Below are 520,265 nucleotides of genomic sequence, written 5' to 3' on the forward strand. Positions count from 1 at the left end.
ACACTAAACCTAATCCCTCATCATCTAAAAAAAAAACAATAATAAGGGTAAGTACCCCTATCAATCGGATTACCCCAAGGGTCGATGACGACACCTCCGAAGGTGCGGCAGGCGCCTTCCGAGTATTCCGAATACGTCACCGGTCGAATGGGATCCTTCGCACGTCGAGTGTCTGGAAGCATGCTAACCTAACCTAACCTAACCCCCAACATTACACACCCACGCTAAGCACCCTTTCGTCGAATACCGTGGCCGGCCTCATTACAGCTCCGATGAAGGCGACCAAAGTTCAATCTGGGGAGGCTCGGGTAAGATTTATAGGGACCGTACTCGGAACTTATGATAAGTCACCGGAGTTTGTCGGCGTTAAGGGGATGCTACCCTTGGTGAAGATGGGACCTTTGATTTCCTGGAATAACTTTGGGAGGGATAATGGGGAGGAAATCGGTGCTGATTCAATGTAGGGGTTTATTGTTTGTGGTATTTCGTGGAATATTGCGAGTGGTTGAAGAAATGCTTGGGTTTGGAGGAAAGCACTGGATTCGGTGAAGTCTGGAAAATTTTTCCTAGCAAATAATTGATTTATTGTAATTATAAAAAACAGTAGAGGAGAATAGGTTAGAAAATTCCGGTTGTAGGAAACGTTTTGTGACCTGACGTTCCGTCTGTAACTGCTGGAGCCATCTTCAAAAGTTTAACCCAAAGAAGGTTCTCTAGTAGAAAGGACACAATTTAAAATAAAAAAATGATTCACAGTATTGCCATACCACATTTGATTTCAGACAAACAGCAAGAGAAAATATAGAGAAAAAATATGGAGACCTAATGGTTCAATTGAGGAAGGACGGAAGAAAAAATGACACAGACATGCAGAAGGCTAATGAGTGGGCAAATGAAGTAATGCTGGACTCGCAAATTTAGAAACTGGAAATTGGCGCGAAGGGTTGATGAACTAGATATTAGGTAGCTGAGAGCGAAAGACAAAAAAGGGCTAAAACCGAAAGGTGGGAAGCAACAAAACCGACAAAGTATTGCCATAAGAACCGTTTCAAATTCTATCACTTCCATTAGAAAAGCCTTGTACTTTATTCTATTCTATTTACGATTTTCCCTAATTCATCAAAAAATGATTTTGATCACCTTATTTGATTTCATTTCACTGAGAACTGAACAAGTTATGCAATAAGAAACTCATTTTTTGTCCTCCTCAAATGCAATCTTATATTTCTCTAGGATTGATTGAGAAACTAGTCTTTGTAGTAAAATCCCAAGAGGCTCAAATCTGAAAGATATAGAAAACACCCCCAAATAAATCTTCTGGTCGAGGAAGATCTTCTAAACTCTAGAGAATATTCTATATGCTATAGCACCATTTTGCTTTGACTAAAAAGTTTTCGTATCATGCTTTTTACTGAATTTTTTTATTATTTTTTAACTGGGGTCGTTGTGACTCGGTAGATCTTTTGTTCTCTACACTTGCATACAATGTATTCAGCTGTTTCTGCTTATGATGCACAGAGCTTGCAAATCTCATCTGCTGACTTTCCCATACGGTACAAATGACGTTTGTACCGACAGTGCCCCGTCAGCAGTCCCACCATCACCCGAAGCTCGGCTCGTGATAGCTTCAAGAGCTTTCTGGCTTAGGTAGGTGATATCATCACGAATTTCTTGGCCTGAGTAAGTCCAGGAGTGTTTGTCCAGTGGATTATCCTGTTATTCAACTCCCATTGCTGAACCGCTACCTTACTTGTTCTTTTCCTAGCCCACAAAAAGGCTCAGGTCCAGCAGGTGTTAACCTTGATGTACTTGTTGCAAGTTCATCGGCTTTTTCGTTTCCTTCAACACCACACTGCCCTGGTATCCAAAGTAGTCACTTTATTGCCTCTGGCCAGTTGCTTAATGATGTTACGGCACACTTAGGTCAACAGAGATCGAATCCCTATATTGCCTATGAATTAGACCGCTCACCAAAATAATTATCACACTATAAAGAATTTTTTGAAAAAAGCTCTCAACGACTGTCAGATGCATAGTAACGATAACTTTTTTTTTACTTACTTCGAGAGATGAAGGTGCGCATCCTTGTTCGTCTACAAAAGAACGGTACAAAGCTCGGTACAAAGGAACTAGTTGAAGAATTGCATAGTCCAGTCAAATTGAAGACGCTGTTCTCAGTTCTCAACGGACAATTTCTAGACAATGATGATCTGATACGGGTGCTTCTTGAGGTCAGTGATAAAAATCCATTCCATTATAGTGCCTGTAATCGAAAAAATAGTTGAAATAACTTCATAAACACAATAAATTGTTGGAAGAACAAATTTGGTGTAAAACTACTCTACTCTTAAGTCACCCGAAAAACAAATAGGATTTCTCACTTAAATTTTAACTCTGCTTTAACTGGAGCTGAAGTAAGTTAAAAAAGCCTGAACTTATTCATCATGTAAATTCGTTTCTCAATAATTCAAAATATACCAATATTGTTGAGCACCTCAATCTTCCCAATACAGAACCCCCTCTCCAAATATATCGACATCCCCAAAATCGACCTAATCCCAAAACCACCAAATTCTCCCCCTAATCACCTGATCCAAGACACCTCTAACTCACCATCCCCCAACCCCTCGGACGCCCGGCGTCGCCTTGTCCCCTTTGAAACGACGCTACGCCTACCATGTTGGAATTTCCTCGTTCAGATCATCCAACTTCCCGAAATCGGGAAAACCCGACGCCACCGCCATCTGACGGCGCGCCTCGCGAAGTTCTCATCAACGCACGCGCTTTGTCGCCCGCGCGAGAGTCTCGAGAACCACCCCCTGTTTCTCGGGCCAGTTTGGCACCCTTCGCTTCGCTGGGGTCTACTCCCTTTCACATTCAACAAAATTACACACACTCATTCACACAGCTGCACACCTCGAGACCTCTGGTAATACTCTCCCAGTTATCTGGACACTACGGAACCCCGAACCTTCAAAATCCCAAGAAATCGCGTCCTCTCGACACCTGGACAACCGCCGAAGACGACGACGACGATTTTGAAAAATTGATGAAAAAAAAAAGACACGCTAAGAAAAACACACAGAGATATTGATATTTGAATACCGTATGTGCTTGAGTTTGTGCCTGTGTTTCTTTCTGTCCTTCTTCAGTTCAGTTCAGTTCATCTTTCCTAATTTTCCTTCTGGATGGTACATGTCTGTTTTTCAACTTCTCAAAGGTAAAGACCTCTTTTATTCTCTTCAAGTAGATACGCTGTTTTTTTCTTAGGCTTAGTTGCGAGGGGGGTGTGGATATTCGTCAGCTGATTTTCTGATAGAAAATCGATCATATTTTACCGTTACAACTGATTTTCAACGTAACAATTCGATACAAAAAAGATATAAGATATTGTCATATTGAACAGACAATATCTTGTCAACTAGATCACTGTCTTCAAGAAGTTATTTCACAACTAAAAGAAAACAAGGATATTCCCACAAAATTAAAATCTTAGAATGTTTTGTGTGAATACCTTGTTACTTTACAGTATGTCATATTGATAGTACCATATAGGACTCTTCAGCGTTATCAAGAATGCGGAAAATCAAATTTCTTGTCTAAGAATATATTGTTTCGGAACAGAATATAAATTGAAGGTTTTCAATGAGAAATTACTTGAACATCCATCTGACTCATTAATAAATCAAATAGTTCAAATATAGAGGGAGATTAAGCCGATTATACAAGAAAAATAAAAAATCCATTGATCCAACAAGATAAATCTTATTACTTTCCCATGCGAAGCGCTGTCCTACATTGTAGCGAGGACTTTCCATTCTAATCCGAGTAACAAAAGGTCCAAAGGATTCCAATTTGAGCAAATCCCCTCTTTCAAAATGAGTTTTTTCATCTCTCTCATCGACTATGAAGTATATATCATTCTCAAACATGTAATATTTCTAAAACGAACGATAAAACTCAATTTTATTTTTCTGTAACTTTAAAATTCTATTCTCCAACGTTCTCGTGAATTTCCACTGCCAACTAAGATTACGGAGAGGAAAATTTTTCAACGATAAATGAAAATGAGTCGGACGTGGTTTCACTACAAATCTCTGAAGTTAGAGCGGTAGTCAGCTGATTGGAAAGCAGGCCAAAACGTGCAATTTATGTTTCGTCTGTATTTTCAGATAGGAATGGAATAGTTTGAATGTCTTAAAGATTTTCGAGCCAGATGAAACCAGAACATGTTCTTGTCATAAAGCAGTGGAGTTATGTAATTGAAATTATTTGCATATATCTATTATATTTCATCTCTTATTCGTTTTGGTATTCATATATGATGAAATCTGAACAAACATCACTGCAACAACCAATAATTTTCCTAATAATAATACCCAAGGTCAAGTGAAGCGAATAGATTATTTTTGACAGAGAAATTTTTCTTTATTCAATATTCAGTGCAGGATTCTTTCAAAATGGACGAATCATTAGAAGGTGATTATAAATAGAAACTTCTTATAATGATCTTTCGCTTTATTTTTATAAAAAGTGTAGTCTATAAGCTCTATAAATACAGGGTTTTTCTACATTGGAGGTACAAAGGAAAATGAGAGATGCCTTAGATAATTAGACAAAAAAAGTCCTATAAACCTTGACCCGCAAACGCTATGCTTTCGAGATTAATGGTGTTTCTGGTAGTTTTATTTTTTGCAATGAATAATACCAGTTTATCCAATCTTTATTGATCTTCAATACAAATGGCTAAATGAGAACCAAAACTTATGCGTAATGAATTAATCACAGCTTATTAACTTGATATTTATAAGAATTTGAATTTTCCTGAAGATTTTACCCTAAATCGGTAGCAGATACGGCATAACTACAACACACCAAAAAATATAGTACTGGTCAAAAGATTTTTCTACATTTTTCTAAATTACTTAAAAAAGTTTTGGATGAAAGTTATCCTGTAGATTTGTATTGAAAATTAGCTTATTACATCATGAAAACTTCAAATTGGGATATCTATGCTGAATTCAAGTTGTACATCGTATGAAGGGAAAGTTATAAGATAGAAAACCTTTAAAAAAATCAAATATTTACACCCTGTATCTCGAAAACAAAGCATTTCCGAGCCCATTTTTGAAGGACTTTTTCTTCTTGAAATGATCTATCATTTTCGCTTGAACCTCTGATTTAGGATCACCCTGTTATTGAATATGTAATTGTACTATATCAAATAACTCGAAAATTCACTTGAATTAATGTGAATATTGGCGCATTCGCCAATTTGTCACTTTGAAATCATTTCCCCATAAAAATTGTAATACTTACATTTCACGACTCAAACGAGTTATTGTCGATTAAGATTATTTAGTATAGGAAAAAACATTAGTTGATTTGGGCATGAACATTTACATTCATATTGGCCATTTATTGATTAAAATACGATCAAGTTTGAGTTTTTTTCTTAAATAACGGGTGTTCTTTTTCGAGGTATATAACTTTAAGTTGGCATAACTGTTCAAGATGGAGACCGATTTAACAGCTGTCAAGTGATTTATTCTCAGTTTGGTTTGGCAATTCATCATGAATAGACTCACGCCTGAACAACTGTTGCAAATAGTGCAATTTTATTTCGAAAATAATGGTTCTGTGCGGAATACGTATCGCGCACTACGTCCATTTTATTTTGTTTAACGATGAAGCGCAGTTCTGGTTGAATGGCTACGTCAACGAACAAAACTGCCGCATTTGGAGTGAAGCTAATCCTCAAGTGTATGTCGAAACACAGTTACACCCAGAAAAACTGACTGTTTGGTGCGCTTTATGAGCTGGTGGAATCATTGGTCGGTACTTCTTCAAAAACGATTATGACCAGAACGTTACGTTCATATTTAAAATGTAATGCCACAAGATTATCTTGCGGATAAATAAAATTCATGCCAATCGAATAATCCATCGTTGTTTTATTGCAATTTAAAGTTCTATAGCTCTAAAAAAAACACCCTTTATAAGAGTTTTATGGAGGAAAAATTTTCAAAATAAGAAAACATCGAAACGTAAGTAAGCCTTATGTTCTTTCATTCCTTTGTTCCATAAAGAATTTCCTAGAATTGTTAGTTTAAGTGTTTCGTTTTTCCATGTGAATAAATATATGATATCGAAAATTATACCAATGTGAAGGTTTGTACAGAATTTCTGTACATTTCTCTCCCATAGAAACTGAATAAGTTGCGATAAAATTCTGAAATCATGTCTGGTAAGCAAGTAATTCACAAAAATCCACTGCGTTACCCAACTTCTTCAAACTTAATCGGGACAAAAGCCACTCCGGCCAAAAAAAAAACACTTTACATCAAAAACTACCCCCATAACTCTTCCCCCACCCCTCATCTCGCAAAATTCTCGCGGAATACAACAACCAATTTGCTTCCATTTCCTTAATAGGACCGGGTAAAAAGTAGAGTCCCAGCTTTTCGAAATAATTTATACGACTTATGAACTTCTTCTTTTCCTCCGTCTCCAAGCCCTCCAATTTTGGCAGAACCGGCCGCGCTCTACTTGCTGCGCCCCCTTTTGACCCTCCCAACCCCCGCGAGAAGGTGGCCAGCGCAGGAACTTCTCGCTAATTGAAACACACAGTGGCGGGGGGACACTCGAAACTTGGGGGCCTCGCTTTGAACTACTCGGATGCGAGCCATTCGATGATGGCCTTCAATGGCACTCGATTAAGCAGATTTTCAATCAGCGGGATTGAAAAGGGCCCGTTTAGAAGGGTGGGGGAGGCAGTGGGTGTTGCTGGGTTTGATATCGGAGCGCTGAGGCCTTTGATGAAGAAGAAGAAAGCCGTCAGCGGTTGCTCGATGGTTATTCACCGAGTTGGGTTAAGTAATGAGGATCTTCGAATTCCGGTATCGCAATCCATTCACTATAAAAGTTTCACCAACTCTATTTTCGCATAACTAAGATCCAATCATACCACTAGCCCAAAAACAGCAGCAAATAGTGATTCATTGAGGATGGAGAGGCTTTTCAACAATTTCTTAACGCGTTGTGGAAGCGTATGTCGTTTCTTTTTCAATAATTGTGTAGTTTTACTTATCAAGAGTCAGAAGATGACTGTTTACAAAGGGACAGCAAACAAGTTGTCAAATTAGTAAGTTGTCGTTAAAAAAATTGTCTTATTTTGATAAATAAGATTATTTAAGGAACGATTTTACTATTAATTGATAGACAGAAGGCACGAGATTGATGCCAGTAAGTTCGAACTTGAAGTTCAACTAATAAACACGGCTTTTTACAAAATCTGGGGAATGATACAGGATTCAAACTTACTGGTATTAACATCGTTCCTTCTATCTATCAATTAATACTGAAATCGTTCCTCAAATACTCTTATTTTGTTGGTTTTGTTGCTTCCCACCTTTCGGTTTTAGCTCTTTGGTCTTTCGCTCTTAGCTACCCACTATCTAGTTCATCAACCCTTCGCGCCAATTTCCAGTTTCTAAATTTGCGAGTCCAGTATTACTTCATTTGCCCACTCATTAGCCTTCTGTATGTCTGTGTCATTTTTTTTCTTCCATCCTTCCTCACTCTTATTTATGAAAATAAGCCAATTCCTCCAACGAAACCGTACTAATTTGAATGACAGTGACAGGAGAACCAAAAATGGCGGTGTGAACTCACACTAATAGAGCGTATTGTAGCCACTTAAGGTTCAAAGAATAAAATTGTAAAAATCAAAATAACTCGTATTTAATATAATTTAAATAGATTTCATCCGAATAACGACAAAAATCGATCAAAACCTCCTAAAACGCCAAACTCCCATCACTTGCACCATCAACAACCCCAAAAGAACTCAGAATATTACTGGTATCATAATATACCACCCCGTCAGACCCATATCTCATCACGCCAAACCCCCCCCAAGCCGCATCCATGACAAGCAACCAGAGCTGCCATCTACCTGTCAGCCTTGATCCGAGCCTTAATCACGACTTGCAGAATCCCCCCCCCCCCTCGAATCGTTTTCCGCCAAATCATCAACCATCAGCTATTCAATCCCCAACGATTTCCTCGCATTTCCCCCCCATAAATAACGAATCGTTACCCGATCCAGAAGGGGAACTTTTTCAATTCCTACGTTTTCCCAGCCGCCATTTAAAAACAACTCTTCCAGCCGTTTTCACGGCCTCGGTTGATCACTTTATTATTGTTCCCATTATTCGAGTTATCCATGGAAATGTCGTCATGAACGACCCCCCGCGATTGAACAGAAGAGCTTGGTAACCTTATCGATTGTTTTTTGGAGGTCGAAGCACCTCTTCTTATTAGTACGGGAGAGGAAGGAAATTCGTATTTTTGGATATTGCGGGTTTATCTTGACTTGTTTGCTGTCTTGGGTTGTGCTGGTTAAATAGCAATATAAACAAGCTTCATTATACAAAAAAAAATAGGATAGTAGAGTTAGGAGCCTTTGAGAGCTCGTCATTCATTGCGCTTTCAGAGACCTCAGAACAGTATAAAATGCAGAACTTACAAAGGTATACAGAGTGTTCCTTATATTAAGGTATATCTGTGGAAAGGAAGTAGAAACAGCCAAACAGAAAGTGTACAAATGCCCAGAGCTGACTGTCTTAAGAACCACTCACATGGGAAAGTAAGTTCTGGATACTCACGAAGTAATAGCTAAGGCTCCTTTAGATGTCGTCGGTTTCGTTAACAGTATCGACGACCTCCCTGGGTTTGTATGAATAAGTCAACATGGACCCACATCCACAAACGTTTTGTTTTCGAAATGCAGGTAATTCTTTTAGTCCAACTTTTTTGTGATCATTAAACCAGTTTATTGAATCTTTATTAATCTCAGCTACAGATTGGGTGAATAATTACCAAAACTTATAATTAATCTATTCATCTCACCTTACTAATTGAATCCCCATAATAATTTGGATTTTCCTGAGGAATACTACAGAGGAATTCTACTCTAAACTACCAGTGGTCTATCAAAAAAAAGTTCTGGTAGAAAAAAAACTGGTCACTCTTACGGAAAAAATATCACCCTGTAGATTTGCATTTAAAATTCACATATCACATGATTTGAATTTTAAATTGGAATATCTATGCCAAATTTGAGTTAAATATCTTGTGGACAGAAGGTGTTATGAGAGAAAAACTTGAAAAAAATCAAACTTTAAAACAAGTTTATTCAAAATGATCCGAGGAATCTTTAATTTTAGTTTATTCCTTCAATTTAGGGGATTTTTCAAGATCTAGAAAAATTAATACACAATAATAATTCAAGACAGTAATATTGTTGGAATTAATTTTTTATTATCATAATCTGGTAGATAATTTTATGGCATTTATTTTTGAATATGATTTTCGGAATGTCTCCAACGCAGCTACGATTTACCATTCGATCAGTCCAATTTTTCATTAATTTTTCCATTGAATCTGCCCATATGGCATCAATGGGACTAGAATATCTAGTTCATATGCTTCAAGAGTTGATCATTTGCTTTTAATTCTTGCACGAACTGTATTCTATAAACACGAAAGCCAATATCCGTACGTTAAATTTTCCACGTAGTCGAAGTACAAAAAGGCCAGCAATTTGAGAACGACGGCGTAGCTACATTTCTTCAATAATACTCGCTGAAGCAAATATTTTATGAAGATGAATATTTTGAACCATATTGCTTCAATTTTCGATACTTACTGATTTGATGAGTCTTCAATCATCACAGGAAGAAATCAGAACTTACATTGGCCATAGAGATCGAAGATGGGAATAACTTCCGGGAGATCCCTTAGTGACCCAACCCCAAAAGGGGTCAAACCATGCTCTAAGACCCTTCCATCAATTCCTTCCCTTCGACCTTTAGGACAACGTAGCTCTAAAGGAGACTGGATTGACCACTCAAAGTTGGGTTTACTGAAAAAAAAAAGACAATTAGGTACTGCTTATGATCGATGCTTTGATCATTTCATAGAGTAATAATAATAGGTAGAGGGAGTACACGCAATTTTTACATGTCCTCAACATGGTTAGATTACGTTGTTGGATTGTGATACATTTTCAAATACACAATTTTTCTATATCGTTATAAATGCATATTATATTGAATGAAATATATTTATTTGAGCGATTAAATATGCAAATTTAAATATTTGAAATCCGATATTTTTCCTAAATGTCGAATTTATAATAAACAGAATATTGATTATTTTCTGCATCTACCAGCTGAAATCCAAGGTTTGGCAACTTTTGCTCTCCTAGTGTCATCGGTTGTTTCACGTCTTTTGACGCGCTTGAAGTTTGTTTTCTGAATTTCTGATATATTTAGGTATTTATTTCAATATATTTAGAGTTGATATGAAACGTTGATTCACTATGGGACATAAGAAGTGCGTTCTTTGTGGAGAAACTCGCGAATTGAGTGAAATATCGTATCACTGATATTTTTTAATTTCCGCGCGCTTCATGTCAAATTTGATAGTTCATGTTTGGGACAAAATTTGCTCACCGAGAATGACATATGCTCCCTTATCTATGTTTATTAAAACCCTCTAAAAGTATACATGGGGAAAATTCGTCCGGAAGCCATATTTCAAGAACAAATGAACTATAAAACGCCGCTATAAGCATCACCCTCTATCAGTCACTCCCAACATCCCCTGGACAACATAAAACAACATCCTCAAAGCCGTTCCCAAGAGTGGTATCGTCCAATCTTCCAGCAGAACCCGAGTATTCCCAATTTCAGAGCCCGTTAGTGCCCGTTATCCCACAGGATAACCCGCTGTTCTAACGGCGGGCAGCCGACGGGATTTTCCACTCCCGAATTGGGTCAGAGCCGACCTCACCTGCCTCCCTACAGCCAGCCCGAGGCTGGATAATTCCTGGTCCATTTATATGCTAATTCCTTTAAACCGATGAAAACTGTATCGGGACGGCGACCGTCGCGATGCCATGATTTAATAATGTTGTTGGGGCAGGCGAGGACAGTGGCGGATCGCTACCGCCACCGGTTAGTAGGATTTGAGGTGTCTGGTTTTGAGGGAGGACCTCAACACAAAGCAAAACCCTGTATTTTATTAAATTTATTGTAGTTTCATATAGAAAAAAGGATAATAAGATAATGCAACGATGTTTTTATTTGTGTCACTTCTTTAAAACGCAACTTTGTTTATAATGAACAAAATATCTGTCAAGCGGACATCTAGATCAAGAATTGACCATAGGGGAACGTGGTGTCATTGAAAGTGAGTAGCGATAAACCGATTCTTCTTTGCTCTAAAAAGAGTGAAATCGTTCTATCGCTACTCACTCTCAATTACAACACGTTTGCTATAGTTAAATCTTGATATAGACTTCTGCAAATCCGATACGTTGCTTATTTACCTTCGGTTGATCTTTGTCGGATTTATTTTTCATTATCATTTAGTCAACAATGCTTGAAAGGCTCTAAATTAGATAGGATAGAATGTAGGAGTCGATTGGCTAGATTTAAGATTTGATTAAGGAGGTTCCATTTAACTGCGATCTAATGATCTATTGTGCTCCCCATCAAAGCTATTCTCTCTATAACGTGATTTACAGCTCGTTCCAAAATTCTAATGAACTCCAATATCGTGGATGGCTTCAAGGAAGCCAATTCTTCACTTCTACAAGTTTCGTGTCCAAAGCAGGTTTTGCGTTGGCTAGCGATGGCAAGGCATTTCGTCACCAGGTGATCCGGACTTTCTTGCTCCTCCCACAGAATCTGCACTTGTCATTCTCTGTTAGACCCATTCTCATGAGGTGTTTCCTAAGGCGACAATGCCCTGTGCGGAATCCAATGAGGAGGTGTAGAATATCTTTACTTAAATCCAAATACTTCATGGATCTCGTAGTTTCAAAGTTTCCAAGAAACTTTTTGGAGTGATCCAAACCAGGAAGATTCTGCCAGAGTATTTCTCATTCGGTTTCTTCCTTCTCCTGAAACTCTTTCTTTTAGGTACATTTGTCTACGCCACAGAAAGGTTTCGGGCCGATGAAAGGGGTTTATGCTCTTTTTCTGGCGAGTGTGTTGGCCTCCTCATTCCCTCCAATTCCCGAGTTGCCGAGTGGCTAAAAGCATCCTTTGCTATGTTATTTTCTGTTTAAAATACCCGAAGAGATCGTCTATTCCACTAGCAAAATTTAAAATGACCAAGAAAGTCTTAACGTTGTGGAGGTTTAGAACTGAATTGCCTGAAGTCTGCCTCTTAGGATGACGAGTTTAGGACATTTGGACAGTATGTGTTCAACTGTTTTCATGTCTGACTTGCAGAGTCTACAACATTCATCTGCTAACAGGCTCATTCTGTAGAGAAGGTACTCATGTTGACAATATCCTAACAATACTCAGCTCGTGGAAGTTTAAGATTTCAAGAAATTCTTTAGTTATTGCTGCTAGGGCATCTCACCAATAAAATCCCACAGAAGAATTCAGGTCTTGTTCCTGTTGCAAGTTTATTACTTTCAATACCATTTGTACCCATAAAAGAGTCACTTTACTACATCTAGTCAGATATTTCAAGGTGTTATGGTACTCCCAGATCAAAAACGAGCTTTGACCATGTTATTACTATTACTATTACTATTTATTTATGACATGTAGAGATACAAGCATAAAAATGCACCATCAATATTACATGGTAAGTCATATTACAAGTGCCTTAGCGATTATAAGAGTCATACAAATTTCATTCATTCTGCAAATGTTGTAATACAATTCAAAAAAGACTAGAAACAACAACGTGACCTTCATATGGATTCCAGGGCAATCCAGTTTTGAAGTATATCGAAAAGCTGATAAAATTCTGCATTGTTGATGGATCAGACTCTTTTGGATCAATGTTTCATCATCAAAACTATAGAATCGACTAAAACGAGAAGAGAAATAAGGTAATAAGTTACTTGCAGCTTCGAGGTGCAAGGTGCAATCCTTCACTGATATCATCAGAAGAGCAGTGCCCCTCCTGTAGGCGTCGCCAATGGACGCGACACGCTGTCGCTCATCGCACGTAATTTTTTAAACCCATCCAGTTGTTTTTCATCGCTAATTCCTCACTAATCCAATTGCGGAGATGATAGATACAAAGCGGTGCATGTCCAAGGGCTGCTCGATGGGATTACGTGTTTTTTTATGTAATCCGCCCGGTAGCGTCGATAGGCCTGCAGGGATGCGCCACGTCACGCTTTATCTACTCTGTGTTTATGTTTTGATGAATGGTGTTCATCCCGACTCACCTAGGCGTCTGTGGCAACTCCTAAAGGCTCAGAGCTGGTGTGGGTTGGGAGAACCGGACGTGTGTGGGGTTCTTTATTCACGTTCTAGGGAAATGTACTCTTCTAAATAGCAATTGCTTGGTGGTATATTACAAGAGGTATATATGAAATTTAGTCGATTCAGTTACAATATTTGCAACTAAAAACCAGCTGAATTCAATTTTTTTTCATTTGTCTTTGTTCCAAATAGTAGGAATGATTATCCAAAAATAGCAAGAACTCCTTTCATTGGCCCAAAACCTTTCTATGGTGAAGTTGAATGTATCTACAAGAAAGAGTTTGAGAAGGAGAAAAAAACAAAAAAAAATAACTCTAGAGGAGTTTTCCTCGATTAGATGATTCCAGAAAGTTTCCTCGAATCTTTGATACTGCAAGATTTAAGAAGTATCTGGATCTTAGCAAGAATATGCTACACCTCTTCATTGGATTCCTCACAAGACATTGCTACCTCAGGAAGCACTCCATGAGAATGAGTCTAGCGGAAAACAACGAGTGCAGATTTTCTGGGGAGGAAGAAGAAACTCCAGATCACCTGGTGACGGAATGCCTCGCCATGACTAGCCAACGCAAAATCTGCTTTGGACACGAAACTTGTAGAAGTGAAGAATTAGCCTCCTCGAAGCCATCCCAGATATTGGAGTTAATTAGAACTCTGCAACTGGAAGGCGAGCTGTAGATCACGTTATGGAAAGAATAGCTCTGATGGGGCACAATAGACCATAAGGTCGCAGTGAAACGGAACCTTTTCAATTGAATCTTAACCTCACAGGGCATTGCCACCCCAGTAAGCATCTCAGGAGAATAATGAGTCTAGCAGATAACGATGAGTGAAAATTTTGTGAAGAGGAAGAAACGCAAAAAACGCCTTGGTCAAGAGACTTGTAGAAGTAAGGAAGTAACCTCCTTCAAGCTATCCTCGAAACGTAAGGAAAATTTCTAACAGAACAATGTTTGAAGCTGTGATTACCAGTTCAACATGAAATAATGAAACTGCTCATCAACCTCACCACAAGCCTCATGGCCTTTTTCAACAGCACAAACCTTTGAGGCTTTGGCATATGAGTAGCCCCCTCATGTCAAAAGCAAGAACCACCTAATTTGCTTTCCCTTGAGTCGACAAGAACACAAGAACCCATAGTATACAGTGACTTAATAAAACACAGTGGCGACACGAGTGGTCTCGTTTTTGATTTTGGTTTTGGTTGAGCTTGAATATGAAGGCTTTTTATATTCAATCTCCATTTAGTATTCTTCAGTTGAATAAATTTGTTCTATCTACAATCAAATACTATATGGCCAATAATTTTAATTTTGACAATGTGTCAGTTCAGTTCAGTCAATCGTATTCTTAAGTTCTATGGTTGAGCCCCAGCCCATTCGTCATTTTTAGGCTCAATTTAAACGAATTGTCGCCACTATATTTAATTAAGTCACTATACCATAAGACAATTCCCAACCCCCCTCTGATGTCAAACTTCCAAAACTCCCCCAAAAACCAACACCAACACAATCAACCCAATTCTCCAACGCATCCAGTTAAAAAGCGTATTCAACCCACACAGAACACAGAAGCGAATAGGAACCACTCCACGGAAACGCGGAAGGGTTGAAAAAGAACCAAAGAACACTTTTCGCGTGTAATTAAGAGCACAATTAAGGAGGCGGTAGAGACTGGCGTAAAGCAAAACGCATCACCAGCGAAAAAAAAGAAAACACGAGAGACCCCTCCCGGACCGCTTTGACACGTGTCCCGGGGTTTTTGCGCCACTAGACTCCCCGGCCGGTTAATGAAGAGGAGTCAGAGGTGTCGAGGGTGAATTGACGCGTTTTCCGAAGCTTTTTGACTTGTGATTGAGGGTTCGTTGACGTCGAGGATCGGCTCTGTGTCTCTGCCCCCATCCAGTGTGCACTGTATCGTGAAGGGCCTTTGAAAAACGGCGTTTCTTTTTAACGAATATAATATAGATGGCGTGAGGAATACGGCCGTAGCTTTTGACGGTCGTGTGGCATCGTTGATGGGACTCGAGTGGAACTTTGTTGGTACATCGTTGCTTTGCTTCCCAGAAGAATATTGGCAAAAACGCAGGTTTTGCTGGTTTGATGATGAGGGTATGTGATTTAAGTGTTTTCATGAGGGAATCGTGAATAATAAGCAAGTATATTATGTGATTTGATGAGTAGATTATGTGATTATGATTAGAAGGTATTGTGATCTTACAATTTTTGTTAATAAATTATGAGATACCATGATTTTAAAGGGGTGATTATGATATTTGACTGAGTAGATTATGAGATTTGACTGAGTGGATTATGAGATTATAGTGAGTAGATTATGAGATAACAGTAAATAGGTGTAAGTTGGATGAATGAAAGTAATTCGATTCAGATGAGTAGATCATTAAATTTTTAAATAAAAATAAAATTAATAAAATTAAAGAGGAGTAGACTATGTGATCATTTCGAGAACGCTTTTCATTCTAATTATTTTCATAAATAAGAGATCGTTTGAATGTGATTACACTTAGATCATGAGACTTGATCAGATGATATTGAGCATGAGACGAGTAGATTATGAGATCTCAACATTTGTTTTTGTAAGTTTAATGTCTAGATCATGTGATTCGATAATTGTGATGAGTAGATCATTATAATTTTCACTATTTCTACAGTTAATATATATTGATTCCACGGAGACATGGAAACCGTTAAGTTCAAGGAACCATATAACGTTGGACTATTCGACTCAATCCATCTAACCACTCCATCTAACGGGTGTTTTTTTTCGAGGTATATAACTTTAAGTTATATAAGGCATTACTGTTCAAGATGGCGATCGATTTAACAGCTGTCAAGTGATTTATTATCAGTTTGGTTCTGTGCGGAATACGTATCGCGCACTACGTCCATTTTATTTGGTTTAGCGATGAAGCGCACTTCTGGTTGAGTGGCTATGTCAACAAACAAAACTGCCGCATTTGGAGTGAAGCTAATCCTCAAGTCGAAACACCGTTACATCCAGAAAAACTGACTGTTTGGTGCGCTTTATGGGCTGTTTGAATCATTGGTCCGTACTTCTTCAAAAACGATGATGGCCAGAACGTTACAGTCAATGGTGATCGGTATAGAGCCATGATTACTAACTTTTTCATTCCTGAATTTAAAAACCATGATGTCCAGGAGCTGTGGTTCCAACGAGACTGCGCAACATGTCACACAGCTCGTGCCACAATCGATTTATTGAAAGACACGTTTGGTGACCGCCTAATTTCACATTTTGGACTTGTGAATTGGCCTCCAAGATCTTGTGATTTAACACCGCTAGACTACTTTCTGTGAGGCTATGTAAAGTCATTGGTCTATGCGGATAAGCCACAAACCCTTAACCATTTGGAAGACAACATTAGCCGTGTTATTGCCGATATACGGCCACAAATGTTGGAAAAAGTCATCGAAAATTGGACGTTCAGATTGGACTACATCCGAGCCAGCCGTGGCGGTCATATGCCAGAAATCATATTTAAAATGTAATGCCACAAGATTATCTTGCGGATAAATAAAATTCATGTCAATCGTTGTTTTATTGCAATTTGAAGTTCTATAGCTCTAAAAAAAACCACCTTTCATTATGAGATCTCTGCGATATCATTTATTAGACTCAATCTGGTGCCAGATTATGAACTAATTTCCCTCTGAATTGTAAGATGAGACAAAATACTGCTGGTATATAAAACGGGTATTTTTTTCTACTTGGAATTTATAACTTTCCATATGAAGGAATTGTAAGGTCAAGCTCACGATTAAGTTCAACCTACTGGACTCGCATTTTAAAATAGTATATTTGTAGTAGTTAACTACTCATCAGTCAAAGACCATTAAGAGCCAACTGAATAAAGCTATTACAGCGTCAGTAATTGCCCTCCAATAACTATGCAATCAGCAAATAAAGGGTAAATATGCTATAATATTGAAGCAAACACGAACAATGGCTACAATAGAGTAGACTGATGTCTTTGTATCCGTGACCATGATGATCATGGATACAAAGACATTCTTGAAGATCCCAATCAGAAGGAAATGTTATCAAAAACGAACAAAAAGTGAATTAAGAAATATATAGATAATTGTTTCTTCAGGTAAATCAAAGAAACAATTAATTAAGCACGATAAGGGGCGTATACTATGAAATTCGACTTCCAGCATAAGCTTGAAGGACCACAGTCCCAATCCTAGAAACGGCCCTGCGATTTCAATGTTTACAGCCAGGACCTAGCATCGCGTGACCAATGCTATCACGTGAAAAATTCATTCCTAAAATAAATACCGCCAATGCTACTAATTGTGTACCTTCCATTTCGTAATGAACCAGTGGTCTGGTCTGGCGAGTGTGCGTCGCCTCGTATCTCTTCGGTATTTTTTTTCACGGAGCCGGCCACGTTCCAACGTACCGGAGGGGCGCTCTTGTGTGTTTGCGTCGTTTTTTTTTGGCGGTTAGCAGCAGTGGTCTCCGGAGCGTCGTGTTTGAAAAATTAATTCTGATCGTTTTTAGGTAATCAGATTAAAACTGCTATTGTTCGAATTGAGTTTGCTCGTATAGTTGGTGGATTGAGCTTTTTGTTACTCGAAAATGAACTTTTTGAAAAATTTGGAGAAATGGCTTCGTGACTTATGTAGTTCTAGCTCAAGATTGTTACCCCGAAGATGTTGCTGAGTTTTGAAGGGTGGAGGACTGATTTTTCAACATAGCGGGTGCACTAATGAGTGTGCAAGATTTAAAGATTGACGTAAAGATATAGCACACTTGCACAATTACAGACTTGAACTCCCCAGTCAATAGTCCAAAGATATCATTACCAAACCAGAAGATGATACTATCAGGAAAGGACTATTGTTCTGGAAATGGATCTTTCAACTGTGTTACAAAAAAAAAACTAGCTCATAAACTATGTTGTATTGTATCTTCTTTTCCAAAGATCCTAAATTCACGGCTCGATGAATAACTTGAATATTTCCAAGTAGACTGGTCAATCAAGATACTTTGAAAGGTGTGTGAAGACTGCATCGGATCTTTCGGGCTCTCCACAGACTGGATCTCCCAAATTAATGACAGTTGCCTTTATGAATGAAAAACGTATGTGCTTCCTTTGATTCATCCAGAAATTATGCACATACATCTATTTGTCTGGTTGTATTGCTTTCAACGAATCTTACTTCCTATTCTGAATTAACACCACATATGAATCACTATTTAACTGATTTGGTTTTCATTTGGTGGTGGTAACCTCAAAAGATTCGATGAGATAATTATAAGCATTTGATCAGAAGATCAGAATATCTTACCGTTAGTATTCATGAATTCAATGTGTAGATCATTGTGATTTCGATAATTTTAATTATCTACTCAGAAGATTGTTCAGTAAAACGTTCTCTTGAAGATGAATCCATCCAAAAAGAAAAATGGAATATAGTTTCTAAATGTCAGGCATACAGGAACATAAAAGACAAGAAATTTCACAAATAATATAGAACTCAGAGCAATAAATATAGATAGAGGAAGCATATTATGTCATTTTCAATAAGCATATTTTGCCCCAACTAGAACTATCAAATTTGACATGAAGCGCGTGGAAATTGAAACATATCAGTAATACGATATTTCACTCAATTGGCGAGTTTATCCACAAAGAACGCACTTCTTATGTCCCATAGTGAATCAACGTTTCATATTAACTCGAAATATATTAAAATAAATATCTTAATAAATCAGAAATTCAGAAAACAAACATCAAGCGCGCCAAACGACGTGAAACAACCGATGACACTAGGAGAGCAAAAGTTGCCAAACCTTGGATTCCAGCAGGTAGATACAGAAAGTAATCAATATTCTGCTTATTATAAATTCAAAAATTAGGCAGAATATCGTATTCCAAATATTAAAATTTGCATATTTAATCGGAAATCACTCAAATAAATATATTCATTCAATATAATATACATTCATAATGATTCAGTAAAATTGTGGATTTGAAAATATATGACAATCCGACAACGTAATCTAAACATATTGGGGACATGTAAAAATTGCGTCTACTCTCTCTATCTATGTTCATCACTCTATGATATACAGTGTTGACATTATAACCATAATAAATACCAAAAATTATCGAATATATAAAATGGAAAGTGAAGGTTTTACACAACTCGAAATAATTTGATAATTACGAAAAACCAAAATCTACTTTTAGAATTCAACAATTCCCACCCCAACAAAAAACCCCTCTTAATCTACCAAAAACCCCCACCCCCAACAAAAACCACCCCAACCGACACCGAACTAATTTCACCCCCTCTCTTCTGTTTCAGGTAACCGAAAAGTTCCTAATATCAGCGAGCAGATCCAACCTGCGACACCCGGAAAGGACTCCGGACCCAGCCCGCCCCCCAGCCGGCACGGGGGAGAATCGACCACCCCCAAGCCGCCGCCGCCAGCCCGTCGACAGATCGCGAAGACCCCCCTCGCGTCTGCAGTTCGATACCTAGGGGCTTGAAGGGGGTTGAGAGAACGGGAGATGGGCCGACAGATGTGTGCTAGATGAGATGCTGTGAGACGGTCGCGACGCCCTGTCACCGGAAATATGGAGGAGAATGACGCCGGCGAGGGACGCGCCAGGTGAGTGATGTGACGCCGACCGACGTCCTCACGAATTCGAGTGGTTTTTTTCGAGTAACTGAAAAGGCACAGTCGAGTTTTGGATGATATCGGAACGTACCCTCGGTTATACCGTTGTTTGACGGTCATAGAAAATTGAGAATTTGACGTTTGTTGTTACGTCACTTGTCAAATACTTGTACAATAAGGATTGAATTCTTACACTGAAAATTTCTTCATTTTTGATTAAAATGTTTAACGAAAGTACTGAATTTTGAAATGTCTGTGCCTCCAGTTACTGACGAAAAACCACTACTACGTTAGAGTGAGTACTGTGCGATTCTGTGTCGGTAACATTGCTTCTATGATTTTTCAAGATTAGGAATGTTGAGCTCCAGGAAATACATCGTTCCAGTAGGTAACGAAATATTCTAGTGAAAAAACTTGTTTGTAAGAGTAGAAGGAAGAAGTTATTATATTTTAAAATATTCCAAGTGAATCAATGGACTAGATTCATAAATGAAATATAAAAACAATAAAATGAGATGTAATAAGCGAATACTTAGTAATTCCAAATGGTATTTTTTCACGTGCAACCGAATTTTGAGAAGGATCTCACAAGTATAGATGTATCTTTTGAAAATTATGTGTTTTTACGTCATAACACAATCTACTAAAGTCAGAGCTATCGGTTGAACAAAGCATCAATCACTGGATAAACGTTCAACCTTTGACGAGTGTTTCTAAGACAGTATTCATGATTTTCCTTCGCTTTTTATTTGTGGCAGAACCACTGAAAAGAAGTCAGTAAGGCAGTTCAGTGATCCCTAGTGACTACTCTCATAATTTTCTGTTTCATTATGAACTAAAAGGCGCGTTTGATTCATATATTAGTTAACAGGTAAACTACCTAAAGTAATTTCCGATGTCTGAGAAACTCTAATGAGTTATAGGTTACACCATAGAGTAATAAACGTAGATAGAGGGAGTATACGCAGTTTTTACATGTCCCCCAACATGGTTAGATTACGTTGTCGGATTGTGATAAATTTTCAAATCCACAATTTTACTATATTGTTATGAATGTATATTATATTGAATGAAATATATTTATTTGAGTGATTCCCGATTAAATATGCAAATTTGAACATTTGGAATCCGATATTTTTCCTAATTGTCGAATTTGAAATAAGCAGAATATTTATTATTTTCTTTATGTACCTGCTGAAATCCAAAGTTTGGCAACTTTTGCTCTCCTAGTGTCATTGGATGTTTCATGTCGTTTGGCGCGCTTGAAGTTTGTTTTTTGAATTTCTGATATATTTAGGTATTCATTTCAATATATTTTTAGTCATTATGAAACGTTTATTCACTAATGGACATAAGAAGCGCATTCTTTGTGAAGTATTCGCGAATTGAGTGAAATATCGTATCACTGCGCGCGCTTCATGTCAAATTTGATAGATCATGTTGCGGACAAAATTTGCTTACTGGAAATGACATATGCTCACTCTATTTATGTTTTTTATTCTGAGAGTTCCATCTACTTCTTTCACAAAATAAACTGAACTAAGAAACGGTAATTAAAAATACGTCAGCTGTGCTGTCAATATATCCCCTCCACTTTCTCTCAATTGACAGAAAACTCATTACATCAGATGTACCCTCATCTATACCCATCCGACACCGTGATCGATCACAGATCTCCTCGAGGATCAGTAGCGCCCAATATAAAGGTCAGAATTGCATCACCCCCGCATAAATCTTGGCGGCTCCAAAAACCCTCCCCGCTCCGGATCGACCCACGAGAGAGGAACCGGAAACCACCCCTTCCGAAAACGTTGCCTCTCATCCGGAATTCACAGATCGGCGACTCGGCGTATATATTCTATGTTCGTCCACGGTCTAATAAAGACGCTTATATAATATGGACGCTGGCGGGCCAAATCCGAGCAGCCCGAACGCAATATTTATCATTATCCCCTTTGATCCACGGAATAACGTACGTGTGTGCCGCCGCCTTCAGCGGCGCCGCCACCCCCCCCACCCCTTTGGACCCCGTGGAAAGTTCAAGGGTGGGGCGAGACCGCGAAATGCCCAAATGACAAGTCTAATATCAAGGGGGTCATGTCGTGTGCCGAATATGTTTATATGTCAGATTATATTTGGACGGGACATTTGGAACTCGGTGCCGACGCGAAATTAGATTTTTTTTCATACCGTGTTCGTAGAAGCATAGAAGTTTAACCACCTGGCGAGCGTGCTTGGGTTATAGCGGTGAACTGTGAATTTTAGAGCGTGGAGGAGTTTTCGACTGTTCGAGGAATTGTGTTTTGTATTTATGGGTTTGCCGGCGGAGTTGATGGGGTTTTAGATTTGTATGGGATCAAGGATATGACAGTAGTTGCATAGAACGTGGTTCATTTACGGTATTACGTACATGTGGCGGGATTTTGTTGATGTAGCGTCTGAAAACGGTGATCTTGAGCTCTTGTTAGGATAAATTTGAGACTTTAAATGACCTCGTAGTGAAAATGTCTAAAAGCGTCGAATTGCTAGATTGTGGCGGCCAATTCTTGCCAGCAAATCGAAAAATGCAACGATAAGAAAAGAGACAGGAGCAATGCCGTCAAAGATCCTCTTGAAACCACTTCTTCATGAGGCACAAAAATCTCTCGATAATACAATGATTCATGTACTATCAAATTCTCAACATAGGCGTTTCACTACTGAAAACATCAAAATGTTTTGTAAATTTACCGACTAGATAAATCTACCAACTGGATAGATCAACCCACTATGTATAAGGTTTTTCAATAAGAGTTTTCATCTTGGTATTGAAAAAAACCAAAAGATTCTACGAGAAATCAATGAAATTTTGTTTCGTTGTAGGGAGAGAGGTATTTCCTACAGTTACAGCACCATATTCTTTTTATGACTATTTCTATGACCAATTCGCACATTTCTGGCTGTATATCCTCGATAATTCCATCTTTAAGGTCCTGAATCGATTGTAGACATAGACCCTTTCACGTGGTCCCAAAAAAAAGAGTCAAAAGGTGGTAAATCTCAAGATCTTGTTGATCCATAGTGATCAACTCTTCGAGAAATATTATGGTAACGTTGCACCACCAGCCCAAAAACCCTTGACACCTTGAGGATGTAGAGGCTTTCCAACAATTATTCTTGAATTTTCCGAGCACAAAGTGCAACAATTCTGATTGATCTCCGATCTGCTCCTCCTAGGTGAAAATGACTCTGATCGAGCAAACTTCTTTGAATTCCATATTTTTGGAAAGTCGAAAATAAATACTTCTTCTTGTGGCTCCCCTTTCTATTTCTTAATGAGCTGAAACAGCTTACAGAGCCTCAGGAATTTCTGGAGAAGTTTGTAGCCCCCATTCTACCTAAAGCCACCATCAAAAAACCAAATTTGGCAACGCAGCAACAAGATCAAATAACCACAAATATCACATTTTCTTGTAAACCCGTAAATTCATAACGCGCCGTCTTCGTTCCACCTTTGATATCCGGAAAAACTCCCCGTGAACGCCGGAAAAGTCTCGGTTTTTCGAGCTCTTCCGAGCGGAGAGAACTCCGCGTTCCATCCGAGAGACAAATTTCGACAGCGGAAAAGCCGAGCCTCTGGCTGTTTCCCGCCATAAATTTATCAAATTCGTCCCTCCGCACAGCACGTAGGAGTGGAGGCGTTGTTAATTCCGTATTAAAGAGGCCGGCTGGGAAAATTATGCGATATATCATCTCGGGGGGCAATTGTAGATGTGGCAACGCGGCCTTTTGGGCTACGAGCGGGGTTAATGTCGCTTTTGGAGCAATTTTCGGACCAGCATTTTGTCCCACTCATTGGTCCTTCTGGCTGGAAGCGTACTTCATTTTATTTGAAACCAGTGTTGAATCCAGGGGAGTGCCCAGGGGGTATTAGCCCCCAAAGAAACAAAATATCTCCAAATCTAAACGAATTTTTGTCTAATCCCCTAGATGTTGACTTTTCCCCCCCCCCCCCCCCGAAAAAAAATATTTCTGTTGAAACAGCTATTGGGATATATCGGTGTTTTATGTACGACTCATACAGGGTGTTTCTTAATTGAAAAGAAGGGAAATAAACAAAAATTACAGAGTTCTTGGATAATTTCGAGAGAGTCCTATATACATGAAGCCGTAAACGCTATGGTTTCGAGATACAGGGTGTTTTTTGAGGTCCTCCTTTTTTTGATGATTTTACCAGTTTATCGAATCTTTGATAATCTTCAATACAAATTGGATAAGTGAGTACCTAAACTTATAATCAATTCATTTATCACCATTTACTAATCGAATCTTTATAATAATTTGGATTTTTCTGAGGATTACTAAAGAATTCTTCGAAATTTTTTTCTCGAAATCGGTAACAGCGAGTCCATGTTTAAAGGACTTTTTTTGCTCAAAATGATTTGAGGAATCTGTCATTTTCGCTTGTACCTCCAATTTAAGAACACCCTGTATAATATGCTTTGAATATCAATGTTGTGCTTTATTCTCATATAACAATCCTTCAGGAATTCATGAATAGGGATTGAAGAGCCTTTGTTTTCTCTCTGATTCATAATACTATGAAAAAATATTCAACTAATATAAACAACTAAAGTTTGTGTAGTTGGAATTTTTGAAGGTGCATCCTTTCTCAGAGGATTGCGATGTTTCATCCCTCGAACACTGATGAAACCTTCAATATGGCACTCAGTATAACTCCTTGATTGATCTACCTGTTTGTTGAATGTAAATCATAGGACAATCATTGCAATAATAGACTCCGGATTTATTTTCTTCATTTAAGAAACCATTGTACTGTAGAAACAATTGTTGTAACCATGAAAATATTTGAAGGAATTTTTGTGTTTTATTCAATTCACCTCAACAGTAATCAGTAGTAGAATTGTTTTCGGTAATACCTTGTGTATAAATCAAATAGGCGTTCACTAAAACTGATGAAACAGAAATATTACTTTGAAATGAACGGTACTAACGACTCTCCAGTGATTAAATTGAAATTGATGCATTCAAATCGAGGAAAACTAAACGCAAATAACAAGCTCATACAAAAAAAAAGCCAAAAGCATCATTAACGTTAAGGACCATCAATCTCAAATAATTATTGGAGTCGTCGCTACGCTCCCATTGTCTTCAATCGATACTAAATGTAAACATTTCACTCTAAACCTGCGCGGGTTCCCTAAGGAGTCGATTCTTGTCCCCCAGGATATCGACCTCGTCCCGACGCCAATAAAAAATCTCCATCCAACCGTATTTTTCTCGAAAGAATGATCTAATCAACTCGAAAAACCTTCAACTCCCCCATTATAACCCATAAACCTGTTACAACCAGTCGTTGCTCTCTAAACGTCTCTCGTATAACAGACGCGATGCACCTCAGAACCGACGCTAAACGTCTAATAATGCTACGCTGTAAAACCGAACAAAATTAGCTTTAGCAGCTTCGAACGGGCCAATTAGGAACGAGACACCGGGACAATTCCGTCATCTCCGCTTCTGGCGGGGTCTCCCCGAGCCCGGGGAATCACCTGCTCGGACCATATTAGGCTAATTGAAAAGTCCCCGGTCTGATGCACAGATGGGGGGGGGGGGGGGCTAGTATGAAATCCATATGATTTTTAGTTAGTACCGACTTTCAGACGATACGTGTCAAAATTTGACTGCAGTTCGACCATTAGTTTGTGAGATATTGCGTTGTGAGTGTAGCTACTTTTGTTATTTGAAAAAGATGGAAAAAAAGAATTTCGTGTGCTAATGAAATATTGCTTTTTGAAGGGAAAAAAGACAGTTGATGCAAAATCTTGGCTTGATGAAGAGTTTCCGGGGTCTGCACCAGGATTATCAACCACCATTGATTGGTATGCTAAGTTTAAACGTGGTGAAATGAGCACCGAAGACGGCGAACGTCCAAAAGAGGCTGTCCGACGAAAAAATCGAAAAAGTTCAAAAAATAATTTTGAATGACCGTAAAGTGAAGTTGGTCGAGATAGCAGACATTGTGAAGATATCATCTGAACGTGTACATCATATCATTCACGAATATTTGTATATGAGAAAGCTGTGTGCAAAATGGGTGCCGCGCGAGCTCACAATCGATCAGAAGCAACAACGTTTTAATGATTCTGAAGCTGTTTAAGTGCAAAAAACCTGAATTTTTGCGTCGATATGTGACAATGGATGAAACATGGCTCCATCATTTCACTTAGGAGTCCAATCGACAGTCAGCTGAGTGGACTGCACACGATGAACCGAATCCAAAGCTAGGAAAAACACAACAGTCAGCTGGCAAGGTTATGGCATCAATATTCTGGGATGCGCAAGGTATAATATTCATTGATTACCTCCAAAAGGGCCAGATCTTCAACAGCGACTATTATATAGCGTTATTGGATTGTTTAAAGGATGAAATCGTTAAAAAACGGCCCCATTTGAAGAAAAAAAGGTGTTGTTTCATCAAGACAATGCGCCGTGTCACAAATCAATGAAAACAATGGCAAAATTGCATGAATTGGGCTTCGAATTGCTTCTGCATCCACCGTATTCGCCCGATATGGCCCCCAGCGACTTTTTCCTGTTCTTAGACCTCAAAAGAATGCTCTTAGGAAAGAAATTTAGCGCCAATGAAGAAGTAATCGCCGAAAGTGAGGCCTATTTTGAAGCGAAAGACAAATCGTACTACAAAAATGGTATCGAAAAGTTGTAAGATCGCTATAATCGCTGTATCGTCCTCGCGAAAGCAACTATGCTGAATAATAAAATCGAATTTTGCCAAAAAAATGTGTTTCACTATGATAGACCGGGGACTTTTCAATTGGCCTGTTGAAAGCCTGCAAGTTTATACCTCGCGGGGCGTTACCGGATACCTCTGTCTGAAAATGACAGGTGTAAATTTCAGCCTGCGAAGGAAGGCACGAAATTGGCTGTACGTTCGAGTTTCGCCAGCACGAAGATGATGATGGATGGGAGATCCCTATGGATTATAGCGTTCCGGTACCTTTCCGATATTGTTTGGACGCTGATAATTCACTTGAAAGTGTCCGGTTACTACCCACCTATATTTCATCGTTGATGCATTACTCAACAGTCCGGTACCTCGACCTTTTTTGATGGAATATATTCTGCTAGAATTGAAACGTCATTGAATATCTTGAACCTTCATAACTCATAATGATCCCAAGATATAGTAAAGCCTTTAAACCTACGGCAACAACCAACCACTTTTAAAATAAATCCCCAAAAAAGGCAATAGCCAATATCAACATATATCCCTTTCCCTTTACAATGAAATAAACACCAACACAATTTCTCTTGAGATACCCTTTTTTTCAATATCAAATTAAAATCTCATACTGGGAAACCCTTCATTATTTCTTAGATTTTGCAGTCCCAACAGTCCACTGTCTGAAATATGTCAGGAACGTTTATTTGATATTGGGTAAGGCTCCCTCAATAGAAATTTCATGATACGGAAAAGTCAATAACCCGGAATCAAATATAAACAGGAAGAAGGTTGCAACTCCTTAAGTGAAGATAAAACCTCTCCTCCATTTCCCGGAAATGAAAGGAAGTTCAGGGGAAGTTCTGGATCTCAATACCCTCAGAAGTGGAAATCAATTTAACTATAGGAAGAAAACTTCTATTGTACAGACGCAATCTTTCTTCAACTTTAAGATAAGATTATTACTTATTGAACCCAAGTTGGAAGATGACATCTGATAGGTTCGGTAACTGGAGCTTAGATTAGATTATTGTTGGAGGCAATTGGCAAGACCTCAGGCTTTCAAAACTGAGATCTTTTCAGATATTTTGTTCTGATAGATACCCATCTCAATCAAGTCTAAGCAGATTTCTAGTGTTATCATCCCTAGAAGCGTTAGCTGTCATATGGTAAGGATTGAAATCCTAAATTTCCAATAGCTATCGAAGTTCCAGGTCTTCATACTCACTGATAGCTTCAGCTATCAGGAAATTCAGTCGAAAACCATTATCTTTCTTCGAAAGAATCGCCTATAAATCGAGTTTATCGAAACCTTGCTAGAGCAGCTTCGGTAGCAATCAATGCTATTCGAGATTTGTGAATCCTTAATAGCTGTGCTAGAAGATTGTAGATTGTGGACTTAAGGAAAGTTTCCTTGCACTGCAACCTTCTGGTCTATTGTGGCCTCCATCAGAGCTGTAATATACAGCTCGTCCTCCAGCTCCAGAGTTGTAATGAACTCCAGTATCTGCGATGGCTTCAAGAAGGTTACTTCCTCATCACTACAAGTCTCTTGTCTGATGTTTCTTTGCGTTAGCTAGTGATTTCGAAGTATTTCTTCAGCAGGTGCTCAGGAATTTGTTCTCCTCCACCCCGCAGAATCTACCTTCGCCGTTTTCTGATGGACTCATTCTTATGAGGTGCATACTGAGGTGGCAATGCCCTGTAAAGAATCCAGTGAGGAGGGGCAGCATATTATTGCTAACCTCCAGTTACATCTCAGATCTCGCAGTATGAAAGTATCGAAGAAACATTTTGGAAAGATCCAACCCAAGAAGATTCCTCCAGAGTGCTTCTCTTCCGGTTATTCCTTCTCCTAAAGCTTATACCACATAAGTTTGCGCTCTTCTTACTCATAATTGAAATTATTCATAATTGAAAAAAATTAATTTTTAGCTAAATTAAGAACTGTTTACACTGCTCCTACTTTCTCGCAGACTAGCAGATCTCCTACGTTTGATCTCCCTTGCTTTTTTGTATTCCTTCTGTCTTTGAGCAAGCAGTTTTTTGTAATTGTTTACTGCTTCTTTACGATCCAAACAACGCTTCTTTTTGAGAGCAAGACGATGTCTCTTACTTTGTAAGACGGTGGGTGCTAATTCTATGGGTGCTAGAGGTTTATTCCCTAAATTATTGCACCAAGACGATAAGTAATGACGAAACTTCAAATCAATTACTCTAATACAACCTTAAGACACTAATGACCCTCTAAACAAACTCCCACCTGCACTCAGCTCCATCTCAACGAGTCTCCTGCCACCTTAAAGTTTCAACTGAACAGATACGTCCCACACAAGACCCACAACCAGCCCATTTCCTTAATCACCTGCATCATCCTCTCCGTCCCGGAGGAGAGCTCCAGCTCGAAGCGCGGTTAATCTCCCAGTCAAACAACGGGAACACCTGGTGGCGCTGCTTCCCCCTAATCCCTGGTACGATCCTGGACAGGTGAGACCCGCAGTTCGAAATCAAATTTAATCGTCCGTGTTTCGACAAAATCAATGCGGGCCGTCATGGCGACCCGTCGGGGCCGAAAACGGCGGATAAATCACAATCGGAAGGCCGCCCACACACTGTACGATCTGGAGGAGCGCGCGAATCGGACCTAAAGCGATCGGCGGGATTTGTGCGATCGGGTAGGGTCTCGTCGTGGGGACTCACCTTTAGTGTGGATCGAGAAGAAGAGATTTTTTAGAGAAGTTGATATTTTTTCGACCGATAGGTTCACATTAATTGTTTGGAGTTGCACTGTTAAGTATTCGAATGTATTTCCCAGAAATGGATTTTTCTGCGTACAGTCCAAAGCTTAATTGCATTCAAGAAAGGTGGGAATCGAAAAAAAAGTATTGGAGAGCCAGGCGGTTTCTAAAACCGCTCAAACCCTTAAAAAATAAGTATCAAACCACTAAAATAAAATATTCTAGGAAATTGAACCAAAATGAAGAATTATTGAACTTGTAATATTGTAATTAGTTATATTGGTTGTCAAATAAATTTGTTAGTGAATATCCTGAATTATAAAAAAAGGCCCTCAGGTACTACCGAATTTTCTCACCAAACAATATTCCCTCAATATTATTTTTGTTCGTTTGTACAAAAACTCTGCATTTTGGTTTAGTTTTCTAGAATATCTCATTCTGTTGTTCTGATTCCTGATTTTCAAGAACTTGAGCGATTTCTTAAAACACCTAATATCTCGTAACAATGTTCTTCTATATACGCTCTGCTATTAGTGTGACGTCACACACCGCCATTTTTGGTTCTCCTGTCAGTGTTCGGAATCCAAACAAATAAATTGTCATTCAAATTAGTACGGTGTCGTTGAAGGAATTGGCTTATTTTCATAAATAAGAGTATTTGAGGAACGATTTCAGTATTAATTGATAAACAGAAGAACGAGGTTAATACCAGTAAGTTTGAATCATGTATCATGTCCCAGATTTTGTAAAAAGCCGTGTTTATTAGTTGAACTTCAAGTTCGAACTTACTGGCATTAATCTCGTGCCTTCTGTCTATCAATTAATAGTAAAATCGTTCCTTAAATAATCTTATTTATCAAAATAAGCTAATTTCTTCAACGACAACGTACTAATTTGAATGACAATTTGTTTGTTTTGATTCTGAACACTGACAGAAGAACCAAAAATGGCGGTGTGTGACGTCATCACTAATAGAGCGTATCCTCATTTCCATCTAGATAGTAAAAAACACTCACATGAAGAAAGATCTGTCAACACACTAATTGAGGACAAACATTCACACAATTTCACCTGATTTTTCCAGCGTTAACAAAGAATGAAGTGAATTAAAATTACGAGAATAAAAAGCTAGTCAATTGAGTAGAGTGGTTTTCAAAATAACACGTAAAGAGCTGTTGGCGAACGCTCAAACAATGAATATCATCTTCCAACGAATAATGATAACCCAGGGGCTAATTCCGAGAACCCTATCTCTGAAACCAAACACGTAATTTCGAAATTTATGTAAATATTGGCGCAAGACTTGATCCCCTACTTATTCCCTAACAGAACAAATATTGTCCTGGGTTAATTCCAACCTGTAATCGTAGAGGGCGCGGTGAAAACGGGGGTGCACGCTAGCAGACTTATGTCTTCATTACCGTTTTTAGTATGTTGGGATATTGTGTGGTCTTCCAACGCTGTTTCCCAATTTTAGGTTGCAGTCTGAGACGTCGTGTATGTTTATGGTCAAGGGAGGCAAAAAAGTCAATAATTACTGTTATACTGATTATTCTCAGATTTTGACTTCAGTGTAAAATATAGAACGCTAGAGATATGCTAGATACTGATGGTAGAAGAATTATTTTGAAGAAATATAGTACAGTGTGTTTTCATCACACTAATCGCCTGAACAACACTTGCAAATAGTGCAATTTTATTTCGAAAATAATGATTCTGTGCGGAATACGTATCGCGCATTACGTCCATTTTATTTTGTTTAGCGATGAAGCGCACTCCTGGTTGAATGGCTACGTCAACAAACAAAACTGCCGCATTTGGAGTGAAGCTAATCCTCAAGTGTATGTCGAAACACCGTTACATCCAGAAAAACTGACTGTTTGGTGCGCTTTATGGACTGGTGGAATCATTGGTCCGTACTTCTTCAAAAACGATGATGGCCAGAACGTTACAATCAATGGTGATCGGTATAGAGACATGATTACTAACTTTTTCATTCCTGAATTAAACAACCATGCTCACAGCTCGTGCTACAATCGATTTATTCAAAGACACGTTTGGTGACCGCCTAATTTCACGTTTTGGACCTGTGAATTGGCCTCCAAGATCTTGTGATTTAACACCCCTAGACTGTGGGGCTATGTGAAGTCATTGGTCTATGCAGATAAGCCACAAACCCTTGACCATTTGGAAGACAACATTCGCCGTGTTATTGCCGATATACGGCCACAAATGTTGGAAAAAGTCATCGAATATTGGACGTCCAGATTGGACTACATCCGAGCCAGCCGTGGCGGTCATATGCCAGAAATCATATTTAAAATGTAATGCCACAAGATTATCTTGTGGATAAATAAAATTCATGTCAATCGAATAATCCATCGTTGTTTTATTGCAATTTAAAGTTCTATAGCTCTAAAAAAAGCACCCTTTACTTGACTTGAGATTGAAAAACTACTACTTGACTTGACCTTAACTTGAAATCGAGTCAAGCCAAGTAGCTTGAAAATCAAGCCAAGTCGTGAATCCCTACTAACATCATTACCGCCTACGCCACTGGCGGGGTCGTTTTGGCCCAAGTTCAACGGCAATTATAACCAAGGGTTTCGCACAATCATACCCCGTTAATGATCTGTCGGAACGAACACCAACTATAAGAAGATCTAGAGTTTATTCTCACGACTCCCGAATACGTTAGAACCAGCGCTCGCATGCTCGTACCTGACTGCTAATTGGGCGCTTATAATTGGAGCTTGTTTTCTGGTGGCGTTCGCTTCGTTATGTTGGTAGGGGCGCGTCCGGATTCTGTGGACGTGGCACGGCAACGCGAGAGACTATCGGTTCTGGATGTAATCTTCGCTTGTGCGATATTCTTGTTGGAGAGCTTGATAACCTTGGAGATGATCTCGATCGCAACACGAAATTTAACCTATTAGTGTCAGGTCCACGGACTTTGTATTATAAAGGGTGTTTTTTTTAGAGCTATAGACCTTTGAATTGCAATAAAACAACGATGTATTATTCGATTGACATGAATTTTATTAATCCGCAAGATAATCTTGTGGCATTACATTCTGAATATGATTTCTGGCATATGACCGCCACGGCTGGCTCGGATGTAGTCCAATCTGGACGTCCAATTTTCGATTACTTTTTTCAACATTTGTGGCTGTATATCGGCAATAACACGGCGAATGTTGTCTTCCAAATGGTCAAGGGTTTGTGGCTTATCCGCATAGACCAATGACTTTACATAGCCTCACAGAAAGTAGTCTAGCGGTGTTGGATCACAAGATCTTAGAGGCCAATTCACAGGTCCAAAACGTGAAATTAGGCGGTCACCAAACGTGTCTTTCAATAAATCGATTACGGCACCAGCTGTGTGACATATTGCGCCGTCTTGTTGGAACCACAGCTCCTGGACATCATGGTTGCTCAATTCAGGAATGAAAAAGTTAGTAATCATGGATCTATAACGATCACCATTGACTGTAACCTTCTGGCCATCATCGTTTTTGAAGAAGTACGGACCAATGATTCCACCAGCCCATAAAGCGCACCAAACAGTCAGTTTTTCTGGATTTAACGGTGTTTCGACATACACTTGAGAATTAGCTTCACTCCAAATGCGGCAGTTTTGTTTGTTGAAGTAGCCATTCAACCAGAAGGGCGCTTCATCGCTAAACAAAATGAAATGGACGTAGTGCGCGATACGTATTCCGCACAGAACCATTATTTTCGAAATAAGATTGCACTATTTGCAAGCGTTGTTCAGGCGTGAGTCTATTCATGATGAATTGACAAACCAAACTGAAAATAAATCCCCTGGCATCTGTTAAATGGGTCGCCATCTTGAACAGTAATGCCAACTTAAAGTTATATACCTCGAAAAAAAAACACCCGTTACAAAGTAGGCAATATTTCTTTCAGGTATTGTAACAAGAATACTGGCTACTGCATTTTATTTTGTTTATTTAGAAGTCACGTACAGGCTCACGCCTCTGTGACTATATGTTTATACCCTGTAGCTTACAGAATAAACCATTTTATTATTATTATTATTATTATTAAGCTACTCTCCTCTACTGATTGCTGTTGGTTTGCTTCATTGACTTCATAATCTTTGAGAATACCACTTGCATTAAGGTACATTTGCAAGAGAAAACACAATTAATTCACCACAACTAACCAAAACCAATTAATCTTGCTAAAGGCAACAAAGTGACTCAGATATAAGTCACGTGCATAATGTCATTTGAGGCAATAAATGAGTTGATTAACTTACAAAAACGGCATCAAGGAACCTCAACTGTGGGCTTGGAAAAGAGTAAGTGAAGGAGTAATAGTAGCCTTCCTTCAGCAATGGAACTTAGGAATAGAAGGTTTCTTTGAAGGAATACATTCGTACTTTGGGAAATATTAGTGGGATTTTCTGCATCTTCCACAAAGAAGCTCATGCAGCTACCCTTGTGAGCTTCGAATTATTGTGAGTACCTTCTGAGTCACATGGGCCTGTCAGCAGATGAAATTTGCACGTTCATGGAACTATCTGAAAAACGGGATTCATTATAAATTTACATACACCAAGTAGGTAAACAATATCTTTGAAAATTGTTTAGCAAAGTAGATACAGAAAAAACTCATTCTGGTTTAGCTTCAGATCCTAAACTGATCAACGGCCAAAAAACTAAGACAATGAGACCGTTTCACAGAAGGTACAAATGACGTAAACATACGAAACACTCTTCGGATTCTCCCCCCTGAAGAATAATGAAAACCCTCTTGAATTTTTCAATCGGTAGCTGCAGAGTTAGCATGACAAACACCTTACAAAATCACTCCGTTCCCTCGAGAGATAAAGAAGATCCCCTTGAACTTTTCAATCCAGGTACTAAAGACGCTACAAACGACCAGCCAGAGGTGCCTTCGGCGCTTAACGATACAGCCAACAGCTACGCCCCTCCCTGAATAAAAGAAACAGCCGGCGGAGTGCCCTGAAGTTGGCTCTAATCCACCCTTATGAAGATATAAAATGGAAAACCTTATATATCTCCTCGGAAATCTGTTCTGTCGCGAAGAATACGGTAATGATGATGGCTGCAAGACATGTCGGAACTCGCGCGCCCTCTAAGCGGCGCAATAAAGAACCCGCCGAGATGTATTCGAGGTTCGGAGGCTGTAAACGAGGGGGAAAAGCCCCAATTTTGCCGGTGTTGACACAGGACGAAACTCAATTACGGGCTCTACTGCCTGAAAATTGCGGATTGAAATTTGAAAAGCTTTCTGTCGGCCATAATTTATGCTTGACCACATCCACCGACCGTTCCCGTGGGAATATTGAGGCTCTATAGGATTTAGATCGTTTAGTTTTACTTTATTTTCGAGAATTCGTTCTTTCATGGATAAAGCGTTTCGAGATGACGAGAATTTAGGTATGGAAATAGATTTTCACAGAAACTGCTTCAAAACTATCAGAGCAATTACTTCGAGGCAAGGAGTACTGGATTCTCAATGAATATTATCATCGTCAAACTTTCAAAATATTAATTTCTAAATTTAATTTATATCGAACCGATTCTTCTACTCTATAAAAATATTCATTAATCTATCGATATCGATACTTCCCAAAAAGTACCTACGATATTAGAATTGATACTAATTTTTTCAATACGTTTCAAAATAGTTGTTGAACAACAAAAATTGTTATAAAGTGTCTATAAAAATGAACCAACATTCTTTTTACTTTTCTTTGAAATCGGCACATCAAAAAATCGGACCCTTTACGGCTTATGAGTTTATTATCGCTTTGAATATGATAACCTATTTTGCACTTCAAGCAGCTCTACGTCTGAGGTTTATTTTTCATTTTTTCTATTTATGTTTTGTTTTTTTGTATCAGTATCAATTTCAAAACTGCAGTTACAGTTTCATAGAATAATTAAAGTGTACCTGACGAAACTCGTTTTTTGATTATCCCCCACAAGAAAAAAAAAGATCTGCACCCTTGGCGTCACCACAAATTTCTACCGAGACCTTCCAAAAAGTCGCCCGCCGACCAACAACTGTCGTACGACAGTCGGTCGACAATCGCAACAACCTCGAACATCTCTATTCCACTCCCAAAACACAACCCCCATAGATTTCACCACGTAATAAAGCCTCGAACGGTGAAATATGTTACCGGGGAAAACGGTGGTTGCCCCCTCCCTGAACTGGAGCCCCAAAAGGGGGGTCGGGAGCCTCTCTAACCGTTAATGAGGCAACGCGAAATTGGATTCGCGCCGAGCAATTATCGGAATTGAGGCGGTGGAATAGCTCCGTTGATCGGGTTTAAAGTATCGACAGATGATTCCATTTCCGCTCTTCTTCTTCTTCTACCCAGAATTGATCTGAATGGAATTGGTCCTCCGAAAGCGATTCAGGCAGCATTGAAGAACGTCTCCCGTCGGCGCTCGCTCGATCTCCGTCCGTGATTTCGAGGGAATTGGATCCCGATGTGGTCCTTCGATTCTGGATTTCGATTTGGGAGTGGGTTTTTGGGGAATTCGTTAGGGCGGTGTTTGTGGCCGATGAACTTTGTCGTTTTCGATAGGAAGATAAGTTTTATCGTATAATTGAGCAAAGGTCGAAGAGAAATCGCTTCTTTTTATTTATTTACTTCTTAAAAAGGGGGTAAAATGTGCCTAAAATGAATTTTATAACAAATAAACTAGAATAAGGTCAATTTGTCGACTACAGCTTCTATACATTTGTTGACTCTTCTAGTCAAATTTAGATTACATTGGGATTTCACCTTATCTCTAGGGATTCAACAAGCCAAATAATTTGACATTTTAACCAACTACTTGACTTTAAAATCATGATCGTGAAAAACTACATACTTGAGCTTGACTTGACTTGATTTTAGATATTTATTGCATGACTTGATATCAAGCTACTTAATATACTTGAGCTTGATATGCACGCGTCGCACAGCATATATTTCTGCAATCTCGTGCGCGCTTAGACTAAATGAGGGGATTCCTCGAGCGTCGAGAGACTGAAGCATTCACTAGTGTGACTTTATTAGTAGTTTTCTCACATTTCTATGGAATCTATTGGTAGATTTTGGTAGTTTGAGAAATATCTTTCCAACCAAGGATTTTTTATCAACACCAGCATCTTCAGCTCCTGTTGAAAGATCATTTTCCAGAGCTACTCTTAGAGTTACAAAAACCCCCAATAGGTTAGGTGACAAATCTATGAGATACCTCATGTGTCATAGATCCTGGATGGAAAATTATGAAATCCTACTGAGCTAGGAGATTTCTCAATAAAAAAGACTTTTTTTATCATTCTTCATTTCGTTATGATCTATAGGGAATCAATTCATATTTCTGTTTCAAAAAAGTTGATATTTTCTATTCTTTTAAATAATAAGTTTAATAAATAAAAGTATTTCTTGCAAGATTCCTTCTCATTCCATCATTTTTTTTATGAATGTAACACTACACAATGAAACTGCTGAAAAAAGTAGCTTGATATGATTCAAGTACTTGATAAATAAATACTTGACTTGAGATTGAAAAACTATTACTTGACTTGAACTTGACTTGAAATCAAGTCAAGCTGAAGCCAAGTAGCTTGAAAATCAAGCCAAGCCGTGAATCCCTACTTATCTCTTCATGCATGGCTCCTTTGTTCGTAACATAAGTGTTGTTTTTCATTGCCTTCGGAAGAAAATAAAATTCCCGATTTTCTTACCAATATCGGCTCTACTCTACTATCGCCAAAATAAAAAAAAAACCCTAAGATCGCTTGACTGTTTCAAAAAGTGATGCCATTTGTAATTTCCCCAGATTTGACCAGAATGCTATTTATTCAACCTGAGCTGTGTGTTCACCAGATCCTCAATTTGGAAATATGGTGCTTTCTGTTGAGTTCTTTCCCATATAGATTTACAGAGGTGCCTCAAGAAGATCCTTAAAATCCTCTGTAATCAAATTCGAATCTTCTTATAAAGATATCATTTACTACAAAAAGTCTTTACCCTCAACTCCTTCAAGCCTCTAGATCTCCCACCTCCCAATCGATCCCCAAACAAATCCACCACCTCTCACACATGCAAAACGAGGTTAAACAGGAGGTTAAGTCAGGTCAGACTCGGCCCAAGTCTTCCCCCCCATTATGAAGCGAATTCCCGATGAACATCAATATCGACCGCATTCCTTACCGTTCCCAAACGTCGATATCGCATCGTTTGTATCCCTCGGAGCGCCCAAAAGACGTCCGTTTTGTTGCCAGACCGTCCCGCGCACAGGCAATAATCGGGAGAGCGTTTCGCATAGTCAGCTGCGAAATTGCCCTGTCGGGAACGTTATTCAATTATTCCATCTCGGTACATTCGTCGAAACGATCACGTCCGACCGGCAAACAAATGAATGGCGCGTTTGCCGCGCCTCGTAGGACACCTACGGGGGTGTCCTACACGCCAATAACGGAAACGTTATTGTTCTTTCGCAGTGGACGCCAAAGGGTGGGATTCTGCATTTTTGTATATACGCGAGTTATCGAGAAAATCGATGTATATATTTATTTGAATCGTTTATATGGATAATTATAAAACTACGATGGAGACTGGAATTGGAGTATCCGGGACTGTCATCAAATGCTCACGACCTTTAGACCGCTGTCCAAGTGTCTTTCAGGCGAAGATACTTGCAACAGAAATGAACCTTATAAGAAACTATCAGAAATGTGATATAGCCATGGATTCCAATGGTCAGGCTGTAATCGAACCAATGAACTCATATATCTTCGATTCTATTCTATTATTGGAGTGCCGAGAAAACTCAACGAAATAGGCAAGAACAACAAGGTCTGTTTAGTCTAAATTTCCGGTCACTTGAGAATTAAAGGAAATGAATAGGTCAACACACTTGCCAGAAAATGAGCCCAAACTCCATTCATTGGCCTAGAACTCAGATTCCTGTGGTATCTTCAAGAAAGAAGAAGGAAAACACCAAAAGAGAAACCCTCCGGAGGTATCTTTCTGGGTTGGATCATTACATAAAGTTTCTTAGAAACTTTGATACTGCGAGATTTAAAGAGTATTTGGACCTTAGCAATAATTGGCTTCACCTCCTCACTGGATTTCTTACAGGGCATTTACGCCTCAGGAAGCACCTTATGAGTATGAGTCTAGCAGAAAACGACGAGTTTACATTCTATTGGGAAGAGGAAGAAACTCCAGATCTCCTGGAGATGGAATGTCTCGCCATCGCTAGCCTACTCAAAAATGGTTTGGACAAAAGACTTGTAGAAGTGTGGAAGTAACCTCCTTGAAGATATCTTAGATACTGGAGTTCATCAGAACTCTGGAACTGAAGGGTGAGCTGTAAATTACGACGACTAGAGGCAGAACAGCTCTGATGGGAGGTACAATAGACAATAAGGTCACTGTGAAATGAAACCCCCTTAAATCTACATTTACATCATGACACTTGCCTCGTTAAGTTGTTAACAAAGTGGTGTCAGCACTCCATCAGTTGACCAGGGATAAAAAAAACCTATTTCCTATTAGAGTGCATATTGTGTATCTTTGATGTATACTACGCATTGAAGTTCATCGCTCACTTCCGAATTAAAAAAGAAGTGTGTCAACAAAATTATGAAAGCAATGAATATTGATCAAATTATCAAAGCAAACACAAGCCATAAAGTAAAACCGTTGCCCTTTTCCCCTTCCAATACCAATAAACTTGCATTTCCTGCTTCACAAAGGCGAAATTTTCGAATCTCGTGTCAACACTCCACAACAGACATATCGATCCAACAAAGAAACTCACAGAGTGATACAGTTTCATTAATTTTTGTTAGGGAGGATAAATGCCTTTACCAGAGGCAGTCGCATCGATCACTCAAACGTGCTCATGGAGATAAACGATGATTCACCACCTCCGAACTGCAGCCACGTCTGTACTCATCAACCGCCAGGTCTGGACCCGATTCTTCTCAATTTGGAACCGACCCAGAGATTTCCATCAATGGAAACTTCTTCGCAGAGCGTCCGTTTCAAGTCCGAATTCTCCGTGATCCTTGTTATTTATATCAGGACCGGATTTTATTTTCTCCAAACGCCTCTGACCTCATTTTTCCAATTTTCCTTCAGTTTTATTCTGAAAGCTGTTTTCTCCCCTTCCCTCTTGTTTGTTCCTTTCACAGAGTTTATAAGTCTTTCTAATTAATATTCATTTATGCTCCTGAATGATTATGTTTTTTTGGAGAGGGTTTGCATATTGTCAAAGTAATTTCGTATCTTATCATATCACTCTGAAGCTTGAAGTAACCACACTCTCGTTCAGATTAATTTTATTAGCGTTTATCGCCGTTAACGAAACAAAAAAGTTCAATATTTCTTGATGTGGTTTAACTTTGTCGCCTAAAATTAGAGTTACTATCATATTCCACTCATCAGAATCAATCTATTCAATCTTCTTACCAATACATCTCAAGATGTATCGTTAACAGCTAATCGTATTAACTATTAAGTCATGGAAATGATACAGAAACAAGGAAATTGGGTGTCGTACGAGTTGAAGCCGAGAGATGTTGAACAGCGTTTGTTTGCTCGTGAACAGCTGCTTGCAAGGCTGAGACGGAGGGGTTTTCTGCATCGCATTGTGACTGGGGACGAAAACTGGGTTCATTACGATAATCTCAAGCGCAGAAAATCATGAGGATGTCCCGATCATGCTTCCACGTGGACGGCCAAACCGAATATCCACGATTCCAAGGTCATGCTCAGGCGTAGGGTATTATGCGTTGTTAAAGCCGACTGAAACATTCACAGGCGATCGTTATCGAACGCAATTATTAATGCGTCTTAGCCGAGCATTGAAAGACAAACGGCTACAATACAACGAGAGACATGATCAAGTGATTTTACAGCATGACAATCCTCGACCCCATGTTGCGAAAGTGGTCAAGACAAACTTGGAAACGTTGGAATGGGAAGTCCTACCCGTATTCTCTAGACGTTGCTCCCTCGGATTATCACTTATTTCGATCAATGGCATACGGCCTGGCTGACCAGCACTTCCAGTCATATCAAGTGGTAAAAAATTGGATCGATTCTTGGAAAGCTACAAAAGATGAAGAGTTTCTTCAACTCGGGATTCGTACACTGCCCTAAAGAAGGGAGAAAGTAGTAGCCAGCAATGGACAATACTATGAATCATGAATGTATAACCTGTTTCTCACAATAAAACCTCGAATTTCGGAAAAACACAGCGAAAAGAAAGTTGTAGGCCTATGTACAATTATAATAAAGTTGATCCTCTCATCTTCAATCAAATCACACGATCTACTCACATAAGTCACATGATCTACTCATCTCAATAATCTAATTATATTTTCTTATTGATCATAATCACAAGTTTATCTCATCAGGATTCCCATCATCTTTTGTAATAGTTATTTATAATACAAGTGCAGAAAGCATTGATATTCTTCCACTAGTTCAAAATTCTAAAACAAGCCACAAAGTGTCAAGTTTTGAATGAACGAGTGTTAGAATGAGAACTTTGTACAAGTATTTTACATTATTTTCTATAATTCACTGGATTTTTATTGAAATTGGTGGGATATTCCAATAAATATAGTTTAAGAATTTATGCGATGCTTTGGTTGGCAGAACTATTTGCTATATCACGAATTTGGCAAATAAATAGAGAAATCTGTGACAGAAGTGTTCCGAGTACCAACAAATAGTAATGAAATGTAACCATAAAATATGTGTGGAACTGAGATATTCCCGCACTATTTTATTCTACGAGGTATGCCAGAACGAACAGATTTGCAACAGAATTAAAGAATAAAATTGAATCGAATCCAAAGACCCTAACATTTCTAAAACTCAATCATTTGAACGCAAAGCTCTCAATTCCACCATTATTTCAACCGCACCAACACATTTCAAACTCCTCCACCACGCTCTCCCTTAATTCCAAAACATTCCGACCGCCAGCAGCGCCAACCACAGAGATCCATCCAAACGTCAGTTTCACCCTTCAGACATCGATCCACCCGAGAGACGTACAGCTCCCTAATTCATCGAGGTCTCGCCTGTCCGCTCCGCCGATAGATGGAACGCCTGGTAGGCGCGAGGCGGAATTTTCCACACCCCCCCTCCCCCGAACCGTGCGGAGTAATTGATCGCTTTTCCGGCGAAAAGGCTCGCGCCACTATCGTAATACCTCTCGGATGTCGACGCGGCTATCGGGAGTTGTTTTTCCGGTTCGAATCGCTCCTCAAGGTTGGCGACCGTGGAAGGACATAGAGAACGATAAAGATGACGACAGATCGATAGTTCTATGGGAACGGGACGGTTCGTTTGCTTGATACGCGTGAAGAGGGCGACACGGTGCTTGGAATTTGAGGTTTGGAGATGGTTTCAGACACAATCGTTGGGAATTTGGTTGAGTTTGATGGCAGATTGACAGTTTTCATTGAAGATTACCCGTTTCTACTCTTCTATTACTCGTACTTCTAACCTCCTCGCTTTTCAGCCCTGGTCTGAATCGTCTACAACTTCATTTGGCATCAACGAAGGGTTCAGAGCATTTAAGAAGTTGCAATCTGCGAAGTAAAAAGCTCTGAAGGAGACTGCAGCATTTTTTAGAGAAACGTCAGATAAAAAACTGACCAAAGAACTTTTTTGAACAATCTGGATGTGAGAACCTTCAGCGTTGAATAAGGCATAATTCTTCAATTGAATAAACATATAGGTACTGCTAGCTTTCCATTATTTCTGAATCCTCTAAGTACCTTTCAAAAGGTCCGAACAATATCATGACGAAGAAGAGCATGAACAAAGAGGATAGAGAAGTCTAGAAATGGACAACGAAAAGTTGATGTAGTTGTGTCGTTTTGGAAGACATGATATCTTCTAAAACGAGACATTTACACTTAACTCAGACCTACATTGAGTTTTGGTAGATTGGCTAGAAAGCAGCCTTCCAGAACTACTACCAGTCTGATCTTCGGTTCAATAACCTGCTCAACAATACTCAAGGAGAGTCTATAATATTGACGTATCTGTAAACCTCCATGGAAACCGTTGTTATCACTTTGAAGGGATGTATAACTTGCTCACCCAGAAGTGTACTTTTTGGCTTGAGCTTCTGGTGTAGCTCGATGAAGATTCCACTTATATTTTTGAGGGTCAATTTCTCCAAAGAGTTTTCCTATTCCTCAACTCTCATTGTCCTATGGTTCACTTCTCCAAACCCACAAAAAGATTCAGAGGCTTCAGATATAACCCTCACTCTGTTCTAATGAAGATCTGCCATTTCATTCATCAAATAGAGGCAATGGTCACTGTGAAATTCATTGAGGGTAGTCTTCCATTTCCTAGCTGATGACCTGTAACGAAGAATTTCCTCTAGTAACGTAGAGTTTTCTTAATGGGCTGTTGAAGTGTTGTCGACTATCCTTTCAACAAGAACTCATGACAACATCGAGTTAAATAACATAGAATCAAATAAAATCTGTCCAAACCTAATTCTACTTCATTTACTCATAGAGTAGATCTGAAAACTGTGTGGGTCTTCCAGTAGCTACATCATTTGTTTTCCTAGCTTGCCCTAGAAGGAATTGTTATCTTCCTGAGCCTTTACTGGAAGACACTCAATAGTTCATGCTTACTGAGCCATAGGCTCTCCTCCTAAGCTGATCTAGCACTCTAAACGTCAACATCACTTCCAGAAAAACCACAATTCCAAATTGCATCCAACCACCTCCCACTCCAAACAATCACCTGTCAACGACAACAACACCAACCCCTTATAATCGACCCCCCACCTTCCATCTTAACAAACACTGCCATCACCTCTCCTCACCTCAATCAAACCCCCCCCCTCCAAAAATTATCCCATCTTAGAAGGTTCCGTTTTACGCGACTGCGGCGTCTTTTGTTCCGTCCGAAACAATTGAAGATCGACGCAGCCTCCTATTCTCGTTATGGAAATTTCCCGTGGCGGTATCGAAATTTCTCGCAACAAAGTTCCAACCGCAAATCCTATTTGTAATTACGGCTCCGAATGGAGGAATTAGCGTAGAGTTCCAGATAGAGGAGAGAGGAAGGGGTTAGGTTGAGGGGAGGAGAAGGGGTTTGAGGTTCATCAGCTGCCGGGTGTCTTCAGAGGGGTTGTAGGTGCGAGATAGGGGTTCAGTTGGAAAGCCTACGATTGTGGTTGTATCTGTCTCATGATGATTGTGCTAGGCTTCATTATGCAAACAAGTAAACAACTATTGTGACTAACTGAGGATTCTATAAGGGTCTAACGACCTTGGCAATTTCAGTTTGAACGGTGACTCTCAAATCTGCTCAACTCCGTATAATAGGGGGTGTGCCACGGATAGCTCCCACATTTGAAAAGACTATCAAAAAAGTTTCAGAAAACATCGAAACAAAATTCTATTTGTTGTGTTGTCTTTTGAAGAATGCTAAAGACTTCTTGGACAGATGAAGTGTCGATTGAGAGGGTGCTAGACAATGTTGGTGATGATATAGAACTATCAACATCTAACTGACTACCTTGGACACCTGTTGAGAGGTAATCAGTATCAATTGCTCCAGTCAAAATAGAGGGAAAACGAGAACCAAGAATGAGACAACACTCCTGGATGAAGAATACAAGAGCCTGGACGTCTGTACACAGATCCCAAAGGAGGAGCAAATTTGCTTTGGTTCCCTCCAAACTTTACAAGAAGAAGCACCAAGAGAACAAGTATATTTTAAGTTATCTCTTGAAAATCACATCACCTAAATGATGACCTTGGCGAGCAATTCACTTATCGAGCCTATCGTAGTGGCGTGAGTAATTGAAGCGATTTCTCCTTCAATTCCAAGATCCAGGTCCTTGGGCGAATTTTGGGAATCTATTTAGGAATATTTAGGAGTCTCAGCTCCGAGATAACCCCATATATAGAACCACAGAGGCTCTAATCTGGAGGGTGTGCAAGCTGCACGTGAAGAGAGATCACCTGATAGGCTATCATCCAATGACCGATGGGATGTGGTTCCTAATGGAACCAAAACTATCCCCAAAATTCCTTTATTATTGTCACAATATCGGTGAGGATTAACCATTTTGTTGACACCAACCTCTTTGAGAAAATTAGACTCACTGATATCTCCAAATTATCTGAATGAGCACAGTAAACGACTTAGTGACTCAGGAAAATTGTACCAACTCAGCGATAAATAAGCATTTTTAAATGATCGATTCTCAGGGTTACATAATTCATTATTATTCATGAGTAGAAGTGACCGATTCGAAACAAACATCAACTCAGAATGGACTTTCTTGTCCAACCCACCTCCTAAAACTTCTAGCCTTTCCAAGTTTCAAGGATGTTCTTCCAACTGTCTGGCAACTTTCATTAGCAGCATATACAGGGTGGCTATTCAAATGCATGAAAAGCGACAAAGTTGTATTATTCCATTCCACTTAGAAGATTAATAAGAGAAACAGAAATCGCCTTGTAACTGATGCATTTGTTTCGATGCCAACATTCGTCACTCCTGTCTGACGGGACACTATAGCAGTAGCGTTACATAATTTGATTAATTTCGAAATTATCAATTCATGCTCAAAAATTGTTTACAATGTGATTTATTCATAAAAATTCTTTCGTGTTTCAAAGGGGTCAATGTTTTTCTCATTTTAATGATTTAGCTATTGTGCAGTTATGAAGAGAGGATTCCTGATGAAACATTCACAATCAAATTAGGATTATCCACGCCTATGGCTCGCACACACAATCGGCTAGCTCGATTGTGATTGGTGACACTATACTTCCATCTCTCCTGTATACGGGATCGAGCACAAATGTTTACTTTCTGTTCCTCCTTTCTATATTCTAAGATTTATAAGGACTCTGTATGCCCATAATACAAAACCCTCAGAGTGGGTGAAGATATAACGGTTACCACATAAATTCCAGCATTGAGAGTTCAATCCATCGATTCCGACTCTTCACCTCACCTCAACACCCCCAGGTAGGTACGTGTCCCCTCCAACACCGTCGAAAACGACCCTTCCCCCAGGTCAGAAAGACACGAAAGCGTCGATTCATTCGTAGCCCATTAAACCAGACGAAATGTGCATTTTCCGTCCAACCGAAGACCCCCTCTTCATACCCCTGCTTCGTACACCCTCCCCCTTACGTCTCTCGCCTCCAACGCCCGCCTGTTCCTCACGAAAGTAGGTCGAACCATCGATCGCGTCGTTCACAGGCCGATCCGATGAGAACGCATTCGTTTGGACACCTGAATGAGCTTCGGTGAATGAGAAACGACGCATGTTTGCTCTTCCAAAACTTCGAACTTCTGGATAGACTCGGAGTTGTGAAATCCTAGCTGGTAGTAGGTACCTGCGCTTTCGCCATTTTGCATCTTCTTCTCTTTTTTTCGACCTTGTTTTCACACTTGAAATGAACTCTTATCACAATTAAATATAGCCTTTAACTTCTGCAGAAGGTTGCAACTGTCAGAAAAGAAAAAATTTTGGAAATATATACAGTAGTTCCTGAGATTTGTGAGGACATACACACAGATAAAGCGTTCTTTGGGAATGAACTTTTTTCGAGGTATATATCTTTAAATTGGCATTACTGTTCAAGATGGCGACCGATTTGACAACTGTCAAGTGATTTATTCTCAGTTTGGTTTGGAAATTCATCATGAATAGACTCAAGCCTGAACAACTCTTGCAAATAGTGGAATTTTATTTCGAAAATAATGGTTCTGTGCGTAATACGTATTGCGCACTACGTCCATTTTATTTTGTTTAGCGATGAAGCGCACTTCTGGTTGAATGGCTACGTCAACAAACAAAACTACCGCATTTGGAGTGAAACTAATCCTCAAGTGTATGTCGAAACACCGTTATATCCAGAAAAACTGACGCTTTATGGGCTGGTGGAATCATTGGTCTGTACTTCTTCAAAAACGATGATGGCCAGAACGTTACAGTCAATAGTGATCGGTATAGAGCCATGATTTTTTCATTCCTGAATTGAACAACCATGATGTCCAGGAGCAGTGGTTCCAACAAGACGGCTCAACATGTCACACAGCTCGTGCCACAATCGATTTATTGAAAGACACGTTTGGTGACCGCCTAATTTCACGTTTTGGATCTGTGAATTGGCCTCCAAGATCTTGTGATTTAACACCGCTAGACTACTTTCTGTGGGGCTATGTAAAGTCATTGGTCTATGCGGATGAGCCACAAACCCTTGACCATTTGGCAGACAACATTCGCCGTGTTATGACCGATATACGGCCACAAATGTTGGAAAAAGTCATCGAAAATTGGACGTCCAGATTTGACTACATCCGAGCCAGCCGTGGCGGTCATATGCCAGAAATCATATTTAAAACGAATGCCACAAGATTATCTTGCCGATAAAGTAAATTCATGTCAATCGAATAATCTATCGTTATTTTATTGCAATTTGAAGTTCTATAGCTCTAAAAAAACACCCTTCACTTTCACCTGTGGAGTTTCCTCAAATCTAAAGTGTATCGACAATAAACCAAATTCCCTGGCCCAGTAAAAACAAAGTAGTCACCATATGAAATGGGAATAATAGTGATAGGTTAAATGACTGTCGTGAATTCGAGACTAGACATTCAGACGACATTGTTTTCAAGAAATAAATTCCGAAACAGTAGCCAGTTTCCACAAAACTATATCGCGACCCACTTTATTTCAATTACACCACCCTAATGTTATTTCAGCGTCGTAGACGAGAAGCGTCACCGTATACCCCTATCCCAGCTAAAATGAACCATTACCTGGGGTAAAACAAACACACTACAAGCGCAATTCTCTCAGTTAGCACCGCTGTAACACCTGTAACCTCAATTATTTCCCTGGCGTAACTGTGCTCCCACGTACACACGAGAGACCATACGTCATTCTCTCTATACCATCCAGTATCTACGCTCTGCGCGCCCCCTACATGCCAAATTACGTATTCATTCGTTATGAAATTACCTCGTCGTGTGTGACGACCTCGGAGGTGCCGATGAATGCCTAATGGGGCCGAAACGTCGTCTTCGACCTTTGTACGCGTGGAGGGGGGAGATTGGATTTATGGTCTTTATCGGGTATGACAAGGGTCGATGGGATTTTCGACAGGGATGGTGTCGTTGTCCTGATTTTGGGGGTGAAAGTGAAATTATGTAGAGGTTGTCTTTTGTCTGATAGTGGCCTCCTTGCAGGTTATTACCATACTAATTAAGAATATTCAATGTTGAAACTGGAAACATAGTTTAATGTATACCAAAGCTCCTAAAACTGTTTTAGCTTCATATCATGTAGGATGATTTTCCAGATCATTATTCCTGTGAAAGTTTTGAAATGTCTTCTAGCTCCGAGAAGAATTCCATTTATTGAAATTTACAAATCAACAACTCTGTATATTCAGCAGTTGATTTATGGATTGTATTGGTAACAAATAGTTATCGCTTCTATACTTAATTCTATAAATTATGTAGATATCCTAGATTAGTAGACAGTAGAGGCTTGGTTACACGTGATTCCTTATGTGGTCTCATTATATTGCTGAAATAAATGCCAAGATCAGGGGAAGGATGTTTATACATCTCGAAAAGCAATAATATGTTAGCCAATATATTCCTAGATGGCCAGTGCATAGAACAAAACAAACTCAAGTACTTGGGATGTTGGATAACTGAAAGTCTAGACCAAGTCATCAAAATAGGATCAAGTATAGAGTAGGCTAGATCAGCATTTGAATGAATGATGAGTTTCCTAAGTAACGCTTCCTTGCACATCAAACTACTTTATCGAATTGTCAAATTCTGTTCTTTTGTAAGGGATGGAAGCCTGGACTGTCGAGTTGGCAGCTGTAAATGAGTCGAAGAATTTGAAATGTGGATCTTTCTCAGAATGCTCAGGATTTCTTGGACTGATAAAATGACGAATAATATGGTGCTAAAGCAGATAGAGAGCTACTGAACATTTGTTGAAAGGAGGGAAAAGGTCTTCTTTGAAAACATGTTGAGAAGTGATCAGTATCAATTGCTCCAATTGATCATAAAGAGAAAAATACAGGGAGTCGAGAATCAAGGAGACAACACTCCTGGATGAAGAATATAAGAGAATGGACAGGTGGCCTGCATATCCTGGACAGTCAAGTTAGCAACTTTGAAGGGAACCAAAGCAATTGAAATGTGGGTCTTTCGGACAATGCTCACGATTTCTTGGACATAGAAAGTATAGGACGAGAGGGTGCTAGAAGAAAAGCTATTAACATCTATCAAAAGACGGAAAACCAACTATATGGGATAAGTGTTGAGGATGATCAGTATCAATTGCTCCAGTTGATCATATAGGGCAAAATTGAGGGGAAGCAAGGACCAAGATGGAGACAACACTCCTAGATGCAGAATATAAGATTCTGGAAAGGAATTCATGTCCAAACGTTATTCACAACGCCCAAAAAAGGGACGAATTTCCAAGGTTATCGCCAATCTTCACTAGAAGAAGCACTGGAATAAGAAGATGAAGCAAGCACGCTCACGAAAAAATTTAAGTCATATTTTCCAGAAAATTATCATTTCTGGATTTCCCTTCATGCTGAAAATCTCTGATGACCTCAGTCAGGGCAAGGTCATGCCAACAAGGCACCTGTTGTTTCCATTTCGAGTCGGATATTAAGGGTGGGTGCAGCACCCTTTCTGAATTATTCGGGTAGTTATTACTAGATCAATTTCGGAGGTCGACGAGCTACGCGGAGGGCAATTTGTAGGCCATCAATTTTGCAGATGTGGGCACAGATTAGGCTAGCCCGGACTGCCCCAACGCTGACTCTGTGTCAGACAAAGAAAAGTTTTGGTTTGAGTTGGAACTGAGGGAATTAGTGAATAGATTTCGATGAAGGAGGACAAGTCACGAGTGGTACACCTGTGGAATCTGAACAATGGTATTCAAGTTTGTAACCGATCTTGGCAATTGGGAACAAAAACAATAACCTACAATTGTTTCGTCATGCAATTACTTCTTCAGGTACTGAATAGTGGAGTAGAATATTACATAACTTCAAATACTGAAATTATCAGATTTCATATGGCAAAGTTGATATATTATAAATGAATAAATATAAATAAACTTTATTGTTCCATTAAGACAGTACAGTATAGCACAAGTCAAAAACAAATGATTCAAAAAAAAGTAATGAAATAGCAATCTGTCTTCTTTAACGGTATGTCGTTTATTTCAAGATTTATAGAATATAAACTGAGATTTTCGAAGAAAATCTTAATAATATTCTCGAGGCTGTCTGGACTAGTTTAGTGATGTTGATAATACTATATTTGACACGATAGAATTAAAATATAGAGCAAAACTGATAAATCAGTGGAAAAATTTTGAAAATCCATCAATAAATGACTGAGAAATAGATTATTAAAATTTACGTATTTCAGCGCGGAACGTCTTTGGTCTGTGACGTCACGGCTCTTGCCTGTGATCGCTACACCATAAATTACGTTTAAATACTTAACAGCGCCAAGGCTCTAGCGCCGTTTGTAGTTGTACAGGGTAGTTTCAACTCGAGTTTTGTTTTTATGTCACCATAATGGAAGAAGGCTTCGTAAAAGGACAAAGTGACAATTTGCCTAAAATAGATATATTCGCAGTGATGGAGTTTTTTTTTCAAATCCATCTTATGTCAGTGCAGAAATAAAAGGAGTTAAACTTTTCAAGTAAGTATCTACTTTTGAGTTTGCTTCATCATGGTTCAACTTATAACGATGATTTATTTATAAAACAGTTGAGTACTGGTTGTTGAAGTCTATCAATGGCAAAACATATTTATGTGAGGAGTAAAAAGTAAAAAGAGAAAAAAGTAATTTATATGTTTGTATATAGTAAGTTATTTCAGCCATCGTGTAACTAACAAAACAGGACACGAACGGCACAAGTGATTGTACACCAATGAATTCGTAAGCACTCTGCGAATACCAGTCGTCTAGTGTGTGACGTCACGGCACTTATACGTACTATGAAATTATTCTTCCAAGCGCAACTTCAAAGTCCCATAACTTTTTCATTTCTAGAGATATTTCAATGATTCTTGTTTTTTGTTTCATTTTACTTAAATTTTCAGAATTAATCCTTAACAAAAAAATGAAAACTAGTCCATTCTCCTAGAGGCAAGATACGGACTTGAACCTCAATATGTTTTAGATCACATCTCTATCGATGAATGTTTGAGGGGGCTGTAATTAATTTTTCATAAGCAATAATGATTATTGTGTACAGATTTTTTAGAACTATTTGTTTATTGAAACAAATCTTCCCAAATTCCCCCCACCACTTCGTATAACCGATTTCCGGAGATCGCCAGTCACAATACCACCTGTAGGACATCGGAAAAGCGTCCCCGCTCACGCGAGTCACGAAAATTCGATTTCCAACAACGCGCGACCGACGCGCCCTCTGCCGACGGTCGTCGGGGCGCTCTACCTCGCGACGACGCCGGCCAGTCGCGAAAATCGGGCCCGACGCTCAACAGGCGCTCAAAATCCTCCTCCAACACCTCCTCGTGTGATCGCAGTGGTCGCTGAGTTTTCCGGCTCTCACTGAGTTTTCCGGCAACGCGCGCCCGCATGGACGTCGACGGGCGGGAAATTCGCGAGAGTTTTCCAGGTGAATTTTCCGGCGAATGTACCATCTGTTGCGCCTCCAAGAGAAAATCTGACCAAGCCGCCGTTTTTCGCGATAGTTTTCCTTTCACGGGCGATTTTCCGTTCTACCTGTTAGTTGTTTTTCCGACTGCACCGTTGTCTCGGTGGAAATCTGACGGCTTCTGTATTTTCAGCGGTTGTCATGGTGATTCGCGACATGTCTGCTAGAATGTGGGTATTGGTATCGTTATTTTTTTTTGTCGTTTTGGGAAAGCGATTTTCCGCGTCAGTAGATTTTCCTGTCTGTATCCATCGGTCCCTATTCAGCGTGGGACGTCAGGTGTCACATGTCTCCAGTTTCCGTCGATAAAAGAATTGGCAGACAATTTTCATGCTCCCATTTTACCCTGTGTCTTTTAGAGCTCTGTGATCATCTGCCAATTTGTATATCCGACCTTTTCGAAGGTTTTTAGTTTCATAAAAGATAGAAATCTTCTGTGAACTCCTTTAGAATAACCGTTGTAAAGTTACAAAGAAATAATATTACCATTAGATTCTTGAGTTGAATTTCACAAATAAATTTAGAAGGAGTGTGTTCTTCCTCCTATAATCCTGGATGTTCAATGGATTTATCGATTTCTGTAGATCTGCAATTTCTATATTGATCTACCAACCATAAAGATCTATCGATTCCAAGAAACTCCCAGTTTTCTAAATCCATTCTATAGATCTCCTGGTTTTATAAATCAATTCAATAAATCTGAACATTGGGTTCTTTTTATCACCCACCTATGCAGATCTACCGGTGCTATAGTTCCACCACCCAGCCATAAAGATCTCTTGATTCCATAGATATTTCTACAGAATTCCGTGGCGAATGATTCCATATAGACTTGCCTAGTACATCTATATTTCTACCAGTTCTATAGATCTACCACCTTCTTAGATTATATAGATCAACTAGTCATCAAGATCTTCTTAGACTATCCCTTCGATTCAGACTCACCAGCTACATCTGCAGATCTTTTGTCCTTAAAGACCCATTCTTTCCATATAGACCCACCAATCTAGCAGTTCTATAGATCTACCAGCGATAAGATCTGCCACCTTCTTAGAATAGATAGATCAACCTGCTATAAAATCTACTGATTTAGATCTTCTTAGATCCTCTCTTCTATGTAGACCCCCTAAGCTACATCTATAAATCTACAAGCCTTGAAGATCTATCAACTTAACAAATCTACTACCCTCTCAGATTCTACTCATCAATCATCTATTTAGATCTACTGAGCTATGGATCTACTAGCCAAATGATCTACTTCTAGCTATCAACGTCCATTTTCAAAAAGGACCCTACGAAAACTCATTCCAACCCGTTCTCACCTCCATGATGACAGTTCTTTTAATGAATTTCACCTGCAGTCTACTTTCATACCTCCCATAAATCATTCGAAAACAACCATGACCGTCCAAATAAAAAAATTCCTCAACTAAACCTCACCGCTGACATTTCTAGGGGTTCTCCATCCTTGGCCGACAGGCGATTATTAAAAACAGCACTCGAATTCGGAAAACGCCAGGAATTTCTGGGTTAACGGCATCTTCGTGAGAAGCAGCTTAATTGAAATATCTAGATCGGATGCCTCGCATCCCTCGGGAGCCCTCTCCTCCCCGGAGAACAAAAAAAGGAAGCTTCAACAGCGAGACGCGGCTTGGTTGGATAATCCCCGGAACGACAGATACTAACCTCCGTCACTGTTTTTTAGGTTATGTTGTGCGCGGTCGGTGAAGAAGATAATCCGATGTTTCTGAGGGTCTCCTGAGATGCGAAGTGTGGGAAACGTGTGATTTAAAGAAAGCGTGATATCGACGTAATCTAAAAAAGTGCCTAAATCGAACCATAACCATAGTTCGATGTTGATCAGACTGGTTGTTTGTAAATGATTTTTCGAGATTTGTAAGTTTTTTAAATGTGAGAGTTTCATTAGGAAAGGGATGGAAGAGATTTCCTGATGAAACTTTGAATAATACGTAAAATTGTCTCCAATGAAAGACCTCATAGCCAACCTCTTTATTTTAAAAGCATCTGCTTCTGAGCTTCATTGTCTCTATCAGGTAATTCATTAGAGAACTCCTCCTTGACCACAGTTTGAAAACTCTTCTCGGTTGTCTGATTATTCTTCCTTCCAAACTCAATCATCACACTTGAAACAGCACCAACGAAGCATCAAATTACTCATTTCTCTCTCCTCCAGACCGGATAACTTGATCCCGATAAAACAATCGATATTTCCTTGCTTTCCTTGTCTTTGTTCCTTGAAATTATTCAGCGGTTTGTGCCTGTCTACTTGTAATCGGAGAGAAAACAATGGCAAACTCAATTATTCCACCGTTGAATCGTAGAAACCGCTGAAAAACTTTACAAAGGAGAACTTCGTTATCTATCTAGCTCTAAAACGGTTCCTGAATTATAGTTTTCCATTCGTGAAGAAACGGATGTAGCAATCTGAGCGTGGGTTCCGGTAAATGGGAAGTGGAAGACAATCAGAGCCTAGAGCGCAACAGAGAAGAGTTTTCTGAGGTTCGTTCATTCGATGTAATCAATGTTAAAAGTACAGCAGACCTACCAAAGAAGTTGAAGCAGTTAGAATAACTGCATTTCTATTATCTCTATCTCATTAATTGAAGATTTTGGGCTATTTCTTTTATTCCTCCAAAAAATTCAAGAGATTCTTCTTGCTCATAAGTTTACAGAACTGTTTTCTGTCACTCAGTTGTGTAGTGTCTAAAGATGAAGTTGATGAAACCCATTGAGATGGTGAGACCTGAATTTATCCAACTGAAATCGTTAAAAACACGTCACCAAAAGATGAAACATCAGATAGTTGCATATCTGAAGTTTAGGTGAGCAAACTTGTCGAAAAGGACAGGCTTTGTTTGAAAAAAACTCGTGGATTTCCACAATGTACCAATCTTATCGAACCACCATCCTTTTCTCTTAATAACTTGAACTCTCACTTCAATTCAACTGTTTTTAGTGAATAAAAGACAACCAATAATTCATTTATTCAATGTCCAAATTGTGTTATTCCCAAAAGGCCTCACTTTGAAGCAGATACAATGAATTTCGATTATAAATTGACGATTTGGCAACATAACACCCACAAGTGATATGTCAACGTCAAACTTGTCATAACTGACATTGACATAAAGGGACATAGAACTTTATTGGTGCTATTCGATGTCATTAACTCCATAATTAATTGATAGTTGAAATGGCGAAAGACCTCGACGATTAAAACAAAGACGTATCTGCATAACAACAAGTAGATTCTAAAGCAGACCGTTAATCAAATAATTTTCACGGAATATCTTACGATATCTCGCGTGCATCGCTCTAATTTGCCGGAATGGTGTTTCGAGATTCGAAGAAACCGAGGTTCATTCCACTTTATCGGACAATCTACCGAGCAGACAGTATTTCACGTTGTCATAACTGAAACCTCCTAATCTGCCCGCTGACATAATTCAAAATGAAAAAAATTGAGAAAAGCGCCAGTTAAATAATGAACTTATTGCGCCCTTGGAGACTACCAAACTGCATAAAGATTCATACGAGAAACGGATATGAAAACAGGAATCAAAACACGCATAGATTCGAAAGTTTTGGATCACCCTACATCTCCGAAAGTTTTTTTTTACTTGAAGAGCAATCTCAAACCATTCTTCCTTCAAATCTGGAAGTAGAGCAGGCCATTCAGTTTCAAGATATCTACTCATACACAGCTCTGGTGCAATAAGGTAAAGCATTATCGTCCATAAAAACAAATGGATAAGCAACAGCTGGTCACCATAATGTCACGAGAGGATGTAGAATATACCTAGGGTATCTATCACCAGTCATGTTTCCCTGGATATGGATTAGTTTTGTGTGGCCATTGTACATAATGGTAGCCAAAACATAGCACTTCCTCTGGCGAAGTAAGACACTGGACGAGCTGAGCTGCTCTTGTTTGTTCTCTTCACACATTAATTCGATGGCTATCCTGTATCAAACAACCTCTTGTCTCAACGGAAAAAAGCAGAATTCCAAAATTCTTCAGGTCAGTCCACGTGCTCTCAGGCCCAATGTAGACGCCAAGTTCTGTGCTCAAGTTGTAGTCAAAATGGTCGACGACTACTCAACCCTGTCTAAAGTATTCGTCTCCATAATATAGAGAGACAAGTGAATTCCCAAGCCATGCCTTATATCTTTTTGGGTTGGTGTTTTGCTATGGTCAGGTTTTTTGGATTAGTTGAGTGGATGTAATAGTAATAGAATAGTGACACACCTTCTAGTGCTCCTTGGCTTGTCTTAAAGAGAATTGGTCAGGAGATAGTGATTCCATGTTCTAGATGAGTCATCTCGCTAAATACCAATCTAATAGCAAAATGTCTTTTTCCAACAAGCTTCTTCTGTATAAGTTCACCATTCAGTCGGTCATGTCTTACGCATGCCCGGCTTGGGGATACACCTCAAAGACGCATCTGCAGGACCTTAAGTCATGCAGAATACGATCCTGAAACGAGCCGTAAATGCACCATGGTTTGTCAGCAACATACAAATACATGAAGACCTGCAAATACGATTCCTAGACGACCATCTAAAAGATCTGAGCGTGAAGACCTTCATTAAAATGGAAAATCACCCAAGCCCTCTTATAAGGAAGGCTTGCGACTTTGATGAAAAAGATAGAAAACACTAACGACCGAAGATGGCACCTAGGAAGTGTGTGTTGAAGCCAAACCCATACTGGCACAGAGATTGTGTAATGATTACACAAACCTTCTGAGTGGTATATCGCCACCTGCTAGAACAGATTAAAATAGCTCACTAGAGGTGAATTATATTGAGATGGAGCAGTAAAAGGCTTATAGCCTGACTGCAAAAGTGAAAGAAGTTCAAGGTTCAAGGCTTCAAGACACCCAATCTAATACCCATAGAACTTTGAACATTGCCTTTCTCCATTAGAATCATAATTCTTTCGTAATATTCAACTGCTTTCACTAACGAAAGGTGAATACCAAAAAAAAAATGTAAGCATCTGTTTCTTGATGATTTAAAAAGAATAATATTGATAAACAATCCCAAAAAAATTGTTGACATTGAAAAATTCCTCCATATGAGAATAAGTCGAAGGAAAACTTTGGAAATTATGTATGGTATAAAGTACAGATATCGTATTAAAATGACTGTTGGGTAAACGAGCCCTCAAAAAAAAACACCTCGTCAATAATCGATGAGGAGCTCCGTTACAAACTGTCCATTCTATCAAGCAGGCAGTGACCAACAACATGGCGGAAATAAATCATATCGAGCCCAGGTGAAGGCTCATTTGGGTCGAGGGGACACGGAATCGGGGTCAAATTATGAATATAAACCCCCCCCCCCCCCTACAAAAGTTCTAGGCGGAAGCGATAGAAGTGGTGGTCGAATTCTAGCCAGAGTTCGAAAAGTTTTTACTACATTTTTCACGAGTTTGATCCACGTGCGAAGATCGACGCGTAAAAGTTTTCGGTTTGTTTTATAGAATCGCGGAAAGTTTATCGGGAACAAATCTGCGAAGTTGGATTGAAAAAAAGCGGCCGGCTGAGGATTTAGTGGATTCCCACGGATACTCCGGGAATAAAAATATATTAAATTTGAGGGAAAATTACTTTCACCGGAAAAAGTTTCGAAAGGCAACAACTTAACCTTGTTTGACTTTCTGGGTTGGGAGTAAACTAATTGTCCAATGCTTTTGGTTTACACGACTTCTACTCGATAAGTTGGCAAAACTGTCAATCGTAACCATGTGAAGATTGAAGATCATAACTTTGTTCAAAATTCTTAATGTTGTCAGTGTATTCTGTAATTTTTGCACTGGAAGAAAATATCGAGTTCAATTTTTGTATAATTCACTTACATCTTTTTTCTTGTTATAACAATCTTCAAAAGATATGTATCAAAAAAAAAAGTGTGCCGCGCTTGCTCACCGCTGATCAAAAGCTTGCATAATCCATTTCAAACATAGTTATTCGTCGTCAGTCAGTCGATTCTTATAGTTTCACCATTACGATACTGAGTTGAGATGAAGATTGGGAAATAGAGTCCACAATCCCAGTTCTTAAAAAGAATATCATCAAATGGTACACAGATGGTTCCAAAAACATGACGGGGACTGGGCGCTGGAGTATACCAAATGTTCAATATCGCTAGGCCGCTGTCTAAGTATTTTTCAGGCACAGAGACTTGCAATAGAAAGATGTGTAGAAATTAACCTAGCAAGAAACTATCAGAAATGCGATATAGCGATACATTTTGATAGTCAGGCTGCAATCGAAGCACTGAACTCACATATCATCGATTCTGCGATAGTATTGGATTGCCGAAGAAAACTCAATTAATTAAGCAAGAATAACAAGGTCTTTTTCAATCTGGGTTCCCGGCCACTCGGAAATTAGAGGGAGAAAAGAGGCCAACACACTTGCTAGAAAAGAAGCACAAACACCCTTCATCGGCCGAACCTTTCTGTGGCGTAGATAAATGCACCTACAAGAAAGAATTTCAGGAGAAGGAAGAAACCGAAAGAGAAATACTCTGGCAGGATCTTCCTGGTTTGGTTCACTCCAAAAAGTTTCTTCGAAACTTCAACTCTACGAGATCCAAGAAGCATCTGGATCTTATGATATACCTCCTCACTGGATTTCTCACAGGGCATTGTCGCCTCAGGAAACACCTCATGAGAATGGGTCTAACAGAAAATGACGAGTGTGGGAAGGAGGAAGAAACTTCGGATCACCTGGTGACGGAATGCCTCGCCATCGATAGCCAACGCAAAACCTGCTTTGGACACGAAACTTGTAGAAGTGAGGAATTAACCTCATTGAAGCCATCGCAGTTATTGGAGTTCATCAGAACTGTGGAACTGGAAGGCGAGCTGTAAATCAAGTTATGGAGAGAATAGCTAGACCATAAGGTCGCAGTGAAACAGAACCTCTTCAATTAAATCTTAATCTTAATCTTCACCATCACCAACTCAAAATTCCAAAAGTCTGTCCAGGAAGCAGGCACTCAGAAAAAAATTCATTCAAATCAGAAACGAATTTCACGTGCTACGAAATTCACCGCATCATTTAGCAATACTATAAAACCCAATGAACCTCCAAACATTCTACCCATCCAGAAAGACAATCTCAACTTCCCTCCACCCTTTCACATCCAATCACAGCACCTACTACCTTCCTATCCCTAAAAACCCTTTAAAATCCAACCCCCCAATCTCCTTTTACACGGTCTTAAAAACACACACACGCACAAACAGAACAAAACGAAACAAACCAACCAAGCGTCGCCTACTAGACCGGTCGAAGAACGTTAGGAAGCAATTTAGCGAAACTCGCTTTTTTCGCTAGGAATTATTAAAGCGCCGGAATATTATAATTCCTGAATGTTTTGTTAGCGCCCCGTTCGCGTGTCTAGGAGCGCACGAAACATTTATTTCAAGGCACGCTTTCGAATAGCCACCCCCTAGAGGTGCGGTGGTGCTCCTCGAATAGATTTTATTCGGGGATTTGCCAAGCGTGGCCTCGTTTTCTAGCCAACTACATTTTTAACAATGTCAAAAGCTGTGGGAATAGATACTGGGTTTGTTTGGTTTTTAAAAGGGTTGAATACGGTGGAATTTGTACGGTTGGTGGGTTCCACAGGGGTCTCACTTTGGGCCGGGTTCATTCAAATTATTAGGCCAATTGAAAAGTCCCTGGTCTTATGCACAAATGACGGTGCTAGTATTAAATCCATATGATTTTCAGTTAGTACCAACCTTCAAACGATACGTGTCAAAATTTGACAGCACTCCGACCATTAGTTTGTGAGATATTGCGTTGTGAGTGTAGCTACTTTTGTTGTTTGAAAAAAGATAGAAGAAAAGGAATTTCGTGTGCTAATATAATATTGCTATTTGAAGAGAAAAATACAGTTGAAGCAAAATCTTGGCTTGATGAGAAGTTTCCGGGGTCTGCACCAGAAAAATCAACCATCATTGATTGGTATGTTAAGTTTAAACGTGGTGAAATGAGCGCCGAAGCGTCGATATGTGACAATGGATGAAACATGGCTCCATCATTTCACTCCGGAGTCCAATCGACGGTCAGCTGAGTGGACTGCCCACGATAAACCGAATCCAAAGCGAGGAAAAACACAACAGTCAGCTGGCAAGGTTATAGCATCAGTATTCTGGGATGCGCGAGGTATTATATTCATTGATTACCTCCAAAAGGGCCTGACCATCCAGAGCGATTATTACATAGCGTTATTGGATCGTTTAAAGGATGAAATCGTTAAAAAACGGCCCCATTTGAAGAAAAAAAAGGTGCTGTTTCATCAAGACAATGCGCCGTGTCACAAATCAATGAAAACAATGGAGAAATTGCATGAATTAGGCTTCGAATTGCGTCTGTATCTTCCGTATTCGCCAGATCTGGCCCCCAGCGACTTTTTCCTGTTCTCAGACCTCAAAAGAATGCTCGCTGGAAAGAAATTTAGCGCCACTGAAGAAGTAATCGCAGAAACTGAGGCCTATTTTGAAGCGAAAGTCAAATCGTACTAGAAAAATGGTATCGAAAAGTTGGAAGATCCCTATAATCGCTGTATCGCCCCCGAAGGCAACTGTGTTGAATAATAAAATCGAATTTTGCCAAATTTTACTATGGTAGACCGGGGATTTTTCAATTGGCCTGTTAGTTTAATTTTCCTTCATGTCGTGAGTTTGAAGAATAGAGTTGGGAGACAAGGAGGACACAAATGTTAGCAAGCAGAAGCTCCAGTAATAATATCCATAAATGTTTATCAACAATGTGACACAATTGTACATGTTTTGCAAAGCTCAGATAATGCATTTTCCAACTGCTGTCGCCATTAAATAACCGAACAACCAAACATCGTGAAAGAGATTGAAAAAGGACGTATGATCCTATTGGAATATGCAAATAACAAGGAAATGCCACCGGGAGCAACCTACATATCTTCTCATTCAAATTCTCCAGAAATATATATGCGAAGCCGCAGAGTTGTTCAGTTGTTGTTTTTTCAATTTAACTTCGGGGAATACAGCAACAGAAGTTTTCGATGTGCTAGATTTTGTTTCCGAGGAAACGCAATATATTGGTCTCAATTCTAGCCAACAACAGAAATAAATTCTGGTTGTTTTGGAAGGGTCATTTGAAAGAATGCTGTTTGCTTGACCTTTCGGATATTTCTACTTTTGTAATGCCTTCCGAGTTACGATCTCTCCGTCTAGAGTGTCCCTCTAAACTGCAGGACCTAAATGGACTGTAAAACTGGAACTGCGATGTAAACTAAGGGAGGTTTACAACCCCCAAACGTTTTCAGATGATCTCCTCTCGTTTTCTCGCATTATGTCACAAAAAAGACAGAGTCAGGTCGTGCAGGAAACGGTGTACTTCAAACCAGACTCGAATGGAAATTGGAAACATGGGAAAAGGCCGGTTTTCCCATAGGAAATGACGTGAATTTTCCGGGTAGTTTTGTGATGACAAATGGTGACGATATATGTATACTACTGGAATGGTTACTACCTCAGGCAAACGTGATGAAAATTCCTTTATTTATTGACAAACCAATATAGACGTGTTATATTGATATCTCTGTTGTTGACAACTGACATACATAGCATGCTGCATGAAATTTAACTCGTTAGGTTCTAGGTTAGAGCATTTCTTGTTAATGGTTTCCTGAATCACGCAATAATCCTATGAATAATTTTCTCGAATGATAGAATCTCTTTAGGTGAATTTTTCCGAACCAATAGTGGCCATACAGAAAAAATTTGTCCCAATCATACACTAACAAGAAAATTAAAATTGAATCCTTGTCAACTGGTGATGAAAGGCCTTCCAGGCCTAAGTGGATTAAATGTAGAGCTAGAACGCAGCTTTTAAAAAAGTTGATTCTGTTGGACATTCTATTCTATACCCTACTCAAAAATTCCCTACTAGATCGTATACGGTTTTAGCAAGACTAAAAACACCTTTTGGTACCATGAATATATCTTCCTTGGACTCAGAACTGCCTTGCCAAAAAGTGTTCTTCTAAGGCTAGCCAGTACTGGACATTTAAACAGCAATTATTCTGCTGTTTCCATGTCCCATTTGGACAGTCTGCACAAGAGAAGTTACTGATACTGACAGCAGTTCCACAAGAACTCGAATTTGTACAAATCAAATGGATGAGTTAAGTGTTTTTTGAGATCCCACAGAAGGGTTGAGGTGCCCTGGATATCCTGGACAGTCAAGTTGACGACTTTGAAGAGAATCGAAGCATTTGAAATGCTCACGATTTGTTGGACAGAGAACGTGTTGGGTGCTAGAAAGAAAGCTATCAACATATATTGGAAGACGGAAAACCACCTATTTCGGATAAGTGTTGAGGATGATCAGTATCAATTGCACTAGTTGATCATATAGGGCAAGATTGAGGGAAAGCAAGGACCAGGAAGGAGACAACAGTCCTGGATGAAGAATATAAGAGACTGGACAGGCATGAATGTCTAAACGTTGGTTCACAACATCCAACAGAGGTACGAATTTGGTCATAGTTGTCGCCAAGCTTCACTAGAAGAGGCACTAAAAGAACAATTAATCTACTGCTCAACCTAATACCAAGCAGTTTTCTCTCTCAAAATGCCCGGTTCATTTTCCAAAGAAGAACAACAACATCGTGTAGTCTTCTTCTTCTCGCTCCTCATTTAGGACATAGACTTATTTTGGAACCACAAATCCACCTCATTCCTGGGATGCTGAAGTCCACCCTCATCTTCTCGGTTGTCTTTTATCGTTTGGTCTTAATCCTTTGACGATCATCTTCCATTCTATCTGCATGGTCTCTTCAACGACTTCGTCTAGCTTTAACCCTTTCTACCACATCTTCAACCACCAATGGACGGCCAATATAAAGCGACACATCGGTTATAACACAAAAAATTCGATTCCCAGAATCGACGTCTATTTTATCGCCCTCCGATGCCCAATTTTCGTTTTCAATCGCGCCAGATCGACGTCCCAGGGATCGTGGACACCACACGCAGCAACCGGGTCCCATTAACTTCAATTAGATACGGTTTGGCGAACGCACGTCGAATTATATGAAACGACGATCGCCAGATGTACGCCTATCGATCGCTTCGTTGTTGTTTCGAATTTGAGGGAATTCAGCTGTTTTGATACGATTTGAGGGGAAATATCTAGACGGGCGTGGCTAACAGGGAAATGTCTAAGTGTTTGTTGGGACTCTTGTGGAAACTGTGCAACTAGACTAGACTGGAGTTTTTCCAGACTTAAAAATTATTTGCTTTTTCGGAAGGAGTACTCAACTTGTCATACCTGATATTATCATCTCCTTATTTGTCGCCATGCTCTTGTATGTTCTTCAAACTTTCTATTAATATTCAAGACCTACTTTCATTCTCCAAAGATCTTTCTCTCTTGTAGAAAATAATTAGACTGAACTTTTTCGAAACTTTGAAATTATTGCTTTCCAGAAGCACTACTCAACTTATCATACCTGATAGTATCATTTGGAATTTCGTCGTCACAAGGCTGAAGCTAATACAGTTGACATAAGTTGAGCTTCAAATAAAGGTGGCACTACTGACATAGCACCTTCTGTATCAAATCTGTACACTCTGCAAATCGGAAATGGAAACAGCTAACAACATACCATGATAGCCAAAGCTTCCATAAACGTTGTCTGTTCGCCAATATGTTCGACGATCCTCTTGTATAGGGTGTTTTTCTTTTTAAGTTGGCATTACTGTTCAAGATGGCGACCGATTCAACAGCTGTCAAGTGATTTATTCTCAGTTTGGTTTGGCAATTCATCATGAATAGACTCACGCCTGAACAACGCTTGCAAATAGTGCAATCGAAAATAATGGTTCTGTGCGGAATACGTATCGCGCACTACGTCCATTTTATTTTATTTAGCGATGAAGCGCACTTCTGGTTGAATGGCTACGTCGACAAACAACTGCCGCATTTGGAGTGAAGCTAATCCTCAAGTGTATGTCGAAACACCGTTACATCCAGAAAAACTGACTGTTTGATGCGCTTTATGGGCTGGTGGAATCATTGGTCCGTACTTCTTCAAAAACGATGATGGCCAGAACGTTACAGTCAATGGTGATCGGTATAGAGCCATGATTACTAACTTTTTCATTCCTGAATTGAACAACCAATGATGTCCAGGAGATGTGATTCCAACAAGACGGCGCAACATGTCACACAGCTCGTGCCACAATCGATTTATTGAAAGACACGTTTGGTGACCGCTCAATTTCACGTTTTGGACCTGTGAATTGGCCTCCAAGATCTTGTGATTTAACACCGCTAGACTACTTTCTGTGGGGCTAGGTGAAGTCATTGGTCTATGCGGATAAGCCACAAACTCTTGACCATTTGGAAGACAACATTCGCCGTGTTATTGCCGATATACGGCCACAAATGTTGGAAAAAGTCATCGAAAATTGGACGTCCAGATTGGACTACGTCCGAGCCAGCAGTGGCGGTCATATGCCAAAAATCATATTCAAAATGTAATGCCTCAAGATTATCTTGCGGATAAATAAAATTCATGTCAATCGAATAATCCATCGTTGTTTTATTGCAATTTAAAGTTCTATAGCTCTAAAAAAACACCCTTTATATGGCTAAGCAGGATGTAAAACTGAAGATCAAACTGTTAGAAGTCCCCCTGCCTTCAATCTTATCTAAACCACCCATTGAAATCTGCAAACCAAGCCTTCGTGCCAACTCTCATTAAGGACTAACTCATCACATCAACCCTCTAGATATAAACGACACCAATATCATCCCCCATAAAGTACTTGCCGTTTTGCGATTCTCATTAGATAACGCAACTTCTTAAAGACCCCCGAATCTCCTCTCCTATCTCTAGACTACAATTCAGATAACGCAACGAACCTCCTAAAGACGAGACGCAAGCACCAAAACCATCCCCCTTCCTAAGGGTTATAACAACCCTTCATTCCATAAAGGCCCGCCGATGAATTCAGCGATAAGCAAAGTCTCGATCTAGATACGCGTAGTCGAAAAAGCCACGTCGATCCGTCAGCGATTTTTAACGCCTCATTTACGACCCTTAAATATGCATTTATGCCCGACCTGACCGTGTTGTAGCCCGTCAGAAATACGGAGTCGAGATCGTAACAACGCGGTCTGCTCGGCATGGCATGTCAATAAAGTCCGAGGTCGGCCGCAACGAGATATGCGGGATCCTAAAATCACGTTCAATGTTGGTGGACGTCTTGTAAACATATTTTTCGTGAGCGACCGGTTGACGTTGGTTTTGCTTCCTTTTTTTTTCATTTTGTCGAGGCAGGAAGAGGGGTGGGGGAGATATGGAAATCCAGGGAAAGTAGTGGCGTGGAGCGAGCAACTTTTCCGCAAGTGTTCGTTTGTAATATTTCCTGTATACAGGGTGTTAGTGAATAAATGTGATTAACTTCAGGGGATGATTGTGCATGAAAAAAATGATAGTTTGCTGTATAACTTTTCTCAGAAAATGCTTCGTATTCCGAAATACAGGGTGTTGAAGTTTATATATTGCACTTGAATTTTTTGTAAGATTCTCCACTGAGACAAAACTAAAAATCATTTATGAGTTGCTCTTTCAATTTGTAACAAAAGTTTCTTATTTTTTTCGTATGGAATGCCGTTTTTATGAATAATAAATACATAGTCCGTAGGTATAAGAAGCATTTGCGAACAAAAATTATGAAGCAAAGTATCATTAACACTCTGTATTTCGTGCAAGTTCGTAATTTAGTAGATTCTAACGACGTTTACCGTTTTCCCGTGATGATCATAGTTTGAGAAATTTTGAATTCAGAAGTTTTGAACTCTTCAAAAAACATCACAAAAAGTACAAAAAGTATCTCCGAAATTGTAAATCAAAGGTTTTTAGTAGATCAAAGCTTGATCTATACTATTTTACTATTGAATTCCAAGGAAGTATCCTGGCACACAGAAAATAACAGCCTCTCGAAAATTAAGAAAAAATCGGTAAAAATTGAACCTCTACAAAAAATAATATACCTCCCAAACTCTAGATCACAGATCCCTAAAATTACAACGTTTTCTGTAGATTAAGAGTTTCTCTATGGAATACTAAAATTTCAAGTTCACATCTTGCCTTATTGGAAGAGTCGTCAGAGTAATAAACATAGATAGAGGGAGCATATGTCATTTTCAGTAAGCAAATTTTGTCCCCAACATAAACTATCAAGTTTGACATGAAGCGCGCGGAAATGAAAACATATCAGTGATACGATATTTCACTCAATTCATAAGTTTTTCCACAAAGAACGCACTTCTTATGTCCCATAGTGAATCAACGTTTCATATTAACTCAAAATATATTGAACTGAATAAATTAAAATATCAGAAATTCAGGAAACAAACTTCAAGCGCGCCAAACGACGTGAAATAACGGATGACACTAGGAGAGCAAAAGTTGCCAAACCTTGGATTTCAGCAGGTAGATACAGAAAAAAATAAATATTCTGCTTATTATAAATTCGACACTTAGGAAAAATATCGGATTCCAAATATTCAAATTTGCATATTTAATCGGGAATCACTCAAATAAAGATATTCAATTCAATATAATATACATTCATAACGATATAGTAAAATTGTGGATTCGAAAATATTTTCAAATCAACATTTGGCCGATGTTGATGTAATTTTCGAAACAGCCTCAAACACTACATGAAGTTAGAGAACTAGCAGTGGCGCACCCTGTATATAGCTGTCGAATAACAACCAAAGAAAAGAATTGGGATCCCGACAAAAGCGTAAGGACTTCAAAGGATTCCTCCCCGTCCAATCATAGCTGTCTTGTTTGCCTTCTTGCCGAAATGACAGATTGAACAATCTGGAGCCAGAGTCATAGACGAAGTAGGCAGTAAAAATCTGAACCAACGTTGATTAAAAATCTACTGCGCCAACTGGTCAACTGGTCAACTCTCCATATTCCGATCAGGCACAAACATGTCTGCTTGTTTGTCTCCAGGATAGAACGCGCGGATTGAAAGCTTCGTTATGCCCAGATATTGATCGTCAACCGCCTAGATTTTAAGGTGATAAACACCGGAATGGAGACAAGATACGAGCACCATTAAGTGTGAATATGTTTCGCTGACACTTGCGCTATTGTTATCGATTCAACCCATCGTTTGCGACACAAGATAGCGTTTAGTTGATTTTCTATTGTATACTGGGGGAGACTGTGTCAGATTTTTCGGCCTCGAATACACAGGGTTTACCAAAATGATATTTCATTTTTAATTTTCCGCTATCTGGGTATCTGTCACTATTGAAGCTGTCAGATTTTGACGTTTGACAAGTGAAATCTACTAGAATGATGCACGCTTGATCCATTAAATCAATGATAAGTGGTTAGAGAAGAAGAAGAAGATGCACGTTTGAACAGCTCATTGAATTTGTTGAAATTCTCTACAAAATTAGTGAAAATTTTACAGTCACTGATAGAGATTCACGGCTTGGCTTGATTTTCAAGCTACGAGGGCTTGAGCTTGACTCGATTTCAAGTCGAGCTCAAGTCAAGTAGTAATTTTTCAATCTCAAGTCAAGTCGAATATTTATTTATCAAGTACTTGAATCATATCAACTACTTGATTTTTAGCAGTTTTATTGTGTAGTGCCACATCAATAAAAAATGATGAAATGAGAAGGAAGGAACCTTGCAAAAAACACTTTTATTCATTAAATTTATGGTATAAACAAAGTCTGGAGGTTACTCAATATTTCGAAACTTTATTTTTTTATTTTTCATTTTCATAACAAATTAAAAAATAATAAAGTAATAAAGTTTTTTAATATTGAGGAACCTCCAGGCTTTGTTTGATTTCATTATTTTCCATCCAGGATCTAAGACACATGAGGCATCTTATGGATTGGTCACCTAACCTATTGCGGGTTTTTGTAACTGTAAGAGCAGCTCTGGAAAATTGTCTTTCAACAGGAGCTTAAGATGCTGGTGTTGATTGAAAATCCTTGGCCAGGTTTGGAAATATATTTCTGAAACTACGAAAATCTACCAATAAATTTCATAGAAATGTGAGAAAACTGCTAATAAAGTCACACCGGCGAATGCTTCAGTCTCTCGGCGCTCGAGGAATCCCCTTATTTAGTCTAAGCGCGTACGAGATTACAGAAATATATGCCGTGCGACGCATGCAATCAAGTAGCTTGATATAAAGTCAAGCAATAAATATCTAAAATCTAGTCAAGTCAAGGTCAAGTATGTAATTTCTCACGAGCTTGATTTTCAAGTCAAGTAGTTGGTTAAAATGTCAAGCTACTTGGCTTGATGAATCTGATGAATTATATTTTTCTTTAAGTCACATTAAAAAAACAACATTCATCAATTTGAAAATGTTAAAAATGTTGAAGAAATCTAACCGTGTTAAATCGGGAGATCTTGGTGGCCACCGAATATTTCTATAATCTGAAATTCACAGATTATCATAGATAGGCACATGGTTGATTTGCTGTGCGAATCTGAATCTTTGTTTGCTCTAGAGAATTATCATGTTTACGGCCAGCCGGAATCGAATTTGAGGGAAGATGCGTCATCAGTGAATCGAGACTTATCTTTTGAGACCATTCACGTTCGTTCGGGGAACTAGCGCTCAAAAAAAGAATAACACTCCCAGAATTAAACCAGAAGCAATTACAGAATAGCTTCCAACGAAGAAGCAGTAAAAAAATCTTAAATAACACTCATTCGTGCAAAATAATCCTGTCCTGTTCCCCCAGGAAATCCACTCGAAAAAGCTCATCTCGAAATACACCCTCACCCCCCATAAAAAAACAACCACCCAGCGCCCCCTGGGGAAAAGTAATCCAAACAGCCGCTCTCTCATCGAGAGAAGCGACGTCGAGCTCTCGAGCAGGAGGATCGGCCGGCCGGTGGGTCGGAAAATTGCGTCTTTTAATTGCGCCATCAACATTAATTTCCTAATGACCATTTTAATTGCTACGCGTGACTGCCAACCGCGACCTTCGTTCCCGTGGGCTCCACGGAACCCCAGTCGGGCCTGTTGATCCTCGGCAGGAACGGTCCTGCGAAACAGCAGGACCACTTTGTTCACGAAGTTTTTGGCTGAAAAACGATCGGAGTTGATGATATCGAATCTGTTGAAGTGGAGAAAATGAAGGTTCGGAGAGTTGTTGATAGATGGCGGAGCTGGTAGTATATTACTTGGGCTTCGGGTCATGCTAACTCCTATACGTTTGGGTCGTAATTTGATTAGATCATGGAAAATTGAGTTATGTGCACTTTATTTGATGGTAGAGACGTTTTCTATTGATCAATTCTTTCGAATTTAATCGCTTGGTCTTAGGTTTTCGAGTTCCTTGATCAAAAATATACCCTAACAGTGACAAGTTGAGGATAGACAGGCTTTTCAACAATCATTCTTGTATTTTCTGAGCCTCAGATGTGAAATTCTACTTATTAACGTCGCCTCTGCGGTGAAAATGGGCCTCATCACTGAAGATGCTTTTTCGATTAAATTCCAGATCGTTTTGAGGACTTTTAAGGACTCAATCAGCGTAGATATGACAATACTGGCGATCGATCGGCTTGAGTTCTTGTTTTAACTGAACTTTATAAGTCTTAAGATCCAAGTTTTTTAGCAAAATAAGGGATTAATCAAGCCAAGTAGCTCGACATTTTAACCAACTACTTGACTTGAAAATCAAGCTCGTGAGAAATTACATACTTGAGCTTAGATTGACTTGATTTTAGATAGTTATTGCTTGATTTGATATCGAACTACTTTTTATTACTTGAGCTTCATATGCACGCGTCGCACGGCATATATTTCTGCGATCTCGTGCGCGCTTAAACTAAATAAGGGGCTTCCTTGAGCGCCGAGAGACTGAAGCATTCGACAGTGTGACTTTATTAGTAGTTTTCTCACATTTCTATGAAATCTATTGGTACATTTTGGTAGTTTCAGAAATATATTTCTAAACTTGGACAAAATGGCCAAGGATTTTTAATCTACGCCAGCATCTTAAGCTCCTGTTGAAAGACAATTTTCCAGAGCTGCTCTTACAGTTACAAAAACCCGCAATAGGTTAGGCGACAGATCTATAAGATGCCTCATGTGTCTTAGATCCTGGATGGAAAATTATGAAATCAAACAAAGCTTGGAGGTTTCTCAGTATCAATAAACTTTATTTTTTTATTATTTTTTATTTCATTAATATTTATAGTGATTTAATTTATGTTTATATTTCAAAAGAGTTGATATTTTCGGTTCTTCTATACAATAAGTTTTATAAAACACAAATGATTACACCAATGGATTCTAATGAAAAAGTACCTGTAGAATATTTTTGTTTCATCTTTTTAGCATCACTAATAAAGAAATTATGAAAACATTCCATATAACACGATTTTTTCAAATTTTCTCTCATAGCTTTAAAACAATTGAATTGATGAGGTTGCGGTTTTCACCAAACTTCTTCTCCCAAAAATCGAGCCCGAAAAAAAGCCCTTCATTTTTTTGACTAGTTCGAAAGGATTCTGAGATCCCCTCACTAGACAACGAATTCTTGCTATCAAAATTGGCACGACAACTTTCCCATTCTTAAAAAAAATTCAAATCAAATTACACCCCAACTTCACAAAAACCCCTTCCAAAGAACCTCCCCTTCGTTACGCTACCCCCACCACACCTCCCACCCCCCATTATCGCCTCGAAAACGTCCCCGCAAACGAGCATCTACATACCTGCACGTATCCGACCCGAAGGACCAACAACCGTTGGATCGGGACCTGACCCAATGCCCTTTGACATTCGCCCGTACGTCGTCTGTCGGTCCGTCAAAAGGGACAAGAGCGGACGGTACATGGATACGAATTCGTTAAAGCGCGTCCCCCAGATCCTAGCGGTAATGAGGACGACGCTACCCCAAAAAAAAAAACGACGGTCTATCGGAGAATGTCAGGGGTCGTCGGATGACGGTTGTTGTTGTTCGTTATCGAAAGGAGGAGATTGGAGGGGGGTAGAGGAAGCAAGGAGTCGTCTGAGATAAGAGGGAGCTTTTTTATTGTGGAAATAACAATTAGCATCTTCAGATTTGTTACATTTTGAATAACAGTTATTCAAAATGTAAGTAATAGAACTAACTGAATAACTGTTATTCAAAACTGTTACATTTTGAATAACAGTTCAGTTATTCAAACTGCTACATGTGAATAACAGTTATCCAAAATGTTAGGAATCTGAAGAAGCTAATTGTTATTTACATAATAATTATCATTATTATAATAAAATATAGGGTGTTTTTTTTTTCGAGGTATATAACTTTAAGTTGGCATTACTTTTCAAGATGGCGACCGATTCAACAGCTGTCAAATGATTTATTCTCAGTTTGGTTTGGCGATTCATCATGAATAGACTCACGCCTGAACAACGCTTGCAAATAGTGCAATTTTATTTCGAAAATAATGGTTCTGTGCGGAATACGTATCGCGCACTACGTTCATTTTATTTTGTTTAGCGATGAAGTGCGCTTCTGGTTGAATAGCTACGTCAACAAACAAAACTGCCGCATTTGGAGTAAAGCTAATCCTCAAGTGTATGTCGAAACACCGTTACATCCAGAAAAACTGACTGTTTGGTGCGCTTTATGGGCTGGTGGAATCATTCGTCCGTACGTCTTCAAAAACGATGATGGCCAGAACGTTACAGTCAATGGTGATCGGTATAGAGCCATGATTACTAACTTTTTCATTCCTGAATTGAACAACCAATATACGACCACAAATGTTGGAAAAAGTCATCGAAAATTGGACGTCCAGATTGGACTACATCCGAGCCAGCCGTGGCGATCATATGCCAAAAATCATATTTAAAATGTAATGCCACAAGATTATCTTGCGAATAAATAAAATTCTTGTCAATCGAATAATCCATCGTTGTTTTATTGCAATTTAAAGTTCTATAGCTCTTAAAAAAACACCCTTTACAAATAAGACACAGTACACCACTTTTCAAACAAATAAATTATTCTACTTCAGCCCCCTGTCAATATTGTTCATGAAGATAACTATTTCACATATCAAAATTTCCAATCTATCTGACCGAACATAAACCAAAGACAGCTGGTATTATCGCGAGAAAACCACGTTGTGATTAGTCGAACAACTTTGACGTTCTGAACGACCTAACCATGGTTACGGCCATAACCATGGATACGGACAGTGCTCCCACTTATTCTCTCGAATATATAGCTATTATTACAACTAGGGAAATATGAATAGTATATTTCCCGAGGTTGTCAAAGTTACATCCCGAGGGCGGAGCCCGAGGGATGTATAGACAACCGAGGGAAATGTATTCATATTTCCCGTGGTGTAATCAATAGTTTTTTTCTGATTGAAACAATCTGATAAGGAAAAATTATTATTAGATTGTATATTTTTGTAATAATTAAATTTTTAACGTTGCTATGGGCCATGTTTCTGAGAATCTTGGTTGACTGGTTTCATTTTGACGTCTTGTCAAAAATAAAATTAATGAAAAAATGTCGAACTACGTCGAAACTCAAGCGGCAAAGGCCCGTGAATCTTTGGTTCCAGCCAAATCTCAAGCTGCCTACAGTAAAGAGTACGAATGCTTTCAGGAGTGGAAAAGAAAAAAATTGGTGGACGGTGTGAGCGATAGTATTTTGTTAGCATATTTCCAAGATTTGGTATGTTGCTCTGATTCTTGTTATTCTTGATGTATGATTAATTCATTCGATCCCCAGTCCCAGAAATATTCTCCAAACACGTTATGGCCGAAACTATCGATGTTAAGATCAATGCTACATTTGAAGGAAAAAACTGATGTCAAATTATTCGATGAAGTCGAAGCATTTGTTAAGAACAAAAATAAAGGATACGTTCCTAAAAAATCATCAGTGTTGTCCCGGGAGCAGCTCAAGACATTCTTGAGTGAAGCTCCTAATGACGTTTTTTTGATGTATAAGGTAAAAGTTTCATTTTGATTTCCTCTGTTGATAAGATTTTTACATTCATAATTTTGAAGGTTGTTTTAATAATGGAAATCTTTGGCGCCTGCAGAACACGAGAGTTGGTGAATATGCTATCTTCAGATATCGAAGATCGTGGTTCGGTAATCATAATCAAAGTCTCAAAGACTAAGAATGATATAAACAGAATATTCACTATAATTGATGAAGAAGATCTGGGTGCTGCTCGTTTGGTGAGGGAGTATTCAGCGTTGCGCCCGCAAGGCGTTCTTAGGTTCTTCGTAGCTTATAGGAATAAGAAGTGTACTCTTCAGCCTGTCGGCAAAAATACCTTCGGAAAAATTCCGAGTAAGGTTGCTGAATGGTTGGGTTTAGATAATCCGAAAACCTATACAGGTCATTGTGGAAGACGAACATCCGCGACATTGGTTGCCGATGCGGGAGCCTCAATGACAACACTCAAGAGACATGGTGGTTGGAAAAGTTCGTCTGTTGCAGAAGGCTATCTGGCGGACAGTATGCTGCACAAAAATAAGGTAGCGAAGATGATAGCAGGTGTGGAGGGTGAGCCATCTGCAGCATCACAATCTTTGAAGACCGTTTTGGGAGAATCGTCCGAGACTGCTGCTGCAAGGAATGTTCTCAAGAAAACTGTAGTCTCGTCGTCGAATAATTATGAACAAGATATTTCTTCTTCCTTTGTATCTGGTGGAAATACTTTTAGTGGAAATTTCAACAATTGCAGTTTCCATTTTGTTACTAAATAAAGAAATAGTTTCATATTTCCCTAGGGAAATATGAACTGACGTTTCATATTTCCCTTGGGAAATATGAGTGTGTTATGACACATGGTAACTAAGGCGATATAGCTCAATATTGGTTCGATCAGAAAAAAAAGATTTATTTGATCTTTCACTTCGTTTGACAAATAATTCAAGGATAAAAATATAGTGGAGCGGGGAAGGTAGAGGCAAATTAAATTATTCTACTGTATTTGAAGTAAAAAAAGAACAGTAGAAACACCACGAGATCGTAGGATGATTGGTGTTTTCAAACAACTCTGACTTATGAGATAAATTCAATTACAAGTTGTAGGAATTAGTGTTAAGAATACAACTCGAGCAATATGGATTTAAAATGGTTAGACGTTGCCGGTTGGGTGAACTTCCTTGCATACAATGAATCACATAAGATTCTCGTTATAAAGGGTGTTTTTTTTTAGAGCTATAGAACTTTAAATTGCAATAAAACAAAGATGGATTATTCGATTGACATGAATTTAATTTATCCGCAAGATAATCTTGTGGCATTACATTTTAAATATGATTTCTGGTATATGACCGCCACGGCTGGCTCGGATGTAGTTCAATCTGGACGTCCAATGTTCGATGACTTCTTCCAACATTTGTGGCCGTATATCGGCAATAACACGGCGAATGTTGTCTTCCAAATGGTCGAGGGTTTGTGGCTTATCCACATAGACCAATGACTTTACATAGCCCCACACAAAGTAGTCTAGCGGTGTTAAATCACAAGATCCTGGAGGCCAATTCACAGGTCCAAAACGTGAAATTAGGCTGTCACCAAAAGTGTCTTTCAATAAATCGATTGTGGCACGAACTGTGTGACATGTTGCGCCGTCTTGTTGGAACCACAGCTCCTGGACACCATGGTTGTTCAATTCAGGAATGAAAAAGTTAGTATTCATAGCTCTATACCGATCACCATTGACTGTAACGTACTGGCCATCATCGTTTTTGAAGAAGTACGCACCAATGATTCCACCAGCCCATAAAGCGCACCAAACAGTCAGTTTTCTGGATGTAACGGTGTTTCGACATACACTTGAGGATTAGCTTCACTCCAAATGCGGCAGTTTTGTTTGTTGACGTAGCCATTCAACCAGAAGTGCGCTTCATCGCTGAACAAAATAAAATGGACGTAGTGCGCGATACGTATTCCGTACAGAACCATTATTTTCGAAATAAAATTGCACTATTTGCAAGCGTTGTTCAGGCGTGAGTCTATTCACGATGAATTGCCAAACCAAATTGAGAATAAATCACTTGACAGCTGTTAAATCGGTAGCCATCTTGAACAGTAATGCCAACTTAAAGTTATATACATCGAAAAAAACACTCGTTATATAAATTTTCACGAGCTTGAGTTTCAAGTCAAGTAGTTGCTCAAAATGTCGAGCTACTTGGCTGAATCCCCACCTATGACGTAGGTATCTTTCGCGATCAATCCCGCTAATAAATCTTTTGTTTGTTCAGAACACAACAGCTAACTCAAACCAATCACAAGATTGGAACGTCATCGTACGTAAATACAGGATGGCCCAAGTTCTAGAGTCTATTAGACGTTGCTGGAGAACTGGGCCTACTGGAAATCCTAAAATTGAGGTTAGGAGTTTATTCTATATTCTCTACTGAGCTAGTATATTTTTACGACCTAAGAACTCCTAAATTATAAAACTATCGTGCTCCCAAATACAACAATTCCTGAGTTATTCGAAAATATCTCGATTTATATTGTTCTCCATGCTCTCCAACTTGGGACACCCTGTATATCGAGCGGGTAACCCGATAACGAAGGTGGGAACACGTCGTCCACACCGTGCTTAATTAAGAAAGCTCCCTGACACTCTGTTGTTTCAGATTTGTTTGGCCTAGATCGTGTTTCACGAAAAGCCGTGCACCCATATCAATTAATCGACGTCTCATCGATTGCGTCGTTGGACGTCGCGACGTAATAGCGGGTGGTGCAGTTAGACGTTCGGCGAAACGCGCCTTAATGAGGGGGTAAGATGGGACGTGTGTGCGGGCCTTTAATCTGGGGCCATAGATCCGACGTGATAAGGGATCATAGACGAATTAGTAGGGAAGTTCTAAGACTACGTTGTAATCAGATAGACTAATCTTGCCATAGAGCCGGATAATGGAGCTTCGATAAGGGGATCATAGAGGCAGTTGCGAAAAGTTCTTACTCTTCGTTATAATCAAGTCTTATCGAATAACAAGTGTTAAAAAACATGAGTTCGAGAATCTTCGAGTTAGGCCATACGTATGGATTTAGTTACATCCTCAGAGTAATAAACATAGATAGAGGGAGCATACATCATTTTCAGTAAGCAAATTTTGTCCCCAACATTAAACTATCAAATTTGACATGAAGCGCGTGGAAATGAAAACATATCAATAATACGATATTTCACTCAATTCGGGATTTTCTCCACAAAGAACGCACTTCTTATGCCCCATGGTGAATCAACGTTTCATATCAACTCAAAATATATTGAAATAAATACCTAAATACATCAGAAATGTAGAAAACAAACTTGAACCGCGCCAAACGACGTGAAACAACCGATGACACTAGGAGAGCAAGAGTTGCCAAACCTTGGATCTTAGCAGGTAGATACAGAAAATAATGGATATTCTGCTTATTATAAATTCAACAATTAGGAAAAATAGCGAATTACAAAAATTCAAATATGTATATTCGATCGGGAATCACTCAAATAAATATATTTCATTGAAATAAAAATAATAATAATATAATATATATTCATACCGATATAGTTAAGTTGTGGATTTCGAAAAATATAACAATCCGACAACGTAATCTAACCATGTTGGGGACATGTTAAAATTGCGTATACTTCATCTATGTTTATTACTCTATGGTTACGTCATACGTTCCTCCCTCCGGCGAAAATTATCTTTCGTTTGTTGTGAACCGGAATGGCGTTTGAAGCTGAGACTGCGACAATGTATTTTACTGAAAATACAATGTTATTACAAAGGTCTTCAATTTTCTTCATTCAATACGTGCATGAGTTTAGATAACTCCTGACTTTTTTATCTAGTCGGTTTTTCATGTCACGCTTCGCCTACAACTGTAGTTCAAACGTCTTCAGAAGTTTCTAGATTGGAGAAAAAATAGTTGTAGATGAATCATTGGGTGACAAACCAACAAGACGCTGGCTAAAAAGTCCGAAACTATCTAACTCATTTTGCTATTTTGCCCTCCTTTCAAATTAAGCGTGTATGATCTAGTTTGAGTTGTTTCCTAACTTCAAATCGATGTAACTTAACTAGAAATAGCAGCAGACATATTATTGTGAGATAGAAGAATACTAACTGACAATTTTGTAATGAAAATAATTGTAAGAATAACAGAACTTCTATAATTCTGTTAGAGAAACCACAAACGAAATCCAAACTCCAAAGAGGTATTAAATACACGCATAAAAATTATTTCATCCCCGGTATTTTCGATCTTGAACTTCTTCCTTCTACTCAAATCAAACAAACTTGAACCAGGTTTGACATAACAATATTTCACGGAGCTCAGCATCGCATTCCTCAAAAATTCAATCTCAGAGACAGAGGTGAGTACGATCCACGTTCATCAGTCCACGTCAGACTTCAACTCCGAGATTTCTCACTCACGAAAAATCATAGAAGCACAGCGACCGACGAGAAACGAATGAACTGTCAGAATGCGTTTCTATGAAACGCCATCACGCCGAATTAACGTCAAATCTCCTTTTTTTCCAGAGCGAAATCAACGAGATCAAGCAGACTATTCCACTTCTCACGTCCGTAACTTATACACACCTCCACAACCTCCCACCCTCGGAACCATGAGAAGGAACCAACCGACAGACGGACAGATCGAAGCGATAAGCAATACCACCCCGTTTTCCTGGCTTTCTTCTCGCACTAACCCACGTGACAATATCTAAAGAAGTAGTATACACTACCAAAGGAGTCGTTGTGACATTGTTGATTTTCGAAATATATTTAGAAGCCGAATTTGTTGAAAAATTGTTGCCGCTGAAGCCGAGTGAGAATATTTTTAGAAAATTTGTTATTTAAGATGTTAAAGACTATGTTAAAATGTTGGAACTGACCTAAGAAGGGTTGAAACTCAGACGCACAAACGAACCTTCAAACTCGCCTAAAACAGTACAAAACATGACCTGATCCCAGAGCCACCTCCTAGTGTTCGCCCGTCAAGATTAAGACCATGTACGCCGCTGCTGGGGGGGCTTCGCTAGCGAGCCGTCAGGCCCGCCAGCGTCAGCGCCAGAACAAGCAGAAGACCCAACGGCTGCACCAGGTCAAGGCGCAGAATGTTCCAGAGTTCAAGAACATCGCAGCCAAGCACTTCCACAACTACACCGACTCTCCAGAGCCACCTAAGGTGGTGAAGGCTGAAAGGGGAGGTTCTCTAAAGCCTCCTGTTGCCAATGAGAGGAGGCACAGCCACACCAGCTCGCACTACCACCCTGGAAGGGCGAAGATCAAAGAGAGCCCTTCAATATCGATACCAGTGCAGAACCACCAGCCTGCCAACTTACCGCTGACTCCTACCACCTTGGTGCAGCAGCATCAGCCTCTGGCATCGACGCCGAGCCTGCAGAGTCAGCTGCCGCAGATCTTCATACCGCCGGAGGCGGAGGGCAAGCCTGAGAGGCGATGCAGCTTCGTCAGACAGGTGGAGGAGGTGGAGAAGCGAACGGCAGGTGATATTCTGGATAGGTGCAACCACATCTGCAACTTCGAGATTAAGGAGAAGCTATGGGACAATCAGCACACAACCTTCTACTCGGAGTATGACAGGGACGTCTTCGGCAGCCTGGAGTATCCCTTCTCAGAGGTAAATTTCCGTAGAAAGCGTCCCCGTAGGTTTGGCAAATGAAAACTGGAAGGTAGGAAGGAGTTTCTGGAACACCTCTTGCGGTTGTCAAGAGTTTGATCCTAAGGCATGAAGCGTTCATCAATAAGGAAGAGGTTGTTGTATTTCTGAGGGTCCAGAAAAGGACCTTGAGGAATTCCAGTACTAACTGAATGCATTTGTGTTGATATCTTTTGTAAAAACATTGAAGATGGCATCTCCTTAGGTAAATCTACTCCTTTGGTGTAATATACTAGCTTAAAATTCAATACTGACCTCAGTTATTATTATTATTCTCTACATCTGTAGACTTGATGGAAAAACAAGTTATTTCATACTTAAATTCGACACCAAACCCATTCTTCAAAAATGTAAAGATGTAAAACTGAATCAAGATGACAGCAGACACCCAGAAATACTCAAATAACTTCTATTCTCATTGATGAACCCTGCAAAGGTGTTCCGAAACCCTGCCTAGAGCTCATTTTCTCTAAGTTTTCCTGGCATCGATCTCCGGAAAATGTGCTCACGGTTTTCATTTACCCCATACATGAACCAATTTCGTCGTTCAAACACATATACAACTCGTATCATGCTGCAATCGAACTGCTTTAGATTGATGGCTTCATTTTCTTTTGGACGTGAACAACACCAAGAGCGTATGTCGAAAATGTGTGGCATGCCTGTTTGTGTCAGACTTTGTGTACCTTCTTACTTATCTATGTGTACACTGAACAAAAAATTGACGATGACACGGAAGCTGTTTCCGATTTCGATGTTTGTCCACGATTGAATGTTTGTTATCTTTGAATTCGTTGCATATTATATGTGGTTTTTGGTTAGGTGAAATTTAGAGTGGAATTAATTGAAGGTATGTCTATGCAAGATTGCAAGACGAAAATTTCATACATTTACATACGATTCATTATAGAGATTGACACAAATTTAACACACTTTCAAAAAAATCCTGAAATCTCCTTATAATCCAATCATATGACAACGTTGCTGTTCCTTCTGAAACTGTATCTACCAAGTTTTGTGGAGAAAAAACTCAAGCAATCGACGGATTTCCCCTGATTTCGCTAAGTCCCGTCAGATCCCAAAAACAAATTCATCGAAAACGGTCGGAAAACCCGGGTATAATTTTCACGATCTCCATCAAAATCCGAGAACTACTTAAAACCCCGATCGAACGGCGTCAACGCCATAAGCCCGTCTTACAAACAAGTCCATCTCATACATGGAGAAAATTAAATCGGAAAAAAACCAATCTGTGACGTTGGAAAAGCTCCGAGCGATGAATTTTCCGACTTCCATTTCCCGTCCGCGCTGAGAACAAGTCGAGAATCAAACCGACCGCCTCGGATCCCTGGAGGCACTAGGGGAAATAAAAAATTATCGTCCAGAATTCCATAAAAGAGCTTCAGACCAGACGTATCCAATATCGGTCGTGTTTTGAGAGTCCCCGGGATCGTCTGGATAACTGGAATGAATGTCAGTATGGCGACGTTTCCAGAAACGACAACGTTTCGACTTTTATGGATATCTTCAGAATAAACTCATTGGTCTTATGGAAGTTGTCCCTGAATTAGGGCATAGAATTTCAAACTAATAACAACGTTAGTCCTAAAATAGACCCCTGGGGAACTTCAATAAATGTTATGGTCTCTCGTCAATTTTTAAAAGTTTTGAGCTGAATGGTACAAAGCTGTGAAGTAATATAATATGTTCAATTAAGATTTGTGCAAATATCTCTTGGATAGTCACACGAAAATTTGGAGTTGGTCTGAATAAAAAAGGTTTGAAGTTTTTAAGTTAATGAATACAAGTGCAGAAGGCATTGATATTCTTCCACGAGTTCAAAATTCAAAAACGAGCCACGAAGTGGCGAGTTTTGGAATGAACGAGTGGTAGAATGAGCCTTCTGTACGAGTATTATACATTATTTTCTCTAATTCATTGCATTTTCATTGAAATTAATTAAATATTTCCATAAACATAATTTAGTGATTTTTGCATTGAAAAATGTTGGTTGGAAGAACTGATTTCTTTAAGGCAATTTGATGAATTGACAGATAAAGCCGTAGCGGAAAGTTCGGAGTGCCAACATAGAATAATAAAATATAACCATGAAAGCTGTGCGTTTCTGATATATTCTCGCACGATTTTGTTCTACAAGATGTGGAAGAATGAACGGAATAACCAATAACCACAGAATTAGAGAAAAGTATATTCTTGAGTATGTCTGCTGTACTTGAAATGTCTTCTGTATTATAATATTTGAATGAAAAAACACGCTGAAATATCATTGTAAACACAATTAATATCTTGGAGAAAAAGTATAGATCTTCTGCTCAAATGATTGCTCAAATTTGTTTAGGTTGAATTATTGACTTTTTTTCAGCTAGGTGATCATTAATCAATATAAGATCAAATAGTCTATACTCTCTCAAAGAACTCTAAACTTGTTAACAATCACTGAACTGTGGCCTATCAGATGAATAGTATTGAGTTTTCCATTAAAAATTGTTTTTTTTTTCAATTATACAATTTTTTTTCAAAACTAGTTGAAGATAGTTGACTAACATTGAAGTTAATAATCTTCACATTTATGGTAGCGCATTGCTTATAACTTAGAATAATAAATAAAGGTTTGACAAAAGTTAATTAATATAAATCAGATGGGCCAACAGCCAGTTTTCTTCAATAAAGTTATTGTACGTTCACACGTTCCTCGATTAGTGTGAACGAGCAATAACATTCTCTAATGATCTTACAGGATGAGACAGTATTAGTTCACAAAGCACCAAATGGACGATTTTTGAAAACGATATAATGTTAAAAATGAGAAACAGTTTCGACCCTGGATAGCAAGACAAATAGCAAAACAAACAAAACCAAGAAAAAAACCCGACAAAAAATCAAAATGATCGAACTATGACTAAATAGGGGGCCACCTACTGTAGACCAAATAACATATCAAAATATACACATATTCAAATATATTTATTCGCAACAAAAAAAAAATAAATAAATAGAATAAAATTTATCCTACATAAAAAAACATATATTCTTTGATTACTCAAGAATCTTTACGCTTGGCTTTTGAAAATATACATATTTATCTACGCTTACTTCACTGTCCTTCTTCATCTTGTAACGGATATTTAAGAAGAGAGAAAGAGAGAGAGGAAGGTTAACCTAACCTAACATAACCTAGTTTATAAGGAAAAAAGGACAACTAGCGCGTTTTGGTGAAAATGTGTTTCGTGCCCGATGTCGCATCATCAGAGTCGGTCGGTAAGGGCGCGTTCGCGTCGCGTGCAAGTGGCGCAAAGATTCGTACGCGCGCTGTATGAGTACAGCTGCATCTGCAGGTATGCAGGCCGCCTTGCTCATCAGAGAGAAACAGCGTCTTCGCAGGAAGAACAAGGTCAAGAGGGGGGGCAGATTGGAGCTACCCAGCCATGTGGCTACCAGGGAAATTGGCCCCTTCCCCCAGTACCCCCCTGGCTTCATGGTAAGTCGAGCCTGAACGTCGGCCGGTGATCATTTTGTTGTGATTTCCTGTTACATTTGACAGGGTGATTGGCGTCCCCCTCTTTAATTAAGCAGGGTGGGTCTGATGTGATAATTGGAGCTATTTGTAACGTGTTAATTGGTTGCGTGATCAAAATACGGAGTCTTTATGAGTTTTATCAATGATGAAGTTGGCTCTGGAATTCCTAACTGAAGATAACTTATTTACGTATGTCTTCATTTGAGTAAATTTTTCACAATTTTTAATTTATTTTTATTTTTAATTTAATTTTCATTGATTTATTCATTCATTCATTTATTTTTTTATTCATTTCTGTATTAATCCATTCATTTATTTCAACATTTCTTCAATTATTCATTTATTTATTCATTTCTTACATCAGGCAGAGCCAATTTTACAAATACAATTCATTTCAAATTTACAAAAGAATCACTGATATTTTCTCACTCGATAAAAAAAGGAGGTGTTGAAAATCAAAGTTCCTGAATATCATATTATAACTGTGGTACCTATTTAGAACAAAAGATTTATTTGCCTTGCAATATCTGATCTGAAACAAATCAACATTCCTCTGAAGAAAAACTCAATTAAGTATGTGTATGGAGTAAAACTTGAGGGATTTACTCTAAAGTTATTTCTCAAATTCATATGAAATATTTATAACACATACATTGACACATCAGATGAATAAGTGAATATAATATGCACAAAAGATGAATTTGAAGCTGAAACACTAATGTGAATTTTAAAATGATTCTGTAGCATCAACAGATAAAGTTTATATAGTTCAAAAAATACAAATTGCTCAAATTAATATCTTGAAAATGAAAAAATCACAGTTGTAGCGATAAAAGAGTCAAAAACAAAATAACATACATTTGTTCATAAATACAAAATTCAATGTCATGCGAACATATCATGTTATAGGATCTAACACATAGGATGGATATTATAATTTATAGGTACACGTCATTTTAATTTTATAAAGAAAAAGTCATTGAATTCACTTATTTTGCTTGCGTCTATACAAGACACAACGAAAATCCTTGAATTTAGAAAACCTACAGACCTTAGACCATCTGAAATCCCTTGAAATAACTGCTTAATATTTATCTATTTTCCCTTCAGCATCTACTATCGAAGTATTAACCATAAATACTAATATTTAATGACTTCATTAGTCACAAAACCTTAGTTTTCCTCCTTTTTAGGTTAGAACGCCAGTCTACTCTATAGTTAACCTAAATGAAAGCTGACACATGACATAATATACGTCAAATATTACGTATTTCGAAACAAATTCAATCTGACCTCAAAAATTCAAATTCCTTTCATTGTTTGGAAAAGTAATGATTTCCGCCCTTGGCGGAGCGTTCGACCTTGAGTCCCCGATGGAAAAACCGAACCCCACTGGCCCAATTGGGCGCCCGGGCTCGAGGAAGGAACAGGTGGTTCAATTTCGGTAAAACGCGCCAGCGTCTCGGAAAAATATCCGATACATCAATCCTCCGGCCGTCTAGGTGGCCGTGATTCACGTCCATCGACGCCTGGCAGGCGTCCGTTGAACAAAACGACGCCCGTCGTTACGTCAGACTCGACATGGCGAAAACGAATTAGAAGAGAAGGCGGAGGAGGAAGAGAGAAGGTGGCCCAGTTGATTGATGGTCGCGAATTAGGGTTTCGTCCCGAGCACGGCTGAAAAGTTTAAGGGATTTTCGCACCTTGGCGCAACAGACTTCGTCATTCATCAAATGGTGCTACCTACAGATACGTTTTCAGAGAGGGTTGTGCCACCCCAAGGGAAAATTAAGGGTGCCTAGAGTCATTCACAGCGTTCTGTATAGTGTTTTTTTTTCAAGGTATATAACTTTAACGATTTAACAGCTGTCAAGTGGTTTATTCTCAGTTTGGTTTGGCAATTCATCATGAATAGACTCACGCTTGAACAACGCTTGCAAATAGGTCAATTTCATTTCGAAAATAATGGTTCTGTGCGGAATACGTATCGCACACTACGTCCATTTTATTTTGTTTAGCGATGAAACGCACTTTTGGTTGAATGGCTACGTCAACAAACAGAACTGCCGCATTTGGAGTGAAGCTAATCCTCGAGTGTATGTCGAAACACCGTTACATCCAGAAAAACTGACTCTTTGGTGCGCTTTATGTGCTGGTGGAATCATTGGTCGGTACTTCTTCAAAAACGATGATGGCCAGAATGTTACAGTTAATGGTGATCGGTATAGATCCCTGATTACTAACTTTTTCATTCTTGAATTGAACAACCATGATGTCCAGGAGCTGTGGTTCTAACAAGACGGCGCAACATGTCACACAGCTCGTGCCACAATCGATTTATTGAAAGACACGTTTGGTGACCGCCCAATTTCACGTTTTGGACCTGTGAATTGGCCTCTAAGATCTTGTGATTTAACACCGCTAGACTACTTTCTGTGGGGCTATGTAAAGTCATTGGTCTATGCGGATAAGCCACAAACCCTTGACCATTTGGAAGATAACATTCGCCGTGTTATTGCCGATATACGGCCACAAATGTTGAAAAGAGTCATCGAAAATTGGACGTCCAGATTGGACTACATCCGAGCCAGCCGTGGCGGTCATATGCCAGAAATCATATTTAAAATGTAATGCCACAAGATTATCTTGCGGATAAATAAAATTCATGTCAATCGAATAATCCATCGTTGTTTTATTGCAATTTAAAGTTCTATAGCTCTAAAAAAACACCCTTTAGTTACGCCTACGTCTCCAAGGGCGCAATTGTCGAATGAATGAACGAACTCTCAAAAATTTCCATCTTCAAGTAACTGCTTTCTACATTTTCACGAATATTAAAGAAGAACTCAACTCGAATGACATTATCAAGTCTATTGCATACTAGTTGAGTTTTTATCGATCGTAGTCAGTTCCGAACTACAACAAACTGTCTTTTGCAGTCAGTGGGTCAGGTTTTTCCATCGGAATAATCGAGTCCGCCAAGCAGGAATCGATGGCAATCATCCGAATCCAGGACTTGAAAATTTCCTTATCGATTTTCGCGTTTTCATTGCCGCCTCTGCCACAGTTTTGTGTAAACACGGTGATTATACCTTGCCCCGGGGTTTTATAGAAAACCAGGTTTTTCCGATCTATTGTATCGGGCTGCCTGACGTGAATGTTGTTCCGTTACGTTGGCACTAATGATCCCAGTCGCTAATGATCACCGGAACAACGACTGTGCCGGTAATAGGGGGGTTCTATTGAAAAAAAAAAAAGTCTGAGTGGGTTTGTTCAAGAAAATGTTATTTTGCCTGTGGGCTGTTCCACAGGTTGGATAATTGAAACTTTGAGTGATAAATAGGATTTGCAGGAGTCGGTCTCAGATTCCTTTGGAAATATCGAATCTTCACTTCAAACTTTATTATACTAACTGACAAAGAAACTGCAACACCCAGAAGAAGCTGTTCAAATTTCAAATTTGTTTTGGTAAAACATAGATAGTATAGCAAGGAGTAAATAATTGAATTTGGAGAAAAAAAAAAGGGTTTACTATTCTTTTTCAATGAATTTATTAATAATGTGTTTGTCCACCGCGATTATCTATACACTCCCCAACACATCTCGGCATTGATGCAATAAGATGGTCTATTTCTTCTTGAGGGATACTATCCCAAGCTACCTGTACTTCATGTCTCAGAGCCACCAAATTCCTTGGGGGCTGGAGTAAATTTCCAAGCCTTTTACCCATGATGTCCGAAACATGCTCTATGGGCGAAAGATCGGGGGATCTAGGCGGCCATGGCAAAAGATTCACATGGGTCGCTTCGAAAAAGTTTGAACTAACTCTGGCAACATGAGGTCGGGCATTATCTTGCTGAAATATTGGATTCTCGAGCCGGTTATGGTAAGGAGGAATATATGGCTCCACTATTTCTTGAAGGTAACGCAGCACTGTTACCTCGAATGAAGATTAAAGGTGACCAGCTTGCTTGAGCAATAGCACCCCATACCATAACGCCTACTGTCCGGTGTACATGACGCTCAACATCAAACTGAGGTTTACGACTTTCTCCCCGACGTGGTCTAACCCTTCTCCGGCCATCATGTCACCCAAGGAGAATCGAGATTCATCAGAAAAGACCTGATGCCTTTTCACATTCCAATGTTGACGTTCTCTGCACCACTGTAATCGTTACCGGTGATGCTCAACCGTCAGAGGTAACACAGGAGGGGGTCGATAATGCTGCAGTCTAAAAGACCTTATCTGGCGGTAAACCATTTGGACAGTTACAGGATGGCCTTGTTCTCCTAACCACTCATCAGCCAAAGATCGAGTTGTTGCAAATCGGTCTCTAAAGGCCATAAGTCTTAGACGTCGATCTTGAACTTCATTTGTGCCCCTTCGACGTCCGGTGCCTACTCTTCTTCGATTTTGGGCATTATCAAACCTCGCTTGACAATATCTCATAACAGTAGTTGGATTTCTGTTCGTACGGTTAGCGATTTCTCGAAATGACAACCCCATCTCTCATCGACCAATAATTCGACCTCTTTCAAATTCACTTAGCTGGCAACGAACAACTGGTTCGTTGTAAAAAAAACTCGCGACAAACGACTACAATATTAAAATTTAAATAGCTCCTTCTGCAGGGTGTTGTTTCTTTGTCAGTTCTTATATAATTTTATTTTAATCAACAAATAATAATGGGATTTCACGAAAAACATCTAGAAGCAACGCGCACAGTTTTCTTTATTAGTTCAAATATGCTTACTGTTCTTGATAATTAATATATATACTATTTTTCTCAAATATGGTTCACAACAAAGGCTGTTCATCTTGAAAAAATTCATTATCAATCACTTCCACCCAAATTAATGAGCAAATATAAGACCCGCCCTGTACACCCAAAAACGCTGTCAGCTGAAAAGTCAAGGTACTGTCAGTTTGACGTCCATACAAGTCTCTAACCTAACCAAGCAAGTAAAAACATGCTCAAACAGCGACAACCATCGAGCACAAAAAGTCAAGGTCACACTTGTCACCCCATCCATACGACACACACTGTACTAACCTTTCAGATTGTCATTTTCAGGTGTCCATAACCTAACAAAACCCCCTCCGTCACTAAACCACACCCACCTCTCCCACACCATATCGTAGTTAGTGAAAATTTTGAACGAAGCAACGTGTTGTTAGTAGGGCAGCCTGCCTCCCGCCAGTTTCATGTGTTTTTCCTTTTTGGCCAGTGTTCTCAGGGAAGGGCTGCATGGCAGGAACGAGAGCGGGGAAGACGCTGTTCGCTCTCGGAGGAGGCGCGGCAACATCGCATCAAGCAAACGGAAGCGCACCACCGATGGATGAAGAGGAACAGAGTAAGACCGAAAAAAATCCCCTCCTCCGCTTTTTGCTGCAACGTTGCCGGCTTAGCACACCCCGCCAGAGCATGCTGGGACCCGGAGACCTGTTGCTACTGTTGAATGAACGCTAATTTGCTTGCTGTCTGATTTTTGCTTGCCTCCAGGCTATGAGCGATTCTGGATCGTGTTTTTTTAGGGTTATAATAGGTGATTTAGTGGCTTGATGCGGTACGTTTCGACCAGATTGCGATCTAGAGTAGGTTTTTTGATCTCTACTTGCTTTGAAAGCTAAGTAAACAGTTAGTTATCGATCAAGCACAACAGGCTAATGTGCCCCCAACGTTGAAAAAGCTTCAAAAGCACGTATACAGGTGAATCATACAATATTTTTCATTATAACTGCATCATAACCTCAATACTTCTGCCTCTAATTTGATTATTTTAACTGATTGGGAATCAAAGAACACAGTGAAGTTTAAAAAATATTTGAGGCTGCTGAATCAAAGTTGATGCAAGAAAAATTCAGAAATTCGTATTGCAGAGATTAAGAAAAGTTGAATATTACGAGAAGTAAAGATTCATAGAACAAAGTTATGATGTAGATGTAATGAAAAAGAAGTATGTTTTTACTGTGATTCAAGTTGACCAGAGTTAGCTATCTCCAATTTCAAGTTTCTACAAATAAAACAATCGCAATCTTCTCGAAACCAAATAAGATCTCGCAAATATCATAGAGAAAACATAGTCTCATGACTACTCGCCATGAAAAATATATTAACATTTTTATCTTTATGAATGCCTTGATTGTTTAGTTGCAGCTTCCGTTTTGCATGCCTCAGAATGATCGGCCAATAACCGGCGGGCTAACCGCATAGTACACTCGACCTACACACGATCATTCGACCTACTGAACATCGCAACTACTCGAATCACTAAAATCTCCTACGATTCTAGATACACGATTCGACCTACGGTGGCGGATCGGACGACGAGGACTTCTTCAGCGTCTATCACCAGAGCGCGGCAGCCAACGCCCTCCTCTACGTAGGCTTGGGCACCACCGCAATCGGCAGCGTCATCTTCTTCGTCGGCACCGGCGAGAAGGGCTTCAAGACGTTGGAACTACGGATGATTGGACCTACCCTGATAGCCTGCGGGTTGCTGTGCTGTCTGATACGCGTGCTGCTGTGCGCGTTCCCCTCGACGTGTTTCCGGAAGAGAGCCAAGACCCGGTTGAAGAACGCGTGTCCTCACAGCTCCAGCAGGTACCCGTTGGCGCCGAAGATGCGTCGAGACCACCCGGACTACATCCAGATCCAGCAGAACGCGTTGCCGCCCGTAAGGCACAAGAAACAGGTGTCGATAGTGCCGCCCAACCATTCCCTGCCCAGCACCAGCACCTCCGAGTTCAAGGAGTTCCCCAGGTTGCTCTCCCCCAAGTCCGAGGAGCCGACCAAGAAGAAGATGGTGCCGGAGATTCAGCTACCTCCGAACTACGCGGAGGTCACCGACGAACGCGTCAATCCCCCCCCTCCACTTCCTGCGGAATGGCAACAGCGCCATACGACGGTGCAACGTTGCGATTCGATCATAGAGCTCGAGAACTTGGAACTGACGTACGAGGTCGAGAGTGTTTCGAGCAACGACAGTGAGAGTGCAACGATTGTGGAAGCGGAAGTGAAACAGTCCACGACTAAACTGAACAGGAAACGGGAACCGATAAATTCTGTGACCGGCGAGAGCAAAGAGACCTCGCTCAGCGTGGTCATAGAGCGAAGTGACAATAGTGAGAGCGGCGAAAGTAGGAACGGGACTAGTTCCAGGATAGAGGGCGCTGTCGTGAGGCATACTCCGCATAGCGGAATCGTACTGAGTCCACTACAACTTGGACAATAAAATCATTGTTATAGGATAACAAATCAATATGCTTTTACGGATCTGGGAATTTCGCTGAAGATGACTTATTCGACAGTTCTTAGGTTGAGGTTGAAGTAACCACTGAAATAGCCTAAAGTATATACTTGACAGCTGAAATAACCACACTCTTGTCTATAGATTTTTATCAAGAAGATTTTGACCCACGCTTCGAAAATAAAGTGTGTTAAATACCAATTGAAATTTTCTATGGACAAGAGTCATGTCACTTCAGCTCTCCAGTTTAATATCGAGTTCACAGAGAACATAACCAAATTTTTTTATACGGAATCTCTATTCGTATTAAACTCCATTTCAAGAACAAAAATTGAATATTACCAACTGTTTCTAAAATCTAAGATGAGAACATCGTTAAAAACGAATAAAGATTCTGGAGCGTGGTTACTAAAACCTTAAATATAATCAGAGCTGTCAGTAAGTTATTCTGTAATGAATTACTTAGAAGTAGGTACTTAAGTATTCTCATTTTTTTTTTGACGACTGGTACCAAAAAAGTATTTTTAGATATTGAAAAATATCTTTGATACTCCACATGTTCCTAAAATGTTGCAACACTTTTAATTTATGAAGTAACTGAAAAAATATAATATCAAGCATCTAAGAAGAAAGTTTCTTGCAATAGTTGAATCGATGTAAAACTCATTAATTCCTTTCAATTATAATCTGAAAACATAGACGAACATTAATTCTTCATTTTCATTATACATTTGACATTTAAATGTCCATTAACTAGCAGTCATAGAAACTTCACAATGGCGTAAGTCGAACTGAAATGTAAAATATTCTGTTTAGCATTCACAACTCTGCATAATTCAAAGGGAAATGTATTTCATTCTTTCATTTCGTCATAAGGAAAATTGTGAAATAAATAAAATATGTATTCAGTGAGCGATGGCTGTTAGTGAAATTGATTCTGATGTTCTATAACTACTTTGGGGTCACACAAATTATTCATAGAAAGCCGATCAATTCGAGAAATATTTCTGTGATCGGTTGAATGCGAAATTCCCAGATTCCGTATCAGAAAAACTGTTAGTACCTATATGGAATTGATTATGAAATAAATGTGAAACACGTCTACAACCTCTCTCCTGAATTCATGTGAGAAAACCCCTTGATTTTCTTCAAGAGGAGTGAAGTTGCAGAATGCATCGAAAATTTAGTACTATCAAGCATTTAACATAAACGATATTACGTTGCTACGTAAAATTATAAGTAAAGTAATATTTGCTAAAATAGTTGCTGCGTCTGTTTTCACAAATTTTTCTTTATTCGAAAAACAATTCACTCGAAATAATTTTACTCACGTGACTCTATGGTCTATCATGGCTGTTCTCGATTTCCCGTTTATGATATTTCGCCAAGAATGAAGGGAAATTTGTGAAAATTGAAAAAGCGATAAACCTAGCGTGCCTATCCTCTTTTTATCCTAAATGCTTCTCGATAATTAGTTTATAGATTCGATATTTTTAAAGTATTATTACGTATGCGTCAATTTCTTAGCAATACATTTGGCCTAAGTTGAATTCAAAAGGCGTAAATTGATCATTTTCCGAAAATTCGGTGAAAAGTTTAGTCATCTACGATTTCTCCCTTTTTGGCACTGAAATCTTCAAAACTCATATTCAACAAGTATTTTAGTACCTGATGATGGTTGTATCACTCTCTAATGCAATTTTGAAACAGGAAAAACGCTAAATTCAATTTCTTCTTTTCCAGTTTATATTTGAGGACTTCAGTGTCCTGTTCATATATTAAAGACGAATTTTTGCGCTCAATATTGTTAAGTTTTATCTTATTTGTTCATGAAATTTTTTATTAGCAATTATAGAGAAAAATATAGAACATATGTAGCAAAAGAACTGTTTAATATCAGGGTAGTACCTATATGTTTCAATAAATACATCAAATATCTGTTATTTGTTAGAAAATTGATGTAATTTTTGTTGTTTTCATTCCGGATCATATTTTGTTTAAAGTATATGAACAAGAACTATGATATCTTTCAAAATGAATATATGTGATTGATGAAATTGAAAAACATTGAGGTAAATAAATATATACTTCAGTATTGTTGTAATAATGAACCTCAAATTCTTCCTTATTATCATTTCCTTCATTATCCGTTAATAAAACCCAAAATAAATTTTGAAAGGTCTCTTTCATTAAATACTTCTGTCCAGTATGATTACGTGCGTTGCATTCAAATTTATCCTATGTTTAATCGAAAATTGTTTTATACAGAACGAAAATCTCAAAAATCTACAAAATTTCAAACGATTAGCACAGATACAAAATTCATTATTTTGTGGTTTAAGTAATTGAACAGATCATTGCAATTATTCTACCTGTCTTAGATCGGCCTCTAGATGATGCACCGGTAATCCTCAACTGCGTGTCACCAAGGTTACAACACTATAGAGACATCACTGAGTTCTCGACACTTCAAGTTATCCTGATTTTGACCTGATTCGATCAATTCCATTATTTATTCAGAATTATATTTTATTTCAAATGTGGCTACTGTAATATTGTTTATATGTTAATTGTATATCGCGTACTGGCTTCAGCCTCTGCGATTTATGTTTATGACACAATAAACTATTATTATTATTATTATTATCTCTATGGTGTCATCAGTCTGTGGCATAACCACAGAATAATTAGGAAAAGCGCTGCGTTTTAAATTTAGCGCTTTCAATTCTTCCAATCCAACTCTATGCTACATTCTCCTTAGAGAATATATTCTGTGGTCGTAACAATTGATTAATCTCAAAATAATGAAATATTTATTGCTGTGAGCTTTTGATGACCTCGTTTCCATCCATATTCATTTAATATATACTATTTTTTTTTCTAATTAGATCATTATTCACTACCAGCAAATCAGATTACATGATGACATAAGTCTATGTACTCTATGATCATTCTATGGTATTTAATTGAAAATGTTTACTTCTCTCAAAGACTGAATATATCAGAGAAAACCTCTGATAAACCTGAAGAATATCTTCATTATGGGTTTATTGACTGATCCAAATTGCGATCAAGGGAAATTAACCAAAGCACTCCTGAAATACCACAATGTCATATGCATAATATTTTATATCGCCGGTGGAATCGCCTTCTCACTTTTAGCCAGTAAGGAACTCAGTAACAACACATATTTCTCTGAAAATGCTCTTCTGGCAGGCTTAGTGAAGTCAGAGTTTCGTGATGACTCTCTCGCTAGACTCTACTTCAAAGAACTGCAAGACGAAATGGTGAAATATGAACATTCCTTGCCATATCCATGGCTTCTTGCTAAATTTCAACAAATAGGATTGGATACCTACACACATAATTTCACTCTGCATCCCGTGTTAGGGAAGTCTCAAAAGTTCACTGGAAAAAACGTATATGGAATTCTGAGAGCACCTCGGGCTGCTAGTACAGAATCGCTGATCCTAAGTGTTCCATATCGTCCCCCAACTAGTCCACACCCTACAACAGCACCTTCCATTGCAATGCTATTGGCTTTTGCAAATTTTGCATCTAAAGAGAAATATTGGGCTAAGGATATCATATTCTTGATAACTGAACATGAGCAGCTTGGAATTCAAGCTTGGCTTGAAGCATATCATCAAGTGAGCTGTGGAACTGGTGTATTAGAAAGTGGAGATTTGGAAGGAAGAGCCGGATCCATCCAAGCTGCTATCAATCTAGAACTTCATTCTGTTAAAATAGCTCATATTGATATAAAAATCGATGGATTGAATGGACAACTCCCTAACCTTGATCTTTTCAATTTAGTTACCAAAATTTGTACAAAAGAAGGTGTTTTCAACACTTACAAAATGAGAGAAAACAAGGAATTTGGGCAAGCAGTTGAAGATTGGCACTATGCGCAAGAAACTCTATTTGCAACGATGTTATCTAAAGCAATTGGTGTACCAGACGGAAATCATGGATTATTCCACCGATTTGGAATAGAAGCTTTAACAATCGAAGGACATCCTTACAATGGTAAAGGAAACAATTGGAGAGTTGAATTTCTGATAGTTGGTAGAATTTTGGAAGGTGTCTTCAGAAGCTTGAATAATCTACTGGAAAAGTTTCATCAGAGTTTCTTTTTCTATTTTTTAATTTCTTCTAATAGATATGTATCAATTGGACATTATTTCCCGTCACTTGCTGCTATAGCGGGAGTGCTTTATCTGAGGGCTTGTGCCAAATGGTGTAATTTACAAAAAAAGGCGAAATCTGAGAAAAATGAGGATGAAGATGAGGAAGAAGTAAAACAGGAAGAAATTCAAGTTTTAGAAGGTCATAAAAGAGTGAAGGAGGTGTTTTGTGACAAAGACCAATTGGCAAAGATGCAAAAGTCATTCCAGCAAGAAATGAAATTAGCTTGTGCTGACCCTGAACCAGAAAAGAGCCAGCTGAGTGAAGTTCTTTTAGTGTTTCTCATTGTTCATTGTATAGGAATAACCTTGATGAATAGTCCAAAACATTTGGTTCAATTAGGAGAAGCTTTTGATATTCCAAAAGAAAAATTCCTGTTTGGTGCATACTTCTTGTTATCCATAATCCTGTTAATCATTCCAGCTTTTGTTAAGTTCAGGAAAAATGTGGAAGCCATGGCTATATTCAACGTTCTGGCTCTTTTAGAGTTGGGGACATTTTTAATCTGTATTGGAATGAATAATTTCAGTTTAGCAATATTTATGGGATTGCTTTACACTCCTTTAGTTCTATTCATCAACAATTGCCACTCCAAAATTGCAATCATAATTCAAAGGTTTTTTTGGTGTTCGTTCCATCCTATATTTCTTATTCTTATCCTTTGTTTAAACCGTATTACTCTTATGTTTCCTAATGAAGAACCAGACGAACATCTTTTACGTGTTTTAGCTGCTGCTCAACAAGCTTTAGTTTATAGCATTGTGGATTCAATGATATATGGAAATTGGTTGTTCAATATCATAACGGCAATATTTATACCTAATTGGTTATGTTTCTGGATTCTTACCTTTTCTCCTAAAAGCATTGAAGAGGATAAAGATAATGTTGATCATAAAAAACTTGACTGAGATAATTTTTTATTTGGATTAAATGTATTTACATTATTAGTCATGAGTGAGAAACTCAGGTTCGCCTACTTTTGTATTTTTTTCTACTGTTAATCAACTGTTACTATTCCATATAAGAAATAAATATAGTATCTAAAAATTTAATTCAAAGATACTTGATAGACTAGTCAAGAAAAAACATTCTGTAATGTTTCTAATAAATGTACTACTGAAAAAATTCAATAAAAGTCCTTAGAACCTACAAGGATCTTATTAATTCATCATAATTCATATTTCATCCACAAATCAGGATATTTGATATCTTTCAGTAAAACTAGGTTAAAGTGGTAAGTAAAAAATAAACGGAATCACAAAATTGTTTATTGCAATATTTTAGTAAAATTCAACAACTGTTATAAGTCTACAATATTAAATAAGCTAAAAAAAAATCAAGCAATAATTTGAATAGAAACCATAACATAAATATAAACTAAGCTTACATTTCAAATCACATTGAAATAAACCATGTAATTCAATGTTTTTACATCTAATAGGAAGTGAATAAAAATAGTAAAATACTAATACTCTAAAGCCCACTCATTATCTGTCAGAAACGCATCAACTACTTCCTTCATGGCAAAGTTCGGTATCAACTGATCCTGCGTCAATTTAACCCTTGTAACAGGATCAAAGTGTCCCACCCTCTAAAAGCCATATCGAAATAAAATATTATTTAAAGGGAAAATCATATGGAAATTTGTTTACCTGGAGATGCTCTTCTAGATCTTTTTTATCATAAGTTATTCCACTAGGTGTTATTACAGGCTCTTGTAATATTTCAAAACTAATTTTGCCACATAAATAATCTGGTACCTCCCTTTTTCTTCGTCTTTCATCTACCTTACTCAGTAAATTATTCAGTTCGTTTGTGAATTTTTCAGCTCTTTCTTCTGCTTCATTGATCAAAATTTCTTTTTCATCACTTCTGATATCATCATCACATTTTATTTTACTGATCTCTTTTTCCTTATCATCTTCTATTAATCTAGTTAGATATGTCTGCATTTCAATTTCTTGAGCAATTCGTTTTTCTTCCTGTATTGAAAACCTTTTTTTACGAGCTGATCTCAATTGTGAAGCTATGTCGTCCCCAAAATTCATTTTTTGTTCTTTTGCCAAGTCGGAAGCTAAAAAAAAAAACATAAAACATTTTTCCATAATGGTTTCAATTCTCACCTCTTTGTAAATGTTTTATTGATTCATCGTAGCTTTCTAATTCTAGTAAAGCTTGTCCTAAAAAAAAATGACCCTTAACTAGGCATGAGTCCATATCTAAAGCTCTCCTACAATCTGTACAAGCATCCATCCATCTTGACAATTTCAAATGGCAAAGAGCCCTATTGGTAAAATAATGAGGAACATCTGGTTTTTTGATCTAGAAAAACGAAGTCCACCACAGACCAAAATATTGTTTCGAATAAATTTACTTACAATAGCTTTACTGTAACAGTTTATAGCTTCCTCGTATTTTCTCATACTAAACATTCTATTACCTTGCTCTTTGAGCTCTTTATCCGAAAGATTTGCAGTAGAATACATGTGTTTACTCATTTTGGTATTTTATTTAAGAACTTCCTATAGTATTTAAAGAAACGACAATGACATCGTTATTGAAACACGAAACTGAAATGTAGATCGTTAGTTCATAAATAATAACTTAATTACAATTGGATCAATTTCAATATAAAAAAATTCCTTGAATAAAATCATTTTCCAGTCTTCCTCAACATATTTTTTTACAAGATTGTTATTTGACAACTACATTTCTTTGGATAACGTCAAAATATCATTGGCCTCTACATCTTATCAGAATTATTTTTAGATAAGTAAAAATTAAATTTATTCACTAATATCATATAAACAATATGCAATGAAAATAAATTCATAATTCATCTTTTAGTGGAAAATTAATATTTTATTAATTTCTAGAGGAACAAATTATATTATAAACCATAGATATAGTAGTATTGTTTTTGTCTCTCTGACTAAAACCCAACAATGGCCGAAACATTTGACAGAATAATGGAAATCCTACAGTGTTAAATACCTGTAGCTGTTTATTTAAAAACGTAAAGTGATATGTAAATATTTGTGTAATGAAGAATAGTTGTAAATATTAGTCCATAACCCAAGCTGTGATATTAACTGGTAATGGCCGATGAAGCAAATGATCAGGAATTAAGGAAAAACCTTCAAATAATCCAATCAATGATAGACGTATCTGCTGAAAGATTAGAAGGTTTACGTACACAATGTGCTACCAGCGCCGAATTAACGCAACAAGAAATAAGAACACTCGAGGTACTTCTAAATTAAAGGTTCTTTCGTTCATAATTTCATATAAAACAGATACTCTAGTTCAAACAAAGAAATCTATTACTGTCAAGTGGTATTGTAAACAACAATTGGTTTCATGTTCATCAGATTCTTTTGGAACAAAAATAATTTTATAAGTAAAGCAGATATCGGCTCAATTAACTTACAATTTTTATTTTAGGGAAAGTTGATCAAAATGTTTTCCGAACAACTGGTAACAAAGTTAAAGTTAAGAAACGGTTGCAGTGAACATTTACCTTCTTTAACACAATGGTTGCAAGTGGTTGGATTAGGCAGTAGTTCGATACAAGGTCTCTGTCAAAAAATTTCCTCAGTTGAAGAACTCCAAGAAAAATCAGAACATGAACTTAAAACAATTCTAAATGACAAAGGAGCTAAGCCTGACGAATTGAGTAAGCTCTTCAGAGCATTACATAACCTGAAAAGATATGTTGGTAAGTACCAAGTTAAGAGAACAAATCAATTCAAATTGATACGTTTAAATTTTTAGACGTACTAAAGAAAGGGGGAAATGATTCATCAGAAATGCATCTTTATTGGGATTCATGGGACCGAAATCATCCCCTTAAAGTTGTGGGTCTCTCTCCTCGAACTGGTCGTTCTAGAGTAGCAAGAGCTAGTGTACCATCGGAGGAGAGTCTGACAGCTGGTTTGAACAACAACAACCATCATATCGGTGGAACGGGTGCGATGATTCTTATACCTCCTTCACCTTCGGTGTCTAGCATCTGTGACTCTTTGAATGCAAGTCCTAGGTGTGGGGGGACCCTGTTGGGTTCGCCTCCAGCTGCCCCCGATGTGTGGTCTAAGGGGGCAAAAAGTTTGCATGGTGGGTGTCTCAAGGTGATACCAACATCTTCGAGGCAATGAGGTTGAACGAACTCGGTGGCAAAAATTTTTGGTTGGTTTGTTATCTTCCAAATTTTTTTTTTTTGGCAATTCGGAGATACTTGTTGATTTTCTTGGAAATTTACGGTTTACAACCTCTTTTGTTGGTATCACTGAACTCTGGAGTGGACTGGAATGCTGTCATTTTCTCATCAACGTCTGCCATTTCTTTTCTTTCTGTTGAGGGCATAATTACTGATTTTTCCAAAAAATTTCATATCGATTGGAGTTGAGATGATCTTCCTGATAACATGAGAGTTATGTTGACAGATAAATCTCTAAAAAATATCAAAATTGTGATTTAACATTACGTTAATCAATGTCAGTTTTATTTTCCTAGTATTCTTAAATCTTTTGGGAAAAAAATTCAGGATGAACCGTAAATTTTATTTGACTTTCGATTAGTGGTTAATACCTACTCTGTTTATTTATTGTAGAAAAATTCAATCTGATTTAATTGGTCTTAGAACTATTAGAATTAAATAATTTCAAGTAGATTCGCTACGGCAAAAATAAATTTAAATTTTAAAGATTTTCGGTGTTCCAGGATGTTTGAGAGTTCAGTGGTTGTTTAAAAATGCATGCAGATGTATTTCATGAAAACTTTTCGTTGTAAGATGTTTCTTAAAATTTTCTTCTTGCATATTCACCTCATTGTTTAAGGTACATGTTTGTGTTTACAATTATTATCTTATCTAATCAATTTCCCCAGTGTATTTCAGCATGCATTCTCCTGAATGTTTATTTTCGAAAATGTGTTTTAATCAATCTTTTAACAGTTCTATTATGTACATATCGTGAAATTTGGCTGCACAAAATTGGGAATTTTTTCGACTGCGATGGTCAAAATAAACATAAAATTATGAGTCTGTATAGAGAAAATATCGTAATGCTAAGTTTGAACCTTGGGATACAAAATTAACCATAACATATTCAAACTTTAAACTCCTCAATTATAAGCACTACAAAATGTAAATAATGTTAATTTTTACTCTCAAAGGTCATCTCTTATTATTACCAGGAAAAAAATTAAACCGTTGACATAAAAAACCGACTGGAGGTTTTATTAACTTTATGACAATTCTGGAAACTTTTTTGGCCTATCAACTCTTAAATTAGAAATTTTTGAGTGTTACATTAAAAGGTTCTATGAAAAAATATAGAACTGTAAAATATACAGTCTCGTCACCCTTTGTCAAGGTGTAATGCGCAGGGAATCATTTTAACCTATAACATAAGACGCAAAATTCCAAATTTCCCGGTTTTGGAACAAACCGGTCAATCCTGACCAAGAAAAATAATGTTTTGTGCCCGTCTCAGGCTCCAAGTTCCCAACGACCCCCCCGCCGAGGAGGAAGCACCTGACCGGGCTGCATAACACCGCGCTGTTGCCAGACTCGTTCCCTTTGACCAAGAGCAAATCGCACGAGTCTCAGTTGGCGGCGTCCAAGAGCGACGCGAGCGACTGCAGTCAGACGGGGTATGAAATCTGCCTTACCGACCGCGTGAAAAAAGTCTCATTTTGTCTCTGTCGCGTTTGCAGGGAGTCAGCAGCTTCGGTAGCTAGGAGGGCGAGGTTGCCGACCGAACCAGGACCGGACACCATGACGGGATACAACAGTCCTCTTTTGACCAGTCCGATCAAGTCGCCTCCGTCGAATAACACAGGAACAGACTCGGACGATAACAGTTACAAATGTGAGTCTGCATAGGCCTTTTTCGTTTCTATTTCTGATGTTGACGGACCTTGCGTTTGAAATGCGCATGACTTAGGGTCTATTTGTGACTCATAACCTAAATCTGCCCCTTGAAATGTCAAAATGTCAGGTCGACCAACATAAATTTCAGCTAGTTGACAAGACATAAGTCGAATTGGGAAGGACAGTGTCTATAACAGTTTCAAGTGATAGTTTTTATATTTTCACTGTAATTGTAATAATACAAAAAGTGTTAATGTAGTAATCTCTCAATTATTCATAGATTGAACACAACCTCAATGTTTGGGCTGTGTAATTAAGCTCTGAGGCATAGTGTAATAATTCCAGGCATCTGTGAGAAATTCAACTCAGAAATAGACATAAAATAACTTGTTGGGATTGAGGGTGCAGGGTTCAAAGATTTTCTGTGGCAAAGCGTTGAAATATTTGTTGCTTTACTAACTTCATCCCATAACTTCTTCCTCCTGATATTCTATTTTTAAATAAGACAAAGCCTAAATGCCTCGAACTATGCTTGTACAGCACTTTAAGAAATCAGACATCTTCCACTTATTTTCGAGCTCACCCTGTATTTTTCAATTTCTGCAGTTCGATCTTGGGATGTTGATGTGCCTGCTGGTCTTTTGGTTGTTGAATGCTTATGAGAGTGAGCAAAATTGGGACCCTTTCAGGAAAAATTGAACACCCTGTGTGACTGAAAACATTTTTATTACATAATGCTCAACTTGCGCCACTGCTGCAAGATCCTGTATATGGGCCCTAAAACCAATGCTTCACAATCACCGAATTTCATATCAAATAAAATATATGGTCCTTGGAAAAAAATTACATTCAATTTAACTGAATTGAATGAATTAGAGGCTTTCCAACACTTAGTTTTCTAATGAAAAAATTCTTGTCCATTACCCCGAACTTTTTCAGTTTAATTTTTCAGATAAATTATCTTCATAAAACCATCTATTATCAGAGTTCAATACAAGTTTGTAGAGTTTTATCTCAAGAAAACTAAAACATCCTGTATGACAAAATAAAGAAAGGAGCTCTTCGTAAATAGACTTCGTGGGCGTTGTTTATCTCACAATTCTTGTTTAACCACTCAGATAGTGGATTTGTCATTCTTTCTCAGAGCCTTGTTGTGACTTGATTTGTTGAACTTCTGATACATGTGTCCTGTAAGTTCTTTGATATGTTTTCATTTGTAGTTTCCCTTTTTTTTTGGCAAATTGTTTTATGTGGTCTTATCGCTCATTGGGGTTTTTTCTGATGAAAGATTAAGGTTTTTGAGGTTTCTATCTGTTCTTTCCTCAAGATCCATTTGAAGAGGTTGCAGCTAAGGGAAGCTTGTCTGTATTTTTAGAATAATCAAAATGACACAAAACTTTATTTGCATATTGAAATATTTTGCTCAAATTTCAATTTTTTTTTCCTACGACAGATAATTCCCTTTTTCTAACACTTTATTTTTCCAGCAACCAGTCTGCAGGTTCCAAAGTCACCTCGTACCCCTCCAACGGGTCTGAGGAACATGACGCACCAGATCAACCATCGATTCGCTAAAAAGTTCAAGATGATGTCCACCTGCTGGTATTGTCAGAAACCCATCTACTTCGAGGCGGGTCTGAAATGCAAGGAGTGCAAGTTCACCTGTCATAGAGAATGCGAGAACAAAGTTACGCCATCTTGCGGCTTACCACCGGAACTGCTGGACGAGTTCAAGAAGAAGATATCCAAAGAGGGTGAGTCGAATTTCCTTTTAGGGAATTAATATATAAACGAAAAGTATGTGGGTGACAGATTATCTTTGACCGGAGTAGTATTGTAGAAGTTTCTTTCATGTTTAGTGGCATAGTGAACAGTTAGACAGTTAGATTTACCCGGCTGTTTTACTAATGTTAATCTGTAGGTCATCAGTTACCGTCTTCTCCCAGTTCAGTCAGAGGAGCGAGTAAGGTGGCTAAAAACTTCAAATCGACCCTATCGAGAAGTCGAAAAAGATCACATCCTCAACCTTCAATCAACATAGCACCCTATCCTGTGAGTCGATGGATCATTATGAAATCGGTGTATTTATTACAATTTTTTTTCATTTCTAGCCTCCCGACTCTAGCTCTAACACTTCTAGTTGTAACAGTTCTACTCCCTCCAGTCCTGCTGTACAGGCACTGCTTACGCCGCATGCAATGTCGAAACAACAGTTCCACTTTCCAGGTGAGTAACAATAGCTACATAATATTTGGGAGGTTGGTAGCTCTTTTACAAATGACATAGATCTTACGACAGTTGTCCTCTTAGGTTAGAAGTTGTAGCGTTTTGAAAAAATCCTAATATCTTCCAGATATTGTCCATACACAGCATATGAACGATGTAATCTTGGATGCCTACCCCTTGAACACTTCCAGCCTTCAAAGCGACCTTACCTGTTCTCAGCTGTCTAGAGACAGCGATAGGACAATATCCATTTCCGGTAGTACCAGCACAGATTCCGACAGGACTCCTGTTCGAGTTGATTCTCAAGACAGCCAAGTGTCCGACACAGAAACCATAACAGATGGTCACAGATGGCCACGTCAAAATAGTGTAAGTAGAACTGTCAATAAATCTGGGTTACGCAAGTGCCTAACCTCTATGACTATTGTTCTTTCAGTTGTCGATGCGCGAATGGGACATCCCTCACGATGAACTCACGTTTGATAAGCTCATTGGAATCGGCAGGTTTGGTAAGGTGTATAGGGGTTATTGGCACGGAGACGTTGCCATCAAAGTACTCAAGTATTTGAAAGACGAGAAGACCTTAGAGCATTTCAAGATGGAAGTGGCCACGTTCAGAAAGACCCGTCACGAAAATCTTATCCTCTTCATGGGGGCCTGCATGAATCCGGAGCACCTGGCCATCGTGACGAGTCTCAGCAAGGGGGACACCCTGTACACTCACATCCATTTGAGGAAAGACAAGTTCAACATGAACAGAACTACAATCATAGCTCAGCAAATATCACAGGTGAAAATGGTTTTTTATTCTTTGTAGAGGAATAAGGTTAAGTTTGGTTAGGTTTCTTGCTTTGTATTTTACAATTTCGGTTTGTAACATTGTTGTATTTTCAGGGTATGGGATATTTACATGCCAAAGGTATAGTACACAAGGATCTGAAAAGCAAAAATATATTCTTGGAGAACGGAAAGGTCGTCATCACAGATTTTGGTTTATTTAGTGTAACAAAACTTTGTTACGAAAACAGGTATGACGGTATAAATCTTTTATTATCCATAAATCCTCTGACAGAATATTTCCTGGTGAAACTCATACTCAATGTTAATTTTCCAGAAAACCTGACAGTCTTGGTATACCACCTGGTTGGTTATGTTACTTGGCCCCAGAAATAGTAAGGAGTTTGCACGCCCATCAGTCTCACGATGAGGAGCTACCATTCAGCAAGGCGTCTGACGTATATGCATTCGGGTAAGAAAATTATTGACCCTTTAATAGATCCATGTGGAATCCTCCAAATTTTATTTTTTTCATGTAGAACGGTTTGGTACGAACTGCTCTGCGGGGAGTGGCCTTTCAAAGCGCAACCACCCGAAGCAATCATCTGGCAAGTGGGTAAAGGGATGAAGCAGCCCCTAGCGAATTTGCAGGCTTCTAGGGATGTCAAGGTGAAAAAAATGATTAGAAATGCTTGTAATCCCATGAATACATGGAAAATTTTCAGGATATTTTGATGCTGTGTTGGTCCTTCCGACCAGGAGACAGGCCAGACTTCAGTTGTAGGCTTTTGAACATTCTGGAGAAGCTACCGAAGAAGAGGTTGGCCAGAAGTCCGTCGCATCCGATACACTTGTCTAGATCGGCCGAATCTGTATTCTAGGACATCTTTCAGATTTCACGGTGCATTGGTGTTTTTACCACTTGTGATTAGTTTATGGAAATTTTATCACTTCAACATATCTGTCAGAGTTTGACAGACCAAATGTCATACTTCTGTCAAAATTTCATTTCACTTGTTAGAGGCTGGAAAGTTTTAGAATTTCTTATCTTAGAGCATGATGCACCTGGGAATTTCGGAGTCAACGGTTCAAGTCTAACACGATACACGATAAGTATCCCCGAAATGTACTGAAACTTAATTTTGATGCCTTCCTGTGAATCTGACTAAAAGTTAATTGTTCCTTCGTAAGTTTTTGTTAGTTTTTATGTTGTCCAACATAAAGATGCACACATCACTTGACATTCCAAAAAGATTTTAAAGTGCAATATTAACTGATTGAATTTATGCCTTACAAGACATTTTGTTTGTAGAAAGTATATATAATCTCTATTTGGAAAGCTCTATACTTTAAAAGCGCTGTGTATAAAAAAATTCATGTGATATAAATGTATAAAATTTTTATTCGCCATTTTTGCCCGTAAAATCTTGAGCCCCACATCACATTTAGAAGTTCGCAAAGGATTATCCCTCCTAATGTATTTCATAAAACACCTGTATTTTACCTGCTTTGAAGTTCTTGCAAAGGTACTATGCTTTCGAATTACCTCTAGGCTGGTAACCAATGAGGTCAGCGACATTTTTCACTGAATGGTAACTTGACGTTGACAAGTTATTATTGACAGTTGGCCTTGATAATATTCTTTTTTTCCCCTCGTGAACTGACAAACGATGTTAAAAATGAGGTATAAATTTTTCAACATTTTCCAATGTGTAAATTCTTCGATTTTATGTATAATTTATTTATTTTTCATTGTATTCTCATCAGTATCGAAACGGTCGATAAGACCTAACCTAAGGTTTAGGTTAGGTAGTAATGGAAGACGTCCAATGCTACTGGTTGCTATGAATACTGTTGTCATAGCAACAGTTACTATAGACGCTGATGCCCAAGCAATATTAACTGTGAATGGTATCGCAGAATAATTTATTGAACAAAATATATTTTTATATTGAAAAATGGATACCTCAATTCCGTGTTTTTGATGTTTGATCCCCCAAAATATGTAAATTTCTTATAAGCTGTACGAAATTCAAATATGATTATTTCCTGGTTATACAAGCAAAAACTTCTGGCATTTCAGGGTCATATTTGAATTTCCTCGCAATTACATATTTTCTCCTTTTTGTTGTATACCATGTGAAGTGGAAATTTTAAATTGTAAATATTTTAAAAATTGTACATAAACTTTTCTTGACTGAAGTTCAACTGAAATTTCAGATTACATAAGTAAATTTGAAAAAAAGCATTCCCTTTTGTCGCTCTAGTCAATTTGAAGCGTCTAAAATTCACACATTCCGTGTTTTTTCAACTATGTGAATGTCTGAATTTTGGCCAATTTTATTCTGATCTACAGTCAATGTACATCATAGGGACTAGGGTAAATAAAATATTTAATTCTGAAATTTGTTTTTTTTTGTCACTTGCCTACCACCCACTAAAATTCGAAAATTTTAGATATTAGGTCGAATGGAAGCCCTCAAATGAAAAAACTCATTACTGTTTCAATTTTATTCTGATCTACAGTCAATGTACAGGGTGGGCAAATAAGCGAGGTAAGTGGCTATATCTCAGGATCCACTCATCGTAGAGACTTGCGGTAAACATTTTTACCACTAAAGCATAGTATAAGGATTCCTTATACTATGACTAAAGTATACAAGAAAACACACTGGAAATTGTTTTGAAGTTCATACCTCTACCGCTAGGGGGCGTAATAGCTATCGTCGAGTAGAAAATAGTAATTTACGTAACAAGTCCGGAAAATAGGGTTTTTTTGGACGAATAGACAAAATTCCAGGACGAGCGTAAGCGAGTCCTGGAAGTCTGTGAGTCCAAAAAAAAACCATTTTCGGGCGTATTGCGTACAATATTTTTTCGGCAACCATGTAAAATAACACTATCGCTGCTGCTTTCCATATTTTATTACGATTGCGATCAAAAAACATGCAAATTTTTGACAACAAATTTCATATGAACTGTCAGCCGTTATCTCGGTTGTTATGGATTCTATGATTCTTTTCCGGCCTAGTCCGGGAAGTACGTACTTTCCGGACTAGGCCGGGAAATGCTACTTTCTCAGAGAAAAAGCGTCCAGGAAGTGCTCACTTCCCGGACGGTTGCCGAAAAATGAATTTTACTCGAAAATGTTTCATATGAAGTGGAAGAAAAAATATTATCACTGTAATCCTTGGAAAATTCTCTATCTTTTTGAGTTGTCACTTTCGATTTTACGACATCAAATAAGGATAGGGGAAAGGGAGAAATTTGACTGATTGAAATGCCTGTAACTTCAGTTTGGCTCAACATTTTTGAGCTAATTGGATCTCGTCTGAGAGATAATATCTTGTTGATTGAGGACAAAATATACTCATGATAAATTTGTTTTTGCTGCTTTCGATAGGAGGCGCTAAGTCAGATGTTCATTTTACTCCGAAATTTCAGGTAGCAGAGCGATGGTTTCAGGCGTTATGAAGTTATGGCCGAAAAAATATATTCTTCAACTGATGCACTGAAAAACTAAATTGTGTCTTCTTTCGGCCAGAACGCCTGAAGCTGCACTTTGCGACCTTTTGGTTTTTCATACAAATTTGATGGGATTTCTGTTTCTGTCAAAACTTGAAGACACAATTTGGTTTTTCGCAGTGCATCAGTTGAAGAATATCTTCTTTCGGCCATAACTTCAGAACGCCTGAAACCATCGCTTTGCTACCTGCAGGTTTTTTCATGCAAATTTGATGGAATTTCTGTTGAGAAAATCCTATCATTACATTTGAAATTTCGGAGTAAAATGAACAAAACAATGAACTTCTGCTTTAGCGCCTCCTATCGAAAGCAGCAAAAACAAATTTATCATTAGTATATTTTGTCCTCACTCAACAAGAAATTATCTTTGCAACGAAATCTAATTTGCTCAAAAATGTTGAGCTAAAATGAAGTTACAGGCTATCAATCAGTCAAATTTCTCCCTATTCCCTATCATTTTTTGATAACGTAAAATCGAAAGTGACAATTCAAAAAGATAGAGAATTTTCCAAGGATTACAGTGATGATATTTTTTCTTCAACTTCATATGAAACATTTTCGAGTAAAATTCATTTTTCTACTCGACGATAGCTATTACGCCGCCTAGCGGTAGAGGTATGAACTTCAAAACAATTTCCACAGTTTTTATTTCTTGTACACTTTAGTGGTAAAAATGTTTATCACAAATCTCTACGATGAGTGGATCCTGAGATATAGCCGCTTACCCCGCTTATTTGGCCACCCTGTACATCATAGGGACTAGAGTAAATAAAATATTTAATTCTAAAAATTGTTTTTTTAGTCACTTGCCCACCACCCACTAAAATTTGAGAATTTTAGACATTTGGTCGAAATTAGAACGCTCAAATAAAACAACTCATTACTATTTACCTATATTTATTTTAAAGAAATCATATTCAATAAATAATAAAAAATACATAGGAAAAAATTTTTGAAGCTATTTGTTCGCATATATTCTAAACAGAAAAATTAACTAGTCGCGTTTTAGAACACAAATCCAAAGAAAAAAAATTGTTTCAATCAATTCAAAGGATATGTTAGTGAAAATACTGTTATTTAATAAAATCTAGTACATTTTTTTAGATTGACTAGAATTTCAATATCTGAACAAATCAAGACAAGCAAAGATTTAAAATTAATTTTATTATTGCAATTTTTTTAATATAAGTAACAAAGGTTCCCTATATCCATCAAGAACATTCCATTACATTCAATGTATAAATATACAAAAGCGCGGTGAAAACTTTAACCAGGTCGATATTTTCTTCTCGATTCTAAATATTTTTTTGAGTAATAATATTAAACCAATTCTTTCAAAATAACAATTAAAGAGGAAATATTGAAGTGATTTCTTCGTCTGTAAAAAATTGAGGTAGTTTATAAAATAAAATAGAAAGTACACATCAGTCATTTCGCATATTTAGGTTTGGAAGACTCGTTAATACACAATAAAATCCCTGGTTGAAGTTTTCTAAAATGTTTAAAACCCTTCACATGCTAAGTTTAAAGAAAAGCATCAGAATCAATTGTAATAACACTTTTCCTTCTCAAGACGCCAAAGTGTTTCTTTTAAATCTACGTTTCATAAAAAATTGCTCAAATATCTATAAAAACTGTTTTTAAAACACTTAGCCTTTGTTTTCGACAATGATCGTATTCAAACCTTTGCCGGGTACGACAGTGGTTTTATATTGTTCCGGAACTGGATATTCTGAGTAGTCTCCGTTTGCTTTAGGAACCATCACATTCATCTCGGACGATTTCGAACTCACTATCTCCACATTTAATGACTCTTGACTTAGGTAGATTTGGCAGCCATCTGTTTTGTCAATGGATATGGTTGGTACTTTACCCAAGACTTGCATCTGGACCGATTGGCAATTAATGAATTCCACAGATGATACCTATGAAGCAACAAAAAAAAATAAAGGAGATATTGCAAAAAAAGCAATTTTAAAAGATAAATATCCCTTTATATTGTTTTTTTTGACAGCTGTCAAAGTTTTTCAAGGTTAGAATTTGATTTTGACACATGTCAAAATAAATATTTTACGGTTAGATTTCAATACATACCAAATTGTCAAAGACAATGGAGGATTTCTTGCAGGAATCCAAAACGATAGAATTGATCTTTCCTTTGACGGTTACAGTCGAATCTGTACATTTGAACATGTACACAACATTGTTCATTTCGACTCCTTCAACAACCAAGTCATGTTTGCCCTTCTGGTATTCAATCAGCCATTTCTTCCCATCCTTGGTGAAGTTTGGTGGTTTTTCAACAGCAGGGGCGGCGCTGTTTCCATAACTCAAGGGTTTGGAGACAGGTTTAAAAGGTGCAGGACCTTGACGTAAGCCAGGGTTCTTGTGTGTTTGCATATCTGAGGATACCTAGATAAAATAATAAATATAATCCTGGTATTTAGAAAGAAAAATTCCTTCTAACTTACCTTTTTCAGACTTTTAGTGATATCTGCACCTTGGTTAATTTCGGCGAACAGCGCAGATCTATCTAGATTAGTATCTCCCCCTGCTGTTAGGTCCACAACTGGTGGCGGAGGTGGTGGAGGTGCTGCTGGAGCTCCTCCCTTCTTGGCCCAGACCAACCCTGTGGTATGGTGCTGTTTGACAAAAGCTTGAAGTTCCGTAAGTGTTAGAATCCAAGACCTTGCCCAGTCAACATGTTTCTTATCCTTCTCCTTCCAATCTTTCAGAACCCTGTTGGTGTAAAACTGACCAGCATCGTTCATTTCCTTTACGTAAGGAGCTGGGGCAGGACTCACTAAAAAGAAATTTAATTTTACATGTACAATCCCATTACAGACTAAATCCAATATTTCAAAACCTTCAAATTATATTAAATTGGGTTATTCAATGGTTAGACTGAAATACATGACGAAAGGTAATATGAAACCAATATTTTAGGAAGATCAAAAATGAAAAAATTGTCATGTGAGGAATCCTTTAGATTACCAATCCAATAAACTTCAAATAAGATTAAGTATAGACTACTAACAATGATATCATCCTCAGATGAATCACAAGTTATCCACTTGTTTCTGATAATACAATATATTTATTGAATCACTGGAATTATATCTTCGAAGTACACACTCTTAATTTGATGTAGATTATTATGCTTCATGCTCCAAGTATTACTGCGATCATATTTCAATTTATGATGTGGATAGCGATTTTTTTTTACAATAATAATGATGTAAATGACCTACCTGTGACCCATCCTAGAGCTGGGATACTCTCACTTATAGCAGAAAGGTGGTTGAAGAATTGGGATGTTCTATTTTTCTCCCTGAATTGCTGTATGCTCTCGATTTCCACACTTGTTGGCTTCAAAAATTGGACCAGTTCGTTTTGACCTGGTTGGCTGCTCTGACTAGCGGTTTTCAAGAATTCTGTTTGAGCATCGAATGCTTTTTTTACTAATAAACTATGTTGGGCAACGTCACCCCCGATGCTTGCTGAGACGCTCAAATACTGAGCCAAAGGGCCCTGCACTATATCCAAAAAACCCTGAACGCTCATTTTGAGAAAATCGAAACTTCCACCAGAACTCACTAATTTCTTCTATTTCAAATAGTACCACCCACGCGTAGACAACTTTCTGCGCTTCCTTTTGATTATTCTCGTATGATTTGTAACAGCTGATGACTCACATCGACATCAAATAATAGAACAAAAATACAAGGAATAAGTAAAGGATGTAAAAATAGGGCGGAGGCGCGACTGCGTGTAACGTCAAACTGGAGTAGCGATCGCTGAACAAGAGCCGCGATTTTTGAACCGGTTCATCACGTAGGTCAAAAATACCGCTATTCGAACTGTTATATGACAGAATAAATACTTATGCAGTTGTTCAATCTCAACATCAAGTAATGTGAATATCATTTACTGGTTGCATCAAAATAATTATCAATAGAAAATTGACCAGATTAATCATTAGATAAATAGAGTTTACGTTATTTAATTCTTGCGAATTTGATTGAAGAGCTTCTTTGTAACTGTCAATGTTCTGTGATTTTATTCTTGATTAATCTGTGAAATCAATAAAATATTAGTGTTCTGTGATTATTTCAACTCAAAAACATCTAATTAGAACACCCGGACAGAAATTTTCAGTTTATCTGCAAATTCAGGTATATGAAAGGCAATATATTAATCAACATACAATATAAACATTAAAATTACACCTGTCTTGTAATTTCAGATAGGAATATAAAAAAATGGCAGCTGTAGAAGACCAACTAATTCAAGTGACAAAGCACATTGAAAAACAAGTAGATGCTACACTAGAAGCTTTAGATAATTTAGATGTTAATGATTTGGAACAGCTGAGGAAGTCCCGAGTAAATGAGATGAGAAAACAAGAGGAAAAAAGAAGAATTTGGCTGAGTAACGGACATGGGGAGTATGAGGAATTAGCCGAAGAAAAGATGTTCTTCGATATCATTAAGAAATCTGAAAATGTAGTTGTACATTTTTATACAAATTCGAATGAAAGATGCAGAATTGTTGACAAACATTTGAAAATTCTAGCACCAAAACACATTGAAACTAAATTTTGCAAACTGGATGCAGAGAAGTGTCCGTTTTTAGCCAACAACTTGAAAATCAAAACAATTCCAAGCATTGTGTTAGTCCATGATAGCATCATGGTAGATAAAATTGTTGGTTTCACCCAGTTGGGTAATAGAGATGATTTTACAACAGAAACTATGGAGTGGAGGATTGCACAGCATGAAATTATTAAATATGATGGTGACTTGTCAACTCCACCTGATATGAGAGAAAAGAAAGGTCCCATAAACACAGGAAGAAAGATCAGAGATAGCTCTATCAAACAAAATGATGATGATGATCTTGATTTTGAAGAATACGCTTTAACTAAAGAAGAGTATGATGAATCCAAAAAAGTTGCAAGCCAACATTTATCTACTGACTTAACTGCTGAAGAAGCTGCAGAACTAGGTTTAGATTGAATTTCGTTGGAACTCTGATCACAAATTAACATTATTTTTTCACATTAATATTATTATGTATATTAAAACAATTTCCATTAATTAAAAGACAGAATTTTTGAATATAACTTTTTTCAATAACTAATCATACATAAGGAGTATAAACATACAAATATCTGTATAGCAATTTTATAAACAGATAATTACAATACCAATAAAAAGTGAGTTTGTTCACTCAAATTAGGCTTCCAGAGCAATGGGTTCCTCCAACTTTTTCTTCTTAGTTTTGATAGAATCTGAAAAAAAAATTAGGTTCAAGAATATAGCAGATAGTTCTCCTTAAAAATATATTACCTTCAATTGGTTCAGTAGGTACTTCTGGCAAAGAAGGTTCTACAGTCACAGCAACTTCTGGTACCTCCGGCATTTGTTCACTCAAAATTGCAGCAAACTCTTCATCCACAGCCTCTTCATCTTCTTCAGTTAAGTTACCACTGATAATAGCGCTTATTTCCTAGAATAATAAAATATAATTTTAAGAATGTTATCAATAGATTATAAACTAACCTGTTGTTTTTCCATCCCTTCTCGAGTATCATCCATTATTTTTTCGATGTCGGCTATATTCAATGCATCATTAACTTTCTTAAGAGCTTCACTACCTATTTTTAAACCCTCAACCACTTGCAACTCTATCTGGGCAAACTCAATATCATGTGTCAGTTGTTCTAAGTTTTGGAGTTGTCCATCTGTTTTGATAAGTAGCTGTTCTTGAAACCTCTTCTTTTTAAGTAAAAGCTTTGCTCGACTGGAAATGTCAGAATTAAAGGTTGAAACTACATGAATTTTGATTCTTACTCTTTTTGACCCTTAGCTATAAGACTTTTAGCTAACTCCCTATCTAAATTTAAAGCTATCTCTATTCGCCTTTGATACTGTTTCAATTTATCTCTTTGTTGCTTTAGTTGCTGGAAGTATTCAAAATCATTTTAGGATCAATGTAAATATAACCTGTAACTCACAAGGACAGCTCTATCATGTTGGGTAACTCTAGATGGGGGTTTTCTTTTTCCAAATATAATACCCATAATTTCTTCACATCAAGTTCTTTTGTATTCGAATTATTTACTTGATAATAAATCAAAACATATCAGTAAAATGTCAGATGGACTTCTTGGGAATCATAGAAAACTATGAGACACAGGGAAATTCTATAATCAGGAAAATTTTCCAGTGGCGTAGACTACCATGTCCAAGTGACATTTCATTTCAAAATATTCAACTTCAACATCCGATAAAAATGAATGTATTTAAATTACCGTGAATTAGACGCTGATATCATCATCATAGGTGCTGGCATAACCGGACTTAGCGCTGCATATCATCTCCTTGAAAAAGACCCCCATACAGACTTTTTGATTCTGGATGTAGATGGTGAAAAAACAGAATTCACATCTTCATATTTTATTATTTTATCAAAAAAATTATAGGAAAGGCGGACGTTACCATAAGGAATCAATATTCATCACTATGGAATATGAAATGGAAAAGTAACTCAAGTGTTAAAAAGAAAACTAAATTCGCCGTCGATAAATATAATAAAGACTATCAGTTCATTTTTTCTAAACAACCCATCCTGATGAAATTGTTGAAAAAATTGGATATCCCTCTAGTAAAAAATGAAGTTGAATCTGGAAAAGTTTTGGTCGATTACGACAAGCTCTACGAAGTTTCAAAAAGAGAGAACATTTTGGATTTTTTCTCCTCCCAAGATCGACAAATTTTGAAAAAATTTTGTAAAGAAGTCAACACTCTTTGTGCGTCTTTTTCTTTTGATGAGCATAAAATTCTATCGGAGTTTGAAGATATCAGTATGAAAATTTTGTTGCATAGACTGATCCAGTCAAAGAAAGTGCGTGATGTTATTTCACAAACCTTCCTTTATAACTTAGGTGCGTTCTTTAAATATCATTTTAATATGTATGGTGAATTTTCTTCAATTTATAGGCTTGCAACCGAAGGATGTTTCAGCGTCTTTTTTTCTTGCATATTGCAACTCAACACAAGGTATTCAAAGTCAATTCATTTGGACTGAAGGGAGTATTCATCAATTTTTTATTGATGTGAGTATAACATTGGTAACGCCTCGTTTAGTGCTAAGCCCCGCCCACTCATTATAAACCACGCCTTCAATTACAGTATTTTTAATCTGCGGCTCAGTTGACTAAAACATTAATTGCATTTTAGGGAGGATTAGAAAATATGAGATACAAACTGATGGAATTGATTGGTGAAGAGTATATTGTGAGAGTACCAGAAATAACCGAAATATCTTGGGATGATTGCAGCGCTGGAATAAAAACAGCATTCGAATACTTTTTGTAAAATTAATCATGTGGATTGTAGAAGCATTTTCATCCTAGACTTTTTCAGTGCAAACAAGGTGCTTTTCACATTGAACGAGACTGAAACAAACAACATTAAGTTCTATCCACCTTTATCTGACGAGAAGATGATAATTGCTAACAGTTTTGTTAGAGGCACATTGAAAAAATTCATGGTTAATTACGATAAGGTTTGTGTCATCCAAGGTACAATGGCAACATTGCTCTAAGGTAGATGTTGCCAAACGTCCTGTTTTCAAAAATAACCTATTCAATCAGTAGCGACTTTCAGCCGTTCTGGATGAACAAAGGACTTTCCGGAGATGTCTACATTATGAATACGATAGAAAGAAATGGGCCAATTCATATTTGTCTAAACGTCTCTAAAATCAGTAACGACTATATTTTAACAGGTCTAGCAGAGGAAGTAATGAGCGACAATTTTGATACTGCTTGTTTTATACGAATATTTTTAGGGAAGTGATAAAACAGAGATACTCAATCAATTGGCGATTTACTTCGGAGAAGAAGCTTTAAACCCTTTGAATTACATAGAGATCCCAAGTTCGTTTCACGAACTGAGTTTACCTTATGGCTGCACAAGCATGAAATACTTCGGGAACATCCAGAAGGATTCTGAAAGGTAATTATAACAGATTTTTTTTTCCATTTTTCGAAGAGTTCTAACTGCGGATTTGTTCAAGGGTAGTTTGGGCTAGCCCTGAGACCACAACGATTTGGTATGGCACTGCCGCAGGGTCAGTGGAGGCGGGTTTTAAGGGGGCTATCAGAGCACTGCAAGAGACCAAGCCAAACACGTTAACTTCCGAAGACTTTAATGTTATCAGGTATTATTGGTTCTTTGGAAAATTTAATTTCTTTTTTCATGTTTTTACAGTCCTTATGATGTGTCCATACCGCCAAGATCAACCGGATTTTTTGGAATTAAATGGCACTTTTTCATTCCTGCCATATTGATCGTCATTTTCGCTGTGGTGAAAGTCAAAAAATACTACTCGAAAAAATTGTTGAAGTAAATGGAAGAATTCGGGTCTATTGACAGAAGGTTCAAATAAATGTGAAAAAAATTATAAAAATTTGATTTTATTCCATACTTTCTGGGTTGGGTTCTACATTATTCACATCTAATTCTTCCTTTTTCTCTTCTTTTATTTTCTTCTCGCTCTTTTGTTCTTCTTCGTCATCCATCATTTGCACATTTTCCACACCTAATTCTTCCCTTTTCTCTTCTTTTATTTTCTTCTCGCTCTTTTGTTCTTCTTCGAAATCCATCTTTTGCTCTACCGCTTCTACTGTTTCATTTATTTTTGCTTCTTCCATGTCTTTCTTCAGCTTCTCTTCTCTGCTCCGAACAACATCAAATCTTTCAAAGAGAATGACAAGTTCACAGTGTTTAGTGTGTGGGAACATATCTACGGGTACTGCTCTTATAGGAACAAATGGTTCACCCTGTAGCGTTTTAGATTCCGGTCTTCCCAGGTCGAAGAAATTTTTCCGAGCAGCTTCAGGGTTACAAGAAACGTAGATCAATCGCTTGATTTTCTTCACTTTTCTCAACTGCAAGACCGCTTTTTGATCTGAAACACAAATAAAAAGTAGGTAAGTATTGAACAACGGTGTATCTCTACTAATGTTACTTACGTAGGCCTGCTCTTGGGGGATCTAAAACCGCGATTATATCATCATTTTTAGATTTATAACATGTAGATCCTAACATTTCCTCAGCTTTTCCAACAAAAAAACTTGCATTTTGAATTTCGTTTAAAACAGCATTCTCCTTAGCGTCTGCTATGGCTTTCGCTATGATTTCTAGACCCAAGACTTGCCCGCAGTGCTGTAAAAAAAATCACTATGAAACATTGAAACAAAATGTGAAAACACTGCATGAATACGAAATTTGAACAAGGGCGGAAAACCTTCCGTCTTTTACAACTTTTTGAAACTAACCTTGGCAAAACACAATCCTATGGTACCTGTACCACAACAAACATCTAATACCGTGCTTTTTTCAGTGGGTTCCGCCAGGGATATTGCTGTTTCATACAATTTTTCTACCGCTTGAGAGTTGATTTGAAAAAAGGCCTCTGGTGAAATCTTGAATTTGAGTCCAAGAATATTCTCGTAATTGTGTGTGGCACCCCATAGATGTTCGGGTGGAAAGTAATCATTTTGGCAGGTTCTAAAATAGAGAAAAATATTATAAGGAGATCAGTAATAATAATCGGTCTATAAATATCAGTTTTGTAGATTTCAAGAATACCTACTTCTTTACTATAGTTTCGTAATATAAAGATGTTACTTCCGCTTCTTTTCCTGGTCCATTCGAGAAATATTCAACTAAATCTGTCTTGAAATTTTTCAGTTCATCCTCTGATAAATTTTGAGGATGAATTCCTACAATAATCATCAATTGCTTTTCTGCTAATCGTACTGTGAGTTGTCTGAAGTGTCCACACTGTATTTCAGCATTGAAAACTTCCAATTTTGATTGTTGGACAAATTTTTCAAAAATCTACAAAAAAAAATTCTGCAATTACCTTTATACAACAAAAAGTAGCTAATTTTACCTTACAAACTGTCTTCATTTCATTGGGAATGTGCCTAAGGTTTTCAACTGGACCCACACTAATACTACCATGTGCGTAGCTTGACAATCTGAAACCTACTACTGGTAGTTTAGTTTCGTCATCGATACCAAAAGAAAAGTCGCATTTATTTCTATATCTAAAAAATAACGGGTTATATTCATTTCACAAAAATGTTGTTCTACCATACCCATCAATTTTATCAGCATATTTAATTGGTTCAACAGGACAAATCAAACCGTTATTAGCCAGCTTCTGTTTAGTAATCCACAGTCTTAATTCTGGGCTTGAATGTAACAGCTCCTTACCTAATTTTTCAATAATTACTCTTATATTTTCTTCCTTCAGCTTCAGCTAGAAAAAATAATAAAATATAATTGCACAAAATATTAAATATTTCAACCCATACTTGTTCAGGATAAGGCATATCTGCAAGAGGAATGGTAGATTCCTTGACCCTTTCTGCAGGTGTTCTATTCTCAGTTGAATTTTCTCGTTTAACTCTTTTTGATTTACCATCTCTGTCGTCATGATCTTGACTTCTCTTGAGTACAAATGGGTCCGCAGATGGTTTAGCTTTCTGAAAAATATATTTGTAAAAATGTAACATTGAGATGTAACCAAATATTCACCGTAACTTCAAGGATTTTCCCCTTCCAACTGTAACCAGTCAAAACTTTAATAGCATTCTCCCTTTCTTCCTCATTTCGAAAACATATGAAGGCATTACGTGCATTTCTATTGCCTTGTTTAATTTTTCTTGAATTAAGTTTGAGCTTATCATTCAGTAACTTCTTGAATTCCTAAAATGAAAAAATATCAGATAATCATTTTGTTTACTACACATTGAATATTTTACACTTATTCCATAATAAGCAGGTAAATTTCTCAAGACTATTTTGAACTGTTCATTCGAAAAATGACGATTTAAGTAGGCAAAAGGATCATCGGGATTTGTTATTTCTTTAGATTCGCCTGCCTTTTCCTCGTTTTCGATAATGGCTGCTTCTGATTCCATTTTTTATAATATTGTACTTATATACAGTTCCTGTATCAGATCAGAACCTTTTCTAACATCAATATAACCTATTTTAAGAAAGTAAGGTTAAATGAATTTGAGCACAGATAACAAAGAGAAAAATTCTGAGAACATAAAATTGATTTGTTATTTTTCTAGGTTCTTTCCTATCCCGGAGTATTATACCCTATGGTGTCATCTAGGTAGAGAAGCTCGAACCAGGTTTTTGTAAGGGTAGCTCATTACAGATTTCTATACGTGTTAGGCCGCGGAAATAATTAGTTCTGTAAAACGCGGATAGATGGCCCCTACTGATTCAAATTTTTGATTTTTTTCGAAAAATGGCATAATTCGAGTGTCACCAGTTCTGCATTAGGCTTTGATCATATTTTGTGTGTTATTCGATGGGTTTTCAGATCGTAGATGCAGAATTAGGCTTCAGTTTTCAGCAGAAAAACGTTTTTACTCATTTAAAGTACAATTTTGCGGTGAAATTAGAAATATCTCTGTTTTGAACTATGATAGGAAGAAACTGAGGATCTATATTCCGAATTAGGCATCGATGCCGACCAGAAAAATGTTTCAACAACATCAATAAAAGCACAGCTAGAAAGTCTCAGTTGTGGGGCATTCATAAGTGTCAGTTGTGGGGCTTAAGAGCCTCAAATTTTAGCCACCAGAGTGCAGTTTAACCCCCTTGAAAATTCCTCTCACAAAACACGAAATATCTCGAAATTGAGACCATTTAGAAGCGAACTGATTGCAGATTTGTATTCGCAGTGGTCGAATGTTGCTTCTCACAAATTTTCAGGCCAAAAAAATTTTTTCACGAAATTTACATAAGGTTATAGTCTTGGTTTTTTCGAAAAAATCGACCGATAGAATTTGAACTTTTTATGGTGTAATTGAAGAGTTTCGAGGATGTAGATTCCGAATTAGGCATCAGTTTCTATGAGAAAAATTTTTCTACAGGTTTAAACGACTATTATTTTACAAAACTCGTAATATCTCGGCTTTGAGAGGCGTTAGGAAGAAACCGGTAGTAGGTTACTATTCAGAATTGAAAATTCTTCATGATATAAAATTTTGAAGGTCATCCGCTACCAATTTTTTTTTTTTATCTTACAAAACGCTGGATATCTCGATTCACAGTCCTCCTAGGAATTACCTGATTGCAAATCGGTATTAAGCATCGAGATTACCTCCTTATATCAAATTTTGAAGCAGATTCGGCCATAAATTCTCCTAGTAATATTTTCCAAATCAGATTTTTTTCTAGAACTCATCTAGTGTCATCTAGGAGTAGCTCGAACCCGGTTATGGCGAGGAGGTATACATCACAGGATTCTATCTATGTTAGTCCGCGGGATTAATTAGTTCAGTAAAACGCGAATAGATGGCTCCTACTGATTTAAATTTTTGATTTTTTCTGAAAAAGTGGCAAAATTCGAATTCTGTATTAGTTCTGAGGACGTACATTACTCATTTTATGATTTGTTTTCTTTAAACCAAAAGAATTTGGATTATGTTTGATCGGTGCAAATAATCTCCACAAAAAAATAAGAAAAAATCATGTATTTTTATGATTTCCGTTTATGAGGTTATGTATTTCTGAAATTTTGACGTTTTGGAGTAGGAGGCCCAAAAAATTTATATTGTAAACAAGAATCGGTAGAATCTACCTTGGGTTAAATTAGACTGCAGTTTTGTTTTATAAGTCATCCGACCCTACCGGCACTACAAGATTGACACCTATAAAATTACTGCGGTGAATGGATGATTTTATGAAAAAATCCAAATGCGACGTTTCCGACGCTGTGCATCCGAGGTTTGCAAGTAAAAAAGAACCTGAGGAAGTTAATAAATATCAAGTAGAAAATGATTACTTCTGTATTCAATGCAAGGAATTCTTTTACCCTAGTGTAGAAGGCCTAAAGATACATTTCGATGGGGCTATTGTTGAGCATAAACCGTTTGGAGACTGTTTCTATTGCAGTGGAAAAGTTTATGAATATAGATTCAGAAATAACAGGGAATTCTTTCATGACTGTCCAAACCCACACTAACAATACTTACATGTGATTGCTCATTAGTTTGTAAATTGATTGTGTACAAAATGTCAGAAAAACCAACATAACTATGTTTTGTAATTAAAAGAAATTAGGCTATACCTTGAATCTTTTTTATTCATAAAAGATATTATTCTACTATCAAAATGAAATTGCCACTGTTCAAGAATCCTGAAATGCAGTTTTCTGCTACAACTTTCTTTGCTAAGCAACATAAAGGAGAAACTTGTGGTTCTAATGGACTTCCTTTAACACCCAACTCCATTATTATATTTGGAAGAGCTCAAATATTAAAAACGATAATTCATCCTTATCTGTGTGAATACCTCGATATAATTCGTGGAAAGCATGAACGAACTATAATAGTATCGCAGTATTGTGGAAAACCCTTATCAGATATTGTTGGAAAAGAAGCCCTTTCTGTTGATTATGTAAAGAAAATAGCCTTTCAACTTTTTACTGCTGTGAATGTACTGCACAAAAAGAAGATGGTCCATAGGAATTTAAGTCCAGAAAATATTTTAATGCAGAATTCTGGTGATATAAAATTATTCAATTATGGACTTTATTACATGACAAATAATGGAGCCTTAGTGTCCTTTCCTATAATGCAATTGTGTTATTCTGCTCCTGAGGTGTATGTGATGTCTCCAACAGAGAATATTTGTTGTAGCAAAGTAGACATCTGGTCCATTGGAATAATTCTAGTTGAGCTTCTATTTAACAAACAAGTTTGGAGTTCTTTAAAATTACCCCAGAAGATAAGAAAAGTACTGAGTTTTTACCAGTGTGGAACTTCAATTTTCGAGAAGATAGCAAGAGAACACAACTGTTATGAAATGTATCAAAACTTACCTGATGATATGAAAAATATTATTGAGAAGTGTCTGCAAATAAATCCTCAAGATAGGCCAACATGCGAAGACTTCCTCGCGCTTGAAATTTTCGAAGAATTCAAGAATGTCAAAGTGGAAAACCCAAGTAAAGTCTGTGAACCATTTCAACCTTTCACCCTGAGAGAGTTATTCCATTGGTGGAAACTAGCTGGTGGAGATGTCTTTCTGGAACTCAAGAAGCAAGGTCTGATACGTTCAACACCTCCAATCTTATCTCTACCCTGTTTGGTCACTTTGGATGGCACCATCAAAGGGCAAGGTAGGAACCCAGCAACTTTATACGACCCTAGAATTGTCCACATGAGTCTTGAAACTTTATACGAACGTTTCAAACACATTCCGTTCAACGCTTGCTACCCTTTGCTACATACCAAGTCTGATATTATTTCTTCCTACGATCCCCCTCCATATGACACCAAAGCTTTACCCCTGGTCATCAAAGAAAAAGACCCCGAATACCAATTCCACAGGATAATTTTATTCAGGAGATTGCTCCATGGCTATCCATTCACCAAAGACATGATCAGAAAAGAGGCTCAGAAAGACATACCTCCACTTTTAAGGGGAGAAATTTGGGCTGCACTTCTTGACATTGAGGCAGACTACCAAAAAACTTACATTGTTATCGACAAAGAAACTGTTACAACAACGGACAGACAGATCGAGGTTGATATACCTCGTTGTCATCAATACAACGAGCTGTTGTCTTCAGCGGATGGCCATATTAAGTTGCGGAGGATATTGAAGGCTTGGGTGCAGAAGAATACCCAGTATGTCTATTGGCAAGGTTTGGACTCCCTCACGGCCCCGTTCTTGTACCTCAATTTTAATGACGAAGCCAAGGCTTATGCTTGCTTGTCGGCTTTTGTACCAAAATACGTCCATAAGTTTTTCCTGAAGGATAATTCTGCGGTTATAAGGGAATATTTAGCCAAGTTTTCGCAACTCATAGCTTTTCATGATCCAGAGCTAGCAAATCATCTGTTCAACATCAATTTTTATCCTGAACTGTTTGCGATACCCTGGTTTTTGACTGTGTTTTCTCACGTTTTTCCCCTGTATAAGATTCTGCATGTTTGGGATAACCTTCTATTGGGAGATTCTTCATTTCCTTTACACATAGGATTGTCCGTATTGACACAGTTGAGGGTTAAATTGTTAACGGCCGGGTTCAATGACTGCATTCTACTTTTTTCTGATTTACCTGAGGTAGATATCGAAAAGAGCATAAACTATTCCATTGATACGTTCAAGAAAACTCCTAAGAGTATTACAGCTAGAGAACACCAGAACGAAACTTACTACAACAAGACTGAATATGATATTTCCGGAGTTACTTTGGAGGACTTGACAAGAGAGAGATGTCCAAGAATAAGTGCTGCTGATTTAGTGCAGCTGTTACGAAACTCTCCGGATAGAATTATTGTAGTCGATATAAGGAACCCAATTCACTATTCCAGATGCTCTGTGCAAGGAAGTATCAACATTCCTTCCTCCAGTGTTACTTTCGGTGAAACAAATATCGAGAGCATTGGAAACCATGCTCAAATTCTGAAGAATAGCAGTGACCAAATAGTTGCAATCGTGGGTTCTGCCGAGACTGACCTAGAGCTCTTCCCCAAATTTTTGTTGAACTGTGGAATAAGCCAGGTTTGTGTTCTGCACGGTGGTTTTGATGTTTTAGCATCTGTAACTCCTACAGTTTTGGTGTCGCAAAAATTTGAGGCTTAAAAATGAGTGCAACTGTATCTACCTTATTTGTATTCAAAGTTATATTTGTCTGGGATAATTGTTTTTAAATAAAAAGGAATGTGAAATCTCAAATATAGAATTTATATGAAATTTGTAATGTTGAACCATTATTTCTATTAAATATATACTTGATTTATTTATATGTAAATTGGAAAAGATATAATTAAACGTTTTCAAAATTGGATTCATTTTTTTACTCTCATCTTTTAGATGAGTAAAACAAATTTTTAACCCTAAATACAAGGTGTTCTTAAATTGAAGGTACAAAAGAAAATGAGATTCTTTGGATAATGTTAAGAAAAAAAATTCTACAATCATGGACCCGAAAATGCTTTGTTTTCGAGATACAGGGTATTGAATTTTAAAGTGTAGTAGTGTCACCTTGTAGATGTGCATTAAAAATTAACATATCACATAACGAAATCATTAAATTAGAATATTTAAGATAAATATATTGTGCAGGGATGGTGCCATGAGAAAAAAATCAAACTTCAACACCCTGTATCTCGAAAGCAAAGCGTTTGCGGGCCCATGTTGATAGGACTTTTTTTTTCTTAAAATCACCCGAGGAATCTGTCATTTTCGTTTGTACCTCCAATTTAAGAACACACTGTAAGTAAAAGACAAACAATATTTCTCTTTCTTCAGAATTGTTCAAACACGAACGAGTTGTTTTGAAGTCCAGAAATAGATGTTTAATCTCAAGGGGCAATGAGATAACTTAGGATATTCAGGCGTTTGAAGTGTGAGCACTTATACAGGCTGTTTTAGGAAGTTACGTCTTTATTAGAAATGGATTAATTTATTCGTGATTGCTCATTAACTATATTTATTACTGTACTTATTGGTCAATTTTAATTGGTTTCATGGGGTTGTAAATGATGAACTTACTCTAATGTGAAATATACAGGCTCTTGTTAAGAAAGTGAAAATTGACTCTGCTTTGTGGTATGCATTTTATTAAGAATCTGATAAGAGGGCGCTGAAACCGCTTCTTTCATAATTTTCTAATAATATATCGAAAAAATAATTGTTGATTAGTTACTTAATTCTAATTTTATCGATTATAGTGTCCCTCAATATTGAAATTGAAGCTTTTAGATACTCAAGTGACTATAGAAATTTCTTCAGCATATAAGACAATTTTTTTCAAGGTGAATTCTCAAATTCTGGAGTATACGGCGGAGTTTAAATCAATAAATAAAACTCCATTTTAGTGTAACTATATGCATTCAGATAATTGAATTTAGATATAAATATTGATGTAGTAATTAAAATTAATTGTATCAGTAATTAATTCTCTATGTTCCATTGTTCTACTGACATTAATGGAAACATAGAATATTATTAAATTCAAGTAATTGGTATCCAGTGGCGGATCCATGGTACAGTTTAGGGGGTGGTAGAGGATTATAAAAATTTTCATACGACAAAAGAAAAATATGAATTCTATTTCCAATGGACATACGAAATAATGAAAACAAATAATATAGTCTATTATGTTACCACATCTGCTCAACATTGAAATAATTGAACCAAACGAAATAAGAAACATATTCTGCCACTGCTGTCATCGAACAAAGAAATATCCTTTCATTACGTCTTTAATCCCTGGATACAGCCTGTATATATCTTTCAAATCAATCCGGCGGAACTATATCAAGAAGAGGCATTAGATCAAATTTTGTCTGCACGTTAGTACGTGTATATATTCCTCTCTAGTAGGTATTTAACATTTACTAGTAGCCAAACGGTTGGCTCAAGGTAAAAATAGAAGTTGAGTCAGATCATCAACCTACCGGCTAGTTACACTGTGGCGCACTCAGTGTGTGGATAGAATTTTGCAACGCTGCTTTGTTTACGGTGATTCGCTAGTTTGGATTTGCGTTTCAAAACGAAGATCCCAAGTCGCATTTGTGGTGTCTTCAAAGAAGGGCGTCAATTCTTGTTTCAGTTGATTCAGTTTTCCGACTAAGTCAGCAATGGGTGCAAGTTGGTCAGGTACGTATTTTACGATATTTGAACTTGAAAATTAGGTAATCTTTGTTTCCGTGGTTAGACCACATTTCGCAATATTCAACCAATTAGTTATACTATTCAATTATTTCGATTTTACACATAGATAATAAATCTGTATGCTTTATTTTATGGTTATTAATAGTATACTTTTTGTACCCCCTTGTCTTTTTTATCTTCGTCAAGTAGATTAAATTTTCTATAGAAATTAAAATTGCCAATTAAAATTCAAATAGTGTGACGTATCAGAAAATTGTGGTTGTCTAGAAACCTTAGATGTTTGTGGGAGGTACAAAAGACAGCCTTGAGTTTGTTCATGTGTTGTTAATTAATTTCTTACGGTTGGTATTCCACTTTGTTTGATCCTACATTCTCGGTGGTTCGGAAAAATAAAAATGCATTGTTTGTAACGAAATATTTCCCATTTAGGTATCCGTATCTATGCTCCTTTATCCCTGTCATTGAGTGGTTTCAGTTAATGTCTTGACATATATCAGGTTCCCTTTATTTATAGCTTCAATTTCGCACTTGATAATGATACTTCGAGACGTGCATGATATCCTTGGCATGTTTCACGCTTGACCATCAGCTCAAAAATGTTGCGTTGAATAATGTAGAATTTTACGAAAATAGAGCCGGTGATTATGGTTTCTATGACTAACATAGAAAACCTGATTTACGATCTAAAAATATTCCTGACTGGTAATTCACTGCATTCATCGACTTGAATTTTGTTATTGTACACTCGAATTCTGGCAGAATGTCTTTTCGTAGGATGGCATTAAAGGCGTAATTCGTTAAAACGCAAAACAGCGTCATTCGAAAGTCCGCGATGCATAATGCGACCATAAAAAATTGTGAATCACAGAATTGAAACGTGAATTTTCTTATATCTTAAACGAACCGACGTTAACAAAACAATAAATAATGAATCAAAACAGTGTCATAACGCTTCGTTTGTTTTCTGAACAAGTATCAATCATAATTGACTTGATACGAACGGAAAACAATGATAAATTTCAACTTTTATGAGCATCTGAGTGGAAAGAATGCTGGTTTGCATTTTTTTTTCAAATATGTTGTTGGGGTTATCAATTAAAGTCGTTATTGTTCGATCTTTGCTTCCCTTGAACGATTTCATTTGCTAAAAATACGAATTGGCATAAAGATAATTCGAATTTTATACGGGGGTTGTTCAAAAACGGAACTTCCTGGTTTATTAGTGTTTCGTGTTTATTTGGCGTTTTCGTTTAGAATTTCAGGTATTCGAGGCAGGGAAAGACAGCAAATCTGAAATTCTCACTTATAATATTAGTGCTTTTAAATTTACCTCAATAATAATTTCCACAATTTTTTTTGCGTTTCAACAGAAAGGTCAAGGTACTTATATTAGGCGCCAATTGAAAAGTTACCGGTCTGATGCACAGATGGCGGTGCTAGTATTGAATCCATATGATTTTCAGTTAGTACCAACCTTAAAACACAAATCATTGAAAACAATGGCAAAATCGCATGAATTGGGCTTCGAATTTCTTCTGCATCCACCGTATTCGCCAGATCTGGCCCCCAGCGACTTTTTCCTGTTCTCAGACCTCAAAAGAATGCTCACTGGAAAGAAACTTAGCGCCAATGAAGAAGTAATCGCCGAAACTGAGGCCTATTTTGAACCTAAAGACTAATCGTACTACAAAAATGGTATCGAAAAGTTGGAAGATCGCTATAATCGCTGTATCGCCCTCGAAGGCAACTATGTTGGATAATAAAATCGAATTTTGCCAAAAGAATGTGTTTTACTATGGTAGACCGGGGACTTTTGAATTGGCCTATTAATTAACGAACACCCGGTGTATACACGTTCAAACGGTTGAATAAACGATAACCCATCATCTGTTCCATCTCGTGATCAATTAAAATTCAAATTTAATTCAGCATCTACTTTCTCCTGAAACCGTAAAATTTCAAAAATTGATGATAACCACCTTGTCTGTTTCAATCATCGTTCTTAAGACGATCATCGATGTGGAAAACACACGTTAAACTTTTTTTTCGCCAGTGCACATCTGTTCATCTGTTTCTTCAGTCGCACAGCTTCTTCTGACCAATGAGTTTGGAAAATTAACAACACGAATTGGCGACGTAGATAAAAATTTGACTTATTCAGTTCTAGGGCAGTCCACGTAAGGATTTCCGCATCGAAAAACTCCTGTTTTGTGTTATAAAATTCGTCCTTTATTTTAAAAATGTGTTTGTTAGGCGATTTTCTCAAAGAGTGCATTTGGAACACTTTGATTTTAGGTGAGTTGAAAAAAAGTCTACACGTGTCAGTTTGATGCGTTAGTTTTTCCGTCAAAACATCGATTATTTCCAGAAAAATGTCGAAAATTATATTATATTAACGTTCAAAAACTTTGAATTTTTTTATTGTATAAAAAAAATAATCGAATTCTTCTTCTATCACAATTATCATTTTATTCTGTGTTCTATCTATGAATTTTCATCTCCTATTTTCTTTCCATCCCATCCCATTATCGCAATTACCGGCGATTTCATACAAAACCTTATCTGTATATAATTTTTTTGCGACGCCATACCAGCATATCACCAGCCCACAGTCACAATTAATTTAAATTCAGATGCTAAAAATAATTCCGATGAACTCGTATTCTATGTATGCCAGACCCTCATCTCGTAGGTCAGTTATTCGTGTAAACCACAGGAAAAAAATTAGTTCCGGACCACTTAACTGTTATAATTGAACAATAACGGTTCAGATAAAACGAAAAATATTCGGTTTGTGCCAGCTGTTCAATAATTATTTATAAATTATTCATATAATAGTCGAAATCATGACTGACAAGTCATAGAAGCAACTGTAAGGATTTGAAACTTGACGTTTAATAATTTTCCATTCTGTAATTCTGAGTGATGTAAATCGATCATCTTGTCATTGAATTGAGTTGCAATTATATTCAATTGAGTAATTAAAAAACAAGGATTACTTATCTCCTACACCTTTTTTATAAGAATTATCGCGGTTTGAATCAATTAAAATTAAATTAAATACATTAAATCTTGATAATGATTAGAACCACAGAAGTTAATAAAAGTTCTTCTTATTTTCTATTTCAGCCCCAGTAAGGAGTCTATTCAACAGAGGCAAGGTCAAGGAAGAAGTTCAACAAGGTGTAGAGGTTGTGGTAAGCGCTGCCGAACAAGGTTTGCAGAGATTGGATACAGCTACATCAGGTGCAGGTTTGTCGTATCCAAAAGCAATTCCAAAACAATCTCGAACTAATTTTTTCTTCTTCTTACAGTAACAAACTTAGCTGATGAGTTGTCGAACGCAGGAGTGGACCTGAGCCAATTCAAAAATAACCTAGTTCACGCGATAGATGATGCACACAGGGTCGAGAACGAAGTAGGCACCTCAGTAACTAATGTCGCAGGTTCCGTCGAGAATGGTTTGAAAGATGAATTCCACCACGTTGAAACACAGACGGAGGTCGGTATCAGTAAGGCTGGGGCAGCGGTCAAAGGTGCAATACCAAAGGTCGAAAAAACCACAGAGGAAGCAATCCAGAAACTTGAGCAAACGAAAGAAGAAGTAGTAGCAGAAGTCTATGGTGCAGCGAAGAAAACCGAAAATGCTGTGGTGGAAAATGTATCGTCTCTAACTTCAGACATGGCTAGTTTCGGAGAATCCGCCGGAGCCAGTATCGCAAACGGTTTGCAGACTGTTGAAGCCAGCGCAGAAGCAGGTGTTGAAAAGGCCAAAGAAACAGCAGAGGTGGTCGAGAAGAAAGTGGAAGATATCGCCTCCAATGCTGAACAAACTGCGTCAGAATGGACTACATCTCTTCTAACCAAAGAAAAACAACTTGCGGATGAGGCCAAAGAGGCAGTATCACAGAAAAAAGAAGAAGTTTCTTCTGGCATCGCCGCTGGTGTCAAAGTTGCCGAAGAAACTGCTTCAGCTGGCGTTGAAAAGGTAGCGCAGGGTTTGAGCTCTCTGCAGGAAAGTTTGGACTCCAAAAAGGAAGAAGTCTCTTCGCAAGTCAAAGAAGTTGTCGCCAATGGCGCTAACACAGTAACCGAAAGCCTCGATAACCTCCAAAAGGAGACCGAGGATAAAAAGAACGAAGTTGCTTCTGGATTGAGCTCTGAGCTGCATTTCCTTCGGGACACAGTAGTAGCATCCAAAGATATTGTCGTAGAAACTTTGCAAAAAGGTCGATATTTCGAAAATGCCCCTCCTAAGTCGCCACCATCAAAGTTCCCAAGTACTACTACTTCTACTCTGTTATCTGTGAGTACTAAACTGATATCTGTAATTGTAGATTCTTATATACTCATCTTAGTTACTGCTTTGGCTATGGCGTATGTAATTGCTTTATACCAGGTTTCCTTATGTGTCCAAATCATTCCCTATTATGTATCATCCCTTTAAAGTGGTCCTCATAATGTTTGTTTCAATCAAGTCGCCTTGACAGACCCCTTGGCGTGAAGTGAGTGTCCCTGTTTTTTCCTTATTTATTTATTTGTTCAATATCGATGGATTTTAATTGATTGACATTAAGAAGAAACGAGTACGAGAGTTTTATTTCCTCATTTAAATCGATAATACGATTAAAATCGGGAAATCCTATAACTTCGAATTGAATTCAACCATAGAAAATGGAAAAATTTCGATCATAACCTCAAAAATAGCATTTCCCATGAGAAATATGCGCAGTGTTATTTGCGTTGAGTGAATTTTGAAATTTCTTTATTTGCATTTTCTCTACATCCAGAGTTCGTCGGACACCCAAGAAGAAAAATCTGCAGACGCTACTGAAGAATCCAAACTCAACGGTACAAATAACGAAGAAGTCGAAGAGATGGGGGATAAAGAAGAGAAAAAAGAAACACCTCCTATTAAAGAGGTCACCGAATTCTTAAGCAGCGAAATTTCTGATGCCAGCAATAATCTCGAGGCAAAGAAAGAAGAGGTCAAAGAAGGTGAGAATCCTGAAAATGATGCTTTTATTCATAGCTGAAAAGAGTTTTTCTTAGCCTACTTTTAATTTAAAAACCATAATAATTGTAGATTACTATTGAGTTTCTTCTTTTTTTTTTTCTCTTAGGAGTTACTACTACTAATGGAGCAACTGCTGCAGCAAATGATGCTCAAGTTGAAAGCAACTCTATTTTTGATAGTCTCACTGATATAGGTTCTTCGATCACCAATACACTTCATAACATCGAAAGTGACATTGAATACACTGGCAAAACTATTTTGACTGGTGTTGGAACAAAAGTAAAAGAGGCTGGCGAATTTATTGCTGGCACCGAAGAAGAAATTGATCAAAATATGGATGATAAAGAACTGAAAACTGAAGCCGTTACCAGCATTTTAGATAATTCTCTTCTTAAATAATTGGGTAAGAAAAACTGCAGAATATGATACTAAAGATTTCGAATATTGGAAGTAAAATATAGGTGCCGGAATTTTTCTTGCAAATAATTTTGTTTATTTTTGTTCCAGACGATGCAGTAAAATGCAGGACCCCGACACCTGTGCCTTTTATCAAATATATATTTATTTGTTGAGCTTTTTATTACACTGAAAGCATTTTTTGTCATTGTGATGTAATTTATTTCGTCAAGTTTTTATTATATATTTTGTATGGAATGATAGGGTAGTCAAAAGAAAGGATGTTTTAACTACACAAATTACATTAATAAAGATTTTATAAGTCAGTCAATTTATTCTCCTTTAAATTAAACATAAAAATTGAATAGTAATTGATAATTCTCTTATCGTTGACTTCTATCTCTAGGTACATAGACTACCCCTCTACTTTTCATTTCTCTTATTATACCTCCTGGAAGTCTACCCGATACAGAGATTGCATATACTCCTTTACAAAAACGATCTAGAATAAATGCAATACATTAGAATAAAATAGGATATACTAGAGTATATACATACTTATTCTTTGCCATTTACAAACCCAACTGTCCTCTGGACTCATTGCTGCGATCATCCTTAAAAATCCGAATAAATGATAAAATTGGATAACTACTAAAACAGTTTCTTACCCGTCAAAATTAGTGCTGGTACATTCGTAAACATTATCTCTGTTATTTTTCATTCTAAGAAATTCATCGCAATTATCACATCCCTCATATTCAAATTGGTCGAAGGACTGAAAATTCATATCCATAAATATATGTAAGAATCTTGGGCAACTTAATATAATTGGTAGCAACATCAATTTATAATTTCTTGATTATAATTTAATTTTTACCTTAATTAAAGAGCAGGAAAGGCAAGCCCTAAGGCCTCGAAGATCTTTTGGGATTGTTTCTAGAGTCATTTCGAATTCTTTCAGTTTTCGTTCTTTGTTGTAGATTATAGAATCAACAAACCTATTATTTTAATGTCATGATTATCATGTCAGCCACTCCACAGAATAATTTGACATTCGATAAATTCATTCTTATTTTCATTCCATTAATCGAATCCATTCAATATACAAAACATATTATCTACTGTATATTTGCATAATACCATTATTATGCTTCTAAGTCTGATTCACTGAGAAACTATAATCTACAATTCTATTTTTTCCATCAGCAAACAAACATGAAATTTGATCTTGCAAATAATTATCAAAATATCTTTTATCTATGGGTGAAATATGAAACCTCAAACAATGACAGAGAACGATATATATATGAATCACTTCAGTGATATGGAAACTGTCAGATAGCAATAGTAGTGTTTACAACATTCGATTTTATAAGTTCTGATCAAATAAGCATGTACTTGTGAATTTATCACTGTTCCTGAAAAAACTCAAATCTTACTCTAAATACAATGGTTACCCAAGAAAGAATTAAGTTAGAATATCCTCTTCATTGGCTAGTTTGGCTCAACGATTTTGAGAATTTATCTGATGAATTGAAAAAAAACGAAGTAAGTTAGTTTTCTTCATTTATGTCTGTCTCTGAGACGTTAATTTTTAGCATGATAAAGAAAAAAAAGATGTTAGGGGCAGAACGCCTCTTATGCTGGCTGTTACTTTGGGACATTTGGAATCTGTTAGGGCTTTGTTGAACAATGAGGCCAATGTAAATGTTGAAAATTCCGACGGATGGACAGGTAAATTTTTCATTTGTTGATCCAATTAGGAATATATTCACCTGTCATATTGACCCATTACTTTTATTACGAACAAAGCCTTAGAAATTTTGTGGTGTAGCCTAATCAACTTATAGAACGATGAAGCTAAGGGAATAAACCCTGGATTATCACATATTAGATAATATTAAAGCTTTTCAACCATCTTAATCGATTAATTGAAGATTTTTCAGATTTAATATTAGCAAAAAAAATTTTAATGTGATCTTCAGAAGAAAAAGTATTTCATTGCAATATTTCTCACTATAAGAAAAATGTTTACAGTGGTACAGGAAGCTGTAGCTACTGGGGATCCAGAATTACTACAATTAGTTCTAGAAAGGAGAAACTTACAGAGACATACTAGTCGAATGGAAGGTATTCCTATGCTATTAGAGAGATTGAAAGAAGCACCAGATTTTTATGTTGAAATGAAATGGGAGTTTACTAGTTGGGGTAAGCTGTTTTTCTTAAAGAAAACAGATTATTCGACAACTATTTCATATTCTTTTAGTACCCCTTCTGTCCAGAATGTGCCCTAGTGATACATACAAGGTATATAAAAAAGGGTCCAATGTTAGAATAGATACAACTCTTTTAGGCTTCGATACCACAAGTTGGCAAAGGGGGAATAGAAGTTATGTTTTCCAAGGTCGAAGTAAGTTAATTCTGCATATTAGATTAGAATTTCTGGAAAGTTACAAATAGTTGGTGCAAAAGGAGGTATTTTCTGAAAGTTTAAGGTTAGTTTCAGTGCAGTCTTTCTTGGCACTGGCCTCTCTGAGTTAATAAAAAAAAGATAATACCTTCTTTTCAACATTAACTACTTGTGTCCTCTTCAATTCAAAATTATTTTATGAAAATTATTAATCAGGTCTTCAAATATGTCCCGCTCTACGTGGAAATTTGAGCTATGTCTATAAGAGAAATGGTAAAATTTATCAAGATTTGCTTGCTAGATGCTTTTGATAGGTCTTTCATGCAGTGGAAGATATTAAATTGAAAATATTCATTAGGATACATTATATTTTGGGAAGAAACTTTTTACTTTGATTGCATAGCCTTATTTGAAAGTATTTGACAAAAATTGAACTTTGCTACACAGCATTATAACCACTTTGAATTGAATTATTCTTATTAGATTTACAAAATTTAGACTATCAACATTCAACAGTCTAATTATATAATTAATGGTTTTAACGTCTGTGTGTTAGTATATGAAATTATTTTCAGGGCATTCAGACAATTTTTCAATTCTGGAAAAAGTACTTCCTCGAGCGGGACTCGAACCCGCAACCTCCGAATAACTAGTCCGATGCTCTAACCACAAATCCACAAGGAAGCTGGGATTAGTGGTTCCTCATTGCGGAGAATCTTCAGCTTCCTCGATGGCTTAGTGGTTAGAGCATCGGACTAGTTATTCGGAGGTTGCGGGTTCGAGTCCCACTCGAAGAGGTATTTTTTCCAGAACTGAAATATTGTCTGAAGGTCGTGAAAAAAATTTCATGGTGTAATTATATGCTGAACTGAATGCAGATATTACATTAGGGCTAGAATTCTCCAAGCCAAAACGAATTTTAAATTTTGAAATCGTGAATTTTGCAGGTGACGGTGCTACGATGTTAGAAATAGACCACGACCTAAGACAGGTCTACTGCGAGGAGATGCAAATTCAGGAAGAGGCAGCCGAGATCCTATCGGCAAATCAGGGTGCTGTATCGCAAAGGCTTACTACTCCGATAGTCACCACTTACATCGATACAGACAAGATCAGTTTCGAAAGGTAGGTCCCTAACCATTCGAACCCCGAACCAATTAAATCCATCTCTTTGTTTTTAAAAGATCTTACGCGTTTTCAGGAATAAGGCCGGCATGTGGGGTTGGAGATCTGATAAATCGGAAGTCGTAAACGGTTTCTACTGCAAAGTGTTCGGAGCTACCAACGTAGAATTAGTTACCAAGACGAGGACGGAACATCTGACCGAGAGCGACAAGGCCAGGTGTAAAAGCAATAAGACCCCATTGCAGAATTTTCTCGGTATAGCTGAAATCGAGGAGAATCACTCTATTCCCGTCCCTACAAATGTAAGTTACTCGATAGGTTTTTGACAGAATTTATATAACGGGTGTTTTTTTCGAGGTATATAACTTTAAGTTGGCATTACTGTTCAAGATGGCGACCGGTTTAACAGTTGTCAAGTGATTTATTCTCAGTTTGTTTGGCAATCCATCATGAATAGACTCATGCCTGAACAACACTTGCAAATAGTGCAATTTTATTTCGAAAATAATGGTTCTGTGCGGAATACGTATCGCGCACTCCGTCCATTTTGTTTTGTTTAGCGATGAAGCGCACTTCTGGTTGAATGGCTACGTCAACAAACAAATCTGCCGCATTTGGAGTGAAGCTTATCCTCAAGTGTATGTCGAAACACCGTTACATCCAGAAAAACTGACTGGTGCGTTTTATGGGCTGGTGGAATCATTGGTCCGTACTTCTTCAAAAACGATGATGGCCAGAACGTTACAGTCAATGGTGATCCGTATAGAGCCATGATTACTAACTTTTTCATTCCTGAATTGAACAACCATGATGTCCACGAGCTGTGGTTCCAACAAGACGGCGCCACATGTCACACAGCTCGTGCCACAATCGATTTATTGAAAGACACGTTTGGTGACCGCCTAATTTCACGTTTTGGACCTGTGAATTGGCCTCCAAGATCTTGTGGTTTAACACCGCTAGACTACTTTCTGTGGGGCTAAGTGAAGTCATTGGTCTATGCTGATAAGCCACAAACCCTTGACCATTTGGAAGACAACATTCGCCGTGTTATTGCCGATATACGGCCACAAATGTTAGAAAAAGTCATCGAAAATTGGACGTCCAGATTGGACTACATCCGAGTCAGCCGTAGCGGTCATAAGCCAGAAATCATATTTAAAATGTAATGCCACAAGATCATCTTGCGGATAAATAAAATTCATGTCAATCGAATAATCCATCGTTGTTTTATTGCAATTTAAAGTTCTATAGCTCTAAAAAAAACACCCTTTACAAGGTGATTCACCAGGATGTCCTATTAGATCATTGCTTGAAACCCCAACAAGCAAATTTTCAGCACAAAATTATGATTAGTTTTCCATAAACATCTAATAGGACCTGCCGGTGAATCACCCTATATTAAGGCTACAAAACATTGTAGGAAATGTGTATAACGTAAATTTTTGAGTTTTCCATTAAACAATCTTAAAGTCTCTTGATTTCTTATTTTCTTTGGTAAGTTGGTAAGTAATAGACTAATGCACTCCTGTCATTTTGATGTTTTCACCAATAAGATAATAGAACTTCCTTTGGGTTAGCAATTGCTATATTCCGAGTAATATTCATTTTTCAGGAGATTCTAGTCAATTCAACCAACCCCTGTAACATCACTCCCGAAGAGTACTTCGATGCAGAAATCGAGATGGGAGGCAGAGACATAGGTCGTCCCAAAGAGTGCAACATGAAGGTGCAGAAGTTCAGAGCCACCCTCTGGCTCAGCGAGGAATACCCCCTTTCTCTGCCCGAGCAGATTTTGCCGATCGTGGATCTCATGGCCATTTCTAGCCCCCATTTCGCCAAACTGAAGGATTTCATCCAGTTGCAGTTACCTGCTGGATTTCCAGTTAAAATTGGTGAGAAATTGGAAGTTTGGAGAGGGGCCAAAAAATTTATATGATTTTTTTTCCAGAGATTCCAATTTTCCACGTTTTAAACGCCAGAATTACCTTCGGGAACATTTTCGGCTTGGACGCTGCAGTACCCAAAGTGACCCGGCTTGAGGATGGTACGGACATGTCTTGCGTGCTCGACGAAAGTCTGTTTGAATGTCCACCGGATTACATTCAGATTGGTAATGGTAATTCATGGTATTTTTTTTCTGTTTCTTATATTTTGTTCACCACTCTCCACTGTTTTTGATTATTTATCTTATTCTTTATGTTTTTTTGTAAACAGTTTACGAGGTTTTGTCTACATCTGATAATCGTTGAGGTTTTTTTAAATTCTATTTGTTTTTCAGCTGGTAATGACGCTAGACGACAATTTAGCATGGAGGAAGAAGATGATCTTTTACAATTTGCTATTCAGCAGAGCTTAATTGACGCCGGTACAGAAAAAGAAGAAGTAATTTTTCTTTAACTCTAACGGAATTTATTGATCATTCTTGATTTGTAGGTCGATATTTGGGAAGCTCTTAGGGCTCAAAAACCTTCCAGACCCACCACTCCTAGCAATTTCATGGGGGAGGAAGAGAGACAGCTTCAGAGGTGAGATAGAATTAGAAGAAAACGTAAAATATTAATATTCCCTTTTGATTTCTAATTTCTTATTCTAATGCGATTAGATATGTTGTTTTCCACCATTTTATCATTTCAAAGCACTTCAATTTTTCAGTTGCATATAAAGGGTGTTTTTTTTAGAGCTATAGAACTTTAAATTGCAATAAAACAACAATGGATTATTCGATTGACATGAATTTTATTTATCCGCAAGATAATCTTGTGGCATTACATTTTAAATATGATTTCTGGCATATGACCGCCACGGCTGGCTCGGATGTAGTCCAATCTGGACGTCCAATTTTCGATGACTTTTTCCAACATTTGTGGCCGTATATCGGCAATAACACGGCGAATGTTGTCTTCCAAATGGTCAAGGGTTTGTGGCTTATCCGCATAAACCAATGAATTTACATAGTCCCACAGAAAGTAGTCTAGCGGTGTTAAATCCCAAGATCTTGGAGGCCAATTCACAGGTCCAAAACGTGAAATTAGGCGGTCACCAAACGTGTCTTTCAATAAATCGATTGTGGCACGAGCTGTGTGACATGTTGCGCCGTCTTGTTGGAACCACAGCTCCTTGGCATCATGGTTGTTCAATTCAGGAATGAAAAAGTTAGTAATCATGGCTCTATACCGATCACCATTGACTGTAACGTTCTGGCAATCATCGTTTTTGAAGAAGTACAGACCAATGATTCCACCAGCCCATAAAGCGCACCAAACAGTCAGTTTTTCTGGATGTAACGGTGTTTCGACATACACTTGAGGATTAGCTTCACTCCAAATGCGGCAGTTTTGTTTGTTGACGTAGCCATTCAACCAGAAGTGCGCTTCATCGCTAAACAAAATAAAATGGACGTAGTGCGCGATACGTATTCCGCACAGAACCATTATTTTCGAAATAAAATTGCACTATTTGCAAGCGTTGTTCAGGCGTGAGTCTATTCATGATGAATTGCCAAACCAAACTGAGATTAAATCACTTGACAGCTGTCAAATCGGTCGCCATCTTGAACAGTAATGCCAACTTAAAGTTATATACCTCGAAAAAAACACCCGTTAAAACAAATAAAATTGGCCCAAAATTGAATGTTGGGTTAAATATCTATGTTCCACCACTTCAACCTTTTTTTTTTTATAATAGACGCTTTCTTTAACATGAATTTTTTCATCAAGTTGCTTTTTGGAGTGTAGACGCTAGATCTGTAAATGCTTCAATTTTTAGAGCTATCCAAGCTAGTTTGTTCCTCTGCCAGAGCCCTAACTCCGAATCTAACGATTCCGAAGGAAATGATTCCCCTGTGACTGACGATCTTCAAAGGGCCCTTCTGCTGAGCAAGCAAGAGCAGATGAAGATGGAGGAGGAACGGTTGAGGGAAGAAAAACTACTGGAGGAGATTTTACAGCTGTCTCTGACGGAAAAATAGTCATTTTAAATTTTTTTAAACTAGTTTTAAGTACAGAAAGTGTTGATATGTTTGACTGAACATGATATTATTTGAATATGTCGAAAATATGCTTCCTTTCGACTCGGATCTCTGAAAAATTTGCCAAAGTATGTAACAACAAATTCTTCCCTTTGGAAATTTCTATTGTGTCTTCAAAAATGGAACCTCTAAGTATTTATAATGTCACCGATGTTATTCCAAAAAAATGTTTGATCGCTATTTTATAATATTTAAAATACCTCCCCGAGAATTTTATAATATGGAAAACAAATAAACTTTCGCGAACTTAATTCCATTTTTATGATTTATTCAATTGTATTTAATTTGTAAACTTAAAACAATGTTAGATTCAACTTGAATATATATATATTTATTTGTAAAGTGTTTTAATCGTATTGTCTATTTTATTGAATGTTTATAAATAAATGCATTATTGGTTTATAATATTCAATAATTTACCCTTCTTTGGTGGATTCGTAAGCGATTTATTCTCAGAAGATAAATAAAATACTAATACAATAATTCTATATAAAATGCATTAAAATAACAATTTCTATATAAATAAAAAATCTTCCCCACCGTAGGAGACAGTCCTCGATTATATATCCATTTCTTCTCGGGTTCTAAAACAAATAACCGTTATTTAAATTCATAATTTCATACAAAAATTGACTAACCTGTTATAAATAGTTTTTAAAATCTGTGTGCTCACAGTGTAGCGACTCTCATTTTTAGCTGCTGTGTCATTCCAATTTTTCCTTACTTTAGCCCATCGTTGGAGATGATCTTTTATAAGAATATCCTGAGGAACTGGAGGTGCCTCATCCTAGAATGATACATTAATATTTTGAATTAAAGAAAACTTATTTTCAGTATACATACATAGTTCAAGTTTATATTATCCTTATTTTGTTCTTGACATGGTAGAGGCGAAGGAATTCTTTTATGAAATTCCTCACTAGGGGGAGGTAATTGGTGGATGTCTGCATAAATTCCATTCCATGCATCAGGTTCTGGTTCAGGAGATGACACTCTGCGTCTAGAATATAATGTATGAAATATGTGCATTTAAAATCATATTAATTAAAACCTACTTTACAACAGCTTGAGGGTTTCGAGGCTGATTCTTCATCCAAGCCCTACATATGGGATACAGGGGAGTATCTTCTTCAAATTGTGCTAGATCCACACTCCGATCAAATAATTTCATTACATAGGTGTGATGATATGGAGCTGGTGGGTTTTCCTTACGCCTTCTGGAAAAAACAACATTTCAAACAACGAATAGGATGAAAGTATACCATACTTTTTCCTGTGCGAATTTTCATCTGAAGAGCTATCTGATTCACTCTGTTCTGTTAACTGTTTTAGAACACTATTTAAGCGACCTTTTGCCATTAAGTAATCATTTCCACCAGTATTTTCCTCTTTTACTTCTACTTTAACAGAATTTGAATCAGCATATTTCCTTTTCTTGGTTATTTTCATTGTTTTAATATTTTCTTAAATGTTTATTACTATCACTAATACAAACTGAGTAATTTGTTTTGAATATTTTGAATTATTGATTTGACATATTACTCTATGACAACTGAAGCACAGAATAGAATAGATTGACTTAATCTCGAAATGTTCAAACGACTCTAATGGTAAATTAATAAATATATTATAGTAGATTACCAAGAAAAATCAACATAAAACTATGATTTCACAATAATTTATAGTACCTGTAAAAAAAATATATTATTTCTAAGGTGAAAAAAAAAGTTTGTCAGAAGTGGGATTCGAACCCACGCCCTCAGAGAGGACCAGAAAGCCCGAAACCTGTATAACAGGCAAGTTAACCTTGAGTCTGGCGCCTTAGACCGCTCGGCCATCCTGACAATATGTGAAAAGGAAGGTTTAGCAGTATCAATAGAAAAACCTATGCTTATTGAATAAAAGGAAATTTGATTTAATTATTTTTCAATAAAAAACGAATCATAATGGATTGCAATAAAAATCCTATTAACTATTTATAGTCAGGCAAATAAGTAAGAGGACTCGTAGGTCTAGAAAAGTATTTAGGTATACTATTAAAAATGCCTATTGTTTTTGAATACTTTTATTTAACATATAAATTAGAAATAATATATAAATTTGATTATAAATATGAAAAAAATTTGAACTATAATCTTTGGTTGAACAATATTGGAGAATTAAATACAGATCCTAGGCTAGTTATTAGACATCAATAATACTTTCATGTTTTTTCTCTTGAGCAGTAACTTTCAGTTTTTCCTGCATTTTGTTCAACATTTCCTGCATACGTCGAATCTGAAAAACAATATCAAATAAGGATTTAGGTATAACAAGTTTTTATGACTCATTTACCTCTTCATCTTTTTGTAATAACAGTTTATCAGTGTCACTTATATCTGACTCATAGGGAACTGAATCTCTTTTCAATTTACTGAAAAAAAAAATTGTGAAATTTCTGAAAATTTGGGGTAAGGAAATGGAACATACCCCCTTTCCCTTGCATGTTGGGATATTTGCGATATACATTGAGCTCTAAAATTCTCGTAGTGAACATCTTCTGTTACGTCCTTCAAATCTTGCATGTGTGTCGAGATCAACATAGTTCTCAATTTGATGAAATCACTATGTTTTGGATTTTCAACTGAAATTTGCATATATTTAATTGGAAATCGCCTACCACCTAGAAAATTTCGAATTACCATCAACGACTCCCCAAGGATATTGCCTTCCTCTAACTTTTTTTCCTCCGACTTCTAATATTGTGTTACTTCCAACTACAGCAAAAGGCACGCTGGCCTTGAGTTCTCTATCTTGCTGTTTGAAATCCTCGTCTTCATCGCTATCACAATCGGGAAATTCATACATCTGTAAAAATATAATTTAAATTTTCTTTTTCTATGGTCTTCGACAGACATAGAATTTGGTTCTAGATTGTTTGGTTCATAGAGATTATAAGGAAGCATAGAATTTTTTAAAACTTATCGAATGCAACTTACTTGTATCCCATGGTCTTTAACATCATTCAGGATGTTCTGTTTCAATTTGGAAACTTCAGATGTAGTAAGGGTGTCAGCTTTCGCTATCACCAGGACTATATTGACTTTCCGATGCAACCGCTTCATCAATTCCAAATCCATTTGCCTGACACTAAAAACATTATATTAGAGCATGGAAACTTATTGAAAAAAATTGAGGAATACCTATGTCCCCAGGGTGGAACGAAATACAGACAGCAGTGCACTCTGTTGTCCTGGATATTTCTTCTATTGAGTCCGCTTTCATCGGTGAAATATTGTCTAAACTGGTCGTCTATGTAATTCGTACATACTTTCCAACTGTCCTCGCAATTCACAGCATCCCCAAAGCCTGGAGTATCTATCACGGTGAGCCTATAAAAACAGAATAAAATCGTTATGACGCTATCGACATTTTGAGATATTTTTCTGTGGTTTCCCATTTTCACCTCAACTTTACTCCGCGCTCCTCGATTTCCATCGTCTTCTTCTCTATACAAGTCGTCCTGTGGATTCTCTCGCTTACATCTGGGATGATTCGGTTCTTGTACAAATCGTCCAGGAATAAACTGTTTATCAGCGTTGATTTACCAAGTCCAGATTCACCGACGACCATTAGTGTGAAGTCAAAGCCCCTTTTCACCGATTTTCTATGGACTTGATCCGGCAGAGTAGCGAATCCGATATAATCTCTGTCACCTGGTTTGGGGAACATAGAAATGAAAAATTAATATGGGCTGTCAAAGATATCTAGTATTCTTCGATTCAATTTTAAAATGGTGAAGAATTGTTGTTGTTGTTGTTTGTCTCGTTCTCTTTCAGTTAAAAAAGAGAATTTTGGGCTCGCAATGGTGAAGAAGTAAAGCAAAGAGTGCTGTGTTGTGGCTAAAGTAGAGTAGAATGTGAGTATCTATTGGTTATTTGCGATATGATTGACTACGCATGAGTTTATAAATAGTTTGACTAAGCAACCTGGGTTATAGCGAGTTGAATTTCCAATCGAGTTTTATCTCTTATCCCGAACGTTATCTACCCTCGAGAAAACTCAGCATTAAAAATCATGTTTATAAGTTCCAGCTTCCGATAAATGAAAATGTGCACAGTCCAGTGGCGTTCCATTCAAAATTGCAATACCTGATGGCGTCACGTGAAAATAGAATAATTAATGATGCTATGTTCTCGATATGTTTATGTGTTTGAAGATCGATGCGATTTCTAACATGAGCTACATTCCTATATAGGGTATGGACGAGAAGTCAACAAAAAGCGGAGAAGAATGCGCGATGTTCAAATTGAATTCACGGGCCGGTGAACTCATCGCAGTTATTATGAATTGTGGGAAATATTAAACATTTACAACAACCAGTTCAGTATAATTACTTCCGCCAGGTCTAGAAACTGGAAATGTAAGCGCGAACAACACGATTTTTGTTCGAATGAAATTATGACGGATCATAGAAAAACAAGGTCGATCGAGAGTATGCGATTTTTTTTCGAACTCTGTGGTTTGGTCACAGAGTTTTCGAAATTTTCTGGTAAACTTATGACCTCCGTTTCAGGTAGATTTTCACGTTTTCGAATTTCGACGAGCAGGAATTCGCTCGAACGGAACTTTTGCATATTTTAGAAGATAAATCTAGGAGACTAGGTGACCTTCGTCAAGATTATCAATATTCAAAGCGATTTTTTTCTCAAAATCGAGTACGTAGCGAGGAATTTTGATCGGACCATCGTCCTTGTAACAATTCGCCTACTTGTGTTGGAATAGGATGTCACTACGATTGACATAGCGAAAATTATTCAATTAATCCGGACAATAATTTAATAGACAATGAGGCTCAGATTGATACTATCTGAGCAGCAGATTTTATCGACAGACTACAGGCTTCGTGCTACTGTTTTCGTAAGAAAATGGCAAAATGAAACCATTTCAAAATCTCCATATCCTTCCTATTGTATGTAACATCCTATTTTCTATTTTCGTGTGAGTTTCCGGTAGATAAGTAGGTGTTGAACGATTTCAACGATACCTATTTTAAAATAACTTTTTTGATTGTAACCGATAGAAATTTTTGGTTTAGAGGATTTCCCTGAGAACTTCAACGGGAGTATGTAAAATTATCAGAAAAAGTCGATAAATAACCACTTCACAAAAATCAATTCGTTTTTTTCAGTTTATTCGTATAGATTAATCTTTGCAAGGAAAAACTTGTCCTTATCCACAATAAATTACAAAAACGGTCGGTGTAATCTCGAAAACGAAACAGAAATTTTGCCGCAAAGGCGATTTCGAAACGAAAATAAACAACTCACCAGTGGCGTACCACATTTTCCAAAGATCGCGTACTTCACGAACAATTGAGAACTCTCGATCCTACGCCTATGTAAAACGTGCTATATCTCACATTCGTGAGATACCTGAGTTCCTGCAATTTGGGATATCCTGTATACGAAATCACAAAAAAACACGGAAGTGAAAAACGTATCTGACTGATGAACTACAGAAGAAATATCGATACAAAATCATCGAGGAAGCATAGAAAACTGCATAGTATTGAAATGGTGAAGAACTAGGAGATTTTCATCGCGAATTTTCCACAGAATACATTGACACAGCCCTTAAAGCAATTTCACAACGAGTCATAGACGATTTCAAGGCCGTTCGCGTATATATACGGTGCACTAACAACAACAACAATAGGAGAGTAGAGCAGGGCTGCAAGGAGCAGCTGAAAACCAGCCTCCCCCTTCGGTACGTGAGATAAACAAAACACACTCGCTCACCTGACATGTTAACCGTCAACAACGATCCACAGCTCACTGAGACCAGAGGACCAGAAATGAACGGCCTATGCGGAACATCCACAGGTCACGTCGAAATCAATCGTAAAACATCATAATCATCATAGATGATGATGGAAACGAACACGGTTGTCCGAAACGCGGAACCAGGAAAAATCTAGTGATGCAATTCGTAAACAATCGACGGGTCGGTGGTTTGGCGATCTGCCGCATCAGGGCCCGCTGGGATGGATCAATAATCCCGTTGACAGCAGCGCGCTGGGCGCTATTTTCGAATTAGCTGGCGCCCCGTCCGGTCCGCCGTTCTGGTTGGCCGGCGAGGGCCGTTGGAGGGGAGGTTGCAGCGCGACGTTGCCGGACGACGCGGTTTTCCGGGTAGAACGGGTGAAATTTCTTTTTTGGTGTTGTGAACGTTGATCTGTCATGGTAATGACGTGCAAGGCGCGAATGTTCAGCCAATCGGATGGAATAGGCGGCGAGGAGAATATTGACTTATTTTGGTTGCTACACGCAAAAACTATAAAAAATTAAAAAAGAACAGGTGCTTTCGAGCGTACGTAATTCATGTGCCAATACGCTCTATTAGTGATGATGTCACACACCACCATTTTAGTTCTCCTGTCAGTGTTCGGAATCCAAACAAACAAATTGTCATTCAAATTGGTACGTTATCGTTGAAGAAATTGACTTATTTTGACAAATAAGATTGTTTAAGGAACGATTTTACTATTAATTGATAGACAGAAGGAACGAGATTAATGCCAGTAAGTTCGAACTTGAAGTTCAACTAATAAACACGGCTTTTTACAAAATCTGGGGAATGATACAGGATTCAAACTTACTGGTATTAACCTCGTTCCTTCTGTCTATCAATCAATACTGAAATCGTTCCTCAATTACTCTTATTTATGAAAATAAGCCAATTCCTTCAACGACACCGTACTAATTTGAATGACAATTTATTTGTTTGGATTCCGAACACTGACAGGAGAACTAAAAATGGCGGTGTGTGACGTCACACTAATAGAGCGTATTGCAGACCTTATATAGGCAGTTAAGAAGTCTCCAAGAGTGCAATTGGCGCATGCACGAATGAGCGCTCGAAAGCTCTCGACTTCAGTGAGTGCTTCCCTCATAAGTCATATTTTCAAAAATCCATATGCTGCAATGGTTCTGAATCCACTAAGTACTAAAAAGATATTCAGCTCGTACTTTAAATTCTATACAGGGTGAACCAACAAAAATTTGATCCTTTCAGAAATCAGGCACGAAGAATTTTTGAAGATTAAAAAAAAACAGATCAAGTTCAGTTTTGAGGGGGATGAATTTTCATAATGAGTTTGTTTCAAAAAAACAAAAAAAAAATGAAGGTGGCATCGACCCCCAACTTTTTTTTGAATATGGAAGAGAGTGTTGGTTAGTTTGAAAGTTAAAATTTTCAAAATCGGTTCATTATTCATGAAATACTGTAATATTGAAGTTACCTTCAAATGGTGATATTATCAAGATTATATCAAGAACCCGAGAGTTTTGAAGCATCCAAAAATATTTTTCTGGTTTTGTATTAGGAAAAAGGAAGTCCTATGACGAATTTGTTTCGAAATCACCAGCTGAGGGTGACAACAACCTTCAACATTTTAGTTGAGAAGTGTTTTCTGTTCTCTAAACATTGGAGTTAAAATGAAGAAACTTCTCAACCAAATCACATCCAACGTCTCCTCCCTATTCAAAAAATGTTGGGGGTTGTTGCCTCCCTAAGGTGTTTTTTTTGGAACAATGCCGTCAACTGTCTTTCCATCTGAGAGTTATTGTGTTTACGAGCTGTAAGGACGGACAGAATCGAATTTGAGGACGGATTCGTCCTCAGCGAGTCGAACCTTATCGTTTGAGACCACTCTCGGCTCAAAATTCGAAAATTACAGACATTATGCTAGACGAAATGCTAGAGAGTTCTGTTCGGAAAACTACCCTCTTATAATTATTTTCAGCGGAAAGATCAACTCTTACCTTATATCTTTTCTTTGTGGGGATAGTTTCAAATTTCAAAGCTCCACGGATCCATTGGTTTTCGTGCTCTATAATTTTTGAATTCAATATTCTGATTTAAGCCTTCGAAATCCATAGATCAGATTCTTAAGCTATGAAGATTAATACGGTATAACAAAAGTCTTGAACGTGTTCTCATACATCTATAAAAAAATAAGTATACAGTCGAACAATTTTTCTTCTAGGACAATTCCAATGATAAATATATAGGACTCTGTACTAAAAGATACCCAAGATCTTGGTATAAGTTGTTTACAGCTGTAACGAAAAGTTTGACAATAATAATTTAACGTCAATTCTGTAGAATATTCGAATTAGACATAATTTGTCAGAAAAAACCTATTTTATGAGACAATCTACATAATATATACAAAAGTTTTACAATACTATCAAGAAGGGAACTGAAGTTGCACAGAAATTTTTATTAGGTGAGTCATATTCCTATCAATCCCTCAAAAAAAATCCAGCTGTTCAAATTTTACTTTTCTATCGAATTCTAACATTCACATTCGATGTTTTTGTGACGCATCCACCAAAATATCTATAAGCGTTCAGTGTGTCATCATAATGATGGAAAATCTGACTGTTTCATTGAATAACTTTCTACCATCGAATTTAGGTATTTTTTAAATCATATCTGCTCTATTTTTCGTTGATTAGGCAAGTCTATAGTATTTATTATTATACTAATGGTGGATGCGCTTTGATTATTTTGTGATAATTGTCGATGTTTACATAATATTATTATTTGGATTTGAAATGTCGCGCTCTATTATATTCAAATAATTGCTATACTGAACCCTTATATTTTCAGCACAACTTCAAATTATTGGCGCACTTAAGAATATTGGTAACTTGACTCATATTTTATGGTGTGCGTATTATTATATTTTTGACTAAGTCTTTCACATATTTATCGTTCAATTTATGGAAATTTATAGAAAATGATAGAATAAATCTCAAATTTCCTAGTAAGAAGTCACTGACGGTACTTAGTTTGTACAAATAGCTCAAATTATTGTGATTATATTTTTGAAAATGAAGCTAATACGAATGACGAACTATTTTTGATGTTACCAGAATATGGGTACTATAAAAAAGTGAATATATTGCTAACCATAACTTCAGCATATCTGAAAAAATTTAGCTTTCAATTATGAGAAATTCTGGATTCTCATTTCGGATGACTCTTTGATCTTGAATTATTTTCATATAATAAACAGATATTGGGAAAATGAAAACAAACAGTGCAGTTTGATATGTTTGTACGGATTTTGGTTGGAAGAAGAACAATTTTGGACATTTTTTAGAGATTTTTGTCTATTATTCTTATAGAAGGAATCAAGTGCGTTTAGTTTCAATACAATTATTTCTATGTAGAATGTAGAATTGATTTTTTTTGGGCTATTAATCGATAAAAATTTTTCATACTGGTCCTCCGAAGTTATAGCGTGTTGATATGATATCACTTGTGGGTTGAAGAAATGTTTAGTTTTCGATTTCAAAATAAAAAAATTGCGAAATGCTTTTCAGACAATCTTGAACAACCTCAGTTTCGTGTCTGTCTGTATGTGTATCCTCAAATTTTTGTCGTTGCCTGAACTCCTACAATTCTTATTCTATTTTATTGAAATTTGGTATGGAAGTACAGTTTGGGTGATATATCAAATTCAGATTTTCTAGATGGAGGATTGCGCCCTTGGGGACCACAAAATTTTTTTTTTCGATTGAAGTATGAAGGAGTGCTCAAAATCTCTCAAGTCAGTTCTAACCTTATTTTTTTCGATAATCTGCTTGAATGTATGTTCTGACGACCTTATCAACACGAAATTTTGCACGAGGCTCAAAATTGTTATTCTGAAAATACACGCAAAATCTCATCCTAATCGAATCTGTTGTCACGGCAGTATTCACCTCATTTTTTTTATATCGTGAAATCAACGTTTAGCTTAGCATGTAGAACAAATTCGGGATATTGCATCCGATTTTATTTGGGCATTGTTTCGTATGTTACGAAAACCCAGGACCGTATTTACTGCTTCAGAGGGATGTATATGAACTGAATTTTGTAGAAATTAGTAAAAAGCATAGAAATAATCATATTGACGGAAGGATACTGCTCTTGTTATAGAAAGCTCAATTTTTCTGTGCTCATCATCAGTTGAAACCATAGAAATATTGAGACTCTTACATAAAAAAAGGTTTTTGACCATTTTCTATTATTTATATTGATACAAACCATACGATGTTATATATTTTTGATATCGGGAAGAATTAAGCTTTCAAAAAATGACACAGAAATCTAGTGTTCCCATTCGAAAAAACATTATTTTGGATCATAGCTTCCTAATCAAAAACCCTGTTTAAAAAGACGAGACGCCACAGGATTCGACGTTAAAAAGTGCTTGTATGATGTTTTAATTTCAGAGCTCTATCATCAGGATCAGCGGAGATATAAAGTTTTTTCGATATCGCTATTTTTCCAATTTTCGCTTATAACTCGAAAACGAAAGAAGTTGGCCAAAAATGAATACCACTCTTGTTAGTTCATCAGAAAAAAAGAACGAGAACGGGGTATCAGATGTTGTCTATCTCCTCTGGTTTAAAAGTTGTAGTGCTAAAACATCGAAATCCGCTCACCCTTTTCAAAATTTCCGGTTACGGCCCTGTGGCTGCGCTTTCGCGGCTTGGTACGAATCGCCCTTCGAGCCACCTGTGGAGGGAAAGCCCCTGTGCGCTTTCCCGGCCCTCCTACGCTTTTCACTTGCACGTCTCCGTGTTTTCCAGTTCCTTCAGTACGCTTTCGTCCGTGCCACGCGACCTTTCGAAAGAGACTTGAGTTTTCCCGAGTTTTCCGCGTGTTCAGAGAGACCGGGAGACGGTCCCCTAAAGGAACGTACACATGGGAGGATCCGTAAAGGTGGGTTCCGACGGACGGTTCTCGTCCTGTTTTATGCTGCTAGCTGTGAGTGTTATTTTGTGGAATAATAGGTTATATTTATAGGAATTAGGATTTTTCTCAGTTAATAAGCCACCAGACTCTTTCAGAGAGTTCAAAACAATCTTCTGAAAACTCTTAAATGATTTTTTTTTTGGATATTCCTTCCGAAATCAATCCAAATAGAATTCAATCATGCTAAAAATCAAGCTTCTAAATATTCCCTCTCGACAACAAAACATTGCTTTTTTCAGTGGGAGTTTTCCTTTAGGAAAAGTTATGGTTGATAACTTCTAATGTTTACTTGGGCAAAATGCGGGTTCAGTTTACTCGTAATCATTTAGAAAATTGATACATCTAGTGCTGTTACAGAAATAACGGTAGATATAAGTTGTATCGAATTTGGCGCATAGGCCAATATTTCATTTATTCCTAATCGATCCCTTTTGAATATTGTGTTTACATCGTTTATATATCAGCTGGAGTGTTTATACAAGTCAAAGTGCCTCTTGACGTGAAATAATCGAAACACTTAACACTGTATTGCTGTCCACTTGACGTTAAAATAACACTAGATCACCAATTATCAATTTTCTACTTGATTTTGGACGTGTTTCTATACTTTGTCTATTGTTTGCCCTCGATTTCTTCATTGAGATTTATTGATTTTTATTAGGCTTAATATAGTGACTGAAGTCCCAAAATGTGGATGAATATATACGAATTAGATCATTCATATTTCATACTAATTTTATAATAATCAAGTCGAAAAACTTGTTCTATAAGCATGGGTCCCCAGAAGCTTTGTTTTCGAGTTACAGGGTGTATAAGTTGGTTTTTTTATAGTTTCTTCCTCATAGCCCTTTTTAAGATATTTAATGAAAAAAATGGTGGCGATGGGGACTCACTTTTTTTTTAATATTACCGCAGAAAGAGCTTTTTCCAAAAAAATTTTTTCTTTTTCGATTCCGCAAATACGTAGTATTATAAGATTGTTTGCGGTTTGGACCAAAAATGTACAAGGTGTTAATAAGAGGATCATGAACTTGGACAACTCAAATTCATCAAAACTCAGGATTTTCAAATTAGAACCTATATTTTTTTATTATTTCAATCGATACTACGTCCAAAAATAGTGGGGGTTACTTAAGCAAACCCTATACCTAAAATGAATACTTTAAAAGTTATCGAGGAAGGACTTTAAATGAGCAAAAACCGCTATTTATAACAGTGTGGAGTAGTCTGCGATTTCCGAAAAACACAGAAAAAAACTAAAATTCGATGTTTTCATAACTAAATTTGACATATCAGGAATTGTAATGAATTATTCGTAATTGAAAATTGTGTTGGTTTATGGATTTCTCACCAATCCCAACGAAAAATTATTCAAAATTCATGAAATGAAAAATTTAGTTATCCAAACATCGAATTTTAGTTTCTTTCTGTGTTTTCCGGAAGTAACAGACCGTTATTAACACAGTTTTAAATAGCGGTTTTTCCTCAGTTGAAGTTCTTCCCTGATATCGTTGAAGTATTAATTTTAGGTATAGGGTTTCCTTAAGTAACCCTCACTATTTTTGTACGTAGAATTTGAAAATCTTGAGTTTTGATGAATTTGAGTTGTCCAAGTTCATGATCCTCTTATAAACACCCTGTACATTTTTGGTCCAAGCCGAAAACAGTCTTATAATACTACGTATTTGCGGAATCGAAAAAGAAAAAAAAATTTTTCGAAAACAGCTTTTTCTGCTGAAATATTAAAAAAATGTGAGTCCTCATCGCCACCTTTTTTTTCATAAGAATCCCAATAACTCATGAACCGTTGAATTTTTACCCAAGGTTGGCATATTGCCGAAATTGCCATCAAAAAAGCTATCTAATGATGCAATAATATAATGGGCGTGCCATTTGAAATAAGGAAGTAGTAGTCTGTTTCCGGTACAACCGGAAGTTGTAGAGATCTGAAAATATTTTAGGGAGAATGATCATTGTCTCAAACCCCAATATGCAAATTTTCAGCTCAAAATCATGATTAGTTTTCTATAAACGTCTAATAGGCCATCCCGGTGAATCACCCTGTATAATAAGTGCTCAGATACTGGATTAGCATATTCATTGGTTTGAATTTGCTCCTAGAAATCAAGATTTCCTGCATGAAAAAGCTTTCAATCCTCATTGAATAATAAACTACATATTTTATTATTTCAAGGCGGAGCAGTGTTTAGCGCGCTCAGTATCTGGATGAATGACAGCATGGGAATGACACGATTCGGCTCAATTTTTTTGTAACGTTCTAAATCAGCGAATTACAACCTAACAACGATTAATAGATCTCTTTGTACCCCCAAACAAAAAGTTTCGCGTGTAGTTCTACAGCCGTGGCCGCTTTTTTCACCGGATCCGAACACGACACACCGACAATCCGTCACGCCGACCCGAATAGGCCTTCCTAACCTAAAATTACCTCTAACGACCTACGGGAAACTCACGCGAAAAGCCGGAAATGGACCGTAACTCACTAGCTTTCCCCGGAAAACCATCGAAGTCGGAAAACTCAATAGGCGGAAGCTTTCCGCGGGTTCGTTGACCCGCGTCTTCCACTGACCACGCGTTGGCCGACGCCGGGCGTCGGAAGCGTCGCATGCGTCCGTGGAAAATGGCCGAGGGTTACGTAATAACCGACGAGCGTCGGTTATCGGCGTCTAGAGGGCACGTGAGGCCTAGAATTAGGTCTGGTCGCGGTAATGACGTCATAAATCATGAGAATGTTGTAGAGTGCAGGTTTAGATCATCTCCCGGTGGAGTTTAAGTGAAGATCTTGATAAAGTACATGCAACATATTGCATGCCTTTAATACGTCGAGGATAATAACGGGCTCGATGCTGAACCTTGTGGAATACCGCCAGGGCTTGGTGGTAGGTTATTTCCGTTCAATTCGTTCATTCTTGTTAATAGCTGAGCTGCAATTTTGGTATGAGGTTTATAATTTGGGGGTGGCATTGCAATTTTCTTCTAGATTGGGTCTTTACGTGAAAATCATTTCATGTTGTAGTAATAGCAAATTTTCAAACCCTTGATTTAAGTATAGGGTGTTTTTTTTTCGAGGTATATAACTTTAAGTTGGCATTACTGTACAAGATGGCGACCGATTTAACAGCTGTCAAGTGTATTATTCTCAGTTTGGTTTGGCAATTCATCATGAATAGACTCACGCGTGAACAACGCTTGCAAATAGTGCAATGTTATTTCGAAAATTATGGTTCTGTGCGGAATACGTATCGCGCACTATGTCCATTAGCGATGAAGCGCACTTCTAGTTGAATGGCTACGTCAACAAACAAAACTGCCGCATTTGGAGTGAAGCTAATTCTCAAGTGTATGTCGAAACACCGTTACATCCAGAAAAACTGACTGTTTGGTGCTCTTTATGGGCTGGTGGAATCATTGGTCCGTACTTCTTCAAAAACGATGATGGCCAGAACGTTACAGTCAATGGTGATCGGTATAGAGCCATGATTACTAACTTTTTCATTCCTGAATAGAACAACCATGCTGTCCAGGAGCTGTGGTTCCAACAAGACGGCGCAACATGTCACACAGCTCGTGCCATAATCGATTTATTGAAAGACACGTTTGGTGAACGCCTGATTTCACGTTTTGGACCTGTGAATTGGCCTCCAAGATCTTGTGATTTAACACCGCTAGACTACTTTCTGTGGGGCTATGTGAAGTTATTGGTCTATGCGGATAAGCCACAAACCCTGGACCATTTGGAAGACAACATTCGCCGTGTTATTGCCGATATACGGCCACAAATGTTGGAAAAAGTCATCGAAAATTGGTCGTCCAGATTGGGCTACATCCGAGCCAGCCGTGGCGGTCATATGCCAGAAATCATATGCTAAAAATCATATTTAAAATGTAATGCTACAAGATTATCTTGCGGATAAATAAAATTCATGTCATTGTTGTTTTATTGCAATTTAAAGGTCTATAGCTCTAAAAAAACTCCCTTTACTTGATCTTTTGAAGTAGTCTTAACGAATATCATTCTATAGAATAAATTATTCTGCAAAATATTATTGGCTGTTGCATTCTGTGTCATTCGTGGAATTACCAAAGCAACAACTTTTCGAACCAATTGAAAACTTGACAAAGATGTTACTGGATAATGTCAATTCTCAATGCGAAATCTTAATTATAAATAAACCTCCACGTTAATGATGATGTGCGTTTTAGTCGTTAACACCTCTAGATTAAATTACGGGTTGACATAAACAGAACCATGGGGAATAACGTGCGCCGCCTCTGGCCTTCAACGTTTGGGCGGCGTTCCAAAAAGGCTCGTTGAAGGTCGAAGGTCATGTTTGTACGCCACATTGTCTGCGGCTTTCGTGTTAGTAACGTCCCCATTAGCAGATATGTTCAATTTATCCCCCGGTCTGCGTAAAGCTATCCAGAGACCTTGCGATAATTAATTGAGGGTGTATCTCGTGTCGGCCGCTTGTGTTATATCATAGCGACACGCGAAACTAGACATTTATGACGTTCAAAAGCATTAAATAAAAAGAAAGATCGTTTTGCTGAGGCCGTATCGACGCAGATCGAATATGCGTGATATTAGGCCAATTGAAAAGTCCCCGGTCTGATGCACAGATGGCGGTGCTAGTATTGAATCCATATGATTTTTAGTTGGTACTAACCTTCAAACGATACGTGTCAAAATTTGACAGCAGTCCGACCATTAGTTTGTGAGATATTGCGTTGTGAGTGTCGCTACTTTTATTATTTGATGAATGGAAAATAAGAATTTCGTGTACTGATAAATATTGCTTTTTGAAGGGAAAAAATACAGTTGAAGTAAAATCATGGCTTGATGAAGAGTTTCCGGGGTCTGCACCAGGAAAATCAACCATCATTGATTGGTATGCTAAGTTCAAACGTGGTGAAATGAGCGCCGAAGACGGTGAACGCAGTGGACGCCCAGAAGAGGCTGTAACCGACGTAAAAATCGAAAAAGTTCGCAAATAATTTTGAATGACCGTAAAGTGAAGTTGATCGAGATAGCAGACATTGTGAAGATATCATCTGAACGTGTACAACATATCATTCACGAATATTTGTATACGAGAAAGCTGTGTGCAAAATGTGTACCGCGCGAGCTCACAATCGATCAAAAGCAACAACGTGTTAATGATTCTGAGCAATGTTTGAAGCTGTTTGAGTTCAATAAAAAGTTTTGCTTCGATATGTGACAATGGATGAAACATGGCTCCATCATTTCACTCCGGAGTCTAATCGACAGTCAGCTGAGTAGACTGCACACGATGAACCGAATCCAGAGCGAGGAAAAATACAACAGTCAGCTGGCAAGGTTATGGCATCAGTATTCTGGGATGCGCAAGGTATAATATTCATTGATTACCTCCAAAAGGTCCGGACTATCAACAGGGTTTATTATATGGCGTTATTGGATCGTTTAAAGGATGAAATCTTTAAAAAACGGTCCCATATGAAGAAAAAAGGTGTTGTTTCATCAAGACAAAGCGCCATGTCACAAATCAATGAAAAAAAAGACAAAATTGCATGTATAGGGCTTCGAATTGCTTCTGCATCCATCGTATTTGCCAGATCTGGCCCCCAGCGACTTTTTCCTGATCTCAGACCTCAAAAGAATGCTCGCTGAAAAAAAATTTAGCGCCAATGAAGAAGTAATCGCCGAAACTGAGGCCTATTTTGAAGCGAAAGACAAATCGTACTAGAAAAATGGTATCGAAAAGTTGAAAGATCGCTATAATCGCTGTATCGCCCTCGAAGGCGTTGAATATGTTGAATAATAAAATCGAATTTTGCCAAAAAAATTTGTTTTACTATGGTAGACCGGGGACTTTTCAATCGGCCTGTTATTCTGTGACCCTATGCACATTTCTAGTATCCGTCAAGCCATCCCAAGAAGAAATAATGCTCGACAAAATCAATATGGGGCAAAAACAGGCATAATAGGAAGTGAACTTGGGGTAAAGTCTGTCCTACCGATCAAATTGATTTTTAATTTAAGGGATTCAGTCACGGAAAGCCCCGTATACACGGTTATAAAATGATATTTCGTATCGGTTTCGGCATACCACCGACTTTAATTATAGAAATTTATAAATAACCGATATCTATGCGATAAATCATAGAAAAATAAGATTTTCACTCGCGACCCTCGTAAAAATCTATATTTTCCTGTACAAATGATGGTCGTTTTGAAATTAAATCACAACAAAACGCAAATAGGCTATTACTGTCGTCATTTCTACTAAAATAACCGTTAGTAATGAACAAACGTCAATTACGCTAATGGTTAAACTTCAACTTCATTTCTATGTTCAACTCGAAGTCTGTAATCGAAGTTAATCATTTTAAACCTTTATGACCATCCGGTTAAGCTCTATGTCCACACTTATCCTATTTATTACTGATTCTTGAGTGTTTGAAGATTGTTTTCTCTAGGATTTTTACTATGCCAATATTTCTTCAGCAGATGATGTAGGAAGAACCGAAAACCTCAAACAGAAAGATGGACAAATACGAACACGTGATGCTAGTAGGGGAGGGGAGCTACGGGGTAGTTATGAAATGTCGCCATAAAGAACTGAACCAGATGGTTGCCATAAAAAAATTCTTGGAAACCGAGGAAGATGCCACCATAAGAAAAATGGCGCTGAGGGAAATCAGGATGTTGAGAGTGGGTTGACATATCAAGTTCAGAAGGTAACAATACTAAAAACGTTGTTTTACAGAGACTGAGGCACGAAAACCTGGTGGCCATCATAGAAGTTTTCAGGTATAGGAAACGGTTTTATCTAGTGTTTGAATATCTGAACGGGACCATTCTGGATGAGCTGGAGAAGATGCAGGGTGGACTAGGAGACGAACAGTGCAGGGAGAGGCTGTATCAGATCGTCAGGGCTATAAGTTACTGTCATTCGAATCAGGTGAGTACATTGGGTAGTTTGGGCCGAGTACGGTCCTGTACTGTTCACCTTCAAAGGTCTCGGGGACGTTCAGTTTGAATTTAATTGTCGATAGGTATTTGAGTTTTGGTTTTAATGGATTTTAATTGTTGGTAATGATGGTGATCTTCAATAATTAATATTCGTGAATTATGAATAGGGAGTAATAAGAAATAATTGTTCCTTAAGTGCGCTTTTATCCTCCCATACATCAACAGCCGAAATAGCTCAGTTGGGAGAGCGTTAGACTGAAGATCTAAAGGTCCCTGGTTCGATCCCGGGTTTCGGCAGAGATTTTTTTTTTGACTGTTCGTATTATTTATATAGAATTGTATCGTTTTTAATTTTTTTTTCAGATCATACACAGGGACGTCAAACCTGAAAATGTGCTGGTATCGACAAACGGGGTGGTGAAATTGTGCGATTTCGGCTTTGCAAGACTGGCGACTAACACAAATGAACCTTTGACTGACTACGTGGCCACAAGATGGTACAGGGCCCCAGAACTGCTGGTAGGAGATCAGGGATATGGTACGGGCGTGGACATTTGGGCCATAGGATGCCTGTTCGCAGAAATGATGACAGGAGAACCTCTTTTTCCGGGAGAAAGCGACATAGATCAACTTTTTCTAATAGTGAAGATGATAGGTGAGAGTATTTTTCAAAAAAAATTTCATTTTCAAGTTAGTTATGAAACGATTACTTTGAGGAAATGTACTCGTACTCGTTGCTAGGTATTCGGTTCATATAACCGGTATTTCAATTGCATACTCGGTACTCATCATTGGTATTCGATTATCGCAATTAGTATTCGATTCTCTTATCCGGTAATGGGTGGAATTGACTGAAATAATAAAAAATATAGGTTCTAATTCGAAAATATTGAGTTTTGATGAATTTGAGTTGTCCAACTTCATGATCTTCTAGTAACCTCCCTGTACACTTTTGGTCCGAATCGAAAATGAAAAAAGGGTTTTTTCGAAAGGAAATTTTTCTGCAAAAATAAAAAAAAAAATGATTCCACCATTTTTTTCATAAGAATCCCATTTACTCATGAACCGTTGAGTTTATACCCAAGGTATGGCATATTGCTGAAATTGTCATCAAAAAAGCTATCTAATGATTAGTTTTTCATGAACGTCTAATAGGCCATCGCGGTGAATCACCCTGTATAACCGGTATTGTATATGCATACTCGTTACTCGTCATTGGTATTCGATTCTCTGCGAAGACGTCACACACCGCCATTTCAGTTCTCCTGTCAGTTTTCGGAATCCAAACAAACAAATTGTCATTCAAATTAGTACGGTGTCGTTGAAGAAATTGACTTATTTTGATAAATAAGATTATTTAAGGAACGATTTTACTATTAATTGATAGACAGAAGGCACGAGATTAATGCCAGTAAGTTCGAACTTGAAGTTCAACTAATAAACACGGCTTTTTACAAAATCTGGGGAATGATACAGGATTCAAACTTACTGGTATTAACCTCGTTCCTTCTGTCTATCAATTAATACTGAAATCGTTCCTCAAATACTCTTATTTATGAAAATAAGCCAATTCCTTCAACGACACCGTACTAATTTGAATGACAATTTATTTGTTTGGATTCCGAACACTGACAGGAGAACCAAAAATGGCGGTGTGTGACGTCAGACTAATAGAGCGTATTGCAAACCTCATATATTCGATTCCTCTTCCTGGTCTGTATCCGATTTTCGTACTAGTTACTCGTCAATCTCAACAATTAGAAATACTTCTGACTGAGTTTTTACTCGAGTACTGATCTATTCGACTTCCTTAGGTAAACCGTGTCCGAAGCACCTGCAGCTGATGACGAAGAGCTCCGCTCTGAGAGAGATCAAGGCTGCCACCCCCCAATCAGGTAACACCCTGCACAGTAACTTCGAGGATTGGCCCAGGACTACCTTGGACATCCTCATCTCCTGTCTGAAGATGGACCCCAGCCAGAGGGCCAGCGCGGAAGACCTCCTCAGGCACAACTACTTCACCCACGACAACTTCCCACAGATATTCGTGCCAGCCTTGAGGTAACCTTGAAATAGATGCCTTTTTAAAGGGGTTAGACAAAATAGAACTCAGTTCTTTGGTCTAATGTAGATCTTCAGTTCACTAATTTCGATTTGCTTCAATGGGGTGCTCATATGGTACTTCCAAATTGAAAGTTTAATGCAAAGAATCATCAGAAGGATCAGATAATGGTTTTGTAATTGAACTAACGATTCAATAGAATTGAGTGAGTTACAGAAGTTCTTATAGTTCTTTATTGGAAGCAATGATCTAACAAAGTTGAAATCATTATCGTTAGTTCTTGTAGTTGAATGGAACTAATGAAATAACAAATCTCGTAGATCTTTTTGGTAGGCACCAACATTTTAACAAAACTAAGACCATGATCGTAAATTCTCTTATTGGAACTAAATATACAACAAATAAACTGATAATTTCTTATAACGGGTGTTTTTTTTCGAAGTATATAAGTTGGCATTACTGTTCAAGATGGCGACCGATTTAACAGCTGTCAAGTGATTTATTCTCAGTTTGGTTTGGCAATTCATCATGAATAGACTCACGCCTGAAGAACGCTTGCAAATAGTGCAATTTTATTTCGAAAATAATGGTTCTGTGCGGAATACGTATCGCGCACTACGTCCATTTTATCGTTTAGCGATGAAGCGCACTTCTGGTTGAATGGCTACGTCGACAAACAAAACTGCCGCATTTGGAGTGAAGCTAATCCTCAGGTGTATGTCGAAACACAGTTACATCCAGAAAAACTGACTGTTTGGTGCGCTTTATGGGCTGGTGGAATCATTGGTCCGTACTTCTTCAAAAACGATGATGGCCAGAACGTTTCAGTCAATGGTGATCGGTATAGAGCCATGATTACTAACTTTTTCATTCCCGAATTGAACAACCATGATGTCCAGGAGCTGTGGTTCCAACAAGACGGCGCAACATGTCACACAGCTCGTGCCACAATCGATTTATTGAAAGAAACGTTTGGTGACTGCCTAATTTCACGTTTTGGACCTGTGAATTGGCCTCCAAGATCTTGATATTTAACACCGCTAGACTACTTTCTGTGGGCCTATGTAAAGTCATTGGTCTATGCGGATAAGCCACAAACCCTTGACCATTTGAAAGACAACATTCGCCGTGTTATTGTCGATATACGGCCACAAATGTTGAAAAAAGTCATCGAAAATTGGACGTCCAGATTGGACTACATCCGAGCCAGCCGTGGCGGTCATATGCCGGAAATCATATTCAAAATGTAATTCCACAAGATTATCTTGCGGATAAATAAAATTCATGTCAATCGAATAATCCATCGTTGTTTTATTGCAATTTAAAGTTCTATAGCTCTAAAAAAAACACCCTTTAGTTATTCAATGGTATCTGCTTCAAGGGTCACTCAAATGAAAGAACTGAAGATTTAACGAACTAGGCACAGAATGGATGGATTATTTTGATCAACTAGAACTGGAATCTTTGTCTCCTATAGAATCTCAGACACAAACCACTCAAACCTAATTTTTTCAACTCTGTTTCTTTCCAGGGACAAAGTCCTAGTGGAATACAACGGCAATCCTCTCCTCAGGAAGGTAAAAGCAGAGATCCTGCATTCTACCGATCGACACGACGAGCAAAGAGTCAGAAAACCTTCATCCAACGAGCCTTGCAGGTGGAAGTTCCACTTCACCACCAACGAACCCTGTAGGTCTCTACCACAAACGTTGGTCAGTACATTTAACCTCACTTATTTGCAGTCGGCCCCACCAAAAGGAAACAGCAGGAGGTCTACGAGAACTCCACGGATAGAAGTCAGAGGTCCAACCACAAATCGACGCCCAAGGTGTCCGTCAACAAACTGAAAGAGAAAAACAGCGTCCCCAAACAGACGTACAGCGTGGACTTCCAGAATGGCAACAACGCGGCCGAAATGTACATGCTCGAGAAGTCTCTGGAGTCTTTGGCCAGGTTGAGCCAGAAGTACGACTACCAAAGGTGGGTTTTTGGTGCTTCCGTAGCTGAAACTCTTTGGTTCTGGAATACGCGACGTTGCCTAGTTGTGGTAAAATCTCTGATTTTTCGGGACCTTGCAGGTCGGACTCTCCGCTGAAGGAGTTGGCGAATGACAATAAGCTGAACACCTTCAGGGACTACACGACGGCTCCTTCGACTCAAAATCTTTCCTTAGGACAGACCTTGAACTACAAGGAGCAACTAATGACGAAGAAATCGCCGCTTTACCCAGCCAAGACCACGGTCAGCCAAATCTCCCTAACTGGCTACGGTGGTGGTAAAAATCAATTCGGCAAAAAGGACCAACAGTCTCTATTCGCCTCTAACACGTGGATAGACAGTGAGAGCAGGAGGACACAAAGGAGGGAATCACGTGGAGATTTTACCCTACCAAATTTACCTGGAGGTGAGAGTGGTCTTTAATTTTGCGTCTTTAACCTAACAAGCCAATTGAAAATGCCCCGGTCTACCATGGTAAAACACATTTTTTTGGCAAAATTCGATTTTATTATTCAACATAGTTACTTTCGAGGGCGATACAGCGATTATAGCGATCTTCCAACTTTTCGATACTATTTTGTGGTACAATTTGTCTTTCGCTTCAAAATAGGCCTCAGTTTCGGCGATTACTTTTTCATTGGCGCTAAATTTCTTTCCAGCGAGCATTCTTTTGAGGTCTGAGAACAGGAAAAAGTCGCTGGGGGCCAGCGATTACGGTGGAAGCAGAAGCAATTCGAAGCCCAATTCATGCAATTTTGTTATTGTTTTCATTGATTTGTGACACGGCGCATTGTCTTGATGAAACTGCACCTTTTTTTCTTCAAATGTGGCCGTTTTTTAACGAATTAATCCTACAACGATCCAACAACGCTATATAATAATCGCTAATGATGGTCAGGCACTTTTGGAGGTAACCTATGAATATTATACCTTGCGCATCCCAGAATACTGATGTCATAACCTTGCCAGCTGACTGTTGTGTCTTTCCTCGCTTTGGATTCGTTTCATCGTGTGCAGTCCACTCAGCTGACTGTCAATTGGACTCCAGAGTGAAAATGATGGAGCCATGTTTCATCCATTGTCATATTCCGACGCAAAAATTAAGGTTTATTGCACTTAAACAGCTTCAAACACTGCTCAGAATCATTAACACGTTGTTGCTTTTGATCGATTGTGAGCTCGCGTGGCACCCATTTTTCACACAGCTACATGTACAAATATTCGAGAATGATATGGTGTAAACTCTCAGATGATATCTTCACAATGTCTGCTATCCCGATCAACTTCACTTTACGGTCATTCGAAATTATTTTGTGAACTTTTTTGATTTTTTCGTCGGTGACAGCCTCTTTTGGGCGTCCACTGCGTTCGCCGTCTTTGGTGCTCATTACATCACGTTTAAACTTAGAAAACCAATCAATGATGGTTGATTTTCCTGGTGCAGATCCCGGAAACTCTTCATCAAACCAAGATTTTGCTCCTACTGTATTTTTTCCCTTCAAAAGGCATTATTTTATCAGCACACGAAATTCTTTTTTTCCATCTTTTTTCAAATAACAAAAGTAGCTACACTCACAAGGCAATATCTCACAAACTAATGGTCGGTCTGCTGTCAAATTTTGACACGTATCATTTGTGGGTTGGTACTAACTAAAAATCATATGTATTTAATACTAACACCGCCATGAGTGCACCAGACCGGGGACTTTTCAATTGGCCTAATAACCTCAGTTTATTGCTGGGTCGTCTTTCTATACATATACATTAAATTATAATTTATTTTTCAGCAACTGCGACGCCCAACAAGATGAAGAAGAAGAATTTTCCAGAGGCGGACTCCCTACAATCAGACACCGTCACCCCTGTAAGTAAATCGGATCTTTTCATCGTAATCTTGAATTCTCTAGTTTGAATTTCTGGATGTTACAGAGGCTAAATTCGTCTAAATCGCAGAAATCTCCGACAACTAAACATCCCACTTAACGCAGGCTTCCCGCGGGATACACGGGATTCGGATCGGGTCGCCTTGGTGGCCGACGCAGATGAAATTGTAGTTTTAAGTGTTTTTTTTTTTAGATCGGAACTTGTCACAGACGGGTGGGAATTTTGAGACTGGACTTTTCAAATGGGAACGATTAGTTAGTGTCCTTGTGAACATTGATGTTTCTCTGTTTTAGGCGTACAGATATTCGAAGGCTAAGAGGAGATACAATGGTTCTACGAAAGTTGACGAAGGTTTTGGTTTTGATATTGTATAGGACTAAAGCATTGCTTTTAATTTATTGTGAACCTATTGATAAAAGTATATTTTTGACTTATTGTTTTATTTTTCCATTTATCGTCGGATTCAAAGTTACTGGTTGAAAACAGAAACTTACACATACAGTATGTGAAAAAATTTGAATGCTTAAAAGGACTTATTCGGCATCTAAGATCTGAAAAAACCCTCAAATACTGCATAAAATATGTTTCTGGCTTATTACAGAACTAGTAATAATCGAATGATGTAAGTTCTTCCGAAAAAAAACTATAATTGAAATCAATGAGGAATTTGAATACTAGCCATCTATACGCATCTTACTCAACTAATTATTTCCGCGACGTAACACGTATAGAATCCTGTGATGTATACCTCCTTGCCATGAAAGGGTTTGAGCTACTCTTCCTAGATGGCACTAGGTGAGTTCTAGAAAAAAATCTGATTTGAAAAATTTTACTAGGAGAATTTATGGCCGGATCTGCTTCAAATTTTGATATAAGGAGGTTATCTCGATGCTTAATATCGGAATGCAATCAGGTAATTCCTAGGATGACTGTCAACCGAGATAACCGGCATTTTGTAAAATTTTTTGAAAAAAAAAATGGCAGCCCTGGACTTTCAAAATTTGATATCATGAATAATTTTCGATTCTGAATATTATCCCACCGTCGGTTTCCTCCTAACTCCCTTCAAAGCCGAGATATTGCGAATTTTGTGAAACAATAGTCGTTTAAACCTGTAGAAAAATTTTTTTGATAGGAACCGATGCCTAATATGAAATCTACATCCTCAAAACCCTTTGAATACACCATAAAAAGTTCAAATTCGAACGGTCGATTTTTTCGGAAAAACCAAGACTATATATAACCTTAGGTAAATTTCGTGGAAAAAATTTTTTGGCCTGAAAATTTGTGAGAAGAAGCATTCGACCACGGCGATTACAAATCCGCAATCAGTTCGCGTATAAAAGGACTCAATTTCGAGATTTTCTGGAAAAAATAAAAAATTTAAATCATTAGGAGCCATCTTTCTGCGTTTGATTGAACTACTCTTTTCCGCGGCCTAACACGGATAGAATCCTGTAATGGGTATCTATTCATCATAACTGAGTTGGAGCTATTCTTCCTAGATAGCACCACTGAGGCCAAGAAAAAAATCTGATTTGGAAAATTTTAATAGGTGAGTTTATGGCCGGATCTGCTTCAAAATTTGATATAAGGAGGTTATCTCGATGCTTATTATCGATTTGAAATCAGGTAATTCCTAGAGTGACTGTGAACCCAAATATCCGGCATTTTGTGAAATTTTTTGAGAAAAAAATTGGCAGCGGAGGACTTTCAAAATTTGATATCATGAAGAGTTTTCGATTCTGTATTCTAACCCACCATCGGTTTCCTCCTAACGCCCCTCAAAGCCGAGATATCGCGAATTTTGTAAAACAATAGTCGTTTAAACCAGTAGAAAAATTTTTCTGACAGAAACTGATGCCTAATTCGGAATCTACATCCTCGAAACTTTTCAAATACACCATAAAAAGTTCAAATTCTCTCGGTCGATTTTTTCGAAAAAACCAAGACTATAACCTTATGCAAATTTCGAGAAAAAAATTTTTTGGCCTGAAAATTTGTGAGAAGAAGCATTCGACCACTGCGAATATAAATCTGCAATCAGTTCGCTTCTAAAAGGTCACAATTTCGAGATATTCCGAGTTTTGTTAGAGGAATTTTCGAGGGTGATGCTCTCTGGTGGCCAAAATCTAAGGCTTTTAAAATGGGTAATGATGCCCCACAACTGAGAGTTATGGTTGCCCCACTACTGAGGCTTTCTAGCTATGCTCTTGTTGAAATTTTGAAACATTTTTCTGGTCGACTTTGATGCCTAATTCGAAATCTTATTCTCAGTTATCTTCTAGTGAAGGAATAAATATATCAATACAAAGTTTTCAAAAAGATATTTTCAATTTTTTCATAGCAATATGAATTCTGTAAAATTGACTTCTGTTAGGAAATTTTCGCATCATCTTACAGCGGTTGGAAGGTTCATTTGAAATTTCGTGTGAAAATTACATGATTACGATTTTGAACTTATGTTCAAAAGATCCTAAGGTTAGTGTTTGAACTAAAGTACTTAGGTATTTTTAAATTTTTTGCTCAACTATCGACCTGATTTTTATTGTTTTTATCGTTTGTAACGAATTTCAATCTCTAGGTTGCTTGTAGAAGGAAAAAAAAAACACAATTCGATTCGAAATATCTTTATTCTCACATTCGATATGAAATCGCGACGTAGAAATTATAATATCGTTTATCCTATAATAAACTGCAATGAAACTTAAGTCTAATATCGAGTAATAAAACTTAGGAAATACGAGTATGATTAACTTCGATCTTTTCAATCGTTTCTAAATGGTTAGCGATAAAATGCCAGCTAGGATCACAGTAGGCCATACGTTTGATAAGAGCACAGAACTAGAGACGGAGGTTTCTCTTGATCTTCTTCCCCCCTATTCCAGTTCCTTTATGGCAGTGTCGGAGAGTCTGGGGCAGGAGAGGTTCAGCGTTTCGCCGCCAGACAGTGACAGCGGGTGGGTTTTGTGGTAGGTCACTAGATCACCTGTAAAAAAAAATAATGGGGATTGAAATTTTGTTCATACAATATTTCATGAAAAATTCAATTTGATCCTTTTTCGTGTCTAATTTTGAGCCAGTGAGTCAATATTTTCCCGGACAGAGTTTCAATCGAAATGAATGCCACGCTTGCTCACCGCAAAAGTAACAAGGTATTTTCGATTTCGAACGCTTAAACAGAATATTTTGCGTCGCTATGTGACAGTGGATGAAACATGGACTCATCACTACACTTCTGAGCCCAAGAAAGCGCCAGCTATGTGGAAAGCAGTCGGTCCAAAACATCAGCTAACAAGGTTATGGCATCCGTTCTTTGGGACGTACATGGTATATTGTTCATTGACTTTATAAACAAAGGTAAAATAGTGTTTCAACGTGTTGGATCGATTTACTGCAGAAATTAAGAAGAAACGTCCCAAAATGGAAAAGAAAAAATCTCTCCCCGTCACGAATCTATAAAAATCATGGTCAAATTGTCAACTGACCACCTTGAATATTCTTCAGATCTTCCCCAGTGAACACTGGCTTTTTGCATATCCAAAAAAAAAAAATACTCCAGGGAAAAAAATTGGCTCTAATGAAGAAGTGACAGCCAAGGTTGAAGCCCATTTTGAAAGCAGGGACAAATCTTTTTACAGAAAAGATATTGAACAGTAAGAGAAGACTTGAAGAACACATATCACTCTTGTAGGTTTCAAGAAAAAGTGTGTTTTTACTATTTAGACTTTAGACCAAGGACTAATTGAGAAAAGTGTAAGTTTAATCGTGCCAAACATCTGTGAGAAATCAGCTCAGAAAACTACATGAAAATAGACGTTAAAATAGACACAAAATGACCATGTAGGATATGAGGTTCATAAGGGGTTGTCCAAACTATGTAAATCTGACATTCCAAAAACTTGTCATTATGTCTAACCTTTCTGTCAACTGTCAAATAATGACAGGAGGTGTCAAATTAATGACTCCTGGAGCGGAGAGTTGTACCAATTGAAAATAGTAAAAAAAAAAACAACGAGTGACTGTCCATCCTAGGAAGAAGAGTGGTACCTATGTGTGCAATCGCGATTACATCGGCACAGGAAAAGATAAATAAATTGGACGGTGTCTGGTGTAACTCTGCCAAGCGAGGCGTGCGGAAGTAAACATGGAAACTTTCGCGCGAGCAATAACCAAACCGATATATACGAAAAAAATTGGATAGTAATATAGGCCAATCACCCAACAATATATAACGATGATATAATTCTGTGGAATTGGCACGATTAACGGGGTGGAACGAACTAGATATTGCCGAGTGGATGCTGCAATTTGTGGGATTGACGCAAGACGAACATCCTATTGTGTTTGAAGAAGGGCTGTCATCGAATATTTTACGACAGAACACGAGGAAGTTGGTAGTCATACTTTTATTATTTCGCATTTTCGAGGGAGTACCTAAATCGAAATATGCTTCAAGTATTAGGCCAATTGAAAAGTCCCCGGTCTGATGCACAGATGGAGGAGCTAGTATTAAATCCATATGATTTTAAGTTAGTACCAACCTTCAAACGATACGTGTCAAATTTGACAGCAGTCCGACCATTAGTTTGTAAGATATTTCGTTGTGAGTGTGGCTACTTTTGTTATTTGAAAAAAGATGGAAAAAAAGAATTTCGTGTGCTGATAAAATATTGCTTTTTGAGGGGGAAAAATACAGTTGAAGCAAAATCTTGGCTTGATGAAGAGTTTCCGGGGTCTGCATCAGGAAAATCAACCATCATTGATTGATATGCTAAGTTTAAAGGTGTTAAAATGAGCACCAAAGACGGCGAACGCAGTGGACTCCCAAAAGAGGCTGTCACCCAGGAAAAAATCAAAAAAGTTCACAAAATAATTTTGAATGACCGTAAAGTGAAGTTGATCGAGATAGCAGACATTGAGAAGATATCATCTGACCGTGTACATCATATCATTCACGAATATTTGTACATGAGAAAGCTGTGTGCAAAATGGGTGGCCGCGCGAGCTCACAATCGATCAAAAACAACAACGTGTTAATGATTCTGAGCAGTGTTTGAAGCTGTTTAAGTGCAATAAACCTGAATTTTTGCGTCGATATGTGACAATGGATGGAACGTGGCTCCATCATTTCACTCCGGAGTCCAATCGACAGTCAGCTGAGTGGACTGCACACGATGAACCGAATCCAAAGCGAGGCAAAACACAACAGTCAGCTGGCAAGGTTATGGCATCAATATTCAGGGATGCGCAAGGTTTAATATTCATTGATTACCTCCAAAAGGGCCAGACCATCAACGGCGATTATTATATAGCGTTGTTGGATCGTTGTAGGATGAAATCGTTAAAAAACCGCCCCATTTGAAGAAAAAAAAGACGCTGTTTCATCAAGACAATGCGCCGTGTCACAAAACAATGAAAAAAATCGCAAAATTGCATGAATTGGTCTTCGAATTGCTTCTGCATCCACCGTATCCGCCAGATCTGGCCCCCAGCGACTTTTTCGTGTTCTCAGACCTCAAAAGAATGCTCGCTGGTAAGAAATTCAGCGCCAATGAAGAAGTAATCGCCGAAACTGTGGCCTATTTTGAAGCGAAAGAAAATCGTACTAAAAAAATGGTATATAGGTAGAAAAGTTGTAAGATCGTTATAATCGCTGTATCGCCCTCGAAAGCAACTATGTTGAATAATAAAATCGAATTTTGCCAAAAAAAATGTGTTTTACTACGGTAGATCGGAGACTTTTAAATTGGCCTGTGAGTCAAAACAGCGGTTTCATATTTCATTAGAGATCGAGGTCATGGAAAATGGAGCCCTCTTTCGGTAGTAACAAAAACAGTAATTCGATCCTTTATTCCAAAGAAAACGCAAAACCTAATCTAATCAATGTGTTAAAAACAGTTCTAGAATCGGAAACTCGAAGCCAAGTACTTTTTTAAGATCCCAATTCGCCAAGCTGACCAAGACGAACGGTACTACCTAATCAGATGACGTAACCAAATTTACCGTCAAATTTGGCATAGTAGGATTACTAGGTCGCGGCGGTACAGGCAAAAAAAGCGAACAAGATCCACTCATACCGTATGATATAATAACAAACAAACTTCCTCATCGAGGTATTTGGAGCAAAATTCTAATTGAGCGTGACGTTCTCAATTTGGCCCACGCTAAGGAAGGAACTAATAACTTCATCGGATTGAGGTACCAAATTACCAAATTTCGTGAGGATCGTATAAGATGAAGACGAATTTTTTTAATCGATGTTGATATGGGTACTTACTTAGCGTATTATGCTCCATCTGGTTTGTACCGGTAAAACTATACTTGGGACCTGCGTTGATAAGGTAATGTTTGCACTTCTCCTTCGCCCTGTATGAGATGGCGTAGCCCCAAATCTTCTCGGACAGCCTGACCAAAAAGGAACCGTACTTCTGGTCCAGCAGAAGCTTCTCAGCATCTCCCCTGGTTATCAGACCTACAAAAAAAATTTTTTCCTCGTAATCGGTTACATATACGACAAAACTACAAGATCAAAATCAATCCAAAAATTTATAACTAGATTAACGTTTCTTTCTACATTTTTTAAACTACCAAAAAAAAAGCACAAAGGAAAAACAGGCACTGTTCCAGAAAAATATCACTCTGCAGATTTTCAAATGAAATTGGTATAACATATGATATATTTCAAATTTCAGTTGAATATCTTGTGAATTGTAGAGAAAAATCAAACTTTAACGCCCTGTCTCTCGAAAACAAAGTGTTTTCGGGAATTCCTCATTCGTTTGTAGGTACCTCCGATTTAGGAAAATCCTGTATTGTCAAGTTTCAGAGATATGTATTTTCAAAGATTTTTAACGTTGAAGATAATTGATCCTATTCTCGAACCAGGAAAATCAAAAAAGTTCTGGACACGACAGACGGACTGACTTTTTAATCGAATTTTGGATTATATACATTCCAAAACATACACTGGAAAATTCCAGAGAGTCGAAAATTTTTTCTTCGAACAATATTACTGAAAAATTGAATTTGGTTTACCTCATAGAATAATAAACATAGATAGAGGGAGTATACGCAATTTTTACATGTCCCCAACATGTTTAGATTACGTTGCCGGATTGTGATATATTTTCAAATCCACAATTTTACTATATCGTTATGAATGTATATTATATTGAATGAAAAATATTTATATCAGTGATTCCCGATTAAATATGCAAATTTGAATATTTGTAATCCGATATTTTTTCAAATTGTCGAATTTATAAAGAGCAGAATATTTATTATTTTCTTTATCTACCTGCTGAAATCCAAGGTTTGGCAACTTTCGCTCTCCTTGTGTCAACGGTTGTTTCACGTCGTTTGGCGCGCTTGAAGTTTGTTTTCTGAATTTCTGATATATTTAGGTATTTATTTCAATGAATTTTGAGTTAATATGAAACGTTAATTCACCATGGGACATAAAAAGTGCGTTCTACGTGGAGAAACTCGCGAATTGAGTGAAATATCGTATCACTGATATGTTTTCATTCCCGCGCGCTACCTGTCAAATTTGATAGTTCATGTTGGGCACAAAATTTGCTGACATATGCTCCCTCTAACTATTTTTATTACTCTGAGGAGGTTATCGAAACCAAATTCAATTTTTTTCTCTCAAACTCACCGTGAAACCATGGAGAAAAGTTGCCGTTCTTATCACAGACTCCCGATCTACTCTTGTCTTTGGATCTGAACCATTCCAGCACCGCCTGTCTTCCTGGGGGAACCCCCTGGTTCACCGTACTGTACGTGGTATCTATTTCTAGGTTGGCTGACAGTCTGTGTTCTTCCCTTGCCCTTCTTGCTATCTCCCTCTTCTGTTGTTCGGCTTCTTTGGCTTTCCTTTCTGCAAATCGATAATTTCGTGATGTACAACGAAACCAAACAAATTTATCTGTATTGGTCATTGAGCACATCAAAAGGGGGTATTTTCGATTCGAATAAAACGTATTGAAAAAAAATAGGAGTCGAAAAAGTAATATTTAAAAAGGTTTCCAAGACGTAATTCGCACCAACATGGCATTAGTGACGTCACTTTGATATATAAACAATCTAGGGTTTTCTTTGGTGAAAATCATTTTGATGCAACTAAATTAACATTTATTATTTAATAATATTGTATTGTTAAGATCGAACCAATACATTCTTGCTATAGCAATCTCTTGAGATAACTATTCAAAGATCTTTCGAATGCCAAAAGTTCACAATGACCTTTCCTAGAGTAAACGAATCTTCTCAAACTCAAACATAACCAACATATTTTATTTTAAAAAAAAGTTCAAATTCACAGCACAACCCTAAACATGAACGGACAACATTGCAAAACACTTGTTTACTTCAAACTGACGTCATGTCAAGTGTTTTTATCACGTGGTAAATAATCAGAATTGTAAGCTTTGTTAGCTTTGTTGCCTATTTTTTTCGAATTAATGTAACTTGTATGGGTGTCAATGATAAAGACAATATTTTCAATACTGTCAACCAGCCTACTCGATTACGAGTCATTGTCTCGACAGATATGAATTCTTGCAGGGACAATGTCTGGTTGGACGAGCATAAAACCGCAAAATCATTAATTTCTTGTTGTCTTGTAGAAGGTCGAAAGACAGATTGATTTCAGACGTTGGTTACATTACACTGGTCGAGAAATATTAAGATTATTCAAGAATTCGCACAGTACAAATATCGATTGTCTCGATTCACTGGATTCTTCAGGGTTCAGTTCCGGCCCTTCTCCACTTGAAGGAGCAACTATTTCTAGCGAAAAATCAACATGTGACCTTTAAATATCAGAGCTAACAGATGAAGGATTCTTCAGGGATCAGTTCTAACCCTTCTACAATTGAATGTGTCACTATATCTATGTTTAAAGTTGGAGATTTGGTCTAGTATAGATGACTGTTAAATTACGCATCAAATGAGGATTGAATACAAAGCTGTGGAGAAGTAAACGTTTCTGTATATGCCATGCATTTTTTCACGAATGACTAATACGATAAAGAATGTCCGATACAATTTAGTCATCTAGCAAACCCAGCAAAACAATGGTCGATAATAAAATAATAGTTATTTCGATTTCCAACTCTCCGCTAGAACATTTTATTCTTCTTGAAAAACACTGCGAAATTTTCTACTATGGTTTATGATTTCCTCTTTCAACACGAAATATCGCGATTGGTGAAAAAAACATGATAAAATCAAGGAAAAAAAATATCTATGAATATCCTGAGTCATCTGTTTCAAAGGGTGTTTCATTGTATGCAAGGAAGTTCACCCAACCGGTAACGTCTAAGCATTTTAATTCCATATTGTTCAAGTTGTATTTTTAACAATAATTCTTACAACTTGTAATTGAATTTATCTCATAAGTCATAGTTGTTTGAAAACACCAATCATCCTACGATCTCGTGGTGTTTCTAGTGTTCTATTTTTATTTCAAATACAGTAGAATAATTTAATTTGCCTCTACCTTCCCCGCTCCACTATATTTTTATCTTTGAATAATTCCTCAAACGAAGTAAAAGATCTAAATGTTTATATTCGAGAGAATAAGTGGGAGGACTGTCCGTATCCATGGTTATGGCCGTAACCATGGTTAGGTCGTTCAGAACGTCAAAGTTTTTAGACCAATCATAAGCTAGTCTTATTCTCGCGAATATTTTTCTCGCGACAATACCAGCTGTCTTTGGTTTATGTTCGGTCAGATAGATTAAAAATTTTGATATGTGAAATAGTTATCTTTATGATCAGTATTGGCAGGGGGCTGAACTAGGATAATTTATTTGTTTTCAGCCTCCTTTTCGCCTATGAAAAGTGGTGTACTGTGTCTTATTTGTATAGGGTCTTTTTTTTAGAGCTATAGAACTTTAAATTGCAATAAAACAACGATGGATTATTCGATTGACATGAATTTTATTTACCCGCAAGATAATCTATGCTTATCCGCATAGACCAATGACTTTACATAGCCCCACAGAAAGTAGTCTAGCGGTGTAAAATCACAAGAACTTGGAGGCCAATTCACAGGTCCAAAACGTGAAATTAGGCGGTCACCAAACGTGTCTTTCAATAAATCGATTGTGGCACGAGCTGTGTGACATGTTGCGCCGTCTTGTTGGAACCACAGCTCTTGGACATCATGGTTGTTCAATTCAGGAATGAAAATGGCTCAATCATGGCTCTATACCGATCACCATTGACTGTAACGTTCTGGCCATCATCGTTTTTGAAGAAGTACGGACCAATGATTCCACCAGCCCATAAAGCGCACCAAACAGTCAGTTTTTCTGGATGTAACGGTGTTTCGACATACACTTGAGGATTAGCTTCACTCCAAATGCGGCAGTTTTGTTTGTTGACGTAGCCATTCAACCAGAAGTGCGCTTCATCGCTAAACAAAATAAAATGGACGTAGTGCGCGATACGTATTCCGCACAGAACCATTATTTTCGAAATAAATTGCACTATTTGCAAGCGTTGTTCAGGCGTGAGTCTCTTTATGATGAATTGCCAACCAAACTGAGAATAAATCACTTGACAGCTGTTGAATCGGTCGCCATCTTGAACAGTAATGCCAACTTAAAGTTATATACCTCGAAAAAAACACCCGTTACGTAATAAAAATGTTCAATACCTTGTTCCCTCCAAGCTTGCTCGTGCATTTTCTCATCCTCAGCAGCCTGCGCTGCAATCTCCTGTCTCTTCTTCTGCATATTCTTCAGTATTTGACAGGTCCTCTCTTCAGTCAGTCTTTTCTCCCACAGCGCAACCTTCTGCGACACCTTCTGCGTGGCATTCTTGCCCACATCTTGAAAAACGTCAGCGTTCATTATGTTATATCTGTTCTTGTCCTTGTAGTTGTTTATCGAGTAGTTTGTCAGCAGGTTGTTGCTCTTTTTACTGTTGATCTTCTCTCTGATCTCGTCCACAGAACAGTATATGTCCGCGTCGTCTTCTATGACGAATTTGGGGGTTGGGGTGATTTGGAAGTCTTCAATTTTTGGGGTTAGGTATTGGGAGAGCTCTGCTTCAACCTCTTTTTCAGCCAGTTTCCTGGCTTTCTCCAGGGATTCGTCTCTGAGTATGTCTTCGATGGATCTGTCGTTGGGGTGTTCGCCCATCACCCAAACCTGAGGGACCATTGAGAAAATGAAGAAGAAGAAGAATCGACTAGTCAAAATGATTTACTTCATGAGAAATTAACTCATTGAGCTCCTAAGGGGTCCTAGAGTATTTTTTTTAGTCTTACCCATGGTTCACCGTCTGTGCCTTTCAAAAAGTCCACCTTCTTCTTGTTTTTCGACTTCGAGCTAGGCTGATCTCCCAATTTGTCCGTCCACACCGTCCATCTTCTAACTTGTTCCTCCCGCATCTTGCAGAACAGCTTCTGCTTGTAGTCCTCGTCCAGTTCTGCCAAGATCTCGGGATCCACGTACATGTCCCGAAGGATCTGTTGCAGCATCTTCGCCTGGAACAAAAGAAATATCATTAGCGAGGACGCTTTAGCAAAACAGCAGTGCTGCCACTTCTTAGGAAGTACTACTAATAGGTGGGAAATTCAGGTGAATATCAATCTAGGTCTCAGAGTGATAAACATAGATAGAGGGAGCATATTTCATTTTCAGTAAGTAATTTTTGTCCCCAACATGAACTTTCGAATTTGACATTAAGCGCGCGGAAATGAAAACATATCAGTGATACGATATTCCACTCAATTCGCGAGTTTCTCCACAAAGAACGCACTTCTTATGTCCCATAGAATTAAGGCTATTATCATTTTCGGACTACGAAAGAAGAAGAAGAAAAGCGAATTCCCTGTCTCCGTTTTCCAACCTTCCCGTTCCAGATGGCAGCACCGTGCGAACAATCTCTTTCGAAGGGTACGTTCAGAAAAAAACAACGATAACCAAAAGTACTTACGACCGTCTTAAATCCGCTTGAAACAGTACATCGGTCTGAAATTCCTCATTGATCGGATCAAGGTGAGCAAACCTTTGTGCGGAGTTACACTGACACCGTACAAAGGTCATACGACATTCACTTTCTAAAATCCCTCCAGACACGGTGTGTAAACAATACCGATAAATACTTTATACCGTGTCGGGTGTTGCGCGTATTTGACGGTTTTCTTCGAATCGTTACTCGGGTTGCCGTTTGGAAAGGGCGATTTTGTTGCACAACCCGGAACGCCTACCGGATCTAGGTTGTGTATAATTTGCGGCGAGAAAAAAAATAGATATAAAGTCCACGAGAAGATTTATCTCGCGATAAGTCGGACGATGTGTGTGACGCTTTAGTTTTTCAATTGTACTATTGTATCGGAAATGGTATCGATGGTTGGTCAATGAAACGCAAGATATGTATTATTCATACGTTATATCACAAGACCTATTATTTAAATTAATCAGTAAAGTGATATACTGCAAGATAACTCGAATAAGTGAAAAAATTCTTTGTTGGTAGTTTATTGATAATGAAATTTGACATTTTCTGAATCCGTACAAGAGATGCTGAAGCTACAGCAATCACAGAAGGTTTATAAGCCTTTAAACGACATTTCGAACAACAATCCTTTAGAAACTAAAAGTTTCTAGAAACTTACAGAAATGTTGTTTTAGTTTCAGAAATATATGCTTGAACGAAAACTTCAGGCAACAATTCTTTAGAAACTAAAGGTTTCTGCAAACTTACAGAAATGTTGTTTTATTTTCAGAAATGTATGCTTGAATAAAAACCTCAGGCAACAATTCTTTAGAAACTAAAATTTCTGCAAACTTACAGAAATGTTGTTTTAGTTTCAGAAATGTATGCTTGATCAAAAACTTTAGGCAACAATTCTTTAGAAACTAAAAGTTTCTGGAAACTTGCAGAAATGTTGTTTTAGTTTCAGAAATGTATGCTTGATCAAATACTTTAGGCAAGAATTGTGAGAATAACTGATAAATGACACATTGAAAAGCACTATGAAGGATAAACAAATAATAAACTAAGTTCGAAGAAATTTACCCAAGTTAGATATATGAAAAAAATCGAGTGACTATACCTTCAAGACTAGATTCTTTATATAGAATCTGCGGCGTTTTTCTTCCGTACTTATCGGCCTTCGCTGTGAATGAAAATAACCAGTCTTTGTCCAACTAAAGCGTGAAGTTGAAATCCAGGTAGACGATTTAAAAATAAATACGTATCGAAGGCCAACAACCCCTGATGTTTTTATTATTCAACCGATTCTGAGTATCGAAATCTTACGTCGATATACTGATGACTCACTTTGTTGGGCGTTTCGTAATACATAAATCCGCTTTTATGAACAAGATATTCTATTATTCTTCCCGTTAGTACTTAGTTTCAAAAGATTTTGTAATATTGGAAATTCCATACAATTCTCTTTTGGATTCCTTCTTCTCTTGAAACTCATCATCATGAATAGACTCACGCCTGAACAACACTTGCAAATAGTGCAATTTTATTTCGAAAATAATGCTTCTGTGCGGAATACGTATCGCGCACTACGTCCATTTTATTTTGTTTAGCGATGAAGCGCACTTCTGGTTGAATGGCTACGTCAACAAACAAAACTGCCGCATTTGGAGTGAAGCTAATCCTCAAGTGTATGTCGAAACACCGTTACATCCAGAAAAACTGACTGTTTGGTGCGCTTTATGGGCTGATGAAATCATTGGTCCGTACTTCTTCAAAAACGATGATGGCCAGAACGTTACAGTCAATGGTGATTGGTATAGAGCCATGATTACTAACTTTTTCATTCCTGAATTGAACAACCATGATGTCCAGGAGCTGTGGTTCCAACAAGATGACGCAACATGTCACACAGCTCGTGCCACAATCGATTTATTGAAAGACACGTTTGGTGACCGCCTAATTTCACGTTTTGGACCTGTGAATTGGCCTCCAAGATCTTGTGATTTAACACCGCTAGACTACTTTCTGTGGGGCTATGTAAAGTCATTGGTCTATGCGGATAAGCCACAAACCCTTGACCATTTGGAAGACAACATTCGCCGTGTTATTGCCGATATACGGCAAGAAATCATATTTAAAATGTAATGCCACAAGATTATCTTGCTGATAAATAAAATTCATGTCAATCGAATAAAATCCATCGTTGTTTTTTGCAATTCAAAGTTCTATAGCTCTAAAAAAAACACCCTTTATTAATTTTTCAATGTTTAGCCGTGAATCTTTAGTATCATGGGCTAGTCTGCCTATCACTAGATGTGAAGCTTGGAGATCTCCAGTATTCCTAGTGAAAGACAGTTCCTGATGGCCAAATAGTCCTTCGATTATAAATATTGTGGTTCTCTCCCTGTTCCTACAAGATTTTTTCAATCACTGTTCAATCAATTCCCAGTTATCAGTGCGGTAGATCATAATTTCCGACGTACCAACCTCGCAATTAATATATCCTTTCCACTCTGCATCTAACAATTTGTTCGTAACAAATCGCGAATCGAAACATTTGCAATTACCGAGATCTTATCTGGGGTGAACATAGAGAAAGTGAATCTTTTCATATCGTTATGATCGGACACATTTGCGTGTTCATATCAGAGAACCGAATTGCATTATAATCCTTCCTCTATGTCATTCGAGAGCACTCTTTCTACACGTCCATCTATAACATATTCAATTTCGATTCTATGTATAGGAAGCGGTCCGTCCGATGGGGAAAGTGATACAATTAAAAGCTAAAAGGTACAGCGATCTTATCTGCCCGCATAAGTAGGCACAGAGCTAACATATGTACTTATCGCGTCTATGATCGGCGCAATTACAAACATAGAATGGTAATCGCATAGACAATCGGAGTTATTCTTTTTCGCGTAGTGGTAATTGATATTACTCAATGGACTTGCCTTTCTTCTTCGTTACAAGATGTGTCAGTTTTTTAATTAGACTTTTGTTAATCATCTCGGTGATTTATAACACTTTCTTGGATGACATAAACGGCTGTATATGAGGTTAGAATTTGATGTTTTGTTTCAAATTCCTTATGGAGTAGAGAGTGAGGGAAATACTTCCTCAACTTCCTGTAAATTGCATTCAGTACCGCCCTGTGTCTCAAAGGGGACATTGTGTTTGTATTCTATTAATGGACTTCTACTTTAATGGGATGAGTCATGAGGCAGAACGTTTTAAAGGATATCTAATCGAGACTCACCCTATACCAACAACGTATTATAAGATCTTTATCCGATAATGTTATCGACAGAAAACAAACAAAACTAGACGACTCGACACATCTCAGATTTATTATTATTATCATTTCATCCCATATGACACATATATCAACCATAAAAATATTCAGTATGTATCAATCTTCAGAGTTATAAACATAGATAGAAGGAGCATATGTTATTTTCAGTAAGCAAATTTTGTCCCCAACATTAACTAACGAATTCGACATGAAGCGCGCGGATATGAAAACATATCAGTGATACGATATTTCACTCAATTCGCGAGTTTCTCCACAAAGAACGCACTTCTCATGTCTCAAAGTGAATCAACGTTTCATATTAACTCAAAATATATTGAAATAAATACCTAAATATATCAGAAATTCAGAAAACAAACTTCAAGCGCGCCAAACGACGTGAAACAACCGATGACACTAGGAGAGCAAAAGTTGCCAAACCTTGGATTTCAGCAGGTAGATACAGAAAATAATAAATATTCTGCATACTATAAATTCGACAATTAGGAAAAATATTGGATTCCAATTATTCAAATTTGCATATTTGATGGGAAATCTCTCAAATGAATATATTTCATTCAATTTAATATACATTCACAAGGATATAGTAAAATTGTGAATTTGAAAATATATCACAAACCAACAACGTAATCTAATCATGTTGGGGACATGTAAAACTTGCGTATACTCCCTCTATGTTTATTACTCTATGTATGCACCCCGTTCTATGAACGTTCTTGACGTTGACAACTGTATAATTCATCGATATGGGAAACGGAATCAAATCTTAGCCTAGAACTATAAATCGAACGTTGCTTTTGAACATTCCTTCGGTGTTTTATCGCAATACTGTTATGAATTCTTGCGAGAAAGAACTGGAATTTCGAAATGTTTCCGCATTACCTCTCCATAACGAGATCCTGTCGAAATGAAGTAATAGGATCTCGGTGTCACAGAAAACCGTGTATAAACTTGAACTTGACGATATGTCTCATTTGTTGCAGCGAAAACGATTTTATCGTGGGAAATGAATTTGAATACCCACCTATAAAGATCTGTTACAATCACATTAATGTTTAGAAATCAACATACGCCTTTCAACAGACAGTATTCTATGGTCCATATCTTTCTGTGGGCCGAGTTCACAGAACTCGATGTTGACTAGGTCCGGAGCGTAAAATCTTAATTGAAATTGACTTAAAAGTGACATAATACATGGAAATGGCTTTGCGATTTTCCGTTTTCACTTTCGTGCGTCTCGCTATTGACCACGTGAGCGTGGCAAGAGTGTGTGAGCGATGTATAGAATTAAGATGAATTAAATTTCTAAACAAGTGCGTCTCGCTTGTTATTAAAATACCTGGCTGCTTGAGAAATTACAACTTATACATATCAAGTCGCTATCTACGTTTGAAAATCTCCGACATGGATTGTTCTAAAAAAATTTACATTATGTTATACACCTTCCTCACTGAATACGAAATTGTCGCTACTTAACCAGGCGAAGCAAGTTTTGAACGTATCCCTATGAGAGTAGATTAAACCATAGAAGCAGATATGATATAATTCTTGAAATATTTTCAAGCCTTCTACTACTTCTTTCCATCGTGTAATTAGTCAATTTATTCTACAGGAAGTACAAGCAGGTTTTCTTAAGTTCCTTGAAGCGTATAGGTACATCTTAACCTTCATTGTATGGGTTGATTCCCCAAAAACATGCTATAAATAAATATTACGGTGCAACCTATAATTACCGAAGAACACCACTCGTAAGAACTTATAGATTTCAATGCTGAACCTGAATCGATAAAAATTTGTTCGATAGACGATTACTTTAGCGAATGTCATTGAAACATCGATCACGACGCTTTATTTGGAATTCTATGACCGGAAAACTCTATGTTCTTGTCGAGACCAGATGACAGGATGACTCAACACGTGAATTCTTTGGAAACATTGAAAGAAGCCTGTGACTAACTAACTTCAATGCTCCAATTCCATTTCGACTTGCAAAACAATGAGGAAACGCTCATTCGGAACCTATAATTACATTTCCATTTTCATAATACGACAATTCCGTCACCTTTTGACGTCGCGACCACAGAAAAGGATCATAGAATGCGAAAAAGTTCGATGGAAACCGGAAATACATCTCTCATGGTTAACTTTATGACTGTGGGAGCATAGAAAACTGTTTAATCGTTTTCTACTTTTACCGATCTCAGAATAGCGGTACGAAACCGGTACGTACGGCGATTCGAAATATGTGCCATATGCAGAACGGAGATACTGCTAATAACGCGTATTTTCTAACTGTGTCAGCATCTCCTTTAGAGGAAGAGCGATAGGCCGTAACGTCTGTGTCTATGCCCTAATGAAGAGCGGTCACCGAATGATCGATGATATCCGGAATGTTTTTCGATGATTTCTTCATTTTCTCTGGTCGCGAATGGATAACTTGACACCATAGAAGAAACTTGATACGTTTTGTGTACTTTTGACCTTGGATTGTCCGTTTGAATGCATGGTAAAGGGATTATGTAACGATATTTATTTACATTTATGGTAAAAATTTCCATTATATAAGCCGGATAAATGTAATAATTGATAGTTACAGATAAAATAACTGTCAAAGAATATTTGCATGAATAACACTTAGATTTTTTTTCTTAACGAAAGGTTAACACAGTTATAAATTTGTGATATCTGTGATTATATCATTCTTATTGATATGTGAACGAGCCCAACTGGTTTCACCTTGATGAAAAGGGAATAAGGAGAATTATGGAGTCCTGATACAAGGAAAACATTACCATTTTTCAATTGTAAAACAATAATCTAATAAAATCATTAATGTAAATTGAATTTCATAAGCAAAATTGTACATAGGTACTCGTCTATCTCTAAAACTTTGGTTGGTTTGACCAATAGATGTCACCTATTGGAAACAACTTTTTGGTTTGACTAATAGATGTCACCTATTGAAACCGTCTGTCATAAACTTTCTGGATTATCCACCAGATGTCATTGCGATCTTCTTGACACTGAATTCTATCACCGAAATTTCGTAAAAGGAGAAAAATTTTCAAAATTGAAATTGTCTTCAGTAGGGTCTTGACTGATCCTATGAGCGAATGATGATTTGGTGATCTGATCTTCAGGATTAAATATCCAAGCAGACGTTCCAATCGCAACGGACGCATCTTGCTACTATTTGACGCTCAGAAGACATATTTTAAATCAATAAATACCATCACAATAATTAATAGAACTATGCCTGTTGTTGGAAGATCTACAGGACAGCATAAATGAGGTTTCAAGAATGCTTGCATTCTTCTTGTGGGTCTAGTTTTTCATTACAGAAAGTTGATAACCAGGTAATGAAATATGGAGCCATGTTTCATATAAATTCGAATGGAAAATGTTGATGATAGTGATCATAAATTCGTTGAAATATGTATCAAATGGATAAATAATTTCTCTGTATACATTATGACCAAGGGCTTAAAGTATTTAGGTAGTAATGTACCTACTTAATAATGACATTGATAACTAAGCTTTAATACCAAAATAACAAACTGCCATGATATAATAGAGTAATAAACATAGATAGAGGGAGTATACGCAATTTTTACATGTCCCCAACATGGTTAGATTACGTTGTCGGATTGTGATATATTTTCAAATCCACAATTTTACTATATCGTTATGAATGTATATTATATTGAATGAAATATATTTATTTGAGTGATTCCCGATTAAATATGCAAATTTGAATATTTGGAATACGATATTTTTCCTGATTGTCGAATTTATAAAATGCATAATATTTATTATTTACTGTATCTACCTGCTGAAATCCAAGGTTTGGCAACTTTTGCTCTCCTAGTGTCATCGGTTGTTTCACGTCTTTTGGCGCGCTTGAAGTTTGTTTTCTGAATTTCTGATATATTTAGGTATTTAGTTCAATATATTTTGAGTTAATATGAAACGTTGATTCTCTATGGGACAATGAGAAACTCGCGAATTGAGTGAAATATCGTATCACTGATATGTTTTCATTTCCGCGCGCTTCATGTCAAATTTGATAGTGCATGTTGGGGACAAAATTCGCTTACTGAAAATGACATATGCTCCCTCTATTTATGTTTATTACTCTGAGCCTCACACAAAATTCATTCGGAAAATGTTGTTCTCTGATTGGTCCATTCGCAATGTGAGAAATAATAATATTAAGTGTACTTGTGTACATTTTCAAGGCTCACTCATCGCCTTATGCTCACTTATCGTGCATTTTTACATTCCGAAACGGGTCTAAAAGTTCAGGTGACCGTCGCATTGGACAAAGAAGAAAATCCACCTTCCAACAAAGGAAGACCAGCTTCCATCATTTCCTTAAACAGACGTCGCCAGACGACTGCGACGACATTCCTCGATCATACGTCGTTTGTTTTTATTTATCGCGCCCGTCCGATTGACCTTTGGAGCATTGGCGGCGACGTCGACGGGGCCCGTCCCAGAACGCTCTGGCGGGACCTGGTGGCACTCTTCGGAGACGACGCCGGGGTCATTGAGCCGCGAAAGGTTGGGCCGAGCTCCAAGCTGTTAATATGCGGATTCTTCGGCCCAAACGCCCGCCGGCAGGTTTTAATTGTAAATGCAAAAGTTCAACGATTTGAGGTTACCCTGGCTTGGTAAATGTCAATGGTGACAGGTGTAAGTGTACGCCAGATGTATAAGAGATGTTTGCAATGTTGAAATTCAAAATTTACGGAAAGATTTAGAACTGGGAGTCCCACATTTTTAAAGGCTTAAAAAGTTGCTTTATCAAAGTTTCGAATCGCTTTTAAGATGGCTTCGAACTCAATAACAGGCCGATTGAAAAGTCCCCGGTCTACCATAGTAAAACACAATTTTTCTTGGCAAAATTCGATTATATAATTCAACATAGTTGCCTTCGAGGGCGATACAGCAATTATAGCTACCTTACAACTTTTCGATACCACGATTTGTCTTTCGCTTCAAAATAGGCTTCAGTTTCGGCGATTACTTTTTCACTGCCGCTAAATTTCTTTCCAGCGAGCATTCTTTTGAAGTCTGAGAACAGGAAAAAGTCGCTGGGGGCCAGATCTGGCGAATACGGTGGATATAGAAGCAATTCGAAGCCCAATTCTTGCAATTTTGCCATTGTTTTCATTGATTTGTGATTTGTCTTGATGAAACAGCACTTTTTTTTCTTCAAATGGGGCCATTTTTTAACGATTTCATTCTTCAAACGATCCAATAACGCTATATAATAATCGCTGTTGATGGTCTGGGTCTTTTGGAGGTAATCAATGAATATTATACCTTGCGCATCCCAGAATACTGATGCCATAACCTTGCCACCTGACTGTTGTGTTTTTCCTCGCTTTGGATTCGGTTCATCGTGTGCAGTCCACTCAGCTGACTGTCGATTGGACTACGGAGTGAAATGATGGAGTCATGTTTCATCCATTGTCACATATCGACGCAAAAATTCAGATTTATTGCACTTAAACAGCTTCAAACACTGCTCAGAAAAAAAAACCGGATTTTCAGCCTTTGACACGACTTTTTGTATAATATTTGAGTGTGAAAATTCATAAAAAAACCTCAAAAGAAATTTGGCTCTAATGAAAAAGTTAATGCCCAGGTTGAAGTCTATTTATAAAGCAAAGACGAAAATGAATCTTGAAGTACATGTATCACTCTTGAAGGTGCCTTTGTTGACGAATAAGTCAAATTCTCAAAAATAATTATGTTTTACTGGTTAAGCAAATTTATTCGAATAAAAATGTTTATTTTCCATGAACATATTGTGTATTTATATCATTTTTGGAGCGAATTATAATTCTTATGAATATATTTGCAGTTTGAATAATTCTGTAGTTATTTTTGCTTTTTATTTACCTTCATTCGCAATTTCTTACAAATGCTAGTCGTATATATTATCTGACCTAAAGAAAAAAAAATTATTTATTTCAATTTATTTTCGATAAGATCGTCGAATTTTCAAATTTTGAGCCCATATGTTATAATATTGGACTACGAAAACGCACATTAAAAATTTAATTGAAAGAAAGGCACTTAGCGAATGGAAAAAACTTCAAATGATGAGCTATTTTCATATTCCATTTAAAAATGGAAATAACTGTATTCACTCACCAAACAACAGCCGAATTTCATAATTGCTTATAATTTTCGCTAATTATTCTATTTTTGGCATGAACGCTCATAGTAATGTTGCAAAAATTGATGCCTTCTTATCAATATTTTATGAATTACCATCAAGATCAACTGAAAATAACCTTATTTTCATGAATAATTCACCCTTATCATAGCAGAATCACTACAATTTTTTTCTTATTTGTAGATCTCGAAAACAAAATTGATAAGTAAACGAAATACTAACCAAATACAACCTTGAATTGATCTGGACCATAACGTTCATCTATCTACTGCTATAATAGAGAACTTTTATCTTTTAAGTAACCTCGAAGATATTAAAACCTCTTTCAGATATCCGAAAGACCTTGAAAGGTATAAAGGAACATCGGCAGCTAAATTTCGATGACGAAATCAACTCTTACGAAAACAGACTATCAAATAAAATGGGCTGTAATGATATCAGGAATTCGATAAAATGAATTGAGGAAGTAATTGGTCATAGAACAATGTTCGTTTTGGAATCTAGGTTATGTTTGAGTATCTGGAACACAGAAAAAAGTGAAAATTAAAGATTTTTCTTCTTCTTCTTTTCAAATAGACTCATCTCCAAAAGTTCTTGTTTAGAGTTCTTCATTCCTTTTCAAGGCCCCTTCGAAGATATTTATTTCCATAGCAGACAGCTATTTTGTGTCATTTCTCAGCCTCCCTTGCCTCTCATAAGATCACCGTCTATTTATAGCGTGTATGTGTGAGCACTGAGCTAAATAAAGCAGAACCGAACAAGTAGCCCATCGTGAACAAACAGCATTATATCCCATATAATCGCGAGCGAATACAACAATTGTTAGACGTGCAACGATAGACGTATCCGTTATAAACTTTTTTTTTCCTCTTATTGGCCGTGCGAACCGAGAAATTGAATGAATGCAAATGGGGCCACTTATATCGCATTAGAGCGTCTTAACCTCAAACAGATGCATTGCGAAACTTGGCACATCGACTCGATAATTCAATTATTTTTTTCTATGCCGATTACACGCTTCGATGAACTCGATGAAACTGCTCTATGGACTCGGAGCGAAGATTATTTATATGCGGGAAAGTTTTTCCAACCTTTTCATCGTTAAGATCGCGGAGGGTTGTTTATACCGATATTTTTCTAGTACTGGAAACGTTTCAAATATTCTCAACTGTAAAAATCAGAATGAAACATAAATAAGTTTGAATATCTCGAACAGAAACTAAGATATTGCGAAATATTTGAAAGAGTTAATATTCAGAAACACCCTGTAACTTGGGAACCAATCGAGATATCTATGATCTGCTTTCAGATATCTTATTGTTTCGAAAAAAGAAATCGGAAATAATCAAAGATTTTGCTGTAAGTCTTATAGTTCTCGAGATGCTTTCAGTGAGCATCGAATTCGGGACACCCTGTACAGAACGCCGGACAGAATTCAATTTGACCATGAATTCTTCGTCAGTGAATAGGACGCAATCATTTAATCCTATCCTCGACTCAAACTTTGAAAATAGCTGATGATTGAATGAAAATTTTATGTAAACGTGCAAGAATCATTCTGTGGTTTCACAACACGAAACGAATCAACAAAGGAGTCTTGTTCCATTCTCGAAAATACATCTGATCCATGTTATTCATTCGCCGTACTTGAACACCACTTCCTGTCTAAGAATGGAATTATTCAAGACAGCGTCTTGTGTTTATTCGAATTCCATACGCACATCGTCATAAAAAACAACATGAAACCAAACACGCACTAACGCCAAACGTCTTTCTTTCATTTTACGTCACTGGCTCTTGTAGTTCTATCCGAGCACAGAATTTTAATTCTACTCGATGGTCTCGATGTCAAAGACACGGTATTCATTCCGAGCCACTGAAACATAGAAAACCGAAATTTGCCACTATAGAAACATAATTTTCTGATAAAAGTCAATAAATCGAAAAATCATTCCACTTTCTCTCCAAAACGAAAATTTTACGTCATCGTAGACGAAAATAGTAGCCGGTCAACATCACTCGATCGAAATTGCAAATGAACGTGAGAAAGTTATGAATAAGTTGTTAGTCAGATTGATGTGCAGAGTCGGTTGTTAGCAGTAACAACGGTATCAAAATTCGCAACGATAGGAGAAACTTCATTTCGCATTAATTTCTATGATGGACCGTCATGTCGATGACTGTTAATTAGTCCTGACCAACCATAGAACTCGCGCTCGTTTTTCTTCTCGTTGTTTGTTTGGGAAACTGGTTTTTTTCCGTCTAATGCTAAATATTGACTGTACCAGTTCAAATATTTATCAACTGACTTGTTTATCAGCTGGCGTTGAATTTGCATCCTGTAAAGTTCACACACACAGATTCATTCTGAACAAGCACACTATGTTAGATAAATTATCGTTAAAACGCGTTTCGCTTGGATATTGTCACATTTAAGACCCATTTTAGTCTCCTTCAGATTGAGGGATACTTCTTTGAACGTAGTTTATAATATTTTGAACTATTAATCTTTGAGAGCTTCAAATTTGAATTTATCTGATATTACATAGAAAATAATTACTTCTCATCGTGAGAACGCATTAAAAAAAGCAATGAACACATAAATGTACTTCAAGTAAGTTTTATTTTCATGTGCCATTTAACAAATGAAGAAATATATAATAACTCTATGCAGGGAATTGTCGAATAACAATAAAATTCTATAATCATTGGGATCTTGCAAAATGTTCTTGATTATGTTCAGTCTTTGACATTGGCGCCTGTTGGTTTTGTAAAAATTGTAGGTAAATTCATTGTTTTGTTGAATTATTTGGGAGTGGAGTCAGTAGTTCTATATTTTTTGAACAATCGACTATTTGACCGTGAAATCTTTCTTCATATAAAGGGTTTTCCAATAAGAGGTTTAATTTTGAATAACCCGATATCTGAGCAGCTATAACTTTTGAAAATGTTGTCTTTTGGGATTTGACAGGTTAAAACTACGCCATTATTGAAAATAGAACGATATACGCTTCAATAACGCGTTGAAATTCACCAATAAATGATATTTTGCAGTCACATCAGTTTGCAAAGCTAGAACATTTTTGCGTCATCGTGAAGCACCTTCAGACTTCAAACCACAAAACATTTTGAAACATCGAATTTTCTATGTTCAAAGTTTTTGTTTAAAACCTGATTTCCAAGTCCAGCCAAGTTTTCAAGTCCAAGGGATCTTTGATTCATTTTCGAGAAATATTCTGATTATAATTTGAATATTATTTGTTGGACTATCCCCGTATAATGTATCGGTTATGTCTGAACTCGCTTTCTGTCTACTTTCGCTGTCGAAATCCGTTCTAAACAAGGCTTGATAAAGCGAAGCTTCTTCACCTAATAGGTTCATTGTTACTTCCTCCCAATTATGCATCTGCATTAATTATATCAGAATAAAATGGCAATAAAAAAAATACTCCGCTCAACTTGGACGGTAGGAGAAAGTTTTTCTGCTAAAAAAAACAACACATCAGCACGGGCGTTTTCAAAAAAGGCCGCGCATACATTTGAATATGAAAAGAACGTCATCGAAGTTGTTTGTTGAACTCTGTGGTGGCGGATTGCCACATTTGTGTTCATTGTCTGATGCAAGAAGTGTTGGTGAATTGGCGAAAGAGGTTTTTGCAATATTTATTACCAGACTAGGCGTCTATCTGATTGCGCCAACTGAAAAAAAAATGCGAAAAGCATTGACGTGAAGTTAGTAGCTTTTGCGCCAAGGGCGTAGTTCTTTTTTTTTTCTTGGGTGGGATAAACGAAAAAAAATTTTTTGATGACATTGTTTACTCATATTTATAATGTAAGAAAGGTTTGATAACGAAGTTTGAACCAAATTACTAGAAACAATTTTTTTTTATTACCAATTCGATTTTTCTCATCTTATATACTGGGTGTTCTGAATTGGAGTTACGAAGGAAAATGAGAGATTCCTAGGGTAATTTAAAAAATAAACATGAGCCCGCAAACGCTTTGTTTTCGAGATACAGGGTGTTTCTTGTAGACTTACTTTTTTGTGATGATTAATCAGTTTATCGAATCTTTAATAATCTTCGCTACAGAGTTGGTAAATAAGTACCAAACTCATAATTAATTTATTTATCACAGCTACCTAATAAGATCTTTATAATAATTTGGATTTTACTAAGAATTATGTACTAAAGAGACCTGTTTGAATTTTTTCTCGAAATCGATTGCAGATATGACAAACTACAACAAACCAAAAAGTGTAGTACTGAACCAGAGTTTGTGTTTAAATATTTATAAACTGCCAGTGGTTCACAAAAAAAATAGATTATAAAACCCTTAATTTGGCTCAATTATGCATATTATTGCAAGTTATTATCGAATCGTTCTTGTTGCTGGCGTCAAACCGAAAAATAGCAATCTTTCAGCTGTCTCAATCTGTCGTCTTTCATTTGCATATTTCGAGTTCTTCGACTGTCATAGAAAGTTGACAATTTCCTATTTTTGTTGTTCACGTGAAATTGATCCAATTGCTCTAGAATTAATTAGGAAAGGATATAATAGCGATAGCTTTAATTGGATCTGAATGGATGTCACGTGAGCAACGAAGGAAATGAGAGGCAGTGGTGTACGAGGGAGGCACATTAAGAACTTAACCCAACCAATCAAAGTGATACCATGGATGATACGAGTTATCTGTAAATTCAATCTGTTAAACTTGAAGTTAAGCAGGGTCAGGCTAGAACAGTGTCTGGATGGGTGACCTCTTATCTTCACGTTTCAGGATCGAAATCAATTTTTTTTTTCAGAACGATCTATGAGCGTTTAAACTTCGGCGATGAATGGCAAAGAAACTGTAGCTGACATTTCGTTCAATTATCACGAAATACTTCGAAGAAATCGACAAGCGTAACGATAGTATTATTTGGAGACCTAGATAGCGTTGTTTTATGTCGGTCAAACCGAATCCACCCACTTCTTTTATCGTTAGATAAAAAATTGGCCCCCATTTCGCTCAGCTATTGTCGAATCGTGACTGTGTAAATTCGAGGCATTTGAAATAGAACAAAGACCGCCTGTTGCGCTGATTTTCGCTATTAGAGCTTTCGTTCTTCGCGTGTGCAAAATTTCAACTCTGTTCGATGAAATAATCCAGCCTGATTCCAAAGGGGTAGTGGATTTCCCACGCTTAAGGCGTGATATCCACGCTTTTCAACTTGACATCTTTCCAGCATTAAAAGACATAACCTACTGAACACAAATGACATAAGAAATGTCAAAAAATGATACACAGTGCTTAAGATGTCTAAAATTATGGTGAATGCACTCGTCATTTTTTGAATGGAATGACATTCGACCAAATTGAAAATATTAGTTTTATTTCGTGGCGGCGCCGCAATGTCATACCTTTCATTTCGATCCTTTTTCTTTGATTTTGACAGGATACATCAATTAAAACCCGATCCAAGTCCAGCAGAAACTTAAACCAATATTCTCAAAATTGGCAAAACAAAAGCTAATCAGTCCATACACCAGGTTTTTAGACATCTTAACAGTGCTCTATAGCTATTCAAAATTGTGTCATTCCATTTGGAAAATTCATAGAGTAATAAACATAGATAAGGGGAATATACGCAATTTTTACATGTCCCCAACATGGTTATAGATTATACGTTGTCGGATTGTGATATATTTTCAAATCCACAATTTTACTATATCGTTATGAATGTATATTATATTGAATGAATTATATTTATTTGAGTGATTCCCGATTAAATATGCAAATTTTAATGTTTTTAATCCGATATTTTTCCTAATTGTCGAATTTATAATAAGCAGAATATTTATTATTTTCTGTGTCTACCTGCTGAAATCCAAGGTTTGACAAATTTTGCTCTCCTAGTGTCATCGGTTGTTTCACGTCGTTTGGCGCGCTTGAAGTTTGTTTTCTGAATTTCAGATATATTTAGGTATTCATCTCAATATATTTTGTTTTAATATGAAACATTGATTCACTATGGGACATAAGAAGTGCGTTCTTGGTGGAGAAACTCGCGAATTGAGTGAAATATCGTATCACCGATATGTTTTCATTTCCGCGCGCTTCATGTCAAATTCGATAGTTCATGTCGGGGACAAAATTTGCTTACTGAAAATAAAATATGCTCCCTCTTTCTATGTTTATTACTCTGAGAGTATAACCATTTTAAATTTAAACATTTCTTTAGGAAAACCCCCTATTTCAATGTTTTCATCACAACTCTCCTAGAACTCTGCGCCATACTTTAGAAGCTTAGAGATTGTAAGAATTAGGAAAACAGGCTTTTTTCGATGTAGGCTTTGTTACCCCATCGCTTTTCCCAATCTGGGGCTCAAACTTTGACTCTTAAATTCGTAAGACTTACGATCTCGACTTAAAAAGATTTTCGAAGGATATTTTCTTCAATACCCACAAAACTAAGTAAAGAGATCTCAAGGAAGCCATAATCGACGCAATATATACTTTCGGTAGAAAGTCACGGTTCAAAACACCGTGTGAAAAAAATTGAACGGTCTCCTAATCGACGTTCTACTCGGAAGTTGACCGGATTTTCACACATTCTAATGGGAAAAGGCCAAGTTTGGAATTCCGGAGGAAGTTGATTTTCACATGCATAAGATGCACGATGTGTGCAAGTGCACAAAGCTATTTACGAGCTGGTAATACATAGGATCGTTTGTAACGTCCTATTATCTCCCTATCTGGACTGCACCTCGCTTATTATCATACTTTGTTGCTCTTTGTTGGATACCAGACGTGCTCTATCTTTTTGCCTTTGCGCTAATGATTCCATTGTTTTTCGAGAGCGGTTTTCCATTTGATGTGTACGATTTTAACTCGATAATGAAAGGATTGTTGTATTCGGAAGATGATGCCTATTGAAGTCTTTAATGGAATTATGATGGCCCAAAAGCAATTTTTGTAGCACTGTTCTACCTTGTCCTTCGTTCCTGAGAGTTGGTACTGGGCTGTACGCAGTGTTGCCAGGCCAAAAAAATTATTATCGCTAGAATCTTCATCAAAATGAAGACAAGGTATATCGTGATATATTTCACCATAAGAAAGGGTCGGAACTGGGAAATTACATCTGCTTTTGCAAGACAGAAAAAAATGGAAAAATATCTTTCATTTTACCATAATATTGGTAAGAACAATAATTCACTCGATAATAAGTCCCAGACTAACCAGTAAATACACCTTTTTTTCTAGAAAATACGACTCTAATCGTCAACATAATCGCCTTGAACAGTGATACTCCAATTCTTCTCTAACTTCACAATACCTTTTTTGTAAAAAGATTTGACTTTGCTTTCAAAATAGGCTTCAATCTCGACAATCACTTCTTCATTTGAGTCAAATTTCTTTCCCTGGAGTGAAGCGCGCTATTTTTATTGAGAATAGCTTATATGAGATCATCTACAGTCCAGACAGAGTATTTCACACCAAATTTAATCAAAATCGGATATTAGTTGCAGAAGTTAAAGCTGTTTTAAGGATATAAGGATACACAGACAGACAGAGACGAAACTAAAATTGTTAAGGATGGTCTGAAACCCATTTTGGAAATTTTGGTATCGGAGACCAAAACAATTGCTATCAGCAGAACGCTTGAAAATCGATTGCTTTACACCGCTGTAATAAATCTAGTTGGAAAATGTTATCAATGAATTTTGAAGGCTAAAAATACACTAAGATTTATTATTTCCTTTTTTATCTCACTTCGTATAAGAAAATCATGTGATAAGAGTGAATATCAAGCAGCGAGATCTGAACCTGGTTTGTTCCTTCTTAAATCGGAAAAAAATAATTGTAAACAGCCAAAACACAGAATGTGTTATTTCATTCCTTATGAAGCTAGGAGGATTAATGCATTAATCAAATGATTCTAAATCCTTTGAGATGATTTCACAGTTTACGTGTTTGAATGTGGAAAAACGAATTGAAAAATTGGTTTGTTCAACATCCAGAGCTTTTCACGTAAACTATACGAGCTGTAGTAATAAAATTCGGTAATAAATAATTGGTTTTTATACCCTATAGATCCTCCTAGCTGATACATGAATTTTTGAAGCTTAAAAACTTGGTATTAGGCATCTTTGCGAGTTTCTAGGTCGAAGGTTGTAAACGACAAGACCACGTCTAAAAAGTTCGGAATTTTCTCTGTTAAAAGAATGTTAATTCCTACGAAACTTTAAGACTAGCATTAACAAAATTGACAGCATGTATTAATGAGAAAATTCGAAATAAAATAGCTCACATCGCAAAGTTCTAGCCCTTGAAGTATCGGAATTGGGAATGGTGCCTTCGAATATTTAGTATATTTTTATGTGTGATAAGGTTTTTTTACGATGAGAGATGAAAAAATTAAATATACCTAGAGTTTTTGGATTAAACACATTTTAAAAGGTCAAGTATAGAATTTTCGTCGGTGTCTTAAAAAACCCCGAGAAAATTTCTTTGAACGATCCCAAAAATGTGTCATCGAAAATACTAAACCAAAACAAAGAAGAAAAACCTCAAAAATTACAAACAAACCAACTCTCACGCACTTTACCTCCACTACAAACAACACAACAAAGATGGTAAACAAACACAACACAAAAAATAAACAAGGAAGAAAAACGCCGAGACAAAACACCTGGCGACCGAAAAAAAAAACAACAACACTCACCTCTTTTTCGTATCCGCCAGGCCAGAAAAAACACCCGATCGCACTTTCGACGCTACGGAAAAACTCTCTGCGAACTAAGCGCGCGCGGAAAAGCGCATCTGAGGGCGCGAAAAACCCGTGTCGCGAAGAAACAACTGCAAATCGCCTCGCGCCTGTGCACTAGCCGTAACAGAATCGCGTTACCAGCTCTGACCACGATCGAACAGCGACTGGCAAGACGAGAAACGCGTCGAGCGGAGAAACTGGCGTTTTCTTCTGTTCTAGGAGGCCCGGGGCCAGGAAACCGCCTTGAATACGGCCCTGCCTACCGATCGCGGGATTTTCCGGCGAAAAATCCGTTGGCGGAGGTAACGTACAGGAAGAAGAAGAAAAAACTGCATAAAGTTCACTCTATGGTTCTTAATTTCGTCACAGAATATATCAAATCGATATTCTTCTTGAATTTTCTATGGTTCGATTGACGCAATCAACACGAAATTCTGCGAGAAGCTTGACTTCGTCATAATATATGAACATGCAGGATCTCAACACGATCGGATTCGTAGTCACGAAAATATCGGGTATTTTTTATCCTTTATTCTTCTTGACTCTTCTATGGTTCTGATGATGTGATCAGCTCTCAGAGTAATAAACATAGAGAGAGGGAGCATATGTCATTTTCAGTAAGCAAATTTTGTCCCCAACATGAACTATCAAATTTGACAAGAAGCGCGCGGAAATGAAAACATATCAGTGATACGATATTTCACTCAATTCGTTTCTCCACAAAGAACGCTCTTCTTATGGCCCATTGTGAATCAACGTTTCATATTAACTCAACTAAATAACTACCTAAATACATCAGAAATTCAGAAAACAAACTTCTAGCGCGCCAAAAGACGTGAAACAACCGATGACACTAGGAGAGCAAAAGTTGCCAAACCTCGGATTTCAGCAGGTAGATACAGAAAATAATAAATATTCTGCTTATTATAAATTCGACAATTAGGAAAAATATCGGATTCCAAATATTCAAATTTGAATATTTAATCGGGAATCACTCAAATAAATATATTTCATTCAATATAACATACATTCATAACGATATAGTAAAATTGTGGATTTGAAAATATATCACAATCCGACAACGTAACCTAACCATGTTGGGAACATGTAAAAATTGCGTATACTTCCTCTATCTATGATTATTACTCTATGGATCAGCTTGACATTTTGCACAGAACATAGAAGTATTATAAAATATCAATATCTGAAATCCCAACTTCGTCGATTTTGTGGTCACGCAAATATAAGATATCTTTTTTCGATATTCTTCTTGCATTTTCTATGGTTCTGCTAATGCGATTAATATGAAATTTTTCACGAGGCTTTGAATCGTCATTCTACAACCAAATATAAATTTTCATTACGATCTATTGTGCAGTTTCAAAATTAACAAAAAAACATCTGAAACGGCCTTAGTTACGGAACCCCTAGTCAGATTTTCATGTTTTTTCATGCACAACTCCTACCCTGAGTTTGAAGAAGCTAAAATAAGGGTAGGATCATCCACAACCCAAAAAGGTTACCCATGCCAAATTCCATCAAAAGTGGATAAGAACTACAAAAGTTAAGGCTGTTGGTACACACAGATCGACAGACATAAAATTCCTGTCTGAGATTCTAGCATTTTTTTTTCCTACTAAGAGTTTAGAACGCAATATATCCGATGCGTGAATTTTAAAGGCTAAAATGCTCTAATGTTATGGTAAGAAATCGCACTTAGCATATTTTTTCTACTTCTTGTAATAAACTTTCAACCATCAGTTAATTTAGTGCAAAAATAATGAACCTTTGTATAAAATTCGCGTAGTTTTCAGTCTTCAACGCTTAATTCCTAATAATTACTTTAATTGATGGTATGTGGACCAATTGAATTCGTCCAAATTAGCGGGTGCAAAGCTGACGAAGAATGAGTCAGGCTGTGGTACATATACATACTCACCCATACTCAAAACTGAGAACAATGGATCGAAGACGGCTATCGGACTGACTCACACGATAATCAATTTCTTTTTACTCCGTTTGCCATGGTACAATCCGAATAATGGGTCTGGCTGCCAGAAATATAGTGCAAGAGCTTGCTTACGGTCTGAAAAAAAATGTGGCGCTGGTTAAGGTAGGCTGTATTTTTCATTTGATTCGGAGATAATCTTCTATGATTTTTTTTCTATGTTCAATCGATAAATCAAAGATCAGATTCGTAAGTTACTCTGTGGTATATGCAGTCTGGGACATAGAAACTTTAATCATAGAAAATATATCAGGAAAGTAAAGCATAAGGAAATAATTTGAGAATTAAGCTGAATATCACTACGCTCTCAAATGATTAGCTCCTTTTAGAAGCAGCAAACCTTCGGTATCGACCCTGGCTGTAAGATTAATGTTTGACAAATGACTCACACTTATCTTTACCTATTAGTATTCGCAAATAGGAACTCCTTTGCCCTAAGCAATACTGAATTGTTATAAATGTCAAACATTTTGTAACGTAACTTTGTGTACATTCCAGTTGAGTGAAATTCATGCTCAAACTCATGCATTTAAATATAATGGAAATAGTTTCCAACTTATTGGTGGATGCGCTAATGACTTATTTTCAAATTAATATTCAATTAATTTCACCACATCCTTGTCTGTTTCTCTTCAATCCGTAGATCTTCGAAATCTATGAAAAAAATTATTGAGCTCATCGTATGAAACTTCTTACGGCGTAAAAACGAATTTTTCATTTTATTTCAATATTCTGAGAAATCTAAAACTCAAACTATGTACTTGAAACAAAAAAACGACAAAAATAATATTTCTCTGAGGAAAATTCTAAATTATATCATCTAAACAAATTAATTAAGTCAACTGAGACCTGAAAACTATTTTGGTGGATGCGATACCAAAATCCAAATTTCCCTTTTAAAAATTCTGATTGAATATTCGTGTCCTTGCCATTTTTTCACAAAAAAGTACGATCCTTGGTAGAGTATAGACAACTGATATAAAATTATTATATATTGGACGATTCCTGCTTTTGTTGAGGTGTGGATAAGCAACACACAATGCATTTAACTGTCTCTACTCCAGAGTCCATCTATCTTATCAAAGAAAAAGACAGAATATCGGAGAATTCAAAATTCCATGTTGGCATAATTACGTTTTCGTTTCTTAATCCTTAAGTAAACTCCAATTTCGAAAATATTCGTCACATTCTTGCCTATTGTCCCAAAACCAAACCAGTTTGTGGTTCTAGTTTCTTGCAATTGAATTCTTCCAAGAAGAAAGAGTGCTGCTATTCAGTATTCATTAACAATGTCAGATTCCATGTGAGTCATACAGAGTAATTTATATCGGGCCCCCTTATCATTACTTCAACCATACCCCCCACGAATATAATCATAATAAACAAAAAAATTTTATCGCAAAATGCTAAATTCAGCGTATGAATCGTGGTTATCAATCGAGGTCAAATGTTATTAGTTCAATATCACATGGTGTAACTTATTTATATTGGCACGTTTTATTGTAGAAATAGGAATTTTTCGATGATTGAAAACTCGAAAAAGCCCCTCTCACAAGCTGAAGGGTTTTTGCCAATATTATTTTATAACCTCACTTTACTTTTTCTCTGTGCTCCCGTTTGAAATGGACATTTTATTTCGATTATATCTGCTAAGGGATTACTTTTTATTAATAGTACTATTAAATTTATTAATGATTTTACCTGACATTTATCGGAGAACTAAATATTTAATAGTATGTTTTGCAGAAGCTTGATAAGAAACACATTTTCCAATAATTTTTCCACGGAGATGTTGAGGAACATGGGGTAGGTAAAATTATTTTCTTCTGGGTTCTCGACTTCTAAATCTCCGATAAATTTTCCTTTCGAATCAAACGATAACGAAAACACTGTCATTACGAAATAAAAATTAAAAATGTCGTAACCCTGTCTACCAGCTTGATGCAACAACTGGTATCTGTATTATTCCAACTGTTTTTGACGTAAAATTTTATTTTTCTTCTATTGAGAAATCGTAGACGCACTTTATCGATTAAACTATAAATATATAAAAGGCTCGAAACAATCAATACCAAAGTAATAATTTCGAAGTTCGTCTTGAGCTATTAATAATTTTATTAAGCTATTTTCTCAATAGTTTCAAACTATGAGAATAATGTATGTTTCACATTAATAATAACTAAAATCTCTATAATGAATTCATCTTAATTTCTTTCCAGAAAAGCAGCTGAAATCATAGATGGAAAGAAAATTGCAGGCGAGATTAAAAAAGAATTGAAACGTGATATCGACAAATGGATGGAGAATAACAATAACAGGGCTCCAAGTTTAGTGGCAATTTTGGTAGGAGAGGATCCTGCCAGCAAAAAATATGTGCAATTCAAGATGCAAGCTGCCAAGGAAGTTGGTAAGTAATCAATATTCTCAATGAAAATCTACAACCATTTCATAACGATTCTTTTTAAAGGCATCACAAGTTCAACTATCAAACTTGATTCTTCGGTGACTGAAAACGAACTTTTGGATCTTATAAATAAACTTAATAAAGACGACAAATGTGATGGGATACTGGTGCAACTGCCTGTGCCAGATCATGTTTCGGAAAGGAGATTATGTAACGCAGTTGATCCAAAGAAAGATGTTGACGGTTTTCATATAAATAATATCGGAAAGCTCTGCAGTAACGTTGATACGTTTGTACCTTGCACAGCTTTAGCGGTTATAGAATTGCTCAAAAGGTTTGTATATTTTTATCAGGGGATGAAAGTCAAAAATTTAGACTTACTTAATCAATGGATTTCTTTACAGGTCAAAAATTGAAACCTTCGGAAAGAATGTGGTGGTATGTGGGAGATCAAAGAATGTTGGACTTCCTATGGCTATGCTTCTTCATTCTGATTATAGAAATGAACTTCCCGGTATGGAGGCTACAGTGACCATGTGCCACAGGAATACTCCTCCCGATGAATTAATGTATTTCACTAAAAGAGCAGATATAATCGTTAGTGCGACAGGCAAGTATTAAATTATATCCAAGATGTATTCAATCTAAAGTAACTTGAAATTTTAGGTGTTGTGAATCTTATCAAAGCAGATATGGTCAAACCTGGGGCTTGTGTAATAGATGTTGGTATTACTAGAATACCAACCGAAGATGGAAAGTCAAAAATTGTAGGAGATGTTGATTTTGAAGGTAAAAGAATAAAATAAAAAAACTGATAGAAATAAAAAAAATTTAATTTCAGGTGTGGAAAAAATAGCTGGACACATAACACCTGTTCCTGGCGGTGTTGGCCCAATGACTGTAGCAATGTTAATGAAAAATACCTTCCAAGCAGCAAAGGGATTGAAAGCTGTAATTCAATAACTCATTGTTGATCTCAACAAATTTATAAATTGAATACCTTGGAAGTATTATAATTATTATATCATATTTATAAATGCACAATAACACATAAGAATTTTTATACCTAATAAACTTACTGTTTTATTTGATTTTGTTTTGTTTTAAGTCCTACTCATTGAACTAATAATACATATTAATTCTATGGTCCAATTTGATTCCAAAGAAGTTCATTATATTCAAATACGCAAAATAAGTTGCGACTATCTTTGTGTCCTCTGTCATTTGACAAACAAGGTCATTGGTCATTCCGAATTTGCTCAGATCAGACGTTTTCTTAATAAATTAAAGTTGAATTTCCGATCATAGAAGAGGTTAAATTACTCGCCGTTTTGGAGGTTACTAGATATTTTTCTCAATTTAACAAGTATGTAGAACTTTGACTTCATAGTTTTATTCGAAGAGCAACTATAATATTAACAGTATGATTTACAACAAAGCTGTACGTTTTTTAGGCAAATACCTACATAAAGACATCTTAGTTAGATCCCTAACCTCTGTTCAAAATTCATCCACGATGGGTCTACCAAGGGTATATGTTACAAGAATTATAAGCGAGCATGCCACGTTTATAATGCACAAAGAGTAAGTTTGAGTCAGGATAATAATTGTTTATTATTGAAAACATTTTTTTTTGCATTCATATTAGATGTCACGTCAGCGGATGGTCAGGGTCGGATCCAGTACCTCCAACCGAACTAGCTGAGAACATAGAAAAGGTCGATGGCCTCTTCTGTATGCTCACCGATAAAATCGACAAGGATTTACTGGATAAAGCCAAGAATCTCAAGGTAATTGCAACTATGTCAGCTGGATACGACCATTTGGATTTAGAAGAAATCAAGAAAAGAGGTATAAGAGTTGGATACACGCCAGACACCTTGACAGACACAACTGCTGAGCTCACAGTGGGCCTATTACTGGCAACTTGTCGAAGGTTTATGCTAGCCAATGCAGAAGCCAGAGATGGAAGGTGGCAGGCATGGTCACCATTTTGGATGTGTGGCGGCACTCTGAAAGATGCGACTGTCGGATTCTACGGTTTTGGAAGAATAGGCCAAGCGGTAGCTCGGAGGCTGATACCTTTCAAAACCAAGCAGATCCTATACACAACGAGAAGCGAGAAGCCTGAAGCTCGAGAATTGGGAGCTTCAAAGGTGGATTTCGATTATTTACTTGGAAATTCAGACTTTATAGTGGTTTGCTGCAGTTTGAACGAAGGTACCCGTGAAATATTCGATCTTGAAGCTTTCAAGAAAATGAAGAAGCTCGCGGTTTTCATCAACACCGCTAGAGGGGATGTTGTGAAACAAGATGATTTGGTGGTAGCACTTCAGAACAAAATTATTTGGGGAGCTGGTTTGGACGTTATGACGCCTGAACCATTACCCGTTGATCATGAACTGTTCAAACTAGACAACTGCGTTATATTACCCCACATTGGAAGTGCCACCCAGAATTGTCGCTTGGAAATGGCCGCATTAACAGCTGCAAATATTGTTACTGCTCTTAAGGGCGAACCTATGCCCTCAGAACTTGTACTTAATTGAATAATCCTGTGTAACTGTGAATTAATATAGTTTTTTAAAATGAAATTTTTATTATTACAACCCTGTCATTCAAATATATGATAAAGATAATTTCATTTTACGATACCTCTATGGTTTTCCGTATCGTAATAAAGGTTATGTTGAAATAAACAAATAGAAAAGGAGGATATAAATGATATTTAGATGATTTTCCTACGAAATTCAATAATAGTAGTAATACTATGCATTTATCGTAAGTGATCACCATTATCAAAAAATATGTTATCAACTTGTAGAAAATTAATTTTTTCTATGAATTTTCATTGCTTTTCAGATTTATATGCAGATAACATACTTTCTAACGAGGCTCTAACGCCTGAAACTCTTCCAAAGTTACCCAAAGAAATAGGAGATGCTGTTCCAGATATCAGTGAAAGGGAAATTTCACCGAATACCACTATAAACTTAAATAATGACTCAATAAATTCAAATAACGCATCTGCGAAAAATGTTACAATTAAATTTGTGAATTGTCTCCCAAATTTGGGTTCTGAGCAGGTTGAATTAGTAAATGATACCCATTTAATACAAATTTTGACGCCTGATCCTAATATTACTGCTAAAGATACGCCAGCCAAGTGCGTTATGGTTATGTTTTACTCTAATATTGGAACCTTTTCTAGTATGGCCGCACCCCATTTCAACGCCTTACCTAGGGCTTTTCCTGACATAAAAATGGCAGCAATCAATACAGTTATGTTCCATTTATTCAATACTCAAAATGGGATAGTAGGTATACCATCCCTGATTCTGTTTCATAATGGTAAAGCTGTAGCTAAATTCAGCGACCCTGAATACACTTTAGAGCTGTTTTCCAAATTTATTCGAAGACATACTGCTATCGAACCAAAGGAAAAGTCAATAGTCACATCTGCAGATTTTGCTGGGCCAGTTATAAGTTCACCATCAAAACATACAGATGTTTTCTTAGTTATGTCATGGGTATTTGTGATATTTTGTGCTATTTATTACTTTATGAAATCATCTTGGTGGATTTGGATTCTAGAGACTGTGCAAAACAATTGGAGGGAGGCAGAAGACCAAGCTGAACATTTACATGATGATTAAAATATTATTTATAAATAAAATCATTTTATATAATTATTTCTTATTTATTTCGATAATAAATATTCAACTACATAAGGTGATAGTTTCATTCTGAAAGATTTCATTTTTAGGCATTTTAATGACTCAGGCTCCATCAAATAAATTTTAATACTCTTCAACATAAAATTTAACTATTATATGAATACATTAGAGGAATGTTATATACAACGTAATATATAAACACTTTTCCTGCTTCTAAAATACAATTTAAGAAAAATCTTCAGGGTTGAACATTCCTCTGGCCCTTCTTAAAATAGAATCTTTGCTAGCATCATAAGGATGATCTTTCGAAGGAATTTCAAGAACTGCAGGGACGGGCTGATTATGTGAATCAATAACATGTCGGATCATTTCTGCAATGTTTTGGGAAATGAGAATGATATCAATATCATCCCTTTTAATGAATCTCTTGAAACACTCCTCAATTTCACTGACTGCTGTACCCTTGTCGACAACCAGAAAATTAGGGTGGCGATTTTTGTTTATCTCCCCAACTCCACCAAGTAAGAAGCCAACACATGTGTCTTCGTCTCCAATTACGGAAATTAGTTTTCCTTTGACAGCTGAATGTAGGGCCATTTTTCTTTACAAGATAATTGTTCGAAGAGAAATTTCAAGATATCGAAGTGTTTATTGAAGAACCAAAATCACATGACAGATTGGAGATTTGAACAGCTGACTGAGCTGACACAAATTTCTATTGATTACAATTTGACTACTGACATTCGTAGTTTTTTAGTTGTGTAGGCACCAAATATTATTTACGGACCATAAAGTACGAATCTACCTAAATATTGCCGCAAATAAAGAATTTAATTTATTATATGCATTCTTTTCTTGAGATTCATGTGTTTTTTCTATTAATATCCAAGTCTACGACAATTCCTCAATATATATATTAGTATTTTGTGCCTCAATATTCTAACATTGTTTGTTCTCCCACATCAGTATTTTAGTGTTCTGTGACAGCTCATTTTAAGGGTTATGTTTGGTTGCGTTTGTTTTAGTTCAGAAACACTAAATTATTAAAATTTTAACAAAACCAAGAATTATAAAACTATAATTGAAACAAAAAGACCAAACAAGCAAATGTAAAATGGTTAGGGGGTATGTATTTATAAAATGAACATGAATAAATTTAGTAACAGCCTTCAGTAAATAAATATAAGATTTGCCTCTGCTGTTGATAATTTTCTTATTCGTTACTTTGCAGACGTGATAGAAGTAGGAGTAGATCTCCTGATCGAAAACGTAGGAGATCAAGATCCAGAAGTAAAGACAGGGCCAAATCAAGTCGGTATAGAAGGAGCAGATCAAGGGATAGGGAACGAAATGACAGACGAAGTAGAAGTCGAGATAGAAGAAGTAGATCAAGAGAGAGACGGGAAAGAGAACGACGCTCTTATAGTAGAGATAGAGATCGTAGAAGGTAAAAAATTTTAACCAGCTCAATAATATAATTTAATGAATAATAACCTTTCCAGAGGAGATAGCAGAGATAGGAAAAGAAGGAGGGAGAAAACTCGCAGTCGATCCCCTGAAAAAAAACCTAAAGTAGATGAATCAGGGTTATCATTTGATCCAACAAATTTGGACAAAGAGGAAGAGCAGAAAAAATTGGAATTGGAAATGCAAAAACGTAGGGAAAGAATAGAAAGATGGAGGGCTGAAAGGAAAAAGAAAGAACAAGAAGCTACGAAAAAAGAGGCACAAAAAGGAACTTTAGTATCTAATTTGACAATACCTCAAGGTACAACTAAAAAGTGGTCTCTTGAAGATGATTCTGAGGATGAAGATAAGGTGGATAAAAACGAAAAGGAAGAAAATGAGGAAGAGAAAGAAAAAGATGAGGAGGAACCAGAAAAGGTACCTGAAGCCCCTGCAGAAGATGAAGTTGATCCTCTAGATGAGTATATGAAAGGTAAGAATCAATAATTAATTTTTACATCTTAAGTTTTCATTTAGCAACAAAGTAATTGATAGCATTAATGTTTAGATATATAAATAAATAGGTTACTGTTATAGTTATTTGAATTTTATAGAGGTCCAGGCTGAAGTACGCAGTATAAATCGTTTACATGTCAAAAAACCAGAAAAATCAGATGCTAACACTACCAAAAAAGGTAATCTGGTCATAGTTACGGGTATAGCAAAATCGAAAGTAGACACAAGGAAAGGAGAGCTGGTCGAGCAAAATCAAGATGGCCTTGAATACTCATCAGAAGAAGAACAGGAAGATTTGAAAGATACCGCAGCCAACATAGCCAATAAACAAAGAAAGGACCTGGCCAAAATTGACCACAATAATATAATCTATATTCCCTTTAGGAAGAACTTTTATGTTGAAGTACCGGAAATAAGCAAGATGACTTCACAAGAAGTTGATGCCTACAAGGAAGAATTAGAAGGAATTAGAGTAAAAGGTAAGATTTAGAATTTGGAAATCTGACACTTGACAGTTTGACAGAGTGAATGACAACTGACACTAATTACAGATTATCACATATACCAACATAAGAACTTGAAATAAAAATGGTTTTCTTAACTCTTTTAAAAGTAATATATTTTATTAAAGCTTAAAATTGTATTATTTAGGAAAAGGATGTCCAAAACCAATAAAAACATGGGCCCAGTGTGGAGTATCGACCAAAGAGCTGAACATATTAAGGAAACTCGGCTATGAGAAGCCTACACCAATTCAGGTCCAGGCAATACCAGCCATAATGTCTGGAAGGGACCTTATCGGTATAGCAAAAACAGGAAGCGGTAAAACCCTTGCCTTCCTACTTCCGATGTTCAGGCATATATTGGATCAGCCCCCTTTGGAGGAAACCGACGGCCCCATAGCTATAATTATGACACCTACCAGAGAGCTATGCATGCAGATCGGCAAAGACATAAAGAAGTTCACGAAAAGTTTGAACTTGCATGCGGTGTGCGTCTATGGGGGCACCGGTATTTCGGAACAGATTGCAGAACTTAAGAGGGGTGCGGAAATCATCGTTTGCACGCCTGGTAGGATGATCGATATGTTGGCAGCCAATAGTGGGAAAGTTACAAACCTAAGGAGGGTAACTTATATCGGTAAGTAACCTAGAACACTACTGTAGATTTCTTACATCAAATAAAACACTATGCCAATTTTAAAGGTGCACCTTGCGGTGTTTCATTCCAGGAACACTGTTGTCTTATTTTTCTATGTTTTTCTGACATGACACTTTGTAGGTTATGTAAGGTTAGATCACATTGCAGATTAATTGAATAATTTTTCTCATTCTCTACTACTGAACGATGATTTCAGTTTTGGATGAGGCTGACAGAATGTTCGACATGGGTTTCGAGCCCCAGGTGATGCGAATAATAGACAATGTTCGACCGGATAGGCAGACCGTAATGTTTAGTGCCACGTTTCCCCGTCAGATGGAGGCCCTGGCCCGTAGGATTCTGCAGAAACCAATAGAGGTGCAGGTGGGAGGTCGATCCGTGGTTTGTAAGGACGTAGAGCAGAACGTGGTCATTATAGAGGAGGATCAGAAGTTCCTCAAGCTCTTGGAACTGCTGGGATTGTATCAAGAGCATGGAAGCATAATCGTGTTTGTCGACAAACAGGAGAATGCAGATATTCTATTGAAGGAGCTTATGAAAATGGCATATAACTGTTTGAGCTTGCATGGTGGCATTGACCAGTTTGACAGGGATTCTACAATCATCGATTTCAAGTCAGGTAAATCTGTTGTATTTTAAAACATAATTCAAGAATGGCTGGACCGATTTTTATGATCTTTCCTTTGTCATTAAAACATGGAAAAATTTCGAAAAAATTGAATATTATCTGAAAAAGCAATTCCAGAAACCCGAGAATAACTGTAATATGATCTGACAGAAGACGTCAGGACAGGTAATTTTTCATAGGTTATGGGACTTTGACAATTGATGTCAAATTGCAGGAAAGGTGAGAAAGGTCGACGTCAGTTTGCAGTCTTTATGTTGGCAGGCCGATCATAGAATACAGTGGGATTAAAATTGGTCTATGAAGGTTGTTCTGGATGAAGAACAAGATGAGAATTATAATGCCTATATGAAATTCTGGGTTTTCCACGTTCAAAAATCGCTGTGTTCTGAAATTTTGATTGTTTCAGGTAAAGTGAAGCTCCTCATCGCAACATCGGTGGCTGCTAGGGGACTGGACGTTAAACAACTGATCCTCGTAATCAACTACGATTGTCCAAACCACTACGAAGACTACGTTCATCGATGTGGAAGGACAGGTAGGGCAGGTAACAAAGGATTCGCCTACACCTTCATAACCCCCGAACAGTCTAGGTATGCCGGAGACATAATAAGAGCTTTCGAGTTGGCTTCGGTTACCGTTCCTGAACAGCTTAGAACCCTTTGGGAATCGTACAAGAGCAAGCAGGAAGCAGAGGGTAAAAAGGTCCATACTGGTGGTGGTTTCAGTGGTAAAGGTTTCAAGTTCGACGAAAACGAGGCGGCAGCTGTGAATGAGAAAAAGAAGTTCCAGAAAGCAGCCCTCGGTTTGGTCGACTCTGATGACGAGGACTTGGAACACGATATAGACCAACAGATAGAGAGCATGTTTGCTACAAAACGAACAGTGAAGGAGATTAAGGCTCCATTGGGTAAGAATAACTTATACAATTTATATGAATACTATTCAAACTCTTGAAAAGTCTTGAGATTTTGACAATTGCCGAATTATCTGACAGTAGGCATCAGGATAGGTGATTTTTTTAAAGGTTATGTGACTTTGGCAATAGATGTCAAGTCTGAGAGATGTCAGTATGACAGACATTAATATAACAGGATGACAATACAATAAGTCCAGAAAGGTTGTTTTGCATTTTAGAGGGAATCAAAATAAACTGCAACAAATAATTAGTTTTTCCCCTTTTTTTTCAAGGCATAGTCAACCCAGCATTGGCTGGAGTGAGCACAGCAGTCGATAAGCTGGAGCTGGCCAAGAGATTGGCCTCGAAGATCAACTTCACCAAAACTGTTCCCATGGATGCCAAATTCGCGACTCAAGAAGCAGCAGCCTCGATACTCAAAGGAAGTAGTAACGCCTTATCGATAACGGCTAAGACTGTAGCTGAGCAGTTAGCGGCCAAGCTCAACACCAAATTGAACTATCAACCGAAGGATGACGATGAGCGCGATGCAGAAGATTCCGAGCAAACCTTCAGGAAGTACGAGGAAGAGTTGGAGATCAATGATTTCCCACAACAAGCCCGATGGAGGGTAACTTCCAAGGTAAATTTTCATATTTTGTTATGCTGAAGGCTTTCAAGGCCGGAATGTTCAATAGAGTTGGGAAATTTTGCTGTTTGACTAGAAAGACCTAAATTTTCTAACTCTCTCTGTTGAACTGCAGATCTTGACGTCATCAGTGACGTAATTCTGACATAACGAATTATTTTACAGGAGGCCCTAGCACAAATTTCCGAATATTCGGAAGCAGGCATCACAGTTCGTGGTACTTATGTTCCTAACGGAAAACAACCACCGGAAGGAGAGAGAAAGCTGTACTTAGCAATCGAAAGTACCTCAGATATGGCAGTGGCCAAAGCGAAATCTGAAATAACACGTCTCATCAAAGAAGAACTGCTCAAATTGCAAACATCTGGACACCACAGTTTCAACAAGGCTAGATACAAGGTTATTTAGTAGAAACTGGAAGTTTGAGGAGAACTTTATTACAAAGCCGCTTGAATATTTTGTAAGGAATTTTAAACCGTTGATTGGCTGTTTTATTGTAGTTTTGAGGACATGAATTTAATAGTGTATATATGATGTATTGAACTGATTATTTCTATGAAGAAAGACACAATAAACAAATATCAAGTAAACATTGAATTTTATTTCAGAATTATTAAATGTGATGAGATAGTGAAAATTGACAAACAAGATCATTTTCAAAGAATTTAATTGATTGAGAGACATGGTCTACATAGAGTAAATTACATATAGGAGTATTAATCTTTTGAGATATTCAAAATGTGTAAGATAAAATACTATTAAACAATAAACAAAAATATGTCACCAAAATGTTATAAATAAAAGAAAAAAAAAACAAATTTTACACTAAGGTTCATTATTTTCTTCTACCTCATGTCATGTCCAAATCATTACAAAAATGAATTTATAAAAAAAAATTTTAATCCCCAAGACTTGAACCTGATATTGAATGATCTCTCAGTTTTTTAGGTCAAATACTTCCAACAAATAGTCATAAACTATTGATATTCATTTATTTTTTCATTATTTAAGTATGTTGCAATTTATTGGCAATAAGTTCATATTTGATAAGATAAAGTGCATAAACGAAGTATTTTATCATCAAATATTTAAGAAGAATTGCATAGCTCTGCTGAATGAAGGTCGAGATGTATTTCTGGTGTTTGTTTGCCATTTTGAGTTTTTCCACACTTATTTGCGCAGAAAAAGGAGAAAAAACCGAAAAATATGGTGAGAAATTTTTTTTTATTTACGAAGCTCATCTCAAACATCAATTATTTCTGTTGGATTTTATAATTCATTTAGTTTTCAGTTATTAGAGTTCGAATTACATAGGAAACGTAAAAAAATTTTTGAAATGATTATTCATTGAGATTCTTTTTTCTGGAGTATTTCATATCTTCATCAGATTGTTAAACTGTGTATTCAATACTATCCAGAAGATATCATAGTAATTCGAGACAATTATTCATGTGGAAAATAACTTCAATATACATATAGTGAAGCTCCATTCAAAATTTGACTTCCATGAAATTTTAAGCTGTTGCTGACAAGGAATTCCTTAGAAAATACAAACTCGTACTTCAACTCTTCGACCACATAAACCAGCCAAGCCACCATAAAAAAATCCAAAAAACTGCAACCAAATTTGAATTGGATAAGTATCTTAAAGAACTTGAGGTAAAGGTTCAATATCAACCATATACCTATCACATCTAACCAAACCTAACCTTTTCAGAATAAAGAAGTGGCTAAAAATATCGAAGCATTGCACAAGAGGGGATATCTTCCTAGAGAAGCCATATTTTCGGAGTTCAACAAAGATCACATCTTTGAAGCTAAAGTCATCTTCTCTATCTTCTACAACGCCAAGACTTTCGATAGCCTGTATGAAGCAGCTTGTTGGGCCAGACAAAACCTAAACAGTAGACTCTTCCTCTATTCTTTCGGAGCTGCCTTAATCCATAGGAAAGACTGCAAGAGCTTCAACATCCCTCCCATATACGAAATTAGTCCCCACTTCTTCTTTAGCAGCGATACCATTCAGAAAGCTCAAGAACTCAAGAACAAACACTATGGTGGCAAATTGGAGTATCCAAAGGAGAAAGATGGCTTTGTGGGTTACACCATTAATTCTAGGTACTCCGAGAGTTATTTGAATCTTCACCCAGACCAAAAGGTCATGAGTTATTACCTGGAGGACGTCGGCATCAATGCCTTCTTCTACTATTACAACCTCTATTATCCCTACTGGTTGAGTGGAAAAGATTTGGGAGAGAATGATGTGTTTCAGAAGAGGGGGGAAGTTTTTTATTTTCATTCTCAACAATCAGCTGCAAGGTGAGACATTTAAACAGCGTAATCTTTTCATTAAACTTAAACTGACGGAGATGGCAGCCTCAAACAAGATATTTTTGAATAACTTTGTCAGGGTTATAATGGTAATAATAAGTAGATATTCTCTTTTATAGGTTCTATTTAGAGCGCCTGTCTAATAACCTAGGAGATATAAGCGAAATTGACTGGGATATGCCTTTTGAAGCAGGATTTAAATCTTCTTTACGTTATCCTAATGGTATGGAGCTCCCGATAAGACCGAATTCCGCTGACTTGAAACAGCTTTACACCAATAGGGCACAAAAACTTGGTTCTTCTATAGATTACGAGCGCAGCTTAACTTTAATTAAAGACTATTCTAGAAGATTGAGAGATGCAATAGACGCAGGAGTCATATACCAAACGGTAATACACAGTTAAATCACATGGAAAATATTATTGAATTTCAACATGCCCCGGTCCAAAAAACCCTATACATTATACACAAAGAACCACCAGGCTTTAAAGAAGTACTTTACCAGCACATAAGCGGACGTTAAAGTGATACATCACCTGCATATAAGCGGGCATTGAAGTGATACTTTACCTGCACTTTAACAGGCGTTAAAGTGAAACTTTACCTGTACATAAGCGGGCATTAAAGTGAAACTTTACTTGCACTTAAGCGAGCGTTAAAGTTAAACTTTACCTGCACTTAAGCGGGCGTTAAAGTGATACTTTACCTGCACTTAAGCGGGCGTTAAAGTGATACTTTACCTGCACTTAAGTGAGCGTTAAAGTGAAACTTTACCTGCACGTAAGAGGGCGTTGAAGTGATACTTTACCTGCACTTAAGCGGGCGTTAAAGTGATTCTTTACCTGAGGTTAAGCGGACGCTAAAGTGATTCTTCACCTGCGTTTAAGCTGAAGTTCCAATTAATTATACAGCCAACACCGGGCATGCGTTGAAGTGGTACTTTGTCAGCAATAAGTGGGCGTTAAAGTACCACTTTAGAACAAAAACAAGGCGTTAAAGTGGTAATTTACGCCCAGTAGCATATTGAGCCCAAGGTCAGCTTTAATCATTAAGTTTTGTTAATAGAAAGATGGCAAACCTGTCGAGATACTGAACGGAGATGGTTTGAACGTATTGGGCAACATGGTGGAAGGCAATGCAGACTCACCCAACTTAAGATTCTTCGGTTCGCTATTGTTTCACGCCCGACGACTGTTGGGCAACGCTTTCCCACCAACGCATCCACTTTTACTAGCTCCTTCTGCTCTGGAACATTCTGAAACCGCTCTAACAGATCCGGCCTTTTATCAACTCTACAAGTACGTCAACACTTTCTTCCTGAACTACAAGAAAGGTCTACCGCCATATACCTGGCAGGATCTGGATTTCAAGAACATCCTTTATATCCAGAAGGTCGAGTTTGATAAGCTGGTTACTTACTTCGACTACTTCTATTCGGATGTTTCAAACGCTGTGGAGGTCTCTGAAGAAGAAATGGAGAAGGGTGGTTTTAAGGTCAGGGTTAGGCAGTACCGGTTGAACCAGAAACCGTTCAAGTACCGCATCAAAGTGATATCGGAGGTGGAGCAAGTGGCATCTGTTAGGGTGTACATAGGGCCCAAATACGACAAAAATGGTGAAACCATAGGTATGTAGAACGAAAGAAAATGTTGAAGTCTTTTTGTACACCAAATATCAACAAATCCCATGAGGATTTCATATATTGTTTTGCTTCAAAACAAGGCAACTGTTAGTACCTTGATTCTGTCCATTATAAAGGGTGTTTTTTTTAGAGTTATAGAACTTTAAATTGCAATAAAACAACGATGGATTATTCGATTGACATAAATTTTATTTATCCGCAAGATAATCTTGTGGCATTACATTTTAAATATAATTTCTGGCATATGACCGCCACGGCTGGCTCGGATGTAGTCCAATCTGGACGTCCAATTTTCGATGACTTTTTCCAACATTTGTGGCCGTATATCGGCAATAACACGGCGAATGTTGTCTTCCAAATGGTCAAGGGTTTGTGGCTTATCCGCATAGACCAATGGCTTTACATATCCCTACAGAAAGTAGTCTAGCGGTGTTAAATCACAAGATCTTGGAGGCCAATTCACAGGTCCAAAACGTGAAATTAGGCGGTCACCAAACGCGTCTTTCAATAAATCGATTGTGGCACGAGCTGTGTGACATGTTGCGCCGTCTTGTTGGAACCACAGCTCCTGGACATCATGGTTGTGCAAATAAGGAATGAAAAAGTTAGTAATCAGGGCTCTATACCGATCACCATTGACTGTAACGTTCTGGCCATCATCGTTTTTGAAGAAGTACGGACCAATGATTCCACCAGCCCATAAAGCGCACCAAACAGTCAGTTTTTCTGGATGTAACGGTGTTTTGACATACACTTGAGGATTAGCTTCACTCCAAATGCGGCAGTTTTGTTTGTTGACGTAGCCATTCAACCAGAAGTGCGATTCATCGCTAAACAAAATAAAATGGACGTAGTGCGCGATATGTATTCCGCACAGATCCATTATTTTCGAAATGAAATTGCACTATTTGCAAGCGTTGTTCAGGCGTGAGTCTATTCATGATGAATTGTCAAACCAAACTGAGAATAAATCACTTGACAGCTGTTAAATCGGTCGCCATCTTGAACAGTAATGCCAACTTAAAGTTATATACCTCGAAAAAAAAAACACCCGTTATTTGCTTTGATTGTATCGAAACTCTATCTTTTTGATTCAAAAACATAGTGATGGGAGTTTATTTAGTACCTCAAACAAGTTTTATTTGCAGTCTTGACTGAGAACATGATTAACTATGTTCAGTTCGATTATTTCTCCTTTAAACTGAAGAAAGGAGAAAATGTTATGGAGCGTAGTTCGAATCAACTGTTTGAGTACTGCGATGAACGTGTTAGCTACAGAGATACCTACCAGCAAATTCTAGATGCTGAAGAAGACAAGACAGAGTTTAAGATACGTCCAGATGAAATCTGCTTCCCCAGGAGGTGAGTCAAGGTTTAAAGTTTAAATGACGGGATTAATACCAAATGGAGCAAGTACCATGAAGTGGAAGCTCTCTTTTTTGAGTGAAAAAATTTTGAAGAACTTCTTCTTTTTGCAGGGTTGCCCTACCAAAAGGATCAGTTGGAGGTACCCCCGTCCAGTTTCACATAATGATCAGTCCTTACAAGAGTGGTAATGTTAGCGGCTCCTCCGATGATACACTTCAATATCCGGTCTACAGGATGGACGATTATCCTCTGGGATATCCTCTGGACCGACCTTTTGAAGATCACGAGTGCTACTATCTGCCTAATTCACATTTCCACGATGCTCTGGTTTACCATGACAACAAGATCGATAAGAATTATCCTTTCTTGTAGATTTATGTTTTATTCTAATCTGCTTGTGATTAGAACTACACCTTTTCACTGCATGATGATGAGTCGTTGGAGCCAAAGCTCAGAAAATAAATCTTTAATGAAAAAATGTATCGATAAACTGGTGAAGACTAAGATGTGTACTTCACTGAGAAAAAAGTAATTAGTACACTATACTTTTGAAAAAATTTGAGAAAAACACTGATTTTATATTATTTAAAGCGGCAAATAAAGTTTATTTACACATTTTTGTTTGCATGTACCTTAAAATTTGAAGTCTCTGAGATACTAAAAAAATTCTCTTCTGTTTGTCGTTCTGTGTGTTCACAAACCCTTATACCTTATATTACGGGTATTTTTTTTTCGAGGTATATAACTTTAAGTTGGCATTACTGTTCGAGATGGCGACCGATTCAACAGCTGTCAAGTGATTTATTCTCAGTTTGGTTTGGCAATTCATCATAAATAGACTCACGCCTGAACAACGCTTGCAAATAGTCCAATTTCATTTCGAAAATAATGGTTCTGTGCGGAATACGTATCGCGCACTACGTCCATTTTATTTTGTTTAGCGATGAAGCGCACTGCTGGTTGAATGGCTACGTCAACAAACAAAACTGCCGCATTTGGAGTGAAGCAAATCCTCAAGTGTATGTCGAAACACCGTTACATCCAGAAAAACTGACTGTTTGGTGCGCTTTATGGTCTGGTGGAATCATTGGTCCGTACTTCTTCAAAAACGATGATGACCAGAACGTTACAGTCAATGATGATCGGCATAGAACCATGATTACTAATTATTTCATTCCTGAATTGAACAACTATGGTGTCCAGGAGCTGTGGTTCCAATAAGACGCACAGCTCGTGCCACTATCGATTTATTGAAAGACACGTTTGGTGACCGCCTAATTTTGGACCTGTGAATTGACCTCCAAGATCTTGTGATTTAACACCGCTAGACTACTTTCTGTGGGGCAATGTAAAGTCATTGGTCTATGCGGATAAGCCACAAACCCTTGACCATTTGGAAGACAACATTCGCCGTGTTATTGCCGATATACGGCCACAAATGTTGGAAAAAGTCATCGAAAATTGGACGTCCAGATTGGACTACATCCGAGCCAGCCGTGGCGGTCATATGCCAGAAATCATATTTAAAATGTAATGCCACAAGATTATCTTGCGGATAAATAAAATTCATGTCAATCGAATAATCCATCGTTGTTTTATGGCAATTTAAAGTTCTATAGCTCTAAAAAAAACACCCTTTATATAGTGTTTAGGTCGGTTCTGATGAGAATTTTGTATGAGTATTCGGGTTGGAACATAAATGGTTCTTAGGAATTCCAGCTCTTTTTAATACATACGTTGAGCACATGGAAGCATGGTGTTACACCCGTTGATAGAGTATTTTATTTATATTCAACGACGTTCCCATGACAATGTTATCGTTTTCAGAATCTAAAGGTAAATTTCTACTTATATGACACTGAAATATTTCTGATGAATAGTAGAGCGGCCACCCATCCAGATATGGATCCCGCTCAACACTGTTTAGATTCCTGAAGGCAAAGATGTTTTCTATTCAAAATTTTAAATTGAATATTTGTGGAAAAAAATAAGTATCTAATTTTCTCGAATAAGCGTACACCAATAAGCAATAACTAATTTTGGAATCGCAAGAAAATTAATAATTCAAATATTGGAGCAATGTAAACAAGAATTATTTAGTTTCATAAACGAAAAAAGAACATTATCCGAATCACAAGATGCTGCATGTGTTTTTTTTGAGTGCACACACCTGTTCTAGCTTCGAATGATTGTAACGACAAAATAATAAACCTTAATGGCATACTAAATGCCTCTAGAAATACTTAGTTATCCATTTATAAGTATCAGGCAATTATAATTCGAAATAGGAAGGTAAAGTGTCCCGATGAGCTTTACCATATGTAGATAATCAAACAGTACTTAGATCTGGAAAACTGGTGGAAGACGAAATATTCATCTGTTGAAAAAATTTTTAGCTTGTTTGTCTATCGGAAGTTGAAAAACGTGTTGGAATAAACTTATTTGCATTTGCAAATAACAGCCTTGAATTCGGCAGGAATACAGATTGATGCATATTTGTTTGGAAGTTGTTGAAGTGCTCTAAGTCTGGAAGTATCTATATTAGACAGTGAGTAAGTTAATTTCTATGTACGACACAATGCTTCTTACTTTTACATTATTCTCGAAGATATAACATTCTATTTTGTTTTATTTATCGTGAGGTAGCTGTAGTTGTTTTGAACCGGCTCAATGAATTTTTGAGGTATGCTTTCTTAAAATTTGTTATAATTAAGACGCGTAAAAAAAAATTGGAACTGTACACAAATATTGATAGTATATTAGTGATTATAGAAAAAAACTGCTAAATTTCAAAAGCCAGTCTTTGCATTCTGAGTTTTTACTGTAAATAATTTCAACTACCAGACTAAACATAACTAAGATTAATTTTCAAAATCGAAATTCAAAACATGGATCTCAACTACATAGTTAAAATTTGTCTTCTGACTTCATTTTTGCCTTTTTGGAACTACAATTTGTAAACTCAATCTTTTTACAGCATTTTGGATAGTTTGGACCAGTTGCAGTGTGATTTTAGCAAGTAAAAATGGTGAGTTGGTTGAAAACATTTATCGTGTTTATAAACTAAACCACAAAATTTTCATAATTTATGTTTTTAGTGCTTTGAATTATCAAAATTCAATTGCTTTAAGAAATGTTCAAAGAAGTTTCAAACTCTCTTAGCATATTTTGAATTGATTGTAGATGAAAATTTTCACTGATTGCGGTCAGAAGTTCATACAATTTTATTGTGGAACCTGTATAAGTTATCTAGGTACTTTGTATATCGTTTTAAATACTTAGTTCAACGATGAAGCGTCCAAATGGTTATTCCGATGTTATCATAAATTCGGTTATATTTTTATTATTTTATTTCGTAATACAATTTGGCCTTGATAATAAAATTGCTATACAGAGTGATTCACCGGGATGGTCTATTAGACGTTCATGGAAAACTAATCATAATTTTGAGCTGAAAATTTGCATATTGGGGTTTGAGGCAATGATCTTTCTCCCTAAAATATTTTCAGATACCTACAACTTCCGGTTCTACAGGAAACATACTACTACTTCCTTATTTCAAATGGCACACCCAGTATATTATTGCATCATTAGATAGCTTTTTTGATGACATTTTCGGCAGTATGCCATACCTTGGGTGAGAACTCAACAGTTCATGAGTTAATGCGATTCTTATAAAAAAAATGGTGGCGATGAGGACTCACATTTTTTCGAATATTTCGGCAGAAAAAGCTTTTTTCGAAAATTTTTTCTTTTTTCGATTCTTCAAATACGTAGTATTATAAGACTGTTTGCGGTTTGGACCAAAAATGTACAGGGTGTTTATAAGAAGATCCTGAACTTGGACAACTCAAATTCATCAAAACTCAAGATTTTCAAATTAGAACCTGTATTTTTTATTATTTCAGTCGATTGCACGTACAAAAATAGTGAGGGATACTTAAAGAGATTTTAAGATTTGAAAATCTTGAGTTTTGATGAATTTGAGTTGTCCAATGATCTTGATCATGTTCTTCTTATAAACACCCTCTACTCTTTTGGTCCAAACCGCAAACAATCTTCTAAGTACGTAATTGCAGAATCGAAAACAACAAAAAGATTTTTTCGAAAAAGCTTTTTCTGCCGAAAAATGGGAGTTCTCATCGCCACCATTTTTTAATAAGAATCCCATTAACTCATGAACCGTTGATTCTTTAACCAAAGTATGGCATATTGCCGAAATTGTCATCAAAAAAGTTATCTAATGATGCAATAATATACTGGGTGTGCCATTTGAAATAAGGAAGTAGTAGTCTGTTTCCGGTATAACCGAAAGTTGTAGAGATCTAAAAATATTTTAGGGTGAAAGATCATTGCCTTAAACCTCAATATGCAAATTTTCAGCTCAAAATTATAATTAATTTTTCATAAATGTTTAATAGGCCATCCCGCCTATAGTTGTCTTTATAGTTGTTGAGTTTTTAATGTGAGTAAATCTACAGTGTGAGCGAATTATAATAATTAAAGAGAGATGACCGAAAAATTACAAAATTATGGGCGTGATGATTCACTAAATTTAGAAATACCCTAAAAAGATTTCTCAGTTCGATGAGTACCTATCTATGACGTTTGAATTCATGCTACTCTTTCTACAAATAAATGAAATGCCTTTTTCAGAATCCAGGGTTGATACTTTTTGCCATTCTAATGGGCGTGATCACTATCCTAGTGTACCTAGTGATCAAAAGGTATAAATATTGGGAAAGGAGAAATGTACCTACAGGAGACTTGATGCCATTTTTTGGTGATTTTTACGGCCTCGTTCACAATATTGTTTCCCCCGCTGAGCTGTTCGAGTACATGTACAACAAGGTGCCATCAGACCACAGGTGAATTTCAAACCAGATATTAAACAATACGCTTTATTAGTGATGACGTCAATCACCGCCATTTTAGTTCTCCTGTCAGTGTTCGGAATCCAATCAAACAAATTGTCATTCAAATTAGTAGGTACGTTGTCGTTGAAGAAATTGGCTTATTTTGATAAATAAGATTATTTAAGGAACGATTTTACTATTAATTGATAGACAGAAGGCACGAGATTAATGCCAGTAAGTTCGAACTTGAAGTTCAACTAATAAACACGGCTTTTTACAAAATCTGGGGAATGATACAGGATTCAAACTTACTGGTATTAACATCGTTCCTTCCGTCTATCAATTAATACTGAAATCGTTCCTCAAATACTCCTATTTATGAAATTAAGCCAATTTCTTCAACGACACCGTACTAATTTGAATGACAATTTATTTGTTTGGATTCCGAACACTGGCAGGAGAACCAAAAATGGCGGTGTGTGACGTCACACTAATAGAGAGTATACAGAATATTCCTAAATTGGGGGTACAAACGAAAATGACGGATTTCTCGAACCATTTTCAGAAAAAAAGTCTTATAAACATGGGCCGCAAACGATTTGTTTTCGAGATACAGGGTGTTAAAGTTTGATTTTTCCATAGAGTAATAAACATAGACAGAGGGAGTATACGCAATTTTTACATGTCCTGAACATGGTTAGATTATGTTGTCGGATTGTGATATATTTTCAAATCCACAATTTTACTTTAAATATATTTATTTGAGTGATTCCCGATTAAATATGCAAAGTTGAATATTTGGAATCCGATACTTTTTCAAATTGTCGAATTTATAATGAGCAGAATATTTATTATTTTCTGTATCTACCTGCTGACATCCAAGGTTTGGCAACTTTTGCTCTCCTAGTGTCATCGGTTGTTTCACGTCGTTTGACGCGCTTGAAGTTTGTTTTCTGAATTTATGATATATAAAGGTTATTTATTTAAATATATTTTGAGTTAATATGAAACGTTGATTCACTATGGGACATAAGAAGTGCTCGCGAATTGAGTGGAATATCGTATCACTGATATGTTTTCATTTCTGCGCCCTTCATGTCAAATTTGACAGTTCATGTAGGGGACAAAATTTGCTTACTGAAAATGACATTTGCTCCCTCTATCTATGTTTATTACTCCAAGGTTCAAATTGCAGATATGTGGGCCTCTTTTTCTTCCACGTCCCAGTTTTGATGCCGAGGACGCCAGATCTTATCAAGCAGATTTGTGTAAGGGATAGTGATCATTTTGCAGATCATGGAAACATCATCATCAACAGTGCAGATGACTTGTGGCAAAAGGCTGTTTTTCCTCTCAAAGGTAAATGTTGATTCGTTTCTTGTTGAATGGTTTTATGAGGTTAGGTTAAATTAGTTTCTTGAAATGTCAATTTTTTTTGAGGTTAGCTGTCAGTTTAATAAGTTTCAATGTTTTTTATTATCCTGAATCTCATAGACCTCTGTGAGACCTATTCGAAGGTTAAAAAGATCATCACGAATATGAACTACACAAAAAGGTGAATATAAACTGAAATTTTCAAATAAAATACAAAAATTTTCTCGAGGCTGTCATTTCTCTAGAACACAAGATATGGACTCCAAGCCTCATAGTTTTTTAGATCACAGCTCGATCTTCAAAAAACGTGAGAGGTCTGTGACGAATATTTCAGGAGATATCACGATTCTTGCATGGAAATTCAATTTTACCCAAATTTCGAGTTCAAATTTTCTTGAACTATGAGGTCTACGAGAAATCCTAAAAAGTTTTATATCAAAAAATTTTCGTAAAATTTTCCATACCCACCAAACAGTCCTGTTCTATTCGAATATGTTTTAATATTCGGTATTGCCTCATAATCTGAAATCTGTCTGATTCAAGGTCAAGAATGGAAAGATGTACGCTCGATGCTCTCCCCCATCCTAACTGGCAACAAGGTGAAACTGATGTATCCACTGATAAACCATCAAATTGAGAACTTCCTAGGGTTCTTCAAAGAACAGGAAGAGGACATAGTGGAGGTGGACTTCAAGGATTGTATGCTCAGGGTACTCAACGATATTACTTCAGACGTAGCTTTGGGAATAGAAGTTGACTCTTTCAGAGATAGGGACAACATTGTTTACAAAACTGGGGTATCGGCTTGCAACCTATGTGAGCCGTGGAAGAAAGTGATATTGCTGCTGTATACCTTGTGTCAATTCATACCTAAGGTGAGCTGCATCTCTCTGTACTTTGTAAGCCAACATAAGGTTTTGACACGCTATGGTGCTAGATCATATCGTACCTACACTGCGCAAAAAAATTAACGCACATTATGGAAATCTAAAATTTATTCTACAACTGAAGGTGTTCTCAATTATAATTATTTTTATCAGAATTATACATGCATATGTTATCCACTTTCAACGTTTTTCTTCAATACATATGTTTTTTCCCAGCAGGAATAAAAAAAGATGAGATTATCAGATTTTGAATGTATTGGCTCCATTCTGAAATCAGTTGTTCTCGATAAATTCTAGTGATCAATAGTTTTTCTTTCGTTTGATTTTCTACACTCGATCGTTATGCAACGCGAAACACGCAATTTGACCCAAGAGGAATGTGCCCAAGCGGTAGTTTTGCGAGAAAAAGGGTGGACATACACAAGAATTGCAGAAAGGTTTGGAGTTTCCCATACAAGTGTGTCCAGAATGTTACCCCAGCCCATCGGGGTAAGAGCTGGGCCTCTTGGTGCGTCACGAGGCCTTAAATCATATTCTCTGAGGCGATTTCTTATTGTCTGAGTGCTAATTTGCACCCCATGAGTTTGCTCAAGATGATTTTGAAGGAGGCGATCGGTTGCAAACCGTTGTCTCAACGAAGAAACTCTCAAGTAACGTTCTTGAATGGCAGTTGTTACCCGTGGTCTACCCTGTTCTGGTCTTCGGACATTCCTACCTAAATTTGAGATTTCCATAATGTGCGTTAATTTTTTTGCGCAGTGTAGTTAGAACATGTTGCCTGTGGACTAATCTGATCTTTTCCACAGACCTTAGGCCTATCTTTATTCCCTCCAAGGGCACGAGAATTCTTCTTGAACATAGTTAAAGACACCATGAAAAAGCGCAAGGAGGAACACCTCAAGAGAGACGATATGATAGGACTTCTTATCGAACTCAGGAATGCACAGCTCAAGGCAAGTGAAGAGGCTGGACCGAAGGCTAAGCCACAAAAAGTGATGACAGTCCAAGAGATGGCTTCCTATATTTTCGTCATGTATTTTGGCGTTATAGATTCTGTGACCACAGTGCTGGCCTTCTTGGCCTGGGAGTTGGCTATGGCTCCTGAAATCCAGGAGAGGCTGAGGAGGGAGTGCGACAGCTTGGCATCTAGCACCAACGAGGCGACTCATCAAGATATCCAAGGCTTGAAGTATCTGGATATGGTCCTGAGTGGTAAGTTGAGAGGAAGACTTGAGACACTGAATATTTGAATACTTCTTCTTTAGAGGTGCTCAGGAAATGGCCAGGCGCCATTGCCACAGACAGATTAGTCACCAAATCCTATACCATAGAGCCTGAATTGCCTCACGAAAAACCTGTACATCTGAAGGAGGGGGATAACATCATGATACCAATCTACGCCCTCCACAGGGACGCAAAATACTTTCCAGAACCAGAAAAATTCGACCCGGAAAGGTTTTCACCCCAAAGGAAGCACGAGATGAACTCCAATGCCTATATTCCTTTTGGAATAGGCCCCAGGTAATGTTTGTTCGTTTATTTTTTGTATATCTTGACTCCTCTAGGCCTCTGACTACAACTGGGGTTTTTCTACTGCATAGAATCCCAAATTTTGACAAAAAGATAATTCTAGAGGCAGAGCCTTCTATTTGACTTGCAGAGAATTTGAGTGTTAACCTCAAAGTAATAAACAGAGACAAAGGGAGCCTATGTCATTTTCAGTAAGAAAATTTTGTCCCCAACATGAACTATCAAATTTGACATGAAGCGCGCGGAAATGAAAACATATCAGTGATGCGATATTCCACTCAATTGCGAGTTTCTCCACAAAGAACGCACTTCTTATGTCATATTAACTCAAAATATATTGCAATAAATTCCTGAATAACGGGTGTTTTTTTTCGAGGTGTATAACTTTAAGTTGGCATTACTGTTCAAGATGACGACCGATGTAACAGCTGTCGAGTGACTTATTCTCAGTTTGGTTTGGCAATTTATCATAAATAGACTCACGCCTGAACAACGCTTGCAAATAGTGCAATTTTATTTCGAAAATAATGGTTCTGTGCGGAATACGTATCGCGCACTACGTTCATTTTATTTTGTTTAGCGATGTAGCGCACTTCTGGTTGAATGGCTACGTCAACAAACAAAACTGCCGCATTTGGAGTGAAGCTAATCCTCAAGTGTATGTCGAAACACCGTTACATCCAGAAAAACTGACTGTTTGGTGCGCTTTATGGGCTGGTGGAATCATTGGTCCGTACTTCTTCAAAAACGATGATGGCCAGAACGTTACAGTCAATGATAATCGGTATAGAGCCATGATTACTAACTTTTTCATTCCTGAATTGAACAACCATGATGTCTAGGAGCTGAGGTTCCAACAAGACGGCGCAACATGTCACACAGCTTGTGCCACAATCGATTTATTGAAAGGCTCGTTTGGTGACCACCTAATTTCACGTTTTGGACCTGTGAATTGGCCTCCAAGATCTTGTGATTTACCACCGCTAGACTACTTTCTGTGGGGCTATGTAAAGTCATTGGTCTATGCGGATGAGCCACAAACCCTTGACCATTTGGAATACAACATTCGCCGTGTTATTGCCGATATACGGCCACAAATGTTGGAAAAAGTAATCGAAAATTGGACGTCCAGATTGGACTACATCCGAGCCAGCCGTGGCGGTCATATGCTAGAAATCATATTTAAAATGTAATGCCACAAGATTATCTTGCGGATAAATAAAATTCATATCAATCGAATAATCTATCGTTGTTTTATTGCAATTTAAAGTTCTATAACTCTAAAAAAACATCCTTTATATCATAATCCGACAACGTATTCTAACCATGTTGGGGGACATGTAAAAATTGCGTATACTCCCTCTATCTATGTTTATTACTGTATGGTATAAACGAATGTTAGCTTTGAAGCCTAAATTCTTCAAGGGGTTTTTTGTTGTAGGCATTGCTTTGGAACTAAATTCAGCACAATTTTGATGAAGCAGATCTTCTATAAGTTGATGCTGTCCTTTGAGATCGTGCCAGTGGAGAATACCAAAAGGAAACTGGAGATGGATAAATCTGCACTGAGTTTGTATCCTGTAGGTGGTTTTAAACTGGGACTCAAAAGAAGGAAGTAAATATGTGTATTTTTTTTATATAATAGAGAAGATGTTTCACGTTTTAGTATTTTATTATGTGAATGAATTGTACACTTCTTCATTTATGTTTGTGCAAATTATAAATGTATGTCTAACATTGAAAAACCTGATGTTTCATTTTCACCGAAATCAAACATTATTGTTTTTCATGTCAAATGAACTTATATTATTCAAATAACTGTAACAATGATTCGAATAAAATTGAGCACTCACTGTGAATTTCACACAAATATTCGTTTCAATTCAATTAAATTAAAAATATTTCAAACCGACTAGGTTGACTAAAAAAGTGTTTTTCAAACGTCTAAGAAATATCAAATTAGAGATATTTGAGCGAAAAGCATTTCAGCTGCAACAAACTCAGCCTGAAAAAGAAAATATGACGCAAGTATAATCTCAATTTAATCATAATAATTTGAGTTGAATCTAGGATGATCTTGCATCATCCAGAGCTTCAGATGAAGCATCATCCCAAAGAACTACCAGTAGATAATGTGCGGACCCAAAGACGTTTTCTAACTACTAAAAAGTCGATTCTAGTGATCAATATTTCCATGCATATGTGCGCTACAAAGTGTTATTCAAATTATGAAATTTTTGCATTCTATTATTGGAGCTACGTGACCTGAAGGTTGGTATTGTTATTTATGCATAAAAGGATAACGCGTCTGTAATTTTAATGAGTTAATAAATGATTAAAACGTTTTATCGGTAACTTGCAAAATTCCATTTTTAAACAGTTGTCAATGCATGAATATTGAAAATTCATACTTGCAGATAAGTGGACTGGAATAACTCCAAAAATAATAAATTTTTTTTTGAGGACGTTTTGTTTATTATAAAATTCAGATAAAGCCTAATTAAGATTGAATTGGTTCAATTATCTGATGTTAACCTGAAGTCAACCCAGGATAATATAGTTCATAATTTTTTGAAATATATAGGCAAAAATTCGTAAATAACGTCTTGCCAGTTCTTAAGCACAAATTCTAATTCCTCTACCTCTAAGTTTCGTCATTTTTAAAGGTTGAAAATTAAAACATCCCTGAAAACTATAAACTTTCCCATACTATTTAAAATACAATTTTAATGCCTCATTTGGGGGATATAGTTATGATGTCAATTGGATGGCACTTTCATTTCAGTTTTTATTTCTGAGTTACTCTCAATTCTCAATAAATAGAAACTGAAATAGTATACAGCTATAAAAAGGAAAACCAATGTGATAATGAATTACAAAGTAATATGGATTCAATATTTTTGATAATTCATTGTTAAAAGTCACCTCAAACCACTTTCAGATATCCAAGTTCTCAAAAACTTCACTTTTACGTTGGAAATTTGTGCAGTAAAACTGTCTGCGCGAAAATTTTAAGTACACGTCTCAGTTTAGTTTTTAGAATATTAAAACAGATTTTCAAACTTCCGATTGTTTCGAGGATTCAAACGATTCATAATTTTTTGTTAACCCGGACCTGGATTTTCAAGGCGGTTATTGCATGATATGTTTGGGCTCTCAATTAGGAACATATTTGCCAAATATGAAGAAAATATGCCGGGTGGTTCGTTTGATATGGCCTCAGAAAGAAACGGGCAAAATTCATGAAACACCCTGTATCTCGGCTACGAAGACAGTAACACCCAATAAATGGGGTATCTCCAGAACCTCCTTGCACCTGTGAAGTATTTCCGTTTCCCAATGAAACACCCTGTATCATTTGTCAATATTGGTATGTTCAATATTTCACCAAATAGTCATTGGAAATAATCAGAAATTACTAGTCCAAAAAATTTTAAATTAACCAAATCAATAGATCCCAACCCAATTTTGAATATAATTCGCGTAATGACTAAACAAACAACACCTAAAAAAAACAATTAAAGGAATCATTTCCAATAACAAATATCTCATTATCGGCAAAAGGTCAAAGATAAAAGCAAAACTCTCCGGGAGTTTCCAGCCAAAGTGTCGATTATAAAAACACGATGCACGTTCGAAGAAGCCAGATCAGTCAGCTCTTCAGACCTTCCAAGATGAAGGTGGCTATAGTACTCCTAGCTGTTCTGGCATGTGGCCTAGCACTTCCCAAGTACCAAGGTAAGTCGAAATAAATCCAAACTCTACTAAATACTTTCAAAACAACCGTTTTATCCAGGACCCCAAGTGCACCACGATGATGTCAAACAACAACACGTCTTCGATATTCTCAAATACATCAACAACCCTATGTACCACAAGGAGTTCTTGCAGATTGCTCAAAACTTCAATTTGGAATCTAACGCTCACCACTACAAGGTAAGATCGTAAGGTCATTTTAAAAGCACGACGTTAATAAATCTTTTTGTAGCAAGAAGTCTTCGAGCACTTCCTAGAATTACACAATCACGATGTTCTCTTGAAGAAAGGAGAAATTTTCTCGATTCTCAACGAAGACCACATGCAGCAGGCTAAGGCTTTGTTCAAACTGTTCTTCTACGCTGACAGTTACGAGGTCTTCCACCACACCGCTGTTTGGGCCCGTCACCATCTCAACGAAGGTCTGTTCCTCTACTCCTACAGTGTGGCAATAGTCCACAGGCCTGACACTCAAGGTTTGGTACTACCCCCCGTCTATGAATTATTCCCACACCACTTCTTCAACTCCGAGGTCATCCACAAGGCCTACAGGCTGAAGATGGCCCACCAAGATCATGGTAAACAGCAGGAACACTACACCATCCACGCTAACTACTCAGGCTCCTACTTAAACCTGGACCCAGAACAATCTCTGTCCTACTATTTGGAAGACGTAGGTCTCAACGCTTTCTACTTCTACTACCACATCTACTTCCCCTACTGGATGAATTCTGACGAATTCCATTTGAGCTACAACCGCGGTGAGCTCTTCTATCACGTTCACAAGCAACTTTATGCCAGATACCACTTGGAACGTCTATCACATGGACTTGGAGATATTGAGTACTTCAACTGGGATCTTCCTTTCAAGACTGGTTACTACCCTTCTTTGACCTACGCTAATGGATTACCTTTCCCTGAAAGGCCACACTTTGCCAACCTTAGGGAGTATCTTCACTACTACGGTCAGAGACTCTGTGATAGAAACGAACAGACTTTCGACTATACCAACGTTCAAACTTATGAACAGAGGATTAGGGAGGCCATCGACAGTGGTTTTGTTCACGACGTGAGTATAAATCTTTGATCTTTTTGATTAGAACTATATCAACCAAAATATGTTTAGATTACATCTTCTTATATAAAAATTTTCCAGCACGAAGGAAACAAACACCAGCTCTACACCGCAGAAGGCATCAACATCCTAGGAAACATAATCGAAGGCAATGCAGACTCTCCAAATTATCACTACTACGGTAGCTTCGTTAACACAGCTCGCCACCTGCTAGGTTACTCGAAACATCCTTTGAACCATCACAAATTGGCTCCCTCAGTCTTGGAACACTACTCCACCTCTCTTAGAGACCCTGCATTCTACCACATCTATAAGAAAGTGTTCCTGCTCATCGACCAATACAAACAGAACCTTCCCCATTACCACCAGAAGCACTTGTACCAAAGTGGACTCAAAATTGAAGACGTAGAGTTTGATAAATTGGTCACTTACTACGATCACTTCTGGTCCGATATCACCAATGGTTTGTTTGTTACTCCTGAGGAATTCGAAGAAGATTCCTTCAGAGTTAAGGTACATCAGTATCGTCTGAACCACAAGAACTTCAACTATAAGGTACATGTGAAGTCTGACAAGGCCCTCAAGGCTGCTGTCAGGGTATTCATTGGTCCCAAATTCGACGAGCATGGACGTCCATTGAAGTTGAGTCAGATCCACGACAAGGTTTTCCAAATCGACTACTTCACTCAAGATCTTAAAGTTGGGGACAATATGATCACCAGAAACTCAGCTGATTTTAACTGGTTCATCAAAGACTTACCTAGCTTCTTCGATGGCAAACACTCTGATGTATCTGAAATTCAGCATGGATTACCTTTGAGGTAAGTTTCAGTGTTTCATAATGTGGGCAGTGCTTCAGCAATAATTCTTTTTAGGTTCAAGCTACCTAGGGGAAGCGAAGAAGGCACCTCTTTCCAAGTTTACGTGATAGTTTACCCACACCTTGCCAACAAGAACGATCCTCACCAAGAAGCAGATGGTCTTCACCTCAAAAACTTCGTACCAGATGATAGTTTCGCACTTGGCTATCCTTTCGACCGTCCAACTGAGTATGAAGACGTTTACCATGTACCAAACGCTTATGTTAAACATGTCAAGATCTACCATCAAGTAAACCAAGACATTTTGCACGGAATCTCCCACGATAGTTCTTTGGAGCATGACGACGACGACGATGTCCATGTATACCAATTTGGCGATCACAACAACTACAAGAAGTTACACTACCAAGTAGAAAATAACGATGACCAACACACCGACAAATTACTTGAAAAGATACTTCACGAAGATGAGTTGCACAACAAGATGTACGCTAGGCCTACATCGGTTAAAAGTATGTTCCCAGTTCTGACCACGAAATATTCTTGGCCACAAGTTTATGCTCCCCAATACAAGAATTACCAACAAGTCAAAACTGGTAAGTACGAAGTTGATCAACTCCACGGTAATGTTGACAACCAAATCCAATACAAGAAGCAGAATGTCTACTATGAAGACCAAGTTAACGACAAATACCACAAGCAAGGTTTGAATGACCAAGTAGACGGCAAGTACCAAAACCACTATGGTGTTGATGACAACTTATACAGTGGAAAATACCAAAATCATGGATTTTATGTTGCCGATCAAGGTTTCAGCAAATATGGAAAATCTGGTGTATATGGCGGCAAATACAGCTATGGCAATGTATATGGTACCAAGGTCATCCCTTACCAAAATGAATACCAAGTGAAATATGGTTACGGTGATGACTACCAGACCAGCAGCGAAGAGCATCATGACCCTTTATACCATCATTATTGATAACTTGAGCGTGCACCAGATATTTCATTGTTTTTATACTATGAAAAAATTAATTAAATGAGATTTTTGCATATTTTATTGTTTTTTTCCGAATATTCCAAACCCAGTCTTGAACCCCAAACAATCGGTAAGCGATGTTAGAATAAACCATCCCAAATTTCACGAAAATTTTCAATACCTAACCTTTATGGGCTGTAAACAGAAATTTTCAAAGAAAATTCTGAAAATATTCTAGAGGCTGTCAATTTTCCTTGAGGCAAGATACGGACTTGAAACCTCAATATGTTCTAGCTCACATCCCGATGTATAAAAACGTTTATTTGAGGGGGCTATGACCAATATTTTAGGAGATATTATGGTTTTTGTGTAGAAATTCAATTTTTACGGTTTTTTTCCAAATTTCGAGTTCAAAATTCTCATAAACTGTGAGCTCTACTAAAAATCGGTGAGCGATGTGAAAATACACCATCCCAGGGGCGGATCCAGACGATGTTTAAGGGGGGGGCATAGAAAGTCACGGCTCATATAGGTTAGCAAAATAGCGGAAATTTTTGTTGGTACCTACTGGATCAAGTGTTTTTTCATAGAAAGATGGATTTTAGTAAATCATATCACATTCAGTTTCCAAAATTTTTGTAGGCAAAAACAAGTTAAAAAAAAATTTTCACATATTTCATAAATATATGTAAACCCATTTCATAAGAAAACTCAGGCGCAAGAAAGTATAAGGCGTATTAAAAAGATGACCATTATTTTTGCATGAAGAACAAGTCTTCAATTACCATAGTTAGAATGATCCAATTTCGGTCAAATATGTGCTATGTCGTTCGATAACTATATTTCCAAGTTAGCAGTTGTGCCTTAGGGGAACAGCTCTTCGTAGGTAATTCCCTGCCAATCCCACTAAACACACAGCAAAACCTTCCTGGCCGTTTCCGAAGGCTCACCGCGTTTCGACCACGACCGTTTTTGCTTGACGTTGTCAAGAATGATCCACTTTTCAAGATTCTGCAGTGATTCGCAGTGGAAATTCAGTCCATGCTGTTTTTTTGCGTTAGCTCGTGTGGTTTCCATACATCTAGCATCTTCTTGAGATCAGCCTTATGCAAATAGTGTTCCAAATAGTTTATTGTGCACTCTTAAGCTCTTGAGCAATCGAAATAGGACTCGATATGTCCATGCTTTTATCGATATTTTCAACAATTGCCCCTAAGGGCGCCGCTAGACTTTTTAGTGCCCCGGCGAAATTAAATTTCACCTCCCTGTTTTGGCTAATTTATCTGAATTTTCTTTGAAGGAGCCTCTGTTATTCCTTCTGGGCATCTTTTCAATTTTATATGAAATCGTATTTTTCAACTAAAAAAAGCATGACGCTCTCGTATAAATCTATAGCAAAAAAACGTCGTAGTTCTTAAAGGTGCAAAAAGTCTTGTTTTATTGACTGACTTTGCGCCCCTGCGATTTGGCGCCCCGGCAAAATGTCCGGTGTGCCGCTCCTGGCGGCGGCCCTGATTGGCCTTCCAGTACGTGGTGCATCTTTGATATCGAAATTACCGGAACGAAATCGACGAAACCAAAATTGCACTTGATTAGCTATTACAGTATCAGGTATTTTTGTCTTTATCTAAGAAAAACTTCAAAATATAGCGTATTTCCTTTTTGCTAGTGTCCATCTTTGTGGCGCACTCAAACTTAACTGAGTCTACCGATCACAAAACTGTCAAAATATTTTCGTATAGCGAAATCTCACCTTTTAACGCCATATAGTGAAACCTGATCGGACTTGTACAACGCGAGATACATATAACTAAAGCCAACTTTTGTAAAATAATGAATTCCTTTTTACTACACCTATTAAATAAAAACATATGATCAAATATTAAAAATTTAATAACAAATTTCAGTCTCCTATTTTTTTGACTAGCGTATCTTTGTATAATATTTTCAGCATTGGGACTGCTGCAAATGGTTCGCGAGGTCTGCGAAGGGGGGGCCATGGCCCCCCTCCTGTATCCGCCCCTGCACCATTCCCAATGAGCCGAATTCCATACTCAGCCGAAAATTTTTGTTCGAAAAATTTCACGAAAATTTTCAATACCTAACCCTTAAAAAAAACGAAAAATTAATTTTCTTTTTTTTCTCGCTCAAATTTTGTATTTTTTTCGTGAGTTTATAGGCTTTGCCTCAACTTAAACTAAAATTTCATTAAAATAAAATTAATTATTTAATTATTAACCTTTAACTCAAACTCAAATTTCAGGGATGTATCTGTATCATTTGCAAATAATCCCCTAATATGTCATCTTGAGGTTGATGAACTCCAAAAATCCTTGCCAATTCTCGACCCAACCAATCTGCTTACACCATTAGCAAGCAATACAAATATACAAACACCTTCCTTATCTACGCTTTATGCAGAATTAGACAGATTTTTTATCATTGTTATTCTCGAAAACTCTCCTAATTACTATTAGCGAAAGGAACTATAACCAGGGGGCGAAGGGTCAGCGTTGCTAGCATAAACAACCAGTCCTTATCTCTGGTTACGCAAATCTTCCAGGGTCTCCCGACAACAAGAAATATAGAGTATAAATTGAACTTCTTCCTAACACTATCGTTGCATTCTAGCCGTTCGTTTCTAGAGGCAAGTATGAGAGGTGCAACGCTCGTTTTGGGCCTTGTGGCCTGTGCTGCAGCCTTACAGTACCCCCAGAGCTTGAATTACGGACGTCAAGGTCTTGGCTACGATGACGACCTCTTAGGAGGCATATACAACCGTTTGCACGGGCCCTACAGTACCCAGTTCTACCAGAAGAGGTTTGGTCAAGGGTACTCAGGTCAGGACTACCAGAAGGCCAGCATCTATGATCAATTGGCGGACTCGGAGGAATACAGACCAATCAGCAACCCAAACGATGATCAGAACCAAAACCAGAGGCTTTACGGAGCGAACAAAGGTCTATACGATAAGTATTCCAGCAGTATCTACAACAAGTACCTGAACAAGTTCTACAACTACCTGAATAAACGGCAAGAGCAGTACAACACTGGTGTTGAAGAAGATGAACAAGAACCAGTCAAAAATGGTAAGTACTGAAACTTATTTTGAGGAGTTTCATTTTTGAACTGTTCCTAAGTGAGATATCCGTACTTCCTAAGACTATTGAGTATGTTGTGTCTTACAGAATCAGCAAGTTTTGAGAAACGCTGATTAAGTTTTTTTTCATTAATCAATCCAGTTTCGATAAGATTAATTATTCATATAATTCATAATCATCGCCCATCATTTCATAAAATATAAAAATACAAGAGGAAAAGTAATCACTACAAAATAGTTATCTGGAGTATACACTTATTGAAGCTAGAATATATGATCCCTTAACTATTAGAAATGTTTGAAAAAGAATCAAAATTAACCCCATTTCATACTTCTACAGTTAACAGTGAGCTAACGAAAAAACAACAACACGTCTACCAACTGGTTAGATTTATCAACAACCCTGTATACGACAAAGAATTTCTGAAGGTGTACAGCACGTTCAGCTTGGAGAAATATGCAGACAATTACAAGGTAAAGCACGAACTTTATCTCTTCTGAAACATAGTGTGATTATTTGTAAAATATGATCACTTAGACTTTCATATTGTCTCACAGGCAACTAACTTATTTTTTCGTGAAAGCCTAGTAACGGGTGTTTTTTTTTTCGAGGTATATAACTTTAAGTTGGCATTACTGTTCAAGATGGCGACCGATTCAACAGCTGTCAAGTGATTTATTCTCAGTTTGTTTTGGCAATTCATTATGAATAGACTCACGCCTGAACAACGCTTGCAAATAGTGCAATTTCATTTCGAAAATAATGGTTCTGTGCGGAATAAGTATCGCGCACTACGTCCATTTTATTTTGTTTAGCGATGAAGCGCACTTCTGGTTGAATGGCTACGTCAACAAACAAAACTGCCGCATTTGGAGTGAAGCTTATCCTCAAGTGTATGTCGAAATCCCGTTACATCCAGAAAAACTGACTGTTTGGTGCGTTTTATGGGCTGGTGGAATCATTGGACCAATGATGATGGAATCATTGGTCTGTACTTCTTCAAAAACGATGATGGCCAGAAAGTTACAGTCAATGGTGATCGGTATAGAGCCATGATTACTAACTTTTTCATTCCTGAATTGAACAACCATGATGTCCAGGAGCTGTGGTTCCAACAAGACGGCGCAACATGTCACACAGCTCGTGCCACAATCGATTTATTGAAAGACACGTTTGGTGACCGCCTAATTTCACGTTTTGGACCTGTGAATTAGCCTCCAAGATCTTGTGATTTAACACCGCTAGACTACATTCTGTGGGGCTATGTAAAATCATTGGTCTATGCGGATAAGCCACAAACCCATTTGGAAGACAACATTCGCCGATATACGGCCACAAATGTTGGAAAAAGTCATCGATAATTGGACGTCCAGATTGGACTACATCGGAGCCAGCCGTGGCGTTCATATGCCAGAAATCATATTTAAAATGTAATGCCACAAGATTATCTTGCGGATAAATAAAATTCATGTCAATCGAATAATCCATCGTTGTTTTATTGCAATTTAAAGTTCTATAGCTCTAAAAAAAACACACTTCATAATGCAACTAACTTCCTCAAAAATAAAATAAGATTACAAAAAAACACAAGGAATGAATATCACAAACTGGACTCGGTAGAGTAATGTATAAAATATTTTTATTGAATTAAGATTTCTCACGAAAACTAACTCCAATGTCTCCTTTCTTCAGACTGAAGCTTACGAAAGATTCATCCATCTTTGGAGGAACCAAGCCTACCTTCCCAAAGGTTCAATCTTTTCAGTGATGAACGACGAACACGTTAAGCAAGTCCAAGCACTGTTCGACCTCTTCTACACCGCTAAAGACTACGAAACCTTCTACAAGACAGCTGTATGGGCTCGCCAACACGTCAACGAAGGAATGTTCTTGTATACCTACTCTGTGGCCCTCGTACACAGGACAGACACTCAAGGACTGGCCCTTCCAGCCATCTACGAACTCAACCCTCAGTATTTCTTCAACTCTGAGGTCATACAGAAGGCTTACAAGCACAAGATGAGCCACTTTGGCGGTCTCAACACTGGCAAATCAGGAATCTACACCATCCGAACTGACTACTCCGGTAACTACCTGAACCTCAACCCTGAGCAGAGCCTTTCTTATTTTACTGAAGATGTTGGCATCAATGCTTTCTACTACTACTACAACCTGTATTTCCCCTACTGGATGGACTCTGACAAGTACCAACTGGACGAGAACCGTGGAGAGCTCTTCTACTACGTGCACCAACAGCTTTTGGCCAGGTACTACTTGGAGCGCCTCTCACATGGTATTGGAGGTTTCGACTTCTTCAACTGGGATGTTCCTTTTGAGACTGGGTACTACCCATCGCTGACCTACCCCAACGGTTTGGCTTTCAACGAGAGGCCTAACTTTGCGAACCTCCAAGAGTACTTCCATAACTATGGACACCGATGGTGCTTTGTTGGTAAATACGGATATGGATACACTTATGTCAACACCTACGAACAAAGGATTAGAGAAGCTATTGATCTTGGCTACGCTTACTCTGTGAGTACTTCATGACCATATCATTGACCATTCCTCATTAACTATGACCGTTATTCTGCAGCAAGATGGTCAAAGAGTAGATCTCTACAATCCCAAAGGGTTGAACATCTTAGCAAACATAATCGAAGGCAATGCAGACTCCCCTAACTACAGATACTACGGTAGCTACGTCAACTTTGCACGACACCTCCTTGGTTACTCCAAACAACCCTTGGACAACTTCTCCTTGGCTCCATCAGTCCTGGAACACTTCGAGACCTCTATGAGGGACCCAGCGTTCTACAAGCTCGCCAAGAAGATGTTGCTCCTATTCCAGAAGTACAAGGTCAACCTCCCTGAATACACCGAGAAAGACTTGTACTACCCTGGAGTAAAAGTTGATAGGTTGGAAGTAGAACCTTTGGTCACCTTCTACGAGCAGTTCCACACAGATATCACTAATGGTCTTACTGTAACACCTGATGAATACGAGTCTGATTCCACCTTCAGAGTGCAAGTTGAGCAGTACCGTTTGAACCACAAGAACTTCAACTACAAGGTTTATGTCGACTCTGAGTTAGAGGCCAAAGCTAATGTGAGGGTGTTCATCGGACCTAAATTTGATGAGCATGGACGTACCATCGACTTCTTGGAGAACCGCAACAACTTTGTGGAGCTTGATCAGTTCGTTTACAACCTAAAGTCAGGAGAGAATGTTATTGTAAGGAACTCTAGGGACTTCTTGTGGTTTGGAGGTGATAAGACTAGCTACTTGGACTTGTACAAACAAGCTATGACTGGAGACTTCCAGAAAGTCTATAAGGTGGATGACTTCATGAATGGTTTCCCTAGAAGGTGAATAACTTTAACTTCTTAACTAGTATTGTAGGTGTTTTTTTGCCACAATAAGGGTTTTCGACGATTTAAGAACTGCAGCATACCCTTAAAACATTCTATCTTCTATATTTCTTCCAGATACATGTTGCCTAGAGGTTCAGCAGAAGGTACCACATACCAAATTTACGTAATCGTATCCCCTTACAAGCCACAACAAAGCGAACAAACCCAAAAGTACTACCAAACCAGATACAACCAAGAGACTGTCTTCACTGCCAAACAGGTTGACAATGAGGATGCCTATGATAAGATGGAGCAATACAAGATGGTCAGGATCGATAGCTATCCTCTGGGATATCCCTTCGACCGTCCTGCCGAATTTCAACAGACCTATTTTGTGCCAAACGCTAAAATGATCGACGTGAAGGTGTACCACCAGGTTCTCAGAAGAGGCATTTTTGAGACTGAAGGTGATTTTGAAGAAAAACCCAAATATTTCATGTAATTTTTTATAAAATATGGACTGAATGATAGATCAATATAATTATGATTTTTATGAGCTTGTTTTATTCCATTACGTCTTTAACGGATTCCTATATGGATCCTTACTTCAGTAGCCACAGCTTATTTTAGTTAGTGTTAGCAATCTTGACGATATGGATAACCGAATCTTATTTTTGTCAAGGGTAAAACTAGATATCATTGTATACAGACTTTTTAGTCCTCATATAACTAGTATATAGGAAGATGGATAAAATAAATCAGACTTCTTAATAAAAAAAAAATCCAAAAAATATATTTCACCAAAAAAATTAAGTATTTATTTATATTACAATTCTTCTCCTGTTTGATATTTACGTTTTTTTCCTTCTTTCCAACCATAAGGTGCAGGACAAAAGCAAGCCTTTTTTTGAGCATCTAAATAAGACTTACATCCGAATGTTAGAGTTCCTGTGTACAACATTTTAGCTGCCCCTTTGCATGCTTGAAACAATAAATTGTTTTTAACTCGAGACCGTCAATGATGAAAGATTAACTAAACAGATTTTAACATGGACACCACAGGCTGAAGGAAGATAGGACAATCAAGGAAAAGTTGAAGAGCAGGGATTAAAAAAGAGATGGAAGATCGAGAATAGAGAAGAATGGCGGTTAGGAGTCGAAAAGCATCTTAGAATGCTACAAGCTGATGTATATAAAAGAACATCAATGTGAATTTAACAATGCTTTTGATCGATAATATTTTCCAAAAAATTTTCTTTAATTTTTCATTGCATAGCATAAACTTCCATTAACTTAATAGAAAATAAATAAGTCTTAACCATAAGTCTTACCTTTCACTGTTGAAATTCCACCAATAGTGTGTGTATAACTTTCACAATATTTGTACAGACATCTCTTAAATTCTAAATCACATAATTCCTTTTGTTTATTGCAAGTATCGTAGCAAATATCATGACTATTACAGCATTTTGTCATTTCACTAACAGGAAGATACTCTGCAGGGATGGACAATCCCAAAGATCCACATCCGTTAGCTTGAGGTACATGATTTCGATCAGGTCTAGGAGAAGCATCTGAAGATAAAAATTCTTTACAAGAATGACTTGCATAAATAAGGCCGTTTTTACCATTAGGACACTTGAAAATGCATTCTTCTTCTACAGCTGAATCGAACATATCAGTGAAAGTTTGGAATTTCTTGGCAATATTTGCAACATTTGAAAAGACGCTGTTGAAAGTATATTCAGCCGAAATAACGGCATCTCGCAAATTTCCCAAAATACTTGATCCATATCCAGAGTAAATGTATCCAATGAAGGTTAAAACGTAAATTGCAATTTTTCCAAACGGAATTTCCATATTCTCTAAAATTATTTAAAATAAATTGAGGTTAGGCTTCATTCTTACCTTTCCGGTATTACTTTCTGATAAGAATTATCTCTGTAATTAATAACTCCTAGACATATCCTAGTTTTTTTTAATGGATGTATTAAGTCATTTCCGTAAGTAAATTCTATTTAAAACCTCAACTGATGTGGGGTTCCAACATTTGAACACGTCTGTAATCATTGAAATTAATGGTCCATAGAGTATAAATTTATAAGTGAGGTATTCAATCTTGCAAGATTTTTCTAATATTATGTAAAACTGAATGAATGAGATTTCATTTTTTCTCTACTGAATTTGTGATGATTAGAGAAATGTAAGGGAAAAAAAAATTATGACAATATCATTACTTAAATGTTCTATTGATATTCATCTATAATTTACCTCCTATTAATAAACTTAATTGCAATCAAAAACACAATATTGAATCGTAGTATCTCAGTAGTTCAAGGCATTTTACACTTATTCAAAAGTATTTCTGCAGTTCTCCTTTTTCATAAAGAGCTTTAACATCAGATCCTCCACCAAGACATTCTCCGTTGACAAAAACTCGGGGGACCTAGAAAATTCAATTTCATAGTAATTGGAGAATATTGTCTGAACTTGAGAGCACTCACAGTCCTTGCGCCAGTTATCTGACCCAAAATAGTTTGGATTTCATCTCCATCATCACGGTTGTCCAATTCAACAGCAGTATAAGTTTTCTGAAGGCCATCGAACACCTGAAATATACATCGTTGAGAGGGAGTTTGTGTTATTGGGGACTAATTTACCTCCTTAGCCATTTTGCAGTATGGGCAGTAGCTTTTGGAGAAAATTACGACCTTGTCGCTGTCGATGATGTCTTTCACAGCTTTGGCTTTGTCTGCAGACATCTTGAGTGCTTTGTAGGGCTGGTATTGATATCCGTGAACGCAATAACCTTCTGGGAAATAACCGACTGGATTTGAATATTTTCTAATGAAATACGAAAATACTCCACAAATAAAGCAATAAAGAATGAAGCATTTCAAAAAGAATCCCATGTAAATGTAAATGTATATATAAGAAAATTTATTTTGTAGGGTTTTGACTTTTTTACTTACTAAAAATTGATGTAAGTGCACGGCGAATTTTGAAGGAAATTTTGAAAACTGTAAAAATTTAGAGGTTGTCACTCTGATGCGAATGACCGAAAATGACTAATATCGAAATATTGATAGAAGAATACTTGACTTTTTCAAATTAACAATGAAGTAACTGGAAAATTGAGGAAAACCCACTATTATATTGATTTGTGTTGAACTTACCCTGAATACGAGGTCAGATAGGCTTGAGAAAAGCGGAGGTTATAAAATTTTCATCGATGACCAACCCGTTATTAATGCTGACGTGTATCAGCAAACATACGGTGTAAACCACAAAACCTCATCAAATTTTCATCATAATAATTGAAATAACATGTTTGCGTCGACCGCAACTTCTACCAAAAAGCAGAAAAATATCTGACTTATCAGAGGTTTCTTTAGATTACACATTTTAAATTGATATTGGAAGGCGCGTCATTCAAAACAAAAACAGATATATCATGCGAATTTGCAATAAATGGGAAGCGAAATATGCATGACTGTTTGATGAAAACTACTCCTTTTTATTGACGGTTAAATAAGCATTTGATTTCCACAATAGACTTATTTGTTGGGCCTTATATTATAGCGCATCTAAAATAAAGTGCAATATGCGCATCCGCCAAAATATTCCCCAAAGAAATATTTAGTTTCTTTCCAGGTGGATGGCAACTATTTATTTCATAGTTTCACTTCATCTTCGAGTTTTAAAGATGTCAGTGGCGTCGAAACGAAGCCGATTTGAAAACCGATCATCGTCTCATCTTCTAAACGACCGAAAAGTCTCTATTTTTACTCCAGTCTTGCTGTATTTCCCTTTGCGCCTTCTCCACGTCCGCTATGGCGAATTTTCTGGCACCTGTTACGATTTTCCAGTCCGCTTAAAAATAGAACAGCTGGACAAAACACGGCTGACGAAAATCAGAGGTCCCAGTCTTACGATATTTTTCATGTGCACGTTGACCACACGTTGTCTCGCCGAATTTTCTCGTGGAAAATCCGGGAATATGTGCAACCAACAGTTCGTGCTAAGATGGCACTACCACCAGTCCGCGATCCTCGGAAATCTTCCTATGCTCTTGGAGTCTGACATGCTGACTGACATCACGATATCGGTGGACCAAGAGACTGTGAAGGCTCACAAGGTGGTTCTGGCTCTTTGCAGCACGTATTTCTTCCAGTTGTTCCAGGTCAGAGGGCTTTTTTCTGCTTCCGTAACTCTTTGTTCGCATACCGATGGATGTAGAGGTTATGTGTTGGTAACGATTTGGACTATTTTTAAAGTGAGATTCATGTAACCGATGAACGTGGTTATTTTTAGATTTTTATTTTATTCCAAAAGTTATGGTGGAGATGACTCGTGCGGATGATATAAGAGATGTTTGACCTGCTTATCCAACATCCTCATTTTCTGCACTGCAAAATACATCGATAAAGGATGCTTAACAGATCGATAAACACTAAAAAGTTTTTTAATTTTGTTTGCTTTTCCTTTATCAAATTCAGTAGGTATCTGATTAGTCATAACCTCAGACCTTTTCATACTGCAAAATGTGTATGTTTTTTCTTAAAAGTTTTCAAAATGTTATGCTTTTTCTTCATCCTTTGTTAAAATCACAAAATAAAATTGGGTTGTATTGACAAAATTCAAAACTTAGTACAAAATGACAGCTGTCATCTCTACGTCAGCTGTCATTTATTGTCCTATGTTAGTACAACTGTCAGAGAACAGTTGTACTAACTTAGGACAATACGCTCTATTAGTGATGACGTCACACAACGCCATTTTAATTCTCCTGTCACTGTTCGGAATCCAAACAAACAAATTGTCATTCAAATTAGTACGTTATCGTTGAAGAAATTGGCTTATTTTGATAAATAAGATTATTTAAGGAACGATTGTTTTACTGTTAATTGATAGACAGAAGGAACGAGATTAATGGTAGTAAGTTCGAACTTGAAGTTCAACTAATAAACACGGCTTTTTACAAAATCTGGGGAATGATACAGGATTCAAACTTACTGGTATTAACCTCGTTCCTTCTGTCTATCAATTTATACTGAAATCGTTCCTCAAATACTCTTTTTCATTAAAATAAGCCAATTCCTTCAACGACACCGTACTAATTTGAATGACAATTTATTTGTTTGGATTCCGAACACTGACAGGAGAACCAAAAATGGCGGTGTGTGACGTCACACTAATAGAGCGTATAGAGAATTTTATGAATGTGCTTTTCAGAGTGAAGCCAAACCGAAATATTACACACATAACAAGGCTTATTGTACATGTTTTTGAGTAGTTTTGTCTTTTTTTTAGAATATGGATAGTGTACAGAACCCAGTGATTGTGCTTCACAACGTAAGCGCGGACGATATAAAGGCAGTTCTCCAGTTTATTTACAAGGGACAATGTGTGGTAACTAGGGAGCAACTACCCAGCCTACTGTCTGTGGCTAAATTACTAAAAATCCAAGGTTTATGTGATATGAATGTGAGTGCATTATCTTGGGTGAATTTCCCCCATAACAGAAAAACTTTTCAGGTACCTGAAAATAGCGTAGATAGTAGTTCAGATAAAAACTCGACAGACGAACCTACCAACCCGGAAGAGAGTCCAACGAATGCTTTGACCATAAAAGAAGAAGAAAAGGTAGTTGCACAAGATGAGCACATGAACAAAGTGGAAATATTGCCGTCCGAACGAGATTTTCCGTCGACGAATTTGAAAAGAAATTCAATAACGACAAGCAGCTGCAGTACGCTATGGGAAACTTCGATTTTAGGTTAGGTCACACGTCCAGAGGTGGAAATACTGGTATATAAACATATAATCAACACATCATCTTGCTAGATCGCCAAAATAACAGAAGATAATTAATAGATTTATGCTTTTACACGATAATATGAAGTTTTTGTACGAATAAAATTACTTGAGTTGACTATTTCTTGGATCTGTTATTTTCTGGACGATGAATTAATTGATCTAAAGAGAAAAAACTGTATGACGACAAATGATCTTAGGACAAAATTGATTACACCTAGTATTAGCTCCTATCTTGAAGAATACAGTTTGAATATACAGTTTTTTCTGAACAATACCCACCAACATTTGTAAGGTGAAAAGTTTCCTCTACATATTGGTAATTTTTTCAGATAAGTTGTCGCCCAAAATACCGAAAAAATCAAACAAGGATCAGTCAGAGAGTTGTAAATGTTTTCTGTGTGGTAAATATTTAAGCAATCAGTACAATTTGAGAGTTCACATAGAAACGCATGAGGAGGCTTATTATGCCTGTCAGTCTTGTCCCCACGTGTCAAGGAGTAGAGACGCGTTGAGAAAACACGTTTCTTATAGACATCCTCAAGATTATCACAGTAGAAAACGTAAAAAACTGCAGCACGACACTTACTGAATCGATTCTACTAATAAATTATTATTTTCTCAAATTTTGGGATTTCATTCTTATACCCCTACACCCTGCATACGATACGCCCATGTCAGCTGTATTCTTTTGACAGAGACAAATCAATTTTTTTCTATGATTTTTACAAATCTATGACTATCAGAATGAAGTTGCATCAAATTTCTGATAACGGTAGACCACCATATTAGCCAACTTCGTACATGTTGAAATATACTGATAATATATTGTTTTGGTACTAAATTTGAATTTAACTGTGTAATTTTACACAAGATTTTGAACTAAAATGGATGAAACATCTCTGAAATGTCCTCTTTGTTGTGAAGAATCGTTTGATTCTCTAAGATCCTTAAAAATGCATATATCTGATGTATTGAACAAACTAGAGTGTCCCATTTGCAAAGGAAATTTTAACGCTTTTGAAAATTTCGCACAACATTTATTAGAATGCGAGGTATGCGAATCAGAGAATACAGAATCAATAAATGATTCAAACTCTGATGGAAATTCGAAGAATCTTGATGAAAATAATTTCAGTGAAGAAAGTATGTATGAGTACTAACTACATAACAAGAATTATAAAACTCTTGAGTTTTTCAGAAAATGAAAACGAGAATGTTAAAAATTACTGTGAAATTTGCGATGTTCGCTTTGAGGAAGTTAAGAAACATTTATCAGAGTATCATGTGGGCGAACAAGTAGCTATAGTAAGTCAAATTGTTTTTTGGAGTGATAAACTCATTTCAAAACAAAATTTGTTTACAGGAAAGTCAAAACCTTGATGAACTATTAGGCGAATCAGAAGAGATTTCTGGAGATGAATTACCCAGAGAATTCCTATCAGAACCACCTCCCTTAGTCCCTATAGAAAGAGATCGAGTTTTTGTTAGTAAAGAAATCTTAAATGAGAATGGAAAATTTAATACAAAAAATTTAACAAAAATTGACATAATTCCAGAGCCCAAAAAAGTGTTTCCACTAATGGAAAAAATTGTTTATCAGCAAATTTGCGGAAATGAAATAATTCTTCGATTCTACCCATGTAAAGATTGCAATAGAAGATTTCCCCAGTTGAATGCCTATAAAAAACATGATTGCAAATCTAAAAAATATGAAGTTTGTGATATGTGCTCAGTTCACTTTTCCAGAAAGTCGGGATTGGCACAACATAAAAGAAAATATCATAAAGAAGAAATCAAATCTAAAGACAGTGAGAAACATCATTGTGAGGTTTGTAATTCCAATTTTTTAACAGAAAAAAGTTTGATGCTTCATAAAAAAATGCACGAACCAAAAAAAATAAAGAGATTAATTCAACCGCAATTCAATAAAATGGAAGAAATCCATGAAATGTTCACCTGCGAAGTTTGTGGTAAGGAATATGACAAGAAATACGAAGAAGTTCATTTGAAATCTCACTCTGAAGAAGCAGCAAATTGCACCATTTGCAACCGAAAATTCGTAGACTTGGAAGATTTAAGTTTGCACCTTCAGGCTCACGGAAATGAAGTGGAAAAAAAAATATCTTGTGGGTTCTGTAAAAAACCGTTCACGAACAAGGAGTCTTTAGGTGATCATGTTGAAAACGACTGTAAAGAAAGGAAATACGCTTGTAGTTTTTGTGGGAAAAAGTTTTCGAAGGCATTTGAGAAGGTTAAGCATGAACGTATCCACACTGGGCATAAACCTTACATCTGCGATATTTGCGGTAAGGCTTTCCGGGTCAGCTACTGCCTTACTCTTCATATGAGGACCCATTCAGGCGTGAGACCGTATCAGTGTCATATCTGTGATAAGAGGTTTAAATCGCACAGTGTTTACAATCATCATCTTCAAATTCACTCGGATATACGGCCCTATCATTGCCCTTTCTGTCCCAAAGCTTTTAAAACGGCAGTCCAGCTGGCTGGACACAAAAACTCCCACACCAAACCTTTCTCTTGCAAAATTTGCAACAGGCCCTTTGCTAGCTTATATGCGGTAAGGTTGCATATGAAATCTCACGATGGTAAAAATGACCTCCAACATCAGTGTCACATATGTGGAGCGGAGTATGTAAGGTATATCGCGCTTCAGGATCATGTGGCTACACACTCAGAAGCCGAAAAAGAAGAAGCGAAAATACTAGAAAAGGAACGGAAGATACAAGAAGAGGAAGAAAATGAAAACATGTCTTAACACAATTAAATCTATTCTTCAAAACACTTACAATTTTATAAAACGAGATAATGTATTAATTATTCCCTGAAGTAAGTTTTATATCCAAAGAAAATACTAAAAATATTACCAAAAAATTATCCAAATGGATTTGTTTGGGAAGTTCTATAATTCTGTCTGTTGAGGAGAACCAGATGTGAAATGTGATAAATTCCAATTACAATTTTATTAAAAACAGTCGAATTAATCATGTTATATAACAATTTTACTTTAATATATTATGCTTGATTGCTTTAGTAAATCGCATTTGTTTTTATTTATTATTCTCTGCATTGTTTTGTTCCTTTTGTGTGAATATACAGGTTTTTCTTTATCATCCCAACTATAAACTATAAAAAATTCCATCCGTTATAAAAAGCCCAAAATACACTAAATGACAATTATATACTATAGAAAGTAATTTACTGTGTTGCTGTTTTAATTTCTAAAGAATCAGATAATAAATAATGTTGTATTCAAGCAAATGCTCTTGAGAAATTAAAAATTTAAGTTTAAAACCAGTTTTTCCATTTTCATGAACTTTAAATAAGTTTGAAACTGCGCGGTTACACAATGTAATCCCTAAATTATCAACACCATATTTTTGTTAGTAAAAATATAAAAACTTATTTTAATCATGATCAACAACCAATTTGTAATCGCTGAAATAGTTCAAATTTTGAAAAATTCATGTTCTTCATCTCGACTACAGATATCTACTTAAGAAATCGATAGTACAACTATTATTCAATAGATGGTCATACAAACTAAAAGAAATCTTTTTTTCACATACGATTTCAAACATTAGTACAGAGAATGAAGTACAGATGGCTCAACCTGAATCATTAGAAGAAAATTATTCTATCGAATACATATTCCTTTCAGTACAAAGTTCAAATTTGTATTAACGAAATTTCGCATGTAGATTTTTGCTTCAATATAATTTAATCCGTATTCTGAAAAGAAATATGTTGTCAAATCTGATTGAAAACAGCGAATTTGATATGTTCCATCATAGTATATCGGTAATAAATCATGGTAGAACATTGAAATTCGTCTATTTCGGATTAAATCAATTTTCTCATTGAAAACTATCTTTCTAATTGCATTCGTGTTTATACGCAAAAAAATTCACTTGTACCGCAAGTTGTATCTAATTTTTCCGATGCCTTATTTTGTAATAACAGCATCATATATATTATCTTTTTCTCATAACAAGAGGTAATCTGCAATATATATTGCTATCTGTCATGAATGGGATAAATTAATTGTCCTTTACGTAAAGTACCTGTGTACTTAAACATAGCTGTTAATGAATTTGGAGTGCTAAGTCAATAAAAAAGAACAGCTCTTGTCATAGGCACGTTATCATCTTTGAAGGGTATGTAACACATATATGGCAGATATGGGTTTACTACCAATTCAAATGGAGACTGCATCGGATGATTTCGAAGATCTACCTGATTTTAAAAATTTTTCTTTCGACCCTGAAGACCAATCTGTGAGTATGACTTTCCATTTTTTTGTGATTTTCTCATTCAAACTGATTTTTTAGGGAACACCGTTTATAAACGAAATATGGACTGTAAAACCTTTAAAAAGGATTTTATTAGATATAGCAGTTATTTTACCAGTGGTATTAATAGGATTAGCTGGAAATTTCTTGCTAATATTCACGCTGATCACCAATAAACATTTACAAACACCAACCAACTTGATGATAGGAAATATGGCATTAGCAGATATGCTCTCCCTACTTATACACCCTTGGGTTTACATCATTACTTATGATATATTTCAAAACTACGTTTTGGGCGAATTTGTTTGTAAGACAGAGGCGGCTCTAGAATGTAAGTGGTGAAAATATTTAATTTCAAAGGTATTAGGCCAATAGAAAAGTCCCCGGACTGATGCACAGATGACGGTGCTAGTATTAAATCCATATGATTTTTAGTTAGTACCAACCTTCAAACGATACGTGTCAAAATTTGACAGCAGTCCGACCATTAGTTTGTCAGATATTGCGTTGTGAGTGTAGCTACTTTTGTTATTTGAAAAAAGATTAACAAAAAAAGAATTTCGTGTGCTGTAAATATTGCCTTTTAAAGGGAAAAATACAGGTGAAGCAAAATCTTGGCTTGATGAAGAGTTTCCGAGGTCTTCACCAGGAAAATCAACCATCATTGATTGGTATGCTAAGTTTAAACGTGGTGAAATGAGCACCGAAGACGGCGACCAAAAGAGGCTGTCACCGACGAAAAAATCAAAAAAGTTCCCAAATTATTTTCGAATGACCGAAAAGTGAAGTTGATTGAGATAGTAGACATTGTAAAGATATCATCTGAACGTGTACAACATATCATTCACGAATATTTGTACATGAGAAAGCTGTGTGCAAAATGGGTGGCCGCGCGAGCTCACAATCGATCAAAAGCAACAACGTGTTAATGATTCTGAGCAGTGTTTGAAGCTGTTTAAGTGCTATAAACCTGAATTTTTGCGTCGATATGTGACAATGGATGAAACATGGCTCCATCATTTCACTCCGGACTCCAATCGACAGTCAGCTGAGTGGACTGCACACGATGAACCGAATCCAAAGCGAAGACAAACATAAGTCAGCTGGCAAGGTTATGGCAGCAGTATTCTGGGATGCGCAAGGTATAATATTCATTGATTACCTCCAAAAGGGCCAGTTCATCAACAGCGATTATTATATAGCGTTATTGGATCGTTTAAAGGATGAAATCGTTAAAAAACGGCCCCATTTGAAGAAAAAAAAGGTGCTGTTTCATTAAGACAATGCGCCGTGTCACAAATCAATGAAAACAATGGCAAATTAGCATGAATTGGGCTTCGAATTGCTTCTGCATCCACCGTATTCGCCAGATCTGGCCCCCAGCGACTTTTTCCTGTTTTCAAACCTCAAAAGAATGTGGAAAGAAATTAAAAAAAAAGTGTTTTACTATGGTAGACCGGGGACTTTTCAATTGGCCTGTTAAAAACCTGATTAAATAGGTGAAGTGACGACTTCCAACGATTTTTTTAGCTGCAATTCTGATTTCCAGCGTGATAAGCCTATCGGTAATTAGCTATGACAGGTTGACGTCGATAGCGGTGAATTCAACGGCTCTGGACATAAGACGGACCAAGATATGCATGGTGTTGACGTGGGTGACGGGCTTTATACTTTCTTCCCCGCAGGTCTTCCTCAGAAAGTATAAGGTTAGTAGAGGCAAGGCTTAAACTGTGAATTACAAGGTTTTTTATGCAGGAGAGGCAATGGAAGGACTTCTTGGAAACAATGTGCGGGGAGAATCCTATAATTATTAAAATATATTGGCCTACCATAATAACAGTTTTGGTGTGGATACCCCTGTCCATTATGATCGTTTGTTACATATCGATTTTTGCTAAAGTAAGCGTTAACAACGTTAACTCTACAGTTGATCTGAATTTTTGCTTGTTTTAGCTGAGACGTTTCGAAAAAGTTGTACTGAGGAAGGCTTTGAACCACCAGAAAAAGGCAAGCTACAAGAAGAAAGCTGCAAGAATGATGTTCATTGTTATCCTGACGTTCACAATTTGCAGATTGCCTTTCACTGCTCTAATTTTCTGGAGATATTCCAGATTTATGGGAAAATCGGCTCAAAACATAAACGATGTAAGGAGCACTAAAGTTCTATTTGAGTTATAAACTAGTTCATGCGGTTCCGACCGCAGTTAAGACTAACCGCATGCGGTCGAAAAACGCATGTTTGGATATATCCTGCAAATTTTTTTTCCAGATGCATGGAGGCAGTTTATTGTTCTGGTTCACCTCGAAATATCTAATTTTCGTAAATGCTGCAGTAAATCCAATCATCTATGGAATAACCAACGAGAAACTACGACGTGCTTTCAGAAAATCAAAACTATCGAAATGGCTGTTTTGCGACAAGAAAGTTGTTACAGATTTGCCCAAGAACGAGCAGATTACAACGGAGAGAATTTTTTTCATCTTCAAGAAGAAGCTGTGGTCGAAGGGCGATAACGCGACAGATATGAAAAAGCCAAAAAATGAAGAAAATATTCTGAAATAAAAAGTTTTCAAACGAATTGTCATTATTATTTGAAACTAATAAGCTATCATTTGTTGCAACGCACCTCAGAGTAATAAACATAGACAGAGGGAGCATATGTCATTTTCAGTGAGCAAATTTTGTCCCCAACATGTACTATCAAATTTGACATGAAGCGCGCGGAAATGAAAACATATCAGTGATACGATATTTCACTCAATTCGCGAGTTTCTCCACAAAGAACGCACTTCTTATGTCCCATGGTGAATCAATGTTTCATATTAACTCAAAATATACTGAAATAAATACCTAAATATATCAGAAATTCAGAACACAAAGTTTAAGCGCGCCAAATGACGTGAAACAACCGATGACACTAAGAGAGCAAAAGTTGCCAAATCTTGGATTTCAGCAGGTAGATACAGAAAATAATAAATATTCTGCTTATTATAAATTCGACGATTAGAAAAAATATCGGATTCCGAATATTCAAATTTGCATATTCAATCGAAAATCCCTCAAATAAATATATTTCATTCGATATAATATACATTCATAACGATAAAGTAAAATAGTGGATTTGAAAATATATCACAATCCGACAACGTAATCTAACCATATTTGAGACATGTAAAAATTGCGTATACTTCCTCTAACCATGTTACTCTATGCAACACACCAATACATTTTTCAACTTCATATATGACTTCAAGGGTGGTAAGAACTGGTAATGCCGACAACCTCTTCGACACATGATGTGAGAGGTAAGAATAAGTGAAATTTTTGAATCTATGGCTACAAAAAATAGATCAGATACAAAAAAATTAGGAGGGTGAAAAATTTGGAAACATCTGGTATGTTCACTAATATATTATTACATAACAATAATAAATTGATAGATATCTCAACAAAATATTAATATACACGTTTCCACAATCATCTAAAAATTAATTATACTTACATTTAAATAATTGGATATTTAGTGACGATTCTTCAAATAGATATTTTTGAGTGACCTAAGAATATGTACAAAAAAGATACTACACCATTTGGCCATTCTATAAGAAATAGAAGATGAATCACAACAGTTACTAGATCATATTTAAATGCATGACGGAATTCGATCAACCATCGTTCAGTGAATTTCATAAAACTAACAAAAATCCGGCGATAAAACCTAACCGATTAAAAAATAAACCAAAAGGTCCAAAATATAACAGCAGTCTTGGTAATTTCATGTTTAAACATACGTAAATATAAAAATTCCTCTGAAATAAATCTCCTTTAAACACCCTGTACCTACGGATCACAATGAATGAAAACCTGTGATTCTGTGAATAATATACATTTCCTTACAAAGTATCTGACATCACCTAAATCTACTTTTATATATCACTGATTTTGGAACCGGAGGAGCTTGCGCAGATGCCGCCCTGCGCCCTTATTCCTTGAGTCGCGTACAAAATCTCCGAGCCAGGAGGTATGGTAGCGTCGATTTGACTACTGAAATAATTGGAAGATTGGAAATACGAAGCGGCAACACCGTTATTGTTGGCCACCCTGTCGAAATCCGCGTTGTTGTTGTTGACAGTTCTTCCGACGTCGTTGTCATTCGAGGTTAGGTTGGAGGTGTCAGTCGGTATAGAGGGCGGCTGCGTCTCGTTCGTCTGATTTCCGACTTCGCCTACTTTGTTCTCGTTTTCTAACCTGAAATTCTCCACCGGGGTCACGTTGTAAGGGTTGCCCATGTACTCAGCGTAGAGAGACATTGGTTGGACCTCAGTAGGCGGGGTGGTGGCCGGTACCACAGGTTGTTGGTTGTACAACACCGGAAACGTGTGATGGGGTCCAGCTGGCACGAACAGGTTGGGCATGTAGGGCATCCCTGGTTGCAGTGTCGGCTGCAAGAGGGGGGCCGTCGAGTTGGGTATAACCGGCAGGGGTACCGTGTTCAGGGGAGGCAGATAGGTTTGACTGTTCGACGACAGAGGTGGTTTGGACATCTGTGACATGTCGGGGGGTAGAACGGGCCCAATAGGCGTTGAAACCATCTGCGAAATGAGAAAATTGTAGCGGATATTTCTGGTAGTTGTCTAGAAGGGTCTTACCTGACCGAGGTGTGCGAAGAGTGGGGAGGATATGTTGCTCTTCTTCACCGGTGGCGGTTGCAGGATGATGCTAGACCTGGTTGCGTTCTCTATGTTGTGTTGGACTGGTCGGGCTTGGGATGGTTCCTTGTTTTCGACGTCCCTGGCGACCTGAAATTGGAAACGTTAAAGTAAATGGAGAATACCTGCCAAAAATATTTTTACACGCACATCTTGTATCGAAAAAGGGCATGGAATAGTCAGTATACCAATTTTAATACCAACATTTCTTCGAATTTCATCACAATCAGACTAGCAGAACCGAAAATATTGGTTGAAAAAGCCAAATTATGTATGGGACCATTTACAGATCAAACTGATAGTCCATACCAAATTTCATGAAAATCTGATGAGAATTGTACAACTTTAGGCTGTTACAAGAATGTGCATACACGCAGACAGAAGAAATGAACGAAATCAAAGTTGTACTGGATGATCCATAGAGATTGTGCTGAAATCCAAGGTTTGGCGACTTTTGCTCTCCTAGTGTCATCGGTTGTTTCACGTCGTTTGGCACGCTTGAAGTTTGTTTTCTGAATTTCTGATATATTTAGGTATTGATTTAAATATATTTTGAGTTAATATGAAACGTTGATTCACAATGGGACATAAGCAGTGCGTTCTTTGTGGAGAAACTCGCGAATTGAGTGAAATATCACTGATATGTTTTCATTTCCGCGCGCTCCATGTCAAATTTGAAAGTACATGTTGGGGACAAACTTACTAAAAATGACATATGCTCCCTCTATCTACGTTTATTACTCTGAGGGATGATCTGAAATGCAGCCAGTAAAAAAGTGACCACTCACCGCATTTGTCTCGGTTTGAGGCTCCGGAGCAGGGCTGTCTTGCCTGAACAGGACCTCCTTCATGTCCGGCAAAAACGTGTCGATCCTACACCAGGTGGCGTGCCACAGTTGGTTCCTCCCATCGTTACCTTCGAAGACCCTGGCCGAATCCATGACCAACAGCATGTTCTTCAAGGACTCAGGAATCGCCTCGTATAGGAGATCGCTCTTATCGGCATGCATGTACTTGTCCACAAAGTCGAGGATGATCAACCACAGGTTGTTGAAGGTGGGAAGAGACAAGAGTGGCGTGAGGTGATGCAAGAAAACTTTAGAGAGCAAAGTGGCTGCCCTCATCCTGGTCTCTTCCATCGCCACAACGTCCTTGGGATTGATCGGCAGAAGGAGGTAGCTGAGCAGAGGGAACAACACCCTGTGGAAACAAGCCTCCCATTCCGGCCCGCTCAGGGTTTGAAGATCGGGAACCAGAAGCGCCCGTTGGAGGTAGGTTATGGCCACCATCCTAACCTGTTTCCTTATGTCGCAACATAACCTAGCGATCCCTTGGAGGAGCGGACACCAACCGTGTGTCCACAGCGACATGTCTTCAGGCATTTCACCGCCTTCTTCGGACCACCATTTGAAAATCTGAGCGGTCCTAGTGTGTAAGGTGTGCATCAGGTCGAGCAGCTGTAAAAATATCGCATTGATGGTGTGCTGCAAGGATCTATCTTCGGTCTGAATTTGTTCGAACAGACTCACCTGTATCGATATTTGATGGTAACCAGTTGGAACGCTCTCTTCATCACTTGATTCGTCCTCATCGGGGCTACTAGTGGGGCTTCTTCGAGAATTATACATCTCACTCTGACGTCTGTTCGCCCTTTTCTTACTCCTACCGGTCCCCCTCTTGCTCCTATTGGCTGTAAAACGAAACCACATTAAATCCCTATAAACCTAAAACACTTTCAACTTACTTCCGTGCAAACTAGCCTCTACAAACGTCCTGATGCAATGAACGCAAACATCGAAATTGTAGGGGGTTATGTGAGCGACATCTCTGACCAAAAACGCCAAACTTTCGCAGCACTTTATCAGGCTGCTGGGATCGTGAGCTCCCAGGTTCTTCTCCAACGCCAGGTTGTATTGGTTGGGTGGCATGGTCCTCCCCACGATTCCAGTGTTCGAGGCATCTTCATCGTTGCTTTTGCTCACAAAGATCCAACCTCCGGAATTGTTGCTTGCAGGCGATGTGGGCGACACCAACACGGGGCTCTGAGACCTCATAGACGTATTTTTAGGGCTCTTGGTCAGTTCAGAGTCTGATGTATAGCCTCTGTCGACGAAAGAGTAATCTTCGTCACTTGGTCTTTCGCTGTCAGACTTGGTGGCTGAAATGGTTGACATGAATGACAAGTGATTGACATATGACGATTTGGCATTTACCTTGGTCGACTTGATTATCCTCCGCTATCGGTTTTGGCGGTTGAGCTCCAGCTCCTACGCACTCCAACAGCGTGAAAATGATGGTCCAATCAGCGTTGGTGTGGATGTTTTGGGCTGAAGTCTTCAACAGTTCGTACAGCCCGAAAGATATCTGCCTGGAGATTCGGCACAAGGTGCTGCTTTTCAATAGGAGCAACATTCTCAACGACTGAAGAACTATAGGACTCATATCTTCGTTGCGCATCAACCTTATGGCAACTCGTAACAGACCAATGACAGATCTCTCGAGTAAGAACTGGTAATCGAACAGGGAAGCGTTCATTACCAGGGTGTATATGTGGTCCCTGATCATCTGCCATATTGAAATAACCCGATCCCTGGAAGGTAAAAGAGGTTAAAATATGCATCAAACCTAACCTAGGCAAGAATAACAAAATCTGTTTGGGTTGTAATCCTGCTCACTCCAAAAGAAAATGAAGAGGCCAGAATACTTGTCAGAAAAGAAGCTCAAACTATTTTTATTGGTATTCCAGATACTGGAGTTCATTAGAACTCTGGAACTGGTAGGCTGTAGAGAGAACAGCTCTGATGGGGGCATGATAAACCATAAGGTCGTGGTACAATGAAACTCCCTATAAATAAAGGGTGTTTTTTTTAGACCTATAGAACTTTAAATTGCAATAAAACAACGATGGATTATTCGATTGACATGAATTTTATTTACCCGCAAGATAATGTTGTGGCATTACATTTTTAATATGATTTCTGGCATATGACCGCCACGGCTGGCTCGGATGTAGTCCAATCTGGACGTCCAATTTTGGATGACTTTTTTCAACATTTGTGGCCGTATATCGGCAATAACACGGCGAATGTTGTTTTCCAAATGGTAAAGGGTTTGTGGCTTATCCGCATAGACCAATGACTTTACATAGTCCCACAGAAAGTAGTCTAGCGGTGTTAAATCACAAGATCTTGTAGGCCAATTCACAGGTCCAAAACGGGAAATTAGGCGGTCACCAAACGTGTCTTTCAATAAATCGATTGTGGCACGAGCTGTGTGACATGTTGCGCCGCCTTGTTGGAACCACAGCTCCTGGACATCATGGTTGTTCAATTCAGGAATGAAAAAGTTAGTAATAATGGCTCTATACCGATCACTATTGACTGTAACGTTCTGGCCATCATCGTTTTTGAAGAAGTACGGACCAATGATTCCACCAGCCCATAAAGCGCACCAAACAGTCAGTTTTTCTGGATGTAACGGTGTTTCGACATACACTTGAGGATTAGCTTCACTCCAAATGCGGCAGTTTTGTTTGTTGAAGTAGCCATTCAACCAGAAGTGCGCTTCATCGCTAAACAAAATAAAATGGACGTAGTGCGCGATACGTATTCCGCACAGAACCATTATTTTCGAAATAAAATTGCACTATTTGCAAGCGTTGTTCAGGCGTGAGTCTATTCATGATGAATTGCCAAACCAAACTGAGAATAAATCACTTGACAGTTGTTAAATCAGTCGCCATCTTGAACAGTAATGCCAACTTAAAGTTATATACCTCGAAAAAAAACACCCGTTATAAATTTAATCCAAACCTAACCTATTGCCTAAAAAAACACTTGCCTGTTTTGAATCATGATCCTGATCAACAGTTCCAAGAAGAATACCGTAACGTTCTCGTTGTAATTGTAACCAAGCGACTTCTGGACATCCGGACCCCTTGACAATTCAACCAGCGCCTGAACCATCTCCAATAGAGCGTCCTCGTGCAGGAATTTTGAATCGGTGACCAGCTGCTCCAGATTGCAATCCTTGATGCATTTTCTAGCCACATCCGTCATCTCCTGCTCTTCTGCAGACGGTATCTTGGACAGGTTCTCGGACGAAACCATGTAGGAATACAGCGAACTGAACAGGCCCGTGTCTTGTTTCTGCAGATTCTCGACCTCCTTGAACACCAGAGTGATCTTTCCCGAGGTCTCGATGAAGTCCTCCACTTCGATGTAACTCTTCGGACACAAGCCGTAGGAATAAACGGATAAGATGATGTCGAAGATGTTCTTCCAACCGTGTCGCAGGTTGTCGCCGTGCTGATGGACGAGGTTGAAGACTGTCCTCAGAGCCAGCTGGGCTTTAACGTTGGTAGCGAACTGGCTGACTCCGTTGCTTTGTCTCTGCTGGTTGTGGAAGGTGGTGAACTTGCACAGGGTTAGGATCAGCATGTCGAGGTTTGAGGTTAGACCGTGGTGGGAGCATATAAAAGCGCAATTCTCGAAACCCTTGATTGCCCTCTTATAAACGTTGGGGTCTTCGGATCTGTCATAAACGAAAGACAGGGCTGAGAGTACCGGGGCCCATATTAGAGAAAACAGCTCTTTATCGTAAATTCCTGAGTTTGTGTGGAAATAGACGCCATCTTTAGAAGCGCCTTTCCTTATAAGTACCTTCCACAAGTAGTTGTCTCTCACGAGACCGGTTTGCTCTGCGGGCATCACAATTTCATCGTTCCTGAAATTTTAAGTTGTTCATGAAGTTGGGCGTTGCATTTTCGGTTTGACTACTCACTTGATGGTGTTGTATATCTCGTCCAACATTTCTTCGTCAAAGTCTCCTCCACCGTTCACACCAGCTAGGTTTTTCTTGAAACCCGAAGCGGTCATCGGAGTTGTTTGTTTCTTCGCATTCTGGTTGTGCTGATCTACGTTCAGCATGATGATGGCGTAGGCCAATGTGAAAGCCGAATCTACATCAGCGAACGGTTCGCCGTTACTTTTCTATAAAAAAAAAACACCATTAACCATCACGATTTCCTTGTGTTGTATCAGAACTCACATGCCAATGCTCGGCAAAGTGTTCCAAAAGCAAGGATATCGTAGGTGCTTCTCCGGGTAACCTGAAAGACTCCAAATAAGTCCTCAGGGCTTCGTCTATTCTCAAGTCCCTGAAATCGAAGGTTTTAACATAGGCTTCGAGAATAATCAAATTGTTTCTGTTGCTGATGTATTCCCCTATCATTTTCTTGTCCAGACCTGGATTTTCTTTGAGGAACAGAGCTATTTCGTTGGGATCAAATTCCGATTTTAAGATGCCATGTTCTTGGAAAAACTGGATTCCTTTTTTTGGCTTGTGATTGAAATGTTCTGTTCCAGTTGGTAGCCACTGAAGTCAAAGGAAAGAGGAATTAGAAGATAGGAAATTTTCCATCAATTTCAGTAAAAATTCTACAGATAAGTATCAACATATAATAATGAAATATAACCATGAAATTTGTTAGAAAATGTTTGAAAAAAGTGTATATCTACCTTTTTGATGCTTTTCCTCTCCATCAAAACATCCTTAGGGGGTACATTCTCAGATATTTTCAGTCTGTTACGATCGTCCGCCATTTCGCCATTTATCTTAACTTCGGTACATCCATTCTCGACTTCGTCTCTACTACTTTCGCAGTTTTGTTCTATACCTTCTATCACAAGAAGTAAAGCGTCCAGAGACAGCAGATGGGTATGGTACACTCCGGAAGTGGCCGAGAAAGCGTTCTTAGCGAGCAACTTAGTTAAATCTTCGTAAAGATTAGTGCAGTACATGTCGCAATCGTAGTTCAAGTAAAGCTCCGTAACCAAACCGGGTATTCTCCAAAGTTGCAGTATGTTATCCAAGGCCATCTCCTTGTGCTCATAGGTAACCTTAAGAGATTCACTGAGAATCACTTCGATCAATTTGGTGAGATAAAATTCCAGTTGGAATTTTAAATGGGAACGGAGGGATTCGAACATAAGAAACGAGACTTGCAAATCCGCTGCAAAAACAGGCAACCGTTCAGTGTTCAGCAGCTGAAAAACTGGAGAGTATCAGAATCTGTAAAATGTTAGAATCTCCAACAAAACTTACAGAAAACAAATTCCTACATAGATCGTCCTTCAATAGTGCCATCAAGGAGGGAAATTTTCCAATACTATCAGCTCCGATTTCAAAAGCGACAGTTAACAATGTCAATCCTAAGTGGATCATCACATCGGTGTTTTGTTTATCGTGTGGATTACAGAGACTTATCAGAAATCGGAACAACTCCTTGACGCAAGCTAGACCGTAAGGTAGCAGAGAAGATTCTTCGTCCGATTGCGGGGTGAAACGTATGCCCCTCTGATTGACATATTCCTGACTCTGTTCTAATTGTTGACTCTCATCTGATTTTGAGGTAATATCTGACTTTAATGATAATGTTAGCTCAGTTGTTTCATTAGCATTGCAATCCTGAAAGTTTTTTATAATTCACAACAAAAAATTTCCAAAATATTAGTTAATAAAATAGATTAGGTTAGGTTTTACCACTCCTACATTTTTTATCTTAACCTATTAACCATAATTCAAAATGCAAGTTTATTGACAATAAACCAGATTTAATTATGCTTGAAATTAATAAAAATATAAACTAAATACTTGCCTCTTTCTCACAATTCTCTTCATTGAGCGATAAACTTGAAGGACTGTGTATATTGATTTCTATATTACAAGAATTAATTGCATCTTTGTTTTTCAAATCTGAAGAACTGAGTGTTCCATTCAATTGACTAATTTCAGGATTGGTTTGAGAAATAAATCCCTGCATGTCTACAATGTTGTCTTTAGTTGACAAAGGGGTTGTAGCCAAATCTCCTTTTGAATTAGACTGGGATTTCGACAAATCTGTGTTAGATAATACAGATTGATCTTCGTTTTCTAAAACATAACTTTATGAATGTAAAATTTGAAGAAGTAACAATCACCCACCATTTTTCATGATATTTTTTTTTGTTTTAATAGACCCTTTACTTTTTCTTTTAGTTCTAGGTTGTTCGACTGCTCCAGGTCTCATTTTGAATTGCTTACTAGTGAAAGAATGTAAGTCTTCTGAAAATTGTGGTAACCTCATAAAAACAAGCTGCACCATGTCTTTCAAATAATGTTCTGCAGTTTTCCTTAGTAATTCTATAAAATCGACAAGTTATAAAATGAATAATTGTGTTTGAATACACTTACCATTCAATCTTGTTTCGAAGCATATTCTAAAACAAGACAACATGATTTCACATAAGCTTTCATTACTCAAAAAAGAACCTTCAGGAGCAAGAGTGAGCGTCCGTAAGACTTGTAAGATTCTCATTAGAACCACACCATCAGAAGATTGATCTGTACCAACAAATCTAGCGTGGGTAACTGCATCAGCTATGTTATGAACTATCATAGGCAATGCTGGATGTTGGATTTCTTAAAATAAAGACGTTAATGTATAATTCATTAAAAATAATGGACTGTCAACTCACCAACTAGTCTAGTTATCAGTCCATATGACAAAAATTTGTTAACCGAAGATAATGCTAAGCTTGTTACTGGCCCTGTTGTTTCATCTGATTTGATAACATTTAAAAAAGGCGTTAAGAACACGTTGGGTTCAATATCCCTCAAATCAACGATTTTATTAAGATTTTCCTTGAGTTCTTGAAAGTTTTTCATGAGGTTGTCCACTTCGTCATCCTGATATGAGTGTGATGACCATCTGGCCCCCCTTCTCATAGCAGTTAGCAAAACTGACATCTCCCCTTTCACGACAAAAATTCCTCCACCCGGAAGAGACATTTTGGATACCTTTTTGGACTGAGAAATGAAAAAATTATGTTTACATCGTACACGTAAAAAACAACACGAATTCAATAGTGTCAGTTTCCTAATGTCAAAACCATATTGTTGGAGACGTCAGATTTGACAGATGTCATTTAAACATCATATCAACAAAATAATAATGACATCCTTAAATAAACCATTCAATTGATATATTTTGCCGAACAATTTATGAATTGCCGCATTAGTAAGATTATAAGATCTAATCTGATCTGATCTAATAAGATTCTATTCCATATCGCATTTATTTGTTGAAATATAAAATGTCATCTCCTAAAGAAAAAATTGAGGGTAAGTCTCATCCATGTGTGATGTAAATTCCAATTGTATTACTCAATTAATCAATATATCACATGACGATTATTAATAATAATATTAATAGGAGAAAAACATGCCGAAATTGGAGATGCAGAAGATCTCGATAAGACTGGTGAATCTGCAGCTACGGTAAATGAAATTATGATAATTGACCCAGATACAACTGAATTAGATTTAAATCATGGAAGAATTGGAAAAATGCAAAATCTGGAACCTTTGCACAATATTGAGAGGTTGTATTTACGCTGGAACTTCATAAAAAAAATTGAGAACATTGAGACACTCACTACTCTCGTTGAATTGGAGTTATATGATAATCAAATTTCAAAAATAGAAAACTTAGGTACATTAGTCAATTTAGAGTGAGTAAAAATACAGGTGAATTTGATGTGATTCAATTAAAACCATTGATTTCAGAATGTTGGACCTGTCATTCAATAAAATAAAAGAAATTGAGGGACTTGAACATAATTTGAATTTGAAAAGATTATTTTTATCTTCTAATAAGATTCACAAAATTAAGAATGTGCAGCATTTAAAAAATCTAGAGTTGTTAGAGTTAGGTGATAACAAACTGAGGGTAGGTTCCAATGATTGTATTGAACATGATAATTTTTATTTTTTTTAATTATTTTAGGAAATAGAGAATATTGAAGATATGAGCTCTTTATCTTATCTTTATCTAGGAAAAAATAAGATAACCAAAATTCAAAACCTAGATACATTAACTAACCTCAAATGTCTCAGTTTACAGAGCAATAGGTTGAAAAAGATCGAGAACTTGGACAAACTTGTCAATTTAACTGAGCTTTACCTATCTGAAAACATTCTCACTAATATTGAGAATCTTGAAAATAATACAAAGTTAGAAACTTTGGATTTGGCCCAAAATAAGATAACATCCATTGATAATTTAGGGCATTTAACTGAACTTGAAGAGTTATGGGTAAGTTCTTAAAAAAGATTGAATTTTATAAAATAGTTTTCTTAGTTGCATTCTTAGATATGTTCAAATATTTGATGAAATTCTTTTTCAGATGAATGACAATGAAATAGCAGATTGGGCATCACTTCAAAATTTAGAAGAGAACAAAAAACTAGCAACAGTGTATTTTGAGAGAAATCCATTTGCTCAAGACCCAATGTATAGGCCAAAATTAAGAAGGATTATTCCATCACTGACCCAAATTGATGCTACCCTATGCCATTAAAAAGTCCTTGGTTTATTGTTAACTTAGTCTAAGATCATGAAAATATTGTTTTCTCAATTTTGCAAATGATATTGAAGATTATTGTAAACTTCTTAAATATTTTCCCAAATAAAAAGTATTCAAGGAAAATATATAGAATATCTTATAGTTCATTCACTTTAAGACGAAATATTCATTTATTTTAATTATAATATTATTTAATTTGCTGAATAATGTAAAGTGACTCTATTTCTTGTCAAAGTATTATAAACATGTTGAAATTATGATAGATATTTACTAGATGTTATTGAAGTATAATTTGATTTTTTTTTCTAATTAAACGAATAGTCTTGGTTTTTATGCCTGAATCATTAAAAAATAGGTTGATATTAAATTTGCTGAGGTTTGGTTCTTATGAGGTAATCAAAAAATATTCGTATTTTAGATTATTCGCTCAGAGTACTCGAAAACATAATTTAAAACCAACAATAAACTCTTTATATTCCAGAAGTCAAATTGTTATTTCAGACAAACGTTTGATATTCGAATTTTTCGCGGCTGGTTATTTCTTATGGCCGAGTCCTAAAAATAACAACCGATTCGATTTAATTGTTGATTGCTGAAATAAAATAATTTATGATGAAATACTAGTAGCTTTTATTCGAATATTGATATTTCTTCCGTTCTTGGTATAAATCCGCGTAAAATATCAATTTATACTTAAATCACAAAAGTACGACCATTTACATCGAAGTTAAGTTCGAAAATCCCGCTTTTTGGCGCTGCTGACTCGGCTGTCGTTTACATTTCGCAGCGCATGTCTACTAGTCTTTTAGAAGCAGTTTCCATCTTGTCCACATGTGAGTTTTCACTTTTAACAATTTTAGTTTGTTATTCACTTGGTTTTGGTAAATATATTTTAGTTGGAGAAAAAATCTAATAAGATTTTTTATTAAAATTCTATCATATTGTCAGCTTTATTGTTCCTCTATATCGTGTAGATTTTTTGACAGCATGATTTGGCTTATCTTCGCGCCATGTTGCATTTGATCACTTCTCAATTTCTTTCATATTATCAGTAGCACTTACTAAACATAGTATATTCTTGTTGTAATTCAGTACTAACATACCATTCTATCACTTAGTAGTGCTTTAATATTGAGCGATTTCTAACTTATTGAGTTTTTAGGTATGTAGAACCACATGTTTTTCCACCTTAATGCCGCGTGCTGATAGAAGACATTGCTTTTCCTCGTTTCTTTTACTCTATTTTAATTTATCTTTTTTTTTTTGTAGCTCGCTAGGAATTAAATAAAACAAAAACATAAATATGGCAGACATGGAAGAAACTCATTTCGAAACTGGAGACAGTGGTGCTTCAGCCACCTTTCCCATGCAATGTTCTGCCCTTCGTAAAAACGGATTTGTTATGTTAAAGTCAAGACCTTGCAAGATTGTGGAGATGTCTACTTCTAAAACTGGAAAGCACGGACATGCTAAAGTTCATTTAGTAGGAATCGACATTTTTTCAGGTGGATAACACTTCCCTTACCCTTTATTTACATCACCATATACAATTTTTCAATTGTGGTTTTTTTTAAAGGCAAAAAGTACGAAGATATATGCCCATCTACTCACAACATGGATGTGCCCCATGTTAAACGTGAAGATTACCAATTAACCGACATTTCTGACGATGGGTATCTTTCCTTGATGTCGGATAATGGTGATCTTCGTGAGGATCTTAAGGTCCCCGATGGTGAAGTTGGTGCCCAACTTCGTGCTGAGCATGAAGGTGGAAAGGATATACTCTGTACTGTATTGAAATCTTGTGGTGAAGAGGTAGGTCGAACAATTCTTGAAATTGCATGATTTTTGTTCTTTTGTCTTGGACTTGGTTCTTGCTGGAAATAATTATTGTTTTGCTTGTGGCTTTGCTGATTAGATATTTTTGTTGCTTTGAGTATTTACAGTAGTTTCTTTGTTTCAACTTGTAATTATTTTCAGTTCGCAGTTTTTGTGAATGTGGTGAGCATTTTTTCTTTGTGTAAAAGCTAGAAAAGATTCTTTGAAATGACTCCCTTCAATTGATAATTCATGGGTCTTTAAAGAAGTCCTCTTTTTGATGTTGGGATTGTCATTCTTTTTTTTTTGAAAATTATACAAGCTAGAGAATAATTAATTTCTGATTTATAATCATAATGTAAAAATGTATCTTTATTGAATTATCTATATTATTGACACTTATGCAGATAAATTCTTGATTATTTTAATCATTCATCTTAATCATTTCATAATTTTTTAAAATTATCAAAATGAATTGGAACCTTTATTCATTGACATTTACTGATAACAATTAAAAATGAAAAGATGGAAAGATAGACCAGGCAATTTGAAGTAATGGTACTAATGACACGACAACAGGAATTCACGGTTGTCTATGTTTAAATAACTGATTTCATGCCTAAGGATTTTAATACATCATTATCAATAATCTATTTGACAGTATATAAATTATTTTTATTTCACTTTGACAAAAAATTGAAAAAATTATTAATTCGGCCAAAAACTTGAATATTTCAAAACCAATCATTACATGATGAGAAACTTATTGGATTTGATGTCAATTTAAAGTATGTGTGTTATTTGCATTCATGTTCTTTGCATTTGAAAATTTTTACAACATAATTAGCTAATTATTTTGGGTTTAAATATAAATTTTCCTTTTAGAAAAGTAAACGAATACTTAGTGCATTCAAAACATTGTATGCTTTTCTAATTGAGCCGAATCTGATAAAGTAGTTAATGAATTTTGATGGGAAGAATCTATAATTAAATTAAATGTAGATCTTTGAGGTGCACCCTGCATATCGAAGTGATATTTATGAGAAATAGCCTTTTGCAAAAAAAATTGTTTATTGTGCACCGTTTGACATTTTCAAGTTGTTAATTTGAGTTTGATTTGTTACAGGTTGTTATTGCTGTGAAAACAAATACAGCTCTTGATAAATAATGGCGAAAGAAGGATAGGGGGACCCCACCCACTCTCAACACTGTCCAATCCAGGGTCCCCGTTGCGCTATATTATTGGGCTGGTTATAAACAAATAATACAATTATTACAGCTTGTCAACGCCAGTATGGGCCCGCAGAACAGCAGTCTGATGTTAGCATTTTCATCCAATATGTTATGTTGACAAAATTCTCATACAAAACCACTTTCAATAAATTTAATTTAATTTTAACTGATTGTAAATTTTTTCGTCTCTCTTTTTCGTCTTTTTTTCTCGGTTTTCAAGTTAGGACCACTCATTTCAGGGCGGTTTTGGAATGTTGAATTTGTTCCATCTTTTTTCTTGTAATTGGTTCGATTGTGATTTAGTTGTAGAAGAAATAAGTGGTTCTAATAATATAATTTTTTTGGATATTGTTGACGATCATTTTTATTACCAGTAAATATAAATAATATAGCATTTTTAAGACTTGTTTAATATTGTTTAGCCTAGGTTTTTTTAAATACTTATCCAACCGATCGATGGTCTTCGCAATAATTTCATTAGAAGAATTGGTTGAAATATAAAAATATGGCCAACTCTTAGTTTTTCATTACCCAGTTTCCGAAGATTTAAAGCAGAAAATTCTGTTGGTCTTCGAAATAAAAACTTGTTGACATGTAGAGTTTAAGTTTGTTGGCATTTTCCTATATTTACTATAAATCGTTCAAGATAGTGAAAATCATTTGCATAAAATGTTTTTGCTTTATTATTTCCTTGAATTAATAGAAAGGAAATGGTAAGTCTTCAAAACAGAAAGTATTAGGGAAAAAAAGGTGCTAAATATGAAGTCTTGGTTGATATTAATTCCATTTATAACTGACTTCTAAACGGTACAAATCTATTGGTACCAAGGCCTTAAAATATAATTCAAACCTAACTCATTTTCTCGTAAGAATAGATCGAAAGATTTCAGATGGAATTGAAAATTAGAATTATACCACTGTTTAGATAAAGAAAACAAAATGACAATAAAAAGTACCTTAGCGCATTCTTGAAAAAAATTGATTTAACTAAAAGGGTTTAAGGAATCGAAACAACAAAAATCTATTCCTAGATTAATATTTTTAACATACCCTTTTGACCCTAAAATGTTCCCAAGATTCAATATTTTTCCTCGATGTGGCCTTGTACACATTAATAAGAAAAACTGATATTATTCTATGACAGAGTCTATCTGTGGAAAACCTCAAATATTTTCAAGATTAATCTAATGTCAAAAACAAAAACTGAAAAAAACAATTATTAATTTGTAGCCTAGAGAAAATTATTAAAATGCGAGGCAAATCAAACCAAGTAAGGGCCCAACTGGCTACAATGATTGCAGCTGGGAGTTCCCATAAAGATCAAGCCGAAAAGTAACTATTTCAACCGCAGGTTAGAACAATAAACGAACAATATTATTTGCAATTTTCAGATACCGACAAATCCTCGAGACTATCCTAAATGAATCGGGCGAAGAACTTACCGAATGTCTTCAAGTTTTTATCGAAGCCAGTAGGTATTTTTTTCATACAAATGATACCTTAAACTTAATTAGTTGATTCTCTTAAATACTCCAACTTTCAGTTGTTAATGAGAATGTGAGCTTGGTCATTTCTCGGCAGATTCTGACTGAGATCAGTCAGCACCTTATGGGTCTCTCAGATGATGTTTCAAAAGCGGTTTCCCATTTTATGCTTGACAAAGTCCAACCTAGAGTTATATCCTTTGAAGAGCAAGTAAGTAGAGTCAATTTGAATGAAAATCTCATTCATTATTTAATTGCTTTCAAAGGTTGCCAGCATTCGCCAACATTTGGCCAATATCTATGAAAGGAATCAATGTTGGAAAGAAGCAGCATCAGTCTTAGTTGGAATACCTTTAGAAACAGGTCAAAAGCAGTATCCTGTTGATTATAAGCTGGATACTTACCTCAAAATTGCCAGATTATATTTAGAGGATGATGATCCTGTTCAAGCTGAAAGTTACATAAACAGGGCCTCTCTTTTACAGGTGACTAAGTTCATTTTGAAAAGTTACCGGAAAGTTTATAATGTTTTTATAGGCTGAATCTCGCAACGAAGTATTACAAATTTATTACAAAGTCTGCTATGCCCGAGTTCTAGATTATAGACGAAAATTTATTGAGGCAGCTCAGAGGTACAATGAACTTTCATACAAACCTATCGTACATGAAGACGAAAGGATGACCGCCTTAAGGAGTGCTCTAGTAAGTCAAGCATTTGGAGAGATTTCATTTGTAAACGTTGATTTTCCTTGAAGGTTTGTACTGTTTTGGCTTCTGCTGGACAACAGAGATCAAGGATGTTGGCTATATTATTCAAGGACGAAAGGTGTCAACAATTACCAGCATTTGCAATCCTTGAAAAAATGTATCTTGAAAGGATTATCCATAAATCTGAATTGATAGAGTTGGGTGCTTTGCTGCAAGCTCATCAGAAGGCTACAACAATAGACGGATCCACAATTTTAGATAGGTAGAACATTGAATGATAACTAGGGTAACGGAAATTGAGAATTTCGTTTTTCAGAGCCATTATCGAGCATAATCTCTTGTCCGCTAGTAAATTATACAATAATATAAGTTTTATCGAGTTGGGAGCTCTTCTTGAAATAGATCAAGAGAAAGCCGAAAAAATAGCTAGTCAGATGATAACAGAAGGACGGCTGAATGGTTATATCGATCAATTAGATTCGACTGTACATTTTGAAAGTATGTATTATATGAAAGAAAAGGAGAAACGGAATTCGGTTATTCTAATACATTTTGACAAAATTTGATATTTTCAGCGAGAGAAACTCTTCCTCAATGGGATAAACAAATTCAATCGTTGTGTTATCAGGTCAATTCCATAATAGAGAGCATTGGGAAACAACATCCGGAATGGATGATGAAGAGCATGGAAGAACAAATGGTCTCATAATTTGATATTTCATAAAAAAAATACTGTACGAGTTTTATGTATTTTCAGATAATATTTATCAGTTTTTGTGATTTTTCGGTTTAAAATTTTATGAAATAAATGTTCAATTTTGAATCTTATTGTAGTTAATTATTTCGATCTCATGAAAATTTGTTCTGTGCTTCTCAGTTGGATATCAATAAAATGAGAAATTCAAGAATTATTTATTATTCGAATTCTCAATTCCAATTGGATCACAATTCTAAAAGGGGATTTTTCGAATAGCGTATTCGGCTGGTTGCACCAGTTCGAATTAATTCGAGCTGATTATGTCATTTAGCTCTACAAAAATTCGAATTTATTCGCACTGGTGGTGCCAGTCGAATACGAAATTGCAAGATAAATCATAGAAAAGATCTAGTATCACAGATTTTATGTTGGATCTTTATGATTTGCCGTTCTTCATTAATAGCATAGATAAATACAACCCCTTATCTATGATCAATAGACATAGATAATGATATATTGGTCTGTGCTTGAGATGAAAACAAATGATACACGAACTTTTCATGTCACTACTGTCCATATTGTTGAATACTGATTTTCCGATAATTTTGGTCAACATCTTAATTATTTAATGATCCAATTATTGTTGGTTTGAAGTGCGACCTGAAGGAAAGATGCAGCTCACAATCTAGGTGAGTTTTCTCCCATACTAACTTTGCAATGAAACGGTAAAGCAGCCGACTATTCTAGACTGTATTTTTAAGTAGGATTGCTAAATTTTAGTTTTTTAGAACTAAAAATGTTTCCTTTGAGAGGTATCTTATTGTATTTAGGGATAACTACAAAGGGCTGAAAATTTTTAATAGAATAAAACTATTTCAATTAGAAAATTTGCAATATCATCAATACATAGAATTTGTCCTACTTGTTGTATTCTATGAATCCTATTTCCTAATTATCAAGAATTAAACACTAAACGAATGTTAAATGAGAAATAGATTGATTGAATAATTAATTTTATATGTGCTCAAAGCGGTAACATCAGAATTAATTTTGGAAAACAAATTATAAAGGAAGAATTTTGAAATTTTACATTGGAATCAAGCCTTTTCTGAAGAAATGTACTTGAGTTAAGTGAATTTTATATTTCATAAAACCTAGGATATTTTTGTGAATTAAAATATGCGTCGTATTTTTTTACGAATAAGTATCAAAAATAATGTTATCATCATTATTATTTCTGTCGTAATTTCTATAATTTGCTTTTCTAAAACATCGAAATAGTATCAAGGTCAAAAGGTCACTTGTAAACAGTTTCTAGAAAGCGATTATTTTTCTGGAATCTGGATTGTCAAAAATTGAAGTGATTAAAACCAAATGGATGCTTAATCGACATTATTTTTAATAGGTATATAAATTAAAAAGTAGTACATTTTAGGTATAGTAACATATAGGTAGGGTAGATCCATAGTAAACACTTAACAGAAAACTTAAACATACTTAAAAAAAATAAGATAAAAAACTTTTAAGCAAGATTGCCGTAGGTGAAGTAACCTGCGATAGTTGGTTTTTCCATTAATTTCTTTACACCTTCCAAAGCTATTTTTCCTTCTTTCTTACTTTTGCCAGATTTAGAAGAATGCCCTGATTTCATCGAGTCTTCCTCCTTTTTTTTCTTTAACTTCCGCTGATGCCCTGGTTCGATTTTCGGTAGTAAAATCCCCAATGATTTTCTTTCACCATGATATTTCCGCTTGAATTTCAATTTTGGCAATACCAGTTTTCCTGTTTCTTTGTTAACTGTGAAAAATCATTAGTTTAACGATATTCGTGCTAAGAATGAAGGATTTTGTAGAAAATCAACTGATTCTCACCACGAATCGCAGTTTAGGTCATAGATAAACTATATTTCTATAAGATTATAGTTTGTCTATGATCTGAGTGCTCCATATATTTTATATAACTCTTTGATCTCCCTCTTCCGGGAGTCATTTCTATGATCTCCCGTATCCGCCGAATCACAGGAACATTTTTATGATTCCGAGAAAAAACAAATGCTACCTACTTTTCATAACTGAACTGTCGGTGTCCATTTTATTGGAAGTGAATTTTTCCAATCTATCAAAGTTTCTTTCGATAATTCTATCACGCATTCTCGTCCTCTTCTCATCTACCAAATTACAAGAAGGATCAGTCGTTATCTCTACACAAGAATAGGTTACTTGAGGGTAGCCCGATCTTCTTGCCCAAGGTACTGATCGACTGAAAAATTGAGCCCATTTGATGCATTTGAATTTTTTCTTTATAATAAAGAATAGTAATTTACGTAACAAGTCCGGAAAATATGGTTTTTTTGGACGAATAGACAAAATTCCAGGACGAGCGTAAGCGAGTCCAAAAAAACCATTTTCGGGCGTGTTGCGTACAATATTTTTTCGGCAACCAAGTAGAATAATACTATCACTGCTGCTTTCCATATTTTATTGCGATTGCGATAAAAAAACATGCAAATTTTTGACAACTAATTTCATATGAACTTTCAGCCGTTATCTCGGATGCTATGGATTCTATGATTCTTTTCCGGCCTAGTCCGGGAAGTACGTACTTTCTGGACTAGGCCGGGAAATGCTACTTTTTCAGAGAAGAAGCGTCCGAGAAGTGAGCACTTCCCGGACGGTTGCCGAAAAAAGATTTTTCTGTCCTCATCGCCACAATTTTTTTCATAAGAATCCCATTAACTCATGAACCGTTGAGTTTTAACCCAAGGTATGGCATATTGCCGAAATTGTCATCAAAAAAGCTATCTAATGATGCAATAATATACTGGGTGTGCTTTTTGAAATAAGGAAGTAGTAATCTGTTTCCGGTATAACCGGAAGTTGTAGAGATCTGAAAATATTTCAGGGAGAAAGATCATTGTCTCAAACCTCTGTATGCAAATTTTCAGCTCAAGATCATGACTAAATTTCCATAAACGTCTGATAGGCCATCTCGGTGAATCAACCTGTATATTACTGGTACTTTCTCGACAGAACCGCGATAATAAAACGCTAGGACACAATATTTTTCTTTTCTCAAGCCAAAATCTGTAGCCATCTCTAAATAATCACGAAAGCAGCACACGAAATTTTAAACGAATCTTGAAATTATTATTTTATATACACACATTGAGAAATTTGTGAAAAAAAATTCGATCATCTTTTCTCCTTCGAATTGAAACACTGTTTTTTAATGACTACGTCTGATTAGAAAAGTGATGATAAAATGCGCATGCTCATAAATTCAATAATTTCCGAGTTATTTGAGATTTTCTCGAATCTCCGGAAATGTCTAATCGATATTCGAACACCGTGTATTTATTCACCTTTGGGTCGCCTTAGACATCAGGGTGGAGTCAAAAGTGTCAGGCACTATTGTCTGTTCCTGCGCGAGCTGCTTTATCGCTTCCTTGGTGATGAACCAGGAGGTCATGGCCCTAGCCCTGGGGTCCCTATATTCTTCAGTTCCCGCTGTGGAGGTGGTTTCGGTGCTCTTCAGGGACGTTTCGTCGTGCTTGGTGGGAGGGGGTTGTTTCCCCCTGAGCTTGAACCTGTCGATCACGGGACCCCTGCCGAAAAAAACAAAATTCAACGATAACATCTCGGGACCAAAAAACTCCGCTCACAGCTTCATCTTCATCTCCAGATTCTGCAAAATCTCGGCCGTGCCATGACTGACCTTGGGGAACTTCATGGCGGACACTTTTTTCTGCGTCTTCGGCTCTATCTCCTCCTTGGACGGCTGCGGTAGGTTGAGTATAAGAGGAGGTAGAGGTTCTTTGGCCACGTGGACCCTACGAGCACGCGTCTCCATCTCGTAGATCTCCATGAACTCCTCCTTGACCTTCAACAGGTCCCCCAGCATCTTGTTCATGTAGAGGATCTTGCCCTCCGTGGTGCTGAGTATGTGGACTAGCGTGGTATCTTTGGTGAAGAACTCTGGGGCCATTATGGTCTTGAGGCGTATCAGTAGGAGGCTGGAAGAAGGTTAGGTAGGCCTTGGTACGTCTTGGAGGCGCTCCGTAGGAACTTACCACACCACGTGGTCCAGGGCGTCTCGTGTCACTTCCATCTCCATCCAGAGCCTCTGGGCGTTCAGCTCTATGTCGAGGATGGTCCTCTCCCAGAAGGTGACTTGGCGTTTCGACTCCTCGTACTTTTTCGATTGCTCTGTCAGTTTCTCGTTGAACTTCAACAAGGTGGTCCTCCATTTTTCGATTATCGTGGCCTGAGGGATGCAAGTTAGCAGTTTGAATGGGACTAAGTATCAATAATAGAGCATAATATTGAAAGTTTCAACAGATAGATGAATTTTTAAATGAAAGTTGTCGATTTTTGAGGTTCAAGCTGATAGTTTCGATCGATGATCGATGTTTACAGAAATGATGATAGTTATTCCTTGTTAACTGAACGGAAAGAAAGCTTTGTGATAACTTTTTTGTCTCAGATTTTCCATTTTCGCTAGCGAAATATAGGATGTTCCTGAATGACAGATTCCTCGGATCATTTTAAGAAAAAACCTTCCCTTCAAAAGATATTCAACTTAAATTTGGCATAGATATTCTAATTTTAGGTTTTCATCATGTGATAACCTAATTTTAAATGCAAATTTACAGGGTGATATTTTTCTGAAACAGTACTCGCTTCTTTCCTTCAGAACTTTTTTTTGCTGGACCACTTGTTGTCCTACTTTTTGGTTTCTTGTAGTTTTGTCGTATGCTATAGATTTAGAGAAAACAATTTCAAACAATTCTTCAGTACCTACTCCTCAGGAAAATCCAAATTATTATAAAGATCTAGTTAGTAAGATGTGATGAATAAATTAACTATTAGTTTTGGTACTTATTTACCCAATCTATAGCGAAGATTAAGAATGATTCGATAAACTGGTACCTATAATAATCACGAAAGAGTGGGACTACAAGAAACACTTTGCATCTCGAAAACTTGTGGGTCCATGTTTATGGTACTTTTATATCTTGAAATTAACCAAGGAATTTCTCAAACCTCCATATTCTCTCTATACCTCCAATTTTGGAACACCCTATATATTTAGATCCATCTTGGACAATTTTGGTATTGTAGGTCCGTCTGTATGTCCGCAAACTGTTGTACCAGACTCAACTTCGGAAGTTCTTATTGGATTTTGATTGAATTTGAATTGGGTATGGGTAGGTATCTTGTTTGTGTCGTTGATGGTTCCATACAATTTTCTCTATTTTTAGATATAGGGTTTTAATTTTAGCAGTAAAGGAAAAGTGAAATTTTTTTTTATCGGAAATTTCAACGACCTTTTCATGCATTTGTCTATTAGAACATCTCCATTTAGTCTGAAAGTCAGTCACGTAATTGAAGAAAAAAAATGAGAGGCATAACCTAAATAAATGATTTTTCAAAGAATCTTACGTAAACTTTCGAGTACTCGGTCATAGAGCCATGTCTTTTTTTAGCAACATGTTCCATTTGATCCCTCGAATCCAACAAAAGGGCGTATCTGACCAGTATATCGCTTACATTCTTGTCCTTAGTACATTCGGCGCATTGCATCATGAAATTCTGTGAAGGTAGAGTTGTTGATTGGCTATATGTTTCGGAGAATTTAGAATTACCTCGTAAATTATGTGTTTATCCATTTCTTGCTTCATTCGAGTGCGAGCGTTTTGTAAATAATCTATATTTTCTTTGATTTCCTTAATAACTATGTCTTTCGCTTCTATTTCTTGTTCCAGGGCTGTTATTTTTATTTGTTCCCTTTCTATCTTCTCTCTGTTGTGCACTGCGTACTTTATTAAAAAAAATAAATTGAGCAACTTAACAAGGATGGTTTATTACAAACGGAGTTTCATGAAGAGTTATACCTCGTGGAACTGTATGAAGGCGCATCGAAAATCCTCTTCGTCCCTCCTTAAAGAACCCCACTGATCCACTAAACTAGTACGTAAGCCATCGGCTTCTGCCCTCTTTAGAATCAACCTGTCTTGCACTTTGTGCAGTTTGTCTGTTTCGTATTCTCTGATATTTCTGATGTCTCTTACCATTTCTTTGGCTACGTATCTTGAAAAAAACGGTCGGTAATAAGATTTCTATCTACAAATCTGTGAACTCACTTCTTTCTCTGCCGAATGAGGCGTTTTAGCTCTTTCTCATCTTTCGGATGTACCTTACTGCAGATGTTCCTCTTCACCTTACTCAGCCTTTTGTCTATTTCAATATAAACCATTATAAATCGACAAAAAGGTATAAAGTTGAGGAAAAATTATACACAATCCGTCAATTCGTAAAATATGTGACAGAATAATAAATAATTTCTCTGATTGTCCACATAGCCAAACCGTCTATGGATATCATAGAATTTAAAATTGAAGATTAATTGAGCCTTACTGAGTGAGGCCGTATGTAAAGTCCTCAATAGGGAAAGTCCTCTAAAAATTAGATCACCGTAGCTTTTGCTTTGCATAGTGCTGTCTGGTTTGAGTTAACTCTTACTCAAATTAATATTATTCAATAAATAAAAGAAAATTATCAAAAAAAAAATAAAGGACCATCAGAGATCGTAATAAAAAAACCATTTAATTCAATAAATTTTATTAATCACTTAAAATATTCAATGTACAACATAAAGTATTCACAGAATTCCTAATAAAAGTATATTGCCATTAGTTCTCCATTTGGGTAACTTTTTAACCTCCTCAAATAACAATAATCACAAATATATATACATTCGTTTAAAAAAAAAACCTAGAGACATAAAAATATTAAAATTCAACTACTCAGAAGTTTGAAACATTAATGGCACCAAGGACTATATGCGATAAAAAAATAAACGAAAAAAATTGCAACTTTAAAAAAAAAATCGACGAAATATTGATCACTTATATAGGACGATACAGTAGAAAATGTTCACATTCCGATGGGAAATAAGACAGAGCGTTTCTTTCCTTCTTCTCCTGGACCACCATCGCGCAAGGCTAAATGGCACAGCCTTCTTTTAATATCAGAATTTGGACGTTATCCTTTCAAAAATCGGCGTCCCAACCGCTCACGTCATCGGGCGGAGGTGCGTCGCCATCTTGCGGATACTCATCAAAGTTCGATGTGTCGATTACCGAATTGACGTTTGGCAGGATTGGTGGCGTTAGTGTTCTTTCCGTTAGGCCTTCCCAGTTGAAACCGTCGAACCACCTGGAAAATAATAACAGAGTTTTAGAATTAATAAAATGTGCAAAAGTGGAATAGTAACAAGTGAAACAGCAGTGTATTTCACTCACTTGTGCTTTTGTATTTCGCTGATGCCTCCCTTCTGATAACCAAGTCGCTCTGCCGGGTTGTCCCTGCACAGCTTCTTTATCAAGGCCATTGCGTTCCTGGTGATGTTCCTTGGGAACTCGATGGCGTCTATACCTTTCAGGATGATATTGTACGTCTTCATCGGATCAGACCCAGTGAAGGGCGGAGTGCCGGTGAGGAGCTCGAACATCAATACACCTAGCGACCAATAGTCGGCGCTGATATCGTGACCTGCAAAAAGACCGTTTGGATTAGCGACAGAGAAGATATAGTGCTTCTAGAAGGGACCTTGTGGGACACCACTCGAGGTAAGGTACTGGTTGTAATTGTGAGAGAGTCTGGGTTGGGGTTGGCAAAGGAGAAGAATTTGAGGTTCGAGAAGGAGTCTTGTGGGATACCCTCTGGAGGTTATAGAGGTGGAGAAGAAGTCTACAGTTGCCTTGGTAACTTGGGAGTGTTATAATATCATAAGACATTGTAGAATTGAAGTATAGTAGCGGCTGGAGGACATAAGGAATTTGCATTCTGTGAATAGGACATGGAAAAAGCTGCACATACTGTGCAAGTGTTTACAGCTGGTCAGACTTCTGGGCAAGCCAGTTTGCCAAAATGATGATGAAGCAAAGTAAAAAAGAGGGTTTCACAATGGGCGAAGGCTCTCTAGCCATTTGACCTGATCTAATCTGGGTAGAGTAACCAAAGCGATACCAACCTTTGTTGAGTATAACCTCAGGAGCCACGTACTCTGGAGTGCCGCAGAAGGTCCACGTCTTCCTGCCGGTCTGCAGGCGTTTCGCGAAACCAAAGTCGACCAGCTTGATGTAGCCCTGCTCGTCTAGCAGCAGATTCTCCGGCTTAAGGTCCCGGTAGATGATGTTCCTGGAGTGGAGGTAGTCGAAAGCCTCGACCACGCAGGCGGTGTAGAACCTGGTGGTGGCATCGTCAAAATGTCCCCTGTCCCTGAGGACGGTCCACAGCTCGCCTCCGAGACAGCTTTCCATCAACATGTACAGGTACTTGCGATCCTTGAACGTTTTGAACAGTTTGACGATGAACTGGCAGTTTGCCTCTCCCATTATTTCCTTCTCGGACATGATGTGCTGCTGTTGGCGCGTCTCAACGATCTGCGCCTTTTTCATCTGTTTCAAGGCAAACGATCTGCCAGGGTCGCTGGTAATTTGCACCAGTTCGACGCGTCCGAACCCACCGACGCCCAGCGTTGTCAGGATCTTGAGGTCGGTCAGCCTGATGTTCGCGAACTCCTCGTTGATCCTGGAATTTCAGGAAAAAAAAATTAATCTGCTGCTAGAACATTGATTTGGAGTCGAATTATCCAACAAATATTACTATTATGCTTGATGTAGTCAAGAAAAATAATATAATAGGCTTCTTCAAGGTTCTGTTCTTGGTCTTTCCCTAATTACATTTCCTTGAAGAAGTTATTAAATAAGTTAAACTTTTTAAGAATTGAGTATAAAACGAGATACTTACGTCATCACTTCACGAGAGTGAGCATGCGGCGTACAAAATAGTAGTTAGTACATTTCATAAAGAGGTAAATCAAAGAAGTGTTACTTCTTACAACTTACCTAAGCCTCTCCAACCCTTCTTCATCCTTGTATTTGGTCTTGATCTCGTCCAAGTCAGAAATGAGCTGGTTGAAGGTTTCCTTATCGATGACCAAACATGAGCATCCACCTTCAGAGCATGCTATAATGTTGGCAGTCCGTAAATCATCCCTATAACATCAGAATCTCATCATTTATTTGGTCTACTTACATAGTTTAATTGAATGATTGAAGGAGAGTTTTGTTTAGCAATGGAAAGGAGAAAGAACATTGTGGAATATCCCACTAGGCAAGGGAGGTAAAAAATTGCAGTATTTGAGGCGTTTGAAAGAGAGTTTGGGTTAGCATAGTTGAAAAAGAGCCTAGTAAAATACCCTTGGAGGTGCTATGCAAGAAGTTGAAGGTTCAGTAGTGCCACCTGCGTAACTTACCCTTGCAAGGCTTTCTCCCCGAAGAAGTCTCCCTTCTCCAAGGTCCTGATGTATTTCTCCTCGACGTCGTTGCCGGTCTTCATGGTGACCTTAACCTTCCCCTTACTGATGATGAAGAAGGTGTCACCACGCGCCCCCTGCCTCACAATGTAGTCACCTTGGGCGTAGAACGTCTCTTCCAGTACATCCGAGATCTTGATCAGTGTGTCTTCCGGTAGGTTCTTGAAGATGGGCACGCTCTTCAAGAAGTCGGTGTATTCCGCCTGTCTGATGAGTCCTGTCCTCATCATAATCGTCTGGAAGCATTGTCGTTCGATTGCCCATAGCTTACAGTCGCTGGCTGCCTTGATGGTGGCGGTTCTTTGACAGTTGTACAAGATGGCTAGCTCGCCGAGGACCTTACCGCCTCTTATGGTGCTCAGGAATTTGTTGTCTCTGGATACCTCGACGGTTCCCTCTGTAAAGAGAAGAAGGGGGTTGTTAGAGAAAGGTGTTCCACATGGTTCAGTTCGTGGGTGGATAATGTTGTATGGTTTGTTATAAAAGGGCGACAGATAGCATATTGTTGTATTGCATCCGACTATGTCGAAGGTGGAAAAAGCATCGTTATCACATTTTTATGTTTCTGATCTGGGAGTTTCCTTTTCTAAAAGTTTTCGTACCGTCTACCTGTGCTTCAGCAAATTCTTGTATTAGCCTTAACTTCTACATTTCTTATTCGATTTTGATGGAATTTGGTATGAGTTTACTTTTGGTATCGTAGATAGTCCTATATGAATTTCAAAATTACCAGGTATGGTAGGCTATGTGCTGAGCGTGCGAAAACATAGAATTACTGGATCTTCATATCTTGCATTCAATTCTCTCGGCATTTTCCAATACCTTTTCGGTCTTTGCAATGCGAGTTCAAAATTTTGCTGATTCCAGATCGCGTTTTCAAACGACGTTTGGTATTTTTTCTAGCTTTCGTAGTTTTGAAAATGTCGAAAACAAATGTGAATAAAATTGGTGAAAATTGTACCTCTTCAAGAAACGTTATATCTCCGAAACTAGAGCTCATAGACCCCTCGAATATAAATGTTTTTCGTAGATTAAGAGTTGATATATCACATACTGAAATTTTAAATTTGTATCTTGACCCACTAGGATATGACATCCTGGCGAAAATGATAAAACATTTTCAGGGTATGGAAAATTCACGAAAAATTTTTCTGTCTATGGTTCGAAAATAAGAAAATTCCGAACCGTAGAATATAAGGCTGTTTGACGTTTTTCCGTATCTCTTGTGGTAGTCGAAATTTTCGAATCGAAAGTTGATGAAAAATCGGTAAAAATTGGACCTATACAAGAAAAGTTATAGCTCCGAAACAATAGGTCATAGACCCCTCAAATATAAAAGTTTTTTTATAATTTAGTAGTTAATCTATAATATAGAATAATTTCAAGTACGTATCTTGATTTACCGAGAAATAAAAATTTTTAGAAAATTATTAAAAAATTTTCGAAAATCATAGTTTGAGCGCGATAACATCTGGAATAATATATTGATCTTACAATTGACAGCATTCTCGTGAACAACGATACAAAATTGATGAGCGAAGTGGTAGAACGAGCTAGAATTTTAAATTTTTCGTGAAAAAAAAATTTTTTTTCAAGGTAAATTATCTATGAGTCAGTTTTTGATATAACGTTAGAAAAAAATACGCATTGATCCTTTTGATTCGAGAAACGGTTAAAAATCAAGGATAGAATCCCTAAAAGATCTTAAAAGATAAACGCCTTTGGGAGAATTTTTTTTTGGATCGAGTAAACCGGTTCACTTAAACTTTTCCAAACTGTCTATAGAATCCGAATCTGCCCGAAACAACAGGAAGTGACCGTCTAGGAACAAGAAACTAGAGTCCGAACAGAACGTCTTTATAATTAATACTAGAGCCCAACTTACACCGAAAAAAAATCAGAGCTATAAAGTGGCTTACTGATTGGATTCCCACGGTCTCTCCTCCTGCTGTTAGCCGGTCCGCTATCGAAGCCTGAAGACGATTAAAAAGGTCGAAAAGCGGGTTACTCGTACCGTAGATGCGTATTAATCTTCTTGTACAGAAACGCGAGCATTTCCTGCAATTATTTTGTTGTCTGATGATGGAGGAGATATTGGTATATGTATTGAACAGTTTTGTAATTATACACCCGCTGTCAGCTGCATCTATTGTGGTGAACATGGGAATCGAAATAGAGAGATTTACAGTGATATGAATGGAAAACAATGCGAATTTACACTTTGGTTTATTGTTCTTTTTTTACCACTGAATATTTCAAAATAATAATCAATATGAAGTGATACCTCAGAGTAATAAACATAGATAGAGGGAGCATATGTCTTTTTCAGTAAGCAAATTTTGTCCCCAACATGAACGATTGAATAATGATCTCTCAAAAGTTCTTAACTTCACAACATGGCTTTACTCATTTTATTTGGTAATCTACTTGGAATTTTCTATGGTTCTAACTACGTCATTAACACGAAATTTTGCAGGAATGTCTCATTCTTTATAAACGCACGTAATTTCAACTCATTCAAATCAGTCACTAAAATATTAGGTTTTATTAAGATGTCTAAAACACTGGTGTGGAGCTTACTCTTGAAAAACTTCAAGATTAAAGTGATGATTTCGTTGATTCGTCAATTCTTTGTATAGAGCCACCCTCAGAGCAACAAACATAGATAGAGGGAGCATATGTCATTTTCAGCAAGCAAGTTTTGTCCCCAACATTAGCTATTAAATTTGATATGAAGCGCGCAGACATGAAAACATATCAGTGATACGATATTTCACTCAATTCGCGAGTTTCTCCACAAAGAACGCACTTCTTATGTCCCATAGTGAATCAACGTTTCATATTAACTCAAAATATATTGAAACTAATGCTTAAATACTTCAGAAATTCAGAAAACAAACTTCAAGCGCGCCAAATGACGTGAAACAACCGATGACACTAGGAGAGCAAAAGTTGCCAAACCCTGGATTTCAGCAGGTAGATACAGGAAATAATAAATATTCTGCTTATTATAAATTCGACAATTAGGAAAAATATCGGATTCCAAATATTCAAATTTGTATATTTAATCGGGAATCACTTAAATAAATATATTTCATTCAATATAATATACATTCATAACGATATAGTAAAATTGTGGATTTGAAAATATATCACAATCCGACAACATAACCTAACCATGTTGGGGACATGTAAAAATTGCGTATACCCTCTCTATCTATGTTAATTACTCTATGGTGTAGTCGCAGTACTTGACGTATAAACTGTCAAAAGGAGGACACCGATCGTGCAAAAAAAATTAGCACTCAATTAGCGCTTAAAGCCTACTTTATACCGCTATACAGCAGAGTGTATGGATCCATTGTTCAGGTTAACATGCATCAATTATGCAAAGAACGTAGGTAAACTATTCGAGCCTGAAATAGTTTCCGTTTGATACATTTTGAAATAATCAAAGGAGAACAGAATCTGTTACAAGGTCTGTTGGCCAATATTGACTCTTCACTAGTGACTAACCGAGTACTCATTGATAAGACTAGAACGATGTCTGATGAGTTTCGGCAAGGTTTTCCTAAAAAAAAATTAGTAGGATATTACGAAAATGCAGTATAGCAACCGATTTTTGCTTGAATGAAGTTATTCTTGCAAATTGATGTTTATTGAGACCGTGAAGAGTGGATATTCGCATCTGAAAAGAAAGTAAAATATACAGAAGCAATTTCACCCAGCATTACGTTAGTGACGTCATTTGAATATGTAAACAATCGAGTGTCGTATGAGAAAGCAAATGTTTCCATTCAATCCTTTTCTTTTCGATGCAAAAAATAATTTATTATTGTCAATTAGTATTTTACTATAGCAATCTGTTTAAGATTACAATTCAATGTCCATAGTTTTCAATGATGTTTCTATAGAGAAATGTATCCATTCAAACTCTCAAAATAACTAGCATATTTTATTGAGGAAAATAACGAAACCAAACCACCAAACTCAAAGCAACGAAAATGCAAATCCAGTTTGCTCGACATCACGTGAAAATAGGACTAGTTTTTAGACTGTTTTTTTGTATATTCAACTCGATATTCAATAACATGTATTCTTCTGAAATAGCATGCATTCTTGGAAGTCTAATCTACGAGGATGTCAATGAATGCGACAACAATTTTTATACCGTTAATTAACATATTGCCTCGAAATTTTTACAGGTTTTCAGACCTATTGGAAAAATTCAACTTAATCACCAATTATTCTAGTGTTGTCTGGGATTATTCTTCGATCTCAGTTAATTTAATCAATTAATTAATCGATATTCGAGAGATTACTAGAGCATGCTTAAAAACTGAACGTACTGAATGAGTTAATTATACGGTCTTTTATAATTTGAAATTTCGAGGTTGTAAATCGTGAATGACCGTTTTTTTTTGGAAGTAATCTGAGCTCTTGTGTCACCGTCAATTAGCTGCTTAATTGAAGGAAATCTGAGGCAATCTCGAGGAATCATCTCGAATGAGACATTCGCAAATGATCACGCCGCGTAAAAGTTAGAAATTAAAGACTGTATTCTGCAATCGGACGATTGACACGAATTTTCCGATTTCACAACGTCTAATTCGAGCAAAAAATCGTTAGAAAGCTGTTGCGCTCGCGACACAAGGTCGATTTCTTGAATTTCTATATGTATAAGAAAAAGTCTTACTGTGAAGAAGCGAAAATAGGGTTAGGTTAGGTCTCAGAGTGATAAACATAGAAAGAGGGAGCATATGTCATTTTCAGTAAGCAAGTTTCGTCCCCAACATGAACTACCAAATTTGACATGAAGCGCGCGGAAATGAAAACATATCAGTGATACGATATTTCACTCAATTCGCGAGTTTCTCCACAAAGAACGCACTGCTTATGTCCCATAGTGAATCAACGTTTCATATCAACCCAAAACATATTGAAATAAATACCTAAATATATCAGAAATTCAGAAAACGAACTTAAAGCGCGCCAAACGACGTGAAACAACCGATGACACTTGGAGAGCAAAAGTTGCCAAACCTTGGATTTCAGCAGGTAGATACAGAAAATAATAAATATTCTGCTTATTATAAATTCGATAATTAGGAAAAATATCGGATTTCAAATATTCAAATTCGCATATTCAATCGGGAATCACTCAAATAAATATTTTTAATTCAATATAATATACATTCATAACGATATAGTAAAATTGTGGATTTGAAAATATATCACAATCCGACAACGTAACCTAACCATGTTGGGGACATGTAAAAATTGCGTATCTATGTTTATTACTCTATGGGTTAGGTCAACTCGAATGACATATCGACGACTTTTCTTCTGCTTGCGTGTCTGAAAGCGAAGAAACGCGTTGAAACAAGTGAAAACTCTTGTTTACACGAATCGTATAAGTTTTTCATGTCTAGAAATCGCCGAGAGAAACGATTTTCATATCCTTTGACCCCGCAACTTTCTAGGGCGATCTCAACTCGTTCAAACACTTAATTTCATCCGTTTCAACCTTACGCTTCGTGCAGACCCCGTAATGTTTCTAATCGTTTAACCAAACGTCGATTTTAATCGACGAAACGCCCATAAATTAGACGTTCCTTATAGTTCCTAGTCCATTCGAATGGTTATAATAGGATTTATCGAAATTTATGGGTAATAAAGTGCGAATTATGTTTTTCTATGATCGTACTTCCTATCCGGGTAGAATTGGCTTTAGTTTGAAGCGAAAACGGGACGCTTACGTCATCCTTAATTGGCCCGTTCTATGCTCCGTCTTACGCCTCGCGTGACAGCAATGTCACTTATAGAGTAATTTTGATTTATTGTGTTTGTACTAGAACCACCTAAACCGCTACCGAAAGTTAGGCTCAGTTCAATTGACGTTTAACCTCATAAAGAATTCGTTCAGTTTTCGTTGATCATCGAGCGTGATCAAATTCTATTGTGGACACAGAAAAAACGAAAGTCAATTACGTCTCGAGATGGATCACAGAGGCGATCCCCGGTATCTGGCGCTAATCAAGTAAACAATGCACTTCTGGGACTGTCAAATCAGCTTTCTTCCTCCTTATATCATTAAGTATGCAACTCAATGGTGACGCGGCCACAGAAAATAACGTCGGTTCTTCTCCCACGACTTTCGATTTCTAATCGAATAATACCGTGGTTTGCGGTACGCTCGAAACGCAGCCACCTTTATTGAATCGATGATTTTAATGAAGGAGATGAAAGCCCGACGCGAGATTACGTGTTAAATTGGATTTGATTCAATGTGTTCGATACAATAGGCGCGTTCGGTTAGATTAATTACGGGAATTCAATTACGCTACAGAGAGATAGAGAAAGAGAGAGAGAGATTGTCTTCGATGCATAGACGAAGATAAAAAGTTTTCCAAGGAGAGGATTCATTTTGATTATCTCGCTATCTGAACAGCTGTCATTTTTGAAGCTGCCATCTTTTGTCATTTGTCAACTAAAAACTACGACAATAGGTACTAAAAATGGAACTATACATGCTTCAACAACGAAAAAATGGTGAAAAATTTGCAGTTCTCAAAACTAAAGCACTTTTGGGTAGTCGTGAAGCACGTGACAATAGTAGAACTGGTGGAAACCTTTGAGATGTTGGGACTATTTGGTGATGTGAAGAGTCGAAAACGTGTGCGTCGCTCAAGAACAACGGAAAATATTGCTTCTGTAGGCCGTAGTGTTGACGAAAACTAAAGTGCAACTATAACGGTGGATGAATTGCGTTACCGAGTTATGATTTATGATTTTTTATGGCCTGAATTGGAAATTATTTTTGTGGATGACTTTTATTTTAAAAAATACGGCATTTTGTGCCACACAAATAATAAGTTTTGCCTGCCAACGAGCAAAGAGAATATTGATTCTTACCAGATAGGCGGAGCCCTTCGAAGTCTTATATTTTCTTAAACACGTCACCCAGAGAATCTTCTCTTGGTGAGGGTCAATCCTAAACCAAACGTAATTTGGTATTGCCAAGGCAGCCCACTTGGCAATAAGGTGAGATTTTCATCCCAAATTCTGGTTCTGCAGGGATTTTTCTTTTCGAACTGTTTTGTATTATGGTGTTACTTTCTCAGAATAAACTAGCATTATTATTTTCTTTTTAGGGCTTGGTGTTTGAAGAGAGGATAACCAAAAGGTCGAAGATAAGATCAGACTGGAAGGTCTTAGAGAATGGTTTTTAAAGCCTGGAGTTCAAAGACAGGATGATCGAAAGGTTGAAGGGAAGGAATTGATGGAAGGGTCTTAGAGCATGGTTTGACCCCTTTTGGGGTTGGGTCACTAAGGGATCTCCCGGAAGTCATTCCTAACTTTAGTCTTCGATGGACCATTAGCCTTAAATGCAAGACTTCAAAAATCATGAATGTGAGTATTTTCTTTTTTCTTTCTGAGCGATTTTGATGGAATAAGTATAACTGTAGGACACACAAGGTATAGTTTCTTCTTAATCTACAAAATAGTATTAGTTGCAAGCCATTTTGAAAATTCATTTCGATTGCATAGATGTTTTTTTCAATTATTAAGAAAATCCAATTTAATATCGATGTTATTTGGGCGAATGTAGAGAGTAATACTGCACTAATTTCGAACAAAACTGTACTTCTTACTTCCAAATTTTATTTATACAGTAGGAGCAAAGAAATAATTCTAATATACAGACCAACACGGAATCGGTTACGGAACCCTAAGGAGACGTTTCACATCCACAGATTTCTCTCAGTTCCTAATAAAGCTAGATTAAAATTGATTTATCTTTCACTTCGACCGCAGATGATTGACAGATGTCCAGTAGAAATGCGGACGGCTCGATAATAATTGATGAAATCCAACCAGATTTTTCGAGTAATTAATCGAGCAACAAGAATCACTCAATCGTTCGACGACTCGCCGCGACACTTAAAATAAGAAAAAGAAACGCCCTTCTATGAACCAGTATTTTTCGCGACGAAAGCCAGTTCGAACGCGGTCTGTGGTCCCGTCTATGAACCCCATCATCGGGCCGTAATTTTCTCGTGAGCCCGAGGCGGGATGGACGTAATTCTATGCCCACGGTGTGAGAAGACTTGTTCTCTCTGTGTTCGCGGAGATGCATAATTCATAGCCACCTGTTCGAAAAGCAAACAGGCTTAATTCTATACCGTACACTTAAAAGCTGATAACTTACAATTATCGAGCATTTTCGTGTCATTGCATGTTGTGGCGACGTCATAGGGGCATAGTGACCCGCAGACAGAACCATGAATGGCCCCTCTAGCGGTTAACAGCCTCCTATTCAGCTTCTAGAGAGATCCAACCGGTCGCGATGGTTGGTGTCTTCTTCTAACCTATCTTCGAGGATATCGAAAGTGCGAACGGACAGATGTAATGATGGAACAGCCAGTGGAGCGGAATGATTTCATTTTTTTTTTCACTTCGCCGACCATTAGATTTGCATTATCTATCATCTCGAGCAGCGCTTCGATTGATGGCGTGTTATTTCGAATAGTGATTTACGGTCCAGGACTGGAATAATGGTTTCTTCAAGTCTGTCGATCGATCTCTGGAGAAAAACACACCGTATACGTCTTCGCTGAATAACTCACTTTGAGTGGTGTGTCGGGCGAAAATCACTGTTATAAAAATAGCTATAAAAATAAAGCTGTATTGGCTACGATACGTCAGATGTTGTAGAAATGAAATCCTATTAGTTAAATGAAGAAAGTAGATAAAATTCTCTTTCCAACATCGTGTTGAGAGAAGGGAATTAAACGTTGAGTTAGCATTTTGTAAAGGGTGTTTTTTTAGAGCTATAGAACTTTAAATTGCAATAAAACAACGATGGATTATTCGATTGACATGAATTTTATTTATCCGCAAGATAATCTTGGGGCATTACATTTTAAATATGATTTCTGGCATATGACCGCCACGGCTGGCTCGGATGTAGTCCAATCTGGACGTCCAATTTTCGATGACTTTTTACAACATTTGTGGCCGTATATCGGCAATGTTGTCTTCCAAATGGTCAAGGGTTTGTGGCTTATCCGCATAGACCAATGACTTTACATAGCCCCACAGAAAGTAGTTTAGCGGTGTTAAATCACAAGATCTTGAAGGCCAATTCACAGGTCCAAAACGTGAAATTAGGCGGTCACCAAACGTGTCTTTCAATAAATCGATTCTGGCACGAGATGTGTGACATGTTGCTCCGTCTTGTTGGAACCACAGCTCCTGGACATTATGGTTGTTCAATTCAGGAATGACAAAGTTAGTAATCATGGCTCTATACCGATCACTATTGACTGTAGCGTTCTGACCATCATCGTTTTTGAAGAAGTACGGACCAATGATTCCACCAGCCCATAAAGCGCACCAAACAGTCAGTTTCTCTGGATGTAACGGTGTTTCGACATACACTTGAGGATTAGCTTCATTCCAAATGCCGCAGTTTTGTTTGCTGACGTAGCCATTCAACCAGAAGTGCGCTTCATCGCTAAACAAAATAAAATGGACGTAGTGCACGATACGTATTCCGGTAAGAACCGTTATTTTCGAAATAAAATTGCACTATTTGCAAGCGTTGTTCAGGTGTGAGTCTATTCATGATGAATTGCCAAACCAAACTGAGAATAAATCACTTGACAGCTGTTAAATCGGTCGCCATCTTGAACAGTAATGCCAACTTAAAGTTATATACCTCGAAAAAAAAAAACACCCTTCAGTTTCTAATTGAACTTTCACTATTTGTGGAAAGGAAGAGGGAATATGACCTTTAGGCGACATAACCATTAGTCGAATATTGCGCTTTTCTTAAAAAGCTTAGGTAGAGGACTAATAAGTATGCACATCACATTTTCAGAGACTCATTTCTCCGAAAACCCCGCCTCGGATGAAGTTCACATAAAGTTCACTTCCAGCGGCAGTCTCGGAAGCGAAAAAAAAATCCCAAGAGAGAAGGTCTTTTCCTACACGATGCGCAATCATAAACCCAGACTTGGTTACACTTGAAAGAGGCGCGAGTTCAAAGTTCACATAGAAATTCCGCGGTTACGACGGTTACGTCCATAGAAATCGAAAGTCGTGACGAAACGAACGCTCTATGATCGTTCGATAATTCCGCATAATCATGCATCGCCCCGCGAAAACAAAAGAAAGTGCGCGTTTTCACGCTGACCCCAGATCGGTCGATAGTAGGTACCTACGTACTTCTTCTCGTTGAAGAGATTTTACCCTCACGGCATCTAATCGCCTTAAACGTGGAGTGGCTTCTTCTCAAAAGCGTGGACTTTCATTTCCTTCTGGGTACTCTATGATTTCCAACTAATTAGCTGGAATCTCTGTGGATCGTCCGATCAAGGTCGTTGCACTTCTATGGATCCGTGATACCGTGTCTCTGAGCTTGGTGAGATTCGGCGCTCTTGTCTGTGTCACGTTGATGATAACGCTGCTATTCACAGAGTATACGCGGAACGTGTCGATTCCCTTCTGTGGCTCGTCCTTGACGCGAGTCTCATTTTCCATGAAATAATTAAAGGCGATGAAACTGAGCCACACATTGTGTTTCGTCTGTAAAAATACAGTGGCCGGTAGGTTAGTTTCCTTTATGAACTGTGCGTTGCAAGGCTACGTCGATTACATTGTCGTATATACATTACTCATCGAAAATTACAAAAAAATGTATATACGTATATATGATAATGACAATAATGGCAGGGTTGGTATTGAGGATGCTATCAGAGAAATTGCCGACACTGTGGTTGCGTCGACACAGATTTATGGTGTTCTTTCAGCGATTAATGATGAGTAGTCTTCATTGAGCACTTTATAGTTTGTTGATAAAGACGGAAATTCATTATAATTGGCTTCATGACCAACAAAAGAAGGATGATGTTATTCAAGCAATCTAGCAACAATGAGTATTGTCTGCTTTTTGTTATTTAACACCATTATTACAATCGTTATATGTTTATAACTAGTGGAACCAGTAGACGTTGTCTTGCCAAAAATTAAGCTTTTGTTTCGTTGGCACAATTGATATGATCATGTAATCATCATAAATTCCGCATTATTGATCGAATCTATATAATGGTTTATACAATATTCATTTTCTGCCAATTTTCATCAAGTTATTCGATCAGCAGCTAATATAATGTCTGTCAAATTGGAATTAACCTATATTCTGGAATTTAATCGATTGTCGACTGGAAAATTTGAAATTTTACCGTTTGCGATTCAACCATCGATTACAATTGCGGTAGTTCTTCTTCTTCGTTTGGAATAACAGCTGCTAAAATCGAGATAACCCTCCCTACTTATAAGTTCATGTCCATAAGACGCCTGGCGAGTTTCAAATTACATATGTGTAATCACGCGAATGCACAAACTTGAGATCCAATTTATCATTCTTCTACCGAAATTATTCGGCAACCTAAGCACAGAAGTGGACGTTTAGTGTTACATAACGAACGGAAATGATTATAAGAAGTATCATTTTCTAAATTACGAGTTTCAAATTGAAGAAACGATAGGAATTATACGAAGACGCTGAGGTTAGGAAAAAATGTGTATTACACAAGTGATGATACGAACAGAGCTCTAGCTGCAATCTCGTTATGTAAAAGATTCACTTCCTTCAAATAGGATATACTTATCTTAATATTCATGAGTTCGAGAGCATCGTTATTATAGGATTACTTCGAATAAATCGTTTGAGGTTGAGTGTGAACTTTCACTTTCATTCATTCGTAGTAAAAATTTAATAACAATAATTCGAAAACATTATTTGAAGACGCACGGCCGGTTTCTGAAAGGCCAATCAAAAAAAATCAACTTAACAGCTGTCATTTCTATGGTCAAGCGTCATTTGGGTTGCTGAAAGTAAGGTTAACTCCTTTTATTTGAACATTTTGCCAGTTAACACAGTGGTCAAATATTACTCGTGAATTGTACGAAAAGCGTCATTTTGGGTTTCTCAAACGCATTTTAATTGTTCTTTTCACGTTGAAAGCTTAAGATAACAAAGATTCGTTAATTTAAGACTGTACAACATTTCAGAAAACCAAATAAATTTGACAATTGTTAAGTAGAATGTAGTATTAGTTGAACAAAGATTTGATCAGTCTTTCAGAAATCGGAGGGGAATTTTCGAATTAGATTCTATGGTCTATTCGTAGTAGTCATACGTTCTATTAGTGTGACGTCACACACCGCCATTTTTGGTTCTCCTGTCAGTGTTCGGAATCCAAACAAATATATTGTCATTCAAATTAGTACGATGTCGTTGAAGGAATTGGCTTATTTTCATAAATAAGAGTATTTGAGGAACGATTTCAGTATTAATTTATAGACAGAAGGAACGAGGTTAATACAAGTAAGTTTGAATCCTGTATCATTCCCCAGATTTTGTAAAAAGCCATGTTTATTAGTTGAACTTCAAGTTCGAACTTACTGCCATTAATCTCATTCCTTCTGTCTATCAATAAATAGTAAAATCTTTCCTTAAATAATCTTATTTATCAAAATAAGCCAATTTTTTCAACGACAACGTACTAATTTGAACGACAATTTGTTTGTTTGGATTCCGAACATTGACAGGAGAACTGAAATGGCGGTGTGTGATGTCATCACTAATAGACAGTATTATCATAACATTGAACCCTCTAACTATGTGCCATTCAAATAGAGTTCTTATAATCTACATAAAAGCCGTACCTATTTTCTTGTTCGTTGACAGCAGCCCATTATGCCAATGAAAAGTGGAACGTGCACGTCGAGCTCGCTAATCATTGCCTAACCTAATTCGTGCCGAGCAGAATCACAGAAATCTCGCCCACGTCAAAAGTCATTGAACAATTTACGAATTCGGCAATCACGATCCTCGAAGTTGGCAGGCGTGTACCTCGTACTCTATGCCGCCCGTTGTTATCTGTGACCCACTGAGTAATGTTCTATGATTCAATCGGGGTCCAGGAGATCGCTTATTGATTCGATTTTGATTTTATCAGATCTAATTGGAGTGTTGCTATTTACACAGTCCGAAAATGGGTACGTCTCTGTATTTGATGGGCTAATTTGATATCTCATCGGCTCCGAAACGATCTTACTCGACAATGTATAGTTACGGTATGGAACGTGCCTCGGTCATAGAGCTGAAAATCTGTCGTTCTTTGTTGTTCAGTTCGAGGTCGCAGCGACACTCGAGATTTGTCTTCTGTCGCCCTCATATCCTCGGTGTTCTCGCTTTATGCAGGAATTTTTCAATATAAATCAGTTTATGGCTTAATTCGCGTCTAGTATTACCAGATCTCTTGACGAAATCGAAAGTAAGGCAATATAAAACCAGAGAATCGACCGCAACTGGTACAGTCGCCTTACAAGATATGTTCACCTTGTGAATATGAAATGCATTAAGTCTATTTTTACGTCGTTAAGTGGTTTTGTACCCGGCCCTCAGGTCTTTTGAAATCTTAATAAGTTCGTTTACAAATCACCGTTTCCTGATGATTAATATTCTTGGAAAATTGGACTTGCATCCTTTTCAGTTATTTGTTCTCGGCCGTCCACCACTCGACATGCAAATGAATCACAGACCTGTCTTCTTCGAAACGATCACGGTACAATGCCCATAGAATCAGATTCACAGAAATCACGTCGTTTATACGCTCTATTAGTGTGACGTCACACACCGCCATTTTTTGGTTCTCCTGTCAGTGTTCGGAATCCAAACAAATAAATTGTCATTCAAATTAGTACGGTGTCGTTGAAGGAATTGGCTTTTTTTCATAAATAAGAGTATTTGAGGAACGATTTCAGTATTAATTGATAGACAGAAGGAACGAGGTTAATACCAGTAAGTTTGAATCCTGTATCATTCCCCAGATTTTGTAAAAAGCCGTGTTTATTAGTTGAACTTCAAGTTCGAACTTACTGGCATTAATCTCGTTCCTTCTGTCTATCAATTAATAGTAAAATCGTTCCTTAAATAATATTATTTATCAAAATACGCCAATTTCTTCAACGACAACGTACTAATTTGAATGACAATTTGTTTGTTTGGATTCCGAACACTGACAGGAGAACCAAAAATGGCGGTGTGTGATGCCATCACTAATAGAGCGTATTATGAAACCGATGAAGGATTCCTCCATTTCGTTTACCGCCAAAGTAAGTGACGTAATTGAAAACGAATACCGAGGTTTGTTGAAAAAAAACGAGTAACTACATACGGAAATGGCGGAAACGAAGCTCGTGTTTGACATTGAAGAGCCCCGCTTCTCTGGTTTCAAGGTATGCGAGCAGGTATTTCACATCCTATCGTAACCATAGAAGTTTAATTGGTGTTAGATTGCGTCAGATCCTGAAACGCACGAAATGCGAAATTTGACGGTGGTGTTACAGTGTTACCAACCTGAATTTGTATGGAAATTACGTGTAAAAATGGGTAAATAATTGGTTTTAACCGATTTGCCAGAAAATATTCCTCGTAATCTTGTATCAGTCTCGTATTACGCAAATGACAGAGGTTTCAGCGTCTCAATATTCCGATCAGAGTTGCCAACTGTCAAATTCCCGATCCCTATCTCTAAATCACAGAAAACAATGTACGCCCGTACGTCGTTTCGCCTTATCAATAATGCATTCGATTTCCAAGACGTCGAAGACCCTATAGCTTTATTGAACCCGAGTAGGCCTGCTCCGGGTCCCCAGAATGAACAACCGTTGATCGCCATACGTGTGGGTGACCATAAAATCGTGGTTTCGCATCTTTATGCACCAATCCGCATGCCCATTAGCACGCAGTCTTTGTCGGACCACAGAATGGGTGGTGTCTGTGACATTAAACTGGCTGCATTCCGATTTATTGTTAACGGTCTCAACAGCTTGTTTTTTGTAATACCGTGATTTATTATGCGATATGCGATTTTGTGGTTGGATAAGTTTCAATCGAATCGGGGATTTTTTGATATCGAAATCGATTTCTTGCGTTAACAATGTTCAGATACGTGTTTATTACGTGTAGAGGTTAGGTGCCGTATACACGAGATGATTATGTGGTCTCGATATATCGGAGGAAAGTTGGCTCGTGGCCTCCTTGATTCAAAACATACAAATTTCGATTTGAATTTTAATTGGTGTTGCGTTAGTTTTGGTCGTTAATATTATTCATTGGAATTGTAGGCTCTTCCGGTACAGAATCGACAGCTCGGATTGGAATATTTGTAATAACACTTCTTACGATTATTGGAGGAGCAACTTTCCAACGATAAAGAGATGTTATTTTGTTTTAATGTTATTGATTAGTTGCCAAGTTTTTCGCCTTTTTTCGATACCATACAGCTAATTCTGACTAATCAATTGTCTAACACCCAATAAGTAACCTTTTCATCTTCTGTTGCAATAAGAATCAAGTTTTCCGGCACCGATATTCTCATCATTTTATCCTGAATCCCTTAAATACATATGGAACTGATAAATCGCGTTCATACTTTTGTATATTGACTAAAAGTCTATCAGTATCTGGTTTACAGATCCCTCAGATTAATAAACATACAAAGAAGGAGCATATGCCATTTTCAGTAAACGAATTTGGTCCTCAACATAAACTATCAAATTTGACATGAAGCGCGCGAAAATGAAAACATATCAGTGATACGATATTTCAATCAATTCGCAAGTTTCTCCACAAAGAACGCACCTCTTATGTCCCATAGCGAATCAATGTTTCTTATTAATTCAAAATATATTGTAATAGATATCTAAATATATCAGAAATTTAGAAAACAAACTTAAAGCGCGCCAAACGACGTGAAACAACCGATGACACTAGGAGAACAAAAGTTGCCAAACCTTGGATTTCAGCAGGTAGATACAGAAAATAATAAATATTTTGCTTATTATAAATTCGACAATTAGGAAAAATATCGGATTCCAAATATTCAAATTTGCATATTTAATCGGGAATCACTCAAATAAATATATTTCATTCAATATAATATACATTCATAACGATATAGTAAAATTATGGATTTGAAAATAAATCACAATCCGACAACGTAATCTAACCATGTTGGGGACATGTAAAAATTGCCTATACTCCCTCTACCTATGTTTATTACTCTATAGCAGATCTCGTTCAAATTATGAATTAGGTACCTACCTACCACACGCCATTTCAAATCAAATAGTCCACAATCTACAGTTCTCTATTATTACATATTTGTATCTGTATTTATACCTGTCAGACATTCAGAACATTCAAGTAAAGCCTGTTGGTTGAGTCCACATAAAGACTTAATTGGTACATCGAAGATCCTACGATCCCCCATATCTACAAAACCGATCTGAACGAAGGATGTTGTATTAAACGTTCAATATGATAGTACAATGCATGTCTCGCCACATACAATGGGTACTTTATAAAAAAAATTGTCGATGGGACAATTGGATATCTTCAAGGAGACCTCGCATCAGATAAGCCAGGGCGTTGCATTGTGCTCGAAACTCATCGAATAAACGATTAATCCTGTTTATATTCCCTTCAACCTGGTGAATCTTCATTATTGTCTCGAAGCCTCGATCGAGAACAAAAACGACGAAGGTTCGATGGTTTAAGTTACAATGTGTTGAATTTCCGAACGCGTCCCTACAAAGTCGTTTCTATGGCTTGATGCAAAGGTCAACTGCCCGTGAAATATCTGTGCTTAATTTGAGTCGATGAAAGCGTAACGGTTTAGAGTGCATCGAGTCGAAAGATCTGATCTAGATCGATGTCATTCGGAGGCCACGTTCGGTTCACGGATCACGGTTCAGGCATAGAAACGATAATAAAACGTCCATAGAAAATTTTAAAATTATAGGTTTTGAGAAGCGAATTCATTTGGGGAACGCATAGAGATCTACCGTTCTCTAATAAATGGTGTCAGTATAGGAAATGCTGTAGATCTACAGCAACAATAATTTAGATCCCTCCAAATGAAAATTGACCTGTTTTATGTGAGTCATCCTGTATAAACCTGATGTTATGTTCAAATTATCACCCTAGAACAATAAACAATTCGAAGAACCGCCATCATACAATCAAGTTATGAATGGCAATTCTCACCAATAAACTCGCTTAAGAAAAGTGTCGACTAATCTACCATAACGTTGAAGTAATGACGAAAATGCCACCTGGGTGAGGCTCACTAGAAATAATCTCAGTGCAATTACCGTAAAAAAGTTCAATGTTTTCACTGAGGATATAAATAATAACGATTTTTTTATAGTGAATAAAAAGTTAACATTCAACTTCGAAGGTGAAACGCGTATTTTTCTTCTAACGTAGATTTCTTACCTTTTTCCTTATCGTCAGTCTTCGAGATGCAGCCACCATCGAATTCACACTCGGAAACCGCATTTTCACTGATCAGATTTCCAGTTTTTCTTCTTCTTACACCGTAACTATGCACAGGCACTATGAGTTTAGGTCTAGGTATCAAAAAGTCGTTGGCACTCCCCTCTTTCACGCCACTGTTGGACCTCTTCGCTGGCTTCTTGACCACTTCGTCCCCTCCTTTATATATAGTGAAAATTTGGTTTTCGTCCAACCTGCCACTACTCGACGAAGATTTGGGCGAAGAAAATTGGCTGCTAGACGAAGTAGACTCGTACACTTTTGGTGGTATCCTCTGCCTAACCTTCTTGGTGTCGTAGAAGCCGCTGTCGTTCCTGTACAGGTCGGTGCCGGACTTGGCACCCTTGGTTTTTTTCACGTTTTCGTTTTTCTCCAGGTATTGGTTCTGTTCGTCTACCCAGTTGCTAACCCTTTCGTGGCAGACCTCGTCGGACTCTACGCCGCTGTCTTTCAGTTCCTTGGCGCACAGAGTAGACAGTTCTTTTTCGTACAGTTGGTCCAAAGGATTGGTGATGACCCTAACCTTTGCTGTTTCGTCGCTGTAACCGTTTGGTATTTCTGTATCGATCTCGTCGAATCTTACAGATTTTCTGTGGGATGATCGGCCCTCTTCGTTCTTCTTTGGGACTTTGGTCCGTGGTTTAGGTTTAGGACAATGCTTTTCTTCAGCTTGTTCTTTCTGGTCCGTTTGGAACTTCCTCATTTCTTCTTCTATATCCGAAACTGACTTGGCGTTGATTCTAGATAAGCATTTTTGACTGTGGTACTTCAGTCTGACGCTATCTTTGGCTAGTTTTCTGGGTAACGTGTATAAGTCCTCGTTTTTCAAGGACAACTCCTGGAGCATAGTCTGGTAAGGGCCAAGCTTGGCCGACAATGTGCCCTCCAAACTCTTGGCGCTGTATTTGTCCCACGAATTCTTACTGGAAGTGTTCGATAGGCTCTTCTGTGTATCCAGCCAGTTAGCTTCGTATTGCCTACCTCTTGTATAATTGGGGATGTCCATCTCTAACCACGACGGATCGTGGATGACAGCCTTTCCTGGATGATGCTTGATCTTCATCTTGCACTAGTTTAGTGTGGTACGCACGAAGACCATGTTAAAACTACAGCTGAAGCTGCAAATTACGTACAGTTAGGAAAGATGAGGTTCTTTCCGAGATGATTGCCAATTTTTGAGGATAAGATGCGAGAGAAGAAGAGAATATCGATTAGATGTTCTATGCTCTTGATTTATAAACATAGATAGTGGGAGTATACGCAATTTTGACATGTCTCCAACATGGTAAGATTACGTTGTCGGATTGTGATATATTTTCAAATCCACAATTTTACTATATCATTATGAATGTATATTATATACAATGAAATATATTTATTTGAGTGATTCTCGATTGAATATGCCAATTTGAATATTTGGAATCCGATATTTTTCCTAATTGTCGAATTTATAATAAGCAGAATATTTATTATTTCCTGTATCTACCTGCTGAAATCCGAGGTTTGGCAACTATTGCTCTCCTAGTGTTATCGGTTGTTTCACGTCGTTTGTTTGTTTTCTGAATTTATGATAATATATTCAGGTATTTATTTCGATAAATTTTGAGTTAATATGAACGTTGATTCACAATGGGACATAAGAAGTGCGTTCTTTGTGGAGAAACTCGGGAATTTAGTGAAATATAGTATCACTGATGTGTTTTCATTTCCACCCACTTCATGTCAAATTTGATAGTTCATGTTGGGGACAAAATTTGCTCACTGAAAATGACATATGCTCCCTCTATCTATGTTTATTACTCTGAGGCTGAACCCAACATACCTAATTCGACATACGTCACATCTGACAGGTTCTTACGTCTAACAAAACCATAGAGTCTCATGACAGATCAACTATAGAAGAACATAGAAACCATAAAAACAAAGTTTTCTTTTTTATTACTCTGAGATTTCTAGTTACTTTGATTTCGAACGTTTTGGTTGTGAAAAACGCTAAAGAGGGGTCAATTACCAACACACAATTACGAGTTTTTGTCATAAAATATTCTAATAATTCAGACCACAGATAATCCATAGTCTATGTTCATAACTATGACCGCGTTCACGACCCGATAGGTTCAACTGTTTCGCTGATTCCGGTAAATAGCGCGCTGCATTTGCGTTTTTCGAATATGATTTCCTGTCCTTTGACTTTGAGTCTTCAGGCGAGGCAATAACCTACTCTCTGAACAAAAGCCGAAATCATCGTTCGTTATCGGCCGTGTTCCGTAGGCATGAGGCGTTTCAGGACAGATTTATTCTGTCGTAAAGAGATGCATGTACGTTTTCTTTTCTCGTATAACTCGAGAATAACTTCAGGGTTCATTGTCCACGCTCAGTAAGGAACGGCGTATCCCGTTCTGTGTCGTGAATGATGACTCGGAGACGGTGGAGATTTTTGTGGTCGTCGACCCACATTTTCTATGCATGCAACGATGGGTTATCATTCATAGAAGAGCGTATCTGTGATATGTGTCACCTAACCATTTCGTAATGAAAAACGTAAACATTATTCGACATACGTCACATCTGACAGTTTCCTACGTCTTAACAAACCATAGAGGAACATGTCAGATCAGCCAGAAAAACATAGAAACCACAGAACCGAAGTTTTCTTCCTATTTCCTAGGTTTCAACCTTCGGCTGAACCCATAGAGTACTAAACATAGATAGAGGGAGTACATGCAATTTTTACATGTCCCCAACATGGTTAGGTTACGTTGTCGGATTGTGATATATTTTCAAATCCACAATTTTACTATATCAATATGAATGTATATTATATTGAATGAAATATTTTTATTCGAGAGATTCCTGATTGAATATGCAAATTTGAATATTTCGAACCCAATATTTTGGCTAATTATCGAATTTATAATAAGCAGAATATTTATTATTTTCTGTATCTACCTGCTGAAATCCAAGGTTTGGCAACTTTTGCTCTCCTAGTGTCATCGGTTGTTTCACGTCGTTTGGCGCGCTTGAAGTTTGTTTTCTGAATTTCTGATATATTTAGGTATTTATTTCAGTATATTTTGAGTTAATATGAAACGTTGATTCACTATGTGACATAGGAAGTGCGTTCTTTGTGGAGAAACTCGCGAATTGAGTGAAATATCGTATCACTGAAATGTTTTCATTTCCGCACGCTTCATGTCAAATTTGTTCAGGTTGGGGACAAATTTGCTTACTGAAAATGACGCATGCTCCCTCTATGTATGTTTATTACTCTGAGATCTATGCCAAATTTAAGTCAAATATCTTGTGAAGGAAAGGTGCCATCAGAAAAATATTTGTAAAAAAAATAATCAAACTTCAACACCCTGTATCTCGAAAACAAAGAGTTTGCGGTCCAATGTTTATAGAAATTGTTTTTCTAAAGATGATCCGAGGAATCTGTCATTGTTATATGTACCTTAAATTTAGGAGCACCCTGTATATTTCTCGATCACTCTGTTTTCCAAGTTCAATTTTAACGCGACCGTGCACTCGCTTAACAAGGAGAAAAGTGAAATTAATGGCTCATTATCCGCTATTTTAATACACATGTCCTATTTAGCATGAAAAAGGATGCTAACGGCAAGTTTTTGGTTCAAGAATTCAGGATCGTTGAATATGTATGGCTTCTAGAAAGCGCGAATAGACGTACATATTATGCTAGCGAAACATCGTTTGATCGAGGTGCTCAAAATTGGTTTCGAGTTCATTGAATGCGATTATTAGTCGATAATACCTCATAAATCTCACGTTTTCGAATATATAATTCGATCGCTCCGCGTTTCTTCATTGTATGGTACCAAATTTATGGAACGTAGCCGTTTTTTAATCACAGAATTTCAGGATAGACTACTCTGTGAACGGGGCATAGAATCGTTCACCGAACTGTCAGATTGGAAGTCCGAGAGCCGGGCCGATTGTCGAGAATTCGAGGCATGTTTATTGCCAGACTGGCGTGCAAGTTTTTCGCAATAAAATCTCTTAATATGCAAACGGTCATTCCTATTAGACGGTGGACGATTTAACAGTAAAGCCGCGCTTGTTTCATTCCTAGAAATCTTGGGATTGCACCGGAGACGTTATGCTCTCTCGGAGTATATTTATCTCACGTAATTTTCTTGGGTCTTTTAACGCTCGCATAAACGTTTCTGTGTTTATGTGAAACGAAACGGTTCTCAGACATGGCCATGGGAAGGAAAGGCGTTTTTCCGTCGATTGTCGGAGAAAATAACAGCTGCGTAACCGCCAATCACGTATAGATGCGTATTTTTGAATTGCTGATAAGGACGCGTAAACTACAAACATTCCAAATCTGTGGGAAATTTTACTCTATGACTAGGGATTCATCAAGTCAAGTAGATTGACATTTTAACCAACTACTTGACTTGGAAATCAAGCTCATGAAAAATTACAAACTTGAGAGTGACTAGACTTGATTTTAGATATTTATTGCTTGACTTGATATCAAGTTACTTGATATTATTCAGCTTGATATGCACGCGTAGCACGGCGAATATTTCTGCAATCTCGTGCGCGCTAAGACTAACTAAGGGGATTCCTCGAGCGCCGAGAGACTGAAGCATTCGCCTGTGTGACTTTATTAGTAGTTCTCTCACATTTCTATGAAATATATTGGTAGATTTTGGTAGTCTTAGAAATACCTTTCCAAACTTGGCCAAAATGACCAAGGATTTTTTATCAATGCCAGCATCTCCAGCTCCTGTTGAAAGACAATTTTCCACAGCTTACAGTTACGAAACCCGCAATAGGTTAGGTGACAAATCTTTAAGATGCCTCATGTGTCTTTGATCCTGGATGGAAAATTATGAAATCAAACGAAGCCTGGAGGTTTTTCAATATTAAGAAACTTTATTTTTTTATTATTCTTTATTTTGTTTTGATTTTAATGATTTAATTTGTTTCTATTTCAAAAGAGGTTGATATTTTAGGTTCTTTTTTACAATAAGTTTAATAAATAAAAGTGTTTTTTGCAAGGTTCCTTCTCATTTCATCATTTTTTTTTTATTGATGTGACACTATACAATAAAACTGCTAAAACTCAAGTAGCTTGATATAATTCAAGTACTTGTTAAATAAATACTGGACTTGAGATTGAAAAACTAGTACTTGACTTAAAATCAAGCCAAGTAGCTTGAAAATCAAGCCAAGCCGTGAATCCCTATCTATGACTGCTGGGAACCACGGTACTCAAAAAATCCCCATCCATAGAATATTAAATTCAATGTTGCCAATCGACAAATAGGTGACGAACGAATGTTTCCAATAGGAAAATACGCAGCGAAGACGGAAAAAAATGCTGGAATTGAGGCTGGCAAGGTGACCTATGCATAATTCCCCACACCGGATCGGTGCTATATTCAAATGGAACCGACCACAATCTCCGGGTAGGTTGCAACTAGTATTTTCAATGTTACCAACCGTGTTTGCCATTTCGATAACGCCAATTCACTTTCACTTCTTGGGTTTTGAGCGACCGCGCTCAACAATGCATGTAAATAAAACTTCGTTACGATATGGAGTTTTGCAAAACTGACGCCATGTGCCAATTTCTGTGAATAAGGGGATTGCGCAATTATCAACAATAAACATAAAAATTACGCGATGAGGTTTTTTATAGAAATGCGATCGGGATTGAGAGTGGAGAGGGTAAATGAGCAGTTTTGCAGCAGTTATGTCGTTTCTTCGCTAAATTGGGTCCTTGAAATGCATCAAAATGCATTTCATCGAAAAATCATCATCAAATATGGGGCCTATTTTCACTTCAGAGGATTCACGGCTTGGCTTGATTTTCAAGCTACTTGGCGAATGCTGGCGAATGCTTCAGTCTCTCGGCGCTCGAAGAATCCCCTTATTTAGTATAAGCGCGCATAAGATTACAGAAATATATGCCGTGCGACGCGTGCATATCAAGCTCAAGTAATATCAAGTAGCTTGATATCAAGTCTAGCAATAAATATCTAAAATGGAGTCAAGTCAAGATCAAGTATGTAATTTTTCACGAGCTTGATTTTCAAGTCAAGTAGTTGGTTGAAATGTTAAGCTACTTGGCATTGAATCCCTAATTAAAATGAAACCCCTCAATAGAAAACCATTTCGATAAATATTCATTCTGTGTTTAACTGACCAATTCCAAAAAATGGCAACAATTTCCAAAAGAAATTATGCAGAAAATCTGATTCCAGTTGAAGATCAGAATCGGCACAAGAAGAATTCATTTGCGTATGCAGCTTTAACTTAGTGCTACAGTCTGCGAATTCTCATGGTGACCGTTCAAATATTCCTCCGAAGTAACGATTTGTACAAGAACCTTGTTCAACTCGAGCGTGGACGTAAAGTCCAGTTGGTCATCGATGTTGCATCACCCGGTGTAGTCATCGATCAGTCGGACTTTTACCGAATAGACCAAGAAGTATCCGATTCTCGAGTACGGCCGGAGAATAAATTACTCTTAGCACTTCGTGGGTAGGTTCGTTATTTATGAGAAAGTCGAATTAGTAGTTGCGATTGGCATGAAGAGCTATTTCACGCCTTTGGTGTTTGTTTTAAGCGGATGCATCAGACCAGATGATTATTCACGACACGTCACATTCTTCAATTTCGAAGATTAGGGACAATCTTCCAACTCTACTAAGGATGGTGTAAAAGGTCCGAAACCAGGGTATCCAATTGCTGAGACTCCTTTCAGATAGAGTCATTCAATGCCCAAATAGATACCTTTAAATATAAACCAACCTCGAAAATCACCGTGTGAGATCTAGATCGCCAAATGAAGAAACACAATAGAAAAAGGTGATTATTGAAATCGAGAGTGATAACTCGGTCGGTTCTTAAAAAGTGCTTGTTGTTTCCACTTGAATACCTTCATTATAAAAGCTGATTTCTCGTGGGAATGGCTAGACTACGGTTCGGAGTGATACAGATGCATAAATTTAACTATTGATGAACGTTTTTGCAACTTTTCTGGCTTGAATAACAATGTGGATCAAGATGTGTTGCGAAAGGAACAAAATGGACTTCGTAGGAATGAACTATCGATTACGTACTGTCTAGAATATAAGTTTTATTGAATATATTTTTTCTATAGATACCCGAAAGTCTGGAATTGGTTAGGCCTAGCCAAGAGATGGATTTAGGAAGCCTTCTAACAAGAGGGTTAAGAAGCTGCGAAAGCAACAAAGGCTCGAGAACTTACTGCACTAAAAGAAATATTGTTGGATCTTCTTCTAATCATACAGTAGAAGAATGGAACAATTTGGAGATTCACTTGGACTTGAAAGAGCGAAAAGATTCATGTAAGAAGTCCATGCAGCTGCCACTAGCTGAGATACAAATTGGACTTTTGCTCTACATAGCTCCTTGGCAGACAAAATTTGCAGACTCTGCCAAATGAGCAGCAGCAAGCTTTTGGGTAAGCCAGTTTCAAACAATTAGTTTTATTCAAGGCTTCCAGTTGATAGATCTGCCAGTATGGTAAATGATCTTTTCAGGTATTGTTAAACAGTGTAGAGAACAAAGGATCAAACTTGGATCTGACGCACCAAACTACTTAACAACTTTTCACTTATCAAAGGAATCACGAAAAATATTCAGCATTGAAAAATACATTATTGAAGTAAAGTTGCCAAGTAGTTTGATGCAACACCTCCATAGCATTGCTTTACGCGTACAACAGCACCAATTTTCAATTTGAGAATTCGACAAAATGCAGAGTAGTTCGGAATTAAGATGCATAGAAAACCTTGTGTGTTTACTTATACCTGTAAAACTTTCAGACAAAACGGGAGTATTTTCAGATTTATATCTCCTTGATTTCGAGAGATCGCGTCTGTTTCAGATGGCGCATACATCGTTTATATTTAACATTTCTCTCGATTCTCGACTCTCGTAACCTTTGAGTATAGAACAATAATATTTTATATTCTATGCTCGTAACAATCTTCTATACTCTGTCATTATATTCCATTCATTTCATTAAAAATTCGATAGGAACTGAATTGTGATTTATTGTGAAAGCTTGTAAAGTCTAAAATCAGTTTTTCATTTTTAAAGAGCGCCAGGCAGATAGCGGGAATTCGAAAATTTTTGAAGAGCGCCACCTTACACAACTTTGGTGAAGCAGAACACCAAATCAACAGGTGGATATCTCGAAAAGTCTGAAACAAAATCGTCTCAGTACAAACACCAGAGATTCTATGCATCTTATTTGGAACAGTCATATTTCTATGATCGCCACCAGTAATTTTCCAATCAATGGCCTCGGCCGTTTTCAAATTCGCCAGCTCGACCACAACGCCCCCAAAGGAATGCAGTTTCTAATCTAGTGACCTTTGGATCAATCGCCAACGTGTGTCTGGTCTGAAACTACCTCGTCCTGTTTCTCAGTTTCCAGGATGTGCACCCGGCGGTCAACTTTATAGAGTGTGAATCCTTTAACCTAATTAGGAAAGCGACATTTCTGTGCGTTCTCTCTGGTTCTCGACAGCGCCTCCTTGATATCAGCGATCGAGATACGCGCGGTTTTTACGCCACTTCGCGTGAAATCGATGCGTGTACGCGAGCATCGAGGTTGAGATCATAGAAATAAGGTCGATTTCGTTCTTCTTACCGGGGTTTGGCCTACTCGATGATAAGATATCTTGTTTCAAAAGTTTTCGAAGTGGAGAATGGGAAGAGGAAGAAAAGTACACCTATTCTACATAATAGGCTGCGATTTGAGTAATCTCTGTAGATAAAATACTATGTTTTAACTACCGGCAACGTATAATCTCTTATGGTTCCTTATGTGGATCATCATACATTTTTTTTAAATGTTTGTTTTGCGAGTCTCTGTAACACTAACCTAGCGATTTAAACGTACGAGCCTAGAAATGCAACACTTATAATCGTGCGCTATCCAGCTACTATTACACGGTTTGTAATTTTTTGCGATTAGTGTTATTATAGGCGAATAACTATTACTTTCACGCGATAAAAAACGCCACTGATGATAGGTCGATGGATTAAATGCTTTCTCGGCCTAGATCCGAGGAGAAACATTTTTTACGACGTGAAGGGAACATACAAGGAAGCGCAGATCACTGCGTGTTTCTGATCTTCCCTTGAACTAACGATTATCACCGAGTGCATCTTCCAATCTGGTCTAGATGACGCAACACTCTATGAATTCCGTCTTACGCATTTCATTAACCGATAAAATCGCTCGGAGAACGAAACAAAACAAGTGACGTAACCCATTTGCTTCGATTCTGGGGAAAAGAAGAATCCCGAAGAAAGGTCTATGGTCGGACTTATCTTATAGGAGATTCCTGGGACTGGAAACAGCCGTGAGATAGTAAACGACTTAATAGCCAATTAACCGTTTTCCTAAGACAACAAATCAGTTTATGCTCTATGTTTGGACATAGAATCGTTAGATCGTGATGATGAGTCCACCGTCTGTGGTCTGTTAGGTGCACTTACGTAACTGTGAATTTTGGCGAGATCTTCGTAAACGGCACTTTTCTGGACATAGAGAAAGCAGGAGTGGAAGTAGACACGACATTGTATACACAGAAAGAAAACTAAGTTTTATTGAACGAACCATAAGGCATAAAGTGAGTCGAATAATGGTAGTGTAGAAGAATTGATTAGAATATTCAACGTTCATTCTTTCTTTGCAGTCAAGAAGAAGATATATACTCATTAAGGACAGACAACAAATATTTGTCATTGATTAATTATGAATGATTCACTAATTGTTGAGATGATACTACCAGCTTTTATTGCCATTGCCTGAAGCTTAATTCACACGCTTGGTAGTGTCGTTCGTAGATACGTGAAAAAACTCGATAATATCGAAAGAAAAGCAAGATTTCGACAAGTTTGCAGCTGTTATTGTGTTTGATTTGAAATTCTTCAGGGTTAAATTATTTATCACCAAACTGGTTCGGGAATACTGAACATAATTCAAGAGTTAAGATAAAAAAATGACATTCAACGGTACGAATCAAATATTCCAAGTTTCAGTAGAAACGAATAGTGAAAAAATTAAATTTACATAAAATATTCTCTATGTAGTGAATTATATTCGAAGAGTTTTTATGGTTTGTTGAAAAATCATCATCATAGAATAAAGTTTCATAAGGGGTGTCAAAGCCTAGATTCGTTAGAAAGTACGCAAGTTATCGACGTATTCATATTAGACAGAGCGACAACAAAAAAATCACAAAACAACCTCGCATCTTCCTCAAAAATTGGCAATACCTCGTCCACTTTTTTTTCTCAATCAACTCTTTTCGCGTGAACTTACAGATCAGATCTTTTCCTGAACACCTCAGGCTACCGCAGCCACATCCTTGATTTCAAGGCGAAATCCGATAGTTGTAGGACCCTTTGACATTTGAGGAAAACAAAAGAATCACTGACATAACGCGCGAAACAAGAAGAGAGGTCGTGGCGATCGACACTCGTTCACTTGACGGCGGTTCGCGTGCGACTAGAGATCTGTGGATCGGAAGGTCTGTGGTCCGAAGGAGAGACGGTTTGGAGAGGTGGCAGGATCGGGCGAGTCATAGAGGGTTTTTCTGTGGCCCGCTCGGTCACAGAGGGGTGAAGGGGTGCGTTCGGGTGGGATATTTTTTCGCTTTTTGGAATTATTAAAGCTGAAAGTATTGACAGCTAATAGAAAAAAAGTCTTTCTGGTTTTTTTTGAAGAGAGAAGGGAGAATTAAAAAAAATAGTCACTAAAATGTTCTGTACAAATGTGCTATGGGAATTTATAATGAGTTGACTGTAGTTTTCAAATGTATAGCAGTAGTTTTTGAGTTATCGTAATTTTTGTTAGTTCGACTGGCGTGAAAAAATTAACTTTATTTTTAAATTAGCAGCAGTTTTATCTGGTACTGTACTCACTGAAGAGTTTCAGGCTGTACAGGGTGGGCAAATTTCGATGTTTTAGCACTACCACTTTTGAACCAGAGGAGATAGACAAAATCTGATACACCATTCTCGTTCTCTTTCCTGAGAAACTAACAATAGTAGTATTCATTTTTCGCTACCATTTTCTATTATTTATATTGAATCATACGATGTTATATATTTTCGAAGTCAGGAAAAATTAAGCTTTCAAAAAATGGCAAAAAAATTTACTGTTCCCATTCGAAAAAACATAACTTTGTGTCATAGCTCCGTGATTGAAAACCCTCCCAAAAAGACGAGCACGCCACTGGATTCTACGTGAAAAAGTGCCTGTATAATGTTTAATTTCAAAGCTCTATGATCAATATTAGAGGAGATATAATTTTTTTTCGATAACGCCATTTTTTCAATTTTCGCTTATAACTCGAAAACAAAAGAAGGTGGCCAAAAATGAATAAAACTCCTATTAGTTTCTCCGAAAAAGAGAACGAGAATAGGTATCAGATCTCGTCTATCTCCTCTGGTTTGAAAGTAGAAGAACTAAAACATTGAAATTTGCCCACCTTGTACTTATTGAAGAATTCCAGGCTGTACAAAAATTTTAAGAATTGAAAAGAGAAATAAATTATGACGGAAAACACTTCATAATTTCTTTGTTTAACGTGGAATGGGAAACTCGACACGTGAAAAAATCTTTTTGTTTCTCTTTTTTCATGTACGTTTCCATGAAGATTTTGCTTTTTTTCTGTTTCAAGTCGGATATCGTTATTTTGATGGGAATACCCTATTGATTCATGTGTTTTCCAATTGACATTGGAATTTCCATCGTCGAAACATGCTCTTGTTTAATTACATACTTGTGCATTCACTTTCAATTTCATTCTATGCGTGTGAGATTAAATGAACTTTGGAAATTGGAAAACAAACGATTCAGAACACGATAAGCCTCAATTAGAGTTAATTGTAAACACCACTGATTAGTCTTGGATTTTTTTTAATTGCTGGTTCCCACAAACTCAATCCAGATTAATGATACTTCCTAAAATACCCAAAAAGCAACGATAACATACACTTTAAAAATCGAAACACTGCGCCAAAAGTCGACTAAAAGATACCAACAACACGAGACAAAACATTGTGACTCACTCCTTTGTTGTGTTCATAGAAAATCGCTCACACCTGCAATCCCCGATGCCAGATGCAACTCTGTGTTCTCCGAATACTCCGTAAATGGCGTGGCGAGATAGGATTTCGAGAAGCCCGCATGGGTCTCACCTCGCTTCGAATTCACGAGAGAAAAAAAAAACCCACGCATCTAAACGAGCGCTGGCATCGAGGACCAAGTCCTTATAGTTATCTCTCTACCTGATGGTTGCAACTTTTTAGGCATACGCCATTAAACTGGTTCCCGAACCAAATTGTTCCTGCAACCGGCCGGACTTCTCGTACGTGTAATTTAATATACGGTTTTTGACTTCTTTTCGTTTATTACGGTAGCACAGTCGACCCCCTGGGGGCCTGCTGAAATTGTCGGGTGCGCCTCTGTTGAATTATTAATGAAGGCTGATGTTGGGTTCAGCTGAGGTTGTCTAGGAAAGAGGAAGAAAAAGTCGGTTCTGTGGTTTCTATGTTCCTCGATGGCTGATCTGTCATGGGACTCTATGGTTTTGTTTGATGTTAGAACCTGTCAGATTCGACTGTGACGTATGTCGAATTAAGTACGTTGGGTTCAGCCTCAGAGTAATAAACATAGATAAAGGGAGTATATGTCATTTTCAGTGAGCAAATTTTGTCCCCAACATAAACTATCAAATTTGACATGAAGCACGCGGAAATGAAAACATATCGTTGATACGATATTTCACTCAATTCGCGAGTTTCTCCACAAAGAACGCACTTCTTATGTCCTATAGTGAATCAACGTTTCATATTAACTCAAAATATATTGGAATAAATACCTAAATATATCAGATGATTCAGAAAATAAACTTCAAGCGCGCCAAATGACGTGAAACATCCGATGATACTCGGAGAGCAAAAGTTGCCAAACCTTGGATTTCAGCAGGTGGATACAGAAAATAATAAATATTCTGCTTATAATAAATTCGAAATAAGGAAAAATATCGGATTTCAAATATTCAAATTTGCATATTTAATCGGGAATCACTGAAATAAATATATTTCATTCAATATAATATACATTCGTAACGATATAGTAAAATTGTGGATTTAAAAATATATCACAATCCGACAACAGTATCTAACCATGTTCGGGAGATGTAAAAATTGCGTATACTTCTTCTATGTTTATTACCCTATGGGGAAACCTATGAAATAGGAAGAAAACTTCGGTTCTGTGGTTTCTATGTTCTTCGATGGCTGATCTGTCATGAGCCTCTATGGTTTTGTTAGACGTAGGAACCTGTCAGATGTGACGTATGTCGAATTATGTTTACGTTTTTTATTACGAAATTTATTTGAGTACGAAATGGCAAAAAAGCGAGCTTCTGATCCGAAACGTAGCAAAAGGAAGAGTTCAGGGACGTCGTTGAAGAAAACCCTAGAAGCTGCGATAACATCAAATCCTTTCCTGAACTTCTTTCTGTCCAAATGCAGAGTGAAAGGTAACGCTAAACTGCACAAGTTCGCCAAGAAGGCTGGAGATCAGTGGAAAGACATGAGTTACCAGGAAAAAACGCCCTATTATCTACTGGCTGACAAAGCCAGAGCAGCACCTGTCAGAAAAAAATCCAGAAAACGCAGATACTCAGAGTCAGACATTGGCGAAGGAAGTTTTTCGATGATCACGGTAGTGAAAAAACCGCCCGACATCGTAGACGAAGACGATAACAAAGCCAACTGTAATACCGACAAGGAGGAGCAATCAGCGAAGAAGAAAGCGAAGCAGGAGGACGAGCAGGAGGCTGGCGAAGGTTCAAAGAGAGCGGAAACCCCGTCAGAGATCAAAATTGAAGACGCGACGAAAAAACAGATACATCACATCAAACCTTACAAAAAAAGGAAACCTTCGAACTCGTCAACGATCTCTACAAGTTTTCATTCCATCGAATCTGATGATTCTGTCGAGAGGGCGTCGAAACGTCGAGGGAACAATAAGTGTAAGAGTTGGACGGACAGTTTCGATTACATGAGTTGAAAATCAAAGTGATAATATCAATAAAAGGGTGATATTATTGGTTTTTTTATCTTACTTCCGCAAATTACAATTTAACAAACGTTGTTGAAACGTGTAGCTCTCCATGATTGAATGGCATAACCTATTGAACACAAATGACATTAGAAATGTCAAAAAATAATACACAGTGTTGCCATTATAACCATTTTAAATTGTATCATTCCTATTGGAAAATCCCTAACAATTCCATTCTATGGTCGGCTGTCAAACGTTAACCTGCAAATTGACATCTATGGTCAAAGAATCATAACCTCTTCTTCAATTTCCCCATTTTTAATCAAACGAAATATAAAAATCGAACCAAGCGTTCTTGAGTTATAACTGGTTTAACTATCTTTCCTATAATTTCTCTTATATAGATTAAAAATCACATAGTTCTAAAATGAGTTATTTTGGTAGATGATGAATTAATTGGCTTAATAAATTCACGGTTTGAAATTTTATTAGAGCACGTCAGTAGTTCGGGTCGAAACGTATTTCAACAAGAATATAAACACCAGAATTATGTAGAAAGGAAAAGGCCAAGGACTGATAGAAAGAGAAATGAATTGAAAATGGGATGAATTTCTTGCTATCATTATGTATGACTGCAAAACTTATGTAAGTGAATGCGTTACTAGATGTAATACTTGTTATTATGTTACGCTTTTTGCATGGTAATGCAAGTCAAAAATATTCATTGCAGAGAAATTACGTTTGTTATGCAATTGTCGTGGCTATAGATTGTGCTGGGGTGTGTTGTTCCTGACCACCTTGAGTGTTTCATAGGAAAAAATCGATAATGAGATAAGTCAATTGAAATAAATAAGGAGTTGACTAACCGACATTCTACAAGTCTGGATAACATTGATCTTTTTTATCTAATTGAACAATATCACATAGCTTTCTACTACATTAAAGGTCCTCTATGTCACAAAAAAAATGAATAACTTATGAAAAATATTGAAGAATTCATTATATTGGTAATAATGAAATAATTCAATGAAATTGTATAAGTTCTTAAAGGATTCGCGTAAATGTGGTTTGATAGAAAAAAATTGAGAAAATAATAAAAAACTATAATAAAAATTAAACAGACTATAATAAAATATAAGTATATTCTTCAATTCAATATCGTTCAATTATTCATTCATCATATAATTTTATTTCAATTCTCTATGGTATAAAGTTGATATCTGTTCGATTCATGCGGAAATAATAATAACCTTTATGAGTAATTTATTACCAAAGTTTTTGTTAACATCGTTATTCGTGACACAATTCATCTTCAAAGAACAAAAGATTTCATTGATGTGTCCAAATATTCCAGGAAGAACGTTTCATATTAGTAATCTTCCTGTAACATACCAATACCTAACGTCGATAACGAAATTTTTATGAGCTCAGGTTTCGACTTCATGAATGCGTGCTGAATCGTTTTGTTTATCTAGGGTCAGTAAACTTATTCATACATTCAATCAAAATCGAGTATTCAACAGAATCTACAAGTTCGTGTAACGTTGGTTATCTACCCAATTTTCTTCGAATAGAATCCTACGGTTGGTAAGAGCTACGTATATACAGATGGCGCTTATAACAACAAAGTAGATCGCATTATGATTTTCATAACTGGTACTGTGCGATAATGCTAGATGGCGCTTGGAAAATTCAATTTAAAAATTTGAACATGGAGTTCTGTAAGTGCGAAATCACCATGACGATGGTAACTAAGGTGCTTCAACTTACCTTCGAGAACATAAACGATGCTGCCTACATCTCCTTCGGTGATAATGATGCTACCAGCCTTGTAGGCTTCTGGATACATGCAATCTACGATTTCCTTAATTTGTGTCAACTCAAGGTTCTTCATGAAATCATTGTCGAGAATTGCTTCTCTGATGAGGTCCTTTGATCTGGAACAAAATAAGAAAAATTAAAACAAGAATAGTTATTTTCAATGACTGCAGTTTGAAAGAGATAGCTTGGAGACTTCAGTGTCGAATTCTATAGTTGAAACAATATGATATGTTTATATTATATAATTGTCTCTTAATTTTGTCATATTTCATACCAATTCCGCCGATTACTGAGTCATTTCATTATTTTTCCTTAAAATTCATATTTTTACATATAGGAAAAAAAAGAGTTCTCGGTAGGCTGAGGACGTATAATTCATCAGCATAGAGAGTTCTGGGCTTTTTTGGCTGTGGTCTAGACTGTTTTTCACCTGATATTTTGCCTACAATTGAGGTAGGCATCTTCAGGGGTTGGTGAAAGAGTATTTTTCGAAATTTTTTGGCGAGTTCAAAAAATTATGACTGTAATGTCAGATATTTAGAAGTTTGTACTGTCAATTTTCTTGCGTTTTCAACAAATCATCGAATAGTTAGGTGATTATCATAGAGTAATAAACATAGATAGAGGAATTATACGCAATTTTCACATGTACCCAACATGGTTAGATTACGTTGTCGGATTGTGATATATTTTCAAATCCACAGTTTTACTATATCGTTATGAATGTATATTATATTGTATGAAATATATTTATTTGAGTGATTCCCGATTAAATATGCAAATTTGAGTATTTGGAATGCGATATTTTTCCAAATTGTCGAATTTATAATAAGTAGAATATTTATTGTTTTCTGTATCCACCAGCTGAAATCCAAGGTTTGGCAACTTTTGCTCTCCTAGTGTCATTGGTTGTTTCACGTCGTTTGGTGCGCTTAAAATTTGTTTTCTGAATTTCTAATATATTTAGGTATTTATTTCAATATATTTTGAGTTGATATGAAATGTTGATTCACTATGGGACATAAGAAGTGCGTTCTTTGTGGAGAAACTCGCGAATTGAGTGAAATATCGTATCACTGATATATTTTCATTTCCGCGCGCTCCATGTCAAATTTGATAGTTCATGTCGGGGACAAAATTTGCTTACTGAAAATGGTTTATGCTCCCTCTATCTATGTTTATTACTCAGAGGTGAAATCAGATGCAGAGCAAATTTTAAATTTCTATGCGGAATCATTAACAAAGATGTGAGAATTTTACATTTATACGTTGGACATGTTGAAATTCACGTGACTCTTACATTGAGTATCTTATAAATTTACATCGATTTATTAACACATGGTTGCACATACAAACAAGTCCACAAATAAATTTATTCCCATTCTATGACAACCGAAGACGTCCGATCTGTCACAACGGAACAAGGCTATCTTGACATATTCCATCGTTACTCGGACTCTCTAAATTCGCTAAAAATTCTTTCCAGAGAATTCTTGGCGTATTTTCTGGATTTCTTCAATTCTACAGGGACAAAAGTTTCGTGTCCAAAAACACTGTACAATTTCTCACTGTCCGACCGCATTTTTCGGCTTTGTCTTTCTGAACCCATCCCGCCTTCTAGATTTACCAACCACAGCTTTTTAATTGGAAGAGAATAACCGCACCTGGATTCTCTCTCCTGGGATTAATGATTCGAGATCTCAGATCGCCTTCTAGATCTGGTTTCGATCGTCGGAAATGTCGAAACGGATTGGACTTGGAATAAAACAGATTTATTTGATGATCGACTAATAAAGGCTAATTCTTTGATCGTTCACTGTTGCTAGAGCGAATTAATTTGTCGGATTTCAAACGTTCTTTGACACTTCATCAGATAAGTGATGGATCATTCGAAGAATTTATCTAATGATTTATCTAATGGTTTCAATTCTTTGACTGTTTTCATTCGTCTCTATTCTTGATGATTTGTATGTCGTGATTTTGCCTCGAGAGAAACTCAATTTCTGTGGTCTGGAGAATAAACTGTTTTGAATGGTTATTTTTGACGATATTAACCTATACAGGGGGATTCAAAAGTACAGGTCATAACTTCGTAAAGTGATAGTTTTGATTAAAATAAAAAGTTCTTTCAAGTGAAATTTTATTTCTATTTCGAATTCTTTCAGAGATACAGGCTATCCCAACTCTTTCAGTATTTCATAAAATAACTGAAAAAAAATACAACAGCCTGTAACTTGGAAAGGACTCGAGATGAGAACCAAAATACTTGAAAGAACTTCTTATTCTTATTTTAACTAGAACCAGCACTTCATAAAGTTAAAACCTGGACTTCTGAATTATCGTATATGAAGGAAATTTAATACATATTATACTTTGAAAAGTATGATTGAGAAATCTTATTTCAAAATTAGAAACCCAACATCACAAACTGTATGGTTCATTTGTTACATGAAATGATCAATAATTCAATTTTGCTTTTATTATAAAATTACCTAATGCAACATTATCACAAGAGAATTGAATTAAATATTGACATGCTTTATGTAATGACTGTAGATCAGTTAAGGAGTGCACAGTTGAATACATAAGTGGATATCCTTTGTATTCAAATTTGTAGTCAATATTTTTTTCAACAAGCGACTTTAAGTATCGTATAATTTCCTAGGTCAACAATTGAAATACAGAAAATTTCCATTGATTGATTGACACGAAAAAAATTACGATTGATTGACATTAAATTGCCCCATGTTTAAATTATGGTACAAAGTTTAGAAGACCATCAGCGTAATTTTCTATCTTAGTCCTGGTACAGTTAACTTTTTCGATATAGAAGTGTTGTTCATCAGTTTGAAGTATCTGTTAACAATAGGTGCTGACATGGTGAGATAAATATTTACTCTGTTCATTAACAAAGCAAATTTGAAATTTGTTCAGCTGTATAATCGTGTATTTGTGAGGTGTCATCGTGTTATAATATCTTATATTGATGTAGGTTGTCAGACAGGTCTAGTGTCATCGAATGACATATAATCGATGCCGTCAGATATTCAATGATTACAATAATGAGTTTCAATCCATTTTTTTTTATCGAATAAATAGCCATGAACTCCAACTTCTAATTATATTAGTATCTTTTGATATTCTTGTTACAAAGTTGTTGCAAGAAAAGTATTAAAAAAAGGCATCAAAAGAGTACCAGAAAGTTAGTCTTTCAACTATCTACCTGTATTTGATAGACCTCCAAAATGATGAAGAGATTGCTGGGAATCTCTATCTACGTCCACTGAGGATTGAAAGTGCCCTTCAGCTTGAATTTAAGATGACGAAGAAGAAGATATTTTTGCCAAGGCAAGTAATTTATGTTGAAGTTAAATTCCAAATTGATCAAATCTTATAGTAACTGCAGACAGATGTTCAAGATGAGTCAAAACATAGAACATCTGGCTAGAAGTGACTAGAACTGACTTTGCAATGAATACTAGGGTCTTGTGGTATAAAGGTAACGAACAAGCCGATGAACTTATACAAAAAGCAACAAGGGTGAACTATTCTACAATTCTTATCCTCAAATGGTGCCGCAGCTGTTAGCTTTGAGATATTGAATTTCTTCTGCGAAATTTGCTCAAACTTAATCTGATCAAAGAGAGATTTTGATCACTCTACCTCCTTATCTCTCAACTCTGATACTTTTCAACCTTTCTACTTACGCATTGCTCTTGGGAACCTTCTTGATCTGCAGCTCTCCACTTTTAAGGTTAAGTGGCTCCGCGCTTATGGCCTGCCTCTTCATCCTGGGCTCACTCAACGTCTGCACCCTGGTGTTCTCCACCCCCGGCGATACAGGGTGCTCCCTCATCCAGATCTCGTCACCGAGCGAGATCTGGTTCGTGATGATCCTCTGCGTCAGCGGCCTCACCACCTGCCTGAACTTGTCGATCTCGTTCTGCAGATGGCGTATCAGGTTGTCCTTCTCCTCGAGTTTCTTCTCCAGCATGGCGATGGCGTCGTCTTTGACTCGTAGCTCCTTTTTCTTCTCCTCCAGGAGGAGTTTGAGGGCCTGGAGGGCGTCCGCCTCGCTTATAGGCATGGTGGAGGTTGTAGTTTGGTTCCCCCTTGTCTTCTTAGGGAGGATCTTGTTCAGGAAGGCGTAACAACTCATAGGTGAAAGTTCTGTGCGTCTGTTTTTGGCGCTTTAGCGGTTGTTCGAGCGATTTCGCATGTTTGGGTGGGGTGGGGGGATTGCTGTGGAGGGGGTAATGGTGAAGTTGCGGTCGTTTGGCGTTTTGAGGGTTTGTTTTGGGTTGGGTGGACTCTTCAGACGTTGAATGAGTCTTAATGAAAAGCAAGAAATAGAGCGTTGAAAAATTGCGGTGTTTTTAGCAGTAGTTCGGAGAATAGTTCAATAATAAATAAACCTTTGAAGGAAATTGTATACAAATCAAGTATCAAGAACGGTAACCTTCCAATACAATTATTGTCCTTGATTGGTACGTCTTAACGTTCGTGATGCTTGTAGCGTCTTTTGCACGCATCCCATTTTTTTTTTAGGATCATGATTTGAATATATTAATTTCTGCCTGACCACTGAAAAGTCAAAAGCGAGGTTTATATGAAAAAAATCATTGTACGAACTAGACGTTTTTACTTGAAGTTTTCAAGTAATTTTGTTTCTTAAATCAGAACTTTTGAGTCACAATATCTCTAATTTGCGGATTTTGAGCTGGGAATGGTCTCAAATGATGAGGTTCGACGCACTGAAGGTCAATATATGAAGTGAGTACCATTGTATAACAGTCTATTCAAGCAGTTTTGTCATTGTTTTCATTGATTTGTGACATTGTCTTGATCAAACAGCACCTTTTTTCTTTAAATGGGGTCTTTTTTTAACGATTTCATCCTTCAAACGATCCAATAACTCTATATGATGATCGCAGTTGAAGGTCTGGCCCTTTTGGAGGTAATCAATGAATATTATACCTTGCGCATCCCAGAATACTGATGCCATAAGCTTGCCAGCTGACTGTTGTGTTTTTCCTCGCTTTGGATTCGGTTCATCGTGTGCAGTCTACTCAGCTGACTGTCGATTGGACTCCGGAGTGAAATGATGGAGACATGTTTCATCCATTGTCACATATCGACGCAAAAATTCAGGTTTATTGCACTTAAAAAGCTTCAAACACTGCCCAGAGTCATTAACACGTTGTTGCTTTTGATCGATTGTGAGCTCGCGCGGCACCCGTTTTGTACACAACTTTCTCGTGAATGATATGATGTACACGTTCAAATGATATCTTCACAATGTCTGCTATCTCGATCAACTTCAGTTTACGAACTTCAAAATTATTTACTGAACTTTTTTGATTTTTTCGTCGGTGACGGCCTCTTTTGCGCGCCAACTGCGTTCGCCATCTTTGGTGCTCATTTCGTTTAAACTAAGCATACCAACCAATGATGGTTGATTTTCCTGGTGCAGACCCCGGAAACTCTTCATCAGTCCAAGATTTTGCTTCAAATGTATTTTTTCCTCTCAAAAAGCAATATTTTATCAGCACACGAAATTATGTTTTTCCATCTTTTTTCAAATAACAAAAGTAGCTATACTCACAACGCAATATCTGACAAACTAATGGTCGGACTGCTGTCAAATTTTGACACGTATCGTTTGAAGGTTGGTAGTAACCAAAAATCTTATGGATTTAATACTAGCACCGCCATCTGTGCAACAGACCGGGAACTTTTAAATTGGCCTAATAAGACCCATACCCAAGTAACACAAACAAACTATCGTTAATTCTATCCGAATCAACATAATCATTATTCAAAAAAAAAAAAAAATCATAACATCCGCGCCTACGATCTTTCGCATTACATACACCGATGATGTAAGCTCCAACCAACGAAGACAGCACAATAAATTAGCAGACAATCGGTCGTGTGGCAGTCGGCGATGATGAGAAACGACGATTCGCGCTAAAAACCGGGATCGATCAAGATAGCGATGATGAACGGGGAACAGCCGCAGTGTACACCAGCCTACTACCTACATAAATTGCTTGTCGCCGATGAGTTATGTTATTAATTTGCTCGACGCGCGTTATTATTATCATTATTAATTTACGTGCATTGTTCCCTGGCCGATTGAAATCCTATGAGCTCTCGCTGATTGTTTTCACCTTGGTTTTATCGTTGAACTGTGTAGTAGTCGAAAGCGGAAGGGGAAAATGTAGGGAATTTCGAACAAAGTTCGGTTTATCCTTGATAGTGTGATATTTCAGGAGTGGGACTTTGGAAAATTTGATATCTTGTTTTTCAGCCTTTGAATTGATGGATCGAATTCTCGAAAAAAGTGTTAAGGTCAATTATGTTTGATTCAAAACAGATGGAGTCGTTCAAAAAAGGTTCTATCAAGAATTCGAGACTGTGAACTCAAAGTTTGAAAGGCGTGAAATAATTTCATACGTGATTTACCGTTTAAAGAACTTATGACACAACAGAAAAAATCAAGATAAAATTTCTATATCATTACCGCATAAAATCCAAGTTCTCGCGAATGTTATCAATCAAATCTTCCGTAGAATTCGCGACATAAACAAATTTTGCGAAACTTGCGGTTCTACACGGTTCAAAGAACGATTACAACTTCTCGCAGAAATTTCTACATTTCTGCATCGGATGTGTTGTCTAAGTCAAGTAATATTCGCGACGTCTAAATTCCTTGACGACGTCCCCATAATAATACATTCAATTTCAAAAAATAAGAAGATCGCACCTTTAGAGACCACAGATCTTTGAATTTGTACACCAAAATCTAAAAAAATCGTACAATCCATTTTCGAGATGAAGCGTTAAATACTCAAAACTCACCCTGCATATAGAAATTACCTTATCTTCGGTTCATAACGTTTGTGAAAACGTTAAAGGAAGACATCGTTAAAAAACTGCCCCATTTGAAGAAAAAAAGGTGCTGTTTCATCAAGACAATGTGCCGTGTCACAAATCAATGAAAACAATGGCAAAATCGTATGAATTGGGCTTCGAATTGTTTCTGCATCCACCGTATACGCCAGATCTGGCCCCCAGCAACTTTTTCCTGTTCCCAGACCTCAAAAGAATGCTCGCTGGAAAGAAATTTAGCGCCAATGAAGAAGTAATCGCCGAAATTGAGGCCTATTTTGAAGCGAAAGACAAATCGTACTACAAAAATGGTATCGAAAAGTTGGAAGATCGCTATAATCGCTGTATCGTCCTCGAAGGCGATTATGTTGAATAATAAAATCGAATTTTGCAAAAAAAAATTATAATAGAGACGTCGGTAAAATAACCTACCGACGCCGACGTCTCACAACCGTCAAACAAGATTTATTATAATTTAAAGTGGTACCGAGTACGGTTCAGTACTTGATACTGTTGACGTTTGCCGAAAAACTTCTAATCCAGAATAGAGTTGCGAACTTTTGATTCGTCCTCGCGTAATAAACTAATATCAATGTTAAGACCTGTTTATTAATTTAATCCGCCCATCCGATTGTTAGATCGTAAAAAAGTTTAGGAACGTGAGTTTTCTATGCTTCGCCTCTTTCCACGACCTTCGAAGGATTCTAAACTAGCGTTTTCGTTTGCTGAATACATTACGACGAGATATTATCTAAATTGGTACCTTCGGCGAACTTGTATTACAATAATAATACATTATCAGTTGTTTTCTTTTCGCGTTACGTAACACACACTCATTTTTGCCATTCAATTTTTTCAGCCAGAACGAACGGAGTAATTTGCTTGAGTTTGGATCAAAAGAAACGACGTTTTTATCTGAATTGAAAAAATCGTAACTTCTAGGTTTTAATAGCGTCATGAACGATTACGTTCCGTTTCATAAACAGAATTTCGATTTATTGAGATCGTAAATAAAAAAGTGGCGTTTTATAACGATTGGTGCAAACAGTCAGATAACAGCTAAGAATATATAACCGAAGATTACGAAAAGAGGGAAGATTTTCGAGGTAAAGCGTCATTTTGCTATACCAGGGGACGTTTGCGATGAGAATCAAGTATATAAAAACTTCGAGGATTTTTGCAATATGTTACAATAGATAATGCAATCGCCTTTTCGGTTATTTCTCACCAGTTTCCGAGGCAAGTAGAGAATCTGAGCGGCAGCTAACGTGTCTTTCCTCTTCGAGACTTCTAAGAGACACAAAGAGAAAATGAGCGTTAGCTGACGCTTCTATTCTCTTCGAGACTTCTACGAAACACAAAGAGAAAATGCGCGGGAGTTGACGCGTCTATTCTCTTCGAGACTTCTAAGGGACACAAAGAAAAAATGAGCGTCAGCTGACGCTTCTATTCTCTTCGAGACTTTTACGAAACACAAAGAGAAAATGCGTGGGAACTGACGCGTCTATTCTCTTCGAGACTTCTAAGAGACACAAAAAAATGGGCGTCAGCTGACGCTTCTATTCTCTTCGAGACTTCTACGAAACACAAAGAGGAAATGCGCGGGAGCTGACGCGTCTATTCTCTTCGAGACTTCTAAGAGACACAAAGAAAAAATGGGCGTCAGCTGACGCTTCTATTCTCTTCGAGACTTCTACGAAACACAAAGAGAAAATGCGCGGGAGCTGACGCGTCTATTCTCTTCGAGACTTTTTCGGAAATAGCAGAGAAAATATGAAAGAAATATTGTATTATTGATTCGTAGAGAAGTGAGCGTCAAGTCAACTCGAAAGGATGTAGAGTATGTAAAGCACAAAGCATCGAAAAGATAAGGTTTCCCTTAACGAAACTACCCAATATTTATTATGTTATGAAGTAGCTGAATCGTTCAGATAAATTTTCAGTGATGTGATCCTACGTCCAAGACTGTTATATCAAGAAACGTGATTCGACGTTCCTTATATCGCACGAAATCGTCTAGCCGATACCCAGACTCGTAAATACAGGACCTGCACAGAAACGTGATCGGAATCGACAAAACCCCGGTCAGATCTCGTCTTGGACTCGATTCCTCACCGTTATCGCAGCGATACCCTTCAATAACTCAGTCCGATATCGCAAACGACGATCTTGCTCGCGCTGCGTCAGTCAACCGTCGGTGCGTTCGGTGCGCGATACGATCTCGAGGAAATTACGGGGACGGAACCGATTTGAACCGGTCGATAAAATAGAGCTCTAGACCGATATGAGCGCCGCGATTAACGTTTTATTTCCCACGTGCTTCGGATTCCGCGGTCACGTCTTCGGCGTGTAATCGGCGGTAGGGATCGAAATAAATGTAATTAAACGCCGATAACGGCCGGGCGGTGTGAATTTTGCTGCCTGATCGCTGTTTTACGAGGATGTCGGGTGTAACTCAGGTTGTGATCGCTGATTGGCACCTATCGGAGGCTAACGCGATTCAATGGAACAGAAGCAACGTGAAAGACGTGAAAATATACGTTGGAGATGGTGTGCCCCAAAGCTGCGTCTAAGGGCCAACAATATCCAGATATTCTCGAAATTAAGATATGAACAGAATTGTCGAGTTTGCAGATGTGATGTTAACGTCGCTGCCAAACTCAGACAATACGCCTGCGGATATAAAGGACAGTTGTGCCAACTTAACGACAGAAAAATACTTCACCAAATCTTCAAGCGGAAGGTCCTAGGCGTTTGCAGAGGTTTCTGGCTCTTTGATTGGATCTCTTGGAAACCTCTGAAGGTTTCTTTTGCAGACGAAATATCAGGTGAAACACAGATTGGACTGAGCCTAATTTCTTATCTTTTTGCACAATCTGACTGTAAAAGTCTTCAGCTTTAAAACAATAGTTGTTTGACCACTGGATCAAAACATAGAGTAATAAACATAGGTAGAGGGAGTATAAGCAATTTTACATGTCCCGAACATGGTTAGATTACGTTGTGGGATTGTGATATATTTTCAAATCCACAATTTTACTATATCGTTAAGAATGTATATTATATTGAATGAAATATATTTATTTGAGTGATTCCCGATTAAATATGCAAATTTGAATATTTTGAATCCGATATTTTTCCTAATTCTTGAATTTATAATATGCAGAATATTTATTATTTTCTGTATCTACCTGCTGAAATCCAAGGTTTGGCAACTTTTGCTCTCCTAGTGTCATCGGTTGTTTCAAGTCGTTTGGGGCGCTTGAAGTTTGTTTTCTGAATTTCTGATATATTTAGGAATTCATCTCAATATATTTTGAGTTGATATGAAACGTTTATTCACTATGGAACATAAGAAGTGCGTTCTTTGTGGAGAAACTCGCGAAATATCGTTTCATTTCCGCGCGCTTCATGTCAAATTTGTTAGTTCATGTTGGGGACAAAATTCGCTTACTGAAAATGACATATGCTCCCTCTATCTATGTTTATTACTCTGAGGAGAAAAAAAAAGCCGATGATTAATAAAAAATACCAGCTTGTCTTTGTTATAAATGAATGCCATTCGATTCCCCAGCACTCTAACCAACCTTATCTTACCTAAATGACTTTCGTGTCCTCAATTACAAATAAATCCAAGAGATTACCCAGCCAGCGAAATCAGCTCCTCTTAATGTCAATTATACGTAAAAGCTTCCATTAAGCCCCGAATGAACGATTTGCCCCATTTGTTCAAAACAGCGACATCTATCCACTACCTAGCGTACATACCGTCCGATCCTTTATGATCGTTATGCAAATGTCCAGGTTGTCCTTCTTATCGAGTGTCGCATCGACCATCGTAGACAACTTAATTAGTTAATCTGTTTTCCGCTTAGTTATTTATGGCGCGCTGAGAATCCCAGACGACACGTCCAGTTAATTGAGCGACATTCGTATCCTTCCTGATGATGACAGCGGACGGTTTGTCATCCGAAACGCGTTTATCGCGAAAGTCGCCAGGCTAGATCGGACGTTGGGTCGTATCCGAAATTTCTCCAGATAAATCTGTCGGTTTCGCTCTAAAAATAGCCCGTAATCTCGGCGCGTTGTTTTAGCGTTATCAGAAGCGATAAAAATTCTGGTTTAACTAAAGGAACCTCTTAAAATGCACTCATTCTCTTTCTCCAGGAGTCTGGCGTTCGGAACTTTTCCGCCTTGAGCTAGATCAATCTTTAAATTCAAGGCATTGATGTTTATTGTTTTTAATGTCTGATGCTTTTATTTTTTTTTTGACTGCAATATTGTAGACAAGAAATAAAGCTTACTATCTCTTAACAAACTGGGTATTTGGGAGCCCTCGAGAGCTTTACAAAGACATCTCCACAGTCAACAAGTCAAGTCTGGTGTGCAGCCTCATCTAAAGGCTCCATTGGTTCCAATAATTTTATAGCTCTAACAATTCTCTTCAAAAGTCCGACATAGCGTCTTTCCATTTAATTCAATGTAAACTTAATAGGTGCCCAAATAGTGATACGGAGAATGGCATATGAGGCCACTCTAAGACTATCCAGAGAAGGTACCGGCAATGAGGGAATTAAGAATAAGAGAATAATTACATACCATCAGCCAAACTTCCCAGTGACGGGATGATAAAGAAAATTAGCATCGACAAAACCTTCATCACGATGCTAAGCAGAAAAGAGGATTGAGAAAAGGAACACACAATCCCAATTCTCAAAAAGAATACCATCAAATGGTATACAGATGGTTCCAAAACCATGATGGGGACTGGCGCTGTAGTATTCGGGACTGGTACCAAATGCTCTATATAGCTAGGCGGTTGTCTAAGTGCCTTTCAGGCAGAGATACTTGCAATAGAAAGATGTGTAGAAATTAACCTAGCAAGGAACTAACAGAAATTTTATATAGCGATACATTCTGATAGTCAGAATGATATTGTTATGAGCATAGAATATTATTGTTCTATACTCAAAGATCACGAGAGCCGAGACTCGATATAAACGATGTATGCGCCATCTGAAACACACGCGATTCCTCGAAATCAAGTAGGTATAAATATGAAAAATCTTTGTCTTTGTTTTACAGGTATAAGTACGCACACCGGGTTTTCTATGCATCTTATCCGCACCTACATTTCCCGCTTCCCACGTCGCCACAGAAACAATCGCGCTCTATGATTAACGTCGGTCTCTACCACCTCCAACTCTCTGGTCCTGCCAACAATTACCGAGGCCGCTTTTGATGTGCTTCGAGATCTTGGCAACGTTCGAAGTTGATTATCCCATCTGGCAAATGAAATCCGATTTGCGCGCTTCCCAGAATAAGACACGGAACATCAATCAACATCAAGAGAGCCGAGGCGCGGGTTATCCAGAGATAATTCGTCATCTTCTTCTTCCAGCCTCGGCCGAACCTACGGACAAGTCTATAGTCATTTTCGAGATTGTGCGGTAACATTCGGTAATGTTTTTTTTTAATCGATGACGTATTTTGGTTACCAATGGTGAACGTATGGGATCAAGCAGATGATCGATCTTCGGTAGATATTGTGGCAAATGAGTACGGGTAACTAATGATGCAAAAGTGGCTGAGCACTCCGGATAAAGAACTAAAAATTTTGGTGATATATTATATGAGATTTAAATTATTATGACCTCATTGATGACATCAGTTCTAATGTGATGATCCTCTTGAAATTCAGAATGAACACTCGAGAGATCATGTTGAAATTTAAATTACAAGGTTAGGATCATTGAAATCAGATGTCTCCATGTCAAATTTGATAGTTGGGGACAAAATTTGCGTACTGAAAAGGACATATGCTCCCTCTATCTATGTTTATCACTCAGATCTTCTTTTTGTTTAAGGTCCGGAATTTACATTCCCTACGCCTCTAATTTAATTTCTCCTGTTTTCTACTGTTGTTTGATCGGAAGACTTTCCTCCCTACTTCAGGTAACTTTTTTCTTTTATTTAGTTCTTTGGTATTTCCTCTCATCTGTCATTCTTGTTTTGATTTGTAGTATCTTTCTTTATTCCTTATCTTTGTGCCCTTTCAACGTCTCTATTGTTTTGTGGGTTATGGTCCTCATACTGTGACTAAAGTAATTTACTGCCAAGGACAAATTAGGGAAATAAAAGAACGCGATAAAAACACTTATTCAATTTAATTCCAACCCACTAAAATGTGTGAAGAAGATGATATTTAGATTTAATCGTTTTAAAGGGTCGCTGGACACTTGGGTAGTTGCTTCTCGGTCGCAGGTACTTTTTCGCCGGTCTCGGGAACAGATGTAAAACCTCTTCTCTTCTCGTTGTCGGTACAAGTGTTGCACATATGTTGTAGATGTAGTTTCTCGTAGTCTGATCTGAACTCAATTGAATTATTGGCCCTGAAATGCTGATTTTTATGGGCATTCAGGCCGTTTTCCCTCCGACTGTTAGCAAAGCCTTTCTACAGATCCCTTAAGGGTGTGGCTTTAATAATTCCAAGTATTTACACCGGGTTCTTCTGTTTTTAGCGTTTTTTGGTTCGAAATTTAGCTTAACTCGAATATTTTCGAGGGAATCGATAGATTCCCTACAGTTTTCTTTTTGTGTTTGTTGACTATTTCCTCAATAGTTTCAATTTTCAGTTCTTCTCTGAGTTGTTGGTTCGTTAACGTTTATCACTCTGAGGGAGCATCCTATATAATAGCTTCCAGTGTCAACCACCTAAAACAATATAACTGGTAGCATCCCTTATCGGCCAAAACTCGCAGTAACGTTAAAACCTCGAAACGGAAGAACGAATACGCGCGATAAGGAAATCGTCTCGCGAGTGTACACCTCTAAAAATAATCGCGAAAGCAATTACCAGATGTTTGTCACCTTCGGATTACACGGAAAGCGTGGGTGAGGCGTGAGGCAGCGGGATCCGTGTTTTTAACGGCCGTGTCCCTGATGGGGAAACGGCGATCATCACGATTCGCGTGGGTCGCGAGAACGTATGTCGAATCGCTCGACATATCTCGTCCGATAATTGGAGGATTAGGGACGTAAGTGATAAGGCGTTCGCACCTTCGATTTTAACGACCGCGACCATTAGTTGAAGAAGAAGAAAATCGGATAATCGTATGTGACTGATGGGAATATCTATGGACACGCACGCGCTTCAGCTACTTCACTCTTTGAACTGATATAATATGCATATTGCTCACTGTTTTTTGAGATATCTTTCCCTGAATATCTAGCTCTTGCTATCATTTTGTCTCGATGACAGTTTGTATTCTGTGGTGCCTGCCCAAAGCATGATAATTTCCCAACGGATCTTGAGAGCATCAGAGATTAGTCATAGGCATAATACGGGTAGAGGTTCTGTAAATTTGGCTAGGTTTTCATGAACTTTTGAAAACTATAGATATGCAGCGTTGATAGTGTCCATAGAGTAATATACATCGATAGAGGGAGTTCACGCAATTTTTACATGTCCCCAACATGGTAAGATTGCGTTGTCGGATTGTAATATATTTTCGAATCCACAATTTTACTATATCGTTATGAATGTATATTATATTGAATTGAATATATTTATTTTAGTGATTCATGATTAAATATGCAAATTTGAATATTTGGAATCCGATATTTTTCCTAATTGTTGAATTTATAATATGCAGAACATTTATTATTTTCTGTATCTACCTGCTGAAATCCAAGGTTTGGCAACTTTTGCTCTCCTAGTGTCATCGGTTGTTTCACGTCGTTTGGCGCGCTTGAAGTTTGTTTTCTGAATTTCTGATATATTTGGGTATTTATTTCAATATATTTTGAGTTAATATGAAACGTTGATTCACTATGGGACATAAGAAGTGCGTTCTTTGTGGAGAAACTCGCGAATTGAGTGAAATATCGTATCACTGATATGTATTCATTTCCGCGCGCTTCATGTCAATTGATAGTTCATATTAGGGACAAAAGTTGCTTTTTGAAAATGACATATGCTCCCTCTATTTATGTTTATTACTTTGAGGAAAACACTAAACAATGATCTCCTAGTATTCTCTTCAGCTATATCCAGGATGTGTCTCATAATTGCCCTGTAGGGCATTTGAGCGTCAACTGTCACCTCAGCGTCTCTATCTAATTCAATGTAAGTTTTATTGGTGGAAAAAACCTCAACACCTTGAGAATCTTAACGCGTCGTCTAAGTGCGTATCAAATTTAAATGTTGAGTAAGTCCCAATACAAACAAGACGCCTGCGGTCCAAATATCTCGATGACGCGCGATATTTTTGACGTTTCATCGACGGTTTTAAAACCACAGAGTCACCCATTCCCGCGGAGCGGTTAATCGAACTACTCTACCCAAATAATCGACTCGTTTAGAACTTGCCGAGCAGACACACATGACGATTTTAACGCGATAGATCGCCAAATTACCGTGACGCCTCATCAACGACGATAACGACGCGATCTCGCTGGTCCTTCGATTCGGATTTTCGATGGTCCCGAATCGGCTAATCGAATTCTTTACAGCCTGTCATACGGAGGATAATTTTTTAGGTGCAAGGACGGTTTTCGATTAATGACGCGATGACGCGCACAGTGGTGCCGGGACATTAATCATTCTGCCCGAAAATGTAACGAGGTTTATTGACAGGTAATTTCGATGAGGGTTCCGCAAAATTGGAGGTGAATTGCAGTTTTATTTTAGGCGCGAATGAGGTGGTCTCAGTTTGTGGAGTGAGGGACGTTGGAATTAATGATTTTTCAATAATAACATGTTGGGGACTTTTTTTTTTTTTTGGGGATTATTTTTAAATAGTAACGGGTGTTTTTTTTCGAGAAATTTAACTTTAAGTTGGCATTACTGTTCGAGATGGCGACCGATTTAACAGCTGTCGAGTGATTTATTCTCAGTTTGGTTTGGCAATTCATCATGAATAGACTCATGCCTGAACAACGCTTGCAAATAGTGCAATTTTATTTCGAAAATAATGGTTCTGTGCGGAATACGTATCGCGCACTACGTCCATTTTATTTTGTTTAGCGATGAAGCGCACTTCTGGTTGAATGGCTACGTCAACAGACAAAACTGCCGCATTTGGAGTGAAGTTAATCCTCAAGTGTATGTCGAAACACCGTTACATCCAGAAAAACTGACTGTTTGGTGCGCTTTATGGGCTGGTGGAATCATTGGTCCGTACTTCTTCAAAAACGATGATGGCCAGAACGTTACACTCAATGGTGATCGGTATAGAGCCATGATTACTAACTTTTTCATTCCGGAATTGAACAACCATGATGTCCACGAGCTGTGGTTCCAACAAGACGGCGCAACATGTCACACAGCTCGTGCCACAATCGATTTATTGAAAGACACGTTTGGTGACCGCCTAATTTCACGTTTTGGACCTGTGAATTGGCGTCCAAGATCTTGTGATTTAACACCGTTAGACTATTTTCTGTGGGGCTCTGTAAAGTCATTGGTCTATGCGGATAAGCGGATATGCTGTTAAATCGGTTGTCATCTTGAACAGTAATGCCAACTTAAAGTTATATTCCTCGAAAAAAAACACCCGTTATAACTCCCATTGGAAACCCAAATTATACCAAACATTCGTCTGTTTTCAATTATTTCATCTCCAATAAATCGACTGACTACTATCTCTGATACCACTGTTGCCTACGGTTCCAAAACATTATTTATTTACTCGAAGCTAATCTTCGGTAAACATCGACTTCGAATACATTCGGGACATGGACTTTTTCCAATTCGACTTCGTCCTTGTACGGAGAGATCTCATGTTCCGATCCACAGAACCAGAAGTCCACAGATTGAATCTTCGCGATATCTATGGTATACAATCGATTTTTTCGTCACGAACAATGCTCGGAATCGCAGCGATCAAGTTCTGTGGCAGTTTCGTTATAACGAGTATCGTAACTTTCTGTCCACGAACCGAATTCTTCGGGTTGTTATCTGATATGACGTTTCTGACAGGCAATCACAGAATATCATTAACGTCACTCCGACGTGACGTAGGGTACGAACATTTCAGTTGGTATTCCTACGTAGGCATACCGACTAATTACTACCCCGTAGGCATGTAAAATATTCCGTTTAATTCGATACCACGTTTGACAATCTTGACGTAATCGTGTAACAAGAAAATTATTCTAAGGTAATTGCCGATAATTACGCATAGAATGGAATTAATTCGAGATTGCGAAACGGTTGGTATTTCGTGTTATCTTTCATGTTTGACGTTTATTGACGGATTGGTGTTCTATGCTTCGAAAGGGAGATGTTTGAACAGTTCATGTAAGATGCATAGAATCAATGGTGTGTACTGATTCCATTTTGTTTCAGACTTTTTGAGATATCCACCTGTTGCTTTGGTGTTCTTCTTCACCAGAGTTCTGTAAGGGGGCGCTCTTCATAAATTTTCGAATTCCCGCTATCTGCCTGGCTGCGTTTAAAAATGAAATACTGATTTTAGACTTTACAAACTTTCACAATAAATTACAATTCAGTTCCTATCGAATTTTCAATGAAATAAATGGAATATAATGACAGAGTGTAGAAGATTGTTACGAGCATAGAATATAAAATATTATTGTTCTATACTCAAAGGTCACGAGAGCCGAGAATCGAGAGAGATGTCAAATATAAACGATGTATGCGCCATCTGAAACAGACGCGATCCCTCGAAATCAAGTATGTATAAATCTGAAGAATCTCCCGTTTTGTCTGAAAGTTTTACAGGTATAAGTAGACAAAGCAGGTTTTCTACGCTTCTTAAGTTCATGTAATGACAATATTTCAGAGAAACAAAGAATCAGTTTCAGATATTTGTATACAGGTATAAGAGAGTTGGTGAGCAGTGTTCATTAATTTAGAACCTTATAGCTTGAAGGAATAATTTGACAGAGTTGGATAAAGCTGACGTCATTTCATTAAAATTTTCAGTTTGGTTTCATATACTGTTAATTTGAAATAAAGAAATATTTAATTATTTATAGAATGATGAAGAGCTTCTCCACCTTGAAAACTATTTATTCGATATATATATATATTTCAACATGCATATTTTCAGAAACGTCTCTCTCTCTCACTCATTGGCCAGCCATTCCAGAAACACATAATTATAGACACACCTAAACAAACAAAGTCATGACCATTCTCTTCTTCGATTCTGATAATTCCATATCTTTATGATCCGTTTTAACGACCAAAATCGAAAAACGTAACGAAATTGACTAAGCTACATAATTAACTAACACAAAACCACCATTAGTCGATTCTAGGAAAAAAAAGAGAGAAGGAAGGTCGACACTTCGGAAAAAACAAGCAAACAACATGTGTTTGTTTCACGGTTTACATTCTTCTCAATTAAGCGGGCTATTATGCTCAATTCCAACGATAAAATAATCAATGGTCTTCGACTGTCGCTGATCACGCGATCATAGAAGTCGCCGTATTGGAGTATCTGTGCATGGGGGCGATAAGATGATGATATTATTGATATTTGCACGATTAGTAGGCGTCGGTACTTTGTGATGTGATAGATTTTATCGAAGGATGCAACCGAAATAGAATAGATATGGACAGTATGAAAATTTCCTTGTGTTTTTGGGTTCTAGTAGGTTCCTGGCGGATCAAACACGAAATCGATAGAAACTGGTGGGTATAATATGTTGGAGCCAACTTCCTAAAATGTTGTTTACGTATCGACTTCGTCTACTGAATTTTATCAACTCGAGATAAAAACGCTGGAAATTTCACACAAAGGTTTATTGTTGCTGCTTTGTTTCCGCTGAATCATTGAATATATACTTTTCTCTATTTCAGTATGGTAATGAGTTCATTACAGTACTAAAAACAGTGCTGTAATGACTTCATTACAGCAATGTATTCAGTTATATTTTCTGATTTGTGGTTGTCTACACCGACTTCCGATCCTATCAAATTTCAACACACCTCAAAAGTCAATATGATAGTATTTGGATTTAGTGAAATGATTAGGAATATTATTCGCAATTTCTCTCAATTCTGGTGGTGTTAAATCGATTTCGCCAGGCATAATTCACGAATTTAATGGGTAATTATGAATTATTTCAAAATTTACGATTCAAATTCAAATTCCGTAATCTGTCAATTTTCGTAACAGTCACACCATCAACTGCCAAGATACAATAGAAAAGTCACTAGGATGTATAATCTGAGTTTTTCATTGAATTTCGACAATATTTCACAAAACTTGACTGAAATAGAGAAAATATCCTCTAATACTCGTTGCAGAAGGCAATTCCAATACGAATGCATTCGTGTTGGTGTTTAACTTTAGAATATATTATTCTTTTTACTCTGTTTTCTAGATTTTTAGCTTCAGAAACTATCGAAACAATTTTCTTATATTGAATACCTTCGTTTTCTGAAGAACCTATTGCACCAAACTGGTCAGCAACTTTTCACTCTGCTTTTTATTATATTTTCAAGATGAAATATAGTGCTATGTTTGTTGTCCAATGACACCTATTTTGATACTTATCTATTCAGAATGTTTTCGTTACAACGTAATTTATTTGAAGAGTGCTAAGTGAAAAGTGCAACAGGCCGAAAAACTTGAGAAAGCTGGACAAATCACACGTGACATTTTCAGAATGATTTCATAAGATGGTAATAACAAAAAGTTTTACTCCTACTGCTTTTGGAGTTAAGTGAGTGGCTTCAAATGTAGAATCGTTTTTGAAGGAAGTATTCCTTGTGTTCTATATCGATTTATTACATTTGATAGTGACATGAACGTTCTCACTATTGATGCATTAAGACTCAGAAAACCGTATTAAGAATCCACCTCAACGCTAAAGGAAAAAGAAGAAAACCTATTGACGCTCTCAGGTCGAACACGCTACAAAACCGTAGGTGAAGACGTGTCTAGAATCTTCCAAAAACCTGGAGGCTCCCTCAAAACGCCAAGTACCACAACCCAGCAGTATCACAAAAAAATCTCCTAGTACTACACTATGTTTTCGAATCCACTCCGATCACTCCTAGATCGCCGCGTACGGTCGAAACCACAGAGTCCGTGTCGCGTCACCACCGTCTTCTATGACTTCCAAAGCAGCGCTTCTCCGTCGAAAGCTCGCGACTCACTGACTGAGAGAGGCTATCGAATAGCGTTATTGAATATGTACACACGCTGTCGAGTCGGCTGAAAAACCGACAACGATAGACTCCTCGGAATCAGAAAACTTCTAACCCGACTTTCGGAACGGTGTACGGGTCCCAGGATTGTGACGTTTTTCGCGATCGAAAGAGTGAGTCATAGAGTTTTGTTGGCAAGGTGAAAAGGGGACGGCGGCCAGGTAGAAAACGGGTTCGGGAATTCGTCTGTGGTTTTGACGGAGACGTAGTAATTTTTTTTGTTTTGTGTGGAGGATGGTTTGTTGATGTCTGCGGGGGTTTTTGGAGATGTTGGGTGTTTGAGTGGTTATTGTTATTGATAATATCGCGTTATTTATATCCATGGAGTAATAAACGTAGATAGAGGAAGTATACGCGATTTTTACATGTTCCCAACATGGTTAGATTACGTTGTCGGATTGTGATATATTTTCAAATCCACAATTTAACTATATCGTTATGAATGTGTATTATATTGAATGAATTTTTTTTATTTGAGTGATTCCCGATTAAATATGCAAATATGAATATTTGGAATCCGATATTTTTCCTTATTGTCGAATTTATAATAAGCAGAATATTTATTATTTTCCATATCTACCTGCTGGAATCCAAGGTTTGGCAACTTTTGCTCTTCTAGTGTCATCGGTTGTTTCACGTCGTTTGGCGCGCTTGAATTTAGTTTTCTGAATTTCTGATATATTAAGGTATTTATATCAATATATTCCGAGTTGATATGAAACGCTGATTCACTATGAAACATAAGAAGTGCGTTCTTTGTGGAGAAACTCGCGAATTGAGCGAAATATCGTATCACTGACATGTTTTCATTTCCGCGCGCTTCATGTCAAATTTGATAGTTCATGTTGGGGACAAAATTTGCTTACTGAAAATGACATATGCTCCCTCTATCTATGTTTATTATTCAAAGATTATTACACGAACGGAAAAAATTGCGCACTACACATTCACACTGAAATGCTTCTGAAATTGTTTTTCTATTCTATTCTTCATTTCACAATTATAATTTTTATGTAATTTCGTGAACTAAAAGTCGCATTTGTAAAAATTCAATATAAGTTCGAGATTTCAATTGAAGATAAACATTATGTAAATTTGTTCGAAAATGCAAATGTAATCCAAACCAAATCAAAGGTAAACTTACAATGCTCTACATATTTTCGAAATCAATTGTGCCGCTGGCACGACAATGTCTGTCTTTTCCAATATAAATGAATAATAAAGGTCATATTGACTAATCAGCTGGTCATAACAAATATACCGAATAAATATAGACATGTTTCATTAATTTCTTTATTACGTCCTAGTACTTCTATAATAGCGATTTTCTCGAGTTTACCATCGTTCCGTTATGGAAATGCGAGCGCTTTTATAGAGTTACCGCCCACGACCTTAAAAAACGCGGCCTTTGACTTGTCCTAATGGAATTTCACACGTTTATCGAAATTCCGAGGACGAATGAAAAATAAAATTGCTGAAAACGTACCATAAATTCGCTTCTATAAGGCGATATAGGTTAAGTGGATGCAGCGTTTTCTGTGGTCGACGTTTCGTACAAGGAATTCGTTAAAACGCTAAAACGCCATGAAATAACAGGCCAATTGAAAAGTCCCCGGTCTACAATAGTAAAACGAATTCTCTTTTGGAAAATTCGATTTTATTATTAAACAAAGTTGCCTTCTAGGGCAATACAGCGATTATAGCGATCTTCCAACTTTTCAATACCATTTTTCTAGTATGATTTGTCTTTGCTTCAAAATAGGTCTCAGTTTCAGCGATTACCTCTTCATTGGCGCTAAATTTCTTTCCAGCGAGCATTCTTTTGAGGTCTAAGAACAGGAAAAAGCCGCTGGGAGCCAGATCTGGTTAATGCGGTGTATGCAGAAGCAATTTGAAGCCCAATTCATGCAATTTTGCCATTGTTTCAATTGATTTGTGACACGGCGCATTGTCTTGATGAAACAGCGCTTTTTTCTTCAAATGGGGCCGTTTTTAGCGATTTCATCCTTTAAACGATCCGATAACGCTATATAATAATCGCTGTTGATGGTCTGGCCATTTTGGAGGTAATCAATGAATATTATACCTTGCGCATCCCAGAATATTGATGCCATAACCTTGCCAGCTGGCTGTTGTGTTTTTTCTCGCTTTGGATTCGGTTCATCGTGTGCAGTCCAATCAGCTGACTGTCGATTGGACTCCGAAGTGAAATGATGGACCCATGTTTCATCCATTGTCACATATCGACGCAAAAATTCAGGTTTATTGCACTTATCAAGCTTCAAACAGTGTTCAGAATTGCTTTTGTTCGATTTTGAGCTCCCGCGGCACCCATTTTCCACCCATCTTTCTCATGTACAAATATTCGTGAATGATATGATGTAGATTTTGGTTCAACTGTATTTTTTGTCCTTCAATAAGCAATATTTTATCAGCACACGAAATTCTTTTTTTAACACCATTTTTCAAATAACAAAAGTAGCTACACTCACAACGCAATATCTCACAAACCAATGGTCGGACTGCTGTCAAATTTTGATAAGTATCGTTTGAAGGTTGATTCTAACTAAAAATCATATGGATTTAATACTAGCACCACCATCTGTGCATCAGACCGGGGACTTTTCAATTGGCCTAATATGACGATTTTTTTTCAGTTTACCGTTGTCTCGATAAGAAAAAACTCTATGGTCCAATTAAGAACGAATCGATTCATCCGATCTCTTTTATCTCAATCGAACGGTCAATTAGGCAGCGGAGATCCAGACAGCCGTGATAATTTCTTACAAATTTTACTGCCGCGCGTTGGAGTGAGCTACAATTTCGGCCCAAATTGGAATAAATCGATAAGTAACCCCCCACCGTTCGACTTCAAAACCGCCGACTGATTAACCGGCCAATTAATCTTGGTAATGGTCTCGTTTCAACATTTTTAAATGCCCAGTTTATTAATTGGCTCCACCTGTCCAGGAATTGGCCAGTATTCGAGAATCTGTAAATCCCGCCTAGTTAGATCAATTCGCGCGACTCATTAACAAGACCGAGCCCCATTTGAATACTTAAACGTCTATCACATCGAGATTTACGGCTTTCCGTTTGCCTATACGCGAAAAATTAGACGAAATTCTATGGTTCGCTCATAAACGTCAAACGCGCGCACGTCAAACGTCAGGAAGATTCTATGATTAGTCCACAAACGTCAAAAGTGTGTTCAGAGTAATAAACATAGAAAGTGGGAGCATATGTCATATTCAGAAGGCAAATTTTGTCTCCAACATGAACTATCAAATTTGACATGAAGCGAGCGGTAATGGAAACATATCAGTGATACGATATTTCACTCAATTCGCGAGTTTCTCCACAAAGAACGCACTTCTTATGTCCCATAGTGAATCAACGTTTCGTATTAACTCAAAATATATTGAAATAAATACCTGAATATATCAGAAATTCAGAAAACAAACTTCAAGTGTGCCAAACGACGTGAAACAACCGATGACAATAGGAGAGCAAAAGTTGCCAAACCTTGGATTTCAGCAGGTAGATACAGAAAATAATAAATATTCTGCTTATTATGAATTCGACAATTAGGAAAAATATCGGATTCCAAATATTCAAATTTGCAGATTTAATCGGGAATCACTCAAATATATATTTCATTCAATATTATAAACATTCATAATGAAATAGTAAAATAGTGGATTTGAAAATATATCAATCCGACAACGTAATCTAACCATGTTGAGGACACTTCCTCTATCTATGTTTATTACTCTATGCGCACGCCAAATGTCAGGTAGATTCTATGATTCGTTCATAGACATAGTGTGTTACGTTTCTGTGGTTCCAGGAGCACGGTGTACCGGGCGCACAGAAAATAACCGTCTTCTTCATCTTGTTCGCGAGGGTCTAATTTGTATGTATAAAACGGGCGCAAATCAATTATCTGCGGCTCGCCTCGGTGGTCTGGCGCATTATAATAATCCCTTTTCATTATGTCAATAACTTCTTAAGGTAATGATCACCTGTCTCGTAATTTTCCAATAATGACAGACACCAAAAACTCTACCCGAGGCTGGATCGACCTCAGCGCCACGGACCTTGCCGAAAACGGCCGAGAATCGCAACATTCTGACGCCTTGATTGATAAGCTACAAGTGGCAATTTGGGAGGTATTTCAAGGGAACCTTTTTCCCGTAAAAAGTGCAGACTTCGGACATAATTTGTCGCTCGACAAGGGAACCACGCCCATAAACTCAGCCTTTTTCTTCGTTTTGCAAGAAAGTCACGTGAGACGGAGAGAAGGCCATGTTTTCCTTGGTGCGTGTTGAGATTAAGTTGTAAATTTTGGCGTAGTTTTGGTTTTTCGTATACCGTGAGTTATGATGGCGGTGTGAACGTACGAAAGAAGAAGAATAATGGTTATGTTTCTTCTTCTTATGTTGTTTTCGGGCGAGTTTTAGGATGGATTTATGGTATAGCTTAATTTTGAAGTTGGGGTACTTTGGAATGCTGGATTTTTTTGGTTTATTGTGTTTGGTTTCATCGAAGAAGTGGAGTAATGAGGCTAACATTGTATGATGAGATGAAGTTGTTTCAATAATGATGAAAGGGATAAAACACGTGATATAACAAAATCTTTCCGTAAACTTTGAGATCTTCTAGATTTCTAAACGACAAAAAAGGAATAACCTCATTCAAGCAAGAGGAACTACAATGTGTTCATAAATTGGAGGTACAAACGTAAATGACAGATTCATCGAATAGTTTTAAGAGAAAAAAGTCCCATAAACATGGGCTCACGAACTCTTTGTTTTCAATATACAGGGTGTTAAAGTTTGATTTTTTTTCAGTGTTTTTCTCATAGCTCCTCCTCTTCACAAGATATTCAACTTGAATTCGACAAAATATTCCAATTTGAAGTTTTCATCATGTGATATGCTTATTTTGAATGCAAATATACAGAGTGATATTTTTTCTGGAACAGTGCCCGCTTCTTTCTTCCAAATTTTTTTTTTGGAGGCCAACTGGTGGTTTAGAAAAATCCGAAAAGGAATTTTGATCCAGTACTCCACTTTTTGGGTTTTTGTAGTTTTGTCGTATCTTCTACCGATTTCGAGAAAAAAATTTAAACAATTCTTTACTAATCCTCAGGAAAATCCAAAGCAATATAAAGATCCAGTTGGTAAGCTGTGATGAATAAATCAATTATAAGTTTTGGTATTCATTTACTCTTTATGTAGCGAAGATTAATAAAGATTCGATAAACTGGTATAGTCATCACAAAAAGTAGTACTACAAGAAACACCCTGTATCTCGTAAACAAAGCATTTGATTCCCCATGTTTATGAATTTTTTTTATTAAAATTACCCAAGAAATCTACCATTTTCCTTTGTACCCCCAATTGAAGAAGACCCTGTATATTACTTGAAATTGAAAAGTCCTGCTGATACCATGCATGAGTAGAACGCTTGGTACACATATTTCAACCCGAAGTCTTATCCAAATAGGATTGATAAAGATTCTTGCAGTCTTATAGCTTTCTTAAATGATTAGGCGTCAACAGATGGCATTTCAAGTTACCCTATCCCAAAACTGGATGACTTGCAATTTTGAAATTTGTTCAGATAGTTTTTTGTGTGGAATTTTTCCGTACCGCTTGAATTTCTCGTTGTTGAGTTATCTACCATCATGTGGTTGCTTTATATCATGCAGTACCGCGAAAGATTGCGAGACTAAAAAAAAATAGAAACCGCCGATTATTCAACGAAATATCAAATACTAGGTAGACGTCTCCAATTTTCCCTCGTTCCGAATGATTAACGACCAATAAACACTCCCGCCGTCAGATGGCGCTTTTCAACCGTCTCGGACTTATGATAATGACAAACGGCGAACGTATATAGTCGTTTTTTTTTTCGCTCTCCGTTGGGCTGGTATATAAAGCACCAATTCGGCATAAATTGAGGCCGTCGATGGACGCGCGCTGAATGGTAATACCCTCCTTATCTGCCAGCGAAATGGGTCACCTCATGGGCATTTACAAATTTAATTAAGTAATAAATAAGAGCAATTTATTCCTCTGGTTTACGTTTATTGCGTACGCCGTTCGACGTGCAAGGAGATTTTCGCCGAGAGTTGCGCCTATTATCTCGATGGCAGGCTGTTATTGGCCGGTTGGCGAGGTGAACACGTGAGGGGGGAGGGCGGCAGTAGCGGTGGAGTACTTTTGACGTTGACAGGTCGACGGCGACTCGATCCGCGCGGTGAGATTGATGCAGGTTGCGTTTTTGAAGACGTTGAGTGTAATTAGAGATCTGAATGTTTTATTCTGGTTGACATTTTCACTTTTGTGAGTTTTATGGTTGAGGAGCGCCATCTGAGCAGAGGCTTCTTGGTCAAGAAAAGAGTAAATTATCGTTCAATGTGCGGATTTAAGAGTTTTCTTAATTTCAATTGACGAAAGTGGAACATGTCAACATTTTCCAATAAAAATATACTTCGATCTCAAAAATTTAAAAACTATGCTTTTAGAACGAGGCTGAAAATATCATACAATGGTGTATTATTCACTCTATCGTGACGTGATAAAAAAAAATATAGAATTATGGAACCTAGAGTCATTACTTAAGTCCGACATCCAAATGAGGCTTTGCGGTAAAATATTCAATAACTCTTAAATTGGGGTTACAAGAAAAATGAGACATTCTTCACATAATTTTAGGGAAAAAAAGTTCTTCGAACATGGTCCCGCAAAAAGCTCTGTCCTCGAGATACAGGCTGTTTTTTATAGTCCTAATTTTTTGTGATCATTATACCAGTTTATCGAATCTTTGTTAATCTTCGCTACGAATTGGGTAAATAAGAAACAAAACTTAAAATTAATTTATTCATCACAGCTTACTTACTGGATTTTTATAATAATTTGGATTTTCTTGTGGATTATTAGACAATTGTTCGATTTTTTTTCTCGAAATCGGTAGCAGTAACGATAAAACTACAAGAAACCAAAAAGTGTAGTGCTGGGCCAAAGTTTCTTTTCACATTTTTCTAAAGCACCAGTGTTCATCCAAAAATGAAGTACTGGAGAAAAGAAGCGAACAATGAAAAATATCACCCTGTAGATTTGCATGCAAAATTAGCATATCACATCATGAGAACTTCAAATTTAAATATGTGTTGTCCTCAGAGTAATAAACATAGATTGAGGAAGCATATGTCATTTTCAGTAAGCAAATTTAGTCCCCAATATGAACTATCGAATTTGACATGAAGCGCGCGGAAATGAAAACATATCAGTGACACGACATTTCACTCAATTCGCGTGATTGTCCAGAAAGAACGCACTTCTTTTGTTCCATAGTGAATCAACGTTTCATATCAACTCCAAATATATCGAAATAAATACCTAAATATATCAGAAATTCAGAAAACAAACTTCGAGCGCGCCAAACGACGTGAAACAACCGATGACACTAGGAGAGCAAAAGTTGCCAAACCTTGGATTTCAGCAGGTAGATACAGAAAATAATAAATATTCTGCTTATTATAAATTCGAAAATTAGGAGAAATATCGGATTGGAAATATTCTAATTCGCATATTCAATCGGGAATAACTCAAATAAATATATTTCATTCAATATAATATACATTCACAACGAGATAGTAAAATAGTGGATTTGAAAATACATATATCACAATCTGACAACGTAATCTAACCATATTGGAGACATGTAAAAATTGCGTGTACTTCCTCTATCTATGTTTATTACTCCACGGTGTTGTCCGAAACGTTCGGAAACTTCCCGCACTAGTTTCAGAATCTAATTTTGAAATAGGAAAAAAATAGCTTTTTCAGAATTAACAAACCGCTTAATTCGCTGCAATTCGATCGCGTGCGAAAGACTCGCTATATAATTGTGACATTCCGAATTCCCAGAACATCCGTTGTTTTATCGAGACGAGTAAAACGTTCGGCTAAAAATACGACGTGTTGCATTACGGGCAATTATACCCCGTTTATCGTTATTAATACGATTATGGTGCCTGTTCCTTTTTTTCGCGACGGTCGCGCGAAAGGTTCGAACACGCAGAGGTGCCGTTGTGGCCGTTGTAGACGATTTTTAAGACGCCATTTCGGGACGATTTTATGTCGATTCGGTTTTTTGCGATGGTATCGTCTTGTTGTTCGCGGGTTTGGGCGTGAACTACAACACGCCGAACATGGGATATGGTTTTATCGTAATCGATAAATATTGTGTTTTCGATTTGGAGCACAGAGGCGAGGCGGATGTTTTTTGATATTGTTCTGTGGACTGAAAATACGTGATTTTCGATTAATGTTTCCCCGTTATAAGTTGATTTAATGTCGTAGGTTACGAAAAAGGTATCTGTTTTGAGATCAATCCATTCTTTAAGGCGTAATACCGTGTAAATTGAAATTTACAAAAAAAAATTGTATGTTTTTGTTACACGGTCATTTCTCAGTGAGGTACGATACATACTTCAAATTTCAGTATGTTGAAGATCAGCTGGAATTCTATAAAAAACATTTTTATTTGAGGGGTCTGTGACCTATGGTTTCGGAGATATATGATTTCTTATAAAAATTCTTATTTTCACCAATTTTTTCCAATTTTCGTGTTCGATATTTACAAAAAGTCCCTATATGCAACTGATTTGATGTCGTGGATGACGAAACTGCTCCTAGTTGTGAGATTAGTCCATTATTCCAGAAGTTATAGCGTGTAAACTGTTATTTTCCAAGAAAAATTGATTATTTTCGAAACACGATCAATTCTCAGTGGGGCATGATACACACTTCAAATTTCAGTAAGATGAAGACCAACTGATATTCTACAAAAAACATTTTTATTTGAGGGGTCTGTGACCTATAGTTTTAGAGATATATCGTTTCTTAAGAAAATCCTTATTTTTACCGATTTTTCTCCAGTTTTCGTGTCCGATATTATTTACACAAGTTTCATTAATTATAAAGTTACCAGTAAAACGAAAAAAAACAACAATTAAAGTTCATTATTATCACTTTCTGCTTCACGTAAATAAAATCTCGTGTTAAAATCTCTTTATTAATTCACTGCTCAACGTATTCTCGAATCTTCAAAATCTGCTAGTCATCTTATCTATTGTTCCAACTGGTAAAGTTAATTGAAAGGCGCGCGTAATATGAAGCGCGTCAAATTCAAAAGAAGAAAGTGCTTTTTTTACATTCATAAGTTTCATCCAATTTTTTCCAAATTTTCGAAATTTCAGAAATTAAAAGAACTTTTGTAAGAATATTTGAATCAACTCCTAGTCAAGTAATTCTCATTAAAAATCCCCAACAGCATCACCTGTGATCCTCTAATTCACTTATCTAGACGTCAATACTAATCCTGTCAATAAACCGTAATATGCGTGAACACGCTGACGATTTTCCTCAAGTCCCTCGGAAAGTTTTCCATTAGTTCCCCAGATCGGGCACATTTTATCGTTCCACGACAATTTTATCATTGTTTATCGGGTTTTTTTCCTCTCGACTTATCCGCGATTCCTTGTTTTTATTGATCGGCCTTATCCAATTAAACCTTAATGTTTTTCAATGGTCCCCACATTATCGACATCCAGTACGTTTCCGTCTGCCGCGAAGCGACAAAAATATTCGTAATAATTACAGCCAGTGGCGTAGCCAAGGGAGGGGAATAGGGGGATATATACCGCCCCCCCCCCTCAGAAGGAATATTCATTATAAGTCACAACGCTCAATAATCTAATTATGTAAAAATTGAATCAAAGAATTCATCAACCAACGGTTATCTAAAAGGGCTTGATCTGATTTGACTGTCGTCGGCATAACCATTATTTACCTACGGGTTATAATACGCTCTATTAGTGTGACGTCACACAACGCCATTTTTGGTTCTCCTGTCAGTGTTCGGAATCCAAAGAAATAAATTGTCATTCAAATTAGTACGGTGTCGTTGAAGGAATTGGCTTATTTTCATAAATAGGAGTATTTGAGGAACGATTTCAGTATTAATTGATAGACAGAAAGAACGAGGTTAATACCAGTAAGTTTGAAAAGCCGTGTTTATTAGTTGAATTTCAAGTTCGAACTTACTGGCATTAATCTCGTGCCTTCTGTCTATCAATTAATAGTAAAATCGTTCCTTAAATAATCTTATTTATCAAAATAAGCCAATTTCTTCAACGACAACGTACTAATTTGAATGATAATTTGTTTGTTTGGATTCCGAACACTGACAGGAAAACTAAAATGGCGGTGTGTGACGTCATCACTAATAGAGCGTATTGCCAAATTTATGATAAAAAATAACAATCAGGTAAAAATTAATGAGATTCTGATGTAAAAGCTCCGAACTTCTCTAATAGGAAATCAATCTCAAGAAGTGTCTGTGAATTAAATTCAAAGGACATCGGAAACGAATAATAACATAATAATACGCCACTGATCATGGCGGGATTGAAAAGGCGCATTGCGGGACGTGCGCTTTTCGATTTCGTGAGAATGTCCGATCTTATCGGCGAGATCAGGTCCGATAATTTATCGAGTACTAAAACGGATCTCGCGAGCGAGCATCTATGGTATCGTTTACGTTAATCCGATTACATTTTCGGGATTTAATGGTCGCGTTAAAGTCGAAGGATCGAAAAATACCGTAAAGCTCATCTGGATTGTGATTATTGAATTTTTGGCTTATTGCGTTTATCGACTTGGATTCGTATGGGTTGACAGTCGAGGCGTTTTGTGTCGATTCAAACTTGTAACGTTCGAATTTTGTATATATTAGGCCAATTGAAAAGTACCCGGTGTGATGCACCGATGGTGGTGCTAGTATTAAATCCATATGATTTTTAGTTAGTACCAACCTTCAAACGATACGTGTCAAAATTTGACAGCAGTCCGACCATTAGTTTGTGAGATATTGCGTTGTGAGTGTGGCTACTTTTGTTATTTGAAAAAAGAAGGAAAAAAAAAGAATTTCGTGTGTTGATAAAATATTGTTTTTTGAAAGGAAAACTACAGTTGAAGCAAAATCTTGGCTTGATGAAGAGTTTTCGGAATCTGTACCAGGAAAATCAACCATCATTGATTGGTATGCTTAGTTTAAACGTGGAGAAATGAGCACCGAAAACTGTGAACGCAGTGGACGCCCAAAGAGGCTGTCACCGATGAAAAAAATCAAAAAAGTTCACAAAATAATTTTGAATGACCGTAAAGTGAAGTTGATCGAGATAGCAGATATTGTGAAGATATCATCTGAACGTGTACATTATATCATTCACGAATATTTGTACATGAGAAAGCTGTGTGCGAAATGGGTGCTGCATGAGCTCACAATCGATCAAAACCAACAACGTGTTAATGATTCTGAGCAGTGTTTCAAGCTGTTTAAGTGCAATAAACCTGTACTTTTGCGTCGATATGTGACAAAGGATGAAACATGGATCCATCATTTCACTCCGGAATCCAATAAACTGTCAGCTGAGTGGACTGCATGTGATGAACCGAATCCAAAGTGAGGAAAAACACAATAGTCAGCTGGCAAGGTTATGGCATCAGTATTCTGGGATACGAGAGGTATAATATTCATTGATTACCTCCAAAAGGGCCAGACCATCAACAGCGATTATTATATAGCGTTATTTGAAGTTTTGAATGATGAAATCGTTGAAAAATGGCCCCATTTGAAGAAAAAAGGTGCTGTTCCAGCAAGACAATGCGCCGTGTCACAAATCAATGAAAACAAGGCAAAATTTCATGAATTGGGCTTCGAATTGCTTCTGCATCCACCGTATTCGCTAGATCTGACCCCCAGCGACTTTTTCCTGTTCTCAGACCTCAAAAGAATGCTCGCTGGAAAGAAATTTAGCTCCAAAGAAGAAGTAATCACCGAAACTGAGGCCTATTTTGAAGCGAAAGACAAATCGTTATGCAAAAATGGTATCGAAAAGTGGGAAGATCGCTTTAATCGCTGTATCGTCCTCGAAGGCAACTATGTTGTATAATAAAATCGAATTTTGCCAAAAAACAATGTGTTTTACAATGGTAGACAGGGGACTTTTCAATTGGCCTGTCAATCGGCATCAGCGAACACGCTGTATGGACCGCGGCCGCTAAAATAAGAATTCGCACGCTGCACCCTAGAAAATAGATCATGGCCGATCCGATTTCGGCCATTATCTCCGCATCTGGCCATCGAAACCCGCAATTACGTTAGTCATTCCTTCCTCCGACACCTCGATCGTCACCGCGCACTTGATTTATCGCCACGCGAGAATCTAATTCGAAGGGGCGAGGCGCGCGACCTTCTTTTGTTTTTAATTTATCGTTTTATTATTTTCGCTCCTTTCCGTCCTGGCCGCGAAAGAGATGGCCGATTTTCGTATCTAGTGAGTTGCGAAATTTTTTTATCTATTTTTTTTTTTTTTTAATTGGTGGTCTAGCTCGGTTTCGGCGAATCCACCTTGCGGTAAAGTTTCTTTAGGCGTTTTTGTCTTAGAATTGGCGATGTTGAGGTCGCTTTTGGAAGAGAGTATGTTTGAGAGAAGGCCTTGACATGGTACTGCAAGGTCGAGGTGATGGTAGCAGCGCTGATGGTGTTTATTTTCATGGATTAAACAAGAATCGGCTGTTGAAAAATTGAAGATCATTCGGATAAGATACAGAGACCATCGCAATACAAACAATTATACCAATATGTACTCTTATGACATGCCAACCGTCGCCACATTGAATTTTACTTTTGACAGTTCCCTGAATAATATACAACAGAGTAATAAACATAAGATAGAGGGAGTATACGCAATTTTAACATGTCCCCAACATGGTTAGATTACGTTATCGGATTGTGATATATTTTCAAATCCACAATTTTACTATATCGTTATGAATGTATATTATATTGAATGAAATATATTTATTTGAGTGATTCCCGACTGAATATGCAAATTTCAATATTTGGAATTCGATATTTTTCCTAATTGTCGAATTTATAATAATAATAATATTTATTATTTTCTGTATCTACCTGCTGAGATCCAAGGTTTGGCAACTATTGCTCTCCTAGTGTCATCGGTTGTTTCACGTCATTTGGCGCGCTTGAAGTTTGTTTTCTGAATTTCTGATATATTTAGGTATTTATTTTAATATATTTTGACTTGATATGAAACGTCGATTCACTATGGGACATAAGAAGTACGTTATTTGTGGAGAAACTTGCGAATTGAGTGAAATATCGTATCACTGATATGTTTTTATTTCCTCGCGCTTCATGTCAAATTTGATAGTTCATGTTGGAGACAAAATTTGCTTACTGAAAATAACATATGCCCCGTTCATCTATGTTTATTATTCTGAGATATTTTTCAAAAACTAGGGAAGGTCGGACATGTCAAACATGTGTCACCAGCAGCCTTTATTTCCTCAGCGAGAACATAGAATCAAATAGAAATCTCAATGAATGAAAATGGTCTCAGTAATTTCCATGTGAAATACTCGCCGTCCGCCTTCCTGCAATGAAAAAGCACAGTTTTTACGCGACAATCTCCATTAACGGCATTCATTAGAAGCAGCAACAAGCCGTCTAGATTCCGCTGATTACCAGACGTCGATTAAACGTCCCATTTGTTAAAATTTCTCTCGATTAAGACGTTTCTTTTTATCCGAGGAAAGTCAAACGTACATAGAGCGAACTTTATTCTATGACTGTTTGTACGCTTTGTTAAATGGCGTTGTGTTCGTGTTCTTACACGGTAATAAAATGTAGGTTTTTAGTCGTTTTGTTTTATTTCGCATTTTCGAATTCAGTCATCGAGAACAAGTAGTTTGTTCGTCGATAGTTTATGTGAGGATTAGAATAGTCAAAATGGTGTTGTATTCATGAAGGTGAGATTGAGAGTGTCTTGTAGTCAGGAGATCCTAGGATTGTCTGACTGCCAGTATGTGCCAGTTCATTAAGCGATATCCAGGGTGCACCACCAGGGTGCACGTTTGTGAAATCCTGAAGTTTGTTTTATTATTAATATTAGCTTATATATGTAAATTAGTTCTTAAGTTTACTGTGTCTGAGTTTCACTAATCAGGCATGTCTGAACCATCACTGATATAATATTCTAACCGACCTATACTTGATCATCGTCCTACCTAGCCCAAGTAACAAAGAGACCACAAAGTTTAAAAACATGCCAACTGTTACACAGTTGTTTCCACCTGGACGCCAGTTCGAATAACCTTCCCAAAAACTGGCCTGAGCAAAAAAGCAGTGCTTTTCACATGTCCATCTGCCTTCAACACAACCGGTAAGCTTGTAAACACCAAAGTTATCCACGAAATGAGGAGAGATCGACATCAACGGAATCAATGCGAGAAGTCGTCCTATAAGCGACCCTAATTTCAACAGACTTGGTCAGATACATTCGGCTAATGGCCGATGTCCCGAGATTGTTATTATCTCCTCTTATGAATATTCAGCAGAGTGGCGATGCGTTGAGACATCGCAACATCGCCTTCGGCTTGTGTGTATAGTTTTGATTGGATGTAATAGGTCCTGAGGCGGACATCGATCTTTGTTTTGACAGGGTCCTCGATTGGATTACGGTTTCGGTAGCGACTGGTTTCTTTTCTATTCATTGTTTGCCGATGGTGATGGGTTTGTTCGGGAGCTGCTGCTCCCACGTTTTCTCTCTCGTAAATAATATTGTCACTGGGAGGAAGATGTCAACTTGAGCTTTAGGAGTAACACCTGAGCTTAGATCGGCGATAAGGTGAATTGACTATGTTAATAAATCTTGACTTCATTATGAGCTAGGACCTAAGATGGGAGAAGAGGAGTTTACGTTGAAATATACTGGGTGTGGTTGATTTATAATTTAGGATGGATACTGCATTGCCAAGAAAACATGAAAAAGTTTTAAGTATGTCTCTTCATTGGACAAGCCCTCATTTATTCCTTTGAAGTTATGCAAAAAGTTGAAGATTGAATCTGAAAGATACTAAGGCTGCTGAGAAAATTGATGAAATTTCGCTTTTATCGATAACGGTTTGGGCCATTTTCTAAATGAGGGGTTCAAAATTAAGGGGTAGAACAGGGGGTATGACTTCATGTTTAAGTACATTGAATGAGAAAAGAATACAACACAAGATTCAGATGAGTGGATTCTTAGATTAAGTTCCCAAATCGAAGGAAAACAGAAAGATTGGACCTAAATTGAATCATTTCGCTTTCAATCTATATGAAACAGGATTTTTATTCTTCCATTTGCAATTGTTCACAATGGATAAGTCCAACCATGTGGTACATATTAACATTAACATATTTACTCCCTACCCTTGCTTGACTAATCAAATCTCTCTTCAAATATTATGTGTGGGACAGATGGACCAAAATGTCGAACAATGATTTGGTCGATGATATTTGAAGTTACCATCTTCAAACGCAAAGCATCTGGTCCCTCGAGAATTGAACGAAATGAAGAGGACAACACACTTGCCAGGGAGCACAAACTCTTTACATTGGCCTAGAATCTTTCTGTGGTGTAGACAAATGTACCTACAAGAATGAGTTTCAGAAGAAGGAAAAACAGAAAGAGAAACAGTCTAGCGGAATCTTCCTGGGTTGGATCATTCCAAAAAAATACTGCGAGATCTAGAGCATTGCATCCTCAGGAAACACCTCATAAGAATGAGCCAAGCAGAAAATGACGAGTGCAGACTTGTAGTAATGGCATGAACAGCTCATGAGAGACATAATAGACCATAAAACCATAAATAAAACCCCCCTTGAATCTACATCTACAAGCAAAGGATGTAGAAAAGAAAAATACATTTAATAGCGAATGGACGAAAACTAAAAATCTTATAAAACATCGACTATATTTCCCGGTTATGTCCTTGACTGGATATTTTTATGTCCAAACAACGGTCTTGAGTCGACAGAAGTATGAAAAAGTATTTGAAGAGATTTCTGCATCAAAATGTTGGTTCTTTACACCAGAGTATTACAAATGAACGTCCCCAAGCTATCCAAGCGAAAATATGTCATATTCCCATCTTGTCAATGATAACTAATAGATTTTTCGGTCGACACCTTGAACCCCTCACATCGGCACGCTCGTACAGTATCGCGAATCTAACCAGTCCTATCTAAATAGAGCTATCGCTGTAATCTCTTCGCGATAACACACACACACTAGATAGTAAGTAGTTGTAAGGTTACGCGAGCTGCAGGACATCGTTGGCATTGCTAATAAACGCATTTTACCCCATGGCAATCAGGTATGGAAGGCCGGCTGGACGACCGGACGTCCATTGGTCGAAATAACAGCGATCTGGGCGTGTCTCTCTCGCGTCCGGGCGTCCTTTCACCTGCGAAATAAACGATCAAAATGTAATTTGCGAACGAGCCATGGCCTCCTTAAGTGTGCAATTCGATGGTGTAAAGTTCTTAATGACCGCCTGCAGTGCTCTATACAGGCGAAAGGAGAATTTACAGAAGCTGCTAGGATAGGTTTCGTCCGATAGATATTCAGTTATCACGAAAATTGGGAGAATTTTTACGTTATCCGGCTCGAAGGACCAAAAAATCTTCATGGCAACAGTGAAATCAAATTGAATTCGAATTTGATACGAAAAATGGAATACAGAATGTAAAAGACTTTTTTGCTTCATCATTGGACGTGAATGCTGTGTAATTCTGGATTTATGCGTCATTTAGTATTCGAAGAAAGTCATAAAGAGATTTATGGTCGTGTATGATGAGAAGCGCTTTTAATGGAGATTTCTGGGCACAAGAAAAGAAAGATGTGAGTCATGCTGTTATGATTCACTAGATGAACTCGGTCTGAATGCATTAGTGGATCTGCAGTCTCCAGTTTTAAACAGAAATAGAACAAAAAGAAGAGACCTTGACGATGTTATTTATTGTCGTCTTCATCGTCTGAAGAATTGGATATTACCATAGAGTAATTAACATGGATAGAGGGAGTATATGCAATTTTTATGTGTCCCCAACATAGGTAACGTTGTCGGATTGTGATATACTTTCAAATACACAATTTTACTATATCGTTATGAATATATGTTATATTGAATGAAATATATTTATGTGAGTGATTCCCGATTAAATATGCTAATTTGAATATTTGGAATCCGATATTTTCCTAATTCTCGAATTTATAATAAGCAGAATATTTATTATTTTCTGTATCTACCTGCTGAAATCCAAGGTTTGGAAACTTTTGCTCTCCTAGTGTCATTAGTTGTTTCACGTCGTTTGGAGGGCTTGAAGTTTGTTTCCTGAATTTCTGATATATTAAGGTATTTATTTCAATATATTTTGAGTTAATATGAAACGTTGATTCACAATGGGACATAAGAATTGCGTTCTTTGTGGAGAAACTTGCGTATTGAGTGGAATATCGTATCACTGATATATTTTCATTTCAGCGCGCTTCATGTCAAATTTGATCGTTTATGTTGGGGACAAAATTTCCATACTAAAAATGACATATACTCCCTCTATTTATGTCTATTACTCTGAGAGTGGAGCAGATTATGTTGGCATATAACTGGACTTTTTTCATATCTCTTATTATACCTGTGAATATAATGTAACAGTTTATTGATGTGAGAATAAAGACAATTATTATTATAATATTTTCAGTTTGAAAATTTTGGTCCTTGTCGCGCTCAAATTTGTCATATTCCGCGACCTTGCCATTTAACCCGCAAGGTCGACGATTAGGCGACAGAACAACCATACTAAAAATCGATATTTCGTCGCCTTGGTCGACATACCTCAACTTCCTGATACGACCAAACCGCTTCCCTATAAAAAAAATTTCGGCACCGATAAATGCATAGTAGTTGTACCTAATTTGCTGGCCATATCAATTAGCCCCTTGGAATTATGTCAATTTTACTGCTTTTTAAGTGGAAGTGGCAAGGTGAATCCACGACGTGGGTTCTTTACTGCGACCTACAGCGAAAAGCTGCCTCGGGAATGGGTTGTAAAAATAAAGTATATACATATACGGGTCAGCCGACGGACTGCAGAAGTCGGCCTATAAATCGGTGGTCTTTGGGTCAAACATAGTGTTTTGATCGGCAAAATTTACGAGGAGACTAGGTATTCGTCGTTAAATATATGGCGATACTAACCCTCCCAAGAATAAATAATTTCATTTTATGCGAAACATCAGTAATAACTTCAAAGTACTAACCATGAATAGAGGGAGCATATGTCATTTTCAGTAAGTAAATTTTGTCCCCAACATGAACTATCAAATTTGACATGAAGCGCGCGGAAATGAAAACGTATCAGTGATACGATATTTCACTCAATTCGCGAGTTTCTCCACAAAAAACGCACTTCTTATGTCCCATAGTGAATCAACGTTTCATATTAACTCAAAATATTTTGAAATAAATACCTTAATATATCAGAACTTCAGAAAACAAACTTCAAGCGCCCCAAACAATGTGGAAGAACCGATGACACTAGGAGAGCAAAAGTTGCCAAACCTTGGATTTCAGCAGGTAGATACAGAAAATAATAAATATTCTGTTTATCATAAATTCGACAGTTAGAAAAATATCGGATTCAAAATATTCAAATTTCCATATTTAATCGGGAATCACTCAAATGAATATATTTCATCCAATATAATAACGATATAGTAAAATTGTGGATTTGAAAATATATCACAATGCAACAACATAATCTAACTACATATATTGGGGACACGTAAAAATTGCTTATACTTCTTCTATCTATGTTTATTAATCTATGGTATAACCTAGAGAACACAAATGACATAAGAAATGTCAAAAAATTATAGACAGTGTTGCCATTATAACCATTATAAATTGAATCATAAAAAATCCGTTTTATATTTGGTTGCAGTTCCGAAAGATAGTTTGATGTCGTGTAGTTGGCTCTCGCATCAAGTAAGATGATCCATTTCCTTACAATGTATCCCAACATCGCCACCCGCCGATATCGAAATATTCATAAACGGACGTTCCACGAGCTTCTCGGCCGGCGATCTGACGTTCGTTATAAATTCTCGACCACCGACTCCGCAAGTTCTGCCAATTTAATTTTATAACCCTTCTTTCCCGTCGTCCTGCCAACATAAATAAATGAAAATCGGAAAATTATGCCATTTTAACGGCAGAACGGAACCTTCAGCGTAATCAGTTCATTTGAAATTCTCATCTGGAGGAGATTTACAAACACGATAATCTACGCCAGATCGCAAGAGGATTTCGTGATTTGATGCTTCATAATCAGCGTGATCTCTGCGATATCCTGACATGAATTCATTATTTTCTTCTGCAATACTGAAAACATCGAGATATTGAAGGTATATGACGCTACATTTGCTGTTCTTTGGAAAATGGATATAAACGAATTTTGTCTATTGCTAAAACACTGTTTTTTACGTGAAAAATATTGGACAAGCCAAGCAATGATTTTATAAATGTTATTCAGACTCTGCACCATAGACGACAACGGTTAAAAGGTAATACGCTGAATTCAAACGAGGTAGAAGAACCACTGAGGATCCTGAACATCTACAAAGTCCAAGAAATGGTTTTGAGCGATCGTAAATTGAAATAGCTTAAGATAATACAGGAGTTGAAGGTATCAGAAGGCAGTTTGCACCATTTTGTATGAAAATTTGTCCGTGAGAAAGCTAGCTCAAACGCACTTCAGAAATGTTTAAGACACGTTCGATCTGTACATAACCCTTTTATGTGTCAGTGTTCTGTCACATGCTTTAGATTAGATTAGACTAAATGCAGGTTTCAAATGGCTGAACGCAGGATTCCAGAACTGATAGCGATTTGACCTTTTTCCATATTGGCAAGTCTAACAACGTCCATGGGTGCTTTGGCTATCTCCTCGTGGCGATTTAGAACTAGTTTGCTTAGAGGTAAAGAAGACATTCGCACAGCATGTGTTCAGCTCTGCAGTCTTCAAAACTCATCATCTGACAGGTCGTTGCAGTTCATAAGGCACTTAAAGCTTTCTGTTCCACAATAATTTTAATCTCAGCTTTCGGAGCTGCATGACTTTTTCAAACAGGACAGAGAAAATCCTTAGAATCTTCTCGCGAGTACAATTGTATGCATCCAGAGGAATAGTGCTCTTTCTAAGCCTGAGGCAGGGATCAGATCCAACCCTTTTCACAAATTTATCGTCTTGTGCATTGCCTTCAATGCCACTACTGCTTGGCATCCATAGTAGAGACATTTTATTTCCTCTACACAGATCATTGGTTTTTGGTATTACTTCCACCTGCATTGCTTGTGTTTTGGTAATATTCAGTTAATAAGAGATGTTACGTGCTATCAATTCTTTTCTACGGAATGGAAGCCTGGACGTTGAAGAAGATCAATACCAGAAGGATAGAAACATTTGAGGTGTTGATGTACCGTAGAATACTAAGAGTATGGTGGACAGATAGAATGTGACGATTTTGCGAAGAATGAAGTACTGACGCGAACTGCAATACCTGGGACATATTATGAGGGGAGATAGACACCAGTTGCTACAGCTTATTGTCCAGGGAAAGATAATGGGCAAAAGATCAATAGGAAGAAGAAGAAACTCATGGTTGAAGAACTTGAAAGAATGGTACAATTGCAACAAATGCTAATTGTTTAGATCTGCAGTATCGAAAATGGGCATAGCTTTGATGATAGCGAATACGGCACCTGAAGAAGAAGAAGTTAACAATTCTTCAGAAGCCATAAGGGTGTTCTTTTCCAAATCCACAGAAAGATTCAGGTTCAGAGGGCGTTATCTCTGATGCCCATTATTGTTAATTCTTCAGCTAGATGCTTTATGGTATTACCGTCATATGAAAAGACTATTTTATGCCGATGTTAGCCACTCGACAAGTGACATAGGCAGTTTCGCCCAAGGCAGAATTCCCCATCTCAACAAAATCATCCTCACTCCAATTAAAACGCAATACCTCATCTCTCTTTCCCGAAAAAAACCCACGCCACCGCAAGAAACTGGGTCCATCTGTCTGTACCGGTATACAGCAAAGAGGGCCGATATTTTCCGATAGTATTTTATTGACTGTATCGACGTTAGATACCGATATTTATTGCGCGGGTTTTTGTCGCGCTATATATATATATATATTGGCAAAGAACCTAACCCGACGAGAAATGAAATATGCAGTTTGTGCATCTGGGACTTCTTGTACGTGTCTCATGGATGTTAAGAAAATTGCGGCATCTGTAATGGACTCGCGAGAGAGGTATGAGGTATGTTCTGCGTACGGGATCGCGTCGATAAAACATGAAGGTTCGATGTTTTACATCCGTCAAGTTATTCCAGGATCGGGAGGTTCGTAAATCTAGGGATTTAGTTACGGGCTTTGGCAACGCAGGGTATTACGACCTTGTTTGGCCTTTTTGTTGGTTGATCTACGTACATTTTGATTTATCAGTTGGGGGCCTTAGAGTAATAAACATAGATAGAGGGAGTATACTTACGCAATTTTTATATATCCCCAACATGGTTAGATTTCATTGCCGGATTGTGATATATTTTCAAATCCACAATTTTACTATATCGTTATGAATGTATATTATATTGAATGAAATATATTTATTTGAGTGATTCCCGATTGAATATGTAACTTTGAATAATTGTAATCCGATATTTTTCCTAATTGTCGAATTTATAATGAGCAGAATATTTATTATTTTCTGTATCTACCTGTTGAAATCTAAGGTTTGGCAACTTTTGCTCACCTAGTGTCATCGGTTGTTTCACGTCGTTTGGCGCGCTTGAAGTTTGTTTTCTGAATTTCTGATATATTTAGGTATTCATTTCAATATATTTTGAGTTAATATGAAACGTTGATTCACTATGGGACATAAAAAGTGCGTTCTTTGTGGAGAAACTCGAGAATTGAGTGAAATATCGTATCACTGATATGTTTTCATTTCCGCGCGCTTCATGTCAAATGTGATAGTTCATGTTGGGGACAAAATTTGCTTACTGAAAATGACATATGCTCTCTCTATCTATTACTCTGAGGTTACGGGCATTGGCAAAGCAGGGTATTACGATCTTGTTTGGCCTTTTGTTGGTAGATCTACGTACTTTGATTGTTCAGTCGAAGCTAAAATTTTCATGATGCTGTCTGTATTGAACGAGAAGATTAGGAGAAAAAGGACGTTCCAACACATATCAAGCCAGCGTTTGGCTTGCACAGTATTTTTTCCAGTGAAAAGACACTTAATCGAGGTGTTACCCTTAGACATTATTCCATTGGCATTTCTTCAGAAACTGCTGATGATACTCATTAACAACAGTGGAGGAATTAAAAGACAATAACACTGTTGTCATTGAACACTCTCTCCATTCCAGACATCCCTAATTCTCCAAAAAAATTGGTTTTGAACCATCGAGCCGATATTCTAAATTAAACTCCACAATATGTGTAAAAAATCCGGCTCGAAGGACCAAAATACTCAACAACTATCCATTCAGCCTAAGTCGGCTCTGCGTCTATCCATCCAGATTTCCGAAATCCTTCACCGCGCATATCTAACCGCAACGTCGCCAATCTCATCCGCCAAACCACAGAATTCCGCGAATCGCACACATGAAAGGCTTTCCGGAGGGCACGGTTGGCCTCAGCAATATCGGAATCCGATCCGAAATCAGCGTATTCTATGTTCCGCACCCGAATTTCGGCCCGCATGGGTCGGATAAGATCTGGACATGGACCACCATGCGAATTTAGTACTTAACTTAATGCGAGCGGCAAATAAAACGATACCGTGTCCGAAGGTGTTGTAAATTACGAGCCGTACGTGAGGGGGGGGCGAATGTAAGGTCGGAGGGAACGAAACGATAATTAATGGCGTCTATGCCACTTCGTTAATTTTGTCGGATACGGTGGTTTTTTAGGCTTTTTTTGATACCGTGATGACTTATGGGTTAAGTTCGTTTTTCGGCTTTGCGTTTTCGTGTTGGTAGCTTGTTCGGGGATTTAATCGGAGTTGTGAAAGAGATAGGGATTCACGGCTTGGCTTGATTTTCAAGCTACTTGATTTTTAGAAGTTTTATTGTGGAGTATCACATCAATTAAAAAATATTTATTGAACTTATTGTATAAAAGAACCGAATATATCAACATTTTTGATATAGAAACGTAAATTGAATCACTATAAATTATAACAAAATAGAAAATAATAAAAAAAAAAAAGTTTCTTAATATCGAGAAACCTCCAGGCTTTGTTTGATTTCATAATTTTCTATCCAGGATTTAAGACCTATGAGGCATCTTATAGATTTGTCGTCTAACCTATTTCGGGTTTTTGTAACTGTAAGAGCAGCTCTGGAAAATCGTCTTTCAACAGGAGCTGAAGATGCTGGCCTTGACAAACAATCCTTGGCCATTTTGGCCATGTTTGGAAAGATATTTCTGAAACTGACAAAATCTACCAATATATTTCATAGAAATGTAAGAAAACTACCAATAAAGTCACACTGACGAATGCTTCGGTCTCTCGGCGCTCGAGGAATCCCCTTATTTATTCTAAGCGCGCACGAGATTTCAGAAATATATGCCGTGCGATGCGTGCATATCAAGCTCAAGTAATATCAAGTAGCTTGATATCAAGTCAAGCAATAAATATCTAAAATCAAGTCAAGTCATGCTCGAGTATGTAATTTTTCACGAGCTTGATTTTTAAGTCAAGTAAGTTGGTTAAAATGTCAAGCTACTTGGCTTGATGAATCCCTAGAAAGAGATGAGGCGGTCGTTGTACCTGACGATGATTTGCGAGCACGGTGTAAAAAAAAACGTCGATGGAACATAGAAAAACACAATACTAAGATTAATAGATAGAGTCATTTTTTGAATTCTTGTGGAACAATTATGATTTTATCTATATCAGTTCAATTATGGGTTTCGAGAATTATCATTCAACTTTAGATTGAATTGATTTGATTTCTTATCATCTATGATTTGTTGGATTCATCTCCGTGATGAATGATAGAAATGATCTAAACTTGCATTTTGAAGATACCAACTTCCTCTTCTGATGTCGGTAACGATACCCACTTTATGTGAGGCAACAAGATCCAGAATTAGGATGACCCTTCAATTTTACGTTTTGAACACTTAGAAATTCACTTGTTCAAGCCGAATTGTCATAATAAAGAATGAATTTTCTGCGCAATGTTTTTTCTAATTTCTACTAACATTTAGGTAAACAAATAGTTGTGTACCACTAAGAATTGACTGTATTATGTTCCTGTATTGGCACAGTAGCCACATGTTTGATCATTAAGAAGAAACCAGTAACCATTTGCTTCCAAATGCTGTCAACGTCGCTTTTGCCGTTTAGTCATCAGGGTTGCCAATTACCGAAATAACTTAGCCTAGCCCAACCTTCGCATTGGTTAACGTCACTTTGACAGACGTTATGTCAGCTGTCGACCATAGAATGAGGTTGGATTGAAATTAATATCAAATGTATTTCTGCATTCGAAAAAAGTTCCAAATTATAATTTTTCCATGAAATTCTAAGATATCGTTAATCAAAAATCGCAAACTAAAGAATTAACTGTACGTTTGGGATTATCAACTGGAAATAAACGTGATGTAAAATTGCAATAATGAGAGTGCATTGGAATTAAATTACATGCTTTTCATTCGTAGAGGAAAACAAATCAGATCAATTAATCAAGAATTAATTCAAACAAGAGACAGATAACATAAGTGCCATATGTTCTAGCAGAACAGAACAGCTGGGACCACTAGTTAAAAATATAAATTCAACAACTGATCAGCCAAAGGACAGAAATTCAGCTGGTATAATCAGAGCCTTAAAACCAGCTTGGGATTCAATATGAGTTCCTTAATTCATTCATGAGGCTCGATTGTGAAGGAGGCGTAGCGACATCTAACAAATAGAGAACGTACCAGCGAATTACTCGTGTTAGAACTTCATCAAAAAGCCTTACTCCAAAGCAGGAATCTGCTAAGTGAGAGAGTGATATTTCCTACTTCAACTAGATGTTCACGGCATCTGAAATGAATTAGAGATGTGGGAGTAGATCATAGACCTATAATATAATGTTATTAAAGGTCTATGGTGGGAGTCGATTCAATTCGAAACGTCTAATAATAATTGTACGAAATTTATTGGAAGAGGAAATAGCTTTGAATGATATTTATGTACGATTTCAAGGAAATCGACGAAATAATACGAGAAACATAGTGCCGAATTAAAATTCTTGACGGAACAGAACGTCAAATTACTAAAAATAGCCTTTCAACCAGATAATTCCATTCTCCAACATTCTCGATTTATCAATAACCCCGATTGAATTGAATCTTATCAAAACTTTCAGAATAATTTTCACTCCAATATCAAAACTGATAATTAGAAAACGTTTCAATTCTCCTCGAGGTTATTTATACTCGACGCAGTGGCGTACCCAGACAGACCCTTAGGGGGAGATGAAGAAAAAAATTCAAATTTTCCTTCTTATGAAGAAGTTTTCCAAAGAAGTTTGCTGACTCATAATAAGATTGTGATATACAGGGTGGCCATTTGAAAACGAAACAGACGAGATTACAGACGAAATAAAGTTTTTCGATAGAAATGCTCGGACAGGTCGATTTCTGTTTCGAGGGGGACAACTTAAGATGTAGGTTACGGACGCATAGCGCTTCAACCCTTGCTACTACAACCCTCACCCCCAAATTTTGAATAGGGAAGATGGGGTGAGTGATACCTCATTTGAAAGGTATTTTTATACTGATTTCAGCACAGTAATTGTTTTTTCATTTTATGCATTAGTTCTCGAAATATTCTTAACTAAGTATTTGAAAATGAAGTGGTGTTTTCATGGCACTTGTAGTGTTTTGTGAAAAATCGACATTTTGAGCTTCAAAACAACCATGACTGTGGCTTCCTTCCTAACTAACTAACGCATGAATATTTCGAGAACTAATGCATAAAATGAAAAAACAATTACTCTGCTGAAATCAGTATAAAAATACCTCTAAATTGAGGTATCACTCACCACATCTTCCCTATTCAAAAATTGGGGGTGGGGGTTGTAGCAGCAAGGGTTGAAGCGCTATGCGTCCGTAACCTACATCTTAAGTTGTCCCCCTCGAAACAGAAATCGACCTGTCCGAGCATTTCTATCGAAAAACTTTATTTCGTCTGTAATCTCGTCTGTTTCGTTTTCAAATGGCCACCCTGTAAAAGTTTGTTACATACACTGTGTCCGAAAAGTATGGAACAAATTCATTTTTAGCTAAACAGACCATTTTAAGTAATAATCCTGAAACACGTCGATTTTTTATTTTAATTTACCGTATTTTAAAATAATAATCTAATATACAGGGTGAATTACTTTCGAGTAATGACGTCACCGTCATTTTTTTCAATGGAACACTCCCATTTCGTCTCAATTTTCCGATTACTCTAGCTGAGCTGATTACAAAAATGTATCTCATGTTGATTCCAATTGGTACAGGGTGGACAAAAATACAATAGTTTTGTGTGTGCTCATAAAGTAACGCGTTACATTCTTTATTAGTTAAATTAACAATATTATCAAAAATACTTATTGTATAGTGGCAATTGGTTTGAATGTAACATCCTGTAGTTTGTTACATTTTTAGATTAATAAAAATGAGCTCCTTCCAAACATGTTTGGTACTTGTGGTCTAGCAGACAGAATATGAAAGAAATTATTTCTTATTTTTATACATTTTTATTAATATAAAAATGTAACCAACTGCAGGGTGTTACATTCAAACCAATTGCCGCTAGACAATAAGTATTTCTGAAACTATTGTTAATTTAACTAATAAAGAATGTTACGCGTTACTTTATGAGCACACACAAAACTATTGTATTTTTGTCCACCCTGTACCAATTGGAATCAACATGAGATACATTTTTGTAATCAGCTCAGCTAGAGTAATCAGAAAATTGGGGTGCCATTCAAAAAAAATGACGGTGACGTCATTACTCGTAAGTAATTCACCCTGTATATTAGATTATTATTTTAGAATACGGTACGGTTCAATGGTCTGTTCAGCTAAAAGTGTATTGTATAAGATTGTTACATATAATGGATATTCCTCCTGGATATATCCCCCTTATCCCCCCCCCCCTGTGGGGTACGCCACTGACTCGACGAGATATCTCGTCAAGTCCATCGTTGTAACATCGCATGTAAAACCAGATAGAGCAACTGAAGTCCATAACCTCCATTTAGGGAAACATCGGTCCTCAAATTTTCCAATTTGTATGCAATTATCTCCCGATATCCATTTATTAAAAAAAAAAAATTGCTCGGACCGGTGGCTTGTATACCCTGCCTGCCCCCCCCTCGTGCGCCGTTATGCGGTCAAATGAATGTATTTAAATGTGGTATGTAGATTGCAAATCGCGGAATTATAAAGTGGTAGATAAGACGGTCGGCAAATACTTTCAGAAGTATTTATTTATCTCGGGTATTTGCATAATGATATTGTCCTATTCTTTTTATTGTGTACATAGATGACCTACCGGATGATATCCAGAATGAAATACCAACCATGATAAAGAAACCTGAAGTTGGTATTAACACCTACTTGTATGCAGATGATACCAATATCCTCATAACTTCCAAAAATGTTGATTTAGTTACCTATAATCTGAAAGAAACAATGTCAAAAGTTGCAGTCTGGTGTGATATGAGCGATCTCAAATTGAATACGAAAAAAACCAACGTTATGTATTTCTGCAGCACAAGATCGAACACAACTTTTCCAAGGAATATCAACATCAGTGACACGGAAGTTGAAATAAGCTCAAATGTAAAGTTCTTAGGAATCACAATTGATAGGAATCTCAACTGGAAATCTCATTGTGGACAACTAATTTCTAGATTGAACTCTGTATGTTATACATTGAGGGCTGTAAGGAACCAAGTCAGCAATAATATTATCAAGACCATTTATTACGCCAACTTCCAGTCATTACTTACATATGGGATAATTTTTTGGGGCTCCAGTTCACAAGCTGAACAAGTTTTTATAACACAGAAGCTAGCAATCAGGACCATGTTCAATATGAAATTTCGAACATCTTGCAGAGGAACTTTTACAAGAAACAATATTCTCACTGTACCAGGACTATATATTTACAGAAGCCTACTTTTCTTTCGAAAAAATATCAACTATTTTCAAAGATTTAAAAATCAGAATAACACAAGAAGAATGAATGAGTACTTTTTCCCAGGTCATAAATTAACGCTAACTGAAAGGAGCACGACTTATATGTGCATTACATTATATAACTTTTTACCTAAGAGTATCAGGAATTTGACAGAATATAACACGTTTCGTAAAAGAATATATGCCCTTATTACTGATTCAGAACCTTATGACTTACAAGAATTCAAGGAAGCATGCCAAAGATCTCATTAACTTTCAAATCAATATTCAAATCTGTTTGACTTATTTTCATTTTGTTGTCATGTAGATAATAATTCTGAAATAAATATTTTTGTTGTTGTTGTTGTTGTTGTTATTTCGCCTAGTTGCATAGGCTTGGACGTAAACGGAATTTGATGAGCGTTCCTCGAACAGCTCAATTCCAACAGCTGGAAACCATGAAAATGACATCTAGGTCGGTTTCAAGGTCAGGTGATAAATTGTCTGACGGTGTCAGCTCAGGGGTTGTTTGTGGCCGTCGACATAAGCGTTATAGTATAAATTTTCATTCATCAATACAACATTTTTCGAAAACTTCAAAATATCGTACATCGAAGAATAATAACAAAATTAAGATACACTGATGTTTACTTGGGATAGATTAGGATAGATAATCTCTATAATATTGGTGTATACAACTTTGCTTCCGCCGTTTTGCAATAGATGGCTGTAGCGGTAAGTGGTAGTCGAAATAAATAGATCGTAGATGTCATATAATAAGCTTAGGTATTTGTGAACATAACGCCATCGAAATATTAGTCGATTTGTGACTGCATCATAAAGTTATTCTCGATTGAACATGTCAGCTTATGAGCCAAATTTTAGTCATTTGCGGGAGGTGTTAATTTTCTGCAGAATTTCTGCAACTGAGGCTCATCGAATGCTCTCAAATACCTATGGTGAGGGCGCTATTAACGAAAGGACGTGCCGAGAGTGGTTTCAACGCTTCAAGAACGGTGATTTTGACGACGAAGACCAGCATGGCGGTGAAAGAGAGAAGTTTTTCGAAGATGCAGAATTGGAGGCATACTTGATCGAGACTCTTGTCGAACGCAACAAGAATTGGCAGGATCATTGGGAGTGACGCAACAAGACATTTCAAAACGCCTAGAAGTTATGGGAATGATTCAGAAACATGGAAATTTGGTACCACACGAGTTGAAGTCGAGATATGTTGAACGGCGTTTGTTTGCTTGTGAACACCCGCTTGCAAGGTAAAGACGGAAGAAATTTTTGCATCGCATTGTGACTAAGGAGAAAATGGGTTCATAATGATAATTCCAAGCTCAAAAAATCATAAGGATATCCCGGTCATGCTTCCACGTCGACGGTCAAACCGAATATTCACGGTTCCATTTTCATGCTCAGTATTTGGTGGGACCAGCTCGGCGAAGTATATTATGAGTTGTTAAAACCGAGTGAAACAATCACAGGCGATTGTTATCGAATGCAATTAATGCGTTTGAGCCGAGCATTGAAAGAAAAACGGCCGCAATAGAACGAGAGACATGATAAAGTTATTTCACAGCATGACAATGCTCGACCCCATGTTGCGAGAGTGGCCAAGACCGAGGCCAAGACACACTTGGAAACGTTAAAATGGAAAGTCCTACCCTACCCGCCGTATTTTCCAGACGTTGCTCCCTTGGAATATCACTCGTTTCGATCAATGGCACACGGCCTGGCTAATCAGCACTTCCGGTCATATGAAGAAGTAAAAAATTGTATCGATTCGTGGATTGCTTCAAAAAATGACCAGTTTTTTCAACGCGAGATTCGTACGCTGGATGGATAATACCTTTAATCATAAATGTATAACTAGTTTTTTACAATAATGCCTCGAATTTCGGGAAAAAACGGCGGAAGCAAAGTTGCACGCCTATGTAAATGATATGGTCACTTTTTTGGCGGCGCTGAATGTTGAATAAATAACAATTTTTCTGAATTGTAAGGCACATATGACATGTTAACGGATCGTTCCTGTAAAATCCAGAATCTCAGCAGCAATGCATCTCCGCTTATTTTCGAATCCATATATCATTGCTACCTTACCCGCATCTCGCCTTCAGTATGCATTTCCCCAAATTAAAAGAACCTTCTCTGCCCCACTCATAACTCTGTCGGCAGATAAAATCGGACACCTTAATGTTCCACAAACATTCCAATCTGCCCAAATGAAGTTATAAGATATTTTTCTTCCTTGTTTTGCGTTCGCGCCAGGTCGATTACAGGTTTCGTCCTTTCGGGGTTCAACTGCGATAATAAGAGATACAGATCGACAGCTTTATGATCGCTATTAGCGATGGTTTGCACTCGGGCAAATTATCTAGAGTTGTTTAGGGGGATTATAACTCAACGCGGTGAAAGAACGGCCGCTGAGGCAGGCTGAGCTGACACCGGCAGATAATTTATCTCAGATTCGGAGAAAGTGGACGTGGCAACGATGTCAGTTGCGTTTTTGAGATTTTTGCTGTTGGAATAGAGCTCAGAGTATTAAACATAGATAGAGGGAGCATATGTCATTTTCAGTGAGCAAATTTTGTCTCCAACATAAACTTTCAAATTTGACAGGAAGCGCGCTGAAATGAAATCATATCAGTGATACGATATTTCACTCAATTCGCGAGTTTCTCCACAAAAAACGTACTTCTCATGTCCCATAGTGAATCAACGTTTCATATTAACTCAAAATATATTGAAATAAATACCTAAATATATCAGAAATTCAGGAAACAAACTTCAAGCGTGCCAAACGACGTAAAACAACCGATGACACTAGGAGAGCAAAAGTTGTCAAACCTTGGATTTCAGCAGGTAGATACAGAAAATAATAAATATTCTGCTTATTATAAATTCGACAATAAGGAAAAATATCCGATTCCAAATATTTAAATCTGCATATTTAATCGGGAATCACTCAAATAAATATATTTCATTTAATATAATATACATTCATAACGATATAGTAAAATTGTTGATTTGAAAATATATCACAATTCGACAACGTAACCTAACCATGTTGGGGACATGTCAAAATTGTGTATACTTCCTCTATCTATGTTTATTACTCTATGGGATAGATTAGCGTCATATTGTGTTACAACTCAGCTGATGAGGAAAATGAAAGTGTAATTTTTTTTAAGTGAAAGTGGCAATTATAAAAAAAAATTTAATATAATTGGGGATAAGATTCGTTCACTCAATAGAACTGCGAAGCAACGTCCAGTCTTCAAATAAATATGAATGCAAGAAAAAAATCAATTATCTTGTGAACTACTCGAAACTTATTTCCAGGAAAACATTCCAAAAATAAGATAAAAAAAATTATATCATCGAAGATAATAATCACTATACCACAAATTGCAAATCATTCAGCAATTAGATCGTTGCTGCATGTGAAAGAAAGGAGTGGCAGCGGCGCAGCAAGAAGGTCGTCTCAAAAATTCGCCTTCGGAAAATCCAACAATTTTTTTTCTCCGAATGTTGTCTGAAATACGTCTCGACCACAGAGGTCCTTGACTCGAACCATCATGACTGACGTACACTCTAGATCTATTTCTATAGTTCCCAGGAAAATCAACACAATTGATTTCCTTGGCAGACGGAAAGCGGTCGTGCGAAAATGCAGCTGTTTTTCTTGGAACGCGGTGAAAGGGTCTAAACACTTGGATTCATTCATTTCATGGCAAGCTTCGACTAATGAGTCACGATTGGCAATTTCTAATACATATCAATTATAATTGTCTCTCGAATTCACATCAGGAGTTGTCTCTGACATTTCACTTTTCTCTATTTCAGAACTTTTTTTTTTTTGGTTGTGTAGTATACTGCTCCCAAACTGTTACTTTTCCTGGAATTTTTGGAGGTCAATGGTCAACCAGTTTTAGACTATTGTACATTGGGGTGCTATCTGTTGGACGCCTATATTGATTTATGCTACAAAAACACCCTGAATAAATGTTGAAAAGTCCGAAATTTTTGTGAGTTTTCGAGTAATTTTTATTATAAGCTATATACAGGGTAAGTCTTCGACTGGTACATATATTTTAACAGTAGATAGTAGGTTGAAAGGAACACCTTTTTCCTTCACCATTTTTTCCTATTCAGCCTAGATGAAAAGATATAGCCATTTTAGATTTCCATAATGAACTAATGCAATAATAAAAAAGTCAAGCTGTACACACCCTGTATCTCGAAAACAAACCGTTGCGGGCCATGTTTATAGGACTTTTTTTCTTAAAATGATCCGAAGAATCTGCCATTTTCGTTTTTACCCCAAATTACCTCAATATTGTTTTTTCATTCAATTATAGGAGTAATCATGATTATTATGTTATCATCGATGGCTCTGTTGATTTGTTCATGTTTTGCTCAATTTCGCTTGTTTTTTTGTCTTCCATATTATAAGGATTTTTCCATAGTTTTCTATTTTTTGGATGTATCAATTTTATGTTTAAGTTATTAAATCAGGGTTTGAGTGGCAGAACAGAGGCATCATCGAATGCCATCTGAACTTTGCCCTGGTGTTGTTTCGCTTTTCTGTTCAGTTGTAACAAATTTAAATCAAGTCCTATCATTATTATTATTAAATTAAGGAATACTCTGTATAGTTGTCGAGAAATTAACATTCTCAAATTTAATCCTTCCGCTATGAGGTTTCAGTGCTAGTTTATTAATATCAATAAGATCTATCTGCAATCGTTCAAGGAAAAGAAAATTTTCAATTTTTCCTGAACTTTTCTCGAAAAATATAATAAAATTTGCACGAAATTTGGTACTTTGTATATTTACGTTTCTTTATTGATAAAATCACAGGAGTTCATCTGTAAGAACGTTGCTGTGTAGTCATAAGTTTCTTATAAGTTTTTTTTTTGTGTTTTTATTCATTGTATTTTTATTTTAGGTCTCTGGAAGTCCGGAAAAAATTATGCTTACATATTTGGACCACGTGTGTTTGTGCACTTTTTTTTGGAGACACAAAAAACCGCCTTTGAGTTTATATGGTACAACCACGAGAACGGATGCTGGACAGGCTCAACCGCCATCTGGACCGGTAGATCCCAGCAAATAAAGGTAACCATTGACGCATACTGTCGACGTAGAAAAATTCGAACAATCTTTTCGTCGGAACGTTCCGAGAGATCTGAAGTGTAGATGGCGGCGCGAACGAACAACGCCTATCATATTAAAATGAAAAAAAAAAAAAAAATTGAAAATTTTTAACCGGCGAGTTCTGTGTTCCAATAGCGACGTTCCGAAAATCTGAGTGTCCCTAAAAAAAGTTGCGGAACCCGTCGGTCCGGATAAGATACGAGAACACGTCTGGATCTTAATCTGGTACAAATTATGCCAATTAAAATAACTGGGTTTGTTTGGCGAGGGAGCGGATAGCCACCGTTTAAAGTTTGTCCTTTTTTTTAATGGCTGCGCGAAAAAGGTCATATTTCGAATTTATTTACGCTTTTGGTTCGAACGACGGCTTTTTTTCTTGTATTTTAAGTTCTCCAGACACCTGGGAGAATTCTGTGAACGGAAGCGACATCTGGTTGTGGAATTTTGAAATTCGTTCTTAGAATACTTCAATTAAATCGAAAGGTATTCGTTGAACGTCAGGGCTAGGACCTAACCAGTAGAAACATATTCCTTCGAAAGTGATACATGTACAGGGTGTCCCAAATTCGATGCTCACTGAAAGCATCTCGAGAACTAAAAGACTCGGCTGGCTCGGATGTAGTCCAATCTGGACGTCCAATTTTCGATGACTTTTTCCAACATTTGTGGCCGTATATCGGCAATAACACGGCGAATGTTGTCTTCCAAATGGTCAAGGGTTTGTGGCTTATCCGCATAGACCAATGGCTTTACATATCCCTACAGAAAGTAGTCTAGCGGTGTTAAATCACAAGATCTTGGAGACCAATTCACAGGTCCAAAACGTGAAATTAGGCGGTCACCAAACGTGTCTTTCAATAAATCGATTGTGGCACGAGCTGTGTGACATGTTGCGCCGTCTTGTTGGAACCACAGCTCCTGGATAATGGTTGTTCAATTCAGGAATAAAAAAGTTAGTAATCATGGATCTAGACCAATCACAATTGACTGTAACGTTCTGGCCATCATCGTTTTTGAAGAAGTACGGACCAATGATTCCACCAGCATATAAAGCGCACCAAACAGTCAGTTTTTCTGGATGTAACGATGTTTCGACATACACTTGAGCATTAGATTCACTCCAAATGCGGCAGTTTTGTTTGTTGACGTAGCCATTCAACCAGAAGTGCGTTTCATCGCTAAACAAAATAAAATGGACGTAGTGCGCAATACATATTCCGCACAGAACCATTATTTTCGAAATAAAATTGCACTATTTGCAGGCGTTGTTCAGGAGTGAGTCTATTCATGATGAATTGCCAAACCAAACTGAGAATTAATCACTTGACAGCTGTCAAATCTGTCGCCATCTTGAACAGTCATGCCAACTTAAAGTTATATACCTAGAAAAAAAACACCCGTTATTTCGAAAATATAGATCGGGGGTCCTTGAAGATTTTTTCTCTAAGTTTTATAGAGATGCTTTCAGTGAACATCGAATTTAGAACTCCCTGTGCATGTATCTTTTTTGAAGGTGGCTTTGTTGACGAATAAAGTCGAATTTCCAAGATGTTTTTACTGGTTAAGGCCTAGCCTTAATGAGTGGAGTGTTTTCGCAAGATAAAACCCTAACCTCGAATCTAACATGCCATGACCGAGGTATAGCGCTGGATGTTGGCAAACCTGGAAACGGACAACCGTGAGAAACTGTGAGCCTTGTTAGAGCTCGTAGAGCGATAAGTCTCGAAGAATTCTAATCGAGGAAACAGGAATCGATGTAGCCATTACATTAGAATTTCAATTATTTGATTTCATTTATGTCAACTACGATACGGTATGTCGTGGCTGGTTAGATGGATGTTTTCACAGATATAGTTTTCATGTGAAACGGTCGAGTTGAGCAGGTTGAGATGTGAAAAGAATGCGGAAAAATCTGTGGAGATTTATTAGCCAATTTCTGCAGTATATGGGAATCTATATAGGAGGTTTTTAGTAGCAGATTTAAAGTAGACGGGGTATTACAGTGTTCAGAGCTAGCTAGCCAGGTTATTTGATTAAATTGGATTCAATGTAGATATCGATTGTCTAAAAAGCAATAGTTTAGAACTGTTAGAAGTTTGAGCTGTTGTTCTTTACCCTGCTCAATAATTTCTAACTAGATTGTTTATCAAATTGGCAAATCTGGCATCATCCATAGGAGGCTCCATAAGTATTTAGAACTAGCTTGATGAGAGGTGAGCTTCCTAAGCTGCCAAGTTTTTGATGTCGTCTTTGCACAATCTGCAAAAATCATCAGACAACAGGACCATACGATACAGAAGGTACTTAAAATGAAGCTAAGCAACCCTTCACTTAATGAGTCCCAGGACTTAATTGTAAAAAACCCATCTCAAAAATTCAACTTAATTCGTCAAACAGTCTCCTTCAAGAATGATAAATGTACTCCAATAGGCTTCAAACTCAGCAATCACTTCTTTATTAGAGCCAAATTCCTTTTCTTGGAGCATCTTTTAACCATTGTTGTCGCTGGAGCAGAGCCTAAATAACACTCATCAAGCCTGTTCAACGCTCAGAAGCTCAGCCCTTGGCAGCAACATAAGCTTCTTACTACCAGACAAAAATTTTCACGAATTTTACTTCTTAGGTGTATTCCTCTAGATCTCTTATACTTGAGCACATATTGTTCAACTACTTGTCAAGCAGTAGCTTCGAACAAAAACGAACAACTTCAAACCAGTCTTGAGCTACTCGTATTCATCAGATCTCTACAACTGAATCTTGAGTGAAACAAAGAAGAGATCTCCTCTATTACACAAATATTGTGCAATCCAACAACCGAAGCCAAGCAGGAATGCTCTCTCAAGATCTCGATCGTAACCATAAAACCACCAGGAGTTCTGGGTAGTCAGAGTGCATGACGCACGTAGACGATTCTCAGAAAACGGTAGGTAACTATAGATTGTTTCTCGATTTATCATCCAGACTCGTCTTCTCTGGCTACCACAACCTCCATAATTGCCTAATCTGCTCAAGAACGCAGTTAGGGTTAGTTGACCCGGCTAACTTTCTACGTAACGCGTTTTCCATATAGATAAGATAAACATAGATAGAGGGAGCATATTTCATTTTCAATAAGCAAATTTTGTCCCCAATATAAACTATCAAATTTGACATGGAGCTCGAGGAAATGAAAACATATCAGTGATACGATATTTCACTCAATTCGCGAGTTTCTCCACAAAGAACGGACGTCTTCTTAGTGAATAAATCTTTTATATTAACTCAGAATATATTGTCTGAATACCTAAACATATCGGAAATTCAGAAACAAACTTCAAGCGCGTCAAACGACGTGAAACAACCGATGACACTAGGAGAGCAAAAGTTGCCAAACCTTGGATTTCAGCAGGTAGATACAGAAAATAATGAATATTTTGCTTATTATAAATTCGACAATTAGGAAAAATATCGGGTTTCAAGCATTCAAATTTGCATATTTAATCGGGAATCACCCAAATAAATATACCTACATATTTTGGAAATGCGATTAATTGAAGATATCTGGGATCGGAGGCGTGGCCTGGACAACAAATGGATCTCTCTGTGATTAATTAGGTTTTGTGAACCCATGATAGTTTCTATGGTCATAGAAGTATTGTAGAAAATCAAAACGTCAAACAGTTCAGTTAGAAATAGATCAATTATGCAATTGTAATTCAAGACCGATATTTTATCGTATAAATATAGACTGATTGGAATAAGATGGGAATATGGTAGATTCAAGTTTATTAAGTTCAAGTGAGAATTACGTAATATGAAAACAACGACTCCTGCAATGAACATCATGGAATTTATCAAGAACGGCTAACAAATTACCAGGACAAATAGAAATTTCATTTTCAAAGGAATAAGATGTTCCATAAAGATTTAATTCATTGGAAATGTTTAGAAATGGGGAAAATAAGCAGAATAATATTTTGGTATTCAGAACGGTGAGCATATTTCACACAATTTCTTATTGTCTGTTCATTTGTCTGTAATTAGGAGTCTCTGTCATTTCTAATACTGATAAGGTTTTTTTGGGCGATTTCAACATTTTTTTCATTGATTTGAATGAAGTGATATACCAACTAATTACTGAAAAGTCAAAAGTGATATTCACGAGGTTTCGCTATGAACAATTGTATTAACTACAGTTATAATTAATTTTTCTAAATAATTTTGGCGATGAATAAATCGAAATTTCTTGATGTTCAGGAAATTGACGCTGTTGCAGTTATTTCATATTTATTCCATATTTTTAACAAGATGAAAATGCGTTTACTCAAAGATATCGGGGATTGGAGGCGTGGCCTAGACAACAAATAGCTCTATGTGATTTATCAGTTTTGTGAACTCTTGATATTTTCTATGGCCATAGAAGTATTGTAGAAAATCGAAACGTCACACAGTTCAGTTAGAAATAGATCAATAATTATGCAATTGTAATTCAATACCGATAATTTATCGTATAAATATATAGAAACAGATTGATTGGAATAAGATGGGCATATGGCAGATTCAAGTTAATTAAGTTCAAGTGAGAATTACGAGAATTACGTAAATATGAAAAACGACGACTCCTGTGATGACCTTCATGGAATAAATCAAGAACGGCTGACAAAATACCAGGACAGATAGAAATTTCATTTTCGAAGAAATAAGATGTTCCATAAAGATTTAATTTATTGGAAATGTTTGTAAATGAGGAAAATGAGCGAGAATAATATATTCGGTATTCAAAACGGTGAGCATAGTTAATTTATTGTCTGTTCATTTGTCTGGGATTAGCAGTCTGTCATTCTTGAACTGATAGAGTTTTTTTTGGACGATTTCATTTTTTTCATTGATTGGAATGAATTAATTTTCCAACTAATTACTGCGAAATCAAAAGTTATATTTCTAGTATATCATTTTCAATGAATACCAATTTACGAGATATATAATTGTATTAACTACGTTTATAATCAATGTTTCTGAATAATTTTGGTAATTAATACCTAAATCGAAATTTCCTGATGTTTAGAAAATTGAGATTTAAGCTGCACTCTTTCAAGATTCTCCCGATGCACTGTTACCATGGCAATAATCTAAATTTTCGTATCTACAAACGCGAGATAATCTGATTGTTATCGAAGTGATCGTTTATTTTCGTACGTTCTATTTCTAGCTGGCGATTCTGTTGAACGTTGTTTCACGGTTATTTCCAAGATATTATGATTAATAGATCAAGTTGTAGGTATTCGCCTCTCGGAACCGAAGTTTAAACAATTCACGGATACGTACAATGGCAAATATCCTAGAAAACACCTCTCGGCATATCGGGCAATTTTCCAAGGTATCAATTTGGCGAGAGGAAATAACCTGCGGGTGCTTTCACATCTGTATAAAATGGGATTGTTAGAGAACAGACCTTATATACAGGGTGGCCATTTGAAAACGAAACAGACGAGATTACAGACGAAATAATGTTTTTCGATAGAAATGCTAGGACAGGTCGATTTCTGTTTCGAGGGGGACAACTTAAGATGTAGGTTACGGACGCATAGCGCTTCAACCCTTGCTACTACAACCCCCACCCCCAAATTTTGAATAGGGAAGATGGGGTGAGTGATACCTCATTTGAAAGGTATTTTTATACTGATTTCAGCACAGTAATTGTTTTTTCATTTTATGCATTAGTTCTCGAAATATTCATGCGTTATTTAGTTAGGAAGGAAGCCACAGTCATGGTTGTTTTGAAGCTCAAAATGTCGATTTTTCACAAAACACTACAAGTGCCATGAAAACACCACTTCATTTTCAAATACTTAGTTGAGAATATTTCGAGAACTAATGCATAAAATGAAAAAACAATTACTGTGCTGAAATCAGTATGAAAATACCTTTCAAATGAGGTATCACTCACCCCATCTTCCCTATTCAAAATTTGGGGGTGAGGGTTGTAGCAGCAAGGGTTGAAGCGCTATGCGTCCGTAACCTACATCTTAAGTTGTCCCCCTCGAAACAGAAATCGACCTATCCGAGCATTTCTATCGAAAAACTTTATTTCGTCTGTAATCTCGTCTGTTTCGTTTTCAAATGGCCACCCTGTATTTAATAAGAGGAACGGAAATCGCCTTGTAACTGATGCATTTGTTTTGATGCCAACATTCGTCACTCTTTGTCTGACGGGATGCTATAGCAGTAGCGTAATACAAGTTGATTAATTTCGAAATTATCAATTCATGCTCAAAAATAGTTTACAATGTGATTGATTCATTAAAATTCTTTCGTGTTTCAAAAGGGTCAATGTTTTTGTCAGTTTAATGATTTAGCTATTGTGAAGTTATGAAAAAAGGATTCCTGATAAAGCATTCAACAATCGAATCAGGATTCTCCACGCCTATGGCTCGCACACACAATCGGCTAGCTCGATTGTGATTGGCGACACTGAACTGCCATCTCTCTTGTATTCGGGATCGAGTACAAATGTTTACTTTCCGTTCTTTTTATCTATATTCTGAGGAACAAACGGACCCCGTGGTTTTATTTTTTTTTTAAGGCGCCAAGAGCGGAATTTCCATCGAATTTATGGAACGTTTAAAAGTAGATTAACGACCACGTCCAAGCGCACTCTAGTGTGCAATGAGCCTTAATTAAATTCGATATGTGATAATTGTGCGGATTGCGTAACGGATAAAAGTGGAAGACAATTAGGTAGAGTTTGTTTTGATGTCTCTATTCGAGATGCCGAAGGTGTACCAGACTGTGGATTTTTAATGCGCTATTTTGTACGTTCGAAAAAAAGGTTAATCTGAACTAGCGTTCTTTTTTCTTTGGAATCGAGTGAGAATTTATTCGAATGAAGCATGGGTTTTTCGCTAATAGAATACAAATGGTGGAATTAAAGGAATGTACTGAAAAAATTGGAGCGCTGCTGATATATTAGATTTCTTATTTGCGGTTTGTGTATATCAAGGCGAAAAACCATTCAACAGAATCATTCACAGTATCATTCAAGAACACAGTTCAAGTAATTGATCTGTGTTCTTGATGCATCGAAAAAAATTTATTCGAATAAGGTATTGTGAAAATATATTTAGTTCTGTTGAATTAGTTAGTAAATCACTCAGAGTAATAAATATAGATAGAGCGAGCATATGTCATTTTCTCGAAGTAAATTTTGTCTCCAACATGAACTATCAAATTTGAAATGAGGCGCGCGGAAATGAAAACATATTAGTGATACGATATTTCACTCAATTCGCGAGTTTCTCCACAAAGAACTCACTTCTTATTCAACGTTTCATATTAACTCAAAGGATATTTAGATAAATACCTGAATATATCAGAAATTCAGAAAACAAACTTCAAGCGCGCCAAACGACGTGAAACAATCGATGACACTAGAAGAGCAAATGTTGGCAAACCTTGGATTTCAGCGCGTAGATGCAGAAAATAATAGATATTATGCTAGTTATAAATTCGACAATTAGTGAAAATATCGGCTTCCAAATATTTGAACTTGCATATTCAATCGGAAATCACTCAAATAAATATATTTCATCCAATATATTATACATTCCTAAATGATATAGTAAATTTGTTGATTTGAAAATAAATTACAATCCGACAACCTAACCTAACCATATTAGGGACATGTAAAAATTGCGTATACTTCTGTGTTATATCTACTCAATGTTTCACAATACTGTCGTTAGAATCAAATTTGTTTTTTTACAACTGTAAACAGTTATATGTATAAAACTCATAGTTATTTTCAGAGTTTATACAATTTATTATGTATTTAATTTATTATGATGAATAAACTCATATCTACCTATCTATCAATACTACTTTTATAAATTATTATGATCTTCGTTATGTACATACTAAACGCTTTCGTTGGAAAATCCAGCTATTATCGAATTCAGTATTTCGAATCGATCAAAATTACGAGGAAACAAAAAACTATGGGACATAAAACGATGGGAAATAACGCAGAATCCAGGAAGGATTCATCAATCCCCATAAAAATACTAGAAACTATAAATTGATCAATTGTATTCCGGAGAAAGTACAATGCGACAAACACTTGTGTATACCTCCGCATATTTCCAACTTTCAGAGAATTCCTACCGCCGCGGCGAACAGTTCGTTAGATAACCTAGCGGCAATTATTACGAGGCGTATAAATTAAATACGACAAAGGAGACAAACCCGTCATCGTTGAAAATCGCTGTTAAAGACGCGGGTATAAATTTCCGATCATGTACCCACAACGATTCTACGTTGCGTCCGACTGGAATACCATATCTACAATTCCAGACGGGAAAGTTATTAATGTCGTTGTTTACCAGCCTCCGCGAATTTATGGGGACAAATTTCAATTGGATATAGCCGCGGACGTTTAGATTATTTTCGAGCGTGTGTGCGTTCGGCATGACCAAGATATGACAGACTCTCGTTTAAACCGTGTCAACGACGAAAACAATGTCGGCGGGTTTTTCCAATGGGAATGATTTAGTTTTCAAATGGGTATAATGGCAACACTGCGTATTATTTTTTGACATTTCTTATGTCAATTGTTTTCAGTAGGTTAGGCCCATGGAGTAATAAACATAGATTGTGGGAGTATACGCAATTTTTACATGTCCACAACATGGTTAGATTACGTTGTCGGATTGTGATATATTTTCAAATCCACAACTTCACCATATCGTTGTGAATGTATATTATATTGAATGAAATATATTTATTTGAGTGATTTCCGATTAAATATGCATATTTGAATATTTGAAATCCGATATTTTTCATAATTGTCTAATTTATAATTAGCAGAATATTTATTATTTTCTGTATCTACCTGCTGAAATCCAAGGTTTGGCAACTTTTGCTCTCCTAGTGTCATCGGTTGTTTCATGTCGTTTGGCGCGCTTGAAGTTTGTTTTCTGAATTTCTGATATATTTAAGTATTTGTTTCATTATATTTTGAGTTGAGATGAAACGTTGATTCACTATGGCACATAAGAAGTGCGTTCTTTGTGGTGAAACTCGTGAATTGATATTTGTGATACATGTGACATTGTTCCTGGGCAGTGGCCACTTTTTGCACCAGAACTTTTTTTTTTTGAAGGACCACTGGTAAAGAAAAGTTCTGGTAGAAAAAAACGGACACTGTTTAGAAAAAATATCACCCTGTAGATTTGTATTCGAAATTGGCATATCACATGATGAAAAATTTGATAATTTGAATATCTATGCCAATTTCAAGTTGAATATTTCCGCTCGAGTAGTTTCCAGACGGACGGACAGAATCGAATTCCATTCGTCATAAGTGATACCCCGTGTGAAACCAGCCTAAGAATTTTGATTTGCATTAGTCTCGGTCGTATTCCGTCGAGGAAAACTGTTGTCGTCCCAGTCCCGGTTACACAACGCGTACAACAATAGTAAAATGCATCGTCAAATGCTGCGATTGTACAAACATGCACCGCTTTCAATTGGAGTCACGTAAAACGGAAGTGTCCAATTAAATGGTCTGGATTGAACGTGAGTCCTCATGAATGAGCTCGTCTGCTGTGAACGGTTTCACTTTCGCGGATCGTAGTCGCCGTTGGTAGGGTTCCAAAGCCCGCTCGAAAAGGTGCACAACAGTCAACACATTAGCGATCCAGTTTGCACAACACGGCTCGATATGAATCTTGTCGTTTGCTGATCTGGCCGAATGTTACGAATGAATTTTTGAATTCGGTTTTTTTTTTGTACCTATGGCATTTTCGAGTATTGATAACTTCAAAATAATTTATTGATGTTTTCATTATCTATTTTTTCAATGAAACGTAACTTGGAGAGGAGTCTGTTTTATTAATGTGAATATTGTATTTACATGTTGATGTTCATTTTTCTTTTCGTATATACAGGGTTAGAACTACAGGGATATCGAAAACCGATAGAGATACAGGGTTGCTCAAATTACAAAAAAGTTGCGTTATTTAGGGATTAGTTAGTGTTATTAATAGATTCGAAATATCTCCAATGGTTCCCGAGATATCTTGAAAAAACTGGAAATCGAGATTTTCTTTTTTTCTGTATAACTCATTTCTTGATGTTGAGCTTGACTTGAAATTATCTCAAATCCGAGTCAAATAATAGTTAGGTACTTAGTACCTGACTTGACTTTAAAAATTACTACTTGACTTGAACTTGAGTTGATTTCAAGTCAAGCTGTGAATCTCTAGATGTAAATATGGGAAAAAAACATTTTTATTGTTTTTTTTATCCAGTTTGTTTACGAGGAGAACACCGTTATCTCTAGGAAAATACCGGCCGTGTTCCCCATACATACTTAATCCTCTCAGAATCCTTGATGCCTCGCCGACACGTCGATCATCGCGCGTAAACACGATTGTTCTAACCCGCGCGCGAACAAAAAGTCCGCCGGTCGCGATAAAGAGCGACTTTTCCGACGCATGAATAATTCAAAAACGCAATAAAAACGGCCGCGCCGGCCCGTAACTCACCCGTTAAAACGAACGCCTGTCAATTAACTCCTCTCGCTTATTCGGATAATTGGATTTTTGTCTCCGATTGAACTCGGACGACTCGGGTGTAGGTATCGTGAACGCGCCGTAATCGTCTTATCCGGCTCGAAGGACCAGTTCGGGATCGGATTCTCTGGGATCGTTTGCATGTCGGCCGGGCTTAACCGGGCTCCGTTTCGTTTTTTGGGTAAGTCGAGACGGTGCTTGACGTCGGATTTGGGATTTGGAGAGATTGAGGTCGTGTAGGAACTTTATTCGGGGTTTGAAGGATCAATGGAGGATTTGAATTGACAGCCGGAGGCTGTAAATATTGTTTTATTCGATTTAACGAGAAAAAACAGGAAGATTTGAGCACTTGTTTCAGAGACGCGGTAGTCAATTTTTTTTCTGATGGACGCCATACTGGTTCTCCTTATGAGGTGATAGAAACAAAATTACGAATTCAACAATGTATCACACTCTACAAAAATATCGAGTCTATAGGTACTCAAATTTGAAGAGTTTTTATGTGAAATCATCACTGGACTATAACGTCTCTGAAACAATGAAAAACAGAAATAATCTGAAGTAATCATTAGAATCTCTATATTGGATAATGGCTACAAACCGAATTTCGTGAAGTTATCTCCAAAACAAATGAGTTATACAGAAAAAATAAAATCTCGATTTTCAGTTTTTATTAGATATCTCGGGAACCAATGGAGATATTTTGGATCTGTTAACACCAACACACTTTTCTCTGAATAACGTATTTTTTTTGTAAATCAAGCCACCCTGTATTTCTAACGGTTTTCGATATCCCTGTAAATAGTTCTTACCCTGTATATGCGTCAATAGTAACCTTGGAAAATATAACTGTATATTTGGTATATATGTGATCTCCAAGGGTGCGATTGGCGCATAAATGTACGAACGCTTCAGTCTATACGTCTGTGCCTCTCCCTCAGTTTTTTCGATATTAAGCTTGATTTTTTGTACGAATCGAATATGCGGTTTTGAAATTAACGAAAAAACAAATTTCGAACGGTCATATTTACGGAACCCCTAGTCAGATTCTGTCCATCAATGAACCCATTCGTGGTATTCAAGATCCAATTCTATTCTGCAAAATTTCAACTTCTCGATTTTTCAGTGATATACAAAATTAGTTCAAAATATAATAATATGTTGAAATCTTTATCGAATACGGTTTCAAGCTCCTTTCATGAAACCGAACGGTCAACAAAAAATAGAATTCGGAAATATAATAATGGTTAAATAGTTCAAGGTTACATATCACGGCGAGTCACTCTGATAATACCGGTATCTTATCTATAATTGAGCGAATATTGTTTTTTAAGCTCTTTATATAGAAGTCGAGTTGGCTGTCAAATCCCAGGTGGTAAGGCGAAAACAATCAGATCAGATGTTTACATGTGAACGTAACGATTTGAGTTGAAATTGTACAAAACGTTTTGTTGTGAATTCTTCTTCTTCTTCTTCTTTCAAGGTTACCCTTATTGGAAGGGCAATTTGGGCTCGACCGGAGGTCATGTACCCAGTCACTATATTACTATTTCTCCCCTTGTTCCCAAGGATGGAAAGGATATTTGACGTACACAGGGCTAGAACATCACATACATAATGTTAGTTACACATAAACTTACATTCGATTGACTACAATTTCAACCCTGAGGCTTTTAAAAAACTAGTTAAACGCTCTATAATCTTAATCGACTGGCTAAAAACGACATCGTTCACACTAATTGGGCATTTTATTCCCAATTGTGTTAATTTATAGTATAATATATCACAGTTTACCCTGTTCAGCTGACAATTAAACAGTATATGTACTATATCTCCGTATTCTGCACACTGACAATTAGGACTATCGTATACTTTTATTTTAAATAAATGTTCCGGAGACAGGCAATGATTGGAACGCAATCGCATCATCGTTGATACACTGTATTTGTCAACCGTCATCTCTGTCTTGCCTTACCGTTTTGTAGTGTTTTAATGTTAATTTTTGAATTGGTTTAAGAAAGGTTTCAGATAGTAGAATTATATCTGGATTAAAGCTCTTTGCAATGTTAATCATATTTTCATAATTCGAATTTATAGATCTAATATTCTATTGTATAATTTTTATTTTGTTTGTCATTAGATTTTTTTTTTTTTTATTATTTTAATTATCTAAATTGATTTCCATATCGTCTTCTTCGTCATTTTTAAATTCGTCTGTTGTCTGATGAACGATTGCTGTAGCTTGTATTATTTTATAATCTTGATGTAGTTGAATTTTTCTATTGTTACTATTAGGTGAATTTTTAAAATAATGGGGGAGAAGATAATTTACTTGCGCTGATTTTTTTGGTTGTGAGTTGTTTGAGTCGTTATCGATTATATCGAAATTTTCTTTTCTAGAATTATTTTTAAGTTCTTCCCAATCGTAGGGGATATTATCATTACATTGTGAATCTATTAAACATTTTTTATGTTCTTCATGATTATATCCCGGTATTTGTGGGGGTGGTCTTTTTCTTTGAATGGGTGTGCTGACTCTACGTGTGTTGTTGACGGTTTGTGTTTGTCTTTCTTTAACTTTCTGAGCGTACGATTGATTGTTAATGGTAGCTGGTGTTCGTATAATATTTTCATCAGTTCTGTTATTTTTTGTTAGATTTGGAAATTCTTTGTCATTCGCGTATAAATTTCTACTATTGTTTTTCAAAATAATATTGGCTTCAAAGTAAGTGTATTTATGAACTGCCATCGCCTCTTTTATTCTTTTTTGTCTATCGAATTCCGGACAAATTCTATCTACTGCAGAATGGTTTTGACTACAGTAAATACAAATTGGTTTTTTTGCTTCGCATTCTGTCTCTTCGTGCTGTGAACCACAATTTCTACACCTTTTTTTACCCCTACACTGTTTTGCTGTGTGTCCATATCGCAAACAATTATAGCATTGAATTACCGGGCTTATATATTGGTCTACATATATTATGTTGTGAAATAGTTTGATGTTATTTGGTAAATTTTTTCCGCGGAATGTAATCACACATGACTTCGCGTCTACGTAAGTCGTTTTACCGTCTATTGTTTGTCGTCTTTTTAAGCGTCGTACCTTTATGATTTCAGATGTTGAATCCGCGTGTTTCATAATGTCTTCCTCGGAGATGCTTAATCCGATATCTGAGATGACCCCCATACTTGTTAACAAATATGAAGGTATGAAAACATCGTAATCTACGAAATTATTTTTTTCCACAAATAAATTTGCCTCGCGTGAGTTAGCAAAGTCTACACCAATTCGATTTCTTCCCTTCCTAGCTATGTTCTTTATATTAAAATTGAAATCATCGTTATCGAAAAACATCTTTCCCAACGATAATGGATCGAGGTTTCCAATATTTCTTGATTTGCTTTGTATGAATACTGTATAAGGTCCCTTATCGGACACCGCATATGTAAAGGATTGTTTATTCGCACTTTTTTTTGCTATTATGTTTTGACTAAGAGATTGAATTTGTGATAGCATTTCGTGATCTCCTTCTTCCGTGGCCTGTTTTTTTAAAATTTGAATTTCATTGTTCAACAATGTTAAGTCTGCAAACGAGAATTTATTCTCGTCTTTCAAGTTATTAATTGTTATGGCTGTTTTAGGGGTAACTGATCTCATTATCCGGGGAAATATCCCCGGATCTTGTATACTCATTTTTTATGATATTATGTCTCTTTTTTTCCGTCAATATAAGAACAATTCAATATATTTATTCAAATATAGTCAATCAAATATTAGTTTTCACTCACCACCAACGATAGCACTGAGGATTTAGTTGTAAAACACTTAGGGAAATTTTTTCGCCCGCTTTGTTTCGCATCTAACCTCGGAATCCTTGTTGTGAATTGCAGTAGCCTTGGACTATAGAATGAAATTATTTTCACCGTAATCTTTCAATTTTGGTTAGTTTTGAACACTGAACGGAATTGAGAGAACCAGCAATTATAAGGTGACAAAATTGGCTGATAATAATAAGTAGAAAAGATTTGACCCAAGGAAACTATACGTTTGTGGTGAAAAACTATGATTTATGGGCAGTATGTTATGTTTATATCTGGAGGCTCTAGCAATAATTAATAATAATAATAATAATATATATTCATCATCAAAGTTTACATATACATAAACATACATATGAGGGACTAATGATATGAATATTCAAAAAATTGATTGAAATAATTACTCTATTCCACGCATTTTGTATCATTATGCACTTAGAAGTAGTAATATGGCACCCTGATTTTAAAGAATATTAACAGACACTGCAAATCCTAGACCGTACTGAATTTCATGAAATAACTGCACAATATTTATTCATTTTCTTTTGCGTTCCGACTTGCATGATCATTAGCCATAACTGTGCTTCAAAGCTACAAAACTCTATAAGAAGAAACACATTTTTCGATTCAATAGCAGATTTGCACAGGATTTTCTCACAATAATCTTTTACAAACATTAAAATGCTAGAAAATTTCCGGGTGAATTCTATGTCATCTACAAAGCCACATCATCACGATACTGATGTTTAACAGATATTGTGTTGTATATTATAGTGTAACAGGTTGTTGCCCGATTGGTTTAAACTCTTTAATTCATCTTTAAGGTATTGGATATAGCATATTTATTTCACAGTTTGTTCATTATTCTGCAAAGTTTGAAGTAACTTCAACCTTACTTTTAAATTACGTTTAGACAATGAAATCAGTTGTCGAATTGGAGTTTTGTCTCCAAGAACAAGTCAAGCTGAAAAATCGAAAAAGTAAGATAGAAAAAGCAACTTACGCCTCATCCTTCTCGTAGGTCCGGAAGGTCTTCTTCGACATCTCCCAGACGGACTCCTCGTTCTGCGGCTCGGCCGAAATGCCGGCCCTCTGCTTCCTCCTCTTCTGCTTGTCATCCTTGCTCAGTATCTTCGGACTGGCCGGACCGCAAACACTAAAAACACTCTGAAACTTGTCCAGCTGACTCCTCAACTCGGCCAACTCGCGATCCTTGGCCGCCAACTCGGCGTTCAGCACCATGATGTGCTCGTCCTTGACGGCCAGCAGCTTCTTCAGCTCGGCCACCGGGTCGCCCATGTCCGAATCCATCAGTCGCGTTATGGGCTGCGGCGTAGCCAGGTTGGGCGCTTCCTCGTCGTTCAGGCTCGACGAGAAGCACAACGTGCTGAAGCAAACTCGCATATAACCGACCGAGACCGATCTGCGTGCGGAGCGCGAGTTTTTCGGGTACGTGAACGGACGATCGACGTGCTAATATCTCTCCCTGGACCTGGGCCAAGAAGAACGCCGGGATCGGGTTAACAACTCGCGGTTTCGCGCGCGCGAGGGAAGGAGTTGCCAAGGAAAATCGGGATCTCGAAGGTTTCGATTTTTTTTTTGGTTTAAAGGGAAGGACAGCGGTCGGGAACGCTGGCGGAGTGGTACTGATGATGGTGCTAGGTATCGGATACGATCGCGCGGATTATCAGCCGATAACGATAGCGGTGTCGAAGGCGATTTTTTTTTGTTCCTATTGTTTCGAACTTGTCACGTTCGGACGTTGCGTGGATGTTGCTTTGTTCGTTTTTTCGTTGTTGTTGTTGTTGTTGTGACCTGGAAATTGACTTAGATTAGTTTAGGGTTTATTGTTTGCTTGAATTGAACAAAATATCGAAGAAAAAGGTTAAATTGTGTCGATAGAGTAATGAACATAGATAGAGGGAGTGTAAGCAATTTTTACATGTCCCCAACATGGTTAGATTACGTTGTCGGATTGTGATATATTTTCGAATCCACAATTTTACTATATCATTATGAATGTATATTATATTGAATGAATTATATTTATTCGAGTGATTCCCGATTAAATATGCAAATTTGAATATTTGGAATCAGATATTTTTCCTAATTGTCGAATTCATAATGAGCAGAATATTTATTATTTTCTGCATCTACCTGCTGAAATCCAAGGTTTGGCAACTATTGCTCTTTTAGTGTTACGGTTGTTTCACGTCGTTTGGCGCGCTTGAAGTTTGTTTTCTGAATTTCTGATATATTTAAGTATTTATTTCAATATATTTTGAGTTAATATGAAACGTTGATTCACTATGGGACATCAGAAGTGCGTTCTCTATGAACTCACGAATTGAGTGAAATATCGTATCACTGATATGTTTCCATTTCCGCGCGCTTCATGTCAAAATTGATAGTTCATGTTGGGGACAAAATGTGCGCACTGAAAATGACATATGCTTCCTCTATCTATGTTCATTACTCAGAGGAGAAATTGAAACCTTATAAATTCGAAAAAGGCGAAAAATGGAAATGAAAAGCTCTTATAACTTCTTTAATATTGGTGCTATAAACATGAAACAAAAACATTCTACAGCCACTTCTTTCAATAGAATTCATTGGTGTTGTCATTTGTTATTTTTATTGTAATAAGTTTTGTGTTTATAACACAAACTTGTAAAATGTTAATAGTAAACCATTAAAATTTCTATTACAAATAAAATCGTTTTTTTTTTCCCTTTCAATAATATATTGACATGATATACATACAAATTTCTTATGAAACTATGAAAATCATCAAAAATCTATGGTAATCTTCAACTTCAGACAATTAAAATATTCGGTGGCCACCAAGCTCTCTGGAATTAACAACACCGATAGATTTTTGTTATGACCACATTAAAAAAAAAACATTTATCAATTCGAAAATGTTGAAAAGTTGAAAAAATCTAACGGTTTTAAATCCGGAGACCTTGGTGGCCACCGAATATGTTAATAATCCGAAGTCACAGTTTATCATAGATGGGAACTTGATTGATTGTTTTTATACGTTGACAAGACATTTGTATCGAATTGCGCACCTTCACTTTGCGTTCACTCCACTGAAACATTCGACCGTTACAACAGAAAACTACGTAGTAAACCCATTTCGGATTTCAAACACTTATTTTTTGCGAAAAAAGACGAATAACTGTGAACTGGCGAACGATCAAGCGAAACGACCGAATTTTTCGATATCCTAGTCTTACGGTCAGAAAAATGGTAGTTGCACGAACAAAGGTCTTTGAAACCGATAAAACAATTACTCAACCGTTTCGTACTAATTTAACTTATCGCGGTTCTGTCTGTTGATTAGATCGGGCCACTAGATGTGTTTGTGTCTATTTCGAGGATTTATTTATTATATTTGGATGTGTTTTATCTGCGTATCAGGCCAAGTACGGATTAATTCCTGTTATGGGAATATAATATAAGATTGCATTTGAACTGTGTTTTGAACTCTAGTATGAGCTTTAGCTGTCGTTTCCTTATAACGGTTGTTTTTTTTCGAGGTATATAACTTTAAGTTGGCATTACTGTTCGAGATGGCGACGGATTTAACAGCTGTCAAGTGATTTATTCTCAGTTTGGTTTGGCAATTCATCATGAATACACTCACGCCTGAAAAACGCTTGCAAATAGTGCAATTTTATTTCGAAAATAATGGCTCTGTGCGGAATACGTATCGCGCACTACGTCCATTTTATTTTGTTTAGCGATGAAGCGCACTTCTGGTTGAATGGCTACGTCAACAAACAAAACTGCCGCATTTGGAGTGAAGCTAATCCTCAAGTGTATGTCGAAACACCGTTACATCCAGAAAAACTGACTGTTTGGTGCGCTTTATGGGCTGGTGGAATCATTGGTCCGTACTTCTTCAAAAACGATGATGGCCAGATTACTAACTTTTTCTTTCCTGAATTGAACAACCATGATGTCCAGGAGCTGTGGTTCCAACAAGACGGCGCAACATGTCACACAGCTCGTGCCACAATCGATTTATTGAAAGACACGTTAGGTGACCGCCTAATTTCACGTTTGGGACTTGTGAATTGGCCTCCAAGATCTTGTGATTTAACACCGCTAGACTACTTTATGTGGGGCTATGTAAAGTCATTGGTCTATGCGGATAAGCCACAAACCCTTGACCATTTGGAAGACAACATTCGCCGTGTTATTGCCGATATACGGCCACAAATGTTGGAAAAACTCATTGAAAATTGGACGTCCAGATTGGACTATATCCGAGCCAGCCGTGGCGGTTATATGTCAGAAATCATATTTAAAATGTAATGCCACAAGATTATCTTGCGGATAAATAAAATTCATGTCAATCGAATAATCCATCGTTGTTTTATTGCAATTTAAAGTTCTATAGCTTTGAAAATAACACCCTTTATTTGGACGTGTTTTATCCACTAGATGTGTTTGTGTCTATTTCGAGGATTTATTTGTTATATTTGGACGTGTCTTATCTGCGTATCAGGCCAAGTACGGATTAATTCCTGTTAAGGGGATATAAGATTGCATTTGAACTGTGTTTTGAACTCTAGAATGAGCTTAAGCTGTCTTTTTCTTACACCATTTGCAGCCTTGAGCATTATGTACTTGATAAAACTTTTACTCAAAATTTTACTACATGAAAAATATATCTACTATTCTTCGTTTCTTGTCCAGGCCTTTTCAGGTAAACTGTGAGAGCAACATACTTTGAATCTATTACTACGCCACATGAATCTTACATATTACAACATACATAGTTCAACAAAGATCGTCTACGATATTGATGAATCTTCCATCTCTATATGGGAGTTGTTCTTTCGTCTATAAGAATGCTTCATAAGCTAACTCCTTTGGTAGAACGCTCAGAGTATTAAAAAAGATAGAGGCATATGTCATTTTCAATAAGCAAATTTTGTCCCCAACCTCAACTATCAAATTTGACATGAAGCGCGCGGAAATGAAAACATATCAGTGATACGATATTTTACTCAATTCGCGAGTTTCTCCACAAAGAACTCACTTCTTATGTCTCATAGTGAATCAACGTTTCATATTAACTCAAAATATATTGAGATGAATACCTGAATATATCAGAAATTCAGAAAACAAACTTTAAGCGCGCCAAACGATGTGAAACAACTGATGACATTAGGAGAGTAAAAGTTGCCAAACCTTGATTTTCAGCAGGTAGATACAGAAAATAATTATTCTGCTTATTTTAAATTCGACAATCAAAAAAAATATCGGATTCCAAATATAAAAATTTGCATATTTAGTCGGGAATCACTCAAATAAATATATTTCATTCAATATAATATACATTCCTAACGATATAGTAAAATTGTGGATTTGAAAATATATCCCAATCCGACAACGTAATCTAACCATGTTGGGGACATGGAAAAATTGCGTAGACTTCCTCTATATATGTTTATTACTCTATGGTTAACATGATCAACAATCAACATGATTTTCGAAAACTCTTCTAATCATCATTACCATTTTTCTACATAAACAATTCAAATACAATTCAATTGTCCCGCTAGCTAGATCGTACAAACAAAACGTCGATCAATTGGGCTATCTTAATTCCATAAATAGACAACAAACACCTCGATTACCAACGACAAAACGCGATACGCCCAAATTGTCGGCGTCGTCAATATTTGGACGTCGTAAACAAACTTTGTTTTACGATTCCTGGCTCCCCGTGTGTTTTCAATAGAGCACAACTCGCGCCGCAATATCCGAATAATTCGTTCAAATATTTGCCAGTGGCCGAGCCTATATGCCGTAAAATTTTAACGATGCAGGCGCCGAGAAAGACGGAAAAAAATCGCCTGTGACTAGATCGGGGCGGTTTTATGGCTTTTCGGAAATTTAGCTCGCTACGACGCGGCAAGATGATCGTAAAGATTTTTGGAGGATTTGTTGGTAATTCGGAGTCGCAGGAATGCGCATTAAAGGTTGTAAGTTGCACTTTAAACGAGCCGTAATATCTTTGTGGACAAGGAGTGTTTATAACCTGAAGATATAAAGAAGGATTATTAATTTATTGAAACACGGCAAATTTTACACTTTGGTTTTTTATTTTCTCTTTCCTCGCAAATTATCTCCACGTTTATGGAAAAAACATATTGTGACAGCTGACGTCCCTGGAAAGGGATAACCAGAAGTCAGGAGCTCTCCAATGGCCTCCTCTAAAATGAACCAAGGCTATATTTAAACTGATTCGAAATGTAACCTGATGAAACCACAGTGTTTTTGAAACACGTAGAGTAATAATCATATATAGAGGATGTATACGTAATTTTTACATGTCCCCATCATGGTTAGATTACATTGTCGGATTGTGATATATTTTCAAATACACAATTTTACTATATCGTTATGAATGTATATTATTTTGAATTAAATATATTTGTTTGAGTGATTCCCGATTAAATATGCGAATTTGAATATTTGGAACCCGATATTTTTCCTAATTGTCGAATTTATAATAAGCAGAATATTTATTATCATCTGTATCTACCTGCTGAAATCCAAGGTTTGGCAACTTTTGCTCTCCTAGTGTCATCGCTTGTTTCACGTCGTTTGGCGCGCTTGAAGTTTGTTTTCTGAATTACTGATATATTTAGGTATTTATTTCAATATATTTTGAGTTAATACGGAACGTTGATTCACTATGGGACATAAGAAGTGCGTTCTTTGGGGAGAAACTCGCGAATAGAGTGAAATATCGACTGATATGTTTTCATTTCCGCGCACTTTATGTCAAACTTGATAGTTCATGTTGGGGACAAAATTTGTTTACTGAAAAAGACGTTTGCTCCCTCTATCTATGTTTATGAGACCTGAACTGAAGTCAGGAGTTCAGTGGCCTCCAATGGCCCCCTCTAAAATGAAAACTTCCGAATTCATGCTAGTCCTTTCCCCCTTTTTTTTTTTTGATACTGTGTTTTTTCACTAGGTTTTTTCAATGAAATGAACTGATTTTGCAGATTCCTGTTCAGATACTTCATCATAGCACCAACAGCCTAGAATTAGACTGAAATTGATTCAACTATGACTCGAGATACCTTCAATAAGTTACTTCAAATCACAACTACAAGAAAAACAGTCAACCAAACGAGAAACAGTATGAGCGATGAGTACCTCAAGGGTAAGTCAAAATATACAAAAATTCAATTTCGCAGCCAAATTGTTCGACAGCGTTGAAAAATTCCGAGTTTTTTTAGCTTACTAACTTTTCGCCTACATTCTCAGAGGTCGTAGATTGTAACTTGACGCCGCAATACTCGAATCTCGGCAATAAATGAAGAAATTCTACTTCTACGTTTTCTGATAGCATTGATTGTTTAGAACTTCCTACTGCTATTTAAATTGAGTGTAATGTACGATATTTGAACGAGAGAACAATAGATTTATGGTTGTTTCTTATCAGGGATTATGAAAATGTTTGATTTTATCCCACCAAAAGTAGAAATAATTTCTCTAACGAGATTAATCGATTTTTAGATTTAATTATTCACGTAAATTCAATTCGGATTCAGTATTTTTCGAATCCAAAGGGGATTCCAATGAGTTTACCGTCTTTTGTAATCACTAAAACCAGTTTTGGTATTTTTTTTATATCGTCTCAAGAATGACAAAGACACCGAACAGAAATAAAGCAAGTAGGCGTTTGTTAGTAAACTATAAATTTGAGTACGATCAAATAGAGCTCGCAGTTTTCGAGTCTTCAGATCCTTCTTTTTCACAATTGTTGTTGAATATTTCCCTCCTGTCAAAAATTTGTATATGGAGAACAATTATCGAAAATTACAGCGATAATTGCATTGTAGGAAGCGAAACAGCACTGCGATAATTGTTCTGTTCATAGATGCATAGTTTCTATGCATCTTACACAGATCGAATCTATGGCAATTCCATTCTACATCAGTTTGACAAGTAATGTAACAGTTTATTCGGGAAATATTCCCCCGAATTACACTCGTGCATCAAAATGACCGGATGATTTCGCATTCCAGCGTGTTTTCTTTGAAAAACTGCATTCCGTCATTTTCATTTTTGGAGAAAGAGCCCTCCACCTTCGGTGTCGGGCTTTTTCTTCAAAAAATGAAGATGAACTCATGCAGTTTTTATGACAACACGCTGTCATGCAGAATTATCGGTAATTTTGATGCACTTGTGCAATTACTCACGAAAATTGCCATTCTTACCTTAATAGGCTCTTCTTTTCAGTCCCAGTTCAAATCATTTATTTATTTCATCGAACTCGTAAAAACCCGCCACCAAAAAAAAAAATCGCGAATTCAACCAATCACGATCCGCTTTTCAGACCACAGAATAACTCGTATACCCCGGACGCTCTCTATGCACAAAATCGACGCCCGTTTTGTTGTGGCGACTTGAAGCAAGCTTTCGACGTTCACGTGTCGATGCACAGACAAGAACTGGACCTGTCCAATCATTTATCAGTTACTTAAAAATCGCCCCTCAACTCATCTGTTTTGCTCCACGTGAAGCAATTATCCCGCCACGGCCTACTGTTCTTCTGCGTACTCGCGGATTCGCAATTAATCGGTGTGTGTACGCAGGACCGGGCCAAGGGCGTGGATCCTGCCGCGGATCGATAGATCCCGGCAGGAATCGCGGTCTTCGGACGGCGTCGAGAATGTTCGGAACCGCGGGGTTGGGTTTAGGGGTTAGTCAAGGTGACGTTTTTTGGATGTGGTTCTGTGGGGGTCTGTGGTCGACGATTTTGAGGTTATATGTCAAAGTGACGTTTGATGTTAATATGGTTCTATGGTCGATAATTTTGAGGTTATATGTCAAAGTGACGTTTGATAAAACTATGATGATATGACTATGGGTCTGTGGCGTAAAGTAATAAACATAGATAGAGGAAGTATACGCAATTTTCACATGTCCCCAACATGGTTAGATTACGTTGTTGGATTGTGATATATTTTCAAATTCACAATTTTACTATATCGTTATGAATGTATTTTCTATTGAATGAAATATATTTATTTGAGTGATTCTCGATTAAATATGCAAATTTGAATATTTTGCATCCGATAGTTTTCCTATTTGTCGAATTTATAATAAGCAAAATATAATTAATAATAAATTCATTATCTTCTGTATCTACCTGCTGAAATTCAAGGTTTGACAACTTTTGCTCTCCTAGTGTCATCGGTTGTTTCACGTCGTTTGGCGCGCTTGAAGTTTGTTTTCTGAATTTCTGATATATTTAGGTATTTATTTCAATATATTTTGAGTTGTAATGAAACGTTGATTCACTATGGGACATAAGAAGTGCGTTCTTTGTGGAGAAACTCGCGAATTGAGTAAAATATCGTATCACTGATATGTTTTCATTTCCGCGCGCTTCGTGTCAAATTTGATAGTTCATGTTGGGGACAAAATTTGCTTACTGAAAATGACATATGCTCCCTCTATCTATGTTTATTACTATGAGGTCTGTAGTCAACAATTATTGAGGTTATATGTCAAAGTGACGGCTAGTTTGATCATCGAAAATGGGGAGATATTATATTTCATTAGTTGGGAGCAGAATGAATTAAATTATGTGAGATTATTCGTGTGAAATAATCAGGTGTAAACCAGCGTTGATCCGCAAATACGATCTATTGGTTTTGAAGAAGATTCATACAAAATTTAAGTATGAAAAATATAAAAATATTCAATCATTTCATTTGGCATAGCACACTAAATTATAGAAGTTATACTAACAAATCTGGAATGGAGCAGAGGGTTTTTTTTGTATATCTTATATAAAATTGAAAAATTTTGTCAATTGATTTAGATATTCTGAAAAATGAAGGAAAACGAATGAAAATTGTTTTTTTTCTGGAAATTTGTAAAATTGCGATGAGATCTCCCGTCCATCCCTGGTTTATGTTCGATACGACGATGCGCCGAAAATTTATGACTGAAAGCTATTAAAACATCACCGAATGTTTTCTATGCAAACAGACTGGAATCGAGAGTGCCGCGTTTTAAGCAAATTAAAACTGTCGATCCTTTGAAATACGACCCATGTAATTGCGTGATTCATTACAGGCTACTTTGATTATTCGAAATCGATGTTTCATGTTTCGACGATATACATACCTTCGCAACGAACGGTTCCAAAAAAAAAAAATTGAAAAAAAAAAACACCGAGTTTTAAAGGCTTGATTAAATTGGACTGCCTATTCAATTCCCGATATTCTCAAATCTCTGTGATATGTTTAGATGAAGTTGCTTATATGGTCACCCATCCGGATGCTGATCCCGTCCAAAATTGCCTAGCTACCTTAGTAGTAATTTTTTTTGCTTTTTGTAGTGATATGATCCTAACGAAATTTCGCATTTGTATTGTTTTTTATTAATGCTTTTACCTGGCATCGACTGAATAGGTCATTGGCCAGTGTTGTTCTACTACGTCTCACTAATAACGATTGTTTAGATATTTAGCGCTGAATACGGCAAGATGACCTGAAACGAATTTGGCTATCAGAAATTTTAAATACTTATAATGTTCTTACAATTGCAAGAATTTAATTGACAGATACGATCATGTGATTCAACAGCGCGAGTTTATTTTATTAAAGATCATGTGAAAAATTGAGGTCTATCAAGTAAATCCAGGAGAATTGAAAAAATACACGCTTCAATAACATTTAGAATTTGTTGGATTGTTTTATCAAAATCAGCGTTTCTATACATCATACAGTATCAAGTACTGAGTAGATTTTCAAGCTACTTGGCTTGAGTTTGACTTGATTTCAAGACAAGTTCACGTCAAGTAGTAGTTTTTCAATCTCAGGTCTAGTCAAGTATTTATTTATCATACGGAACTACTGCATTTTTAGCAGTTTTATTGTGTAGTGTCACATCAATAAGAAAATGATGAAATGAGAAGGATCCTAGCAAAAAACACTTTTATTTATGAAACTTTCTGTATAAAAGAACCGGAAATATCAATTTTTTGAAATAGAACCATAAATTTAATCACTATAAATCATAACAAAACGATAAATAATATAAAATAAAGTTTCTCAATGTTGAGAAAATGAGAAACCTCCAGCCTTTGTTTGATTCCATAATTTTCCATCCAGAATCTGAGACACATGAGGCATCTTATAGATTTGTCGCCTAACCTATTGCGGGTTTTTGTTACTGTAAGAGCAGCTCTGGAAAATTGTCTTTAAACAGGATCTGAAGATGGTGGCCTTGATAAAATCCTTGGCCAAGTTTGGAAAGGTTTTTGTGAACTACCAAAATCTACGAATGGATTTCATAGAAATATGAGAAAACTACTAATAAAGTCACACTGGCGAATGCTTCAGTCTCTCGGCGTTCGAGGAATCCCCTTATTTAGTCTAAGCGGGCACGAGATTGCAGAAATATATGCCGTGCGACGCGTGCATATCAAGCTCAAGTAATATCAAATAGCTTGATATCAAGTCAAGCAATAAATATCTAAAATCAAGTCAAGTCAAACCCAAGTATGTAATTTTCACGAGCTTGATTTTCAAGTCAAGTAGTTGGTTAAAATGTCAAGCTATTTGGCTTAATGAATCCCAATATTCAACAATTTCTAAACGTCGTTGAAGCGTGTATATTTCCATGATTAAATGACAAAACCTACCGCAAATGACATAAAAAATTTCAAAAAATAATGAGCACTATTGCCATTCTAACCATTCCAAAATCTATCCCATTTCTTGGAAAATCCTAAAAAATAATTTACACCTAGCTCCCTTAGTTTCAGAATTGCTGAATGAATGCTGAATCGATTTCAAAATCAATGCAAATTATATCGCTTCCACAATTTCGAATCTCTGTCGAGAAACCAGAATTCCACGAACATTTTCTCGTTTATTTTGGTAGAGCTCGTGTATCTTATCATCATGACCGTCTGCATCTCACTTACACGTTCTCAACCTATGATCAGCCGTTGTGAATAATAATAATAAAAATAAAAAAAAAATACTGATATCACGACCGGTAGAGACAAGTAGACAAGTTGTTCTATAAATAGAACCAACAGTGCCCATAGAGTAAGAATTTGACCTTCGCTGGCGCTTGTCATCGTCTAAGGCTGCCACACAGCTCACGATTTGGATAGAAGTCCTTCCACACTCTGTTGATATTTAGAGGACTGGACTGTTTTCAATTCGACTCAATTTGCTTCATTATTTCTTATATGAGACTTTAATATCTCATTGAATTTGTAATTTGTAACTCTTCACTCATTAAGTAAACCCATTTTTTTTTAAATCCTGCTTTAATCGTCAACATAATCATCTTCAGTTTTCGAAATAAACAATCACTTCTTTCTTTTAGAACCAAAAAATTGAATAAAAATATTAAATGTTTCAAAATTTATGTCGGATTTTAGAGAGTTAGATATCCATTAAAAATTTTTCTTATACAGATATAAATGTGACTTCTTTTCACACATATTGGGTTAGGTTCATAGAGTAATAAACATAGAAAGAGGGAGTATACGCATGTCCCCAACATGGTTAGATTACGTTGTCGGATTGTGATATATTTACAAATCAACAATATATCCACAATATTACTATATCATTATGAATGTATACTATATTGAATGAAATATATTTATTTTAGTGATTCCCGATTAAATATGCAAATTTGAATATTTTGAATCCGATATTTTTCCTAATTGTCGAATTTATAATGAGTAGAATATTTATTATTTTCTGTATCTACCTGCTGAAATCCAAGGTTTGGCAACTTTTGCTCACGTAGTGTCATCCGTTGTTTCACTTCGTTTGACGCGCTTGTAGTTTGTTCTCTGAATTTTTGATATATTTAAGTATTTATTTCAATATATTTTGAGTTAATATGAAACTTTGATTCACTATGTGACATAAGAACTGCGTTTTTTGTGGAGAAACTCACGAATTGAGTGAAATATCGTATCACTGATATGTTTTCATTTCCGCGCGCTTCATGTCAAATTTGATAGTTCATGTTGAGGACAAAATTTGCTTACTGAAAATGACATATTCTCCCTCTATCTACGTTTATTACTCTGAGGTAAGGTTCAAAAGAGAAAATATTTTTTAAATAATGAATACTTTTTTTAACGACGAACTGATGGGCTGATTTGACCCATTTACGAAAACAAGAAACCCCTAAAAAATATGGTAATTATTGTGACGAAATGGAAGCCGCACTGTATGAACCATAGAATGTCGAAGTTATTCGGCAATAAATAACAACGCAAACAAAATCGAAGAAGCGCATGAATGGAAAGCTATTTTTATCGACGGCAAAAGCGCAGTATACGATTATGCATGTGCCATTCAGCAATAAAACCGATATCTAGATAGTTTTTCCAAGTTTCGCGTTCCCTCCGAACACAGAATATATATAGGTGTGTATAGATACCTACCGTATATTCAAGGTCGCCGAGTCAAAGCGCTATCTATCGCTCCATCTCCGTCTGGTCGAACCCGATTTTTCCCGTATTTATAGACGGACGGCGAAAATGCTAATGCTGAGCATAAATAAATAAATCAGTCCGAAGAATGGTATTGTGGCTGATCCTTTGCTCACTTCCATTTATCGGTGATGTAACCGTGCTAATAATAACGATTTGACCGCACTGGTTATCTCTTGACACGCTGTAAGGTATATTCGGCTGATAATAATTGACGGTCGAAAATAGGGATTCGTCGAGTCAAGTAGCCGTGGATCCCTGGTCCAGAGAAACCGTGTGTTTCTTTGTTTTTGCGTTTTCTGGTCCTAATTTCGGGGATGGCGAGCAAAGACAACGTTTTCTAGGAATTGTGCAGGTCGCATTCTCGAGGCTGCTTATACTCTTTGCGACAAGATACGGACTTGAAACCTCAACATGTTTTAGATCACAGTTCGATCTTCAAAAAACGTTTTTGTTGGAGGGAGCTGGGACCAATGTTTTAGGAGATATTAACGATTATTGTGTCAAAATTCAATTTTAACGGTTTTTTAAACTATAAGTTCTACCAACAATCGGTGAGCGGTGTTACAATAGTTGAGCTCCAATTAGCAAAATTCCGTACACTTGAAACCTCACTATGTTTTAGAGCGGAACATGAAGTTTGGAAACGTTTTAACGATTTTTAGAGGCAAATTCAATTTTTTCCCAAATTTCGAGTTCAAATTTCTTTAAAACTGGGAGCTCTACGGAAAATCGGTGAGCAGTGCCATAACTGACGATCACTGATTAACCGAATTTCGATCTCACCTGAAAAATTTTTCGTCCAAAAATTTTCGTAAAATTTTCTATACCTGACCCTTAGAAAATTTTCTGAAAAATAAAAGTTTCTTCATGGGAATATTGTATCATTTTATTGATTGATTCGACTATGTAGATTACGAAAATGCTTACAGTTGGGCGATCAGTACATTAATACATAAATTATAGGCAAAAATCTGTAATTTTTAAAGAAAAAATTGATAATTTTCCCGAAGCTGCCACTTCTTCTAGACATGGGCTACACACTTGAAACCTCACTATGTTTTAGAGCGGAACTTGAAGTTTGAAAACGTTTTTATTTGAATGGCCTGTGACGAATGATTCAGGAGATATAACGATTTTTAGAGGCAAATTCAATTTTTTCCCAAATTTCGAGTTCAAATTTCTTTAAAACTGGGAGCTCTACGAAGAATCGGTGAGCAGTGCCATAATTGACGATCTCTGATTAGCCGAATTTCGATCTCACCTGAAAAATTTTTCGTCCAAAAATTTTCGTAAAATTTTCTATACCTGACCCTTAGAAAATTTTCTGAAAAATAAAAGTTCCTTCATGGAAATATTGTATCATTTTATTGATTGATTCGACTATGTAGATTACGAAAATGCTTACAGTTGGGCTATCAGTACATTAATACATAAATTATAGGCAAAAATCTGTAATTTTTAAAGAAAAAATTGATAATTTTCCCGAAGCTGCCACTTCTTCTAGACATGGGCTACGCACTTGAAACTTCACTATGTTTTAGAGCGGAACTTGAAGTTTGGAAACGTTTTCATTTGAGGGATCTGTGACGAATGATTCAGGAGATATAACGATTTTTAGAGGCAAATTCAATTTTTTCCCAAATTTCGAGTTCAAATTTCTTTAAAACTGGGAGCTCTACGAAGAATCTGTGAGCAGTGCAATAATTGACGATCTCTGATTAGCCGAATTTCGATCTCACCTGAAAAATTTTTCGTCCAAAAATTTTCGTAAAATTTTCTATACCTGACCCTTAGAAAATTTTCTGAAAAATAAAAGTTTCTTCATGGGAATATTGTATCATTTTATTGATTGATTCGACTATGTAGATTACGAAAATGCTTACAGTTGGGCGATCAGTACATTAATACATAAATTATAGGCAAAAATCTGTAATTTTTAAAGAAAAAATTGATAATTTTCCCGAAGCTGCCACTTCTTCTAGACATGGGCTACGCACTTGAAACCTCACTGTGTTTTAGAGCGGAACTTGAAGTTTGGAAACGTTTTTATTTGAATGGTCTGTGACGAATGATTCAGGAAATATAACGATTTTTAGAGGCAAATTCAATTTTTTCCCAAATTTCGAGTTCAAATTTCTTTAAAACTGGGAGCTCTACGGAAAATCGGTGAGCAGTGCCATAACTGACGATCTCTGATTAGCCGAATTTCGATCTCACCTGAAAAATTTTTCGTCCAAAAATTTTCGTAAAATTTTCTATACCTGACCCTTAGAAAATTTTCTGAAAAATAAAAGTTCCTTCATGGGAATATTGTATCATTTTATTGATTGATTCGACTATGTAGATTACGAAAATGCTTACAGTTGGGCGATCAGTACATTAATACATAAATTATAGGTAAAAATCTGTAATTTTTAAAGAAAAAATTGATAATTTTCCCGAAGCTGCCACTTCTTCTAGACATGGGCTACGCACTTGAAAAATCACTATGTTTTAGAGCGGAACTTGAAGTTTGGAAACGTTTTTATTTGAATGGCCTGTGACGAATGATTCAGGAGATATAACGATTTTTAGAGGCAAATTCAATTTTTTCCAAAATTTCGAGTTCAAATTTCTTTAAAACTGGGAGCTCTACGAAGAATCTGTGAGCAGTGCCATAATTGACGATCTCTGATTAGCCGAATTTCGATCTCACCTGAAAAATTTTTCGTCCAAAAATTTTCGTAAAATTTTCTATACCTGACCCTTAGAAAATTTTCTGAAAAATAAAAGTTTCTTCATGGGAATATTGTATCATTTTATTGATTGATTCGACTATGTAGATTACGAAAATGCTTACAGTTGGGCGATCAGTACATTAATACATAAATTATAGGCAAAAATCTGTAATTTTTAAAGAAAAAATTGATAATTTTCCCGAAGCTGCCACTTCTTCTAGACATGGGCTACGCACTTGAAACCTCACTATGTTTTAGAGCGGAACATGAAGTTTGGAAACGTTTTTATTTGAATGGCCTGTGACGAATGATTCAGGAGATATAACGATTTTTAGAGGCAAATTCAATTTTTTCCCAAATTTCGAGTTCAAATTTCTTTAAAACTGGGAGCTCTACGAAGAATCTGTGAGCAGTGCCATAATTGACGATCTCTGATTAGCCGAATTTCGATCTCACCTGAAAAATTTTTCGTCCAAAAATTTTCGTAAAATTTTCTATACCTGACCCTTAAAAAATTTTCTGAAAATAAAAGTTTCTTCATGGGAATATTGTATCATTTTATTGATTGATTCGACTATGTAGATTACGAAAATGCTTACAGTTGGGCGATCAGTACATTAATACATAAATTATAGGCAAAAATCTGTAATTTTTAAAGAAAAAATTGATAATTTTCCCGAAGCTGCCACTTCTTCTAGACATGGGCTACGCACTTGAAACCTCACTATGTTTTAGAGCGGAACATGAAGTTTGGAAACGTTTTTATTTGAATGGCCTGTGACGAATGATTCAGGAGATATAACGATTTTTAGAGGCAAATTCAATTTTTTCCCAAATTTCGAGTTCAAATTTCTTTAAAACTGGGAGCTCTACGAAGAATCTGTGAGCAGTGCCATAATTGACGATCTCTGATTAGCCGAATTTCGATCTCACCTGAAAAATTTTTCGTCCAAAAATTTTTGTAAAATTTCCTATACCTGACCCTTAGAAAATTTTCTGAAAAATAAAAGTTTCTTCATGGGAATATTGTATCATTTTATTGATTGATTCGACTATGTAGATTACGAAAATGCTTGCAGTTGTGCGGTCAGTACATTATTTCATAAATTATAGGCAAAAATCTGTAATTTTTAAAGAAAAAATTGATAATTTTCCCGAAGTTGCCACTTCTTCTAGACATGGGCTACGCACTTGAAACCTCACTATGTTTTAGAGCGGAACATGAAGTTTGGAAACGTTTTTATTTGAATGGCCTGTGACGAATGATTCAGGAGATATAACGATTTTTAGAGGCAAATTCAATTTTTTCCCAAATTTCGAGTTCAAATTTCTTTAAAACTGGGAGCTCTACGAAGAATCTGTAAGCAGTGCCATAATTGACGATCTCTGATTAGCCGAATTTCGATCTCACCTGAAAAATTTTTCGTCCAAAAATTTTCGTAAAATTTTCTATACCTGACCCTTAAAAAATTTTCTGAAAAATAAAAGTTTCTTCATGGAAATATTGTATCATTTTATTGATTGATTCGACTTTGTAGATTACGAAAATGCTTACAGTTGGGCGATCAGTACATTAATACATAAATTATAGGCAAAAATCTGTAATTTTTAAAGAAAAAATTGATAATTTTCCCGAAGCTGCCACTTCTTCTAGACATGGGCTACGCACTTGAAACCTCACTATGTTTTAGAGCGGAACTTGAAGTTTGGAAACGTTTTTATTTGAATGGTCTATGACGAATGATTCAGGAGATATAACGATTTTTAGAGGCAAATTCAATTTTTTCCCAAATTTCGAGTTCAAATTTCTTTAAAACTGGGAGCTCTACGAAGAATCTGTGAGCAGTGCCATAATTGACGATCTCTGATTAGCCGAATTTCGATCTCACCTGAAAAATTTTTCGTCCAAAAATTTTCGTAAAATTTTCTATACCTGACCCTTAGAAAATTTTCTGAAAAATAAAAGTTTCTTCATGGGAATATTGTATCATTTTATTGATTGATTCGACTATGTAGATTACGAAAATGCTTACAGTTGGGCGATCAGTACATTAATACATAAATTATAGGCAAAAATCTGTAATTTTTAAAGAAAAAATTGATAATTTTCCCGAAGCTGCCACTTCTTCTAGACATGGGCTACGCACTTGAAACCTCACTATGTTTTAGAGCGGAACATGAAGTTTGGAAACGTTTTTATTTGAATGGCCTGTGACGAATGATTCAGGAGATATAACGATTTTTAGAGGCAAATTCAATTTTTTCCCAAATTTCGAGTTCAAATTTCTTTAAAACTGGGAGCTCTACGAAGAATCTGTGAGCAGTGCCATAATTGACGATCTCTGATTAGCCGAATTTCGATCTCACCTGAAAAATTTTTCGTCCAAAAATTTTCGTATAATTTTCTATACCTGACCCTTAGAAAATTTTCTGAAAAATAAAAGTTTCCTCATGGGAATATTGTATCATTTTATTGATTGATTCGACTATGTAGATTACGAAAATGTTTACAGTTGGGCGATCAGTACATTAATACATAAATTATAGGCAAAAATCTGTAATTTTTAAAGAAAAAATTGATAATTTTCCCGAAGCTGCCACTTCTTCTAGACATGGGCTACGCACTTGAAACCTCACTGTGTTTTAGAGCGGAACTTGAAGTTTGGAAACGTTTTTATTTGAATGGCCTGTGACGAATGATTCAGGAGATATAACGATTTTTAGAGGCAAATTCAATTTTTTCCCAAATTTCGAGTTCAAATTTCTTTAAAACTGGGAGCTCTACGGAAAATCAGTGAGCAGTGCCATAACTGACGATCTCTGATTAGCCGAATTTCGATCTCAACTGAAAAATTTTTCGTCCAAAAATTTTCGTAAAATTTTCTATACCTGACCCTTAGAAAATTTTCTGAAAAATAAAAGTTTCTTCATGGGAATATTGTATCATTTTATTGATTGATTCGACTATGTAGATTACGCAAATGCTTACAGTTGGGCGATCAGTACATTAATACATAAATTATAGGCAAAAATCTGTAATTTTTAAAGAAAAAATTGATAATTTTCCCGAAGCTGCCACTTCTTCTAGACATGGGCTACGCACTTGAAACCTCACTATGTTTTAGAGCGGAACATGAAGTTTGGAAACGTTTTTATTTGAATGGCCTGTGACGAATGATTCAGGAGATATAACGATTTTTAGAGGCAAATTCAATTTTTTCCCAAATTTCGAGTTCAAATTTCTTTAAAACTGGGAGCTCTACGAAGAATCTGTGAGCAGTGCCATAATTGACGATCTCTGATTAGCCGAATTTCGATCTCACCTGAAAAATTTTTCGTCCAAAAATTTTCGTAAAATTTTCTATACCTGACCCTTAGAAAATTTTCGGAAAAATAAAAGTTTCTTCATGGGAATATTGTATCATTTTATTGATTGATTCGACTATGTAGATTACGAAAATGCTTACACTTGGGCGATCAGTACATTAATACATAAATTATAGGCAAAAATCTGTAATTTTTAAAGAAAAAATTGATAATTTTCCCGAAGCTGCCACTTCTTCTAGACATGGGCTACGCACTTGAAACCTCACTATGTTTTAGAGCGGAACATGAAGTTTGGAAACGTTTTTATTTGAATGGCCTGTGACGAATGATTCAGGAGATATAACGATTTTTAGAGGCAAATTCAATTTTTTCCCAAATTTCGAGTTCAAATTTCTTTAAAACTGGGAGCTCTACGGAAAATCAGTGAGCAGTGCCATAACTGACGATCTCTGATTAGCCGAATTTCGATCTCACCTGAAAAATTTTTCGTCCAAAAATTTTCGTAAAATTTTCTATACCTGACCCTTAGAAAATTTTCTGAAAAATAAAAGTTTCTTCATGGGAATATTGTATCATTTTATTGATTGATTCGACTATGTAGATTACGAAAATGCTTACAGTTGGGCGATCAGTACATTAATACATAAATTATAGGCAAAAATCTGTAATTTTTAAAGAAAAAATTGATTATTTTCCCGAAGCTGCCATTTCTTCTAGACATGGGCTACGCACTTGAAACCTCACTATGTTTTAGAGCGGAACATGAAGTTTGGAAACGTTTTTATTTGAATGGCCTGTGACGAATGATTCAGGAGATATAACGATTTTTAGAGGCAAATTCAATTTTTTCCCAAATTTCGAGTTCAAATTTCTTTAAAACTGGGAGCTCTACGAAGAATCTGTGAGCAGTGCCATAATTGACGATCTCTGATTAGCCGAATTTCGATCTCACCTGAAAAATTTTTCGTCCAAAAATTTTCGTAAAATTTTCTATACCTGACCCTTAGAAAATTTTCTGAAAAATAAAAGTTTCTTCATGGGAATATTGTATCATTTTATTGATTGATTCGACTATGTAGATTACGAAAATGCTTACAGTTGGGCGATCAGTACATTAATACATAAATTATAGGCAAAAATCTGTAATTTTTAAAGAAAAAATTGATAATTTTCCCGAAGCTGCCACTTCTTCTAGACATGGGCTACGCACTTGAAACCTCACTATGTTTTAGAGCGGAACATGAAGTTTGGAAACGTTTTTATTTGAATGGCCTGTGACGAATGATTCAGGAGATAAAACGATTTTTAGAGGCAAATTCAATTTTTTCCCAAATTTCGAGTTCAAATTTCTTTAAAACTGGGAGCTCTACGGAAAATCGGTGAGCAGTGCCATAACTGACGATCTCTGATTAGCCGAATTTCGATCTCACCTGAAAAATTTTTCGTCCAAAAATTTTCGTAAAATTTTCTATACCTGACCCTTAGAAAATTTTCTGAAAAATAAAAGTTCCTTCATGGGAATATTGTATCATTTTATTGATTGATTCGACTATGTAGATTACGAAAATGCTTACAGTTGGGCTATCAGTACATTAATACATAAATTATAGGCAAAAATCTGTAATTTTTAAAGAAAAAATTGATAATTTTCCCGAAGCTGCCACTTCTTCTAGACATGGGCTACGCACTTGAAACCTCACTATGTTTTAGAGCGGAACTTGAAGTTTGGAAACGTTTTTATTTGAATGGCCTGTGACGAATGATTCAGGAGATATAACGATTTTTAGAGGCAAATTCAATTTTTTCCCAAATTTCGAGTTCAAATTTCTTTAAAACTGGGAGCTCTACGAAGAATCTGTGAGCAGTGCCATAATTGACGATCTCTGATTAGCCGAATTTCGATCTCACCTGAAAAATTTTTCGTCCAAAAATTTTCGTAAAATTTTCTATACCTGACCCTTAGAAAATTTTCTGAAAAATAAAAGTTTCTTCATGGGAATATTGTATCATTTTATTGATTGATTCGACTATGTAGATTACGAAAATGCTTATAGTTGGGCGATCAGTACATTAATACATAAATTATGGGCAAAAATCTGTAATTTTTAAAGAAAAAATTGATAATTTTCCCGAAGCTGCCACTTCTTCTAGACATGGGCTACGCACTTGAAACCTCACTATGTTTTAGAGCGGAACATGAAGTTTGGAAACGTTTTTATTTGAATGGCCTGTGACGAATGATTCAGGAGATATAACGATTTTTAGAGGCAAATTCAATTTTTTCCCAAATTTCGAGTTCAAATTTCTTTAAAACTGGGATATCTACGAAGAATCTGTGAGCAGTGCCATAATTGACGATCTCTGATTAGCCGAATTTCGATCTCACCTGAAAAATTTTTCGTCCAAAAATTTTCGTAAAATTTTCTATACCTGACCCTTAGAAAATTTTCTGAAAAATAAAAGTTTCTTCATGGGAATATTGTATCATTTTATTGATTGATTCGACTATGTAGATTACGAAAATGCTTACAGTTGGGCGATCAGTACATTAATAAATAAATTATAGGCAAAAATCTGTAATTTTTAAAGAAAAAATTGATAATTTTCCCGAAGCTGCCACTTCTTCTAGACATGGGCTACGCACTTGAAACCTCACTATGTTTTAGAGCGGAACATGAAGTTTGGAAACGTTTTTATTTGAATGGCCTGTGACGAATGATTCAGGAGATATAACGATTTTTAGAGGCAAATTCAATTTTTCCCAAATTTCGAGTTCAAATTTCTTTAAAACTGGGAGCTCTACGAAGAATCTGTGAGCAGTGCCATAATTGACGATCTCTGATTAGCCGAATTTCGATCTCACCTGAAAACTTTTTCGTCCAAAAATTTTCGTAAAATTTTCTATACCTGACCCTTAGAAAATTTTCTGAAAAATAAAAGTTTCTTCATGGGAATATTGTATCATTTTATTGATTGATTCGACTATGTAGATTACGAAAATGCTTACAGTTGGGCGATCAGTACATTAATACATAAATTATAGGCAAAAATCTGTAATTTTTAAAGAAAAAATTGATAATTTTCCCGAAGCTGCCACTTCTTCTAGACATGGGCTACGCACTTGAAACCTCACTATGTTTTAGAGCGGAACTTGAAGTTTGGAAACGTTTTTATTTGAATGGCCTGTGACGAATGATTCAGGAGATGTATAACGATTTTTAGAGGCAAATTCAATTTTTTCCCAAATTTCGAGTTCAAATTTCTTCAAAACTGGGAGCTCTACGAAGAATCTGTGAGCAGTGCCATAATTGATGATCTCTGATTAGCCGAATTTCGATCTCACCTGAAAAATTTTTCGTCCAAAAATTTTCGTAAAATTTTCTATACCTGACCCTTAGAAAATTTTCTGAAAAATAAAAGTTTCTTCATGGGAATATTGTATCATTTTATTGATTGATTCGACTATGTAGATTACGAAAATGCTTACAGTTGGGCGATCAGTACATTAATACATAAATTATAGGCAAAAATCTGTAATTTTTAAAGAAAAAATTGATAATTTTCCCGAAGCTGCCACTTCTTCTAGACATGGGCTACGCACTTGAAACCTCACTATGTTTTAGAGCGGAACATGAAGTTTGGAAACGTTTTTATTTGAATGGCCTGTGACGAATGATTCAGGAGATATAACGATTTTTAGAGGCAAATTCAATTTTTTCCCAAATTTCGAGTTCAAATTTCTTTAAAACTGGGAGCTCTACGAAGAATCTGTGAGCAGTGCCATAATTGACGATCTCTGATTAGCCGAATTTCGATCTCACCTGAAAAATTTTTCGTCCAAAAATTTTCGTAAAATTTTCTATACCTGACCCTTAGAAAATTTTCTGAAAAATAAAAGTTTCTTCATGGGAATATTGTATCATTTTATTGATTGATTCGACTATGTAGATTACGAAAATGCTTACAGTTGGGCGATCAGTACATTAATACATAAATTATAGGCAAAAATCTGTAATTTTTAAAGAAAAAATTGATAATTTTCCCGAAGCTGCCACTTCTTCTAGACATGGGCTACGCACTTGAAACCTCACTATGTTTTAGAGCGGAACATGAAGTTTGGAAACGTTTTTATTTGAATGGCCTGTGACGAATGATTCAGGAGATATAACGATTTTTAGAGGCAAATTCAATTTTTTCCCAAATTTCGAGTTCAAATTTCTTTAAAACTGGGAGCTCTACGAAGAATCTGTGAGCAGTGCCATAATTGACGATCTCTGATTAGCCGAATTTCGATCTCACCTGAAAAATTTTTCGTCCAAAAATTTTCGTAAAATTTTCTATACCTGACCCTTAGAAAATTTTCTGAAAAATAAAAGTTTCTTCATGGGAATATTGTATCATTTTATTGATTGATTCGACTATGTAGATTACGAAAATGCTTACAGTTGGGCGATCAGTACATTAATACATAAATTATAGGCAAAAATCTGTAATTTTTAAAGAAAAAATTGATAATTTTCCCGAAGCTGCCACTTCTTCTAGACATGGGCTACGCACTTGAAACCTCACTATGTTTTAGAGCGGAACATGAAGTTTGGAAACGTTTTTATTTGAATGGCCTGTGACGAATGATTCAGGAGATATAACGATTTTTAGAGGCAAATTCAATTTTTTCCAAAATTTCGAGTTCAAATTTCTTTAAAACTGGGAGCTCTACGAAGAATCTGTGAGCAGTGCCATAATTGACGATCTCTGATTAGCCGAATTTCGATCTCACCTGAAAAATTTTTCGTCCAAAAATTTTCGTAAAATTTTCTATACCTGACCCTTAGAAAATTTTCTGAAAAATAAAAGTTTCTTCATGGGAATATTGTATCATTTTATTGATTGATTCGACTATGTAGATTACGAAAATGCTTACAGTTGGGCGATCAGTACATTAATACATAAATTATAGGCAAAAATCTGTAATTTTTAAAGAAAAAATTGATAATTTTCCCGAAGCTGCCACTTCTTCTAGACATGGGCTACGCACTTGAAACCTCACTATGTTTTAGAGCGGAACTTGAAGTTTGGAAACGTTTTTATTTGAATGGTCTGTGACGAATGATTCAGGAGATATAACGATTTTTAGAGGCAAATTCAATTTTTTCCCAAATTTCGAGTTCAAATTTCTTTAAAACTGGGAGCTCTACGAAGAATCTGTGAGCAGTGCCATAATTGACGATCTCTGATTAGCCGAATTTCGATCTCACCTGAAAAATTTTTCGTCCAAAAATTTTCGTAAAATTTTCTATACCTGACCCTTAGAAAATTTTCTGAAAAATAAAAGTTTCTTCATGGGAATATTGTATCATTTTATTGATTGATTCGACTATGTAGATTACGAAAATGCTTACAGTTGGGCGATCAGTACATTAATACATAAATTATAGGCAAAAATCTGTAATTTTTAAAGAAAAAATTGATAATTTTCCCGAAGCTGCCACTTCTTCTAGACATGGGCTACGCACTTGAAACCTCACTATGTTTTAGAGCGGAACTTGAAGTTTGGAAACGTTTTTATTTGAATGGTCTGTGACGAATGATTCAGGAGATATAACGATTTTTAGAGGCAAATTCAATTTTTTCCCAAATTTCGAGTTCAAATTTCTTTAAAACTGGGAGCTCTACGAAGAATCTGTGAGCAGTGCCATAATTGACGATCTCTGATTAGCCGAATTTCGATCTCACCTGAAAAATTTTTCGTCCAAAAATTTTCGTAAAATTTTCTATACCTGACCCTTAGAAAATTTTCTGAAAAATAAAAGTTTCTTCATGGGAATATTGTATCATTTTATTGATTGATTCGACTATGTAGATTACGAAAATGCTTACAGTTGGGCGATCAGTACATTAATACATAAATTATAGGCAAAAATCTGTAATTTTTAAAGAAAAAATTGATAATTTTCCCGAAGCTGCCACTTCTTCTAGACATGGGCTACGCACTTGAAACCTCACTATGTTTTAGAGCGGAACTTGAAGTTTGGAAACGTTTTTATTTGAATGGTTTGTGACGAATGATTCAGGAGATATAACGATTTTTAGAGGCAAATTCAATGTTTTCCCAAATTTCGAGTTCAAATGTCCCCAAAGCCGGGAGCTCTACGAAAAATCGACGAGCGGTGCCATAATAAAAAATTGTCTCAAATTTTCCATACCTAACCCTCAAGAAAAATTTATTTCGACGAAAATTCCCACATAGGAATTTATATCGATTGATTAAATAATATTGATCACGGAAATGCTTGCAGTTCAGCGATTAGTCCATTATTTCGCAAATTATAGGTCTAAAACTGAAATATTGAAACAAACTTCTGATAATGTTCTCGAGGCTGTCAATTCTCCTTGAGGCAAGATACGGACTTGAAACTTCAACATGTATTAGATCATAGCTCGATCTTCAAAAAACGTTTGGGGGGGACTGTGACCAATATTTTAGGAGATATTAACGATTATTGTGTAAAAATTCAATTTTTACGGTTTTTTATTTCAAATTCCGAATTTCAACTCGTGTAAAATTTCGTGTGAACAGCATCATCATTTTAGTATATTCATTTTGTTGTATTACAGGTTTCGTGAATATATTTTTGAGTTATTAAAATCAATCAATGGAAATCAAATTTCATTAAGTCGAAAATACATATTCGAACAATCATTCTAGATATTCAATAAGTGATTCGATATCCTTAGAGTTAAGAAAAGCAAGGCGAAAGGTTGAATATCAAGGTCAAAAAAATTATATCTGAAAATTGATACGGCATGAAATCATGGAATTAAAATGAAATCAATAATTTTACGATGATAATGAATATTCTAAATTCTTTATTGTCGTCTTGCCCTTTATGGTAATCAATCGCACTAACGAAGATATTCCATGAAAAAGAGAATTACTATAATTAATATTTTTGCGCATAGGTATTTCAATACGAAATTGTATCTGAGGAATATCGATATAGAAATTTAGTGAACTATATTATGCATTGGCTCAAAAGTCCTGACTAGTTGAATTTGACAGTCGAACTGTCGAACCACAGATAACAGCGATTTCGTCACGGTATATAAAACAACAACAAAAAATCCAGTGACACGATGAACTAGGAAATGAGTGAAACCGAAAGTTTCAAGGAGAAAGAACATAGCGGAGAACGTTTTTTTTTCCCCGACGTGTTTGCTACAGCCACGAGCTATTTGCGGTATATCTCTGTGACCCCCCCACCATAGAGGTTCACGAACCTGTCTCATTCAGATAGATGTTAGCGGTTTGTTGATTTGTCGAATCAAATTCTGGTGTGTATTTCCTGGTTAGCACCAGGAAGCGCTGTATGCGTTGACACGGTCGACTGACCAGATTTAATTCGGTTAAAATTCAAATGAGAGATTTTTACATATAATAGAGGTGCCTATATATATACGTTCTAATCCGCATTAATATTCAACGAACGTTCTGCGAAATGAACAGGCTAATTTCTGAAAACGTTCGAAAAGTTGTACGTATTATAATATTTTATGGATCAACAAATTAATTATTTTTTTTTGGAACCGGTCGTGGCGGGTGTGGGCACCTTTAGAGGCTCGATCGTAGGGAAATTCGAAATGTTGAGTTTGGGGAATTTGATCACACAGACAACGTGGTATTGAATCGAATTTATGCATATGAGGAAGTTAATACCTAGATAAATATTACCTTCAATGATATTATCCTTGGTATGAATTCTGTTATACCGGCTTTTCATGAATTCCTTTAAACTAATCAGTGAACAGTTTCCTGTCAATGTGAGATTTCGTTATGTTTGGAATATAAGGAAAAAAATAGATAACGTATCTATCTATACATCTGTACTTTTTTCGCAACGTTACTTCCAATACGGAATGAAATGAATCATTAAAATTGTCGTATAAAATTTCAATTCTCAGTAACCGATATCGCATTTCGAAACGTGTATATTTTTTTTCGATAACTTTCGCGAATGAGGTCAAATCCTATCAGTATACGTCCGATAAAATTTCCACGGTCTAAATCCACCCCTAACTCTAAAAATAATAGCATCTATGGTCGACTCACCACCACAGAAAACGTCATTAAAATCCTGCACCCCCGTCAAGGTTAACCCATCTTCATCTCACACACACGATCACAGAACACACGAAAGGGCACTACTACTAAACGTCACAGACACACACGTAAACGTCAACTGTCAAGGCCAGCCGAGATCAGCCGTTTGTCGACACGCGCGTTTTTTCGCATCTCTTTTTTTTTGTTGTTCGTTTTCGCTTTGGGACAGTTTCTTTTCCGCGAATGTACAAATAAAAGGAGGTATCTCTCTCGACGTTAGGAACAAGTGGTTAGGTCGCGAGAGCTCTAGGCCACCTCGCCTCGAAAACAGAACATCGGTTTTGCCTTCCCCTCGCGTCTTTAGCTCCGCGCTAGCCCACGGTTTAACACGCGTTTTCCCCCCACCACGGAGGAATTCGCTCGGGCCATCAAGTAGGCATGTGTACATTCTCGGCAACAAGTTGTCGGATGGGGACCGGTGCTATTGTAGCGCGGACGTCACTCTGTGTCGCGGACTGTCGTAAATGCAGATGAATCTTGTGAATGTATCCGGACGTCAAATTGACTATTATTATCGTATTATATTTCAATTCGTTGGCCGGTATGAGATTTTCTTTCATGAATCCTTAATTTGATTATTTTTTGTGTGACATTTGAAGGTGACAACATTGTCGTCGAAACGGCGTTAAATGTAAACAATTTCGTCTAAATGAAATATTTTAAACTTCAAACGTTTTTCTCGATCTACCGGTAATAGAAATGCTGTTAATAATACTGAGAAGAAGAAGAATAATTTCATGGCTGGTCAACTTACGTCTATGGTGCAGCTGTTCTTCTTCACAACTTTTCAGGACGTCAATGTCCAAAATAAAAATTGCCATGATGATAGCCAACCTCAGTAAGGAGACGGCTTATTAAGAAGAATTATACAAAAAAATACAAAATATTGCAACTCCGGGACTATTAGTTACCTACGTTAAAGTTTGCGATAAAAATATTCCATATGATTGTGTCATTACGTTTTCCCAAATTTCGTTAATTTTTGTATATTTTCCAAGCAATGAATTTCTCAAAAAAATTCCTCAAATCTTAAGTTAGAAGGATCAATGCTAAGATGCATAGAATCCCTGGTGTGTGTACTGATTCGATTTCGTTTCAGATTTTTCGAGATATCCACCTGTTGCTTTGGTGTTCTGCTTCACCACAGTTCTGTAAGGTGGCGCTCTTCAGAAATGTTCGAATTCCCGCTATCTGCCTGGCGCCGTTTAAAAATGAAATACTGATTTTAGACTTTGCAAACTTTCACAATAAATTAAAATTTAGTTCCTATCGAATTTTTAATGAAATGAATGGAAAATAATGACAGAGTATAGAAGATTGTTACGAGCATAGAATATAAAATATTATTGTTCTATACTCAAAGATTACGAGAGCCAAGAATCGCGAGAAATGTCTAATATAAACGATGTATGCGCCATCTGTAACATACGCGATCTCTCGAAAACAAGTGGGTATAAATCAGAAAAATATCCAGTTTTGTCTAAAAGTTTTACCTTACACCAGGTTGTCTATGCATCTTAATCAATGTATAACTGACTTGTGTGCCGAAACTGTTGAGTAACTCCATTTTAATCTTTAAATTAACTTATGTTGATCTGCCAAAAATGTGGATTTCGTTGAAGAGGCACAATTCATTTCAAAAATACGAAAAAAATGTGAAATATGATAAATGATCTTCAATCATGGCGAAAACGCTTAGTTCGAACAATATTACAGAGATGATTGAAAAAAATTGCAAAATGTGAATTAAGTGGATTCGGTCCTTACTTGATGAAAATTCACTATCAAACGAAAAAAACAAAATTAATTTCCACAAATATTTTGATAATAACAATTATTTTTTCGCCAACACTATGGCTTCTTCAAGGTTGAAATTGATCAGTTGAAATGTAAAACTAACTGCAAACGTTAGTTGTTAATATTAAAATATGTATGGAAATTAATTTAATTTTAATTCATTCGCAATGTATGTAAGCTCCTATGGAGCAGCTCCACAAAATTACCTCTCTTTCAACTAAAACCCCTTCTCAAAAAGACACATCGACGATATCAATCACTGTTGACTATACCGACACTGGACATAAACTATCGATTGTCTCTGCAATTGCAATCGATAGAAAACGACCATTTGCATACAGTGCACCATTCAGCATTGAGAGATGATGCCGCAAATCTACTTGGATTCTTCTAAGGAAGCATCGGGCCATCTTTGGTAGGTGTGCTGTATGTCACGGACTTCAGGTGGGTAAAATATAAACGGCTATCTCTGAAGTGGAGAAAGAATCGCTGAAATTGTTTGTTGTCGCCATCCCGATTTGGGCGATAGAAGGCGTTTTGACATCTGCAGAAGTTGATGGGTCAATCATCGTACTTTGATTCTTGCGTATGTAGAATTGCATTCTTAATTGAATCGAAATTTTTCAGATAATATTGATAGGGAACGTAGGTTGTCTTTCAGCCTTCGAGATGATCTGATAGCGCCGTGGATTTGATTTCATCGGTACTTATTTACGATACCGTCAGCGCCATCTAGCGGTGGCGCAAGCAAGGAATTCGTTTCGAATACAGTAACCTGCATTGAAATTAAGAGCGACGCAGAATTCTGTATATAATCGAAAGAATACTTATGCTTTTCTGGGAAAGATGTCGCGATTGATATCTTTTTGAAAAATTTGGGAATAAAAGGTGTTTATCTCAATTTGGGAAGAAATATCTTCCCGTTCTTTTCATCCAGGTATTTTCCCTTTATTACCCTAAAAAAAAAACTGAAATTGAAGAAAATCACTTGTTAATTTAGATGAGAGGTTTTGATGATACGATCCTGTTAAACTTTTTTTGATGATTTGATGTATTGTTATTTTTTTATTTTTTTAGGTGTTTCCACTCAATTTCCTATTGTTCTAGTGATGCGATCACAAATATCAGGTATTTCATTCGATTCGCATGATTTTTTATAGTTCTGATGATAGAATCAACCAAAGTCTTCATCTGTTCTGACATATTGAGTTTTTTTCCGATATTCTTCGAGATTTTCTGTGGTTCTTATCAAACGATCCACATGAAATTCTGCATGATGCTTCAAATTGTCGTTCTACATCGAAAGGCAGAATTCCATCTCCATAAAATTCAAAATTTTGAATTTTCAGAAAAATATCAAATTTCTAGGTTGTTCTGTTCGAGAGTTTCCTTGTTTACTAATTGGCCGGCATCACAAAAACTATCATCGTGACGAAATAATAAAATGAACTGTTCGGGGAGCGAACGCTCAAAAGACGAGAGCAATCAACATCATGGCAGTAGAATATGGCTAATTATAGTTTGACAACTTATGAAATATCTGTCAGTTTTTTGGGAAAATATCGGATTTATGTATTTATATTATGGACAGTGATAGCGACTCCGAAGTACTTACTCCTCCAGAAATAAGGAAGGTGGCAAAAATATCGATTGTCAGAAAATTTGATTCGCATTGAGAATAACCACTTTGCTGCCTAAGCCTAAGCAGGAGAGTAGTTACTTTGCTGAACGTTCAAAATCCACTTTGCAGCCGAAACTAACACAAATTGCTGACAGCACAACATATGTGGCTCCGATAAGATTCAACATAACCCAATAAAATATTCAAATGACAACCGTAAAGACTCCATATAAAAGGCTCCTGTCAACTCCTCTAAACCATCAAAAACCATCAACACTCTCCATCAATCCATGAATTTATTCATCAGAGCACACATAGAATCGCATTATCTTCAATCACCATCATCATCCCAACGGTCCCCCACCCCGACATAACCTGCAATCATGATATCGCGATCGAGTGTCATCAATCCAAGATAAATAAATTCAATTCGTCCTAGAATGCGATCTAGTACCCCGCAAAGCTCACTCGATTTCCATGCAATTTGATGGCGTGGACCGAGGCCAAATTGAATCCGATGCTCGAATTAGTATCGTCAACATGGGGCAATTAACACAAAGGCATGTACGCCTATGCCGTCACCCCCTCGGATAAATTATTCAAGGGGCCCATTGAGTCGAGAGGGTGGCACCCATGTCGAGGATTAAAGATCCGATTTGTAATTTGCCGAATGTCGGTTCCGAATGCGGTAACTTTTGGTGCGCTTTATGCGCCAAGTCGATTCTATGGATGAAGGGCATAACTAAATTCACTCGAAGAGGGAAACCACTTTTTTCTTGAAAATTCGTTAACATAGTCATTTTCAGGATCGATATATGTTCAAAAACGCTCCTCTTACCTTACAATATCTTTTCTGTCTTTGCTTTCAAAATAGGCTTCAACCTTGACAATCATTTCTTGATTAGAGCCAAATTTCTTTCCCTAGAGTTTTTTTCTCAGGTCTGCCAAAAACCAGAATTTTACTTAATTCCATTCAAAGCAGAGTCATCGTTCTGTTTCCATTGTAACCTGTCAAATTGTATAAACCTATAGCTTTTCGACAATTTGATATCGATTGTCATATTATAGTCCAATAAAAAACAAACTTCTTCTAACGTTTATTATCATAGGTATGTAGATATTATCACAAGACCCGGGTCGGCCAAGTTGGTTATGAATTCTCTGTTTTTTGTTAGAGATTGGAGATTCTTCGATTCAAAAAGACTGCTTTACTGCTCCATAAGTTTCTTTTGTTGATATTTTTTCTTCTCAGTCTCATAAAAAACGTGTTATGGAAAAATTGACGTTGTTTTATCCGCAGTTACATTTTAAATGTCGAATGGGGATTAGGAACTCAAGAAAAATGAGGTAGTCATTGAAATTATTCTCTAATATTTCGAAATGAAAGTACTTGTTCAGTTATTTGGAAACTAGTAATGTTATTGTGAAGCTCTGTACATCCGTCCCTGTGGCGCAGAGGATAGCGCGTTGGACTTCTAATCCAAAGGTCGTGGGTTCGATCCCCGCCAGGGATGCACCTTTTTACAAGTGTGCGTTATCATTATTATGGGTAATTTCCAATAATTCAACAATTGAATGTATCAGTTTCTCAAGGGGTTTTAATAATAGTGATAGCTTTCCATTGAAAAACAACTTTCTAACAAAACTCAAAACTTTTCGAGAACTTCGTTTTTTTATTAAAATCATCAGGTTTTATGGAAATTTATTGCACTTCAATAATGTTTTCCTCTCGAAGCGATATCATAGTAATGAGTAAGTTATGACGGTTTGGTGAAAATTACAATTTTCGTACATTATCTCGACATTTAAATGAATTATCGACATACGGTTTTCTGTTTCTCTTGTTTGACTGAAAAAAGGTAGAAAATGTGCTATTCATTTTTGGGCGCTCATTCAAAATGTTTTTTTTTCAGCATTTTGTTTTCGAAATACAGGGTGTTAGAGTATGATTTATTTTCAATTTTTTTTCTCATATCACAAAAGTGTCAACTTGAATTTAGCATAGATATTTCAACTTGAAGTTTTTATCATGTGATATGCTAATTTTGAATGCAAATCTACAGGGTGATATTTTTTCTGGACAGTGACCGCTTTTTGGTCCACTGGTATGAAGAAACTTTGGTCTAGTAGTACTAGACTTTGGTCTAGTACTACGCTTTTTGTTTGCTTGTAGTTTTGTCGTATCTATACTCTCGATTTCGAGAAAAAAAATTCAAAAAATGCTGTAGTAACCCTCAGGAAAATCCAAATTGTTATGAATCTCCAGTTCGAAAACTGTGATGAATAAATATATCATAAGTTTTGGTACTTATTCACCTAATTGTAACGAATTTTAAACAATATTCAATACATTGGTAAAATGATACGAGAAACACCCTGTATCTCGAATACAAAGCGTTTGCAAGCCCAGATTTATATCACTTATCTTTATTAAAAGAATCCCTTAAATATTCCTGTATTTTCCAAATAATATACAGGGTATATTACTCCAGGCTTTGTTCGATTTCATAATTTTCCATCCAGGATCTAAGACACATGAGGCATTTTATAGATTCGTCGCCTAACCTATGGTGGGTTTCAGTGAGTGTATGAGCAGCTCTGTAAAATTGTCTTTCAACAGGAGCTGAAGATGCTAGCGTTGATGAAAAATCCTTGGCCATTTCGGCCAAGTTTGGAAAGATATTTCTGAAACTACCAAAATCTACCAATAGATTTCATAGAAACGTGAGAAAACTATTGATAAAGTCACAAGGACGAAGGCTTTAGTCTCTCGGCGTTCGAGGAATCCCCTTATTCAGTCTGAACGCGCACGAGATTGCAGAAATATATGCCGTGCGACGCGTGCTTATCAAACTCAAGTAATATCAAGTAGCTCGATATCAAGTCAAACAATAAATATCTAAAATCAAGTCAAGTCAAGCTCAAGTATGTAAGTTTTCACGAGCTTGATTTTCAAGTCAAGTAGTTGGTTAAAATGGCAAGCCACTCGGTTTGATGAATCTCTAGACGAGACCTATCCTATAATTGAAAGCTTTCAATTATCACTGTTCGACTTAGAAACACCAAAACAACTCAAAGCCTCCTCCAGTCCATCTTGGAGGCAGAATACCCCTCCAACCCCCATTCCAAAATACCCCCCCGATACGTCCGGGCCGTAACGGCAGAAACGGAGAGAAGAAACGGTTTAAAATTTAAACGAATAAGGGTTGAAAAAGCAACGTCAGTCTACTTTATACCGACGGCAGCGCGGCAGCAGCAGCAGAAGGGATATAAAACTTCGGGGGGACGTGGCGGGGCGTAGGGGGGCGAAGTGGGGGCGGCGGCCAACGCTACCGGGCGGCTTTGATCTCTTCATATCTCTTACAGATGCAAATTTCATTTCGTTCCGCCGTTCCCCATCAAAAATATGAACTAAACGATAACTTTATTCATTATTCATACCTCGGGCCACGCCGCCGCCGAACGTCCCGACGCCCCCCCTCGGGCGCCCGCGATGCACGATACTCAATCACGTGCACCACGGCTATTTACTTATTGTTTTAGGGGTCTCCGGACGTCGATTATTCTTTTCCGTCCGCCCCCCGCGGATCAATCACGGAACGCGCCCCCGGGGCCGATCGGACGGGGCCAATTAGCGTCCGGACGCGGACGCCGGAAGGAGCATAGAATCGAAAGGAACGAAAAAAAAAGGAGGTGGTGGTCTAGGCAGGGATCGCGAATCGGACGTTTATTGGTTTTTTAATCGGACTCGCTTGATTGCTTTAGGGATGACGTTCGAATCCGGTATACGTGTATTCGAATTCGATTATAAAGGTTAAAACAATAAGAAAATATCATGGATGTTGGATATAGGGATTCATTAAGCCGAGTAGTTTGACATTTTTAACAAATACTTGATTTGGAAATCAAGCTCGTGAAAAATTACATACTTGAGCTTGACTTTACTTGATTTTAGATATTCATTGCTTGATTTGATATCAAAGCTACTTGACATTACTTGAGCTTGATATGCACGCGTCGCACGGCATATATTTCTGCAATTTCGTGCGCGCTTAGACTGAATAAGGGGATTCCTCGAGCGCCGAGAGACTGGACCATTCGCCAATGTGACTTTATTAGTAGATGTCTTACATTTATATGAAATCTTTTGGTAGATTTTGCTAGAGTCATAAATATCTTTCCAAACTTCGCCAAAATGGCCAAGGATTTTTATCAACGCCAGCATCTTCAGCTCCTGTTGAAAGACAATTTTCCAGAGCTGCTCTTACAGTTACAAAAACTCGCAATAGGTTAGGCGACAAATCTATAAGATGCCTCATGTGTCTTAGATCCTGGATGGAAAATTATGAAATCAAACAAAGCATTGAAGTTTCTCAATATTGTGGAGCTTTATTTTTTCATTATTTTTTATTTTGTTATGTATTATAGTGATTTAATTTATGTTTCCATTTCAAAAAAGTTGATATTTTCGGTTCATTTGTACAATAAGTTTAATGAATTTTAGTGTTTTTTGCAAGGTTCCTTCCCATTTCATCATTTTTTGTTGATGTGACACTACAGAATAAAACTGCTAAAAATCAAGTAGCTTGATATGATTCACAGTACTTGATAAACAAATACTTGACTTGAGATTGTAAAAGTACTAGCTACTAGTAGCTTGAAAATCAAGCCAAGCCGTGAATCCCTAATTCAGACAGAGGAAAATATAATAACTAGTAATATAAAAACTTTTCAGGAATGTGGACAATGCTTTATTTTATTCTCACAAGTTTACTTTTGCCAACGTTTCGGGGGCGATTTCCTCCTTCTTCAGGGCTAAAAAACAAAAGGACATTTAACAAACAATAACAAGGACAGCTCCTGAAGCTAACCTCAAGAATATCAAGTGTTCGAGAAAACAGCAAGTAAGCAATATTTCATAAATTATTTGTTGGAAATATAAAGTATAATGTAAATAAGTTGGATATGAAATTCTGTTAGGTTTCGGTTATCGCGTCACTCTCATCTCTCTCTATTAATCCAATTCGCTTAATCGTCATTTCTGCTATTAAGTATTTAGGCTTCCCCATCAGTTGCGTCGGTTGCGGGGATGGATATTGTTGTTCGAGGGGGGGGAACCCGCGTTCGAATTTTAATGGGGGGCGGAATGCGAAATCAAAGCGGGCTAATGCGATAGCCATGGCAGACGCGATGATGGGAGCGGCAGCGGCGGCATCAGGAGGTGACGAAGGATTTGCCTGTCAATTTTCACCGAGTCGCGGAAATACGCGCGATTCGGATTTTCCATGGTGTTTATTCGTTTCCGGGAACGGCGCGTCCGCCCCCCTGTGTCACAGATGTCCCAGGGGGAGGGGGGGCGGCTATTTCGCGCGCTTTTATCCGGTTCGACGTTCGGCCGATGACCAAAAAGAATATTTGAATATAACTGCAGAATTAGTGCGGGTTGGATCCAGTTTTTCCAGGGAAATTTTCCTAGGACTGGGGAAATTCAAGGTCGTTTGAGGGACGGGGAGGAACTTTATAAAAACTACCAAAATCTAAAATGAGTCTAAAACAAGTTGCAGAGTGGGCTACCATTCCAACACTAATAGAAATTCGTGTTGAAAGATAGCGAGATATTTTGTAATATTGGCATCAGAACTCGGGTGTAATTTAACATTCAAATTCAGAATTGATTAGTTTTTTATTTACTGAATCCAAATTTCTTTACTTATAGGATTAAATTTTGGTAGTGGTGTGTTAGTATGTATATTCTAAAAAAAGTTGCAGAATGGGTTCCTATTCCAACATGAGTGTTGAAATTGTCTTCTGCAATGAGTATTAGACGATATTTTCTATATTTCAGCCAAGTTTTGTGAAATATTGTCGAAATTCAAAGAAACATTCAGATTATACGTCCTAGTGAATTTTGTTTTGTATCTTTGCAGTTGGTGTGACTGTTACGAAAATTGACAGATATTACGGAATTTAAATTAGATTCTTACGTATTGAATTTTGAAATAATTTATAATTACGCATTAAATTCGTGAATTATGTCTGACGAATTCGATTTAACACCACCAGATTTGAGAGAAATTGCAAATAATGTTGCTAATCATTTCACTATATCCAAATTATATCATATTGACAAATGACGTGTGTTGAAATCGGAAGTCAGTGTAGACAACCACAAAACGAAAAATATAACTGCAAAAAAAGCTGTAATGAGTTCGTTACAGAACTGTTTTTGGAACTGTAATAAACTCATTACGATACTGAAATAGAGAATGTTAATTTATTCAATTATTCTATCGATATTTCATATTGAAGAGAACGATTATGTAAATATAATAAAGAGTAGTTAAAAATTATTGTAACTATAGTAAGTAGGTGTTGAAATATTTGAATTTTCTTATCTCAAATTTGGAAAGAGAGAATTTGAATACGAATTGAAAACACATAATATGTAATTTATGACATTCAATGTCTAAATTTGGTCATATTGAATAATTGAATGAATTTTTCGTTGTTTTGACAGTTCTTCATCGAGAATAATAAGGTAAAATATGGGTGTGAAAGATTTGCTCTGATCCCTGAATCTTTCCTCAGTTCTGGACCTCCATCAAGTTTTCACTAAATTATCCCCGTGTATACCTACAGAGAGATCCAATCTAAATTCAATCGTTTCTCAGCCGCGGCGTCGAAGACGCCGAGGACCGAGCGACGGGTGACGCCTAACTTGGCAGCCTACTCGATTCTCGCAATCAGACGTCCTAAATCTGATTTGGTCCTCCGTGAGCGGAATCGAACTGCGAACTCCGACCATCAAACGAAGACGGCTATGGATTCTCCGATGATCTGTTCTAATCGAGATTTTTCCTTCGTTGAGACAATATTTTGTTTCCATTTGGAAGTTATTTCATAGATTTCTACCTATCTTAGAATATATTGCGAACACTCTAAACTAGGTATAGGGTATAATAAACTTAGATACAGAGAGTATACGCAATTTTTACATGTCCCCAACATGGTTAGATTACGTTGTCGGATTGTGATTATTTTCAAATCCACAATTTTACTATATCATTATCAATGTATATTATATTGAGTGGAATATATTTATTTGAGTGATTCGCGATTAAATATGCAAATTTGAATATTTGGAATCCGATATTTTTCCTAATTGTCGAATTTATAATGAGCAGAATATTTATTATTTTCTGTATCTATCTGCTGAAATCCAAAGTTTGGCAACTTTTGCTCTCCTAGTGTCATCGGTTGGTTCACGTCGTTTGGCGCGCTTGAAGTTTGTCTTCTGAATTTATGATATATTTTGCTATTTATTTCAATATATTTTGAGTTAATATGAAACGTTGATTCATTATGGGACATAAGAAGTGCGTTCTTTGTGGAGAAACTCGCGAATTGAGTGAAATATCGTATCACTGATATGTTTTCATTTCCGCGCGCTTCGTGTCAAATTCGAAAGTTCATGTTGGGGACAAAATTTGCCTACTGCAAACGACATATGCTCCTTCTATATCTATGTTTATTACTCTGAGCTCTAAATCTTATTCTTTTGATCTCCAGTTCACTCAATTATATCGACGATTTGAACTTAGCTACCAGTCCAAACACAATGTACGCGGCAATTCTAACAGGGAGCAGCCGGTAGCTAAGTTCACAGTGTCAGTTAAATCTAGTAGTAGGACTTAATACAAAGTTCCCAATATGCTTTTTGTCGAAAACTGACCTAGCTCTTGATTAGGGGATATCATTGTTGCCACATTTCAGAATTAGTCGTAAGTCCCTATTTTTTGAAGAAACAACGTTGCATTTTCCTTCGAATCGATCGCAAATCAGGATGGGCAGAACGGATCGCCGTGATCACGGCAGCAGAATTCGTAGTAGTTTTTGCCCTAACTCGATCGCTCTGGTGCTAAATTGGCGCGAACAACGGCAAATTCCATTACTGCCTTATTTATTAGCGACCGAGGCCGAAACGCCTTTCTGGCGCTTTATCGAGTTGCGGACGTCTATCCGGTTAACGTACTCGGACGGTTATTTGTTCCGACTTTGAATTGCCGTATCGATTGCCACCCCACAACATCCCCCCACCCCCTAGTTCCGAACTACGGCCGGTCACGGAATCTCCAAGACGGTGGCGGAGGTTTTGGGGGAGGGTGGACAAGGCTATGTTCGAGATTTGCACTTAGAAAATACAGGGGACCTATTCTCTGGATACGCCACTGGATTGGAAGAGGATCAGTGGGAAGAATAAGAAATATAGTTCCAAGAAGTATGAAAATATTTTGATAAAAACGTATTCATTTGCCTAGAATAGTTATTTATAATACAAGTGCAGAAGGCATTGATATTCTTCCACGAGTTCAAAATTCAAAAACGAGCCACGAAGTGGCGAGTTTTGGAATGAACAAGTGGAAGAATGAGCCTTCTGTACGAGTATTATACATTATTTTCTCTAATTCATTGCATTTTCATTGAAATTAATGAAATATGTCCATAAATATCATTTAGTGATTTTTGCATTGAAAAATGTTGGTTGGCAGAACTGATTTCTTTAAGGCAAATTGATGAATTGACAGATAAAGCCGTGGCGGAAAGTTCGGAGTACCAACATATAATAATAAAATATAACCATGAGAACTGTGCGTTTCTGATATATTCTCGCACGATTCTGTTCTACAAGATGTGGAAGAATGAACGGAATAACCACAGAATTAGAGAAATGTAATTTCAACAATTACAAACAAAAATAAATTCTTGAAACTATACCTACAATAAAGAAAATATCTGAATGAAGATTTTCGTGCAAGTTCAAAATTTGGCTAACTTGGGATCGTGGATTCTAATTCTGTTCATTGTTTGACCCTAACTTTCGTGGTTTTCGAAATATCGAATTCGAATGTTTGAAAAATTATAAAAATTGGACCTTTATAAAATGCGTTATATTTGTTGATTGGGGATTCACTGCTTGGCATGATCATTAAGCTACTTGGCTTGAGCTTGACTTGATTTCAATTTATTTATCAAGTACTTGAATTATATCAAGCTAAGTACTTGGTTTTTAGCTGTTTCATTGTGTAGTGTCACGTCAATAAAAAAATGATGAAATGAGAAGGAACCTGCAAAAAACACTTTTATTTATTTAGCTCATTGTATAAAAAAACCGAAAAATTCAACTTTTTTGAAATAGAAACATGAATCAAATAACTATAAATCATAACAAAATGAGAAATAATAAAAAATAAAGTTTCTTAATACTAAGAAACCTCCAGGCTTTGTTTGATTTCATAATTTTCCATTCAGATTCTAAGACACATGAGGCAAATTATTGATTTGTCGCCTAACCTATTGCGGGTTTTTGTAACTGTAAGAGCAGCTCTGAAAAATTGTCTTTCAACAGGAGCTGAAGATGCTGGTGTTGATAAAAAATCCTTGGCCATTTTTGCCAAGTTTGAGAAGATATTTCTGAAACTACCAAAATCTACCAACAGATTTCATTGAAGAAAACTACTAATAAAGTCACACTGGCACTCGGCGCTCGAGTAATACCCTTATTCAGTCTAAGCGCGCACGAGATTGCAGAAATATATGCCGAGCGACGCGTGCATATCAAGCTCAATAATATCAAGTAGCTTGATATCAAGTCAAGCAATAAATATCTAAAATCAAGTCAAGTCAAGCTCAAGTATGTAATTTTTCACGAGCTTGATTTTAAAGTCAAGTTATTGGTTAACATGTCCAGCTACTTGACTTGATTTAATCTCTAGTTCTCTTATACACTAATCAATAATTCATATATGTATATATGTCATAATAAAGGTTCTATACATGATTTGATTTGGGAGAATAATCGAAATCTGACAACCCTGTAGACAAATTCTCATATAAATTTTCGGTTTATATCCTTTCTTTCGCCTCATCTATCACCCGATCTACCTCATCATCGCGGTCTGAATTGGGCGAAACAGGTCCATCAGTCTCTCCTCATCCCAAAGACCTTCCAGCATCCCTCTAGCGCGTACCAATCTTGGTCCTATTTATCCCGGATATTCCGGGAACGAATCCCAGCGCGTGATTTATTTTTCGGCGGGGCGTAAAATGTATTTCGATACGGCGATCGAATAAAAGTCATTTTTCACCGGGCGCGGCAAATGCCCCCACAGAAAATTGGCGACATGTTTATATTTATAAAAGTTTTCCAGTTTTCCCCCGGAATTTTATCGAGATCCGGATATGGGATTTTTATGAGCTTTATTTGTTGCCGGATGATGTATATACGGCAGAGGGGAGGGGGGGCGGTATGGTTCGAGGTGTGGTTTAGAAATTGATCATGAATAAATGTTTAGGTATCGTGGTGTGCCTCGTCGATAGGGGGTGGTAGAGGAAAAAGTCGATTTATTTTCAGAATTTATATAGCAGATCTAACCACTAAATTTCCGCAGCTTACGTTGCAAATAGTGTAGAATAATAGGTGAATTAATGCACGGTATATTTCCTTTAAACCTATAGTTTATTAGAACAATGTTCTCAACATCTAGTATTATTAGAACTAGATGGAATCTAAAATTCTTCTCTAAGGTTATTTCAGATTGAAACAGCATATTCCCAAATCTTTATGGTTTCGTTACATAGTTAGAACCTAAACTAAGGCCTGAATGATATTCAAAAATCAGTTTTTGACAATATTTTAGATCCTTAACTGCATGGTCTATCGAAATAAACCTTCGTTAGACCATGAAAAATCTGACGTTTCCTCGAAACATTTTTTTTAGACCTTATACCTAGGTAGTTGAAATCTGAAATTTTCTCTGAACCTAGTTTTTCAAGATTATGTAGAATGTTGTCTGAATCTGGTTTTTTAGGCCATGTAGCTTAGGATCTAAATTTTTTCTAGAACTCACGCCTGTTAAACCTGTTTTATTCAAAACATGTATTTTAGGGCCGAAAATATCCTCGAAACCTGCTTTTACTAGACCATGTCTTTAACTGAGTACCTATCTAAAATATTTTATAAACTCAGACTGAGCCAAATATTACTAAAACCTGGTTTCGTTAGATCATGTAGTGCGTAGTCTAACAAAACTAGTATAAGAGAAATTTTAAGACCTTACCTATCTACCTAACTGAAACAGTTCAAGATCTAAATATGTTTATACCCTGTAGCTTACAGAATAAAACATATTATTATTATTATTATAGATAGATAGATAGATAGATTATTATAGATCCCAAACTTCATGGTCTATTAAAATTAAGCCTTCTTTAGACCATGCAGTTTAGTATCTGATGTTTTCTCGATATCATTTTTTTTAGACCATGTAGGTAGTTGGAATCAAAATTTTCTCCAACTCTAGTTTTTTAAGATTTAAAAATGTTCTCGGTAGCTAGTTTTGTTAGACCATGTAGTTTCGGACCAAAAATTTTCACAGAACCTGGTCTTGTTAAACATCTTTTTTTCGAACCATGTATTTTTGAACCAAAAATTTCCTTGGAACTGGTATTGCTAGACCATTTCTTTAAGTGAGGAACTGAAATGTTTTATAAACTTAGACCAAACCATACATTCCGAAAACCTAGTTGCGTTAGATCATGTAGTAGGTTTAGAGAAAGTTTAAGTTTTAACTACATGATCTGTCTTACTGAAACAGATCAAAATTTTGAGAATATTTTAGAATTTAAACTGCATGGTCTAAGTTTAGAGAAAATTTTAGGTCATACTAAATGGTCCAACGGAAGGAGTTTTTGAGGAAATTTCAAGTCCTAAGCTAAGTAACAAGGTTTTGAGAAAAAGAAGGCTTCTTTGAAAAAAAGTTCGCAACGCTTTGTCTGAATTTTAGTAACGAAAAAATTCAAGACGAACAATACCATAATTTGCTTAAAGATATACCTAGTCCATTCCTGTGGATATCTTCAGTGGCTACGCCAGCTTTCAAAAAGAGGGGTGGCCAGGGGAGAAAGATTTTTGTTTGGGGGGGGGGGGGGGGTCAAAGTAAATCGAAATTAGACTTCTGCTAATGTTGCAATTATTTTAGCCTTAGTATGTCAAATTTTAGGGGAGGGCAGCAGAATTTTACTCCTATCTCTCCTATCGTCGCCATTGGATATTTGGCACATTAAGGCTCCATAAAAACCGTAAGAATACACCAATAATTCGAGAGGATAAGCTAACAAAGCATCATTCCGCTCAATTTGACAATTTGCCGAGATTTAACGTCCTCTCGACGAATCTTCATTCCTCCGGATCCGACCACAAACAAATACCCCCATTATCCCGTAATAATCCCCGAGCTAAGAGCCCTAATTCCCGGTGCCACTACGCCGCGGCGTCAAACACGCGAATCCGACCTCTCACGCGATATATAAAACCCCATTTGCCACCTTAATCGCCCCCGAAATGAAAAGAAAGTCAAAATAAAACAATTTGTCACAATCCGCGCGCAAAGAAAGCCCCCCTAAACAAATCTATTAACTGTCTCCCCCTAATCCCGGATCGTAAAAAAACTGTTTAGTGTTTGTCCATAAAGTGTATTGGCATCCCGCCTACCCCCACCCCGGCCCCGTTTCTCGCGAACGATTCGTCCCGTTTCTCTCCCACCCGACGCGCTCGCCTATCTTCCGTCCTTGGCCAGGCCACGCCCTCCCCCTCAACGGACACGCGCAGGTCCCGCCGCTTCGTACCTCCCATAGCAACCGGCGATCGTCCGTCATATGGTCGCAGCCTCCTCCGATCAGAGGGAAGTTTCGAGCAGAGCTTTTCCGCGAGCCGTCCGAATTGCGCGCAGCGAAGTTTTTCCGGTTTGTTGAGATTTTGGCGAAACTGTTAGTTTTTATTTGCTTTTTCCGGGTCTTTGACGTAGACTTTATGGGGACGTTTGGAGGATTGTTCTGAAGGAGAGACATTTGACGTTTGTGATTTTATTTTTGTTTGGATTTTCCCGAAGTTTTCCGACGGGTGTTTTGGGGGTTTTCCCCAGGTAGTCATCACGATTTTCGGCGATACACATAAGGTAATTTGATTTTTGTGTGTTTTATGTGATTGTTTTATATTTTGTCAATTTGTTGAGTCTATTTTTGGATCATTAAAGAAATAAGGGAAAAATTGAATGTTGTAAATTTAAATGTATCTACAATTTTTCGTATAACTCTATCCATCTTCATGTTTGGAATATTCACTGATAGATAGTGTTATAGATGATGAGAAATAACTGAAAACAAATTTAAAAATGTAACATTAATAATTAAATGATATCAAGGAAAGTTCGATTCAAAATTGTTTGAATGCTAGAAAACCTCAATGCTGATTTATCTGATTCAAAAGGATTCAATTCATGTTTCAATTACCATTTTCTTTCTAAATTTATCAATTTGATTCGAATCTTTTTCCATGAGAAGCTAAATCAGAGAATTCCTCTCTTAGGGTAAACCTCAGAGTAATAAACATAGATAGAGGGAGCATATGTCATTTTCAGTAAGCAATTTTGGCCCCAACATGAACCATTAAATTTGACATGAAGCGCGCGGAAATGAAAACATATCAGTGATACGATATTTCAATCAATTCGCGAGTTTCTCCACAAAGAACGCTCTTCTTATGTCCCATGGTGAATCAAAGTTCCATATTAACTCAAAATATATTGAAAGAAATAACTAAATATAGCAGAAATTCAGAAAACAAACTTTTAGCGCTCCAAACGACGTGAAACAACCGATGACTCTAGGAGAGCAAAAGTTGCTAAACCTTGGATTTCAGCAGTTAGTTCGGTACAGAAAATAATAAATATTCTGCTTATTATACCTATTTTCGACAATAAGGAATCACTCTAATAAATATATTTCATTCAATATAATATACATTCATACCGATATAGTAATATTGTGTATTTGAAAATATATATCACAATCCGACAACGTAATCTAACCATGTTGGGGACTTGTAAAAATTGCGTATACTCCCTCTATCTACATTTATTACTCGATGGGTGAATATACTTTGAATCCCTTGTATTTCATAAATACTACAATTTGTTTTTTGAGTCTTAGGTGAGTTTAAGAGCATTTTTGATCGTAAGTACCATTTATAACACTAAAGAATTTCAATTTTGGTAAAAAATTGAAAAGGTTTGAAACATGTGACTTTTCTAAGAATTATTGCTAAAAAACGAGTAATTTTCTCGAACTTAAAACACTCTGCGTCTCGAAAGTGAAAAGAGTTAGACCCCCGTTTGCAGAAAATGTTTCATTCTTTTCATTAGTACTAGCTACCTTAACAGTTTTTTACTCCTAGAACACCCTGTATATACGATTTCAACAAGCTCTATACGTTCCGCCACCTTTTGGCGACCGTATATCACGATTTTCCCACCTCCGCATACACAACAAATCTACACTAGGTACCTCCGCGTAAACCGGAAAAGGACACTTATCAATTAAGACGGTGCGTGTATATAAAGAGATAAGATTTGAGAACAACGCGTCTGTCCGCCAATTGAGTGTGTCGCACGCTCTTCCATCAGATCCTCTAATTCAATCTTTTCTTCTATACCGGGTACGTCCTTAATGTCCTTATCGCTATCCCGATCAGGAACCCCGACGGGAAGGTTGTAAGCAACGAAATTCACACAGCCGGTGTCGTTATCCTTCAGGACCATCTCGAGATTCCTCCTAGGAGATCGAATGAGGAAGCTGATGAGGCTGATTAACAGGTGTTGTTTGGGGGGTTGAGGGTGCTTGAGCCTCTTTGTGCCGATAATCGTTGCAGAGATTCGATCTAGATATATGAGAAGGTATGTGAGGATGCAGATTCCTACTGAGGAGTTTTGAAAACTCGATAAAATGATGCCAGTAGAGCTCAAAGTTGACTATTCTCAATAATGACATAGCCAGAGATACTGTTGGTTCTTATTCTTTGTTTTTATGTTGTCATGGATTTATAGAATTCATCTCAGTCTCTTTGGGTCGTTTGTTGGTATTTTTCATGTGACACAACACTCGATAAGTCACTGGCCTGGTGCAGAGATGCTACCACCAGTACCATACCACTTTTTTTCGTTAGTACCTAGCTTCAGAAGATGATTGTCAAAAACGTGGTTTTGAACAATCGTAAATTGAAAGTGTGATGAGATGGCGGTGGAATTGAAGATATCAGAAGGCCTTGTTTTCACTATTACGCATGAACATTTGTCCATGAGAAGGCTTTGCTCGAAATGGTTGTCGCACTTGCTCATAGCTGATCAAAAACATCAACACATTACGAAAGCTGTTTGAGAGAAATAAACAGGATTTTTTGCTTCGGTATGTGACAGTGGATGAAAGATGAATTCATCACTACATTCCTGAGTCAAAGAAAGTGTCAGCTGAGCGGAGAGCAGTGAGTGAAAGCCGTAGCCATTATTGCATCAATCGAGAGCAGAAAATTCAAACGAAGAAATTTCTCTTTCACAAAGACAATGCTTCTTCTTCTTCTTAGTACGCCGTCTCCTAACGAAGGTTGGCGATACATCTGGTAATCAAAACTCTAGATGTAGCTGCCCTAAAAATGTCGGTGGAGGTGCAACCCCAAACCATCTTCTCAAATCCTTCAGCCAAGAATTTTGTCAATGCTCCTTGCCAAAAATCGATGAAAAACTTGGTCAAATTTGAGAGAATTGCACTTCCAACTGCTTGAACACCTAGCTCATTCTCCAAATCTAGCCTCCAGCCAAAGAAATTTGGCTCTAATGTAGAGGAGATTGCTGAAGTGGAAGCCTCTTTCGAAACCAATGACAATTCCTTCTACTGAAAAGAATATATGTAAAAGTAATATTTGATTTATTGATCGTTACCTTGAATATTTCCCTCCTGTCAAAAATTCTATGTATATGGAGAACAATTATCGAAAATTACAGCGATAATTGTTCTGTTCATAGATGCATAGTTTCTATGCATCTTACACAGTTCCAATCTATGGCAATTCCATTCTACATCAGTTTGACAAGTGATGTAACAGTTTATTCGGGAAATATTCCCCCGAATTACACTCGTGCATCAAAATGACCGGATAATTTCGCATTCCAGCGTGTTTTCTTTGAAAAACTGCATTCGGTCATTTTCATGTTTGGAGAAAGAGCCCTCCACCTTCGGTGTCGGGCTCTTTCTCCAAACATGAAAATGACCGAATGCAGTTTTTATGACAACACGCTGTCATGCAAAATTATCGGTAATTTTGATGCACTTGTGCAATTACTTATGATAATTGTTTCTATATAAATCATCTTTTGTTATCAGGGTGATGGTTTTCACCTATTTTCAGGCCTCATTCAAATTAGATTTCGAGCTTTTATGATGTTCATTTTTAAAACCAGACGTATCAATGTCGATCAATAATGATTAATATTTCAATATATTTCCATTTACTTTTTCTAAAGGTTTCAAATATATTCACATTGTGGACTATACCTGAAAGAAAAACCTCGAAAATTACGAAGAATTTCTCTCTTTGGTCTGCTAAAGTTTCTCAGGGGATATATCTAGTTGGTTGATGATAGTCTGCGGATCCTGAATCAAGTTGCATGGCAATGATTAGAAGGACCTGATAGCTAATTCGACAATGTGGGGGCCCCTCAGTAAGGGATATCCATTCTAATAGAATTACATACCCCTATGATCGACTTACTCGACTCACGATGGTACTATCAACGCCTGAACCAGGGCCGCATCTTGGACGATTTTGTCGCTAGATTCGACGTATCACAAATATAGATACCTTCAATACATTTCTGAATAATAACCATAAACAAGAATCTACGGTTATTCTTCATTATTTTCATAAACGTCTGTTGTGGTCCTCGTCTCTATGATGAGGCAGAAACTTTGTTTTTTTTGTGTGAATTCAACTCGAATTCATCTCATTATTTTGAATAGTATAATAATAAGGGATTCACAGCTTGGCATGTTTTTCAAGCTACTTGGCTTAAGCTTCACTTGATTTATCTTTTTCCCTGAGAAGCTTAATCATACCATTCCTCTCTGAGGGTAAACTTCAGGGTAATAAACATAGATAGAGGGAACATATGTCGTTTTCAGTAAGCTAATTTTTTTCCCAACATGAACTATCAAATTTGACATGAAGCGCGCAGAAATGAAAACATATCAGTGATACGATATTTCACTCAATTCGAGAGTTTCTGCACGAAGAACGCACTTCTTATGCCCCATAGTGAATCAACGTTTCATATTAACTCAAAATATATTGAGATGAATACCTAAATATATCAGAATTCAGAAAACAAACTTCAAGTGCGCCAAACGACGTGAAACAACCGATGACACTAGGAGAGCAATAGTTGCCTAACCTTGGATTTCAGCAGGCAGATACAGAAAATAATAAATGTTTTGCTCATTAAAAATTCGACAATTAGGAAAAATATCGGATTCCAAATATTCAAATTTGCATATTTAATCGGGAATCACTCAAATAACTATATTTCATTCAATATAATATACATTCATAACAATATACTTAAATTGTGGATTTGAAAATATATCACAATCCGACAACGTAATCTAACCATGTTGGGGACATGTAAAAATTGCGTATCTATCTATGTTTATTACTCTAAGCTTATAACCGAATCTCCCGATACGGCCCTGTTCCGGGGGCTAGTGGCAATTCCTTTCGGCTCCCCGCTGCAGAAATAATTGCGTTATCCTTGTTTCTATATGCTAATTGGTAATTATTACCGATACATACAGCACGCCTGATTGGATTACTACCGTTAGCGGATCCTCAAAAGAAAAAGATCGAAATTCCATTTGCGCAAGATGAAAAATTAATGACTCAGTCGTTTGAGGGCCACAAACGGTTCAGGGGATGGGAGAAGTGATGGAAATTGGGCCGACAGATACATCTTTGAATTGTTTTTTTTTGGAAATTTTCGACACAATTTTCACGTTGAAAAATTACGGAGGACGAGAAAAAATAATACATTTTATGAGGATACCGGAAAAATTCAATAAAAAAAATTATGCGATGACCGGGAATCGAACCCGGATCAACTGCTTGGAAGGCAACTATGCTGACCATTACACCATCATCGCATGTTGAAGAGAGAGTCGTACCGTAAGTACCTAAGGGTCTATTTGAATGAAAGAGTCATCCAGCGTGAAGGACCAAAAATTATTCGATTCACTGGGCAGAAAATATAATTGGATCCATTTGTTGAGGGTTATTATACTTCTTGACTTTTAAGCGATGCACGTTTCATGGCGATAAAACATGAAAGCATAACTAGGGATTCACGGCTTGGCTTGATTTTCAAGCGAATTGGTTTGAGCTTGACTTGATTTCAAGTTGAGAAACCTTCAGGCTTTGTTTGATTTCATAATTTTCCATCCAGAATGTAAGACACATGAGGCATCTTATAGATTTATCGCCTAACCTATTGCGGGTTTTTCTAACTGTAAGAGCAACTCTGGAAAATTGTCTTTCAATAGGAGCTGAAGATGCTGGCGTTGATAAAAAATCCTTGGCCATTTTGACTAAGTTTGGAAAGATATTTCTGAAACTACCAAAATCTACCAATAGATTTCATAGAAATATGAGAAAACTACTAATGAAGTCACACTGGCGAATGCTTCAGTCTCTCGTCGCTTGAGGAATCCCCTTATTTAGTCTAAGCGCGCACGAAATTGCAGAAATATATGCCGTTCTACGCGTGCATATCAAGCTCAAGTAATATTGTCAAGTAGCTTGATATCAAGTCAATAAATATCTAAAATCAAGTCAAGTCAAGCTTAAGTAGTTGGTTAAAATGTCAAGCTTTTTGGCTTGATGAATCCCTAAGCATAACATAAAACATGAAATCTGCAATTTAAAATTGGCCATAGGTGTTAATGAACAGGTAAAATTTATCTCTAGACGTAGGTAGATATTACTTATGAAAATACTAATTATTTCATTTGAAACGATAATAAAATAATTGTCAAAAACTTCAAAAATGCATATAGATCTAAGAAAGTATACCGATTGATTCGAATTTATATGCGCTATAAATAAGAGCATCATAAACCCATTGAAGCAGCGAGATGTACAGAAATAAACATAAGTCGACTTGGAAATCACATTATTCAATTGATTAGGATCAATTGGGCCGATCTCATACATCGAATAATGCGTCTAATCAGTTAGGAATATTACCACTTTATTAAATACGTGACGTGACGGGTGTTTTAAATGTGGCGCTGCACTGACGAACGACGTGGAGGGGGGAATTTTCGAATCAATTCGCTTCAATTTCTGTGTAGAGTTCGTTTATAGATTTATATCGCCTTTGTATCGGATAAAAACAACGGCTTGTCTTTATTGCTCTATTAGGTCGATCAATTACTGTTGTATCGGACTGTGTGATTGAGTTTTTACGACTCGTCTAGGATTTTAATAGAATATATACGGGGGGCATAGACGTAGGGCAAGATATAAGTTCGATCGCGAAACTTATTAATGTATGTGATTTAATTTAATATTTTGTTCAGTTCTAATTGACTTTTCGATGAAAACACATATCCACGTATTTTTCTCGCAAATATAAAGAAACATTGATTTTAATATTTATTTGTGCAATTCGCTGAAGTTTGATTTGATAAACGTCATTTTATCGTGAAGTAACAAAATTGAACAGGGAGAACAAATATTACATAGACGTACAACTTTGCTTTCGCCGTTTTTTTTTCCAAAATTCGAGGCTTTATTGAAAAAAAATTGGTTATACCTTTATGATTCAAAGTATTGTCCATCGCTGGTCACTACTTTCTCCCATTTTTTGGGCAGCGTACGAATCCCGCCTTGAAAAAACTGGTCATCTTCTGAAGCGATCTACGAATCAATCCAATTTTTTACTTCTTCATGAGAACGAAAGTGCTGGTGAGCCAGGTCTTGTGCTATTGATCGAAACAAGTGATAGTCCGAGGAAGCAAAGTCTGGAGAATGCGGCGGATGGGGTAGGACTTCCCATTTCAACATTTCCGAGTATGTCTTTTCGCAACATGGATTCGAGCATTGTCATGCTGTAAAATCACTTTATCATGTCTCTCGTTGTATTGCGGCCGTTTTTTTTCAATGCTCGGCTCAAACGGATTTATTGCGTTCAGTAACGATCGCCTGTGATTGTTTCAGTCGGTTTTAACAACTCATAATACGTTACGCCGAGCCGGTCCCACCAAATACTGATCATGGCCTTGGAACCGTGAATATTCGGTTTGGCCGTCGACGTGGAAGCATGGCCGGGATATCCCCATGATCCTCCGGTCACAATGCGATGCAGAAATCCCCTCCGTTTTTGCTTTGAAAGTACTCCCGAAAATGACGAGAAACTTTGCTCGTAAGTTGACATGTTAAATAATATGGTTTATTCTGTAAGCTACAGGGTATAAACATATAATCACAGAGGCGTGAGCCTGTACGTGACTTCTAAATAAACAAAATATAATACAGTAGCCGGTATTCAAATAATTCCACAAATCAAAATCAATTTCTAATAACATATTTGAACTAAAAGATATAAAAATCAACAAAAACTTAAGAGTACATCATCCACAGTACTGATCACTGATGAGTGCAAATCTTTTTTCACACAGAATATATCACTAACACAAGTTCATTCCTTACTGCATGTCACGTCAATATATTTACATGGAGGAAGGTTGCCTTCGGTAAGTAAGTTATACATTTATCTTCTTCAGTAAAAATCATTGAATATGTTGTGAATTATTGGGGATTTATTATCGAATTGAAAATAACTTTATGATACAGACCCAAATTGACTAATATTTCGATGACGTTATGTTAACAAATACCTAAGCTTATTTTGAAACATTTTCAATCTATTTATTTCGACTGTCATGTAACACTACAGTCATCTATTGCAAAACCGCAGAAGCAAAGTTGTACACCTAATAATATGATAATATTTGTTATTTATCGTTTTTTACAATATAAATAACTATTATTCTATTAACCGCATATACATATTATATACATATCTGTGTTGAAAACATCAAGCAGAATCCGCTCGTGTATTTTCGCTCTACTATAACTGCTCGACAGCTGGATATCGCCTAAGTGTTTTGTTTTATTACATTATTAACTTTATTAAAACAGTTATTGGGTTTGTGTGTACGTACACCAATTTAAATGCTAATGAACTACATCCTGGAACTGTGGTGTAAATTAAGTGCAATCGCAATTGAGACGCGACAAAAAGATTTGTCGAGATACCGTGTGCTATTCTAGGGCGAATATTGCATGTGGAATTTCGAAATGAATGTATAATTGACTATATGGGTTGGAGGTAAAGGAGTTCTATTTTTGTACATATAATCGACTGAAATAATAAAAAATGTAGGTTCTAACTTGAAAATCTTGAGTTTTGATGAATTTGAGTTGTCCAAGTTCATGATCTTCTTATGAACACCCTGTACATTTTTGGTCCAAACCGCAAACAGTCTTATTTTGTCTACGTATTTGCAGAATCGAAAAAGAAAAAAAATTAATAACAAATTGAATACAACCGGTAAAATAAATGATTTGAGTTTATTTTTTTCTTTCTTCGTTCTTGATCCATTCAATTTTTAAGTGATTCCATCTCGTAATCATTAGATCAAAATTGTATCAGATAAAAGCAGCATGTCACAGAGCCGCCTATATATGATAATCTCATGAATTGAACCCTGTCAGTCTAAAAGCACACATACGGGTTATGATTGAGTACGTGATATGTCTCTATAAAGAGACGAGACATAATTCGAACGGTTTTTTTTCTCCATTCTAGATCGCATAATCAAATTAGACGTATTATTTTAAGAGCCGTCCATTAGGGCTCATTCAATTCTAATTTATTCAAGTGCTGCGGGCACTTGGATCTCGGACATCAAAGGGTATATCGGGCTGTTTTGCATTTTTTACACGCAATTTTCTCACCCCTTTTTATGGGGAAGCGATAATGATATGGGTTGAGTTTTGTCCCGGTTCACGCTACGCGACAAGAGACAAATTGGTACTTGATTGAGTTGAAAGGAAAATTGAGCCTGTTATTTCTTCATTTATTGATTTGGTTCTGTAGGATTCGATGTCAACTCGGCAGAAATTTGGTTTTTGGGGATCACTGGGATCAGCCATGTTGCCGTTGGTGTCGAATTTCTAGGTTTTGAGAATTGTCGGAATTTACGGAAAACTTCGTACCTTTAAGATATAGTTATTCTTCTTAATTTTGAGGCAAATCAAGAATATAATAATCGATTCAGGCGTTTTTGAGTAGGGATTCATGGCTTGGCTTAATTTTCAGGCTACTCGGCTTGAGGTTTCAAGTTAATTTTATTTATTGAACTTATTGTATGAAAGAATCGAACATGTCAACTTTTTTGTAATAGAAACATAAATTAAATCACTATAAATCATAACAAAATGATAAAAAAATCAAATTTCTTAACATTGAGATACCTCCAGGCTTTGCTTAATTTCATAATTTTCCATCCATCAGGATCTAAGACACATGAGGCATCTTAGAGAGTTGTCGTCTAACCTATTGCGGGTTTTTGTAACTGTAAGTAGCTCTGGAATATTGTCTTTCAACAGGAGCTGAAGATGCTGGCGTTGATAAAAAATCCTTGGCCATTTTGGCCAAGTTTGGAAAGATATTTCTGAAACTACCATAATCTACCAATAGATTTCATAGAAATGTGAGAAAACTACTAATAAAGTCACACTGGCGAATGCTTTAGTCTCTCGGCGATCGAGGAACCCCCTTATTTACTCTAAGCGCGCAAGAGATTGCAGAAATATATGCCGTGCGACGCGTGTATATCAAGTAGCTTGATATCAAGTCAAGCAATAAATATCTAAAATCAAGTCAAGCCAAGCTCAAGTAAGTATGTCATTTTTCACGAACTTGATTTTCATGTCAAGTAGTTGGTTGAAATATCAAGCTATCTGGCTTGATAAATCCCTATTCTTGAGTATTTGAGAAAATAGCTACTCAGAAAAGCTTTTAATTTGAGATTTTCAAAAAAAAGATTACACTTTTCACAAAAAATTTCCAACTACTTAGAAGATGTACTTTTTCTCGATAAACTAGAACAAATAACTACAGTCGTTTGTACAAACTAGGATTTTTGAGATCAAGATATCTAGCAATTTTCTCAGGTATTTAAGAAAGGAAGATAATAAATACTACAATATTGAACTGTGTTTCCCCCAACTTCACGTATAGCTTACTTAATTTCGATTTCGGAATTGTGGAATTCTTGAATTTCACTGAGATTCATCTGTTGTAGGCGTTTCCTTTTCTATTTAGTCACTCGAATTGTTCCTTAATTGAACAATAAACTTAACGAAGATTTTATGGGATTATACGTATATGGTAATGCTACGTATTTATAGCACGAAATGTACCACATATGTACACAGAGAGAGTAGTATCTATCCAGGCGGCCTGATATCCGTTAAATTAGCGACAAATTAATTCTGATTGAGTTAAATGTACGTCGATTGGATGTGTGACATCACACTGGGGCTACTACGAATGCAGCATCTTGTTTACAGCTGCTGAATATTAAATTATAACAATTCTAATGGGTTTTCCTTTTCTGATAAAAATGATACAATTTTGAAATGATTATAATGGCAACACTGTACACTATTTTTTGACATTTCTTATGACATTGGATAGATACATGTTTCAACAACGTTTAGAAATTGTCAGATTTTTTCATCAAAATTTCTGTCAAAGGGATTTTGTCATAAGTTCATAAAAAACCATATTGAACATTGATATCCTAACAACGATTAAAAATGTTTGTTTGTTTCAGATTGCGGGTGGTGGGGGCAGAGGCATGTTCTGCTATCACTGCCCGCCTGCTTTACATCCTGGTGCGCCTCAGCCTAGGCTTCCCACGTTGGAGTATCCTTTCACGCCCAGCCATCCTTGTGAGTATTACTTTCTATTCGATAGAATAATATTTAGGAAATAAGTGAATAGAATAGTTAATAGAGCTTCAAAATATAGCAACAATTCCGACATACAGTGTGTCTGGGATAATAAATGTCAATCATTGAGTAATAAACATAGATAGAGGGCGTATACGCAATTTTTACATGTCCCCAACATGGTTAGATTACGTTGTCGGATTGTGATATATTTTCAAATCCACAATTTTACTATATCATTATGAAAGTATATTAAATTGAATGAAATATATTTATTTGAGTGATTCCCGATAAAATATGCAATTTTGAATATTTGGAATCCAGTATTTTTCCTGTTTGTCGAATTTATAATAAGCAGAATATATATTATTTTCTGTATCTACTTGCTGAAATTCAAGGTTTGGCAACTTTTGCTCTCCTAGTGTCATCGGTTGTTTCACGTCGTTTGGCGCTCTTGAAGTTTGTTTTCTTAATTTCTGATATATTTAGGTATTAACTTCGATATATTTTGAGTTGATATATGAAACGTTGATTCCCTATGGGACATAAGAAGTGCGTTCTTCGAGGAGAAACTCGCGAATTGAGTGAAATATCGTATCACTGATATGTTTTCATTTCCGCGTGCTTCATGTCAAATTTGATAGTTCATGTTGGGGACAAAATTTGCTTACTGAAAATGATTTATGAAGCATAAATCGTGCTAAATCGAAACGAGCTTAGATTGCTTGTAACAAAAACTTTTTGTTATGTTGAATTTCCGTGAATTTAGGATTTTTCGTATTAAATTCATCAGCCCAAATTCGCCATAATACAAAAAGTGTTCGGGGGTTGGTGGATCGTTGGAATATCCGCGATACCCCCCCGCTCTCCTACCCTTAATCCTAATTGGGGCGAAGAAATTTCCGGACCGCGCTCTTCCTTTTCCGGAATTTTCAATTTACATTTCCCCGCCCCCCCCAGGATAATCCGACGGCGGAAAAATTAGCGCAAATTGAAAATTAAAAATGGAAGGCATTAGGGGCGGGGGGGATTCGATTAGAGGGAACGGCGAAACGGGGGGAGAAAAAGGCGACCGGCGGTTTGTTACTTGAAAAAAAAAAAAGAAGAACGACGTCGTTCGATGTTAATATTAACCAGGTGTAATATGGCGTCGGCCGCATGGCGTCTGAATATTTCAGCCCGATGCGCGCGCGCGTCGTTTTAATTCGGCGGGCGCCGCGCGCGTATCGCGCCAGATTAAATACACAATTTCGCTGAATAAAAGATGAGGTTTTAATTAATATATCCCGGTAACGCGTAATGTGATTAGCGTCTAACTGAAATTAAAGTTTTCCGGGCGCCGGCCCGAGACGACGCCGTCGACGCCCGCTGCTCGACGTTCCAGCGCCCACAAAGACGCGGTGAGTTTGCGAGTGTTTTTTTTTGTAGAAATAACTTTTCTCCATTTCAGTAACGTAATGAGTTCGTTACAGCAATGTTTTCAGATATATTTTTCGTTTTGTGATTGTCTACACCTCAGAGTAATAAACATAGATGGAGGGAGCATAAGTCATTTTCAGTAAGCAAATTTTCTCCCCAACATGAACTATCAAATTTGACATGAAATGGAAACATATCAGTGATACGATATTTCACTCAATTCTCGAGTTTCTCAACAAAGAACGCACTTCTTATGTCCCATAGTGAATCAACGTTTCATATCAACTCAAAATATATTGGAATGAATACCTAAATATATCAGAAATTCAGAAAACAGACTTCAAGCGCGCCAAACGACGTGAAACAACCGATGACAATAGGAGAACAATAGTTGTCAAACCTTGGATTTCAGCAGATAGTTACAGAAAAAAATAAATATTCTGCTTTTTACAAATTCGACAATTAGGAAAAATATCGGATTCCAAATATTCAAAATTGCATATTTAATCGGAAATCATTCAAATAAATATTTATTTATGCAACAAGTGCAAAAAGTGAATGTTCATTGCACTGGACGTGAAATTGTCGGACGAGGCCGTCAGGCCGAGTTGGACAACACGTCGAGTGCAATAAACAATTTTTGCACGAGTTGCATACAACATTTTTTCAACGTTCATGCAAAAAGCAAAAAATGTTTTATTGAGGTGCGGCACTAGGTGTAGGAAAATGAAAAACGCAACTTGAATACTTTATTATTAATATCGATTTGCATTGAAACAGGAACTAATACGTTACGAACAATTCAGCTCAAACTTTATTTTTACCCTCAATGTTGAAAGTGAATGAACAATTGGTGACAGAACGTTGAAGTAGAATGACAGATGAGTGCAATAAAGAACTTCTTTTTCCACTAAATATAGTTCAATAAAGTTTTGCTTTTTGCATGAATGTAGAAAAATATATTTAATTTAATATAATATACATTCATAATGATATAGTAAAATTGTGGATTTGAAAATATATCACAATCCGACAACGTAATCTAACCATGTTGGGGACATGTAAAAATTGCGAATACTCCCTCTGTCTATGACTTTTACTCTATGAACGCGCTTAATTTTGGAAGTCGCTCGTTATATTCGGTTCGGTATCGTGCGTCAGTTTATCCCAAATCGTTTCATCTCGCCGCTGTCCTCTGGGCCGCGATCGAAGCGCCGAAAATCAGCGCCGCGACGTCCAAATCCGTCCGGATTTGCGTATCGCATCGGCATCGAACGTAGCGCCGCGCGGCTCGCTTTGATCTCCGATAATCGAATACAATTCGGCACGATAGGCGGATTACAAAATCGCGGAGATTCCCCGTCGACGCGTCGACCGGACGTCCGTACCAATTACGACGCGCGTAGAGACGATCGGGCCGAAGGGGGTGGCAGGGGGGGATGGTTTGCCACCCCCTTCGACGGTGACGTGGTCTTGTAAAGTGAATTAGCTGGGATTAACTACTTTTCGTATGCCATTAAGGGGGCGATAATGGCGGAATATGCCCTAATCCGTATTCCCTGTAGGGATTTTTCGGGAATATTGGCAATAATGGAGTTTTCGGTATAAATACGTGACGGGTGCGGGATTTGACGTTGACAGATGCGGAAAGGATAACGTTAGGTGGCGGTCTTGAGATTCGATGTTTGAATCATAACAGGCCGATTGGAAAGTGCCCGGTCCAGCATAGTAAAACACATTTTTTTTTGGCAAAATACGACTTTATTATTCAACATAGTTGCCTTCGAGGGCGATACAGCGATTATAGCGATCTTACAACTTTTCGATACCATTTTTGTAGTACGATTTGTCTTTCGCTTCAAAATAGGCATCAGTTTCCGCTATTACTTCTTCATTGGCGCTGAATTTCTTTCCAGCGAGCATTCTTTTGAGGTCTGAGAACGCTGGGGGCCAGATCTGGCGAATACGGTGGATGCAGAAGCAATTCGAAGCCCAATTCATGCAATTTTGCCATTGTTTTCATTGATTTGTGAGAAGGCGCATTGTCTTGATGAAACAGCACTTTTTTTTTCTTCAAATGGGGCCGTTTTTTAACGATTTCATCCTTTAAACGATCCAATACCACCACATAATAATCGCTGTTGATGGTATGGCCCTTTTGGAGGTAATCAATGAATATTATACCTTGCGCATCCCAGAATACTGATGCGATAACCTTGCCAGCTGTCTGTTGTGTTTTTCGTCGCTATCGATTCGATTCATCGTGTGCAGTCCACTCAGCTGACTGTCGATTGGACTCCGGATAGAAATGATAGAGCCATGTTTCATCCATTGTCACATATCGACGCAAAAATTCAGGTTTATTGCACTTAAACAGTTTCAAACACTGCTCGGAATCATTAACACGTTGTTGCTTTTGATCGATTGTGAGCTCGCGCGGCACCCATTTTGTACACAGCTTTCTCATGTACAAATAGTCGTGAATGATTCGATCCACACGTACCTACAGATGATATCTTCACAGTATCTACTATCTCGATCAACTTCACTTTACGGTCATTCAGAATTATTTTATGAACTTTTTTTATTTTTTCGTCGGTGGCAGCCTCTTTTGGGCGTCCACTGCGTTCGCCGTCTTCGGTGCTCATTTCACCACGTTTAAACTTAGCATACCAATCAATGATGGTTGATTTTCCTGGTGCAAACCCCAGAAACTCTTCATCAAGACAAAATTTAGCTTTAACTGTATTTTTTCCCTTCAAAAAGCAATATTTTATCAGCGCACGAAATTCTATCTTTCAATATTTTTACAAATAACAAAAGTAGCTACACTCACAACACAATATCTCACAAACTAATGGTCGGACTGCTGTCAAATTTTGACACGTATCGTTTGAAGGTTAGTACCAACTAAAAATTATATGGATTTAATACTAGCACCGCCATCTGTGCATCAGATCGGGGACTTTTCAATTGGCCTAATATAACCATTCTAAATTGTATAATTCCTACATTACTTCGATATTCAAATTATCCTCAACCGAAGACCTTTCACATCCAATAATCTCGGCTCGTTTAAACATTCCTAACATGCCGCGAACGCATCGAAATCGAAATCCCGCACGTCTCGTCACAATCGGATCGCAACTAGGAAGGGTGCGTTCCGGCAATTACGTCGGCATTCGCCCGCGCGCGAAACCAATCGGACGCGCAAACACAGAAAACAATTGGTTAAATGGCCATATCTGTGTGTGCGCGCTCTGAACAATAGACGGAATGCCTACCTAATGACAGATGCGGCAGGTGAGATTTTATAATCACATCATCACAAAGCGGGCTCTTGCGACCTATGACCCCCCCGCTCGGGGCTGCCCTGCCCGTCTCGATGAATGATGCATGACGGTCTACGGGGGGCGCACGAAAATCGTTATCGGTGTACTTTTCGAACTTTGTTCGGATTCGTTGTGTTGTTTATTTTCTTCGTTGATTGGGGTAATTGTTCCTATTTTCTTATTGATTATTGGTTAGTTATTATTAGGCCAATCGAAAAGTCCCCGGTCTGATGCACAGATGGCGGTGCTAGGATTAAATCCATCTTTAGTTAGTATCAACCTTCAAACGAAACGTGTTGAAATTTGACAGTGTGTGTAGCTACTTTTGTTATTTGAAGAGAAGAATTTCGTGTGCTGATAAAATATTGCTTTTCAAAGGAAGTAGTACAGTTAAGCAAAATCTTGGCTTGATAAAGAGTTTCTCTAATTCTGTGGTTATTCTGTTCATTCTTCCACATCTTGTAGAACAAAATCGTGCGAGAATATATCAGAAACGCACAGTTTTCATGGTTATATTTTATTATTCTATATTGGTACTCCGAACTTTCCGCCACGGCTTTATCTGTCAATTCATCAATTTGCCTTAAAGAAATTAGTTCTGCCAACCAACATTTTTCAATGCAAAAATCACTAAATTATATTTATGGAAATATTTCATTAATTTCAACGAAAATGCAATGAATTAGAGAAAATAATGTATAATACTCGTACAGACGGCTCATTCTACCACTCGTTCATTCCAAAACTCGCCACTTCGTGGCTCGTTTTTGAATTTTGAACTCGTGGAAGAATATCAATGCCTTCTGCACTTGTATTATAAATAACTATTCCGGGGTCTGCACCAGGAAAACCATCATTGATTGGTATGCTAAGAACATTCAGCTGGCAAGGTAGTGGCATCAGTGTTCTTGGATGAGCAAGGTATAATATTCATTGATTAACTCCAAAAGAGACAAACCACCAATAGCGATTATAATATAGCGTTATAGGATGGAATCGTTAATAAACGACCCCATTGGAAGAAAAAAAAGGTACCGTTTCATCAAGACATTGCGCCGTGTCACAAATCAACGAAAACAATGGCAAAATTGCATGAATTGGACTTCGCTTTGCTTCTGCATCCACGGTATTCGCCAGATCTATCCCCCAGCTACTTTTTCTTGTTCTCAGACCTCAAGAGAATGCTCACTGAAAAAAAATGTAGCGCCAATGAAGAAGTAATCGCCGAAACTAAGGCCTATTTCTAAAGCTAAAGACAAATCGTACTAGAAAAATGGTATCGAAAAGTTAGAAGATCGCTAAAATCGCTGTATGGCCTACGAAGGCAACTATGTTGAATAATAAAAATGAATTTTGGCCTGTTAATGATTCCACCACTGCCATACCACTTTCTTTTCTTGTTTTTCCGGCAATTGTTTCAGAAAGCATAAAAAACTCACGAAATAAAGAACTTCACCATCTAGCGTTGAATTCCTGCATCTTCCCAGAAAATGAACGAAAGCAGTTGACGCGCACCCTTCGGATGTTAACCGGCAAAGTTGGCGGCAAACTTCCACCCACCCCAAAACTCGTTCCATTACCCCTAAAACATGTTATACCTGGCCCGATATTTGCCATCTTGCCACTCGGCAAAAACATAACGCGATAATCTTAACGGAGTTTCCGGAACCGACGTCATGAAGTTATCTTGTTTCTCTCGCAAAAATCCACTTTGGAAGTTGCCAACTTTTTGACATGTCCTGGAGGATAGCGATAATCCGTCCAATTCGGACCTTATTTTCGACGCCGGGGCTCCAGATGTACACAGGGTGGGTCTTGCCACGATTTTTTTGCAGCCCCTTTTTTTTTCATGTGGAGAGAAGATTCTGGATACTGATTGAAAATCACGCTATAGATCCATCTAGGGATTCATCGAGCAAAGTATAGCTTGACATTTTAACCAACTACTTGCTATGAAAATCAAGCTCGTGAAAAATTACGTACTTGAGCTTGGCTTGACTTGATTTTGGATATTTATTGCTTGACTTGATATCAAGCTACTTGATATTACTTGAGCTTCTTGATATGCATGCGTCGCACGGCATATATTTCTGCAATCTCGTGCGCGCTTAGACTAAATAAGGGGATTTCTTGAGCGCCGAGAGACTGAAGCATTCGCCAGTGTGACTTCATCAGTAGTTTTCTCACATTTCTATGAAATCTATTGGTGGATTTTGGTAGTTTCAGAAATATCTTCCCTAACTTGGCTAAAATGGCTAAGGATTTTTTATCAACGCCAGCATCTTCAGCTCCTGTTGAAAGACAATTTTCCAGAGCTGCTCTCTCAGTTACAAAAACCCACAATAGGTTAGGCGACAAATTCATAAGATGCATCATGTGTCTTAGATCCTGGATGGAAAATTATGAAATCAAACAAAGTCTGGAGGTTTCTCAATATTAAGAAATTTATTTTTGACTTGAAATCAAGTCAAGCTCAATTTAAGTAGCTTGAAAATAAAGCCAAGCCGTGAATCCTTAGACCCTGTACTCAAAGGATACTGAAGCCACAATGACATCAATAAATTTGGAGAATATGCTAACTGTCGTATATCAAGTTTATTATCAATTTTTTCTTGTGTTCGAGCTTTTTCAATTGACAAGTGTTATATTTTCAGATACGAGCTATTCTTACCATCCAGCAATTCATGACGACACGTTCGTTAGGAGGAAGCAGAGGCGTAACAGGACGACTTTCACTCTCCAACAGGTAAATCCCGAACTAAATTATGTAAAGCTATAAGAATTAGCACAGATGAGACCTTGTCCCTGACAACATATGGAAAGCTATAAAGGTTCCCGTGCCGGCTCTACTGTTTTCCAGGCTGGAAAAGGTTTAGACACTAGAGAATTCCAAATTAATTATCTATCCAATTTTGGTCCTTGAGGGACTAAACTGAAAGGAATCCCATAACATTATCATCTTAAGGACATTTAAATCATTCAATGACCAGTTTCTCTTTCTCGTGGTATGATTTGATTCCCATATATGGAAAAAACGATTGTTATAACTGGTTTGGTGATTTGTGTTTTGAAACGAGTTTTACGAGTAGAAGGGTAAAGTATATCCAAAATCACTTGAACTAGTCTATAAAAACGCTTGGCCATAGATGTCACTTTGAAGTGGATACCGCGATCCGCTAAATACCAGGGTTTATGTGAAAGTATTGTTAGGCAATAAATTCACTGGCACCAAAGGAATTTCTGGAAACTTGGACAACCCTCCTATTTAATCGAAATATTCAGCTTCCTCCAAGTGACTTTGGATATACTATACCAATCTGCAGATTGTCGTAACCAACACAAACCAAGTGGAACCTTTGGTGATGACGTTGTCTGTTTTCAGCTGGAGGAGTTGGAGACTGCCTTCGCTCAGACCCACTACCCTGACGTCTTCACCAGAGAAGATCTGGCCATGAAGATCAACCTCACGGAGGCTCGCGTTCAGGTGAGCTGCAAGAGAATATTCTTTCATTGGGTTAAAACGACGCAATATCATTTTTCGAGCGCTCGAACCGAAACGCAAGCGGTTGTAAGATATGGCTCGCGTGTCGCGGGGGCAGGGGGGTGGATTTCCCACAGTTCACCCTCGCCTTCGTCCGTGGGGCGGTATCAAGTTACAATTCCCTGCGCGGTCAGGAGCAATCAGGCCGACTTGAACCCTCAGGATACGTTGATGACTCGAAGGCATTGCAACGACCCCTTTCTCCGGCAATATGGAGGGATGTTTGCTAGACGCCGAGCGCGGAATAGCGTCGGATGAATCTGGAGGAAATCAAAGAGATCGCGCGGGTTTCGATTTCGGCGCATAGATGGCGATTGCATCTACGTAGTATATATATGTATAAAATACTACATCTAGTTGGAATTTTTTGACCAAACTTAGCAGAAATGTTCAACTAGTTGAAGGTCGCAATTGATTCAAATTTCATTTAAAATCTTCAAGTTTTACTTATTACAATTGAAATTATAGTTCTTAGATCTTTCATGTGTAACCGACTTCAGCCTCTGCAAAGGGTAAATCCCTCTGCAGAGGTTTTCTCACTCCCACTAAGAAGAACGTTCACTCACCCTGGATATTGCAAAAAATATCAGCAGGATTGAGCTCGGTTTGAATTCTTCCATGTTCATCCGACTTCAGCCTAAACTGCAATGTTCATACGATTCGATACAAAAATCACGAACACTAGATTAAAAATCTACTCACCTACCGGCTAGATGAAAACTGACTGATTTCGATGAAAACAGACTTGTTTATCAGTGAACAAGGAAATCCAGTAGTCGAGTGAAGACGTACGTAGTTATGATTCAGATGTACACTTATCTCATCTCGTTGTGAATCACAAGGTGGACTGTGATGAATACGGGTTTTCCGAAGTTCGATTTAATAAAATGAATAGATAATTATCTAAGCTTCCCGGATTCGTACCCCTGGCCACTAGTTTTTGGCCAACTTCGCAAAGTATTAGACCATTCAGATAATTATATAGAATTAGGTTTTACTGCCAATATCAAGATATTTTTCCGAGAGGATATTGGAAAATTCCGGGATATCTAGCAGGTTACAACTGACGTTTCTCCTACTATTGCGGAAAGCATCTTCAGAGGTTGTATCTTGAGATATATTAAGGGAACGACGCCATCTAATGTTCAAATTCGTTATCCGATCAATCAGAGCTCTGTAACGGTTTTATTTTCGACATTTGCAACTGTTCGATTGATCTACGGCGGTCTCTCGAATTCACTTTCGATCCTTTTCGAACGACGTCGTTTTTGCTTAGCCTTCCTATTCGTTAGAAGGCGGGCGTACATGGAAATTTACGAGTACGGGGTTCGAGTTTGAGGTAGATTTATCGTCCTGGCGGACAAGACTTAACACCTTCATAAACTGAGCTGTCGCTTTGAATTTAGCCGCTTCCTTATATCGGTATCGCTCGGTTGCCTATACATTTTTTTTCGAGGGTAAGTGTGGGAGGAGAAAAAGATGGATCGCTTGGGTGAATTTGTTTACCACCTTTATAGGAAAGGGTGGAATTACAGGTCTTCGGTTTAGGCTTGATGCTTTATGTAATTGGTTTTTATGGATTTTGGGTACTTAGTTCTGGAAAATCGAATGAGATCTACTCAGAGATCTATAGAAAGGGCTATGTTGGGAATCATCTGATCGGTTAGGTATCATGCTGATACCAACACTCTACATAGCGTACAACTGGCAATGTCTTTAGAAATTGTTCTACATAATTTGAAAAACTCGAGTGATGGTTTCACATATCAGCTCTCAACTAAGTTATTTTACAATTCTGATATTTATGGAAATGCGCTGACAGAGATCTCTTGAAATGGATTGGTTATGAAAATTCATTGTTATATCAATGTGATGAATGATTTAGTTGTAGACCGGAGCCAGAATAAATTTGTTGACAGCTGGTATGTGGAACCATCACTTGAGTTTTTTAAATTATGTAGAACAATTTCTACAGACATTGCCAGTTGTGCGCTATGTAGAGTGTTGGTATCAGCATGATTACAAATTACTGAATTCACATATCAGCTCTCAACTAAGTTATTTTACAATTCTGATATTTATGGAAATGCGCTGACAGATCTCTTGAAATGGATTGGTTATGAAAATACATCATATTGTATATCAATATGATGAATGATTTATATAGTAGTAGACCGGAGCCAGAATAAATTTGTTGACAGCTGGTATGTGAAACCATCACTTGAGTTTTTTAAATTATGTAGAACAATTTCTACATACATTGCCAGTTGTGCGCTATGTAGAGTGTTGGTATCAGCATGATTACAAATTACTGAATTCACATATCAGCTCTCAACTAAGTTATTTTACAATTCTGATATTTATGGAAATGCGCTGACAGATCTCTTGAAATGGATTGGTTATGAAAATACATCATATTGTATATCAATATGATGAATGATTTAGTAGTAGACCGGAGCCAGAATAAATTTGTTGACAGCTGGTATGTGAAACCATCACTTGAGTTTTTTAAATTATGTAGAACAATTTCTACAGACATTGCCAGTTGTACGCTATGGAGAGTGTTGGTATCAGCATGATTACAAATCACTGAATAACGCAACTTTTTTGTGATGCAAGATCCCTGTATCTTTAACGGTTTTCGATATACCTGTAGTGCCCCTCTAAATAGTACTAACCCTGTAAACATAAACCAAATAGGTCATTTCATGTATGGACTCCTTTATCTATTAATATAAAGGTGTCCATACATGAAATGACTTATTTGGTTCAAGTATGAACTCCTTTATATTAATATATAAAGGGTTCCATACACGAAACGACTTATTTCGTTATATATATACAACAATATTCCTGTTCGTAAAAATCCAATTGTATACATTTCGCTCACGCCTAATTACCAATTTTCCATCTGGTCGCGCCTCTCTCTCTCCACCACCCGAGATTAATCTCGAGGGGTGTCGAATCCCGTTAACCGGATAACGTTGCAACAACAGCCCCGTTGTGTTTCTAGCACTCGTCGCTCTATTAGCGCGACAAATGAAACGCGCCCGGCAGGAACAACAAACGTATACACAATTGTAAGCGGGCCCTTACGCGGTCGGCGGTGCGGCTAATTGCGATTTATTTCGCATTGTTCGGGGGTGTTGTGTTTGGGGATGTCGCACGCCGATAAGTGGCTTAGCTCGGCTATGCTATACGACCGTTTTCGGAGACCCTCGGCAAGGTGCGAGCGGTACAAAGTCCGTGCTGCGCTGTCGGCGGGTTGTCTAGGTGTTTTTTGCGCTCGCCGAGGTCCTTATGGTGATGCTGTGGTGCCTACGTGGTCAGGAATTGTTTATTTCAATAAGGGGAAATGTTGTTTTAAAGCGTAATTATTTTTTTATTGTTCTATGACTTGTTTTTCCGATTTTAACCTCATCTTAGATCTAGATTTTCATATACCTACTATTTTTTTTTGTAGTCTACTTTTGTTGCCTCATGCGTTTTGCTATTTCAACTTGTTTTAAACATAGGTAGATGCAACGTTGGCTTAGTCCAAATTCATCGCCTGATTTCAATGCTCCTAACCTTGTAATTTAAACTTGGTGATTTAATTGCAAATATATGGTGTACAACTTTGCTTCCGCCGTTTTGCAATAGAAGGCTGTAGCAGTTAGTGTTAGTCGAAATGAATAGATCGTAGATGTCATACAATAAGCTTAGGTATTTGTAAACATAACGCCATCGAAATATTGGTCGATTTGTGTCCGCATTATAAAGTTATTCTCGATTAAACATGTCAGCTTACAAGCCAAATTCTCGCCATTTTCGGGAGATTGAATACATACTTTCAGCTGCTCTGACTGAGAAGGAAAAAACATACGGAAAGTTGATTGGTTGGCTGTATTTCATTTAATTTTAGTATCATCTTTATCGAAATGTATTGCTGCTTCTTGCTTTCTTGTTCTATATTTATTACCTTTTTCCATAATATTTTCCTTTTGAGTTATATCCATCTCAAACTAGAAAAAACTGTCTTTTTCCCATTGTCATTTTCTTTCTCCTCATCTTGAGAACATGAAAAATTCTCTCAAATACCCTTTATTTTTTGTTGGAGCGTCTGTATTCTCATTTAAATTCACATAATTATTAGGTAGAACGGTTAAAGCGATTGTTCAGAAAGGGTTTTTCACATCGCGTTGCCAGCTTGGTCCAAGTCCATCTCGACAAAAAGGCCAGTAAAACTAAAACGTCGGCCGTTCCGATTGACCAATAACAAAACGTTCCGCGGAAACGGCAGACCGTAATATGACGCCGGACGACTTCACGGCGTCTCCCACGGGAACCACCGCGATTCCTGCTGCAGCAGTCCTGCGGTAAGGAAACACGCGCCCCGAACGACTCCATTTCAGGCCTGTCTCTCGGGCTTAGCGTTTTTGTTGAAAAATCAAATTTATATTTTCAAGACGCGCCGCTGCTGCTGCGCTCGTTTTCCGCTCTCCCTCCCGTTCTACCGTTACACTTTATTTTATGGCCTGTCTGGCCTAATCGCGTCAGCCCGGCTACGTTTGACAGTTTTGACGTTTATACGGACAAGGCGCGGGAATTTGATTTGGCCAGTTCTTCGGCCGGCGCCGATTACGGGGGTGAGTGGAGGGTGAATTATAGGTGTGGGAATTAAGTTTTTATAAGTGGGGGTGGGGGAATCGACTACCTATGCTCAAAAAGTTTTGTGGTAATGAGGTTAAGATTTTGTATGAAACGAAGGAATTTTACGATATATTATTGAAGTATATGTATTAGGTACTAATCTAGGAACTTTAGATCCTACTCAGTTATGTACTCGTACAAACTTGTATTTTAACATTTAAAAGTTGTCTCAAAACCTACAAAGATAGCGTTCATATAAACTGGACCTAATTATTTCAAACTCGCCTACGTTTACATTCCTTGCTTCAAAGTGTTCTTTGGATATCTATAATATCTAGAGGTAAAGTTGCCAATACTGGATGTGGGCTCCTTTGTTTTACCTTATAAGATAACCTTGCTTTATAAATATACTTGAGCAGATGATGTGAGCTTGGGTTTCCCAAATGATTAGCTTACCCTAAATAGCAATTAAACACTTTTCGTACATAGGTGTACAACTTTGCTTCCGTCTTTTTTTTTCGAAATTCGTGGCTTTATTGTCTTTCAATGCTCAGCTCAAAATCATTATAACGTCGTTCGATAACATTGGCCTGTGATTATTTCAGTTGGTTTTAACAACTTATAATACACTACATTGAGCTGGTCACACCAAAAACTGAGCATGAAATTCGATTTGGCAGTGGACGTGGAAGCATGGCCAGGACATTCCCATGATTTTCTGCGCTTGGTATTATTGTAATGAACCCATTTTCATCTCCAGTCACAATGCGATGTAGAAATACTTTCCGTTTCTGCTTTGGAAGCAGCTATTCACAAGCAAACGAACACCGTTCAACTTCTCTCGGCTTCAAGTCGTACGGCACCCAATTTCCTTGTTTCTGAATCATTCCCATGACTTTTAGGCGTTTTGAAATAGCTTGTTGCTTCACTCCCAATGATCCTGCCAATTCTTGTTGCGTTTGACACGAGTCGTGATCACCTCCAATTCTGTATCTCAGAAAACCTCTCTTCCACCGCCATGCTGGTCTTGGACGTCAAAATCACCGTTCTTGAAGCGTTGAAACCACTCTCGGCACGTTTTTCCACTAATAGCGGCCTCACCATAGATATATGAGAGCATTCGATGAACCTCAGCCACAGATTTCTTCATATCAAAGCAAAAAATGACGAGAATTTGGCTCGTATGCTGTTTTGTCGAGAATAACTTTATGAGGCAGACACAAATCGACTAATATTTCGATGGCGTCATCTTTACAAATACCTGAGCGTATTGTATGACATCTAAGATCTATTCATTTCGCCTTCCACTTTCCGCTACAACCATCTATGGAAAAAACGGCGGAAGCAAAGTTGTATACCTAATAATTTTTCGAATACAATTCTTTCAGTTTAGCGAGGTGACGCGAAAAAATATTCACATTTTACTGATCTAAATTTCACGAATCTGTTTCTATATTTATACTCCCTTTAAAACGCAGAACATCCTCCGTATAGAACAGAACGAAAATTCGTATACACCGACAACGCATAAAATTCAATTTGCGCAAAAGCCACCGCAGTGCGGCTTTGTAATATTCCGAAATTTACTTGTTATACACAGCATATTTTCTTGTTAGGGCGGTGTTACACGCGCAAAGGACATTACCGCGGATAATTACAGCCCGCAAAATCTAATACACACTTCTGGGTAGGTAGGAGAGCGCTGTGTGCGAGCCCCGGGCGCTCCGCATCCGGTCTCCTCTTTGTCTTTTTCCTTCCCGCCCGCCGCCCGTTCCTCCCTTTTTGCGCCATCCACTCGTCCTGAGAGAGGGCTCTGAATTACAATTCGTAACGAGCCTTAATGAAGTCAGATATGAAGATATGAGATTGCGAAATTAACGCGTCAGCGTTGTGTACCTATTTTCTAGTTCTGGCCTCCGAGGGTGAGAAGGATGTTGTTCTGGGGAATTGTTTCTTGTTACTTTTGCAGGGCTTCGTTGGCGTTGTATTAATTTCGATTTGTGAAGTGTTCTTTACGAGTTCGTAATCGATGTAGGTATCGAAAGTAGGCAGTTGCCATTAGAATTTGTTGTTTTGGGGTGGCTTAAGCGTAGAAACAGCAATTATTCTTTCTTCTAATACTTATTCATACTTCTTTAACTCTTTTTCATATCTTTTATAACTTTGGAGATATGCCAATGGCAATGGCAAGTTTTTAAAAACCTACCTTGCATATGAAGATGCATTCTGTCAAACCTTGAATGGTGTTTCAAAAAAGTTATAAACCTTCTTCGATATCCTTACAAAATACATCTTCTGACACATCCTCCGACAGACTCACGAGCCTTAGAAGCACACTTCTTGCTTTCTTAACTTGGGCTCTCATGGACTTCAGATTCATCAATATGGTAAACAATTTCCTTCTATGAATAATTGAGCAGGGAATACAATATTGTAACTTTCGACGTACTTTAACTCTACAACAATGCATCGATGAAACTAATTCGACTTATGTGGATGAAGCATCAACCAAAATCATTGATGTTTATCGTTGGTATGGTGAGTTCAATCGTGGTCGAAATTTGCTCAAAGATGAATTTAGTGAAGGTCGTTCAAAAGCAGTTGTTGTTCCAGAAAACATTGATGCAACCTAATGGTGTCTTGTGCCATAACGTGATCTATAGCTTGCCTTCCAGTTCCAAAGTTCGAATGAACTCCAGTATATGAGATGGCTTCAAGGAGGCTAATTCTTCACTTCTACAAATTTCTGGTCCAATACAGGTTTTGCTGCAGATTATTGTCCAGGGAAAGATAATGGGCAAAAGATGAATAGGAAGAAGAAGAATCTCATGGTTGAAGAACTTGAGAGAATGGTACAATTGCAACAACTGCCAATTGTTTAGATCTGCAGTATCAAGAATAGGCATAGCTTTGATGATAGCCAAACTTCGGAACGAAGAAGGCACTTGAAGAAGAAGTGATGGTGAAGCATTCTGTCACCAGATGATTCAGAGTTTCTTCCTCTTCCCCACAGAATCTGCACTCGTCATTTTTGTTAGATCTATTCTCATGAGGTGTTTCTTAAGCCTTAGGAGGAAAGTAAGGAGGTGTAGCATATTTTTACTTAGATCCAGATATTTTTTTGGATCTCGCAGAGTCAAACTGATGCAAGATTGTTATGTAACATATACCTTGAGATAGAAAAACGTTTGCGTCTTAGTTTAACCAGTTTACATTCGATTTTATATGACCGTGAAAGAATTTGCTCGCGTTAGATCTTTCATAATTTGACAATTGCTTCGATGAAGAAGCTCGTATCATCAATTGGTGCAAAGAAATGCTCAAAGACTTTAATAGCAGTGTTTCTTGGAGAATCTTTAGAGAAACAGTGAAGCCGTTCAAAAGGTATGGTGTTTTCGTATCTATTTTTGACTTTTAAAAGGTTCATCTTTAGGGGTGTTCTCCAACATCGCCTGCCGTTTTGAGATCAAACCTGGACAAGAAAAGATTGTTTTACGCCCTGTTTTACGTAAACCATTCAACCCGATCAGGCCAGTCTATCTTACCCTTCTGTCCCGTCATGCAAATTTAACTACAGCCTCTCGCTTCCATTCGTCTCGAAAACACTCAATACACGTCGAGTGGCGTGCATCAGGAGGTACAGCAGGACACGCGGCATCAATTCAACCCCTTAACCTCCTACCCCTACCCCTACCCCGTTTGCAAACAAACAAACGACGCTCGCGTCTCTCTCTACCTCCCCCGGACGGCCCACTTGGCAATTTGCGTATTGTTCCGTAATTGGACGTCCTTCCTTTGTTTTATTGTTTTAGCTAAATAATAATAATATCCCGGCGTCGAGGCGTCACGGACGTCCGTAGGAGCCTGCCGGGGGCTTAATCACGTTAGGCGACTACGTGATGACGTCTCTCTCTCTCTGTCTCTCCTTTGATTTGGGGCTTTTAATTCGAGACGACAGGGTGGGAACGGGGCTTAATGATGGCGTTTGGAAGATTGAAATTCGGCTAGTTTGATTTTTAGCGTTGAATGAAGATAACAGGACAATTGAAAAGTCCCCGGTCTGCCATAGTGAAACACATTTTTTTTTGGAAAAATTCGATTTTATTATTCAACATAGTTGCCTTCGATGGCGATACAGAGATTATGGCGATCTTACAACTTTTCGATAGCATTTTTGTGGTACGGTTTGTCTTTCGCTTCAAAATAGGCCTCAGTTTCGGCGATTACTTCTTCATTGGCGCTAAATTTCTTTCCAGCGAGCATTCTTTCGAGGTCTGAGAACAGGAAAAAGTCGCTATGGGTCAGATCTGGCGAATACGGTGGATTCAAAAGCAATTCGAAGCCCAATTCATGCAGTTTTGCCATTGTTTTCATTGATTCGTGACATCGCTTTGTCTTGATGAAACAGCACCTTTTTTTCTTCAATTGGGGCCGTTTTTTAAAGATTTCATCATTTTGAACGATCAAATAACGCTACATAATATTCGCTGTTGATGGTCTGGCCCTTTTAGAGGTAATCAATGAACATTATACCTTGCGCATCCCAGAATACTGATGCCATAACCTTGCCAGCTGACTTTTATGTATTTCCTCGCTTTGGATTCGGTTCATCTGGTGCAGGCTACTCAGCTGACTGTTGATTGGACTCCGGAGTGAAATGATGGAGCCATGTTTCATCCATTGTCACATATCGACGCAAATATTCAGGTTTATTGTACTTGAACAGCTTCAAACACTGCTCAGAATCATTAACACGTTGTTGCTTTTGATCGATTGTGAGCTCGCGCAGCACCCATTTTGCATACAGCTTTCTCATGTACAAATATTCGTGAATGATCTGATGTACACGTTTAGATGATATTTTCACAATGTCTGTTATCTCGATCAACTTCACTTCACGGTCATTCAAAATTATTTTGTGAACTTTGGATTTTTTCGTCGGTGACAGCCCTTTTTGGGCGCCCACTGCGTTCGCCGTCTTCGGTGCTCATTTCACCACGTTTGAACTTAGCATGCCAATCAATGATGGTCGATTTTCCTGGTGCAGACCCCGGAAACTCTTCATCAAACCAAGATTTTGCTTCAACTGTATTTTTTCCCTTCAAAAAGCAATATTTTATCAGCACACGAAATTTTTTTTCATCTTTTTTCAAATAACAAAAGTAGCTACACCCACCACGCAATATCTCATAAACTAATGATCGGACTGTTGTCACATTTTGACACTTATCGTTTGAAGGTTGGTACTACCTAAAAATCATATGAATTCAATACTAGCACCGCCATCTGTGCATCAGACCGGGGACTTTTCAATTGGCCTAATATTGCAAAACGGTGGAAACAAAGTTGTACACCTAATATTTGGTGGTTAAGTGAATTAGCTTAAGCTAGATTTATCAATTTTCCGTTTGCAAATGAAGGTACTATCCTTCCTGCTGATAATTTTTTTTTTATTTCAGTAACCTGTTTCAATAAATCTCAATATTCCATCAAGAAAAAAATAAAATTTGCAATGTTTCCGATAATTCAGTTGACGGCTCACGAAATCATGCCATAAATAATAATCTTGTAAAATCCAGCATTGTTTCGCAAGACTACCGACCATCTCCGTTCTACCCCCTTCCCCCTCCCTCTTATTAAACCGACGGGGGTAAGTCGGCTGCGCGCATCCATTATTAAAATACCCCGGAAGATTTTAATGGAATTTCATTCAAGCTGAGTTCATTTCGGGACCTAATGAGCTTAGGCTGTTTTGAAATTGTAAGCTGCCGCGCGAGCGCCCTTTTTTTTCTTGTGCCGTGCCGGCGCTTCGCGGTTCTTCGCCGGATTCCTCTCCTCTCTTCTCCTTCCCTCTCTCGCCCGATTCCCCATAAAGCTGACATGTAATGAACAGATTATTAACTCTAATATGATAAAACATTGCAAGAGGGCGAAGCTCCGACGATGTACTTCGCGCCGCGTTCCGTACGGAATTGCCGGGGAAGTTTGGCGCGGCCAGGGCCGGAACGGGGAAAATCGACTGGAAATTTCGACGGAGGCGGTCCCTCAATGTGTGGTGGACTTTAGGGTAAAAATTGGTACGATCGAAAAAACCTATGGTGTATGGTGGACTTTAGGGTTGCAAAAATGCTATGAAAACCTATGGTGTGTGGTGGTCTTTAGGCGAGGAAATTTATGCGATGAAAATCCTATGATGTGTGGTGGACTTTAGGTTAGGAAAATTATGCGATGAAAATCCTATGGTGTGTGGTGCACTTTAGGAAACAATTCTTGAACGAACAATTATAGGAAAAATCCTTGCAGGAAAAATTAACAATTTGTAGTAGTTGGAGAGTAGCTACTACAATCAGGCTATAATTCTCATACAAAATTAAGAAAATCCTTGCATTCTTGAAGTTGAAGGTTTTTTCTCGTAATCATCTACCTCCACCGATTTTATTGTCGTTCACATATAAGGGCCTTGTACAAGAATTATGGCCTGAAATCAAATATCAAATTAAAGAAGCATAGCGTAACTTGATTTTGAAAATAAAATTCGACAGGTGCGAGAATTTAACTCAATAATTCTCCTAACCAAGTTTAAATTTGCATTTTCAAGAGATTTGAAGAGAATTCCCCATTATATTGACATAGGATCTGCCGAAAATTCTTGACAGATTGTATGTCGTAGAAGTTCGCTCTCAGCCTCAGAGTAATAAACATAGATAGAGGCAGTCATTTTCAGTGCGCAGATTTTGTCCCTAACATGAACTATCAAATTTGACATGAAGCGCGCGGAAATGAAAACATATCAGTGATACGATATTTCACTCAATTCGCGACTTTCTCCACAAAGAACGCACTTCTTATGTCCCATAGTGAATCAATGTTTCATATTAACTCAGAATATATTGAAATAAATAACTAAATATATCAGAAATTCAGGAAACAAACTTCAGGCGCGCCAAACGACGTGAAACAACCGATGACACTAGTAGAGCAAAAGTTACCAAACCTTAGATTTCATCAGGTAGATACAGAAAATAATAAATATTCTGCTTATTTTAAATTCGACAATTAGGAAAAATATCGAATTCCAAATATTAAAATTTGCATATTCAATCGAGAATCACTGAAATAAATATATTTCATTCAATATAATATACATTCATAAAGATATAGAAAAATTGTGGATTTGAAAATATATCACAATCCAACAACATAATTTAACCATGTAAAATGTGGGTATACTCCCTCTATCTATGTTTATTCTTCTATGCTCCCAGCTGACGCCGTCCCTGTCGAAATCGCGACAGAAAGTATGTGATTAAAAAGGAATTTGATCTTGCCTGGAAAGCCTCCGGGGCCTTACTCCCGGAAAAGTGAATTTTCAGTCTCAACTCCATTAAGTATATATGGAGCGACATACTTTGAGAGTTAAGTGGTCAGATTTACGGAGATACATTTTTATGATTAAAGCGAAGTCACTGCGTCGTCAGAAAACCCCTTTTTATATGTATTTGCGAGAGTCTCTTAACTCGTTCAAGGTAGGAAGGTAATTCGAGATATCCGATTTTAGAGCCGCTCTCAGAGAGAGAAATACGGCTTGCTCCTCTTCTACGTAGCTGGATTTTAAATTATTTTCCGGGTAATTGGACTACTTTCGGCAGCAGGATCGTGAATTTCCTTCGGTTCGGAATGCATGCAAGGATATTTGTAGGAATAGACAACGCTGTTGCAGTTATTTCATATTGACCGTATTTTAAAAACGATGAAAATACGCTTACTCAAAGATATCTGGGATTGGAGGCGTGGCCTGGACGACAAATGGCTCTCTCTGTGATTAATCAGGTTTTGTGAACCCGTGATAGTTTCTATGGTCATAGAAGTATTGTAGAATATCGAAACGTCAAACAGTTCAGTTAGAAATAGATCAATTATGCAATTGTAATTCAAGACCAATATTTTATCGTATGAATATAGATACAGAGTGATTGAAATTAGATGGGAATATGGTAGATTCAAGTTTATTAAGTTCAAGTGTATGAAATATAAAAAACTCCTGTGATGACCATCATGGAATTTATCAAGAGCGGCTAACAAAAAACCAGGACAAATAGAAATTTCATTTTCGAAGGAATAAGATGTTTCGAAATGAGAAAATAAGCAAAATAATATATTCGGTATTCAGAACGGTGAGTATGTTTTATACAATAGTTTATTTATTGACTGTTTATTTGTCTGATATTAGAAGTCTATGTCATTTCTGATACTGTTAGAGCATCAGCGTTTTTTTACACGATTCCATTATGTTTTTCATTGATTTGAATGAATTAATTTCCCAACTAATAACTGAAAAGTCATGAAGTCATATTTTTAGTATATCAGTTACAATGAATATCAATTCACGAGGTATCGTTATGAACAATTGTATTAACTACGTTTATAATCAATGTTTCTGAATGATTTTGGTAATGAATAAATCGAAATTGCCTGATGTTTAGGAAATTGAATGTATGCAGTGGCGGATCCAGAATTACTTCAAAGCTCGAAAGCACTCAAAATAGTGCTGATATCTTCAAATTACGATCGCTAAGATTATTTTTCTTATGTTTTCTGGAACAACTGACGAATGCAAACATCTTTGACCAGGTTTCAAGTCAGCATAATATAACATTTTAACCGTTGTTGTCGATGGAGTGTAGTCTGAAATAACATTTATAAAGTTTTTGCTTTGCTTGCAACATTATTTTGTCCGCTCAAAAAACAGTATATTATCCAATTTTAGAAGAATTTATAGATTTTTGTCTAGCTATCTAGTTGGAAATCTGTCAATGAAAAAGTTCGATTGTTATGTTCGATAGATGATTGACAGATCTGTCAAAATCAATTAACGAATTCCCTTCCAATACTCCATCAGACTCGGAAACCACGGGAAACATTTCCCCTCGAGCACACGGGGCAAAAACACCAGCCCGGCCGCAAATTAATCTTTTCTCCTAACAAGTTATTTAAAGGATTATCGCTACCCCATCCCCCTAATACAAGTCCCCTTTAATATCCGAATGAGTTACAGTAGCAGGTTGACGGGGTGAAAAAGTGCGCCTATATCGCCACAAAGGGTAACATCTGTTGTGGTTTGTACGTCGGCGAGCAAACTACCTATTTTTAATGACCGACGGCAACCCCGCGGCGATTTTTGGCCCTTCGGGGAGCATAATTTGTTATCGGGATCATAATACGAGATGAGAGTTTGTCGCTTTTTCGGATCGGCCGATATTTGGGCATATGATCTTGTTTGCGGTTTGTAGATGTTTGCGGTTAGTGATGGGAGGCTGAATTTACAATTTTTATAATTGTTGTTCTTGGGGGACTGCTTTGGTTGAAGCTAGTTGTAAGGTTATTGTGTGGGGTGTAATATTCTTTCTCTATTTCAGTATCGTAATGAGTCCATTACAGTTCTAAAAACAGTGCTGTAATGAACTCATTACAGCATCGTTTTCAGATATATTTTTCGTGTGGTTGCCTATGCTGACTTCCAATCCTATCAAATTTCGACAAACGTCAATAATTGTCAATATAATATAATTTGGGGATAAAGTGAAATAATTTACTACATTATTTGCAAATTCTCTTAATTCTGGTAGTGTTAAATCGATTTCGTCAGACATAATTTACGAATTTAATGGGTAATTGTAAATTATGTCTAAATTCGAAACATACGATTCATATTGAAATTCCGTAATCTGTCAATTTTCGTAACAGTCACACCAACTGCCAAGATACAATAGAAAAGTCACTAGGATATATAATCTGAATTTTTCATTGAATTTCGACATTTCACGAAACTTGACTGAAATAGAGAAAATATTGTCTAATACTCGTTGCAGAAGGCAATTCCAACACTCATGCGTTCCAAAACTCGCTCCTTCGTCGCTCGTTTTCGAATTTCGCATTCGTGTTGGAATAGGAGCCCATTCTGCAACTTGTTTTAGAATATACTATTCTCTCAATGAAAGTTTTACTTTTATCCAGAGATTATTATTGAAAAAAGTTTGACACTTTCTATGTTTCAAGTTCATCTCCAGACACTGATAATATTAGGCCAATTGGAAAAGTCCCCGGTCTTGGATTACCTCCAAAGAGGCCAGACCATCAACAGCGATTATTATATAGCGTTATTGGTTTAAAGGATGAAATCGTTGAAAAACGGCCCCATTTGAAGAAAAAAAGGTGCCGTTTCATCGAGATGATGCGCCATGTGACAAATCAATGAAAACAATGACAAAATTGCATGAATTGGGCTTCAAATTGCTTCTGCATCCACCGTATTTGCCAGATCTGGCCCCCAGCGACATTTTCCTGTTCTCAGAGCTCAAAAGAATGCTCGCTGGAAAGAAATTTAGCGCCAATGAAGATGTAATCGCCGAAACTGAGACCTATTTTGAAGCGAAAGACAAATCGTACTAGAAAAATGGTATCGAAAAGTTGTAAGATCGCTATAATCCCTGTATCGCCCTAGAAGGCAACTATGTTGAATAATAAAAAATGTGTTTTACTATGGTAGACTCGGGACTTTTCCAATAGGTATGTTAAGGTAATAAGATATTATGTCTATTGATTAGTGGCGAGTCCTAGAAACCGTTGAAGATGACTTCCGCAGTAGTTGTAGGCGAAAAACCGACCAGACCGAAATTTTCCAATTCTGTCGAACATCGACAAATCCCAAAAGAGAGCCGGGCGACGTCGATAGGGGACCATCAGAAGACGTGAATCACCCCGATGGACCACGTCGGGAGAGAGGCACACGCATCACGGACATGTAAAACGACACGAAACTGACAGACTTTATGCAAGGGGCCCCCCTTTTGATTCGATTTCCGTGCAACCCGATACTTGTCCCGTATACAATAATTGGGGTTGTTGCACAAACTTGATTCGGAGTCGTTGTTTCCCTTTTCTTTCGAGAGAGGACGGCCTTATCGAGTTTCGAACGATTAACCTAATTCCGCTTGACGGGTAATAAGGTAATGGAAAATTGGGTTAGGTTCAATCTGCTACGGTGATGCTCTCAGTTGCCCGATACGGGGAGGTCGACTTGTTTTTTTTTGCATTTTCGATAATAACGTTATTTTATTCCGTAGCAATTCTGGTTCTATTCAGTATGCGCAATGCGAAAATTTTCTCCTCAATGCAATCTGAAATAATTAGAGGAAGGAATCCTCGTTTGTTACACTGGCGCCCACCATGATTATAGTCTGACAATATCACTTTGATTTTATCTGCGCGACTATAACTTCCTATAAAATATCTTTCAAATTCTACAGTGTTAGGATTGAATAATCTTTTATTTTGATAAAGGCAGAAACATCTCTTTTCTCTATAACAATTCCAGAAGACTAGGTGATAATTAAACATATATTTCATCAAAAAGGTCAACAAAACAACTATTAATAAATCCCGTAGAGTAATAAACATAGATAGAGAGAGTATATGCAATTTTTACATGTCTCCAACATGGTTAGATTACGTTGTCGGATTGTGATATATTTTCAAATCCACAATTTTACTATATCCTTATGAATGTATATTATATTGGATGAAATATATTTATTTGAGTGATTCCCGATTAAATATGCAAATTTGAATATTTGGAATCCGATATTTTTCCTAATTGTCGAATTTATAATAAGCGGAATCTGTATCTACCTGCTGAAATCCAAGGTTTGGCAACTTTTGCTCTCCTAGTGTCACCGGTTGTTTCACGTCGTTTGTCGCGCTTGAAGTTCGTTTTCTGAATTTCTGATATATTCAGGTATTTATTTCAATATATTTTGAGTTGATATGGAACGTTGATTCACTATGGGACATAAGAAGTGCGTTCTTCGTGGAGAAACTCGCGAATTGAGCGAAATATCGTATCACTGATATGTTTTCATTTCCTTCATTTCCACAAGCTTCATGTCAAATTTGATATTTCGTGTTGGGGACAAAATTTGCTTAGTGTAAATGACATATACTCCATCTATCTATGTTTAGTAGTCTGAGATAAATTCTAACAAATTAGAATTTGAAAAATTTTTCATAGAAAATTATATGCACGCAGATATTATCAAAGTGATATTATTAGTTCATCTTCAGACACTGATGGTTCTACAAGAGGTACAGAGTATTTGAATGAATTCAGGTACAAAAAGTAGATAGAAAAAACTAAAAGAAAGGGCTATAAAATTCGGACGAAGAAAACATTTTTAACATTTACGTGATTGTCAAAAACGTTTTCTGTATCTGTAGCCTCTGTAGAACTTCTTAATTTGCTGACGTATTCGAAGTTGATTCTGTTCCAGCTGACTGGTCTATGAAATTGTTGTTTTCCTCATTATGTAATTTTCGTTGCAGGTTTGGTTCCAAAACAGAAGGGCCAAATGGAGGAAGGCCGAGAGGTTGAAGGAGGAACAAAGGAAAAGAGAAGGACAAGAAATGCTGAAGAGAGACGGCGATGCCAAGGAAGAAAAGGTAACAACTCTATCGAAAACAACAGCAAATGCCAGTTCTTAAATACGTTGTCTTCTTCGATTTCAGCTGGAGGAAATCAACGCTACCAGTTCTCCAGAACCACCAAACGTCGGAGAGGACGAGATACAGACCAGAGAGTGTTCAAGCAGGAGTAGCGCCGGTAGAGAGTCTCCGGACCAAGGCAAGGGGTCTACAGAAGCTGGTGACCCTTCGAATCCTTCTTCGCCTCACAGTCCGGCACCGTCGGTGTCTTCCGAGCCTCCGAGGCAGCTTCCACCACCTTTTCCGCATCTGTTTCCTTTCGGAGATGGGTGAGTAACTTTACATCTTGAGCTTGAGGTAGTCTTAGGGGGACCAACATGGTGTGATAGCTCCTTTCTGCCCAAAATGATTCAACTTAGTTTTTCAATGAATGAAGGCGTGTTCTGAAAGAAAAGATGCAATTTGAAATGGCAACACTGATTATTTTTTGACATTTGTTATGTCAATTGTGTTCAGTAGGTTATGCCATTTAATACAGGCTTCAACAACGTTTGGAAATAGTTAAATCATGTTATTTAAATGAGTGATTATTTGTAAATATTGAATGAAATTCAAAAAGACTTTATGAAAGACATTATTCAGGTGATCGATTCACTGCTCTTGGTTGGTGCTCCTGTAACGTATAAAGAGAATTGACACTTCCAAATTTGTCTGCAGCAATATGAGGAATAGTGAGTCGATAAACTGAATAACATTTTTCAAAAATAAGCACTGATTTTGATGAAATAATTTAACAATTTCAAAACACTGTTGGAGCCTGTCTTTTTCAATAGATTTCTCGATCGAACTTCTACCAAATATTCGAATATGATTAAGAATTGAATAGCATAATCTACTAAACACACAAATAAAAAATGTTGCCCTCAAAACCATTTCAAATTTAATCATACCAATTGAAAAAAATTGTATGTTGATCTCCTTGATGCTTTTTTGGCTACATTTCATTTTAGCAATGATTTGACGTTAACGATCGAAGGAAAATGACGTTGACAGGCTGTCTAAACATTCCCTTCATTCCTTACAAAACAAATTTTGAGATTCCATTCTGAACCTTTCATTGTATAGTGGAAGATTGATTATGTTTCATTCAAACTCTAATGATGTCAACGTTTTATATAAATGCTGATGAATATGTTTATAGCAGATGAAATCGGAAACAACAAAAACCAATATAAATATGCACAATCAAAACAAGTATATCGGAGAAATAGCAAAGAGTTTACTGAACAAATTGCACGGTTTTGTGTGCATTCGAAGGGAATACAGTTGGCAACTGGATTACGTCATCAGTGACGTCACAGCACTGCTGAAATGAATATACTAAATTTTCCTAAACTTATTCAAACAATATTGTGGGCGAAAGATCATATTGATCTAGTATAGGTTTTCCACCCGGTTTTTCCCCTCGGTCCGGCCCTGCCGACGCTCGACCAATGAAAAACGGCTGCCGAAAAAACCCGAACCCGGTATCAATATCATGGCTAACCGGATATATCCCACCCCCGCCCTCATGCTACATACCCTTCCGCCCGCCGACAAAATCATGCGTGGTAATGGGGGCAAATATGAAAAGCAAATATTTGAACCGATGGAAAATTATATCTCTCTCCGTACGAATTGCACTGTCCGGGACGCACAAGGGAAAACGTGTTTGCGCAGAACGGGCGATGGCCCCGCGGATATAAAAATCATTCAGATCGGTTAGGGGGTGGAGGGGTTTAGATCCTCCGTGGGTGGTTACAGCGTTCGAGCGAGGCTTTGAGGAGATTTTCTGGTTTTCTCGGATTTGCGGTTTCCGAGTAGTTGGGGAAATCGGGATAGGCGAGGCAACGTCGATCTACGAAGGTTTTTATGAAATCGAGGGTTTTCTACTCCATAAAAGATTCGAATTTTGCGTTTCGACCATTCAATAATTAGGTAAAATCGTAGAATAATAAACATGGATAGAGGAAGTATACGCAATTTCTACATGTCCCCAACATGGTTAGATTGAGTTGTCGGATTATGATATATTTTCAAATGCACAAATTTACTATATCCTTATGAATGTATATTGTATCGAATGAAATATATTTATTTGAGTGATTCTCTATTAAATATGCAAATTTGAATATTTGGAATCCGATATTTTTCCTAATTGTCGAATTTATAATGAGCAGAATATTTATTATTTTCTGTATTTACCTGCTGAAATCCAAGGTTTGGCAACTTTTGCTCTTCAAGTGTCAACTGTTGTTTCACGTCTTTTGGCGGGCTTGAAGTTTGTTTTCTGAATTTCTGATATTTTTATTATTATTATTTCAATATATTTTGGGTTAATATGAAACTTTGATTCACTATGGGACATAAGAAGTGTGTCCTTTGTGGAGAAACTCGCGAATTGAGTGAAATATCGTATCACTGATATGCTTTCATGTCCGCGCGCTTCATGCCAAATTTGATAGTTCATGTTGGGGACAAAATTTGCTTACTGAAAATGACCAATGTTCCCTCTATCTATGTTCATTACTCTAAAATCTACAAGTAGCGCAAAATACAAGTTTAGAATAACTGAAATAATATCATAAATTTGATAAATCGTTTTTATTATATCATTAATTATTGTGATGATCCTTTTATGCTTTATGCAGTAGGCTTCGATCGTAAATACGGAGAACACAATATTGAAGCAAATGAAGAAATTATTTAGCGGTGATTTCTTTCTTATTCTTTGACAGTTATTTTTTTGTTTTATTGCTACTGTCCCTCCTTTCTCCAATCGTAAAACAGTGAATACTCTTACTCGTATCAAATTTCAGACTTTTCGAAAAGCAAAATCATGATGATCAATTCTTCGTCCATGCAATCTGTCGTTCCACTGTTGCCAGATCAACCTCAAAATTCCTCCCGTTTTCCGTCGCGCTCCACCTGAGATTTTCCGGACGTTAAAATGGCCGCGAAGCAATTTCGACAGTCCTCGGCGACGAAAAAAAAAAAAAAAGAACGAAAAGAGACGACGGAAATAGCCAGGCCCTAATTCCATCCGAAACCGAATTAGGATAATGAAAATATCACTGTCGAGAGCCCAGCGCCTCTCCGCGATGCAAATGCCAACAACACCGCCCCCTGCCTCGTCCACCCTCCCCTCGCGCGCGATCGTTTTGCCTTTTGTTCTCTCGACGCGCGCGGAGGCGCACAAAAGAAGAAATGGAAAATTCGTTTTATGATATTAGAGCGATCTTTACGTCTGGCCCGATGAATATTTAAATGAACCTTTCTCCCGTCCAAAACTGTTCGCCTTTTTGGGGCCGCGCGAACGGTACGGCAGGGGGGTGCAAGGGGGCGGGAGGGAAGAAGGTTAAGAGTTCCGGGCCGTTCACATAAAGAATAAAATATAGAATATGAAATACGCGGGGATCGGGGAGACGTTGCTTAAGGGGTTGGAGTCGAGACAAGATGGAGGTCTTCTGATGCAGGACGTGTTGGGGGTGTTTTCGAGAAGGATTCGATTTTGGAGGGGGAAGGGAAAATTTAACATTTTCCGAGTATTTCATTACTTTAATTATACAACTAGTGGATACAATTGATGTTGTTTCGCCTGAAGTTGTGTTCTCGATTCAGCGCCTTTCTTGATTTCGAAAATATGAAAAATCATCATAAATATTTTCAATAGATTTCCATACTTGCATTTAACATTTCTGAGCAACTTCACGTAACGTTTATTTTCAATTGGAATCACAAAATTGTATAGAATTTTTTCAATATCAAAATTTCAATATTTTCCTTCTTTCGACTACATGAATATTGATTGTCAAAGCCATATAATATTCGAAAATAAACCTATCTTGACTATACTACTGTCAAATAATATCACGGTACCCGAGTCCGCCTCAGCCATATAGTTGATAAAAAGTTCTCTAGCTTTTGAAAATATCAGAAATTCCGAAAAATATTGTACTTCTTTTCATTTTATCTTTCTTTTTTATTCAATTCACACTTTTTTCCGTTGGTTTTCTAGATGTCTTACTATGACTTGATTTCAAGTCAAGCTCAAATCAAGTATGATAGTAATTTTTCAATCTCAAGCCAAGTCGAGTATTTATTTATCAAGTACTTAAATCAAATCAAGCTACTTGATTTTTAGCAGTTTTATTGTGTAGTGTCACATCAATAAAAAAAAAGATGAAATGAGAAGTAACCATGCAAAAAAGCAATTTATTCATTGAACTTTCTCTATAAAAGAATCGAAAATATCAACTTTTTTCAAATAGAAACATAAATTAAATCATAAAAAATTGAAAATAATAAAAAAAAGTTTCTTAATATTGAGAAACCTCCAGGCTTAGTTTGATTTCATAATTTGCCATCCAGGATCTAAGACATATGAGACATCTTATAGATTTGTCGCTCTGGAAAATTGTCTTTCAACAGGAGTTAAAGATGCTGAAGAATTCTTGGCCATTTTTAAATAGTCGGTTAAAATGTCAAGCTACTTGACTTGATGAATCCCTACAATTCATGAATAATTGGAACTCCGCCAAAAGCAATGAGATATTGACCTCTCGAAAAAAAAATCCTCTGAAATGAGTATACAATCAATGTTGACTCCAATTTTCTACATACATCAAAAAGAAAAATTCTTCCATCGATATCCAGTCCGTGATCGAACAAAAATCGAAAAACAGGAATCAATTACAAACGATGACGTCCCGAAAATAAACAATTTACCGGCGGGGTAAAAGATCGCATACAGGAAAATTTTCCGTTCGTTAAAAATTCATCAGTTTTTCATTACTTTCGCATCCGGACCGACATCAATCATCGAATTCCGCTAAATACACACACACACACACGCGCAACGGCCACACCGCGATCGGCTTCATTCGACAAATTCGAACGGACGATATATATCGGAAAAATTCCGAATATTAATATTTGAACGTTCGGCACTGGGCAAACACGATTTCGTCGATATATCCGAATATGAATTTTAATTGTCAATATACGCCCCGGTCGGTAAAGAGTTTTCCGACGTTTTTCCGCAAAAACGCTAAACCGATTCCGGGTGCTATTTTTTAAATTCCGACCACTGCGTTTACGCTCACCCATAACGGAATGCTAAAACAGGATAATGTTAACATTGAACTTTAAGACGTTTTTGGTTCAATATTGCCCATGAAATTCCGAAATAATATTATATAATCGGGTAAGTTACATCTTTTACAACTCAAAAACGACTAAACCGATTTTTATAATTTATTATCTGTTGTATTTAGGTACTCGTAAAGCCAAGTAGCTTGACATTTTAACCAACTACTTGACTTGAAAATCAAGCTCGTGAAAAATTGACTTGACTTGATTTTAGATATTTATTGCTTGACTTGATATCAAGCTACTTGATATTACTTGAGCTTGATATTCACGCGTCGCACGCAAATATCTTTGAAACTTGACCAAAATGGCCAAGGATTATTTATCAATGCCAGCATCTTCAGCTCCTGTTGAAAGACAATTTTCCAGAGCTGCTCTCACAGTTACAAAAACCCGCAATAGGTTAGGAGACAAATCTATAAGATTCCTCATGTGTCTTAGATCCTGGATGGAAAATTATGAAATCAAAGAAAGCCTGGAGTTTTCTCAATATCAAGAAACTTTATTTTTATATTATTTTTTATTATGTTATGATTTATAGTGTTTCTATTTCAAAAACTTGACTTGACTTCAGATTGAAAAACTACTAGTGTACTTGAGCTTGACTAGAAATCAAGTAGCTTGAAAATCAAGCCAAGCCGTGAGTGTTTAGGGATTCAGGTATGATTTAAAAGTTCTTTTTGACACTTGTCTCATATTCTACCGCTATTAAAGTAATATTAGGGAGGCCCTGACTCCATATTTAAAAAAAAAATGACAGTTACTTAAAAATGTAAAAAAGTCAACGAAGTGAAATATGATCAATTTAATTGATGTTTTTGAATATGCTTCATATTATTTATCCTAGTGTTAACTCGACCTCCCGCCTCTTTCAAGGGCATAACGCAATCCGACATATTTCCCCAAACAGAACCATACCCGCAACAATCATTTTATCGCCACGTCTTCACAGCTTGAAAAGCCGAAGTTACTATATATACTCCGGCTCATTAAGCCCATAATACACCCGTAACAGCGTCCAAAAAAACGCTCGAACAAACGCCTCGCCCCGCAAAAAAACCTTACGTATAAACTACGTGAAAAAAACGAACAATGACCGGAGTCACCCCACGATCTAAGGGGGGTCACCCACGGGGGGTCCCCAGCACGCTCGGGTCGCGTGTCGGGCCGCACGCGCGGATCCTGCTCGAAGTCGGAAACTGATGGAGGGGGGGTCGGTCGTGTCACGAAGATGGACCGGAAATGGAAGGATCTTTGGCGTGGAGGAGACTGGTCGACTTCCGACTGGAGCGTATTTAGTGACCTTTTGCGCTTTATTCGGGGTGAATCGACGCATTAAGAGGATTAATCGCCCGTGCGACTGGTCGCGGGGGAAGAGGGGGTGGTGGAGAAGGTCAAGGGATCCGTTACGCTTTTGTTTGGAGTCGTTAAATCTGGGGAAATCGGAGAACTCTCGAAGAATGGAGTAACGGGAGTGAGTTGTAGATGGCGACTGTATCAGTTTTTAACTGGGGACTATCCTTCGATAAAGATGTGAAGGGTTCTGTCAGTTGGCTGTCAAATACCCGGTGGATGGTGGGAAACATTGTTTACATAGTAAATCTGCGTTATTTGGGAATGGCCAAACGTTGTTGAAGCTTGTATCTTTCCATTATCAAATAGCATAATGACAGAGGAAATGTCAAAAAAATAATACACTCTCTTACCATTATCAGCATTATAAGTTGTATCATTCTTATTGGAAACATCCACACATATTTGAACCTTCGGAATATCATCTAGTTAGGTAACATTCAAAATTTGAAATTTCTGCCTTGATAATTCTAGATAGAAAAAAAAATTACTTGAAAGAACTCCTCATTTTAACCAGAATTATCACTTTAAAAAGATATGATCTGGACTTTTGAATCGCCATGTAGGTAAATTCTGCAACTTGAGATCTATTGTCAGCATCCGATAATCTTTAGAGAATTACTTATACTGTCAGATAATATCACAGAAACCGGTTTGGAATATTAGGTTATGAATTTCAAGTTTTTGGAAAATATCCTCTCTTTTATTTTGCGTATCAGTCCTTGAAGACGTAGAGTTTTAAATGGCAATAAAAAGTCGAGAAACAAGTAGTTTCTATGGTTCTGTACACGGTCTTCATAAAGGTGATTGTAGCAACGTAATGATTCTTAAAAATATTTTCGATAAACCAACTTATTTCAAAAATAAAATAGACAACAACATAAAGCCGTCAGAATTCTCACCCAACAGGGCAACTAAGTTCAATACAAAATTCACGGCCGTCTTACGTATTTACAAAGTTCAATCTTACTACAGCCCGCACCCCGATAGATCCGCACCCCGACGCCTGCCGTCACCGTGGGTAACACCGAAACGTATGGAATATTCATAGTTTCCGGAAACGTCCTAATTCCGTTCCGCGGCAACCAGCCTCCATATGACATTTGAGAAGATTCCTTCTACACAATTAGGCGGGAGCGCCAAAGCGAATGCATTTGCGTAAATGCCTAAGACAGCCTAATTTGCTACACTAACAAATTAATTGGATACCTCCTCGAGCTCACGGACCGGTTTGCGCCCGTTGGAATTAGTTATTGTGGATACGCCCGGGCGCTACCGTCCCGATGCCGTTTCTGAATTATTGACAATGACAGTCCCCCGCGCTTATATATAGGCGCCATTATGGCGGATCTTGACGTCAATTATTCAGAAGACGCCGATTACGATAAGTGCGAAGATTTACTTTGGAACTGGCGATTTGTAGCAGTTTTGCTAGATTGTGGTGTTCGTCGCTGCTAAGGCGATGTTGGTCGCAATCTAGTTGATTGAACCATAAGGACTTTACTTTTTCAGAGGAAGAATGATTAAACTGAGATGTTTCTGTTCGATTTTTGATCTATTCTAAGTATATCTTTCAATTTGAAGACTTCATTGGGTTCAAGAATTCAGTTTTCTCAGCCTTCTCTCGCTCAATGTTGTCTAGAAGGCCCTCAACCCTTAGATAATTATCAAGTCAGCCCTCTTCAGTTTCGTAGCCTATTTTTCTGGAACTGAGGCAATTCCAACGAGATTCCATTTGTGTTTCTAGAAGCTGTTGCTGCATCAACTTCTCTATGCTCTTGAGACTGAACATCTAGATCTAAATGAACTTGCTGCTCTGGGTCAACTGTTAAGGCATCTCGAAGCATTGTTTACGATTTTCATGAGCCTGATGTATACAATAACGTTGCGTAGAGAACCTATTGGTATAAATACCATAAGTAATGTTCTGAAACCTATTTCCCATTTTCTCCATTTACCTAATCCAAAGAAATATACAGGAGGCTGTTTTCGGCACTCCTCAACCTTTCTTGGCTGATTCTGGAGCTAACCTAATTCGGTAGAGAAAACAGAAAAATGAAAGTCTATGACAGTTCTAGAGGTTCTAACAGAGATGTTCTTCTAACGGAGACGAATTTTGCCTGAACATGTAAAGATTTTGATCCCACTAAATCCACAAACGACGTTTACACTTACAACCACGGGCGTAGCCAGGGGGGGGGTTTTGGGGGTTCAAACCCCCCCCGAAATGTTAAAGATGTCAAAAAAACTTTTTTTTTTTTCAAAATTTCGAAAATATTTTTTAAAGGAATTTGTAAAAAGTGAATGAAATTATCACTCTCAGTTCAATTAATTTGTAATGTGAAATTTGAATTAAATTACCTCTACGTAATCCAGTCAATTTGTGCTCACATGTGCCCCTCAAAGAAAAGTTATGGGTTAGTTTGATTTTTTCGATCGTATGTAACGGGTGTTTTTTTTCGAGATATATAACTTTAAGTTGGCATTTCTGTTCAAGATGGCGACGGATTTAACAGCTGTCAAGTGATTTATTCTCAGTTCGGTTTGGCAATTCATCATGAATAGACTCACGCCTGAACAACGCTTGAAAATAGTGCAATTTTATTTCGAAAATAATGGTTCTGTGCGGAATACGTATCGCGCTCTACGTCCATTAGCGATGAAGCGCACTTCTGGTTGAATGGCTACGTCAACAAACAAAACTGCCGCATTTGGAGTGAAGCTAATCCTCAAGTGTATGTCGAAACACCGTTACATCCAGAAAAACTGACTGTTTGGTGCGCTTTATGGGCTGGTGGGATCATTGGTCCGTACTTCTTCAAAAACGATGATGGCCAGAACGTTACAGTCAATGGTGATCGGTATAAAGCCATGATTACTAACTTTTTCATTCCTGAATTGAACAACCATGATGTCCAGGAGCTGTGGTTCCAACGAGACGGCGCAACATGTCACACAGCTTGTGTCACAATCGATTTATTGGAAGACACGTTTGGTGACCGCCTAATTTCACGTTTTGGACCAATTGGCCTCCAAGATCTTGTGATTTAACACCGCTTTCTGTGGAGCTATGTAAAGTCGTTGGTATATGCGGATAAGCCACAAACCCTTGACCATTTGGAAGACAACATTCGCCGTGTTATTGCTGATATACGGCCACAAATGTTGGAAAAGTCATCGAAAATTGGACGTCCAGATTGGACTACATCCGAGCCAGCCTTGTCGGTCATATGCCAGAAATCATATTTAAAATGTAATGCCACAAGATTATCTTGCGGATAAATCAAATTCATATCAATCGAATAATCCATCGTTGTTTTATTGCAATTTAAAGTTCTATAGCTCTAAAAAAAACACCCTTTATTTTTTTGGGTTCTGAATCCGAATCTGAGGTTTAGCACCGAAATTCTGTGACGGAATATTAAAAAAAAATACAAAAAAAATTTAATCTTCTGACGTTTTCTTCCATAAAGTTTTTTGGCCGAAAAACCTGGCTCAAACGATAGTTCAAAATTGGCGTATTATATCTTTCTCTGCTAAAACTCAGTTGATGGGATAGTTTTAATTTCTTCGATTTATTATCTCTGTTTCTGGGGTACAGAATTCGAATCTGAAGTTTGCCACCAAAATTTCATGATAAAACATTGAAAAAAATGCAAAAAAGGTGATAACTATCATTTTTTACTGGTTTTTTGCATATAAACTTTCTATTCATAAATTTGAATTTGAGTACTCTGTTGTATAAATATTACGACGGTATTTTTTTCCTGAATATATTTATAGGAATCGATGTAAAGAAATAAACTAAATTTCAAAAAGTGATTTCGAAAATGCTTTTTTTCTCAAAACATACTTGAAAAATAAAACTAGTGAAAATAGACTGAATGGGTTGGCTCTTTTAAAGTTGATATATTTAAAAAGAAAAACATAATATTTTTTTTATAATATGTAAAACCCCCCCCCGAAACTGAAACCTGGCTACGCCCGTGCTTACAACTCATAGGAATGTTAGGCATATCAGAATCTGCCATAAATATATTTAAAGGTTAAGGTTGAAAGGGGTTTTCAGACATTTATGGCAGGCTCTTCAGATAAGGATATCGAGAATAAGGTAGACTGAAATCTGATGGACTTTTGTGATTCAATAGCTGCTAACTGATAGATTAACAGCTTATGATCTAATTTGACATCAGAACCTGCTGAACTAATCTTTTGAGTTTATGCTACAAGTTTCTGATGTAACCAACATAGAAAATTTTGGAATAATCTCCGAAAGGTTCTCAACTTCATCCAAGAAAGACGCCATATTGCAGAGCTACACATTCGACCTACAGTCGACAGCTTAAGGAAACGGGCCGCGTAGTTCAAAGGAAAACCAAGAGATATACCGTTTGACTTTATCCGCAGATGACGGAAAACGATATGACGGTAGGAAGAGAGGGAGAGAAAGAGAGAGAAAGGGATGAAGATAACGCGGTTGGGGCACGATCGCTGGCCTAACTTGTATCCGAGAAACTTTATTGGGGAGAATTTGATTCGATTTTTGCGCGAGGCGCGGCACCCAGAATGAATGCCGTAATTTCCTTTGATGCCGAAATGCGATTTCGCCATGCCGGAGAGTATCTTCAAGAATGAAATTTCTGCATGGAATACGGAAGGATCGTTAGGTGCCTCTGCCGCCGACGAGACCGCGGGCTGTGCGGGGGGGTTGTCCTTCTACAACACGCAGGATTTTCCTCAACTATATATGATCGCTTGAGATCAAGCTGTTTTATTGGTGTATTGCTTCCGTCGTTTTGCAATAGATGACTGTAGTGGTAGTCGAAATAAAATGATCGAAGATGTCATACAATAAGCTTAGGTATTTTTGAAAATAATGCCATCGAAATATCAGTCACGATTTGTGTCTGCATCATAAAGTTATTCTCGTTAAACATGTCAGCTAACGAGCCAAATTATCGTCATTTGCAGGAGGTTCCAATTTTCTGCTTTAATATGAAGAAATCTGCGGATGAAGCTCATCGAATGCTTTCAAATAACTATGGTGAGGCCGCTTTTAGTGAAAAAACTTGCCGATAATGGTTTTAACGCTTCAAAATGGTGATATTGACGTCGAAGACCAGCATGGCGGTGGAAGAGAGAAGGTTTTCGAAGATGCAGAATTGGAGGCATTACTTGATCAAGACTCGTGTCAAACGCAACAAGAATTAACAGGATCATTGCGAGTGACGCAACAGGCCATTTCAAAACGCCTGAAAGTCATGGGAATGATTTAGAAACAAGAAAATTGAGTGCCGTACGAGTTGAAGCCGAGAAATGTTGAACGGCGTCTGTTTGCTTGTGAACAGCTGCTTACAAAGCAAAAACGAAAGGGATTTCTGCATCGCATTGTGAATGAAGACGAAAAATGGGTACATTACGATAATCCCTTGCGCAGTATTTGGTGGGACCAGCTCGGCGTAGTGTATTATGAGTTGTTAAAACCGACTGAAACAATCACAGGCGATCGTTATCGAACGTAATTAATGCGTTTGAGTCGAGCATTGAGAGACAAATGGCCGGAATTCAACGAGAGACATGGTAAAGAGATTTTACAGATGCCCTGTGTTGCGAAAGTGGTCAAGACATACTTAGAAACATTGAAATGGGAAGTCCTACCCCACCTGCCGAATTCTCCAGACGTTGCTACTTTGGACTATCACTTGTTTCGATCAATGACACACGGCCTGGCGGACTGGCATTTCCGGTCTCATGAAGAAGTATAAAATTGGATTGATTCGTAGATCGCTTCAAAAAATGACTAGTTTTTTCAACGCGGGATTCGTACGCTGTCCGAAAAATGGGAGAAAGTAGTGGCTAGCGATGGAATCATACAGTTTTTTACAATGAAGCTTCGAATTTCGACAAAAAACGACGGAAGCAAAGTTGTATGTTGTACGCCTATGTACATTGGACTTGAAAGGTTCGGATGGAAGTGAAAACTGTGATTTCGGCTTGTCGTTTGAGATTTAGACTGAAAATAAAAAAACCTATCCGATTTTGGGCGTCCAATGGTATTTAATTTGTGTGAATTACACGATCTCCACATGTTCGAAATCCAATTCTGCCACCTTAATGAAAGTTCTTGCAGAACAACGACTGCTCGGTACACCAATTAAAAATAAAGCGCAATATCGTCCTATTTTCTATTCGTCCTCGACCTCAACCCTATAAGACCGTCCGCGGGGGGCGGCAGCAACGTAGCCGTCACCCCCTGCACGCCACAGTACGTCGTACATAAAACGTCAGTGGCAAGTTATTCGAAGCGGCGTAAAAATGAATAAGAGACGATTTCGCATTCGTATTCCGCGCTGCGTCTGGCCCCTAAAGTGGCTATATTGGGATCCATTTGCTACCGAGATACATAAATAAATCAAAATGTCACATTTCTTATATTACATTTTCAATATGGAGAAGCAGATCGTCTTCTTCTCTCTTTGACTGCGTAATCATGTTTACTGACATGCAAAATGCACGAACATCGCCAGGGATGCGAGAGGGGGTTGTCGGTTGGCACGTACAAATACACATATCTCTCTCCCCGCCCCCGCTCCACTCACTTTGAGTAAAAATGTTTAAAGTTCAATTTGGCTCAGAGCCCCCAAAGGAGGCTGGCTTACGTCTCGCGTCTACAAATCACATAAAGTTTCGCCCTGTTTCTTCGTATGGGAAACAATGGACTTTAAAATTGAAAAAGATGTAATGCGGGACGAGGATAGGGCAGGGGCGGAGGGGTGACGGGAGCGGATCTTGCTCCGGGGGCTTAAGATGCCGGATTCTGCGGGATTTTTCGCTTCTTAGCCCGTGAGTGCGTATGCGGTTTTATCTCGACGGTTTTGTTATTGTTTGGATTTATGACGTGAGGATCGATTGGAATGGATACGACGCGGAATTGTTGGAAACGTTGGATGCAGAATGATAATTTCAAGCAGCGTACGGAATTTCATGGTGATAGATAAACCACAAAATAATAATCCAATGTTTCCGTTAACACAAAATTCCAAACTTCTGCAAAATTTCATCGATTCAATAAAATGTAGATGTACACTGTGCCTGTAAAGTATGGAACAAATTCATTCGTAGCTAAACAGACCATTTTAAAAAATAATCCTGAAACACGTCGATTTTTGATTTTAATTTACCGTATTTTAAAATAATAATCTAATATACAGGGTGAATTACTTTCGAGTAATGACGTCACCCTCATTTTTGTGTGAACTAGTTTTTTACAATAGAGTCTCGAATTTCGGAAAAAAACGACGCTAGCAAAAGAAACTCTATGTAATATGAAAAAATGTATTTCGAAATCACAGTGAATTCAGTAGTAATTAAAATTTGTAGTCATTACCAGGAATCAAATATCCATTGAAATTACTGAGCGACTCCTAAATTTTGACAAAATAGTTGTCGAAACGACGTTAAACGCAAGTGTATTTTCCGTGGATAAGAATGTACTTTTCAAAACATCTAAAAATGAGAAAATCTAAAATCCGCACGACCAGACCGCCTGATCGACGAAATTGAAGAGACGACCGTCACACAACTTGACATCTGACCCTCCGCACAATTCGTTAAGCGGAATTTGCGCATATTCTGTCATCGTGTCACGACACCGACTAAACGAATATTCGCTTAATTGTCGCTAATGCGACATGTGTGTACCAAATAGAATAAAACGATTGCTGCTGCTAGCGTACTCCGATCGATGGCGATGGTGTCTGGTCGGAACGACGGCCGTTCGCCAATTACGTCAATTTAAATTGCATTGTTTTAAATACATCGAGTAGGCTTCGCGGAATCCGCTCGAACGACGGGGTAATTAAATCACTCAATTACGGAGATGGGACAGATCGTCGGAGACTGGACCGGTTGGACGACACCGCGATTTTTCTCTTGGCAAAAAAATATAAATTTCGCCTACGAATCTACCGGAGGCAGATTACACCTTAAAAATGATTTCATATCAAAACATGCATTTTATTACATCTTGAATCCCTTTGGTTGCGTTTCTGTCTGGCTGTCGGTCTGTGTGTACGCACATTTTTCTAACCGTCTTAACTCCTACAATTATTATCCGATTTCGATGAAATTTGCTATGGGGATTCAATTTGAGCCGTATGTACAAAATTCAGCATTTCCAGATGAAGAGCATCCACAAAGCTGAATAGGTGAGATATGAGTTGTATTTCGCGATCTTCCAGCCTTATTGAATATAATATAAGTTGTGTGTTGCCTACCTATCTATGTTTATTACTCTGAGTGAGTTCCACATGCGCAAATTAGGAACTTCTAGGGAGATAATATTGTTACAAGACCGAAAATAACATAGTTTTGACTTTTGACTAGCGAAAGCATAAAGCAGAGTTAATTTTTGTCGATAGATGTTTACTTTATATCCGATAATTTCTCCTATGAAATATAAAATCAGGATCAGATGTGTTCTGAAAAAATTATTTAATCCTGCGAATAATAAAAAATTAAATTATTCGACCAAGAACGATGAAAGTTTCTCGTTCCACTTTGTGTCACAATTTCGGCTAAACGCCCCAATCTGCGAGTTTGTCCTTTAAGTTGAGCCTAATCCGACAAGTTGCCGACAAACCAATTAATAACTATCTACAGAAAACTGCATGACATCACCCGTTCATCTGATGTGGATAACGAAGATTCCTGAATTAACCGCGAGATATGATGGATGGGCCCTCTCAGCTGGTCTCTTCGATTCGGATGTGTTTGGTTGTGGGGAGGGAGGGGGTGTAGGTCGAGGGGAGGCAAGAGGAGGCGGACGGAGCGCAAATGCGTGATCTAGTCGTTTAACGAGCGCTTTAAATTAATTATTTAATAATTAGGCTACTTCGAATGTTCTGAATAATGTAGATTGAGAGTAATTACATTTATGTTGGGAATATCTATGACAGAATCGGACAGGGTAGGACTCGAGTTATTGTTCTATGATGTAATTCTTACAACGTTTCAAAATTTTTTATTTTATTACTTGATACTTTTTATTATCAATGAATACGAATATTATCAATGAATACGAGTATTATCAATGAATACGAGTAAACAAAAACTATCAGTTAGAAAAAAAAAGAATAAGATGTTGAATCGTTAAGAAATACATAACGTTAACAATTGAGACTATAAAAATAAAAAACCTTTCGAACCTTCCCTTCAAGAAGAACTTTATGTGAATACTGAATGTAAAAAAAAAGTTTCACAAAACCAATGAGAGGTTTTTACAACAATAACTGATAAGATGAATTGAAATGTTTTCATTGATTTTTCTTCGATTACAACTTCAAACTGTAAATAAATTATTGACCCTATTTTCTAAATTGATTAAAACAAAATGTAGGTATTTATCCAACATTAAATTCCCGAAATGAACACTAATTTTCGAAAATCTGGATCACAATCTCGTCGATTCCGTCCCTGCGATCACTTGATCATGTCGCTTAATAGTAGCAATTGTTGGTAAATAAAATATTATAACTAATTAGTGCAGCTTAACACCCGTGTCCTTAAGTGCACCGTTAAAATGTTAATTGCGCCTTTAATTAATGTAAAGTTAAGCTAACAAAGGCGTTAATTGACGATGTTAATGCAATAATTTTTCGGAATTATGTGGGTCCAACTCGTGAAGATTTTTTTTCCGTGATGATGAACGAGTTGAATTTATTGTTGATCGTCATCTTTCACGTCGGATCTGACGTTTGTGTGTTTTTAATGACGAATGAAATTAGGATGAATAGGGGGAATAGAAGAGGAACAGAATTAAGGGAAATGTACCTATAAAGATAAATTACAGTTCAGTTATACCATAGTATAAGGACTATATATACTATATATATATACTATACTATGCTTATACTATGGTTATACACTGTGTCCGTAGAGTATGGAACAGATTCATTTTTAGCTAAACAGACCATTTTAAGAAATAATCCTGAAACACGTCGATTTTTTATTATAATTCACCGTATTTTGAAATAATAATCTAATATACAGGGTGAATTACTTTCGAGTAAAAAATCACTCTCGTTGTATTGCGGCCGTTTGTCTTTCAATGCTCGTCTCAAACGCATTAATTGCGTTCGATAACGATCGCCTGTGATTGTTTCAGTCGGTTTTAAAACCTCATATTACTGAGCATAACCTATTTTTTTTTTAGCATAACCTAAGAACCGTGAATATTCGGATTTGGTCGTCGAAGTAGAAGCATGACCGGGATATCCCCATGATTTTCTGCGCTTGGGATTATTGTAATTTTCATCCATTCAATTTTCATCTCCAGTCATAATGCGATTCAGAAATTCCTATCCGTCTTCGCTTTGCAAGCAGCTGTTCACAAGCAGACAAACGCCGTTCAATATCTCTTGGTTTCAACTCGTACGGCAACCAATTTCCCTGTTTCTGAATCATTCTCATGACTTTCAGGCGTTTTGAAATGGCCTGTTGCGTCACTCCCAATGATCCTGCCAATTCTTGTTGCGTTTGGCACAAATCTTGATCAAGTAATGCCTCCAATTATGAATATTCAAAAACCTTCTCTTTTCCACCGCCATGCTGGTCTTTTGTGGAGGAAGGTAGGGAAACCCAGGAAATGGCTTCAAATTGCGCCTATCCTCATTGTTAGAAATCCTTCAGAATCCATTTATTTAAATCACACACAAGAGCTTGTAGGACGAATCTCACTTCCTAAGTGCAAAATGGCACCATCAGAAAAGATAAGTCAATGTTTCGCCGCCGATATGACAGTGATGCGTGATGCCATCCTGTTGAAATCTATTGTCGCCGAGAACATTACTTTTTGACAGAAGCACAAAAAATTTTTACCTCACAACGTGATTCAACATCAAAAATAGTATCAAACAAATTCGCGCATAGCGCTGGCGTCGACATAACCTCCGAATATGCGAAAGTTTACGATGACATCTCTCGGTTTCCAACATCCAGAATTGCCGTCGTATAACGGCCAATTTATACAACGTAATCGCGTAATGGAATATCACAAGTTACCGCCGGAATTTGCATCGAATAATCAGGGAGAAGAGCCGAAATTCGGCGATAATGTCATCCGGTCCCATCCGGCCAATTAGGACCAATTCCGATTGTCCAAATTGTTGTTCCTAGTTTACGCCGCTCCCGAATACATCGAATTTAACCGCGTCCTTCTCTCTCTCTCTCTCGCTCACTCGCTCTCTGTCTTTCTCTCTCCCTCTTTACCTTACGCCCGCCATTTTCGACTTTAATATTTTAATTTTCGATGCCGAAAACGCCCGTCCTATTAATCGAAACTTTTCGCTTATTCATTTGTACGCAATTTAAATGAATAATCCCCCGGAATGCGGCTCGCCCGGCAAGATTGCGTTCTGATTCGTTGGTTTCGCAACAGGGGTGGCTCGAGGGGATTTTTCCAACCCCTTTTTTCGGTCATGTTCTGAATCTGAATTAAATGTGTGAAAAATTGGCAGATCTATATACGATCTCTAGATAAAGTTAAAAAAAAACCATGACATTTGTTTGAATTTTCCATGATTGTGATGTAATCAACATGAATCGCAGCTTCATATCGTTATAGTACATCCCGTAGAGTAATAAACATAGATAGAGGAGGGAGTATACGCAATTTTTACATGTCCACCAACATGGTTAGATTACGTTGTCGGGTTGTGATATATTTTCAAATTCACAATTTTACAGAATCGTTATGAATGTATATTATATTGAATGAAATATATTTATTTCAGTAATTACCGATTGAATTAGCAAATTTGAATATTTGGAATCCGATATTTTTCATAATTGTCAAATTTATAATAAGCAGAATATTTTTCATTTTGTGTTTCTACCTGCTGAAATCCAAGGTTTGGCAACTTTTGCTCTCCTAGTGTCATCGGTTGTTTCACGTCGTTTGGCGCGCTTGAATTTTATTTTCTGAATTTATGACATATTTAGGTATTCATCTGAATATATTTTGAGTTAATATGTAACGTTGATTCACTATTTGACATAAGAAGTCCGTTCTTTGTGGAGAAACTCGCGAATTGAGTGAAATATCGTATCACTGATATGTTTTCATTTCAGCGCGCTTCATGTCAAATTTGATAGTTTGTGTTGACACAAAATATGCTTACTGAACATGATATATACTCCCTCTATCTATGTTTATTACTCTAAGGTACATCCATATGTAAAATTACAACTTGAACGGATTTACTATCACTGAATTATAAGTATTTTTTTGCCTGAATTTTCTACGCTTCTGATTACGTCATCAAAAATAAATTTAACTACAAACTTGAAATTATTATTCCTTATCTGCTCGTGAAATCGAAACTCGGTGGGTTCTGGAATCTTGCCAATATTTAGAATTTTTTCGATATTCCTTTTGAATTTTTTTCTTGGGAAGTAATCAACTTGAGATTTGAATTTTTTTTTCATTCAAATGCAAAATTTCGTCTAGATCAAAGTCGTAGTTTGAAATAATCAGAAAAACAAAATCACAATACTTTCGTCTCAAATGCCCCAAGATACAAAAAGTTGTGCGGACCTTCTAACAAAATTTCTCTTCAAACTCCATTTTCCTTCGAAGATACGGATCCGATTTCCCCGAACAAATATTTACGCGACCGCTGATGCCCAAAGGACCCTTCGCAGAGGGCGCTGCGATCTCATCGGATAGCGAAGAAAAGCCGCCCGATTTTGGTATAGGCGACTTTGATCTCGTACCGTTCGCCTAATTATCTCATTAATTAATCGCTTGCCGCGCGATCTAATTCGATAGATATTTATTTATGAGCAACCCTAATATAATTACCCCAGGTGTTTGCCGTTTCTGCTCGATCGGCATCGAACTTCGGCCCTCTGATCGAACAGAAAAAGCGGTCTTCAGATAGTTAGGAAATACTGAAATTTGCGTAAAGTTTGGGTAGCATCGGCAACGTCGTATTATTCGTATCCGAGCGATTTCGAACCGATAATTTGATCGTTTTCGTCTGAACATAAATTTCGATTTCGGCGTGCGTAACACCCTTCGATACTCGGAAAGTATCATGTTACGAGGGACGGCGTACCTAACCTCAACTGCCGCCGTTCGGGCCTATTATTTATTTAGAGGCTCGATCGCTCTCGGATCGTGGGGGAGCCTCTAAAAAGGTCGGGGGGGCCCTCGATTCGCGTTGTGTCGTATTAACGACTTAAATTTTAAGGTTTATGATCTCTCTCCTGCTGCAGCCAGCAGGAACTCTCGGATTTTAAATTATGGTCTGGCGGCTTATGGGGCGCCTTTACGGGGTTTTTGTTTGTAAGACGGTAATGGGAATTGACGTGATGCTCTATACCGGGTGGTTGATTCGAGGGGAATTTTATTTTTTTTTGCCTAATGGATTTTCCGTTTCTAAACTTTAGGTTAGATCAGAAGTCTCAAACTAGTGAATTATATGTCGTATAAATTGTTTTCTATGATACTTTGTCTAGATCTCTGTACTAGTGGTACATTCTCAGCGCCATCTATTTTCTTACCTTCGAATTATTTAAATTGGGTAATTTGAATATCATGCATATGTTTTTGAAATCGCGACAATTTCATTTGGTGAATTGAGTAATATTGATTTCGATCGAGTATTAGAGCGAAAATTTCAAATTTCATTTTATTTCAGCTCTGCAAGCTTCAGGCCTATGATGGACCATTCGAATTCAACAGCTAGATCTTCGTCTGCGTTGTTCTTCCCGCCCCATTTAGCATCACACTTTTCGCCGCCACTGTTCCCAACATTGAAAGGTAAGACTATGATATATTCAATTGTAATTTTTTTCGAATTTCTCGTTTCAACGTTTGAAATCAACATCAAAATAGAAATGACACAATTTGAAATGGTTATAAAGTCACACTTTGTCATTTTTATAACATTTCTTATGCCATTCGTGTTCAGCTGGTAATGCAATTCAATTTTAAACGTTGGTGAAGAATGTATTCTTCTTGATTAAATGACCTACTGAACAAAATGATGACGTCGCACAACGCCATTTTAGTTCTCCTGTCAGTGTTCCAATATCCAAACAAACAAATTGTCATTCGAATTAGTACGTTGTCGTTGAAGAAATTGGCTTATTTTGATAAATAAGATTATTTAAGGAACGATTTTACTATTAATTGATAGACAGAAGGCACGAGATTAATGCCAGTAAGTTCGAACTTGAAGTTCAACTAATAAACACGGCTATTTCCAATATCTGGGGAATGATACATGATTCAAACTCACTGGTATTAACCGCATTCCTTCTGTCTATCAATTAATATTGAAATCGTTCCTCAAATACTCCTATTTATGAAAATAAGCCAATTCCTTCAACGACACCGTACTAATTTGAATGACAATTTGTTTGTTTGGATTCCGAACACTGACAGGAGAACCAAAAATGGCGTTGCTTGACGTCACACTAATAGAGCGTATTGACATAAGAAATGTCAAAAAATAATACACAGTTTTGCCATTAAAACCATTTCGAATTGAGACGTAAATAATTCAGTTCAAATTCATTTTATCGATGATGCAATTGTTTCGAAGTATTTTTCAAACTTTACACCGCCAGGATGATGTAATTGAATTTCATAAAAGTCGAATTCATCGCTAGTAGGTAACATTTTCTCACCGACGTCGACGGATCGAGCTTAAGTGTCAATCCGACCATAAATATCAATCAGCCAACCCCTCGTTGTCACGTCGTAGAACGTGGCAAGAGAAAAGACAAAAGCGATCGACCGTTCGCAGATTACGACAACGATTTATCTTCGAATTTAATAACGCGATTATGCTGCCATCATCGAGTGTGCATGCAGCGTCGTTCCTCGTTCGGCGCTCGCAAACGCGTCTTCTATGGCCAATTTGTGGGATCCGGCCACCTGAGATCGTAGTAATATACCCGCCGAATTTATACAATGATACTTTAAGTTTTAAATTGGATAATACGCACGCGAAGAGCCGGTTTTCATGACGATTTTATGGTCTGAATTATTCACGGCCCCGTCGTCGCGAGCTAATTCGATAAAACGTCGTTTTCTGTGGTCTGAAAACTTCCCCGAGAAATTTATCGCCATTTTTCGTACGACAAACTGAGTCGATTAGAAATTATGCAAGAAAGACATTGTCGATGGATGTTTATTCGTGAGTAATATCATAAGAGCGTCGAAAAAACAGGTTAATAAGTAATACACTAACAAAAATCATGAGTGCTGGTGGAAACACATCAAAATTAAATGCCCGAATGGTATTTGACAAGACTATTTCATGAGATAATAATTACTTGTTTTCAAAGATATTGTAACTTTTGGTGACAAGAGCTGTCAAGTTTTGCCGAGGGTAAACTCGAAATAACTACTGTCCATAGAGTAATAAACGTAGATAGAGGAATTATAAGCAATTTTTTCATGTTCCCAACATGGTTAGATTACGTTATCGGATTGTGATATATTTTAAAATCCACAATTTTACTATATCGTTATGAAAGCAATCAACATCAAATTCTGCACGAAACTTGAAAGCTTCATTCTTAAACTAAATTCGAATCGAATCTGCACTTTTGAATATAACAGGAGTCAGGAATAAAAAATTTTCCCATATTTGGGAACCCCTAGTCGAATTTTGTTCATTAACGATATCAACCGAGCAATTCGAGATTCGAACCTAACTTGAAAATTTCAAGTTTCTAGGGCTTCCCGTTCAAAAGAAATCATTTTCTCTAATTCTGTGGTTATTCCTTTCATTCTTCCACATCTTGTAGAACAAAATATCAGAAACGCACAGTTTTCATGGTTATATTTTATTATTCTATGTTGGTACTCCGAACTTTCCGCCACGGCTTTATCTGTCAATTCATCATTTGCCTTAAAGAAATCAGTTCTGCCAACCAACATAAATGATATTTATGGAAATATTTCAATAAAAATGCAATGAATTCGAGAAAATAATGTATAATACTCGTACAGAAGGCTCATTCTACCACTCGTTCATTCAAAAACTCGCCACTTCGTGGCTCGTTTTTGAATTTTGAACTCGTGGAAGAATATCAATGCCTTGTGCGCTTGTATTATAAATTTGCCATTAGTGTGCCGATCATTATCGTTTGAAGCCATCCCCGGATTAGAATTCAAAAAGAAAAACCGCCGTTGTCCTATTATGTAATCTTCGATATTCAATGTTCTAATATTCTTCTTCTTCCTGCAGGATTCCCCGGCCTCTGCTCCTGCTGCCCCATCAAGCCGCTGTCTTCGCTCGGATCGCAGCTGCTGCCATCTAGCGAGGCGTCGCAGCTCTCTCCGCACAACGACCAGCGCTCGTCCAGCGTCGCCGATCTGCGCAGGAAGGCGCAGGAACACTCCGCCGCCATTTTGCAGAGCCTGCAGCACGTGGCCAACTTCCAGCAGGCGGCCAGTTTGGCGGGAGGACTGAACTTCCCGCTCCTGCCGCCGCTGTCGCTGCAGGCGGCGTTCCACAGCAGGAAGCAGGAATCTGCGAACGAGGCAGCGGCGTCTCAAGGCAAAGAGCAGACGGGATCATAGAACGAGGGATCGTTTTCTATGGGCGGCGATTCGTTTTGAAAATGTAAGGTTATTCGTCGGGGCAATCGGTTCAAGTGATAAAAAGAATGTTTGTTTTCTAGATAAAAATTGATTAATCGTAGCACTTAAGGTACAAAAGATATTATGGTCGTCTCGACTAGTCATAAGAGGCGATGGTTCTGTCTTGAATCTGTATATATATAAAGGTTTCTGTTGAATCAAGAGATGGAACGTAGAGTTTCAAGAAATGTTGGTCGAGAATTTTTCGAACGGGAATGAAAACAGATGGTTTTTGCTTTGATGAGAAGAAAGAAAAATATTGTTGAAGAGGTAGGTTCATATTCAAATTTAAAAACGGTGGTGGGATAAATTCAGTTGATCAAAATAACAAATTTATTTGAGCATTTGTTTTGGAAGAGGTATATTTTTGTGGTGAAATATTTTCTCTATTTCAGTATCGTAATGAATTCCTTACAGTACTAAAAACAGTGCTGTAATGAACTCATTACAGAATTTTTTCCAGTTTATATTTTATATATACTGACTTCCGATTCTATCAAATTTCGACACACGTCAATTGTCAATATAATATGATTTGGACATAGTAAAATGATTTGCAACTTGATTCGCAATTTCTCAATAACTCATTCGCAATTTCTTTTGATTCTGGTGGTGTTAAATCGATTTCGTTAGACGAATTTAATGCGTAATCATAAATTATTTCAAAATTCAACACCTACTTAAGATTCAAATTTAAATTCTCTTGTCTGTTAGTTTTTGTAACAGTCACACCAACTGCCAAGATACAATGCAAAAGTCACTAGGATGTACAATCTGAATTTTTCATTGAATTTCGTTAATATTTCACAAAAATTGACTGAAATAGAGAAAATATCGTAGAATACTCGTTGCAGAAGGCAATTCCAACACTCACGCATTCGTGTTGGAATAGGAGCCCATTCTGCAACTTGTTTTGGAATATACTATTTTTTCTTCATTCTACATTTCTCGTTTCATTTTTTGTTGTGTTATTCAATTTTGAATTATGTTTCTTTTGCGAACCCCAATTTTTTTCTCGGGTTCTTCCTCAAACTTATTAGTTCAAATGAACCGTCTGTTCGATTCTCGTCCCCGAAGCATTTTCTCGAAAGAAATATCCGAAAAGTCGAATACTCATTTAATGTTAAATTCGAATTGTGATGTCTTGTAAAGTATTATTAATTATTACCTTTTACCTACTCGTATCTATTGTATTGTTGCGGTTAAGGAATCTTGTAGATTATGCATATTATGTAAAAATGTAAATATTTAGTGTGTTGAACAAATATATATCACCTTACACCCTGTTGTTACATTTCATTCTCCCTATTTTCTTTTTTTTTTTAGATCAATAAAGTTATGATTTGAGTTTTGGAAAATGCGAAGAATTGTTGATCTGAGAAATTTTTGAAGAGGAGCTAAGAGTAGCAGTTTGGCTCAGGTTTGAAAGATGAGTAAAAATGGTATGTCTTTTTGATGGAGGGATTTTTACAAGGAAGTGAAAATTTCAAAATTTGCACTCTCTCATTTTTTTTGTACAATGTTTAGTGTTTTCTTTTTCGCTATTGAAGTTTGACTTTCTTCAACATTGAATAGTTTCATGAATTATAAATTAGTTCAACTTTGAAAAATATATCAGTTTTTAGCCTTCAAAATTAATTGATTGGATTTTGAAAAGAATTCGAAAATTCACTCGGAAAGTCTGAATTTTATGAAAATAAGAGGAATTATTAGATGTAGAGATAAAGGAGGTCCAGACGCGCGTCATTGAAAATTAAAAGTTCAAAACACCAATTCGATATAAATATCATAACTAATATCGACGCCTGTCAAAATCTCGGAGCTGTCAACCTTACATTCAGCGCCTACCCTGATTGCGTAGAGCTACCGAGAAGATTACGTCTTGTAGTTTGCGAGAAGGTGCGATGGCATCGGATCAGGAGGCGCCGCGGCGCTGATCGATGAATATAGCGCGTCGGACACTATTGGGCGTCGCGAAAAGGGGGAGGGGCTTGAGAAGACGCGAGTTCCGCGATGCAAACGTGGCCCGTTTAAGTTAATCCTTTGGAAGATTTGCTGATGGGATGGGATCTTGTTTAAGATGGGAAGCAAACTGGTTTAGTGGGGTTTTGAGGATTGTAATGGAAGGATACGATAAAAATAACATACAGAGATGAGAAATATTCGTACAAAAATGTCATTATTGACAAAATTGATTTGAGTATCTTGCTATTTGTTCGTCTAAAATTCGAGAGATTTGAGATATCTTTCTTAAATGCCACAAAGTTTCTTAACCAGTGGCAGATCCAGGGTAGTATTTTAGGGGGGAAGGTTGATTGGATATAAAATTCTCCTATGACAAAAATTTAATAAGAATATATTTCGAATAGATATAAAATGATAAAATCAAAAAATATATTTTGATATGTCTCAATAATGAGAAAAAAAATACATGTTCAATCAAAATTACCTACCTGCTTAGAACGGAAGTAATAGAAGAATTTTTGTCATAACATATTAATGACAAAGGAAATAAAATTCTGTACATTCAAAAACGATATTTCCAAAATGTAGGTTCACAAAGAGGGATTCACGCCTTAGCGTGATTTTCAAGACACTTGGCTTGAGCTTGGCATGTCAAGTAGTAGTTTTTCAATCTCAAGTCAAGTATTTATTTATCAAGTACTTGAATCATATCATGCTACTTGATTTTTAGCAGTTTTATTGTTTAGTGTCGCATCAATAAAGAAAAATATGAAATGAGATAGAAACTTGCAAAAAACTTTTATTTATAGAACTTTTTGCGGGTTTTTGAAACTTCGTAAAGCAGCTCTGGAAAATTGTCTTTCAACAGGAGCTGAAGATGATGGCGTTGATAAAAAATCCTTGGCCATTTTGGCCAAGGTTGGAAAGATATTTCTGAAAATACCAAAATCTACCAATAGATCATAGAAATGTAAGGAAACTACTAATAAAGTCACACTGGCGAATGCTTCAGTCTCTCGGCGCTGGAGGAATCCCCTTATTTAGTCTAAACGCACACGAGATTACAGAAAGATATGCCATACGACGTGTGCATATCAAGCTCAAGTAATAACCAGTAGCTTGATATCAAGTAAAGAAATAAATATTTAAAAGTTAAAATTTTTCACGAGCTTGATTTTCAAGTCAAGTAGTTGGTTGAAATGTCAAATTACTCGACTTGATGAATCCCTATCTGGAACTGGAAGGCGAGCTGTAAATTATATCTCTGATGGAGGTCACAAGAGACCATAAGGTCGCGGTGTAATGAAATTCACCTTAATTTCACAATTTACATCTACATATTTCCATATTTTTGGTAATATCTCAGGATGCCAGATTTTACTGGAGTTATATTCGTATCTACATAAGAGGAAGCGATGGAATGTTCACCTATCTAAAGATTTAACTTCTCCAAGCGAAAATCAATGCAGTTTTTTTCGATCTGAAAGCTCTGCATCGTCGTTTAGGTTCAGTATCCGGATGGGTGACCACTCCGTCCACTCGCAGAGCAATCCTAATCCATTCTCAGTGTACTAATAACCACCCAAAATCTCCCGATTCGATAATTTTCCCGCGACAACCATATACGAATGATTTTAATTCCAAAACGGATCCCCAGAGGGCGATACGATCTGCTCTCTACCCATTAGTTCGCGCCTAATCGGCGAGATGCGCAACGAGACCGACGATAATTATCGCGTATAACGATATACAAACGTATATCGGTGCAATCCCATTAGATCTCGAACGGGGTGAAACACATCGCCTAATTGGAAATTCATCCCTTCTGTGATGCTGCTCTCGCGTCTGACTCGCGGACCGATGCCACGATTGCACCTATAATTCACGTCGCATTACCGCCGCCGGTACGGCACCGGTGTCACAGAGGGACCGGTATAATTTCCCGGGTATGCGTTACGGCAATTAGAACTCCTTCTGATATAATTTATAGGTGACGTTAGCGCGGATATTCATCATCGCCAATTTGTACCAGTCGTCGTCTACGTGCACTGGCAGTCTATGATTAATCGTAGAGCGTTGTTATTAATCGGGTTGAGAACGTCCCGAGTCTAATATCGAGAGTGCGGTGACGGGAAAAATGGGGATTGGTCGAATTGGAGAGGGATGGTGCGTAATCTTTCATCCGGTGGTGGGAAGGGGTTGATGAAAGTGGTGGTAGAATTTGATTTTTTTGGATTTCGAACGTGTCGTGGCGCTGGAATCTCGGCGAGCACAATTTTTCTTTCTAATGTACAATATTAATACATTAGTTAGGCTGTTAGCCTTTCACTGCTTCATCCCAGTGTTATTTACCTCTGGTGAAGTAATGAGTCCTGATCTAGTAGGTGGCAATATGCCGATAAGAAGTATTTATACTAATTACACATCATTCTCTGTGCCAGTGAAGATTTGGCTTCACATGCACTGCCCAAGATGCTATCTTCAGCCTCTTGTGTTTCCTCAGGACCTCCAAACCTTCCTTAAGAGGAGGTTTGCATAATTTTTGGCCTTGTGGACTTAGTTCGTCAAGAAATGATATTTGGAGATCTTTATGTATCCATGGTGACGAACCATGGTGCATTCAAGGCTCGTCTTAGGGTTGTATCCTGCACGATTTGAAGTCTCTGCAGATGGGACTTTGCGGCGTATCCCCCAGCTGGGCATGCGTAAGTCATGACCGGAAAATGGTGGAGTTGTAGAGAAGATTCTTGTTAGAAAGAGACATTTTGTTGATTCTGCACAGTAGTGTATGCAACGATGCTGCTGTTGTCTTTTCCTTCGTCTCATCTGATGCGATATATTGTTTCCAAGTAAGCTTCTGGTCAAGTATCACTCCCAGGTACTGGGTTTCGATTTTCCATTCGATCCTCCTACCGAACATAACGACGTGTCTTTGAGGATCTTTCAACTTTCGGCTGAAGAGAACAGACTCACTCTTTCCAGGGTTCACTTCGATTCTCCATCAAGCGAACCATGATTGAAGTCTTGAGATGGCTTCTGTAGGTACTACGTTGTCATTTTTGGGCCCATGAACTGGCAAGAATGGTTGAATCGTCAGCATAAAGTGTCATGGAGGTTTTCTCCGTTTTCGGCATGGTTTAAACAAAAACGGTGCCAGCAGAGATCCTTGCGGGACTCCTACTGATAGTGTATTCTCTGAAGACAGTACTCTGTCAATTCTGGCTCTAAACTTGGTAGAATGCAGATGAGAGACTACAAATAATCATCTACCGTGTGATAATACTATTAAGAAATTCATTAAATTCACCGAATAACAAGTATTATCTCAGATGCTATGGATTAATCATTTTCTCATGAATTATTCGTGAAGGTATTGGCTGATCACCAAATATGGACATTTTTCCTATTGACATTGATGAAAAAAACTTGTCATTAAAAGATTCATTGGATGGCATTGTCCATTCAGGTTCCTAACTGTCAAATGTCATTTATCAATCTGTCAGGACAAATCTGTCATTATGCAAATCAAAACAATGCCCAGTGAGGTAGATAAGCATCAGTCGAATCCTATGAGGTTGGAGGAAAACTTGCATGGTAAATCAGTATTATTCTAGATTGTGATTTCACGAAAATGTATTTGCCTTGTAGCGTTTTATTTTGCAGTAGCCTTAGACAATGGAATAAAGAAAATTAGTTCTTTCGATTTGGACAAGTATCAAACTGATTTGGGTTTAAAACCAAATGAATTCACTAAAGAAAAATTTGAGAATCAATAGGTTCCAAGGAAATCTCATATGATTTGCTCTCAGTGTTAGGTAGAGGATCTTACAAAAATGAATTCATATTACTTTGTCTTTAACTGGAGAGTTAGCGTCTAGACATTTTTGCAAACCGCCACCTTTAGGTTAGAAAATTTGACTACCCTATTCAAATTGTTATTAGAGACCTTTGAAGGGAAACAAGCAAATTATTATTGTAACTCCTTCGAAAAAATGATTCCCCTCTGCGTTGGAACACTTTCAGTCGAGTCTCACCATTTCCAAACTGAAACAGTAGGTACACCTACTGTTTCATCATGAATGGGGAACATCTTTTCAACATCCAGATGATTTTCAAGAACTTAACCGGCAATAATTCACATCTCTCCTGGTTCTCTAATTGCCGGCGCAAATTTACGGCCGTAAATTTCCACTTCCTTACTTTGGTATGTTCGCCCACTTTGCCTCTAATTCTAATTGTTTCTGGCGTCATAATTCACGCACCGCGGAAATGTAGTTATCTGTTTTGAGAATTGTTTGTTGAGAACTGTTGCCGACACCTGGGTCCTCCTACCCAAATTATCCAGATAAGATGGCTGGCTGAGTTTGCACACGGGTTGGAGTTTCGGAATAAGAAGTGGAATATAATAATATATATGGAGCGCCTTGGGATTCATCGAGCCAAGTAGCTTGACATTTTAACCAACTACTTGACTTGAAAATGAAGCTCGTGAAAAATTACATACTTCAGCTTGACTTGACTTGATTTTAGATATTTATTGCTTGACTTGATATCAAGCTACTTGATATTACTTGAGCTTGATATGCACGCGTCGCACGGCATATATTTCTGCAATCTCGTGCGCGCTTAGACTGAATAAGGGGATTCTTCGAGCGCCGAGAGACTGAAGCATTCGCGAGTGTGACTTTATTAGTAGTTTTCTCACATTTCTATGAAATCTTCTGGTAGATTTTGGTAGTTTCAGAAATATCTTTCCAAACTTGGCCAAAATGGCCTAGGATTTTTTAACAACGCCAATATCTTCAGCTCCTGTTGAAGGACAATTTTCCAGAGCTGCTCTTACAGTTACAAAAACCCGCAATAGGTTAGACGACAAATCTATAAGATGCCTCATGTGTCTTAGATCCTGGATGGAAAATTATGAAATCAAACAAAACCTGGAGGTTTCTCAGTATTAAGAAATTAAATTTTTTATTATTTTTCATTTTGTTATGATTTAGAGTGATTTAATTCATGTTTCTGTTTCAAAAAAGTTGATATTTTCGGTTTTTTTTACAATAACTTTAATGAATAAGGGTGGTTTTTGCAAGGTTCCTTCTCGTTTCTTGATTGATGTGACACTACTTAAAATTGCTAAAAACCAAGTTGCTCGATATGATTCAAGTAGGTACTTGATAAATAAATACTTGACTTGAATTGAGATTGAAAATCTACTACTTGACTTGAAATCAAGTCAAGCTCAAGCCAAATAGCTCGAAAATCAAGCCAAGCCGTGAATCGCTAGCAGCGCCACTCTAGGGAAATTAACGAAACGAGTATACGTATCATCATCACCGAATTGCATATTTCGCGAGAATCGCGGGCACGTTCGCGTGGATTAGGGCGTCCGGGATTTTCGAAATAGAAAATAATCCGCGAGGCGAGGGTCCGGTCGAGCGAACCTGCCCGGATTATCCGGAAAAATTCCATCCGGCGAATTAACGAATTCATTCGAATCTCGCTAAGAGCCGGAATCGTGGATGAAATAATGGGCGAGAAATGCGGAATTACGCGGAAATATACACTCCCGATGACGGCCAGAAATTAACGAATTCCCGGTATATGATACAATGATGAAATCGGTGGGGGATCGGGAAGAGCAGGGGCGCACTCTCGAAAATGGGAAATTTTTGGATATATTCACGCAATATGTCCCGAATCTGGCGTAGAAGTTGCATCCGCTAGTGCCATATCGCTTTATTTTCTTGTTAGTGCCAGGCTTCAAAAGATACGTCTCATAGAGTTGAGTCTGGACTCTGGATCGAGACATTGAAGGTTAAGTTAAAAATGGGTAAAAAGAGTTTCGAGTATTGATAAAACACTGTAAAATACTGTGTAAGCCTCAGAGTAATCAACATAGATAGAGGGAGCATATGTCATTTTCAGTAGGCAACTTTTGTCCCTAACATGGACTATCAAATTTAACATGAAGCGCGCGGAAATGAAAACATATCAGTGATACGATATTTCACTCAATTCGCAAGTTTCTCCACAAAGAACGCACTTCTTATCTCCCATAGTGAAACAACGTTTCATATTAACCCAAAATATATTGAAATAATTACCTAAATATATCAGGAATTAAGAATACAAACTTCAAGCGCGCCAAACGACGTGAAACAACCGATGACACTAGGAGAGCAAAATTTGCCAAACCTTGGATTTCAGCAGCTAGATACTGAAAATAATAAATATTCTGCTTATTATAAATTCGACAATTAGGCATAATATGGGATTCCAAATATTCAAATTTGCATATTTAATCAGGAATCACTCAAATAAATATATTTCATTCAATATAATATACATTAATAACGATATAGTAAAATTGTGTATTTGAAAATATATCACAATCCGACAACGTAATCTAAACATGTTGGAGACATGTAAAAATTGCCTATACTCCCTCCCTACATAGTATACAGAAGCGACACTCCAAATGTTGTTCTAATTTTGGTGTTTGCTTCATTAGGAAAACTGTATACCTATCCAATGAGTGAAAATAAGGAAGATTTGGTCTTTTCTAGCGGGGATATTTGAATTGCGCGAATTTGAGCCATCAAAAAATCATTCCATGAAGTTTGATAGTTTTTCACGAATTTACCATGCGGAAAACATTGGCGGAAATGTCAGAGAGTGACGAAATGTTGATTCAACAGAATAATAAATCGCATTGGTATTGAAATTGGAATTACGAAAGAAAATATTTGAAATCGTTATCAGGAAAATTTTTATTCGGATTTTTCAAAAAGCTTATATCAAAAATCGTTTAAAGAAAAACTAAATGAGATAAGCAGAGATTACAGGAGTATATTGAGTAGCTACATATCGCCCTTAGTCAGTTGTAAATGATACGGATATAAAAAAGTTGATAACTTGCAAAGTGCAAATTTTCGTCCGATCCTCCCCTGTCCATTCAGGGAGGGTTCTCCCGAAACCGCCCCGTGAATTATGGCGACCTTAGCAGCGACAGTAATACATCGAATAATTGCCGGGCGATGATATTGTTCCAGCATCGCCCGAGTTTGTTAATAGCCTACTATTTGCGCTTCCAAATTACAATTTGGCCCATTACTTCCGTTTACTTGGACGACGATTCTATCCGCCATCTGGGGTCTGTCTCTCCGTTCGCTCGCTCGCTCTCTCGTTAACCGATAATCTCGGTTAAATTGGGGGGTTCCACTTGGAGTGGGGGTGGTGGATTTTCGTTCGGACGAATCGCCTTCGGGGAGATGTTGAATTATATGATGATGATTAGGGGAGTCTGTCGAAATTTTAAGATTGGAGAGGAAGATACACGGAGATAATTGTCGTTGGAATCATATCATCACTTAATATGGATGCAAGTTGATTTAACGACAAGGAAGATTTTCAGGAAAAGGAAAAAACCGAAAGAGAAAAACTCTGGTGGAATCTTCCTGGGTTGGGTCATTCCATAAACTTTGATACTGCGAGGTCTAAGAATTATCTGGATCTTAACAAGAATATGCTACACTTCACCACTGGATTTTTTACAGGGAATTCCCACCTCAGGAAGCACCTTACGAGAATTTGTCTAGCAGAAAACCTCTGGTGCAGATTCTGTGGAAAGGAGGAAGAAACTCTAGATCACCTGGTGACGGATTGCCTTGCCATCGCTAGCCAAAGCAAAAAGTGCTTTGGACAAGAGACTTGAAGAAGTGAGGAGGTAGTCTCCTTGTTACTGGAGTTCATTAGAATGCTGAAACTGGAATTCGAGCTGTAGACAGGCAAGAATTGCACGACCATAAGGTCGTTGTGCAATAAAACCCCCTTAGATCTACAATCTAATATTACCACTGTAGTAAGAAAAACTTCAAATGAAAAGTCGACTAGACCACAGCTAAAGAGCAAGGAGTTTCCCAAGTCTGTCTAAATTTGATAGAATTCGAATCTAGTGAGGTATGAGCAATTCAGCATTTTATGTCAGTCAATTTCTCTTCCCAAAACCATCCTAATTCTGTGGGAAAGGAGGAGGAAACATCACCAGGTGAGGGAATGCTTCGTCATAGCTAGCCAAAGCAAAAAATGCTTTGGACAAGAGACTTTTGTAGCAGTGAGGAAGTAACCTCCTTGAAGCCATCCTAGATACTGGCGGGTTCATTGGAACTCTGGAACTTGAGGATGAGCTATAGACTAAAACGACCATCATCTTCGATGGGGTACAATGAAACAAACCCCTCTAAATCTAAATTTAATGCGACCACAACAGTGTTTTAGAAATTTTCATATTCTGTCGGAGTTTGATAGAATTTGAATCTACTGAGGTATGATAAATTTAACTAAGAAATTTCAATCAACTTCTATTTCCCTGGAAACTTCCCAAAACCAATACTAAAATACGAAAAATTGTTACAATGAACGAAAGAGAAAGCGGCAGACGAAACTACTGATGACGATAAATGATCAGCATCTCCCCGTGACAGAGTTATTCAGAGCTCTCGGAAAATTCTTATTGATGATCATCTGGGTCCATTGGAGGAAAATGATTGTAAGTAATCTAACGTGATCAAACCAATCATCGCGTGCGAATTTTTCATCATTTCCTTAATCCTCGCGGTCGCCGGATCAATGGGAAAACCGGTCGCAGAACCATTAATAAAGCCCGTTTTCCCCCGAATCCGGGATATGGGATCCGGGATATAACGGGAGAGAGACATTAGAATCAGTTTCGTTAAGTGAGGGGCGGGAGCGGAGACGGAGAAAACGAGGAACAAAGCGGCAGATTCCATTTGGCCGTCCGAAACTCTTTTATTTAGATCGTTAAGCAGATAGTTTAGCCAGTCTCGCTATTTCCAGAAGATCTTATTTCCTCCCATATATTCACTCTGCCCTCGTTGGGGAGGAAAAACGACGATGGAAAACGGGGACGATGGGCTTTGTGAGGTGGGCGAGTCTTTTTCGGAATCGACTCGGTTACGTAATATGATTTTCATTGATACATTGACGCAATTCGATCCGTTAGTTTTGAAGGCTAAAATTTGAGATTATTCAAATTCCATCAAATTTAATGAACCTGATACTCATTTTAATCGAATTATTCGTGTTTTCAGCTGGAAGACTATCAAATACTCCATTGAAATGTATGTGTGAATGAGCCCAGCCGAAAACTGAGAACTTGGAGGAGAGCAAATCTTGTTGCTGTATTTCTACAAAATACGTTCAGCATCTCAACTGGATATACATATACTCATATTTAGCTTTTTTGAATTGAAATGTCGTTCCTAACAATGTCATTGTACTTACGATTCACGTTATTTTTTGTATAAATATAAAAAAAGGGTTTAAAATATATGTATATGACCTTGAAAGATTTTTTTTGACCTTGACCCACTATCCGAAATTAAGATTAATCCAATTATGGAAAAAAACCATTTTGCTATTGGCTGTGCCATACTTTTCAAATGAATGAAAAAAAAATTGATTTCACAGCCTTCTTTCCAAAATGAGTGAAAAAATCAAAATCCTAAAAGCAAATTTTCAATTTTCAATAATCACTTTGACCTTGGGGTGACCTTGACCTACTTATATTCATGTTCAAAATGTTGAAATTTTGTTCGACCAACAAGAAAATTTTTCAGTTTGACCGTGACCTATTTATTCAGTGAAATCGAAATCCGACCAAAATTAACGCGACTTAAGTCAAGGTCGAACTGAAAAATTTTCGAGTTGACCTTGGAATAACCTTGACTTAAGTCACTTAGGTCAAATCGAAAAATTTTCGCTAACTGACCAAAATTAACGCGGAAATTTTTCGGTTTGACCTTGACAACTTAAGTCAAGGTCAAAATGAAAAATTTTCGTGTTGACCTTGGAATAACCTTGACTTAAGTCACCAAGGTCAAACCGAAAATTTTTCGCGTTAATTTTGGTCAATTAGCAAAAATTTTCGGTTTGACCTTGGTGACTTAAGTCAAGGTTATTCCAAGGTCAACACGAAAATTTTTCATTTTGACCTTGACCTACTTGCTCAAGGTCAAACAGAAAATTTTCAGTTTGACCTTGACATATTTGTTCAAGGTCAAAATGAAAAATTTTCGTGTTGACCTTGGAATAACCTTGACTTAAGTCACCAAGGTCAAAACGAAAAATTTTCGCTAATTGACCAAAATTAACGCGAAAAATTTTCGCTAATTGACCAAAATTAACGCGAAAAATTTTCGGTTTGACCTTGGTGACTTAAGTCAAGGTTATTCCAAGGTCAACACGAAAATTTTTCATTTTGACCTTGAACAAATATGTCAAGGTCAAACTGAAAATTTTCTGTTTGACCTTGAGCAAGTAGGTCAAGGTCAAAATGAAAAATTTTCGTGTTGACCTTGGAATAACCTTGACTTAAGTCACCAAGGTCAAACCGAAAAATTTTCGCTAATTGACCAAAATTAACGCGAAAAATTTTCGGTTTGACCTTGGTGACTTAAGTCAAGGTTATTCCAAGGTCAACACGAAAATTTTTCATTTTGACCTTGACTTAAGTTGTCAAGGTCAAACCGAAAAATTTCCGCGTTAATTTTGGCCAGTTAGCGAAAATTTTTCGATTTGACCTAAGTGACTTAAGTCAAGGTTATTCCAAGGTCAACACGAAAATTTTTCAGTTTGACCTTGACTTAAGTCGTCAATGTCAAACCGAAAAATTTCCGCGTTAATTTTGGTCGGTTTTCTGTGAAAATTTTGCAGTTTGGCCATTAATTATTCATTTTCGGTTTGAGCTTGAAATTTTCCCAGGTATATTAAGGAATGTCTTGATATATTCATATCGGAGTAATTCAATCAATTTTATTTGAGTGCGAAAATTTAAGTCCACATCTTTCTTTCATAGTATTTTTCTATTTTGAATGACAAAGTAATTTTAGGGAAAAAAACATTTATAATACTTGAAAATTTTATTGTTCAATTCGTTTTTACAATGAGCACAGTTTAATAATATAATACATTCAGAATAAACCATCATATTATTATTATTATTATTATAATTTCTTCCGATGGTCCTTGATGCCCTCCTTTTATAGCCATCGAAATAGATATCCGGATATCTGAAAAAAAAATTAAATGAAATCATTTTCACATTTCAACTTGTTGAAATTCTTAATTTTCATCAAAAAAAGACTTTTGCGCATACGCAACGCACACACTATAGTTAAAAAGTTTATATTCTTTTGGAATAGCCTGTGCCGTACTAATTAATCCATATTTTTCCAAATTTCATTCAATTCAGACGAGTAGAACAGGAAATATTGCTATCCTCGGTATTTCACTTCTACGCATGCCCAACGCTTACTCTGGAAAAGCTGAATTTGGCGTGGAACCATCAACGGTCCAAATTAAATGCCCATATCAAATTTTATGAAAATGGGATGAGAAATGTAGTTGAGGCTGATTCAAGGATGTGCGGACACACATACTGACAGACACGAAATCAAGTTGTTCATGATGATCTAAAATGCATTTTGCGGATAATTAAAAAATGGAACGAACTTGTCTCAATTATTGACATGTATTATTTAATTTCCGGGTTTTGCATTGATGAATATCTTTTTCATTCAACCCCAATCATCCCCCGAATTCCACTCTTTCTGAAACAATTAGCGAACTAGCCAACGAAGACCCAATCGAGAACTCTGTGATTCATCGGACCATCCAAGACTTACGATCTTCTACATCCTGCGTAACTTTCGGACGGTTTTTATATCCTCTTAAGTAACTTCTGAAGAGTTATTACATTTCCTGATCTCCGTTCTGCCGAGCGTTTTCCGCTGAAAAAAATCCATTAGCGGAAAGGAAGCAATTTGGAAGGAGTTAACACATCAGCGTCGATTCGGTCTCTTTTCCTGTTTTGCGCTGGTTTGAGCTAAAGCTCCGTTTGCACGTTTGGGGATAAATGCTCGAAATGAACGAGTACGATAATTACAACCAATTGGTCGTATTGCACAATTTGAAAACCTTCACATTAACAATCGTCAGAATTGCCATCTCAAATTGAATGGGTTTTTAACGAGGCGTTCTCGGCCAATTTCGAAGGTGCTCCGCCTCCTCTCTCTGAGGATTATGCAGTGTTTCATCCTGGAGACACTGATGCAATCATCAGTAACGCACCTTCTTCTCTTTGGCGAAAGATCGGGAGATCTGGGCGGCCATGGCAAAATATTCACATGGGTCGCTTCGAAAAAGTTTAAACTAACTCTGGCAACAGGAGGCCGGGCATTATCTTGCTGAATAATTGGATTCTCGAGCCGGTAAGAGGGAACATATGGTTCCACTATTTCCTGAAGGTAACGCAGCGCTGTCATGTTACCTCTAATGAAGACTAAAGGTGACGTTCTTGCATGTGCAATTGCACCCCATACCATAACGCCTACTGTCAGGTATACATGAAACTCAACATATAACTGAGGTTCGCGTATTTCTCACCGACGTCGTCTAACCCTTCTTCGGCCATCATGTGCACCCTAGAAGAATCGAGATTCATCAGAAAAGACGACCTGATTCCATTCCACTTTCCAATGTTGACGTTCTCTGCACCACTGTTATCGTTGCCGGCGATGCTCAACCGTCAGAAGTAACGCAAAATGGGGTCGATAATGCTGCAGTCCAAAAGACGTTTTCCGGCGGTAAAACGTTCCGACAGTTACAGAATCAGCCAAAGATCGAGTTGTCGCAAATGTCCATAAGACTTAGACGTCGATCTTGAACCATTTTTGTGCCCCTTTGACGTCCGGTGCCTACTCTTCTTCGATTTTGGGTATTATCAAACCTCGCTTGACAACATCTCATAACAGTAGTTGGAATTCTGTTCGTACGGTTAGAAATTTCTCTAATTCTGTGGTTATTCCGTTCATTCTTCCACATCTTGTAGAACAAAATCGTGCGAGAATATATCAGAAACGCACAGTTTTCATGGTTATATTTTATTATTCTATGTTGGCACTCCGAACTTTCCGCTACGGCTTTATCTGTCAATTCATCAAATTGCCTTAAAGGAAATTAGTTCTGCCAACCAACATTTTTCAATGCAAAAATCACTAAATGATATTTATGGAAATATTTCATTAATTTCAATAAAAATGCAATGAATTAGAGAAAATAATGTATAATACTCGTACAGAAGGCTCATTCTATCACTCGTTCATTCAAAAACTCGCCACTTCGTGGCTCGTTTTTGAATTTTGAACTCGTGGAAGAATATCAATACCTTCTGCACTTGTATTATAAATAACTATTCTCGAAATGACAACCCCGCCTCCCGTAGACCAATAATTCGACCTCTTTCAAATTCACTTAGCTGGGATAAAAAAAACATTAAAATTTGAACAGCTTCTTGTGGGTGTTGCAGTTTCTTTGTCAGTTAGTATAAACACACATAAAGTAGTCATAAACAAATACCTAGTTATTCAACGACAATAAGGAAGTCTATTCCATAAATTAAAGATAAAATCACCCCGAAATAGCTAATCATTATTCCCCAGGAACGGCAAACAAGATGCTGCTGTGGTTCCCGATGCAGATAGAGAGGATAATCGGTTGCATTTCATGGTGCCAAAACAGTTTTAAATTGTTGTAGTGTATAAAATAATCCAGACCGGAAGACCGGAAGTCAGTATATCAGGCCCGGAAGACGTTCTCAGGCCATTTAACTGATGCGGACACCGACGGAACCCCAACAGAATGCGGGTGTCTAAAAGGGGGAGTCCTGCTGAGTTCGTCCTGATTTCGAGTCTCCGCCACGATTACAATTTTAAATAACCCAGCTCATAACGATTCGTTTATTTCGGAAGGTATCGAGCAGATTTTATGATTTCCTCGATGGAATTTCATAACGAATCCTTTAGACATACAAATACCAGAGATGAATATGGCAATTCGACGAATTCAATTTCGAATAGATACCATGAAACTGGTGACCAGAAATCTAACAGGCCTATTGAAAAGTCCCCGGCCTACTATGATAAAACACATTTTTTTGGCAACATTCTATTTTATTATTCAACATAGTTGTCTTCGAGGGCGATACAGCGATTATAACGATCTTCCAACTTTTCGATACCATTTTCTAGTACGATTTGTCTTTCGCTTCAAAATTGGCCTCAGTTTCGGCGATTACTTCTACATTGGAGCTAAATTCCTTTCCATCGAGCATTCTTTTGAGGTCTGAGAACAGTAAAAAGTCGCTGGGGGTCAGATCTGGCGAATACGGTGAATGCAGAAGCAATTCGAAGAACAGTTCATGCAATTTTGCCATTGTTTTTATTGATTTGGGACACGGCGCATTGTCTTGATGAAACAGCACCTTTTTTGTCTTCAAATGGGGCCGTTTTTTAACGATTTCATCCTTTAAACGATCCAATTACGCTATAAAATTATCGCTGTTGATGGTCTGGCCTTTTTTGGAGGTAATCAATGAATATTATACCTTGCACATCCCAGAATACTGATGCCATAACCTTGCTAGCTGACTGTTATGTTTTTCCTCGCTTTGGATTCGGTTCATCGTGTGCAGTCCACTCAGCTGACTGTCGATTGGACTCCGGAATGAAATGATGGAGCCATGTTTCATTCATTGTCACATATGGACGCAAAAATTCAGGTTTATTGCACTTAAACCGCTTCGAACATTCCTTAGAATCATTAACACGGTGTTGCTCTTGATCTATTGTGAGCTCTCGTGGCACCCATTTTGCAGACAGCTTTCTTATGTACAAATATTCGTGAACGATTTGATGTACACGTTCTGATGATATCTTCCAGTGTCTGCTATCTCGATCAACTTCACTTTACGGTCATTCAAAATTATTTTGAAGAACTATTTTGATTTTTTCGTTGGTGACAGCCTCTTTTGGACGTCAACTGCGTTCGCCGTCTTCAGTGCTCATTTCATCACTTTTGAACTTAGCGTACCAATCAATGATGGTTGATTTTCCTGGTGCAGACACCGGAAACTCTACATCAAGCCAATATTTTGCTTCAACTGTATTTTTCCCTTCAAAAAGCAATATTTTATCAACAGACGAAATTTTTTTTTCCATCTTTTTTCAAATAACAAAAGTAGCTACATTCACAACGCAATATCTCACAAACTAATGGTCGGACTGCTGTCGAATTCTGACACGTATCGTTTGAAAGTTGGTACTAACTAAAAAACATATGGATTTAATACTAGCACCGCCATCTGTGCATCAGACCGGAGACTTTTCAAATGGCCTAATATTCAACACTTCTAGACCGATTCCAATGGTTCATTATCAAAAGTAGAGAATCCTAAAGAATGAGTTTCCTTGGCGGAAATCGATCCCCGAGAAGAAAAGGATTCCACTGCGTATACCCCCACCCTCTCTCAGCCGAGATAGTTTATCTTCTGGCGAGGACGTACATTTCCAAGAATTTCCTTCAGAAAACATCCGTAACATAATTTTTCGCGGTGTTTTCGATACCGGAAGTAGTTTCGTCGGGGTGTTCGACCGGAAGGAACGTGAAAAATGAAGCCGAATTCCGTTGGCCATTACGAGAATGCACTTACCCCCTGGGCGGGACAGGCTGCGGTCGTAAACCACTTACCCGACGATGTCCAAGGAGTCAGCCGAACGGAACCTACACCCTTCGACCCTTATTTTTTATCTCGAAAGACCGCCTCTTTACATAATCGATAAAATACCGCCGAAAATACGCTTGGAATCGCCCTTAGGTTATTTTGTTACTGATTTCCAAATTTCAGTATTATCCGAAGGGTATTTTTTCAATTATTAAGAAGACGAACTCCGGAACCATCGAATTAATTTTGTCCATCAACCAAATTAACCGAGATTTAACAACCCTGAACTCACCCTGAAAATTTCAAGTCTCTGGTCCATTCTGTTCCTGATTGTTCTTGTATTTAGTGAACGGACGGACAGAATCGATTTTGTTTCCTAATTCCTCATCAGTTAGTCGAGTCAATTGTTTGAGATCACCCTCTGCTCAAAATTCGAGATTCAAATACATTTTGGCATCTGTTGTTTTCCTGAAACAAGCGTATAACTAAGTATTCAACATAAATATAGCATAAAAAACTAATAATATAGGGTTTTCCAATGAAAGAACCACAGAAATGAAATTTGGCACAACTCTCCATTCAAGGACTGTGATTATCAGTGCAAAGTTTCATCACAATCGGAAGAGTACTTGCGGAGATTCAGGTCAAAATCGAGTAATTTTTTCTATGGTTGTGATGCAACCACAGAAATGAAATTTGGCACAACTCTAAGTTCAAGAACTGTGATCTCCAGTGCAAATTTTCATTACAATCAGATAAATTTCCAAGATCGACAAGGAATCGAAAAATCAAGTTTTTCTTCAACACTACAAAGTAACAGATAGGGATTTACGGCTTGGCTTGATTTTCAAACTACTTGACTCAAGCTTGACTGGATTTCAAGTCAAGCTCAAGTCAAGTAGTAATTTTTTAATCCCAAGTCAAGTCAAGTACTTGATAAATATCAAGCTACTTGATTTATAGCAGTTTAATTATGTAGTGTCACATCAATGAAAAATTATGAAATGAGAAGGAACCTTGCAAAAACACTTTTATTTATTGAACTCATTGTAGAAAAGAACCGAAAATATCAACTGTTTTGAAATAGAAGGGTTTGTAATAGCATGTCATGTCTGAAAGTTTTCTATGATTTTCTACTTTTATCCAGGCTGGAGAAGGTCTGGAAGTTGAAAAATTACAGCAACCCACTGAAACACATATTACATATGTAATTACATTTGTGAGGAAGAGAAATAAAAATCAAAGCAAAGACATTTTTCAGAATAGGTCTGGAAACCTGTGAATAATATTAAATTGATAAGGATTTAGTCAGACTTGATGAAAATGTTTCCAATGAATCATTTCTTAGTTTTTGCCACGTCTCTAGTTTTTTCCTCAAATCCACCAATAAAGCTTGTAAAGTTAAATTGATAAATCTCCTAAATTGATCAGTGTATAAAGAACACTCTCATAAACATCTCCATCCCCCCAAAATTGATGATCGAATCTGCATTATTCATGAGGGTTGCATTAACCGACCATCGCGCGACAATTACAATATGAAAAGAATACAAAAAGATAAAGCCCCTAATTGTCCTCCGATGGACGGCCCGAAGTACCGCAATTCTTTCCTAAAGGAGGGTGCCCACCCCTCGACTTAATGGAAATAATAGGGCCATTCAAGAGACTCGTAAACAGATTCCATAGGACGGAAGTTGAGATGGCTCTTTCGCCTTTTGTGCGAGCTGATGATTTGTTGTTTTCTACGCTTGCGAGACTAGTGGTCCTTTTCAGCGTATGCTGCAGCGGGTGGAGATCCTTATCTCGGCTTCTGGTGGACTGAACACCCTTGAATACTCATCAAGCGTGAGCGTTAAGTGCGTACGTCGTAAAAGGTCATTGCATAAAAAATTTCCAGTTTTTTGAGGCGTTATATTAATTGATTTATTCAAGAATGGTCCTTAAACTTGGTCTATATGGACTGGGTTTTCTAAAAAGAGGTTTCGCCAGATATCCAGAGCAGCAGTCAATTTCGTAGCTGTCATATTTTGACATTTGACAAGTAAAAAATACGCTATTACTAAATATCGAACCATACAGGCTTTAAATGCAAAAACCTAGATTTTTCGATTCCTTGTCCATTTCAATATTATTCACTGGTTTCCGGATCTGCCAAATCCCTGCTCTGAAGTTATATAGGTGCTCAAAATGATAGAATTTTTATTTTTATTCCCCAACAAATGGAATTGCATATGTAATATACGTTTCAAATGGGTTGCTGTAATTTTTCAACGTCCCAGACCTTCTCCAGCCTGGACAAAAGTAGACCCAGCATAGAAAACTTTCAGACATGATATGTTTTTAGAAACAGTTATCAACTTGAGGCAAAATCTAAAATTCCTTATTTCAACTAGAATCATGACGAGTGAAATCCAAATTTGAAATGTGCGTTGGTATGCTGTTGTCCACCAAAAAAAAAGTTCTGGAGGAAAGAAGAGGACACTATTACAGAAAAAATATCATTCTGTAGATTTGCATTCGAAATTAGCATACCATATGATGAAATCTATGCCTTTTCGGGCTCATGTTTAAGGGAATTTTTTCTTTCTCAAATTGATCCGAGGTATCTGTCATTTTCGTTTGTACCTCCAATTTAGGAACACCCTGGAAAACCATCATTTGGTGATAAAAGGTAATCGGTTACTTCTTACACATCCTCTCCTGAACTAATCAGTAGCGTTTTTTTTTTATTTGACCCTGAAAATATCGACCTGCAAATTCAGGCGCCACCAATGCAAAAACCTATTGGAAGAAATCTTCTCCACGGCCATGCCGGACCCTTTGCCAATTTCCAAAAGGATCGGACATCCATCTTCTCGCGCCATAGAACGATGCTCGAACGCCATCTGCATAATTTTCCGGAATGACTAGCAACTCCCATTCTTGCCAACGTTATTATTCCTATACGCTTCCGGATGGACTTCATAAAATCTGTTTGTCCGCCGCCGTCGAGATTCGATATTTTAACGAATCATTCTCTCTGCGGTCGAGGAAAAACGGACAGTGGATGATTTATTCTGCGGTTTGGGGTAAGAACTGGATCTTTTTGTGGTAAGATGTCGGCGGAGTGAGAGTTTGTTTAGATTTCACCATTGGAATATCATCAGAGTTCCAAGCAATTTTGAAAAGATTAATAGATTGTGAATTGTATCACACAATTAGGAGTTTCTTTGAATGCAATTCCTCCTTTGCTTTACCACTCCCTATGTCTTCATTCTAAGATAAACACAAAATCATTGGCGTAGTTTTCGGGGTTATCGTGTCTTCATAGTCTAAATGGTCGATAAAAACAGGAAATGGCTCTAAAAAGCCCGTATCCACATTGGTGTAGGCATTAAGGCGATAATAAAGACACGATACCCCTGAAAACTACGCTACTGAATAGGGTTCCATCCAGACTTGACAGCTTGACATTTTAACCAACTACTTGACTTGAAAATCAAGCTCGTGAAAAATTACATACTTGAGCTTGACTTGACTTGATTTTAGATATTTATTGCTTGATTTGATATCAAGCTACTTGTCATTACTTGAGCTTGATATGCACGCGTCGCACGGTATATATTTCTGCAATCTCGTGCGCGCATAGACTAAATAAGGGGATTCCTCGAGTGCCGAGAGACTGAAGTTTTCGCCAGTGTGACTTTATCAGTAGTTTTCTCACATTTCTATGAAATTTATTGGTAGATTTTGGTAGTTTTAGAAATATCTTTCCAAACATGACCAAAATGGTCAAGGATTTTTTATCAACGCCAGCATCTTCAACTCCTGTTGAAAGACAATTTTCCAGAGCTGCTCTTACAGTAACAAAAACCCGCAATAGGTTTGGCGACAAATCTATAAGATGCCTCATGTGTCTTAGGTCCTGGATGGAAAATTATGAAATCAAACAAAGCCTGCAGGTTTCTCAATATAAAGAAACTTTATTTTTTCATTATTTTATATTTTGTTATGAGTTATAGTGATTTAATTTATGTTTCTATTTCAAAAAAGTTGATATTTTCGGTTCTTTCATACAATAAGTTAAATAAATAAAAGTGTTTTTTGCAAGGTTCCTTCTCATTCCATCATTTTTTCATTGATGTGACACTAGACAATAAAACTGCTGAAAATCAAGTAGCTTCATATGATTCAAGTACTTGACTTGACTCGAGAATGAAAAACTACTACTTAACTTGAAATCAAGTCAAGCTGGAGCCAAGTAGCTTGAAAATCAAGACGAGCTGTGAATCCCCTTCTCACAGATGCCAAGAAGAATTGGGATGAAAACTTATTTCACGTCAGACAATTATTAATCTTCAAATTAATTAATTTAAATGAAAAATGAGGAAACGTCAGTGCTTTTCTATAAATACTCCATTCAAATAGACAAAATATATGAAGGATTATGGGTTATGAAAATGATTTTCTTAATACATATAAAGAATTTTTAATACGTTAAACTTCTATACTCCTAAAAAGCTAACGATATTGAATTTTTTTCAACGTTTTTTATGCCAACTGTTCAGGACCTTAGTGAGATCTATCTTCTTCTCAGAACTTCTTCAAATTGAGTAAACCTCATTCTAGAAACGCATTCGCAACAAGAATCAATTTGTTCCAACCACCCTCCCGTACAAAATGATGTTACAAGAGCCAATATATATACATCGTTGACAAATATATATCAATCGTCCCATGTAATGACGAATTAATGATAGTTCAATAACGCTAAGTGCCGCGTTTATTCATGAACTAATGTTGGTACATTACCATTATGATATAGTTGTTGCGATGTGTGCAAATACAAGTTTATAGAGGGGCTGTCTGTCTAAAGAGATTTAGGGGGTTGATATTAAGGGGACAACGACGATTCCACCAAGGTTGTTTCTGCAATCGAGAATGCGAGCACGAAGTTTTTGGGATTTTCGTTTTGGTAATTTCTTGCGTAATTGTATAAAATTGACGTTGATGGTTGATGGTGAGAAACAATATGAATTGTAGAATTTTCTAAAATGGTCTTAATTTGCACACTGGTTATTACTTATTGACGTTTCTTATGTCATTTGTGTTTAGTAGGTTATATCTAAGATGCATAGAATCCCTGGTGTGTGTACTGATTCAATTTTGTTTCAGACTTTTTGAAATATTCACCGGTAGCTTTGGTGTTCTGTTTCACCAGAGTTCTGTAAGGTGGCGCTCTTCAGAAATATCCGAATTACCGGTATCTGCCTGGCGCCGTTTTAAAATGAAATACTGATATTAGACTTTACAAACTTTCACAATAAATTACAATACAATTCCTATCGAATTTTTAATGAAATGAATGAAAACTAATGACAGAGTATAGAAGATTGTTACGATCATAGAATATGAAATATTATTGTTCTATACTCAAAGGTCACGAGAGCCGAGAATCGTGAGAAATGTTAAATATAAACGATGTATGCGCCATCTGAAACAGACGCGATCCCTCGAAATCAAAAAGGTATGAACCTGAAAAATCTCCCGTTTTTTGTGAAAGTTTTACAGGTATTAGTAGACATGTCTTCTATCCCAAGTTGCATAGAAAACCTGCGGCATCATTTTATAATATTCATTTGTTCTGTCAAAAGCCGTTGATCCTGTTATATTGTTGATTTAACCTCAACACCCCACATTAACAGATAGACGACTTGAGCGCCATAGAAACGATGGGTGTTTTTTTTTCGAGGTATATAACTTTAAGTTGGCATTACTGTTTAAGATGGCGACCGATTTAACAACTGTCAAGTGATTTATTCTAAGTTTGGTTTGGCAATTCATCATGAATAGACTCACGCCTGAACAACGCTTGCAATGGCCCAAAATGAGATTGCCGTTGTTCCCAATTTTCATAAGCGAATTTCGTGTAGCGATGAAGTGCTCTTTTGGTTGAATGGCTACGTCAACAAACAAAACTGCCACATTTGGAGTGAAGCTAATCCTCAAATGTATGTCGAAACACCGTTACATCCAGAAAAACTGACTGTTTGGTGCGCTTTATGGGCTGGTGGAATCATTGGTCCGTACTTCTTCAAAAACAATGATGGCCAGAACGTTACATTCAATGGTGATCGGTATAGAGCCAATGATTATTAACTTTTTCATTCCTGAATTGAACAACCATGATGTCCAGGAGCTGTGGTGCCAACAAAACGGCGCAACATGTCACACAGCTCGTGCCACAATCGATTTATTGAAAGACACATTTGGTGACCGCCTAATTTCACGTTTTGGACCTGTGAATTGTCCTCCAAGATCTTGTGATTTAACACCGCTAGACTACTTTCTGTGGGACTATGTAAAGTCATTGGTCTATACGGATAAGCCACAAACCCTTGACCATTCGGAAGACAACATACGCCGTGTTATTGCCGATATACGGCCACAAATGTTGGAAAAAGTCATCGAAAATTGGACGTCCAGATTGGACTACATCCGAGCCAGCCGTGGCGGTCATATGCCAGAAATCATATTTAAAATGTAATGCCACAAGATTATCTTGCGGATAAATAAAATTCATGTCAATCGAATAATCCATCGTTGTTTTATTGCAATTTTAAGTTCTATAGCTCTAAAAAAACACCCTTTATAACGAATCTGTAATTCTCAAGTCTCGAATCAGCGAAAATTCCGAATCGAATCCAGAACCGTGGTGGAAAGCACCCCCGGTTGGTCTCGATTACGCGAGTAAACAATTGCCATCGAAGATTAGGCGTTCAAGAGCGGGGACCTCTCGGAAAAATCGACAAATACGCCACTAGAGACTCGAGAGCCCATATATCCACCCTTATACGCGGGGGTCGGAGACAAAGGGGGAGATCAACATATGGGCGGATTATTATTATTATTATTATGGTATCTTTATACGCTAGTGTCGGTTCTAGACCGCTCGAACGAAGGGGTTTCAATGTTTGTTTTCGCTTCTGGAGAGGGCACTCGGATGACGAGAGGCGCATTGTTCGCCCGATTTGATATTGTTTGAGAAAAATTTAGATTACACCGTTGGGAGGTATGAAACAATGTTTGAACGAGCTGGCTTGATGAAAAATGAAAACTTGTGATTTGGAATAGTAAGTGATATTTGGGAAATTGAAATTAGTGTTGAAATAATTGAAAAAAAATTGGAAGACTTACATATATTACAAGAATTTTTCTATCAGTTCCAATTTGCATTCGAAACATATCCTGGAAGTCTTCGAATTCGAATGTAGAGAGTCGACATTATTCAAGATATTGAACATGCTCAAAACTGCTTCACTTCAGTATCAAAAAAAATATTCTTATTTCCAGGTGGAAAAAGCTACACAGGTGAATTTCTGGATATTCCTTTTCTTTGAGGACCTATGTGTACAAACAATGTTATTTTCTGAAATACTGAACTCAATTTTATAATAATTAGGAGTAACAATTTGACTGTGTCTTGATTTTGAACGACAAATAAAGAAAAATGCTTATCACTGAATAAAATATCCAATTCTTTCCGAATGGCATTCAAACGATGGATTCAAAAGACTGTTTTGAAGAAAATTAGAGAAAAAGAGAAAGATTTAAGAAGAATTTCAAATTACCGACTTGTTCCGGAAGTCACAGACTACTCCACACAGTTATAAATTGCGGTTTTTCCCCATTTAGAGTTCTTCTTTGATAACTCTTCAAGTATTCATTTTAGGTATAACCCCCACTATTTTTGTACGTAGAATCGACTGAAAAATATAGGTTCTAATTTGAAAATCTTGAGTTTTGATGAATTTGAGTTGTCCAAGTTCATAATCTTCTTATAAACACCCTGTACATTATTGGTCCAAACCGCAAACAGTCTCATTATACTACGTATTTACTTGCAGAATAGAAAAAGAAAAATTTTTTTCGAAAGAAGCTTTTCTGCCGAAATATTCAAAGAAATAGTGAGTCCTCATCGTCACCTTTTCTTTATAAGAAGCCCATTAACTCAAAAACCGTTGAGTTTCGAAATTGTCACCAAAAAAGCAATCGAATGATGCAATAACATACTGGGTGTCCTTCTGAAATGAATAAGTGGTAGTATGTTTCCGGTATAACCGGAAGTTGTAGATATCTGAAAATATTTTAGGGAGAAAGATCATTGTCTCAAACCCCAATATGCAAATTTTCAGCTCAAAATTATGATTAGTTTCCATAATAACATCTAATAGACCATTCCGGTGAATCAACCTGTATATTCATTGAAATCAATATGAACGCAGTAGTCAAGCCATTAATAATTAATTGAAGTTTTGGAGTGAAAAAGTGGGTTTTTGTAGAGACAGATGAAATACACCAATTTTCAACTATCGTTTGAGCCAGAACCAGAACGGTTTATCAGACAAAAAAAACTTGAAAGAAGAAATTTGCAGGAAATTTTATTTACCTTGTTTTTATATAGGAAAGTCATTCACGAAACTTTTATATTTTCCGAGTTAAATGCAAAAAAACACGAAAAAATTATTTTTTTTTCTTTCTTCGCCTTTTTCTCAATGTTTCTTCACCAAATTTCGATGGCAAACCTCAGATTCGGATTCAGCACCCCAAAAAACATGAAATCGAAGAAATCAAGGCAACTTCAAAATTTTCCAAGGAAAAACACACAGATAATGACTAGACTAGGAGTAATAATAAGTAATTATTTTGCAATAACCTTAAGATGAAGCAGAGAACTTAAAACAACCCCACAGCAGAAAGACGCATCTGTCACCTAAGTTTCGGGAACGAACGACGGGCCGAGTCCATATTTCACAGGCGATAAAATTCCGTTTGTCTACCCATTAAAAATTCATATCTTCACGTCGCAGCTCAACGGACAGATTTATTCGCCAGTTTTCGGCGAGGACCGCGAGGATAAATCAGGAGAAGAATCCAAACCGGGCGACGTTTTGGAGAATTTACGAGTTAGCACAAGTTTCGCACTTATTCAAGTACGGAGACAACAGCGTTAAGAACCCAAGATTTTCCTCAACCCCTTCCCCGCGCGCTGATGGATCGTGGGGTGGACTTGATGGTAATGAGGGTAGAAATATGGGAGCGAGGACGTTATAAGGTTGAGATGACGAATCGTTTTCTCTCCGGAAAAACCTTTCAGGGAAATGAGCAAGGGTTTAATGTGAGATTTTCGGTGTTTTCTGATTGAGCCAGTGTGTAAGATTGAATTTCTTACGAGGTACCATGAAAATATTACTTTTTTTCCTAAAAATGATCCGAGGAATCTATCATTTTCCTTTGTACACCCTGTATAGAATAGGTATGGATCGAACTCATAAAGGGTCAAACTGAGGCTTTTTTTGCCTTCGAGGTCTTTAATCTTCTGTTCTTCAGGCAGAAACCTCCTCTCATTAAACAAAATACTTTTTTCACTTACCATTTCACCAAATTTTATTGCGAAATATACTAAAGGGATATCCAATAAAAAGTTTCTTTTTGAATAGACCCTCAGAGTAATAAACATAGATTGAGCATATGTCATTTTTTAATAAGCAAATTTTGTCCCTAACATGAACTATCAAATTTGACATGAAGCGCGCGGAAATGAAAACATATTAGTGATACGATATTTCACTCAATTCGTGAGTTTCTCCACAAAGAACGCACTTCTTATAGCTCATAGTGAATCAACGTTTCATATTAACCTAAAATATATTGAAATAAATACCTAAATATATCAGAAATTCAGAAAACAAACTTCAAGCGCGCCGAACGACGTGAAACAACCGATGACACTAGGAGAGCAAAAGTTGCCAAACCTTCGATTTCAGCAGGTAGATACAGAAAATAATAAATATTCTGCTCATAGTCAATTCGACAATTAGAAAAAATATCGGATTCCAAATATTCAAATATGCATATTTAATCGGGAATCACTCAAATAAATATATTTTATACAACCAGAATTGGAAGTTATTGATGAGGACGTAGTTTATTTTCAACAAAACGGCGCTACGTGTCACACAAGCAAAGGATTAATTCTACCCAACGTCTCCCAATATCAATCTGTATCAACTCTCAGTATCCTTCCTGTTTCCACCAAACGCCATTCCCTCACAGCCTGTACATCCCTTTGGTCAAAGCACCGCGCAATCCCACTAGCCAGTAATTCCAAAGTCACTTTCCACACTATCTAGATGGCATCAAAGAAAAGCGGAGCCATTGCCTTACGCTCGGCATTCTCCGGAACAATGAAAATCTCATTTGGACGTTGAAAGAAGAACAAACATCGTTCTGTAGTCGGTTACTGAGCGCTCGGCGGATGAAGAACTCATCCCGAGTTCGCATAAAAAGAGATTTCGCCAACTGCTACGTCGTCCTTGTGATTTTTCTAGTAATCGAGATTAAGCTTTTCCGAGACAGGGACGAAATCAGGGAAAATCCTGATCGAGAGGGGGATCACTCAATATCAACTCAAAATATATCGAAATAATATATCAGAAATTCTGAAAACAAACTTCAAGCGCGCCAAACGACGTGAAACAACCGATGATATTAGGAGAGCAAAAGTTGCCAAACCTTGGATTTCACCAGGTAGATACAGAAAATAATAAATATTCTGCTCATTATAAATTCGACAATTAGGAAAAATAACGGATTCTAAATATTCAAATTTGCATATTTAATCGGGAATCACTCAAATAAATATATTTCATTCAATATGATATATATTCATAACGATATAGTAAAATTGTGGATTTGAAAATATATGAGATAAACCTCCTCATCTATAATCAATGGTTATAATTCGAAAGAAATCGAACGAACAATAGGATCACGACGTCAACCACAAGAAAATAGTGTTCCAGATAAATTTCCAATGGGAAAGCACACTTTTCCTACGATTATCACCATCAGCGACCGAAAAAAGAAATAACATAGAATCTATTTTCAAACGAAGACAACTTCCAAAGCAAGTGTATAGAGAATTATACTGATAATATCAAAATTACAATGAAAATAATACGTAGGTATAAATCTACAACCAAAAAAAGAAATCCACACCAAATTCCAATAAAATTAGATAAGAACCGTAGAAGTCGAGACTGTTACAATGATTTTTTCCAAGACACAGACCAACAGACAAATACGAAAAGAGAGTTGTTCCAAATATAGTCTTATGATAAAAAAATTATTTAAAAGAAAAACTATTATATGGCTCACCCCATAGCCAAAATGCAGAGGTTAACTTTTGAGGAGATAAATACGAATTTAAGAAATATGACTATGAGAATTTCACCCCCGTGACCGTTTCCTGGCGCCGCCCCTGCCAAGGTAATTACCGTCCGGTTTATAAAACAACTAATTACAAGTGTATGTATTGGATGAAGACGTACCCCTGGTTGTTAATGAGTTTTCGCAGATAGTTCAATTATTCAGACGCTCATTAGGTCTGGACAAAAATTTCCTCGGCTCCTCCATTTTTCTCCATTCATTCCTTTCCTTTATTTAACCGGTTTACTTTTCATTTCCGCCCTTTAATCTTGGAAAACGCTGACGATTACACAGTGTGCAACTCAAGTGGTTCGTTAGTGAAGGACGCGGTATCTCTGAATTATAAAATCGTCCTAAAAATGCAAAGGAGGCCGGGGATTGTCGAAAAACATTAGACGGTTTTTCACGAAGATGCGAAATTAGGTCATAATTTATTTTCCACTGACTGCTAACGAGATTGAAATGAATCACTGTAGAAGGCTTTGAGACTTCTCAACACACCCATTTCATCAAGATTCAAGAAAATCAATCGAGAATATACGATTTCAATCTTTGATTGGAATCAAATTATCTTGATTTTCAATTTTGCATTCATTGATTACAGTGCCCTCTTAACTCCATCCGCTTATTCATAATGAAATTCATGTAACAAGTATAAACTTGATTGAACAGCGTTCTGTTAATAACGACAGATGAGCCATCTATATGCCCAAAGTAAAAACGAACATTCCTCGGATTTACCCACTACAGGAAACTACTTCTTCATACAGTTACAGATTACTTTATCTCATACATAATTACAGATCTCTCTTTCTACCCACTAATATAGTAAGTATTCTATATTGCTTACCTTAAGATGGCGCTCTTGCCACAAATCCGGAAAAATTATGGAAAATGCTACTTTCGAAGCGACGAATGACAATACCATGAATCCTAATGAACAATATAATAAAACCCTTCGAAGTTAAGTTATTTTTTCATCCAAATCTCCATAGCCTAAAAAAGGATAATCTATAAGTTTTGTTCCTTGAAATATTTCTTTATGAAAACGTGATTTTATAATCGCAAAAGTATCTTTCAAAACCGTTGATTGCAAGATTTTGCAAGCCTGAAATATAGCGCAATTTTAGCATGAATATCCGGTCTTCCTATTTCAACACACAATGATTTTACCGTTAATCGACAGTTATAACATCATAATTGCTACTGCATGCTCTTTTCATGTAGAACATTCACTCTTTTATTACCGCGATAATCATGAAGATCCACAAAAAGTGAATATTAAAAACGATTGAACCCATAACTCTAGAGAAAAAAGTCGAAAAAAATGAAGGAAAGAGGTATTTGTCAAGTAAACATTAATAGAATTTCATACAAATGACTACAAAAAAAGAAACATTAGTACTGAAGAGGTTCTTTTTGTATTTATGTTCGACCGTATATTCTTTCCTATTTTAATTGAACCTAGCATCTCTTAACAAGACACGATTAAGATAAAATAGGCATAATGACCTACTTCCTGCGTTAGAACTTTTCGGTTTGAGGCACACAATAAACGAAAATATTTGTTGATTTACTCGGTATAGAAAATATCACTTAGATTCTCGTAAGGAATATTCCATTCGATACTTTCTCCATGAAAAATAACATAAATTCATTATCTATGATAATGAATCGAAAATTGGTTAAAATCTTCTTAGTTTGGAAAAACGATCGCCCTTTTTTAAAGGTAAAAGACGAAAAATGAAATTTGGAAATAAAAAAAACATACACAGATATTTAGAATTTGTTGAGTTTTATAAGCTATTAAACAGATATTATTTCGAAATTATGAATGAACCTCAAAGTAATGAACATAGATAGGGGACGCATATGTCATTTTTACTAAGCAAATTTTGTCCCCAACATGAACTATCAAATTTGACATGAAGCGCGCAGAAATGAAAACATATCAGTATCAGTGATATGATATTTCACTCAATTAGCGAGTTTCTCCACAAAGAACGCACTTCTTATGTCCCATAGTGAATCAGCGTTTCATATTAACTCAAAATATATTGAGATGAATACCTAAATATATCAGAAATTCAGAAAACAAACTTCAAGCGCGCCAAACGACGTGAAACAACCGGTGACACTAGGAGAGCAAAAGTTGCCAAACCTTGGATTTCAGCAGGTAGATTCAGAAAATAATAAATATTCTGCTTATTATAAATTCGACAATTAGGAAAAATATCGGATTCGAAATATTCAAATTCGCATATTTAATCGGGAATCACTCAAATAAATATATTTCATGAAATATACTATACAATTATATCGATATAGTAAAATTGTGGATTTGAAAATATATCACAATCCGACAACATAATCTAACTATGTAGAACATGTAAAATTGTGTATACTCCCTCTATCTATGATATAAACCCTATGAGTGCGATCGGTAAATTGGTCGTTTCTAATATCCTTTAATTAATTGGGAATGATCAGGATTTCTGATTGGAGTTGACCTCTAAAGAATTTTCAATGAATTGGATTCAAATGAAGACAAAGACAAATCTTTCTACTCAAAGAGAGCAAGGCTTGTTTGATGAAGTGTGAAATTTAGTGTTGATATCGTCATTAGAACCATAGAAAATTCAAGCAAAATATCGACTTTAGTATTCTTTTTTAATTCAACTTTTGAATAGTTAGTTTTCTTCTTATGATTTGAAAAGTTCACTATTGAAAATAACACATAAAAATGACCTACTTCCAATACCAGTATTGAAACAAACCATTATATTTTCAATTAAAGTGCTCTCTGAGTATTTTATCTTTTTATCACAATCCGACAACATAACCTAACCATATTGGGGACATGTAAAAATTACGTATACTCCCTCTATCTATGTTTATTACTCTATGGATATAACCAAATAAGAAAGCCATAAATGACAATTGTCTAGAAGAAGTGTTTCAGAAAAATTGGTAATTAAATTTCTTGAATTGAATCAAAATAAATTGAAAAATACACCAAGCGTTTTCCGCACAGAACCAAAATAAATCTGCATAGAACAACCTACTGAAAAAGGTAGTGTACACCCTTAAATTTAGGAGATTACATTTTCCCACCACAGAAAATCATCTCCCAACTCCGAAACGATCAAACTACCTCATCTCAAAAACCGTAACCACGACAACGCCATCTCGAAAAAAAAACAATCTCGATCAGTTTCGACCTGACATGAGCAGCATCACCAAATTAATCTCGCCGTCCAAGAACCACTCGTGATAACATGTCGAACGACAGCAACAACCAGGGGGAGTCCGGCCCCCAGAAGCGGAGACCCTCGGGGGGTGCCACCACCCGCAATCCCTACCTCAACTTCATGAGGGAGTTCCGACTGAAGAACAAGAACCTCAACGTGGTGGAGCAGGTGGTCAAGGGAGCTGAGATGTGGAGGAAGATGTCGGAGAGTCAGAAGGCCCCCTACGTGGAGCTGGCCAGGCAGGCCAGGAGACGCAGGAAGAAGGGAGGCAGGAGGAGGAGGAGAAGGGGCAGGAGGCACTCCATGGACGACTGAGAAGGAACCGGAGAAGGACTGGAAGGAAGGTTGTCAGCGACGAAGGGATAAGCGAGCGTATTTGGTTCGATCAAAATTGAGACGTGATTTTTGTGTGTATTGACGTTTGTTATGTTGTTTTGACGTTTGCTCGATTAAATTTTAAGTGAATGCGTTGGTTTTCTTATTGGGTGGTGGAAAGAGAGGAATTTGTAATCCAATATTAGTTAATTTTAAGGTGAAGCCACGATGAGAAGTTGGAGAGAGCTTTGAGTGTATAATGCCTTCCTATAAGTTCATCTTTGATTATTTTCGCTTTTTGGTACCTATCCCAAATTATGCACTGCAACTACCAGAGTTAGGACTTCGTTCTAAGAAATGTTCCAAACATTCTTCAGATTGTCATCTGTAGATCAGGGTTAATCTCCCTGGAGTGAGCTGAATGTTTTCGAATACGAAAAGGCTCAGTATCTATATCCTGGTTCTCCTGAATTTCGTAAGGTTCCCCAAAAATTTAACACCTGATTCAATACTGATGATTTCAATAATTATTCAATTCTGAGCACTATTATTACTATTCACACTTTTTGTAGTTATTCACTCAACAGCAAAAAAGTGAGAGGTTTTAAGGTGTTAAGGAAAGAAGATTGAGACAATGATCATTTGAAATGAACGAAGACGAAAATAAAGATGAAGAAATTTGTTACTGGTAGAGTATGGAGAACTTCAGACCAAGCTGAATTTCTTATCGTCATTTTCTTCTCTGCCCATTCATCTGAATTTTTTTCTCAATCTGATTCCTGAAGAGCAATTTTTATTTTTCTCATTCTTTCCTATTCTCTCTACCTTACAATCCTGGCATTGTTGGCAGAATTGTATGGGCACATGAAGCGTGCACATCGGGCTATCATATGTTTGCCACAACTGATTATTTTTTCAGACTGGAGATAATCAATTGTGATATTCTAGATAAATTATGGTAGTCAAAGGGATCAGTGACTCGATGTTGTAATTTTATTTTTGTTCATTTGATTTTACGTTTTGTTTTTATTTTGGATGATAAATTTTATTTTCTTCATTACTTCAATTAGATTCCAATGACTACATCCTCTCATATTGTCTCCCTAATTGATCAGTTGACTACCTACCCCACATATTGTTTCAAGACTATTGATTAAACACTGTTTTTTGATGGGTGAAAAATACTACGCAAGCAAAGTAATAGCTTAGATAAGTGATATACTCTGCTTTAGTTTAAATGAACCAAGGTTGAAGCTTATTTCAAAAGCAAACACGAATCATTCTACAGAAAAAGAATTGAAAAGTTTTAGGAGTTTTGGAGTACATTTTTCACTCTTAGAGGACTACGCCACGAATCAGTGGCGTACTCAAGGTGGGGATATATAAGACCCCCCCCCAGAAGGAATATCCATTTTATGTAATAACTTCATATATCACAATCTTATTATGAGTAAGCAAAATTCTTTGGAAAACTTCTTCAAAAGCAGGAAAATTTGATTTTTTTTCTTTATTCTCCCCAAGCCTTATGTTTGGGTACGCCAATGTTACGAATAAATTAGAATTTTGAAAAATGGGTTTTCCGGTTAGACCCGGGACTCTTTGAGTGTAAACTCTGCCAAATTTTGCAAGGTGAACATTTGTGGGTACTACCAGCAAAGGACTTTTTGAGTGTAAAATCTGCCAAATTTTGCTATATAACATTTCTGGGTACCACCAGCAAAATTTTGGCTGGAGAGGTCCTTCCCATGACGAACCAGATCGGAATGTCCTTCTCTTGAAGCCTGAAGATTAGAGGCAATGAAGTAGTTTGAGAAAAAAAATTCAATACTTAAAATTGAACAGAAGAGCATTCCGATCTGATTCGTCATGGGGAGGACCTCTCCACTAATTCCAACACCTCCCAATCCCATTTAGGAATCTCCAATCCGAAAATGACTTTCAACCAACCTCATTCTTTCATCATACGATGAACCTGTCCATTTTCATTCCGACAATTCCATCGCATACGAATCCGGTTTGTGTCGTGTGATCGTCTCGCTTTCTTTCTCTCCCCGTACTTCCTCCTTCTGTAACAACGACCAGTGCTACTCTCTCTCTCTCTAGCGTCTCGACCAAAGTTTTTACCGTGTCTACGGTACCATCTCATGCGTTGTTGTCGCTGGGATTTTTCCTGGGCTTCGAAGGAATTCTGGAAAATCGCGACCATTGGGTATTCTTGAAAAGAGGACGGAAATCTGTGTTAAAAAGAGTTGTCTTTAGTTTAGTGTTTTTTTGAGTGAAGGACTGTGCGCTGTGATGAGTTATTGAACAGTTAATTGGATACGCAGGAATATTTAACGATTTGTGCTGGTGAGTTTAGTACTAATAAAAGAAAAATACGTTTATAATTTTATGGCTCTTTTATAGCAAAATACGGCGATAATAATAATGAGGAGTTACTACATTCGCTGTGCGAATAAACTTCTCGAAATACTAAATGATGAAAACTCGAATAGAATCTTAAAATTTTCCCGCTTTTCATGAACACATACTACAGGATGCTTGAAATATCAAAGCTATTTTCCTCACAAATCCGAAAAATTCCATAAAAATTAGTCGTCCAAGTATGGCAGTCCTGTTAAGAAATGTTTTTTAGCAAATTGATATATTGGGCAATTATTATTATTTTTTTCATCTATAATGGTTTCTGTGTCATCTGTATTGAAGATTTGTATGTAAACAGATCACTTAATGTTTTGAGGTTATTGTTAAATTCTAATGTAACTATGTTGTTCAGGTATTTCAAGAGCGTTGACCATGACCTTATTTTGACCGTAAAACTGGCTTTTTAAATATGTTAAAATGTACCTCTCAACTTAGAAAAAGTTCTTGTTTTAATTCTCCTACAATAAATAATGGCTATTTCTATGATAAAAATGTGGAATCTGCATTATTTTCAAAGAAACTAGAAATGACTGAAGAGCGGTCACCTATTCAGATATTGATCTCGCCCAACATTGCCGGACTCCCTGACTTCAGATCTAAAAATTTCACTTATAAGAACTGTTTAGCTGAAATTTTAGGGATACCCTATATGAATATATCTTATAAATTACCTACAGATGAGTTTCCGAAAAATTTGACTTCCAAAAAAAAAGTGTTCTGACTTGTTATTCTATGACACTAAAATATTTTATTCAATCTGGGGATCGTACACTGAGTATAAACAAAAATAATGATTGAAATTCAATTCGATCAGATTGATTTATGTACGTATTTTAAATATTCCAGAAAAAAACCATAAACTAATGAGTGAATATGCTTCATTAACAGATGCATTTAAATTTTAATATACTTGAGTAAATTTAAAGTTATCAGCTTATTTCTTACGAACATAATTTGATTTGACCTTGAATTCGACGCCAGCTCTAACCTCAACCACTTGAGGTAATGTTCCACGTAAAATTGCAAATATATATGGAAAAAAATAGCGTAATTTCGAAATAATTTCAAAATCTACGGAATTTTATGACATTCAATTATAATCCTCCATGTTTTAAAAATCCTTCCATTCATAAAAAAGAAAAGATTGATAGGTGGATGAAATTCAACACGATAAACAAATGATAAGATTCTCTGCGTTCGTATTCAATCTTGGACGATATTTTCGTTGATTTTATATCGTTTCACTTGATTCTCAGGGTCACTCAAAAAAATAAATTCCTAATTAAGTTTAACAACAATCAAGTTATGAAAATTCGAATCGACAAAAACTAAAATTCCAAAAAAAATAATCAGAATTCTCAATCACTCGACTAAAATCTGCCAATTAGACACGCAACATTCACGTTATCTCTCCACAATATCTCACCCTAATTGACGTGAATCATCAAAATTCATTTATGCAAACGCAAACACCCGATCTCTACAATCCGTGTTGTCTTTGCAGCTGATCCCCTCCCCCCGAATTAAAGCTGACATGGACTCGGAATCGACCAGATAAGATAAACTGGACCTTCGACCCCAAACGAAGATGAAGACATCCTACCGAGTACAATTCACTAATCGTATCTAACATTTAGAAGCATTGCTTGTTCCGCATCGGTAGTACGTTTCGATAAGATGTTCAAGTTAAGTTCCTCCACCATTTTCTACGTGCTCTTAGTGTGGATATTGGGCAGCTGTTATGGCTTCGTTCTGCTTTCTTCTGCTGCCGGTCAAAACGGAGACGTGAAGCTGTTTGTACCCGGTGAAGAGACTGTGTACAATCTGCACTCCACTGTGGTGCTGAACGAGAAGGATGAAGAGTCTAAGAATGTTGGATACATCGTGGCAGGGAAGGTTTCTGTTAAGGTGGTTTGGGGCAAAGAGAATCAGAAGATATTGAAGATACAGGTGAGAAGACACTGCAACCTATTATGGTCATTTTTTTGTTCTTGGAGAATTTACAAGGTCATCCTGTTCAGTTTTTGCCCGTTCTAATACTAAATCTCTTCAATATTCAGTATAAATAACTTAATAATAATGGTAGTCTCTGTTCATCATTCTAAGGTATGATTACTATAGTGATTCAATGATATTTTGTAGCTCGATGAACCAAAACTCCACATCAAGTCGAGAAAAGCACCATCTCCAGATGGTTTCGTGTTCCACACCTCCAGACTCCAAGAGTTCACCAACAAACCATTCTACGTACACTGGAACAACGGAAAGATAACAAAGATTCTAGTCAACGCCAAAGAACCAGCATCTCTAGTGAATCTGAAGAAAGGAACTGCAAGCTTGTTCCAGGTAAGCATACCACTTCAAGAATCAACCTAATCCAAAGCTAATTTTCATCTCTTCTCCTCCAGTTTCAACTTTTGGACGGCAGCTACCAAGAAACCGACGCTTCTGGGACCTGCACGGCTGAGTACACCTCCAAAGAACTACGGAAGATAGCAAAAACCAAGAAAGACTGCATCTCTCCCGATCTGCCCTATGTCAGAAACCCCGAGCTCTCCCTCGACACCATCGTCAACTCCTCGAGACACGTGGATTATGAATTGGACCCAACCTACCAATATTTCCAAACCATACGATCTCAAGAGACACATGTGATGTCGGTGTCCACCGATCGAGAATTCGGAAACCAGGTTCACTCTGAGGTGTTCTTGGAATTCGTGAAGAATTCACAAGGTGAAGTTTCCGTCCTTCAAGGAAAAACAGCTCATGATGTGCTGGCAAGTTTGATTTCATCCGAGAATCTCAGCGAAGAGAGCCTGAAAACCGACAAAGAGGCAAGTCAAAACGAAGACACCAGGAGTTTTTCAGAAGCTGTGAACGAGTTGAGAGACCAGTTGGCTGCCGACCTCATAGGAACCGCTGGAACTGCCAGGACCTTCTTGAAGCTGGTGTCCATCGCTAGAAACGCGCCCAAGAAGGAAATCGAGAAGACGTTGAATTCTAAGAAGAATAAACTCATAATGTAAGTTCACTTACCAGTATTAGTATGAATTTATTCTGGATTCGTCAATTTCTAGACCACAACTAATGGATATATTGGGATCCTCCAAAACCACAGCTAGCTACGAAGCTGTAATGAACTATTTGGACTTCACCAAAGAAGAACAGCTGGATGAAAACGAAAGGTACCTATGGGGTTTATCGTTGGGATCTGACCCAAACCCTGACGTTCTAGAGAAACTCTTCGTTAAATACAAGAAGAGCGAGAACATACCTACTAAGCTGAATAAAACTCTTCTCCTAACCATTGCCAGCATAAGTCGTAAACTGAAAGTAAACCCTAAAAATCTTGAAGATAAGGTAAGTACAATTAGGTTAGAGTAACACAATCCTAGACTAATATTCTATGCCTACCAACAGACATCTCAAAAGTTCGAAAAGCTCGTCTTAGAAAAACTAAGAGCAGCCAAAGACGAAGAAAGCTATCCATACCTCAGAGCCCTGAAGAATCTCCAATCCCCAAGTACCATCCCAGATCTCCTAAAGAAAATCAGACAAGGCTCAACGAAAGAAGGAGCTCTAGCGTGGAAAGCCCTCATATCTTTCGACAAGAAGCACTGGACCCCAGAAGTCCAGAAAGCAGCCAGAAAGACCTTCTTACAACTCGACAGGAAACATGACTCAAGCTCCAGATCCATAGCTTCAGAAATCCTCCTAGAATCGAAACCAACCGACTCCACTCTAAAGGAAATCATCAACCATCTTGCTTCCAACGACACTGCCTACGAGATCAAGCAATACGCTCTCCAGAAGATCAGGATGTTGTCCGAGGACGATCCAGAGCTGAAGAGAAGGGTGTTGGAAACCATCAAGGCCGATAGGAAGATCAACAACTACTCCGTGTTGAATCCCAGAGGGTTATCGACGGCTATCAAGAGGTATTTCGTGAAGAACCAATCTGGAAATGGTAGCTTGATTTCTCTACAAGAGATCAACAATGCTATTGTGAAGAGAGGAGTTGTGAACATCGTTTGGGAGAAAGATGGTCGAGCCAGCGAACTGTTCAGCGTAAGTTTTGATCTTGTATGTTAATGAAAGATTTTAATTTTGGTTTCTTCTAGTTGGGTATCTTCACATCTGGTTTGGCCAGTTTCCGGTCTAGCAAAACTGAAGAAACCGATGACGAACCCGAGTCTACCACAGCAGGAATGGAGCTAGCCGTTTTTGGTACCCAACTCAGACCTTTCGTCTTCTTCAGCAGTCAAGGTGAGCTAATGGGTCACGTTTGGTCCGGTACAGCCTCTGAGAGGACAACAGCTTACCAGGCGTTGATGATGCTTCAAGATCACCTGGAATATCTGAGATTGGGATCAGGATTCATAGTTGAGCTGGATTTGAGAGGCGCTATCTCGTTCGATCTGGCCGGTAAAATAGAAATCTCCATCTGGGGTAGGACGGCAGATTCGGTTGTTGAGAAAAAGTAAGCTTTACTCCTTATTGCTTCCATCAGCATTTTCACGTTTCCTCATATTTCAGTGCTGGTATATTCCTGACTGGTTCTATGAAGATTGATACTGGTTTTGTGAGATCCCAAGTAGAATTCACGACATCTCTGGAGCCACAACTGAAGCTGGAGTCAGATATTGATTTCTCTGCCAACATGCGATGCTGTTTGAGATTAAGCCAGGTTGACGTTCTATTCAAGTGAGTTTGATTTCAATCACCTTTTCATTTATATGTATATCAGGGTAGGAATAACTTCGATATGTCTTTCCAGGCACAATATATACAAGATTGAGAGGATACCAGGTAGCAAACACAAGCTGAGGATAGCAAAGAGTAGGAAGTTCCTCGTCCCTGGCAAAACCTATAGTTTGAACAGGAAAAACAACGAAATGTGCAGCGCTATTCATCAGTGACGTGGGAGCGATGAGGACTTTTAATTAATCAAATTGTGCTGTGTTTTTCTATAGATACTGTCGATGGCCAAAAATAAGCTCAAATAGTTGTATATAATGTATCATAAGAGAACAATGTATAGTATAGAATTCTCATAAGTATGTAATTTATTCGAATTGAAAATATTTATTTCACTGCTAAGTCATAAATGGAAGAATTAATATATCGAAATAAGATGTTTAAAAGCATGGTTATGATGCATAGAAAACCTGGTGTGTCTACTTATACCTGTAAAACTTTCAGACAAAACGGGAGATTTGTCAGATTTATACCTACTTGATTTCAAGAGATCGCGTTTGTTTCAGATGGCGCATACATCGTTTATATTTGACATTTCTCTCGATTCTCGACTCTCGTGACCTTTGAGTATAGAACAATAATATTTTATACTCTATGCTCGTAACAAGCTTCTATACTCTATCATTATATTTCATTCATTCCATCGAAAATTCGATAGAAACTAATTGTAATTTATTGTTAAAGTTTGTAAAGTCTAAAATCAGTATTACATTGTTGAAAGGCGCCAGGCAGATTCGAAATTTTCTGAAGAGCGCCACCTTATAGAACTCTGGTGAAGCAGAACACCAAAGCAACAGGTGCATATCTCAAAAAGTCTGAAAAAAAAATCGAATCAGTACACACACCAGGGTTTTTATGCATGTAAGTTGGTACTAACTAAAAATCATATGGATTCAATCCTAGCACCGCCATCTGTGTCTCAGACCGGGGACTTTTCAATTGGCCTACTATTGAAATTTGTAGTAGTTCAAATACATCAAAGGTACACTAATTAAGATTCTGTGCTCTAGGAAAAACGTCAAACTGATCAAAATTTACGAAATCGCGAGCTGACAAATGAAGAATGTCGAAAAAGCCAAAATCCCGTCCAAATTCCAGAAATAAATCTAAGGTTAGACTAGAATCGTTGACGGCTATCACTGGAAATCCGTTCCTCAACTTCTTCCTAACAAAATGCCGCGTCAGAGCGAATTCGAAATTGCACAAATTCGCGAAAGCCATCGGTAGCGAATGGACAAACATGAACTACCACGAAAAATCACCCTACTACGAACTGGCGGACAAGGCGAGAAAGAAAAGAATAAAACTGTTGACCAGATCTGTGGAAAGAGACGATAGGAAAACGGCCAGGAAAGAAGTGAAGCCGGAGGAAATAATCAGGGAGGTTGAAAACGAACGTAAGACAAATTGTTCAGTCCATTTCGAAAACGTCCCTATGATTTGTGCGAAAAATATCTCTGAAGATGAAATTCTAGTGAAAAATTCCCCAGCCACGCCGGTTTTGGAAACCTGGATGGCGGAAACGGAATTTGTAACGCCACAAACCGAGATGGAACCAAATTTGCAACCTCTTAGTGATGGTGGTGGCTCTACACATGCTTCGCTGGCACCCAGCTTCCATTCTATGAAGAATAATTGCTGCTCTCAAATAAATGTGACTGCAGATTAAACCTTTCTTTAGACGTGTTTTTCCTATTACCTGTGGTCTGTCTACATTTCAGAATTCCAGTTTGTTAAGTACCTAATTGCTCGGTTTTATCACAATAATAATCGATGATTTTTAAGACACACTTCAAATTTTGTACGAAAACTTGATTGATTCCAGTTTTAAAAATTCAAATTTTGAGAGATATGAATCTTCGTAGTTGCATTTGCAACAAAAACCTTGAAAGTAAACATGTTTTTCTCGTATGTGACAACTTAAAGGTTGACCAATATACCTTTAGGACTACAACCAAAGTACGGTTATGAAATGTCTCAAGGCAAACTGATGTTAAGCTTAGCTATAAAAACCTAGGAAGTGAGCATTCTATTTTACAGAACGAGATACTGGCTATCCACGTAAGCGCTCAGGAGTGTCTTAAAATGAACCTCAAGGGGGCGCATGTTTACATAACCACGAACAGCCAGACCACGCTGAGATCTCTGGAATCATACTCCCAGGGGTCTCTGTTGACCTGGGAGAGCCGTAACACCATAAAGCAACTGGCCAGAAGCAATGAAAGACTCTACTATGGGTACCACGGCACTGTGGTGTTGAAGGAAACGAAAAAGCCGAAGAACTTGCAAAAAGTGCATCAAGGTTAACACCTGCTGGACCTGAGCCTTTCTGTGGGCTAGGAAAAGACCAATATAAAGCAGCGGTCCAGCAAAGGGAGTTGAATAACAGGATAACCCACTGGACAAACACTCCTGAACTTACTCAGGCCAAGAAATTCGTGATGATATCACCTACCTAAGCCAGAAAGCTCTTGCAGCTGCCACGAGCTGAGGTTCGGGTGATGCTGAGACTGCTGGTGTGCGCTGTCGGTACAAACATCATTTATACCTTATGGGAAAGTCAGCAGATGAGATTTTCAGGATCTGTGTTTAAAAACAGAAACAGCTGAACACATGGTATGCAAGTGTCTAGAGCTGGCTGGCCTAAGACCCCTAAGGAGGTTGTCAGTTTTATCAACGCCATTGACGACCTCCTTGGGTTTCCATGAATGAGAAGGGTAGAGAACAAAAGATCTACATGGTTGCAGTTCCCAGAAGGTTTACTGAGTCACAACGACCCCAATTCAAATAATAATAAAATACAAATGTTGAGCTTTCTAGGTTCAAGATAAGCACAGGGTTATTCCAAAATCTTAAAGAATGTTGAGGTTGAGATAAATTTGGATGGTGCCAATTGAAATTACACTTTATGTGGCGTTTTATGAGTAATACCAAAAATCTGTTTGATCACGGTACAGAGAAAATCAATCCAACCTTGAACAAACCACGGTACTCACCCAAACACCATCTCTTTGCCCAAACCCAACCACAGAGACCCAGTGACGGACGTCCCGTCAACTGTCAAACCACGAAATTTCCGTGCAACCGGCAGCGATGGTAAAAAAGCGAAACCCGCCTAACCGCAAACGCACCAAGAGCACGCCAGTCAAACGGGTGGTACGCATAACCTCAAATCCCTTCCTCAACTTCTTCCTGTCCGTCTGCAAGCTCAAGGGCAACCAGACCGTGGAGAAGATTGCCAGAAACGCGGCGGTGGAGTGGCGCAAGATGAACTACCTGGACAAGACCCCCTACTACCTCCTGGCGGACGAGGCCAAGAAACGGAAGAAGAGGAGTTTCAAGAAGAAGGGAAACGTCGAAGAGTACAGGTACTCCGATTGGGACAGCCCGTTGGTGATCGTGCCCAGGAAAAGAATGGATGGCGTTCCTTTCCAGATAAAATCGGATACGGAACTGGACGAGGCCAGGGAGAAGCCGGCCGCGGTGCAGAGGCGTAGGAAGTCGGAGGGGGCGAAGAGGAAGAGGTCGTTTTCTTCGGACGAGAGCGACACGGTGCTGACCTCTGACGTCGAAGGGGTGGACTACCTGATTGAGAACAGCGAGAAGGATTTGAAACGTAGGAAGTTTTGGGAGGACGCCCTATCAGAAAGTTCCTTCGGGTTGAGCACCTCGGCGTCAGGAGATGGTACGTCAGAGGGTCTACCGACGGAGTCCAGCGCCGTTTTTGGCGTGGACGCCAAGGGATTCCACAGGACGCACGATTTTTACCAGTGAGATGCGGTGTATAGGCAGTAGCTTCTTGTGAATTTATCCAATAAAGTTTTTGTGGTCAATATTACAACTGTTCTTAGACTTTTATGGGGCTATACGTGAATTTATGTTGAATTTTTTCATTCAGTGGTGTACCTACTCCTCTGCCAAAAGTACAAGAAATTTTCCAATGAAATTCAAAATAGGCCAAACAAAATAAGTTTCTTTCGAAATAGTATTCTGAAGAATAATCCAATTATTAGAACATCTTTTCAAGTGAGTATGTTCAGAAATTCAGTTCAGTATTTGCCATGAATAATCTTTATGTCTTCTATCGACTAACAACTGTTGCTGCTAAGAGTGCTAAGTACAACTGATTTCAAGTTTTAGAACAGCTACAGGAAAATATATACTAACTGACAAAGAAACTGCAACAACCAGAAGGAGCTGTTTAAATTTTAAATTTTTTTGGTAAAACATAGGTAGTATATCAAGGAGTGAATTATTGAATTTGGAGAAAAAAATCGTCAAGTTTTTTTTATGTAAACAATTTTTGTTACTTAAATATTGTAGTCGTGAATTTGAAAGAGGTCGAATTATTGTTCTACGGGAGGCGGAGTTGTCATATCGATAAATTGCTAATCGTACGAACAGAAATCCAACTACTGATATGAGATGTTGTCAAGCGTGGTTTAATAATGCCCAAAATCGAAAAAGAGTAGTCACTGGACGTTGCAGGGGCACAAATGAAGTTCAAGATCGACATCTAAGACTTATGGCCATTAGAGACCGATTTGCGACAACTCGATCTTTGGCTGATGAGTGGTTAGGAGAACAAGGCCATGCCGTAATTGTCCGAACGGTTTACCGCCAGATAAGGTCTTTTGGACTACAGCATTATCGGCCCTATCTTGTGTTACCTTTGACGGTTGGGCATCGCCTGCAACGATTACAGTGGTACAGAGAACGTCGACATTGGAATGTGGAATGGCCTCAGGTCTTCTTTTCTGATGAATCTTGATTCTCTTTGGGTGCACATGATGGCCGAAAAAGGGTTAGACGACGTTGGGGAGGAAAACATGAACCTCAGTTTGATGTTGAGCGTCATGTACACCGGACAGTAGGCGTTATGGTATGGGGAGCTATTGCACATGCAAGTAGGTCACCTTTTGTCTTTATTCGAGGTAACACGACAGCGCTGCGTTAACTTCAAGAAATAGTGGAGCCATATGTTCTCCCTCACCTTAACCGGCTCGAGAATCCTATAATTCAGCAAGATAATGCACGACCTCATGTTGCTAGAGTTAGTTTAAACTTTTTCGAATGGACCCATGTGAATCTTTTGCTATGGCCGCCCAGATCCCCAGATCTTTCGCCCATGGAACATGTTTAGGACATCATGGGTAGAAGGCTTGGAAATTTACCCCAGCCCCCACGAACTTTGGCGGCTCTGAGACATGGAGTACATGTAGCTTGGGAAAGTATCCCTTAAGAAGAAATGGACCATCTTATTACATCAATGCCGAGACGTGTTGGGGAGTGTATAGATAATCAAGGTGGACAACCACATCATTAAGAAATTTATTGAAAAAAATTGTAAACTCCTTGCTATACTATCTATGTTATACCAACAAAAAATTAAAATTTAAACAGCTCCTTCTGGATGATGCAGTTTCTTTGTCATTTAGTGCATAAAGAAAATAAAACACTAAGTGAACGGCGATGATAATAGAAGATTACATTACACGTACTTATTGGTCCAACCTACCGAAGAATGTTTTCATCAGAAACCCTTAATTTACTCAAATCTCAATGGGAAAGCACCCTCTGCGAAGGGTTCAACACCCCCAATACGCACAAAAGCTGCGAATTCCCTTTCAGCAATTCTCCAGTCACCAAGTCATCCGACTTTTCAAACTTCCCACCGTTTCTCGCATCGTCCATCTCCCTCTCATCCCTTCCTGCGCCAACC

At 37.3% G+C, this 520,265-nt stretch overlaps 40 protein-coding genes, 1 long non-coding RNA gene and 3 other non-coding genes across 81 annotated transcripts; 28 read left to right on the top strand and 16 right to left on the bottom strand.

Moving 5' to 3' along the window:
• Window positions 1-2,850: 2,850 nt before the first annotated feature.
• On the top strand, window positions 2,851-90,900 carry LOC123681860. Of its 2 annotated transcripts, XM_045620186.1 has the most exons (5): window positions 2,851-3,220; window positions 19,670-19,976; window positions 76,875-77,979; window positions 86,786-86,911; window positions 87,851-90,900. In XM_045620186.1, exons 3-5 carry the CDS (start codon window positions 77,347-77,349, stop codon window positions 88,790-88,792), a joined length of 1,701 nt encoding a protein of 566 aa, XP_045476142.1. In that variant the 5' UTR covers window positions 2,851-3,220; window positions 19,670-19,976; window positions 76,875-77,346; the 3' UTR covers window positions 88,793-90,900. The 2 variants fall into 2 exon arrangements, with proteins under 2 accessions (XP_045476142.1, XP_045476143.1); XM_045620187.1 differs by lacking the exon at window positions 86,786-86,911.
• Window positions 90,901-91,743: 843 nt separating this feature from the next.
• Window positions 91,744-94,144, top strand: LOC123681862 (glycosylphosphatidylinositol anchor attachment 1 protein). Its single transcript, XM_045620188.1, has one exon. It carries the CDS (start codon window positions 91,849-91,851, stop codon window positions 93,901-93,903), a length of 2,055 nt encoding a protein of 684 aa, XP_045476144.1. The 5' UTR covers window positions 91,744-91,848; the 3' UTR covers window positions 93,904-94,144.
• Window positions 94,145-94,247: 103 nt separating this feature from the next.
• Window positions 94,248-95,711, bottom strand: LOC123681863 (E3 ubiquitin-protein ligase CHIP). Its single transcript, XM_045620189.1, has 4 exons — window positions 95,374-95,711; window positions 95,119-95,317; window positions 94,648-95,069; window positions 94,248-94,586 (listed from the first exon to the last, which is right to left on the bottom strand). Exons 1-4 carry the CDS (start codon window positions 95,491-95,493, stop codon window positions 94,461-94,463), a joined length of 867 nt encoding a protein of 288 aa, XP_045476145.1. The 5' UTR covers window positions 95,494-95,711; the 3' UTR covers window positions 94,248-94,460.
• Window positions 95,712-95,929: 218 nt separating this feature from the next.
• On the top strand, window positions 95,930-104,275 carry LOC123681864 (kinase suppressor of Ras 2). Of its 2 annotated transcripts, XM_045620190.1 has the most exons (14): window positions 95,930-96,243; window positions 96,440-96,713; window positions 96,770-97,108; window positions 98,488-98,647; window positions 98,711-98,865; window positions 100,355-100,621; window positions 100,789-100,919; window positions 100,979-101,093; window positions 101,221-101,462; window positions 101,530-101,883; window positions 101,988-102,121; window positions 102,208-102,342; window positions 102,410-102,539; window positions 102,596-104,275. In XM_045620190.1, exons 1-14 carry the CDS (start codon window positions 96,094-96,096, stop codon window positions 102,749-102,751), a joined length of 2,742 nt encoding a protein of 913 aa, XP_045476146.1. In that variant the 5' UTR covers window positions 95,930-96,093; the 3' UTR covers window positions 102,752-104,275. The 2 variants fall into 2 exon arrangements, with proteins under 2 accessions (XP_045476146.1, XP_045476148.1); XM_045620192.1 differs by lacking the exon at window positions 96,770-97,108.
• Window positions 104,276-106,275: 2,000 nt separating this feature from the next.
• On the bottom strand, window positions 106,276-116,478 carry LOC123683156. Its single transcript, XM_045622056.1, is given in 17 exon segments — window positions 106,276-107,320; window positions 107,490-107,807; window positions 107,867-108,198; window positions 108,647-109,001; window positions 110,639-110,688; window positions 110,747-110,906; window positions 110,960-111,200; window positions 111,251-111,360; window positions 113,884-114,382; window positions 114,384-114,631; window positions 114,745-114,976; window positions 115,062-115,309; window positions 115,365-115,521; window positions 115,573-115,736; window positions 115,792-115,962; window positions 116,015-116,185; window positions 116,242-116,478. Coding segments are annotated over 17 exon segments (3,891 nt in total). The 5' UTR covers window positions 116,401-116,478; the 3' UTR covers window positions 106,276-107,044.
• Window positions 108,958-110,517, top strand: LOC123681866 (thioredoxin domain-containing protein 9). Of its 2 annotated transcripts, none has more exons than XM_045620195.1 (2): window positions 108,958-109,581; window positions 109,642-110,517. In XM_045620195.1, the coding sequence occupies exon 2, from the start codon at window positions 109,658-109,660 to the stop codon at window positions 110,411-110,413; it is 756 nt and encodes a 251-aa protein (XP_045476151.1). In that variant the 5' UTR covers window positions 108,958-109,581; window positions 109,642-109,657; the 3' UTR covers window positions 110,414-110,517. The 2 variants fall into 2 exon arrangements, with proteins under 2 accessions (XP_045476151.1, XP_045476150.1); XM_045620194.1 differs by having other exon boundaries at window positions 108,958-109,570.
• On the bottom strand, window positions 110,508-111,583 carry LOC123681867 (charged multivesicular body protein 6-A). The gene is made up of 5 exons (XM_045620196.1): window positions 111,415-111,583; window positions 111,251-111,360; window positions 110,960-111,200; window positions 110,747-110,906; window positions 110,508-110,688 (listed from the first exon to the last, which is right to left on the bottom strand). The coding sequence occupies exons 1-5, from the start codon at window positions 111,478-111,480 to the stop codon at window positions 110,633-110,635; spliced, it is 633 nt and encodes a 210-aa protein (XP_045476152.1). The 5' UTR covers window positions 111,481-111,583; the 3' UTR covers window positions 110,508-110,632.
• Window positions 111,637-113,873, top strand: LOC123681865 (probable flavin-containing monoamine oxidase A). 2 transcript variants are annotated; one of them, XR_006747723.1, is made up of 9 exons: window positions 111,637-111,826; window positions 111,883-112,344; window positions 112,400-112,515; window positions 112,640-112,773; window positions 112,826-112,967; window positions 113,069-113,203; window positions 113,253-113,419; window positions 113,486-113,624; window positions 113,675-113,684. XR_006747723.1 is itself a non-coding variant. In XM_045620193.1 (9 exons), the coding sequence occupies exons 1-9, from the start codon at window positions 111,697-111,699 to the stop codon at window positions 113,811-113,813; spliced, it is 1,569 nt and encodes a 522-aa protein (XP_045476149.1). In that variant the 5' UTR covers window positions 111,637-111,696; the 3' UTR covers window positions 113,814-113,873. The 2 variants fall into 2 exon arrangements, 1 of the variants encoding a protein (XP_045476149.1); XM_045620193.1 differs by having other exon boundaries at window positions 113,481-113,624; window positions 113,675-113,873.
• Window positions 116,479-117,958: 1,480 nt separating the features above from the next.
• On the top strand, window positions 117,959-121,301 carry LOC123681868 (TBC domain-containing protein kinase-like protein). Its single transcript, XM_045620197.1, has one exon. It carries the CDS (start codon window positions 118,616-118,618, stop codon window positions 121,094-121,096), a length of 2,481 nt encoding a protein of 826 aa, XP_045476153.1. The 5' UTR covers window positions 117,959-118,615; the 3' UTR covers window positions 121,097-121,301.
• A 1,492-nt stretch (window positions 121,302-122,793) lies between these two features.
• On the top strand, window positions 122,794-128,872 carry LOC123681871 (neurofilament medium polypeptide-like). 2 transcript variants are annotated; one of them, XM_045620201.1, is made up of 6 exons: window positions 122,794-123,118; window positions 126,263-126,385; window positions 126,448-127,439; window positions 127,924-128,131; window positions 128,257-128,553; window positions 128,658-128,872. In XM_045620201.1, the coding sequence occupies exons 1-5, from the start codon at window positions 123,100-123,102 to the stop codon at window positions 128,547-128,549; spliced, it is 1,635 nt and encodes a 544-aa protein (XP_045476157.1). In that variant the 5' UTR covers window positions 122,794-123,099; the 3' UTR covers window positions 128,550-128,553; window positions 128,658-128,872. The 2 variants fall into 2 exon arrangements, with proteins under 2 accessions (XP_045476157.1, XP_045476156.1); XM_045620200.1 differs by lacking the exon at window positions 122,794-123,118 and adding an exon at window positions 125,144-125,428.
• Window positions 128,857-129,595, bottom strand: LOC123681873 (transcription elongation factor SPT4). The gene is made up of 4 exons (XM_045620203.1): window positions 129,424-129,595; window positions 129,215-129,321; window positions 129,105-129,160; window positions 128,857-129,048 (listed from the first exon to the last, which is right to left on the bottom strand). The coding sequence occupies exons 1-4, from the start codon at window positions 129,490-129,492 to the stop codon at window positions 128,930-128,932; spliced, it is 351 nt and encodes a 116-aa protein (XP_045476159.1). The 5' UTR covers window positions 129,493-129,595; the 3' UTR covers window positions 128,857-128,929.
• A 260-nt stretch (window positions 129,596-129,855) lies between these two features.
• Window positions 129,856-136,453, top strand: LOC123681869 (ankyrin repeat domain-containing protein 13D). Of its 2 annotated transcripts, none has more exons than XM_045620198.1 (11): window positions 129,856-130,094; window positions 130,145-130,280; window positions 130,584-130,754; window positions 130,813-130,956; window positions 131,904-132,081; window positions 132,158-132,383; window positions 133,697-133,976; window positions 134,033-134,200; window positions 134,363-134,466; window positions 134,518-134,609; window positions 135,850-136,453. In XM_045620198.1, exons 1-11 carry the CDS (start codon window positions 129,996-129,998, stop codon window positions 136,049-136,051), a joined length of 1,800 nt encoding a protein of 599 aa, XP_045476154.1. In that variant the 5' UTR covers window positions 129,856-129,995; the 3' UTR covers window positions 136,052-136,453. The 2 variants fall into 2 exon arrangements, with proteins under 2 accessions (XP_045476154.1, XP_045476155.1); XM_045620199.1 differs by having other exon boundaries at window positions 134,033-134,194.
• Window positions 136,454-136,536: 83 nt separating this feature from the next.
• LOC123681872 (protein lin-37 homolog) lies at window positions 136,537-137,742 on the bottom strand. The gene is made up of 5 exons (XM_045620202.1): window positions 137,379-137,742; window positions 137,167-137,328; window positions 136,955-137,111; window positions 136,750-136,898; window positions 136,537-136,695 (listed from the first exon to the last, which is right to left on the bottom strand). Exons 1-5 carry the CDS (start codon window positions 137,558-137,560, stop codon window positions 136,671-136,673), a joined length of 675 nt encoding a protein of 224 aa, XP_045476158.1. The 5' UTR covers window positions 137,561-137,742; the 3' UTR covers window positions 136,537-136,670.
• A 99-nt stretch (window positions 137,743-137,841) lies between these two features.
• On the bottom strand, window positions 137,842-137,955 carry Trnal-caa. The gene is made up of 2 exons: window positions 137,918-137,955; window positions 137,842-137,886 (listed from the first exon to the last, which is right to left on the bottom strand). It is a non-coding gene; the product is annotated as a tRNA-Leu (tRNA).
• Window positions 137,956-138,160: 205 nt separating this feature from the next.
• LOC123681875 (septin-2) lies at window positions 138,161-144,057 on the bottom strand. Of its 3 annotated transcripts, none has more exons than XM_045620213.1 (8): window positions 143,917-144,057; window positions 139,557-139,806; window positions 139,294-139,482; window positions 139,090-139,240; window positions 138,793-138,958; window positions 138,581-138,734; window positions 138,446-138,524; window positions 138,161-138,388 (listed from the first exon to the last, which is right to left on the bottom strand). In XM_045620213.1, the coding sequence occupies exons 2-8, from the start codon at window positions 139,721-139,723 to the stop codon at window positions 138,296-138,298; spliced, it is 999 nt and encodes a 332-aa protein (XP_045476169.1). In that variant the 5' UTR covers window positions 139,724-139,806; window positions 143,917-144,057; the 3' UTR covers window positions 138,161-138,295. The 3 variants fall into 3 exon arrangements, with proteins under 3 accessions (XP_045476169.1, XP_045476168.1, XP_045476167.1); XM_045620212.1 differs by lacking the exon at window positions 143,917-144,057 and adding an exon at window positions 141,892-142,180; XM_045620211.1 differs by lacking the exon at window positions 143,917-144,057 and adding an exon at window positions 141,421-141,777.
• Window positions 139,816-160,258, top strand: LOC123681874 (cyclin-dependent kinase-like 2). Of its 7 annotated transcripts, none has more exons than XM_045620208.1 (10): window positions 139,816-140,009; window positions 153,389-153,623; window positions 153,679-153,873; window positions 154,248-154,539; window positions 155,699-155,945; window positions 157,478-157,635; window positions 157,689-157,926; window positions 158,025-158,350; window positions 159,732-159,808; window positions 160,122-160,258. In XM_045620208.1, the coding sequence occupies exons 2-10, from the start codon at window positions 153,456-153,458 to the stop codon at window positions 160,200-160,202; spliced, it is 1,782 nt and encodes a 593-aa protein (XP_045476164.1). In that variant the 5' UTR covers window positions 139,816-140,009; window positions 153,389-153,455; the 3' UTR covers window positions 160,203-160,258. The 7 variants fall into 7 exon arrangements, with proteins under 7 accessions (XP_045476164.1, XP_045476162.1, XP_045476166.1 ...); XM_045620206.1 differs by having other exon boundaries at window positions 153,417-153,623; XM_045620210.1 differs by having other exon boundaries at window positions 153,420-153,623; window positions 159,874-160,258.
• Trnaf-gaa lies at window positions 154,109-154,181 on the top strand. Its single transcript has one exon. It is a non-coding gene; the product is annotated as a tRNA-Phe (tRNA).
• A 2,184-nt stretch (window positions 160,259-162,442) lies between the features above and the next one.
• LOC123681880 (SH2 domain-containing protein 4A-like) lies at window positions 162,443-192,123 on the bottom strand. 2 transcript variants are annotated; one of them, XM_045620222.1, is made up of 6 exons: window positions 191,985-192,123; window positions 171,116-171,334; window positions 170,501-170,996; window positions 167,492-167,713; window positions 166,109-166,303; window positions 162,443-162,817 (listed from the first exon to the last, which is right to left on the bottom strand). In XM_045620222.1, the coding sequence occupies exons 2-6, from the start codon at window positions 171,326-171,328 to the stop codon at window positions 162,708-162,710; spliced, it is 1,236 nt and encodes a 411-aa protein (XP_045476178.1). In that variant the 5' UTR covers window positions 171,329-171,334; window positions 191,985-192,123; the 3' UTR covers window positions 162,443-162,707. The 2 variants fall into 2 exon arrangements, with proteins under 2 accessions (XP_045476178.1, XP_045476177.1); XM_045620221.1 differs by lacking the exon at window positions 191,985-192,123 and adding an exon at window positions 190,001-190,223.
• On the top strand, window positions 192,037-195,548 carry LOC123681881 (bifunctional methylenetetrahydrofolate dehydrogenase/cyclohydrolase, mitochondrial). 4 transcript variants are annotated; one of them, XM_045620223.1, is made up of 7 exons: window positions 193,152-193,356; window positions 193,800-193,859; window positions 194,273-194,460; window positions 194,521-194,791; window positions 194,862-195,067; window positions 195,124-195,246; window positions 195,299-195,548. In XM_045620223.1, exons 1-7 carry the CDS (start codon window positions 193,343-193,345, stop codon window positions 195,418-195,420), a joined length of 984 nt encoding a protein of 327 aa, XP_045476179.1. In that variant the 5' UTR covers window positions 193,152-193,342; the 3' UTR covers window positions 195,421-195,548. The 4 variants fall into 4 exon arrangements, with proteins under 4 accessions (XP_045476180.1, XP_045476181.1, XP_045476179.1 ...); XM_045620224.1 differs by lacking the exons at window positions 193,152-193,356; window positions 193,800-193,859 and adding an exon at window positions 192,037-192,158; XM_045620225.1 differs by lacking the exon at window positions 193,800-193,859 and having other exon boundaries at window positions 193,121-193,356.
• An 85-nt stretch (window positions 195,549-195,633) lies between these two features.
• Window positions 195,634-197,051, top strand: LOC123681883 (glyoxylate reductase/hydroxypyruvate reductase). Of its 2 annotated transcripts, none has more exons than XM_045620227.1 (3): window positions 195,634-195,823; window positions 195,912-196,041; window positions 196,106-197,051. In XM_045620227.1, the coding sequence occupies exons 2-3, from the start codon at window positions 195,974-195,976 to the stop codon at window positions 197,004-197,006; spliced, it is 969 nt and encodes a 322-aa protein (XP_045476183.1). In that variant the 5' UTR covers window positions 195,634-195,823; window positions 195,912-195,973; the 3' UTR covers window positions 197,007-197,051. The 2 variants fall into 2 exon arrangements, with proteins under 2 accessions (XP_045476183.1, XP_045476184.1); XM_045620228.1 differs by having other exon boundaries at window positions 195,646-195,823; window positions 195,897-196,041.
• A 37-nt stretch (window positions 197,052-197,088) lies between these two features.
• Window positions 197,089-198,146, top strand: LOC123681884 (thioredoxin domain-containing protein 15). Its single transcript, XM_045620230.1, has 2 exons — window positions 197,089-197,238; window positions 197,320-198,146. The coding sequence occupies exons 1-2, from the start codon at window positions 197,190-197,192 to the stop codon at window positions 198,111-198,113; spliced, it is 843 nt and encodes a 280-aa protein (XP_045476186.1). The 5' UTR covers window positions 197,089-197,189; the 3' UTR covers window positions 198,114-198,146.
• A 96-nt stretch (window positions 198,147-198,242) lies between these two features.
• On the bottom strand, window positions 198,243-198,837 carry LOC123681885 (V-type proton ATPase subunit F 1). The gene has a single exon (XM_045620231.1). It carries the CDS (start codon window positions 198,729-198,731, stop codon window positions 198,360-198,362), a length of 372 nt encoding a protein of 123 aa, XP_045476187.1. The 5' UTR covers window positions 198,732-198,837; the 3' UTR covers window positions 198,243-198,359.
• A 261-nt stretch (window positions 198,838-199,098) lies between these two features.
• On the top strand, window positions 199,099-205,088 carry LOC123681877 (probable ATP-dependent RNA helicase DDX46). Its single transcript, XM_045620214.1, has 10 exons — window positions 199,099-199,259; window positions 199,366-199,581; window positions 199,637-200,073; window positions 200,195-200,575; window positions 200,748-201,236; window positions 201,454-201,876; window positions 202,292-202,792; window positions 203,074-203,423; window positions 203,595-204,638; window positions 204,949-205,088. Exons 1-9 carry the CDS (start codon window positions 199,249-199,251, stop codon window positions 203,835-203,837), a joined length of 3,051 nt encoding a protein of 1,016 aa, XP_045476170.1. The 5' UTR covers window positions 199,099-199,248; the 3' UTR covers window positions 203,838-204,638; window positions 204,949-205,088.
• On the top strand, window positions 204,168-209,143 carry LOC123683157 (hexamerin-like). Its single transcript, XM_045622057.1, has 7 exons — window positions 204,168-204,171; window positions 204,949-205,088; window positions 205,147-205,748; window positions 205,880-206,150; window positions 206,827-207,388; window positions 208,552-208,765; window positions 208,882-209,143. Exons 1-7 carry the CDS (start codon window positions 204,168-204,170, stop codon window positions 209,141-209,143), a joined length of 2,055 nt encoding a protein of 684 aa, XP_045478013.1.
• Window positions 209,144-210,936: 1,793 nt separating this feature from the next.
• Window positions 210,937-219,288, top strand: LOC123681879 (cytochrome P450 9e2-like). 4 transcript variants are annotated; one of them, XM_045620219.1, is made up of 9 exons: window positions 210,937-211,063; window positions 211,168-211,319; window positions 211,749-211,799; window positions 213,428-213,639; window positions 214,823-214,986; window positions 215,545-215,876; window positions 216,695-217,100; window positions 217,154-217,409; window positions 218,860-219,288. In XM_045620219.1, exons 3-9 carry the CDS (start codon window positions 211,797-211,799, stop codon window positions 219,035-219,037), a joined length of 1,551 nt encoding a protein of 516 aa, XP_045476175.1. In that variant the 5' UTR covers window positions 210,937-211,063; window positions 211,168-211,319; window positions 211,749-211,796; the 3' UTR covers window positions 219,038-219,288. The 4 variants fall into 4 exon arrangements, with proteins under 4 accessions (XP_045476175.1, XP_045476173.1, XP_045476174.1 ...); XM_045620217.1 differs by having other exon boundaries at window positions 210,941-211,323; XM_045620218.1 differs by having other exon boundaries at window positions 210,955-211,319.
• A 260-nt stretch (window positions 219,289-219,548) lies between these two features.
• LOC123681878 (arylphorin subunit alpha-like) lies at window positions 219,549-224,125 on the top strand. Its single transcript, XM_045620216.1, has 6 exons — window positions 219,549-219,689; window positions 220,983-221,156; window positions 221,215-221,354; window positions 221,407-222,243; window positions 222,331-223,070; window positions 223,125-224,125. The coding sequence occupies exons 2-6, from the start codon at window positions 221,045-221,047 to the stop codon at window positions 224,050-224,052; spliced, it is 2,757 nt and encodes a 918-aa protein (XP_045476172.1). The 5' UTR covers window positions 219,549-219,689; window positions 220,983-221,044; the 3' UTR covers window positions 224,053-224,125.
• A 2,523-nt stretch (window positions 224,126-226,648) lies between these two features.
• Window positions 226,649-231,057, top strand: LOC123681886 (arylphorin subunit alpha-like). Its single transcript, XM_045620232.1, has 5 exons — window positions 226,649-227,138; window positions 227,490-227,623; window positions 228,843-229,685; window positions 229,747-230,519; window positions 230,640-231,057. Exons 1-5 carry the CDS (start codon window positions 226,703-226,705, stop codon window positions 231,004-231,006), a joined length of 2,553 nt encoding a protein of 850 aa, XP_045476188.1. The 5' UTR covers window positions 226,649-226,702; the 3' UTR covers window positions 231,007-231,057.
• A 218-nt stretch (window positions 231,058-231,275) lies between these two features.
• Window positions 231,276-232,588, bottom strand: LOC123681888 (group XIIA secretory phospholipase A2). Of its 2 annotated transcripts, XM_045620235.1 has the most exons (4): window positions 232,427-232,583; window positions 232,133-232,369; window positions 231,836-232,078; window positions 231,276-231,485 (listed from the first exon to the last, which is right to left on the bottom strand). In XM_045620235.1, exons 2-4 carry the CDS (start codon window positions 232,362-232,364, stop codon window positions 231,331-231,333), a joined length of 630 nt encoding a protein of 209 aa, XP_045476191.1. In that variant the 5' UTR covers window positions 232,365-232,369; window positions 232,427-232,583; the 3' UTR covers window positions 231,276-231,330. The 2 variants fall into 2 exon arrangements, with proteins under 2 accessions (XP_045476191.1, XP_045476190.1); XM_045620234.1 differs by having other exon boundaries at window positions 231,836-232,369; window positions 232,427-232,588.
• A 146-nt stretch (window positions 232,589-232,734) lies between these two features.
• LOC123681889 (glutaredoxin-C4-like) lies at window positions 232,735-233,850 on the bottom strand. 4 transcript variants are annotated; one of them, XM_045620236.1, is made up of 4 exons: window positions 233,681-233,850; window positions 233,165-233,316; window positions 233,009-233,113; window positions 232,735-232,950 (listed from the first exon to the last, which is right to left on the bottom strand). In XM_045620236.1, exons 2-4 carry the CDS (start codon window positions 233,264-233,266, stop codon window positions 232,858-232,860), a joined length of 300 nt encoding a protein of 99 aa, XP_045476192.1. In that variant the 5' UTR covers window positions 233,267-233,316; window positions 233,681-233,850; the 3' UTR covers window positions 232,735-232,857. The 4 variants fall into 4 exon arrangements, with proteins under 4 accessions (XP_045476192.1, XP_045476194.1, XP_045476195.1 ...); XM_045620238.1 differs by having other exon boundaries at window positions 233,165-233,313; window positions 233,681-233,846; XM_045620239.1 differs by having other exon boundaries at window positions 233,165-233,331; window positions 233,681-233,846.
• Window positions 233,851-234,195: 345 nt separating this feature from the next.
• On the top strand, window positions 234,196-236,947 carry LOC123681887 (zinc finger protein 131-like). Its single transcript, XM_045620233.1, has 4 exons — window positions 234,196-234,687; window positions 235,818-235,991; window positions 236,043-236,283; window positions 236,654-236,947. The coding sequence occupies exons 1-4, from the start codon at window positions 234,211-234,213 to the stop codon at window positions 236,911-236,913; spliced, it is 1,152 nt and encodes a 383-aa protein (XP_045476189.1). The 5' UTR covers window positions 234,196-234,210; the 3' UTR covers window positions 236,914-236,947.
• A 132-nt stretch (window positions 236,948-237,079) lies between these two features.
• On the top strand, window positions 237,080-239,395 carry LOC123681891 (zinc finger protein 2 homolog). The gene is made up of 3 exons (XM_045620240.1): window positions 237,080-237,467; window positions 237,523-237,629; window positions 237,688-239,395. The coding sequence occupies exons 1-3, from the start codon at window positions 237,209-237,211 to the stop codon at window positions 239,098-239,100; spliced, it is 1,779 nt and encodes a 592-aa protein (XP_045476196.1). The 5' UTR covers window positions 237,080-237,208; the 3' UTR covers window positions 239,101-239,395.
• A 613-nt stretch (window positions 239,396-240,008) lies between these two features.
• LOC123681892 (orexin receptor type 2-like) lies at window positions 240,009-243,297 on the top strand. Its single transcript, XM_045620242.1, has 6 exons — window positions 240,009-240,619; window positions 240,674-240,968; window positions 242,168-242,343; window positions 242,393-242,536; window positions 242,591-242,782; window positions 242,907-243,297. Exons 1-6 carry the CDS (start codon window positions 240,515-240,517, stop codon window positions 243,198-243,200), a joined length of 1,206 nt encoding a protein of 401 aa, XP_045476198.1. The 5' UTR covers window positions 240,009-240,514; the 3' UTR covers window positions 243,201-243,297.
• A 736-nt stretch (window positions 243,298-244,033) lies between these two features.
• LOC123681893 (Golgi-specific brefeldin A-resistance guanine nucleotide exchange factor 1) lies at window positions 244,034-253,280 on the bottom strand. Its single transcript, XM_045620243.1, has 15 exons — window positions 252,865-253,280; window positions 252,581-252,808; window positions 252,332-252,529; window positions 252,006-252,280; window positions 251,453-251,815; window positions 250,867-251,394; window positions 250,397-250,723; window positions 250,130-250,338; window positions 249,188-250,072; window positions 247,561-247,937; window positions 247,092-247,505; window positions 246,877-247,037; window positions 246,136-246,804; window positions 245,288-245,437; window positions 244,034-245,230 (listed from the first exon to the last, which is right to left on the bottom strand). The coding sequence occupies exons 1-15, from the start codon at window positions 253,175-253,177 to the stop codon at window positions 244,565-244,567; spliced, it is 5,763 nt and encodes a 1,920-aa protein (XP_045476199.1). The 5' UTR covers window positions 253,178-253,280; the 3' UTR covers window positions 244,034-244,564.
• A 21-nt stretch (window positions 253,281-253,301) lies between these two features.
• LOC123681894 (protein phosphatase 1 regulatory subunit 7) lies at window positions 253,302-254,879 on the top strand. Its single transcript, XM_045620244.1, has 5 exons — window positions 253,302-253,510; window positions 253,602-253,899; window positions 253,955-254,117; window positions 254,175-254,483; window positions 254,575-254,879. Exons 1-5 carry the CDS (start codon window positions 253,483-253,485, stop codon window positions 254,746-254,748), a joined length of 972 nt encoding a protein of 323 aa, XP_045476200.1. The 5' UTR covers window positions 253,302-253,482; the 3' UTR covers window positions 254,749-254,879.
• A 553-nt stretch (window positions 254,880-255,432) lies between these two features.
• LOC123681895 (eukaryotic translation initiation factor 5A) lies at window positions 255,433-258,206 on the top strand. Of its 3 annotated transcripts, none has more exons than XM_045620245.1 (4): window positions 255,433-255,587; window positions 256,024-256,259; window positions 256,331-256,569; window positions 257,699-258,206. In XM_045620245.1, the coding sequence occupies exons 2-4, from the start codon at window positions 256,058-256,060 to the stop codon at window positions 257,738-257,740; spliced, it is 483 nt and encodes a 160-aa protein (XP_045476201.1). In that variant the 5' UTR covers window positions 255,433-255,587; window positions 256,024-256,057; the 3' UTR covers window positions 257,741-258,206. The 3 variants fall into 3 exon arrangements, with proteins under 3 accessions (XP_045476201.1, XP_045476202.1, XP_045476203.1); XM_045620246.1 differs by having other exon boundaries at window positions 255,555-255,635; XM_045620247.1 differs by lacking the exon at window positions 255,433-255,587 and adding an exon at window positions 255,598-255,916.
• A 758-nt stretch (window positions 258,207-258,964) lies between these two features.
• Window positions 258,965-260,825, top strand: LOC123681896 (COP9 signalosome complex subunit 4). The gene is made up of 8 exons (XM_045620248.1): window positions 258,965-259,137; window positions 259,197-259,276; window positions 259,349-259,500; window positions 259,556-259,774; window positions 259,827-259,991; window positions 260,045-260,259; window positions 260,314-260,495; window positions 260,573-260,825. Exons 1-8 carry the CDS (start codon window positions 259,055-259,057, stop codon window positions 260,704-260,706), a joined length of 1,230 nt encoding a protein of 409 aa, XP_045476204.1. The 5' UTR covers window positions 258,965-259,054; the 3' UTR covers window positions 260,707-260,825.
• Window positions 260,826-262,073: 1,248 nt separating this feature from the next.
• On the bottom strand, window positions 262,074-267,023 carry LOC123681897. Its single transcript, XM_045620249.1, has 9 exons — window positions 266,837-267,023; window positions 266,588-266,783; window positions 266,339-266,512; window positions 266,136-266,285; window positions 264,764-264,957; window positions 264,356-264,706; window positions 264,056-264,298; window positions 262,757-262,953; window positions 262,074-262,491 (listed from the first exon to the last, which is right to left on the bottom strand). Exons 1-9 carry the CDS (start codon window positions 266,947-266,949, stop codon window positions 262,217-262,219), a joined length of 1,893 nt encoding a protein of 630 aa, XP_045476205.1. The 5' UTR covers window positions 266,950-267,023; the 3' UTR covers window positions 262,074-262,216.
• Window positions 267,024-267,297: 274 nt separating this feature from the next.
• Window positions 267,298-399,353, bottom strand: LOC123681900 (cGMP-dependent protein kinase, isozyme 2 forms cD4/T1/T3A/T3B). Of its 4 annotated transcripts, none has more exons than XM_045620252.1 (8): window positions 398,963-399,353; window positions 372,284-373,095; window positions 303,369-303,535; window positions 270,016-270,472; window positions 269,606-269,755; window positions 268,729-269,288; window positions 267,998-268,247; window positions 267,298-267,911 (listed from the first exon to the last, which is right to left on the bottom strand). In XM_045620252.1, the coding sequence occupies exons 2-8, from the start codon at window positions 372,682-372,684 to the stop codon at window positions 267,746-267,748; spliced, it is 2,151 nt and encodes a 716-aa protein (XP_045476208.1). In that variant the 5' UTR covers window positions 372,685-373,095; window positions 398,963-399,353; the 3' UTR covers window positions 267,298-267,745. The 4 variants fall into 4 exon arrangements, with proteins under 4 accessions (XP_045476208.1, XP_045476209.1, XP_045476207.1 ...); XM_045620253.1 differs by lacking the exon at window positions 398,963-399,353 and adding an exon at window positions 379,539-379,903; XM_045620251.1 differs by lacking the exons at window positions 372,284-373,095; window positions 398,963-399,353 and adding exons at window positions 307,127-307,661; window positions 323,181-323,530.
• Window positions 368,920-371,338, bottom strand: LOC123681901. 2 transcript variants are annotated; one of them, XR_006747726.1, is made up of 2 exons: window positions 371,251-371,338; window positions 368,920-369,059 (listed from the first exon to the last, which is right to left on the bottom strand). XR_006747726.1 is itself a non-coding variant. In XM_045620255.1 (2 exons), the coding sequence occupies exon 1, from the start codon at window positions 371,153-371,155 to the stop codon at window positions 369,623-369,625; it is 1,533 nt and encodes a 510-aa protein (XP_045476211.1). In that variant the 5' UTR covers window positions 371,156-371,191; the 3' UTR covers window positions 368,920-369,059; window positions 369,256-369,622. The 2 variants fall into 2 exon arrangements, 1 of the variants encoding a protein (XP_045476211.1); XM_045620255.1 differs by lacking the exon at window positions 371,251-371,338 and adding an exon at window positions 369,256-371,191.
• LOC123681902 (dorsal root ganglia homeobox protein) lies at window positions 378,318-486,320 on the top strand. Of its 4 annotated transcripts, XR_006747727.1 has the most exons (10): window positions 378,318-378,478; window positions 426,276-426,393; window positions 433,799-433,890; window positions 434,527-434,628; window positions 451,696-451,812; window positions 451,879-452,123; window positions 472,041-472,162; window positions 474,606-475,270; window positions 476,327-476,442; window positions 486,076-486,320. XR_006747727.1 is itself a non-coding variant. In XM_045620257.1 (9 exons), the coding sequence occupies exons 1-8, from the start codon at window positions 378,464-378,466 to the stop codon at window positions 474,938-474,940; spliced, it is 1,146 nt and encodes a 381-aa protein (XP_045476213.1). In that variant the 5' UTR covers window positions 378,318-378,463; the 3' UTR covers window positions 474,941-474,983; window positions 475,042-475,325. The 4 variants fall into 4 exon arrangements, 3 of the variants coding, with proteins under 3 accessions (XP_045476213.1, XP_045476212.1, XP_045476214.1); XM_045620257.1 differs by lacking the exons at window positions 476,327-476,442; window positions 486,076-486,320 and having other exon boundaries at window positions 474,606-474,983; window positions 475,042-475,325; XM_045620256.1 differs by lacking the exons at window positions 476,327-476,442; window positions 486,076-486,320 and having other exon boundaries at window positions 474,606-475,325.
• Window positions 403,873-403,945, top strand: Trnar-ucu. The gene has a single exon. It is a non-coding gene; the product is annotated as a tRNA-Arg (tRNA).
• A 1,591-nt stretch (window positions 486,321-487,911) lies between the features above and the next one.
• LOC123681906 lies at window positions 487,912-509,432 on the bottom strand. 2 transcript variants are annotated; one of them, XR_006747728.1, is made up of 3 exons: window positions 509,309-509,432; window positions 492,838-493,013; window positions 487,912-488,055 (listed from the first exon to the last, which is right to left on the bottom strand). It is a non-coding gene; the product is annotated as an uncharacterized LOC123681906 (long non-coding RNA). The 2 variants fall into 2 exon arrangements; XR_006747729.1 differs by lacking the exon at window positions 509,309-509,432 and adding an exon at window positions 499,722-499,806.
• LOC123681904 (protamine-like) lies at window positions 506,972-507,511 on the top strand. The gene has a single exon (XM_045620261.1). The coding sequence runs from the start codon at window positions 507,074-507,076 to the stop codon at window positions 507,359-507,361; it is 288 nt and encodes a 95-aa protein (XP_045476217.1). The 5' UTR covers window positions 506,972-507,073; the 3' UTR covers window positions 507,362-507,511.
• Window positions 509,433-509,480: 48 nt separating the features above from the next.
• LOC123681903 (microsomal triglyceride transfer protein large subunit) lies at window positions 509,481-514,860 on the top strand. Of its 2 annotated transcripts, XM_045620260.1 has the most exons (10): window positions 509,578-509,710; window positions 510,138-510,196; window positions 511,290-511,735; window positions 511,928-512,131; window positions 512,194-512,807; window positions 512,863-513,145; window positions 513,206-513,853; window positions 513,907-514,265; window positions 514,322-514,489; window positions 514,563-514,860. In XM_045620260.1, exons 3-10 carry the CDS (start codon window positions 511,463-511,465, stop codon window positions 514,702-514,704), a joined length of 2,691 nt encoding a protein of 896 aa, XP_045476216.1. In that variant the 5' UTR covers window positions 509,578-509,710; window positions 510,138-510,196; window positions 511,290-511,462; the 3' UTR covers window positions 514,705-514,860. The 2 variants fall into 2 exon arrangements, with proteins under 2 accessions (XP_045476215.1, XP_045476216.1); XM_045620259.1 differs by lacking the exon at window positions 510,138-510,196 and having other exon boundaries at window positions 509,481-509,710.
• The last annotated feature ends 5,405 nt before the right edge of the window (window positions 514,861-520,265 follow it).

The sequence above is a fragment of the Harmonia axyridis genome, chromosome 6 (genome assembly GCF_914767665.1).
Source record: "Harmonia axyridis chromosome 6, icHarAxyr1.1, whole genome shotgun sequence".
NCBI lineage: Eukaryota > Metazoa > Arthropoda > Insecta > Coleoptera > Coccinellidae > Harmonia > Harmonia axyridis.

Excerpts from the sequence above, each read along its gene's own strand:
- LOC123681896 (XM_045620248.1), top strand. The coding sequence starts at position 259,055 with ATGCGAGGCAAATCAAACCAAGTAAGGGCCCAACTGGCTACAATGATT. Across the intron at positions 259,277-259,348 it reads TCAAGTTTTTATCGAAGCCA|TTGTTAATGAGAATGTGAGC; the intron begins GTAGGTATTTTT and ends TCCAACTTTCAG. Across the intron at positions 259,992-260,044 it reads CCGCCTTAAGGAGTGCTCTA|GTTTGTACTGTTTTGGCTTC; the intron begins GTAAGTCAAGCA and ends TTTTCCTTGAAG.
- LOC123681884 (XM_045620230.1), top strand. The coding sequence starts at position 197,190 with ATGATTTTCCTACGAAATTCAATAATAGTAGTAATACTATGCATTTAT. Across the intron at positions 197,239-197,319 it reads AGTAATACTATGCATTTATC|ATTTATATGCAGATAACATA; the intron begins GTAAGTGATCAC and ends ATTGCTTTTCAG.
- LOC123681887 (XM_045620233.1), top strand. The coding sequence starts at position 234,211 with ATGTCAGTGGCGTCGAAACGAAGCCGATTTGAAAACCGATCATCGTCT. Across the intron at positions 234,688-235,817 it reads ATTTCTTCCAGTTGTTCCAG|AATATGGATAGTGTACAGAA; the intron begins GTCAGAGGGCTT and ends TCTTTTTTTTAG. Across the intron at positions 236,284-236,653 it reads ATGGGAAACTTCGATTTTAG|ATAAGTTGTCGCCCAAAATA; the intron begins GTTAGGTCACAC and ends TAATTTTTTCAG.
- LOC123681901 (XM_045620255.1), bottom strand. The coding sequence starts at position 371,155 with ATGAGTATACAAGATCCGGGGATATTTCCCCGGATAATGAGATCAGTT.
- LOC123681866 (XM_045620195.1), top strand. The coding sequence starts at position 109,658 with ATGGCAGCTGTAGAAGACCAACTAATTCAAGTGACAAAGCACATTGAA.
- LOC123681897 (XM_045620249.1), bottom strand. The coding sequence starts at position 266,949 with ATGGTTTATATTGAAATAGACAAAAGGCTGAGTAAGGTGAAGAGGAAC. Across the intron at positions 266,513-266,587 it reads CCTTCATACAGTTCCACGAG|TACGCAGTGCACAACAGAGA; the intron begins GTATAACTCTTC and ends TTTTTAATAAAG. Across the intron at positions 264,707-264,763 it reads GCCCTGGACCACGTGGTGTG|CCTCCTACTGATACGCCTCA; the intron begins GTAAGTTCCTAC and ends ACCTTCTTCCAG.
- LOC123681875 (XM_045620211.1), bottom strand. Across the intron at positions 139,483-139,556 it reads GAGCGCGGAGTAAAGTTGAG|GCTCACCGTGATAGATACTC; the intron begins GTGAAAATGGGA and ends CTGTTTTTATAG. Across the intron at positions 139,241-139,293 it reads GTTCCACCCTGGGGACATAG|TGTCAGGCAAATGGATTTGG; the intron begins GTATTCCTCAAT and ends TAATGTTTTTAG.
- LOC123681883 (XM_045620227.1), top strand. The coding sequence starts at position 195,974 with ATGGGTCTACCAAGGGTATATGTTACAAGAATTATAAGCGAGCATGCC. Across the intron at positions 196,042-196,105 it reads ACGTTTATAATGCACAAAGA|ATGTCACGTCAGCGGATGGT; the intron begins GTAAGTTTGAGT and ends CATTCATATTAG.
- LOC123681878 (XM_045620216.1), top strand. The coding sequence starts at position 221,045 with ATGCACGTTCGAAGAAGCCAGATCAGTCAGCTCTTCAGACCTTCCAAG. Across the intron at positions 222,244-222,330 it reads ACAGTGGTTTTGTTCACGAC|CACGAAGGAAACAAACACCA; the intron begins GTGAGTATAAAT and ends AAAATTTTCCAG. Across the intron at positions 223,071-223,124 it reads CAGCATGGATTACCTTTGAG|GTTCAAGCTACCTAGGGGAA; the intron begins GTAAGTTTCAGT and ends AATTCTTTTTAG.
- LOC123681879 (XM_045620219.1), top strand. Across the intron at positions 215,877-216,694 it reads TGTGTCAATTCATACCTAAG|ACCTTAGGCCTATCTTTATT; the intron begins GTGAGCTGCATC and ends TCTTTTCCACAG. Across the intron at positions 217,101-217,153 it reads TCTGGATATGGTCCTGAGTG|AGGTGCTCAGGAAATGGCCA; the intron begins GTAAGTTGAGAG and ends CTTCTTCTTTAG.
- LOC123681877 (XM_045620214.1), top strand. Across the intron at positions 200,074-200,194 it reads TCTAGATGAGTATATGAAAG|AGGTCCAGGCTGAAGTACGC; the intron begins GTAAGAATCAAT and ends TGAATTTTATAG. Across the intron at positions 201,237-201,453 it reads AAGGAGGGTAACTTATATCG|TTTTGGATGAGGCTGACAGA; the intron begins GTAAGTAACCTA and ends CGATGATTTCAG.
- LOC123681881 (XM_045620223.1), top strand. Across the intron at positions 193,860-194,272 it reads GAGATGTTGAGGAACATGGG|AAAAGCAGCTGAAATCATAG; the intron begins GTAGGTAAAATT and ends ATTTCTTTCCAG. Across the intron at positions 195,068-195,123 it reads TATAATCGTTAGTGCGACAG|GTGTTGTGAATCTTATCAAA; the intron begins GCAAGTATTAAA and ends TTGAAATTTTAG.
- LOC123681893 (XM_045620243.1), bottom strand. The coding sequence starts at position 253,177 with ATGTCTCTTCCGGGTGGAGGAATTTTTGTCGTGAAAGGGGAGATGTCA. Across the intron at positions 251,816-252,005 it reads AAGAGAATTGTGAGAAAGAG|GATTGCAATGCTAATGAAAC; the intron begins GCAAGTATTTAG and ends AAAAACTTTCAG. Across the intron at positions 250,724-250,866 it reads AGAGGAAAAGCATCAAAAAG|TGGCTACCAACTGGAACAGA; the intron begins GTAGATATACAC and ends CTTTGACTTCAG.
- LOC123681864 (XM_045620190.1), top strand. The coding sequence starts at position 96,094 with ATGGCCGATGAAGCAAATGATCAGGAATTAAGGAAAAACCTTCAAATA. Across the intron at positions 100,622-100,788 it reads GAAGAAGATATCCAAAGAGG|GTCATCAGTTACCGTCTTCT; the intron begins GTGAGTCGAATT and ends GTTAATCTGTAG. Across the intron at positions 102,122-102,207 it reads AAACTTTGTTACGAAAACAG|AAAACCTGACAGTCTTGGTA; the intron begins GTATGACGGTAT and ends TTAATTTTCCAG.
- LOC123681865 (XM_045620193.1), top strand. The coding sequence starts at position 111,697 with ATGTATTTAAATTACCGTGAATTAGACGCTGATATCATCATCATAGGT. Across the intron at positions 112,774-112,825 it reads ACAGCATTCGAATACTTTTT|TGCAAACAAGGTGCTTTTCA; the intron begins GTAAAATTAATC and ends AGACTTTTTCAG. Across the intron at positions 112,968-113,068 it reads TCATGGTTAATTACGATAAG|CCGTTCTGGATGAACAAAGG; the intron begins GTTTGTGTCATC and ends AGCGACTTTCAG.
- LOC123681869 (XM_045620198.1), top strand. The coding sequence starts at position 129,996 with ATGGTTACCCAAGAAAGAATTAAGTTAGAATATCCTCTTCATTGGCTA. Across the intron at positions 133,977-134,032 it reads TGGATTTCCAGTTAAAATTG|AGATTCCAATTTTCCACGTT; the intron begins GTGAGAAATTGG and ends TTTTTTTTCCAG. Across the intron at positions 134,201-134,362 it reads TTACATTCAGATTGGTAATG|CTGGTAATGACGCTAGACGA; the intron begins GTAATTCATGGT and ends TTTGTTTTTCAG.
- LOC123681871 (XM_045620200.1), top strand. The coding sequence starts at position 125,374 with ATGTGTTTGTTAGGCGATTTTCTCAAAGAGTGCATTTGGAACACTTTG. Across the intron at positions 127,440-127,923 it reads CTACTTCTACTCTGTTATCT|AGTTCGTCGGACACCCAAGA; the intron begins GTGAGTACTAAA and ends CTCTACATCCAG. Across the intron at positions 128,132-128,256 it reads GAAAGAAGAGGTCAAAGAAG|GAGTTACTACTACTAATGGA; the intron begins GTGAGAATCCTG and ends TTTTTCTCTTAG.
- LOC123681902 (XM_045620256.1), top strand. Across the intron at positions 426,394-433,798 it reads TTTCACGCCCAGCCATCCTT|ATACGAGCTATTCTTACCAT; the intron begins GTGAGTATTACT and ends TTATATTTTCAG. Across the intron at positions 452,124-472,040 it reads CTGTTTCCTTTCGGAGATGG|CTCTGCAAGCTTCAGGCCTA; the intron begins GTGAGTAACTTT and ends ATTTTATTTCAG.
- LOC123681873 (XM_045620203.1), bottom strand. The coding sequence starts at position 129,492 with ATGACTCTAGAAACAATCCCAAAAGATCTTCGAGGCCTTAGGGCTTGC. Across the intron at positions 129,322-129,423 it reads TTTCCTGCTCTTTAATTAAG|TCCTTCGACCAATTTGAATA; the intron begins GTAAAAATTAAA and ends ATGAATTTTCAG. Across the intron at positions 129,161-129,214 it reads ACCAGCACTAATTTTGACGG|GATGATCGCAGCAATGAGTC; the intron begins GTAAGAAACTGT and ends CGGATTTTTAAG.
- LOC123683157 (XM_045622057.1), top strand. Across the intron at positions 206,151-206,826 it reads CAGGAGTCATATACCAAACG|AAAGATGGCAAACCTGTCGA; the intron begins GTAATACACAGT and ends TTTTGTTAATAG. Across the intron at positions 208,766-208,881 it reads GAAATCTGCTTCCCCAGGAG|GGTTGCCCTACCAAAAGGAT; the intron begins GTGAGTCAAGGT and ends TTCTTTTTGCAG.
- LOC123681892 (XM_045620242.1), top strand. The coding sequence starts at position 240,515 with ATGGCAGATATGGGTTTACTACCAATTCAAATGGAGACTGCATCGGAT. Across the intron at positions 242,344-242,392 it reads TCTTCCTCAGAAAGTATAAG|GAGAGGCAATGGAAGGACTT; the intron begins GTTAGTAGAGGC and ends TTTTTTATGCAG. Across the intron at positions 242,783-242,906 it reads CGGCTCAAAACATAAACGAT|ATGCATGGAGGCAGTTTATT; the intron begins GTAAGGAGCACT and ends TTTTTTTTCCAG.
- LOC123681860 (XM_045620186.1), top strand. The coding sequence starts at position 77,347 with ATGTACGCCGCTGCTGGGGGGGCTTCGCTAGCGAGCCGTCAGGCCCGC. Across the intron at positions 77,980-86,785 it reads TGGAGTATCCCTTCTCAGAG|TGTTCTCAGGGAAGGGCTGC; the intron begins GTAAATTTCCGT and ends CTTTTTGGCCAG. Across the intron at positions 86,912-87,850 it reads GATGGATGAAGAGGAACAGA|ATACACGATTCGACCTACGG; the intron begins GTAAGACCGAAA and ends CTACGATTCTAG.
- LOC123681868 (XM_045620197.1), top strand. The coding sequence starts at position 118,616 with ATGAAATTGCCACTGTTCAAGAATCCTGAAATGCAGTTTTCTGCTACA.
- LOC123681888 (XM_045620234.1), bottom strand. The coding sequence starts at position 232,364 with ATGGAAATTCCGTTTGGAAAAATTGCAATTTACGTTTTAACCTTCATT. Across the intron at positions 231,486-231,835 it reads TGGAATTTCAACAGTGAAAG|CATGCAAAGGGGCAGCTAAA; the intron begins GTAAGACTTATG and ends TATTGTTTCAAG.
- LOC123681900 (XM_045620250.1), bottom strand. The coding sequence starts at position 288,557 with ATGAAGATCAAGCATCATCCAGGAAAGGCTGTCATCCACGATCCGTCG. Across the intron at positions 270,473-287,434 it reads GACTGACGATAAGGAAAAAG|AGGGAACCGTCGAGGTATCC; the intron begins GTAAGAAATCTA and ends TTCTCTTTACAG. Across the intron at positions 267,912-267,997 it reads AGCGAAATACAAAAGCACAA|GTGGTTCGACGGTTTCAACT; the intron begins GTGAGTGAAATA and ends ATTATTTTCCAG.
- LOC123681872 (XM_045620202.1), bottom strand. The coding sequence starts at position 137,560 with ATGAAAATAACCAAGAAAAGGAAATATGCTGATTCAAATTCTGTTAAA. Across the intron at positions 137,329-137,378 it reads GAAAATTCGCACAGGAAAAA|AAGGCGTAAGGAAAACCCAC; the intron begins GTATGGTATACT and ends TGTTTTTTCCAG. Across the intron at positions 136,696-136,749 it reads TTAAAAACTATTTATAACAG|AACCCGAGAAGAAATGGATA; the intron begins GTTAGTCAATTT and ends TATTTGTTTTAG.
- LOC123681880 (XM_045620222.1), bottom strand. The coding sequence starts at position 171,328 with ATGCTGCAACAGATCCTTCGGGACATGTACGTGGATCCCGAGATCTTG. Across the intron at positions 170,997-171,115 it reads GCACAGACGGTGAACCATGG|GTTTGGGTGATGGGCGAACA; the intron begins GTAAGACTAAAA and ends ATGGTCCCTCAG. Across the intron at positions 166,304-167,491 it reads CTTTTCTCCATGGTTTCACG|GTCTGATAACCAGGGGAGAT; the intron begins GTGAGTTTGAGA and ends TTTTTTTTGTAG.
- LOC123681874 (XM_045620208.1), top strand. The coding sequence starts at position 153,456 with ATGGACAAATACGAACACGTGATGCTAGTAGGGGAGGGGAGCTACGGG. Across the intron at positions 153,624-153,678 it reads GGGAAATCAGGATGTTGAGA|AGACTGAGGCACGAAAACCT; the intron begins GTGGGTTGACAT and ends GTTGTTTTACAG. Across the intron at positions 158,351-159,731 it reads CCTACCAAATTTACCTGGAG|CAACTGCGACGCCCAACAAG; the intron begins GTGAGAGTGGTC and ends TTTATTTTTCAG.
- LOC123681862 (XM_045620188.1), top strand. The coding sequence starts at position 91,849 with ATGGGTTTATTGACTGATCCAAATTGCGATCAAGGGAAATTAACCAAA.
- LOC123681867 (XM_045620196.1), bottom strand. The coding sequence starts at position 111,480 with ATGGGTATTATATTTGGAAAAAGAAAACCCCCATCTAGAGTTACCCAA. Across the intron at positions 111,361-111,414 it reads AACATGATAGAGCTGTCCTT|CAACTAAAGCAACAAAGAGA; the intron begins GTGAGTTACAGG and ends GAATACTTCCAG. Across the intron at positions 110,689-110,746 it reads ACCTACTGAACCAATTGAAG|ATTCTATCAAAACTAAGAAG; the intron begins GTAATATATTTT and ends TTTTTTTTTCAG.
- LOC123681891 (XM_045620240.1), top strand. The coding sequence starts at position 237,209 with ATGGATGAAACATCTCTGAAATGTCCTCTTTGTTGTGAAGAATCGTTT. Across the intron at positions 237,468-237,522 it reads AAATAATTTCAGTGAAGAAA|AAAATGAAAACGAGAATGTT; the intron begins GTATGTATGAGT and ends TGAGTTTTTCAG. Across the intron at positions 237,630-237,687 it reads TGGGCGAACAAGTAGCTATA|GAAAGTCAAAACCTTGATGA; the intron begins GTAAGTCAAATT and ends ATTTGTTTACAG.
- LOC123681889 (XM_045620236.1), bottom strand. The coding sequence starts at position 233,266 with ATGTCTGCAGACAAAGCCAAAGCTGTGAAAGACATCATCGACAGCGAC. Across the intron at positions 233,114-233,164 it reads ACTGCAAAATGGCTAAGGAG|GTGTTCGATGGCCTTCAGAA; the intron begins GTAAATTAGTCC and ends TGTATATTTCAG. Across the intron at positions 232,951-233,008 it reads AGATAACTGGCGCAAGGACT|GTCCCCCGAGTTTTTGTCAA; the intron begins GTGAGTGCTCTC and ends TGAATTTTCTAG.
- LOC123681863 (XM_045620189.1), bottom strand. The coding sequence starts at position 95,493 with ATGAGTAAACACATGTATTCTACTGCAAATCTTTCGGATAAAGAGCTC. Across the intron at positions 95,070-95,118 it reads AATAAAACATTTACAAAGAG|CTTCCGACTTGGCAAAAGAA; the intron begins GTGAGAATTGAA and ends TTTTTTTTTTAG. Across the intron at positions 94,587-94,647 it reads ATCTAGAAGAGCATCTCCAG|AGGGTGGGACACTTTGATCC; the intron begins GTAAACAAATTT and ends TATGGCTTTTAG.
- LOC123681885 (XM_045620231.1), bottom strand. The coding sequence starts at position 198,731 with ATGGCCCTACATTCAGCTGTCAAAGGAAAACTAATTTCCGTAATTGGA.
- LOC123681904 (XM_045620261.1), top strand. The coding sequence starts at position 507,074 with ATGTCGAACGACAGCAACAACCAGGGGGAGTCCGGCCCCCAGAAGCGG.
- LOC123681894 (XM_045620244.1), top strand. The coding sequence starts at position 253,483 with ATGTCATCTCCTAAAGAAAAAATTGAGG. Across the intron at positions 253,900-253,954 it reads GGTACATTAGTCAATTTAGA|AATGTTGGACCTGTCATTCA; the intron begins GTGAGTAAAAAT and ends CATTGATTTCAG. Across the intron at positions 254,484-254,574 it reads CTGAACTTGAAGAGTTATGG|ATGAATGACAATGAAATAGC; the intron begins GTAAGTTCTTAA and ends ATTCTTTTTCAG.
- LOC123681895 (XM_045620245.1), top strand. The coding sequence starts at position 256,058 with ATGGCAGACATGGAAGAAACTCATTTCGAAACTGGAGACAGTGGTGCT. Across the intron at positions 256,260-256,330 it reads AGGAATCGACATTTTTTCAG|GCAAAAAGTACGAAGATATA; the intron begins GTGGATAACACT and ends TTTTTTTTAAAG. Across the intron at positions 256,570-257,698 it reads TGAAATCTTGTGGTGAAGAG|GTTGTTATTGCTGTGAAAAC; the intron begins GTAGGTCGAACA and ends GATTTGTTACAG.
- LOC123681886 (XM_045620232.1), top strand. The coding sequence starts at position 226,703 with ATGAGAGGTGCAACGCTCGTTTTGGGCCTTGTGGCCTGTGCTGCAGCC. Across the intron at positions 227,624-228,842 it reads AATATGCAGACAATTACAAG|ACTGAAGCTTACGAAAGATT; the intron begins GTAAAGCACGAA and ends TCCTTTCTTCAG. Across the intron at positions 229,686-229,746 it reads ATCTTGGCTACGCTTACTCT|CAAGATGGTCAAAGAGTAGA; the intron begins GTGAGTACTTCA and ends GTTATTCTGCAG.
- LOC123681903 (XM_045620259.1), top strand. The coding sequence starts at position 511,463 with ATGTTCAAGTTAAGTTCCTCCACCATTTTCTACGTGCTCTTAGTGTGG. Across the intron at positions 512,132-512,193 it reads GAACTGCAAGCTTGTTCCAG|TTTCAACTTTTGGACGGCAG; the intron begins GTAAGCATACCA and ends CTTCTCCTCCAG. Across the intron at positions 514,266-514,321 it reads GATTCGGTTGTTGAGAAAAA|TGCTGGTATATTCCTGACTG; the intron begins GTAAGCTTTACT and ends CTCATATTTCAG.